This window comes from Natator depressus, chromosome 14 (assembly GCF_965152275.1).
Source record: "Natator depressus isolate rNatDep1 chromosome 14, rNatDep2.hap1, whole genome shotgun sequence".
NCBI lineage: Eukaryota > Metazoa > Chordata > Testudines > Cheloniidae > Natator > Natator depressus.
The window spans coordinates 1,296,191-1,860,024 of record NC_134247.1 but is presented as its reverse complement, the minus strand read 5'-3'; the positions used below and the strand labels follow the sequence as shown (position 1 = coordinate 1,860,024).

General features: G+C 53.1%; 8 protein-coding genes across 31 annotated transcripts in view; 4 read left to right on the top strand and 4 right to left on the bottom strand.

The window, feature by feature from the left end:
* CBX2 (chromobox 2) overlaps window positions 1–2,971 on the bottom strand; it is a 5,656-nt gene extending 2,685 nt beyond the window's left edge. The window contains exons 1-4 of one of the 2 annotated variants that reach the window (XM_074970890.1): window positions 2,940–2,971; window positions 2,404–2,482; window positions 2,249–2,292; window positions 1,278–1,343 (exon numbers count right to left, since the gene is read on the bottom strand). In XM_074970890.1, the coding sequence (XP_074826991.1) occupies window positions 1,278–1,343; window positions 2,249–2,292; window positions 2,404–2,475 (182 nt within the window). In that variant the 5' untranslated portion in view covers window positions 2,476–2,482; window positions 2,940–2,971. Of the gene's footprint in view, window positions 1–1,277; window positions 1,344–2,248; window positions 2,293–2,403; window positions 2,563–2,939 lie in introns of those variants that run through there. The other variant, XM_074970891.1, reaches the window with a different exon arrangement.
* Window positions 2,972–25,940: 22,969 nt separating this feature from the next.
* ENPP7 (ectonucleotide pyrophosphatase/phosphodiesterase 7) lies at window positions 25,941–32,129 on the bottom strand. The gene is made up of 4 exons (XM_074971028.1): window positions 31,889–32,129; window positions 29,387–29,532; window positions 26,450–27,070; window positions 25,941–26,162 (listed from the first exon to the last, which is right to left on the bottom strand). The coding sequence occupies exons 1-4, from the start codon at window positions 32,127–32,129 to the stop codon at window positions 25,941–25,943; spliced, it is 1,230 nt and encodes a 409-aa protein (XP_074827129.1).
* Window positions 32,130–92,195: 60,066 nt separating this feature from the next.
* On the top strand, window positions 92,196–437,391 carry RBFOX3 (RNA binding fox-1 homolog 3). 19 transcript variants are annotated; one of them, XM_074971592.1, is made up of 17 exons: window positions 92,196–92,216; window positions 187,166–187,292; window positions 225,503–225,543; window positions 349,570–349,614; window positions 353,033–353,160; window positions 355,996–356,476; window positions 420,403–420,705; window positions 422,363–422,500; window positions 423,246–423,299; window positions 424,250–424,342; window positions 426,566–426,626; window positions 427,308–427,361; window positions 429,085–429,217; window positions 430,749–430,788; window positions 431,883–431,941; window positions 432,801–432,879; window positions 434,173–435,177. In XM_074971592.1, the coding sequence occupies exons 6-17, from the start codon at window positions 356,459–356,461 to the stop codon at window positions 434,215–434,217; spliced, it is 1,077 nt and encodes a 358-aa protein (XP_074827693.1). In that variant the 5' UTR covers window positions 92,196–92,216; window positions 187,166–187,292; window positions 225,503–225,543; window positions 349,570–349,614; window positions 353,033–353,160; window positions 355,996–356,458; the 3' UTR covers window positions 434,218–435,177. The 19 variants fall into 19 exon arrangements, with proteins under 19 accessions (XP_074827693.1, XP_074827691.1, XP_074827692.1 ...); XM_074971590.1 differs by lacking the exon at window positions 92,196–92,216 and adding an exon at window positions 92,543–92,632; XM_074971591.1 differs by lacking the exons at window positions 92,196–92,216; window positions 353,033–353,160 and adding an exon at window positions 92,543–92,632.
* Window positions 437,392–440,111: 2,720 nt separating this feature from the next.
* Window positions 440,112–449,612, bottom strand: ENGASE (endo-beta-N-acetylglucosaminidase). Its single transcript, XM_074972115.1, has 14 exons — window positions 449,509–449,612; window positions 447,130–447,206; window positions 446,787–446,988; window positions 445,150–445,298; window positions 444,669–444,826; window positions 444,377–444,525; window positions 443,734–443,899; window positions 443,169–443,272; window positions 442,204–442,312; window positions 441,857–442,047; window positions 441,301–441,443; window positions 441,029–441,134; window positions 440,808–440,922; window positions 440,112–440,528 (listed from the first exon to the last, which is right to left on the bottom strand). The coding sequence occupies exons 1-14, from the start codon at window positions 449,589–449,591 to the stop codon at window positions 440,124–440,126; spliced, it is 2,157 nt and encodes a 718-aa protein (XP_074828216.1). The 5' UTR covers window positions 449,592–449,612; the 3' UTR covers window positions 440,112–440,123.
* A 14,776-nt stretch (window positions 449,613–464,388) lies between these two features.
* Window positions 464,389–474,692, bottom strand: C1QTNF1 (C1q and TNF related 1). 2 transcript variants are annotated; one of them, XM_074972117.1, is made up of 5 exons: window positions 474,308–474,692; window positions 470,092–470,231; window positions 468,095–468,235; window positions 467,519–467,649; window positions 464,389–466,257 (listed from the first exon to the last, which is right to left on the bottom strand). In XM_074972117.1, the coding sequence occupies exons 3-5, from the start codon at window positions 468,229–468,231 to the stop codon at window positions 465,707–465,709; spliced, it is 819 nt and encodes a 272-aa protein (XP_074828218.1). In that variant the 5' UTR covers window positions 468,232–468,235; window positions 470,092–470,231; window positions 474,308–474,692; the 3' UTR covers window positions 464,389–465,706. The 2 variants fall into 2 exon arrangements, with proteins under 2 accessions (XP_074828218.1, XP_074828219.1); XM_074972118.1 differs by having other exon boundaries at window positions 468,095–468,232.
* A 2,584-nt stretch (window positions 474,693–477,276) lies between these two features.
* Window positions 477,277–486,382, top strand: CANT1 (calcium activated nucleotidase 1). The gene is made up of 4 exons (XM_074972116.1): window positions 477,277–477,346; window positions 481,666–482,319; window positions 482,632–482,835; window positions 483,507–486,382. The coding sequence occupies exons 2-4, from the start codon at window positions 481,686–481,688 to the stop codon at window positions 483,875–483,877; spliced, it is 1,209 nt and encodes a 402-aa protein (XP_074828217.1). The 5' UTR covers window positions 477,277–477,346; window positions 481,666–481,685; the 3' UTR covers window positions 483,878–486,382.
* A 17,094-nt stretch (window positions 486,383–503,476) lies between these two features.
* On the top strand, window positions 503,477–532,318 carry TIMP2 (TIMP metallopeptidase inhibitor 2). The gene is made up of 5 exons (XM_074971983.1): window positions 503,477–503,650; window positions 526,770–526,870; window positions 527,179–527,287; window positions 529,612–529,736; window positions 531,664–532,318. Exons 1-5 carry the CDS (start codon window positions 503,521–503,523, stop codon window positions 531,859–531,861), a joined length of 663 nt encoding a protein of 220 aa, XP_074828084.1. The 5' UTR covers window positions 503,477–503,520; the 3' UTR covers window positions 531,862–532,318.
* A 7,456-nt stretch (window positions 532,319–539,774) lies between these two features.
* On the top strand, window positions 539,775–559,969 carry USP36 (ubiquitin specific peptidase 36). Of its 4 annotated transcripts, none has more exons than XM_074970822.1 (20): window positions 539,775–539,905; window positions 543,971–544,127; window positions 545,068–545,373; window positions 545,748–545,969; window positions 547,544–547,654; window positions 548,056–548,158; window positions 549,133–549,200; window positions 549,719–549,789; window positions 550,285–550,367; window positions 550,713–550,824; window positions 551,164–551,304; window positions 551,643–551,743; window positions 552,097–552,235; window positions 553,776–554,438; window positions 555,175–555,305; window positions 556,076–556,558; window positions 556,951–557,159; window positions 557,728–557,883; window positions 558,222–558,337; window positions 558,573–559,967. In XM_074970822.1, the coding sequence occupies exons 3-20, from the start codon at window positions 545,121–545,123 to the stop codon at window positions 558,702–558,704; spliced, it is 3,294 nt and encodes a 1,097-aa protein (XP_074826923.1). In that variant the 5' UTR covers window positions 539,775–539,905; window positions 543,971–544,127; window positions 545,068–545,120; the 3' UTR covers window positions 558,705–559,967. The 4 variants fall into 4 exon arrangements, 3 of the variants coding, with proteins under 3 accessions (XP_074826923.1, XP_074826924.1, XP_074826922.1); XR_012641799.1 differs by having other exon boundaries at window positions 539,840–539,905; window positions 543,830–544,127; window positions 558,127–558,337; window positions 558,573–558,605; XM_074970823.1 differs by having other exon boundaries at window positions 539,840–539,905; window positions 543,830–544,127; window positions 556,954–557,159; window positions 558,573–559,969.
* Window positions 559,970–563,834: the final 3,865 nt, after the last annotated feature.

The window sequence follows — 563,834 nt, the reverse complement described above, 5'->3', positions numbered from 1 at the left end:
AGAGCTCCAAGCCTACAGAGTTCACACTGGCCCAGGCTGTTTGTTGTGGGTTTGGGAAAGCACCCAGGTCATTCTGTAAGTGCAGTGGGGGGAAGGAATTCTGCTGTGGTCTCTGGGAGTCACAGAATAGCTCTCTCAGCAGAGCAATATGTAGACTATTTACCCCATGGCAACAGATGCTGCTTACTGGAATAGAAAGTCTGCTGTTGTAGACTGTGTGTGAAGTTCTTACAGCAGCCAAGCTGGCAGCACTGCAGCAGCTGCCAAGCTCTGCCCTGCCACGCTGCCAGTACGATGAAGGAAAGAGACCTCCTGGAAACAGGATCACAGCAAGGTGGTGCTGGCGAAGAGGCATCGCTGTCCTCTGCTAGATGATTCCCTATGACAATAAGAGGCCGCAAAAGGGCCCTCGGACTGTGAGGCAAGATGCCATATAGGAATGGGAATTATGGGATGGAGAATAGTGTCTCCAGAGCAAAGTGGTGGCTGACTGAACACCAGAGTCCCTTGCTCACTTTTTAACTGCTGCAACCTATTAAACAGGTCACTGAGCCACCCACAATAATACCTAGTTTTTTTAAAAACAAAGTGGATTTAGAAACCCGCCATAATTAAGGCCAATCATAAAGTTCAGTGTTTTTATATTAGTGCAACGGCAAAACATTTGCCAGCACTGTGACGAACGTAGCCAGAGGGCTCTATCTGCACCCCAGTGCACACGGACTTCTAGTTCCCTTAGCTAATCATACAATCCGATTGCAGAGCTGCACTCCCGAAACAAGTACTGAACATTATAGACAGCCCCTTTCCTCTAGCCCCGCCAGCCTGCCCAGTCACGGCCAGGGGACACGTATCACATTCCTCCGACAAGTATGTTTTCAGCGGATTTTTAAAATAAGTTTGTTTCTGTAATTCTAGAAACTGCCTCTGTCTGTGCATGCAGCCGACAGGGAAGGACAACCAATGCCCAGACCTTCAGATCAGAGGTCAAGTGCATTCAGCTCCCAGTGCTCCTTTCGAAGTTACATGTGGGTATGGGTGCTAGGGCAGACACATTGCACAGTCTATGTAAAATGCACTCTGATCTGGCCCCAAATTAACCACATTTATAACACTTGGTAGCCGTCTCTGAACCTGAACTGTTAGTTTAGATTATCACCATATTTTAGCCTAATGAGCTCTTCAGTATGCCGTTTGCAGGACTTCCAAAGACCGAATGATCGATCAGACATTGTTCATCCAACAACAACAACCAGAAGTATTTATAGTTTGCTCACTTCTTTTGGAAGGCAAGGAGCAGCCTTGGATCAAGAATATTCTCTTCAGGTTCCCAGCTGTTGTGTCTGGAAGAGAAGAGTAAACACACCATAGAGACCAGCAGCATGAAAGCATTTTTTTAAAGTTTGGATTAATAGATGGAATATCAGCGGCCCAAAAGCAGCTCACACCACAGCCCGTCTGATCGCTCTGAAGCTGAGAAGAGCGCGCAGGCTCCAACCAAAGCTACATCTCTGACTAACCCCAAAGCAATAATCCCGCAGGGGAAGTCGGGGTTCCGCTGCAAACGCTGCAGAAATGGCAACGCTACGTAGGATGCAAACCCCATTCTCGTGAGAGTGCTCTGAAGAAGATGCTCTGGAAACAGAAGTGACTCTGGAAAGGGGGTGCTGGATTTGGGGGGGGAAATAGCCTCCCCTCCCTTGCCCTGGGGTCAGAAAACTGCGACGGTCTAGAAAACGCGAAGTGTATTGACTGACAGGGGGCAAACCCTGGACGAGCCGAAGGATTAAGGACAACAATGTGTGCGCTGCGGGGGGGGCTGAAAGGCGAAGCGGAGCGAAAACCCGGAGAGGAGCCTGGGCTCCCAGGAGCAGCTGGCGGGAGGAGTAAACAGAAAGGGTCCCCGCCAGGCTGCCAGATCCCTCCCGTTCGGGGCACGGCGCAGCCCCACAGGCATCAATGGGAAGCTCAGGTTTCATTCAGCGGGCGAAGCATGGACACCCAGGCAGCTCCCCCGGCCCGGACCCACCGGCGCGGGGGCCGCTCGGAGCCGCCTGCGCCAGCCCGGGGGCCGGGGCCGCAGCATCCAGCGTGCGCCGGGGCCGGGGGGCGGACACTGCGTGGTAAACAAAAGGGACCCGGGGCCGGGACGCGGCGCCTCCCGAACAAAAGCAGCGAGGAAGGGGCCGGAGCAAGTTGCCGCCCCGCGTCCCCCCAGCCGCCCCGCACCGCACCGCCCCGCACTCACTTGGAGGACCAGCCTCGCCACTTCACCAGATACTCCAGCTTGCCCTGCGGGGGGAGAGAGAAGCGGTTAGCGCCGGGCCTGGCGGGGAGGATGCCCGGGAGCCGGGGGGAGCAGGGGCCGGGGATGCCCGGGGATGCCCGGGGCCGGGCGCCCACCTTGCGGAGCCGCTTGCTCAGGATGCACTCGGCGGCGAAGACCTGCTCGCCCACGCTGCTCAGCTCCTCCATGGCGCCGGCCGGCTCCGCTCCCCGCCCCGCCGCCCCGAGCCAGCCAGCCGCGCACAAGGGGACTCGCCGGACGGAGCCCTGAGGCGCGCCCCCGACGCCGCGTGCACCCGCATCCCCCCCGGCGCGCTCCCGCGGCGGGGCACACAATGCAGCGCGCGCGCCCGGCTCCTCCCCCACCCCGAGCTCAGAGGCTCCCCAAATTCCCAGGGAGCCAATGGGGAGGGGAGGGGAGGGCGGAGACTGGCAGCTGGGGAAGGGGATGGGGTCAGGCTGCTGCAGAAAGGAGAGTGATTGTCTCGGCGCGACCCCTCCCCTTCCTGCCCCGCGGAGGGGATTCGCTCCCCCTGCCCCTCGTGTGGAACCGGGGGGAGGGGCCTTTGGCCCGGGCAATAATCCCAGGCATAAGAATCGAGCCGCCCGTCGGTTGCCCCAGGGCCCAAGGGGCCCCCAAGACCCTCATGCCGCGCCCGCCAGACCCCGCGTTCCTGCCGCGCAGAGGCTGCAACGCCGAATGTGCAGGGGCCGGCCGGGAGATGCACAAACGTGAAGCTCCAACTCCGAGAGCACCTAGAGCTGGGATCCTCGCACACAGCGTCAGCCGGGGGCTCCCAGCGAGTGCTCTGTGGCTGGTGGCTGCTCTGATCATTTTTCCTAAAATACGTAATTAACTTTAGGGAAAACAAATAAGTATGCACAGGCACATGTCCAAATCCTTGTAATTTATCTGCCTAGTTTTTTTGTTTCTTTTTTGCTGCAGACTCAATAATAACAATAACGTACAGTGGTCTCTGTTCTTTACTGGACCTAAGCAGAATAGAAACACAGATAAGGGGCTTTGAGCATTCTTGTCGTTTTTCTTGTTGTTTCTTTTGCTTTTTGTTTGCTTTTTAAAAAAGACATGCTAGCTACAGTGTGTGCTGTGAAGAGTGATATTAACAAACATACAAATCTTTCTTTCGCAGCAGACTTACTGAGCCCTGGACGGTGAGGTGGTAATGGGAACCAGGGGTAGTGGGGCAGCAGGGGGCCAGGGGTGAAGGAGGGTGAGCTCAGGGCCAGAGTCTGGCACCACATAGCCAGGGGACAGGGCCTGGGGATGAAGCCCTAATCCCCTCGGCTAGAGCCTGCCACCCGCCATCCCAGGGCTGAAGCCCAACCCCACCACCCCCGGGAAGGTGGGAAACTCACTGGCTGCCTCCTCCAGCTTGTGTGTCTCCAGAGGAGGGCAGGGTCCAACACTGGTTGTGGCCCATGGGGAGGGGCTGCTGCTTTGCCCCCCATCACCGCCCAGGAGGTTGTGTCCGCAAGAAAAGCCCCTGGTGGCTGCATATGGCTGCAGTGGACACATTTGAGAGAAGCTGGTATAAACTGAGTTATACCCTCAGCCGAGCTGATTGGAAAATGCAAAAGAAATCAATTCCGCAAACATTTTTGACATTTTAAAGTAGTGTTTGTTTTGCAGGGTTTGAAATGGGCCTAGTCTTCATCTCTCTCTATTTTTTGCAATATCTTTAATTGAAATTGTTTTCAAAATGGCTATCAAAACTTTTCATTTATGAAACCAAATTTTGATAATCATTTTGATTAAAAAAAAATTAAAAACGATGAAAAACCCAAAACACTAGATAATATTGGGTTACTTTTTGATAAAAAGACCTTTAGTTCAAAAATGTTTGTCTAGCTCTAACCATAAGCAATGGTTTATTAAAAAATTAAAATATTATATAACAAACAAGGAAAGGGGAAATTAATTGATAATAATGAATATAAATCAGGAATTATGAAAAAATGATAAGAGAAGCAAAGGTACATAAGGAGAAATCTATGGCCAGTAGAGTTAAGAACAAGGAGTTTTAAAAAATATTTTAGGAACAAAAAGCATTCTGACAATGGTACTGAGCCACTACTGGATGGACACAGTAGAATTTTAATAATAATGTAGAAAAGGCAGAAGTGTTCAATAACTATTTCTGTTCTGTACCTGGGGAAAAACAGATGATATAGTTTCATTATATAGTGATGATAACTTTCTTTCCATTCCACAAGAATCCCAGGAGAATATTAAACAGCAGCTACTTAAGTCAGACATTTTAAAATCAGCAGGTCCAGTTAACTTGCATTCCAAAAATTTTAAAAGAACTGGCCGAGGAGCTCGCTGGACCATTAATGTTGATTTTTCGATAAGTCTTGGGGCACTGGGGAAGTTCCAGAAGACTGGAAGAAAGCTAATGCTGTGCCAATGCTTAAAAAGGGTAAACGGGATGACTTGGGTAATTATAGGCCTGTCAACCTGACTCTCATCCTGAGAAAGCTAATGGAGCAGCTGAAAATGGGACTTAATTCATAAAGAACTAAAGGAGAATAATTTAATTAATGCAAATCAACATGGATTTATGAAATATAGAGCCTGTCAAACTAACTTGATATCTTTTTTTAAGGAGATTACATGTTTGGTTGATAGAGGTAATAGTGTTGTTGTAACTTCTGTAAAGTGTTTGATTTGGTACCCTGTGACATTTTGATTAAAAAACTAGAACAATAAATGGGTTCAAAACTGACTCTCTGATAGGTCTCAAAATGTAATTTTAAATGAGGACTCATCAATGAGCAGGCATGTTTCTAGTGGGGTCCCACAGAGTCTGGTTCTTAGCTGTACTCTTATTAACATTTTTATCAGTGACCTGGAAGAAAAGTCTCTAAGGTGCCACAAGTACTCCTTTTCTTTTTGCAAATACAGACTAACACGGCTGTTACTCTGAAATATAATAATTGACAAAGTTTGCAGATGACACAAAACTGGGGGAGTGGTAAATAATGAAAAGAATAGGTCACTGTGTTAGAGCAATCTGGATCACCTGTTAAACTGGGTGCGAGCTAACAATAAGCATTTTAATACATCTAAATATAAATATGTACATCTAGGAACAAAGAACATCAGCCATACTTACATGATGAAGGATGCTATCCTGGGAAGCCGTGACTCTGAAAAGATTTGCGAGTCATGGTGGAAAATCAGCTGACCATGAGCTACCAGTGTGATGCTGTGGCCAAGAAAGCTAATTCAATCCTGGGATGTATAAACAAGGGACTCTCTAGTAGGAGTAGAGAGGTTATTTTACCTCTATGTTTGGCACTGGTGTGACCATTGCTGGAATACAGTGTCCAGATTTGGTGCCCACAATTCAAGAAGGATGTTAATAAATTGGAGGAGTCAGAGATGAGCTACAAGAATGACTAAATGATTAGAAAACTCTTCTTCAGGTCAGCTCTGTGTAAGGTTGAAAACTTGTCTCTCTCACCAACAGAAGTTGGTCCAATAAAAGATATTACCTTACCCAGGTTGTCGCTCTATTGTCTGGGACCAACACGGCTACAACACTGCATTTAATAGATTATGGATGAGATTCTTATCTCAGTTACACCAGTGCAGATGAAAAAAACAATGAGGAGTCCTTGTGGCATCTTAGAGACTAACAAATTTAGCTCACGAAAGCTTATGCCCAAATAAATTTGTTAGTCTCTAAGGTGCCACAAGGACTCCTCCTTGTTTTTGCTGATACAGACTAACACTGCTACCCGTCTGAAACCTGTCACAGTCAGATGGAGTTATTCTGGATTTACAACAGTGTAGATGAGATCAGACTGACCATATGTGTACTGTTTTCTCCCAAACACAGAACATGCCATATCCATAAGGCTATTTTACGTTTAGGGCATTTTTTGGAGCACAGAGCAGTTAGCTCTGAGACTAGAATCTAACATGATCAGGATCAGAATTCTTGGAGAATCCCTGAAAGCAGGAAGAGGAAAACAATCATCTTTATTTATGTGCTGTGGTTTGTGGGCATATTCTGAAGCTCTCTGTTCATATAACAATAATGTGTAATTCTCCTGCTTTGAATGTTATCACATTTTTTTGGTATTTGGTTTTTACAAATTATTTAATTTGTTAAGGTTAAGACAGCTCAAAAGAGCAACCAGAAGCATGTTGGTATCCAACATATGATGCATGAACAGAGAGGGGTCCAAAATCTAACAGAATGCATTTCTTTTTTTGTTACTTTAGTAAAGTAGTAAAGTAAGATGCATGGGCGATACATCTTAGTATTTACCAATATGCAGAGGGAAAGAGCTCATACCCCTGCATGCCTGGGCTATGTGCTGGCACTATGTAGTCTTCACACTGGAATATTATACATCCGCTCCAGTGACAAGCCAATCTGAATACTCAAGAGTGAGGAATGCATAGAAGTATAACAGGCTCCACCTGGGTGGCAGGCAATATGAAAAATCCAGTCCTGGGACTACACACATACTCTTAGCCTTACAAGGACTCTTTCCCTCTAATCTCAGTTATCTGTCTCTGTATTTGTACTGCACTCACCAGTGGAGTTTCTGAGCACTTCACAAGTATGTTAACGTAGAAATAACAATCTTTTCTTTTGTCCTTCCCCTGTCGGAGAAAAGGCATGTTTGCATGCAGGTGTTCTGTTTGCTTATGTTTGTGAGTGTGTTTATTGAGACAAAGCTAACTCAAAGAGATGAGTTTTGCATTTAGTTCTGAACATGAGTGGAAGATCTGAGGATTATCTTATCTCTTTCTGGGAGCGAAGGAGAGCACCCTGGGCTTGGGGGCTGACATCCAGATACCGTGACCTTTTTGTTCACTATCTCAGCTTTATCCCTCATGTCCAGAACGATGCCATCACTACAGGAATAACATACATCTCTATAATGCCTTTCACTCCAAAGTGCTTTACAGATTTATCTGGCACTCTGCTCAGTCTCTGCATCGGGATTATTTTACCCATCTCTGGAGCGAAGTGCTGGCTCCTGGGCTGCTCTGTGTTCTTTCCTGAACTGAAGAGTTCTTCTGTGGCTTGAGAAGGGTTGGGACCAGATTCCCTACGTCCAAAACTCCCTGCAGCCAGGCTGACATCTGTATATTATAGTTCTAGTTATTTTAGGGACTTGAGAAATCTCTTCTATGTTAATTTGCACAGTGATTACGCTGCACTCCATTGTGTCCACCCGTGCATCCCAGTAACACTGCTGGTCAGTTTGCCCAGCCTGGAAGCCAAAATGGTGATGGCTGAAGGCAGTGGCTATTTTAACAATCTACTGTCTATACAAGAGATTGCATGGAGGCCAGAGGGTTGTGGAGAGAACAGGGGGCCCTTCCCTGTGCTTCCAGCTGGAGGCCATAAAGAATTGCAGTGTTGATAACTCTCATGAGTTTATCATAAGGTTTGTGATATTTGGTGTTTTCTCTTAAAGCTCCAGCTCCTGGAGTCCTATGATTAGAAAAGAATCTCAGCTTCCAGAAAAAACAACAAGAAGTTTCTAGCCCTCATGACTGCAAAGCCTGAAAAGATGACCCATGCCCCGAAAGGCTCATCAAAAGAATCCAGCATTTATTATTATATTTTAAAATCTCAGCTTTGGGAGCGGGGCTGACGCTCAGTTTCGGAATGCTTGAGGCAGTATAATTTGCATGCTGGCAATATAAGTCTCTGCCCTTTCTGGACACTTGGAGTTTCCATTCAGCATTGTAATGGTTTCCCCTTGGAAATTAGCCACTTGAGGTTCAAAACAAGTTTTTTTAACATGAGAAAAGTCAGAAATTGTCTGAGAGAACCCTTCCCCACATCCTTCCCGCTGGGCTGTTACCTCCAGCTCCCTCAGGTATCTGGTGAAAATACATGGAGGACGGAATCAAATATAGTCATAATGCATGTGGATGTTTTTCCAGCTGAACAGAGGAACCACAGCAGAGAATTAAGGTCCATGCACAGTTGAATGTTGGCCTTCCTGTCGAGACAGTCAAAGGGTCCAGCTGCAGTGGTAGTGGTGGGTTTTGTGCTGCAGGAATGGGACAGAGATCACCAAACTCATGTCACACAGGCCACCAATACTAATGCCTTTCCATCTCCTCTGCCCTGGACAGGCCCAGAAATGGAGACCTACAGGAGAAAGGCTCAGCACCTTGCTGCCAAACTCTGGAACTCCCCAGCAGGCCTTGGGACATGGCTTGTGGCTGTGGTTTCCCTAGGAGTTCAATGCTGTTTTATACATTTGTGAGAAACTTTGAAAAATGTTGTTAATGACTGGCCTGTCACATTCCCCAGCTCCAGCAGAGCAAAGTGACAGTAAAGCCAATAAACTCAGCAGTCACTGAGAGAACTTTTGGCATTTTAAAAATGAGATTCAGACTCCTTGACTAATCCAGTGGAACATAATTTTATAGCCCTTCCCAAGTATGTCAGCAATCCCTGGAATGTTGTGTATCATGCTCCATGGCCGTAACGCAGGCCAATTATCTTATGACTGGGCCAACGTGCATTTAGTGTCAGATGAAATCAATGTCTCTGAAGATCAGAACCTTCCTTGTGGAATTAATGACACTTCTCCTGGAGAGAGAGGAATACAGAGTAGACTTAACAAGCAAGGCCTGTTTAAACTAATTAAATAGTCTGAGTGGCAGCTTTGTTGGGAAGATATGTTTTACACAGAACAACTTTACCCTGAGTGGAATGGCACCTGGAACATTGACAGGTTTCGGGGGGCAGCCGTGTTAGTCTGTATCAGCAAAAACAACGAGGAGTCCTTGTGGCATCTTAGAAACTAGCAAATTTAGTTGGGTATAAGCTTTCATGGGCTAGAACCCACTTCATCGGATTGGAACATTGTGAAGCAGTAAAACAATGTGGGATTTTGCTCTACTTCATCCTATCTCCAGCCTCAGTGTTGGATCCTATTGTAGTGCCCACAAATTAAAGCTGCAATTAAAGTTTCAGCACTAAATGTTTAATAAGTTAATTTCATTTGTTACTTTATTTCTCAGCACCAGTACAGGTGGGAGACTCTCCTCTCCTTGCACCCTGCTACTTCATCAGGGTGACAAAATATTTTGTAGCTGAAGAGTGGAGGGAAGAAACTCAAATTTACTTGTTTGTAACATCACCAGCTTTTGGAAAGGGGGAAAGCCTGTGGGAACAGACAGCTGTAAGATGGGGGAAAGGGTCCTGCACACTGACAACCGCTGGGATTGAGGTAAGGTCATAAATGCTCTAGGATGGGGGAGAAGGAAATCTTACAGCACATACATGATTTTATGATGATGTACTATCTGTTCCTGACAGCCCCCCTCCCCAAATATGCTTGGCCCTATACAGAAACAAGAGAAGGCTCTGTTCCTGCCTAGAGAGCTTACACTTTGGAAAAACCCAGCATGCAGACAGACATGATAGAGGGGAAAGTGGTACAACAAAGAAGTCAGGTTGGCAAGTGTGACAGGTTGTTGGCCCCACACAAGAATAGAAAGGGTTAACCTCAGCAGGGAGCAGAGGAGGTGAGTCCTGGGAGAGGCTGTGTGAGGCACAGCCTATCAGAGAGAGGCTGCAAGGAGCAGCCAATCAGGGCCCAGCAGGCTCCCATAAAAGGAGCTGCAGAGCAGAGTAGAAGTCAGTTTCTGTGGGAGCTGAAGGAGTTAGGACTGTGTCTCTAGCAGGCTGAGGGTCCTGTGGCACTGTGGACAGAGAAGTTGCTGGCAGGGATTGGGGGAGTGAGAGGGAGCTCCTGGCTGCTAGGACTGACAGGCTGAGGCCCTGAGGAAAGGGTGAAGAAGGTGCTGGGGCCCATGGGGAAGTGGCCTAGGGAAATGCAATGAGCTGTTGGATGGGCCTGTCTCCCCCTCCCCCTCCCCCTCCCCCTCCCTTCAACTCGTCACTGGGGAAGTGGCTGGACAGTTGGATTGCAGTATTGTCCCCTGGAAGGGGGGAGCACAGATGGTGATGCAGCCGGATGGTTGTGTCCTGAAGAGGATGCTGTGGTCCTTGGAGTGACATGGGTCTGAGAGCAGATGACAATGTGTGAGGCAATATCAGGAGAGGACATACCAAACTGTGGAGCTAATTCCCAAGATGGCCAGCAGGAGAGACCCCCATGATGAGCCATGCCCTACGGCAAGAGGCAACTGGCTATGCCCCAATAATAGTGTTTTAATAACACAATGTTTTTTACTTTTATTTTTTATAGAGACAATATCTCCATTATCAACCACCTCATTCCTTGTATGCGTCATTGTAGAAGTGGGATTTCAGGAGGGAATTGAAGGAGGAGAGGGCAATTTAGTGGGAAAGTTGTGTTGGCACAATGGAAACATGGGTCTCTGGGAGAAAATATTGGAGGGTCTGTGTAGTGTATAGGACTCGATCACTTTTCCTTTAAAGCAGGGGCAGGCAAACTTTTTGGCCTGAGGGCCACATCGGGTTTTGGAAATTGTATGGAGGGCCAGTTAGGGGAGGCTGTGGCAGGCTGTGCCTCTGCCCCCCCGACAGCCCCCCCAGGACCCCTGCCCCATACACCCTCCCGTCCCCTGACTGCCCCCTGTCACCCCATCCAACCCCTCCTCTCATTCCTGACTGCCCTACCAGGACCCCTGCCCCCATTCAAGTCCCCTGTTCCCTGCCCTCTGAACACCCTGACCCCTATCCACACCCCCTGACCACCACCCCAAACTCCCCTGCCCTCTATCCAGCTCCCCTGCCCCCTTACCGCGCTGCCCGGAGCACCGGTGGCTGGCGGCCCTACAGCCAAGCCACCCAGCTGGAGCCAGCCGTCCCCCATGCCGCACAGGGCATTGCGCCCGCTGTGCAGTGAGCTGAGGCTGTGGGGGAGGGGGAACAGCAGGGGAGGGGCCGGGGCGAGCCTCCCGGGCCGGGAGCTCAGGGGCTGGGCAGGAGGGTCCCAGGGGCCGGATGTGGCCCACGGGCCATTATTTGCCCACCTCTGCTTTAAAGAGTGTGTTAGCCCTTCAGTGGGCCCTTCCCACCTTTCCGTCTCTTACTGAAGAACGTAACAGAGCAGCAATGTCCATACATAGTTAGGCCTTGTGTGTTTGTATACAACTAGTAAACATGGTTATTTGAACCCCCAAGGGTGTCTGGGGGACTTCCTTCTATTTGTAATCTTATGGAAAGAACAGGGAATCCACAGGATGCATCTTTTAACTCCTCCCTCGATTCTGTTCCTAAATTCAAGTGTGGACTTCAGTTTATGGCATCTGCCCTCCCCCTGGTTTTCACATTGAGATCTACTCTCAGTGGTGCTGGAAGTTGGGGGGCTGGGGGTACTGCCACACCCCTGGATTGAAGTAGTAATAACACCAAATACACGGTTTCCATCATCCGCACCCCCCATTATAAAAACTGTTCCAGCCCCCCCGTCTCGTCTCCTCTGATCACTGTTGTTACTATTACGATAGTGGCTAGGGATCAGCCAAGAACAGGGCCCCATTGTGCTAGAGTACTGGCCGGTCCCTGCCCCAAACACCTGTCCAGCTACACGGACTGGACCGCTGCAGCATGTGGGGACAGGGTAGAGCACGCACTATACTAGTGCCAGGATCTCCCCCCCTCCTTTTCACCGCAAACATTTAGTTCCCATGGGAGTTAATGGGTGGGTGTGGAGTGGCACAGAAAGGACACACTTCAGCACGGCAAATGTGTGCAAGGAACTTGTTGCTATTGCCATGGATCCTGGTCTCCTCTTCTGCCCAGACGTTTGTTTTCAATAACACAGTGAGGGGCAAACTGGCATTTGGAATGAACGCCCACTCACACGATGAAGATGCTTTGGCCTGGCATGGAAGGGGGGAGCATTGACAGCTGCCTCCATGGTGGGGAGTCCATTCTATCCTTTCTGTATGTCGACTGGGTCAGGATTTTTGAGTAATCATCAGGTTAAAAACAATGGGATCCTAAGAGACGCGGAGCACCCGCTATACCCTCCACTTCAAAGGGAGCTGCAAGTGCTCAGCTGCTCTCAGGATCAATCCCTGTGCTCGTTCTGCATGAGGTGAGATGCCATGGCAGCCATGTTTGTTGTGGGCATAAGGTGACTACTCTTTTCAAGGAACCAGCCAATCAGAATGCAGGGATTTGCATACTGCATTGTCCCTGAAACCCACACTGCAGCTGTGATTGTGAAAGTTTAGTTTCCATGGCTCCAATGGCTCCAATGTCCCCAGGCTGGTCACTCTAGCAGGCAGCTATTCTGTGCACGGCAGAAGTTTCCCTGCAATATGGATATTTTTGTTATTACATTTCCGTCTTGGAGTGGTTTGGACTCCTGGGCAGCAAACATCTTCTCAGCGCAAGAGAGAAAGAAAGCAAATGGAGTGGAAATGCATAGCAAACTGGGATGCAATACCCAAGAGGTCTCTCCCTGCTGTGTGACTCTCCCCCCCATCACCCCCCGCGCCGCCCCCACTATGAAGAGGGAAGGGCAAATGGGGAACAAATTACTCTGTGATAGGAAGGCTGGTGGAAAAACAAGACTCTCCAAAATTCCCAGTTGAATCAGGAATCTTAGCTGAGCCCACTGGGCTGCTGACACAGCCAGGCCTGCTGAGGACTCTGCACATTAGCCCAATGGAGTTTCACGCTCTCCAGCATGTCCAGTCAGGTTTTTGTGCTTGTCTGTTAAATGCTTTAGCTGAAGTGTCACTTAACAAAACCATAAACTACGTGAGATCCAGAGTGGAATGAGGGGCCAGGCGAGTTGCCACAGCCCAGGCTGACTGCAGCTCTGAAGAAAGCCGCATTTCTCAAACATGGCCACCAGAGGCTTTTCTTGCAGCCACAGCCTCCTGGGTAGTGATTGGAGAGGAGGAGCAGTGGACCCTCTCCCGGGGCTGCCAGAAGGGGTTGGGTCCTGTCCCCCTCTGGACCCAGAAACGCCAAAGGAGCAAGCAGTCGGTGTGAGTTCCCCACTTCCCTGAGGGTGGTGGGGATCAGGCTTCTGCCCTGGGGTGGCGGGCAGAAGGCTCCAGCCGTGGGGCTTCATGCTCCAGCTGTGCGGTGGCAGGTTCTGTCCCGAAGCCCTGGGCTCACAACTGCCCCCATTGCCCCTGGCTGCTGCTGCTGCCTCGTCTGGCCCCCCATCCATTGCCCCTGGCCCCCACTGCCTCATCTACCTCCCCATCCAGGGCTTAATTTGTCCCCCAGCTTGCTGGGGCTGAGTAAATCTGCTGTGAAAAGTGATACTTGTCTGTTTGTTAATATCACTTTTCACTGCCTCCCTGCTAGCTAGCAAGTCTGATTCTGGTGATCATTTTTCACAAACATAAATATCGCTTTTCACAGCAGCAGACTTACTAGCTAGCAAGTCTAAAAAAAAAAAAAACCCAAAAAAGCAAAAGAAACAACACAAGACAAGAACATGCAAAGGACCTCGTTTTTTGTTTCTAGTCTGTTTAGGTCCAGTAAAGAATAGAGACAGCTGTATGTTGTTGAGTTTGCCAAAAGAATAAAATAAATGATGATGATTTGGACATGTGCGTGTGCATATTTATTTGTTTTTCCTAAAGTTAATTAAGTATCTTAGGAAAAATTGTCAGAGCGGCCACCAGCAAGAGTTGGTGGCCACTCTCTGAGGCCATGAAAAGAATAGTTGAGAACTCCCCTCTGGTGTAAAGTGTCACAATGCCATTGACATCAGCGGACTCTCGAAGCTATGTGAACCAGCTGTGTCTGCCCATGTCTTCATCTCTGCTCTGTGAAATACGCCAGGTTCGCAGTGCACTGCTTCTCAAGCATCTCAGCCCCGGGATGTCCTTAGGAGGGCTGCACGCAAGCTCTGAAGTTCAGCTTGGATGTGAATATGTCCAGGGCATTGTGGGTTTGTGGCATGTGTTGGTGCAGCCAAAGCCAGGCAGTCTGAATCTGGGTCTCCGTCCACACAGCCTCAAAGGTCAGGAGTAGCAGGATTTCAGATCCTGTCTGGTTTACCTCCGTTTAAAGCTGCAGCATTTCATTTGTTACTGACTAGCACTGGGAGCACAGGGAACGCCTTCCAATGTAAATCCGTCCTTTCAATCTCAAACCCGAGAGCAGCTTATTACCGACAACCCAGCATTATCACCAGAGGGGTAAGAACCCAAGGTAACTCCGAGTTCCACAGCAACCAAACCTACAAGTTTTAACATTCAGGGAAAAGTTCCTGGATGTGGTTTTATTATAAGTTTCTCCCCTGCCTTCTGAGCCTGCAGCGGCTTCCTGCAGGGTTTGAAACCTTGTCCCAGTTGTTGACATCAGCACAGCTTGGGAGCCATCGCCTGTCTGCAAACAGTATTGCAGCACATTTGAAGGGCTGCAGTGCAACCCACACCAGCGAGTCTCTGAGCATGGAACCCCATGCAGCAGAAATCCTTGGCACCCCACATGGGTTTCCCCAGTTGGGCCTTGTTTGGCCCTGCTTATAGCAACCCCCCACACCTTCCCCAAGCTGCTGCAGCTTAATGCATTTCTTTTCCCCTCCAATCCCTGTATTCTTATTTATTACCCCTTTATCTATTATCAAGTTGCATCCGATGAAGTGGGCTGTAGCCCACGAAAGCTTATGCTCAGATTTGTTAGTCTCTAAGGTGCCACAAGCACTCCTTGTTCTTTATTCTTCCAGTCTCTTTCCAGAGGGATCTGTTCTGCTGGAAGGTATTAATGGCAGCCATCAATCACAGACCTGGTAACAAATTGATGGGTGCACTAACCAACTTCATTCAGGCTAAATGAGGAGCAGTTAGATGTCCCTTTGTTTAGTGATAGTTAAACAATACAAGCCATTGCCCACAGCATGGACCAGCATAGCAAGGCCTGGATAGACACTTAGCCATGTAACCCGAGGGGTTTTCCTGGAGACTCATTGCAAATGCAAGTGATGGGGCATTTATTTTCTAGCATGCAGAAATGTATGGTTTCTGTGGGAAACCAGAAGGCGGGGAGAAAGCAAGTTGAGGAGGAGAGAAGCAGGGTGAGGGTGGCCCTGGGAGGGAGCCAACAGAGAAACATGTCATGTCTAGGCTCTGGGTTCCACTCACTCTTCAACCATAAGGGTCTCTGCCTTCAAGGTCTGTCTGGTACACTTGAGGGTTCCCTTGCAAAGTCCCTATCACCTTGTCTAAGTTTCCAATCCCACTTGGAATGGGCAAAAAGGAAACTTGTTTGAAAAGGATTTAGAAAATCAGGAAGTTGGTCACTATGAGAAGCTGCCCATATGAGCAGGGCCCTTCCATTTTCATGGCCGTGAAAAACATGTCACAGACCCCGGAATAAGCCTTGTCCTGTGAAATCTGATCTCCCCAAAATCAGCCGGGCTGGGAGGGACAGGACTTGTCCTTCCCCTGCATGGCTGTTATGGGGAGAGATCAGACCCACCTCCATAGGCAGCGCAGAAGAGAGGGTGGTACACCCACACTTTTGTGCTGCAGCAGCCCCAGAACTGGGCTCTGGACTGCTGCCCCTCCCCCACAACCACCTTGCAGCTCCTGCCTGGGTCCTAGTTCCGGGGCTTCCTGCTGGGGCTTGGGGTGCTTGAGCTCTGGAGCTTCTGCTCCCTCTCCCCATGGCTCCTGCTTGGGGGGGCTGCTCCCCTCCTGTGGTTCCTGCTGGGACTGGGGGCCACCTAGGGTCCAGCCAAGGCTTGGGGCTTCCACCTCCTGCAGCTCCTGCCTGGGCTCAGGGACCTGGTCTGGGGGCTGCCACCTCTCCACAGCTCCAGGTCCTGCAGCTGCCTCCTGCCCGGCTCTGGGCTCCCCCCCGGCTCCTGCCAGGGCTCGGGATGCCTGAGCTCCAGGGCTGCAACCGCCAGCCCCTCTTGGCTTCTGCCTGGGCTCCGGGTGCTCAAGCTTGGGGATGCTGCCTCCCCATATGGCTCATTCCAGGGCTGGGAGTGCCTGGGCTCCAGCTTGAACTCAGGGCCTCCACTCCCTGTGGCTCCTGCTCATGCTCAGGGACCTGCCACCCACCGCACCTCTAGCCCTCGTAGCTCCTGCCCGTCTCAGGGGGCACCTGTTGTCCCTGATGGCTCCTGCTTGGGCTCTGGGCCATCCAGGCTCGGGGCTTCTGTGCCCCCTCCCGCCACCCCCCATCCCAGCTCCTGCCAGGGCTCAGGGCTTCCACACTGTGGCTCCTGCTATGGCTGGGGCACCCATAGGCCCATGTGTTAATCCACCACTGGCCCTGACTTGCAGCTAGGAGCCCCTGGCTGGGGCGCTCCCGGCAGCACTGGGGAGATCAGACGTACCTCCAGGAGCTTCCTCCAGCTGCAGGAAACTCTGCTGGGCTCTGAAGGCAGCACAGAAGTGAGTATGGCAAATCCTGCAACCCCCCTACAACAGCTTTGGGACACCCCTCCCCGCACAATCCCCTTTTGGATCAGGACCCCCATGGTAACAACACTTGACATTTCAGATGTAAATGTGAAATTGAGGAACATTAAGATCCTGTGGCCGTGAAACTGACGCAAGTGAAGGGAGAACTTGGTAGGGCCCAGCCCTACAGACAAGATGGGAAGCTTGGCATGCACACCCATGTGGCCACGGCACATACTAACATTCCCTACTCTGTGCTCCCCTCATTCCTTGTCTCTCTCCCACTCCAGACAGCTAAATTAGCCATATACACCACCGCGACCAGCTAGCATGGACTACATTACACACACACACCCCCACACCCCCCCCAAGTGCCACGCAACACTTCCACTCTGGAATCCCAGCAGACCAAGGCTCAGGACTCCTGGATTATATTCCTAGCTTTGCCACTGACTAACTGTGTGTGTGACCATGAGTCCGTCAAATCGCTTTTCCATGCCTCAGTTTCCCTATATATGTCAAATGGTGCTGATAATACTGTCCTGTGCAAAGCGGGAGAGTGACGTTACTGTAGAAGCTGCTAAACTGTATGATCGCTATCTGGTTTTAGTATTTGTCGTAATCTTGCTCCCCCAGCAGGAACCTCCGCGGCATTTGCATAACGGGCTATTTCCATTCCGCAGTGCAAGCCCGCCCCCCGGCACACTTTCTTCCTGTTGTGTGCGTCGCTGGCTTCACCCTGTTCGTGGGGGAAACCAACAGAGTGAAAGCAGCTCCGCCAGTCGCTATGGCAACAGATGTTCATCAAGCCCCTGAACTGAGGCACAGGGCTAGGGAGAGGCAGTTTAGCGTCTGGGCTGGGGCTTGGTGCAGCTGCTATGCAGCCAGCCATGCCACAGCTGGAGGTGCAGGGAAAGGGTGCGAGGTTTTCAAAATGCAGCAGAGATGTCCGGCTCCCTGGCTCCCCAGCCCGGCGACCCTGGTGATGACGCAAGGAAGTGCGGTTTCCCATAGGGGCTGTTCGTACTGAAGGTACCTCAACTGCGTGACACTAAGAAGTTTGTGACGGCTGCTGCTGGCAGGAGTGACGGAGCACGAGCGCCAGCCGGCATGTGTCCAGCATGGCCCTGGGCACTGGAACCTCTCTTGTTAAGAGCAGGGAAGTCTGCCAGTTCTCTGGGCTATCCCTGTTTCTCTCAGGCCATTGGTTCCTGCCAGAGCCCATGAGAAGGCATCATGGTTTGGCAGGCCCAGTACTGCACCCTTCTGGCCCTTCCACCTTCGCTGAACAGTTGCTGGGCCTGACTCCCTTTGGCTGATGCAAAGGGGTCCCAAGACCGGTATATGACACTCTTTCTTCTGCCATGAGCACCCGCAGGGCAGTGAGCCCCCACCTTCCCGTGCAGAGCTACCCCACTTCCCCAGCAGCCCCAGGTGCATGGGGCACACTGTGGCAGGGCAGACATGTGCCACATCCATTCTCCACTCCTGCAAAGCCCCATAGGAGCCACCAAAGCAGGAGTGCGATTTAGGAGAGTTGTAAGGGCTGCCCTAACCTGCATGGATTCCTGCAGCCTCTGACTGTGAGGGGCAAACTTCCTCCCATCTGTCAAATTGTCCCTCCATAGAGCTGTGCCTGGGGTCTGGCTGGTAATGAATATAGTCATAGCTCAGATTCCCTACAAGCTTTCCAAGGCAATGCTGCAAATTATCCTGGAATCACTTTGATTGCTCCCAAAATGCAGTCACTTCTTGGGTGGAATACAGCAACTGTTGATCAGCAACACCCCTTCTAATTTTAGGACAGAAAGCAAAGACCAACTGACAAGCTGCCTGGTGATCTACATAAGGGGTTTCACCAGAATAGCCTTGCTGATGCAGTTATAATGGTCTGAATTTCCTTAACGATGACAGGGCTGTAGAAGAATCCTGCTGGAACCAATCTGGCCTGTAGCATGTGCTGGGAGGAAAATGGGGCAAAAACATGATATGTGCTCTGAGGGAGAGACAGAAGAAGAGATCTGAGGCTGTGAAAAAGATAATCAGTGGAGAGCGCAGGGGCAGAGGCTGATGGGGAAGGACACACACCTGTCTGCATTGCCAAAGAGAAGAATCTTGGGGTGCACCACCCAGGCCATCTGCAGCCCCAGGACTTTGTTGTTTCCTGCAGATTCTTCAGCTCTTTGGAAGTTCTCCGGCCACTGGGAATGGGGAAGGCAGGAGATTTCCCCCCACTTCAGTAAACTCCTTTCTCTTCCCTGAAAGGCAGGTCACGCAGAAATCAGGCCTCTGGGCTTGTGTTTATTGCTCCTTCATCTGGCTTCTGACTGAGCCAATGCACCAAACAACAAAGCTGAGTCCAGGAGTTAAGGAAGAACCCCCTCCAGTGCTGGCACAAAAATTACCTTCATTATCTTCCTTGTCATCCCAGCAGATGGCCTCAGATGCAAGAGCCCAAGAATCCAAAACAATTTCTAGGAGGGAAGGACTCCGACCACGATGGGGGAGGTTTGGGGTGGTATTTGCCTGGGCACCGAGAAGGAAAGGTGCCGGAAATGTAGCTGCAGTGTAAATATGGTGACTACAGTAGCGTCGACCTCAGGTATCTGGGAATTGAGCCTCAGAGTCAGGAGAGTGTCTCAAACATCATGAGATTTAAAAAAAAAATCGTCACAGGCTGGCTGGCCCTGTAAGGCGAAAGTCCGGCTCGGCCTTGCCTGTAACCTACCAGCAAGCCCCAGCTGATGGTGATATGGCAGTGATAACTAGCCATCCCAGCTGCCGGGAATCGGAAGGGCCCTTAAACAGAGCTGGGAGTGCAGCCTAGAAGGAAGGACTGCAGAGAAGGTAGGTTTCTCCTGCAGGGTCAGACTCCGGAGAGGGCTACCAAGGCTATTTCAGGGGCTGCTGAGAGGGGTGGAAGAATTATTATTTGGAGGTTTAGCTTGTGCTGTCAGTTGCCCCTGTTATTCCCCAGACGGGGACTGAACTTCATGTGACAGGGCCACAGGGCTGAGTCCAGGAAGGCCAGGTGAGAGGCAGATGGCCTATGGGAGGTGCCAGAGACAGGGGCCTCTTGTGGCATTGCACCCCGACGCAAGGGGTGCTCTGGATGATGAGTACGCTACCTGACAAATGCATTCTGGGGCCTTTTTATTTGTTGTCGGGCTTTTGAGCCTTTCAGGGTCACAGTTACGCTCCTCCGCAAGCATCCATGGGCTTTCGGTGTTCAGCACTTCCGTTTAGCGGCCACACTGCTTCATGTTCCTTCGCTGTCCCGCATCCGCGTGGGGCCTGATGCGCGTCCCCCCGAAGGCCTGAGGCAGGGAGCTGGAGAGACGTGGCCAGAGCCAGACAGCATGTCCCTGTCGTGATGCCCGTTCAATAAATAATAAAGTCCAGGAGCTAGGAAAGGGGTGGCTCTCTCTGTGCTGCGACTGTAGCTCGGGCAGATAGTTCTGTCGCTCGGGGCTGTGTCAGAGAGGGCTGCTCTGGAACTCTGTGTGGGACTATTTTTTAAATCCCACTCCCAGCGCGACCTGCAATACCCACCCCACCCGCTCCTACATTGTTTCTTGCATTTTTATCCTGCTCCCAGCTGTAAAAACCTTAGAGCCCGCAAGAGAGACAGATTTTTCCCACGCTACTCAAAAAAACAAAACCGGTGGGTTATACAAATGGAATTCAGACGTAATTTTACCACTAAAAGAATAAAACAAATCTTGCTTAAACCATTGAGTGTTTTCCCACAAATTACTTCAGTCTGAGGTTTTTTTGCCCAGCCAGTCCCACCCACAATAAAGTACATTTTACCCAGCCCCCTATTATTGCGGCAGGCCTTGCACGATCCCAGTCCCGCTGCAGGTCTCTGACTTGCTCCACATCCTGCAGTGAAACCGGGATTGGCTGTCTTCTCAAGATGTTCTTCACCAGCTCTGTACACAGGGCTTTTCTTCCAGGGCCATGGGGAACTCACTGTAACTGTCAAAATATGAAAATACAACAGCACTTTTACTTATTCCATACCTATGCAGAGACTGTGGCCAACAGCTCTGGAGTTGGGGATATCTGGGCTCAAAGAGTGTGAGATAGAAAATCACCCTTCTGTTAACGTGACCTACAACACACACATTTCCTCCCAGTCCCAGTCCCACCCCCACTCACACACACGCTGGCTCTGGTCAGGTCTGGCAAGGGAGTCTATCTGGAGGGAGGTTCAGCCCTAGCTCCTAAACAGTGAATGAGCCAGGCAAGGATCTCTGGATGGTGCAACGCTGAGCAGGGCAGTAAATAACCTTGGCAGAAAGTAACAACCTACAGTGCGACTCCACCGAGTGCAGCAACCAGCGATGGCATAGCTGGAGCTTTGCGGAGGGAGGAGAGGACTGGGGAGTTGTCCCTGTTAGAACCAACTAGTCTATGGCAAAAGGGAGAGAAAGAGCAGGGCACCCAGGGGACTGGCCAGCCAGCTGTTCCACCGCTCTTCTTGGCATCATTAGAAAGAGCTACTCACCTCTGCATAGCCGGGCATTAGTATATCCCGAGCCAGAGTCCCAGCACCATGGCAATTCCCACCACCAGCTGCAGCGTCTTGGGGCAAGTGGAGAGAGCACCAGATCCTAGAAACTGCTGAACCTCCTGATCAACATCCTCTACAGCAAACAGAGAAAGATAAAGAATGAGCTCTCAAAAATGGATACTCTCATAAAAAACCAACCTTTCACACAAACTTCCTCGTGGCTGGACTTTACTAAAACTAGACAAGCCATTTACAACACACACTTTGCTTCTCTACAAAAGAAAAAGGACACTAAACTTTCTAAACTACTACATGCCACAAGGGGCCACAGCAATGGTTCCCTCAACCCACCCAGCAATATTGTTAACCTATCCAACTATACTCTCAGCCCAGCAGAAGCAGCTGTCCTATCTCGGGGCCTCTCCTTCTGCCCCTCCACCCCCACGAACATGATACAGTTCTGTGGTGACCTAGAATCCTATTTTCGACGTCTCCGACTCAAGGAATATTTCCAACACACCTCTGAACAACATACTAACCCACAGAGACCTCCCTACCAACACTACAAAAAGAAGGATTCTAGGTGGACTCCTCCTGAAGGTCGAGATAGCAGACTGGACTTCTACATAGAGTGCTTCTGCCAACATGCACCATGATTTCAACAATTTCCATCCCACCATCAACCTCAGCCTGGTCCAGTCCACACATGAGATCCACTTCCTGGACACTACAGTGCTAATAAACGATGGTCACATAAACACCACCCTATACCGGAAACCTACTGACCGCTATTCCTACCTACATGCCTCCAGCTTTCATCCAGACCACACCACACGATCCATTGTCTACAGCCAAGCTCTGCGATACAACCACATTTGCTCCAACCCCTCAGACAGAGACAAACACCTACAAGATCTCTATCAAGCATTCTTACAACTACAGTACCCACCTGCGGAAGTGAAGAAACAGATTGACAGAGCCAGAAGAGTTCCCAGAAGTCACCTACTACAGGACAGGCCTAACAAAGAAAATAACAGAACGCCCCTAGCCGTCACCTTCAGCCCCCAAGTAAAACCTCTCCAGCGCATTATCAAGGATCTACAACCTATCCTGAAGGACGACCCAACACTCTCACAAATCTTGGGACACAGGCCAGTCCTTGCCTACAGACAGCCCCCCAACCTGAAGCAAATACTCACCAACAACCACATACCACACAACAGAACCACTAACCCAGGAACCTATCCTTGCAACAAAGCCCGTTGCCAACTGTGCCCACATATCTATTCAGGGGACACCATCACAGGGCCTAATAACATCAGCCACACTATCAGAGGCTCGTTCACCTGCACATCTACCAATGTGATATATGCCATCATGTGCCAGCAATGCCCCTCTGCCATGTACATTGGTCAAACTGGACAGTCTCTACGTAAAAGAATAAATGGACACAAATCAGATGTCAAGAATTATAACATTCATAAACCAGTCGGAGAACACTTCAATCTCTCTGGTCACTTGATTTCTGATCTCAAAGTGACTATCCTTCAACAAAAAAACTTCGAAAACAGACTCCAACAAGAGACCGCTGAATTGGAATTAATTTGCAAATTGGATACAATTAACTTAGGCTTGAATAGAGACTGGGAATGGTTGATTCATTATAAAAAGTAACCTATTTCCCCTTGTTTATTCCTCCCCCCCCCCCCACTGTTCCTCAGATGTTCTTGTTAAACCCTCGATTTGTGCTGGAAATGGCCCACCTTGATAATCATACACAGTGTAAGGAGAGTGATCACTTTAGATAAGCTATTACCAACAGTAGAGTGGGGTGGGGGGAGAGAAAACCTGGATTTGTGCTGGAAATGGCCCACCTTGATCATCATACACATTGTAAGGAGAGTGATCACTTTAGATAAGCTATTACCAGCAGGAGAGTGGGGTGGGGGGAGAGAAAACCTTTTGTAGTGATAAACACCCATTTTTTCATGTTCTGTGTGTATAAAAACATCTTCTGTATTTTCCACAGTATGCATCCGATGAAGTGAGCTGTAGCTCACGAAAGCTTATGCTCAAATAAATTGGTTAGTCTCTAAGGTGCCACAAGTCCTCCTTTTCTTTTAGGTTAGTTTGAGTGGCTTCTGCCTGTGCGGAGCAGGGCTGTAGTGCCAGGCAGCTAGGGACCAGGGGTGTAGGCATGTGAGCAGCTTAGAACCAGCGAGGAGAGCAAGACCATAAGCAGACCCCGGGGCTATGGAGCTGGACTCTTGCACTCTGCGGCATGGATCCTCTCTAGTTCAGGTTGCTGTAGCATTTCTATTCATGTCTTCTGTTTTTAGTCACTTCTCATTTCCTGAAGATTTTGCTTTTGGAGCAGAATATTTTAGTTTGCAAACACATGCCTGCACATACTTTCCACATTCTGAAAACACACATGCAACAATAGATTCCATGTATGCGGCATCAAAATAGCTGGGGGTAGAATGTGGAAATTTGTCATGAAACTAGCCCGAAAATTTGGTGTGGGATATAAAAGTGCCTGGCCAGCTCTGCTGAAAATTCAGTTTGTTTTGATCAAGGTACAAGCCATGGGATAGCTCCCTCTCCAGCTGCACAGTGTGTTTCACCACGGTTTCTGGCTAAGCTGTTGAAGTACGCACAGGTGGCTAACTTAGGTGGACGGTGGCAAAAACTTTAGTGAAGGTGGGAATGTGAATGGGCAAGGGCTCCGCTAGGACCGTCCATCTTTCGCTTCACATCTTGGGAAATGAGAGCTTCAGAGTTCTGAAGTTACCCAAGGGAAAGTTTCCCTCTTGTTGATCGTGTGCAGTGCAAGGGACAGTGTGTCCAACTGGTGTGTAACCGTGTAAATCCACATGATGGATCTTTTCCCTTTAAGAAACGTGGCAAATGCCATTAACTGTGTAATTAGATCTCTAGAGCTGCTTTGTCAGGCGCTCAGAAGTCAGGAAATCCCATAGTCCGAGTTCCTCAGCTGTGCTCCCTTGTGCACAGACATCGGGGTGTCATCTGCAGACCTGGCCCTTTTCTGCAGAATTGAGCTCCAGAATCTCAGCTTTCAATTTTTTTGCTTAACCGTAGGGGTTAACAACAGAAATTTTGAGACAACTAACCTCTCCCTAAGTCTGCAGCGAGCCAGGTACACTAGCACTGAGGGGTCTGAACTGCCCAGCCCACTCAGTGGGATCACTCTGTGCCTTGAGCATGGCAGAGTATTTAATTACGGAGGTCCGTATGCTATCTCAAATAACATGATTAAATATCATAGGGTTTTGGGCAGCTGTAGTACAATATGGTACACACATTTCTATCCTGGTGGTTCACTTCCTGCACTAATTTGATTGTCAGAATGGTCCAGGCTATCTTTACAGAGCGATGTAGACGTGTATATAAGAAATTCTCTTCCCTCTCAGGTATATATTTGAATTACTAATCAGCAGCCCATGTGCTACCCAGCTTGCTTGCAGCCCTCAGTACGGCCGCCCTTAGGTGCAGTTCAGAGGCTGCAGGGGTTAACTATGAAGCTAACTTAGTTGCACAATTAGAGGGTCTACATAAGCCTGGCAATGTTCACTACGGCTCTGTTACGCTCGTTATGTAGGTATCATTGAGCTCTTCATAGGTCCGATTTTAATGAGTGTTTCTAGTTGGGGAAAATTCCAGAGTGTTTCTGTACCCATGCAGCTGTGCTGGGGAGATCGGCAGTGGAAATACGAGTTTCATAAAGTCTAAGGCCAGAAGGGATTCCTAGCTTATCTAGTCTGACCTCCTGTATATCACAGGCCATTACATTGCACCCTGTTACCCCAGAGTTGAGCTCAATAACTTGTATTTGGCTAAAGCATCTTCCAGAAGGCATCCAGTTTGGATCTGAAATCTCCAAGAGAAATCTCCACCACTTCCCTAGAGTAGACTCCATGTGTGGGTGTGTTTAACCACTGTGTCATGTCTAACCCTGCTCAGAGCACCTCTGCCCAAAAAATGGTGAATGTTTTTAGTGTAATCAAGGCCTGTTCGCCTGGCACACGCAGAGGAATGCATGCACAGCACTGCAAGATGCCAGGTTTTCAGCCTGCTGCCTGTTTACCCATCATTCACACAAATGGGGGGAGCGTGCTCAGTTCCCAGAGGAAGGAATTCTGGTAAGTCCTTCCTGCTAATGAAAAGAATGCCCAGGGCAGATTTCTCAGAGAGACACTTCTTGCCTGGGGGAGGAGAGATGTGGGTGGGGAATGAGAGAAGGAATAAGAAATGGCAATGAAGGTGTTTTGCCACTAGGTGTCAATGTTCCAACAAGAATCCATCAGTAGCTGGTTTCTCCAGCCCACAAACCGGGAGGTGCCTTGGAAAGCAGCTGGATAATGTGCCTTTGGAATGGCTTAATCTTAAACAGTGCCTGCCCCTAAACCCAAGAGACAGAGACGCAAGTGAGTCCCCCCACAGAGACAGGGGCACCTTCTGGTTACCCTGGAGAGCACTGGAACACTTTAATAGTGGGGATGCTGAAAGCCAGCCCCCTTACACCTGTTCGCCCCTTACCCCTGAGCTGGGGCTGGAAGCAGGGCCGTGTCTCTGGGAGGGGGGACCCGGACAGGGGTAAGGGGGTGAGTCTGGGGCTGCAGCTGGGGGTGGGTGCGGGGCCAGCAGCCAGGACCCACATAAAACCAGGGGGTGCTGCAGCATCCCTGCACCTCTAGTTCCAGCACCTATGAGCCCCAAGCGCCCCGAGCACCGTGCTGAATGCGAGAGGAGTTGGTCACCTGCCCCAGGATTGGACTAACCAGACAGCATGGGCTGCATGATGCTCAGGGACCCGTCATGCGGCTCAGGTGTGATCCCCAGCAGGTTGCAGAGGAGGGCATAGATATTCACGCTCTCAAACGGCTCCACCTCCAGCCCCTTCTTGAAGGCTGGTCCCACAGCCCGGAAGATGGTTTTCATGTTCATATCTTCATTGTCAAAGCCATGCTCCCCCTTGTTAAACTGGACCTTGAGTCTCTGCAGGGAAGAGAAGTGTCAGTGAGGACCCAAACCTACAAGCCCCTTAATTTTTACTCAGGGAGAGGGACAGGGGAGAAGACAGGGAGAGAAGAGTCTGCTTTCTAACACAGTGGGCAAGTTCATTTCACTAGAAGCTGGACTGTACATCTGTGTTCCTCTTTCTGTTTTCAGGGAGGGGAGCAGACCTGGAGCCACAGACAGGAGACCGAAGCAGCTGCACAATAAGGAAAGAGGGTGAGAAAGGCAAGTCCAAGTTTAGACAATAGAATGTGTCTGCAGCTTACCCCATGGATCACATATCCTGGGTCACTGTACATCATCAGGGGAGTGATCCTGGTGTTGTTTGCATAGTGGAATCTCTTGGGGAACTCTTCCTTCTTGTAGACATGGAGCTTCGGGTGGGCGTTTTTCAGGACCTGGTACACCTGGTCTAGTTTACCTTCTTTTGGCACCAGTAGCCCATTTGGTCCATAATCCAAGAGTTCAAACCGGATGTCCTGGAAGGAGAAGTTCTGCACTGTGCGGAGGTAAATTTCATTCTTCTTTATGACCGTGTCCATCCCGTGGTCAGATGTGATGATCAGATTGAGTGTCGACTCCAAGCCATTATCCTTGATGCATTTCCTTAGGTAGCCGACAGCTCGATCCACCTGCCTGACCATGTTTTTCCTCTCTTGGGATTCAGGGCCATACTTGTGTCCCGTGGAGTCTGGCTCCCCAAAGTAGAGAGTGACTAAGTCTAGATTGTCTTCTAGGAACCAGTTCATGACAGTGTCAATGTTCTGCATCCACTCAGTTTCATTGCTGTAATTGTGGAAAAGGGACTCCACTTTCTTCACATTCACCTGCTCACCTTGGTAGGTTGCTCTCCCCCCAGGGAAGAAGAGGGAGCCCGTCTTTAAGCCCTGTTAGCCAGAATGACATTTCAGGCCAGAAACTACCCCCAGTTACTCACTTCAGTCTGTCCAACCACCCGTGTATCCCTTCCTTCCCCCCAACCACCCACCTCCCCTTATGCCTCTCCCTGTGTCTCTAGTAAGGTTTTCCTTATTTGCCCTTTAGAAGAGTGATTAGTCTGAAACACTCCCATCCCAACATTCCTCTGCTCTGAGTTAGTAATACTATGCTGAAACTTGATAATTAGTGGTGTATTTGTATATCCCCTGGGTTCTCTGGCCCCTCTCCAGTAAAGCACTTCAGCACGTGCATAACCACTGAGCCACATGGCTGGAGCTGGACAAGGTATACATGGTCGTACACGTCGGGGCGGAGTGGGGGATGGACTAGATGACTCCTTGTGGTCCCTTCTAGCCCGGTATGATTGTAGGAGTCTAAAAGGGCTCTTCTGAAGTAGAATATTTGAGCCCTGCCTTAGGTCTTGATCCAAGGTCCACTGAAGTCAGTGGGAATTTTTCCATGGATACAAGATCACATCCTAATGCTGCCACCCAAAAGTGGCTGGACAGGGCTCTGAGGAAATGAGGCCCGGCCTTTAAACAATATATTGCAGGCTTAAGGTATAGTTTCCAATTTTCATAATCCAGCTGCAGCTTCTTATACAAGATGTGGATAACCTGGAGAGCTGCATTAATGGGACTGAAATTTACCTCTTAAACTGATTGACTTTTCTGCTATTTGTAACAGAAAGATCACAATTGTTGCAGCCACTTTGCTGGGGTGGGACGTGTGTGGTCTAACTGGCCTGGCAATGGCAGTGAGAGGTGCTAACGTGGCTGTGACGGGTCACAGATTGCTCTTTGCCTGCCACACACAATTGCAGCCAGGAAATGTCAAGTCATGTCTTGGGTTTTTATGTTGTTTGGGTATTTTTAAAATCACGCTAAATTGTGAGTTTACCTTTTATGCAATAACTAGATGGGGCCCTGAGGGTGAAATGCCGTGGGCCACCACAATGTCTATGCACCAATTCCGGACGACTTAAGTCCCACTTGAGCCCTCAAATGGGATTTAAGTGGCCTTCTAGGGGGTTGGACTAGATGACCTCCTGAGGTCCCTTCCAACCCTGATATTCTATGATTCTAGGGACTCAAGCGGGACTGAAATGGTGCATGGGCCTTGTGGTTTTAAGTGGTGCATAGACTTTTTGTGCTGTCCCTCTGCCAATGGTGCATTACACCCAAGCCGCATGAGCATGCTTCAGTTAAGCTGCAAAGGCACCCGGTGATGTTAGTAAAGTTTGGAAAAGCTTTGTTTAGGTGAGTTACTTGGATAATTCAGATGTCCCCCTTGTTGTCTAATTAGATGGATTTCCCTCTACTTTCAACATTCTGGCATTTTTAACTCACATTTACTGTAGGATATTTGCAATGTGTTTAAAAAATACAACATCCATTTCTAAGTGGGGCTAAAAGCTTGGTGAGTAACATCAAGGATTCTGCCTTCGCTTCCTGAAATGTGACTGAACTATTCCAAGTGAAAAACTGAGGTTCTCTCTTTGGATGTTGTTGCTGGGCATAGCACCAAGAATAACCATCTTCTGAAAACGGGGCAGCAGAGGGTTCACTGGAGTGAATGAAAATGTTACAGTCCAGAGGAATATTATACACGTTGTGGCAATGCCAGCAGCACAAAACTGGAATAATGATTTCACTCATCTGGACTGGTGATGAAACTCAAACTGCTAGGGCCACATTTCCAAAGGGCTGCTGAACTGTGCTTGCAAGATGGCAGATATACTTGTCTGTATGCCTCAGACCTGTGCGTGTGTGCGTGCAAATTGGGTGGAACTGGACAGTTAGGCACATTTTGCCCTGGTGGTACGTGCACAGATTTCTGAGCGTGCAAGCAGGCATGTTGGCACAGATGCTGGGTGCATTTCTGGAGGCCTTTTCAAAAGGTGGCCACTAACATTCAGGAGCTGTGAAGTTCTCAAAGGTTCTAAGTAACTGTTTGGAGTCTCCCACTCCCTTGCGCGTCAGTAACAGTGTGAGTGTGCGTGTGGATGGTCTGATGGATGGTGCACAGGACTCTGAGTCTGGGGTCCTGGGTTCTAGTCCCGGCTCTGTCACTAATTCGCTGTGTGCCCCTGTTCCCAGTCTGTAGCCTGGGGATACTGCTTCCCTCCCTGTGCAGGGGGCTGTCTGAGGAGTGCCTCTGAGCCCCATGCAGGGAAGGTGCAAGGGGAGGACAAAGTGCTGCTGGTTATTCTCAGGAATGCCAGGGAGGAGCGTGAGCCTGAGAAGGAGGCTGCAGCCACCTACCTGTCTCTGTGCTGTGATCCAGATGGGCAGGCTGCCGTTGTCCCACCACTTGGAGACCCCCTGTGTATTGTAAAAGGGTAACTTCTGGCCGGTGCTGGTGTTGTACCACATGTTGTGAATCACGCCGTGATTCTCTGTGTACCTCCCTGCCAGGAGAGAGACACAGAGAGACAGAGGGGTGGAGGCAGGTTCAGGGTAATTGCGCCTGTATTCACCTCCACCAGGGACACCCACTTAAAGGTTTCCATCCCCCAGTTGCCACCTCTCTTGGGTGGAGACCTGAATCTCTTTCCCTCCTGACTGGGATTTTTAAGGCTGTGCAATCTCCTGCCTCACCCTGCAATTCCCAGCAAGCCAGACTGCCTAGCGGCCAGCGCCTTCACTTTGCTGCCTCTCCAAAGGCTATGAAGTGTCTTACCAGCAGCTGCAAGTTACCCACGGTTCTAAGCAAGCACATTTATTCCCAAGGCGAAAGCATTACAGAGAACACATTAAACCCAAAAAAAGAACCTACGTGCATGCTAAAAAGCTTACCAGAGGTCACCTCAAGTCCAACCCTGGCTCTGGTAGGTGTCAGTCCTTCAAAACCCACAGCTGGCTTTTCCCCCTGGTCACAAATTTATCTCTGTTTCAGACTCAGAACCATAACCGCCACCTGGGCAGTTCATCCATTTCTTGATACAACTCAGTGCTTTGATCTCTGGGAACAGGTAATTAGCTGACACAGCCCTCTCCTCAGGGCGGAGCGCCAAAAGGCAGGGTTTTGCATAACCAGCGGTGGGGAATTTGTAGTGATCTTCCCTAGGGATCGACTTACCCTGTATTGTCCCCAAAGTCCTGTCTGATCCAGCCCATTTTTAATAGAGTCTTTGGAACTGCCATGCCTCACGTCACATCTCTCCACCCTGAGCGGTTACATATAATCCCAGCCCACAATTATACTTACATGTTGCTTTTAATGTAATGGACCCCCCAAAGATACTGATACTTAGCTCAATAAGGGTTTTCAGGAATATTGCAGGAAATTGCCACATCTGGCACAGGTGGGAGGCCGGTTCATGTAGGAGGCTACAGATGAGCAACTGGTCAATGCCAGGCTGATACCCCAGCCCCTTCTGTCTCTCTCTCTCTCTGTCCTCCCACCCCTAAGCCTAGCAATTCACCAACCTGAAAGCAAACCTCACCAGGAGCAGAGGGTAGGCAGAGATATGCAGAGGGAGCTTCTCACAGGGAATGCCTCCCAGACCCCTCTGCCCTGCCCCAGACCCAGAAGGACTAGCCCAGGGCACTGGGCACTGGGCCACTACATAGCAAACAGTAGCAGCGGGTGGAGCCTTCGGAGCCTCCTGCACCACCGCTCTCAACCCCGCAGCTTGTTTGGCATTTGCTGTACTGCTGTTGGGTTTAATCCCCTTCACTCTACCTCCTGCCACTGCTCCTCTTGGCTGCCCTGCGTCCCCCTTCCCTCTCTCTTTACCACTCTGCTCTCCTGCTGTGATAATCCGTTCCTCTCCCTGACCTCAGCTCTGAGCGCACCCCCACAAAAACTACAACTAGGTTTTTGCAATAAAAATAAAGCAAACCTATGGGAGATGGGAAAAACAAGCCCCATGCTTGGGGTGGGAGGACTACCTGAGAGGTGGTTCCAGAGAGGATGGTTCTAGACTATTCTCAGTGGTAGAAGAGGACAGGACAAGGAGTAATGGTCTCAAGTTGCAGTGGGGGAGGTCTAGGTTGGATATTAGGAAAAACTTTTTCACCAAGAGGGTGGTGAAACACTGGAATGTGTTACCTAGGGAGGTGGTAGAATCTCCTTCCTTAGAAGTTTTTAAGGTCAGGCTTGACAAAGCCCTGGCTGGGATGATTTAGTTGGGATTGGTCCTGCTTTGAGCAGGGGGTTGGACTAGATGACCTCCTGAGGTCCCTTCCAACCCTGATATTCTATGATTCTATGATTCATGCCTCCAGCATGCAGGTCTCTTTGCTTGCTCCCTTCCCTTTCCTTCAGCAGGCTTGGCCTTGGACTTGGACTGGAAGGCCTTGACGGCACGGGTCAGGTCTCCCGCTATGTTTTGTACAGTCTCCATCCCCATGGGGGCCTTTCGGGGTTTCTGCAATCAGATGCCACCCAGTGCACTGACATGGCCACAGAACTGGCATGGCTGGGACACCAGGGCCACTGCAGTAGGAGCTGAGCAGCTACCTTGCCTTTAAGTGCAGTAAAATCCATCTTCCGTGTCCACCCAAGAGGCCAGCAAAGAAACGTCGGGTGAGTGCAGTTAGGCCCTTTGCTGAAGGCTGAACAAATAGGCAGGAGCAGCCTTGGGGATGCTGTGAAGTGGGGGCAGAGGTCACAGCAGGGGTGTCATTGGTGCAAGTTGGATGGGTCCTCAGTGCATGAGAAGGACAAAACAAAGGAATCCTTCTGTGCTGGGGGGTTTGATCATGCCCCTCCCCTAGCTGGCTCCCCATCTCTGCCTAAGGGGATTTACAGGAGCTTACCAGTCACCAGGGTGAAGTGGCATGGGCTGGTCAAGGTGATGAAGGCAGGAGTCATGTAACGTGCCTTCACCCCATCTCTCGCCATGGCATCCAGATTGGGCGTCTCCACATCCTGGTCATAGTTCCAGCGAAAGCCATCGAAGGAGACCAGCAGGAGTTTGCTGCGGTTTCCTCTGTCCTGCAGAGGGGCACAGGCTCCTAGCGAGAGGACAGCAAGCACCAGCCCCAAGGAGGTAAACATCTTCCTGCCCCTGCGCGGAGAGACTAAAACAAATTGCATGGAACCAGTGCTAATAAGGAGAAGCAGGGTGCTAAGTTCATGGCCCTATCTTATCCTGCAGTTGTTGGGCTGCGTTCCTGGTGCCAGATGTCACCGGCGTGGTGCTCTGCTCTCTTCAATGTTGATAACAGTTGGCTGCATGTGTGTGTTCCCTCTGCGTGCTGCCCTGGCTCTGCGCAGATGGGGGACACAGCAGACCCCCAGAGAACCCCCAATGACCACAGACTCTGATAGGGCACGAAGGCACCCTGCTAGGTTTATTGTCAAATGAAGCACAGTAATAGTTTCTGTTTTGGTGCCATCCTAGCACATGTGCATCCTCTTAGTTCTTGATACCCTTTGGAGATGTGTATAGGTGCAATTAGCAGCCACCTTCTTGCCAACGTCTGTGAGCAGGGCCTGCCTCTGGCTCACAGCTTAACTTTTGCTAAGCCCCTCCCCCATTTCAAGTCTCTTTCTTTCAGATCTTCGCTCAGGTGTTTAGCTGTGGAGGAGTGAAGCACCACAGATGAGGCCATTCCCGGCCTTATATAGTGTTCACATATGGCGGGAACCCTTTGTTCCAAAAACAGTTCCCAGCCCAGTTCGCGGAAAAATACAGGTACCCAAAATGGAGTCCAGAGTCCTAGCCCCATGCCCTTGGAGAGTCATAGCAGCCATTACTGACAGGCAGGCCGAAAGGTCCACAGGAAGCCTAAGCTACTTCACAGCCCATTGTCTTTGTTGATGAGCCATTAGCACTGTCTGGCTTCTGAACGGCTGGCTGGGGGTGTTTTCCAGAGTAAGCCCATCTGAAATACAGATCCACAGTCAATTTTAATGATACATGCATACAGATAGGATAATCATATTCAGCAAATCATAACTTTTCCAATGACACCTCACATGACTCATCTTATACAAAATGCATCATAATTATGCCATATTCATATCCTAATACTATTACTAGGATGAATATGGGGTGTAGTGTCACGCCGGGGTTGGAGACAGACAGGTCCTGAGCGAAGGAGTCAGACTTGGTGCATTGCAGTCCCTGTTGCTCTGGGGGTACCAAGTTCCTGCATGGCCAGGAGGGCCTGGCTGTGAGTGTCTGCACTATAACTAAAAAGAAAAGGAGTACTTGTGGCACCTTAGAGACTAACCAATTTATTTGAGCATGAGCTTTCGTGAATGCATCCGATGAAGTGAGCTGTAGCTCACGAAAGCTCATGCTCAAATTAATTGGTTAGTCTCTAAGGTGCCACAAGTACTCCTTTTCTTTTTGCGAATACAGACTAACACGGCTGTTACTCTGAAACCTGCACTATAACTGGGGACAGTGAAGTGTGGCTGGAAGGGGTTCACCAGGCTGGAGCTGAGATAAACCAACAAGGAAGAGGAAGCTGTTCAGACCTGGGCAGTCTGCCACCCCATGAGCTCTCCCACACTTGACTCAGAGGCCGGGGTGCCACATGGCTTTTAAAGGCCCTTTTTCTCTCTTTTTGTGGGCTGTCCATCCACCCTCACCACACGGGGTGATCAGTGACTCACAAACACCAGAAGAGGCAGAGTTTGTATTCCGACAGACTCCTTAATACTTCCCCTTGGAGTGATACACTGGTGAAGAGAAGGTCTTTCAGCCCAGGGACCCTGCAGTGCCATGGGCCCCTTACGTGGGCTCTAAATATCACACCCAGGATGAACTTAATTGTATCCATGTCCCGCTTTTAAAGACAAACTTTCCCTCTTGTCCAGTGTCTTGGTTCTGAAGAGCACAGCTCTTGGCCCCTCGTCCCAGCTCCCCATGTGCACAGTTCAATAGCTTCCTATCCCATTTGCAGAAAGGGACCACGTCATCCTGTTTGAAATACCTGTGCCTTGGAGCAGGAAACACACACTGAGCCCTGCTCTAATATGATGAGGAATCATCTCCCAGGCACATGTCTCATGGGACCCTTAAAACTAGACTGCACATAGGAATGGCCAATGTGCTTCGGGCAGCAATCCTGCTTCCGCCCTGAGGAGAGGAGTGGGGCTGGATGGCCTCAGGGGTCTTTTCCATCTCTTATTCCTATGATCTTCAAACTCCCCTGGTCCCCCCACTTCATTTCAGGATCTAGTTCAACACTGTCCCCTTGTTTTTGAACCATCCATGGCCTTGCCCAAGCCGCTTCTCCTCTCTGCTTCCTCTGTACATCTAGCACTGGCTGCTTCTCCGTCTCTCCACACAGTCCTCACTGCAGGTGCAAGAGCTTTCTCCGCAGCAGGTCCTGACATCTGGGGCAACCTGCTGCTAACCAGCCACCTAACTTTACATCCCAGCTGAGAGTGTCGTTCTCTCTCCTGCACCTCCTTCAGCTTTCTCTCCCTCCACTACATGTTTCACTTGCAAAACATCCTGGAGACATGCAGTGTGTCTGAAACACACTGCTCGATGTCACGTGGGATTGCACGACCTGGTTCAGGAAAGGCCTGCTGGCTGTCCATGCACCAAACCCAGCAGAGCTGCGGCATGCCTGAGAATGGACCCTGGGAGAGACTGATGTGGACAGATTTGCTTTGCACCAAAGTGGGAAATCCTGACCTGAGAACTAAACTCTGACAGAGCCCTGGGAGCCTGTGCTGCTCCCCACTGTTGGGGGAAAGGATGGAACCAGGGTGGTGTGAGCATCGCTTCTGTTTCTCACTGCCCCACTGGCAACACCACAGCATGGCTTCCATTGTCTTTCTCATCATCATGGGAATGTATCAAACAGCACAGTCTCTGAGCCTCCTCCCCGTTCCACCGCTGATAGCCATCAAGGGGATGATCCATCTGGTATCTGCTAATCCCTGACTGCAACCTTCAGCACTACTGAGCTTTATGATATCAAACCTCCACTTGGTCAATTGCATTGCATTTTATTACTACTTTGGAGGATTATTGTTGTTGCTGACTCATTTTGCAGCAAACCGGGGATTAATGTTTTAACGGGATTACATAAAGTGGGTTTAACATCATGCAGTGTCCCTGGGGAGTTATCGACCTTTGTGTGTTTACCCCATCCCTCCTCATTCATTGGGTTCAGGTTCCTCCTGATTGCTTCACTTCTGGGCTGCTGAGTCTGGCTTTTCAGTTGCAGGCTAAAAGCAATTTGTCATGGCTCTCTGATGCCATGGTAGATTCTGGGTCCCGGGTTCTTCCCTTTGGTTTTCTCCCCTGTTGGTGAGTTATCCGCTCTCAGTGGGTTGTCTCTTTTCCATACCAGCGAGGTTCAGATCTATGGCTCCTAGCCCCCTTGCTGACTCCAAGTATCCTATGAGATCATGTGTGGTAGGTATTGTATAACTAATGTACCAGCATGAAACATGACTCAAACCCAGGGGCTTCCATTAACTCATGAGTTTATGATGCCTCCCTCCCTTCCTCTTACATTTCCTCAGTTGCCGCCTGTACTGATGGAGTGACGCCTCTGAGACCTTCACAGCCATGATCTGTCCTTTCTAGCCCACAGTGATCTCATTCTCTTGTTTTGCAGACACCATCTAGTCTGCAGCTGCCTGGTCTCTCTTCACACCCTAATATGGATACATCCCTTGTATCCCAAAAGAACTCCGTGTCAGGACAATAGGTGACCATATGCTATCTACCGCAGGGTTTGATATGGCCACCCATCACCCTATTATCGGAGCACCTCACTACTTAACATATGGAAGCAAAACCAACTGCCTCTGAACATAGACATGCGGCGGGGGGTTGCTGGCCCCTCACTGACACTTAGCGGGATTTTTTAGGTTGGCCATCTCCCAATACCAAAAGAAAGAGGAAGAGCACACAGAAGTCAGGATCTTGAGATGGACAGGGCCCAGGGCCAATGGGGAGAGGCCATCGCTCCAGGTCAGCCCGATTGACAGGGCAGGCAAGTGGATGAGGGAGCCAGGAGCCTGGGGCAGAGCTAAGGGGAGAGCAGCATCCAGAGTCAGAGGGGCTGGAGAAGCAGCCCACAAGGCAGAGCTGGGCTAGAACCAAAGCAGCCGCACTGAGCCAGAGGAGTTGGCGCTGGAGCCAGAGCAGCACAGACCAGCTGCACCAACAGGGAGCCAGGGCTGAGCTGCAGGGGGAGCTGCGGGCCCAGAGCTGGGTAGCAGATGCCAGCCGTGCCACACATAATACTGGAGCTGCGAGTGACTGGGAGAGCGAGGAAGCTCTGGGCAGAGGGCCCAGCCTAGGGAGATGGCGCCAGACAAGAGGGCCTGGAAGGCTGCACTCGGAGCAGGGGGAACGTGACCCTGATGGGGCGCCGATGCTGGGGAGAAGGGTCCTGCCACCGACAGCCTGAGGGCGTGTGGCCTCCGCCAGAGCAGGGGTCTGGTTTTGGAATACAAATAAAGGGTTTGCTTGTTGTTAAGAAAGTTTATTGCTGTCACTGTGGCACATCTTTTACAGTGTGTGCTTTGAGTAACAAAGACAAACACAAGGGAAAGCACAAAGGGCAAGGTGTGTCCAAACAGCTTCTCATCTCTGTACATCAGTCAGCAATGGAAATGCCCAGTTCCCACTCCATTCCACTGCCATGGCATCCAAAATACCCTGCCCCCCAGTTCCTGGCATGGTGTGACCGTACCTCATTGACTGGCAGTGGGGCTGTACACCATTCATAGCTCCCCTCTGCTGTGGGTCCCTGCAAGCCCATAATGTGGGAACACGCAGCATCCCTGAGTTCTGTTGCCTGGTGCATCCTGCTCCGGCTGTGACAGGTGCACGTTCCGAGTGAACGGACGGGTTCAGCAGGCCATTACTGTCATGTAGGTCACGAGCAAACGGCTCACCTCTGGTTTCACAAAGCTTGTGAAGAGTGCAGCAAGCCACAATAATGCAGACACCATTGATGTTGTAAACAGCACCCCTGGGATTTCAGTCTGCCAAATGCACATTCACTCACCATTCTGCTGAGAGTGCAATTAAACCTTTTGCCAGGCCCTTTGCCATCAGGATAGGGTTTTCATAAGTGAGGAGCCTTCCAGAATAACAGTGGGGATGGTAACTGCAGTATGACAATGTCATTTGGTCTGAGTATTTTCCTAGCCTTTCCATGACTGTAGCCTCCCCACCAGTGGAAAACCCTGGCACAGTGTACCTAGCCAGTACAGCCCATGTTGGCATCCATAACTCAGCCTCTGTGGTCCACAAGGGCCTGCATAACCTTGGGGTAAACCACATGCCTGATTGCCTCAGAAACCACCCCCACCGTTTCATCCACAGGTGACTTTCCAACACCAAATGAATTGGCAATGGAGCTGTAACAGGCTGGGGTAGCCAGCGTCCAGACCACTATAGCAACTCGCTTCTGGACTGGCGTGGCTACCGTCTGTGTGTATGGTGACACTGCAGGGGCATGGCAAGTTGCGAACAGAGCTTCAGACATGCAGAAGTTGTAGACCCACTCTTGGTCAGCCCAGCTCTGCATGATACTGTGATCCCACCGGCCTGTGCTTGTGGCCCTGAGCCAGAAATGCCTGGCTGTACTGAGACTCACGCGTAGCATCAGTCTGTGTGAAACTTCCATGTCTGTATCGTCCTCGTGTTCTGGCGTTAGCTCCACCAGGTGCCTTGGGTGGGTCAGAAAACACGGCTGAAATGTCCACCAGCATCTCATGGACGTTCTGCCCATTTCTTGAAAGAATCATAGAATATCAGGGTTGGAAGGGACCTCAGGAGGTCATCTAGTCCAACCCCCTGCTCAAAGCAGAACCGATCCCCAACTAAATCATCCCAGCCAGGGCTTTGTCAAGCCTGACCTTAAAAACTTCTAAGGAAGGAGATTCCACCACCTCCCTAGGTAATGCATTCCAGTGTTTCACCACCCTCCTAGTGAAAAAGTGTTTCCTAATATCCAACCTAAACCTCCCCCACTGCAACTTGAGACCATTACTCCTTGTCCTGTCATCTTCTACCACTGAGAATAGTCTAGAGCCATCTTCTTTGGAACCCCCTTTCAGGTAGTTGAAAGCAGCTATCAAATCCCCCCTCATTCTTCTCTTCTGCAGACTAAACAATCCCAGTTCCCTCAGCCTCTCCTCATAAGTCATGTGTTCCAGACCCCTAATCATTTTTGTTGCCCTTTGCTGGACTCTCTCCAATTTATCCACATCCTTCTTGTAGTGTGGGGCCCAAAACTGGACACAGTACTCCAGATGAGGCCTCACCAATGTCGAATAGAGGGGAACGATCACGTCCCTCGATCTGCTCGCTATGCCCCTACTTATACATCCCAAAATGCCATTGGCCTTCTTGGCAACAACGGCACACTGTTGACTCATATCCAGCTTCTCGTCCACTGTAACCCCTAGGTCCTTTTCCGCAGAACTGCTGCCAAGCCATTCGGTCCCTAGTCTGTAGCTGTGCAGAACCTGCTATCCACAGTGGGACTGGGGTGTGCAAGGTCAGAGTGGGGGGAGGATGGGTCCCGAGGTCTCCATAAACCTAATACACCCACAATCTGGGCCTGCAGGCTTTAAGATTAGCTAAGATAAATCAGAGTTAATTCTGCCCCTCAGCCTTATCAATCAGACTTTCCCCATTTAGAGTGGGCCAAAGGTAGCATTCCTTATCTGGCCCTGAAGCTCCCCAGATATTGAATCTCTGAATAAGCTTTTGAAAAATACCATTATCACATGCTCCCTAGCCCACCAAGGCCAAGGTCCCAGGTCACTCCTTCCCTGATGCTGTAATCCCGTCCTAAGTGCAGGACCCTGCACTTATCCTTATTGAACCTCATCAGGTTTCTTTTGGCCCAATCCTCCAATTTGTCTAGGTCCCTCTGTATCCTATCTCTGCCCTCCAACGCATCTACCACTCCTCCCAGTTTAGTATCATCCGCAAATTTGCTGAGAGTGCAATCCACACCATCCTCCAGATCATTTATGAAGATATTGAACAAAACCGGCCCCAGGACCGACCCCTGGGGCACTCCACTTGACACCGGCTGCCAACTAGACATGGAGCCATTGATCACTACCTTTTGAGCCCGACAATCTAGCCAACTTTCTACCCACCTTATAGTCCATTCATCCAGCCCATACTTCTTTAACTTGCTGACAAGAATACTGTGGGAGACCGTGTCAAAAGCTTTGCTAAAGTCAAGAAACAATACATCCACTGCTTTCCCTTCATCCACAGAATCAGTAATCTCATCATAGAAGGCGATTAGATTATTCAGGCATGACCTTCCCTTGGTGAATCCATGCTGACTGTTCCTGATCACTTTACTCTTGTGTAAGTGCTTCAGGATTGATTCCTTGAGGACCTGCTCCATGATTTTTCCGGGGACTGAGGTGAGCAAAGCCCAAGCAAGAGATGTTCTTCAAAGGCGACTCCTTCCTGCTGCTGGCTCCAGTTGCTGGGCGCATGCCGACCAAAATGATGTCTTGGCAAGAAATGTTGGCGGCTGCGAAAACTTCCTCTGTTGCGGGGGGTGGACAGTCACTTTCCCCACACTGTACCTGGACCAAAGGCCCAGAGAAGCCCCATTTCAGGACGGTGTTAGGTAGTCTGGAATATGGTTGGTTGGACATGGTCTGTGCACTGCAGCGTGGACACTGGAGCACCAGGATGGGGCCTGGGCTCAAAAATTCTTAACTTAGGGTCACTGATGAGTGCAGATGCTTTCAAACCCAGGGTGCATGGACTCAAGCCCCACGAACCCTGGGCTTACATTGTGCTGTAGACGTGCCCTCGGACAGTTTGTAAGTCGTTTTAATGACGCTTCCCTGTTCCTGGGCTTCCACCCTCAGCCATCAGAGATTTCATGCTGTTCTTACCTATGAGCAAGCAGGAGCCTGAGTGGTACTAACAGCTTACTGGGACTCACATGCTACAGGGCAATATTGCTTATCAACCTGAGAAAGAAGCCAAAATATTTGCAGCGCTATTGCGTGACTGAGCCAATGGGCAGCTGACAGCTGTCACCTGGTGGAATTCCTAATCCCTTATCTTGGGGATTACAGCATCAGGGAAGGAGTGACCTGGGACCTCGGCCTTGGTGGGCTAGGGAGCATGTGATAATGGTGTTTTTCAAAAGCTTATTCAGAGATTCAATATCTGGGGAGCTTCAGGGCCAGATAAGGAATGCTACCTTTGGCCCACTCTAAATGGGGAAAGTCTGATTGATAAGGCTGAGGGGCAGAATTAACTCTGATTTATCTTAGCTAATCTTAAAGCCTGCAGGCCCAGATTGTGGGTGTATTAGGTTTATGGAGACCTCGGGACCCATCCTCCCCCCACTCTGACCTTGCACACCCCAGTCCCACTGTGGATAGCAGGTTCTGCTCCTTGCTAGCACCATCCTGGCTGTCAGCTGCCTGAAAGGGGCGGGGGAGGGAGCATCTGTGCACCAGCTCCCTTCCCTGTCCCAGCCATGGCCAATATTTAGTTCTAAAGTAATCAGAGAAGGAATTAGTGTGGACGGAAGCGAAGACCTCTGGGAGTGATCATATGCCTTGGAAACATCAGGCATCAGCTGCAGGACAGCAGAATAGATGGGCCATTGAAGTGATCCAGTACAGTGGGAAGGCAGCATGATTGAAGGGGGGCTGGGCATCAGGAGACCTGGGTCCTCGTCCAAATGCTTTCACTGACTTGCTAAGTGACCCTGGACAAATTGCTTCCCAACCTGTGCCTTTGTTTTCCCTCCCCGCTTTGTCTATTGTGATGGCAAGCCCTTCAGGGCGGGGCCTGTCTCTGGGCCTGCATTTGTACACCACCCAGAACCACGGGACCCGGGCAAGGTACTACTGTCAAATGAATCATAACAATAATGATGGGCAAGCCAGGGGCCTCTCAGAACCCCCCTTGTCCGAAAGGTGCCTTTGCACTCGCTCTCAGGCCAAGCCCCTGTTTCCAGGCACTTAGAGATAGTTCAGGTTTCAGAGTAACAGCCGTGTTAGTCTGTATTCACAAAAAGAAAAGGAGGACTTGTGGCACCTTAGAGACTAACCAATTTATTTGAGCATAAGCCGATGAAGTGAACTCTAGCTCACGAAAGCTTATGTTCAAATAAATTGGTTAGTCTCAGAGATAGTTCAGTAACTCTTGGGGCAGGAATGTGCCTGACTTGTTCTCAGCCCATAGGTTACCTTTTGGTTTTTATGTCAGCCTGTGCGATAGCCAGGAAGTTAAACTCCGGGGTTGCTTCTGAGCGAGTGGAGCCGAGCACTGTGCTGGGCATGGTAAGGTTGCTGTCTTCCCTCACAAGGTACCAGCATTTCCAAGGGGCAGAGAAACCCCTGCTGGACTAAGCTCAGCACTTACCCCAGGCTTGCTGAGGAATGGGGGTGTCAGAGGAAGCCCATTTATTCCAATGTGCTCTCAGTCAGATACTGTTTGGGGGCATGTTTCTTTTAGTGAAAAAGGACATTAAATGTAGACAAATATAGTGATGCAATGTGATGGTGCTATTTTAAGTACTTGAAAGATGGGAAACTCAAAATTGTGTCTCGCGGGCCCTTATTTCCCAGTCTTTGCTCTGACTGACAGCCCGTGAAATACATGTGCTGAACGGCCCTCTCATTCCTCCCACTGTGGAACCCCGATAGACTTGCCCCATTTGTTCCAATGTGGGGTTAGTGGCTGCTGTGAAACCTCCGTGCTTTGTTAGAGGACAGAAACAGGCTGCGTGTGCCCTGCCCCATAGTTTCATGGCCCTAATGCTGCTTTAATACTTAGCCCTGCCATGAGTGCAGGTGACGGGACTAGAGGACTTCTTGAGGTCCCTTCCAGCCCTACGATTCTATGATTAATGTATCTCATTCTTTGCCTTTAGGAAGAGAAAACTGAACGCAGCTGAGAAGTAGTTGGGCCAAGAGCAATGACTAACAGCAAATGGTTTTGCCTGACAAGGGGACAATAAACACAAAGGTGCCTCATCTGTCCCTAGGTGAGTTCAGGATGGCTCCCTGTGGTCCTGTGTCTCCAGGGCCTAGTACCCCTCCATGAAAGGACTCTAGCAATGGGGCTTCCACTGCTTCTCTTGGGAGAGGGTTCCACAGTTGGACAAACCTCAGCATTAGGGATTATTTACCTATTTGCCATGTCTCCCTCGGGCTACCTTAAGAAATCTCCTCCCCTCCCTTGGCTTCACCATGGAGTAATAACACCGAGGCAGAACAACCATACCGTGCCACCCTGGGCTTTGCAGAACCCTCCAGGCCAGACATGCTGGCACCAGACACTCTCACGAGGGTGGTTCTAAAGGGAACTAACTGGTTGTTCCCTTCCAGTTCCCCCCACTTTATCATCCAGAATCCCTCGATTCCATGGAGTGTGTCCTAACAGACAAAGAGGTGGAGCTGCCCAGCTCAGCAGAGAGCGGGGGAGAGGTGTTGGGGAATTGGGGGAACAGAAGGTGATTGGGAGAGGGAAAAGGAGAATGAAATGAAGGAGGGAGGCAGAGTGAGCGGGACCAAAGGAAACAGAGAGGGAGAGATGTCCCACTCTGCTCCCAAATGCATTTGCCTCAATCCCATCTCTTTCATCAATCAGCTACAGCTTGGACGTGGCGGGTAAACATCCGCAGTGCTCCTCTCGGCTCTTGCCACGTCATTAAGCCCCAGAGTATCACGGGTTTGGATAAGCTTGTGAATGTGAGTGAAATTTAAATATCTCCAGCCCTGGAACGACACAGACTCAAGCCCTAAACCTGCTTTATCTAGCTAAGACAGCTAAGAACCCTCCCCTGCCCAGCAGCACCTCCCACTGGGCTGCTTTGGGTTGGTGCTGGCATGGCCAATGCTGAGTGCTGGGATTCCTCCTCCTGGTGGAGGGTGGGGAGTTGGACACAGCTGATAGGAGCTGGGCAGAGCTACTGTGAATTGGGTGGAGCTGGTGGAAGCTGGGTGGAGCCAGTGGGAGCTGGTCAAATGGGCTGTCTGGAAGTTGCCCTTTGACATCAAACTTGTGCATGAAGATTGTACAGAGTTTAAGTTTTGAAACTCGAATAACAAGGCTGAACAGACTCTCCTGCCCCAGGAGCCCAGGGGCTTGTGGTCTGGCAGAATGCAGGGAGGACAGGAAGCTGAAGGATGAGAGCAGCAAATCCTGCCACTTGTTGCTTGTCCGAGAGGCAGAGGTGAACTTGAACCCACAGTGTGTGCTGAGGCTGGCTGGAGGAATCTCTTATTAGAAGAGGCTGTTCTCAGGGGAAACACACGCCCCATTCTGTTCACAGCCACTGCTGCCCAGGGACCTTTATTACTGCTCTGTGGATGTTCAAGCTGCTTGTCTTCCCAGGGGAGGCCAAGGAATTGGGATGCAATTAAAGTAACTGCAGATGATGACCTCAAAGTCTACAGCAGAGCAGAGACAGTGCATGTAATGAAAAAGCAGGAGCAGCCCCAGACCCGGCCTGTACCCTGAGACTTGACGGGGGAGAGAGCAAGCCAAGTAGCCTTGGGGAGGTTTGGAGAGGAAGGAAAATCCCTGAAGAGGCAGGGCTTGGAGGCCTTTCTGCACAGGAGTCCCCGTCTGAAATACACAGGGACCAAGAGCTCCACTAAGCCCAGCAGAAATGCCATGAGAGGAACAGGAAGCGTTTCAGAGAGCCTTTCTTCAGCTTCTTCCCAGTCAGCCACGGGAGCCACGGACTCAACTGCTAGCACCTGCAGGACAGAGTACAGGCACGGATGCTGCATCTCAGTAGCTGAAGCTCATCGTGGAAGGCAGGGGGTTGTGTCTTACCCCCCACAAAATGTGTCTGGGGCATTTGCAGAGCTGCAGCAGCTTTGAGAGTCCCAGGGTGAGCAAAGTTGCTTTCATTGCAAGCACTGAGCCTGTTTGCCAGCTCCTGCTCCTCGTCCCATCTAGAGACCAGGCCAAGGAGTGGGGAACCCTGACATGGGCAAGAAGATGGGCACTTGTGAAAGGTTTGGACTGGGCAGGTTTGCCCCACAAACCCACCCAAAGTGAGGCACAAACGGCTAAGGACAGAGAATGCACAAAAACAAACCTAGGGGCCTGATTCGCCATTGACTTGCAATCTTGCAGCATCGTTGACACCTGTGCAAAGCGGGCGTGCCCCAGGGCCACACCCCCCTCACTTTGCACTGGGGTGAATGATCAGATGAGGTGCAGAGCAAGGGAGAATTGAGCCCAACAGGACGCTGTCGCTGTGCCGCAGCCTGCCCACCAGATGACACTGTTCAGCTACAGATCAGGCAGGCAGCCACCTTTCCTCGGGAGTACTTGTGGCACCTTAGAGACTAACCAATCATCCGATGAAGTGAGCTGTAGCTCACGGAAGCTCATGCTCAAATAAATTGGTTAGTCTCTAAGGTGCCACAAGTCCTCCTTTTCTTTTTGCGAATACAGACTAACACAGCTGTTACTCTGAAACCTTTCCTCGGGAGAGCACTCTGACTCCACGGTGGCTAGTGGGGGGCACACCAGTCTGAGCATGGTTCGCCCTTCGGGGGGGTGCCTGTTCCATGGCCCCGCTGAAGCCCAGCCTAGGCTGGAGTCATCCAGAGACAGTGAAGCAAAAGGACTTGCTCTGGGGAGATCCCAGGCCCTTGGGGTGCTGCAGGTGCAGAAGTGTTGGCAAAGGCGACATGACAAGTCCAACAGGAGGATGCAGCAGCCACCTTGGCTGTGTGGACATCCTGGCTACTCCAGCCCCAGCCTCTGCCAGCAGGAGTTGCTGTATGGAGTCAGGCAGGAGCACCCAGCTCCTCCAGCCCCAGATTTCACCAGCAGCCTGTGCTACAGGACTGGTATTTTAGCCGGGTTCGCTAGTGGCAGATCCCTGGGCTCAATGGAGAGCCCTGACTTTTCAGGACCCTTCCTTTTCACAGGGCCTTTTTTCTTCCCCATGCGGCTGCTTGAGAAATCATCCATGAGGTGGTTGATTTCCAATCTGCAGCCTCCCCCCCCTCCCCGGGGCATTAACATTGGCTGGCTCTGCACCTGGGAAAGACTTGGAGGGCAGGCATGTAATCCATGTGTGAGGCCTGGGTGGAGCGGCTGGGCTGTTCTGCTAGTGAGACCTGCTGGTCTGACTTAACCCAGGGCCAGCACGGCGACAGGAAAGAGGACGGAAGTTGTAACACACTGGGAACAACTCCCCAGGGCAACACGGCGTGGGCTGGAGGCAAGTCAATGTCTCTGGTGAGCAGTGTATGGGGGGATGCACCTGAGCCCCAGTGCGTGTTGGGGGAGGGCACGGCCATTTCGGGAGGTGGGAGACCATCCCCACCCAAAGGGACGGTCCGTTGCTGCTCATTCTGCTACAGCCAAGAGGACTTGGTGGTGGATGCAGCTCCTGGCACGGCTTCATGAGCATGGCTGCCTGTAGGAGCAGGGTAACTGGGTCAGAAAAAGTCCCTCTCTCCCCTCATCTGGCCCTTTCCTTCTACCCTTCCGACACCTGTACCTGCCTCCCTTCTCCTCCTCCTTGCTCCTCTCCCCTGCCTCTTTCCCCTCCCACCCCAGCATCGTCCCTCTCCCCTCTAGCTCACATTCTAAGGTGCTCTCCCCCCTTCGCCCCCTGACCCACGTGCTCCCCTCCCTATATCAGAGCTCTGCTCTCTGCCGTCCACTCTGGAAGGACAATCAAACCCCAGCAAAGCATCCAGTGTCCCCTGCGTGCTAAGGATGGATGCTCAGCTCATTGGGCCAGGGACCATGTCTCCCCCACATTTGCACAACATAGGGAGGATTGCACGGCTTCACCCTCATAGGTCCTGAGCTCCTCTCCATTCGGATGGTGCCTCGCTCACCGCCTGCCCCTCCCAGGGCTCCACAGCTCTGCAGGAGCCGGGCTGCGATCCCCCGTCCGGTCTGGGCACCCCAGCCCTTCCTACAGCTCCGCTTGTGGGTTTGTTCTGGAGCATCTTGTCTGACTGGAAGTGAGCTTCTCTGTGTAAAACTTCCTCTGAATGTTGCCTGCAGACTCTGCAGAGTCCCTGAGGAGTCGCTCCTGCTCACTGAAGCTTTCCTGGATTGGGTGCAAATGGGGCACTTTTCCTTGCCCTGGAGGAATGGGGGGCTGAAGCCAAATGGGGGGAGGAGGTGGGTGAGTACGTCAGCAAGTTTCATCCTTTCCAGACAAAACCAACCAGATCAAGTCCCTCCAAGGCCAGTGCAAAGGCAGCTCTGCAGTGTCACTGGGGGTTTGTCAGTCCAATACGTGTTGTGGCTCCCCACCACCCCAAACAGCCACTGCACAGTACACTGTTCATGAGGCCAGTAGCTTCCCTTTCACCTCTTGCACACGAACCCTTTCACACTTGACACCATGCACGCCACCTTCCCATGTGCCTCACTCACCTCCCTTCAACTCCCTGGTGTGCATCATTCAAAAGCCATAACATTATTGGGCATAAAATATTTACTGAACTGTGCTTTTTGCAAATATTCCCCTCCAGTCTTTTCCCTTCTGTTGGGAGCAGACACTGCTCTGCCTGTGATCTCAAATGGCTTCTCTTAAATAATACAACGGGGAACATACGAACACCCAGTAGCCATTCCCCTTCTCCTGACATACTCATAAATATAATGGTGTCACCAACCCCTAGAGCCACTGCGGCATGAGTGGCCATTAACACTAGTCCAGGCTGGTAGTCAGCCACCTGGCAATTCTGAAAGGCACAGGAAGGACCCGTAGACATGCCAGAATGGCTCCATTGTTTAAGGCGATAAGAAATGGGACTGTTGTATAAACACATGAGGGCATGCTAGAAATAACAAGTGAGTTTATCTTTCTAGTTATTAATTTTTTTCCTTCCTAAAGAGGCAGCAGCAGCCTAGTGGAGGGAGTGCAGGGCTGGGAGCTCCAGTCCTGACTGCATGGGGCTCGGGCCCAGCTGCTCAGGTGAAAATTCTCCTAGGTGGCATGTAGCTTTAGATGCCTCACACGTTGTTTGGGAGCCCAACTGGAGACACCGAGGGCCATACGCTCAGGGATGCTGAGCAAGCACAGCTCCAGCTGGAGTCAACGGATGGGCATGTGCTCAACCCCTCCTGAAAACAGGCCCAAGGTGTGTCTCTGGGCACCCAAACGGCATCGAAAATTAGAGGCCAGTTTTGAGAAACGTGGGCCCTAACCTGTGTGCGTGCACATGTGCATTATGCATCATTCTTCCCAGTGCTGACTTGCAGGCGTGGTTCTTCCCACACAGGCTGTGTGTGTCTGTTTCTGACTTCGTGGTTCATCTCACTGGGGTTGTGCATGCGGCCAGTATCCGCCCTGCACATTTCCCTTTGAAGCGATACTGTTCCCCACGTGGATTGTCTTGGGCTGAGAGCTCTTCTCTCCCAATTCAGATGTGGTGTTTGTCTGCACACTCTCTCGACCCCTCCTTTCCCAGCACTCTCTTCATGACTGGCTGCCCTCCCATGCAGTATTTCCCAGCAGCGTCGTTGTCCCCCCCTCCCCCCCCATGACCTTTGGAGAAACAGAGAAATGCTGACAAAACTTTGTCAAGAGCACTGGGATGTAAGTGTGGAGCACACAGGCTTTCAGTCTCTCCTCTCTCTTTGCAGGGGCTGCTCTGTCCATGGTGCTGAAGTGGCCGGAGGTAACCCCATCCCTGCCAGCCTCACAGCCCTGCCGCAGACATGCCAAACCTGTGGAAAAAATACAGATATTGGGCTTGGTTTTGGCTTAATTGGCTTGTGAGTTGCTTGTTGGCTAGTTTTTGTCTTGTCGCTTGTTGCTTGGTGTAGCTTGTTGCTTCTTTTTTTGATCGGCTCCCGGCAAGCAGGGGCAAGGAGGGGCAAGCACAGGCAAGGGAGGGCAAGCAGGGGCAAGGGGAGAGAGAGTCAGGGGTGCACAGCGGGCCCACCACAGTCCAGATTGCACACCGGGGGGGAATCTAGTCCCACAGAGTGTTGGGGTTCTTAGGGACTGGCTTGTTTGGGCCTTGTTTTGAAATGGGATTAGCTTGATTTTTGGGTTGTTGTGAAAGTTGGGGTGCTTATTTACCGTGTGAAAGTTGGCAACCATGCCCTGTGGTCCCCCCAAAATCATACCCCTCTCTAAATGACCACAGACTTGATGAACCTAAAAGAGAACCTGTGCAGTGCAGACTGCAGGGCCCCAGTGATGCATCCACGACCTTTAGAATGCAGACGAGCTCCATCCCCTTGTGTGATTTCTCCTCGGTGAGTCAGACCCTTCAATAAAGTCTAAATGTGTTTGAATGGCATGTGCTGTCACTCACTATCGATTTGTCCATCTCTATCAATGTGTGCCCAGAGTCATAATCCATGATAATCCCCACTGTGGAAGGGGGAGGCAGGCCAGTGGAGGGCAGAGGGAGCAGCCTTTCCATAGGCCACAGGGGGACATTCATGTTTGGAAAGGATTGCTCCTCTCTGCAGTTCTGTCCAAACTTTCTGCAGGACGCCTGGACTTTTCTCCCTTCCTGGAATCTCTGGAAGGGAGTCAGATCTGCTCAGAGAGCGAGAGAGCTGCAAACTGCACCAGAAAGAAATGCAAATAGAAAACCTCTGCAGTTAAAAATGATGCCATGTTCCCCTACTAATCCTGATGTGATCTCAGGAGCCAGGGTCATCTTCCTTGTAGGAGGATGTGATCTGAAATGGAAACCACGAATGGGCAACAGCAGCTGGAGTCACTCCTGCCTTGATGGGACTTGGCCCACAGGACTGTAAATCTAATATATTAAGTATCTACAGAAATATCCCCTTGGTAACAAACTATGTCACTCTGAGACAGGGTTGTCTAGGAAGGAGAACAGCTTGGAAAGCAATCATAAGGAAAACCCATTGCTTCTATTTATAAACTAGTTTCATTCAAATGAGGCCCATTTAGGCTCCTTTCTGCTTGAGGAGGTCCAGGCAAACTCAAGAGTTGTCAAACAGGCCAGATGAGTGGTCTGTCTAGTGTACTATCATAGCTCTTGCAATGGTCAATGCTGAAAACTATAGAGGGAAGGTAAAAGACCCTCCCTCCTCTATCTATTCTATCCATCTATCTATCTATGTAAGCACCTCATGGTGTATTGTTATAGTGAGGACAGGTTTCTTCTCAGTCCTTTCTGGTGATCACTTAGGCTGCTTACACCCTAAGAAGCATGAGGTTTGCTAGGCTTTGTCTTAGCTAGTGTAACTTGGATGCCACTTGCCTCGATAATATCTTGTAGCAGTGAGAGCCACAGCTTATTTACATGTTGCACAAAGAGTATGAAGAGTCTCTACTGCCTGCACTGCAAAGTCTCAAATGGATAATGCGCCCCTCAGCTGCCTATGGCTGGGGTGTACGGACTGTCCTCATGGCTGAGGAGGGGAGCTGAGTATCAGGTTGCTCTGACACACAGCCCTGAAGAGGAGCCCGTGGATATGTACTGGGGCCAGTTCAGCACTGTGTCACACCCCATTTGTGTAGCAGGGCTGTAAAGCCAGCATACCCAGCCACCTTGTGGATTCGCCTGGCACAGAACTGGTGGCATGGCTCCCCCTGCATTCCCTTCTGTAGCAAATGTGTAGGGGATGTGGCTGCGGAAACAGAGTCTGCATGTGGCCCCGAAGGAGCTGTTCAGGCATCTAGGAATTGTTGGAGAACAGAGGCTATTCCCTTGGGCCATGTAAAGCCTTGAGATTGCTCTGATTTACAGGCTGGGCTGGGTCAAGAATCAAGCAAGACAATACATAAAGCCACCTCTGCCTTCCCTTCCCCCTCTTCCTGCATTGAGCAGAGAAATGGGGATCCTTGTCTATTTCCTCCATCCTTGTTTAGGATCCTCTCCCTTTCCCAGGATTGTGACTATTTGTGCTGTTTTTCCCTGTCCTGTTCCCATTCCTGCTCTGGGTTTCAGAGCAGGCTCTGGTGTCCAGGAGGGGTTGTGCCCACATTTCACTGAGTACAAAGGGAAGAGACCGGTCCTTGTAACAGAAGTAAATTCTCATTCCTTATGAATGGCTAATTGATTTCCCTTTTCATTGGTCTCATTCTCCCCAGGGGGGTGCTGACAGCTGGGCTGTCCAGAGATCTCTGCTCCTGAGCAGCGAGTCAGTGACTGTGACAGGCAGATCCTGAAATTATTGATAAACACTCATTGGGTGCTGGAGCTTGGTAAATTGCTATCAACCTCAGTGGATTTCTCTCTTGCCAGTATCATTTTTCTTGATGACAGCATGCTCAAGAAGTGGTTTGTTTTGCTGGATTCTTTTTTTTGTGGGCGGTAACTTTTTCTTCTTGTTATGCATCAGTTGTTTTAAGAGATGCCTCCCGAAAGAAGAGACGAGAAGGAAGGCAACATGGATTAGCTCCTGAAGCGTCCTCTGCCCTGGCCTCCCAAGGAGAGTTGTTGCTGCACTTAGGGCTGGGTTCACGTCGGAGCTTTTCAGGATCTGCATCCTTCCCCGGCAGGCTGGCCCAGTGCTCTGCTGCCCGCTCAACAGCTTAGTGGGCTCAGCTCTCTTTGAACTGTCTTTAATGCTGATGTGGCCCATCACTGCTTGGTCCCTTCCTCCCCATGGCTTAGGGATGGCTACTCACACAACTGCATTCAAATATCCTTCTTCGACAGGGTAACAAGGCTTGTGGTTGGCAGGAGCAGCAGGTGTGATATATCTTGGCTTCTGATACTGTCTCACATGAGACATGTCTTTTCATAAGCAAACTAGGGAAATATACTGCACAACTGCTTGGAAAACCATACTCAGAAAGAGTAGCTATGAGTGAGTCACAATCCAGCTGGAAGGGCATAGCGAGTGGGATCTGGGTCTGGTTCTATTCAATATCTCCATACATGATTTGGATAATGGCATAGACAGCACACTTATAAAGTTTGTAGATAACACCAAGCTGGGAGGGGTTGCAAACACTTTGGAGGACAAGATTAGAGTTCAAAATGATCTTGACAAACTTGAGAAATGGTCTGAAATAAATAGGATGAAATTCAATAAGGACAAATGCAAAGTACTCCACTGAGGAAGGAATAATCAACTGCACAAATACAGAATGAATATGACTGCCTAGAAAGGGGTACTGCAGAAAAGAACCTGGGAGTCATAGTGGACCACAAACTAAATATGAGTCAACAATGTAACACTGTTGCAAAAAAAGCGAACATCATTCTGGGATGTATTAGCGGGAGTGTTGTCAGCAAGACACAAGAAGTAAAAAATTCTTCCATTCCACACAGCATTGATAAGGCCTCAGCTGGAGTATTGTCCCCAGTTCTGGGCACCACACTTCGGGAAAGATGTGGACAAATTGGAGAAAGTCCAGGGCAGAGCAACAAAAATGATGAAAGGTCTAGAAAACATGAGCTATGCGGGAAGATGGAAAAAATTGGGTTTGTTTAGTTTGGAGAAGAGAGGACTAAGAGGGGACATGATAACAGTCTTCAAGTATGTAAAGGGTTGTTATAAAGAGGAGGGAGATCAAATGTTCTCCTGATCCACTGAGGACAGGACAAGAAGCAATGGTCTTAAATTGCAGCAAGGGAGATTTAGGTTGGACATTAGAAAAAACTTCCTGACTGTCAGAGTAATTAAGCACTGGAATAAATTGCCTAAGGTGGGTTCTCTGTCATTGGAGGTTTTTAAAAACAAGTTGGTCAAACACCCATCAGGGATGGTCTAGATCAGTGGTTCTCAAAGCCCGTCCGCCGCTTGTTCAGGGAAAGCCCCTGGCGTTGCCAGACCGGTTTGTTTACCGGCCACAGGAAATAGCCACCCCCCTTGCCTCTTTGGGGGATGAAAACACAAAGCACACGCTGCGTAGACATGCCCACACCCCCTCATCACAAGCAGAATCCTACACCAACCACACACAGGAGACACAGCTCTGGCCTTGCTTACACCTGTGAAAATGAGGAGTGGCTGCAGGGAAGTGAGTGGAGTTTCACTTGAGTGGAAGCAGTGGGAGTGCAAAGACACTGGCACAAACAAGGAATGGGAGCGCAGCAGCAGCCCTGGTTCCAGTTGTGCACAAGCACCACACACTCACTCCCCACCCCCTTCACACAGACCCACACAAGGTAGGATAGCAGCCCCCCAGGCTTGTTTGGTGCTTAATGATCACATTCCTGGACACATGGGCTCTCACCAACCCAGCAAATGCCCTAATACAGTTGTCATGGAAATTCGAAAGTGTGTCTGTTTGAGTTTCCTCGGCACAGGGCTCCCTGTTCCCAGCAGTTTGTACATCAGAGAGCCTCTCACAGCACTAATGCAGGAAAAGCTCTCATTAGAGGGCTGGGAATCTCTGTGGGCAGCCGCCACTTCCCCCCGACAGGCTGGCACCGGGGCCTGAGTGCCACAATTGACCATGTCAGGCTTCTTTAAGCTGGAGAAGGTGAAGATATTCACAGCAAACTGAAAGGTGCGATTAATCAGTGCAGCTCCCCAGAGACCCTGGGCCTGTCAGGCACCAAAAAATCACCTGCCTCCCAGCAGGGGAGGGCTTTTTATTTCTCTTGTTTTATTTGGCCATGTTATTTCTGTGCAAGTGCCTGGGCTGTGGGAGGCTGAGCGGCAGCGGGCCATGAGCACAGGAAGCCAGTGCTGTGCACTGGGGAGCTTGGGGCTGATAATGAGCCGCTGTGATTGATGGATGCAGCTTGGTGCTTTTCATGCATTGTCTACACATCACGCTCCTTTGCTTTCTTTTTTGCTTCTTTTTTAGGGATGGGAGATTGAGCCGGGGCGAGTGTGAGGACGAGTCTCCTGCTTCCAACCCTAGGGGGAAGGACCCAGAACACAGTGTCCTCCTCACTTGGTCCACCCCCCAATAATAGCTATTTCATGGTTTTCTTCTTTATAGCGTTTTCCCTTTTGTGATGTTTATGGGGCATGGGATTGGAGCTGAAGCATTTGCTTAATTGCTGTCAAGCAAGGAAATGGGTCATAAAATTGCCAGGGGAAAAAATACATCGTTTGGGGGAGAAGGGAGGGCAAGAGAGACGGGTAAGAAGAGGGAGCGAGAGGACGAACGGGAGAAAGGGTGGGGGGGGGAAGAGTGAAAGGATCAGGGAGGAGCAGCTGGAGGGCTCTGGGACAGGGGAAGAGGCCAGAGGAGGTGATGGATGAAGTGTTGGGAGATCTTTCTATCTCTGGTTCCAGCAGCACAGAGGAGGTGATGGGACCATCCACATTGCCCTGTTCAAACACACTGCCCTGGGGCGTGGGAGGGAGCTCAGGTTGTAAGTAGCCAAGCTGACTCACTGCTCTGTGTACTCCCCAGGTGAGCCAAAGGGGTGAGAGAACTGATTTTGGCCCAGGTGATTAACCAATCAACAAGGAAACCCAGCACATCAGTCCGGAGAGGTGAGAGTTCTCACCCATTCCTGTCCTGTGCCCAGGTAGCAGGTAAGGGCCCGGGGGGGGGGGGAATCTTCTCCTGTGGGGAACAAACACTTGCAAAGAGTGTTGTCAGTAAAGCATGTTGTGCTGAACGTGCCCCTGGTGTGCATGAGACCTGTTCACAACAAGGAGGACTGGGTGAGGGAACCCCCCACACACATCCCCACCCCCGCATCTGCTACTGCAACCAGCTAGTCAAGCATTTCCTCTTGCTTGTGGCTGAGGTGGGACTAGCCCCTCTGCTTTCTAACATGATGCCTTTGGCGAGAGCCCTGCTCCAGGAGGAGGGGGCTCCACCAGGCCGCGATTAACCCACGTGTTTGGTGCACTGCACAGGGCCTCATCTCAGGGAGGCCCTGACCACTGGATTTGGGGGGGTACCATTGTGACCTGGTGCACGGGGTCATGCTGCTGCTCAGAGGGGGCCCAGCCACCCCTCTGTCCTGATGTGGGGGTGGCCAGGCCAAACTTGAGTAAAGGTGGGGTGCCCCAATTTCCATAGTGCACAGGGCACCAAGAGTCTCCATCTTGCTGACTGCCTGGAATCCTTGTCTCTCATCCACGAGAGTGTTTCACCTGCGGCGGCCCTGTGGGATGTACAGATTGCGATCCCGGTCCACGGGTGAGGAGGAGCAATGCACTTGGCGAAAGGCATATGCCACACACAGCCAAACCCTGCACTCATGGACAGCTCTGCACCCAACAGGAGAGCCTGGGCTCACCAAGGAGTAGCTCAGAGCAGGATTTAGGCCTGGCTGAAGGCTGTGCATTGACAGGCTGTACTTACTGGTGTCTCGTCTCCCTCTGGGCTGAGCGGGGTTCATGTGGCAGTGCTGGGGGGCTCTGTGCTGACTTCGGTTGGGAGGATGTGAAGACAGCTGAGGTCTTAGCCTTGCAAATGGCTATGACTAGCTCTGTGCCTTATCCAGGCACTGCAGGCTAGCTAAGCTTTATTCCTCGGGGCTAGCTGTTTATGGGGGGTCAAAGGTCAGAGTTGTCAGCTGTAATCCCCCTAGCATCTTGGGAGCTGCTGGGGCTGCTGACCTTCCTTGGAAGCCTTTTCTTTGCTTAATTAAAGCCACTGAGCTAAGGAGCTGCAGGAAGCTAGAGGCCAGTGTCAAATCTGCTGGTGAGAGGGCAGTCAGGTCAGGAGCCCTCCCAGGATCTGGTCACTGATTCCAACCCCTTAGTCTGTCCTTGCTTTGCCCTCATGCCTGGGGGCTGGGGGCATTGCAGTGACAGGAGCAGTGTTGATACAGGTGAGGTTCCAGCCTCACTCCCCTGCTGGGGCCTGGAGACGAAGGGAGGCCACCCCTTTCACCTTTGTCAATTTCTCTCTGGCATGAATTATTGGAGATTTGTACATATCTGCTCCCGAGACCACGTGACCACACAGACCTTGTGACGTCACATCTTACCACAGCGATGAGACTGATGTTTCCAACACATGCCCCGTTTCGGCTTCCAGGCCGAGAGCGAAGATCAGCTGCAGAGCCCTGGGCTCGGGCTGGCTGACGAGACAAGAGGGGGCTTGAGACAAGAGGGGGCTTGAGTAGAGCCACGGACCTGGAGCTTGTGGGGGGAAAAATGTTTCCGAGGTCTCCTCTGCCTGCCCCACAGCCGCCATTATGTTGGATCCTGGAGTTTCAGCTACTTGTGCACAAGAGGCCATGAGCCTAGCTGCCCTCTGGGGACAGGCAGAGAGTGCCACTAGACTGCAGCTCCAGGAATCGCCGGTGGAGGGGAAGTTATAAACACTTGGGTTTTACGGTTAGGGTTGGGAGACATCTACTACTGTCAACAATGTGCCACAGAAATATCCGACAGCTCTTACTTTGATCTGCACGTCCTCTTGGTGGTGTGGGTTTGACGCTGGTTAAAGGGCCCGTGCTGGAGCTCAAATCTTTTGCCTAGCATCCAGGTGCCTGGCAGTCTTCGCATACACGGTGTCCCCCACCCCCACGCTCCTCAGTCCAGGTCTGGATTAGCCAACTCCAGTGGGGCAAGTCTCCCAGGGAGCCCCAATGGCCTAGCAAGTCCCTTGCCTTAGCTCCATCTTCTGACTGGCCATTGGGTCCATGGGCCTGGTATCTCTGGAGGCTTGGAGGGAGGGAGCTGTGGGGGGAAGCTGGTATCCAGAATGTGTCCTGTCCTGCCCCTTGCTGGGGGTTGGGAGTTCTGAGCCTTGGCTCCTTCTTTGGCCAGTTGGAGCCTCCAGTTAGCCTCCAGGCTGGTCCTGAGCATCTCTTCCCCTCAGAGCTGAGCCAGTTACAGGCCCGTAGCAAGAGGGGAGCAAATAGGCTGCAGTGGCTCCTGCTGGAGTGAGATCCGGGAGACAGTGACACCCCAGCTCTGAGGGTGTTAGCTTTCCTGTGGGGGCTTGACACACCCGAAGGCGTGAGGCCTAATGCCTGTCACCCGAGCAAATCGGGGTGCTCTGCTCACTCACACCAGGTGGCGTCCTCACTCTCCTTTTGCCAGGGGCCAGGCAGCAAAGAATCATTCTCTCCTGCTGCCATTCAAACCTGGTGGCCCATTTCTAGGACTCTTCACTCGCATCGCTCTCTTTATCTGCATCCCTTTCTTGTTTCTCTCATTATTTCCCCGAGTCTAACCTGCCACCATGTCACCCTCATTGGGCAGCTCCTCCCACTCCCCATTCACCACATTATTGCAGCCAGGACTCACTTTTCCCAGCTTTTAGTCTCAGTCCCGTACATAAAAGCGCTCTGATCACCACGGTGTGATAACAGCCAGAACTTCATTGCATTTCCATGGAATATTCCATAAAACCGAGCACGTTTGCTGGAGTCCAAATCCATCTCATTATGCAGAGTCATTGAAAGAGAAGCTTTGAGATTCGGGGACTCGATGCTCAGCTAGGGGATGATATAGAAGAGAAAAATAAGTAATTAGGTGCTGCTCTGTATCTTTGATCCTCCATTGCAAGGCAAGTTAAATAAAACGCCTGGCTCATGAATAAATGCTGCTCCGAACCTTTATTTTTCAGCTCCACGCAGGCGATTCAAAATGAATCTTGGGGCGGGGGGTGGGAATCCCTACACCAAACGTATCCCCTTTGCTTTGCTACAATATGCTTGAAGGTCCTTGGGCAGAGCAGGGTAGGGGGCCCCAGGGCAGCACGGCAGTGGCTGGAAGAGCTGTGTGGGGAGAGGAATAGAAGAGGGTGCTAGATGCACCCTGCTCTGCTTTCATGTCTCCTACTAAACTCCCCTGAGATCCCCTATTGGCCTGGGAGGGAAAGGAAAGGGAACCCTTCCTTAGTGCATCTCAGGCTGGCAGGGACAGCAGGTCCTGGTGCACGAAGCGGTTCTGGGCAGAGCAAGCCCAGGAATGGCTAGTCTAGGACTGACACATTTAGGCAGAGAACGGGGACTTGGATGGGGGACAGGAGATTTTGTCTCTTCTAAACCAGACCCCGGTTATTCCCTCCCTATACACATCCCTACTCTGCCAGCTTTGCCTCCCCTCCTTTCTGTCACCACTCTGCTAGCCCCCCCGCTCCTCCCCCCACCCACAGAGGAGCAACATGTGTCCCACTGCACCTGTGCTAAGTGTTTAGCCGGGGGTGAACTCTAGCCTGCAGAATCTCTCTGACACCTGCAACAGGGAGCTGCCTCGGAGTAAACGTTAGCCGGGTGAGCAAAGCCTGAGGGAGGGGTGCACACATGGGAGAGTAAGGAATCTTACACCCTGAGCGTCCGTCCTGGGGATCCACCCCGGGACAGAGCCCCTCGTCCAAGGACTTGTCGGTGTTGCTGTGCTGCATACAGGTGTTTGTGTTTCACATGTGACCATATGAATCAGTTTCTCGCAATAGCTCACACGTGGCCAGTTTCCAAGGCATTTTTAGAAGAGGGAACTGGACTGGGAATCGTCTGCCCTGTTGCCCATAGAGCTGAGGGGCCCTGCCCGGATCCCCTGAAACCTGCAATCCACACGTGGCAAGCAGCTGAGCAGTCTCCACCCAGCAAACCAGGATCTCTCTGGCGGCCTTGGCCACGGTTCTCTGATCACGTCCTGCAAGGGCTGGGGGCTTATCCCAGGGATGTTGACATGAAAATAGAACTGAGAGACTGGCAGACTAGCCAGCTTCTGGTGGTCTCACTTTCCTTAGTCTGAACTGTTCTTGACTAAGCCCCAGTCAGTGTGGGTTGGGCTTTCTGGGGGGATGCTCTGTGAATGGGGTCTCTTGGAAAGAGACCAGTAACCACACTCTTTAGCACTGCCAAGCAAAGACAAGGGGCACCTGATCTGCTGTGTTATAGGCAAATTCCTCCCCACATAGCTTTGCCAGTGCACCTTGAGTCTCGCCTGCACCAGCCTTGCTATTCTAGCTTGGGGGCCCAAACTGTTAGTCCTTAGATGCCGCCCCTCCTGCCAGCCCAGTCCAGAGTATCTGGCAGATAGAAGCAGATTTAGGAGAACGTTGGTGGTTCGCTCTCCCTGGGGACCAAGCGGAGACCACTGAGCTCATGACCTGTAGCCCGGTTTTCATTGTATCAGAGCGGGGGGGTAAGGCAACCAGGGAATGCCAATGCTGGATTTCTAGACTGCCCCCCCCAGAGCAGAGTTTGGGGAGCATCGCCTTAGGTATGGGACTGGACCCAGACAAATCTGCACCACTGTCTCCAAAGGTAAAATCTTTGGTATTAACCCCCCAAAAGGCTAAGATACTAATTCTGCCATCCCCACTCAGGTAGAGGAATGAATGATGCCACTGAAATCCGTGTGATGTACAGGAGGAGTTGAGGACACTTGGCATTTTGTCACAGTGTTTGCAGGGGTCAGCTGGGGTGGTAGAGAGAGTCCATGGGGCTGGCACTGTTCTTTGCTCTCTCCTAAGGAAGCCACTTTCCCACGGGACAGCCTCCAGGGCTCAGAAGAGTCCAGAACTGCAAATTCCTATACAGCCCCTCCCCAAAAGGAATGAATTCCCAGGGCTGCTTCTCAAGCTGTTAAAAGCTTTGTTTCTGGTTGAACCATCCATTGTGGAAAGGACCCTACTTAAAGGATGAGAAATCTTCCTGGATCCAGTATTGCTTTGCCTCTCCTGGGACTCTAGCTCTTACAAGCAAGACAGTCGGAAGGGGAAACCAAGCCAAGCAGCCCATGGAGTAAGTCAGGGAGGGGGGCGCACTGTGGCAGTTTCTAATGTGGATTGAAGCCACCAATGAGAAACAGGAGCTAAGAACGCTTGTGCCTTTCATCAGAGGTTCTCTGAGCACTTTTCAAAGGTGGTGTTGTCTCATCCCCATTGTAGATATGGAGGAGCCAAGGCAATGGCAGAGCTGGGCAAGGACCAGGAGTTCTGGCTCTGAGTTCCACCTGCTGTGATCAATAGATGATGCTACCTCCCAAGTCACGTGGAAGTGAGGAAGCCGGCTGTCTTCTGCAGTCAGCTGGAGTGCAAGGTAGGTAGATTAAAAGTGTACAGGCAGAGCAATCCTGAGGAGGAGAGCACCTGCTTCCCCCAATAGAATTAATCAATCTCCAAGCCAATGGGGACACGCTCATCTGGTCTTTACTTAATCCATAACCCAAAAATCCTCGAATTATTGCATCTGTTCAATACAGACGAAATTAATTACCCTGGGAAATAGGCAACAAGTTGCCTTTCTAATGCCCCTTATCACATAATCAAATCTACAAAGTGCTTTCGCAAGCAGCTCCAGCAGCCGCCATGGGATTGTTCGTAGCAGTCGTTAAATAATGAGCTGCATCCCCCATCAGTCTGGCATGAGGCTGGCGGTTACGGGAAACCCATGGCCAGGCCAGGCCAGGCAAGGGACTGCAGAGCGGGAGGGGCTGTCAACCAGGAGCAGAAGAACTTCCACTGAACAGCCCGCAGAGCAGGGCGCAGCGAGCAGGGAGCACCTGTGGGTACGAGACGCGACTGGGACCAGGTGCAGTCCCCCCTTCTCATTCTGCAAACAGGCGTCTCTGAGGAAAGTTTCTGTCAAGCATGTGTGTGATGCACTGACCACCACTCTCCCTCCTTCACCAGTCCCACTGTAAGAAAGGGAAAAGCACAACACCCCTGACCTTGTGCTGGAGGATGAAGCATAGCCAAGTTGGAGGGGTACCGATCAACGCCTCCCCTTGCATTAGGGGTAACAGCTGCACACGAGCAACACTTCTCGGTCTCTCCATTCATGCAGCATACAAAGGAGAAGGACCTGGACTGGATTTTGGCATGGACTCTGGGCTCAGCCCCCTAGCAGCAGGACAGTTATTATTCTGGGCAGCACCCTTTCCCAAGTTAACTTTCTATGGTCCGAGACCCTGTTGCACTTGACACGGTCTCCCTTGTCCACCGATCCCCGGGGCTGGTGTTAGACAAGAGCAGCTGGCAGCGTTTTCCCTGCTTCCCCACCTCCTGGCTATAGCTCTCTCCCTAGTGTAGACACAAGGCTCAGCCGTTGGCTTGTGAGAGCTGCACTCACTCCGATCAGACAGCACTGGAGCCTGGGAACCTTAAGCCTTGTCTACACAGGGAAATGTTAGTTACACCAATGTAACCCTTGTGTGGACTCTCCGATTCCAGTAGGAGTGGCTTTTTTCAGTTTAGCCTGAACCCCTTCCCAGTTGACATAAACTAAGCCAAACAAAGACCACTCTTATCCCGGAATCGGCACGTGACCCCGGGGGTTATACTAGTGTCCCTAGATTGGTTTAAACTCACATGTTCGCTTGTACTGACCCCACCTAATGAGGCCTCATGTCGTACGTCATCCAGAAATGCTGTTGCAGAAGTTGGATGCTGTGCATTGGCACCACATTCCCATGGAGTCCACTCCCCTCTGCCACCCTGGGCCAGGCCCGGCCCTCTCACCAGCACACATGTGCTGAGACTGGCCTTTCCTTGCTTGGCTCCAACCTTCCCTTGCACTGTGGCTGAGGGACACACTCCTTCGCTCCTGGTAACGCGCAAGGAGTGACTTGGAGGGTACAGAAAAGGTCCTCATCAGACTGGTTCGGAACATGAGCTCTTACCTCTGGGAACAGGACAATAGGGATTTACTTCTTATTAAAGTAATCCTGGGGAGGGGGCAGAGACGGTGCGAGAGGGAAATGTGATTAAACTGGTTCCTCTGTGGAGCTGGAACAGAGGGGAAGGGCAAAGCAACAGATTTGCACCCTAGAGGTGCTGGGTGCTCAGGGGCATTGGCCAATACTGGGGGGAATCGAGCAGCCTTGGTTACATCATGTCAGCAGTAATTGCATAGCTCTGGCCCCAGTGGGCTGGACCCCACAGCCTCCGACTGGCCATGGAGGGGCAACTCATGAGGAACTGCATGAGGGCCTGGTTACCCCATTGGATGGATCCTAGGCAAAGTGCTTGGGAGGCAGGGAGCTGCCTGGTACAGAAACGAACACTTGTGAGGGTGTATTAGAAAACCCTGAAGGAAGGGCTGTAGCCTGCAGTTGGTGCGTGTGTGTGTCGGTGTGTTGTGCTATGGAAAGTAGGGTGTGTGGGGAGGGTGCTGTGCAAGTTAGAGAGGTGTTGCCTAACAACAGCTGGTGGCATTGGGGAAGGAAGCTTTTGGGCAAGGTCTCCAGATGACAAAAGAAATAAGCCAACATATCCCAGTGGAACAAGGAAGTTCCAAGTTTAAAAACCCACCACTCTTCTCTGGCTTGGCACCACCTCCCCTGCAGAGCTAACCGGAAGCCAAGGGCTCATGGTGCTTGCTGAATATCTTCTGTCCTGAAAGCCACAAGGTTACCAAGCCCTCTGCTCACACTGGGAGATCACTCATTGCAGGGCAGCTTCTCCTCTTCTGGCAGGGACGCAGCATAGGCAGGGTTACTGTGGAAGCTGGCTCCTGGGGAACCCGTGTGGCAGAGATGGCTGTCACACCCCTTGGTGTCTCAACACTCGGGGGCCTACTTCAGGGCAGGCTGCTCAATCATGAGGGAGTTAGCCCAGCAGTGACTTGAACTCCTTAGACACACCAGCTAACAACATTGCCTATTAACTCCCTAGGGTTTTGCCAGCCTTAATGCAGAATTTAGAACAGTCCCTGGGAAACTCCAGTCCCTGTTGACACCAAGCAAGCAGACCCCTGTGATATTAGGCTCCTTTCACTGAAATGTCACAGAAAATCCAAGTCCCTCTGTTCCCAAAGGACCAGACACATACCACAGCTCAGGTCCTCCTTAGATCTTCCCCTTTTACCCAGTGAGGAAGTGTTCAGTCCAATCCTCTTGTAAATGTATTGAGGTTTTGGTAATTAAATGAAAATGAAGCAAGAGGTATTTGCACAGTGATGGGAATACCAAAGACACAGACAGATAAAGCCAAACCGAGCTTATTATCTTACGAAACTTCTGTCCAAAGTACCAAAGTCTGATGGGTTCAGCTTCAGAGGCTTATCCCTGCTGGCGCAGCTGGGGGCCCTTTACCCGACAATGTCTTTGCCTCTTAGGATCCGGCCTGATAAAAATAACCGTGTTTCCTTCCACTAGGCAGCTTTTATCAGAAAACCCTGTTCCGACTGCAGGGCTCACAGATGAAAAAGGTGCTGGGGAGGCAGGGGAGGGAGCTGTAAACTGGTTTCTACCTACTGTAGTGAGAATCAAGGTGTTTCCTCTGGACATGTTGCTTTTTAATGGATGTCAGTTGACCACCCTCACCCCCTGGGGTGTAGCCGTTTCTATGGGCAAAACTCAGAATGGTTAATGGCTCGTTACCCTGCGCTGTGCCCCAGCTGAGTGAGAGTGACGTAACACACATGTACAGAGATTACGCTTAACACGAGAAATACAGAGATTCGCACATGAGTATTGCAGTCCTCCCTTCACCAGCATTTAGGAAAGTCCCCACACTACATAATTTACTGTGATTTCAACAACTTATTTTCAATACTGTCCCCCTAGCGTTAAGCCTGGCAGATTCTCAGTTGATACATGGGCCTAGAGTTGGCCTACGCCTCCAGCATCAGAAAGGCCGTGAGGTTTAGTGCCCAGAGGGCAACCCCCCCATGCTGGAGTTATTGCTCCAGGCTATGTCAGTCAGATGGGAGACACCAATTCTTGCTTTGTTACATGGTAACAAGGTTACCAAGGGAAGTTTCTAGGAAGAGGTGGGTTAATACTGTTCCTCATTAATGTCCAGCATCTTGGAGAACCTGTGTTTCACCCTGCCTGTCCGGCATGAGCCTATGTATCCTCTTCACTCCCCACTCCTTCAGATCTTGTACCACTTCTCCCCCATCACTCTGCCTTGGCCCACAGCAAAGCTGCCTTCCTTTAGATTTCATAGAGGTGCCCCTGGAGCAGGCTGCTGTGCACAGAACTGGGTCCTGCTTGCTATTGCTATTCCTGCCCTTGATTCTAATCTCACGTGGTAACCATTCTTTTTTTTTTTTTTTTTTTTTTTTTTATGGCCTGGCTGGAAAACCACAGAGAGATCATAAAGCACTCCGGCAAGCAGTGATAATCTTATTCTGTGTGCCTGCTACTCCTTTGCCTCCTGCACATCTGTGTGCATCGCCGTGTCGGGCACCAGCAGGGGAAATGGGCTAGTGCTGCTAACATCCTGATGGATAGCTCTGTCTGCCCTGTTCCAGCAAAGTCATTTGCTCTGCCCCCCAAAGCAAATCTCCCTCCCACACATACCTCCCGTCTACAAGGGTATGGCCTAGAAATGTATGGTTAATTACCATTCCATGCTTGTGCTACCTGCCCTGTGCTGGCTAGTCCCTCTTTGAAGTGTTCTGGAATTTCCTTGTTAGCCTTCAGCATGGTGACTCACAGTCACAGCTGTGTTGTTGACTAAGAAGGTACCAGACAAACAAAATATTTAATTTAACAAGGAATCTGGGCCACCTAAAGCCAGGACACCTGTGAAATCTTGCTGATGACTGGAGGGGAATCAAACAAACAGACAAAAAAAGTCCTACAGAGTGACATCTCACAAATGAAAGCATTCAAGCTCAGCACTTGGATTCTCTCTCCCCTGCACTTACGCTGTAGCAGATAGTGCCCTCCAGTCTATACAGATCTTGGAAACATGGAAGCACCGAAACAGAAAAAGAGCAGGACTGGGGCACACCAGCAACCATCCATGTTCCTCTTGCCCTGCTGGATAGTCCAAGTTTGTAAGTTTCACCTTTGTTCACATTAACGTGTTTCAAGGGAAAAATTCCTTCCAAGATCCAGAGTAGTGAGCAGTTCGACCTTGTGCGTTTGAGTAGGAATTGCTTGCAAATCCCCCTGGAAATTCTTCCCTTCCATAGAGCTGGCCCAGGCCCTCTACTGGGATTGATGCTGCAACTTGTCACTTTCCCACGGTGCCTGCTGCATCCTGGCAGGCCCCGAAGTCCAGTTTTTTCTCTTAATTCCAAGCTAGTGACCACCTGAACAAGACCCAGAAAACGCACTTCCTGCTTGTCTCTGGTAGGTTAATTGTGCCTCAAGTATCACACTGGCTGCTTTGCAGAAGAGCCAGTCACGCTGCTCCCCAAAGCAGTGGCAGGAAGGATGGCTCTTTGTGCCTGCCTATAACAGGTGCAAGCTCCTACCCGGCTGCCTGCAGCCATTTGGCGACAGATTTTTGCCCAGACTCACCTTTTTTGTGAGTAGGAACTTTAAACTAGGGGACCCTGAAAGTGCTGCTGAGAAACTAGGGCTGTCCCCTCTCTCAGCCAGACTGCCAGCCCCGGGGTCCTCTAGTTCTTACAACGAAGAAGGAGCCCAGGGGCAAGGAAGGACAATACACTTTCTTCCATGCCTGAAGCCTCCTTTAATGGACTCATCACAGCAGGGATATTAGGGAAAGATCCAGGCTCTGGGGAGCTGGAAGTAATCATGCAAGAGAGGCATCTTCATGTGCATACAGTGCCTTCCCCACCCTGGCCACCAAAAGAAAAGAGAACTCCTGGTCTTAGAGGATGCCAGCTGCCTAGCAGCCCAGATGGAGAAATGTGACCATTCCCAATAGCACAGCTGGGATGTTCTGGGCCACAGGAATCGAAAGGCACATCTAGGCACAAAGCAGCGTGTCCAGAGTCAGAGCCCCACATGTGGCAAAAAGAACCTCATTCACTCCCTGTGTCCACTGGACAGTTTCCCTCTTTAAATTTGGAGAGGTGGTGTTGCCTAGAGGTTAAAGCTTCATTAAAGTGAGTGAGTGATGGGGTACCCACCCCACACAGGACTGGAAGGGGTTAAAGTGGCCAGGTAGGCCTGTTAATGCCACAGGCTGCATCTGGAGGAAGACCCAGGAATTGATTGCAAGCAGGTTCAGCTGTGCAGTAAGAAGTGGGGTCTATAAAGCCAGGAAGCTGGCAACAGGGGCTGCTCTTGGGAAGGGGCTGTCACTGCCTGGGAAGAGGGTTTGGTGCTGGTATTGAAGGAGAAGGAGAAGGAGAAGGAGAAGGAGAAGGAGAAGGAGAAGGAGAAGGAGAAGGAGAAGGAGAAGGAGAAGGAGAAGGAGAAGGAGAAGGAGAAGGAGAAGGAGAAGGAGAAGGAGAAGGAGAAGGAGAAGGAGAAGGAGAAGGAGAAGGAGAAGGAGAAGGAGAAGGAGAAGGAGAAGGAGAAGGAGAAGGAGAAGGAGAAGGAGAAGGAGAAGGAGAAGGAGAAGGGAGGCCTGGGAGAGTAAAGCCCAGAACTGCTGGGTTGATGGTCTCTGGACTGGAAGCTGGAGTAGAGAGTGGGCCTGGTTCCCCTACCAGCCACTGAAGGAGTGGCCCCAGAGGCAGTGAATGGGAAGACTTTGATATACCCCAGAAGGGGGGAATGCTGAGTGACCTGGCTGGAGGGCTGAGTCCTGAAGAGGACACTGCACTTTCTGGATTGAGAAAGGTGCTGCAGACCAGAGAGAGAGACAGAATAACCTGATGAGCTAATCCCCAGAGCAGCCAGGAGGAGGTGACTAGCAGTGAGCGGACCCCATCACAGCGTGTGTTGGGGGTGGGAGGGAAATGGGACCCAGGATGGCTGGGTTCTAGTCCTGGCTCTGTCATGGGCTTTTCTCACCTTGAGCACATTATTCCACCTATAAGTGTCTCCGTTGCCACCTGTGTAAGTGGAGGACAATAACACTCTCCCACTCACTGCAATAGGACAGTGAAAACTAACAGCTGAGGTATTGAGAAATGTGGGGATGAAAGTGGCAGGCAAGAGTTTGAGAAGATCCTGCCTTTGAATGAGGAGTGAAATCAAGACAAAAATCCTGGACCAGTGAGATTCCCACATTCCAGAGCAATAACCCTCAGGCCAGGGCGGTGCGAGACCCTGTACACTCCATTGTACAGCACCTCCATTCCAAATCGGGTAAACCGACCCTCTGCAGGAATGTCTCCCTGATCAGATGCTGCAACCACAGGATCGTGAGAGGTGACGGGACAAGTTCTCCAGTAATCGTTCTTAGTGTTTCTCCCTCCCAAAGGGAAACTGCTCCTGTTTTCACTGGCATGTGTCTCTTCAGACCCATAAATCACAGCTCAAGCTGGACTGTCTCATTTTTGAGAAAGAGACAATGTCCAAGAGCAAAAGCTGCAGAGCCCCAAAATGCTTCCCTCCCTAAAACAGGGTCCATTGCAAATTGCCATAAATCAACCAAACTTCCTAGCAGGTTTCAACTGTGAACAGCACAAATCCCCATCAGTACTTTTAATTGAAGCCCCTTACCCAGAAACAAGTTGTCTGCAGCACAACAAGGCAGCTGCTCCAACAATGCTCAGGCAAGGAGGCCCAGGGCCCACCCTGGCCCTGCAGTACTTAACAGGCTCCCAGCTGCTGGGGATTGCAGGGTGTCTGTCTGTTTGCTGGTTGAAGGCTCTAAAATAACTTTTTCTGGAATGGTTTGGGTGGGTTAGTTTTATGTAGGGAAAGATTTCCTGTAAGTGGTTAAGGCACATACCTGTATATGCATGGCTAACAAATTAAGAGCTGTTGTAACATAAAATCTATACTAGCTGTTTGCTAAAATGGCAATAATGAATTGAAAGAATTGCAACCTGATAAAAACAGATATTTCAGGGGCACGTTAGGGCCTTTAACCCAGCCCTTTAGCAGGCCTGAGTGACCAGACAGGGCAAAATCTATGAAGAGAAGATAGAAATGTAATTTCTCTGTGCCCTATCAATTTAAATAAATTAACTATTAGATTAACTGTGCTTAAAACAAAACAAGAAATCAATCCCGCCAGCCTTGGCTGCTATTAAACTAGGTTTTGCACCACTAAACCTATAATTGCTGAAAGTCCCCACAAAAGAAGAGCCGGCTGGCTGTGAGGGGCTGTAATTGGATTCAGTTTGTGTTCCCTGAATGTCCTCATAGTAGAGGGAGGTGGAGAGAGGATGTAGAGAGATCAGGGGGCATGGAGAAAGGGGACTGGGTTACTCCAAACCCTGCTCCCCTTCTCCCCCTACTCCCTCATTTGTTTGGTCTCTACTCTACCTTGGCTGTGCGTGGGAGGGGAGAGGACTAGAGGGAGCTGGGAGATTCTCCTACAGTAAGCTCCCTCTAGCGCAGTGGTTCTCAGACTTTTGTACTGGTGACCCCTTTCACACAGCAAGCATCTGAGTGCGACCCCCCTTATACATTAAAAACACTTTTTAAATATACATGAACACCATTATAAATACTGGAGGCAAAGCAGGGTTTAGGGTGGAGGCTGATCACTCGCGACCCACCCTGTAATAACCTCAGGACCCCCTGAGTGGTTCCAACCCCCAGTTTGAGAACCCCTAACGCTTTCATCATATGACAAAGTGACAGGGAAGTTTACAAGTTTGAGAGTGTCCAATGTACAGAGGGTGGGACGGATAATGGAGGGACAGGGGTTTGATGAAGGAAGGGGGCGGGTACAGAATAGAAGGATGTGCTCTGTAAACACAGCTGTCATTTCTGCAAGAAGCTCGCACGGCCGGGGGTGATGCTGATGGAGCGCCTTTAAAACTGGACCTTAGTGGAGTCTGCCTTTCATCTGCTCCTCATTAGTGGGAAGGGTTAATCTCCAGCAGAAGGTGTCACGCCCTTCCCAACAGGAAAGGTCCATCCATACTAGACAGACTATTGTGGGACATGGCAACTGGAATTTCCCTGTGTCCTTATCTCCAGCTGCTTAGCCTGGGTTAGCCCTAAAGGACAAATATAAAGCTTGCTTATTACAAAAGCTTATATTATGTTTTGGAATTAAGATTGTAACCAATCTGTGTGTCTGCTCGCTTTAACATCGTAAATAACTTTCTTGTTTCCTTTTCCTGTTTAAATCTGTATAGTGTGTATTCTAGGATTGGCTACAAGCTTGTCTTTGGTGTGTGATCTGAGGTGCAATTGACCTGGAGTAAGTGACTGCCCCTTTGGGAATGTGAGGAACCTGAATACTGCTACGATCTTTGCTGTAAGCGACCATGAATCACACAGGTAGGCTCACGTGGGTGGTGAGGCAGACTGGAGCGCCCAGCGGGGCAGTCTGTGACTCCGCGCTAAGGCTGTTGTTATGCCTGAGGAGTTGGTAAAATCCAAGTCTATACCTCACAGCCAATGTGGGGTTTGGGCCCCAGTTATTAAGTCTGTCCTGAGGTTGGTCCTCCTGCTCTTGCATCCTCCTTAGGAGCACCGCACCCTCACTGGAGGGAGGTGGATCTACCTGGTGCCTGGACAGGACTGAATCTGGCTCCGTCTAAGTGCTGACCTTGTGCTGTAGCAGATGGGCATTTATGCCATGCCCAGGGCCGCATACCTTGCTTGGCACCTCCTGGCCTGGGGCATTCTCGTGACGTGGTAGAGCTGGCAGCCAGGAAGTGAATGCTTCCCCCAGAGTCTTTGTGCAGTTCTGGTCTGTTCCAGGGGCTTGCTGGGCAAAAACAGCCAGCAGGCCAGGCAGGGCCATACCCCGCTCTCCCCACCCCTGCCCCATGTGTCAGGAGGAGAGGGGCCGGCTGGCCGTGACTGGGGCTCTGGCTGCGCTGCCCTGGCACAAGGAGCTGTGCTGGCAAGGAGAGCTGGTGCAGATGTGTTCAGGCTGAGCTGGCATCACAACACCTGTGTACGGCTGGCGGGCCTGGCTCCCCCTCACCAGCTTTACGCTGTGGTAATGCCACTGACTTCACTGGCGTCATTCTTGGCTCACACCAGTGGGAGTTAAAACTTGGCCCTGCTGACCATGACCCGAGGAGATTCCTCTGCAATAGCCCCAAAGGGGCGGGGCGGAGTTAGCGGTAGTGGGACGGGGGCAGATGGAGAGGCTCCCTGCCTTCCCCAAACCTCCCAGGCTGGGAGCCAATTCGTCCCTTTGCTGTCTTCCCCCCGCCCATGTTTGCATTCTCCCATGCTAACTGTTTGGTCCTGCACCCTACCACTGTGATCCCATTCGATGCCTGCCCCCAGCACCACCGGAGCAGGTTCAGTCGCTGATGCTCTCGGCTAGGCTGCAGTGACAGCATGGCAGTTCCCAACCCCCACCGCCTTTCGCAGCTGGAGGCTTGCTGCCCAGTTCCCAGGGCTCCCGGCACACCGGTCACTGGGCTGATGAAGAAAGCACGGCTCCTCTTCTGTTCAAATCAAGTTCTTATGCTGCCTACAACTGTCGTGTCTGAGCACCTAGGAGCTCCCAGGGGCTGGTTATTATTTAGGGTGGAGAGTCCTACAATCCTGGAGTCAGGTTTTTTAAATTCCTCTGCCTAGTTGTGTCTATCCTGCTGGATTTCTCCCCAGCTCATCCCCACCTCCCTGGCCACAGCCAGCTGAGCTCAACCCTGACTGGCTTGGGCAGAGCCCCACAGGTCTCCAGGTAGAGCCCTGGGGGCTGAGAGGCACGCAGCCTGGCCAGCTGCCTCGTGGGCTGCACTGACTCCCTGCTCCACACAATGGGACACGAGCTGGTGGCTCTGTGCCTGGAGAAGGACAGTCCTAGGGAAAGAGGGAGAGTTTCAGCCAGTGCTGCTCCTTTTTCTCTGACTAAAGCTGCTGCAAACCTGCCCCAGCTCCTCAAATAAATGAGCATCCAGGGGAGCTTGCTCACCGCATTTTGTGCGACTGCACAAGGGGGAGGAACGCAGCAGCTCCAGCAGCAGATTGCTTTGTAGGAGAGCTTGGAACAGTGACAGACAGAGCTCCTGTCTTTGCCTGCTGCTCACAAATCTCACTCGGTTCAGCTGGATAATGGGCCTTTCTGGGGGGAGGTGTTGAGTCTCTGCCACGTCTGGGAACATCTCTTGGGGGGCGGGTATGTGGGTTTGGTGAGCGCGTGTGCAACTGTGACTAACAGACCAGTGTGCATTTGTGGGCAGTCAGGGCAGAGCTGCTCCCCGCGTTTGTGGGCAGTCAGGGCAGAGCTGCTCCCCACTCCCTGGCATCACTGATCTGCGGCTCCCGGGGATTTTCAATTGGCAGAAATGGTTGGACACATTAGAAAGCAAATAGCTGGGGATGACACGGCCCAGCTGTGACCTGCACCCCAGAAGGAGGTGGTGCCACTTCTTGGAAGTGTTAAATCTCCGATCACAGCTGATAGTTTGTGCGTGGCTCTTTCCTGCTGAAAGATTAAGAATCCCGAGGGGTCTCTTCTCAAAGGGAGGTCTGCTGCTTTATCTTTGCCATGCAAACCAGGCTGTGGGGGGAGGGGGGTGCACGTGGGCATGTGGGGGCTTTGGGGGATTGCCGAGGCTTTGCAATAGATCCCATTCCCAGACAGAGGAGGTGGGTAGCACATACTCAGTTGCTGACCTAACCCCATTGATTTGTAGGATCTGAGTCTGAGATGTGTGAAACAATCAATATACCTGCAGTTCTGCAAGTGAATGTGGGTAGGAGGAGGCTGATGGCTGGAGATACAGTATTAACCGTTCGTGCTCCTCTACTGTGTGTCCCAAGCTATCTTAAGGAATGCAAGGGTTATTCTCCTCCTGCGTTTTATTTAGGTTCCATTGATCTGGCTGTGCCTTGTGCCTGGGAGACACGTGTCTAGCCTGCTAGTGGATGGACGGGTGGTGAGTTGTGGGCTATTGACTGCCTCAGAATTGCGCAGGGCGTAGTATATTTGTTCCCTCTCCTGTCCTGCCCCACCCCATCCCACTTGGGTGCCCGGTCACAGACCCACAGGTTCGGTGCTACGCCTACGGTCACCAACAGTCCCTCATTTCTTCATTTCTGTACAACAGGATCGGGAGCTGCTGAGTGCTGCAGGAGATATGGCTGGTGGATAGAGGGGGGTGCTGCTCAGTACTAATATCGGGAGGAGGGGTGCTAAGAAAACAGTCCCTTATTCTTGAACTACAGTGTTGGCAACCCTCACTATGCTCCAGCTTCTAGACAGTCTTGGAGGTGCCCTGTCAGTGAGCCAGACCCCAGAGGGGTTCCACACCCCTCCGCACCTCAGAGGTTGAGCCTCAGGGCTCCAGCACTCCTGTTTCTCCCCTGAATTCTGCTCCATGAGGCCAGCTGAGCTAGACTCCTGGGAGGAGACTTTTTACCCCCTCAGAAATCGGTGCATCTTACCAAGAATTGGCAGTGGCCCCAGGCAGCCTTTTCCAAACAGAGTGGGGTTTATCAGTCAGCTAGCACAAGGATTGGGAAGTCCTTAGGTTAGCCCAGAGAAGCAAAGGTTAAGACATGATCCATGCTGGCCATGCCAGGAATCCTGTGATTCGTGCTGCTGTGGGAACCATCCTGGTTTTCTTCTCTCTGTCCCTTTTTCTCAGTCCCATAAGACTCTGCATCTCTGTGCGTCCCACTTTCCCCATCACCGCCTGTCACTTCTGCCTATTGTCCTCCTGCTGCAGAACGCTGCTGAGTTCTTAGTGCTCCACCCAGCCAACCTGGGAGCCTACTGTTGACAGGTACCAAGTGTCCAGTCCTTTGGGTTCCTGATTCTGTTTCCATTGACATGGGTTGGTCCCAGTCAGCCCTTAGCTGTCTGGGGCAATATGAATGGGTTGTTATGTGACAAAACACCTCACATTTCCTGGTCTCTACAATCAGTGCATAGCAGTATGAAGTACAGAGGGAAACTGAGACATGCACTGGCATCACTAAAATATGAAAATTCCCAGATTCATCACAACTCCATCTACCAGTTACATCTGGTCTTTCAGACGGTAAGAGTTGGGGGACTGTTGTTTATTTTCCCCCATTTTGACCCAACCAGCTAGCCAAAAATTCAGTGTCTAGTAGCTTGTTCCAGTTAGGAGGAGAAACTGATGATGGAGTCGGGTATTTCTTTGATGCAATGTTCTTTGTTTATGAAGACTGGACAAAGTCCTGTTTCCCTGAACACAAGAGGAACCAAACAGGAGGCAGTGAACTTGCACACAGTTCCAAGCCTCTTGTAGCTGGCACCCCCCTAAAGCCTTTCTCGAGGTTTCTCCCAGGGCCACACACCGTTCCAGGCTGCGCCTGCAGTTTCTCCATTCCTGCCTGCTTGGCTTCCTGGCCTCTTCTGGTTTTCTGTCTCGCACACCCCTAGCCAGGGAGACAAAACCAGTCCCACCAATCTAGGCTCTAGCCCTTGTATTTGAAAGCCCTTGGCCCACATGCTTCAGCATCCACTCAAGCTTTTTCTTGTGTCTGGGCTGGAGGCTGCTGATGTTGTTTCAATCATTTATGTACTTTTCTCCAGAATGCAGGCCAGCCACTGCACCCAACCCCTAACGCCGAGGCTCTGCCCTCCCCGCAGCACTGTTTGTACAGCACCCAGCACAATGGGCCTGGCCCATCTGAGCGCGTTCGGCAGAGCTGCAATTTCAGAGCTAAGTACCGCTGCTAGCAAGGCTCTGTGTGCCGTGAAGTCAGGCTCCGAGAGAAGGGGCAGCAGGCTCCTGGCCTGCTACAGGCTTTGTTCAGGTTTGTATACACACCACACTGGGAATTATAGAGTGGCCACCCACATTTCATAGTGAAACTTGCAGCCCCATTCTCGTGATCGGCCTTATTCCTGACCCCCTCCAAAGCCTGCCCCTAAAAGGGGGTGGGGGAGAAAGACCATTAACAAGAGCAGAAGGTGTCAGTGGAGCCACTGCCAGGGCCTGCCAGAGAGGATGACCAAGAAACAGCAGCAGATGGCGGGCAGGAAATGCCCATGAGGATTTCACTCGCTGCCTGGCACACACTAGGGGAATGTATCAGCAGCAACCCACGGCACCCATATCTCCCTCACAAGGGAAATGACATAAGGCCAGGCCTTGAGTTTTCTGGGGACCTGAGCCCCTTTGCTCTACCACCCCCCATTGGGCATGGCAGCAGCGTTGCAGGAGGGGTTCCCAGCGGGCAGACGTGAGTGAGCGCACCAGGCTGTGGCTGCCATGGAGGAGTGTTCTGCCATAAGCACTTTAATAACCTTCGCTTCCAGCTTTCCCGAGGCATAAGTAACACAGGTAAATAGGATTAGTGCACAAAAGGGAATGACAGGATAATAAACGTCCCCGTAATGGTGATGCCCTGCTAAATGACACGAGCTAGGGACAGTCAGCCTCGCGGCTTTTGCAGAGTCAGCGGAGAGGTTAGATACACTCACCCAGTAACCACTCTAGGAAGGCATCGTTCATACAGCCTGCCCAGGGTGCGCTAGGCTTGGAATCAGCATGTAGGAAAGCTACTGCTGCCCTTTAGCATGTGGGGGATCATTCCAGGCCCCTGAGCTTGCATTTCTTGTCAATACAAAGGCAAGGGGAGACTTGGGCTAGGGTTCTGCTTAGTGGTAGAAAAGGTGACAAGTAGCTGAATTAGTTTTAACGAGCCCTACAGTAACACACCGGAGCGTTTGGCTCAGCTCTCGTGACCAGCCCTTGGCTCACGCACCAGGCCATGAGCTTGTGTTAGCAGAAAACCTAAGGAAGCAGGTTTCCATTCAAAGCTCCCGAAGTGATGTTACTCACTAGAACGGAGAGAGAAGGGTGTGCAGCAGCCGAGCAGTGTCCGGTTACCTTCAGTGAGTGTCTGCCAGCTTTACCTGCCGTCCCGGAGGGAGAGATGCATGCAAGCTTGGCTCAGGTGATTTTCTTTCTGAAGAGCAGTGTGTCAGCCCAAGAGTTGCCGGGCCCATGCCACTGTATCCCCAATGGCAGGCTCAGTCTTCGCAGCATTTGGGGTCCTGGAACAGCACATGTGTCTCCAGCCCCCGGGTCAGACCCACGGTCTCCCAGCTCCAGCACTGAGGCAGAGCACTCTTGGAGCAGTAGGGAACAGGGGGGCAGAACTGCAGGGAGGAGGGGCTAGGGCCCCCACAATGGACATAGTGGATGGCACTGGGGGGATGTGTGTTTCCACACACTCCCCAATACCCAGGGGAGGTAAAAGAGGGACCTGACTATGTTTCTACCACCCCCGCACATGCCAGGAGAGGGCAGAGGTGGGAGCAGGGGCTGGAGCGGCTGCTACATCACAAAGATCAGGCCAAGGGGTGGGGAGCAGGCCGGAGGAGCTCTCCTTTTCCCACCTCCTTTCACTCAGCTGGCTTGAGTGGCCACCAAAGCTGGGGCTCACATGCGGGGGCTGCACAGGGGTGTCTCAGTGTATGCCCCCAGCAGGCTGGGGGAGGGGGCCACTCCTGTGATTCCCCAGCCCAACCCAGTCCTGCCTTCCAGCCACGGCAGGGCTGGTCAAAAACACCAGGTCCAGGGAAGCGGCAGGAGCTTGTGTGCCAGCTGCTGGGATAGGGCACCACCATCTGGGCAGGGCACCAGCTGCCAGGGGTGTGGAGCATGGGACACTGGGCACCAGCCACTGAGAAACTGCCAGCAAAACAGCAATTGGAACTGTTGGGGTGCCCCTCCCCAGCCTGCAGCTAGTCACAGGAGCTCCCCCGCCTCTCTCTCCACCTCACCATTCATATTGGGCTCCCCCCAGCGGGATGATTTGCCCATGGTGTGGGACAGCAGCCAGAGTCCTGTGGGAGTGAAGCCAATGGTAAAGTCTGTGTCCCCCTGCTGGGGAGGTTCAAGCTGCAGGAACCCTCTCCTCCCAGGCAGTCAAATATTGCATATTGTCTGTGCACTCCGAGATATTCCCATTGTACTTGACGTGTGTGCGTGCACACTAAACTCCCCCCAGATGACTTCATTATGGAGGCAGAGACTAATTCTTCTGCAAGTGTGGAAAGGTTCTTTAGTTGAATTAACAAGGTGAAATCTGATGGAACAGTGAATAAACTCATCTTCCCTCCATCACTCACCTGGGACTCCATCAGACTCACCATGATTAGAAAATCTCACATTGAGGGCATCATTTATAATGGATCAAAATAATCAGAACCGTTTGGCCCAGAGGGAGGTGGAAATAGAATTTAGATCTGCCTCTAATCTTTCATTGTTTGCCTTCACCCTCCCCTAACTTGGCAGCCCCAGTATTTTGCTTTGCCTCCTCCAGGTGACTAATCGTTAGACTAATTAGTGGCTAATCAATGTTTAATTAAAACGTTGCTGTTAATTACAGGAAGTGCTACTGTAATTTGGATATAAAATATTATTTAAGTGCATGGTTAAAGGACAGTTTCTATCTTGGAGATAAAGGAGTTTTAGCTGAATATGTTCCTTGCCTTGGGCCTGAGGGGAGGGGCATTAATTGGTCAGTGTCCTTTCACTAGTGAGAGTGGCCCGTTAGGTGAGAAACTGGGACCTTTTCCTTCATTCTGACAGCGAGGTCTGTCTCGTCTCCTCAGTCTGTTTTCTGCAAGAGAGTGATTGCGTTTCATTCTTGCCCTCTCGCACCTCCAGCTCGTGCAATCCCAGGGTCTCCAGCCATGGCTCAACCAATGTGTCTCAGGCCTGAGCTGCAGCATGCCTGTCATTCAGACTTGGGCGGTCAAGTCACTTCATCCCAGTTTGGGGTACCCCCAGTATTCCCCCAATGTTATTGTTTGGTGCCTGCTCTTCAGTCTGGGATTATATCTCAGGAAGGAGAGGGGTGTGGTGGGATGGTCGCTTTCAAAAAGGACCCTGGCAGTTGGGATTAGAAAGGGAAAATTAGGAAGAAAGTGTCTGGTAACTTGGGCAGTCAGCAATGTAAGATGCTGGGAAGGTCCCTCCAGATTCTGACCCAAGACGTGGAACAACCAAAGCAGGAAATCTCCTCTACCCAGTGATCCCAGCCCAGAGCCTGCAGGGACAGGGCTTTGGGAGCACCCTGCCTGAAAGGATGTGCTCAGTACGACTGTTAATTTTTTCTCTTCACATGGAGTTTTAGTCAAGTCATTGGAGGTTCTCTGAAATCTGAGGCCAGCAAGTCGGGCTTTTCTCCAGACAGCGAGGGTCGCTTTGCACCGTCCATTCTGCATGAAAGCCAAGAGGGTTTCAATATATAATCTATAGTAACACAATTGTTAAATATCCCATCAATGGTGGATTTGTAGGTCACCCAGCTGTGCAGCTACCTCCAGGTATCTGCTCATTCTGACCATTGCTGGGGTCCTGCTTTCACTCTGCTTAATTCTGTGGCTGCTTCACGCCCTACCCCGCTCCCATCCTAGTGTTATTTTGAGTTCAGGGTAAGTGGGCAGGGGCGTGATCACTTTGCTCCCTTTGGGGCTCCGGAAGACAGGGCTGGGACACGTCAGTATCAGACGTTCTGATGTGATGGTGATGGGCATCAGTGCAAAACCCTCCAAGAAAGAGAAAATACCCAATTGGTGCACTAACAATTCACTAAAACCTGCTAAGGGAGTCCCTCCCCCTGACCTTTCACCTGCTTCCTTTTCTCTTATGTTTGTGAACGTTAAGGGGTTGCCATTTTTGGCAATGCCTGACTCCTCCAGCCCTGGGGCAGTAGAGTTTGGGGGGTTCCCCTAGTGCTATTTGCCCCAGTTCCCTAGACGTTTCCTTGGTCACCAAAAAAGTCAAGTCTCTCGGCTGTGTCCTGGGAATGACACCTGAGGGTGAGCCTCTTTCCCAAAACCCAAAACCTCTTTCCCAGGGTTCATGTGACTTTGCCTTTCATGCCCCAGAGCTGGTGGGAGGCATGTGATGCTCATTGCTGCGAGAAGTGGGCTGCTGGAAGTTTGACAGGAGTCTGCACGGTGACTGGGGGGGAAAGAATCTCACCATTGGAGTAGTTCGTTGGGAGGGAGTAGAAATCACAGGGCATGCTAATGACTAAGGGGATTAAGGATTCAATTGTGCAAGGTGCTGAGCACTCGCTGTCTCACATGCTTAGAATGAAGCACATTTGTAAGTGCTACTGGACTGGAGCCAGCATGCTCCGCAACTTGCGGGATCAGGCCCTAAGATGTTACTCACCTTAACCCCTGGAGGCCTAGAGGTTACACTGCAAACCGGTCAGATTTGACCGGTAACTGACTTTGCAGTGGACATTTACCGGCACCACAAAGCTGTTACAATTAGCCTTGGGCAAACCCAGAACTGGGGTTGTAGGGGGAGACACAGGGCAGGATCAAGGTGTACCTGATCAGCTGTGTGCAGAGAGCCCAGCTCTGGAATAATAGCAGGAGTTGCAGGGCAAAATCGAGGTGTATGTGAAGATGTATGTGTGCAGTGGCCAGGACTGGTGAATTGGGGAAACTGTGTGGTGGAGAGACCAGGCATGGAACAGGTCAGGACTGAGGTACCCTAGAAGAGAGGGGTGTCCGGGGGAAGCTGGGAAAGCCCTTGCCCACGCTACGTCTGGCTTCAGGCAGTGCTCATTCTCTTCGTTTTATGAACACTCAAGTCTCCGTTTGTTTACAAACCCAGCAGAATGTAGCCCACATTGCCGTCAGCACAAGGTTTCATCTGTCACTTTCCTAAGAGCACGAAGTGTTTTCAACCCCTCTGCTCCTCCATAAAGCGGGCACAAACTGGTAGCTTGGAAAGCGGGGTGACACCACACCCAGGGGGGATTTGCATACCAGAGCATACTTCTGCTGCCAGAAGAGCCCCTTTGCCCTAGGGACTGTGTTGCTGAGAAAGTGGTGATCAGCCACTTTGCAAGTACATGGGAGTCACAGTTTGCTAATTACTTGATTTACATTCTTTCTGCTCTTTACGTTCCATATTCCATTTTCCTTGCCATTTTATTGCTATTTTAGTTCCTTTAAAGTGCACCACGGTATAATAATGTCTAGTGCTCTAGAGACTGCGCAGGACACCCTGTGTATCCACTTGGGAATGAACGTACAATGTGCGGGGATGAAATGGTAAGAAAGTGCCATGTTATAATCATCTGGATAAGATGCTAGAGCATTTTTTTGCTGAAGCAGATGAGCCCAGAAATTAAAGAGCAGCTGACACATTGTGGCCAGCTCTGAAAGCGCGCGGTTTAGAGAGAGCTCAGATTCCTGCCTATATTTTTTGTATTTCTCTTGCCTCTGCCTTCGTTCGGGTTTTGTGAATGCAGGATCTTTCATTTTTTACAAGCTCACCAGCAGCTGCTGATTTCCTGTCTAAGCCCCTCATCCTTTGTTTTGTGACATCACACTTGGTTGTTGAGTTTGTTGTTGGGATGTCACCAGCGATGAAGGGAGAGTTACGAAGACCTTTGGATGGAAGTGCTGCAGAGGCCCCTCTCTCCCTTCAGTGTTCTTGTTGTCACTGACGCTGTGCTTGTCTCTCTGATATTACAGTAAACATGAACCAGATGGGTCGTGCAATAATTGAACCCAACCATCCTCTCTCTCCTGGTCACATGGCTAAGAGCCCACAGAATTCTCACCCTGCTGCTGACCAAGTTCATTATTCACCTGAAGCAGGAATCATTTATGCATAAAGCAAGAGGCTGAAAATGGCTCCAAGCAGCACATGGTACAAATGTGGGTTCCACTGAGCCATTGCCAGGTGTACAACATCCTCCTCAGCCCAGATCTCACACTGACAGGGACTCTGTCTTCCACCCCACCCTCCGCGTCCTTCTGGAGAAATATCGAAAAGATCAGGAACTGTGTCTGGTTGTTCCCAGGAAGTCTGAAAAATGTGCCCCCCACCACCACTCTGTCTAGCCCCTGCATCCATTCAGGCTGCTGCCAACCCAGGATAGCCACCCCTTGTCTCTAGCAGAGCTGCCCTTTCCATCTGGCTTAGACATTACTCTTTGGCCATTATCTTCACCTTTGGCAGGCCTATTGTAAGAGGGTGGCCTGCCCCTTTAAGAGCCAGAGGCCTGGGACCAGCCAGCCCTGGACAATTATCAGACCCAGCTAGGAAGGGAGTAAGCAATTATTAAAGCCAGCAAGTGACCCTGGTGAAGGGAACTGCAGGGAGAAGCTGCAGAAAGGGACAGGTCCTGCAGTGGTCCCAGCAGGAGGGAGACTCCAGGTTGTGAACCATGGCTGCTGTGACGGGGTAGAAAGCCCCAGATACAAGGTTTGCTTTACTTTTGTGAGTTTGTCACTTGGACAATAAATGGAGCCCAGAATGAAGGGCTAAAGCTTAATTTGGTGCAGCTGATCATTCCCCAGGCTCATGAGGAAGCCAGCATTTGGTACTGTCCTGATCACACCAAGCAATGCGGTGCCCTGTTCAGCCTTTGGAGCACTCTTCCTTTCCTACATGTATGTGGAGAAGGTGGGAATGAATCAAACAATGTGCTCTCTTTAAGATGTCTTTCTGTTGCATAACAGGAATGTATCCTGCTGGTCACAAAGGAATGGCTCTTCCTAGGCAGAGGAGATGGTAACATGCTAGAGGACAAAAAGAAAAGGAGTACTTATCCCAAATGGCCCTCACCTGCTGTCTGTATTTGAAAACAAACTCCAAAGCCCAAGGATTTCTTCCCACCGTGCTACTGTGTGGAACCTGCTTAAAGAAGGCCTGTTTCAGGAATGGACTAACCAAAGCATAGGACCCATGTGACTTGGACTTTCTCTTGCTACTGTTTAGCTTCCATGTCAAGTCTATCCAGACAGTGGGAAGGGAGGTCTCAGCTTTCTTCTTATTCTTGAGTGTTCATGCTCCCTTCTCTTTCTCTTTTATCCCTCGCTAACAGGCAGCTGCTAATTTAAGTCCTTCTCTCGAGGCCATAGGTTTGCCCCCATTACCTGTAAGTGAAACACTATTTGGTCTGCATCCCCACTGAGCAGTTTTGTGATGTATTCAAACTCCAGAAGCCTGGCGAACAGGGCTCTAGTGTTGCCTCTGAAATTGGGCTTCTGATAAGACTGGGGTATCTTTTTGTTTGTTTGCTGGATGCCATCAAATTAGTTTTCAGCAGTTCTTGCTCTCCTTCCCTGCTAGTTAGAGAGGGACCTTGACAACAGACCAGGGTTTCACCAAATTAGACAGTGACAGTGTGGGGAAAAGGAACTATGTTTAGAAATAATTACTTTGTCTTTTGCAGAGGTATTACTGCTTCCTTGCTGGCAGCTACAGGAATTAGCTGAAGTATTGGTGACATAAGTAGCAGTAATTTTGCTTCTGTATTCATCATTGTTTTCATGTAGGAGAGACAAAGAGACAGTATCAGGGCAAAAGGGGGAGAGAGAAGCAGGTAGCTATAAAGGCAAAAAGCCCAAGATCACCATTGTAAGATCTGTGTTTTTTGCAGGTTTTCTCTTGGGGTAGTTTGCAGCTCCCGAGGCTATGGGAGCGTTCCCAGATATACAGTATACTGCATATGCTTCTGTTCTGTGCATGGTCAGTGCACGTGCCTGCAGTGCTATAGTGTGGACGCTCTATGCCGGGGGTTCTCAAACTGGGGATCGTGACCCCTCAAGGTCACGAGGTTATCACATTGGGGGTCATGAGCTGTCAGCCTCCACCCCAAACCCCACTTTGCCTCCAGCATTTCTAATAGCGCTAAATGTAAAAAAGTGTTTTTAATGTATAAGGGGGGTCGCACTCAGAGGCTAGCTGTGTGAAAGGGGTCAGCAGTACAAAAGTTTGAGAATCACGGCTCCATGCACATGTAATATTGTGCTGGGCTCAAGGGACTTGGAGTCAGGGAATGTGGGTTCTGTCCCTAGCTTTCCCACAGACGGTGCGATCTGGGCAAGTCACTCCACTGTGTCATGCTTCCGTTTTCCCACCTATAAAATGGGGATGATAATATGTCTTGTCTCCTAGGGGAGACTGTGAGGCAAAGCACCTGGAGGCCCCCAGCTGAAATGTGCTGTCCGTGCAAGGTGGCATAGATTCATAAGGCCGGAAGCGTAACACAGGCCATTGGGTTCCGCGCAGTGATTCATGTATCATTGGGCTAGTTCAGGGGTGGCAAACTGCGGGCCGGATCCGGCCCCTCAGGGCTTTGAATCTGGGCCGCGGGATTGCCACCCCTGTGGCGCCGTGGGCCCCGTGCCACTCCCAAAAGTGGCCGGCACCACATCCCTGCAGCCTCTGGCAGGGGAGCAGAGGGCTCCGTGCGCGGCCCTTGCCTGTGGGTACCTCCCCCAAAGCTCCCTTGGGCTATAGAGTATCTTTCAGAAAGTTCGCTACGTTATCACGGATCGGCTCTATAGTCAGGGGTGGAAGTTCTCCTGGTCGGCATCAGGGTGGGCACGAGAGTGACTTTGTTTTTAACAGCACAAGCAAAGAACCAGAAAAAAACCCATCTTGTCGCCTTCCCAGTCCTGCAGACTCCAAATGCAGCCTGAACCTGCAGCTGGGGGTTTTCTGCCACTAATGCCCTCACCAGTAATACAGGCCCTGTACGGACCAGTCAGCTGATGGTTCTGCCAACAGTGCACGAAGCAGGAGAGAATCCACCTGGACGTGTCAGGGCTGCAAAGAGAGTTAACCCACCTGGGAGGCCCCCAGGGAGCATGGAATAATGATTTTTTCTATAGTAAATGTTATGACCTTACTGCACTTCTGAGAGAGGCTGCAAGACAGGTCACGGCAGATGCCTTATAGCACCAGAAACTGCTCTGAGTTTCTGCAGAGAAGAGCTGAAGTGGGTATTTTGTGCTAAAATGGTGAACAGTAAATTGCTCCTGCAAGTCAGTGGCAGCGTGAGGGGCTCAGAGCATTCCAGTTGGTCTCTGGGGGCGTAGGTGTGCTGTTCACAGTGCTTTCAGCCCACGCAGCTCCTAGTGACTGGCAGCGGAAGCAGCTCTTGGCCTTGGGAGAAGGTGGCAAGAAATGCAAGTAACTCGTGGGTGGGGGTAGGGAGGCAAGGTGACTGAACTCAGGGTGAAGAGGTAAAAACTGAGGATCCCCATCCAGGCTGCCTCATAAAACCCATTAGTTACTGAGAAGGGCAGAAGTGCCCTGAAGTTTGTCCTTGTGGCGTGTAGGTTCAAGCTGGGAGGCGCCGCCTGGCAGAGCGTGGTGGTATTTTGGCTGTACTGTCGAGGTTGGGGGAGTAACCAATATTTAGGGGAGCAATCTAGGAAATCGCTAAAATTCAACAGCAAATATCAAGTGATACAAAGGCTGCCGAATGATGTTGAGAAGCACAATCTGTCCTGTGCACGGAATTGGAACGTGCTGCTAATGAAAGGCGCACAAGGATTCAAATGAACGATGACATCGGGATGGGGATATATTGTTCAGCTGTATCAAAAGGATTATTATAAATGAGATGAGAGGTGACAACCTCATTGCACAGGCCATGAGGCTGGCCCCAGTTCTGGATACCTTAGCTCCATGAGGCTGCTGGAGGAGATCCAGAGAAGAGCGACAAAATCAGTCCCAGGGATAGGGTAGAGGGTCTCTGCTAGGATGACTAAGTGAAGACCTGAAATCCTATGGCATTTGGAGAAGAGGTGGCTGTGGGAGATCTAATTGTTGTGCATATGGTACCTAGATCTGGGTAACTGGCAGCAACAGGGACACTCCTGGAAATTCAGTACCCAATGAGCAGACTAAATGTATGTAAGGGCTTTTGTTGTCTGAGGTTTGGTATTCTTTGATCCCAGAATCCACTTCTGATTCAATGCAAAAAAAGTGGACAATTGAACTGAACATCACCTGTTTCTAGGGTCAGATGCTTTAATTATGTAAGGCCAGATTGGGAACCTCTTAGCTGCACTGGTGAGTATTTACTTTTCTGTGTAATCCCATTGACCATAATGATTATACTAATGTGAATAGGTGCTCTCCAATGGGAGTAAGGGGGTCACAATCTGGTTCACAGTGATTCTTGAGCAATGCTCAGTGTGAAAGTAGTGATCTGAATTAGGACTGGGAAGGAATTTTCCCCTAGGAGAATTGGCAGAGACCATAAGAACTGCTCCCCTTCTTAGATCATTAAGCTGGGATGATCCATTAGGAGTAGCTGGGGCATCCCACACAGTCAATCCCAGGTGCTTGCAAGAAGCTTGGTGGCATTGGAGCTCTGCCTTTCCCTGTTCTCCTCTGTATCTTTCTGTGATTCTGACAGCACTGGTCCTTTCAGACAGCAACCTCGCTTCCTGGCCCTCAGCAAGAGGTCTAGATATGAAATGTAAATCCAGCTGTTAGGAAGGAACAGATCTGTGATGAAACAAGGCCATTCATGCTTTCAGATATTAAATTCCATACAGAATATTAAATAATTTCCTCTTCAGTGATCCCAGTAAATTTAATTAGCTCTTGTTCCCCCAATAGAGTTGTCTCTCCATTCCTGAAAGGCTGCATTCAGAATGAAGGGGCCCTCAGCTCATCAGCTAAGTGCAGTCTTCCTGCAATGTGTACAGAGGGATTGCCACCTGAGGAGTGGCCGCTTCACTGCTCAACTCCATCCCACCACCATCTCCAGCCCAGGCCATTAGCTGCTGGGAATCACTGGATTCTGGAAACAGGAGAGATTTATGCTTCCAAACTCCTGTTTTTTGGAGGTGACAGTGTATACCACGCCCACTGCCTACCAGGAAACTCTCCCAGAACAGGCAGGGGATTCTGCATGGAGGCCACAGGACAGTACCAGCCAGAGACCAAACCCAAGATGAGGGAGGAGTTTGCTTTCTGTGTTTGAGAGCAACTACTTGAGGAATCCAGGGTATGCTGGGGGTGGGAGGGGCTGTGTGGATGTTGGACTCGTTTATTCCAGGCTGGGGACGGTGGCTAATTTTCTGAATCCAGGACCAATGGGGAATTGCAATGAGGATGGAGAGGCCCCTGGGTCTCTGAGGCTGGAGTGAATCGGAATCTTGTGTAGGATATTTGGCCCTCTGGAGTACAGGACTGCTAGAGGTGCTGCTGGTGGACTTGACAAGTCCAGTGATTTGCGGAGCCTGAAGAATCCTGAAGCAGCCATGTGGATCCCCTTAACAAAATGCTTCATATTTGTTACACACACAAATAAATTCCAGAGAGGAGCACAACTGTGGAACTGCTGTCAAAGTGGCATGCTGTTCCCAGCCCCACGCTTAAATTAGTTAATTAAACAGAGATGGAAATTAGAACAGTATGTGCTACAATGTAACCTCTCTTGTCTGTTCCCAGCCCCTTCTAGTCAATAGGAATACAGCAGACACCTGGTCCTCCAGTTTGCCCAGGTTGTGTGCAATAGTTTGACACTTGTAGCCCTTTTGCTGCTGGATTATGCTTTATGCAAAGTGCACACCGAATAGGCAGGGCCCTCCTAAATTCACAGCCCATTTGGGTAAAAATCATGGTCACAGGATTTTTAAAATGGTAAATGTCATGATTTCAGCTATTGGAATCTGAAATGTCAGGGTGTCGTAATTGTCGGGGTCCTGACCCAAAAAGGAGTTGTGGGGGGGTTTGCAAGGTTATTGCAGGGGGGTTGCGGTACGGCCGCCCTTACTTCTGCGCTGCTGCTGGGGGCGGCGCTGCCTCAGAGCTGGGCAGGCGGAGCGCAGCGGCTGCTGGCCGGGAGCCCAGCTCTGAAGGCAGAGCCCCCGTCAGCAGCAGCGCAGAAGTAAGGGTGGCCTGGTGTGGTGCTGTCTGCAGAGCTGGGCCCTCGGTCGGCAGCCGCCACTCTCCGGCCGCCCCGCTCTGAAGGCTGCAGCGCAGAAGTAAGGGTGGCAATACCATGACCCTCCTAAAATAATCTTGTGACCCCCCCCCGCCAACTCCCTTTTGGGTCAGAACCCCCAATTTCAGAAATGCTAGTTGCCTCATGAAGTCTGTGTAGTGTAGGGTTAAAGCACACAAGAGACCAGATTTCAGGGTCTGTGATGCGTTTTTCATGGCCACGAATTTGGTAGGGCCCTGCTAATATGACACATGGAAGAGGTGATGTTGAAGGCTTTCAAAACCAGAGTCCCTGAAGGGTGGGGATAACAGCAGTGATTCCAACAATAGAAGATGTGCTCACCAGCAGTGGTTCCTGCTGCATGCCCTCCTAGCTGGCCAATAGCACCCCCAGCCCAACCAAACAGTGGCTATGTCTACCTGCTTGCCCCTGTCATCTGAAACAAACTCCTGCGGAGTAATGGTCTCTGCATCCTAGACTGTGTCTGCTAGCTGCCTTGATCCCACTTTGAGCATCCCTGCCACGTTGGAATCCTGCACTCGTTGCAGAGGGGGCAACAGAACACTGGTGGTGTGAAATTGGGTAAAAGACCTCTCCCTATGTTGGCTTTGCAGCAGTCTTTAGACACAGTTCCCTACGGGGTTTGGCTGGCAAACCCCATTAAAGGCATGTTTTATAACGGGTGTTGGGTAGGAGCTTAGCTCAAACCATGGCTTGGTTCCATCCACCTGAGTCAGCCAAGAGTGTGTTGGAAGCCAGGTTAGCTGAAGCCCTGCTGTGAGGACGGTGTCAGCGAGGCCAAAGAGACCACTCAGACTCAGGGAAAGCATACAGGGCGCGTGCGCTCTCCCTCCCCCTCTGCCACCTCTACCCTAGCCCATCCCCATGGTAGGGATTAAACCACAGCTTTCAGTAGATAGAGCTGCTTGCTCGCGCTCTCTCTAAGTTTTAGAACTTCAATGCAAAGGAGAAAAAAAAATTCCTTTCCTGATGGAAAAGGCGAATAGAGGGTTATAAATGTGTCGCTGGCATGGTTCATTAGCTGCAATGACACACTGAGAGCTATGAACGGTATGATACCAGCAAATCAATTTAAAATTTAATCTGAAAGAGAATGAGGGGAGGTTGGATCATGCAACATGTTACTAAACATTTCTTATCAGAATAAATAGAGCAAATTCACAGCTTTCCTTACACAACACTTATTCTGCTGGGTTGCTGTGCAAAACAAAAAATTAAATAAATAAAAAGCTACCTGATTTACCAATGATTAATTTGCATAATTAGTCCTGTGTTGAACACACTTTGCTTTGAAGGTTTATGTGGTTGTGTTTGCAGGATCTCTGGAATTCTCACCCTCCTTGTTTACTGTTTTTTAGTAATTCTGCAAGAATGTTGCATTAATGGTGCCTGCATTCAGCTGTGTCAGAATGGGAGATTTGAAGGGACTTTGTCAAGGTTGAGAGGTTTAGAGTCTGATAGCAGTAAAATCCATGTTGTTCTGTAGATGGGTGCAGTTTTGTTATCAGAACAAATACTTTTTTCACTTAAAGTCAGTGCCAGTCATTCAGTATTCATGAGCAACCATACAATAACAAAAAGTACACTAAGGCTTGGGCTTCAAATCTAGGTCTCCTGCAAGGCAGTGGAGAGCACTGATTTCTGGGCCCTTAGACCACCCTTCAGACTCTTCCCAGTGTGAAAACATCAAATCAGCGTCCCCTGCATGGTAAATCTGGATGTCTCCTTGCCCACACTTTAGGACTTGTTTGGGAAAGCTCATGAGTAGTGGACAATCAAGGGTAAATCTTTTGTCTTTAACATGCTCTCAGAGGGCTCCATCTGAGAACATTGCTGATGGTGATGTCTATAGTTAAGGATGACTAACACTTTCTATTATAAGACCCTGTTTTCAGTTGCTTAAAACTTTGGTAAACTTTGGTTAATTATTCAGACTGAAATTTTCCATGCTGGGTGTCTGCCTCAGGCTGGATATTTTTGGAAAGTTGCAACTAAAATGGTTCTACCATTTCCAAGAACAAGGCTAATGAAAAAATTTTTTTTTCTTAGAACTGTTTCCTTGAGAAGCTTTCGTGTCTCCTTGTTTTGGGACAGGTACCTGAAATTTGGCAGGTTTCAGAGTAGCAGCCGTGTTAGTCTGTATCCGCAGAAAGAAAAGGAGGACTTGTGGCACCTTAGAGACTAACCAATTTATTTGAGCATAAGGTTTCGTGAGCTACAGCTCACTTCATCGGATGCATGCAGTGGAAAATACAGTGGGGAGATACAGGAGGGAGATTTTTTTATACACAGAGAACATGAAACAATGGGTGTTACCGCACACACTGTAACGAGAGTGATCAGGTAAGGTGAGCTATTACTAGCAGGAGAGAGAGAGAGGGGAAAAAAACAAAAAAAACATCTTTTGTAGTGATAATCAAGATGGCTATTTCCAGCAGTTGACAAGAACGTGTGAGGAACAGTGGGGGGGGGGGGGGAGCGGGGAATAAACATGGGGAAATAGTTTTACTTTGTGTAATGACCCATCAACTCCCAGTCTCTATTCAAGCCTAATTTAATGGCGTCCAGTTTGCAAATTAATTCCAATTCAGCAGTCTCTCGTTGGAGTCTGTTTTTGAAGTGTTTTTTTTTTTTTTGTGAAGAATTGCGACTTTTAGGTCTGTAATCAAGTGACCAGAGAGATTGAAGTGTTCTCCAACTGGTTTTTGAATGTTATAATTCTTGGTGTCCGATTTGTGTCCCCATGTTTATTCCCCCCTCTCCCACTGTTCCTCACACGTTCTTGTCAACTGCTGGAAATGGCCCACCTTGATTATCACTACAAAAGGTTGTTCCTCCTTGGGGGCACCAGGCATCTGAGATGAGAGCAGGCACCAGGCAGTGTGGAGAAAGGAGAAACAGTCCGAGTTGAGGGCTGTGGCAGGTGAGAAGAGGCAAGAGGCAGACAAGAACCTGGACTTGGAGGGATGGGACCGGGGGGACGATGAATGTACCCCATAAGTACATGATGGGGGGACTCTATCTTGGGAAGTGTAACTGAAAAAAATGTGGGGGTCCTGATGGATAATCAGCTAAACATGAGCCCTCGATGTGACACTGTGGCCAAAAGAGCTAATGCAGCGGAATCTCGAGTAGGAGTAGAGAAGACACTTTACCTCTGTATTGGGCACTGGTATGGCTGCTGCTGCTACTGTGTCCAGTTCTGGTGCCCACAATTCAAGAAGGATGTGGATAAATTGCAGGGAGTTCAGAGAAGAACCACGAGAATGATGAAAGGATTAGAAAACATGCCTTATACCAGTGGTTCTCAACCTGCATCCCGTGGGCTGCTTGCGGCCCAATCAGCACAAGGCTGAGGTTCATGTGGCATCCTCAGGGCCATACAGGTGGTACGTATATAGGGTGGATGTGGCCCACATAACACAGAGAGAGCTGAAAATGCAGCCCACAATCAGTGGTGCAAGTGGAATTCATTTTTTACTGGTACGGCGGGGCACGTGACCTCCTCATGTGCCCCTCCACGTGACTCCTCCCCGACTTGCCCCCAGCCCCCACACTCTCCCCATCCCCTCCCCATGATTCACCCCCCTTACCCGGGGAGGAGAGGGCTCTGTCCTCCTCCTGCTGCACCGGAGACTTGAGAACTGGAGCGGCGAAAGGAGCAGAACGTGGGTCCACTGGGCGGCCCCACGCCCACAGCTCCTCCAGCACAGCTGTACCATGGCAGCTGGTTAGGGTGGATTCTCCATTGACAATTTTTAAATCAAGATTGTATGTTTCCTAAAAGGTCTTTTCTAGGGATTGTTCTGGGGAAGTTCTAGGGCCTGTGCTAGACAGGAGGTCAGACTAGATGAGCCCAATGGTCCCTTCTAGCCCTTAAAATGTATGAATCTATGAGACGGGATGTGGGGGACAGAGGCAGAAAGGTTTTTAACCACTTGAGCACGTCTCTGGAATCTGCAATTGAACTCAGGATTCTTGAGACACAACATTCCTTTGCTGTCAGCAAAAAGCTATTAAACCCACTGGCCAAGTGTCTGTCTCTTCCCCTCCAGTGGCTGGTCCACATAGGATAGCAGCCTACTACAGCTATCAGTTACTCCATTAGTTAGAGTGCTAGAGGTCTGTGGTGTGGACCTAAAGGTCCCAACCCTGCTGGTGACCTATGTAGCAGATCAATATGGTTCCATGTGATGGAATTTTTTTTTCATTTTCTTTTTTTAAAAAAATAGTATTTTTTATATAATTTTCTATATTAAAAGAATGTTTTCCTAACCTTTGAGTGCTTTTAATACAGAAATGCCAGAATTAAGGTTGCCCACGCCCATATGTGATTATTTTGCCCCCTCCATCCCAGAAGTTTTGAGAACACACACTTTGTGCACTTGACGTTCCTTCACTTGGACTGAAGCATGCTGAACAGCAGCAAAATATCCACCAAATTTTGCATTGTATCAAAAATGCAAATGCATTTAATGTTTTAATACATGGAGCAGCCATTGTGGGCAGCTCTGGTAGCTCGGTCTCTCTCTTTCTCTCTAATGGGTATCAGATTGTGCTAGTGATCTTGGCATTGTTTTAGTAATTGACTGATGCAATGCAGTGTTCACTGATTTAATAAGTTTGTTAGTATAATAGAGGTTCAGGATTTTGTTGTTAATGTGCAGCGACAATTACATTTTAGATTTGCTCATTATGTTGCATAACTTAACGACATAATCCATCATAAATTATACTTTAAAAAGCATTATTTCAAAGCACATTAGCATGACTCTGCTTTTGCCTCTCCAGTGCTTTGCAGGCTGGACTTACTCAAGACAAGGGATGGCTTGTTTGATGGTGTTCCTACAAACCCAAAGCTGAATGTGTCTAGGACCTCTCCCACCCCATCCAAGGAACCTTGCCCCTGACACATCATGCCACGTTGTCCATGTTGGCAGAGGACTCTGAGGGCACAGGGAGTGTTCCTTTGGATATTATTATGGGAAAGCTGCAGCTGGTGAGATGCTTCTAGTGCTGGTACAGAGAGGAGGCCCTGCACTGTCTGAAACACTTATGAAATGGACCGGACTAACATCTAGTGCTGATATGACTGGGTGCAGCTCTTGTTGAAGTCAAAGGGAAGTTGCATCAACTTATGTCAGAGCTGAATTTGGCTTCTAATGTTGGTATACATTCACTTTTCGGCCAAAAGGACCCTTTCTTTGTGTATCATTTGGCACGCTACCTCCTGACATAGGAAACTTGCTCTGTCTGAAAGATCGGGCTAAGACAGGGAGAGGGGTGAGTTGGTCCCTGAATGTAGAACTATAAGCCCCAGGAACTTCGGAGGTCTAGTCCAACACTTTTTTGCTTTTGGCAGGTCACTTCACCTCTCTGTGCCTTGGTTTTCCCATCTGTACACTGTGGATAGTTACCTCCCACGGTAAAGATTCAGGACTGGACTGTGTTGTAAGGCACTGTCCTGTGTTGTGTACAATGCATATCTGGCTGCCATGCCCCAGCAGGAACTCCAGGAGGAAACATCTCTATGATGATTATTCATTTATATTCCAGTAGCTCCCACAATGTGCAAGGTGCTTTCCAAGTACAGTTCACAGTCCTAAATCAGGTTTCAGAGTAACAGCCATGTTAGTCTGTATTCGCAAAAAGAAAAGGAGGACTTGTGGCACCTTAGAGACTAACCAATTTATTTGAGCGTAAGCTTTTGTGAGCTACAGCTCACTTCATCAGATGCAACTAAATCAACAAGCAGCATATGATGGATGAATTAATTTAAAAATAGGAACAAATAGTCCCAGAAACTGTATCCTGCAGCTCTGTTCACAGGGGTCTAGATGAGGATAAATCTAATGCACAAACTTGGGTCCTGATCCTGCATGAGCTCTGAAGGTGCAGGGGTCTGCCTGTGCAGAGCACCTTGCTCAATGGGGGAGTTAGTCTTCCCTGTATGTGCAGTGCTCCCACTCGCAGTAGCTAAATGGGTGAACACATGCACAGCTAGGGAAGATGAGGCAATTTACTACAGCATCTGCACAGGGGGAAGAGCCCTTGATGGATTTTGGAGCCATGGTTTTTTATTACCCTTTGATTTCTGCACCCCACTTGCTAAGAGGAATTCCTTTCCAAAGTAAGCATATCACTTTTATGTTTGTTTTAAATAATGTAAAACCTATAAAAACCCCTCCTGGGATTGGAGGGGGGACCCTCTAAAGTGACAGACAGGCTGTGACACAAACTAAGAAAAACAAATGTTTTTCCAGATTACTGCTGGTCTGTATCACAATTTTAATGTTGCATAAAGCATGTTTTAGTTAGTTCATGTTTTTCTAGCTGCTTCCCCTTATCCAACTGTCTCGCTCTCTGCTAATCTCTTCCTTTCCTTTCTCTCCCACTTCTAGTTCCCCTGGCTTGTGCTCCTTGAAATCCACAGATATTTTTAAAAATTTCCTCTTCATCTGTACTTCTCTTTCTCTGAAGCCCAGATGTGCATGTCCTGCAGGACACAAGCCCCGGTTCCATGGCACCAGCTCAGCACAGGCCTCTTTCCCACACTTAAGCAGGGGTTGCCTAGCAATCCCACACCATATCGCTGCAGCAGCTGCTAGCTTCTTCTCCACTTCAGCTCCTGCACATGCACCCTCTGATTGGTAAGGTTTCTTCTGCGGGGTGGATATTATTTTGCAATCACATGCATAGATTTCAGTGGGGACCCACCCCGCAGGCTACTACAAGCTGAGCCATTTTCAGACCCTTCCCCAGGCTCCCAGCTTTCTCAGTTCTCCACGCCTGCTGCCTAAAGCAGCTTCAGTCTGAGGGAGCAGAGGGAGAACAAGCCATGTGGGACAGACCAAGAATTCATGTTGGCTGAGCTCTTCCATCATTTAGCTGCACTTGTGAGAAGTGTCACAAGAATGAACAAATCTTCTGCTTCCTTTCTTCACTCAGGAGAGAAATGTTGCTATCACCCAGCACTGACTCCAGGATGCACGTTAAATATAGATGTTGCTTGTGTAAAATATGCATTGGGGAGGTGTAAGGTGTGTATTATAGTCCACAGGAGTGTGTTTAGTAGCACTGTGTGTTAGATGTAACCCCATCACCTTCAATGAAGAAACACCAGGAACAAATCTGGCTCTCAATTCAAAATCAGTGCTGGGATTGTGTGTTTGTGCCTAGAATCTTCTTCTCAAGAAAACTGAGGTATTGTGTCCCCTCTCTTGTTGTATGGCCTTTGGGCTCAAGCTGGTTATTGTGGTCTGGTGTCCTATAGCTTAGGGACATCCAGTTGAGAACACCTTAGCCTCTAGTTCCTATACCTGGACCTTGATTAGCATAGCACAGCATGGCCTCTCTGACAAGCATAACTCTCCCGCTGGGTTATGGATGGGGTCTCTGAGGAAATCCGTCCAAGAAGAGCAACAACAAGATCTCAGATTGGAGCAGCGTGAGGAATGAAATGGGACAGGCGGAGAAGGCAGAGATTGCTGTCCTGTCTGTCAGAAACATTCAAATCATTGCCTTGGTTCCGGGAAAGTCCTTTTCTTACTATTCTTGTATTGCCAGAGTGCCTAGGAGCCCTTGGCATGGGCAGGAACCCATTATAGCAGGGGCTGCAGAGCACAGCCGGTCCCTGCCCCACACAGGTTACAATCTGAGCAGAAGGCAAGAGACAGATGGTGACAGGCGGGACTACAAGGAGTACATCTTAGTCAGCACGATAGGAAATGGTCTTTTCCTGCTTCCTTCTCGGGGGGAGGGATGGCCCACACGTGCAGCCACAGGCCAGGGCGACCCCTGCCCAGGAGAAGGGAGGCCCAAGGCTCTGGGCTGCAAACAGCCGCGGGGGGCGCTGGGGGGAGGAAGCCCCCGGCAGCCCCGAAGTTCAGGGCGTGTCAGAGCCCGAGCCGCCTGCCCCCCAGCTCAGCCCGGAGCCCCGCCGGGAAGGAGCCCGTGGGCGGGGACCGGGGCCGGTGGGGTGCGAGGTAAGCGGGGGGCAGCGCCGAGGGGGGGGGCCGGGGCAGGGCAGGGCGGCGCCGGGGGGGGTCTCTCTCTCTCTCTCCTCTGCCCAGGCGGGGTCCGAGGCTCCGGGCGCCGCCGGCTCCGCGCCGGGGCCGCGGCCGGGGCCGGGAGCAGGTGCCGCCCCCTGCGCTGCGCGGCGGGGCGCGGCGCTGCGCTCCCCTCCCCGGCGGCCGGGGGCGGGCGGCTCGGGCGCAGCCGCGTGCGCCGGGACCCAGCGCAGCCGGGTGGGCGCAGAGCAGCGCGGAGCCGCCGCCGCCTCCCTCGCCAGGCACCGACCCGCCGCCGCCGCCGCCCGGTGCTGCCCGGGAGATGCCGCTCGGCGCGCGGGCACCCGGGGCTCGGCTGCGCACCGGCCCCCGCCGCGGGGACCCGTGAGCAGGTGAGTGACCCGGGCCGGGGGCTCGGGGGCCGCCGCCGCGCTCGGGGCAGGGAGCAGCGGGGCCCGGGGGGCAGGGGGTGCCGGGATGGGGATAGGGCACGGGGGTGCGTGGGAGCCGGGCATAGGGGTAGGAGGGGGTGCCCGGATGGGGGTAGGGTATGGGGGTGCCGGACATGGGGGTGAGAGGGGATGCTGGGTGGGGGGCAGGGTATGGGGGTGCCAGACATGGGGGTGGTGGGTGGGGGACAGGGTATGGGAGCAGGAGGGGGTGCCGGGATGGGGGTAGGGTATGGGGGCGCCAGACAGGGTGGGAGGGACTGCCAGCTGGGGGTCATTGGAGGGGATGCTGGGCAGGGCATGGGGGGGATGCCAGTCACCCTCAGATGAGTGGGAGCAGACTGTGAAGACAGGCGCTGGAAATGGTTCACTGGAGACACTGCGGGGGGAGGCACAGAGATACTCAGGCACTCCCCCCACTATGCTGTGCCCCCAAATAATAGTGTACGTAGGTGGGTGGTGACCGGGATGCTGAGGTGGGATAGAGGGTGCAAGTTTTGCTTTCTCTGCCTTGTTACTGTGCCTCTGTTTGCGTGTGGGTACCCTGCCTGCTTGTTAGTTAGGGGGCAGGAGAAGAAGGGGTCAGCCTGTCCAGCTCCAGAGGTGAATGATGGATGCCTGGGGCAAGTGGAGAGCATGAAGTCTCTTCCCAGGGGTGATGCCTGGCATGCAGTTATAAATCACAGGGGTGGGGAGAGAGGTGCCAGGTGTGAATTGCTCTGAAAGTGCTGGGGATGCATGTGGAGTTAAGGTACCAGTGGTATCCTGTCCACAGTTTCTGAAATGTGTTCAGGTGAAATACCTGTTAAAAATCCTGCTCCAGGAAACTGTCAGGCCTACCCTGGGCAGTGGAGTTCAGGTGGGACTGGGTCAGAGTAGCTGCAGTGGGGCGTAGGGGATTCTGCTTCCTAAGCTGATGAGTGGCTGAACTTTCTGTTCCTAAAGGGTCACTAAGGAAGCTTTTTGTAGGATGGAAGTTACTGTGTTCAGTGGATCCCCTCCTCCCTTCCCCTCTTTTCTTGTTGACATTGGGAGGTTACAGGCTGTAATAGGGGAGCGCAGTGCAAAGCCCTTTTTATTGTTTCTTCTGCAGCCTTCACAGAGAAGTTGGGTTGCTGTGCAGAATAACAATAGAGAGCAAAGCTCCCTCGGTGGCCCTGCAATACTATCCCAGGGGGTACTGCTTCGGAGCGGGGTTGTGCCTCCAGCGCCAGACCCCCACGGTTATCACACACTTTATTGCACCTCTACAGGAAGCACACAATGAGTGTTTCCCTTGGAAATCATCATAAAGGCAGTCTGGAGCAAAGTAGCTTCAGGGGAAATAGGTGATAACTTTAGCAAGCCCAGCTGCAGAGCCAAATACTAGCTGTGGTGGAAGATTACTGTACTGTGTGAATTTGTATCTTGTCTTTTTCTTTCTTTCTTTCCTTCCCAGATTTGATATGTAGTGTTTGCTGTCTTCCTGGTTTGTAAGATGTAATATCTCTGCATGGGTGGGATGGAGGAGAATGGGTTGAAGAAGATGGTTTAAAAATCTCCTAGTTGGAGAAGCCCTGGGTAGCTGAACCAGAAGAGTGCGTGCTAGTTAAACCTGCCATGAACTGTAGTCTAGCAGCTCATGAGAGAGGAGCTTTGGGTTGGCGCCAGAAGTAGACGACGTCACAAATAAATCTCATAAAAATCTATAGCACTCTTGAGGATAATTCCCAATTATTTCTTCAAGCAGTGGAGAACTTGCTGTTGAGAAGTTCTACCAGGGGCAGGGAGTGATGATACTAGGTAGGCTTTTTCCTAAGTCCCTGTCAATTAATTCATTTAATATACCTATTAATAATTGTTTTTTAAAGTTCAACGATGCAGCATTTTATTTGTTCACAAAAAAATCTCAGAAGAACTCCTCATTAAGTTTACATTATGGATTCTTAACGGATGTCTTAATTAGGCACTGTTGTTAACAGGAATATTATATTAATTAAAATCAGACCCTCCAGGTCAATGTAAATTATAAAGAAAAAGTTGCATGAAGTGCAGACTGATTAAAGAGGAGGGAAGAGTGGGTGGGGAGGGTGCCTGAGAACCCCGACCCCCTTCTGGCCTGCGTACCTCTGATAACTGGGTGAAGCGGGTAAGGCAGAATACTACGGTTTGGAATAGAAATGTACAGTTTCTACAGTTTGCATGGGGATGCAAATAAATCCAAGCTTGTGCAGCTTCCTTGGTTTTTCTTTTTTGCTGGAAGCATGCTCCTGTCTGTCGGAATTTCATTCTAAGCAAGGCTTGGCATGCTGCAGCGTTAATCTGAAACGTTGCTTTTGGGAAAAAGAGGGTGCCTTTTTATTCACCTGCTTGATATATGCTGCAGATGTAAAAATATGGTGCACATATTTAACCACTTGTATGACTGTGGGTCGATATTTACAGTACCAAAATAGAGAATGTTTCATCCAAAGCTTTTAATGTAGGCATTTGATGTGAAGAAATGTGCTTTAAGTGGTGAAGTGCATTAGAAAGAAGAGAACCCCTCCTGTTCCCTGTGGTGCTCTGTGCTGATGGTGAAAGATGCTTGCCAAACCATGAGGCAGCTGGGAGCTGAGGGTGCGTAAAATAATGCAGCTGTTCCAGTGGAAGGGAAAGGGGTGAAGTGCCCCTCACTCCAGCCCCCACCAAGTTGGGGCACCCAGGGTTTGCTAGCGTAGCACAACTCCTGCCTTGGGAAGAGCAGAAGAGACTTCATTAGTGTGTGTGGGGTGGGGGCAGGGATTTCTCTGCTTCTCGCTCCAGTAAGCATGACATTACTGACATTGAGTGTTTTGAGTTGCTTTTCATAAAGGTTTGGAACGCACTTACTGCCTCTGTGAAAACCTGGCCTTGGGCAGGAATGATTTCCTGCTGCTTCGTTTTGTCTCCCCCTCATTGATATGGTTGTGGTCTCTCGCTGGGGAATGCGGGATAAAAGGCTCTCGGGGTGGGGGTCAGAAGAGCCAGCGAGTACTTGTAGGTGGCTACATATTTTGGGAAGCTCCTAACACTTAAGGAATGTCCTGTTCTTTCTCTTTGCGCTCTGTAAATTTGGGATGGCATTTCCTCAGATGCCCCGGGGCTTGCGATTTATTTTACATTACATTGATGGTGTATTATCATTTGTATTACAATTGTTCCCAGAGGTCCCAGTCAGTCCTGAGGTCTCAGGAGGCCTGCTGTTCAAACACCGATTAAGACAGTCCCTTCCCCAAAGAGCTTCCTGGTTTTCGGATGAAATGGTTGAGACATGATTAAACCACACAAAGCAAAAAATGGAGGCTATTGTTGTGTAGAATAGAAATACAGATAATGCCTGAGGTTCATGATTTTTGTAGGGTTAGGAGTTGTTTGCAAAGCATGTGGGGCTGGCTGGCAGGCCTGAAGGTTCTGCTGGTTGCTGGGAGCCCATTCCCAGGAGCATGGGGCATCAGAGGGGCTTTGTTTTTATACAATTCAGAGAAAATACAGAGCTGATTTTTCCCCTGCATAAAATGATTCATAGTTTGTTTAAAATAAACTCTCCTCTCTGGGAAGTAGAAGCAGAAAGCCTTGGTGGAAAAAGGCACAGGAAGACTTGGCTGCAGGGTTCCAGCAGGTCCTTGCAGGGCTAGGGATAGATGGTTGCAGGGGTTTGCTGTGGGATGGGGTCACAGTGGGCCAACAGGATATAGAGCTCTGTATCAGCAGTGCCATTAATCTCAAAGCATCAGAAATAGGTTTCATGAGTCTGCAGGTGGGTAAAGTCTGATAGTAACTCATTCAGAAGTTGGCTGATAGTGGCAGGACAGCCTTCCATGACCCTGGGCTGGGGGGCTCAGAGCTGCAGCTTGTATGTAAAAAGAAAAGGAGGACTTGCAGCACCTTAGAGACTAACCAATTTATCTGAGCATAAGCTTTCGTGAGCTATAGCTCACGAAAGCTTATGCTCAAATAAATTGGTTAGTCTCTAAGGTGCCACAAGTACTCCTTTTCTTTTTGCGAATACAGACTAACACGGCTGTTACTCTGAAGCTTGTATGTATTAATTTAAGGATCCGCAGGATAGGGAACTGTCATAAAAATAAAGGGAAGGGTAAACCCCTTTAAAATCCCTCCTGGCCAGAGGAAATCTCCTCTCTCACCTGTAAAGGGTTAAGAAGCTAAAGGTAACCTCGCTGGCACCTGACCAAAATGACCAATGAGGAGACAAGATACTTTCAAAAGCTGGGAGGAGGGAGAGAAACAAAGTGTGTGTCTGTCTATATTCTGTCTTTGCCGGGGATAGACCAGGAATGGAGTCTTAGAACTTTTAGTAAGTAATCTAGCTAGGTACGTGTTAGATTATGATTTCTTTAAATGGCTGAGAAAAGAATTGTGCTGAATAGAATAACTATTTTTGTCTGTGTATCTTTTTTGTAACTTAAGGTTTTGCCTAGTGGGGTTCTCTATGTTTTGAATCTAATTACCCTGTAAGGTATCTACCATCCTGATTTTACAGGGGGGATTTCTTATTTCTAATTACTTCTATTTTTATTAAAAGTCTTCTTGTAAGAAAACTGAATGCTTTTTCATTGTTCTCAGATCCAAGGGTTTGGGTCTGTGGTCACCTATGCAAATTGGTGAGGCTTTTTATCCAACATTTCCCAGGAAAGGGGGGGTGCAAGTGTTGGGAGGATTGTTCATTGTTCTTAGGATCCAAGGGTCTGGGTCTGTAGTCACCTAGGCAAATTGGTGAGGCTTTTTACCAAACCTTGTCCAGAAAGTGGGGTGCAAGGTTTTGGGAAGTATTTTGGGGGGAAAGACGTGTCCAAACAGCTCTTCCCCAGTAACCAGTATTTGTTTGGTGGTGGTAGCGGCCAATCCAAGGACAAAGGGAGGAATATTTTGTACCTTGGGGAAGTTTTGACCTAAGCTGGTAAAGATAAGCTTAGGAGGTTTTTCATGCAGGTCCCCACATCTGTACCCTAGAGTTCAGAGTGGGGGAGGAACCTTGACAGGAACAAAAACTTCCCTTCTAAAATGTTGGGATTTGAGGAGATAATAGGCGCATGCTGGAGGGGAAAATCATCCCCCCCCCCCCCGTTAGACTGGAGCAAAGCAATTGTAGCTGAAACAAAAGGTCTCCTGTCTCTTCATGGGGACTACCTTTCCTGGGGGTCTGCTGCAAGGCTGTGTTTCCCCCCCCCACCGTAAAGACGAGAAGGAAACTGACAGAGTCCTGGATTTGGCAAGTGAGTTCTAGAAATAGGGTGGTGGGCAGGGGAAAGCGTTTTCCATGAAGTCCCCACTCTTGGAAACCCAGTTTCCTTCGATCTCTCTTTGACCTATTCCTTCACAAGGAGCTTGGCTCTGTAAACATGCTGCCTGTCTGCATCTTAGCTCTTTGACTAGGCACAGTTCTCCACTCCCCCCCCTTTTTTCCTTTTAAAAAACTCTCTCTCTTTTGCATGTACTTCACAGGGCTTGTCAGCACTTAAAAGGCTGCAGTGAAGATGTTACCTACACCGATGGGAGGGCTTCTCCCTTCAGCGTACGTACTCCACTTTCCTGAGAAGCAATAGCTGTGTTGATGGGAGAAATCCTCCCACTGACGTACCGCTATTTATACCAGTGGCTAGATCGGTATAACGGCGTCGCTCAGGAGTGTGGATTGTCCACGCCTCTGAGCAACGTAATTGCACCGACATAAGTTTCTAGTGTAGATCAAGCCTCACCATGGAACCTGAGCCCCAAGCATCACATTTTTGTCACAGGCTCGTAGGATATTCAGGCAGAACAAACACAGCGTTGGCTGCTTCTCTGAAACATCCTCTCTAGGCTGCCATCATGACTACCTCTTTTATTTATGCTTTCTCCCTCCAATATGTCTCGTAATAGCTTTTCTTCCGCATCCTGTCGATTAGGTCTCTTGTCTTCCTCGTTAGATGAAGTTTCTGGATGGAGCAGTTTAATGTGTTTGCCGTTGTGTGCTAGGTGTGGGTGCCCAGGGTGTTTGCTAGCTTAGTGGTTGCATGGGCGCATGAGAACTAAACCCCTGATTGGATTTGCACAGACACACCACCCATGGGACTCCGTTTGGGTGTCAGGGTCCTCCTGCACAGAGAGGATTTTGGGATCAGGGCTGGATTGCTGCATCTGGCAGCACACGGATAAGTGTCCTCATTGAAGACATTTACCATGAGGTACCTCATTCAGTATGGGGTATATTCACTCATTCATTTACTTGCTTGCATTTACTAAATTAGTTTGTCATCACAGTTTCTCAGATGCGTCAGCTGATGGCAGATAAATGCCTTTGAAGGTTATTTGAGATAATACAAAACATGAAGCAAGTTCTTTAGTTTTGTTTTTTTATTTAGCATGTCATGAGGTGAGTTTACAGCAAATAATTTCTCTTTAGATAACCATGGAAAGCAAGTAAGAAAATGATGGACGAGGTCTGAAGTTGTCACACAAAAGGAGATGCCCACCTATTGCATAAAATGGGGGTGCGGTGAGACATACGCACAGTGTAGGCCTAAGGAGCTTGGGGCTGTAGAGATTTGAGGGCCCATGAGTATCCTAGTGTAATGTTAGGTGTTTGGGAGATGACTATGTTGATGATACTTTGTACTTTGCACCTTTCATCTGAGTATCACAAAGCACCATACAAAGGTGGGGTGTGTATGAAGAACAATAGAGGTCAACTCTTCCTGTAGCTTGTAGCTGGAGGAGCTCCAGCCAAGGCCTCGTTATCCTTCCTGCTAACATTTCTGGAGATGGCTGTGGTCTGTGTCCTCGCCTCCACCCCTTCTGACCCGCAGAAAGGAGCCTTGAAAACTCCAGGATGTGGAGAGGAGACAGGCTGGTGAAAAGGCACAAATAAGTCCATTCACCTTCAGGAAGAGTCTGGTTTTTCCACTAGTTCAGGGAAGAACATATGGTTATGAACCAGAAACAGAACATTTTGCAAGAATCTCTACTTAGCTACAATTCCCAACTCTTTTCAATGTACTCAAGGGGTATAGCTGCTGTTGGGAAGCCTGTCTCGTAAAAGTACACACAGCGTGCCTCTCTGTATGCTTTAATTTTCCCAGATACTAGCATAGGCCCCACTCCGATGTCTTGTCCATGTCTCAGTGAGGTCTTGTGGGGCTGGATTTGTTGGTACCTCTTTTTTCAGCTGGGGTAACTAAGTACTAGCAACTTAGGGACTTCCCTAAGGTTTCAGGGTGAGACAGTGTCTCAGCTAAAGGTGACCTGCAGGGGATTTTTTTTAAAATGGCATGAGCTTCTTTGAGATGGATAAAAGAGAACATGAAGGGTGTGTGGATGTTTTGTTTCTTGTAAGAGTGTCTGAGCTGTTATGGCCTCCCACACTCATTCACAGTCCACAGTGACCCAGCTCATCCCCTTCCTGGAGTTTTGGGAATATTAATCAGCTCCGACCTTTTGTGGCTTGGCTGGCTCTGGATTCTTCACCCTGGGGACTGCTCAGCCCACACTCTAGTTCCTTGCTTCTCCAGGGAATGCCTCCCTCCCTTATCTCTGGGTGGGGCAATGAGCCACCTGCCTCAGTGAGTCAGCAGAGCCTTTTCCCACTGGATCTCCACTTGCTAGTAGGGTGTAAAGTGGCAGGCCAGTGCTACCAGCCTTTACAGTTCCCTCTTCCCCTTGTTTCTTACCTTTTGAAATAGCAGGCGTATCATAAGTGGTGTCCCTTGGCTTTGCAGGATGATTTTTGTGTGTGTGTGTGGGGTGTATTCTTGGCACTTACACTCTAGTTGAAGGGGCTGAGGTTGAATCTGTAACAAAGATTTTCCTTCTCTGAGACGTTTATTGGTCACTGGAGTTAAATTTGGTTTAATAAAAACAAAGTTTTAAATTGTCTGACTACGAATCTTTCCACACTCAACTCTCACCCTTTAGACTCCTGGCATGTCACCATTTCAGTAGCTCTCTAGGCAGCATAGTGTTTTCCAGGCTGGACAGGACCTAAATTTCTAATGCATAGAACAATCAGAAGGGAGGGAAGGGCCCCCGCCCCAGCCTTTTTTTCCATCCGTTCTTTATCCATCATAAAAAACCAAAACCAAAAGGGGGAGTCGCTGTCAAAGCCAGGAGTCTGCTAGTTCCTATTCTTTTCCTGTAGCTATTGATCCTCTTTGCCTTGTTGCATACCTCCCGATCCCTCCCCTCAATGCGGAACCATCTGTGTGGTGTCAGGAGGGAGAATTAGCAAATAAGTTTAAAGATGTAGGTGCAAAAACTCCTCTTCAGTCATTACTCCTGTCCCCAAAATACCCATGTGGATGCTGAGACCCCGTTAGCAAGAGCTGCCTTTCAGCCTGGGTTTTCCTTGCAGCACTCTAGCTGTGTTCCTTTGGCCATTGTGGGCAGAAGGGCACTTCTGTATTTATTTTACTTGCAGCTGTGGTACAAAGCCACTCGGCAGGCTACTCTGCGAGGTACGTGTCACACCACCACCACTCCCTGCTCAGGGGACCTGCTAGCCACAACCAGTCTTGACGCCAGGCTGGCAGGAGGAAAGCAGTAGGTTTGCTGGCTCGCTAGCCCCTTCAGCACAAAAGTGAGCAGGAATGTTCCTGAGCAAGGTGTGCTGCTTTTTATTTTCTCCTTGGATTTTTTCCTTAATTTGCTATTTGCCACTTGGATACAACACCTTTGCCATTTGGAAACAGAGCCACTAGAGTTTCCATGAGCTTACTGGTAGGAGATCCATGACTAGGGTCCCGATTTTATAGGGACACTCCCGATATTTGGGGCTTTTTCTTATGTAGGCTCCTATTATCCCCTACCCCGTCCCGATTTTTCACACTTGCTGTCTGGTCGCCCTGTTCATGGCTGCTACAGGGCATGCATCCATCCAGTTGTGCTAGAACGCTTTCAGCACTCAGCAGCAGCTTATCTGGCTTCTGTTGAAGATCGTGCAGGAGAATCCATCTCACGTATACTTATTAAACCCAAACTGGTAGTGGTATTCAGACCCTGAAGCTCCCGCAACTACTTTGGCTTGGAGGAGGTGGAGGATGTGTGTGTGAGAGGCAGAGAAGAACTGAGATACCATGATGATAGGCACCATGCCGGAAAGTATGTCCTGATCCTGTAATTAATTCTGCCTCAGGGAGCCCCATGGGGCCCTGCAAGGATGCGGGGGTCTGTCCGGGTGCAGTTCCTTGCAGGACTGGGGCTGGAGACCAGACTGACATTACACAGGTTTAATCACTTGGAAAGGCTGGCGAACTTTAAGTATGTTCCTTTTGCTTTTGCTCAAACTTGCCAAGACTGCACTCAGCTGGGCCCAATCCAAACTGGTTACAAGTAATTATTGGCACACTCTTGTTTTAAGAAAAAGGACTTTTTCTTATCTGAAGTAATAACGTGGTTACATAGACACATTACAGAAAACACTTATTGCAAAACACACGTTTGAGAGCAGGGTGCTGGAACAATGTGAGGGTGGCGGGGGCTGAGTGCCATTGACCCAAGCTGTAGACCCTGCATATGATGGAAACCACTTCAAGCTCGGGGGTGCAGCAGCACCCCTGATTCTAGCCCCTGTGTTTGAGGGTGGATGAGAGTTAAAGAAATATGGGCTGGATGAATGGACTATAAGGTGGATAGAAAGCTGGCTAGATTGTCGGGCTCAACGGGTAGTGATCAATGGCTCCATGTCTAGTTGGCAGCCAGTGTCAAGTGGAGTGCCCCAGGGGTCGGTCCTGGGGCCGGTTTTGTTCAATATCTTCATAAATGATCTGGAGGATGGTGTGGATTGCACCCTCAGCAAGTTTGCAGATGACACTAAACTGGGAGGAGTGGTAGATACGCTGGAGGGTAGGGATAGGATACAGAGGGACCTAGACAAATTGGAGGATTGCACTTTTTCACTAGGAGGGTGGTGAAACACTGGAATGCGTTACCTAGGGAGGTGGTGGAATCTCCTTCCTTAAATATTTTTAAGGTCAGGCTTGACAAAGCCCTGGCTGGGATGATTTAGTCGGGGATTGGCCCTGCTTTGAGCAGGGGTTGGACTAGATGACCTCCTGAGGTCCCTTCCAACCCTGATATTCTATGAGAGTCTGCCTGGAGCTGTGCCTAATGGGCAGGGTTCCAGATGTTCTGGTGCTAGGTGCTGTACCACAGCCCTAGATAACTAGTGCCTTGGCTTCCCAGTTCCCTGTCTCAGATCCGTCATGCACCATCAGAAGCCCGGTCTCTGTAGCGAGGGTTCATTTATTCACACACAGGTTTGATAGAGCACCTGTGGCCAGCCCCCGGTGTAGCCTGGCCAGTTCAGGCTGCGCTGCTCTAGGCCACGATTTGTTTGAAATTAGAGGTAACTCCATCAGCGCAAACAGCGCCTTTTCCTCCCTGCGCTCGGGGGCTGCGCTACGGCTTGACAAAGCCCCAGTGCAGACAAGGCCTAGTCGGGTTATCGCGTGACTTGTGCGGGTAGAAAATTCCACCAGGCTTCTTCCCCCCGTTAGAATTTCCCTGATACAGAGTGGACGGACTGCGAGGGGAGGTCTGGTCGCTCAGAGAGTGCAGCCTTGTGCAGTAGCTCCTAGAACACTGCAGATCTCTGCCACCCCTTTTCCCAGCTGCACTGATAAACCTCGTCTGTGCAGCATTTCTCTGCAATGACCCCAGGGGTTGGGAGAGTCTAGTGATCTGTTTGCCAGGGGCCTTCCCTCCCACCGTCAAGCATGGGTGCAGGTGAATGGGACTGGCAAGTGGAGGTCAAGCGGTGTTTAGCTCCAAGGAACATGGAACAAAGATTTACAACTCTTTCCTGCTCCACTGATGGACAATTAAAGTACTGCATGGTTGGAAGAGAGCAATGTCTCTAAGAGGCAGCAATAGTCAGAATAAATCAGTCACCTTCACTTAAAGGTCTGAGCAGGTCTGCTTTAAAGGCACAGTGCATGCTCTGTTTGAAATTCATGCAAGTTTGAGTTACAGAAATTCTAACGCTCTCAACTTATTTATTTTGGGGACTCAAATTCTTCTATCAAATTAGGATCAGGAGACCTTCCCATCTCACTCCTCCCAGGGCTGGAACTGTACAGAAGAGTAGGTGGGGTAAATGGGAAGCACAGAAGAATTTTGTTGAAACATCAGTGTCTTGTGTTTATACAGCATCTCCAGGAATGAGCCCTGGACATCAGTTCTGATTGCACGTGTGCAATACTATACAGGTAACTGCCTACCAGGAGGGAACAAAGTAATTGGTGATGCTGTCAGTGCTCTGAAATATGTTCAGGTTTATTTATAGTCTTCCTGTGGCTTTGTTTTTATAACTGATTCACATTGCACGTTTTAATTGAACTTTATAAAATTCTGATTTCAAATGTTGGGGGGAGGGATAGCTCAGTGGTTTGAGCATTGGTCTGCTAAACCCAGGGTTGTGAGTTCAATCCTTGAGGGGGCCATGTAGGGATCTGGGGCAAAAATTGGGGATTAGTCCTGCTTTGAGCAGGGGGTTGGACTAGATGACCTCCTGAGGTCCCTTCCAATCCTGATATTCTGTGCTGCTCAGCCCCTAGAATGCTTTTCAGTCAAGCTCTCAAAGTGCTTTCCAAAGGAGGGCAAGTGTCCTCCCCATTTACAGACTGGAGATGTCTTTGCTTTCCTACCAGTTATTGGTTTGTTTGAGAGCTTGATCTCCGAAGGAAAAAAGTTTGGGTGTCTTTAACAGCATATGGTTTGATTTCAGGACAGTGGTGGAATTGCTTGTTGAGTGATAGTGGTGTGACATCAAGATCAGTGTGCACTGATTGGAGAAGTTGTTATTTAATTAACTGCTGGCTTATTGGCTGAGACACTGTTAAATGTTCCAGGGTTTTCTGCTCTTTAAAAAGATGACCTCACACAGCTGTGATGTCACAGTTGTAATGTTATAGCTATGGTTTGGCTAACGGGCAGCAGAATTGCAGTGCTTTTTGTATCTGTGGGTGTCCGTATGGATGGTGGACACATGCCATTAAGAGCAATGGATCCTGGCCTCCCAATGCACAAGGTTCTAAACACACTTTGTAGATCTGCCCTTAGTGTGGAGTCATTGAATTCGAGGGCCTGCCTAAATTAACTCTGTGTCTGCGTGTGAACACATTTTATATAATATGCGTATGTCCATGTATAAAGAGGGGTTCAACTGTATTTACAATCTACCTATATTTGACGTAGTGCAAAGGTAATTAGGAATCCTGAGCTAGCTGTGTCTTGATCTGTGTAGCAGTGTGGCTGATAAAGCGTGATTCAGGGACCTTGTTATCTTTTTTTTTTTTTTTTAAAGAAGTTTTTATTTAACTTCTGTGAAGTTGCCATGGTTACTCCCAGGCATGGCTTCCATGCCTGTCTTGCCTTAAGTGCAGCTGTTAGCATTAAGAATTAAAACATCTCCGTTTGGAGCTTCCCTAGTCTAACTCGGTCGTAAATCCTGTTTGTGCTCTTGTGTGGAGGAAAGCTGCAGTTCAGAGATCATGGAAGGGGATATTCTAATGTAGTGTTTTGAGAGATCGGGGGTGGCAGAATTTCTCTCCCACTCTAAAATAATTATTTCTAGCCAAGAACAGAGAGAACTTTAAAATGCAGCGTTCAGGTCCTGACGAACAGAGGGTGGACGGGGGTGGAGGAGAGAGAGAAGTTTCCTCTCTCCTCTCCTCCCAGCAGAGCTATCGTACTGCCTTGTTGTCTTTGTAAATTCAATGCAAAATTGATGCACCACGCTCAGCTGGCACTTTTCTAATGCTGCTGCTCACGCCCTTGTGTAGTTAATGGCATGCTGGTTTCCTTGCTTCACGTTAATGTCCATGCCAGCCACCAAATCCTTGTCCGACCCCCACCATCTCCTGCCTTGATAACTGAAACCTCCTCCTGGGGCTTTGGAGACGCTTGCCTTGCCTTCTTCGTTCTGTCTGAGGTGCGTCCATGAGACTTGACTGTCTCACCCACTGCTATGACTGTCCAGTCCTCTCACCAAATCCATCGGCCGACTTCTCACCTTCTGCATCAGGGTTAAGCTCCATATTGTAGCCTGCAAGGCCTTGCACTCTCCAGTTCCTGTTTGACCTGTCAGCAGCTCACCGCCCCGCTGTCCTCTTCCTGCCCCATCTCCAAGCCTAGTCCTGTGCCTAGGCCCCTGTCTGGTGGGACCTGTAATGCCTTTTCCAGAAAGCCTATGACACAGTCATGCCCACAGGGAGGGGTGAACATAACTCCTAGATTGACAGGACATATGAGCTAGCCTTGTAACTTGGGTGTCTTCACACACTGCTCATTGTCTCCTGCACTCCTGCTTTCCATCTGTTAGGTTTGGGGGAGCTCCTTGTTCTCACAGAGCCTAGTATTGGGACGTCAAATGCAGCGTGTTGCTGCTGGCTGAGCCTCTCTCCATTTGACTGGATTTGGAATTCTTTTGGATGGGGCCTCCTGTAGAAAATGTGGGATGTACAGAGGGGAACAATAGCAGGTTGTGAGCTCGTTTGTGGGAGCTGGTGAGGGGAGAGGCTGCTTTGCAAATGGACTGGGACTCCTGTCCCAATAGCCCTTCTCACATGGGCGCTAAGTAATCCCAGGCATTCATTGAGGAGCTGCTCAGAGGATGGGCCTTAGCTGTCTGATTGCTCTGTGTTCATCGGGAGCAGGGGAAGGGGCTGGCTATTACATTTCTTTAGTTGTAAGTAGTAGAGAAACACGCTGCCGTAACAAAGTTTCATTGTTTGAGCCCCGTTCCCATACCGAGAGCACCTACTTCGGAGGAAGCTGAGTTCCGGTCTGTCCAGATAGATGGGGCTTCCTGCTGGGGACCTGGGGTTATGGAAATGGCTTCTTGCTTTCCCTGGGCCCTCTGGAGCAGGGGTGGCCAACCTGGGGCTCCGGAGCCCCATGCGGCTCTTCAGAAGTTAACGTGCGGCTCCTTGTCTAGGCACCGACTCTGGGGCTGGAGCTGCGGGCGCCAACTTTCCAGTGTGCTGGGGGGTGCTCGCTGCTCAGCCCCCTGCTCTGCCCCAGGCCCTGTCCCCACTCCACCCCTTCCCACCCCCTCCCCTGAGCCTGCCATGCCTTCACTCCTTCCCCCTTCCCCCCCAGAACCTCCTGCACGCCAGGAAACAGCTGATGAGGTGGTGTGGGGAGGTGCTGATCGGTGCAGGGCCGGCTCCAGGCACCAGCGTTCCAAGCAGGTGCTTGGGGCTGCAGTCAGAAAGGGGCGGCAGGGTTTCCGCGGTGGCGGCGATTCGGCGGCGGCTTCTCTCTTCCGCCGTCCGCGGCGGTGGTTTTTTTCATTGCTTGGGGCAGCAAAAACGATAGAGCCGGCCCTGGATCGGCCCTGGATCTGCCTGTGGGAAGGAGGCGCTGGGACCTGGGTCAGGGGATCTGATTGGGGGCTGCTGATGTATTACTGTGGCTCTTTGGCAACGTACACTGGTAAATTCTGGCTCCTTCTCAGGCTCAGGTTGCCCCCCACCCCCCCATCGGAGTGTTGGGGCTCAGTGGAGTGGTTCGAAGGGATGGGCAGATTAGCCTGCTCTGTGAGTGCCTGTCGGACCATTGCTGTTGGTTTGTAGCTCCCGCGCATGAATGTATTTGCATCAGCCTCCAGAATGTAAGTTAGCTTTTGCGGCATGTTGTTTATGCTGATTTCATACATGTGGCCTACTTAGATGCTACGATTTGCTGCATGTTGCAAAGCTCCTTGCATGCCATGGTGGAACTTCACTCTGGCATAAATTGGGACGCGCTCTGCTGCAATGGCCTTGGCTCCTGTGTTGTCACTACAGGGGTACAGCATTAGAGGTACAAAGTACTTCCAAAGTAACTTATTTCCAAGCTGTGGCTGTGGGCACCAGTCATCATTTATTGGCTCACACTGGGATATTCTCCTGTTCATGAGAAGACCCTTTCCTATCTGTGCAGGGGGAGGCGCTCCGGAGATCTGCCTTTCTGACCCTAGGAGGGAACATAGTTTGTTGTGCTCTGAAGAACAGAGGGGAAACCAGAGGAGCAGCCTGCTTCTAAAACTGGAAAGAAAGTGGGGAGCTGCTGTTCTACACCAGGTTTCGCTCTGGCCCTCTGCTGGTGCAAGGAGGTTACGGAGGAGGAAACGGTCCTGGCTGCTTCTGATAACCTGCTGCAGGAGACCCAATGCCTTTGGGGCCTGGTTTTTAAAAAGTGGGGGCTGCTGGGTTCTGAGCACTTCTGAAAATCTAGTCCTTAGAGCAGCGCAGCTGAGTGAGGACTTGAGCGGATGTTTGCTCTCCCCAGGGGTTGGTTTAATGGCTTCCATATGTGTAGCCATCTGCAGAACGTTCAGTCCCTTGTAAATTAGACTCATCGACCTTAAGGTCAGAAGGCACCATCATGATCATCAGTCTGACCGCCTGCACATGGCAGGCCACAGAACCTCACCCACCCACTGCTGTAATAGACCCCTAACCTCTGGCTGAGTTACTGATGTCCTGAAATCATGGTTTAAAGACTTCAAATTCCTTCAAGACTTTCACTTGGCAAAGCTCACGCTTAATGCATCTGCTCGCTAACACATGGGCTCAGACCAGTGTGGCGTTCATAGCTTCTCGTATTCGTGGCCGTGTTCCTCTGGCTCCTGTAGAGAGAGTGGCTGCCCTCCTCGAATAGTGCAGTGTGTGCGGTAATGTATTCCGTAACAGTCCTCCCAAAGCCCAGGGTCTCTGAGTGCTTCACAAACTTCTAGGCCTGGCAACACTTCTGTCATATTAACCCCATTTTACAGATAGAGAAACAGGGAGGTCACAGCAAGTTGGTTCCAGAGCTGAGTATAGAACCCAGGAGTCCTGGTTCAGACCTGCACAGAAGAGTGGTTCCCAAACATCCCATCCCCTCCTCCTCCCCTCCATGGCAGAAGAGGCTGTGTAGTATAACAATCTAGTTAAGGAGACGCAGGGAGATAGGTTAGGGTATATCAGTGTTTCCATGGTGACGGCTGTGATGTAGGACAGCAGAGGATGGCTCCTCTGGAGAAGGAAGGGAAAGCAGTCCCCAGCTCCTGTCCAATACAAGAGATTTTTGGGATAACTTGTCCTGAGCCAGGCAAAACAATGTTGCAGTGCTATTCCAGGGCAGCAAATCCCTGCTACTCTGAAATCTGTCTGTCCAGGATCGTGTGTGCACGCGTGCGTTTGTGTTGGTGAAGGTGGGTGGGGGACTTTAAAAACAAAAAATGGTGGGGATTGGATGATTTTCCACCCTAATGGAAAACAAATTGTAAATCTCCCCCCCTCCACCCCCGCCGCCCCCGAAAGTCCCAATTAATTTTGTGGGCTCTGGAAAACTGGCCTTGCCGGTGCGTTGAGCTGCTGCTTCCCCTGTGCTGCTTCCCTTCCCTGCTGCACCGGCCGGTGAATTCGCTCAGGTAATGTGGAGTGCACTGGACTAGTAATAACAGCCATCTGTCCAGGACAGAAGCTGAACTTTGTCCTCATTATATCGATCAAAGTTTTGTCATGCTCCCTCTCCAGTTTCTCCTGTCACTTTTAAGCAGCAAAGGCTGGGGGAGGAGACCCTAACTAGAAATATTTCTAAGAATTTGGGTGTGTAATTGAAGCCCTGGGCAAACATCTCTCCCCCTCACAGCCACACTGCTTGACCGTTCCCTTCTTTCACTATTTTAAAAATTTCTCCAGATTAAGCGAATGGCTTGCTTTTATTTCTCTCTCCTTTATCCCTCTTTCTTTATTTTTTATCCCTTTTCCTCTCTTGGTGAAATATTTTCTTGCAGTGTCAAGGCAATGTGACCTGGTTCTGTAATGAAGAGGAGGCTTATTAGAATTAAAGCCCAACAGTGTTAAAAAAGCAATCTTTGCAAGATTGAGGCCACAGGGGAATTGTAAATTCTTGGCAAAGATCTCCATTTAAAGACTGGAGTAAAAACACATGCGCATGCATGTGTTAAACCTTTGCAACACAAAAGTAGTTTAGCTTCTAAAAAGGTGGAAGAAGGGTAGAGAGAGAGAGAGCTAAGCAGCTAGCACATGCTGGAGGTGCACCTGTCCACCCCCCAAAGGTGTTGAGTTGGGGATACAGCTGCTTTGCTGAGACTGGGGTATCAATGTTAATTTTCTCTAGGGTTTTTTTTTTTTTTTTTTTTGCATCTGTCTCTCTCAGGCGACCCTCCTACCCCTCCTCTTCTCATATCTGCACAGCCACCCACCCACTTCTATCACCGTGTGAGCCATGACAGCAGCCGCCAAACAAGCAGCCAGGCTGTTTAATATGCAGTCCTGTGAGACAGAATGTCAAGGAACCCAGTGTTAATTATCCAGCTCCTTGTGGCCCTGAGAGTAGTGATTAGATGCTGGAGGTGTTGGGGATCCTTAATCTCTTTGCTCAAGGTGCAGAGCAGGGAAGTTTCCAGTGAAGTTGGTGTTGTAAGCCCTTGGTTTGCACATTATGGTGGGGGCCAGGGGGAATGGGGACGGCAGGACTTGATCGCAGGGAGTGGGAAGTAGGCGTGTATGCAGCAGAGCTGGGTTCATGGTTTTGTCTGTCCTGCTTTCCCCTCTGCTGTGACCCATCCTCTAGAGAAGATGCCACAGGCTTATTCTCTCCAGGGTTACTCCCCTGGGGAGAGGGGTCCAGCTTTCTTATAAGCAAGCTCCTGAATTGCTGGCCAGCTGCAGCATACGTGGGTGGTGCCAGTTTGAGACTCTTTTCCAGTGCCCTCCTCAGATGCCCTGCTCCAGGCCCTCCCCCCCACTCCCACCCCATGGCTCTTTGAGAAGCCCAGCCGGAGTACTGGTTCTGGCCCAGTGAGGAATTGCCTGAGCTAAGATCTCGGGGGATGCAGGGGTTTGAACAGGAAGGAGGTAAAGCGGCCTCCTTTTCCCCCCTCTGAAATGCTCCTCCCCCTCATTCTCCAGCTCTGGTCCCTGCTTTGGCAGGGTCTGCAGCGACAACTCCTGAGGGGGGGCAGATGAATGTGGACCGATGAATGTGGAGTCTGTGTCCCTGGAGCAGCACCCCTCGGTGGTCTGTTATAATTGTTTCCGAGTAGCAGTCTCATTTAGAAAGTAAGCTCTTGCGGCAGGGAGCTTGTCTGCTCCTCTGCCTCTGAGGTGCCATGCACACCTGTGGCTCAGTGTAAATGATGGTATTGTAAATGAGCAGAAGAGGGAGTTGATTTATGAATGCTGCTGCCTAGGGGAGGGACCATGGGGAGCTGGTACTCCCCTGCCAGCAGGTGATGAGAGATGGAAATGAAACAAATGTGAACTCTTCTCTGGCCTGCAGAGGATCCAGGAGAGCAAGGGCCGATTACACGCAAGGGCTCTTGTTCGGTGTTCACGTGGATGGCCTAAGCTTGGTCAGTAATTATCTCCATGTAGCAAATCCTTTAAGTTTTGGAACTGGAACAGATCTGGTCCTGAATCCAGTCAGCTCTGCCTTCCAAAGCTTTATAGCCATGGTGCCATGAGCGAACGCCAGCGCCGATCATTTCCGTTATATTTGATGCTGGAGTCAGACCAAACCTTCACAATACTTTCCCCAAGTGTTGTTACCGGTTTTTGGTAAGAAAGTCGTTGTGATGGTGCCCAAGGAGAGGGTTGGGCTGAAGGGGCAAGTGAGTGGGGCATGCAGGGGGAGTAGGAATTGTTTGTTGGATCTTGTTAACATGTGAGAGACATCAAAGCAGTCTTCCTGGGCCCCTTTAAAAATCTGTATACCAGGCTGTTGGGAATTCAGTGTGTGTGCGTCTATCTCTATATAATCTATAAAATGCAACTGACCTATAGCCCTTACTGTCACTCCTGGTCTTGCATATATAGGTATTTATAGCTCTGTACACACGGGGTGTGTCGTGTATAGGAGCGTGTTTATATGTGGTGTATACCTACCAATGCACATACTTGGGGCACTGGAGTCTGAGTCCGGGCACAGAAGCGGCAAGGATTCTGGTCCAGGCTCGGAGTCACTCTGCTCAGATGGGATGTGTGTTCACACGAGCAGCGAGCTGAGCATCAAGGCTGTTTAGATTAGCTGTACCTTGAGGGATGGAACTTCAGTTGGAAAGTCTTGTTGTGTCAGGGACAGGACCATTCAGAAACACACCTCTTTTCCTTCCTGTACGCTGGAGAAGCAGCTGGAATGCAGAGTCCGTTGTGCAGGGGCTAATTGCACACGCAGCAGGTTCTGTCTAGTGCTGTCGTCCAGGAGGGAGGTTCTCCATCGCTGGGACAGATCCTGCTATTGGTACTGAAGCTTTCGTAGCTAGTGTCTTAGGCTCCCTTTTCCTGCTATAAGGGTGAACCTCTATGGGGTGTGTGTGTAGGGGGATCCCACTCACTGCTGCTGCCTCCTGCTTGCTCAAGTGCTGTAGCTAGCCACAGAGTGTGAGCTAAAAGCACTCTCCCATTGGCCTGCAGGGACTGGAGGTGCCCGAGCCCCACTGGAATGGGAGGTGGCGGATGCTGGCTGCTGCAGCCAGGGCTCGATAACCAAAACTTGTACAGTTGCATGTAGAGTTTGGGAGACACTTAGCTAGAGGTCCACGAACCTGTTCCAGAGACAGGTGATCCCTTTGGCACGGTCTCTTCGTTCCATGGGCAGAAGAGTGTCTCTTGAATGCTGGTTGCCTTATGGTAGCCCAGGAAGAAATAGTGACTTGGAGTTGATGCCGTGACAAGCAAAAGGGTCTGCAGCTGCTGCAGCAAGAGAGCCTGAGCCAGTGAGAGAGAATTCTCCCTACACAGTATTGAAGCCTTTATGGCGTGGCAGTTAGAAGGTGAAGGCTGCTCAGAAAGACCATTTTACTTTAGGGCGTATGGGGTGCTCCTGAGCGTCATAAATCTGTGGGTGTCCTTGACTTGTTATAGAGCAAGGGCTGTCTTCTGCAATGGCCTTGGTAAGCGTTGTCTGTTATCCACCTGCAAATTGCTTGGTAGAGGAAGCAGCATCCTTATTCTAGGCTCTGAAATCTGCATGCTCTCTCCCTCTCCTGAGCCGCCACTTCACTTCTAGAAAGATGGGGAGGTGGAAGGGGGGAGAGCGTAAGGAACACTTTGGACTTTGCCTCAACATGTTCTTGATTCTCCCCAGGAGCTGGAAGATGGTATTGCCTTCAGCTCTGATCCTTGGGCAGGGAGTCAGACGAATTCTGGGATCTTCTTTAGAAAGAGCTGGAGACTGACTTGCGTAGCGGGGTTTTTGGGGGCATCCTGCCCATCTCTTGACCTCTGTTATGTGTAGAAACATTTGACTGTGGTGACTTCATGCTGGTTTCTGCCCAAAGGGGAACATGAGCAGCTTTTCACCCCACGTGAGAGGTGCTGGCCCAGGGCTAGTCCGGCTGGGCTGGGCTGGGAGCCTTTTGCTTTAGAATAAATGGATGATGGGAGGCCTTCCCCTGGCGGGTAGCAGGAGGGGTTTGACATTCTGTAGTTCAATAGACGTGAATGGTGGCGAGTAGGGTATTTGATTCCCTATTCTTGGGGCTGGGTGAGAGGCCGTATTTATATTGTGTTGCTGTTGGTTGTGCTTCCCCTTACTTACTGTCAGGGAAAGGTAAATCGCTAGTCTCATGAGCTGGTGCAAAATGTGAATGTAAGAGCCAGATCCTCCTGCTTTGCTGTGTGCGTGAAACTGCACTTTTGCTGGCTTCTTGCCACTGCTTTTCTTTGACTGCTGCCGGGTCAAGGAGCGGTTGCCCTTGACTGGACTGTCTCAGGGCAGCGTCCCTGCCAACCATGGAATTGCCGGGGGAGGCTCAGAGGGAGTGATTGGCATCTGCCTGTTCTTAAAACAAAACCAACTAGAACATGGTGTCTGCCTGCCTTTTCGGGATGGTTGGTTTGTGGGTTTCTGCCTCTGCAGACACGCATACCCTCTGCAGGGAGACTCTCCTGCCTTCTGAAGAAAGGGCAGTTCCCTGCAATTCTCAGCCTTGCACGAAGGACTAGTTGGTGACCCGCCCACCCCCATCCTGAAAACTGGAGGGGGCAAACACATTGCAAAATGTTCTTGGATCTCTTGGCAACAGCGTTCTCCCTCCTGCAGCCACTCAGCATTCAGTGACAAGAGACTCGGTCAGTAAAACAAGGGGGAAGGAGACAAGGAATAGCTAAAGGGAAGCGGGGTGATCGAGTGAGGAGGGGGAGCATGAGTGTGAAGTCAAACCAGAGAAACCCGGGCGAGGGGGTTGGTGCAGCTGGAGAGATACCTGCTGGAGCTATGTGCTCCCTGACTCCAGCCTCGTGACTGGGAGCTGCGTGCAGGCTGGCATGGAGCAGAAATCCATTTTGGACTCGCTGAGCGGAAACCTTCTCTTCGCTTTTGTTTGTACCTTTTTTTTTGTCTGAGTGCTTCATTTTCCAGAAGCTGTCATTTTACATAAACCTCTCAGTGAGGTACATCCATTCCCACTGCCAAAATCTCCATATCAAACACTTGTAACATGCCGCTGAACTGACAGCCCTGACTATACACGCTCCATGGCTTTACAAAGGGATGCTGCGTCTGTGAAGGATATAAATACATGCATTGAAATGGCACACCGCGCACGCTCTCCATCTTGCGCTCTCCCCCATTCTCTCGCTGCCCGGTGTATCGGCAGCCTCTGCATATGGATGCAAATTTCCCTCCCGCTCGCACCTCTGTGAAATGAACCATTGTGCAGTGGTGCTGGGGATGTATGGTGTCTGGACAGGAGGAGAGGCTGCAAAGGCATTCTCCTTCTGTGTCTGAGTGTTGAATTCTCTAGGTGTCATGTGCACCCATCAGCAGTGAGTGAGTTTCCTTTGGTAAATGAAAGGTGGCTGAGAGAGACCCCAGGGCAGCAGAGTCTACAGACTGCAGTCAAAAAATGCAAATTCTGGTGGCCTAGCTGCCCCTCTGATTGGTGTTCCTTAGCACTGTGCTTTAGAGGGGAGCAGCAGGAGAGGTGGGCCTCCCCCTTGGGCTGGCTATGCAGAGGGCATAATAGGTTGCAGGTACCGGGGATGAAGTGGCTTGGTGGGCTCATGTGCTAGCCTTCTGACTGTAGATCGGGGTTAGGTTGCAGGGAGTGGAGCGTGGGCTCAGTCTGACTACCACGAGGATGTGTGCCCACTATAGAAAAACCCACCCTGGAGCATGAGGCTGGTTGGACACGGGTGCGCACGTATGCTCAGAACTGGAATGCTGGGGGTCTCAGGGCAGTGCTGAGGTGCGTTAGCAGAGCCATGTAGAACTGGATAGGAAGCAGGCTCTGCAATGGGCTTGGTTCTCACCCTTTAACAGTCCCTCTCTTCCACGAATGTGAGACTTCTCTGCATGTGTTTCTAAACAGAGGAAGCAAATGCAATAATGATAAATCCCTAAACGTGGTAAGCATCTGGAATCCAAGGTGGCAGTTTTGGGTCAGCCATGGTCAGGGTTTAGTAATGCGTTCCCAGTCACTGCATAGTGAATAATGCCTCTGAGCTAGCTGTTTGTATGGTCCTGCGGTCCCCAGACTTCCCGGGGCTGCTAGGGAATCCTTTTTCAGACTGGATACCGCTCTGTACACACCTTCTGCCTTGCAACATGTGCATATTGGATAGCATCCCAGGTTTGCTCTCTCCTGGGTTCAGTTGATTAATACAGAAAGGGTTGCTTTGGGACATGTCACATCTCTCTCTCCTCCAACACACACTCTTTTTTGGTTTGGTTTTAAATGCGTTTCTCTTTCAGCGTGCAGTCAGGCTTCAAGGCTGGCTAAGAATCTCCTCGTCTCTGGGAGCTTTGGGGGATGAGCTGGCCTGGATTTTTTCCCATGGGGCAGGATTTCCGGCCCTCTGCCTCCCAACCAGGTGGTGATCCTCACATAGGATTTTCATGGCTGACTCATTTTTGAATGAGGTCCAAGCACTAAGGAGTTTCCACAAAGCAGTCCTGTGCTGTCCAGCTACGGAGTGGGAACGAGGTTCTCAACCGGCATGGAATTTACCATTGGATCAGAGTCTTTATAGAGGAGAATCTTGCTGTTGCACAAAGTGTGTATCCCCAACGATGGAGCTTCATTGCTCTCCCTTCCCTTTCTGTTTCTGCTTATCCCCCTTCCCTTCTGCTGCGAGACATCACCTCCTCTGCAGGCTGGTGCCCTCCACACAAGTCATGAATCCCAGGGCCTGTGTCCAGCCTGCACCTGACATAGGAGCATGTCTAGGTGATGGTGGTCTCCCGTCTTCATAGCCCTTTATATCTACATGCACCCCAAGGCACTGATGATTATAGTACATAGAAATAAACAGCGAATGAGGCATTTCTCCCACCTGTTGAAAGGATTGAAAACATGGCTGTGTCTGACAGCACGAGAGCTGGTTGGTTGGTTTTTCCACAAAAAATATTTTCATTGAATGAAATGCGGTCTCTTGATTAAAAAATGAAAAAAGTCACAAATTCAGTGTTCTTTGAATTTTTTCATTCTTTGATGAAATCTGAAAACACAACCCCCACCCCCGTTTCGTCTCTTTCCGTTCCACACTTTCAGTGGGGGGGAGGAAAGAGAAGTGTATGTGTGTGGGGAGAGACCCAAACCCCTAACATTTTCAGTTTAGAACAAATGAAAACTCGTTCTCTTTTGAAACCTGTGGAACGAAAAATGACTTCAAAATTTTGGGGGAAAATTTGTTCCCACTTTCCAACCCTCTCTGAACAGAGCAGTGCCTGGGAGAGGCGGTGAGGAACGCTGCGGCTGCATCCAGATGAAATGAATAGGGTTGTCCAAACGCGAGCATGGCTGGGCGCTGGGGCTAAGACCCTACCTTGGATGAATAGTATGGCAGGGTTTTAAAGGACTGTGAGGCACTGAGGCCTGGGTTTTGTCTTGTCCAAAAGCATTGTCTCCTAGTGAGCTGATTGGGAGGGGGGTGCGAGCACCTACTCAATGACCGAGGCCCACTGATTTCTGCAGCACCTGGTGCTCTACAGAAGTCTCCCTGCTAATACTGACCCATCCTGACCTTCCCTAGCTTGTGCATGCTGACAGGAGCACGGCCTGTGATATATGGCAGCAGGCCAGAGAAGGGCAGCAGAAATAATTAGAGGTCTGAGTGCAGGGGGATTTGGAGACCAGGACTGTGCAGCTGAAGAAGTGGTTTATGCGGTAGCAAATGGCTTGGGGGAGCCATGCTCCTGCTCTCTGGTGCAGAAACGGGGGCTCTCCCATTAAAAGCTAGCCGGCAGAAATGGATACAAGAAAGCTGTTTATGCACAGGATATAACGAGCCCGTGGCACTGCCCACCACAGAATGTCCTTGAGGCAAAGAGTTTCATAATTCTTAAAGAAGCCAGATTGTGTCTGGATGAAGGGTTATGTCCTGACTTGGTGGGTGGCCTATGTCAGAGGCTTAGGAAGGTGTAAAATGCACCTATCTGAGCAGTCCTCCTCTGGAGGGGACTGCTGGTGGGGTCCTGTAGCATGAGGATTGCAAGCTCTTGTAATTTTATCCTAGCGAATCTATTGCGGACGCTATTCTTATTGGCTTGCTCCAGTGAGGCAATTGCTACCTTCTCATGAAGGCCTTGTTCTCCTTCCCTTCTTGTTAACAGGCCTCGCTTCACTGCAGCCCTTCTTGTGTCAGCAGGGATGGAGGATGCTCCCTTCCATGCCTAGTTACTGCTGCACCTGATTAGAGATGGAGTGCTGCTGAGCAGAGCAAGGCAAAGTTAAATCTCCCTCTCTGGAGTGAGAGCACATGGGGCTCAGAACCTGAGCAGGGGCTTGTTCTCAGTGGATCAGGTTCAGAACGATAAACGTCTGGCTTGCCTTATAATCCAGTATATGAGGGACATAGACCTGCCTTGCATGGCTACAGAGAAGGACGTAAGAGGGTTTCTTCATCTTTAGGTTTTCTTGTCATGGGGGGAAGGAATGAGTACACGCCCAGGGAGCTGTTTTTTGGATGCTCCTTGCATATGTGTGGGCACCCAGGAAGGGCTTGCTAAGCCCTGCTATTCCTGTACCACCCGTACTGCAGGTTGGTAGTTTGTGATAGCTTTGAGCGTTGTGTGTGACCTGCACAACCAGCGGCGTGGATGTGATTGGGCATCCTTTGAATGCACTGGGGTTAATAAAACACATTGTGTGGAGTGGTGTTGGTCTCCTGTGTGTAGAATACAGCGTGTCCCTCACTTTTGTGTGTGTGGGAGAGGGGGAGGGGGTTCTCCCTTCACGCACTGCGAAAGCTCACTCTTTGCATTTTGCTTTGGGAATAAAGGGAGTGGAGCGATAACTTCATCGCCGCCTCTTCGGAAATAGGACACGTGGCAAGAAGCGTGCTGGCTGGTAATGGAGGCTTTAATTGGCAGAATATGTATCCATCACTTTTAATGCTGCAGTTGTGGGAATTTCTGCCTCTCTTATGCAGGGGAGCCTTGACACTAAAAATACAAGAGTTATTTTTTATGTAGTATCATTAAAATGGTTTTTAATTGAGTTCATTTCTGCAAGTTCGATGATAAATTTTTAAGCACCTCGACTCACAGAGACACTTTTGCAGTAAGCTGCTTTCCTCTTGTGTGCGGCTCTAATTGATTCTACTTGTGTATGGGAAGAGTTTAGTTCTTTCTCTCTGGCAGAATGCAGGGACTTTGCAGCTGTGCCAAGGAGGAAACAGACCCTTGAGAAGCCCAAGGTCTTGAAATATATTTCTCGCTTTCTGTTGTCTTTATTCATAGCCAGAAATGCTTTGGGGACGCCTCAGTCCTTGGCAAGGGGAGATCTAAGGGGGAGGAAGGGGTGTGCAGGGGCCATCCTGTCCCCCATTCTTCCATGGTTTTTCTGTTCTGGCCCCATGTCAATGAGAGATTAGCTGGTGCTCTGGGTCAGTTGTTCACCTGAGACGCAAGTTTGAGTCTGTTTGCTTGCGGCCACAGGTTGCATTTGGGTTGTCTCAGTCTGGCCTGTGGCGAATGTCTGTCTGAAATGCTACTTCGTGGTTTGAGATAATACACTGCTTACAAGATGTTCAGGCTTGGAGCAAGCAAGGGAGGAGATGGTGGGGCAGCTGCATCTGCCAAACTATGGAGAGCTGAGGGCTGGGATAGTGTGGGGAGCCTTCAGGTCAGGATTGAGGTGCAGTTGGCAGAGTTACAAGGATGAATTGCAGGTCAGGATGGAGATGCCTGAGGAGAGCTGTACTTGGAAACCTTGCTCGTTGCCCACTCTGTGTTACCTCTGGCTCCAACCAGGGTGAATCAGTCTTTCTGTTACAAGCACTAATAATTGATCTATAATTTGCCCTCAGATTTTAACAAGAGAAATAACTCTCCCCAGGCCTTGTTTCTAAGCAGAGCCTGAGAGTCCTACAAAGTAGGAGTGGCCTTGGGTGCTCGGGGTGTAATGTTGTCGTCTGCCCTCTCTGGCAAATATCCACAGACCTCAAACCCCCCAAACCGTTTTATTTTTATTTTGTATTTGACTTGAAAGCTCTGTAGATGTGAATGGCTAATGACAGCCCCTTCCCTAGCATGCACACGCCATCTCTGGTGAGGAAATGCCCTGCAGAAAGTGTGTGTCCTTTTCCTCATGTCTGTTTTCACCCGACTTGTGCCACTCAGTGCACATCACTGGGAAGCGACAGTCTGTGCCAATTAAGGGCTGGGATTGCATCTACCCAGCCAAAACATGAATAAAAATAAAATAAGAACCCTGCTTTCTCTTGGTGCGAGGGGAGGGCTGTGTGCTGGGCTGCGGGGTGTGAGTGGCTGTGTGCGAGGGGAGGGCTGTGTGCTAGGCTGCGGGGTGTGAGCTGCTGTGTGTGAGTGGAGGGTTGTGTGCTGGGCTGTGGACTGGAGCAGCGGTAGGGGAGAAGTTACCGTTTAGGCTGATGTTGAAGATGGTTTATTGAAAGAAATGGTCTGATGAGCTAGAGGCCAATCCGGGGAGTCCTGGCGCGACTGGAATATCCCAGATGCAATTCTCTCCGTGCTGATTCTCAAGGTTTGAGTGGCCACAGCTGTAAAACCAGAGATGGCTGTTGCTTAGCAGGGCAGTTCTCCGAGCAGATCCCTGGCTCATGTACTGCGATGTGAAAGGATGCTGGACCCAGCCAAGCACCAAAAATGTTTGCAGGAGGTGGGTGGAAGGCACTTGTCAGGAATTGGCTGCATATGAAAGATCCACATGTTTGCTGGGGACGCTCAGCTGGTCTCTGGTGTCCTGAGAGCATAAAGCCATATGGGAAGCCTTGGCTTGGTCGCACAGGCCTGGCTGGGGATTTGTGTTCCCCACTATGACTTTGGTGTGGAAAGTGCATTGGTTGCAGACTGCGGAAGCCAACTGGGGTACAGCCCTTCTGGTCTGTGATTGCCCTCCCCATGGCATAGCTCTCCCCAGCCCACCTGAGCCCCTGCTCCCAAGGGTCCTGCAGGTCAGAAAAGAGAAACTGAGGGCTCTTGCTGGGAAACTGAACCCAGATCCCAGAATGTGGCACCACCCGTTCCTCCCTGGCCTTTCAGTCCTGTCTCAGCCACATTCCCTTCTCCTTCTCCACTGCCTCTGGGTGGGCACCTGCTGCTTAACATCGGGCTGTATGTTGGGGTAACTTCTTTATCTGTGTTTTGGGTCTTGGGAGGGCTCTGTGTTTTGCAATAGCCCCAGTCAGTTGTGCGTCTGCTAGCTTGACCCGTGGGATTCCGTCCCATTGGCAGGCCTGGCAGGGCTGATGCTCTGGCTGTACTACAGGAAGAGAGCGCGAATGGGGGATACTCCATTCTGGCGCTTTCCAGTCCTGATCTATCACTAAACTGTCCCCTGCCCCTGTGGGTGGCAGCAGCAGCCGCTGCTATTAAAACTAGACTAAAGAACAGTCCCCTGGTGTCAGCTGTCTTTTGCCTTTGTCCTCTGCATTTCGTCTGTCTCTTCGGAGTCCACTTCTTTTTTTTTAATGCTGGTGACACGCTTGTGTTCCTGGCAGATGCCAAATGGGAGTTTCTGGAAGGACAGGACAGAACCTGGATGGAAGAGGGGGTGGATTAAGCTGTGGTTCCCTGCGATGAGTGATGGGAGGAAGATAGTCTCTCCAGGCAAAGTTCATGAACGTTCATCATTGGCGATGGGAAGTTTTTGTACGTGCTGATTAACTGCCTCCCTCTGACGTGACGCGGCGAGATAAAATATGAGATGCTTCGTTCTTTGACTTAAAACTTAATTAAAACTGTAGATCAAAAATGTAAGACTGCAGGCTTAATAAACCCTGATCAAGCTGTACTAATTCCCTTCAGTTTCAATCCAGGGCTCCCTGATGGAAGCATGTGAGAGGCTGAACCCATAACTAGATTAGAAACCCCTCCTATGCAGTATTGATGGGGCTGTCCTGCGTGAGATGCATGGCTTCTGAGGAGCCCTGGCACTGTGATGAAGAGTAGATGTCAGCCCTGCTTACATGTAAATAGGAAAAGGGACAAAAGTAGGCAGACAGCAGGGACTTGGCCTTGTTGTAGGCCCAGGTAGCCTGTCTGCTTAGAGTGTTGGGTGGCCAGGTGGAAGGGGAAGCTGAGTTGCTAGGACAGTTTAACAGTTGTGGGTACGTTTCAGCTTTTCCATTGGGGGGCAGGGGGCGGGAAAAGGGATAAATGAATTTAAATTCCTGATCTTTTGCTTGTTGAATCCCAGCTGTATTTCTAGTGCCACAGGAGGTTCCCTGTGTTTCTGGAGCGCTGATATGGACCCCAGGCCATCGCAGCTCCCGTCTGACACTGTGGCAGAACACCAGCAGTGGCCATCAGAACAGTTGCATAACATTTTGAAGTGGCTAAATATTGATTAGGACCATAATTTGTCTGGTAAGACTCTGACTGTAGCCCAGTCGAAATCTCAGCACCAAGGATAATTGGGGAAAATATTTGGGACTTGGAATTTGGCTCTTTCTGGCACCAAATAATTCCACAAAGTTACAGCTTCAGTCCTTTAAATTCCTTCTCCCAGTCTCAGTGCCTTTCTTGCTAGCACCATTTCATATGCTGCTCGCCCCACCCTCCTCTTCCATATTTCAGGTAGTTGCTTTTTCTGAGCATGTGGCTACGGCACTTCTGCTCTGGTCACACAGGTTCCGTAGCTTCCTCTTCCTCAACCAGTGTTAACTTTCCTGCATAGACAGAAATGAGGGTCATGCTGGTGCAAGGACTTATTGTTTGAATGTGGCAGTCATTTAATAAAATAGGCCAGTGGTTTTCAACCTTTTTCATTTGCTGACCCCTACAAAATTTCACATGGAGGTGCGGCCCCTGCTGGAAATCTTAGACGTAGTCTGTGTCGTGTCGTCTCTGCCCCCCAAGGGACCGTGGAGTACGGGTTGAAAACCACTGGAATAAGCAAAGTATTAGAAAAACTACTGCAGGGAAATGTCCTGTCTGAGATGGCTGAGAATCTAGGAGCTGGATTTGTGGCTTGAGGCTCCATTTCCAATGTCTCCTGCATCACTGTGTGGTTTATGGATGACTCTGTGCCATGAACTACGAACTGTGGTTTGTAATCTATCATTTAAATCACTTTCTGCACCAAATGACTGGAGAATAGGTAATGTGATGCCAATTTTTAAAAAGGGCACCAGAGGTGATCCCGGCAATTACAGGCTGGTAAACCTGACTTCAGTACAGGGCAAAGTGGTTGAAACTAAAAACAGAATTGTCAGACACGGTGATGAATGTAATTTGTTGGGGAAGAGTCAACATGGTTTTTTAAAGGGAAATCCTGCCTCACCAATCTACTAGAATTCTGTGAGGGGGTCAACAAGCATGTGGACAAGGGGGATCCAGTGGATATAGTGTACTTAGATTTTCAGAAAGCCTTTGACAGGGTCCCTCACCAAAGGCTCTTAAGCAAGGTAAGCTGTCATGGGATAAGAAGGAAGCTCTTCTCATGGATCAGTGACTGGTTAATGGATAGGAAACAAAGGGTAGGAATAAATGGTCAGTTTTCAGAATGGAGAGAGGTAAATAGGGGTGTCCCCCAAGAGTCTGTACTGGGCCCAGTACCGTTAAACATATTCATAAATAGTCTGGAAAAAGGAGTAAACAGTGAGGTGGCAAAATTTGCAGGTGATACAAAACTACTCAAGATAGTTAGTTCCAAAGCAGACTGTGAGGTGCTACAAAGGGATCTCTCAAAACTAGTGACTGGGCAACAAACTGGCAGATGAAATTCAGTGCTGATAAATGCAAAGTAAAGCACATTGGAAAACATCCCAACTATACATATGCAATGATGGGGTCTAAATTAGCTGTTACTGCTCAAGAGAGAGATCTTGGAGTCATTGTGATAGTGCTCTGAAAACATCCACTCAATGTGCAGCGGCAGTCAGAAAAGCTAACAATGTTGGGAATCATTAAGAAAGGGATAGATAATAAGACAGAAAATATCTTATTGCCTCTATATAAATCCATGGTGCACCCACATCTTGAATACTGTGTGCAGATATGGTCGCCCCATTTCAAAAAGGATATACTGGAATTGGAAAAGGTTCAGAAAAGGGCAACAAAAATGCTGAGGGGTCTGGAATGGTTTCCGTATGAGGCGAGAGTAATGAGACTGGGACTGTTCAGCTTGGAAAAGAGATGACTAAGGGGGATATGATTGAGGTCTATACAGTCATGACTGGTGTGGAGAAAGTAAATAAGGATGTGTTATTTACTCCTTCTCATAGCACAAGAACTAGGGGTCACCCAATGAAATTAATAGGCAGCTGGTTTAAAACAAACAAAAGGCAGTATTTTTTTCACACAGTCAACCTGTGGAACTCTTTGCCAGAGGAGGTTGTGAAGGCCAAGACTATAACAGGGTTCAAAAAAAGAACTAGATAAATTCATGGAGGATAGGTCCATCAATGGCTATTAGCCAGGATGGGCAGGGCTGGTGTCCCTAGCCTGTGTTTGCTAGAAGCTGGGAATGAGTGACAGGGGATGGATCACTTGAGGATTCCCTGTTCTGTTCAATCCCTCTGGGGCACCTGGGATTGGCCACTGTCGGACCACAGGATACTGGGCTAGATGGACCTTTGGTCTGACCCAGTGTGGCCGTTCTTATGAAGCTGCTGTCTGTCTAGGTTCCTGCATTGGCTGTGTTTCAGGGAGGGAGGAAGAGTTCATGCTATTGGCTTTGTCACTGTAAGGAAAGATCTTGGAGCAAGAGTCTCAGAATTTTTGCCGACAGGTTCTTGACAACAGCCTGTTGCCGTTTGCCAGTTTGCCGTTGTTGGTGATTTACGAGTGGAATGCAGGGTGCTGGATTAGGCTTTAGGGCTGGGGTCTCCTGACTAGGAACCGAGTGGAACAAGTTAGCCTGTTAGGTCACAGGGCAGGGCAGTTAGTGCACAGGCGCTGGAAGTAGAGGTGCTGGGGGGCTGCCTCACCCCCTGGCTTGAAGTAGTGGATCCGCAACCCTCCCGCTCAGCCCCAGACCCTACCCCGCCCCCACTCCACCCCTTCCCGCCCCCACTCCACCCCTTCCCTCCTCTTCCAGGTATCCTGGAGCTGCTGCCTGGCACTGCTTTCATGGCTTTAGTGGAGGCAGAATCCTCTTTCTGCCCCCTCCTCCCTAAACAGCTAGAGAGGGAAAATAGTTTTCAGTGTAACCCCTTGTTTTCACTTGGCGATAAACTTTCCAAAGCAGTCACCTTTGTCTGAACTCTCCCATGTTTCGCCTCTACCCAGAGGCAAGTCTTCGTATTTAGAAGATTTAAAATACCAGTTTTTTAGACTCTGGGAAACTTTTTTTTCTCCCACTTCCTATCTCTGGAAGTGAGGGAGAACTGCTCCTGAACAGTCATGAACTGTTCTCAGGGAGGGGAACAGGCCTGAAGATGTAGAAAGTTTGCATGTAAAATATAAATATAGCCAATATTTGAAAACCATCCCGGTCACATGTGCAGTTGCAGTATGTATCTGAGCTGTGCTTAGGGATGTAAAAGGAAGAGTATGTGTGGTTAATTAGCTAAGTGAATTCTGCAGGATCAGGTAGGTGAGCGAAGTGTGACAGAAGGGAAATCTCTCTGGGATTTCACTCTCTCCGCCTGGGTGGCATCTTGTCCTGTTCGCCCGTGGAGCTGTTGGTTGCTCTGGGAATAATTGGTGCCGTTGGTTTTCTCTGCTCACACTGAACCCACGTTGCAAGGGCCTGGAGAGAGGGGCACTGTGATCACTGTTGTGGCGTCTACATGCTGAGAGTCAAGGCAGCCTCGGAAGCAATCCCTTTAACACGAGGATTAAACTTGCCAGGGATCCTCCTTCCTGAAAGGCCTTGCCAGGCTCCATGGCGCTGACCTGCTGACTTTGAGCCGAGTCTTTGCAGTGGCATTCCTTGGCTTATGGGTCTGTGAATTTGAACGGTCTGTGTTAATGGGGCGGGCTTTGCTTCTGCCTCGGCCTCCGCCAAAACTGTGAAAGCAGCAGCTCCAGGACACCTGGGACTTTCAACACAGCTGCAACAGCAGAGCTTGCAGGCTTCCAAAGAGTGTCTTCTTGCACTGTTGGCACGAGAAAAGGCCTTGGCCGATTACTAATGTGCAGCATAAATCGTGGTGGAGACAGGGTAGGTCAGAGGAGGGAGACAGGATCAGTAAAGCATTACGGTCAATGAGAGACAGTCCTTAGAGAAGAAACAGCCTCTAATTATAAAGAGAAGGGAAAACATGATGAGATGCATTACAAAGACAGAAAGGGCTTTGCAGTTGCTTCCCGACCTTCTCCCTACCATCCATCATGTCAGTGGAAGAGCAGCTCCTAAATCTGTGTGCTGGGTGAGTGAGAAGGTGCGATGCCCAGGCCCAGAGGCAGAGTGTGGCTCACACCTGCAGGCTGTCCGAGACATGCCCTTGGAAGGGAATGCCCTGACCGAACTTAAATCACCAATATACAAGGTGGGTAAAAGTGGATTTAAATTTTAGAAAGACCAGATATTTTAATTTAAATTAAATAATTTTCTTTTAAAAAAACCAAACCTGTTTGAAGTTAAATTTGAAATTAAGACAAACCTATGTTAAGGCCTAAACTTACTACAGTAGACTATAGTCTACTAAAATGAAATTAAAAAAACATTGCATCAATGAGCCCTCTGCTAATTTTAATAAATTAAAGGATGCTACTTTTAAAATTATATACAGAATCATGGGGGAAACATCTTTAACTTTTGAGGTCAACTCAGGCTTTATAAATATGTTATGATGTCATGCTACGTTAAGTAAAATACATTGTCATCTTTAAAATAGAGATAATGCTGGTATTTACATCTTTCCACATGCAAGTAATTTTTAGTTTTGCAGAAAAGCTTTTGCCTTAATTTACTTTTGGTTTCAGTTTAACTAGCAAGTGCAGAAAGAATTTTTCTCCCCATTTGGATTATTTCATTCAAAGTTGAGAAACTGGCTGGGAGTTGAAAAAGCAAAAAAACTTGTTTTCCTCTTCCAGTCTATGAATTAAAACCAGGTGGGAGAGGATGAGACTTACTAGTTCTAAAAACCTGAAGAACATAGGGCCAGATTTTCAGAGATGCCTAAAGATGGAGATAGGTGTCTATGGGGATTTTCAAAAGCATCTAAGCAGATTACAGGTGACTAACTCCCATGAGCTAGGGACCTAATGTTCAGGTACTTTTGAAAAGCCCCCTCAGCACCTAGCTCATCTGCATCTTTCGGTGCATAAATGCCTTTGAAATCTGGCCTCTGGTAACAGTCAGTTCACAAACTACATCTCATACCGCCTTTGTTTAATTAATCAGTTTTAAATGCAGAACATGGTTTTATAAACTTTTCTTATATATCCACGTTTACGATAACTTTATTTAACTGATAAAAATACCCTTTAAAATGCTGGTTTTATGCATTTTTAACTAAATTCCAATTCCTATCCAAATGCAGCTTGACGGAAATCACAAGTAAAATCATCATAATCTGGTAAATAAGAAATGCAACACTTTTACATTTTTTTTACACAGAAAATAGTGAATTAAGAACTTAATTCAATTTATGCTAAGCTATATAATTGCTTAAATAAATGTATAAAGCTGTAGCATATCCTGGTTAGCAAAAAGAAATACCATACTAAGTGCAAACGCTTATATTTAATTGGAATTGACATGTTTGAGTGGTTCATTTTCATTAGTTTGATATAACGATTCTTTGGAAAGATAAACTAAAAAAGAACAAATACAAAACTAGATTAAAATCAATTAATCAAATCAAGGTTTCCTGCTTGGTGATTTAAATCGTGATTTAAATCAGTGATATAAGTCACTTTGATTTAAATCAATACACCCTGCCAACATATCCCCAGGTGTGGGGTCCTAGGGGTGGCTTGCTGCGAAAGGGTGGATCACCTTGCTGTGTCTGAGATTGGAGTCCCCACAATTGATCTTTCCACAATCGGGCAACCGTAGTTTAACTCAGCTGAGGACTAGGAGTAGCTCCCTTGGGCCCAGAAGTGAGGGCAAGTGGGTTTAACTGGATGTAGGGGGCATGCGGGTCCCTTGCCTCCTCCCTCCCCCTCCCCCCCCGCACCGATTTGCTGCTTGGCTTGTGCTGAGCGTGCTCACACGGGCTGAGGATGCTCAATAACTAGGGCCTACCAAATTCATGGGCCATTTTGGTCAATTTCACGGTTATTGGATTTAAAAAATCATAAATGTCATGACTGCAGCTATTTAAATGTGCGATTTCCCAGTGTTGTAATTGTAGGGATCCTGACGCAGAAAGGAGGGGGGTGTGTGTGTGTGTGGGGGGGGATGTTGCAAGGTTATTGTAGGGGGGGTTGTGGTTCTGCTACCCTTACTTCTGGGCTGCTGCTGGGGGCGGTGCTGCCTGGAAGCTGGGATCCCGGCCAGCAGCCGCCGCTCTCCGGCCGCCCAGCTCTGAAGGCAGCGCAGAAGTCAGGGTGGCAAAACCGCGACGCCCCTAAAATAACCTTGCGCCCCCCTGCAACTCCCTTTTGGGTCAGGACCCCCGGTTTGAGAAACGCTGGTCTGCCCCGAGAAATCGGTATAGCACAGAGTAAAAGCACACACAAGACCAGATTTCACAGGGGGAGACCAGATTTCAGGGTCTGTGATGTGTTTTTCATGGCCGTGAATTTGGTAGAGCCCTACCAATAACACTGCTGAAGCCGGCTGCCCTCACTCTGCCCCCCCCCCCCCCCCGACTATCCGGAGGCATGGGTCACCTCTGGTACAAAGTAAGACTTTTTCTTCTGACTCGTTTGCTCTGTGAAAGACCCACTTTAACCTGATGTTTGTCCTGCATCTCAGCTGCTTTAGCTTGGCCACTGCTGCTGCATTTGGTGTTGCTTTACAAAGAGCAGATGTCCCGGCACTGACTCTCCTTACGTTATCTCCCAAGGGCCATTCCTAATTTAAACAAACACTGGGTATGTTTGTCCTTTACCAAGGGGAAGGCAACAGGGACTTCTCACACAAGTAAAGATTTTTACAGATAGGTGTTAAAGACCCATCAGTACTTGGCACGGTTGTTTTGTTCTAAAGCTTGCCTCTGATTACAAAGGCTTTCCCCCTTTGCATCCAAGATGAGTCCACTTCCATTCCAGGGCCTGGGGATTAGTGTGGCTAGCAAGTAGTGCTTGCTTCACAGCTCCTGCACAATGGTGAAAATGCAGCGCACTGCGCAATGTTGGGATGTCGGCTTTGCTGTAGCTGATTGGACCTTTGTTGTGTTCGGTAAGAGCAGAGTTGCTTCTTGCATTGGGTGATCTTTAAATACAGCGCCAAGAATGGAGAGGGTTGCAGTAAGCTAGTCTGGTGGCGCAAAAGCTGCAGGTTACTCTGGCACAGCCCATGCCTGATGGGAATGGGCCATAGTCCTCTTGCTGGATAGATGGAAGAAGCACTCCTGCCTACTGCTGCTCACTGGACATCCTGCAAGACTGGGGTTCCTGTGGGGAACACTTGACATAGTGGAGCTGACAGCTGCTCCTCCATCTTTTCCAGTTGCTTCCTGCCACCCAGCCCACTCCCATAACCTAGCTCTGGTCTTGGTTGAGTTTCAGCAAGCAAGCTGTTTTTCCAGCCCCACTCTTAACTTGGAGCTAGCCGTGCTGTCTGAACCCGAGGGGCAGAGGAGAGGGAGGAGTGTCAAGGTCACCGTGTGCCCCAGTACTCGCTCTCCCCTTGTGGCAGGGTAACCAGCAGGAGTGATGGAATAGGAGCTTGAGGGACCCTGCATGGCAGCCTTTGGAGCAGAAGAGCCAGTGGTCCAGTTTTGCCATCCAGCCCCTCTCTTATACATGACTGGAACCAGTCCAGCGCCCCTACTTTATCAGTTAATGATGTCAAAGGACAGCTGACCATTTTGAGAGTACTGGCTTGGACCCTTGGCCTTTCCTACATCACCGGAAGGAGTTTCAAGCCATCCTGAACCAGGCCTCAAGGGGTAAAGGAACTGAGGATTCCAGATGGTCCCAGAACTGCCCTGCTTCCCTGAAGAGGAAGAGCCGTAATTGAGACGAGTGGACGCGTGAAGGGTTGGTTTGGGAAAAATGGTTCTTTTGATGATAGAAGCCGTGTTGTGGCTTTTTGCGCGTTGTGATGTTGACGTGGAAGGGTTTGGATGTTCAGAGTTGTTGTTCCGTGGAATCCATCCCCTGCAGGCTGGCAGCAACACCTGTCTTCAAGCAAGTTTGTCTAGCAACATTGGTACTGAGCCGGGTTGCCCATCTCTCTGTGTCACTAGGTTCCCCTGTTCCCGTGCCAGTGACCTTGTGATATCTACCCCTAAAACCTTTCTGTTCTGTGGGTCATGACCCTGGGCTTGTCCGCACTGTGTAGCAGGGAAGGCTCCCAGTGAGTGAGGAAGGAAGCCACAGGCACAAAGGGTTAAGTGAAAAGATGCTCTGTTCGCTCTCCTGCCAAGTTTTACTTTAGGATTCACAGTAGAAACAGCGAAGACCTGGGACCCTGGGGGAAAGGCGGGGGTGCCTCCCTGCCGCTGGCAGATGGATGGGCAGGCAGCTGATGAGCTGCTGATGCCACCGGATTTATGTCCTTTTTTCCACTATTTTCTTTGATCCTTTGTAGCCTCTCTTATGGCGAATGACAGGCTCTGCCTCTTGGACCTGTGGCTAAACAGGCCTGGCTTTGGGGGTAGGTGAGGCAGGCAGGCGGTGGGGAGGGGAAAGGGGTGGCTGTTGCTCAGACTCGTCACGTATCGTTACCCTCCGGTTGACTGTTTTAAATCGCCCCATGCGCGCACGTGTCCCATGTGGGCTGGGAGACTGGAAATGCTGTGAACTGGCTCCCTTCATATTTAATCCCACTGGGGATGAGGGCAGCTGAAGTGCAGCCCCCATTCCGCCCCTGCCCTCCGCCCTAGCATGCTCCCACCTGAAAGGCCACCCCATTTGCTACGGGGCCAGGATGTGTTTGGGGTTGGGGGATGCTTCCCATCCTGAGCTGGCAGCGGGGCCTTCCCTGCTTCTGCCTGGCAAGACGGCCTGGAGATTATGAAACCCTTTCCCCCCAACCTGTCTGTCAGGTTCTTGTCTCTCCCTTCTCCTTTCCTGGTGACAGGACTGTTCGTTTTCATGAATCTCTTGTACTTTGGGTATTTTTAAAGGGGAATGTCAGGCATTCATCTGCACCCCTCCCCGAAATTGCTAGGTTTGACCCCTAGCCCAGGGGGTAGGAGGAGGTGGAGAAAGGCTGCTGGCTCAGCCCTGCTGGGATTTAAGAACCATTCTGGGATTCCCTTTTTGCCAGGCAGATGGAGGCTTGGCGTGCAGCAGAGCCCTTCCCTGTGGAGAGCAGCTCTGCCATCTGAAATGCTTTCCTTGCTGGAGGAATCAAAGTGGAGCCTGTGGGCTCTCCCTGCCCCTCTCTCCCCCTGCCTGCTGCCCACAGTGGCTGTGAGTAGAGGTTAAAGCAAATGGGGAAGAAAGTGCATGTTTGTAAATCAGTGCAAATCTCCTTCCTTCTCTGCCATGCTGGGATGTCTCCACCCAACCCTCCTCCCAGGTCTGTCCTAGGTTCCATTCTCCCTGGCCCATCCTGGGCCCCCAGAACCTTGCCCTGGGCCGTGCGGCTCGTTGTGCAGTATGTCTGTATTTTCAGAGGCTGGGGGGGGAAGTCGTGTGTGTAAAATTAGCATTGCCTTGTTAGTCCTTTTCAGGCTAATTCGGAGTGAAATGCTTTAGCAGCATTGGGCTGATTCTATCCGGAGAACAAGAACTAATTAAATTCACTCTGACCATCAAGCAGTACATTATTTATATCCAGACAGATACAATCTAATCTGTAGCATCCAGCTCAACTGAACATGCATCCTACTTGAGTCTGAGACGGGGGAAAAAGTAGATTAAAGGCATAAGAGTAAAGGAGCGAGAGAGTGAGGGGAGAAGAGAGCAAGAGAAGGGAAGAAACAGAGCAGCATCTGGGAAAGGGAGGATGGGGAGCTAGGCAGCCAGCAAATTGTTCTCTTCTTCTTTCTCATTGACATTCAGTTTCTAATCTTGCATGGAACGCTCCCAGCAAGGGCCTGTTTGCCGAAGTGGTGCGGGCTGCGTCTGGGAAGGGGTTTTCACTAAAGTGAGCATTATAGACGTTTGATGGTGCCTCTCCTCACTGCGCAAAGCTGTGGCTTGCTCGTTCACTCTTGCGCACTCCGAGACAGAGGTGCGTTTGAATTTTGGCTGCTTGATTGGTCAGTTACCGCGGGCTGCTGTAGTGACCCTCTTGTCTATGACTGGTGCCACATGGGGCCAGCAGCTCTCACTTGGGTCTTGCGCTCCCTGTGTTGCAACTTTCTGTACCACAAACTTGGCCTCTAAAGCTGTAGGCAAAAATGGAGGTGACATTCTCAAACCAGCATCCTAGTGCTTTGCCCAGCGCCTGCCTCCTCCCTGCTTCATCAGGAAGTGGTGCAAACAGTGGCTCTCAACCAGGGGTACGCAGAGGTTTTCCAGGGGGCACATCAACTCCTCTAGATATCTACCTAGTTTTACAACAGGCTACATAAAAAGCATTAGCGAAGTGAGTACAAACTAAAATTTCATGCAGAGAATGAATTGTTTATACTGCTCTATGTTCTACATACTGAAAGGTAAGTACAATATTTATATTCCAGTTGATTTATTTTATGAGACGGTAAAAAGGAGAAAGTCAGCCATTTTTCAGTAATAGTGGGCTGTGACATTATTAATCGAGTCCTGTATCAGCCATTCCATTATCTCGCACAGGATCCATGTCAGGCTGGCAGGCCTGTTCCTGGGTCATCCCGTTTACCCTGTTTAAAAATTGATACTACTTTCACTTTCTTCCAGTCTTCTGGAACTTCCCCAATGCTCCAAGACTTACTGAAAATCAACATTAATGATCCAGCGAGTGCCTCAGCCAGCTCTTTCAAAAATCTTGTAGCATGTTATTTGGACCTGCTATTTAAAAATGTTTGACATTAGTAGGTTCCTTTTAACATCCTCCTGAGATACGTGTGGAATGCGAAGAGTGCTATCACCATACAATGAGACTATATCCTCTGGTTTTCCCCCAAATGTCTTTGAAGCCCATCAAGGTTGGCTGGTGGAGTTCTTCGAAGCTCCCTTGCCCCCTCAGGAAGCTAATCATGACCTTTGCAGAGCATGTGTGGCCCAGGAGGGAAGGGTGTTTTGCAGTGTCTGTGATGGATGGGCAGTTGGAAATATTCTTCCTCCTCTGGATGAAACCGTGTGAAAGTGAGTAGGTTACTGGTTCCCGTTATTGCCTCGTGAATTTCTTGCCTCTTGCCATCGTAGCTGGCTCTCCATTTCTCTCTCACTAACTGTGATGTGATCTGTCTCTTCCATGAGGCACCCCTCCACTTGTCACCCGGCATGGCCCCCCCCCAAAGTCTGTCTTTAGGATGCAGGCAGGTACAGCAGCCTAATCTCATAGCAGATACAAACTGTTATGATCTCTTTAAAGATTTTTTGGGGTTATCTGACCCCAGTGTCTGATTAGATCATTCTTGTGTCTCAGTGGTAACATGAGCTTCGACTGCTTAAAAGCTGCAGTTCACTCTAATTACTATTGAGCTGACATACCTCTCCTTCTCTCAAATCGAAGGGAAGAGTGAACAATCATTTGCTAATCCTTCAGGGGGTTGTGAAGGATTCCAGCAACCTCGGAGACTGCTTTCAGCTGGTAGCTGATTAGAATATTATGTTTAAAAATGATCTGTCTATTATTTAGATCAGACACATACAACCAAGTCAGTGCATTTCATTATTGTTTTGAAGTATAAAGGAGAGAGATCCTGAATGCACACGGCTTGGGGTGTTGTAAAGTGCAGCACTAAACATAAATTGGGGAGCTAAGCTGGGCAGAGCTGCTGGGGTTGTGTCTCGGGTCATCAGGAGCTCTTTGGGTAAAAGCACCAAGACTTGGTGCTGAGGTATGTAACTTTGATGAACATGTCAGCACAACCCCGACCTACCCAGCCTGTACTGGGCCCTGTGTAAAAGCCAGGCTGGACTCTTTGGGGATGGTGAGTTGTTTCAAAGGCTTGATCAGAAATAATAATACCACCTAGCTCTTGTGTAGTGCTTTTGAGCTGTAACTATCAAGGAGCCCCCCCAGGGAATGGAGGGGACGAGTGGGGGACAGGGAGAGAGAAGAGGGGTGTTGCTCACAGACCGTTTGGGAGCAGGAAGTGAATGGGGAAGGGGAGGGGGCCTGGTGGTGAGGAATTACAGCCTGAGAGTCTAGGGAAGGGTGGGGTATGAAGAGAGGCAGGTAGTCTGATGATGACTTTGAGGCTAGCTGCTCTGACTGCGTTTATTAAGGTCTCAGAGAATAAATCAGCTGTTAATCAGTCTGTGTCCTTTTATAGGCTGAATTCCTCAGGTCCCCCATGCAGAGAGCTGGAGCAGAGATTTCTTCAAGGCTGCTCAATAATTCTTCCTCTTAAATAGAAAATGCCATCCAGCTCCAGGGCTTGCAACATGCTTGCATGCAGTGTTCAGTAGCTCTTGAACAGACGCTTTCTCCAGCAAATTTATTTTTCCATAATATTCAAGGTAAAGGTGCAGGCAAGAGGCTATGAAAACATTATGAGTAGCAAAAACTCTGCTATCAAAGCAAAGCCCCATGGCAGGCAGGGAGAGGGGAGTCTCTAGGAAAAGCTTCCCGCGTCGTCCTCCAGTCATGGTGCCTTTTGGAAAGACTGAACGCAAGGGTCATTTACAATCGCATTGGTGATTGGTCTTTGTGGCAGGGAAGGGGAGCCCCCATTCTCCGTGCTGTTTAACTACATTAATAGTCACAGCTCCTGGGGCAGCGGGCCTGGGGGAGATGGAACACCTAGAGGTCCGCGTCACTCTCCTAGCCAGTATCCGAACTTGGGAGTTGCTGGAGCCTAGTCTCCTGCTCCCTCCGCTAGAACACATCTTCTCTCAGTGAATAAAAAGAAGGCAGACATTCTGCTCTGCCTTGTTCACTCCAGCTGCAGGCACCTGCGTGTTTGCTGGCAGCTCTGGTAACTGGTTTAGGGTTGGTCTGGCTGTGCTGGAGAAGCAGTACGTTGCCTGGGCCTAGCTGTGTGTGTTGGGAAAGGCCCCAGGAATATCTGACATCCTGCTAAATGCCCTTGGTAGCAGCAGAAGCTGATAAAGGGAAGAACCGGCACCAGGCAGGGATAAGTTCTAAAAGCTGCGAAACTCCTGTTCTAACCCCTGAGCATGCGTGTGTGCAGGCACGCACAGAGCGGGCTGGTCTGATCCCCTCTCGGCTCACTGTGTGTGAGTTAGTGAGGTGAGGACGCACGACGCAGCTTCAGACAAGCAGGAAGGCTGAAAAAGTAACATGAAAAGCAAGCCACAGTTTCAACTTGTAGCCGAATTGGATAATAGGAGGTTGATTAAACAGCTTGTCTTGGAGGAAGGAATTAAGAATTTCCCTCTGGGTTTGATGAAATTGGTTGGAAGGAAACACTGGCAGAGAGCAAGAGTCAGCCAGCTGGAAGAAAGCGAACTTTGGAGTGTCAGTCAGTAGGGCTGGCAGTGTCTGATTCCACTGACCTCCTTTGCCCTGGAGTGTGACAGCCACGCAGTGGTGCGTGTGATCCCACCACAGAGGACACTTTAAATGCAGCCTTGTGGGTGAGGGTGAACTCCCTGAGAGCTCCAGGCTCCCTCTGCACTGCTCCCTCCAGAGCAGCAATGGCAGCAAGCCCTTTTCTGGTGAGTTAGTGTTACCATCTGCTCTCTGTAGGGGGGCTGAGACACAGGGAGGAAGTGACTTGCCCAAGGCTGCAGTGGGAGGCAGTGTCAGGGTAGGGTTAGGATGGGCGTTCTTGGCTCCGAGTGCTGTGCTCACAGCTCTGCTCTGCCCCCTGTGCTCACAGCACAGAATTTCAGTTTCTGATGACACTGACCTCACTTCAGAATGCAAAAATAAAAACAACTCCGACCCTGGAGCATTTCCCTGCTTGGGCCTGGCTCCCCTCCCCCTGTCTGGGGAAGGAGGGGCTATTTCTTTCCTCTTTGAACCTGGGTTATAATGTCATTCCTTCCACCCAGCAGAGAAGCACAGGTAGCTTATCAGGACCTGGGAAAAGCAGAGACATTCCTGCATGGTAGCAAAAGAGATTAAAACATGGAGCTGCCAGCAGCTCCTTCCCTGCGCTCTGGCTCCAGGGAGGTTGCTTTTCTAGAGCAATGGGGCAAAGGATGTGTTGTCTATGGAGAATTTGCGGGCGGGGGGGGGAGCGGTGTTTGCTCTAGGTGGGTGGTGAGGGGGTTGGTTTGTGAGTGAGCTCTTCTCAGAGCATTGAGAGCTAACACTGCATCCCAGCCTCTATGGAAAGAGTTTGTAGAGAAAAGGGGCTCTTCAGTGGAAGCTTGCTCTCGGGCTCTGCAGCAGCGTTGCGGGGCCTGTGGGGAGCAGTGGGCTAAGCGGCAGGAACAATATACCGCTGTAAGGAAAAGAAGGAAAGCAATTCCTGCTCGTAGCGAGTAGAGAGAGGATCTCGCTACATGTGTACTTCATAGGCAAGTGGCTTTGCACTTTAACAGGCTTGTGGCCAAGAATTGCACTGGGCCCTTGAACTCCGTTCTGTCCCAGGAAGGCAAATTAATGGGTTTTATACTAGGCTACAATGTTGGGCTAATGTTCAAAGTGGCTAATCCTCAGTGATCTTTATTCTTTGGATTCGTGTTCAGGGTTTGGGCAGAGGTGGCTCCGTTGGCTGTGGGCAGGGGAGGGAATGCTCGAGGTGCTGTGTACCAGGGCTGGTGTCCGTTGGCGTGTCCGTTCCTGGAGTGGCTGTGGAGCATTGAGCGTTAATGGTGACTCTGTTGCTTGGGGGGCGGGAGGTTGGAATACATGCCGGTTCTCTCCATAAACCCTTGGGGTTGTTTGCTTCTGGCTGAGGAGTGGCATGGAAGGTGCCTTGGCAGAGAATGGCAACATGCTGGCTTCTGTGTACTTAAAGCTACTTTCCCTTGTCTCAGGGGTGGGCAAACTTTTTGGCCCAAGGGCTACATCTGGGTATGGAAATTGTGTGGTGGGCCATGAATGCTCACGAAATTGGGGTTGGGGTGCAGGAGGGGGTGAGGGCTCCGGCTGGGGGAGCGGGCTCTGGGGTGGAGCCAGAAATGAGGAGTTCGGGTGCAGGAGGGGGCTGCAGGGTGCTGGGGTGCAGGTGGGGGGATGAGGGCTCCCCTGAGGGTGCGGGCTCTGGGGTGTAGGAGGATGGGACTGAGGGGTTTGGAGGGCGGGAGGGGGATCAGAGCTGGGGTAGGGGGTTGGGATGCAGGGAGGGTCAGGGGTTCAGGCTCCGGGTGGCACTTACCTCAAGCAGCTTCTGGAGGTAGCGGCATGTCCCCCCTCCGGCTCCTACACGGAGGCACGGCCAGGCAGCTCTGTGCACTGCACTGTCCGCAGGCGCCGCCCCTGCTGCTCCCATTGGCCCGTTTGCTGGCCAATGGGAGCTGTGGGGGTGGCGCTTGGGGTGGGGGCAACGTGCAGAGCCCCCTGGCTGCCCCATGCATAGGAGCCGGAGAGGGACGTGCCGCTGCTTCTGGGAGTCGCGCGGAGCAAGCCCCTGACCCCGCTCCCCGGCAGGAACTCGAGGGCTGGATTAAAACGTCTGAAGGGCCGGATGCAGCCCCTGGGCGATAGTTTGCTCATCCCTGCCTTATCTAGTGTCGGTCCCTGTTCAAGTCCATAGCACCCAGAAAAACATGTTAGGAAGGTAAATATGAAGCTAGTGAACAGGAGCAGCAAACGGGAGTTTTGCAAGGGATTTTGGAGATGGAGAGGAAGATAACCCTAATATACCTTCTGTCCAAACGTAGGCCAATAACCCCCTCCCCCACAAAAACAAACCAGCCGAAACAGAAACCCCACATAGAACAAACACCAATACCCCCTGCAAGAGTGCAGCTAATGCAGGCAGAAGTCCTGCAGCGAAGCGGGAGCTGTCCAGTGCATTGCACGGAATGCTGTGTGTATGATTCCCTGCCTTTTGGGCAGGGGACGTGTGTGTGCGTTCAGTGCGAGCAGCTCATGGCCCTCAGCGACTGAGTATGGGCTGAACTGGAGGAGCTAAGGGAGACAGAGAGATGCACAGAGGAGGCTTTTCAGGTCACGGCAGAGTGAGTCCCAGCCCCAGTCTGACAGCCTCTGTGCTGCGGAGGAGGATGAAAGTCTCGGGGAAGGAGAACATCAGGCTGGAGCGCAGGGAAATGATCCCATAGTTGGGACCCTCCTTCAAGATGATGTCATGGTATCCTTTCGCACTGAGGATACCTCTCCAGGGGAGGCTACCCCAGTTACTAAGAAGAGACAGGTAGTAGTAATGGGGGGTTCAATTATTAGAAATATAGATAGGGTTTGTGACGACAGCAAAAACCGCAGGTAAATTTCCTGCAGCATGCGAATCTCACAAGACAGCTAGACAGATTTATGTACAGTGCTGGGTGATCATGGTACATTTAGGTACCAATGACATAGGGAAAGGTAAGAAAGAGGTATGGGGGCCAAATTTAGGCTGCTAGGTAAGAGATTAAAGTCCAGGACCTCCATGGTGGCATTCTCTGAAATGCTTCCAGTTTTGCACACAGAGCTAGTTAGACTGGCAGAGCTGCAGAGACTCAATGCGTGGATGAGACAGTGGTATTCGGAGGAGGGATTTAGGTTTATTAGGAACTGGGGAACCTTCTGGGAAAGGAGGAGCCAATATAGGAAGGAGGGGCTCCACCTATACCAAAACAGAACCAGATTGCTGGCATGGAAAATTAAAAAGATCTTGGAGGAGTTTTTCAGCTAAGGGCTGGGAGAAAGGTGACAGGTGTGGAGGAGCATGTGGTTCGGACAGACACATCCCTTAGGAAGGGATTTATTAAAGGGGGTACTCTATAGCCTAGTAAAGAGGAGAGCATTGAAGTTGATAAAGTACAGGTGCAAACTGAAGAGTCAAATGAAAGAATCCCATTCAGTTACATCACATGAAGGCAGATAACTAAATATTGACACTTTTTTTTTATAAGTGCTTGTATACAAATGCAAAAAGTCTAAATACTAAGATGGGTGAATTTGAGTGTTTGGTATTAAAAGAGAATATTTTTATAATAGGCATCACAGAAACTTGGTGGAACAATGTTAATCAACATGTCCCAGTAATACCAGGGTGCAAAATATATAGGAATGACAGAGTAGTCACACTGCTGGGAATTGGCACTATATGTGAAAGAAGGCATAGAGTCAAATATAATAAAAATCTTAAATGAATCAAACTGTTCCGTCAAATCTCTATGAATATAAACTCTGTGCTGGAATAATAGCAGTAGGAATGTACTGCCAATCACCTGATTAGGATGGTGACAGTGACTATGAAATGTTCAGGGAGATTAGAGATACTATAAAAACAGAAAACCCAATAAAAATGGGAGATTTCAACTATCTCCATATTGACAGGGAACATGTCACCTCAGGATGGAAAGCAGAGAGAACATTTCTAGACATCATAATGGCTGATTCTTAAAGCAGCTAGTCCTGGAACCCGCAAGGGGAGAAGCAGTTCTTGAATTAGTCCTAAGTGGTGCACAGATGTGGTCCAATATAGCTAAACTGCTCAGTAATAGCGACCATAATATAATTAAATTTAACATCCTTGTGGGGGGAAAATACCAAAGAAACCCACCACGGTAGCATTTAACTTCAAAAAGAGGAACTCACAAAAACAAGGAGGCTAGTTAAATGGAGATGAAAAGGAACAGTCACAAGAGTGAAATGCCTGCAAGCTGCATGGAAACTGTTTAGAAACACCACACCAGAGGCTCAAACTATAAGTATACCCCTAATAATAATAATAATAATAATAATAAAAAAAAGCCAGAGGACCAAAATAATGCCACAGTTGCTAAACAGCACTGTAAAAGAGGCAATCAGAGGCAAAAAGACATCTTTTTAAAACTGGAAGTCAAATCCCGCTGAAGAAAATAGGAAGGAGCATAAACTCTGGTAAGTCAAATGTAAAAGTATAATTAGGCCAAAAAAGAATTTGAAGAGCAACTTGCAAAAAACTAACAGCAAATTTTTTTAAGTATGTCAGAAGCAGGAAGTCTGTGAAACAATGAGGGGCCACTGGACAATCAAGGTGCTAAAAGAGCACTGAAGGAAAACAAGGCTGTTGCAGAGAAGCTAAATGAATTCTTTGCATCTGTCTTCGCTGCAGGGGCTATGGGGGAGATCCTCACCCTAGCCATTCTTTTTAGGTGACAAATTGGAGGATCCCAGATTGAGGTGTTAGTAGAGGAGGTTTAGGAACAAATTGATGAAACAAAAACAAACCAGCAATAAGTCACCAGGACCAGATGGTATCGCCCAAGAGTTCTGAAGGAACTCAAATATGAAATTGCAGAACTAATAACTGTGGTATGTAACCCATTACTTAAATCAGTCTCTGAACCAGCTGACTGGAGGATAGTTAATATAACGCTGATTTTTTTTAAAAAAGGCTCCAGATGTGATCCTGACAATTACAGCCCAGTAAACCTAAGTTCAGTACCAGGCAAATTGGTTGAAACTGTAGTAAAGAATGGAATTATCAGACAAATCAACACAATACGTTGGGGAAGAGTCAACAAGGCTTTTGTACAGGGAAATCATGCCTCACCAATCCATTAAAATTCTTTGAGGTGATGAACTAGCATGTGGACCAGCGTGATCCAGTGGATAGAGTGTACTTGGACTTTCAGGAAACCTTTGACACGGTCCCTCACCAAAGGGTCTTAAGCAAAGTAAGCAGTCGTGGGATCAGAGAGAAAGTCCTGTCATGGATCAGTAACTGGCTAAAAGCTAGGAAACAAAGGCTAGGAATAGATGGTCAGTTTTCACAGTGAAAAGAGGTAAATAGTGGCATGCCCCAGGGATCTGTTCTGGGACCAGTGCTGTGCAATGTATTTATAAATAGTGAGGTGCCACGGTTTGCAGATGGTACAAAATTACTCAAGATAGTGTGACAGGGTTGGGCCAGATAGCTACAGGAGAGTAATAGAAGGCAGATATATTAGCCCCAGGTTAAGTAGGTCCCTTTTCCCTGGGTAAGGTAACAGGGAAGGTTCCAGAACAGTCAGGAACTTTCTGGAAACAATTAAGGCAGACAGGCTGATTAGAATACCTGCAGCCAATCAAGAAGCTGCTAGAATCAATTAAGGCAGGCTAATCAGGGCACCTGGGTTTAAAAAGGAGCTCGCTTCAGTTTGTGGTGTGTGTGCGAGGAGCTGGGAGCAAGCAGCGCAAGAAGTTGAGAGTGAGAAGGCGTACTACTGGAATACAGAAGTACAAGCATTATCAGACATCAGAAGGAAGGTCCTGTGGTGAGAATAAAGGTGTTGGGAGGAGGCCATGGGGAAGTAGCCCAGGGAGTTGTAGTTGTCACACAGCTGTTACAGGAGCCACTGTAGACAGCTGCAATCCACAGAGCCCTGGGCTGGAACCCGGAATAGAGGGTGGGCCCGGGTTCCCCCCATCCCTCCATCCCCCCAACTCCCTACTTGATACCAAAGGAGTTGAACTGGGCTGTGGGTTCTACACGAGGGGAAGGTCTTTGGCCTGTTCCCCGATCTATTAGGTGGATCAGCAGAGACTGCGGGGATTGTTCTCCTTCCTTTTCCCATGCTGGCCAGTGATGAGCCTAACTGAGTGAATGGCAGATTTGAGCCACAAAAGTGGCCAATCTGAGGGCTGCCGTGAACCTCTGAGGCGAGAAAGTCCTCCAATAAGCGCAGGACCCACCAAGGCAGAGGAGGAACTTTGTCACAATAGTTAAGTCCAAAGCAGACTGTGAAGAGTTACAAAGGGATCCCATTAAAGTGGGTGACTGGGCAACAAAATGGCAGATGAAATTCAATGTTGATGCATGCAAAGTAATGCATATTGGAAGAAATCACAACTATACATACAAAATGATGGGGTCTAAATTAGCTGTTACCACTCAAGAAAGAGATCTCGGAGTCACTATGGCTAGTTCTCTGAAAACATCTGCTCAATGTGCAGTGGCATTTGAAAAAATAAACAGTGTTAGGAACCATTTGGAAAGAGAGAGATAAGATGGAAAATATCATAATGCCACTGTATATATCCAGGGTACTCCCACACTTCGAATACTGTGTGCAGTTGTGGTTGCCTCATCTCAAAACAGATATATTAGAATTGGAAAAAGTACAGAGAAGGGCAGCAAAAATCATTAAGTGTATGGAACAGCTTCCGTATGAGGAGAAATTAAAAAAGACTGAAGTGGTTCCTCTTAGAAAAGAGATGACTAAGGGGGGATACAATAGAGGTCTATAAAATCATGACTGGTGTGGAGAAAGTGAATAAGGAAATGTTATTTACCCCTTCACATAACACAAGAGGCCAGGGTCACCCAATGCCATTAATAATCAGCAGGTTTGAAACTAACACTTCTTCACACAACACACAGTCAACCTGTGGAACTCATTGCCTGGGGATGTTGTGAAGGCCAAAAGTATAACTGGCTTCAAAAAAGAATTCTCACCAGACCCAAGCAGGAAGTCTATCGTGCTCTGCGCTAGTTAGCCCCTCGGTTTGAGTTAGTTTAACATTTTTGAATCTTTGGGAGCAGCCTGCAGACTATCCATATCAGGGGAAAACCACAAACCCGCAGTGAAGAGCGACATAAAACAGCCATTTTTGGTTCCCCAAGTGGTAGCCAACACACACTGTACTGGCCTCAGTGGTGCCAGCATATTACAGAGGAAGCGCAAACCAAGTGAGAGCCCGGTTGCTTTGAACTGCAGTGTTTGCCAGCTGGAGAACAGTTAAGCCTGCAGGGGAAGGAATGTAATTTTTAAACTTCTCAGAGCCAGTCGTGGGCTGAAGAGTATAAAGAATGTGAAGGACTCTGTCTTGCCACAGTTTGTGAGCAGTGCAGAGCTCTGCATGCCTGGGGATGGAGGGAATCGCCATAGATCCCTGCTCAGCCCTCTGCTTCGATTTCTGTGTGCTCAGAATCCCTTCAGGCAATGGATTATTCCAGAGGTGGCCCCGCCGTGGCTGCTGGGTGTTTTGGGGAGGAGGGAGTTGAGCCAAGCTCTGTGGCAGGCAGCAGTGCAGTTCAAAGAGCCAGTGTTTAACATTTTTATTCTTATTTTCCATTTTTGACATTGTTGCTCAGTCCCTCTTTCCGGGCCCTTCGTAAGCTGTTAAATCACTCCATTGATTTCGTGTGAGCATCGCTGAGAGCTCATTTTTATCTTGGTGAAAACCAGACTCGCTCATGGGCACATAATGAAATTGTATAAATATACCCTTAGCTGGGAATCTAATTTATTTTTCCTGTTCATTATGGGGTAGAAGGCCACTATGAAATGTCTAACGTTTTCCCCCCCAGTGCTGGAATTGAAAGGCTGGTGCAGGCTCTTTTCATACTGATGATTTTGTCCTGATTCAATTTAAAGCTGGTTAGAGCTCAAATACTGTAGCATCATTGACAAAGATCAGTGTGGGTTGTAATGCTAATATCGTCTTGGCTGCGGCTTCAGCATCGCCAGAAGAACGCAGGTTAAAAAACGCTTCCATTGGAGAGCAGCTGGGCCTGTAGTGTCCACATGGGTCTATCTGGGCAGGACTGGGAGTAGAAAGGAGGTAAGTTGTTTGCAGCTGCCAGGCCAGTGTGCTGCACCGGAGATAGAAGGGTGACTGGGAGTGCTGGTCACCCCTTCACTTAGAAGCTAAATCTTCTTAGCTGGCAGCATGTAGAGGACATCCAGGTTACCATCCTTGGCAGCAAGAAGCTGGGCTGAGTTGGAAAGAGGTGACTTCCTGCAGGAGACCTTGGCAGAGCCAGCCGGAGTGGAGGAGTTCCGGCAGTGGAGCAGAGGGAAGGAAGTGCCTGGGAAGAATGGTTCAGCTGGTGGGGTCAGCAAGATGCTAGGCCGTCCATTTGTCTGTCATTGGGGTTGATTTTTGACTGTATTGAAATTGCTTTAAAGTCATGTTTTCGAGCTATAATTAAGCGGGGCCATTTAGACGGCAGCGTTAAGTGCTAAGCAGAGTTATGGAACTGCTCAGCCTTCTGCAGCGTGTTATTTCACCATGAAGTACACCAGGTTTGTGTGTGTCCTACAGTTGTATTTGTTTGGCAGTGATTAGTACAATGGGGGTTTCCAGGGTCGTGTTGCCAAGCTAAGGAAATGACAGTTATATCCCTGCTGCAGTATCCGCTTAGTTGCATCCCTTTGAGAAAGACACAAGTACTGGTGTACAAGAGCAGCTGGTAAGCTGAGCCAGTGATAGAGGCAGGGGAAGTGGGGTGGGCGATACGCTTAGCCAGCCAGGCCGCCCTGAGCCTCTCTATTCCTAGTATAGTGTTGAGAGTTGCCTGTCATGCAACTTAGGTTGGGCAGGGTGAGCCGTTTTACCCTCACAATGGCTCCATCTCCCCGAATGGCTGTTCATGGAGCTTATGTGCTGTCAAAAGTACTACCTCCGAGTCAACACTGGGGAGAGGCACATGCCATTAGCTTTCATCAAAGTGGCACAGCCTAGTGGACCATGCACAGAACTGGGAGCCAGGAGCCGCTGGGTTCTGATGGATTCTGTGAGCCGTGCTCTTTGTTCTTGCCTGAGTCTCAATGGTCCTGTCTTCTGTATGACACTTCCTCATGCCAGTGTACACAGGGCAAATGGTAGTTAGCTGGCCAGGGACCCCCACCCAGGCTGTGTGGCGGCCAGCTAGTGCAGCTTCAAACCGTTGCCCAAATCGTAACAGGGTTTCCTAATTGTGTTAACTTAAGCCAAGATAATTGATAAACACGCCCTTTTTCCCATCCAGGAAAGCCTGTGAGCTCTCTCTGCCGTACTCTGTGAAGCGGGGTACCGGTTTGCTTGCTTAGCTGGCAGGGCATTGAGGAATAATTATTGAAGACTGCGAAGTGCTTTCCCAGTGTAAGTGCCAGGCGTTGTTACCATTTCGTCCCAGCCACACTTGAGAGGCAGAGCGCTGGGTGTCCCGACGTGCGTGAGGAGATGTTACTCTGCAGAGCTTCCTGGGGTCCCTGGGAGCCAGTGAGCAAGAAGGGCTCACATCAGCTGTGTGACTGCCGGCACAGTTGCTGTGCAGATGTTGGGGTAGGACTCGCCTTTGGAAGGCTCAGGACGAGTAGCCACCTTTCGCACAAATGGGTAAGGCATCCACCTGGACAAGCTCTGCCCCCTCTGCCGGCGTGCCCTCTCCCCGGGCTCTCTGCTGCCTTCCGCCCTGACACTGGTGGGTCCCCCAGGGCACAGCTACACTGCATTCCCCGGGGTGCCTGCAGTGCGGGTCGGCATCCCTATGCCAGCTTTCACCTCGTTGGCGTGGCCAAAGAGCAGTGACTATGTGACCGCAGTGTCGTATGGGCTCGGGGTCCCAGGCGGGCCCAGGCTCTGCGCTCTTGCGTCTCCGCTGCTGGTTTTACTCGTGCGAACTAGATGGAAGCTGGTGTGGGGGGGCCCACGTGAGCTGCCGTGACACCACTGACGGCAGTGTAAACGTGCCCTCGGCGTATCTCTGCACCGCCTGCCCAGCGAGCTTCCAGCCCGGGCCGGCAGACTCGGGCTCATGCTGCCACGCTACGGAGAGCTGTGGAGACGCTGCGGCTCAGGCGCTGAAGCCTAGAGCAGGGGGGATGGACCTCAGAGCCCAAGCTCCAGCCTGAACTGCAGCTTCCAAGTGCTGCTAACGGCTGTTTTCAAAGCAGTGGTGCAAACCCCGTCAGCTGGGGCTGGGGGCGGGCTGCTGCAGGCCGTGTGAGAGGGCAGCAAGCTGCGGCAGGACGGAATTGGGTGCCTGGGATACTAGAAGGGCCTCCCCCACTGAAGGCTTCTTGCATTTGTTTGTTGCGCAGAATCCCGGCTTTCCACTTATCTCACTTTCTTCAGCGCTTTAGAGTGTCAAAAGTCATCTCCACCTCGCCCCCAAGTGTTCAGATACAAGCACATGAGCCGCTTCCGTGCTGCATTCTGCTGTGCCCCCTTCTAACAGGCACAGAAGAGCCCAGCAATTCAGCTTTACGGAACCAGCAAGGGGCACTTTTGTGGGCACAAATGAGGTAAATGGGACCCTGGCTCTTCCCAGGAGCAGTGTCCGTTTTGGCACCTAGTGCTTTGCTTGAGCAGCTTTTGGGACTGCTGGAGGCAAGGTTCTCTGGAGAGCTGTCAGGGGCCTCCTGCCTCCGGTCCCTTGGCTGCTCTGATGCTCCCCTGACTAGACTTGGGTTTGTTTTTGAAGAGCATCATGGAGCAGTAGGAGGGAGGATCTATGACCTGAATATTTACACTTCTGTCCTTCACCCTCCCTCCCACCGGAAAGCTGGGATAATTGGTGAGAGCTCCAAGCCCTGTGTGCCAGCGGACACATCATTCCAGCAAGAGCAGAAATAAAATATCTCGAGGGGAAGAGAGGGGAAATGAGCAGATTAGAGGGTTAAAGTGCCAGCAGTGAATTTGCAGCGGTGCAATTAGTGCTAACCTTCATGTGCACTTGTCAGCCTCTTCTTTGAACTCTCTCCCTGACGGCCTTCCTGAGATCCATAGATTTTCCAGCTAAGTCATTCACCATCTTGATAAGACTCGCTGAGGTTTCTGGGGTACAGTTTATCGCAGAAACCCAGTTAAGCTCTCACTCACTAGCCTGTGAAATTTCCTTTCTTGAACAGCAAAGGAACATGTGTGTGTCCTTTAACAAGCATCTCCCACTCAGTAGCAAAACATGGGGAGCAAACGCAATGCTGGGGAGCCATCCAGGGATCTTCTTGTGACACCCACCTACCCCATTTGGGGGGTACAGAGTGGTGTCCACGTGCTGTGATTTCTCCTGCAGCATAGCTCTCTGGTGGATCCCTAAATCCAATTTGTTGAAAGATGAACAATTTTATGAGCCGGCTGTTCCCCTCACACCTTCCCAGCACTTCCATTCGCAGCAACTCTTCTCTGAGAGCAGAATTTATTTAGCACCTTTCCCCCCCGCCCCCCAGCCATTGTGCCTGTTCTCCTCTCTGAACACAAAGTAAATCAATCGACTCTATAAACAGCCTTCCTGACCCCAAAGGGCCTCCCCTAGGGGCACCTACCTCTGCCTTGAAGCCTGGCAAACAGGTGATTCCTACCCCAGGCTCCTGAAGGCCAGGCTGGTTCTCTCTGGCATCTTTCACACTCCAGGGATCATAGAATGCTTTCCAAAGCAGTGAGTTAGGCACTGTCAGTTCATAGGCACAGGCAATGTGGAGACTGCTGTGTGCTTATGCTGGTGACGGGGTGAAGCGTTGATGACTTTTGTGAGGCAAACATTGGCTTGGATTCCAGGGTTCTCCCTGTCCTGCTCTGGAAGTTGCAGGATCTGTAACTGTCTGATGTGCCATCCAGGGAGTTTCGCTTGATGCCCTCTCTCTTGCAAAGGATGGTGCCTAGAAGGCTAGAGCTCCTTTGTGCCAGAGAGTGTGTTAGATGATGTGTCCTTGTGCATGACTCAAACGCTTGGCCGTCTGACCTAGTAGCAATAGTGCTGCCGAGTGAACCACATGGGTGCTTTTTGTGTGTTGTGTAAGAATGCAGCTCATGAGTAGCAGAGCCACAAGTGAATTAATCCTGTCTCTCCTCATGAATGAAGTTCAAGTCATAACAGATCAGTCGTCCTAGCTAGAGCTGGGCAAATAACTGACTTCTTTGGTTTGCTGGCAGTTCAAAAAACAAACAAAAACCAGTCCAACCCAAACTGAAAATAAAATGTTTCAGAATTTTTGGTGAATCAGAAAAAGTGTGTTTAATCTTGAACAAAATGTTTTGTTTGGGGCATTTTTAAACTTTTTTTAATAAAGCAAAGGAAATGAAAGGCTAGAGTCACAAAATGGAAGTGCGGGGAGTAGTCTTCAAATTCGCGAAGGGCTCTTAGAAAGAAGATGATGATCAATTGCTCTCCATAGCCACTGAAGGTAGGACAAGAAGTCATGGGCTTAATCTGCAGCAAGGGAGATTTGGGTTAGATAATAGGAAAAAGTTTCTAACTCTAAGGGTGGTTAAGCTCTGGAACAGGCTTCCAAGGGAGGTTGTAGGGTCCAATCAGTGGAGGTTTTAAAGAACAGATTGGATAAATTCCTATCAGGGGTGATCTACATTTACTTGGTCCTGCCTCAGCATAGGGGGCTGGACTAGATGCTCTCTTGAGGTCTCTTCCAGCCCTACCTTTCTATGAATCTATGATACCCTCATACCCAAGGCATCCACCTGGGAGGGGAGATACCTGGGTTCAGTTTGCTGCTCCTAAGCCAGGGTTTGGAACCCACGTCTCCTACATCCCAGCTGAGTGCCCTAACCACTGGGCTATAGGGCATCCTAGGATGGATTTGTCTGACTCTCCTATTGAAGCAGTTCCACTTTGGTCCACAGTGAGATTGTAAGAATAACTATCATGTGGTGGTTAGGCACTCATTCTGGAGCGGGGTGGCCCTGTTCCAGGCCCGGCTCCAGAGAAGGGATTCAAACCTGGGTTTCCCACATCCAAAGTGAGTGCCCTAAGCGTTGGGTTACTGTTGTTATAAAGGGGCAGGGGCTCCACCAGTGTTTTGTGAATCTAGCCCACAAACTCAAAATGTTTCATTTTGATAATGTTGAAATGAATTGTTTGGATGTTTCTGAATTATTGCTTCTGTTTTCGTTTCACTTGAAACAGTTTCCCAAAATTGATGTAATTCATGAACTGTTTTCATTGGCTAAATCTGCATTTTTTTGGCCTGGAAAAAGTTTTGGATGAAAAATTTGTCTGAGCTCTATTCATAGATCCTATTCCACTGCATGCATCCGATGAAGTGAGCTGTAGCTCACGAAAGCTCATGCTCAAATAAATTTGTTAGTCTCTAAGGTGCCACAAGTCCTCCTTTTCTTTTTGCGAATACAGACTAACACGGCTGTTACTCTGAAACCTATCCACACACTGTGTGTTCTCCCATTTCTCGTCAGGACTGGATTTACTTTTGATGAGTGGTGTTAAGTGATCAGTGCTCTAAGTACCTTTCTAGTTGTAATACCACTGCCGTGAAACAGAAATGATTATAAATAAATGTAACATACCTATCCCACTGCCTTCCTGCAGCATCACAGAGCAAGGAAGCTGGCAGGTGACTTGTGTTAAAACTACAAGCACCAGCTCTGATTTTTATATCTGACAGTTCTATGCAGCTTGTCCTGTTTGAGTGGGTGTTTCAGCCCCACCTCTCATATTGATTGGCCTCTGTGTGTGTCTACTGATGAGCATTTAGTACTGCAGTGGTTGTTGGTTTTATGTTTACAAGAGAATTAACACCCTCTGTTTGGGTCCATCCCAGCTGGGGAAGTCCCTCTTATTCCCCAGGTGTGAAAGGTGTGATTCTCTGTGTCTCCTTGTTGGTGCTTGCTGGAGATGTCTTTGGTATGTCTTGTGATTCCCTCTCTGACTGATTATCTGGAGCTGTGTTGTTCTTCCAGTCCATGGTTCTGCTGATGTGAATCTGTAACAGCCACCCAGAAATGACAGAAAAGTCTGAATCATTTAATGGAGAAGCAGAAAACCTGCCTGACAGGAAAGGGAAATAACAGGGGTATTTCCACATCAAAGGCTTCTGCTGCTTCCCTTCCCTCCCCTCCCCAGATTCTCAGCTGGCTGGAGAGAGTTTGAGAGCACACAGACATGCCTGGCTGATCAGGGAGTATGTGGGACTGCCAAGCAAAAGGGATGGTGCATTACTGCTCTTGTGAGGTGGCACTCCCGACCCTTGGCCACCATTAAGTGTAACTCACCTTCTGAGTTTTCTCTGCTTGGGAGGCAGGCTGGATAGACTAGATGGCAGTGGATAGGATGGTTGCGGCTCAAATCCCACTATTTTTACATTGCATACAAGCAGTGAGCTCTTTGATTGTCACTTGCTGCTTATCCACCTCTTTGAGGTGACCAGGTAGTGCAAAAACAAGGAAGGCCTCCTTTGGCTGCGGGGATTGCTAGGAGGCCCCACCGTTTGCCAAGGATGAGGGCTTAGGCTCTGTGGCAAACACTTGGGTCACTGGCCTACTCCCTCTACATAGGCCAGTCAAAACATCCAGCTTGTATGATGTGGCAGCCAGGACTTTCTGGTTGGGACTAGCAGCTGAGAGCGCCACTCCCTGTGCATCCTGGTCCTAATCCTCAAAGCTCTCCATGGTCTAGGACTGGGCTACTTAAGAGCACCCTCTGTCCCTGATCAGGCAAAACACAAACTAGAAGCGCCTGTGATGAGACTTTTGGGAGTCCTTGGTACGGCATCCTAGACCATGCAATACCTGGCCCCAATGGGTAGAGTGAGCCTGTTCTCACAGCCTGATGCTACACCCACCTCCTTGCAGAAACCGACCAGAACTAGCAGAAAATTCAGGTTGAAATGACCAGACTCCAAATGGTGAACAGCAAATTCCATGTACAGGCTTTTTATGCTTCTTTTGAATGTGTATTTGTGCCTAGATTCCATGGTGATTGGAGCCCTATAAATACTTTAAACAGATGGATTTCCCACCAGATTATCATGAGTCTCAGGCATGTCAGACTGAGTCTGAACAGGCAAAGTGTAAGTGTGCGTGGTTATCACTTACAGAAAACACTGAAGATGGAGTTACAATTGCTAGCATGCCGCAGTGCCTTCTGCTCTTGAATCCCTTCCAGAAAACAAGGAAATGCTCAGTTAAGTTCTCCCCACATCTCTCTCTGCACCCCCCCCTCCAAAAAAGGTGGCCCTCCAAACCCTTAGTCACCATTAAGTGTAATTAACCTTCTAAGCCTTTTCTGCCTGGGAGGGAGGCAGGGCAGACTAGGCAGCCGTAGATTGGATGGATACAGCTCAAATCCCATGATTTTTACCTTGCCTACAAGCAGTGAGCTGTTGATCGATTCTCTACTCTGTCACTTGCAGCTTATCCAATGGAGTCACCTCTTTGAGAACTTTTTTGTCACCAGGTAGTGACAAAAGCAAGAAAGGCTTCCTTTGACTGCTTTGACTAAAGGCTTTTGATACTGTCTCGCATGACCTCCTAATAAACAAACTAGGGAAATACAACCTAGATGGAGCTACTATAAGGTGGGTGCATAACTGGTTGGAAAACTGTTCCAAGAGAGTAGTTTTCAGTGGTTCGCAGTCAAGTTGGAAAGGCATGTCAAGTGGGGTCCCGCAGGGATCTTTCTGGGTCTGGTTCTGTTCAATGTCTTCATCAATAATTTAGATAATGGCATAGAGAGTACTCTTATAAAGTTTGCGGCCGATACCAAGCTGGGAGGGGTTGCAAGTGCTTTGGAGGATAGGATTAAGATTCAAAATGATCTGGACAAACTGGAGAAATGGTCTGAAGTAAATGGGATGAAATTCAATCAGGAAATGCAAAGTATTCCACTTAGGAAGGAATAATCCGTTGTACACATACAAAATGGGAAATGACTGCCTAGGAAGGAGTACTTTGGAAAGGGATCTGGGAGTCATAGATAGTGGATCACAAGCTAAATATGAGTCAATAGTGTAACACCGTTGCAAAAAAAGAGAACATCATTCTGGGATGTATTAGCAGGAGTGTTGTAAGCAAGACATGAGAAGTAATTCTTCCGCTTTACTCCACACTGATTAGGCCTCAACTGGAGTATTGTGTCCAGTTCTGGGTGCCACATTTCACGAAAGATGTGATCAAATTGGAGAAAGTCCGGAGAAGAGCGACAAAAATTATTAAAGGTCAAGAAGACATGACCTATGAGGGAAGATTGAAAAAATTGGGTTTGTTTAGTCTGGAGAAGAGAAGACTGAGAGTGTACATAAGAGTTTTCAAGTACGTAGCAGGTTGTTAAAAGGAGGAGGGAGAAAAAATGTTCTCCATAACCTCTGAGAATAGGACAAGAAGCAATGGGTTTAAATTGCAACAAGATCAGTTTAGGTTGGACATTAGGAAAAACTTCCTAACTGTCAGGGTGGTTAAGCACTGGAATAAATTTCCCAGGGAGGTTGTGGAATCTCCATCATTGGAGGTTTTTAAGAGCAGGTTAGACATTCATCTGTCAGGGATGTGTGATGGGGTAGACAAGATCCGGAGGTCCCCAACTGGAGGCCGTGTGGCCCTGCCCCAGAAAAGAGCAGAGGAGAAGTCTTTTAGGCAGCCAATCAGAGGGGCTGCTGGAGCAGCCAATCAGGGGCCAGGAGAGCCATATAAAAAGAAGCAGCAGAGTGAGACAGAGCAGTCAGTTGCTGCCTGGAGCTGGAAGAGGGAGAACCGGGTTCCTAGATGGCTGGAAGAACAGCAGGACCACGGACAGCTCAGCATGGGCAGGGCTGAGCCCAGGGAGGGCTGCCGAAGACTAGGGGAGTAAAGAAGGCTGGTTGAGAGGATCGAGCAAGGACTGAGTCCAGAACCTCGCCGGACCAAGCAAAGGGTACTGTTGGACTGGTATAGAGGGCAGTGTCTCCAGGGAGGAAGCCTTGGTGGAAGTAAAAACTGTATGCCCCGGAAGGGGTTTGTTCTTTCTGGTCCACCTACGGACAGTGTGTGAGACTCGGCGGGAGGGCTGAGTCACTGAAGACCCGCTAAAGCAACTGTTAGGCCGGGGGCGAAGGAGGGCTCACCAAAGGGGGGTGCCATCCTGTTCCAAGAACTAAGAAACAGCAAGTAATGGCTGATGGGAGGTTTCCAGTGCCCTTGAGCTTGTGGAGATGGCATGGGAAGGGTGAGTGTGAGAGCCCTGGAGGTCTTTACCTGCTGAGCTGGCCGTTTAATATGGTCAGGGAACACCACGGGCTGTTGGTTCGTTCCTTGTTAGGTTGCTGACTGTGCCTGATTGTTTGTAATGCCTTTTCTGGATTTCTCTGTGTGTTGGGGGGCAGGGGGACTTGTCCTGTTCTACCTGTCGCCTACCGGGACTGTTTGGGAAAAGCCTTGGGTGACGTAGAGAAGGGGGGTCCCCTTCAGCCTGGGGCTGTATCTCTGCAGTCACAGCTTGTTGCTGTTTTGGAGTTACCCCAATAGCTGCTGATCAGGTGAAATCCCCAGTGGGTGGGAGGGGGGTTGGGGCAGGTGAGGGAATCAGTCGGTGTTGTTTGCTGCTTTTGCTGCTGTTTTCCTTCACCCAGCCTCCTCCACGCAGGTGGCATGAGGCTTATTTTAATGAGACCTCAAACTGCTTCTCCTGAAGCTGCAGAGAAGGGCTCCCACGTTACTGTTGCGGCTGCTAGCGTTCCAGGCCAACTGGGTTTGTGAAAATAAAGTTCTGGCATCTGCTGCATGCTCTGCAGCCCTCAGCCAGGTGATTATGGGGACGTGGGGAACAGTGGTAGCAGATGGAGGAGCGCTTGATTAGCATAACGTGTCATTTTCATGGCTTGGGAGCCGCAGCAGCGGGAGCGATGCTATAGAAAGACACCCACCTAAAGTCTCCGTTAGGGGAGAGAGGAATGCTCACTAATCAGCTACTGACCTGGGGGTGGGAGGCTGTAGGCAGGGAGACAGCGCAGGGGAGGAGATTAAACAACCAAATCCACAGCCCTGGTGGATACAGCTGCAGAATCCTCTTCTCAATGTTCATTTTCCTATCTCTAGTTCTTCCCTTTGATTGATACGTGCAACCGCAGGGTGTTACCAAGTGCCTTTTTTCCCTGTCCTCTGAGGGGCGATTGAAAGTAGACTTTAAGGCTGCTAGAAAACTGCCTGGAGAAGGAGGTGATTTAACCTCTGAGCATTGCACCAGCTTCTGTTCTTAACAGCAGTACTGGGGAGGGAGTGGATTGCTTTGTCTGCTGCTTCGAATGAACCTGGCACAAAGAGGCGAGAGCCTCATGTTATCTTTTCTGTGCTCCGAGGGGCAAGGGCAGGGAGGGGAGAGTGGGGTGATGTGTTCCGGGGGTAAGTGGGACCAGGCTTGCGCACATGGGATGGCAGCTGGAGTGGGGTGGGATGGGGTGGCGCATGCGTGTAGGCATGCTCTGGGCCCATTTCCTCCCGCTGTGACCAGTCAGCTGTCCAGGCTTGCGCACATGGGATGGCAGCTGGAGTGGGGTGGGATGGGGTGGCGCATGCGTGTAGGCGTGCTCTGGGCCCATTTCCTCCCGCTGTGACCAGTCAGCTGTCCAGGCTTGTGCACATGGGAAGGCAGCTGGGGTGGGGTGGCGCGTGCGTGTAGGCGTGCTCTGGGCCCATCCCTACCTGCTGTGACCAGTCAGCTGTCCAGGCTTGCAGGCTGTAGGGATAAGAAGTGAGAAGAGGCCAGTTATGGTTGGTGCGCACTGATTTTTATTCCTGAACCCACCGGTTCTTTGTGCCCAGCTTGGCCTCCAGCAAAGAAAAGCATCCAAATCTCATGCCTTTCTGAAGGGAAACCTGCATTAAATTGGTCCTGAGCACAGTCTTTTAAGGGAGGCCATTCCTCTCATGTCCTCTCTGGGGAGCAGGGAGAGCGGGTTGGACTCTCCACCTCTCCTTTCTGCTCCAGGCTGGAATCATTCAGGCCTCTCCCTGCATCTTCAGCTTGTAACCAGGAGATCCCCAGTGCTGCCACCTGCTTGGAACTCTATGGGCCAGTACTGACAAGAGCTGGCCAGCCTGGAGCCCCACCAAGGCCATCCACCCTGCTGGGAGTGTGCTCCCCTAATGCATGTCAAGCTCCGCTCTGGGAGCGCCTGGTATTCACGGAGAGCTGCTCCAGTATGTGCTGCTGGGATGGTGGAACATGCTTCAGACCCATCTCTGGAGGTAATCTCCTCCCACTGGATTTTGACAAGGAGAGCTTTCCAGTGTCCCAGGCCTGTAAGCTAGTAACCCCCCTCCAGCGGCTTCCCCTCTTTATCGGGGTAGGCTGAGTGAGGCATACGCATACTGCCTAAGATTTCCAGTGGCTAAAGCAGGACCGTTTCTGCCACAGGGGCCTAGGAGGCCCAGGGGAGTTGCACAGCGAGTCTACAGTGGTGACTACTGTCTCCCGTGGCTGTCTGGGCTTGGCTCCTTGCTCTGGGTATTGGGACCTGGCGCACAGGTTTGGCCTGGCCCCCATGATGGGACAGCCCTACAGAGCTCAGGCCTCAGTGGGCTGAGCAAGGCGATGGGAGCTCTGAACGCTGGCCTTCTCATCCCATCTCTGCCACTGATTCACTCTGTGTCCTTGGGCAGATCACTTAAGGTCAGCCTGTGGCTCCTGGAGCTGGATCCAGGGGCAGTAAGGGTTGTCCGGAGGCCAGGAGCAGCAGAATGCAGGAGAGCTCTCGTCCTAGAGGCAGTGCACGTGTTGCCCCTAGTGCAGCCCCAGGGGGCCTTGCTAACACACAGGGTGGTTCCCGGCAGCGCTCTTTGCCCCAGGAGCAGCCTTTCCCTGTGGCTGTGTTGCGGCAGCTCCCCGTGCCCTTCTCCTCTCTCAGCACAGCAGTGCTCTGTGCCTGTACAAGGGAGATGATGATTGCCAGCCTCCGCTGGGCCCATGTTTGTACAGCGTGTCTGGGGGTACGAAGCGCTGTGCAAGTGCGGAGCATGATCTACATACCCAGCCTCCAGGGGGAACTGCGGGGGAGCAAAGCCCCTGGAAAGAACCAGTGAGTGTCAGGCTATTTGCTCCTAGGCAGCCCGGCCCGTGAGGGCCAGTTCTTCTGTCGCTTGCTGTGGGGCAGGAATCACCATTTGGAACAGCCAGGTCGCAGAGCTGAGTCGCCACTGCTCCTCGCTGGCCCCCCCCCTCTGTGCTCCCGCTCCCTGGGCCTCAGTGGGAGCCTGCTGCGAAGCAAAGGGAAAAGCAGCTCTGGGGGAGGAAGGGGGCACTGCTGTATCTGCCTGCCTGCCTTAGGTTGAATACCGTGCGTGGGTTCGTGATGCTCTGGATCAGTACTGTGGAGTAAGGGGCATGGGTGAAGTCCCACAGTTCAGGATGAAAGGAATTAATCACTAGAGAGAGCTGCCTCCTCACGGGCTGTTAGGCGGATCTGACGTGAAGGCAAGGCTGCCTCCATGTTCCTTCCTCACCCAGGGTCTGTCTGAACTGGGGCTTTTTGTCCTGGAATAACTACCCACATGTAGCTAACCCCTGCTACTCCTAGTGTTGATGAGTCAGGCTCATGTAAAATGGGGCAAGTATTGGGTTAGCTGCACCACTGCAGAGATGGCTACTGTGGACAGGGCCGTAGACTGCCAGAAGGTTCTGTCTGGCAGGTTGGGAGCCTAAACTTTCCAGGATGTTGTGTGTCTGTCGGAAGCTGTGCATGAGGGCAGACCTGAGTTTGTCTGCAGAGACTTCATTTCTGAGGTCTGGTGCGACAGAACACTTGGGCTGATGAGAGCAGGTTACAGTTCCAGGGGGCTAGGAGATTTATCAAAGAGTGTTTTAGAAACAAATCCAAAGGGAAACCACCCAACCCAAGTCCTCTGGAGCTTCAGCTCTGAAAATTCCCCCCATGCAGGGAGTGAGAAGGGAGTGCTTTCCCCGTGAATCTGATACATTTCTTGCCCTGCTCCATAGCTGGGAGCATCTACCTCTAGTTGCTGAGTCCCACGCTCATTTCCAGCTGCAGTGCATTCAACTTGAAGCAACAGACCTTGAACCATATTGTTCTGGCACATTGTTGGAGGAGCAAAAAAAACCCTTCACACTGTGGATTTATAACTTGAGGCTGACTTCCTGGGGAGTGAGGACATTTCTGCATGTATTCAAGGACATCCCTTGTCAATTAAATCCCTCCGTGGGACTAAACAAACTGGCTGCTGAGATCAAAGGGTTTTCTTTTACCTTTTTAAAACCATTGAAAGGATGCATCTGAGGGAGAGTGCTTTTGTGTTTCCATTAGCCTGGTGGGAAGGAGAAGCTTCCATTAAATTCACATAAAGGCATTTGCCTATGTTAATGTAGAAATGGAGTGTTTGTAAATATTGGTTCTAGGATAATGGCCTTGGAAGGCTGTGCTGTGTACATTCATAAACCTGCTGGTGTGTTGTTTCCTTTCATACGCTTCCAGAGAAGTGGTATGAATCCATTATATACAATAAGGAGTCATTTTACTCTAACTTCAGTGACCTGGTGCAAAGGACAATGTGTTCAGTCCACTGTTACAATGGAATCTTGGCTTTCCAGATTTTATTTCCCCAGTCGTAAAAGGTTAATAATTAACTGTCACATGACCTGTTTCATTCCCAAGCTCCTGTCTGTGTGTCTGTCGGTGTGTGAAATGCAGGCACCTTGGTGGTTGGGGGTGGGAGGGCAGCACTAAATGGGCCACAACCCAATAGTGAAGGCAGGAGAAACTTTCTCCCAGGGTAGTCTATGGGGAAATCCCACTGCTATATAAAGGGCTAATATTGGTGGAAGCAGGGCATGGTTTTAAAAGTCTCACCTGGAAAAGCCCCCAACACACATGCACAGAACTCAGAGTCTTGTTTGCGGGGCTCAGGGGCCGAGGCAGCCTGAGTCTCCAGAGACCATTGTGTGTGTTAAACCTGTGGGTTAAAGCAAGAACCTGTCCCCTCCTGAGTACCCTGCTGGCAGGCCTGTGACCATACGGTGCTACTCTGCCCGAAGCCAGGAGGAGGCAGCTCTGCAGATCCTCAGGGATTGACGTAATGGTTTACCTGAACCCACAGGCTAACTATGGATCACAGCAGGAGGCTTCGTTAGTGGGTTGCGGGGGCCGGGGGAAGGGGGGGGTTCGATTTCGGTTCCATTACATGGTCTGCTGCAAACCTGTGTGTGTGTGTGTGTGAGATCCCTCCCAAGGTGCTGGGATTTCCCCTTGTGGGGGTGTCTGCAAGGGCACTGCAGGGGGCACGTTCTGGAACCACTCTCGCTGGTGTAAATCTGGAATAACTCCATTGGAGCTGCGCTGGTGTGAAACTGTGGAGTGAGGGAAGGCTCAGGTCCTCTGACTCCTGGGAACTTGCCCTTAGCTTTGCCCAAAGCAGCTGTCTCCTTCCTTCACTGCGCTAAAAGGGCGGGTGTTTGGGACAAATGCCGGGCAGTTCCCTTCTTCGGAACGAGGAATGACGCATTCACGCGTATGGAAGCATGTAAGGGGAGAGTGACACCATGTTTTGTGCCTCAGGCATGATGCTGTGGTCAGATCTCTCTTTGGCAGGGGAGGCATTTCCAGGGGCTCACGAAGCATCCCAAACAGTGCACCTGAGCCTGAGGAGTCTCCCAGCCCTTGTGCCCCATGGGGCCATATCTCCCCAGCTGGGGGCTGAGCTGGGGGCTTCATTTTTAGCCATCAGTGGAGAAGTTTAGGGACACACTGCCCTAGCTTGATGTCCCTTAAGGGGCCCAGCACCCTCGTTCCAGTCCAGGGGCACCCTACTTTGGTTCAATGAGGAGGCAGGGCTGCCCTGGGAGTTACAAGGGAGAGGCAGCCCAAAGTTAAGGGATATTCTGGAGAGGAGAGAGAGAGTCAGAAGACCCCTCAGAGCAGGGCTGGGCTGGGCTGCCCTGAAGGAGGGAGTGGCGAGGGCCCCTGCTGAGCCGTGGAGTCAGGGGAGGCTGGTGAAAGCAGGAGGCAGCAAGGCAGTTGGGGGGTCACCCACAAACTTGCCCAGGCCAGAGCGGGCTGAAGGCTGAGAGCTGCAGAGGGAGGTACCTGCTGGCTCGTTGGGGCTGCAGAGGGAGGTACCTGCTGGCTCGTTGGGGCTGCAGAGGGAGGTACCTGCTGACTCGTTGGGGCTGTAGAGGGCTGAAGGCTGGGGAATGATGGACAGGTGAGTGCGCTGATGCCTCTGGGTGAGAGCTAGGACCAGACCGGAGAATGAAATGGGCAGAGGAGCAGCCCAGCTAGAGGGGCTGCGTGGGGTGTGAGAGAGGCCAGAGCTAGGCCAGAGAGCCTGGCTGTGGCGGGGCAGGCCGGAGCCATGCCGGGGAGCGTGGCGGTGGTGAGAGGGGATGGGGCTGAACTGGGTGAGTTGATGAGACTGTTGGGAGTTGAAAGGTTGAATGTACTTTGTGGATTGTGCTGGCGAATTCTGGATTAGGGTTGTGGGACGTTGGTGGTTATTTGTGTGTGACCCACGGTAGTCCTCACTGGAGATGCCAAGGTCAGGGCAGCCTGCAAAAAGGAGAGCAGATACTCCCAAGACTGGTGGGTAACACTGAAGTTAAACTCCCCAACCAGTGACAAACTGTGCTTCTGATCCCTCGGTTATCAAGAAGCAAAAAACAAACCAAAAAAAGGGGAATCGCACAGCCCCCTTATTGCATTCCAGTTCTCTGGCTCCCAGTCAGCACGTAGGTCCAGTACAGTGAGAAATTATTTTAAAACTTTGCTCACATATACAAAATGTTATTCTGACCCCAAAGGGTCAGCCACGTTACCAGGTCAACATGAGTTTGGATCTTACCCCAAATACCAAGCTGCCAGCCAGTCCTTTAGTAACGAAAACTAAAGGTTTGTTAGAAAAGAAAAGGAGGAGAGATGGTAAAGCAGTCACATACATACAGAGACTATCAAAGTCCATAGATCAGGTTCTTAGCATTATTGGTGAGTTTGCTGGCTTGAAAGTCCTCTAGAACAGATCCACCGCTTGTATGGGTCATTCAGTCCTTTGTTCAGAGCTTCAGTTTGTAGAGAAGTCACTCTAGGTAAATAGCAGGATTGAAGAGAAAATGGAGATGATGCAGCTGCCCTTTATATTCCTTTTGCCATGTGGCTTGTACTTCCTATGTCGCAAATACAATTTACAGCACATGGCTTGGAAAGCTGTAGAGTTCTGTCCATAGGCCTGCCCCAGCATGCCTTGCTGAGTCATAAGGTGCAGCCCCTGGCCTTTTCAATGGGTTCATTGTAGAAATGGGCCATCAAACTGGCTAGGCAGTGCTGACAATCTATCTAGGAGTGTCGCCCAGAAACACAGCACAAGTTTGGAGATACAGATATACCCTACATATCCATAACTCATAGTACAAAGGTGATACAAACATATAAACAAGATTATCATACTTGGCAAATCATAACATTTTCATAGATACCTCACACGGCATATCTGGTCAGATTCCTTGCAATTTTATAATATTGGTGTCAACAATAATAATAAAGTGTCCAGCGTATTCCATACAGTGTCACAATGTGCACAGGGCTTTTTGGTAATCAATTAACCGCGCAAGGGCTATTTATTCTTGGAAAGCTTGCAGGAGTCACTGGGGAATACAGAAGAGGGAAACTGAGGCCGCAGCCACTTGCAGGGCCACCCTGAGGTTACAAGATAACAAATGGGCGAATGGGTAGTAAGCCCCTGCCCCAGATGTTGCTGCTGAGGAGGGAGTCCTTCCCCTTTGAGTTGGGAGGGTTTCACGGTTTCATGTGCCAAGTTCAGGCCTGGCGTATGGAGGAGTTGGGACCTGCACCTGCTTATGCAAGGACTGAACTATGCCTTGTACAGAGCATTTCCGTTGTGCCCCAACAACTGGCTGGCGATCAGATCCCAGGGAGGAGGGTACAAGATGTTTCTCTCTCTCCTCCATTGGAGGACATGGCAGATCAGACATCAGTGGGGAGTGGGGGACTAGCCAGAACTCCCCAGCGTGCCCTCCCCTCTAGCTGGGCTTGGCACAGGGTGCATCCCTCAATTCTAGTGCATGCCAGGGCTGGAGTCTGCTCTCCCTTGGATTCCAGCCCCAGCAGCAGCAGGTTCCTCTGGAATTGATGATCTCATTAAAGTGTCAGGCTGGCCAGGGACAGTGCCACTGTGAACTGGAATTTATGGCGGAGTCTGCCTCGGCAAAGGGTTTATCACAGGCTTTAAACAGAGCCGAGTGTGTGCTCCAGGGCCAGCGGTAGCAGGCAGCTTCTTCCTTACCCAGCCAGTCTGGCTGGGGGAGCTGCAGGGTGAGGAAGAGCCAGGGTTTTATTGGAGACGCAGTAATGTTCATTTGCAATTATCATGATTGATTGATTGGGGTCTGTAGCCCTGGCCACTGTGAACTGGAGTTTGGCTGAGGAGGGGGAGCCGGTGAGCTCTGTGATGCTGAATCCCCCGCTGAACACATGTCCTTTCTGCTCCCCACTCTGCTGCAGAGCTCTGGGGCTGGGACTGGAGGGGGAAAAGACAGAACCATGGCCAGTATGGATCCAGGAACATTGTCTGTCCCAAAGCTTGGTCTCTCCAGCCTCCTCTCCCAGCTCTCAGTTCAGGGAGAGCTTGGGCCCTCCCCATGGATTGTAGAACCACCAGAACCTGAGTGAACCATTTATGGGTCTTCCCCACCCTGTTGGCCCCCAGGGCTGGTTTGGGAGCAGGCCCAAGCAGGGTCAGAGACTTGGGCTGCAGGTGACAGTCTGCAGAGGTACGAGATCCTTCCCCTCCCTTCACCCCTACATAAGAACGGCCATACTGGGTCAGACCAAAGGTCCATCCAGCCCAGTATCCTGTCTGCTGACAGTGGCCAATGCCAGGTGTCCCAGAGGGAGTGAACCGACCAGGTAATGATCTAGTGATCTCTCTCCTGCCATCCATCTCCACCCTCTGGCAAACAGAGGCTAGGGACACCATTCCTTACCCATCCTGGCTAATAGCCATTAATGGACATAACCTCCATGAATTTATCCAGTTTTCTTTTAAACCCTTTAAAGTTTAAACCTGTTATAGTCCTAGCCTTCACAACCTCCTCTGGCAAGGAGTTCCACAGGTTGACTGTGCGCTGAGTGAAGAAGAACTTCCTTTTATTTGTTTTAAACCTGCTGCGCATTAATTTCATTGGGTGGCCCCTAGTTCTTATATTATGGGAACAAGTAAATAACTTTTCCTTATTCACTTTCTCCACACCACTCATGATTTTATAGACCTCAGTCATATCCCCCTTTAGTCTCCTCTTTTCCAAGATGAAAAGTCCTAGCCTCTTTAATCTCTCCTCATATGGGACCCGTTCCAAACCCCTAATCATTTTAGTTGCCCTTTTCTGAATCTTTTCTAATGCCAGTATATCTTTTTTGAGATGAGGGAACCACATCTGTATGCAGAATTCAAGATAAGAAAAGGAGTACTTGTGGCACGTTAGAGACTAACAAATTTATTTGAGCATGAGCTTTCGTGAGCTACAGCTCACTTCATCGGATGCATTCAGTGGTTTTCTAAGGTGCCACAAGTACTCCTTTTCTTTTTGCGAATACAGACTAACACGGCTGCTACTCTGAAACCTGTCAGTATTCAAGATGTGGGCGTACCATGGGTTTATATAAGGGCAATAAGATATTCTCCATCTTATTCTCTATCCCTTTTTTAATGATTCCTAACATCCCATTTGCTTTTTGACTGCCGCTGCACACTGCATGGATGTCTTCAGAGAGCTATCCACAATGACTCCAAGATCTTTCTCCTGATTAGTTGTAGCTAAATTAGCCCCCATCATATTGTATGTTAGAGAGCTTATTCCTTCACTCTCCCACTTCCCTGGTCCTTCTCGCATGAACAGAGAGCAACAATACCCGAAGTCCGAAGGTGCAAACAATTCGATGTTTATTGGGGTGAACTTCCCGCAAGCTTAAATACAAGTTACTTTTTCCTTATTTTCGAATCCCAACTTACTTCCTGTTTGCCCCTAATTTATATAGTAATATTCTTAGCTATACCTTAACCAATCATTCTACTGAAATTTAACTAACCAATCCTAACATATTGTAACATGATTAGCTAACCAATTATATCCCACCACCTTAATTAGATTACACCCAGCAAAATTAATTATACAGCAGACAGAAGCAATCACAGAACCAGACAGAGATTGTACAGGCAAACAATAGCAAAGTGGGAACTATAATGACAAAACAATACAGAAGTGAGGATTTCACATCCCAGCTATTGATAAGTGAGTTCTTGCCAGACAGGATGCTATCAAACTAAGTTTCCTTTTACATTTTCTAGGCACTTCCCTTTCTCTGGAGGTGATAGGAATTATCAGGACAGGATTGTGTTCAGCACAGCCCAAAAGCACCTTCTTTCAGTGTGACTAGTTTGGAATGTGAGGATGTGACTGTTCGCTTCCTGGCTTATGGCTGCCTCTGCTGCTTAGCCAAAGGCCTTAGCCTAAGCACAGGGCCTCAAACTGTCACAGTAAGAGAAGGCCCTTACACCAGCAGACAGTGATTTTGATTCTTTCTTTTATACCTCTAACTAGCCAAGTAATAAGAATACCCCTAAATTCTTAAAGTACAGGCCTTTACAGACAGGCCTGAATATCTATATCCTAACATTGTATGTATAGTTGGGGTTATTTTTTCCATTGGGCATTACTTTACATTTATCCACATTAAATTTCATTTGCCATTTTGTTGCCCAATCACTTAGTTTTGTGAGATCTTTTTGAAGTTCTTCGCAGTCTGCTTTGGTCTTAACTATCTTGAGCAGTTTAGTATCATCTGCAAACTTTGCCACCTCACTGTTTACCCCTTTCTCCAGATCATTTATGAATAAGTTGAATAGGATTGGTCCTAGGACTGACTCTTGGGGAACACCTCTAGTTACCCCTCTCCATTCTGAAAATTTACCATTTATTCCTACCCTTTGTTCCCTGTCTTTTAACCAGTTCTCAATCCATGAAAGGATCTTCCCTCTCATCCCATGACAACTTAATTTACGTAAGAGCCTTTGGTGAGGGACCTTGTCAAAGGCTTTCTGGAAATCTAAGTACACTATGTCCACTGGATCCCCCTTGTCCACTTGGTTGTTGACCCCCTCAAAGAACTCTAATAGATTAGTAAGACATGATCTCCCTTTACAGAAGCCATGTTGACTTTTGCGCAACATTTATGTTCTTCTGTGTGTCTGACAATTTTTACTATTGTTTCAACTAATTTGCCTGGTACTGATGTTAAGACGTACCGGTCTGTAATTGCCAGGATCACCTCTAGAGCCCTTCTTAAATATTGGCGTTACATTAGCTATCTTCCAGTCATTGGGTACAGAAGCTGATTTGAAGGACAGGTTGCAAACTATAGTTAATAGTTCTGCAATTTCACATTTGTGTTCTTTCAGAACTCTTGGGTGAATGCCATCTGGGCCCGGTGACTTGTTACTGTTAAGTAACACCCCTCCGCTGTCACACTGCAGGCTTCACAGCAGCGGTAGAGCAAGCAGATGCTGCTGAAAACAAGGTGACAAAAGAAGCGCAGGCCCCTTGTGCATCTGGTCTCTGCCGACAGAGATTGTTTTGTAGCTGGAGTGCATTAAAATCCAGCCTGGGAGCTGAGCAGGAACTGTCTGAGCTCTAACCCGCTGGCCCCAGAGGTCAGTCTCTGCACTCTGTGCTCCCCTTGCAGTGTGTAGCTCATGCTAAACCCTTGGCTTCCAGCCTACAGATCAGGTGCCCAGCATGACAGTGGTTTGGTACCTTGGTGTCCCTTCCCTGTGTCCGTTAAGGGGTTCTTGGTGACAGGCAGGAGGCTCCCGGGTCTGCAGCTCAGAAGACATTAAGAAGGGTCTGTGTGTACCTGGAGGGGATATGCTGTGGGATTCCTAGTGGGAGGGAAGGGAGTGCAAGCCTTTGACAAGACCAGTTAACCCCTGCATGTCTGCACCATGCGATAGGGACCTCATGGACTTTCAAGGTTCCCTTCGCACTCTGAACTCTAGGGTACAGATTTGGGGACCAGCATGAAAGACCCCCTAAGCTTATTTCTACCAGCTTAGGTTAAAAACTTCCCCAAGGTAAAAATCCTTCCTTGTCCTTGGATGGGTACTGCTGCCACCACTAAGTGAGTTAGACAAAGATTCAGGAAAAGGACCACTTGGAGTTCCTGTTTCCCTAAAATATCCCCCCAAGCCCCTTCACCCCCTTTCCTGGGGAATCTTGAGAATAATCTACCAACAAAATAGGTAAACCAGGTGAGCACAGACCAGACCCTTGGTTTTCTAGGACACTAAAAACTAGTCATAGAATCATAGGGTTGGAAGGGACCTCAGGAGGTCATCTAGTCCAACCCCCTGCTCAAAGCAGGACCAATCTCCAATTTTTGCCCTGATCGCTAAATGGCCCCCTCAAGGATTGAGCTCACAACCCTGGGTTTAGCAGGCCAATGCTCAAACCACTGCACTATCCCTCCCCCAGTCAGATTCTTAAAAAACAGAACTTTATAATAAAGAGAAAAAAAGTAGAAGACCGACCTCTGTAAAATCAGGATGGAAGGTAATTTTACAGGGTAATAAGATTCAAAACACAGAGGATTCCCCTCTAGGCAAAACTTTAAAGTTACAAAAACAGGGATAAACCTCCCTCTTAGCACAGGGAAAATTCACAAGCTAAAACAAAAGATACTCTAACGCATTTCCTTGCTATTACTTACTATTTCTGTAAATTGGGTGTATCATTCAGTAGGAGGTAGATTACTTGCTTGGTCTCTCTCTTTGTCTCAGAGAGAACACACACAAAGAGACAAAGCAAAAACCTTCCCCCCACAGATTTGAAAGTATCTTCTCCCCTTATTGGTCCTTTTGGTCAGGTGCCAACCAGGTTATCTGAGCTTCTTAACCCTTTACAGGTAAAGGAGGGATTTTGTGATACCCGTAGCTGTATGTTCATGACACGGACCTACACAGACGCCAGCTGTGCCACTGTATGCCGGGTGAGCTGACCCCATTACACAGAGTGCGGAGCTGAGGCGGCTTGCCGGAGGCAGTGGCAGGAGTAGCCCTGAGAGTGCTGACTCCCAGTTGTGCATGCCATCCCATTGCCCTCTGTGGGGCGCTAGTGGGGTGGAGGGCTCTGGTTTTGGGGCAGCTCTCCCAGTCCCTGCTCTCACATGCGTATGGCTGAGCTCTGCTGACAATTGCAGCCCAGCTAGACTCCATTGCTTTGGGGAGTCTCGCGGCCCCTGCCGGAGTGGCACAGTCGGCCATCAGAAAATCCCCTGCCCTGCCCGAGGTTCTGTACTTGGCCATCTGTAGAGCATCAGCATTGGTGCTTTGAACCTTCTCTGCTGGCTGCTGTGTCTCGGGCTCCGTCTCGTGGCCCCATGTAACACAGTCCTTGCCCCCTGGGCCTGCTGGCTGTCTCAGTTAGGGCGGCTGGTTTGCAGAGTGACAGTGTCTCTTCTGCTCCCTGGGAGCATCATGGTTGCCAAGACGTTTGCTGTGGTCAGGACTGAGTCAGTGCCAAGCTGCCCCCTCCCATCCCACTGCTCTGAGTGGATGGAGCTTCCCTCTTGGGGATCTGGGGCTTCCCGTCAGAACTTTGCCCATGTGGAAGGCTGCCAGGCCCTGCTCGGTATTGTTTTTCAGCTGTGCTTGAGTTGGATGTGTGTTAACCTAGCCAAGGGGCTTATGAGTGCCCAGAACCAGGCACAGCGCAGGCAGTTGCAATCCTGGGCTCCCACACAGCTCTGATGTCCCTCACGCCTGACGCTCAGCTGCTGTTGCTGTTCCAGCCGTGGGCTCCTGCCACACCCAGCTGTGCCAATGCCCCTCAGACCTAACCCGCAGCCCCCTGCTATGACAGTGCTGCGCTGCTACCTCATGGATCTGCTGGTGTCCTCCAGTTTTGTCCTGTGGCACCTTTTGTTAATGCACGGGCTCCTCATGAGCCGGGATTGCAAACTGGGGGGTTTTGTTCCATGAACTGACTTCCCGGAGGACTGGCCACACTCTCTCAAACTCTCTTACCCATGAATCTCCACATCCCAGCGAGACCAGTTCATCAACCCTGTGTGCTCCCCAGGTCTTTGTTCAAGAATCTGTCAGTTAAGAAATCAATCCCCTTTGCTGCTAGCCCAGTCTCCCTCTTCCTTTTAAATGGTGTCACTCTTAAATTTCCTGGCCCCTCTAATAGATTTTTATATAATCACTTCAGTGCACTTTTAAAGAGAGATAGATCACGTTCATTGCTTTTCCCCATGATTAATTTCCCATAATAGTCCTCTAACACCAAGGCGAAGAGAGGAGAGAGAGAGAGGAAAAAACCCCACATTATCCACTTTGTGCTCAGAGTATAAATGAATTAGATTTAATTTTGTTTAATTGTTTCCATAGCTCAGCCCCTGCTAACTTTGCAGGATAATTTATTTTGCAGTCTTGGGGAAAAGAAGGAAGAAAGTCTCTGCAGCCAAGCGGTCTGCCTTGGGTAGTGGTTAATTACAGCTGATAGCCTTATCTCCTTGTAATTATTGGAGTCTCCTTGGCCTTGCTCCTGCTGGCTGCTCCCCCTCCGCACGGTGCAGATCGGGGCAGGCAGACCTTGGACAGGCAGCCTGTGGGGAGGGTGGCTGTGTGCGGGAAAGGGATGGGATTGGAAGGTGGGAGGGAGTGTGAGGAGAATTGAGCATTTTGGAAGTGGGAAGTTCTTGCATACTTTTTTACCCAAAAAGGGAGTGAGTGAGTGTGTGTGTTGAAGGGGGGAGACAACCTTGGAATGACTGTAGAGTTTTCTTGTTTCTTTTGCAATAATGGCCTGGCTCAGAGGCAGCAAATGTCCAGGGGCCTCAGACCTGCCCTGCCCCCCTTCTGGAGCCTGTATATTGGACAAAGACCCCCAGACTTACAAGGAAGTTATGACATTGGGAGGGGTGGCTCATGGCTACAGCAAAGGGAACGCTTTCTAGCCTCTGTCCCGCTCTCCCCTGGATGGTGAGAGAGCAGCTGCGTGGGGTGTACATGCGTGTGTGTGTGTGTGTGTGTGTGTGTGCGCGCGTGCGCATGAGTCCACCTCCTCATCAGAGCTGCTCTGGATTTCCTTCCCCCTTTTGACTCCATGTCCCACTTCTTGGGATAGATGGAGGGAGACCACAGGCAGCAAACAGGAGCAGCGCCCCTGGGCTGGAGTCAGGCTGGGGCGGGACCCCCTTATTCCTGTGGACCCCTCTGTGCATGCCGGCTCTCCCAGCTTCACTCCCATCAACCGGCCCAGAGTGTCTCTTTGCCGCAGCCGTGTCTGACTGAGAACAGCAGCTCCCAAACTGGATTGGCTCATGTACCATCTTAAAGAGCTGCTGTGAAGTGAATGGCTGGGCGGCCACGCTCGCATCCCACCAGTGGTACGTGTGGCACTCTGTGGGCATGGGGTAGGTAGAGGGGGAGGACCAGCCCCAGAGCTCAGCTCAGTATGGCTGTGTTTGCAGCCAGCTCCTCAGGATGTGGATCTTGTGCCTTCTTTCAAAGGGAGCAGCCAGTTCTGCATCCCCATCCCTCCCTGTCCTCTGCGCGGCGGTTTGGTGGTGGGATTAGAGAGCAGAGCAGAGCTCCTTCTCTCTGCCTGTTAGTTGCCGTGGAAATGGCTGTGTATTCCCTGGGGAAGAATCTGGCTTCAGGATTGGAAGTGGAGCAGGCTGATCCCCCTCTTTATGTGTGGGGGAGGAACAGAAGCAGGGCTGCTTTCAGCCAGAGTTTGCGGGAAGCTTCAGCAGGTCTCTGTGTGTCTCCTGAAGGGATTGGGGGCTGATCTTGCTCCTTCATGACATATGGGGAAGGCCTGAAAGGTGGTCTGGGGGGACACGCCTTCAGCCTTGCCTGCTCTGTGTGTCTGGGAAAGCTCGGTGAAAGGTAGGGGAGTTGGGAAGGGCTGACTCTCCTGAGAAAAGGAGCCTCACATAGCTGAGAGGTGGGGATGTATTCGGACTGTTGAGAATCACGTTTAAACCACGGTTGAAGAACGCTATTTGAGCAGCAGCCTGCAAATCTGCTCGCTGAGCACCATGGACTGGAGGAATAGATATAACCTCAGAGCTGCTTGAGTGCACATCCGCTCCCTGCTCCAGCTCCGGTGCTGGAGCTCACTGACCAGAGAGCCGGGCTCTGGAGATCAGTCCCAATCCCGGGACTTGGTGCCAGCTGGAGAATGCGCTCTGCCTTCCATGACGCATTGCCCCGCTGCGACGTAACGGCATGTCTGGAGGAGCATGTAGGAGGCTAGTAGGCGTCCTGCACTGATTTCCTCATGCCCAGTGCATGGACTGAGTGGGCTAGTCCCGCGACAGCCCTTCCCTTCCAGCATGGCATGCTCAGTGTTAGAGGGAAAGAACCACTAGTCAGGGATCTTCCAGTGTGGCCTCCATCTCTGCCACTCGCCATCTGCATGGCGACCCTTCTCTGTCTCCAGGCCTCCGCATGTTCGTCCCTCACACCCCATTCTTCCCAGGGGCCCAGGGCTCAGTCAGCTCCTCTGTTGTTGCTCATCTGTAATAGAAGGTGGACGACAAGCACAGGAGAGAGCAAACCAGGCCCCCGGTATATCCCATCCCTTCCATTGCACGGATCAGGGGTAGGCACTGGGGGTGGGGAGGTGTTGTGGTCCCTGAGCAAGAACCCTGTGATGGGAGCACAGAGCTACCAGGGGAGTGGAGCTGGGTTTGTGCCATGGGCAGAGCAGCAATGGCCCGATTTGCTGGCCACCTTCCCCGGGCCCTGAGTGTTGCCAGCCCCTTAGTGCTGATTTTTAGCCATTCTTCTGCCTTCCTCTGGAATTGGCCTTTGTTCACATAAACCCTGGCTGCCTGAGCGCTCCCCCCCCCCCGCCCCCCGCCACCCCACCCAGAGGGGGAGCACCAAGAGGGGGCACCTGGAGGCAGATGCTACCGGCACATCCTTACTCCTCAGCCTGCCCATTAATCACAGGCTGTCGGGGGCATTGGGTCCCTGTTTAAAATGCATCGATGGTGCTGAGGTGAGAGTAGGAGCTGGAGGGCGCCTCTCTTAATCTGCTCCTTGGAGACAGGCTACCTTCAGCCTGTTAATCACTTGCAGTAATTACAACCCCGGCTTTACACGTGGAATGTTAATTAATGCATGGGATGCAGGGACCTGCAGCCTGGCAGCGGGGCCTCTCTGTGACAGGGTAGGCCCGACTTGGAGGGCTGCAGGGATTAGTCCTTCCAGGCTGTGTCTGCTCCTCCCTGGGACAGGCATCAGTCTGAGCAGAGTCCCACCCGGGGATGCAGAGCCCAGCGTGCTGCTCCGGTCTCTGCCCAGGCTGCAGGTGCTGTTTGTAGTTCTGTGCTTCCCCCTTTGTTCCCAAAGGGCTGCTGGAGACCCTGCCCTGGGGCTGCAGTTTGATACCCTTTCCTCTGAAATGGCCATCGCTGGCCTGGGGACCAGGCATCTCAAGACTTGAGGGCAGCAGAGGAAACAAAATCCCTGCTTGCTAGCATTCTTTCACTTCTGTGACATTACCAAAGGAGGGCTCTGATTCCTTCCCTGGCAGCAGCCTACCCCCAGCCTGCTTGCGGCTGTCTCTGCTGACAGCGTGCTGCCATGCCTGGCTCACTGCTGGCCTGGGACTGGGTTGTTCAGGAGGCCTTGGAGTGCAGAGGCATCTGAACAAATGTTAGTGACCACCCTAGGGCAGGGCTGTGGGGACATCTGATCCTGGCATGGGTTTGTCAGCACTGTGTCCAAGAGGGGCATGGGGGTTATTAGTGAGTTCCCGCAGCATGGGGGGAGGGGTGTCTCGAGATGAGTGGGGTGGGGGTCAGAGGCAGACCTGGGGGGATGTGCATGTTCCCCACAAAGGCAGGAGGAGTCATTAAGCCTCTGGTCAGCCCCGGCAGGGGATTGCTGCTGAGTGATCTGCAGGGGAGTTACCTACTGCCCAGGTGCCGGTGTGAGCTGAAAGGAATAACAAAGAGGGAGGGAAAAACGCTGAAAGAGGAGAAGGAAGGGAGACAGGAGCCACACTGTCTTCAGTGTGAGGTGGCCCAAGACTCCCCAGGATCTGCCTGAGCCCTGGTGAATGATCTTCCTGTCTCAGTTTTGGGGGTAAACTGCCCCTCTCTTCCCCCTGTCACTTGCCTCTGGGCAAGGACCCTGATCCACTCCCATCCAACCCAGGTTTTCAGGCTGCACAGCTCCCTTCCATGCACTGCCTTGGGATTTTGCATGAATCACCCCATAGCAAATCCAGATTCTGCAGGAACACCCCAACCCCAGTGAGCCAGGGGGACACACCTGCACATCAGAGCTATGACTATTGTACAGCTTGTACTGCCTGGGCCATCTCAGTGTAGTGGCCTTGGGAGGTTTTCATGCTTTAAATATGATACAATATGATCCTGACAGGTACTGCATGTGGCTGCAATATCTGTTACATTTCCCTTCCAGAGCCTCTCCTCTTCCCCTCGGCATTGGAGCTCAGCCTCCCCCTCCCAGCCCGGAAGTGCTGTTGGGCACCTTCTGCCTTTGCTATCTCAGCCAAGCGTCCCTCTCCTGTCCCCCCAGGGTCCCCCTGCCTGTGCTTGGTGATCACCACTCTGGTGAATAGCCTCAGGCGCTGTGTTTAAGTCACACCTGTCTGTCCTCATTGAAATCCTCCCGACCCAGATCTCCCCTTCCCAAAGCCAGCTGTTTCCTAGCTCTTTCCGACTCCCTCCTAGAGACTAGGGTGTTACCTGGTCATGCCAATCCATCACTGTCTGTCTCTTTCCAATGAGTTTTTAAATAGATTCACTAATGCTTCTATGTTCTCCTCATCCACGTTGGTCATAAATCTGGGGCTTGTCCCTTGGGCTCTGGACATTTGCCAGTCTCCAGATGAGCAGGCAATTGAGAAATCAGATCCTTGTGGTGATCTTAAGTCCTTTCCCCCTGTGCTGAAGGAGGTGGAAAGGATAAAAGGGATCTGTATTTGGCAGTGGGGCAGATGTCTCCAAGGAGGGGGAGGGGCAGGATAGAAATACGGGACTAGGAAACTGCTTTTAAATCCAGCAGTAAGGAGGTATAATAATGTGATGCTCTGTGTAGGGATGGTAAATGACACTCAGATACTGACCTAGGAGGTCTAATAGTGAGAATATAAGAATGGCCATACTGGGTCAGACCAATGGCCCATCTAGCCCAGTATCCTGTGTCTGACCATTCCAGTGCCAGGTGCCCTGTTCTGTTCACTCCCTCTGAAGCAATTTCCAGTGATTCCTCCCCTGTTGTCCAGTCTCCGCTTCTGGCAGTTAGAGGTTTAGGGACGCCCAGAGCATGAGGTTGCATCCCTGACCATCTTGGCTAATAGCCATTGATGGACCTGTCCTCCATGAACTTATCTAGTTCTTTTCTGAACCCTGTTATAGTCTTGGCCTTCACAACATCCTCTGGCAAGGAGTTCTACAGGTTGACTGTGCGCTGAGTGAAGAAGAACTTCCTTTTGTTTGTTTTAAACCTGCTGCCTCTTAATTTCATTTGGTGACCCCTAGTTCTTGTGTTACCCGTAGTTTGTGTTATGTGCAGGGGTAAATAACCCACCCTTATTCACTTTCTCCATACCGTTCATGATTTTACAGACCTCAATTGTACACCCTCTTAGTCTTCTCTTTTCTAAGGTTTACAGTCCCAGTCTTTTTAATCTGTCCTCATATGGAAGCTGTTCCATACCCTTCATCATTTTTGATGCCCTTCTCTGCGTCTTTTCCAATTCTAACATATTTTTTGAGATTGGGTGACCGGAATGGCACTCGGTATTCAAGGCGTGGGCGTACAATGGATTTATATAGTGGCAGTATGATATTTTCTGTCTTATCTATCCCTTTCCTAATGCTTCCTAACATTCTGTTTGCTTTTTTGACTGCCGCTGCACATTGAGCAGATGTTTCCAGAGAACTATCCACATTGACTCCAAGATCTTTCTTGAAGTGTAACAGCTAATTTAGACCCCTTAATTTTATATTTGTAGTTGGGATTTTTTATTCTAATATGCATTTTTTTGCATTTGTCAACATTTGAATTTCATCTGCCATTTTATTGCCCACTCACCCAGTTTAGTGAGATCCCTTTGTAACTCTTTGCAGTCAACTTTGGACTTAGCTATTTTGAGTAATTTTGTATTGTCTGCAAATTTTGCCACCTCACTGTTCACCCGCTGTTCCAGATCATTTATGAATATTTTGAACAGCACTGGTCCCAGTACAGATCCTTGGGGGACCCTGCTGTTTACCTCTCCCTGTTGTGAAAACTTGACTGTTTATTCCTGCCCTTTGTTTCCTATCTTTTAGCCAGCTATTGATCCATAATTGCTCCTTCCTCTTATCCCATGACTGCTTGCTTTGCTTGAAAGTCTTCAAAGGACCATGTTAAAGGCTTTTTGAAAGTCTAAGTACACTGTATCAATGGTTTCAACCTTTTTTTCATTAGCATACCCCTAAAATTGTTTGACTGGAGGTGCAGACCGCTCTGGAAATCTTAGATATAGTCTGCGGACTCCCAGGGGTCTGTGGACAACAGGTTGAAAACCACTGTGCTATATCAATTGGATCACCTTTGTCCACATTCTTGCTGAGATCCTCAAAAATTCTATTAGATTAGTGAGGCATGATTTTCCTTTATGAAAGCTGTCCTGACTCTTCCCCAACAAATCATGTTCATCTATGTGTCCAATAATTTTGTTCCTTACTATAGTTTGTCAGTTTGCTGGGAACTGAAGTTAGGCTTATCAGCCTGTAATTGCCAGGATCAGCTCTGGAACCTTTTTTAAAAATTGGCATGATAATTAGTTATTCTCCACTCATCTGGTACAGAGACTGATTTAATTGATAGGTTGCATACCACAGTTTAGTACTTCTGCAATTTCACATTTGAGTTTCTTCAGAACTCTTGGGTAGACACCACCTGGTCTTGGTGAGTTAAATTAAACAGCAATATCCGTTGGTTCCAAAATTTCCTGTGCTGGACATCTCAATTTGGGACCATTTCTCAGATTTGTTACGTAAAAACAATGACTGGGGTGGGAATCTCCCCCATATCCTCTGCAGTGAAGACTGATGTAAAGAATTCATTTAGTTTCTCCACAACAGCCTTGTCTTCTGTCAGGAAGGACAGCTGTATAAATGCTCCCTGATATACGGGGTTGAAGATAATTCGGTAAGAACTCCCTGGCTGAGCCAGGCATGACTTTAAAAGCCAACCTGAGCCTGCCGTGCTGGAAGAGGGGACAGAACATGAATGGGATCGACAGTCAGGGGCACGTGCTTGCCAGAGCTGACAGTCCCTGGGGTGCGGCCAGGGGTCAAGAGTCCATCCCGAGTCAGAATTATGAATTCTCCTCATTTCCAGCGCCTGAATTGACGGGGTTTCTGGAGGGCTGATCAAAGGGAAGCTGTCACTTCCTTCTTTAAAATATTACTTGTGAACGGCAGATGATGGGGAAAGAGTTTAAGCTCTAATAAGAGGAAGAGGAGTGAGAAGGATGTAATAAATACATCCCTGCATTTCCAAGGTGTCACCTTGAGAGACAGGTTGGGTATTTGTCAGAGGATGGGGAGTGGAGGTCCCTCTCCAGGCAGCATGCTGGCCGTCATCTGAATCTCGAATGAACACAGGGACCTGTGAGCAGGTGATATTTGCTTGGTGCACGTAAACGGGTGCATTCTGCACGCTAACGTTCCCAGCGCTATTCCCCCTCCCGCCCCTCCCCTCGCTGCAGGGGGAAGCTGTGGAGCTTGGGCTTTCCTGCCTCTTCTGGCAGTCTAGTGGCAGCGTGGGCTGGGGCAGGGCTGTCTGTCTGGTGCTGTCCCTGACCACGTAGGAGAGCTGGGTTTGCTGGTGTGTGAAAGTCAGGAGATCTCCCATGCCCGGTGGGGGTGGGGGGTACTTCCAGTGCTGTGGGGTTTTTGCAGCTATGTGAGCAATTTCTGCCTTTTCAGTCTTTGTCTAGGCAGTCCAGTCCTGGGTGTGTCCTCCCCTCCCAGGATCCGCCTTAGGGCACTGCTGCTGCTCTGATCCCTGCTCTTTGAGAACGGGGTCTCTTGGGATCCCCCCAAGTTGGCAAGTGGCTAAACCCAGCGGCCGTGCATGTCTGCCAAAGAACTGGAGCTTTGCCTTGGTGCTCAGCATCAGGAAATGCACCTCCCCAAAGCCGGGGGACAAAGGCTGGTGGCTGGCTCAGCTGCCCTCTTTCCTTCGCCTCTGACCTCTTTCTCCGACTTGCTCATTTTTACGTCTTCAGTCCCTCTGGTACCCTCTGCCAGCCCTCGTGCCACAGGAGTAGGGCAGTGAGACAGCATTTTCCGGTGGCTCCAGGCTCTGTGCGCCCTGCCTAGCAGAGCAAACTGTGTTGGGGGAAAGGCTGTGTCTTGGGTTCTGTGGCAGCACCTGGACCCTTTGTGTTAGTCACATTCAGCCTTCGGCGCTGTGGTGTTAAAGTGGGTACTCCACGCAGCCCAGAGTTGTAGGGTTGCTGTGCTTCGTGGTTCCGCATGTTCCCTCCCATTGCTTTTAGAGGGAGCGAGGAACTAATGAGCCTGGCATTGTGTGGGCAGGTGCAGACATGTATCCTGCACAGCTCTGTCGGAGCCGCTCCCCTGAGGGTCCAGTCCTGGGCTTACCCCCATCAGGTCTGCTGACGGCCCTCCCTCCTGACCCATGCCCCTCCTGCTATTCTGGTCCTCTCTCTCTTCCCAGCCTTACACCCTCACCCCTGCTGATGGGCTTGCGGCCCCCCAGCTACTCCAGTTCTGGGCTTCCCATGCATACAGCTCTGCCCATGGCCCACCCTCTTGAGCTGCAGCCCCCACTTCTGGTGATACTTTTGGCTACCTCTCTCTGAAGGGCTTGTCGTTATTTCTTCTAAGGCCGTCTAGGAGGTGGCTCTCGGGAAGGTGTATTGACAAACACTGCTAGGATATATGCAGCCTTCGACAGTAGAAAACGCTGGCGTTTCTCCACACAGCTACTTCCTCGTGGCACATTGCCAGCAGGCTCATCAGGAAAAAATATAGGCTGAATATGTGTCTCCTTAATGTGTCATTTGGGTCCTGCTCATGGGTGATTTAAGCCTGCTGTTGCCATCTCTGGTGGCCATTTGATGTGGCAGACAGAGCTCATTATTTCACAGATATGCATGTTACATTATTACGCAAATGTGCATTTCCTCCTCCCCCACTCAGTGAGCCCTCTGCGCTCTTGGGGTGGGGATGGCGCCAAAGCAGCAGATCACACCTCCAGGCCAGCTTGCAATGGGAGTTGCTATGATCCATGCAACTTCTTGCTTTTTCTCCCCTCCCTCACCCACACGCTTTCATTGGCTGGGAATAAATCATCCACAGTCCTTCTGTCCTGTCAGCTGCTTCCCAGAGAGGGGAATAACAGGAGGCATCCCTGTTTTGAGCAGGCTGCTCGTTCCCATTTCTGACTGGATCCCCCTTCTCCTAATGAGGGAGCTCTGTGCTCCCCGTTGTTCTGACACATACCCCAGCATCCTGCCCTTCAGCACCTGTCTAGAGAGAGCACTGGGAAAATGCCCCTGGAAATGTGCTTGGCCAACCCCAACTCAAGCTTCTTGCTGGGGGATTCAGCTTCCAGGGGCAGCATGAGCTGAACCTTTCCTCAGCCCCTTGGCACTCTTTGGAGTTGCATCTGGCTGTCCCAGTGGGAAGTTGGAGTGCCCCGCAGGATGCAGGCAGGCAGGCAGCCAGCTTCCGAGAAAGCTGAGCCACCTCCCCTTTCAGTCCTCTTTGTGATCGATACAGGAATTCAGCAGTAATTCCATCAGAGAGACGCCAGGGTCCAACAGCAGGAGCAACTCCCGGGGTGAGGTGACTGCTCCAGACCCAAAACCTTCGGGCTCCAGCCTTGCTACACGTCGGCTCGTGGTGGGAAACTGAGCTTTGAAATTGTTCCAGGCACCAGAGCTGTGCCAGTTGGCACAGATGGACTGGGCATCGCTTTCTGAACGAAGCGTTTGTAATTCAGTAGCCTTGAGACTGAGGAACAGCTAGCCTGGTCCACTTTGCACTGAGGTCAAGGCCTTTAAAGGAAACAGAGATGTTAGACAACAGATACACCCTTCAGCCCATGTCAGCTGCTAATGTCGTTGTAAACAGATGCTTTTATTACAGTTCCATGGTGTTCCGTCTTATTTCTTTCAGGGTTGTATAACATTAATTAAAATGTGTTTTTTCTTTGTTTACATAGCACGCATAAAACCTCACGTGGATTCAAGGGCCACAGCTTTGTTTATGTCAGTGACATTTATATTAATAAGTGTTTATCTCCAAAAAAAATCCCATAAAGAATAAAGGTCCCGTCCCCCCCAACTCTTAGTGTTTGTGTTGTGATGGTTGTGCTAGAGTCAGGGCCCCAGCGGATGGACACTCCTAGAATCATAGAATATCAGGGTTGGAAGGGACCTCAGGAGGTCATCTAGTCCAACCCCCTGCTCAAAGCAGGACCAATCCCCAATCTGTATAGACACAACAGAGCTTTCACTCCAAACCCTTCCTGTGCCCTGCAAACTGATAGAGGCTGCTTCTGTGTCCAGAAATAGCTGGATGCAGCATAATCCACTTCCTGAGAGTCATCAGACCCCAAATGCCAGCGCTTCCTCCGACGTGAGTTGCTAGCAATAACTTGAAAAGGCACGTTCATTTGGTGCTTTTGGATGAAGCCTTTAATGCTGTGTCAGCAGGTGAGTGGGTGGCCAGTGAAACGAATCAGTAGTTTCTAAAGAGAATAGTATGATGTGGAAATATATTAGAGTGAACCCCTGGGAGCTGGGCAAGTTTGTGAGCTTGTTTCTGGAAGCTGAGTTTCTTCTAAGTCTTTCTCTGCCTTGCGTACTGCCTGGGATCCTGCTAGGTTAATTCATTCTTATCGGGAGCTTGGGAAAGGGGGGAGTGAAAGAAGAAGGAAAAAAGAAGAGGTGGAAGGGGGAAGTATGATTTTTTTCAAATAGATTTCAGCTGCTGGATGCTTTTAAAGTTCTCTTTTCCTTACAACGGGTCAAGTGGGAAGCAGCCTGGCCTGGGGCTGTTTGAGTGCACCATTCTCCTTTGTCAGCATGTTTGCTGGGTTTGTTTTATTAGCTGGAATATGAAGACCTGGAACCTCAGATCTTGCGTGTGACTGGTGAGAGAAATAAGCAGAGCTGCCTTATCACGCTCATTTAACTGGTTAATACATCTTCAGAGCAAATAATGCAGTCCCCAGTGAATTGCTTAACCAACCTCATTACTATTGTGCGTTTAGCAGCTTGGAGGAAGAGAATACCTTTCAGGTTTGACCCAGTTTAGTTTTTGTTGTCATGACCATGGAAAATCGGCCCTCGGAGGCCCTCGGCAGTGAGCCTGAGCAGGAGGAGATTTACAGCGAGTGTGCTGTGTGGAATACTCGATGCACTTGTGTAGAAAAATAGACTGTAACCGTCGTCTTGGCCTCCATGGTCTCCTGTGAGCAGAGCTTCACCACTGCCTCCCTCCGCGAAGGACCCTGCTTCCCAGGGCATGTTCTCATTGTGCTGTCCTGAGGCGTGGTGCTCTCCATGACACTTCTGCAGGAAATGGGCTTCCTGTTTCTGCAGCTCCTCTTCCTGCCTTCCGAAGTGGCATCACTTCCTTTCTCGGGGAAGGGCGCTCCAGGGTGGCTCCTGCCAGAACTGACTGTGGAGGAAAATCTGCTGCACCCTCCCGTTCTCCTCTTGGAGATCTGGTGGTTGCCCGAACATCTCTCCTGGCATTTGTTCCCATCCCCCAGGTGTGTCTGTGGGGTGACCCTTCACTCATTGGGGTGTGAGTCCTCAGGCTGTTTTAAGAGAGACCTCACCAGACTAACAGGTGCCACAGAACTGATGGGCAGAGCCGTCCGGGGAAGACCAGAGCCCACTAACGTTAGCACTAGGATTTCAGACCAGACACAAATGGGAGGGTACATCCCCAGAGAAGAGATAAAGGGTCTTTGGCTCTGATACCTTGCTGAGTCCCTCGGGTGAGTGGGGTGAGGAAGCCCTGTCTGGATTTAATTTCTCCCAGGTGTGTGCTATGGCATCGCTGCCCCCCGAGGTGGTGGTGTGTATCTGGGTCTGAGACACCAGGACTCTGAGGGGCAATTGTAACACTGCTATCTAGGATAATTGGAGTAAAGCAATCTCGCTGCACTGGAGAGCCCAGCCACCTCTCAGTTAGGAGCATTCCTCCCGAGGGCTGCTCGGGTGGCAATGGGCTACTGGAGATGGGGGTGGGCGGGTCTTGTTCCTGGGGTTTCTGTGTTATGCCCGTGCTTTGGGCATCCCTTGGAATGGGCTTATGGCAGGTGCTGTAGTCACGGACCATAGTGTGGTATTGGAGTGTTTCCCCAAAGGTCAGCGAGGCGTGGGTCCGAGATGCAACCTCTAGAGCCCAGAAGCAGTTCTGGGGCCCCAGGGGGTGATGTGAAGGGGGCAAGGAGCAGTCCCACTGTGGTGGAGAGGGGATTTTTGGGATGAGCCTCCTCTGAGCAGGATCTGTAGCAGGTTCCCATACGCTGTGCAGGAGCCTAGACTGTTGTGGAGGAGTGCAGACAATGATCTCCAGGAGCAGGGTTGTGGAGGATACGGTGGTTGGGGGTAGCTGCATGAGCCAGGAGAGTGGGGAGCTGTTTGGCCCCCATTAGGCCCATTTCACCCTTTGCACTGGGACAAGGGTGGTCCCGCAGCACTGGCACAGATGGGAGCTTGCTCTGGACTGGCAGTAGCCACTTGGTGTGCTCTGCCCACTTGTCCGGTTTTACTTTTGTAGCTGAGACTGAACCACCATGACTTAAAAACACCCATGCTTCCCCTCAGTGAAGCCCCGTGGCAGTGGTGTCGTGCATTGATAGCTGAGCTCCAGCCCTTTGGACGTGAGTGAGGGCAGGGAGTGGGAACTGATGGCCACCTATAGTGTCTCTGCAATCCCAGAACTGCAGCACTGCTGGTGAAGGATAAGGCAGCCCGCCTGCCAGGCGGCCGTGGGCTTCAGTTAGAAGAGAGGCTGGTGCTTGGATGTCCTTGTTGGATTACCAGCTGCACCTGCCATGGTGGAGAGGGGACATTGTGATGGGCAGCTTAAGGCTGAAATAAGTACGTAATAGTTCTGCCAAGTTCACAATTAAATACAAAGTTATCCCCACTCCCCTCAAGTAAAAGTTCAAACTCTTTAGCATTCTTCAGTGGCACCTGATAGTCGTGGTTATTGCCGCGTGTGACGTAAAGTGAGACTCAGGAAAGCATCTTCTCTTGAACATCAAAATCCCATTACCAAATGCCATGTTCTGTCGCACAGATACCAGGCTCAGAACAGATAAGTGGGAAATAGCTTCTGATCTCAGAGCAGGCGACCATATCTTGGGCTGCACACACTTAGAGTGCTACCTTCTGCTGAAAGGCCCCCTCCCTCCACTCTTTACTGCTGATGGCATTTGCCTTCACAGTCTGTTCACAACTGTCCCCTCCAGTGCCTGCCTAGCTCTAAAAAAGCTTTTCAATAGTACCATTGTGACGGTGAAATCCAAACCACAGATTCCCATCCTCTGTCATCACCACCTCTTGTGAACCTTATCCCTACTCCTACGGCATGAGAGTGTGTGTGTGTGTGGGGGGGGGGCAAAGATATCTCAAGTCAAACAAGCAAATAAAAAGGTAGCATTGGGCTGAGTTGGCAAAATATTGTTATGAGCTGGGTGAAACCTCCTTATGGGTTGGCTTAAAACCCAGTTGAGGTTGATAGGTGTGAACTCACCTTTCAGTTAACATAACTGTAAGTATAAGCCCCTCCTAAGACAAAAGGTGAGCAGCCCAGGAGCTTTTGTGCTGCGTATTGTTTTGGGCATGTGTGTGGGGAGTGTGAGTGAACGCACAGATACTGAGGTTACAGATGACAAGAACAGAAGGAAGTAGAGGAAAAGAGGCAAGAAAGGCCAAGCAGGAGCCTGTGAGCCATGCAAACCTGGAAAAAGCTAGAGAAAGAACTTTGGGGGCAGGTGTTGGCAAAAGAGGCTTGGGGCTGTAAGCTAAGAAACTGCTCTTTTTGTTCTTGGTTTCCTCTGAAATCAACTGTCTAATCACACAAACCCAAACCCCCTTGCCCCACCCTTGTCCCACCCCTTCCACTAGGTCCCTGCTCCGCCCCTTCTCCGAGGCCCCGTCCCACTCACTCCATCTCCCCTCCCTCTGTCACTTGCTCTCCCCCATCCTCACTTTCACCGGGCTAGGGCAGGGGGTTGGGGTGCAGGGTGAAAGCTCTGTAAGGGAGTTTGGGTGCTGGAGGGGGCTCAGGGCTGGGGCTGGCGGTTGGAGTGTGGAATGCAGGCTCTGGGAGGGAGTTTGGGTGCAGGAGGAGGCTCAGGGCTGAGGGGTGGGGTGCAGGCTCTGGGAGGGGGCTCAGGGCTGGGGGTTTGGGGTGCGGGAGGCAGTGAGGGGTGCAGGCTCCGGCCAGGTAGAAACCAGGAGGGTTTGGGAAACCAGTGAAACCGGGAGGGTTGGCAACCCTAGTTCAGAGATGCAGCAGTTCATACATTCTTTGCAAATAAACAAAACTGCATCTGTCTACTTCCAACTGGAACGTTCCCAGAGCACCAAACTTTGACTCACTGGTCAGGACAAAAGGGCGAGATATTTTCCTGGGAATGTTCCCTTTGTGTGTCCTGGTGGGGCATGGTCTGTGTTAGAGAAAGACAGGCACAGCCGGACCAAACCCAGGCCACGCAGCACCTCCCAAATTCTCCTTTCTTACCAGCATCTGCTGGGTCAGTTTTGGGATTGCCAGTGCTGCAAGTGGCTTCCCTTATCTCTGTCCCTTCCTTGGGGTTCTGCTGGCTTTGGTTTGTAGAACTAATCACAATGTTTTATTGTGCAGTAAAAGTTCGTAGAGGGAGCTGCACCTCCAGGCTTGGCAATGGGCTTCCAGCCCCACTGTGTTTGCACACTTTAGGCAGAAGCTTTCTGGTGGGTCTGAACACATTTCTGCATAGGGGGAGATTTGCTTCTTTTTAACGAAATGCTCTCCTGTTGGAGATAATAGACTCCCACTGCTCACAGGCTGGTGGTGCAGATCATCCCAGCCCCAATTCTCCACCCTCACTGCCCACACACAGGCTTGCATTAGAGCATGGAAAATACTGAAAAAATAATCCTATTGTATTTCATCTCGTTTTAAGGTTTGCAGCTTTATTGCACAGTAGGAGTGAAGCAGCAGTGCCTGGAACTTGGCCCTGCGTTAAACATGACCGGCATTAACAGTGGTGCTTGTAGGTCTGTTCAGCACCACGAGTATTTGGATAACTAATGAGAACCAATGTCTGGAACCTGAAGCTAAACAAGGTCAGATTAGAAATAAGGGCTACATTTTTAACAAGGAGGGTAATTAACTATTGGAACATTTTACCTAGGGATGTGGTGGGGTCTCTAGCTCTTGAAGACGAGGTGTTTCTAAGGCCTGGTCCACACGAGGAAATTAGGTTGGTATAACTTTGTTGCTCAGGGGTGTGAAAAATCCACTCCCTTGAATGACACAGTTAAACTGACCTAACCCCCAGTGTGGACAGTGTTCGGTCGTTGGGAGAATTCTCCTGTCAGCCTAGTTTCTGCCTCTTGGGGAGATGGAGGAGCTCCGCTGATGGGAGAAGCCCTCCTGTCAGCATAGGTAGGGTGGTCTCCGAAGCGCTGCAGCTACACCACTATCACGTTTGAAATGTAGATAAGCCCTCAGACAGTACCTTGAGCTCGGTCCATGCCAGCACTCCCACTGTGTGCCATCGGGGAGCTGAGCTGTTGGTAGTGAGTCTCGGAACTCTGATTAAAAAACCCTGCACACCTTGTAGAGCAGTGGTCCCCAAACTGTGGAGTGTGTCATCCTAGGGCGCAGAGGAATGCGGGGTGGGGGGCACGGCAGGGCCCTGGCCAGCCCCCATAGGAGGCCGGGACAGAGCGCCACCCAGCCCCACTCTGTCCCCAGCTCCTCTGTGGGCCCGCTCCCAGTCTTGGCTTCCTGATCCCAGCCCAGGGTGTGTGTGTGCAGACACATTCCTTTACTGGTAAGGGGGGTGGGAGAGGAAAAGTTTGGGCCCCACTGCTGTAGTCACCCCATATTTACCAGAGTTCTTTAACAGGCTCAGATGTTGTCCTTTGGGCCTTTACCTCCAACTGACAAGCGGCTACACTGGCTTTTTCAAATAGGGGTTAGGCGCCCATGCCCGTTCAGCTGAAATGGTCTCTGGGTGCCTTTCCCTGTGTCTGGAAGGCTGGGAAGTTCTGGGGCAGGCCCTCTTTATTTGCAATAGGACTTTGTTCAGCACGGGGCCCTCCCCCTTATTTATCAGCTGGCAGAATGTCTGGGAGAGCGGTTCTGTGCCAGCTCTCCCTAACCCTGCAGTTGCTGGTATGTGATGTGCATGGAACCTTCTTACCCTGGCGTTGTCTGTGAGCTCAGAGCCCAGCATATGGGTTTGTGGTTTTTTTGGTGATTAACAGCAGCTGTGTGAGATATTGACAAGAAAAGCTTGATGTGTGATCAAAAACCCCTCTAAAAATCCCAAACAATTGAATCCCCATTTAACCCTGAACTCGGAGCTAGTTTCTTGTAACTTAAAATTAATCAGAGGGAGAGGGAAGAGGAGCCACAAACAGATTAATTTAAGGGAGAACAGCAAATGGGCTTCTCTGCAGAGTGGTTTAGAAAACTGGGCCATGACAAATTGACTTCAAAGGTGGATCTGATGGAGGGGGCTGGATGAGAGGCATGGAGTGTGGGGGCGGAGGGAAGAGTGAGCTTTGGTGAAGCTGGAAGCTCTCACCAAGCTGCCACCTCGCTGTGCATGTTAATCAGGAGTAGGCAGACTAAGGAGGGGGTGTAGTTAGGTGAAGGGGAATTCCAGTGAGTTTGGGCAGGTCACAGCTTTTTGTTAGTACAAAGTTACTTCCCAGGTTTGTTCTTTCTCTGGGTTGTGTGTCATGTGTTCTGCAGTGGGATGGAAACATTAACACTTTCTGCGGTGGAGCTTGGCTTTGTGCCTTGCAGTGCCGGAGAACTTCTTGAGGTTCTTCATTCCCGGGAGGGCAGCAGCCTACTCTGCCCAGTGTCCTTGTGCTGGGTGGTGAGTTTTGATTGGATGTTGTGGCAGGAATCTAGGTTCCCTGGTGCTAAATCCAGGAGTGGGGATTCCAGGGTCTGTGTTTGCATCTTTCAGTCCAACACCCCCCTCCCCCCCCCCCCCCCCCCCGCCCCCATGTGTTATGTCATGGTCAGAGCTCATGTGGGTTATTCAGTCTGTGATAGCACATTTAGGAGAGGACTGGTGTTGTTTAGTGCATCTTCCCCAAGTCCAGGGAAAAGAGGCTGCCCGGGTTCAGTGACAGTGGTGGATTCTGATGCTGCCAGGCAGGGATGGGTGACTGAGTTCAGTGTGTGATGAGCGGGAGATGGTTCTTAATTAGTGAGGGCTTGGAAAGAGCTATGAGGGGGAGCAGGGTTGGGAGTTCCTGCTGTAACCTTTCACCCTGGCTAATTAGTTATTGTAAAGCAGAGAATGGCTTCAAGATCAGGATTCCCTCCACCGACAGGCTTAGCATCACCCCTCTGCCCAGCGGGGCTTCCCTGCGGCCTCCCTCCTGTCTACAGGGCCCCGTGGGCACAGCTCCCTCCAGGAGCAATTTCCTGTTCATGTGAAGAGACTCTGTGACTGAATTGTGCGGCGGGATCGCAGGGCAGGGGATGTTCTGGGATTTGAACACTGAGAAGAAATACATGAATTTGCTGCTTTGTTCTTGTTCTTGGAAAGCACCTAAATGTTTCCAAGTTTGCTGGCTTCTTCATTACAGCACATATTAAACCACTGTAGGGCTGGAGCAAGCTATGGGGAGAGAAAGAGCAGCCTGGCAGGTTGGTGGATAACCAATGCATGTAGCAGGGGGAGGGCTGGCTGCCATAGGCAGTGTTAACTAATGGTCAGAACAGGGAACAGAGAACTAGGACTCCTGGGTTCCATTCCAACCTCTGCTGGTGACTTTATAACCTCGGCCCAGTCACTTCCCCTCTCCACAGGCTCCTGTCGTTCAGTGGGAGGCCAGCTGTGTGTAAACTGCTTTAACCCCTCTGAAGAAGGATGCTCTTGTAGCAGGTGCTGCCCATTGTTCCCTTCCCTGGCTGGTGAGGAGTGCAGGCCAGACGAGACAACGCTCTGTCTGGGAATGGGCAGATGGATTTTACTTGCTGATGACTTTGTAAACAGCTGTTCCTGGAGTGGCTGATGGGAATCTGCCTGTGGCTGTCATGGCAGCCGATGAGCCATGCTGCGGGGGTAACAGGATGGGTGTCCGCCTTGCCTTTGCTATTGCAGGCTCCTTGCTGCTGTCCTTGGGGGTGGGAATTCTAGAACTGCCCCCAGGTTGGTGGTTGCTGGAGGAGTGGGGCCTCGCGTGGCTGAGCTGTCTGGCCATCTTCTGCTGGAGTCACCGTCTGAGCAGGCTCTGTCCAGTGGCCCTCCTGTTGGGCCTGGCCTGGTGTCTGGCCGAGTGCCAGCATCTCTGTCCAGGCTCCCCTCCGCTCCTGATGGTGTATCCCTGTTCTCGTTTTGCCTGTGCCTCCGGCTCTTCCTTCCAGGCTCCCTAGAGGTCCAGGGCCCTCTCTCCTTGGCTCCTGGGGGCTGGGGAAGAGCCCCGGGGTCACAGCACCCCGCCTGCGTTCTTTCTTTGGGTTTCTGGGTGTGTGTGGTGTGGAACGGGTCTGGGGGGCCCATTGCTGCATGTGAGAGTGCATGGGGCAGGCAGCCTGGGGCGGTCCACCAGCAGCTTCTCACCACCCCCATGCAGCCAAGTGCGTGCCGTTTCCCAAGCCAGACCCCATCCTAGCTGGGGCGAGGAGGGCACAGAGCCTGGCAGTTGGGGATGGAGAGAGACACGAAGAGCAGAGCTGCCCCCACTTGGAGAGCGAGTTTGTTCCCTTCTGCTGCCCAGCACTTCCGTGTCCTGCTGCCCCCGGCTGGGAGCTGGGCCGGCGCCGGTGCTAGGGGCTGCGTTGCTTCGCTCTGGCCATATGGAACCTCCGCGGCCTGAGGTTACTTCAATTACCAAGCCCCTCCGGTTCCCAGTCAGAGGGTTAATTACTGAGCCAGGGAACACGATTGTGCATAGCAGGCCACACGCTGCCCTTCAAGACTGCGCCAGTCTCCCAGGAGGGGCTTCAGCCCAGGCCAATAGCTCAGCTGCTGCAGGAGGAAGAAGGGAAGAATCCCACCAGCCCCCCGCCTGGTACAGCTGCTGGGTGGGGATTGGGTGCAGCACAGGCTTGCAGCTGCAGCCCTACTGTTCCTACTCCTGTTATGGACCATGAGGGGTGAATCCCACAGAACTGATCCCTGCCTGTTCCTGGGGGTGTGGGTTCCACTCTGGCAGCTGTGTCAGGGTCTTCTGGGGAAGGAGGGGTGGGCATGACCACTGAGGGAGGGATGCTGCCTTCTGTGCCATAGTCAGTGGGATCTGCCTTCTCCTGGGCCTGCTGAACAGCTGGTACTGTGTATGATGAACAATCTCCACCCAAGGCAACACCTGCTCCCATTACCCTGCCCTTCGCCCTTGCACACTGGGGGCAGGAGAGCGAGCTGTGCAGCTCTGGGGGAAGAAGGGAGCTGCTCTCCCAGCATCTCCTCCGAGAGGGCAGAGGCAGTACTGTGCATGGTGTGTGGATTCCACCTGCCCTGCTTTGCGTCTGCCCCCTGGCTGGAGTTCGAAGGGCTGCTTGGCTACGAAATGGCTGTTCCCCTCTCTCTTCCCAGCGGGCAGTGCAAGATGGGGACTGTCACGCTGCTGCACCAGATGGAGCGTGGCAGCCCCCATAGGAGCACTGAAGGGGTCGTTTCCTGGCTCCCTGATGAGATGGGTGCTCGGGGAGCTGTCCATTTCACAGCTTCTGCAGCCTAGGCTCTTTGCAGCACGGCCTCCCAGCAGGTGTTTCCACGGGTGAGCTCAGCTGGCGTTGCTGCAGAGCCCATCCCAGGTGTGCCAGGCTCCCTTTCAGCTTTTCTTTTATTTGAAAGCTGGAGGGTTATTTGTGAGCTGCGCCACTGCGGGCATTTTTTTCTCCTTTCCTTGCTTTTTAATGAGCCAACCTTGGAGGACCTTGAGAGAGGCTCCTGCGGCTTTTCTGTGACTTATCTTCTGGCCTCTGCCCCCTATTCTGCCAAGGGGATAAATCTCTGCTTTCAGCTTGAAGCTGGAGCATTGAGCCTGTCCCACCGAGCGATGCGGTCTCCATAATTCACAGGTGGGGGGTGGGGGAACTGCATGGCTGAGGTCATGGGGTGAATGTATTCCATTCAGTGCTGTGATTGATGGTCTTCCTAGTGAGGAGTAAGGGGAAAAAGTCCCATTATAATACGGGACAAGCTGTTAAATTATTTTCCATTCCATTGGGTCCCGAAAAACAAAACAAACTTGTCACAATCAATGTGGGATGAAGCTGCAGCTTTCAAAGAAAGGAGGAGAAATGGGCAGGCAGAGGGATTTTAAAGATGGTATGCCTTTCTCTGAAGTCCGCAGCACAGCCAAGAATCCCCCAAACACTGCTCTGTGGGACACCCTCCACACATCCAGCCCAAGAGTGCCATCCATACCCTACAAAGGGAGGAATTGCCTTGGTACTTGCACTCCTGGGGCTGGCTGAACTAGGGAGCAGGGCACTGCTTCTCCCTTTCAGACCTGGAGGCTGAGCCAGAGATGTTAACGCAGGGAATGAAGTCGAGCCCCCAGACTTATGCAGGCTTGTGCTTGGAATGAAGCGTCTGCTGTTAACCTGCTTTGTGCCCAGGGACAGCAGGGTAGGAGCGAAATGTGCTTCTCCAGGGCTGCCTATGTAGCAGGGTTGTATAGGGCATCATGTGTCTCTCTCCTTTCACTGATGTGACCACATGTGCCAGAGGCCCCCAACTCTTCCCATTCACAGTGGGAGCTTGGGTTCCTGGATTCTTAATGCTGTGTTGTAGCCAGGGGTGAGTGGCCAGGAGCAGCAAGTGGCCAGGGCTGCGGCAGAAGGCACCTGTGGTTTACATTTGGATCTTCTGAGGTACAAGCTCAAAGATGATGCAGGGCTTTGCTTGGGACCATCCTGTAGGGCAAGAAAAGCGGATGGTAGGCCCACAATCTCAGGCGGTAGAAGTGTCCCTGGGTAGATGGGGCTGTTGCATTTCTGCTCACAGGCCAATGCAAGTGGGATTCAGAGCGGTTTGCTACCCATGAGGCACTCATATTCTAATAATAATAAAAGAGACTTAATTAAGTCTGTGTTGCCACATGGAAACTGTGCCATTTAGAAACAACTGAGCTTTTCTGCCGTCTGCATCCTCCTCCCTCCTTTATTACTGATGAGGACACTGGGATGGGAACAGGATCTGGAGTTTCCCTCTCTTTCTTTCAGGTTCAGAAGTTGCCACGGAGACCCTGACGGCTCTTGCCTCCGATTCTGAGGGCCAGCAAAGTTCGTGAATTAACGGCACCAGGCCCAGACCCACAGTGCCCTCAGTGAGAGGTGCCCCTCCTTGGAGGTGAGACTCTTCTGCTGAGCAGAATGGAGGTGGGGGAAACTGGGTGTTCTACAGCTGGGACATGAGATTTTACCTTCTAGGTGCTGTGGGGAGCAGGAGTGTGCGTGCTGCACTCCCCTGGGAAATCTTACACAAGCATTCCAGTATAGGGGGACTTCACATCCACGTTTGTGCAGGTGCCCTGGTTCCAGCCCCTTGTGAAGGGAGCTGGACAGTGGGAACCTTCAGGGGAAAGACTGCAGGAAGGATCTGGCCCTGAGTCAGTGTTCAGGTCCTGGTGGGAGGATGAGACATGAGGGCACATCCAGGGGGCATTTATCCTGCTGGCTGCTGTCTCCCCAGCTGTTTGTAGATAGTTCTCAGCCTGGGGAGAAGCTTTGTTCCAAGTACAGACCTGGAAAATCTTACTGAGAAAGAGGAGGAATTACCAAGGTGCGCGCATGCACCCACACGCCAACACCCCTGCACCGTCACGCACAAATGTGCATGTGCCATTACATACATAATGCAAAACTAACGTTCTCTGTCCACGACCCATCTGTGAGATCCGCTGTCAATTACTGTCTCTGTTCCCTGTGGCGTAGCTCCCCCCGCCCCCTTCCCCTGTGTGTCTGTGGAAGTATGTATATGGCCCCTTCTCACTGTAGTATCCCCCCTCACCTCAATTCGTCTCCCCTCTCCAGTTCGTTGCTCAGTTACACCAGTTTAACAAGATGGATTTACATTCACACCTTCGGTTACACTACTGCTACATTCTCCCCTAGGCCAGCCCTCAGTATCTTTCCTTTCCAGCCTTAAGTACAGCAATGAAGTGCGGCTGCGTCCTGGGAGGATTGTGGTGTGGCCAGGCAGAGCTGGGCTTCTGACCTACTGGTTGGGGTGGAGCAGGATCACAGATGGAGCAAGGCCGGTCTCTGGAAGTTGTGACTTCGAGAGCACTGACCTCAGCTGGTGGCAGATGGAAAAGATGCCTAATGCCAGCAAAAGGGGTTTTCTGTCCATTTTCATTACCTTTAGTGGAGCAGAATTGGTTGCCCCTCCCCTCTGCCCGCAGTTGCAAAGACCTGTTTCACAGTCCACCCCGAGTACTGATGCTGGGCCTGTGTCACGTCTTGGGTGGGTTTTCCAGAACTGTCTGAATTGTGTGCTTGGGGCGACCTATTGCACATGCAGAAGGACCCTTTTGCTCCACTGTGCCTGTTTGTCCAGGCAGACCGCACATCCGGGTTTGGAAATGTGGCCTTTCCTTACAGGATCTGATCTGGAGAGCTGGCTGTAAGGGCCTCTTAGATGCCGAAGTGGCTATGTCTTTAGTGCCCCGCTCCCCCCAAAATTGTCTTTACTTGGAGATCATGATCTCACTGTGAAATCCTAGCAGAGACCAGGTAGTTTTTACCTTGACATAGCTAGTCGCAGCCACCCCCAGGTTAAAAAAAAAAAAATCATCTAGTGTAGACATCTCCTCAGAAGGGCCAAAGCCAGACCCAGTGGCTCTGTTCCATCACATCCGTGTAACCTTTTGGCAGCAGGAGTTCGTGGTCCCTTTTGTTTCTGGGAGGTGGGAACAGCCTGGCCCTCCCCAGCTAGCCTGCTGCTGTGTATCTGAGGAGCACGAGGCTCAGCAGGCTGGCTTTTGTGCATCTCTCTGCCTTGCAGTGGCTGCTTTTTGCACGTTAATTTCTCCGTTCTTTTGTCAATCTCAAGTGCATGCCCTGAAATCGTAAAATAAGGAACAAGATTTTAAGAATCTTCATCCCTGTGCTGGGGGCAGAGGTCACCCTGAGAGACAGATTAAAGAGAAGCCTTGCCTCTGTGAAGAGGCTGCCCAGGCATATTTCCCTAGCTGCATTAATCAGTCTGAAGGGAGCAAAGGACGCTGAGCTCTGTATATCACCTTGAAGCTTTTTAGTCTCTTACCAAACTTTGGGTGGATGATGTTGCTCATGCAAGTGAGGTTCTGATCACGCTGGCTACAAGCAGGCGTCGTGTGGGCAGGCATTGTTATGCAGGCTTCCCACACACAACTCTGCCGGTGCGCCTTGGTCCAGAACAGCAGCACTCGGCTATTCCTGCCCTAACCCCCACTCTTACTCTGCCAGTACACTGCAGTCCTCTCGCAGCCCCGCTAGCTATTGTGGTCCAAGGGCACCCCACACACAGCTCTGCTGATGCACCTCAGTCCTAGCTTGTATCCTGCATCCCTGTTCTTGCAGTCGTGAGTGTTTCCTGAGCAGAGGCTGCCAGTCATTCTGAATTGTACCAAAGCATAGAGGTGTCTCAGTCACTGGGCAAAAGGAGTAGGCTCAGATCACCAGACTTGCATCCCATGGAGGTGGAAGCTTAGAGCAGGGGGTGCTCAGACTTTTTCACCCAGGGAGCACATCTTAGGGCTGGTCTGCACACAACCTGGCACCACATAATAAATGGATTTTAGCTCGCACAACATGGTGTTTCCGTGCCAGACTCTTGCGGTTGGTCTTGGCCCACTATAAATCTCTTACGTTGACTTAGCTTGTGTCGTTTTTTACCCACTTAAGCAACACTGAAATAGGTCACTTCTATTCCAGAGCAAGTTAGTGGCTGAGCTATTTTGGTTCCATCTGGTGTGTTGGGCAGCCTTTGATTGAGTGTCTTGTGGGCACCTCCCCTCCTATGGGCCATCCAATGGACCCCCCTCTCCCACAGTTTACAGTCACATCATAACCCGGGGGAAGTGTTTGATGTACAGGTGGCGTCTCTTACTATGATTCAGGCTAGGTATTCACTGCAGCAATAGGTGCGTATTTGACATCCAGTGAGCTCTCCCCTAGTGGAGGCGAGGTTCAGGTGGTCGTTACCTCCAAGTAGGCAAGGTTAACACCCCAGGTGGGGAGTATAGGGCTGATCTCAACTACACTGAGGTAAAATCAACCTGTGTCTGGGCTTCTCTGGTTTTTCCCATTGAGTCAAAATGTCCCTGTTCTTGTGGTGAAGACCTAGCCTTAGCCACTGGAAACAAGGAGAAGGAGCCGGCTGCGTGTGGCCAGTCAGGCCTCCATGGTTCACAGTCTGGAAACCTCTGGGCTAGAGCATTACACCCCATTACTCTCCAAACCCCTAGCATCTCCCCACCCACATTTTCGCTGTCTTGTTTTCCTTGCTATCCTTCAACCCCCTCTCATGTGGGGGGCGAAGGGGCTTGTTCTTGCTTGAGGCCTTGCAAGAGGGTGTTGGTTTCTAAGCCACAAACTTCAAGTGAGGATGCTGGGTGCTTTGCATGAAGATTGGGTTAATGGGGTGGAGAAACGGCCTGGATCAAGGAGAGAACACAGTGTAACTTAGCTTTGGCAAATATACTCTCTGTCAGTCTGAAATCTGATGGAACCCCCCGGGAAGAAAGTGCTTCTTAAAGGAAAAAACATCTAAAAGGGGAGCCCTTGAGGTGCTTTTGTTCCGGTGAGTGGGAGTGCTAGATCCGCTTAGACATGAAAGGCTGTGCAGCTCCATCCCCAAAGTGGCTGGTGAGGCTGCAGAGAGGAGGAGGAGGGGGAGGAGGAAGGTGTGAGCAGCTGCAAAGAGAGGTCGTCTAGGTATTACCCCATCCCTCCCCCTCAGCTCCTCCCCCTTCTTCAAGAAAGTAAATTAGGTCACGCTTGAAAGTCAGTTTCTTGGCTGTGGATTTAATTTAGCTTTTGCAGGCTAGTTATCATATAATAAATTCCGGGAGATTTATAGAAAACATGGCCAGGGAGGCTTAGCCCCTATGTAACCAGATTTGAGTCTATTTCCTACTGCAGTGCAACTTCAGTGAACTATTTCCTACTGCAGTGCAACTTCAGTGCTCCCAGGGTTGCAGAGGAGGCTGAGCTGGCAGCCTGGATAGCGGGCAGCTGCCTTCCGCCTCTGACCTGTCAGCCTGTAAGATGTAGTCCAGAGCCGTGCTGCTGCTAGTGCAGCATGTGCGGGTAAGAACAGCCGGTCCTGTGCGCATGCAGGCCAGGCCTCCACACCCCCTCCAGAGCCACTGAGCCAAAGGGCTTGGCCTTGAGGGGCTGTCTGCTCAAGGACATATCCCCCAACAGAATGACCAGCCGGCCCAACACCCTGGGATGAAATGTAATCGTGCAGAGTCATGCCCTATAATAAGACTTTCTGCTGTAGGCTGTGGGTTTCTAGTTGGAAACAGCAGAGGAGGAGACCTGGGTGTACTTGTCAATCACAGGAGGACTGATGCAGCTGTGAGGAAGGTAAGTGCGATCCAAAGATGCATTTCCAGTAGAGACAGGGGAATACTAATGCCATTGTACAAGGCACTGGCAAGTTCTCACCTGCAAAACTGTGTGCACTTCTGGTTCCCCCACTTCCAGAAAGCTGAATTCAGAGTGGAGCAGGTGCAGAGAAGGGCTGCTAGGATGATCGGGGCAGTGGAGAGCTGAGCTGACCAGAGGAGACTAACGGAGCTTGGCTTGTTCAGCCTAGAAGGCTCGGGGGGATCGGATTGCTCTCTATAAACACGTTGGGGGTAAACCCCAGGGAGGGCGAGGAGCTATTGACGCTAAAGGACAATGCTGGCGCCAGAACAAATGGGGACAAACTGTCCAGGAATGCGTTTAAGCCATGTCTATAAGTACAGCGCTGCAGTGACGCAGCTGTGTTGATACTCTCTGCTGGTGCAACGCTGTACATATGCACCTTCACCAGATGCTCTGTCCGACGGGAGAGCTCTCCCCTTGCCGTAAAAACCCACCTCTGTGAGCAGCATAGCCCTGTGCACAGGAGCGCTTACGTCGGTGTAACATGTGTTACTCGGGGTGGGGATATTCACACCCCTGAGTGGCATCGGCGGTGGTGTAGGCAGAACCGTAGGCTGGAAATTAGAAGATTTCTCATTATTAGAGAAGGGAGGTTCTGGAACAACCTCCCACTAGGAAGAGTGGGGGCAAACAACCCAACTAGTTTGAAGAAGGAACTTGATAAATGTATGAATAGGATTATATGGTGGGGTTGCCTGCCATAGCAGACGACTAGACTCAACCCAGGAGGTCCCTTCCAGCCCTGTCTTGCTCTGTTCCCTGTTAGTTACATCTTAGGCTGGTCTGGAGCAGACAGTACCAGTTGTGCTAGCTAGTGTTGCGGTCATGGGGTGTGCAATAATGATGATTATACTTGACACTTAGCAAGCCCCTGGGAATCTCAAGATGCTTTGCAAAGATGGCTCAGTGGCATCCCCATTTTACAGATGTGAAAACTGAGGCTCACTGACACTAAGTGGCTCACCCAAGGTCACACAGCAAGTCTGTGGCAAACCTGGAATAGACCCCAACAGTTCTAACTCTTGGCCCTAAGCTCATAACTCACTAGACCACTGCAGCCCTATGCCAAATATCCACAAGTCTCTTCCAACTTCATAACCTGGTAGTAAAACCCTGAGCCCTTTTGCTACAACACATTTCTTCTTCCCCAGCAGTGCCATCCTGCTACCCATAAATCCTCTGAAAGTTACTGTGCCCCCTGTGCCCATCCATCACTTGTCTTCCTGTGTCTGCTTGAGGTCAGAAGGTTAAGCCAGAACCCAACGCAGGAGGTACCCAGCATGTAAAAGTGGGTTGAGCAGGAGTGGAGCTTTGCCTGCATCAGCAGTAACGGTGAAGTGTGTGCTTCCCCAAATCCTGTGCTAAACGCCACTGGAGAGAGGTCCTGTGCTGTGGGATGTTGTTGAGGGAGTGATGGAGAACGGCATGTTCTGGGCACAAAGGAGCCTTTTTCGGAAAGTTAGATTGCCGGGGGGGGGATCCAGTCAGGCTCTGTGTGGAAGCTGACTCACCCCCGTGGAGCTTCAATGACCGGTCCAGAATGCACAGCTCATAACTACCTGCGGTGGAACCAAACGTCGCTGAGCGAGTGGCTGCCGTGCGATGTGAGTCAGCGCTGTGGTGGGATGGTTTTGAGGGGTGGCGTTGTGTTTAAGGCTATTGTGATGGTTTTGGAAGTAATGAAAGTGGTCAGAGAAGCTGTCTGCTTCTGTCTCAAGTTGTCTTTGCTGCACTCAGGGTTCAGGCTCTGTGCCTCTCTTTGCAGGGGGACAACGGAGAGAATTAGTCTAGTTTTTTTTTTTTTTTTTTGCTGGTGATTTATGATGTTTGTAATGTGATGGCAGATATACGGCTGGGAGAGTACCAGCTCGGCACAGAGGGCGCTGCCAGCCATGTTCCTTGCGTGCTCTCACTGCTAAAGCCGCCCAATTAGTGTCTATTAGTCACTCGGTGTGTTAAAGCATTAAGAACAATTAAGGGTGAGAAGAGTTTCCAGATGTAGCGTTAAGCACTAGAGCTGGGAGCTGGCGGCTCTGCTGGCTGCTCCCGTATGGAAACAATCTCGCAACACAACAATGGGACCACAAAGGCGAGTCCATGGGCTGGGGTGCCGGTGCAGGATTCCTGGGCTAGGAATATTCAGGGCACCACAGACCTGTGCAGGACACAGAGATGGGAGAATCCCTTGCTCTAGCGTTGCCAAAGCACTCTGTTCCACTGGATAAGACACAGGACTCCTGGGTTCTGTTCTCACCTCTAGTACTTATTCACCATGTCTCCTTGGGCAAATCACTTTCCCTCTGTATACAATGGGGAGACTGGTGCGGCGATCTCTGGATGAAAAGTGCTAAGAACTGATTATTACTACTGCTCACAAAGAATAGCTAGCGCTGCTGGTTCTCTCATCAGAAGGTGTATTTCACAGCTGCGACACGTGAGAGTAGGGCTTTTTGGGAGATGTTGAACATTTCTGAATAGCTACACATCCCATTGGCTTTAAATGGTATGTGTGCTCCTAAATCCATTAGGCACTCTTGAAGAACTTCCCTCAATAAGATGGCAACTAAACCAAAGTCAAACGCTTATTTCTTGACTGAGTTATCTCTGAGGTCACAGTTTGCCATCTCTTTGTTCAGAACTGGCTTGAACTCAAATTGTTAGTTTAGAAGAACCTAAAGCAACACAGCCTGAAAGGTTTGTGTCCTGGCCAAGAGAACAGGAATGGTAGGGGGTGGGCAGCTAGTGGCTATGTGGGTGCAAATGGGACAAAGAGGTGCTGTGTGCAAGGCTTTGTTAAAAATGGGTTTCTCATTGCGATATCCTTAGATATACATATGGCAACCCAGGAATGGTGAATATGGCTTAATACCCATTTCAGGGTGCAGGTGACTCCAACTCCCCATAAATATCCCACTTCCCTGGCCTGTCTGGTAATGTGTTTCTACCTGGGGGGAATGCCGAGGCAGTGTGGCCAGAGATGCTGCTCCTGTGGTGTCTGTGAATGGTCTGGATGCCATGGGAGCTCACGCTGTGTCTTGCTTTGGGTGTGAGTTGAATTATAAATAATATGTGTGGAGTGGACATGTCTGAGGTCATTCCTGCCCCCTCTCTGTGGCTCTGAAGGGCCTTTTGACCATGGTTTGTGCAGGGGGAGGGGTGCGTTTCAGAGTTGGGGACGGACAGGGCAGGGCCAGTGTATCCCGCAAGGCTGCTCCGTTGCCCCTGCAAACGGGGTTGTGCAGGAGGCTGGAGAGTAGAGTAGTGGCTGCAGGGCACTGTTTCACTCGGCTGTTTTGGGGGGCATTCCTCCCTCCCCAGCCTGGCGGAGCAGGCTGTGCTTGAGAGCCAGAACTTTGGCTTATGTGAATGTATTTTGTCTTTGGCAATGTGTAACGCTCATGGCAAGATCTAAAGGATGGGTCTGAACAAGATGCTTGCCCTCCCCTCTTGGCCTGGAGCTTTTCCCAGCACCTGTCTGGCTGGAGCATTCATATTTAGAGGCAGCCTGTCTGCGTCCCAGCAGCTCTGCTCACTTGAAACACTTTCTCCCAGAGTGTTGTTTGTCAACCAAATGTGCTTCCTTTTTGGCAAGGGTGTGGGTAGGGGGCATGTGTTGATGTCAATGAGGTAGTCTCTCAAGCACAACAGTGGGCCTGGGCTGCCTCTGTGGGTGGACTATTGCTTGTACAGTTGGGGTGGCTAGCTGCTGTGCACACTGTGGGTACATCTACACTGAAACATAAGTCTGGGCTTGAGCCTAACCCCCTTGTGTCTACACTGCAGTTGTGCTAACCCAGGGCTCGGACTCAAGATCCCAGGACTCTGCAGGGCTGGGGGCTCTGAGCTCGAGTTAAGCCAGGACTCAAGGTCCGAGCCCTACTGCTTTGCAGTGTAGATGCAGCCCCGCTTGACACGGGTCCCAGGAGTCATCTGGAAGTATCCCACAATTCCACGGGACAATTTCCTTAGTCCTCTCTAGCCCAACAATCTGCGATCAGCTCTATTGAAAACAGAAGCCACCCCCACTTTGCAAACGGCAGCAGCTCAGGTCTGCATTAACCCATTCTGTTCTGATCACCAGTCTGCAAGTACACGGTCAGAGAGCCTCCTGGGTTTGCAATGGAGAGCGAACCAATCAAGCCTTTTGCAAAGTGAGCTCACTTGAGTCCAAATAACCCTGGGTTTACATTGCAGTGTAGACGTACCCGAAGAGTCTCTCTGCTCCTTGGGGCTATGCTCAGCTGCATGGTGAAAGGGGGTTTTCCATCCCCTTTGTTTGATGTCTTGGGACTTTGTCGGGTGGAGGCTCCTGTGTTTATCCTTTGCCTGGAAGCAGCAGGGACTGGAGGGGAGGCTCTCAGGGTGGGCGTGAGGAGGCGAGACTGTGCACTCCCCTTCATGAGCACAGAGAGTAGCACCTGCCCTGTCCCAGGGCCAGAGGACTGTTATTTCTTCCGACTTTGTAATTGGGTGATGATATAGGAGGGGGGGATCTCAGCACACCTAGTGCCAGAGGGCTATATGGGGAGCTGCAGATTGGCCAGGGGATGCTGTAGCTGCCTTAGGCTCACTAGCTATCTTGGTGTTAAGATCCACAGGCTCTCCCCAGTCCGGACCAAGCTAGCACTCTGTAACTGCAGTTGGACTGACTTTGTGTTGGCTGCCTCTAGAATGGAGGGTGGGGGAAAGGGGAGGTGGCCTTCAGCGTATTGGAATAATTTCTCTCTCGCACGCTCTCTGGGGGAGCGGCATGCAGTGCATGGACAGATGGTGTTTTTGAGTGACCTTGGAGCACGGAGTGATTCCCTCACTTGCTGAGTAATGGTTGGAGCAGCGGGAAGCCGTGGTGCTACAACCTGCTCTTACCAGTGGGAGTTAGTCAGGAAGCCAATCCTGAGGAGGGATGTGGGGTGGACCAGGGGAAGGAGCCAAAGCCCGGTAACCATTACGTAATGGTTACAAGGGAATGAACTATATATTGTGTTTACCTGCCTCCCCCAACACGTTACAGTTCTATAATGAGAGCCAGATAATGCATGTGTGCTTAGGGTCTTCTTGGAAATGTCTTGAGAGCTCCCAAACCTTGTACCACCACTTCCCCAGCCTGTGGGGCAATCTCTCTCTCTCTCAGGAGAAGTTCTGGGCCAGGCTGGGCTTTCTCTAAAGGCCAGAGATGGTGCTTCTGCAGTGTGTATGATTGGGCAAGACATCACCGTGGGACGTGACCTCATTGAATTGGCGTGGTGGATTCCACGGGGTGGTGCGGCTGGCTGAGCTGGAAGCCCCAAGTGAAGGGAGTGATGAGGAGGTAAGTTAAGATTATGGCAGCTGCAAGCACTGGCCCATGTTTCCTTGCTCACATGAGCTGTCTCACCAGAGCCAAAGGAGCAGGTTTGTGAGTCAGGTGGGCAGAGCCAGGCTCTGAATCAGTTGCGAAGATTTAAAAAAAAATATATATATATATATCCCTCTGTAACTTCATTTTCTTAAAAAAGCACCCTTCTGCGGTACCAGGCGGAGGGCCCTGAAGACCGGGGTACACCCACCTGGTCTGTCCCCAGAGCAGGACAGTCCTTGCAATGGCTGGGCAAACTGCTCCCTGCCAGTGCATGTTGGCCCTGCCCGGCTAATGCTGACTGTGCTGACAGCTTTTGTGAAGAGGACCCTTGTGCACTGGGAACTAGAATAAGGTCCCTACTTGCTTTGCACCAGACAGGAACTGGCTCTCAGATAGCGGCGCCTCTGTCTGACCAGCGTTTGAAGCGTGGGGAAGCTAATGTAGATGGGCTGAATTCCCAGTGCCATATAGGGCTGCAAGGGTTACTATCACCTCCCACTTGCACAGCGCCAGCACCCTGCTGGGGACGTGCAACGGCTCGAGTGAGATGGTGCCCCGCTGTCCTGATAACCCACCCCTTTGAGCCGGGGGGGCTCATTGTGAAGGCACTTCTCTCCTGTGCGGCGCGCAAGCCTGGCTAGGGAGTTCCAGTGACGTGACGAGAGCAGAAGGATACAGGGAGGAGTGACGGCTTGGGAGCAGATACGCGTTTTAAGCCCCCTTCCTCGCCCCTCTCCTGGATCAGCTCGGGAGCAGCACTGCGGCAGGTGGAACGTTGGCACCTGAAGCTTCCGTGGCAGTTGGAAGTGGCAGTTGGTCAGAGCCGGGGGGAGGGGAGCCTCAGCCCTGGCCCAGTTTGGGGGAGGGGTAGCGTCCCCTCCAGGGGCAGATAGACAAGGGCGGATGCGTGGGGGAAGCCAGGGCGAACCAGCGGGCCCGTGAGCAGGGGGCAGAGAAAGCCCCGGCCTCCAGGAAATGGATGGGGAGGGGTCCAGAGCCTGCTGGAAGAGAGTGGTATTCTCCTTCGGCCCCCTCAGCACCTGCGGGGAGGGTACCCTTGCACCCCCTCCCACAACCCCGTGGCGACGGGAGCGATTCTGTGCCCCAGAAGTGGAGGGATTTGCTCCTGGAAATGCAGGTGAAGAGAGAGAGGGGGATCTCTGCAGCCACCGCAGCGGCGGGGGAGAAGGGGCCACATCTCGCTCTGCCCGGCGTCCTCGGACAGCAGAGTGAACGCGGCGCGCGCCATTTCACCAGTTATCCCGGGGCGGGGCAGGAGAGCAGGAGTCACTGAGATCTGACATGTAAGCCCTTGAACCCCGCATGGGGAGTGGAAGCTGCTTCGCATTGTTTTCCTGCTGGAAATTAGGGTGTGTGGTGGATGGCGATTTGGACACGGTGCGACAGCAGGTGAGGCCCTGGTTGCGCAAAGGCTCAAGGGAGAGACAGTGTTTCCTCAGCAGTAGGCGTGCGCTGGAAGACTTGTGCAGCATGGATCTGTTTTGCCAGAGCTCCTCTGCTCTTTGGGGTGAGAGATCCCATGGAACTGGGAGCAGGAGCCAGTGCTGACAGGTGGGTTGTAGTTCCATGGTCACCCAGTAATGGTGTGAAGGGGATTACTGATGCTTTAACTTGTAAATTTCTTACCAGCTGAGCTATTTTGTGAGCTGTTTTAACACCGATAACTTTCAAAGTAACTTGTTTATGATGTCTTCAAAACACTAATGCTGTGACTATCGTGTGATGCTTGTTTCGCATCGGGAAGGGAATTTGGCACTGTGTGGTGTGCACAATAACAAGTCCCTGCCCTGACGAGTTTACAAAAACTCACCGGCAGGGCTGACTCCTGTGTCTAAGGGTATGGCTACCCTGTGAGGTGGGAGGGTCCCAGAGCCCGGGCTCCAGACCAAGCCCAGAAGTCTACATGGCAGTGAAACAGCCCCACAAGCCCAAGTCAGCTGGCATGGGCCAACTGTGGGGTTTTTCTCTGCTGTGTAGACATCCCCTTATAGGCCTCATGGGGGAGCTGGATTTTTTTTTTTTTACTGAATTGTTGAGCCCTTGGGCTGGAGTTAGTGACACCAGGTAAATTGGGGCCTGTGTGGTTTCCACAACCAAGTGTGCTCACCAAATGGTACAAGTGGACTGAACTAACTGACCTCACTCTGGAACATACACACGTCTGCCTGCGCAAGAGCACGCTAAGTCTGGGACCAGCCAGGGCTGCTCGAAGGTGGTGGTGGTGGAGTATTCCAGACTAGAGCATGGGTTTGATCACAGATTGATAGCTGATACCCTGTCCTAGGCAAATGCAGAGGATGCTGCTATTTCATATTTTAAGGTGGTGGGGTCCCCTTTCAGCTCCAGATGAACGCTGCACACTTACTGTACACTCCAAGCATTACCCTTCCTGAGATCTGGCTTGCAGAAAGCTACTTCCAAGCAAACACCTAAAATCTGCCCCCTTGCCTTGCATAAGCCCTTTCCTTAGGTGTGGCTGTGCCTTGGGTTCCTTCCCTGAGAAGGTATCTGCCTCAAGTCCTAGCTCCTTTGGCCAAAGGACTACTTCCACCTTCTTATATTCCTGATGGAGTGCAATGTGCCACACCTGCTCCAGTGAGCCGGCAAGAGTTCAGCTGCAGTTCTCTGTAGGGTTCCAACACCTGCTAGCAGAGCTAAGGCCCCTCCCACATTACAGAGTATTAGGTCAGATATGACCCGTAATATAACTTCTGGGGACAGAGCTGATAAATGATGTTGGTGCCATTTTTGTTCTTTGATATGCTTTGCCAGAAGCTGAGAATGGGCAACAGGGGATGGATTCTGTTCTGTTCATTCCCTCTGGGGCACCTGGCACTGTCTGCTGTTGGAAGACAGGATACTGGGCTGGATGGACCTTTGCTCTGACCCAGTGGGCCATTATGTTCTTATGTGTGCTCTCTGGAGATGTAGTAATGTTTTGCTGAGTCTCCTTGTTCCTATATTGTGGATAATGTGGAAGGGAGCAGGACTAGGGGTGGGTGCTCTATATTCCAATAACTCTCAAATGAAATAGATCATCTCGATGTAATGCACTGTTGACCCAAACCCATTAGTACAAGTGCCCCCCTCTTTGGAGGCTTTGGAGAGTTTTTGGCAGCCTCTGCTGAGGACACTCTGCTTTACAATAGCAAGAGGTACTGCAGGGAAGGACTATGGAGGATTAGCTGAAGGTGTTTGGAGATCTAATAAGCCTGGAAAAGCAGGGGTTGCCAAAGGTCAGGATTGAGTTGCATAAAAATATCTAGGGCCATTATTATCTGAGTGCCAACAGTGTGCTTGACTCTCTGTTGAACATAGAATATGAAATGGTCCCTGCCCCAAAGATCTTGCACTCGAAGATATGGCATACTAGACATTATTCCCTGGGACCCCTTGGCAGTAGGCAATAGAGCGCTTCTGAGGTAGCTTGAACTTGTGTTGCAGAGTCGTGTTGGAAAAATGTGAATTTTTAACCAAAAGGAGTTGGTGTGGGGAGGGAGAGAACCACACCAACAATAAACGTCTTAGAGTTCATGGACCGAATTGGCACGAGGGGGTGTAAATTCTAATAGGAGTGTGCCCCTGCCCATTGCCAGATGGGAGGGAAGCTGCAGAGGGGGGTTTTAATCAGACAACAGAGGAATACCCAGTTATCCTGAAGAGCTTGTAGAGAGAAGAGCTTGTAGAGAAGCTTTAGTGTCTTCCCTCAATGCATTTTAGCAGGATTCGTTCCTCTGATATGCACCGGATGCTGAGATTTAAAGAGACATGGCTCCTGCCTGCACTGGAAATTAAAGAGTGGGGCCAGTTGGTGTTGTGATTTCAAATCCCAGAAATACGGAAGGAGGAAAGGGGAGCAAGAGACTACCATTCCTTTCTAGCTCTCAAGCCATTTGCATTGCACTGGGTAAGCTGGGTAAGTCCAGCCTGGGCGTGGTACATCTGAACTGTAGCCACTCATACCAGGCTGGCTTGCAGCATCTGAGTTGCTCCAGTTACTTAGCATGCAGTGAGTGTTGTGCTCAGAGAAATTTAGGCGTAATTTTTTTTGTGCTTGCATGTAAATGTGGATAGGTGCTGTCCTGATTGACGGCAATTAGCATTTTCTAACGGTAACAGATGTTCATATTGCCAGGAGGCTGGTACCTAACACCCACACTGCCATCTGTTCCACTGGGCACTGCCTGAGGAAGCGATACCAGCGCTGCAGACCTGCGAGTCCTTGGTGGGGTGTAGTTAACAGTATTGTGTAAGATTTTTCTGGGGGAAAAATAATAATAAAGACATTTTCAGGTTTATAAATAGTTCATGCTGTTTATCATGGGATGGAGGCTTTCTGTCTGAGTAGCAGCTCCGATTTCTGTGCCGAGCTAACAAAGAGCGATCTGAATGGAATACAGAGCACCAGCTTGTGGTGGCAGGTTCTCAAGGGCTAGGAGGGGGAAGGTGGCTTTGGTGCATTGTCATCACCATACAGTTTCAATGCACAACGAGGATGAGGAAATAACTTTGGGTAAATGAGAGACTCCGCAGTCCCCCCTTTGAACTCTCGCCACCTTCGGGTAAATCCCTCTTGTCTGCTGAACCAGTGCCTGTACAACAGTTGTAGGCCTGTGTGTTTGTGTAGTGCAGTGGTTCTCAACCTATTTACCATTGTGGTCTTCATGCAGTACACCTCTATGGCCCTGTGGATGTCACATGGGCTGCAGCTGTGTGCTGAGTGGGCTGCAAGTGGCCTGCAGGTTGAGAACCACTAGTGTAGTGTGAATTGCACAATGTGCATGGGCTACATGCTCCTTGGAGCTGTCTGCCCTGGCCAGCGGTGCATGTTGTCCCATTGGCAGTCACGAGGGACAGATTAACTTGCACTTTCCCTCTGTTCTCCCATCTTATTAAAACAAGGTGTCTGCCTAGCACCTCAGCCCCCTTCTACGGTTGGCAAGTGCACTGCGTTCAATTTTACTCAACTCATTTCAGAGTATCTACCGGAAATAAGAGCGGGCCAGCTGAGGGCCCCTGATTGTCATCTGTCATAATAGAAGAAGAGTGAAATTGAAAAGCAACACATTTAAACTGGGATGAAGCAATGGTTTTTATAGCATAATTAGTCTGTGGAACTTGATGCCACAAGATACTATTGAAGCAAAGAGCTTAATGGGATTTCAAAATGGATGAGCTATTTATATGGATGATCAGAATATCCACAGTTATATTCATAGAATCATAGAATATCAGGGTTGGAAGGGACCTCAGGAGGTCATCTAGTCCAACCCCCTGCTCAAAGCAGGACCAATCCCCAATTAAATCATCCCAGCCAGGGCTTTGTCAAGCCTGACCTTAAAAACTTCTAAGGAAGGAGATTCTACCACCTCCCTAGGTAACGCATTCCAGTGTTTCACCACTCTCCTAGTGAAAAAGTGTTTCCTAATATCCAACCTAAACCTCCCCCACTGCAACTTGAGACCATTACTCCTTGTCTTGTCCTCTTCTACCACTGCAAATAGTCTAGAACCATCCTCTTTGGAACCATCTCTCAGGTAGTTGAAAGCAGCTATCAAATCCCCCCTCATTCTTCTCTTCTGCAGACTAAACAATCCCAGTTCCCTCAGCCTCTCCTCATAAGTCATGTGTTCCAGACCCCTAATCATTTTTGTTGCCCTTCGCTGGACTCTCTCCAATTTATCCACATCCTTCTTGTAGTGCGGGGCCCAAAACTGGACACAGTACTCCAGATGAGGCCTCACCAATGTCGAATAGAGGGGAACGATCACGTCCCTCGATCTGCTGGCTATGCTCCTACTTATACATCCCAAAATGCCATTGGCCTTCTTGGCAACAACGGCACACTGTTGACTCATATCCAGCTTCTCGTCCACTGTCACCCCTAGGTCCTTTTCCACAGAACTGCTGCCTAGCCATTCGGTCCCTAGTCTGACTAGAATAAAATGGGCCTGTGATATTTACCATCCTGCTTCAGGACAAAAGGCAATCACTAACTGCCTGAGGATAAGGGGGAAGTTTGGGAAGAGTTCTGTCAGTATGTAGTTGCATAATTGCCCATTATAGGGTCTTACACCCTCCTCTAAACATCTGGTATTGGCCTTGGATGCTAGATGAATCATTGATCTAATCCCTTGGCAGTTGCTGTGCTCCCTGTTGGTCCATGCAGCTCTAAAGAGTTTGATCACCAAACATTTAAGAGCTGGGAATTTGTCAGGCTGGTAAAAGCATGTTGAAGCTGTTAAGGTTTTCCCAGCGTTATGGGGAAAATTCATCCCTGGAGCTCTTGGATGGATGTAGTCAGTGAACCGCTAAGTAATCTAGTTAAATACCTGTGCTCACTGTGCCCACTCATACCCTCAGACACCTATGCCTGACCTATCATAACTCCAGTTACGGTGCTGTAGTAAAAGGTGACACACGTACTCCTGCCACTTGCTCCCCAGACTTATACGCACAGACCAAATGAGACATAGCTGCCCTGCCGTGGGACTTTGATCATGGTGTGTAGTGGTATGAGACTGGCACAAAATTGTGTCCGTGACACAAAATTAGCTCTTCTCTGGGCATCATTAACATTTCTCTAAAAAGAGACTCTGGCATTTTCCCACTGCTTCATAAGCTTCTTCAGAGGAGAGGAAATCTCTTCTCCTTGGCAGGGCAGAACAGATCAGGGAGGGAAAGTTTTCTGATGCAGGTTAGCGTTTAGTGAGGGAGAGCAAACAAGCATGCATTCCCTAGATTTCCCAGCATACAAGCCTGTGACCCAGCAATTCAATGGATCCTCGCTGCTGACATCACGGGGGTGTGATTAAATGACAAAAGGTGAATTACATAGAAAGCACTTTCCTCTTCCCCGTGGGGCTCCCCCACTTTCCCTGATGCTTGGTACCAAGGCATTTTTTCTGTTTCTCCCCCCCCCCTTCCTAATTTTACTTTTAAAAGTGTGAGTCAGTTGTGGTGCATGTGAAAACAAAACATCAAGAGCCCTTGCTAGAGGCAGGTACAATGTGGGCTGGTTCTCCTGGCTCTGCCCATGCTCCTCTATCTGTCTGGGAAAAGGGGAGCACAAACACAGAGAAATTTCTGAATCCTGGGGGAGCTGGAAGCTGGTTTAACAATGTTTTTCCTCTTTTGAGGCTGCCCCCTCTTCTATTCTAGTCCTGGCAATCTCCTCTCCCCCCACTCCCCCACCCCCCCGCCAGCTCTGTCAGTGTGCCCGAGTCCTGGCATGCAGGCCCCCCCACCTGCTCTCCCAGCCCTGAGGAATCTCTTGAGCAAATTCTGCCTCTGTGTGAATTATTTGTCCCTGGTAGCATCCATGATGTGCAGTATTTAGATAATCAAAGAGGGATGGTCTCTGCCATGAGGCACTCACAGTTTATACTGTAGGCAGGTTTTGTGCTGTAGGCATGTGTGTTGAAATGAAAAGGAGTACTTGTGGCACCTTAGAGACTAACCGATTTATTTGAGCATAAGCTTTTGTGAGCTACAGCTCACTTCATCAGATGCATTCAGTGGAAAATACAGTGAGGAGATTTATATACACACAGAACATGAAAAAATGGGTGTTATCATACACACTGTAAGGAGAGGGAGCACTTAAGATGAGCTGTTACCAGCAGGAGGGGGGCTGGGGGGAGAAAACCTTTTGTAGTGATAATCAAGGTGGGCCATTTCCAGCAGTTAAGAAGAATGTCTGAGGAACAGTGTGGGGGAATAAACATGGGGAAATAGTTTTACTTTGTGTAATGACTCATCCACTCCCAGTCTGTGTTCAAGCCTGAGTTAATTGTATCCAGTTTGCAAATTAATTCCAATTCAGCAGTCTCTCGTTGGAGTCTGTTTTTTAAGTCTTTTTGTTGTAATATAGCGACTTTTAGGTCAGAGATCGAGTGACCAGAGAGATTGAAGTGTTCTCCGACTGGTTTGTGAATGTTATAATTCTTGACATCTGATTTATGTCCATTTATTCTTTTACGTAGAGACTGTCCAGTTTGCCCAATGTACATGGCAGAGGGGCATTGCTGACACATGATGGCATATATCACATTGGTAGATGTGCAGGTGAATGAGCCACTGATAGGGCCTAATCACATCAGCCACACTATGTGTTGAAATGGGAATTTTAAAAAAAATGTTTATGCCCCTATATCTATGCCTCCGTTTCCACCATATGTTGCATGTCTACCCAGTGGGGGAAAACAGATTAAGCTTGCTCTCAGGGCAGACTTGGAGAGACATATGTGTGTGTCACTTTCTTGTCAGGGTAGAATGAAAAGTCATTAAGGAACTAGTTGAAACCAACCCAGATCAACCCAGAGAGACAATGCATGCTGTAATGACTCATGGATTTCCCCACCTCTCAGCAGGGAAGCTGAGCAAAGAAAGGCCCCAGTTTGAGAAGTGTAGAATGCATCCGATGAAGTGAGCTGTAGCTCACGGAAGCTTATGCTCAAATAAATTGGTTAGTCTCTAAGGTGCCACAAGTACTCCTTTTCTTTTTGCGAATACAGACTAACATGGCTGTTACTCTGAAACCAGTTTGAGAACAATAGACTGAGGTGTGATGTGGGGGTGATAAGTGTTGGCTTCTGGAGGAAGCTGGTTGCTCTGTCAGCTGGGAACTGACTAAGGAGTTCAGACAGAAGAGAGACAGGTCTGGTCTACACTACGCAGTTAGGTCAACCTTGGCTGCCTTGCATCGATCTAGCTGTGGAAGCGTCTTCACTTAAATTCAGCTCTCTCCCTCTCCATGCTGACTTAGTAACACCACCTCCCCAAGCAGCATAGAGTAACAGTTAATGTAGTTAGGTCGACGCAGTGTCACTATAGACACTGCATTGCTTACGTTGGCTCTTACTGGCATCCAGGAGCCATCCCACAATGCCCCACACTGGCAGTACAATTGATACAAGTGCTCTTGGTGAGAATGCGCACAGCTGACACAGGAGCCAAGTGTGCGCACACAAGCGATTTAATAACTGCGGTAGGTGTATGCTGACATGAGTTAGGTCGACATAATTTTGTAGTCTAGTCCTGGCCAGAGTCTTAAAATGGAGTTCCCTGCAGCTTGGCTGTGCTCTGGGCTGACCAGAATGGACTTTGCTGTAACCTTCATTTCTCTGTGCTAACTTGAAGATGTCCGGAACTGTGTGGCAGGTGACTAATAAACCTGACTGTTTTGAAAACACTGCTTGAGTGTCACTGTGAATAAGTGGTGAGGTGCATTAATGCTGAAAGTACCCAAGTCTCTAAGCAGGTGTCTAGCTCAGTGGGAATAGCTGAATGGAACTCAGCGTGAAAAAGGAGTGCTGAAGCCAGAGGTTCAGTCTCAGGAGGCAATGCGACTGCATGGCCTGCCCTGAAGGAAGGAGCTGACACACTGTTGGGGTCCTCCAAGAGACTGTTCCAAAGCTGGGGGCGTGGAACCAACCCTGTGGATCCGTGACCGCATGTCTCCTAGCGCAAAGGCTGTCACTTAAGCTTGTGACCTATGACCAAGACAAATCCAGTCACATTAGTGTGCTGTGATTTTGGAGTGGGAGTGACTCATCTTAATGAGGTTGTTGGGACATTGGGCAAGGCCTTGTAGCCAATGGCTTTTGCCTTGGCCCCCAGGGCCCATTTATTGGATTCTTCCTGTAGAGCTTAAGGGCAGGTTTCCTAGTGACGGGCTCAAACAGCCCTTTGCACCCCAGCAGCCCCTAGGAAGCTGCTTTGGAATTTCCATCTCCTCCTCTAGTTACAGTGATCCCCACAAGTCCAAGGTCCTTCGCAGCAGAAAGAACCTTGCCTGGTTGGGCCCTTGAAAAAGGTGAGAGCCTTGATCTGACCCTCCCAGTTGTTGTAACGGCACCTCCCTGGGGTGAGCAGGGCAACCAGGTAAAGGGGGAGAGACAGAGGCAGCATTTCTCGGGCCTTCTACAGCCCTTCCCTCCCACCTGGCGAGGGCAACAGCAGTGGGAGATCTGCTTCCTCCTCGGATATTTTCACAACCTGACAAAACAGGTTTGGTGACCATGCTGCAAACTCAGTCAGCACTGAGGCAGCGGGGAGAAAATGGCTTGATGAACAGGGAGTGAGGGGAAGGCGAGTAGCAGCGATTTTCTAGTGGCGTGTCCTGCATATGGATTCAGGCTCTGTTTCTTGTTCTCTTACTAATTCTTTCTGCTTTCCTTCCCCATGCAGCCCACCAAGAGTCTTTGGACACCAATCAATTGTTTTTTCTGTTCAACAGTCAGACGGTGCTGCTGAACCCCCATCTAGACAGAACTGAGCCTCCAATTTAGCTGGTGCTGTCCCCAATCAATACGCCAATCTTTAGCTGTCTTTCTGTTTTTCTAAGTACGTATCCAGTATTCATGACAGCAGGAGCCGAGTGAGCGGAGCCTCGCCCAGAGAAAGGTGACCCCCCCTCCCCCCCCGCGCGCTGATTACTACTTAAGTTCTGGTGGAGCTGGAAACTGGTCTAGTAATTCCCCCCCTCCCCCCCTTTGAGGCACGACTGTATGTTGGGATGTGGGGAGGGGAAAAGGAGGGTGAATGTGGTACAATAAATCAGCTGCCACATTCAGGGCCAAGTTGGAGAATTCTATTAAATCCTATCTCGAGGTGCTTTTCCCACTGCAGCATCCTTCAGTGTGACACACACAGCATCGGTGGTGCTGAGCTGCCCTCCCACAGGATAAGCGCATGGACTGGTCATGGAAGATGGGCACACTGCATTCTGTGGATAGCATTGCTATTGGCTGGAGGTTTCAAGCTGGACCGGAGGGGCCCAGGGCACCCGCAGCTCCATCCAGTGACCCTGGGGAATTCAGAACCATTGGTCTAGGGCTTAGGTCATCAGACTGGGTCAGTTCAAATATTAGAAGAAGGTTTGGGAGGAGGAACCCCATTGGGTGGTGGCCTGTGGCGGTGTGTGGTACCACATGTATGCAGAGAAGATCGGATTCCATAGTGATGTGGTGGTGTAAGAACCTGAACAAAGCGGGAAACAATCAGCAGCTATTCTGATGTGGTGGTGAGAGATGGAGTACACTCTAGTCACTTTTCTGTCAGTTAAGGCCATCAGGTTTGCTGTTGTGATACCTCTGCTTCCTGCCATATCCCTAGGACTGAATCTGAGCACATGAACCGCTTCTTTGGCCCCTCGGACCCTCCCAGACCTTTGGGCTCAGGTAGGTCCTAGTGACCTGTCCTGATCAGTTTGGTTACAGTGCAGTGGGACTCAGACATGGGAAAGGGATCTTGACTGTGAAGTGTGTGATGCCCTCTAGTGGTGCGTTTGTATACAGAAAAAAGCCATCTTAATTCTGGGCACAGGAATGTTTAGAGCTCTGTACCCACTCTTCCTTCCCACCTGCAGCCTAAGGAACCACTGTCCTCATGACATGAAATGTCCCTGTATTTCTTATCTCTGATGATCAAGGGTTTTAAGGAGCCTTCCCCATTTCTCCCCCACCCCTACCCTCAAAAAAGGGGCTCCATATCCAAAGCCCTTTCAGGAGTGTGGGGCTTCCCTGATTAGCATGTCAAAGAAAGGAAATAACAACAAAATAAACAGATTGCCAGAAACACCAAGAACCCATTTTTAAGAAGCCTTTCTTGCGTGTTCTCTCCAGCCCTCGTTGCCTCCCCCATGAAACAGAAGGCATGTCCTGAGCCGTGGAGGACTTCCCCTGCCCGGCCAGTCGTGTGGTCTGCAGCAGAGTTGGGGGAACCCTAGAAACTACTCAGCTTGACATTTAAGGGTGACACGAGGTGGCATCAGCAACAGGAGCTTTGAGCACAAAGATGGAACTGCCTTGCCCCTGGCTTGTCGCTCTGCACTCAGTGCCCTGTAACCCTGTGCACAGCTGTAACCGCATCTTCCTCACCACACCCTGTTGCAGCCATGGAAGACTCCATTTCTAGCACTGGTCCTCAGGCTGTGGGCTGTGGAGCTGCTTTTGTATCCATGCTGAGGCATTTGCTGCAAGGTGAAGCATAGGCAGGACTTTGTTTCATGGTTTGTCTTGCCGTTCTGCCCCCTGCTGTTTGCTTGGTGTCTTTTTGATGAGTGTTCCTTTGGTAGGAGTTCAACCCCAACTCTGTGGGTGGGTGGTGCCCAAACTGTAAGGGACAGAGCCAACTGCAAAGTGGCCTGGAGAGGTCACAGTAGTGAGGGCTGCAGGTACTAAAGAGAACTGGAGGGGAAGTAGCAGGCACAGAGCATGGGGCCCAGCTATGGAGCTTGTATGAGGAGTCCTTAACATATATGAACAAGTTGATTTTCACCATTTCTTGTTATAGAACCATAAAATAGAGATCTCTGGTGCTACAGGCAAAACGTGAGGGGATGTCTGAGAGAGATGCTCTCCTTAAAAATGGTGGTTGTGCTATCCTTGTCCATTCTTCTCCACACCAGCTTTACAAATACAGGCAGAAAAGTTTTCTCACAGGTGTCACCAGCCAAACACCTGAGGCGGCTGTAATAAAATGGCTCCATGGCAGAGTGTCTGATCTATTTTTGAAGTAAGCTAAGTGCGGTCTCTTGCCCTCCTCCCACTAGCAGGCTAAACTAAACCCGAAGGGTCTTGGGAGCAAAGCACCAGAATGGCAGCTGCTCCCAGAGCCTTTATTCACAGCAGGTGTTCCTGCTGGTAGCTGTACCAGTGTCTAGGGCAGCTTGCCCTTGCTCCTATGGGCATGAGGCTGAGAAATGCACCCGTGCATGTTAGGGCCAGAGATCACAGAGAAGGGCTCCTTGGGCTCTTTGTGGGATTGTTACCCACACGGGCAGCAATGAGGTGTATGCATTAGCATGCGAAGACATTTAAACTCAAACTTCCCAATGCATTTTTTTCCTTATTTGCTGTCCAGATGTTCAAATTTAGTTTCCAACAAATATTGGCCCTTAAGTATCATGTCATCCAGAGCTGAGATGAGCTCCAGCATAGGGGCAATCCTTCTGCTTGGATCTCAACTGCCTGATAGTGTCAGTTATTCCTGGGGTAAATGGATGTAAGATGCTACTATTTTGGTTTGGTAACTTCTTTACACTCACTCTGCACAGGGGTAAGTAAACACACAAAGTACAGGATGGTGGCAAATCAAGCCTAAGTCAGCACGGAACCCTGAGCATGCAATCCTGCTAGCCACTCAGTGGACATCAGCCCTCTCCTCCCTACGGCTTCTAGTCCTTACCCTGTGATCAGGACTGAGCCAACTTGGCTTTGCAGCTGGGAAGGGCATTCTGTTCCCTTCACCTTTTCAGTCCGCATGCTCACTGCACAATGACACATCCCTCACTTCTCCCACCGATCACCCCCACGCAAGCCACTCCCAGAAAACATGCCTTGACATCTGAGAATATTGATTTGTAAAACACTGATTGGTTATCTTAATGCCAATTCAGAAGCTAAAACTAATTCTGAATGGCCTGTCAGTGTATGCTCTTCCCATACATGTGTGTCTGGGTGTGATGTTGAGGTGTGAGTGCACACACTTGCCTGCCTGGTGGTGGTGGTGGTTGTGTGCACAGCTGACTGTGCCTCAGGCCCCATTGTGCTTGGTTCTGTACAGAGTTAGAGAGAAGACGCAGTCCCTGTCTCATAAGTTAATATTTATTAGACATGTATTGAGGTGGTGCGTGGAGACCAGCCAGATCGGAGCCCCATTGTGCTGGGTGCCACTCCAACATGGTAAATGCTGGTCCCAGCCCCAAAGAGCTTACAATCTGAAAGAAGAGACCTAACAGCTGGGTGAGACAAACAGGCTGGGGTGGGAGGTAGGGAAGACTGGGGAACAGGTGGTTGCAGACTGCAGGCTCAGTGAGTTGAGATAGGATGCTAATTGGTGGAGCGGGGTGCACAAGAGGTGCGTGCACAAGGCATGTTTGTATTGTGAGGGGAAGAAACCTGGGGCAGGTGACTGGGGTTAGAAGAGGCAAGCTAGGAAGGTGTCTGACTGGGACGCGGGAGAAGGGGACAGGGCAGGGGAGGCTGCATCAGGTTTTGTAGATTTTTTTCCAAAGAGTTAGTAGAAGACAAAAACCAGCAGGAGGGTTTGGGAACAGTACAGCAAATGGGCTGGGGAATTTCAGGTGAGCAGCTCACTAGTTCCACTTCTGAACAGCAGATTCTGGGTCTCTCTGTTCGAAACATATCAGCGCATTGCCTTGCCCTTGCCTATTTTCCTCTGTGTCCCTTTGTCTCTAGGGATTTGCACCTTTACCTGCCGCTATGCAGTGCTGGGAGAGGCTTGGGAGTACCCAGGCCTGGTGTTGGGAGGGGTGGGCACTACTGCCCCTGTGTGGTTGGGTTGGTACAGGAAATTTCCTGTCTCCCAGACTTTCAGTTGCATTATGAGCCGGACATTCTGCTGTGCTGACATCTCTGCCCCCCTTTGCCCCCCCAGTGGGAAATGAGAAAGCTGTGATTAGCCTAATGAGTGGTTGATTAATGAGCAGGCTGGTTGTACAGTAGAACATCAGAGTTACGAATACCTCGGGAATGGAGGTTGTACGTAACTCTGAACAAAACATTATGGTGGTTTCAAAAGTTTACAGGCTGCTGAACATTGACTTATTACAGCTCTGAAACTTTACTGTGCAGAAGAAAAATGCTACGTTTAACCATCTCAATTTAAATGAAATAAGCACAGAAATGGGTTCCTTACCTTGTCAAATCTTTTTTTAAACTTTCCCTTTATTTTTTTTAGTAGTTTTATGTTTAACACAGCACTGTACTGTGCTGCTGATTGCATATTTCCGGTTCCAAATGGGCTGTGTGGTTGACAGGTCAGTTTGTAACTTTGAGGTTCTGCTGTGTCGTGGAAGTGTGCTGATCTTGCTAAATAATGGCAGGGTAACAGCCTGTCAGGGACAGGGCAAGTGTGTGCACTGATTTATGGCTTTAAACCTTCCATTGCCTCTTTGTCATGGTTTCTCCTGACTCCACTCACTTGGCTGCTCTTGTCTTAGTATTCACTGTTTATACTGACCTCTGCAGTTCTCCAGGGCTGGTGTATGGTCATTGGTGTACCTCCTGCCCCCAGCCCTATGCTTTCCCCCCGAGTGACTGCCCGTGGGGGGTGTAGGAGAGAGGCTGGGGTGTCTGCAATACAGGCAACTAGGTAGTCACATTTAACTAAGAAGAAAAGGAGGACTTGTGGCACCTTAGAGACGAATCAATTTATTTGAGCATAAGCTTTCGTGAGCTACAGCTCACTTCATCGGATGCGTAAGCTTATGCTCAAATAAATTGGTTAATCTCTAAGGTGCCACAAGTCCTCCTTTTGTTTTTGCGAATACAGACTAACACGGCTGCTACTCTGAAACCTGACATTTAACTAAATGATGAATACTGAGCTAATTGCCAATTATGTAAAGTTTGCAAACTGTAGAGGAGGAAGCAGCTTGGGAGAGAGCCTGTGCTGGATGGTCTCAGGGAAGGGAGGAGGCATGGGAACAGGGCCTTTGGTATGGCCTTGCTTCCAGGAGGTGCAGCTGCAACTGAAACCTGGTATCTGGTATGGGATGGGGAGGAAGAGATGGGGATGAGAATGTATTTGGCAGGTGGGTGCCCCATTTCATTGCTGAGTGCCCCCTGTTCAGCCTGCTGGGAAAGTGATTTTTGAGTCCCATGGTCACATTGGTGAGGCTTCTCATTTACTCCTTTCCCAAAGGGCCCATGATGGAAAAAATCAAGGCAGCAACTTTGCAATAGCTGTTTGAGTTAATGTCCTTGTCCTGCCTGGGGGTGTGTGCACACGCTCAGTGTATGGATGAGGAAACATGCCCAGTACTACACTGGTTGTGTGTTTGCAAATGTATTTTTGATGATGATCGTTACGGTAGTGTGTAAGGACCAACCAAGAATGGGGCCCCATTGTACTAGGCCTTGTACAAACACAGAGTAGCAGATGGTCCCTCTCCCAAGAAGCTTACAGTCTATATAGCCCAGACACAGGATGGGAGAAGGGATGTGACACATAACGGAGGGAGCACTGTAGCAGCACCAAATGGTGTGTTAATGTAATTTAATGTATGTATTGGGATGTGTTTAGTTAGAAGGAGAGCAGCTAAATTGAAAGAAAAGTGAAGGTGGGGGGACACTGAAAGGAATGGGAGTGGGTGTAGTGGGCAGGGCAGGGGAGAAGAGATGAGGGGGACAGGTGTGGAGTGAATCTGAAGTGAAGAGACTGCAATGGACGGCAAGGGTTGGAGCAGACAGTCAATCGGCACAGGGCAGAGACAGTCCAGTACAGTAAAAATTCTACAAAGTTCTCTGAATGTTTCTGAAGGTCCCTGCTTTTGCTGCTTTGATGGGCTGCAGTCTCTGGCTCACTTCTCCTTGTAGTTCTTCCCCCAGATCTCAAAGGAGACACCACCTGTGTCAGTGTGTAGAACTGAGTTGTCTGCTCTCTTTTACCTCCACCCCAACAGGCAGACTGGCCTATGAATCAGATAAGTTAGTAAGTGCAGAGCAGCCTGGAAGGCTATTTGATGCCTTCATTCAGAGGTGTGAAATGTTGCATGAAATGTGTAAATAGAAGAGGCCCATGGGGGGGGCCTCCTCTTCCAGCAATGCATCTTAATCTGTTGCTGCTTTGCACTGCAGCTGGGAGGAGCAAAAACTTTCTACTTCTGCTCTTGCTTGTTAGCCAGATCTCTTCCTTCCCTCTGGCTAAGAAGATGTCAGGGTTAGTTCAGGCCTGTGAGATGCTTCCTGTCCTTTGCTATGGCTCTGGGAGCTTTCATCAGGGCATAGCTGGGCATGAGGAGTGAAGCTCTGTGAATGTTTGAAGGCCCATGAAAGAGGCAGATTTAGCAAGTCCTTTCTGAGACATGAATAGCTGGCAACATCTTTCCCTTACTGTACAAAGTTTCAATGTCAGATCAAGATCAATCTGGATTTTGAACCACCATCAAAATGTGTCCCCAAGGAAAGGAGCATTTCTGGGATAATGGGGATCATCATTTTCACTCCCTGGGCTCCAAGGGACCTGTATTCCTTTCATGTTGGTTGTGAAGACCTGTCAGGAAGATGGCCCTTTGGTACATAGATCTCTAGTAACGATTGGAAAGAGTCTCTGTAGCGGGACTGCTACTTTGAGGATTAGGTCCCACTGTAACTGATGGATCAATTGTTTATTCTCCTCCCTTCCCCACCCCCAACATTTTTTATTTTTTTAGGAAATTGGGTTGGAAAGGTTGTTTCGATGAGGTCTAAGCACCTCATTCACCAACACCAGCTGGGTCACATTTCTGGGAGGAGACCAAACTCCCAAACAAATACATTCTGTGGGGATAATGGCCTGTTTCTAAACCCTAGCCAGGTAAAAAACAGATCTGAGCAGCTTGTTCCCACCTCCTGTGGATCTCTGCCCTGTTCTGGTGCCAGGATGCAGCCCTGTTTACTGTGTTTTCTGTTGGAGGACATGGAACTGGTCATGCAGTGTGGCTGTAACACTCCCGGACAGAGCCTGCATTTCACATTTAGCCTGCCTGCCCTTCCTTTGGGTGGTGATTTCTGCTGTCACTTGCTAACTGGCAGGGCTGTCTGAAGGCTGCCGAGTCACCATTAGCATGTATGATGTTTTACTGTGTACTTAAATCCATGTTGAATTCAGGAAGTAGAATTCTCTGGCCTGTGTTCTGCGGAAGGTGCCTTCTGGCCTGAAAACCTATGAATGGAGCAGTGCTAGGAAGGAGGCGGTGCCATGGAGCACATTGAACTAATGATCTAGTTTGTCACTGCTCAAGTCTTGGGCTTAAACCTTGACAGGAGTGAAATGAGTTGGCTAGTTCTGACTTTAGCTCTTGTGTGCATATCCTAGAACCGTCCCAATTGGCTCAGACTGCTTCCGAGTTGTTCTTGACTGGAACAACAGGGGATTAAGTAGGAAAGCACTGAAGTTAAGTGGCAAAGCTGTGGCTGGAAGGAGTCAAACAGGGGTGTAGGACATAATTGAGGTGGGTGGGCGAGTTGTGGGAGTTCGATTGCAATGTCAGATGGGTTGAGGTGGAGGGGCATTGGCAGATCTGTGTGTGGGGACCCCAGGGCTAGAATAGCAGCGGGACTGTAGGTCAGGATTGACAGGGCATCACCAGAGGTTTGGTGGGATGTTGAGGGATGGAATAGCAAAGGGAGCTGCAAGTTCAGACTGAGGGGCAGCAGCAGAGTGGCGGGGCGCAGAGTAGAAGCCATGCGGGACTGAACTAGGATAGCAGGGTTGCTGCACGGTAGGATTGAGATATGTTGACAGAGCTGAATTGGGCCCGGGACTGGAACAGAAGAGTGCTTCAGGATGGGTTGGGGGGCAGTATAGGAGCTATGGGGTTCTCACCACAGCAATGTGTCCTTCAGTGTTGTGAGCACTAAACTACACCCGGAATTCGGTTGTGGGGGAGTGTCTCATTGCAACACTGAATGTTGGGCTGGAACATTTCAGCAGAGAGGCCCCTACATTATCTCCAGGTAGTTCTTGAGCTGCCTGCAAAAAAGGTTTTTTCGGATCCCCTGTCCACCTCTCTGGGAAGTCACTTGTTGTGGTTCAAAGTTTTCTTATCATGATTATTATTCCTTCTAGTTTGGCATCTGTTAAAATGACAGCAGCCAGGGAGAGTGAAGGGATTGGAACAAATTTCTCATAAAAAGTAGCGAAGTTGATGAAACCATTATGGTGCCTGCATTCTGCATTTAATCATTCTGACATATCAGTAGGGGAGGCGAGTGTGCATGTGCGCTCGCACACGTACACTGAGCTTTCCTTCAGGCAGTCTGGTCCATCCCCTCATTTTTCTATTGCTGCCTCTCCCTCCATCCTTTTACACACACGCACACGTGCGCGCGCGCGCCCCTACCTGTCTCAGGTCCCTGCATTTAATCTCATCCACAGACCTGTGTCTTATGCAACTCACTAGTATAGTTGCTAACGTGTAATAATAAGGCCACACCAGCTGGCATTCAATCTTCATAACAGAGCAGGACACCCTTACCTGGCATCCTGACAGCAGGGAGAGAAGTGCCTGACAAATTCTTATTGCTGCCACAGTTATCACTTTGCAGAGGCTGCTCCAGCTCCCACCCTGATTCACCTTGCCTCTTTCTGCCATGATACCTGGCAGCTGGTCCATTTTGATCCTGGCTGTGTTTCTTTGACATCATGCAAGCTGTGGGAAGAAAGGGGCAGTGTTTGCATATTGCACGTGGCTAGTGGATGTGCAGGCTTACTTGCAGCAGTGAATTCAGGAAGAATAAAACAAGCCTGAAAGTGTTAGTCTATAAGGTGCCACTTTGCCGCTTTTACAGATCCAGACTAACACGGCTACCCCTCTGATACTTAACCCTGAAAGTGTTGGACTAACCCTGACCCCAGGCTCTTGGCCTGCCCCTGGTCTGACTGGCTGTCCTCAGCCCAGTGCCCTGGCCTTGCATTCAGTAGCGATGTAGGCTTGCAGGCAGCACTGGCAAAGGTATAAACAGTAATGACAATTTTCCCTTGTAGAGCCCTTTCCATTCCAGGCCAGTGCTTAGATCGGATAGTGGGTAAGATCTCAAAGCATTGTAACAGCTGTGAATTACGCCACACCAGCTTCCCTCTGAGGTAGGGAATGTTGCTCCATTTACAGAGGCACAGATTGAGTTAGTGACTGAGCTGAGAGTAGAAACCAAGGCCCAGTTTTAAAAAGTATTTAACGGTTGCTGTGTTTGGTGTTGCAATGCCTAACTGATTTAGGAGCCCAAAACTCATTTTCAAAAGGGATTTAGGCACATAGCGTAAATCCCATCAACAGTCAATAGGATTTTGGCTCCTAAGTGCTTAAATCCCTTTTGAAAATGAGATTTAGGCTCCAAAATAGTTAGTTGTTGCAACGCTGAGCACAGCAACGTCTAAATACCTTCAGAAATATGGGCCCAGGAGTCCTAACTGCCATTCCTTTGTTGTAAAGACTAGACCATGTCCCCTGCCAGTGTGAATGCAGGCTGGGTAGGGTTAACACTGAGAGCCACGTAGCTGGCATTTCACCAGCACTTTCAGGAGTGATCAGTTTGTGCAGACTACTCTGGGCAGTGGTTCTGGTCTGTCAGGGTTTGAGGATGCGCTCTGCCTGAGAGAGAGAGAGAGACATGCTCTAGCCCCATCTTTGAGTAATTTGTTTTGAGTGTAGGGTGAGTGCTCTGTGCAAGAATGTGTGGCTGTCTGATACAAAAGAAAAGGGTAGTTCCCATGCAGGTCTAAATTCCTGAAGATACAAGACAGCGCTAGGCTGTCCAAGAGGAAATGCTTGTTTCAGGGGCAGAGCATCTCACTCAGCTTGTATTGTGTGCTTTCTACCACGAGGGAAAGCGTGAACGGGGACCGAGTTGTTGGACGCTATGCATGCACATATGTGCATGGGAAGGCAATTATATTCCCATTCTCCGGAGACATGCAGAAAGGGAAGAGTCCCACCACCCAGGAGCAGAGCAGCAGGTCATGTCTGTGTGGAGAAGGAAATATAGTTCTGCTGTGTATATGGGGGAGGGTGAATAGCCACTTAGGTCATGTCTACTCCAGACACCTTATGGAAGCACAGCTGTACCCATGCAGCTGCACTGCTGTAAGATCACTCCCGCTCTATGCCAATTGGAGAAGGCGGAGCAGGTTGGGGACAAAGGGGCGAGCCCAGGAAAAAAGGGAGGAGAAACCTGGTGTGTTAGATGTTCAGTCTGTTACCTGCTTTCATTAAAAATCAGTGGTGCATTCGCATACTTCCACTCTCTCTCTCTCTGCCAGCCAGGATCCTGCACCAGCTGCGGGGCAGGATCAGAAACCAGGCATCGTTCTCATTATCAGCTTATCCTCTCTGCTGCTTCCCCCACCCACCCATAAACTAACCAGCTCATCTCCGGCCCCATCAGAACCAAGATTTACAGACAGTCCCTGCCGATTGCCTGTCTCTTCCTTCTCTCAGCTTTATTCCTGCAATCTATCATGCCCGGCTCCCGTTTCACAGCCACTGGGACACTTCATCAGGCAAAATTTCTACCTTGGCAGCCCTGGCTTCGATGGAGGGAAAACGTGAGCAGTAATATTAAAATAATGGAAAGGCAGCAGGGTGGGCAGGATGGTGCAGGGACGTGGAAGGTCAGGCCTCGCCCAGAACAGGGTTTGGCAGAACAAAGTGCTAGGGACAAGCACAAAACTGGGTTCTGCCTCCACCTACTTGGAGGTGTGTCTCACTCCCAGCCCATACTCCTCCCTCCCTCATGTTTACTGGGGCGACATGCCCCTGTGCAAAGGGCCAGAACAAGGCCTAGGCACCACTGAAGTCCCACCTAAGCACGTAGGGCCTTGTGTTGAATTTCAAGTGTCCTACCTCACTTCTTTAAACCCCTTTGTATGATGCCCCCGTCTGCCACTTAGCCTTCAAATGCCAGTCTCTCCTCTGGCATGGTCAGCTTGCCCTGCTGTGTCTGGCTAGTCCACATTGTAATCTCTTTGGGGCAGAGATGTTATGCTCCTGCAGGTGTATAAAGCACCAGCTCCCGCATGGTACTGTGTAAAGAGACTGTGATGCTGGTGTGAACAACTTCCCCAGTTGTCTCCCATGGCTTCTGGGAAAAACTCTGCTGCATGTGTCAGAAGCAGCAGGTGCTGAAGCTGGTAGCATGGGGAGGAAGTGCAGCCTGGTGGGGTTTTATAAAAGGTGCAGTCATTAAGATGAAGCTGGGTCTTTTTGCTTGCTTTAGACCTCACTGAGGGTTCTGGCACCCAAGCAGGGAGAGTCCTATTTTGATCAGGTAGAAAATACAGTGAATTTGGGTTAAGTAAATAAATTCCTGCTTTGTTCAAACTCCAGGGGTTAGATCAGTGCCCTTTAAATAAGGGGAAACAACGATTCTCCAGCTGCTAAGAGGATGAAGCCAGAATGACACATGGTCCATTCTCTCTCAGGGGTGTGCATTGGTGGCCCCTACTTCCTGGTCTTGGAACAGTTGCCAATTCAAAGCCCATGGCCCCATCGTTTTGCCCGGATAACCCTGAGTCTCTTCTCTTTCTCTCTTGGGATATCTAATTTTTGCTTTTAATAAATAAATCATAGCTCCCACTGCCATTGCCATGACTGACTCCCTCCCACCCCCGCCCCTCTCCCATGCCCTGCTTTGCTTTCTGGGGTAAGCTGAGTGCCTAGACAGACACATGCCCTCAGCTAGCTCTACTCCCTTGTGAAGTGGGGTGAGAGTTGATCAGCTGTCCCAAACGTTCAAAGTCCTGCCCATGCCCCCCGTAGCAGGATCAAAGCTGAGCAAAAGACACTGCAGCTGTTGTCAGCTGAAGCTCTACTTCCCTCCCAGGCAAATCTTTGCGTGTCCCATAGCTGTGAGAGCGCATTGTTCTAAGGTAGTGCCAGCAGCCTGGCTAGGGCCTGCAGGTGCCTTCAGCCTGGGACTCCCTACCCAACCCATCAGACCTGCTCTGACCCTCTCCTTTGCCGAGGGCTGTGTCCCTTTGTTAGTGTATAGGGGCATTGGAAGGTAAGAGACAAAAGCTCTACCTGGTGGAGGGAGGGGGAAGGAAATGAGGATCAGATGGAGCGCTGGCATGGCTTTGCTCACTTGAGTACAGTGCACGAAAGAGCAGCCTTCCCAATCATCCTTGGGCCTGTGGGCCTGGGTTAGCACCCAGTGCACACATGATTAAGGGTGATGCTGATTGGCAGCTGCTGCTCACAGGAGCCTGAGGCTTTCCTGTCCCTCAGTTGTCTTTCCTACCGAACATTATTAATTTAATGGGCTCTTTGTATTTCTGGAAGAGTGGGGAGAGGGAGTCACTCACATGGAACCTCTGCTTTAAAAGTATTTAGATGGACAGCTGTCACGTAAACATATTGGAGTTTTCCAAGCCCACAGGTCAGTGACATGCTGCTCTTGCATGAGAGAGGAAGGGAAGGCAGCAGGCTTGGTGCTGGCCTGAAGGACCTGATTGGGCAGAGCACTAAGAAGGGTTTCACATACTGAATCTGGGGTGAAACAAATGGCTAGGTGTTCCCTGAGAGGATGGGCCCTTTGGGAAAGCACAAGTCCATGGCAGACCTGGGGCAGACCTCAGTATGCTGCATGCTTGTCTGTGCAGTGTACTAGAACAGGGGGTGGAGCTGTGCTGTCCTGGAGCATGTCGCATCCCTGAACAATACCCTTTGTGGAGATCCCTGTACACGCCCTGTGTGGTTCTGTGGATAGGGGTCGTATATTGTCCAGGGAGGCCTGTGGATGCTGTAGTGAGGAGGGCCATAAGTAATTAAATAGCCAAGCCATACCAGGGTGTGCAGCATACCTGTTTGTATGCTGTACCTCCGTTATACAATATCCGTATGTGCGGCACATTTGTCTGTGTGACTCGTCTGGCTTGGCAGTGCTTCTTGGGTGCCTGGGCAGCCTGTGGGGGGCCAGACCAGGCTTACTTGGTGTGGTACATGCTGTAAGAGCTCTCTCTGTAGATGAGCCCGTGTGGAACATGCGGTGCCAGGATTGCCTCCTTGGAATCACGACTTAGTCTCCAGAGGAGTTTTCAGAATTGTTTCAGTCCCATTCTCTCTCTGCATGCCACAGGCTGAAATGGTTCCTGAGCTCCGGATCCTAGCCCAGCTGCCTTTGTAGGGTAGCCAGGGTTTAAATTCAGCCGGAGCTGTCCAGAGCAGAGCTCCAGTAAATATTTTCAAACCCGTGGGGAGCCCTGGTACGCCTCACAGGGCTGAAGCCCCACGCCCCGGTGCCAACCCCCTGTCAGGCTAAAGCACAGAGCCTTGGTGCTGCCTCCCCCACTGGGCTGAAGCCGTGAGCCCCAGTGCCCCACCCCGGGACTGAAGCCTGGAGCCCTGCCATGCCACCCCAGGGCAGAAGCCCCATGCTGCCCAGCGGCTGAAGCCCCCAGTCTCCACAGGAGGCCCTGGTGGTTTTATAGCATGGCGGGGGCGGGAAATAATTTAAGAATTTAAACCCTGAGTGTAGCCGAGGCCTCAGGGATACTGAGGGAGTTCCATTCCTCCTGAAAGCGTTGATCCATTCCTTGCTCTGGCCCACGTCAGTTGAGTGCTGGAAGGAGCTTCCTCAGGAAAAGCTGCTGTGGACACTGTGATATCTAGAGGTACATCTGCCCAGCAAGCAGAAACCCGCAGCAGTCAGAGCCCGGGTCTACAGACCAGCTCACGGGGCTCACGCTACGGTGCTAAAAATAGCTGTGTAGATATTTGGGCTCAAGCTGGTAGGGTTCGGCACCTGAGCTCCAGCTTGAGCCCAAATATCTACACAGCTGTTTTTAGCACCGTAGCCGGAGTCTGTAGGCCTGGGCTCTGAGACTTGCTGCTGCAGGTCTCTGCTCCGTGTGCAGCGTACGTAGGTAATGCAGGAACTTAGGTGGAGCAGCAAAGTGCAGAGCCCAACTCAGCAGAAGCCTTTTAGTGCCTGTTTACACTAGCTAAAAAGTGTTGCAATAGCCTGTTAGTTGGAGCACCTTGATCTTGCAGTGAGGAGTCGGTGGCACCTTAAAGACTAACATTTAATTGGGCATAAACTTTCGTGGGTAAAAAATCCCACTTCTTCATGCATCTGAAGAAGTGGGGTTTTTTACCCACAAAAGCTTATGCCCAAATAAATCTGTTAGTCTTTAAGGTGCCACCGGACTCCTCGTTGTTTTTGTGGATACAAATTAACATGGCTACCCCTCTGACACTTGATCTTGCAGTGCTGGTAGATGTAGGCATGGTCCTGTCCCTTTAGGGACGCAGGGAGGGAGCAGGCCCCTGAGTGCAGAGGGTGAGAGAGTGCATGAAGTGGGGTTGGAGAAGGCTCCTTGACCCCTTCCCCGCCCGTCACCCATCCAAGGGCTGGGCAAACTGCCAAATCCGCAACAGACTGGGATCTGGAATGCCGATATATGAGCCCTCACACCTTGCCTTGTGCTTGTGGCTTTGCTGAGTTGCAGTCCATGTCATCTACTTCTGACTCGTCCATTTCGTCTGAAGAAAATAATGCACTCTGGGCTTCATGATGTGGATCAATACCAGAGGCTGTAAAGTTTCGCAACGGGTGTTGTGTTTGGCAATGACAAGCGCTGGGAGCTGGGGGGAGGAGCAGGGACGTGGTGCGCTCAGGGGAGGAGGTGGAGGTGAGCTGGGGCGGGGAGCTGCCAGGGGGTGCAGAGCACCCACCAATTTTTCCCTGTGGGTGCTCCAGCCCCAGAGCACCCATGGAGTCAGTGCCTATGGGCTGCATCTACACTGCAAAGCAATAGGACTTGGACCTGGCTCCCAGTTTAACTCAAGCTCAGAGCCCCCAGCCCTGCAGGGTCTTGGGACCTTGGGTCCGAGCCCTGGGTTAGCGCAGTTGCAGTGTAGGCACAAGGGGGGTTAGGCTCGAGCCTGGGCTGAGGCACAGGCTTATGTTGCAGTGTAGACATAGGCCTGATCTACACTACAGACCTATATCAGTGTAACTACATTGCTCAGGAGTGTGAAAAATCCATACCCCTGAGCAACATAGACTGACCGTACCGCCCTGTGTAGGCAGCTCTGTGTCGGCGGGAGAGCTTTTCCAGCTGCCATAGCTACCGCCTCTCAGAAGGTGGATTAAATACACCGATGGGAGAGCTCTGTCCCAAAAGGCAAAGAGTGTGTCTGTTAAAGTGCTAAGTGGTGCAGCTGTGCTGCTCCAACGCTGTAAGTGTAAATAAGCTATTTAAAACCATTTTTGTGTGCATTGCAGTGCTGGTGAAAGGGGCTAGAGTCCTCTAGTTATCCCCAGAACAGGCAGGACATTTCACCACCAGCGCTCCCTGTCAGTGTGCTTCGGGTCTGCCCTGGCGGGAACAGTCTTCAGAGATGGGAGAAGAATTCAGACTCCCAGTTCTTAGCACCTCTGTTCAGATTGCCAGCGGGGGACGGGAGGAGGCAGTTAGAGCTGATGGCAATGGTGGGTTTGCACTGCGAACATCTGTCCACTTGGACAGTAACAATCTGTGACCCACTAACCCCTTTTAGTCCCATGACTACTGGGGTGTTAACGGGCCACTTCACTTTGCATGGGCCCTTGGAATATGCGCTAACTAGTTATGCTAAACTGTCCATCTTGTGTTTAGCTGTGAACAGTCTAAGTACATTTCCCAGACCTGAGGAGGAGCTCTGTGTCAGCTCAAAAAGCTAGTCTCTCTCACCAACAAGGGTGGGTGTAGTAAAAGATGTGATCTCCCCCACCTTGTCTCTCTAATATCCTGGGACCCATGCGGCTACAGCAACGCTGCATACGACACTAGGGACTGGACATTTTTCCCCTTAGGCCAGCAAGTAGCCCTGGGATGGGAAGAGCTAGCGCTCATTGCTGTTCAAGTTTGGCCTAATACTCCCTGTATGAGGGCACAAGCCCTGCCCTGAAATCTGCTTCTCTGCTCCAGGGCTGTGCCTTACCTTGGAGCCCTCACCCTAGCCTTGTGAGGAGCTTCCTGATTTCCTGTCTTCACCTTGGGGTTCCAGGAGGTCCCCAGGACAGAGTGCACATAGGGTATAGAAAGCAGCTTCTCTGCTTCCCTCTTCCTTGTGCTGGTGCTGCAGCAGCCTGTGCTCCCGCCTGCTGTTTGGGGCTGGAAGTCAGCAGCCCCAGTCTGTGTCTTTTCTAACTTCATCTGGGTAATATTTTAATAAATCATTGTGGACAGTGCTGGGTCCATACATCACTTGTTCGGCCCCCTAAAGGCTTTCAGGTCGGTGATGGATACATTGCAAGCATGGGGGTTGGCTGAAATTGTATCCATCCAGCCAAGCTCCCTCTCACATCCTAGGGAGGGGGGAAGGAGACTGATAGGAAGCTGGCGAGAGATCCCTCTACCTGATATTTGACAACATAGTCATCTGTGGGACAACAGGGCCTAATGAAACTAGATTACATGGTTTTACTTTGGCAGATCAGTTTGAAGAATGTGGCGATTTCATTCTGTTTCTCTTATTTATCATTATTGTGGTGCTGCCTGTGTGGACGGTGGAGCAGGGAGCAGCAATTCTGTACAGCTCAACTGACTCTCAATTGCAGAAGTGTCTGGTGGGTGGGAAGTGAGAATGTCTCTGGGGCCCAGGGATGGGCCATAGGGTGTCACCCTCCTCCCTGCCCATCACGGGACAAGGTGAAGGAGTTCTCTGGCTCCTCCTCCTCCAGGAAGGCTTGTGACATCTGGCTTTGAAATCCCACTGCTGCACAATGTGAAAGCTGCTGTGTACTCAGGAGGGACATAATTGAAGGAAGACAGCCAGGTCTGGTGGGCTAAGCCTTGGGCTAGGGGCCAGGACTCTCTTGGGTTCTTTTTCCAGCTCATTGTTTGCCCTTTGGTGCAAGTCACTCCCCTGTTTTGTGCCTCAGTTTCCCCATTTGTAAATGGTGGTAAGACCTCCCTCCTTCTTGGGGTGTATGAAGAATAGTTAGTGTTTGTATTGTGTTTGGAGATATCAAGCACCATGTACATGATACTTGGTTCTGTCCCCATAATGCTTCCCTCTGCCCAGTTCAGGGAGAAGACTGTGTCCCCCACAGCTTGCTCCAAGGACTTCTTCTGCCCCACACTAGACAGAAGCAGATTTGGCACCTCCTGTTCACAGTGGATTCACACAATGACTTTCCATCCTTCTCCACTTAGATTTAATAATGGCTAAAGGCTTCTCTCCCCCTCATCCTCTTGCCCCCATCACTTTGCAGGTCCCAATCCTGCATTGTCTCGGCTTCATGCACATGATGTAATAAATGACTGCAACCTTACCCCGCGCTTGAGCATGTGTGCATGGAGCCATCCCACTCCCTGAGTTGTCAGGCCAGGCCGGGTCCTGTCAGGGTCCCTCCCCCCCTCGTGCCAGAGCCTTCATCACGAACACTGCTGAGCACAACAGTTGCCACCAAAAAGTTGACGTTTTCATTTTTCGTTGCCATACAACAGATTGTTCCCCCCGTTGATGATTTAGAGTCGAAAGTCTCTGGTCTGACACCGAGAGAGGGTTCCCAAGATAAAATAATCTCCACCAGCAGATGAAGTGACAGAAGCCCCATTAACAGCAGCATATGCCTGAACACACACACACACACACAGAGACAGTGGGGGGGGAGAGGGAGAACGCAGTAGCCCACAGAAAGAGGGGGGGGGGAAATGAAATCGCTGGTAATTAGTCTGCTGCCCTGCTAATTTACAGCATTAGTGGAACTGGGATGTGCTTCTTCCTCCTGAGCCCGGGCAGGGCTGTCCCCTGATGCAGGCAGCCATAATTACCCACATTTAACTGAGGGCTTGTAAAATCTATTTGTCTAGCAGAATGCAAATATAATTGCTGTGAATTAAATAAGGCTGCAGTATTAGCTGGGCTGTGGCCCCCATCTGATTGAGAGTGTAGAAAGTTCTGTCTCCCCCCTCCTCTGCTTGCCAGACACACCCAGAACTGAGAAGGATACTGCTTGCTTTCTCCCTCTCCTTTGGAGGTAAGGGAGGACCTGTGGGATTTCTGTGCCTCGCAGCATTCCCAGCACAAACCTTTCCCCTCTCTCTTTTTCCAATGGCAGGTCTGATCGGAGTGGATTTGCTGTCTGGGTCCAGCCAAACTGTGAGTATTGCTCCTGGATGTTAACAAAAACTCTGTCTCCTCATTCACTTGGTTTGCAGGAGAATTATCAAATGGAACTGGTGTCTGTGCTAGTATGGTGGGACTTGTATTAAATTGCTTGCCTTCAATGTCTGCGGGTGTGAGAGAGAATCAAGTGTGGCCTGCTTGCCAGCAGCATCACCAAGAGCACATAGCTTAACATTGCTCTTCCTCAGCTCTTTAGCGAATGCCCAGTTTGCAGTCCAGGAGCAACGGGGGTCCTATGAGAATGCAGACTTGTTGGAGACCAGAGGGAATTTAGCGCCTTTAAGGGCTGAGCTAGGGAGGCAGAGGCTGCATATTATGTCTCTGGTGAACTCTTCAGCTACACAGTAGTACGAGTGCCACACAGGTGCTTTCGGAGTGTTAGTGGGAGGTGTCTCCAGGGGGGACTTCCCCACCGACTTCCCACACCTCCTGCCAGGCTGTTTGATGATTCTGAAAAGCTGAAACACACCAGAGATTCTGTATTAAAAAGCCCGACAAACTCCTCGGTTCCTGTTGTTCTTTGGCTGCCAAGCTCCTGTGTAGATGAATTCCCAACATACTTTGCAGTAGTTTGGGGGTATTGCTCTTTCATTTCTGCTTTCTTTGGACATTTCTTTGCTTCTCCTCCTATCTGCTCACAACAAAAATGCCTGATCTGTTGTTTGAGCAAGCTGAGGAGAGAGGAAGTCCTGCTGATGCCACAATTGCATCAGCTTGAGGGAATGGAGGACTTCTGCTCCCTTGCTCCCCATCCAATCACTAGCAAGGTGTGGTGTTTTGGGAGCTTGCTTCTATGAAACTGACACTGCCAGAGCAATTGGGGCAAGGAGGCTCCCTACTGATGCCTCTGGCTCCCCTCCAAACTCCTTGGGCCTGGATGCAAAGAACAAATCATGTGTCTGTCTTTGCTGTAGCTGCTGTTGAAATATTTTAATAGCCAATATTTTAAGCATAAAGGATTCAGAGCCTCCATCCACCAAGAGAGCAACATCTCTTCAGCCTCGGTGACTAAGTCCCGGACACATGCCCAGAGTGGGCTCCTTTTTCATATCCACTCAGGCCAGTAGGTTTTGACTTGGTGTCCTTGGCTGTTAAAATGCTTCCCCTGGCAGCCCATACTCAGGATGAGTATGATGAATGTCCATGATAAGAATATGCAAGTAAGAGTAGAGAAGTGGCATGACTTCTGTATATGGCATTAGTGAGACCATTACTGGATGCTGTGTCCATACTTCAAAAAGGATGCTGACAAATTGGAAAGGGGTCAGAAAAGATCTACAAAAATTGAGGTCTGAAAAACCTGCCCCATAGGGAGTTTAGTTTACCCAAGAGAGGGCTAAGAAGCGACTTGGTGGTGGTTTAAAAGTATAACTACATTGGGAAGAGATTTCTAATAGTAGATGGTTCTTTAATTTAGTGGAAAAAGGCTTAATGAGATCCAATGGTTGGAAACTGCAGCTATTCAAATTCAGACAACAAATACAGTGAATGTTTATACTAGTGAGGGTAATTATAGCCATTGGAACAAATTACCTAGGGACATGGTAAATTCTCCAACACTTGAAGCACACTGATATCTGTCCAAAAGATACACTGTGGCTCAAACAGGAATTCTGGGCTTGATGCAGAGATTATTGGGGAGGTTCTCTGGCCTGTGTTCTACAAGAGCTCAGACTATGGTCCCTTCGGGCCTTATCAGCTCTGAATAATAATTCTACAGCATTTTTACTTGGGGGCCAAAGTTACGAGTCAGACCGTGACAGAGGAAACTGACCTCTGAACTGCCATTACTGAAAGTAAAGGGGTTCCATGTTTCTGCTGGGGTGCATGGGGATTTGCGCAAGAAAGGGGGTGGTGTCACGGAGTCCCCAGGCGATACTCTGGAACTGCTCCCTACGAAGCCAGGCAGGACTCTGCTGAAGTCTCCTCTCTGGGAGCAGACTCTCTGCAGGGCAAACAGCTCACATGGCTTCCCCCTTCCTGGGTCTGACCTCGGAGCATTCAGCATCCTCTGCCCCTCCATGCGCTTCCCCCAGCGAGTCCACCCAGGTGGGGTCCTGGGGAAGCCAGAGGGCCCTGCACCCCAACTTTGCAGTCAGACATGACTCTCAGCCAGCCAGTAAAACAGATTTATTAGATGACAGGAACACGGTTTAACACAGAGCTTCTAGGTACAGAGAACAGGACCCCTCAGCCGGGTCCATTTTGGGGGGCAGTGAGCCAGACAACCACGTCTGCACTTCACTCCATGTCCCCAGCCGGCCCCAAACTGAAACTTTCTCCAGCCCCTCCTCCTCTGGGCTTTGTCCCTTTCCCTGGGCCAGGAGGTCACCGGATTCCTTGTTCTCCAACCCTTTAGCTCTCATCTTGCAGGGGGGAAGGGCCAGGCCATCAGATGCCAGGAAACAGGGTGTTGGCCATTCTCTGTGTCCAGACCCCTGCATGCCCCTACCCTCTAGGGCTCTGCAACGATCATACACCCTTACCCCACCACCTAGATACTTCAGAACTGCATAGGGGAAACTGAGGCACCCCCACAATATTCAGAGGAAACATTAAGAACAGTCCCGCTTCATCACAGGTGGGTATCATGAGGCAGTGCACTAAAAATTGACCTGAGAGAGACAACAGGAGGTAATGAAATCATGTCCCCAACTCTTGTGAGAATCTTGCTTTACAACAGTGGCTCCCAAACTTTTAGTTCATGTACCACCTTCTTAAACAAATTATGAAGTGAAGGATTGGCTCATCAAGCTCACGTACCACCAGTGGTACACACAGCCCCATTTGGACCCCCTCCTCTGGAAGGCACCAGAGCACTCCCTCCCTTCTCTAAAGCTGGAGCTGGTTTGTAGAGGGCTTTGAGATTTGTGCAGTTCTTGAGCTTTGTAACTTGTTCTGTCATTCTCCCCATGCAGACAACTGTCTAGTGACTCCTGTGCGAGATCTCTTCATAATCTCAGTCCAGTGGCTCGTGGACAGGTGCCCACCTTGTACAACCCACCTGCACAATCAGCACTTGACAGATTCAGCAGAGTTTAGGGACTGAATGGACTATGGAGACTGAACTCTCCTTTCATCCCTAGAGGTGGGCAAAGGGGAACACATTGGCAGGGCAGTGTGTAGGAAGCTTGCCCTGTTGCTGCCTTTGCTTTGTCCTGGGGATAAAGAGTGTTGGTTACCAGTGTTTGTCCATCTGGCACTTTGTCAGCATGAAATTCACTTAAATCTAAAATTAAAGCCTGGTAAATAATTTGCCACAGGGTAACCAAGCAGCTTTCATGATCTCACTCTTCCTTCACCCTTGGATAGAGCCTTGCATTTCCATTTGCTAGCAGGCATGCTGCACTGGGGGATGTGTACACATCACTTCCTGAATTCCTGGCTGTGCTGATGCTGGGCAACAGATGTACAGTGTGCTCCAGTCCTTTGGCATCATTCCTGATTGGGAGAGTTTCCTGTACTGAGGCTTGCAGAGTGCAAACAATGGTTGGTTCAGTGGTTCCTCCAGGCTTTGGAACAGGTCTCTGGGCTGAGCCGGGCTAAAGCAGACATTTTATTGGGCTAGACTGAGTTCTGCATAGAAAGGGGTATGATAGGAAAGTGGAGGATTGCTGCAAACACCCACTCTGGTTTGTAGGGTTAAGGCTGAGAATCCCAATCCTCAGAAGAAAGCTCCAGGACAGAACCATTAAATAGGATTTTGTTGCTCCTCAGTAAGACAAGAGGATAACAGCACCATTCCCATCGGGGCAGCCTGTCCCGCCTCTCTCTGTGCTTGATCCTTGCCCTGTGGGTAGCTTAGTGCTAGGGGCACTGGGTGGGTGGGTGTGAAGCCTTGAGCAACAGTGGTGGTGTTTCTTATTATATGAGCACCCAATATGCTGAGTGCCTCATAAACCAAGGGATGCAGGGTCCTTGGCCTGAAGAGCATACACACTAAATGTAACTGGACCTAGTGAGTAAGGGGTCATATCAGACAAACAGGAGTGGAGGGGAAGCGGGCAGGCAAGGGTGACCATAATACAATCATGCACAAACTCCACAGGGTTGAAGAGGGACTTATGTGGCGCTTGAGCCTTGTGCTGATACCTTTGCGGAAAGGGGCTTCACCCTAAGTGTCATAGTTCCTGAGCAAACTTTGTTGAGGTGCAGGTGAAAGCCACCTAGCTTCCTGGGTGGAGAAAAAGAGAAGCTAAGAGGAAGACATGGAATGAGAAGGGTTAATTGCAGAGAGATTTTTACCCTGTGGCATAAACACTACAGAATCTGGGCTTGCCTTCATTGGCATATTGAAATACATCCTAAAGGGGCTTCATGTGGAAAGTTCTGAGTTTTAATCCATCTTCCTATAGAAGGGAGGAAATTATTCATAATTAAAAAGTAATAATAATGTGGAATGAAGGAACCCAGCTGTATAAAACCCAGCACAAAGGGGGGAGTGTGGGGAATCTATTTTTAATGGTTTCCACAGCAACAGAGACTTTGTTTACAGTGATTTGCGTCCTGCTCTGAGAGGCTGTTCCCAATTTACATTTACCAGAAGTTCTTCTGTGGAAGGGTTCCTCTTTGTCACTGGAGGGTACTCTGGGCTCTTGGGAATGATGCCCATTGTCGTTGGATTGGGTTCCTGAAATGATGACTGGTGCTCATGAAACAGAGTGACTAAAAGCACCACCTCAAGCCAGGCATCTGCCCCAACATAGCTCTGCCAGGGCATCTCGATCCTGACTTCTGACACCCTTTGGCATCTTCCTGTTCTGGGCTGACACAGTTCTGCCAATGACATTGTGGTTGTGTGATGTGGAGGAATATCATTTTCTAAGGGGTAGCCTAAGACTTGCAAATTTATCACCACCTTTAGGATTTGAACCCAGGGTCCCAGTGGCTGGCATGTGAACCTCATGACACTTTGTGAACCCCTGATTGTGTACACCCTTTCGCCTTCCATTTGCAAAGCAAATGTCAGTTGGATTCATTTGCCAAGAGCATCAAATGCAAATGCCTTGGTTGTTGCACAGATGGAGTAGCGGGTATTTGCACCTATGGGAAGGGAGCTGGGTAGCTGCTAAAATTCCAAAAGAACATTTACAGTTGGACTTCAGGGCCTGGCATCTCAGGCTGGGCAGAGTGAGGCTGCCAGTTGTGAGTTGCTAGAGAATAGTGCTAAAGGAGTTGGCGGATGCGATTGCGGAGCCATTGGCCATTATCTTTGAAAACTCATGGCGATCGGGGGAGGTCCCGGACGACTGGAGAAAGGCTAATGTAGTGCCCATCTTTAAAAAAGCGAAGGAGGAGGATCCTGGGAACTACACGCCAGTTAGCCTCACCTCAGTCCCTGGAAAAGCACTTAGAGGAGAGGAAAGTGATCAGGAACAGTCAGCATGGATTCACCAAGGGCAAGTCATGCCTGACTAATCTAATTGCCTTCTATGACGAGATAACTGGCTCTGTGGATGAAGGGAAAGCAGTGGACGTGTTGTTCCTTGACTTTAGCAAAGCTTTTGACATGGTCTCCCACACTATTCTTGCCAGCAAGTTAAAGAAGTATGGGCTGGATGAATGGACTATAAGGTGGGTAGAAAGCTGGCTAGATTGTCGGACTCAACGGGTAGTGATCAATGGCTCCATGTCTAGTTGGCAGCCGGTATCAAGTGGAGTGCCCCAAGGGTCGATCCTCATGCCGGTTTTGTTCAATATCTTCATAAATGATCTGGAGGATGGTGTGGATTGCACCCTCAGCAAGTTTGCAGGTGACAGTAAACTGGGAGGAGTGGTAGATACACTGAAGGGTAGGGGTAAGATACAGAGGGACCTAGACAAATTAGAGGATTGGGCCAAAAGAAATCTGATGAGGTTCAACAAGGGCAAGTGCAGAGTCCTGCCCTTAGGACGGAAGAATACAATGCACCGCTACAGACTAGGGACTAAATGGCTCGGCAGCAGTTCTGCAGAAAAGGACCTAGGGGTTACAGTGAATGAGAAGCTGGATATGAGTCAACAGTGTGCCCTTGTTGCCAAGAAGGCCAATGGCTTTTTGGGATGTATACGTAGGGGCATTGCCAGCGATCGAGGGATGTGATCGTTCCCCTCTATTCGACATTGGTGTGGCCTCATCTGGAGTACTGTGTCCAGTTTTGGGCCCCGCTCTACAAGAAGGATGTGGAAAAATTGGAGAGAGTCCAGCGGAGGGCAACAAAAATGATTAGGGGACTGGAACACATGACTTATGAGGAGGGCTGCGGGAACTGGGATTGTTTAGTCTGTGGAAGAGAAGAATGAGGGGGGATTTGATAGCTGCTTTCAACTACCTGAAAGGGGGTTTCAAAGAGGATGGATCTAGACTAGGTAGCAGATGACAGAATGAGGAGTAATGGTCTCAAGTTGCAGTGGGGGAGGTTTAGGTTGGATATTAGGAAAAACTTTTTCACTAGGAGGGTGGTGAAACACTGGAATGCGTTACCTAGGGAGGTGGTGGAATCTCCTTCCTTCAAAGTTTTTAAGGTCAGGCTTGACAAAGCCCTGGCTGGGATGATTTAGTTGGGGGCTGGTCCTGCTTTGAGCAGGGGGTTGGACTAGATGTCCTGAGGTCCCTTCCAACCCTGATATTCTATGATTCTGTGAATAGCTGTCAACATAGTAACGTGGGCAGTGTCCCTGGCATCTTCTCTGTATTCTATTCCCATACAAGAAAGTTGTCCATGAATGTTTATAAAAAAGGCAGCTAGGTCAAGAATCATGCTTTGCTGGTCTCTGACTGGGTTTTCCTTGAGTAACTGGGAACCTTTGGGAACTCCACCTGGTCCCTGTGCTGGGAAGCAGGGAAGTTTCTTCCATGCTTCAACAGGCCGCCTCCTTGCCGCCGATTGTGCTCCTCATTGGTGGGAGTGCACTCTGTCTTTGCTTTTCAGCACTCCCTCTGAGTGGAAACTTTAGGGATTCTCCATCAGATGGGTGCTTTACCTCAGGACTGGTTCGCTCCCTAAAAGAGATGGTGTAGCTCCATCACAAGTTGTTTGGATTGCTGCAGCAATCACTAGGTTCTCTGGTTGGGGATCCCTGGCCTGGGGGATGCAAGAGGTTGGATGAGATGGTCATAATGATCCCTTCTTGCCTTGGAAATCTATGAAATGATTCTGTGCCAGGGAAGCAAGGAAGCAGGCAGGTCCCTTTCTACCCTGGGGACCAGCCTCATTACTCCTGCTTTACTTTGTCCCCTCTTTCTCTCTGGAATTTCACTGATGGGCAGATTTAACCCTTTCTGTGTGCCCTAGGGTTGCCAGGAATCTGTTTTTTGACCAGAACGCCTCGTCAAAAAGGGATCCTGGTGGCTCCGGTCGGCACCACTGACAGGGCTGTCAAAAGTCTGGTTGGTGGCGCAGCGAGTGCCCAGGGCTAAGGCAGGCTCTCTGCCTGCCCTAGCTCTGCACAGCTCCCAGAAATTGCCGCCAGGTCCTTCTGGCCCCTAGGCTCATGGGCAGCCAGGGAGGCTCCACGTGCTGCCCCCACCCCTAGTGCCAGACCCACAGCTCCCATTGGCCAGGAATTGTAACCAATGGAATCTGTGGGGCGTGGATGCGAGGGTGGTGTACAGAGCCTCCCTGGCCGCCCATGCACCTAGGGGCTGCACTGAAGGGACCTGGCAGCCGCTTCCTGGGATCTGCAGTAAGCGCTGCCAGGACCCCGCACCCCAACCCCCTGCCCCAACCAGGAGTCCCCTCCCGCACCCCCCCAACACCCTACCCCAGCCCTGAGCCCCCTCCTGCACCCCAAACCCCTCATCCTCAGCCCCACCCCAGAGCTCACACCGCTGCCCCAGCCCGGAGCCCTCTCCCGCATCCCAACCCCCTCATCCCTGACCCCATCCCAAAGCCCGCACCCCCAGCCTGAGCCCTCCAACTTCCAATGGGGATGGAGCAGGGGCGGGGCCTCAGAGAAGGGACAGGGCCTTGGAGCAGGGGGCAGGGCAGCGTGTTTGGTTTTGTGCGATTAGAAAGTTAACAACCCTAGTGTGCCCCCATGTATTTCTGCCCTGCATGCCTCTGGCATGTGCTCAGCTGGAGGAGTCTTGGGTGTAGCAGGTTTGTCATGGTGTGACGAAGTGGGACAGTTCTTAATGTTTCCTCTGAACAGTGTGGGGGTGCCTCAGTTTCCCCTATGCAGTTAAGTATCTAGGTGGTGGGGTAAGGGTGTATGATCATTGCAGAGCCCTAGAGGGCAGGTGTGTGCAGGGATCTGGACACAGAGAATGGCCAACACCCTGTTTCCTGGCAACTGATGGCCTGGGCCCTTCCCCCCTGCAAGGTGAGAGCTAAAGGGTTGGAGAACAAAGGAATCCGGTGACCTCCTGGCCCAGGAAAGGGAGGAAGCCCAGAGGAGGAGGGGCTGGAGGGAGTTTCAGTTTGGGGCTGGCTGGAGACATGGAGTGAAGTGCAGACGTGGTTGTCTGGCTCACTGCCCCCCAAAATGGACCCAGCTTGAGGGGTCCTGTTCTCTGCACCTGCAAGCTCTGTTTTAGACCATGTTCCTGTCATCTAATAAACCTTCTGTTTTACTGGCTGGCTGAGAGTCACATCTGACTGCGGAGTTGGGGTGCAGGGCCCTCTGGCTTCCCCAAGACCCCGCCTGGGCGGATTCACTGTGGGAATCGCATGGAGGGGCAGAGGATGCTGAATGCTCCGAGGTCAGACCCAGGAAGGTGGAAGCTGTGTGAGCCGTGTGTCCTGCAGACAGGCTGCTCCCAGAAAGGAGACTTCCCCAGAGTCCTGACTGGCTTCATGGGGAGCAGTTCCAGAGCATCGCCCGGGGACTCCGTGACTCATGGTCTCCATGTATATGTGGGCCAGCACCAGTTGTCTGTTCTGCTTATACAGCACATGGCCAAGGTACTTGGGAACCCTGCCCGTCAGAGACAGTGTTCCACTAATCTCTGGGGCTCACCTTGTTGCTTTAGTGGGTTTCATTCTAATTACAGGCTTAGTTTCTTGTTGACTGCGCAGGATGTATGAGCTTGAACAATGAGCCCAGTTTTCTGGTGAGTCAGAACTTGAGCGTAAGCCACACAGCAGGATAAACCCAGAATTTTCCCAACAGATATTTCCCATCTCGTCTTTAAAGAGGAGTAAATTGGCTGCAAGATGAAGGGTCTTGACCCCTTGTGAATGCCGGGCATGCTGTGGACTGCAGGGCAAGGATCTGACTGTCCTGTGATCAGCTTATTTTGTGAATTTATAAAAGAATGTTCTTATCACCTGCTGCAGCTAATTTTCTGTGGTTTGTAATGGCTTTGGGAAGCAGGTAATTGCAGCAACTGTATTACATGTGTAGGCATTAAATGGAATTGATGGGACCTGTTTGTTCAGTAGCTGTGTTCGGGTGAAACCAGAAACATATTAACTTGTATGTAATTCCAAACTCCTAGGGATGAAGAGGGGATTTAATGAGGGGAGAAACAGAAAAACAAAAAGACATTCAGGCTTTTTCTCCCAGCATTGCTGCCACTTCCAAATTGGAGAGAGAAGGGGTGAGAAGCAGAGGAACAGCTACACAGGTGCAGTTCAGAAATTGGGGAAGGGAAGGCTGGGAGGGTAACTCTGTGTTGGCAACTGGGGGATGGCAGGAGAACTCTGGGAGGGTACCCATTGCTAGGATAGCAGCCTGGGCTATTACACACTAGCAGCAGCAGGAAGAGAGTGGGACTAAATATCCGCAAAAGGTTCTTGGGTCTGCCAGGGGCTAGTATATATATATATATATATATATATATATATATATATATATACTATAAATATAGGATGCATGCCCCGATGAAGTGAGCTGTAGCTCACGAAAGCGTATGCTCTAATAAATGTGTTAGTCTCTAAGGTGCCACAAGTCCTCCTTTTCTTTTTGCGGATACAGACTAACACGGCTGCTACTCTGAAACCTATAAATGTCTAGCTCATTTGGTGGAACTATTCCTGGGTAGAGGAAAGACCAAGCAGAATTGCGGGGGGGACCCCATTTAACCTCCTGCAGCTGATTTCCCCACATTTTTAGTTCTGCATCTTCTGGGCTTGGAAGCAGCTGTCTAGTCACCTTTTCCCAGTGCCACAGTGATAGAGGTGTGTGGCCGAGATGAGCTGTGGCCTTGCCTGGCTCTCTTCATGCAACTCTCTGTGAATGTAGAGTGCTGAATGTTCTCTATGGCTTTAAGGTCTGCTAAGCAATAGCACGGGGCAGCCAGGGATGTGCTAGCACAAGAGCTCGTCAGAGTGACGGACAGCAAGTGCCTCCAAGCTGCTTATGCACCACAGAACTGCATTTGCCAGCCTGAGCAGGATGCTGCAGAGACTTTAATCAGCATCCCAAGCTCTGGGTGCTCTCTCTGGGCCTCAGAGAACCAGGGTTTTTCCTAATCCAGGACCACAAATGCTGAGACAATCTCTTGAAAAGTGTGTGTATATATAGACCTTGTTCTATCGTATTTAAACTGAATACTGCATCTGCATCTGAAATGAGAGAGCCTAATTAAATACAGTCAGTACCATGAAGGAGACCATGGGGACGGGAGATCCAGAAGCCAGAGAGGGGTCCTGAAACCAGACAAAACCCTCTTTCCAGGGTAACAGAGAGGGGGCAGATTTTTTTGTTGGATTCCACTGCTCAGTGGACTGGACAATCTGCAGACAGCTCTCAATAATTAGATGATACTTTCTTGTCTCACTTAGGGGGCATCAGTTCTGAGCACAAGACCAGGAACCCCCAGTAAGATTCCTGGAGCCTGCGTATCTGGCTTTGCAGCCTGTTAATTGTTTCCTTCTTCCTTCAGGCCATGTGGGGCTGTGGATGATGCTTCTTCTGGAAAGAATCCTGGCTTTGTGTATGCACAGTAGTTGCACTTAGTTACTGTTGCGACACCTCCTGCACGATTGTCAAGGCCCAACTGGGGGGATGAACGCACCGAGGCGGCTCTAGTCTCCCGCTGGGAGCCCTGGTGTCTTCACCCGGAATTGTTAATATCCATCAGCATCATGCAAACAAACTCCTCACTCCATTTATTCCACTCGGCTCCCGATTTAATTAGGTTTTCCAGTTTTCCGCTTGTCCTGGGCCGATCGCTCCTTAAAACAGCGGAGAATTAATTTGCACCTGCTGCCAGAAAGCGTCTCTTCCCAGTTAGAAAAATAATTAAGCCATCATCACACATCAGGAGTAATGAATCATTGCATTCCATTCCCTTCTCAGGTCGTTTGTTTCTTTCCAGAGTGGCAAAGAAGGTGCAAACTAAATGTGAGCAGCTACCAAGTCGATCCCACTCCACTCCCTTTTCATCCCTTCCTCCCTGTACGCTTCCATCCTAGCTTCACCGTGGGGTTCCAGATAACCCAGGCTATGTCTACAGTACACACTTCTGCTGGCACAGCTACGTCTGTCTGAGGTGTGGAGAAGTGAGTCCTGACTCTGAGCTGTGCCGGCAGAAGCCCCAGTGTAGACGCGGCTATACCAGCAATGCTGTGCTTTACCAGGGTAGCTTCTTTTGTTCAGGGTGGTGGTTTTACTACACCAGTACAAAGTGTAGCTTTGCTGGTATACCTAGGTCCACACTAGGAGCGCTTTGCTGGTATGATATATCGGTGTTCCTGTACTGCTTATGCATTTGTATAGTAGACATGGCCCCAGACTCCAGTCTCTGGAGAAGCCCTGGCTGGCCAACCTGTTAACCCTGGGCGGCTTTCCCCCATTTTACTCCTGGGGCTCCCTTGCTGCTCTGGGTATGGGTGCAGGGTTGTGCTGGAATCCACAGAGCTCTGGTTGCTGTCACACACACATCCAGCACCTGTCCTCCAAAGGTGGGGAGTTTTATTCTTCGTAGCACAATAGCTGTGAAGCTCGGTGCTTTGCACAGGTGGCTCAGTGTTCTCAATCCTGAGGCACAGAAGGTGAGTGACCTGCCCAAAGGCACCCAGTGCATCAGGGGGGAACTGGGTCTGACTCCCAGCCCTCTACTCTAACCACTGGAGGCATTGTATGTCATTTCCTGGGGTTGTTAAAAAGAGAGAAGGTTCCAGAAAATCGGTTACTGTATGGGCAACTGTAACAGCATGTCCCATCTCATGCAACATCAGGGCTTGGCCCCTGAACGTTCAACTACTAAATATATTTGCTGATATCAGGGTAAGATAGGGAATGGGCTACTAGTGCCATGTGTTGGGTCCAAGGGTAGTTGAGAGGAGCCTGGCCTGGCCTGGGTGTCTATTCTTTCCGTCTCCCACTTCCAGCCCAGGAGGTTGGGTTCTCCTGCCTCATATGGTGCCCCTGGCCTGGTTCTCTTCTCTCCCCCACAGCTGCTATAGCTACTCTGATGGCTCCCAGGCGTTCCCAGTACTATAACTCAGTTAAACCTGAATGGAAAGGGACAAGTGACAGGCACATCTAGTCTCGGAGCTTTGTCCTGGTCACATTTCAAAGGGCAGTTGCAAAGAATGGAGACTTGCACAAAAAAGGTCACAAGAATCTTTTGTGATAAAAATTTTTGGGCAAGCTAAATTTAGGAGTCGGTTCTGTCTCCCCTGTAATACAAAGCCTCCCCATGCATGAACTGTGCGCTACTGGGTGTAGGCCAGGCAGCATCCAGGAAAGTCCTGTGCAGAAGTGCTCAGTAAACCCTTCTAACAGAACACCCTGGAAGTGTAACAACATAGAGTGATAGCGAAAATCTGCTGGCTTCTGTACAGCACCAACCTGTACAGATAAGATAGCTTCATAGTTAACTGCCTCATCCCCTAAGCTGCACCTAAGGAATGTTTAGCTGATGGTTGAAATTAAAATGTGTCTAATACCTGGCTTCTGTCTAAATTATTAAAATGCATACTGAAGGGAGAATAATTTATCATGGAAAAAGTCAATAAAGATGGATTGGACCATTACCATTATGGCAATGAAAGTAGAATCGAAAAAACATTGAGGTGCTAGACCTGTGAGTTAGGATGCATCTACACTTGTTAGTTGTGTGTTAACTCACATGATTGTGAAGTCTAGCATAGACAAGGCACAAATGTTGACAAGCAACAATGGTTTGTGTCATGAAACAAACAATTGTGTGGAGCTTACACTAGAATTTTCAATTGTGAAAGTGTAATACATGATAGAAGATTACTTAGGATTCAAGTGTGGACATACTGTAATGCTGGAGAGAGACTGGTGTGATATTGTATTCTTTGAGTTTGTGTGGTCATTTAATCTAAGTATTCATTGTAATGTGTTCATGCTAGAGGGCAGAGTTAAGATTCTTGACTCTTCAGTGCTTACATTTGTCACCTTCATGTTCTCTCAGTGTAGTGTTTTTAGTGCATGTGTGTGTACATGCACGCATGCGAACAATCAGATTAGATGCGCACAGATCAATATGTGCATGTTTCTTAAAGCAACAGTTTTTCAAATCCTCCTTTCTTTGCTAGATACACTGCCATGTAGTCTTGGATGGGGGCTACGCACATCAGGAGCATCGGTGATGCCAACCCTTTGGTGCCACTGAAGAGTTTTTATTCTTGTTTTTAAAAAATCATATTTATTAACGGATCCACTCTTTTATAACAGAAATCTTATAAAACATGTTTTATAACTTTAAGATAAATTTGGTATGTACGCAATTATAAATTGATGAAGATATAGTCAGTCATTGGCTGTGTGTGTTTCTGGTGTATGCTGTCCCAGCTCTGCGCAGATAGCTGACGCAGCAGACCTCGATCGAACTTTCCAATAAGACCACATGGCTTGGGTTAGCAGCGAAAGCACCTGGCCAGGTTTATTGTCAATGAAGCACCGTCCTAGTATCCCGTAGACTCTACAGGACCACTAACATTGTATGCCCGTTACAATGGACTAGCTCAGTGAATGGTGGGGGATTCCATTCTCCCCTAGGATAGACAGAGACACCCCTTCTGAGACCCCTCTTTATACACCAATACAAACAAGTTACATATTGCCCCTCTGATGTGGTTAGTTACCACCCTTTACCTTGTTGGTTCGATCAAAACATCTCTCTCCGTCACCCTATCATCCTGACCTTATCTTTAAGAGAGGTGAACGTGTTCCTGTTATCTTCGGGGAGTGTGTTTGTACCATACTGGGTATCGGGGTGTTCTGCTACCACCCTTCTGGAATGTGCTTGCATGAGTGTCCTGTGCCTCGTACTTCTCAGGAACGTGTGTGTTTTTGCAATACCAGCCCTGTTCTTGCTGGGTCTGTGAGCCTGCCTACAGACAGAGCCTGACCTCTGCTCACAGCCTGACTTGCTAACTTTGCTTTATATTAGCAGGGCCTGACTACTACTTTAGCTCAGGCTTCATGTCTCAGGCTCTCTCTTTCTACTAGATAAGGAACTCCCTAAAACTATATTGATGAGGCCGGCTACCAGTCGCTTTCTTCAGCTTTTGTGGTCTTGATCACATATTGTGATGATCTTCTGCTCTTCCTCTTCTGTCTGGTCAATTGATAGTGTTGATTAAAGTCTTTGATTCTCTCACATTTAGGTCCAGACTTCTGTTTTTTCTTACATTTAGATGCCTAACCGGTTTGTTAGTTGTCCTATCGCAACTCTATGTGATAAGCTTTTCTCCTTTTTCCGCCTATCTGTTTTCTTTATTTTAATATCTTAATTTTGCATATGGTTGAAGGGGTTTCTTCCCTCCTTATTATTCAAAAAAAGCTCTCAAACTATGAGGTTTGGTGGCAATGACCCTCTTCCAGTAAACTCCAAAAAGTTCTGCCAGATTTCGAAGTAATCTTTTTTACTCCTACCCAGTAGAACTGAATACATGAGTTAATTTTTCTAGTATCGGAAATTTCCCAAACTTTTTGATACCAGTTAATAGTTCTAGGGGAGACGCTCTGCTTCTGCCACTTTGCTCTGATAATTCTAGCAGCAAATGGGAAATGAGTGAGCATTTTCAGGACAATTTAATAAAAATATCAAGGGGTTACCTGACAGCTAACACCTTGCTGAAGAGTTTCTATTCTAATAGGATTAGAATAGAAACCAGGATGGCAGTGAATAAAGCCCTTTCTTTCCCTGTGCTTGTGTCTCTTGCTGTCCCTTCTTCCAGGTGCCAGAGGCTGCAGTGTTTACGCCTTCTTACTTGCTATGGGGTGATGAGGAAAGCTCTGCAGTGGATGACTACTAGAAAAACTGTGTGATTGTGTCTTCCTCTGGTGAATATCCCTGCAGAGAAGGGTTCATTTCCTGGCAGGGCTCAGGTTTCTGCATGTTGGATTTGAATTGTTTTGTGTCCCCTGAAGTTGAGCCGAAGTCTGTGTCTTCAGAGATGGGTGAGGAGTTGGGTTAATGAAGAACGGACAGTGCTGTTTAGAGCCAAGCATAGTGCAGGCAGATGCTGTGTGTCTTTCCCCTGGCACATAACTCTCGCAAAGCATCTCAGTCCCAGGAGTGCCCCAGCCCCTGCTGGTCCAGACCCGGGCTCCGCTTACAGCTCTGATGCCTGCTGTTTCAGTGCTGAGCCTCTCCTGAGCAGACACTGCCTATCAGTCAGAGTGGTTCCCAGTTGTGTACAGCCTAACAAAGACTATTTGATGTGGTCAAGTGCTCACCACTTGAAACCAAAACCCCGTTTGGCCTGGCATCTCTGCAATGTCTTCTCTGCACATTGCTGATGAGTTACTTTCATGTGTGACATTGCTAAGCACCCTCCAATAGGTGGCAGAGTGTTTGAGAGGTCCAGAGGGTCTCCTCATTACACTGGTGAGGGTTGCTGGTGAACACACTGCTTTTGCAGTGTGCATTATGCACTTGTGATGAATGGAGGTGAAATACTCTCCTCCTGCCTCACAGATTCCTGTTCAGGCCTGCACTCCGAAACCCAGTTCCAGCTAATTAAACTAAAGTCCTAGTGCGTTGAATTATTTTTCCCTGAAAAAAGTGGCAGATGGCTTCTGTTAGGCATCTGCTCCCAGCATCTGCCCAGATGTGATCATCCCCTCCTCGGGAAACATATAAAAGGGAGCAGAGCTGGAGAAACCTGGGGAAGGGAAACACTCCCTTTATCTGCAAAGATGAAGTCAAGTAGTTTGTAGCAACTCGTGTTGGAGAAACGGCTCCTGTGCGTCTCGCCAGCCCCTCACTGTAGCTGCTGCTCCTGAGTCTTGCAGTGGCAGAAAGAATTCAGGATGAGATCAGAATGCGGCAGCTTTACCAGCAGTGGCAATCCTGACTGGTGGGTTACAGAGCAGAGTGCTCCATGCCATCCCATCGTCTGCTCTCGCCTCCTAATAACCCTGTTCTGAAGTGAATCCCACACCAGAGCCTAACAGAGTGTGGTGGGAAGGGGGTCCCATTCTGAACTGTGGCTGTGGGGGCAATCAGGCTATGCCCCAGCTTCCAGCTGTTCCAATTGTTGAGTTGGCTGGAATGTTTCTACCAAGGGACCTGGGAGGCGGAGAGTCAGTGTGTGAGGTCTGTGTGATGGGAAGCACTCAGTGGTCTCCTTTCCAGGAACCCAGTTTCACCTGCAAGTTGGAGAGGAGTTCTCTAGTGGCACAAGCAAATAGGGCTTCCTCCCTGGCTGGTGCCTCTGGCTTCTGAACCTCAAGCCATAATCCCAGTTTCAGATGCATGCAAAACAAACTACAGGGAGTTGAGTGTTATATAACCCTAGAGGTGCAGTTTCTGCCCTATCCGCCATTGGGCAGAGTTTAGGTGCAGATCCCCAAACCAGTCCTGCATGTTGTATGCAGTGAAGTGTTCGCAGGGCTGGGAATTGCTAGTAGTGTAGGAAGGGAAGGGGAATGGGAGTTCTTGGGCCAGTGGAAACCATGCCAGCGAGCAAAACAATTTTGTACTTAAGGGAGCAAAATGACTGAGTATGAATAGCCCCAACCACCTTTCCACACACACACGCTCCTTCAGGCTGTGGGGTAGCAGGGGATGTGTTTGTGCGAGCAGGCTAGCCACCTGCCGCTTGTGCTGTTGTGCTGAGCCCCCCAGATGGGAGGAGGCTGTATGATAGACACCCTGATCATGCAGGCTCCGGTTTGAATCAGCATTGTGGGAAGTGTGTAAATGGGATGTCATACACCTTGAAATAGCATCCCCACCTCTTTGCTCACCCAGCTGTCCCTGGGGCAAACACATACACAGGCATGCTCGGCTACCTTGGGTGTTTCAAAACCTCCCCCCAGATGCGCACTGTTCATGTAGTGATTTGTTTCCAAAGTGCTCCATACGATCATCAACTTCTGGTGACACCCTCCCCCCAGGTGCTACTGTATTGTAGGTACAGAGGGGAAGCGACTTGCCGCTAGCTGCAGCAGTCAGAGGGAGAACTGGGATCAGAACTGGGGAGCTTCTGGCTCTTAGTGTTGTGCTCCCCCCACTGGCCGTGCTGGCTCTCAGCAGTCAAAGTCTGTCCCTGCTCCATTCAGCTGCCATGAACAGAGACTGGCCCAGCAGCAGGCCGGAGGTTCTGGCTGGTAGTGCATGCACTGTTCTGCTGTCCCTCCACTTTCAAAGTAGTGGTGTTAGGAGCTGCCAATGCAGCCTGAAGGCCAATAGCTTCCACTGATTGCGCTGTGGCCTTAATGGCAAGTAGCGTAGTCATTTGTATCTCGTCACTGGGCGGCCAGTGGGAGGTTACTGGTTTGTAGCCATTTATAGGCACATTGCCCCACTGGCACTGGGGCCTCTCTAGTTTTTTTGTGAAGGGTTCAGAGGCCTTGGGTGCCTCGGAATTCCAGTGCCTTTTATTTGTTAACCTTCTGCCTGGGTGCTGTACCGTGCAGTCTCAATCCCCTAGATGGCAGTGCAGGGTGAGGAATGAACTGGGGCTACAGGGTGCCAGGTTCTCAGTCCCTTTCACTTGTTGCCTCTGGTAGTTTGCAGACAGGCTTCCTGCAATACCTCACCCAAGCAGAGGCTGAGAGGCAGGGCACAGTTCAGGTATCTAAGAACTTTTTTCCAGCTGCTTGCACCAAGCCAGGCCAGTCTCCCACCCACTATATTTGCAACAGGATAATAATATACCATGGGACTCTTTGGGCTTGTAGAAGAGATGCCAGGTAGCTATCTGCCCCCTGTAAGTGGTAATGGCAAGGCTCCTTCTTATCTTGCCCTACCCATTGTGTGGCACCGTTCTCTTTCCCTGATTACTTCTAAATATACAGATAATAGCAAAACTTCATCACACACGTTCTGCCTTTGCTGCCCCGTTACATGGCGTCTCAGCTGCAGAGGCACCTCTTCACCCAGGGTGCTAGGCAGAGGTGGGAGGAAGGGGTGTTAACATGAAAACCTTGGGAAGCCGAGGGTTCCTGTTAAAAATCCCTTCCCATTAGTTTTGAAATGGGAGCTGAGAACCTCTACACCATTCTCAGTAGGGGTACGTACATTGCAGTCGATAGGAAGTAGGGTAGCATCTATAAGCCCTGTCGTGTGGCACTTGCTGTTTTGTGTTGAAGAAGCTGCCTGACTCAAATCAGAGCAGCAGTTGTGTAACATGGTATGTCTATGTAGATGAGTAAACACAATTAAACTTGGGTCCCACCAGTGCCATGTGCTTCCTTCATATTATTTTTGTTGTGTAAAGCACAAAAGAGCAGCATGTGCATGTGGTGGGATTCCCAGGCTTTGATGCTGATCATCAGGAGTCTATGGGGCCCTCCCTTCTGGCTGAGTTCAAGTACTAACTGCTTTGACGTCTCTGTTAAGTGAAGATACTCTAAATGCTGTGATCTGCATGGAATTTCTCATTTTATGTCTGGAATAAGCGTGGACAGGGCAGTCGGGATCAGGGAGTGAGATGAATTTGGAGGGGAGCAGAGAACGGGACTTGTGTTTACATGAAGGAGAGGGAGAATTTTAACAGCATGTTGGGAACTGAAAAGGTGATTCAGGGTGGTGGTGGTGTATCCTCATTGGTCCCAGGGTATATTAGAGAGACATGACATGGATAGTGAGGTATATTATATTGGACCAGCTTCTGTTGGTGAAAGAGACCAGATTTTGAGCTGCACAGACCTGAGGAAGACCTTGTCTCTCAGTGGCTAAGGGTTATTTTACTTCTTATAAAGACTTCCCCTAAGGACACTGGTCTGGGCCAGCATTCTCTCCTGGTCTCTTGGATCACAGTTTGGAGAATAACAGAGAGACTGTTGGAAGGTGTAAGTTGGAGCAGAAACGCAAAGTCTCGCCTTTCTTCAGTATGTCTCAGTGATGGGAAGATAGGAGGAGTCCAGGGAGGTTTTTCCCAGTCAGTCGTCCTTTGTGGCCAGTAGATGGCAGCAGTTGTCTGTGCAGAATGCTCTGCGGGTCTCGGGACCCTGCTTAGGTGCAGAAAAGGCTTAGGGGGCGATAGCGAGTAGCAGATCAGCCAAAGCTGGCAGCGCAGCCGCAGCAAAGGCTCTCGCAACCTGGGCTGTACCTGTGCGTCAGGCAAAGGAAGGGACAGTCCCATCACCAGCCTTGCTCCCCTGCCTGCACTGGGAGAGCTGCAGACGGTGCAGGAGGCTGGCTGTGAGGAGAGCCTGAGGAAAAGGGAGTGAAGGAGGGAGACAGCAGCAGCTTGAAACTTAACAAGGATGGGAATGAGCTGCCCAGTGAAGTGGCTGAGCACAAGCCCAGCACCCCTCTGAAGGATGCTGGGGTAGGGCATTCAAAGGAGCAGGGCGTGACACCCATCAAAGAGGGAGCAGGGCCTAATTCAGAGAAAGGTGTGAGGTGCCTGTCTTTGTCCAGGCCTCCCTCAAACTGTGTGTAGCATGCACTGGCTGGGTTTCCTCCCTCTCAGCTTAGCCAGCTCAGTGCTGCATGCAGAGGCTGTGTGTGCTGGGGGCGGGTGCGTGGGGTCATGCACCCCCCAGATTTCTTCGATCGTTTATATGCCCTGCCCTGAACCCCACTGCATACCACCAGAACCTTAAAATTGTGTCCTTCCCCTCCCCCCCCCCAACAGTTACGCATTATCTCTGGCTATGTGGGTTGTGGGCTTTATGTTCTCTTCTGGGCTGTGTTTGCTGTTGAACCTAACCTGGTGCAGTGCAGCCTGGAGGCAGTGATGATGGACACCTTCCATATGCTCGCAATAACATTCATTTTTTGTAAGCAAAATGCACCTCTTCCATCCTCCCTCCAAAATGCAGGAGGTCTGAGTAGTCATGGTTAGCACAGCTCTGAGCCCTGCGGCTCTGTGCCTTGTAGAGGTCATCTGGCTGAAAGGCCAAGGTACAGCTCTTGGGAAGGACCACTCTGCCCTGAGCACGGTACAAAAAGGGTTGGCCAACCCTAGCAGATCCTGTTCCCCTCCTGTCCACTGCGCTGTGGTGGCTTGCTGCTCTGAGTGCTGAGGACAAGGTCCTTTAGCCACTAGGATGTGCTGCAGCACCATGGAGAAAGCCAGAGCCAACACACTGTTTAAATAAATGGAAAAGGAATACTTGTGGCACCTTAGAGACTAACAAATATATCTGAGAATAAGCTTTCATGAGCTACAGCTCACTTCATCAGATGCATTCAGTTTTTCCACTGCATGCATCCGATGAAGTGAGCTGTAGCTCATGAAAGCTTATGTTCAAATAAATTTGTTAGTCTCTAAGGTGCCACAAGTACTCCTTTTCTTTTTGCAGACTAACATGGCTACTACTCTGAAATCTGTCTTTAAATAAATGGTTACGCTTACTTTCCCCCTCCACCCGCCCCAGCCTGTGTGCTGGAGTGCAGCAGTAATTCCCTCTGTGGGAACAGCAGGAGTATACAGGAGAACTCTCCGGGAGCCCTCCCAATCCCTTTAATGCAGCATATAGGACGTCTCGGGGGAGGAGGGTTTGGGCTGACAGGGATGCTGGGGCCACTGGCCACTCCAGGTTTGGAAAAATTAACTTGCACTGTACCAAAGAGCAGTAGAAATTTCCAATGGAACCAACTGAACAAAAAACAACAAGCAAACAAATAAAAGCTTCCCCTGCAGTGTTTGTGACCCAGCCATATGGAGCTAGAGCCTGGGAACCAGCAAATGAAATTGGCTGGAAACCAAGGAGGAACAAACATAAAACTGACTCCTCCATTCTCATTCCCAACAGAGAGAGAGAGAGAGAGAGAGAGAGAAAGTGACTATAGCGAATCCTTGTTGTCTGTGATTGTCGAGAACTTGGGTGGTTGTTTAAGTGTAGACAGTGGGTACAAGATACAAATAAAAACCCAGCCCCTGCACCAGTGAGCCTGGAAACTCAACAGACAGGCCTAACAAAGGGTGGAAGGGGAAACAGAGATCCAGGGAGGGGAGATAACTTACCCTCAGTGGCACAGCCAAGAGGAGAATCCAGGTCTTCTGACTCCCAGCCTAGGGCCTAGCCACTAGACAGCACTGTCTCTCTACACATCTTAGTGCTGCTGGCTCTACTCTTCCTGGGTAGGTTTGTTCACCTATGCAATTAGCAGTTGGAACATTGTTCTTTTAATTAAATTAGTTCCTTTTAATTCATTTTGTTGTGCTGTGGGGCTTAATGTTTCCTCCAGCTGCAGATGCCTGAGCTGCTTCCCTAGGGCCCACCTTAGCAAACCTGCCCATGTGCACAGCCCTGTTGGACTGAGCGAATGCAACTACTGAGGTGTGTGAGGCCTACACATGTGGGTGAAAGTTTGCTAGAGGGGACTACTGCTCATTAGTTAGCGGGGAGAGGCTTCTCCAGGCAGGTCACCCAGACAGACAGTGTGCACAGAGTGATTTGCCAGAAGGGAGCTCGGGCACTGAGAGATCCCTGCTGCTTAGCATTTCACGCAGGGCCAAGAGGTGCTGGGGTGGGGTGGAGATGGGAGGGAGCACGTGCACAGTGTGTTCAAAGAACCCGAGTGAGTTGCTGGTTGGTAGTCCTTGCTGGTGGCAAGGAATCAGACAGCCAAAGAGGTGCTGGTGCCTATGCCTCTGTGGTGCAGTCCTGGCAAAGGGTCACTTTTCCTGGCTTGGACTATTTATGGTAGTGTTAGTGCTGATGTAAATATTGTCTCCCCCCCCCCCCCCCCCCGTGTCTCAGTATTAATTGCTCCACCCCTAGCCCTTCCCTGGTGCACATGCTGTCCACTCCCTCACTCACACCCATACCTCTGTGTATACGTACCCATACATGTGCTGTCACACGCATATAGCCATGCTCAGAGAGCTAAGCCGCATTGCCCTGCTGGCTGGGGCAGTCACTCACCGGCTAGTCACACAGGGTCCATGCCACCCTATAATCGATGCAGCAGTTTCTTCATAAACATGTTAACACAAGGCAGTCCTCTTCCTTGAGTGACCTTTCTTCTTCGAGGGCTCTCCCTGTGGGTTCTCCACCTGGGGTGTCAGTGTGTGCTGGAGCTGTCGAGCGGAGATTTTCAGCAGCAGTGTTTGGTGGGGCACGCGTGCGCCCTAGCCGTCTCACGCCACCGCTGGTGCCTCATGTAGCGCACGCATGCTCCAGTCCCTTCAGTTCCTTCTCTGCTGTCCTCGGCTTGAGACGGATTCCGTTTGTGTTGTCACTATGAACCTCAAAATAGCTTAGTTTACCCTTGTTTATTCAAAATGTAGTACTTTTTGAGTGTAGTTACTTAGTTAAGTTTAGTTGGGGGGAAAAAGTTTCTGTCGTGCAGTTTTTGACAGGAACGTCTCAGATATGCCTGGCTCCCCAGGTTTTAAAAGGTGCACTTCTTGCAAAGATGCAATACCAATCTCTGATGGACACTCCCTTTGTGTCCAATGTTCAGGTGAGTCGTACGTACCACAGAAGTGTGCTCACTGCAATCTGAAGGCTAGGGGAAGGAGACCTAGGGACCTTCGACTCAAACTCATTTTAATGGCAAAATCCCTAACTCCCACCTCGAACCCCGGACAGACCACAACAAGGGACTCTCCGGGCACAGACTCTGTTGGCAGACTAAGCGCCACCTCCTCTGTAAAACTGAAGAAAAAGGCCACAGCTTCACCGAGCCGAGAACCATTAAAAAAGAAACAGTCTCCAGCAAGGTCTCTGCCTGCAGTGCCAACCTCATCCAGAGTAAGCACCTTTGATGCACCAGGCACCTCTGGCTCTGTCCGCTCTGGGACCTCTGCCGGCAGGATGGAGGAGGAGTCGAGTGGCAGGCACAAAACAGCCGCTGCCTCCTCCACAGCACCGACTACCCCTGCGAAGGGCTTGGTCCCACAACCTCTGCCACGTGTGATAGCTCCCCCTCCGGCACCGAGTTCATTGGCGCCGACCACGGAACTACCAAAGCCGGCAGCTGCCGCACCTAGGAAGGCTACGCACAAAAGATCTGCACCGACCTCACTTCCACAAAAGGATATGGCACAGCTTATGTTGACACCAGTTCCCCTAATACAGACATCTGACGTGCAAGCATCATTTACCACCAGAGCTCCACTACTCGGCACCGCTTGCTCGCTGGTACTGATGGCACCGGGCCAACCTGATTCTCCCATTGCTCCACCTTTCTCGAGTGATAAGGACGCCGCCGCAGAGGAAGCAGTCAGGACACTCCTCCCCAGCAGGCACTGAACCTCATTATAGACCCAGGGAAGAGAGCACCAGGGACCTGCCATCATGGCTCGCTAACCCCTGGATGTGCCCTCTCATGCCATTTCCCATCCAATGGGATCCATGAGCAGCCTACAGGTCTCAATTTCACAGACTTCCCTCTTCCCACAGGAAGCCTATACACATTGCCCATCAGTGCCAGAACATAAGAACGGCCATACTGGGTCAGACCAAAGGTCCATCCAGCCCAGTATACTGTCTTCTGACAGTGGCCAATGCCAGGTGCCCCAGAGGGAGTGAACCTAACAGGTAATGATCTCTCTCCTGCCATCCATCTCCACCCTCTGACAAACAGAGGCTAGGGACACCATTCGTTACCCATCCTGGCTAATAGCCATTAATGGACTTAACTGGATAAATTCATGGAGGTTCTCTTTTAAACCCTGTTATAGTCCTAGCCTTCACAACCTCCTCAGGCAAGGAGTTCCACAGGTTGACTGTGCGCTGAGTGAAGAAGAACTTACTTTTATTTGTTTTAAACCTGCTAACCTGCCGCCTTGCTGGAACCTGCAGACACGGTGTGGCAAACTCCTGCCACCATTCCCCCAACCAATAAATGTATGGACAGGAAATACCAAGTGACAAATAAAGGAATGGATTTCCTGTTCTCTCACCCACAACCAAACTCCTTTGTGGAGTGGTTAGCAAACGGGGCAAACAATCTCAGTTCAAGTCCACACCCCTAGATAAGGACTGGAAGCGATTGGACCTCCTAGGGCACAAAGTTTACACTTCAGCAATTCTCCAGTTCCTCTATACAGCTAACTGTACAGCATTGCTCTTAAATTATGACCATGACAATTATACCAAATGGACAGATTTCATACAGGATGTTCCTGAGGAACAAAGAGAACAATTTTGAGCCATTGTCAACAAGGGACAATTTATTGCTAGGACAGCGCTCCAGGCATCCCTTGACATGGCAAACAAAGCAGCGCGCATGAAGGCAACAGCCATCGTCATGCACAGAGCATCATGGCTTCATTCATCGGACATCCCCAGAGAACTACAACACAAGGTTGAAGACCTTCCCTTTGACAGGGGCAAGCTCTTTTCTGCTAAGATGGACGAAGTCCTCCATTCCATGAAGGGCTCTAGAGCAACACTAGGAACCTCGGGATATACAAACCCCCCAACAGGAGACAGAGATAGCAACCATACAGTCAGAACAGAGACAACATGTCGCAGAGCCAACAGAGACCATATGATGGACAAAGACAAAGAAACAGACCATAGAGAAGTCACCATAACCAATCTCAGACTACCTACCTGACGTCCCTACCTCCACCAAACAAGCTGCAATTTTGAAAAGTTGGTCGAGGGTCTGATCGACCTCCCCTGACCACCAGTGCCAATGGACAGAACCCAAATTTTTGGTCCTCAACTCAGGCCATTTTACCATACAGAGGCCTCTATCACCACAGACCACTGGATTTTAGAGATCATCTGAATGGGTTATACCATCCCCTTTACCTCTTTCCCACCTACCTACCCCCTTTCCCCATCCCTCTTCAAGGACCCTTCTCACAAGTACCTACTGAGACAAGAAGTACATCATCTTCTGCAAATAGGGGCCGTGGAACAAGTTGAACCACAACACAGAGGGGAGGGATTTTATTCACATTATTTCCTGACTCAAAAGAAAAACGGGGGGTGGAGACTCTTACTAGATCTCAGAAAACTCAACAAATTCATCTGTACCCACAGATTCAAAATGATCACTCTGAACTTGATAATCACAGCGCTGGAAGAGGGAGACTGGTTCTCAGCCCTCGACCTACAAGATGTTCATTTCCACATTACCATTGATCTCGCTCTCAGACATTTCCTACGATTCACAGTGGGACAAGAACGTTTCCAACACAGAGTACTACCATTCGGACTATCAACAGCTCCATGAGTCTTCACCAAAACACTAGGAGTAGTAGTGGCTCATTTACGCAGACAGGGAACCTTGATCCTCCCAAATAAAAGGCACCACATTGACAGAGACTGCATGAAACACCCATCAAACCATCTCTCTTTTTCACTCCTGGGGCTTCAAAACAACGAAAAGAAATCTACCCTAACTCCAGTAAAACAGTTAGATTTCATAGGAGCACACCTGGACTCAGTTGCGGCCAAAGCATCACTACCGATGACCCGATTCACAGCAATGACCTCCCTCATATCGGGGTCTCAGATAGCCCGGGAGCATCTGCACACACCTGCCTGCAACTGTTGGGACGCATGGTGGCCACCACTTTCGTTGTCAAACATGCCAGGCTACGCATGCAATGCCTTCAGAGATGGCTGAGTTTGGTATATGTCCTACGAAAACACAGCCTAAACCAAAGAATCACACCAACCCCAGAGGTTCTACATTGACTACAATGATGGACAAACCCAACAAACATCTGCTCCGGCATCCCATTTCAACAGGATGCACCATCCATACAAATCACAACAGATGTCTCGCTGATCAACGGGGGGACTCACTCCAATCAACACACCACCCAGGGCAAATTGTCCCCCACAGAAACACATCTATACATAAACCTGCTCGAATTACGCCCAGTCTGAAATGCATGCCTCCACTTCCTCCCTCTTATATGAGATAAAACAATAAGGATCCTGACAGACAATATTGCATGTATGTTTATCAACCGCCAGGGTGAAGCACATTCCCACTCCTTATGCACAGAGGACTTAAAACAATGGAACTGGTGCATAAAGCAGAACATCGCTATTACAGCATCTTACCTCCCGGGTCGACTGAATATAATGGCAGACACATTAAGCAGACATTTTTCCCAAGAGCACGAATGGGAACTGAATGATGAAATAACATCATATTTTTCACAGGTGGGGATCCCCGCACATAGACCTGTTTGTGATGCCAGCAAACAAGAAATGCCCAAAGTTCTGCTCATGAGTAAGACGAGGAACACGATCCCTAGGGGACACTTTCCTCATTAAATGGAATGCTCCTCTTCTATATGTGTTCCCACTGATATCTCTAATCTCAACAGTAGTACACAAAATATGAACCGATAGGGCCAAAATAATACTCATAGTACCAACATGGCCCAGACAGACTTGGTTTCCTTACCTGAGACGCATGGCGATATGCACACCGTTCGCTCTCCCTCGCCTACCGAATTTTCTCTCACAGGACAACGATCAAGTTTTCCATCCGGAAACTTCACCTGAAGGCATGGCTCCTTCATGGTTTCAACACTATGAACTAGCCTGCTCAGAACAAGTAAAATACATGTTAATAAACAGCAGGAAACATAGTACGCGTACTACTTACCACCAAAAATTGAAAAGATTCTTTGTATGGTGCCAGAACAAATAAATATCTGCAAGCCAGGCACCACTCCCACTAATTCTGGAATATCTACTATCCCTAAAGAACTCGGGGATCGCTACGAGTTCGCTGAAGGTTCATCTCATGCACATAACAGCCTTCCATCAACAGGTGCATGGGACCTCAATATTCGCTCATCCGATTACTAAGCGGTTTTTGTGGTCATACAGAATATGTACCCGGACATCTGTGAACCAACACCAGCATGGGATTTAAATCTCGTGCTCAAAAGTCTAACCAGAGCACCATTTGAGCCTTTAGCCACCTGCTCATTACTTCACTTATCTATGAAAATGGCATTCCTGGTCGCCATTACATGGGCACGAAGGGTCAGCGAGATAGGGGCTGTCATGGTTCACTCCTCATACACAATGTTCTTGAAGGATAAAGTGACACTTAGAACATGCCCAAAATTTATGCCCAAAGTATAAATCTCAACCAGCTGATTCACTTGCCTACATTTCATCCTAACCCACATAATAATGCCCAAGAGGCGGTCCTGCATACACTAGATATCTGCCGTGCCTTGGCCTTTTATCTGGACAGAACGAAGCCCTTCTGAAAATCCCCCAGACTATTTGTGTCAACAACAGAATGATCAAAGGGATCTGCCATATCTACACAAAGATTAACTAAATGGATATCTAGCTGTATACATATGTGCTATTCACTACACAACACTGAAGCCCCTCCAGGCAATTCAAGATCAGACACAAGACTAGGCCTCACTGTACTAGCCTCAGCAATGAACGCAACTCTGAAGTCCCTTCCTTCCTCGTGAGGGCACTGCTCTACATTCACCTAAAGTGGAGCACCCACAGGGACAGCACTCAAAGAAGAAGAGAAGGTTACTCACCTTGTGCAGTAAATGAGATTCTTCGAGATGTGTGTCCCTGTGGGTGCTTCACTACCCATCCTCCTCCCCTCTACTTCGGAGTACGAGGTAAACACTCCACAGTATAGAAGGAACTGAAGGGATTGGGGCATGCACATGCTACATGAGGCACCAGCGGCTCCGTGAGACTGCTACTGCACACGCGCACCCTGACCAGACACTGCTAACGAAAATCTCCCATCAACAGCGCCGGGACGCACCAACACCTAAAGTGGAGCACCTACTGGGACAGCACTTGAAGAAGCTCAGTTACTGCACAAGGTGAGTAACCTTCTCTTAAGTGCAATGCGAGAGTGATAATTGGCCAATTGTGAATGCAGGGTCCTTGACCAGACTGAGGCGTCCTCCCCGTCCTGATGGACTCTCTAATTTGGTCTGCCCAGAGCGTAAAGATGGCCCTGGCACTGCAGCCACTGGGTTATTTCCACAAGGCCCCTGGAGGAGCCTGCTTTCTTTCTGTCTCCTGCTCGTTTCCTCCAGTTCTCCATGAATTGCTTGCTGCACCAGGAGACTGTGCTACAGATGTTTTGCTGGCATAGCAGTGCTGGCAGAGCCTCCTAGTGTAGATACAGCTTATGCCAACAGAAGGCGTTTTTCTGTCAGCACAGTAATACCACCTCCATGAAGAATCATAGGACTGAAAGGAACCTCAAGAGGTCGTCTAGTCCAGCCCCCTGCACTTGTGGCAGGACTAAGTATTATCTAGACCAGAGGTGGGCAAACTACGGCCCGCGGGACCCTCCTGCCCGGCCCCTGAGCTCCTGGCCCGGGAGGCTAGTCCCCAGCCCCTTCCCTGCAGCCTCAGCGCACCACTGGCGCAATGCTCTGGGCGGCCGGGCAGCACAGTTGCAGAGCTGCGGCCTGACCCAGTACTCGGGGCGGCGTGGCTGTAGGGCCGCCAGCCACCGGTGCTCCAGGCAGCGAGGTAAGGGGGCAGGAGGGGTTGGATAGAGAGCAGGGGAGTTCGGGGGTGAGGTCGGGGTGGTCAGGGGGTGTGGTCGGGGCCCTCAGGGGGTGGGGAACAGGGGAGTTGGATGGGGCAGGAGTCCCGGGGGACAGTCAGGAATGAGGAGGGGTTGGATGGGGCGGCAGGGGGAAGTCAGGGGTGGAGGGTCCGGGGGTGGTCAGGGGACAGGGAGCAGGGGATGGTGGATGGGACAGGAGTCCTGGGGGGGCCATCAGGGAACGGGGGGTTGGATGGGGCAGGAGTCCCAGGGGAGCTGTCATGGGGAGAGAAGCGGGGGGGTCGGATAGGAGGCAAGGGCCAGGCGATGCCTGGCTGTTTGGGGAGACACAGCCTCTCCTAACCGGCCCTCCATACAATTTTGGAAACCCGATGTGGCCCTCAGTCCAAAAGGATTGCCTGCCCCTGATCTAGACCATCCTTGACAGGTGTTTGTCTAACCTGCTTATAAAAATCTCCAGTGATGGAGATTCCACAGCCTCCCTAAGCAATTTATTCCAGTGCTTAACCATCCTGACAGTCAGGAAGTTTTTCCTAATGTCCGTCTTAAACCTCCCTTGCTGCAATTTAAGCCTATTGCTTCTTGTCCTAGCCTCAGAAGTTAAGAACAAACAATTTTTCTCCCTCCTCTTTGTAACAACCTTTTATGTACTTGAAAACTGTTATCATCTCTCCTCTCAGTCTTCTCTTTTCCAGACTAAACAAACCCAATTTTTTCAAACTTCCCTCATAGGACATGTTTTCTTGACCTTTAATCATTTTTGTTGCTCTTCCCTGGACTTTCTCGAATTTGTCCACATCTTTCTTGAAATGTGGCGCACAGAACTGGACACAACACTCCAGTTGAGGTCTAATCAGCGTGGTGTAGAGCGGAAGAATTACTTCTCGTGTCTTGCTTACCACACTCCTGCTAATACATCCCAGAATGATGTTCTCTTTTTTTGCAATAGTGTTACACTGTTGACTCATATTTAGCTTGTGGTCCACTCTGATCCCCAGATCCCTTTCTGCAGTACTCCTTCTTAGACAGTCATTTCCCATTTTGTATGTGTGCAACTGATTGTTCCTTCCTAAGTGGAGTACTTTGCATTTGTCCTTATTGAATTTCATCCCATTTACTTCAGACCATTTCTCCAGTTTGTCCAGATCATTTTGAATTATAATCCTATCCTCCAAAGCACTTGCAACCCCTCCCAGCTTGGTATTGTCCGCAAACTTTATGAGTGTGTTATCTATGCCATTATCTAAATCAGTGATGAAGATATTGAACAGAACTGGATCCAGAACTGAACCCTGTGGATCCCCACTCATTATGCCCTTCCAGCATGACACTGAACCACTGATAACTACTTTCTGGGAACGGTTTTCCAACCAACCAGTTATGCACCCACCTTATAGTAGTAGCTCCATCTAGGTTGCATTTCCCTAGTTTGTTTATGAGAAGGTCATGTGAGACCGTATCAAAAGCTTTACTAAAGTCAAGATATACCACGTCTACCGCTTTCCCCCAACCATAAGCTTAAGAACATTAGCTAGGCCTTCAGAAGCACTCTTCTATTCATCAGGGCTGCATCTGCACTGGGGGTTTTGCCGACATAGTGATGTCAGCAGGGGTGGGGGGAGTTAATACCATTTTATGACATAGGTATGCCAACAAGGCTTTGTTGTAGATCTGAGCGGAGATAGAGAACAGGGCAAAGAGGGGGTTAAACTGAGGGTGAGGGCCCCGGGATTGGAAGTCTTCTGGGAGGGCTGAGCACTGTAGCCTGCGTTGGGGGAAGAGAGAGGCAGCCATGGGGAAATGGCAGGCTGCAGGTGCTATGTGCTGGCTGTGGGACAACCTCAGTTTTTGGGAAATCCTGGACACCTACGTTACCAGCACTCCCAGCTATCTTCGAGACACCACGACTTCCTGAGGAAACTACAATCCATCGGTGATCTTCCTGAAAACACTATCTTGGCCGCTATGGATGTCGAAGCCCTCTACACCAACATTCCACACAAAGATGGACTACAAGCCGTCAGAAACAGTTTCCTTGATAATGTCACGGCAAACCTGGTGACATTTGTGACTTTGTCCTTACCAATAACTATTTCACATTTGGGGACAATGTATACCTTCAAGTAAGCGGCACTGCTATGGGTACCCACGTGGCCCCACAGTATGCCAACATTTTTATGGCTGACTTAGAACAACGCTTCCTCAGCTCTCGTCCCCTAACGCCCCTACTCTACTTGCACTACATTGATGACATCTTCATCATCTGGACCCATGGAAAAGAAGCCCTTGAGGAATTCCACCATGATTTCAACAATTTCCATCCCACCATCAACCTCAGCTTGGACCAGTCCACACAAGAGATCCACTTCCTGGACACTACAGTGCTAATAAGCGATGGTCACATAAACACCACCCTCTACCAGAAACCTACTGACCGCTATTCCTACCTACATGCCTCCAGCTTTCATCCAGACCACACCACACGATCCATTGTCTACAGCCAAGCTCTTCGATACAACCGCATTTGCTCCAACCCTTCAGACAGAGACAAACACCTACAAGATCTCTATCAAGCATTCTTACAACTACAATCCCCACCTGCTGAAGTGAAGAAACAGATTGACAGAGCCAGAAGAGTACCCAGAAGTCACCTACTACAGGACAGGCCCAACAAAGAAAATAACAGAACGCCACTAGCCGTCACCTTCAGCCCCCAACTAAAACCTCTCCAACGCATCATCAAAGATCTACAACCTATCCTGAAGGACGACCCATCACTCTCACAGATCTTGGGACACAGGCCAGTCCTTACTTACAGACAGCCCCCCAACCTGAAGCAAATACTCACCAGCAACCACACAAAAGAACCACTAACCCAGGAACCTATCCTTGCAACAAAGCCCGTTGCCAACTGTGTCCACATATCTATTCAGGGGACACCATCATAGGGCCTAATCACATCAGCCACACTATCAGAAGCTCGTTCACCTACACATCTACCAATGTGATATATGCCATCATGTGCCAGCAATGCCCCTCTGCCATGTACACTGGTCAAACTGGACAGTCTCTACGTAAAAGAATAAATGGACACAAATCAGATGTCAAGAATTATAACATTCATAAACCAGTTGGAGAACACTTCAATCTCTCTGGTCACCTAAAAGTGGCAATACTTCAACAAAAAAACTTCAAAAACAGACTCCAAGGAGAGACTGCTGAATTGGAATTAATTTGCAAACTGGATAAAATTTACTTAGGCTTGAATAGAGACTGGGAGTGGATGGGTCTTTACACAAAGTAAAACTATTTCCCCATGTTTATCCCCCCCGCCCACACAGACACGCGCGCGCACACTCTTCTGCTGGTAATAGCTCACCTTAAAAGTGATCACTCTCTGGTTACAGTGTGTATGGTAACACCCATTGTTTCATGTTCTCTATGTATATAAATCTCCCCACTGTATTTTCCGCTGAATGCATCTGATGAAGTGAGCTGTAGCTCACAAAAGCTTACGCTTAAATAAATTTGTTAGTCTCTAAGGTGCCACAAGTACTCCTTTTCTTTTTGCAAATACAGACCAACATGGCTGCTACTCTGAAACCAGTTTTTGTGGGGGTGTTTCTCTGCTCTCTGTCAAGGGAGAGGCTGACTCTGAGGGTCTGTCAGAGGCATGCTGACAGAGAGAGGCTGTTCTCTCTGGCTCACTCCCCTTCGTTCTCCTGGCCCTACTCGGGGCTTTAGGGGCAGTGCGATTGTCAGGCTGTTTGTGCCCCACAAACCTCCTGGAAGTTGTCTCCAGTGCCGACTCTGGGGACTAGGGGGTAGGGTCTTTGAGGGAATGGTGGGGCAACTCCCACCAGAGGTGCTTTAGTCTCTGTCTCGGTTTTGTGGCTGATACAGAGAGCATGCTGCAGGAAGTCTCTCGTGCAGAGTCGCCCGTCCAACTGTGAGCCGTGGAGAGACCGGCCTCCTGGAAGGGAGATGCAAGAGCCCTGAACGCAGCTCAGAGGTGATGCCACCATGGGGAGGCTTCCATATTTATTTCATTTTGCATCTCTGCTCCAGTCATTTTGCGCTCTAATGAGCAAGAGGAAAATAAATGGGAAGCAAGAAGAGAAGGGGACTGGTGGTCAGCATGCCTTGGTTAAGTGCGGGAAGCACCTTAATTGTTAGTCAGGGCTTGTCAGCTGCATCACAGGAGCTCTGGATAAAGTGTTCCAGTGAAGAAGATAATTGAAAATCAAAAAAGACTTTGTTAATTTGATTAGGCAGAGCCGTAGTTGAATTGTTCTTCATCAAAAGAGATTTAATTTTGACATGCAATTAAATCCTTCTGCTGTATTGCTGCCCTGCTCATTCCCAGCAATGGGGATGGCTTGGCAGAAGGGGAGAGGGAGCTTTAAAGGATGGAAAAAAGCTTAGTGGTGCGGAGAGGGGGATGGAAAGGCTGTCAAAGAGGGGAAGGCAAAGGGAAAGAGCAACTGGAAGGAAACTGAAGGAATAATGGGACTGAGAATGGGATAGAGAGACGGTGTGGGAGAGAATGGGAGTCATTGCACAAGGAGGCATGAGAGGGCAATTTTTCTGGGGTTGCAGAGAGCCTGCTCTGCCTGGGAGGCATGGCCACATTCCAGTGTCATTAGCTTGGTGCTGTGCGCAATGAAAGGGTTAACCTGGGCGAGTCCTGTGCAGAGGCCATTGCCAGAATCCATTTGCTGTCATTAGCAAATCTTACCAATTAATGCTGACTTTGACGTACGTGTTATAATTGTGTAAAATAATTGAATTAGTGTAACATGCTGGGGGAGTGGAAGGCAGCCCGGCCTCCACTCTGTCTCCTAAACTATTCTTCAAACCTTAGCTGCCCTGGTCTCCCCTCATCCCAGCCCTGATGGTTTCCAGCACAGCTGTCTGCTACAGGGAAGTCTTTAAACCGGCCTCAAAATGGCAAACAGACCCACTCACATGGCGTGACTCCATTTTCTTCACTCCTCATTTCCTCCTTTTGGGGACTCTGCTAATAATAACCATGGTGGAAGGGCTCTTGGATTTTAAATGGCCCAGGTATGGCTGCCTTGAAGGCCCAGACCTGGCTCTGGGTGATGACGAGTACGGATTTCACAAGGCAGCTGACCTGGTGCCCCTCAAAGGGCAGCAGCAAAGGACCTCTCCCTACATGTTGTTGTTTTAGCCTGCAAACTGAGCCATGCCCCGTCACCATAGCCCAGTCAAGGCAGGAGGCCAGAGACACTGCAACAGTTGCACTTGGGATATGTCTACACACAGGGATAAAAGACCTGCAGCGTGGCTGTGGCTGGCCTGGATCAGCTGACACCAGGCTCGGGCTGTGGGGCTAGAAATCGATGTTTGATGTCGATGTTTGGCCTTGGGCTCTAGGATCCTCCACTCTCACGGGATTCCAGAGCTTGGGCCCTAGCCCAAGCCCGAATGTCTACACAGTGATTTTTCAGCCCCAGAGCCTGAGTCCCAATAGCCCAAGTCAGCTGACATGGGTCAGCTGGTTTTTGTTTTTGTTTGTTTTTGTTTTTTTAATCCCTGTACACATCCCATTGGAGACCAAGGGTAGAAACCTTTGAGAAATGACCCTGTTTTTGCTGCTTGCGTAGTGACACAGTGTAGACAGAGTCTGTTTGGACAGGGATGTCCGCAGGGAACAGGTGTTCCATGGGACTCTCCTGTCAAGACCAAGTAGCCCCTGGTGCCTGGAGGTGGGGGCTGAGGAGGCAAGGTCCGAGGGAGCATGGAAACTGCCTGCCGTGGTTAGAGAGTGGAATTCCAGCTGAAACTGTAAGCTGGGCAGCAGAGGAGGTGCCTCGGAAAGGCACAGCCATTTGGAGGCTGGACACCGCTCACTCTGTTCCCAGTGCAGAAGGAAAACCCCAATGAAGGAAGAGGCCCGACTGTGTTCTGTGCCTTGCCTGGCAACCTGCCACATGGTGCTTCACTTCCTTCTGTCTCTAAATGGGCAATGGACTTCAGCAGCAGCACCATCCTTTCCTCTCTGTCCCTCAGCTGGGGGGAAATAATTGAGCAGGGGACAAAGAGGCCAGGCTTAATTTAGTGGAGTAATTTTGTTCACAGGGGACTGTTACCTACCTCTCTGGCAATATTTTGAGAGGAATTTGACTAAACAGTTGGTTTAGCGTGGGGGCCACAAGCTGATTTATCCCAGGCATGTGAGGCCTCCTGCAAGACTGCAGCTCCCTACTGGTGCAGGGAGATGGGAGGAGCTGCAGTGCCCAAAGCAGGGCTCCCCACAAACTCCTGCTCCTCACTGTGTTGGTGAGGGCAGAGGATTATTGCTGGAGCAGTAATCTCTCTGCTGCACAAACAAGGGGAGGTGGGATTGCAGGATAAAATCCCACTATTGGGGCTGCGGTTTCAGAGCTAGCAGTGAGAGCAGGAGGACAGTGGGATGAGATGCTGTTTTAAAAAGTGAGAGAAATGTTTTAATTTAGCCTGTAGTCAGAGCGAAGAAAGGCCCTGCAAAGGGGTAGGGGCTTAAGAGAAAATCCAAGAGACGTCTGTTTACTGCAGTTGGATTTTCACTCCATTTTCACCCATGGCAACAAAGGTCACAGTTAAATGGAGTTTGCAGTTCATAGTCTACATCACAAAACCACTGCAATTTGACACAACTTAGCATAGTTAGTAGTGCCTCTCTATCCAGGCTGCAGCATATCTGTATGGGTGTGGGACTAGACTAGCAGGCAGCACTGCAGGTCAGGATTAAGGGGTGTCAGCAGAGCTGGATGGATGGCTGCAGGGCTGAAATAGCAGGGGATGCAGGAGGTCAGGACTGAGGCATCGGCAGAGTTGGGCAGGAGACTTTTTGGCTAGTGGATGAATTCTCTCATTTTTCCAGATTCTCTTTAAAATTCAACAAACCTCAACACAAACAAACCTCTCCCATTTTCTTTGCTGTCTCTAGTTTCTCAGACAGATAGTTAGCTGGTTGAGTTTCCAAGTTCTCTGCCATTAGCAAATCATGCTTCCGTACTAGAGATGGGCCCTGCGCTGTACCAGCTCATTGTACCTGTGCCCTTCCCTCAATCTTGGCACTAATGCTTGGAGTTCTTGGCACCAGGGGGTGTAGCCAGACAGCCAGCCCCCCCCCCCCCCCCCTCAGACCAGCATTGCTGGAAACGCACGGGAGCCAAAACACCAGGGCACTCCAGCACAGCCTTTGAAGCTGTGAGAAGCACAGGTGTGCTGCGACAATGTGCCTCGGGGAACGTATACAACAATTGGGCTCACAGCAGGCAGAGGCGCTGTGACAGACATGGCTCTTAGCCCCTACTAAAACAGCATGATGCACACACACCAACATCCTAGGTGGGAAAATATTTACCCTGATAAAAGAAGTGTCCAGTAGTCGAAACTTATTGTTTCTCCCTTGCAAGTGTGAACTACTCTTGCGAGAGCTGGCGTCACCCCGACAGACCAGCCCCAATTTAGCATAGAAAGGAGAAAGAGAATAAAGGAGTACAGAGGTATAAGTAGGGGACCTACAGCACCATGATTTTTGAGTGCTTTTCACTATCTATCTGCTGGTCAGATAAGTGACAGCCTCCCAAGGCTTCTGCAGCTAAGAGGGTCCCTAAGCCTTGTCCCTTATTCGTCTTTCTGCGGAATTGAGTGACCGATCCTGGCTTGGCACCGCTGGAATCGAGAGATGCAAGGAGGGTAAGAAGCACCCACACCTGATCTCCTATCTTTAGTGTACACATATTTTGAAATAGAGCTCTATACTTTGTTTTCTTTCTTTGGGATTGTAGCTTCAGTTTTGTAACTTGTTTGTGTGTGTAACATCTCTACACTTAAATAAGTAGACACTAGCAATTTTGTAACCACATGATTAGAATCTAGTTTAATAAATTTTGGTAACCATTTATGCATAAGCCTGACTTGTTTCTCTGGTTTACTGTAAAGCAGCCAACACAATTAAAAGAACCTCAGCCGTTTTGGCTATAAAGCCTGGCCATTAGGTGAGAGTACTAAGAGCCTAGCGTTGAGTTGTGCCGCCTCCACGGGGCAAACTCTTGGGGCACCTGTCAGTCAATCCTGACTGCCCGCTGCGAAGGAGCTCTGAGCTCTAGCAGTTAAAGTCACGGGTGTGGAGAGGCTCTTAGTGCTGCCATTGGGGCACCTGTCAGTCAGTGTTGACTGCCCGCTGCGAAGGAGCTCTGAGCTCTAGCAGTTAAAGTCACGGGTGGTTAGGACCTTGGGGCATCCGTCAGCCTAGCCCGGGCTGCCCGCCGCGAAGGGACAGTGCGTCCCAGCGGTTAAAGTCACGGATGGTATAAACGGGCATAGCTGGCACCTCACCAAACATCCCTGGCCATCGGCTAACAGGGGGTTGAGGCAGCTCTGATTTAATTCCTCTTAGACTGTGTGGAGCCATAAGGAGACTCCATTTCTATTGCTGTTCTACCTGCCGGACAGGGTGGAGCTGCTTGAAGAGGAGATGGACTGGACTGAGCAATTTCACTGTCCATTGAAGGGCCATTAATGCGAATGAACACCTGGCAGGAACTCAGGCTTCTCATCTCGTGGCAGGGCAGGGAACAGCATCTTGCTGCTCACTGGAGTCCGTTCTGATCATGCAGACCAAGCCGCCTTCTGTGGCACAGACAAAACACTCCACTGTGCACGCAGTTCTCCTCCTCAGGAGAAGATGTGGGAGAGAGTGATAGATGTTAATCGCGCAGCTTAGTGCAGGGGTTTTCAACCTTTTTTCATTTGTGGACCCCTAAAAAGTTTCAGATGGAGGCATAGACCCCTTTGGAGATCTTAGACATATCTGCAGCCCCCTAGGGGTCCGTGGGCACAGGTGGAGAACCACTGTCTTAGTGCACTACTGGAAGATGCTCAGTGCACTACAGTGATGAGGGCAGGATAAGAATTTGAACAGAATAGAATAGAGAACACAGGTGCGAGAATCCTTCCTTCTTCCTCTTCCTGCCTTACCTCACCCTGTTTTGCCAGGTTGGTACTGGATGTATCCTGCTCCTAGTTACTCCTGGGTTATTCCAGTGGCTTCAGCTCTCACTGGTTGCCCAACATGTGGATTGTTCTACTTCCCAGGGGTAAGAGGGCTTGTCACGGATCCACAGGATCGGTGCTATGCCCCAAGCATTGGAACAGTTTCTAGGAGGGATTTTTTCAGTGGGCCAGACCTCCAAGGGGTCTCTTCCTTCAGGGTAGGCCATGTGGCCTCACTGCCTCCTGAGTCTGAACCTCTGGAGCTCCAGCACTCCTGCTTCAACACCGTGAGCTGTGTTCAGTGAGTCCTGAAGGAGACATGTGCACGCTTCAGGGATTAATGCACCTCACCAAAGATTTGCAGTGACACTTAAACACTGCTGTCAAAACAGTCAGGTTTGTTAGTCAACAGGCACAGAGCATAGGAAATCCCTAGGTTAGCATAGAGAAAGGTGAAAGCATCATCCAAGTCCATTCTGGTTAGCCCAGAGCCCAGCCAAGTTGTAGTGAACTCCGCGTTCAGGCTCTGACTTGCTTGGTCTGACCTCCATGGTCATTTCCCAGGTGAGACCTCAGACTCTTTCCAGTTGCCAACTCTTATCCACCATCTCACACCTTTGCAGTCCTTTGTTCTCGAGCTGGGGGATGTTGCTCAGCTTTCCTGCAGAGAGGTGGAAAACTCCATTTCCCTCTGAGGTGTTGATTGCTAGGTGTCAGTGCCCTGGTGATTGGATTTGCCCTTGTCTCTGTTGATGTGGGGTGGGCCTCAGACGGTCTTTTTTTAATGACCCATTCAAGCTCAGGGAGCTGAGTGACATTCATTCCTATGTCTCATAGCCTCCCTAAGAGCAAACAGTCCTCTGAGTGCGTGCACGTTAATTCCAATGTAGGCGTGTGCACGCCCGGAGTACAGTTGCTGGAATTTTTCCCTTAGTGGTATCCGTTGAGTCAGCTCCAGCGCTCTCTGGTGCCATGCACTCATAGCACCCATATAAAGGGCTCTGTCAACCCCGCACACTCCTTCAGTTCCTTCTTATCAATTGTGATGGTTGTTGGAACGTCCCTCATTGCTCAGGCAATTTTTCTCAGTGTTTTTTTCTTCTCTTTCTCATGTATATAGTTATTGTAAAAAGAACAAGGAGGACTTGTGGCACATTAGAGACTAACAAATTTATTTGAGCATAAGCTTTCATGGGCTAAAACCCACTTCCTCGGATGCATGCAGGGGAAAATACAGTAGGAAGATATATATATACACATATATACACACACATATATATACACACACACACACACACCCAGAAGATGAAAAAATGGGTGTTGCCATACCCATTATAACGAGAGTGATCAGTTAAGGTGAGTTATTATCAGCAGGAGAAAAAAAACCTTTTGTAGTGATAATCAGGGCAGCCCATTTCCAACAGTTGAAAAAAAGTTGTGAGTAACAGTAGGGGGAAAAAATAAGCATGGGGAAATAGATTTACTTTGTGTAATGACCCCTCCACTCCCAGTCTCTATTCAAGCCTAATTTAATGGTGTCCAGGTTGCAAATTAATTTCAATTCAGCAGTTTCTCGTTGGAGTCTGTTTTTAAAGTTTTTTTTGTTGTAGTATTGCGACTTTTAGGTCTGTAATTGAGTGACCCCATGGAGATTGAAGTGTGTTCCGACTGGGTTTTGAATGTTATAATTCTTGACGTCTGATTTGTGTCCATTTATTCTTTTACATAGAGACTGTCCTATTTGGCCAATGTACATGGCAGAGGGGCATTGCTGACACATGATGGCATATATCACATTGGTAGATGTGCAGGTGAACGAGCTTCTGATAGTGTGGCTGATGTGATTAGAACCTATGATGGTGTCCCCTGAATAGATGTGTGGACACAGTTGGCAAGGGGCTTTGTTGCAAGGATAGGTTCCTGAGTTAGTGTTTTTGTTGTGTGGTGTGTGGTTGCTGGTGAGTATTTGCTTCAGGTTGGGGGGCTGTCTGTAGGTAAGGACTGGCCTGTGTCCCAAGACCATTGAGAGTGATGGGTCATCCTTCAGGATAGGTTGTAGATCCTTGATAATGCGTTGGAGAGGTTTTAGTTGGGGGCTGAAGGTGACGGCTAGTGGCGTTCTGTTATTTTCTTTGTTGGGCCTGTCCTGTAGTAGGTGACTTCTGGGTACTCTTCTGGCTCTGTCAATCTGTTTCTTCACTTCCGCAGGTGGGGATTGTAGTTGTAAGAATGCTTGATAGAGATCTTGTAGGTGTTTGTCTCTGTCTGAAGGGTTGGAGCAAATGCGGTTGTATCGAAGAGCTTGGCTGTAGACAATGGATCGTGTGGTGTGGTCTGGATGAAAGCTGGAGGCATGTAGGTAGGAATAGCGGTCAGTAGGTTTCTGGTAGAGGGTGGTGTTTATGTGACCATCGCTTATTAGCACTGTAGTGTCCAGGAAGTGGATCTCTTGTGTGGACTGGTCCAAGCTGAGGTTGATGGTGGGATGGAAATTGTTGAAATCATGGTGGAATTCCTCAAGGGCTTCTTTTCCATGGGTCCAGATGATGAAGATGTCATCAATGTAGTGCAAGTAGAGTAGGGGCGTTAGGGGACGAGAGCTGAGGAAGCGTTGTTCTAAGTCAGCCATAAAAATGTTGGCATACTGTGGGGCCACGTGGGTACCCATAGCAGTGCCGCTTACTTGAAGGTATACATTGTCCCCAAATGTGAAATAGTTATGGGTGAGGACACAGTCACAAAGTTCAGCCACCAGGTTTGCCGTGACATTATCGAGGAAACTGTTTCTGACGGCTTGTAGTCCATCTTTGTGTGGAATGTTGGTGTAGAGGGCTTCGACATCCATAGCGGCCAAGATAGTGTTTTCAGGAAGATCACCGATGGATTGTAGTTTCCTCAGGAAGTCTTGGTGTCTCGAAGATAGCTGGGAGTGCTGGTAGCATAGGGCCTGAGGAGGGAGTCTACATAGCCAGACAATCCTTTTGTCAGGGTGCCAATGCCTGAGATGATGGGGTGTCCAGGATTTCCAGGTTTATGGATCTTGGGTAGCAGATAGAATACCCCTGGTTGGGGTTCCAGGGGTGTGTCTGTGCAGATTTGTTCTTGTGCTTTTTCAGGGAGTTTCTTGAGCAGATGGTGTGGTTTCTTTCGGTAACCCTTGGTGGGATCAGAGGGTAATGGCTTGTAGAATGTGGTGTTGGAGAGCTGCCTAGCAGCCTCTCGTTCATATTCCCACCTATTCATGATGACAACAGCACCTCCTTTGTCAGCCGTTTTGATTATGTCAGAGTTGTTTCTGAGGCTGTGGATAGTTACTGTAGTTTACTTTGTTTATTAGTAGTAGTTTTACTAGTTAATGAGTTTTGGACGCCTCTGCACTTGGTTGGAGAGGCTTGTCAGCTCCCCAGTGCTGGGGCATGCCTCGGTCACTGGGCTTCAAGCCCTGCGTTTCCTGTGGCAAGTCGGTTCCTTTGAGCGACCTGTGTTCAAGCTGTCTCAAGTGCTGAGGGGAAGCTCATCAGAAAAATCATTGCCAGATCTGCAGAGACCTCAGACCCTGCACCAAGAAAGACCAGCAGGTGAGGTTGGAAGTCCTTCTTATAGAGGCAGCCCTCAGACCAGTGCCGGAGCTGCACTTGGACTTGGCACCAAGCACCTGAGCTTCAGTGCAGAGTGCTCCTCCTGCCAGTCGAGAGTCACGGCACCGATCCTCCTCCCCGGTGCCTAAGAAGCAGCACCATAAGCACCAGGAGAAGAGTTGTTCCCCAGTGCTGAAAGGAAGTAGGCAAGGGATCTGGATAGAGCGAGACTTGTGTCAGGCTGCTGTCCCTCTCCGGAACTGCAGCAGCCACCTCCGCCAACCTTGGTACCCCGCAAGCTCTGCTAACTCTGGTACGGGAAGTGCCATCCTCCAGCAGACACTGTGCTGATCAGTTTGCAGTACCGTCAACCCCAGAGGCATTTGTGGCTGCTAGAGGCCTGCTCCCTCTCCCAGTCCCAGAGTCCCCAGATATTCGGGACTCTGCACCACTGGTACCAATGAGTGGCAGAAAGCCATTCCCCAGCTTTCGTGCAGCACCATGGTCACCCTCTAGGGGAAAACCCCTAGGGGAGCCTCGGCTCACATTTCTCCATGATGCCGTTTGCCAGCTCTGAGAGGGTCAGCACCGCCTTAGTCTCCTCACCGCAGCTCGTCTTCCTCATCAGAATCTGAAGTGGGGTCCTACTCTCCCTACCGTCAGGCCCGCCCACACTACTCCCCACGCTATTACTACCATGCTCTGGCCTCAGGCGTTTTGGTGCCCCTCAACGCTGGGCCTCCGGGACCAGGGGGATTGGCACCTGTGCAATGGCCTTTTTGGAACCTGTGAGGGTTCCAGGGCACTGTTTTGAGGCATTCATATTCTGTGGCCTCAGAAAGTAGGGCACCTCTGGTATCGCACTGCGAGATCCCCAACCCAGCCTCCAGTGCTGAGCCCGGTGCCAAACCTCAAGAGAAAGTCCCACAGGTCTCAGTCGAGACAGAGGAAGTGGTAGAGGGCCCTTAACCAGCCTTAGCATCTTTTTCCTCTTCCCCAGATGAGGCAGTGTGTCCCCACTTCAAGATGACCAGAAGGCCTACCAGGACCTATTAAAGTGAGTGGCTTTGAACTTGGGTATCCAAGCTGAAATTGTAAAAGAGATGACACATGGGTTACTGGATATTTTGTCATCTGCGGGTCCCTGAAGAGTGGCTCTATCCTTTAATAAGGCGATCATGGACCTGATTAGAGTGCTCTGGAAGACCCCCACTTCCCTCCCTCCTACAGCCAAAAAGACAGAGCGCAAATACTTCGTAATAGCCAACTGGTGTGAATTTCTGTTTTCACAGCCCCTCCAGGTCCCTAGTGGTGGTCACCAATGAGAAGGACCATCAAGGTCAAGCGGTCCCCACACCAAATGCAAAGTACCCTAAGAAGCTGGATTGTTTGACCAAAAAGCCTTCTCAGCAGGTGGACTACAACTCCATAAACCATCTGCTTCAAAGATAAAGTACAGCTGCGCCCGCATCCAAAATTCCTCCTGAAAGTGGTCTCACAATTGCACCGCAGCCAAGCAATTTTTCTACCTATATCCTGCCCTAAACTGCATGCAAATAGGGAGGAGCTGTGTCTGTGCTCCTTAGATGTTAGACGGGTCCTGGCGTTTATATTCAAAGGGCCAAACCATTTTGCAGATCGACTCAGCTGTTCATAGCAATAGCTGAGAGAATGAAGAGGCTCCCCATCTCTGCCCAGAGGATTTAGTCTTGGCTTACCTCATGTATCCAGGCATGTTACAAACTTGCAGGAGTCCCTCCTGTGGCTAACCTGAATGTTCATTCCACAAGATCTCAGGCCTCTTCGGCTGCTTTCCTAGCTCAAGCCCCTATTTAAGATATCTGCATGGCAGCAATCTGGTCCTTGGCGCAGATGTTCTCAACGCACTATGCCATTATCCAACAGGCCAGAGATGGTGCCAACTTCAGCCGTGCAGTCTTGCAGTCAGCTTGTCCTTGAACTCTAAGCCCACTGTGCAACTGCTTGTGAGTCACCTACCTTGGAATGGACATGTGCAACACTTGAAGAAAAAACAGTTAGTAACCTTTCTGTAACTGTTGTTCTTTGAGATGTATTGCACATGTCCATTCCAAGACCTTCCCTCTGTCCCCCCTTATTGGAGTCAGCTGGTAAAAAGAAACTGAAGGGGTGCAGAGTTGATGGGGCCCTTTATACTGGCGCTATGAGAGCATGGCACAAAAGGGTGCTGGAGCCGACCCGATGGATACCACTAATGGAAAAATTTCCAGGAACCAGGAGCTACTTCACTTTAATCTCTCTCACAAGAGCTTTCTGTGATGGTTCTCAGGGTACCCAGGACTGAGAGTCACGTTGTTATCCCCTGCCTCCAGCATGAGAGCGTCTTGCTTGTGCATAGCTGGGTGTCAGCTCTCCATCCCCACCAGTCTGTCAGCCATTCAAATATTCTCCTCAGGGTTATGCCAGCCCTTTGTTTGCCTTGCAGTTCGACAGTAGGTCCACCCTAGTTCCAAAGTCCCTTTTGAAGCATTTCCTGTGAGATCAAGCCCCTGACACTGTTACAAGGAACAGCACACACCAGCTTAGAATCATAGGACTTCTATCCCCTGCACTGAAGGCAGGACTAAGTATTATCTAGACCATCCCTGACAGTGTTTCTCTAACCTGCTCTTAAAAATCTCCAATGACAGAGATTCCACAATCTCCCTGGGCAGCTCAGGATCTGCACTTTGCTTAATATCACAGCACTTAGATATATTTATAATGAAAACAAGAATACGTTTATTATCAAATATTCAAGTGATAGTGAGTAAGGATATTGGAAACAAATGGTTACATGTAAAACAAAATAATAACACGCTTTTCTGGAGATTAAACTTAACTAACAGGTTAACCCCCTGTCTAAAGAAGTATTATCTCACCCAAAGTCTTCTGCGGTGTTTTCAGCCAAGACTGGTTTTGATCTTCTTTTCATGAATGCAAACACGTTGTCTGTTTACTTCCTAGGTGCAGCGTGAGGGGTGTTGTCTTTGCCATCCAGCTATACCCCCAAAGTTCATTGTCCTTGCTCACAGACAGGGTAGTCACCAGTGGCTTGTTTTTCCTGTGTGCTGTTGATTTCACATCCCTTCATTAACAATTGACTATGTATATAAATGGGTATTCATTGTGTTAGTTTACAACGCTTAATGTTCATCCTGACACAGAGTGAGGTGAATAAACCTCTCTTGTCTCACAGAAAAACTGTTAGTCTCCTCTGCTGGTGACTAACACCTTGATACAGAATCTAAGGACACATTTCCAGCATATCTCCATAACTCCTTACATAGCGTCAGTACATGCATATCATAATGATGTCAATAGCCAGTTTGAGACCAGCTTTCATTTGAGATCTCACATGACCTCCTTTGGTGAACCAGAGTCAGGATATACCTGTACCTCTCTGTATCCCCTTGTCAATTGGCATTAAGAGGTTTGTGGATCATACCTTCCCTCAAATATTTAGAAAAGCTTGACTTTCACAAGTCCATCGGTCCAGATCTAATGCATCCAAGGATGCTGAGGGAGTTGGCTGATATGATTGCAGAGCCATTGGCCATTATCTTTGAAAATTCGAGGCGATCGGGGGAGGTCCCAGATGATTGGAAAAAGGCAAATATACTACCCATATTTAAAGAAGTGAACAAAGAGAAGCCGGGGAACTACAGACCAGTCCGCCTCACTTCAGTCCCTGGCACAATCATGGAGCAGGTCCTCAAGGAATCCATTTTGAAGCACTTGGAGAAGAAGAAGGTGATCAGGAACAGTCAACATGGATTCATGAAGGGCAAGTCATGCCTGACCAACCGGATTGCCTTCTATGATGAGATAACTGGCTCTGTGAATATGGGGAAAGCGGTGGATGTGATATATCTTGACTTTAGCAAAGCTTCTGAGATGGTCTCCCACAGTATTCTTGCCGGCTAGTTTAAAAAGTATGGATTGGATGAATGGACTATAAAAATGGATAGAAAGCTGGCTAGATTGTCACGCTCAACAGGTAGTGATCAACGGCTCAATGTCTAGTTGGCAGCCCGTATCAAGCAGAGTGACTCAAGGGTCAGTCCTGGGGCCAGTTTTGTTCAACATCTTTATCAATGATCTGGATGATGGGATTAATTGCACCCTCAGCAAGTTTGCTTATGACACTAAACTGGGGGGAGAGGTAGATACACTGGAGGGTGGGGATAGGGTCCAGAGTGACCTAGACAAATTGGGGGATTGGGCTAAAAGAAATCTGATGAGGTTCAACAAGGGCAAGTGCAGAGTCCTGCGTTTAGGAAGGAAGAATCCCATGCACCGCTACAGGCTGGGGACTGACAGGCTAAGCAGCAGTTCTGCAGAAAAGGACCTGGGGATTACAGTGGATGAGAAGCTGGATATGAGTCTGCAGTGTGCCCTCGTTACCAAGAAGGCCAATGGCATTTTGGGCTGTATTAGTCGGAGCATTGCCAGCAGATCGAGGGAAGGGATTATTCCCCTCTATTCGGCACTGGTGAGGCCACACCTGGAGTATTACGTCCAGTTTTGGTCCCCCCACTACAGAAGGGATGTGGATAAATTGGAGAGAGTCCAGCAGAGGGCAATGAAAATGATTAGGGGGCTGGGGCACATGACTTACAAGGAGAACCTGAGGGAAATGGGGTTATTTAGTCTGCAGAAGGGAAGAGTGAGGGGGGATTTGACAGCACCCTTCAATTACCTGAAGGGGGGTTTTAAAGAGGATAGAGCCATGCTGTTCTCAGTGGTGGCAGATGACAGAACAAGAAGCAGTGGTCTCAAATTGCGGTGGGGGAGGTCTCGGTTGGATATTAGGAAACAATTTCACTAGGAGGGTGGTGAAGCACTGGAATGGGTTACGTAGGGAGGTGGTGGAATCTCCATCCTTAGAGGTTTTTAAGGCCCGGCTTGACAAAGCCTTGGCTGGGATGATTTAGTTGGTGTTGGTCCTGCTTTGAGCGGGGGGTTTAACTAGATGACCTCCTGAGGTCTCTTCCAACCCTAATCTTCTATGATTCTATTCCTGAGGGTGGTGCTCTAAGCAGCAGCACCTAGCTGCCGATGCCAGTGGGCTGATTTGCCGGGGAGGTGCAGGGAATGCATCACTAATGGTTCTGTACATCTTGCCTGGATAATTGGGATGGTAGATGAGTGCCCTGGGAATTGAGGTTCTCCTCGGGGTGGTAGGAGGTTTGTATTTGCCTGGCTGTAGAAATGAGGGAGGGAAGAGAACTTAGGGGGAAAGGAAAAACGTGCAAAGCTAGAAGCTGCAGCTGTTTCTGGTTTGGACACAGCAGCCCTTGCTAGCTTTGTACAGTGTTTACCTTGACCATGTTGGCTTGTTGCCTTATTTGTTCTCCTCTAATTGAGAAAATGCGCTGTAGGCAGTGAAGCTAGGCCAGCATTGACTTTATTAGAGGAAAGCATCAATAAAACACTGCATGTTAGGAGGCTGACTCTAACACTGTCAGACTACTGGAGTTCTGAAGTTGCACTTTATTCATGATGTTTTGATTTCTCTTGCTCTGGGGACTTCGACTTTGATAGGTTGTGATGCAGTACCAGAACAACATAATATACAAGAGCAGCTTGCTTCCAAACCAGACGTTTGCCACAAGAGCCTGATATTTTCTCCAGGTGTTTTTTTTTGTTTTGTTTTTTTTTTTAAAGTAAAATTGGTGGAGTAAAGAAACCCTAAGCCTCATACAGTTCAGTCAACCAGAATTAGCAGCCAGAAAGTTAATTTTACTGGTGGCTGGTAGACTGTTGATGTTAATGTTTTAAAATCAAATTTACACAAGTTAAGATGGAAGGTGCTGTACATCTGGGGTCGGGCTTGGGTTACGGGGGATTGAAAGTATCGGTTCCAAGGTTCCCGAGGTACATACATATCACATAACCAGCATAGATCCAGACTGGGGTGTGGGAGTTTTTAAAGCGTCAGTGGATAAGTAGGCTCAGGTACGCCACCCATGGAATGTATGAAGAGTCCAAGTCAGTAGCTGTGTAGAGAATAAGTACTGGGTGGGGTGCATCCCTCAGTTCGTCAGGGAAGGAAGTGGGTTATTTAGTTTATACTACAGTAATGCTGGGTTCACTGTGTCTCGTGGCTGCTTAGACTGCAGCCATGCTGGTAGGAGTTGCTTTTACTCCAAGAGTTTGACTTTCCACTCTTGTTAGTTATGCTGCTGACTATCTGTTACCTAGTTTCTCTGTTGCTAGTGAGTTTGTTCTTGTGTTGCTATTGTTAGTGAATTTTAGTTGTGATGCTATTTCTACACAGTGCGTGACTGCACAGCAAGCCAGGCTGTGACTCTGCAGCACACCAGCTGGCCACGCAGTAACTCACCGTGTGAACGCCGCTACAAGGCAGTGAAAGTTGCTGAGTGCAGCTGTAGTAGTGTCAACATTGCGAGACTTTTACTGCCTTGTAGTGGTGTTCACCCAGCAAATTACTGCATGGGAAGCTGGTGTGCTGCAGTTCACAGCCTGGCTTGCTGTGCAGGAACTCGTCGCATAGACAAGCTCTTGTGCTATGCCTACTCTAGCACTTCTGTCAGTCCGGGGGCTGAAAAAACATGCCCCTGACCGACCGACGTTTCACTGACAGAAGCGCGGGTGTGGCCAGTACTGTGTCCGTGGGAGGCCCTCTCCTGCCGACATAGCTACCGCCGCTCGTTGGGGTGGTTTAATGATGCCAATGGGGGAGCTCTCTCCTGCCGGCACAGAGCGGGTCCACAGGAGCCCTTCCAGTGACACAGCTGCAGCGGTGCAGCTCCGCCGCTATAAGGTCCGCAGTGTAGCCATAGCCTCAGTGTCGTGATTCAGGTGATGCTGCTCCTTAGATAGTCCTAGCCTGTGCTTGCGTGCTTTCCACTATTTATTTCTGGTTGAAATGTGCATGAATGAAGTATCGTATTTAGTCTTTTCTGCTCTCCCTAACTCCTTCCCGCTGCGGAAATCCTCTGTTATTCCCATTGCTGGTGCTATAGTTCTTGCACTCTCTGCTGTTCACTTACCATTAACATTGTATTGGGAAGGGTTGAGGCTGTTCTGTTCTTTAGCTATGGGTGTTGGTTCCAGTGCAGCTATTTTGTGATCTGTTCAGGTTCCTGATTATTCTCCTTGCACCTTGTGAATTTCACAGGCATGAAATCCATTAGAAATTGTAGATACAGACTCCTCAGCATACCTGTTTAGTCCCTGTTGTCAGTATACAGACAATCTATCTGTCCCTTCAGTTTGTTTTCTTTGGGGCATGTTATCAAACAAGTGGAGATTCATGTACAGAAAATATATTCTGTTAACACATTTTTCATGTGCCATTGTCCAGTATCCATTGAGAGTTCATTGTCTCAGCACTAACCATAATCCATTTATCTGCTGTTCATGTGGATGCCATAGGAGCGTCTCTTGGAGTGCCATTGGACTTAAGTGTGAATTAAATGTACCATTACAATAAAGTGTTATCACAGCCATTTAATGAGTTTGATTCTTTAACCGTTTCATTTTGCTGTGTTTGATGCCCAGGCCCCTTCCTATTTCTTTTGGTTTTAGCATAAAGAGGCTGTTGTGTTACTTAACCGTAAAGGGTGTGTTATCCTGCTCCTCCCCTTAGGGTGCTTTTTTGTAGGTTGTACCTGAGTTGAAAGAAATCAGAAAAAAGGGGGAGAAACGAGAATGAAGAAGAGCAGGCTTGCAAAAAGTGTAAGAAGAGAGGCTCACCCTGACAAGGTGATATTGGTTTTTCTTTCAACATTTTTTGGTAATTTTGTGTTTCCATTTCCAGTGAAATTGGTGAATTTCAGCTTTCCTGAAAGCAAAGCTCTAGAAGTACTGGCCAAAGCTGTCATTGTGCAAACTCCTCACACATCCAGCTCTGCTAATGCCCCGAGTCATGAGCTACAGCCCTACAGCCCCACTTGCTCCATCAGTCTTGGACCTCTCCAAGACACAGGCTGGGAATTGTGCTGAATTGTGCAGTGGCAGGGCTATGGGCAAACATCCAGAAAACAGGCAGCTGAGAAAACTGCAATACTGTTCGGTGTTTCTCCTGTGACACAGAGTGCTGCCAGCCAAACTTTGGCAGCAATGAGCTTAAGATTAGCCTGTGCTCAGAAGGGGCTCTCTTCTCTGAGCCTTCTGAGCAGTGAATGCTGGGAAGCTCCTGTATTTGAGTTGCTTTGCAACATGCAGAATGGCTGCGGGCACAGAGGGCTACTGGCTCCAAATCTCCCCATCCTCCTATCAGCTGGTCTAGGCTTAATGTAAGCAGCTCATGGAAGTGGGTCCATTCTATCCAACTTGTAGTAGTAATGGATTGGTTGGTACAATGCCCCCATAAACCTCAAAGATACCTGAGAGGCTGGGTTCTTGTTTGAGTGCTTGCTTGTGTCTATTCCACGCTAAGTGTGTGTGCGCCACATGCACCGTGGTTTTCTCCTCAGTGGTATCCCTTGAGCTGGCTCTAGCACCCTCTGGTGCTGCGCACTCATGCGCCGGTATAAGGAGCCCAGCCAGCCCTGCACCCTTCAGTTCCTTCTTACCGCCTGTAAAGGTTGCTGGAACAGCTTCTCTTGCTTTGGCAAGGCAATTCTCAGTGGTTGTTGCTGTTTTTCCTCCTTCCCTCTTTTCTTTTTCCGAAGAGTTGTTGTCTTCAGTTTATCTTCTTAGTAGTCAGTGTAAATAGTTAGACTCTCTCATCTGTCTAGCGGGGCATTCTCTGTTCCTGGAGCTGGGCATGCTCCAGGTTTCAAACCCTGTGCATCCTGTGGCAAGCCCATGCTAGTGAGTGACCCACACTCCAGCTGTCTGAAGTGTCTGGAAGAGACTCACCTACGAGAGTGTTGCCAGATCTGCCGCCAGTTCAAGCCTTGTACGAAGGAGGACAGGGCGGCTAGGTTAAAGTCCATCCTAATCCTAATGGAAGCTGCACTCAGACCAATGTTGGCGACAAGCTGGTTGGACTCCGTACTGAGTATCTCGGCGTTGGTACGGAGCGCTCCTCCTGTGGCACGGGACTCTCGACACCTCTCCCCTTCACGATGCTGAGAAAGAAGCACAAAAAGCAGCAGTCTGAGAGGGGACGCTCACCAACCTGAGGGAGTGCAGCAGGGTGTGACCTGTGTCGGTCCACTCCCCGACCCCACTCTGCAGGTTGCACCATTGACTCCTCCCTGCTTGCATGTGCTGTTGAGTCTGGTGCAGGATCAACTGCCAGCAGCAGGGGGACATTGCGGTGCCATTAACCCCAGAGGCACTTGTTGCAGCCAGGGACTTACTGGCAGTCTTGGTACCACCGGCACCAGTGGTAAAGACAAGCAGAAGGGACCATGTTGCCCCAAGCTCCTATTCAGTACCGGGTCTTCTGGTACTGTCCAGAGGGAAACTGACCCTGCTGAGGTTGGCTAAGGTTTCCCTGCTGTGTCACCATTTCCTGGACCCTCAGCACCAGCCTGTGGAATTGATGGGTACTGCTCCTTCATGGTCCCTGCAGGCTGACTGGTCATCAGTCTGAGGTGGAGTCATGCATTCAGCTGAGGGGCCAGTACCAGTACCCTGTCAGCCCTACGTTCCGGTGGATCCTGGGGTGGGTGTCTTTCGGAGTACCCCTCTGGGTGCATGGCCCGGTGGAATGTGGCTAAGTAAATGAAATCAAGAAGGGTTCTGGTTATTGAAGGGGGTCTCTGCGTTCTGGGGACTTTCTACTTTTCTGAATGTTCTTCTACACTTCCCAGCTTGGACTGGGATTCCACAATGTAGTGTGAACTCCCAAAGCTGCGATCGCTGACAGCCCCATGCTGAGGTGTGGGGATGGAGGAGCAGCCTACCTCGAAGAGGCTGTTCTGCTATCAACCTTCTTTGTGCTTTGATGGCAGTAAATACACAGTAGGCAGCTCACATTGGAGCCAGGCGGCTGTATTATTTGCAGAGGGGCTTGGGGAGTCTCTGAGGAGAGCCAGGCCAACTTGCATATTAAAAGAGAAATTGCAATTAACAATAAAAAAATTAACATTTTTATAGAAGCCTTAATAAACAAAGAAGCAGAGAAATCTGCATATGCGTTTGTGAGATATAAAAGTGACTAAATCAAGATGAAACAGTATGAAACCTCGACATTCCTTCCTTTCCAGTTAGATAGATAAACATAATATGGCAGAAAGAGAGAAAAACAAAGGAAAGAAGTGAAAGAAATGGAGTCATGAGGCTTCCCATCTACTAAGAGCTCCACAGTCCCCATTGCTTGTTTCCCTTTGAATTCAGGAAGGCTTCCCTTGCTTTCCCCTGGGAGCTGTGCTGAGAGGGATTTTAAAAGAGACATTGGAAATGTACCAGGAAGCTGAGAAAGGAAGAAAAGCCAGAGCATGGACTTTAACCCAGAAAGTGAATGGGAGCTAGACACAGTGTGTCCTGTAGGGCAAAGGTTCAATATTTCCATATGTCCTTAGAAACTCAGAGCCTCCCAGTTATGAACCATGGAAAGATATTGAATGTACAGTCAGCAAAGGAGCTGATGAGATGGAGCAATGGGTTAGGAAAAAGCAGATGGATTGACCACCAGCTCTGTTGGTATATTAGATGTCAGTCCAAAGATATAATAGATAGTGCAAAACACAGATCCGTCAGAGAAGCCTGCCACATCCATCATAAAGATATGAAAGGCTGGTTGACGTAGCAATGGTGCTTGTAAAGGCAGAGATGGTTACATCAGTGCTGCCTATTGGAGAAGCTAATGATTTTAATACATTTTTAGTGCCACAGGTGCACATGACACTTTACAGTCAAAAAAATATAGATAAAACAGCAAACAAGGTCCCTTCCCCAGCAGTCTAAATGCACAAACAGGTGCAGTATAGTTAACACAAAGATGGCTGTACTGGTGGTGCCTGTATGGGAAGGAGTAGAGATGACTCTAGGGAGAGACTGTGGCCTAACGGTGAAATATTTAATAATGGACTTGTCAATCTAGCAGAGAAAGGTACAAAAGGATACAGTGGCTGAAAGTCGATATTTGACAAATTCTGGCTGGAAATAAGACATACATTTTCAACCAGTGAGAGCAGTGAACCAAGTATCATGGTGAATTCTCCATCACTGGCCATTTTTAAATCAAGATTGGATGTTTTTCTAAAAGAACTGCTGTAGGAATTGTTTTGGGGAAGTTTTGTGCCCTGTGCTATGCAGGAGGTCTGACTAGATGATCACAGTGGTCCCTTCTGGCCTTGGAATCTATGAATAAATCGATGAAAAAGTGCAGAGTGAAGAATTAGAAGGCTGTGCTGCTGATTGGTGGCGTGACATTGAATAAGTCTTTAGGCCAAAATGTTCAAACTTGGGCTACGTTTAGCTGCATAAATCTGTATTTAGGCACCTAAATACTGAGTTTCCAAATGTTGGCTTCAATCAGATGAAGTGAGCTGTAGCTCATGGAAGCTTATGCTCAAATAAATTTGTTAGTCTCTAAGGTGCCACAAGTCCTCCTCTTCTATGTGTCCTGAGTTTTTCCTGTCTGTGAAATAGGGATATTTGCCTATCACCCAAGGGTGTGATGTTCATAGATTCCAAGACCAGAAAGGACCGTCGTGATCGTCTAGTCTAACGTCCTGTATACCATAGGCTTAGAGTAGATCTTTTGGAAAAACATCCAATCTTGATTTTAAAATTGTCGGTGATGGAGAATCCACCATGATCCTTGATAAGTTGTTCCAATGGCTAATTGCTCTCACTATTAAAAATGTATGCCTTATTTCCAGTGTAAATTTGTCTAGCTTCAACTTCCAGCCATTTGAGTGTGTTTTGTAGCTTTTTCTGCTAGATTGAAGAGTCCATTATTAAATATTTGTTGCCCGTGTAGGTACTTACTGACTGTAATCAAGTCACCCTGTATCTTCTCTTTTTTAAGCTAAATAGGTTGAGCTCCTATAAGGCATGTTTTATAATCCTTTAATCATTCTTGCAGCTCTTCTATGTACCATCCCAAATTTATCAACATCTTTCTTGAATTGCGGGAACCAGAACTGGACACAGTATTCCAGGAGCGGTCAAACCAGAGCTAAGTACAGAGGTAAAACAACCTCTCTGCTCCTACTTCAGATTCCTCTTTATGCATCCCAGGACTTCATTAGCTCTTTTGGCTACAGTGTGAGTTTGGGAGCTCATGTTCAGCTGATTATCCATCATAGAATCATAGAATAGAATCATAGAATATCAGGGTTGGAAGGGACCTCAGGAGGTCATCTAGTCCAACCCCCTGCTCAAAGCAGGACCAATCCCCAATTAAATCATCCCAGCCAGGGCTTTGTCAATCATCATCCCCAAATCTTGGAGTCCCCCAACCTGTAAGTATGGCTTATATTCTTTGTTACTAGATGTATACATTTTACATTTAGCCATATTAAAATGCAAATTGTTTGCTTGCACCCAGTTTACCGAGCAATCTAGATCACTCTGAATCAGTGATCTGTTCTCTTCATTATTCACCACTTGCCCAATTTTTCTGTCATCTGTAAACTTTATCAATAATGATTTTGTTTTCTTCCAAGTCATCGATAAAAATGTTAAATAGAGTAGGGCTAAGAACCAATTCCTATGGGACCCCACTGGAAACAGACTTGCTTGGTGGTGATTCCCTGCTTACAGTTACATTTTGAGATGTATCAGCTGGCCAGTTTTTTATCCATTTAATGTGTGGCATATTAATGTTATATTCTAGTTTTTTCATTAAAATATTGTGTGGCACCAAGTCAAATGCCTTACAGAAGTCGAAGTATATTACATCGATACTGTTACCTTTATTAACCATACTAGTCATCTTGTCAAAAAAAGTGTAATGTTTGTAAAGTGCTTCAGGATCCTCTGACTCAGGCCTGGTCTCCAGTAAGGAGATAAATCAGTCTAAGAGTATGTCTTCACTACCCGCCAGATCAGCGGGCAGCAGTCCATCCAGCGGGGATCGATTTATCATGTCTAGTCTATAAATCAATCCCCGAGCACTCTCCCGTCGACTCCTGTACTCCAGCGCCACGAGAGGCACAGGCAGAGTCGATGGGGGAGCGGCAGCAGTTGACTCACTGCAGTGAAGACACCGCGGTAAGTCGATCTAAGTACGTCGACGTTCAGCTATGTAGCTGAAGTTGCGTAACTTAGATCGATCCCCCCCACCACCCCAGTGTAGACCAGGGCTCAGTTACTCTACTTAAGCTGACAAAGCTTAGATCGACTTAGAGTGGTATCTGTGCTGGGCTATGTCTACAGGAGACGCTCTCCTGTCGACATAGTTTCTGTCTGGCAGGGAGGTGGAGTACTGAAGTCAACAGGAGAGCACTCTGCCATTGATTTCTCGTGTCTTCACCAGATCTGCTAAATCGGCACCGCTGCATCAATTTAGCCAGTAGTGAAGACAAGCCCTATGAGATATAGAAGTACAAAGCATCATTATTCTTGCCACTGTGTCAGTGGTGCCTGTTGGTGAAGGGTCGTTTCTGCCAGCACAATATGTTTATCATGTGGATGGTCAGAGAGATGTTCTCAAAATCTAAGGGATACAGAAGCCTCTATAAAAAGAAGAGGAGTACTTGTGGCACCTTAGAGACTAACATGAGCTACAGCTCACGAAAGCTTATGCTCAAATAAACGTGTTAGTCTCTAAGGTGCCACAAGTACTCCTGTTCTTTTTGCGAATACAGACTAACACGGCTGCTACTCTGAAAGAAGCCTCTGTGTTAGACAGAAAGGCTTATTGGCTATATAGTTGGATGAGACATATTGATCAAAGATCTAGAATACTGTATTGTCAGATGAGTGGCCACGTAGCCCATTGACTGTGTGGCTAGGGGAAGAGATGACTTAGTAGTAGCTTGTTGAGCAAAGAAGCAGAAAGAGAGAGATGACCTACAATGCAGGTGTGTTGATGACGAGATGAACAGCTGGAGAGATTTACGCATCAGGCAGACACAGCCATGCGCATTGATAGATTGGGCTAGTCTGGAGCTGCACTCTTGCTCTCCACCGCATGTAACAGAAATCCATTTTGCCATGCAGATGGGCCCTGTGGTATTTCAAATCCAGGTATTTCAGGGCTCCACCCACAGCCAGCTTGAAACAATACACAAATTGACTTCCACCCATGGTTCCTGACCATACACACATAGGTTTATAATCCTACCTTAGCTTTATCACACCCAGTTTAAAACACCAATTGCTGTTTCTCCTTCTTTCCAAAAGAGTTTACCAAAAAAGAACAAATAAAAATCAATTAATTTGATTCTAAGCAAGTTTTCTCAATTAAAATGTGTGATTATATTTTAAAGCTTGCCCTGTGGAGTTTTTGGTGGTTCTCTTGTATAATCTCACTGCTTCTAAACTGCTGACACCAATAACCCTGTAAATTGGCAGATGGTGGAGGGAAATCTACTGGCTTCTTACTTTTGTTTTTATGGTTTGATTTGATGATAGAGTTTTTGGGTCAAAACCAGGAATTCCTTAATTGGCAAGAGAGAGAATTTGCCCCAATTCAGCATTTGTGTAAAACTGAATTGCACATGAGCTGGTGTCTGAGAGATATTGTATATGTGGTCATGTATGGGCATGTGTGAGTGGTGGCTTTTCAGCTGTTTGTGGATACAGACATATCTCCATGTAGTTGTGTATATGAGATTGTCCCTTGGTGGTGTGTGAGTGTATTTCAGGGTCTGGCTGTTCAATGGGGGCACTGTGTGGCTAAGGAGCGGGAGGTTGTCTGTGTAGGGTGAGGGATAGGTGCAAGTAGCATGACCAATGCCCTGCAGAATAGAATATTGATGGGACGGCATACAGTCATTAAGTCTTGGCATGGGTTGGTTCTTTAGAAAATGGCTGTTCTGTAGGAGGTGGACGGGGTTGGAGATCCCAGCAGAGCAGGCTTTAGCTGGGCAGCATGGTGGGAGTTCGAGGGCTCCCACGATGGGGATGCTCAGAAGGTGACGTAGGCTGCTGCTGGATGGGCTAATTATACTGTGCTCTGGATTTTGCTGATTCTTACTCAAGTGGAGGGATTCTGCTCCCTTACTCTTGGCGGATTCAAATAAGTTTCTCCCATCAACTCCTCCTGGCCTTTTCTGTGTAACCCCCTTTCATCAACTTTGATTCAGGAGTGAGACCAAAACAACACTGTGACTAGCCTAAGTGTCCTGACAGAGAGGGAGTTCGTTACTCACCATGAGCCATCCATTATATTGTGAGATGGTGATCAATGGGCTTGAGTCTCCTTGTGTTGTCTTTGCACCTGGGCAAAGGGAACGTAAGAGACTGCCAAATGCGAATGGAATTGGAAGTCCATGCCCTCGGAAGGCATGTGGTAGGAGACTACCAGGCCGAGGAACATATAAACTGCTGGACATATTCAGCTGTGAATTCACAGCAATATGAGAGTATGGGGTAATCTGCGATCAATCATGCTAGCTGTGTTATAGCTTGTATACAGTACTCCATTTGAAAGGACATTCCCCCCCAGTCTTAAGCCAGCACTGACTAAGCACCAGCTACTACTATTTAGTTCAGAAAATAATCCCTTGTAACTCTGAACACACAGTTATTGAAATAACAAGTGAGGCAGTGAAGTAGGTTCCCAGGAAGTGTCCCTGCTGCAGTCACTGGAACACGTGGCAGGAGCTTGCGCAGAGCTGTCATCCTCATCCATCCTGTTTCCTTGGGGGCTCAGTGTTATTTCTGCATGTGACACTGTGAGCCAGGCATTTTATTACAATGAATGTTTTGCAGAAATGAAACTACTGTACAAATGCCTTAGTTCCCCAAACCATTCTACTTGTATGCGCTGCCTCCATTCCCCTGCAGGTACACAGCACCCCCTGAGACAGGAAAACCAGAACAAGCCCACTCTGCGGAAGACACAGGACACTGTGAAGCCCAGCTTCATGATGGCTCCTTCCACCTGCACCAAAGGGAGATACAGGGGGCAAGGCCGAGGGAAGGTCAGGGCTGGTGCATTCTCTGTCCTCCTGTATACAGGGCTGGGGAGAACAAGAGCTTGAGGAGCTATTGCAGTCCTGAGAGTTCGGGGAGTAACCCCCAACCTCTGCTTTCCAGTGAGCTTGCTATTTTTACCCAGGTGTAGGAATCAGTTTGCCTGAAACAGATGACCGATGACTCCCCTAGGTCAAAAAGCAAAACAGTTGCTTGGCCTTTTAGTCCTTTGCTCTGGCCACCACACCCTGCGTAGTATATTTCCTTTGCTGTTGCTGAGACCAGAAATCAAGCGTTTCTCAGTGTTGCACTCAAATTCCTCACAGTGCTTTAGGGGGCACTTGTTACAAGAGTTTTTTCTGAGTTCTTGCTCCTTCTTGATATCTCCGTAACATGCTTTTTAGAAGAGCTGCCTTCCTGAAAAATGTTCTGATTGAAGGTTCCTGAGGATAGCAAACATTAAAACCTTTTCATCATAATCTGATAAAGATATCAATTATAGAGAACACATGTTTTTATTATAGTCCCAAGACAGGTCTAGCTATTCAGTAGTGCACATTGTAATTTATAATTTAGCTGTCTTTAAACCTGGGAAAGGAGGGGACAGGCCTCTGCTTGCTTCTGTGAACCACATGCACCCCATTGTAACCTTTGGATTGAATGCCACAAGTCACTAACCACAGGTGTTTTTGCGCAGGTGCCTACATTAAGTTATTATATACATTTGAGTGAGTCATATCCATAGAGATTTGAAGACGTTATTTAGAGCCAAGATACAAATGAGCGTAATTTCAATTAGAGAAAAATGAATAAAAATACACATATAAGAATAAATGTAGCAAAGCAACCAACTGCAAAGTAACCCTCACTGAATCATGCACACTTACAATTCTATGGAGATTGTTAGAAGTTAGGATAGAAAACCAGTAAGTGGAGAAGGCACCATAAGTGTGTTTGACAACCTAGTTTCCAGCATCCTGTCATCTCAATCTCCCCTGCTAAGGATAGGTCTTGACCATCTTTTATAACCTTAGTGTCCTTACCCCCCACTAGTATTCAGGGCCATCTGTGAGTTGGTCTCAGCCTTTTGCTGAGAGCAAAATACAATATACTTTGTTATTCTGGGAGACCCTCATTAGGATTCTGTCTGTTATCGTAAACTGTTTGTGTCAACACATCTCCCAGTTGTTTTGGTACCTGACTGTGGTTTTGCTCCATGATTACAATACCAAAGAGAAAAAGGCCCCTAATCTCCGTAATTTCAAGCATAAACAGTTCTTTTGCAGTTTGCTGGTTGATCACAAGATACGTGCTGCTAAATCGTATAAGCTTAGGTCAAGCACTTATGCTGACTACATAAGCCATATGCTGGTTAGGCCTTATGCTAACTGCTAGGCTCTGTTAGTCCCCAGACTTGCTGCAAAGCCTATTTCCACTATTGATACACTTTATTCTTCCCTGCTTGCATTTCAGCTTTAATATGCTCATCTTTAACATCTTAGCTTTCCTTGTCATTGAGATTGTAGTTTAAACATCAGCATAAACCTTCCAAGATCAGGTCATGGTCAAGGGTCAACAGTCGGATGACATGAATGAAATAGTCATGGCTCCTCCTTGCAGCTGTTAAGGCAGCACTAGCAGAGTCAAGGCCAGCTAGCCCAACTGGCACAGTCTGAATCGCCTCTGTGCCTTCTCATTGCAGGCTTCAGGCAAGGGCACACTCCTGTCGTCAGCCACAGATCAGCCCCTGTGCAGTGGTGTAGCTGTGGAAGCCCAAGGGGAAGCAGAATCAGGCCATTAATTATTCATTATTACTCGTAGATGGTAAGTACGTTAAAGTACACTAGAATCCTTTAGATGCTAAGTTCTCTGGGCAGGGATCATGTCTTCCCATGGTTTGGGCTGTGCCCGCCTGAAGGGGACCCTGGTCTGGCTTGAGGCCCCTTCATGCTGTTGAAATACAACTACTGACTAATCCTAACATGATAGTGACGGCACTGCGGTCATATAACCCTCACTGTCCCATTGTTTTCTGAGGGCCTGGGGGGTGGCAGGGAAGGAACCTGCTAGTTAAAGGGGATGGAGCGCTCCCTGCTGGCATTAATTACCAGCTGTGCAGCATGGAGACACTTCCCTCTGGAAAGGCCAACCTGCACCTTTTGATTTTGCTTTCAAAGGCGTTTGACAAAGGGAACATTTTGCAGTAAACATGAAGCCTATGACAGGAGCTGCAAAAGTGGCACTGAGCTGGGCTGACCCTGGTCAGGTTTTCCAATCTAGTCCGTTTTCTAGCATAGTGTCTCGCCCTGCCCTGCCCTGCCCTTTGCCTCCTCCGTTCTTCCCTCTGCCTCCCGCACACCTTTCTGCTCAGAGTGGGGAATTGTTGCTGGAAGGAGATTCATGAGGTGGGATAGGAATGAGCCTATGGCTACATTCAAAACCCCCATGACTAGGGCAGTCTACATAGGTCACACCCTCCCCACCGCCATGCTCTGCCTATGGCTTAACGCAGTGTGTGCTGTTGATGGTTTTAGCCTGGCTTCCTACTTTTGCTTTATACCGTTTATCATAAAGTGAATGTTTCTTTTATTGCAAAGAGAAAGAATTCATGTCTCCCCGCCCAACGTAAACCCAAATACAAATACATTTCTCTCAAAGTGCAGTCGTTGGAGAAAACCAAGGGCCATTCGTCAGGCCGACATCAGAGGAGCCGCATTTGCTCTGACAAGCAGCAAAGGCTTATGTTTTATTCACCAGGCCTGAAAAATACCTTCCTGAAGAGGGGACCATAAATAACCTGGTGTGATGAATATTACACAGGATAAAACTGATAAAGCAAGGCCCCTAAACACGAGAGATGCACAATGAGGTTAGGAAAGCACATGGTTTTCATTACAGCTAATCCTGCATGACAGGCTGGCAAGTACAGAGGAGAACTGAGAGAGGGGAAGTCAGCCCCAGAGACATTTTCCATCCCCCTAATGAAAGGCGCGGGAGTGGGAGTTACTATGCATGTAGCATTCCACTGCACTGTGTCACGGCTGCAGGTTTGCCTGTGTACAGTTCTAGGTGTCAGTACAGTGCACGCCGGTTATAAGAATCACTGATATAACCGTGTATAGTGATCAAGCTACTGGGACAAAATCATTTCTATACCTGACCTATACTCTGCTTGTAAGAATCGAATCAAATAATCCAGGATGGATGTGGTCAGGGCCGGCTCTAGGTTTTTTGCCACCCCAAGCTCCGAGAGCGCAATTGCCCAAGCAAAAGGGTGGCCGGAATGCCGCCCCTGGAATTGTGCCCCCCCAAGCACGTGTTCGCTTTGCTGGTGCCTAGAGCTAGTCCTGGATGTGGTTCTTATAAAAGGAGTGGACTGTACATCCCAAATGTGGCTGCCCAGGTTCAGTGAGCAGATGGGGCCTTGCCAGTCAGTTTGTAGAGAGATCCCCATTTAACAGAGTAGGTGGATTACCGATTCCTTTGGCCTCTTAGCTTCAGTCTGAGACATAATTTTCTATGTCAGGGCTCAGTCAGAGACATGCCCATGTGGCAGGCTCGTTGGCTGCTTAGCATGCAAGTTGGGGAGCAAACCTGGGGAGGGATAGTTCAGTGGTTTGAGCATTGGCCTGCTAAACCCAGGGTTGTGAGTTCAATCCTTGAGGGGGCCATGTAGGGATCTGGGGCAAAAATTGGGGATTGGTCCTGCTTTCAGCAGGGGGTTGGACTAGATGACCTCCTGAGGTCCCTTCCAGCCCTGATATTCTATGATTCCTGGGCCAGTATAATTTACACCCCCGGTCCTGTTACTTGGCAGTAACATGAACTTGGATTCAGGGAGCCTCCCTTACACTCACAGCCACTTAGGTACCTCCTGTTCTGCATCACCTCTGAAGTAGCCCAGCAGAGGCACTGACACACCAAGTGCCTGGCTACGAAGGTTTGTGTTGGTGTGGCCTGTGCACTGAGGGCCCTGAGCCAGCGAGGGGTAAGTGTTGGAGGCTCCCACGATGGGAGAGGACAAAAGGACAGGATGGATAAGGTCCTGTGAGATTTCCATCCCCCCGTCGGACTTCCAGGGTAGGCTGGAGATCTTGCAGGATTTGGAGCCATAAAGTCTCTCGGGATTTGCAACAAGATTTGGAGCCATGATAGTAGCCCTGTGCTCAGGGATACCCACTTCTGTGTGCTGGTTTCCAGCAGTTAACCCATTCTCCCCCCAGCCTTGCAGCGGGCTATGCTAGTCACTGCTTTGGTGCTGGGAAGGAATTTTTCCCCATACCGCCAGACTGGCTGAGACTGGTTGGGTTTTTCGCCGCCTTCGCAGCGAAATCTAGGGACTGGGTTTTGGGCAACAGGCGGGCTGGGGTTCTCTTCCTTCTGGCGGCACAGTTTGGACCTAGGTGAAAGTCATTTAGTTGTGTCTACTTTTCGCAGGTGCCCAGTGTAGGAACTTGCTGATTTGGGCTCCAGATCAAAAATGGTAACATAGAGGGCATCCCAAGAGCATCTCCTTACAAGTTGGGGGTGTCTGGTCTTACCCCCTTGGGGGTATATGCCAACCAGGGTTGTGACACTACTCTGGGGGATCCACCCTATCAATGCACTTAATGGCAGAGCTGGCAGGGGGTTGAGGTCCCCCCTCGCCTCAACCCCCCAAAAGGGGAGGGATCCTAGCTAATAAATGTGGTGTCCAGAGACACCCTCCCCCCCCAGTTGGTTGGCTTTGCCTGCATGGGAGCCCCCAAGAATTGGCAAAATGGGCTGTGAGTGACTGCGCTGGACTGTCCCCTGATGGAAAACGAGGATGTAATTTGACTAATAAAATTGCAGCCTGGTTAAAGCCCCCACCACATGACCTGCCTCTTTCTGTGCAGTGAGCACCACAAAGGGGTGATCTGCTTGCCTGTTAGTTGTTCTCCAGTGACAATTTCCTATCCAGGTAGGGTGGGCACTCATGCATTCCCAAAATACCGGAGATTCCAGTACTTCAGGAATGGCATGGGCCTGCTCCTGCCAGCGTGACCTCGGACACACAGAGTATGCCAAGTTGCACTGCATAGAGAGGTGCCATTTATAAGAGCGTGCCGTCCTGCCCCCGCTGGTGTGACTTTGTACCTGCCGCATGGGGGCAGGATGGCACGCTCTTAAAAATGGCGCCCCTCCATGTGGGGGGGGGGCACCATTTTGAGGATCTTGCCACTTTGCCCCCACCAGCCTGACTTTGCATGCAAGGTCACGCCAAGAGGGGTGAAGCCGCGTGCTCTTCAAAATGGCATCCTCTCTCTGACACCAGACAAAACCACGTCCAAATGGGGGACAAATCCAGGGACGGCAGGAGTGTCCGGTGGAATGCCAAATGAGTGGCCTGCTTATGTCTTGGCCTTTGGCATGTAAACGACTCCCCCAGCTATCCACACAGAGAGGGGACCTATGCCTAAGCTGGCGTAACGTACATGCTGAAGAAGCTAGAGAGGTGTAAATTACACCTTCTAGGCTGTCTCTTCACTGCCAGGTTAACTGGAGTGGCTGCACTTGTTAACTCCTCTAAGTTTGCCTAGCTGCAGTCAGAGCAGCCCCACTGCAAAAGAACATGAGCTACACACAGTGATGTGCTGGCCTAGAACTCAGCTTAGAGTCCCTGAGGGGCCTACCAGCTTCACTTAAAAGCACCACCAGGCTTGAGTTCAGGCTGTTATGTGTGGACGGGACTTGAGTTAAGGGCAACACTCGAGTTATAAGGCTGTTTAGCTATGCGATGAAGACAAGGCCTTAGACTCACATATTGATCTGGCCCTTAATCCCTCATGTGCCTACATGTCAATTCAGTTGAGGGCCTGATTCTACCCCCAGCTGGATACAAGTTACTCCCATTGAAGCAAATGGGTGATACTTTACCTAGGTTCTTCTCTGACTCTTTAGCCCTTAGTATCCAGGCGTTTCACTAGCATGAATGAATTTATCCTCTGAGTGCCAATCAGGCAGGGAAATACGAACCCCATTATACAGGTGGCACAGAGAGCACTGAGAGTGCAGGGAAATGAGCCCAGATCCCTTGAGTCCCAGGCCAGCCCGGTCCTTGCCCATGTCCTAAGGGTGGAGGGGAAGGGGACCAAGAGGCCTTTGAAAGAACTTTTGGTGTCAGTTGAAGCAGGTTTAGCAGCAGTGTCGCAGTATTGGGGAAAAGCAGACGGAGGAGCTAAGGGAATGCAGATGCAGTTTGTGTCTCTGATTCCATGGGGCAGAATGCTAGTGGCCCTTTGGGTACCATAACAACAGCACCAGTGTCTTTTATGACGGCATAAAAGCCCTAGCTTTCATAATTCCTGGAGTGCCATGTTACCTCAGCAGATCTCCAGGCTGGGGTGTGTATGGTGTAGGCATGCGCTCAAAGCCCTGTTTGGCTGCACTCCGTTCTCTGCATCTTTATCGCTTTGGTTGTAAGTCAGAGGTATATGTATGTGTCTGCACATGTGAGTGCGTTGTGCATTAATTCTTTCGGTGATCTCTCAACTATCCACAGTCTCATAATTCCCTCTGAGGGACAGCTTTGATGCTGGGAGCAGTAAAAGTTGTTTGTTTCCAAGGCTGTGATGCTGCTGTGCTGTGAATCAGCTTGGAACAAATCTGAGAAGTGTGTATAAGGTCAAATTCTCCCTTCAGTTACAACTCTGCAAGCCTGTGTCAGTCAGTGGGAGTGTTAGGGTGCTTCAAGCATCTGAGGAGGGAAACATGGGGGGAAGCTACTGGCAGCCTGGAAGAGGGGGTGCAGGCTGATACCTGAATAAAAGGATCTTTCTGCTTTTGCTTTTTGTAGACAAATCTCCTCAGATATTGTTTTGGAAACAGCTGCCAGAAGCCAGAGGCTGGGAGTGTGATGAGAGGCTATGCCCAGGGTATGATGCTCTCTGGGGCAGTATTCAGTTAATGAAATCTGCCCTTTGCAAGCCCATTCCTCACTGATATGCATGGTGGTTGTTTAATACAGATGTTCTCATCTGACTTATTGTTCATTCAGGCATCCAGGCCATCATAAAATACCATAAGCCCTTGCTTGTCATGATTGTGTGTGGTAGGTCAGCTTTGGGCCAGGCAACATCTGGAGGAGGAGGAGTAGTATTTATTTATTGTATTACCATAACACCTAGGAGACCTAGTCATAGAATCGTAAAACCCTAGAGTTAGAAGGGACCACAAAGGTCATCTAGTCTAACCTCCTGCCAAGATGCAGGGTTTGTTATGTCCAATCCACTCAAGACAGATGGCTATCCAGCCTCCTTTTGAAAACCTCCAGCGAAGGAGCTTCCACGACTTCCCTAGGCAGCCTGTTCCATTGTCCCCCTGTTCTTACAGTTAGGGAGTTTTTCCTGAGATTTAATCTAAATCTGCTGTGCTGCAGTTTGAACCCAGTGCCTCTTGTCCTGCCCTCAGTGGCAAGAGAGAACAACTTTTCTCCATCTTCTTTTATGGGAGACTTTCAAGTATTTGAAGTCCGCTATCATATCTCCCCCTTAATTTCCTCTTTTCCAAACTAAACATACCCAGTTCCTTCAGCTTGCTCATATGGCGGCATTCCATCCCTATGATCATCTTTGTCACTCGCCTGTGGATCCTTTCCAGTTTCTCTACATCCTTTCTCTACCTTGGTGACCAAAACTGAACACCGTACTCTTGCTGAGGCCTAACCAGCGCTGAATAGAGTGGTACTATCATCTCCCGTGACTTGCATGCCCCGCCTCTGTTAATGGAACCTAAAATTGCATTTGCCGGTTCTTGGTTTTTTTGTTTGGTTGGGTTTTTGCAACAGCATCGTATGGGTGACTCATGTTGAGGTTGTGATCCACCATAACTCCCAGATCCTTCTCAGCAGTATTGTTGCCAAGCCAGTTATCCCCCATTCCGTATTTGTGCATTTGGTTTTTCTTCCTGAAGTGACATTTGTCTTTGTTGAATTCATTTTGTTGTCTGTAGCCCAGTTCTCCAATTTATCAAGATCCCTTTGAATTTTAGTTCTATTCTCCAAAGCATTGATAACCCCTTCTTCCCCCCAGCTTTGTGTCATCTGCTAATTGGATCAGTATGCTCCCTATTCCTACATCCAAGTCATTAATAAAGATGTTAAACAACACTGGACCCAGAACAGATCCCTGTGGAACCCCACTTCAGACCTCCCTCCAATCTGGCATCATTATATTAATAGTTACTCTTTGTTTGCGGTTGCTTAACCAATTATGTATCCACTTAATGGTAGTTTTCTTGAGCCTGCATTTCTCCAAGTTACTTATCAGAATGTCTTATGGGACTGTGTCTAAAGCCTCGCTGAAGTCCAGGTATGTTATGTCCACTGCATTCCGTAGTCATGGACCAGGACCCCATTGTGCTATGTGCTGAACGAATGTAGAACGAAGACCGTCCCTGCCCAAAGAGCTTCCAGTCTAGGTGTAAGACAAGACAACAGGTGAATACTGACAGATGGGGAAGTACCAGGAGACAGTGAGATAGTAATAGTCACAGCCCTTGCTGCACAGGTGGGTGTTGGTTTGTTCCTTTTCGTAGTGCTGTTTGTGTTTGAGGATCTAATGTAGAGTCTCACGGAGTGAGACAAGTGCAACGACTTAAAGGGGGAAGCAGTTTGGCCAAAGACACAAGGTCATACACAGCAAGTCAAACTTCACCTTTGGCAGCAGAATCAAATCCATTTCACAACTGGGTGTGGATTTTACCACCCTGTAAAGCTGTGTCCATCTAGGGCTTCTGTTTCCACTGAACTTGTGCTGCAGCCCATGATAGCCTACTCTAGAGTGTTTTCTCTACCTGTTCTCACACCATGTCCCACCTGACCAGCAGCAGGATAAATGCTTCTCACCACAATCCTTGTGGGGAAGGGAGGAACATTGCTCCTTTCCCCTCCGTCTCCTCCCCTTTCCCCCAATGTGAGAATAAGAATGTAAATAGCCTGCAGAATCCTGCACAACTGGTTGGTGGCCCCTTATGTGCCTTGGGACTGGTGATGTTACTTTTGGTGACTAGTACATCTGGGGCAGGGGGTGGGATTCTGTTAAAGTCTGCAAAAACACAATCTAAATAGAGAGTAAATGTTTAATAAATAAAACTCTGACCTGATAACAAGTGGTGTATGAGAGAGAGGCATTGTGATAGATTTTAATGCAGTTCTGGAAATGCCATTTCACAGAATCATTACTTCATCTCCGCACAATCTCTCTGAAATTCCACAAAATCCAGTAATAGAAGTGTCACAAACCTTTCCCTGCCTAATAAATATTCACCGCTTGGTGCAGCACCACGGTCAGTTACACACCCCACAATCACACTCATTGCTCCCATCATTACATGCAATAACTGGAAAGAGCAAAAACAAGTGCCTGGTCTCTTTATGAATTTGTGTGTGAAGAATCTCTGGCTCTGCGTAAACAGCATTCACTCCTAGGTACACCCCCCTCCTTCAAATGCCTGCGTGGAGTTAATGGCCAAAGACAGAGGTGATGCTAAAAAATATTCTGAGAAGGGACACTGAGGTTTGCTTCCAGATGCAGAGAACAGAAGCCACTATGGGAGGAGTAGGAATTTTCCATGGATATGGCGAAGTGGTTGGAGTGGAAGGGATTCAGCCCAGGGGGAAGGGAGGTTAATGAACCACTCCTTGGAGACATGGTTTCCAATTGCAAATGGGACTTGGAACAGACAGAACCCAACTATATAGACTTTCCTGAAAGTGCTAGAGCAAGAGGAAAGCTGATCTGAGCAAAGCTGCATTTCCTCTCAGTTATAGTGTTCCCCAGGCTGTGAAATGAGGTGTCCACAGACTGTCTAGCCCTCAGCAGGTCTATTTCAGCAGGAAGGATGCTCTTGTGGTTAAGGCCCTGTGGGGGGGGGTCAGTAGTTCTGGGTTCCATTCCTTTCTGTGCTGCAGACTCTGCTTGAGCCTGGGCAAGGCAGTTAACCTCTCGGCACATCCCTTGCACATCAGTAAAATGGGGATGGTAACCCTTCCTCCCGAACTTTGTCTGTCACGTCAATTTACACTGTAAACTTTGGGGTGCCAGGAATGTCTTCTCTGTGTCTGGGCACAGCTAGTGTCAGGCTCTGCTTCCTGGCAGCAGTCCTGGTCGTTGGTGCAATGGTTGAAGCCAGCCAGAGGGTCAAGGCTGGGCTGAAGGGAGTGCTGAAACTGGAGTTGAGGGACAGGCTGTGGGTGAGAACTGTGGTCAGAACCCGTAGACAAGCCAACTCAGTATTGTTGTCAGAATCCAGATGCAGGCCAACAATTGAAGCCAGTTTGGAGTCAGTTCAGAGGTCTGGGGTCAGGAGGTGGATGCAGGACTGGAGACGGTCAATAACAGGACTGAAGCATGGTTGGAGTAGGGCACAGACCAGGCTGGGACGGGCTGGAACAAGACTAAGGCAAGGCTGGGACGGGGCAGGAACCAGATCAATGGTAGGCTGAAAGCCTAGGGAGTCTGTTACACGGAGTGGCAGTGGAAGGGTTCCTGGCTGAGTAGCGCTGGTGCACAGACTAACTTGCAGGTAGGGGTTGGGTGGGGTGGGGTGTCAGAGAAATACCTGTGCCGGGCGGTCATCAGGGATAGACTGCTGCAGCAGCATGCCTGAGTGATGAGTCCCTGCAGGCTCTGTTGGAAGGGTGAGTCATGGCAGCCCTGGTCTGGCCACAGGTTTTACGATAATACACCTAATGAACTAAGGCACAGTTAGCCCAACCACAGTGTTTTAGGAGGCCTGGGGAATACATTACAACCAAGGTGCGTTAGCGGCGCTCTCCAGAGGGTAGTATCCAGGGCTGCAATAGTGCGGCTTGCATTGGTAGAGCTGTGGAAGAGGGACAGAGTACCACAGCTGGAGGCGGCAGGCCTGGATCGGCCTATTTGGCAGCGTGCCTGCTGTGTGTGTGAGGTTCCCACAGCACCTGCACAGTGCCAGGCTCCCCTCATTTTTATCTGTCTCCAACTTTCCTGAACAGTCGTTTTTCCTCTTCATCCACTTTAAGAGAAATAAAAAGAAGGCTCCTTGGGAAAGAACTGCAGGGCACATCTTTAAAGGGCCCTCCATGTCTCTGAACAGCAGAGCACGAACAATGCAAGAAGCAACTCATTCACAACCAGCCCGTTCAAAGGCTGCAGCAGGTTTCCACTCTGTAATCCCGGGCGTGGCGAATTCTTTGTAAACTGTGAGCAAACTTCCCTGTGAAAAGATCTTTCCCTTTTCACCTGGAAACAAGGGTAGATCACACAGGCAGCTGAGGCGGAATGTCTGCAGTGCACAGGCAGGAGCCTTGCAATGTGAGCACTTGTCTTTTTACTGCACCATGTAATTGCCGCCTGATAGTCTAATCAACCGTTACAAACACGAACGCTCAGGAGAATTCACCAGTGTGGTTCAATGTGTATCTTCCCCCACCTGCTCACCACCCTAGGCTCTGTCACTCACCCAGATGCAATCCTGGGTCTGAGGCCGCCTTTGGGAAGGCTGCTGGAACTGGCCTGTGTGTACACTGCCCGGATTCACCAGTCTCTCCAGGAAAGAGCCGCTCGAGGTGGGAGATGTGGAGGCAGTGCAGAGCAAGCCTGGAGCAGGCTGAATTCACCATCCTTTCCCACTGATACCGGCTTCTTAATATGATAGCAAGGGAGATGCAGTCTCTCGCTTCTGAAAATGCGTATATCCCTGGACCACTTTGTCCCTCCAGCCCAGGGAGCTGTGTGGGTATTCTGGGAGAATATTTCCATCTGCATTACTAGCCAGACTGCCTACGTGGCCTCCGGTGGAGGAGTGTTTCCAAGACACAAGGCCTAGGGCCTGGCCTGCAGAATTCCCAAGGACACGGGTGAGGAGCTTTGTACATGGAAATCTGGCTTCTGCCTTGGAGAGTTAAATTTGCTGCTCTTTTCCTGTCTTCGCTGCTATAGCTGGGACATGTTCCTCCCTCCCAGCCTGACAATGCAATCTCCATCCTTCATTAACGCCTTAGCACCTTCCTCCTGGTTGTGTCACCTGCACAAAATGCCTGCTCACCAACAAGTCAGCAAACAGAAATTCTGGGGTTGCTTCCTAATCTAGGTCTCTTGCAGGGTGGTATTGTACACAGCTTTCCTCCTCTTTAGAGAAGGCATCCTGACTGCTGTCAGCCTAAGAGATGGAGACATCTCCATCAGTGCACATCTCAGTACCTAAGGCTTCTGCCTTTCCTCACCATGACTTTGGAGCAGAAGGTGAAAGCAACATGTGCTGGAGCTAGCTGGAGTCTCCCACCAGTTGGCCACCTGTAGCTACTGACAGAAAGGAGTTCTGGGAAGGGACACTGCCCAGGCCCACTCCAGCAATAGCTTTGATGGAGAATGAAGATCTTGCAAACCCTTTCTTATGTGACCCGTAGAATCTTTGTGTCCATGCACATGGTGTCCTCTGATGCATGTTCTCATGCAGAGGCATATTTGCACATACATGCATGTGCATCCACATCAGGATTTGATGCTTTGAGAAGTGATGGAAAGCACAGTCTGAGAGTTCCCTGAGTCTACCTGGCATTAGCCACCTGATGGACTGTCTGGCAATGCCCTCTGCCTGTCTGAATCTAGTTGGGAGTTACAGACAAATCCCAGCCTTAAGGAGCCTTCCTCCTATCTGGCCTCAGCGCAGGCTACAGGAGTCCTCTCCATGGACTGCAGGGCCCCAGCCAAATGCATTGTGCTGTCCGTTGTCCACCCCACATGCCCCAGCTGCTTTTCCAGGGAAGCCTGCGTGTAGCAGATTCAGCCTGTTGAGGAGCGCTGGGCTCGGCTGTGTCTCTGAGCGATTCTCACTCACACTTTCTTAAGTAATGATTTGTCTTTTTTATTTTGCTTTTCTCTCTTGGGTAAAACTAATGGCCCTGGCTGACATGACAGGGTGTATTGATTGGAGAGCGTGAATTAAGCAGCGCTCCGTCTCGGGAACAATGAGAGCGAAGGTGGCGTGCTGGGTAAGAGCCGTGGAGGCGAACCCCAGCCTCGCCGGGCACTGCGTGCCAGGTGACATCAATCTCTGTAAAGAGCTTTTCAGCCCCTTCTCCGGTGCAGGTGATGGACAAGCCTAATTATGGCTGCAGCCATGATCTGCTGTCTCCCATCTGCTGTCTGCCATTGTGAAGCCTCTCTGGGGACTCAGCCTCCCTGATGTGATTGTAGTTTATTTACTCCCTCTGGCCCTTCTGCCCCCCTGACTGATTGACTCAACTGCACAAATTGACCCCCTGTAACTGGCTTTTATCTCCTTTGTCCCTCTTGACTTCCCCACCCCCCTCAAAGCACATTGATTTATCACCAAACTCCTTGCAGGTAGCTGTCAATGGGCCAGTCTCTGCGCTGCTGAGCCACAAACAGAAAATAAAATCAAAATGATAAACGTGGCTTCTTTGCCCAACACTCCAGGTTAGGCAGTGGGAACACAGCATTGGTGCTTGCCCACATGCATGGCGCACCAGGGCCCTGCCTGTTCCTGCAGCCTGCATGTGCTTTGCAGCCATTGATATGACTCGAGGCTTCTCTGTGCCCTTGTGATCAGTTTGTAGATGAATCCCTTGCAAAAGTCCAAGGGAGTGTGTGGGACTAGTGCTGTCACTGTGAATCTTTTCCTTACCACAACTCCATGTTACAACAGCAAAAGTTATACCCCCCACCCTCAGTGTGTCCATAAAGAAAGGAAAAATGGTCGCATCCCCCTGGGCATGGCTGTGAGGGGACTGCAGACCAGGATGGAGACACATGGGAAGTGCTGCATTTGATGGGCATTGGTAGAGCTGTATTGGGGAAGTTCACACAGCAGCTGTCTGCACTTCAAGTAAAAGACAATGTTGTCCAGTGGTTAGAATACTGAAGGGGCAGTCAGGAGGCCTGGCTGCCACTGAGATCTTTTGGTGAGCAGCATGAAGCATCATTAGGGATGGTCACTGTAGATTGTGTCTGGAATGTCTCTGCCCACATCTCTCTCTTCCCAACAGCCAAAACACACCCACTACAGGGCTGTGATTTCCCCAGCCATGTTCTGTATATGTCCAGAGAGGCCCGGGTCACTCCACCACTTAGCTCCTTGTGGAATTAGGGTGGGTAGGTAGTGCTAAGGAAGAGCATGCAGTCCACCTGCCAAAAGGGGAGGGGAAGCAATCAAAGGGGAAAGGCACTGAGGAGAATGTCCCCAACTTTACTGAGACCTGGCCATTGCAGTGAGGACCACAGCTTGCTCCCACTGCTGTCAAGACAAAATTGCCATTTATGGCAAACAAAGCAAGAGGTGGAGGGAAACTATGCCCTGTCCCCTGAGACAGGAGGGTGGTGAGTTGGGCGCCCCAGCCACCATGTGCAGCACAAGGGACAGGGACAGCTCACGGGCATCACTTAGGGGTATGGTCCTGAAAAGACGGACCCTCCTGCCAAGGGACAGATGGCTTGGTAACCCTCAGGCACTGGGGTGCCCTGATCATAGAATCATAGAATATCAGGGTTGGAAGGGACCTCAGGAGGTCATCTAGTCCAACCCCCTGCTCAAAGCAGGACCGATCCCCAATTAAATCATCCCAGCCAGCGCTTTGTCAAGCCTGACCTTAAAAACTTCTAAGGAAGGAGATTCCACTACCTCCCTAGGTAACGCATTCCAGTGTTTCACCACCCTCCTAGTGAACAAGTTTTTCCTAATATCCAACCTAAACCTCCCCCACTGCAACTTGAGACCATTACTCCTTGTCCTGTCATCCGCTACCACTGAGAATAGTCTAGATCCATCCTCTTTGGAACCCCCTTTCAGGTAGTTGAGAGCAGCTATCAAATCCCCCCTCATTCTTCTCTTCTGTAGACTAAACAATCCCAGTTCCCGCAGCCTCTCCTCATAAGTCATGTGTTCCAGTCCCCTAATCATTTTTGTTGCCCTCCGCTGGACTCTCTCCAATTTTTCCACATCCTTCTTGTAATGTGGGGCCCAAAACTGGACACAGTACTCCAGATGAGGCCTCACCAATGTCGAATAGAGGGGAACGATCGCGTCCCTCGATCTGCTGGCAATGCCCCTACTTATACATCCCAAAATGGCATTGGCCTTCTTGGCAACAAGGGCACACTGTTGACTCATATCCAGCTTCTCGTCCACTGCACCCTAGGTCCTTTTCTGCAGAACTGCTGCCGAGCCATTCGGTCCCTAGTCTGTAGCGGTGCATTGGATTCTTCCGTCCTAAGTGCAGGACTCTGCACTTGTCCTTGTTGAACCTCATCAGATTTCTTTTGGCCCAATCCTCCAATTTGTCTAGGTCCCTCTGTATCCTATCCCTACCCTCCAGCATATCTACCACTCCTCCCAGTTTAGTGTCGTCTGCAAACTTGCTGAGGGTGCAATCCACACCATCCTCCAGATCATTTATGAAGATACTGAACAAAACTGGCCCCAGGACCGACCCTTGGGGCACTCCACTTGATACTGGCTGCCAACTAGACATGGAGCCATTGATCACTACCCATTGAGCTCGACAATCTAGCCAACTTTCTACCTACCTTATAGTGCATTCATCCAGTCCATACTTTAAGTTGCTGACAAGAATACTGTGGGAGACAGCTTCAAAAGCTTTGCTAAAGTCAAGGAACAACACGTCCACCGCTTTCCCTTCATCCACAGAGCCAGTTATCTCGTCATAGAAGGCAATTAGATTAGTGAGGCATGACTTGCCCTTGGTGAATCCATGCTGACTGTTCCTGATCACTTTCCTCTCCTCTAAATGCTTCAGAATTGATTCCTTGAGGACCTGCTCCATGTTTTTTCTGGGGACTGAGGTGAGGCTGACTGGCCTGTAGTTCCCAGGATCCTCCTTCTTCCCTTTTTTAAAGATGGGCACTACATTAGCCTTTTTCCAGTCGACCGGGACTTCCCCGGATCGCCATGAGTTTTCAAAGATAATGGACAACGGCTCTGCAATCAAATCCGCCAACTCCTTTAGCACTCTCGGATGCAGCGCATCCGGCCCCATGGACTTGTGCACGTCCAGCTTTTCTAAATAGTCCCGAACCACTTCTTTCTCCACAGAGGGCTGGTCACCTCCTCCCCATGCTGTGCTGCCCAGTGCAGTACTCTGGGAGCTGACCTTGTTTGTGAAGACAGAGGCAAAAAAAGCATTGAGTATATTAGCTTTTTCCACATGCTCTGTCACTAGGTTGCCTCCCTCATTCAGTAAGGGGCCCACACTTTCCTTGACTTTCTTCTTGTTGCCAACATACCTGAAGAAACCCTTCTTGTTACTCTTGACATCTCTTGCTAGCTGCAACTCCAGGTGTGATTTGGCCTTCCTGATTTCACTCCTGCATGCCCGAGCAATATTTTTATACTCATCCCTGGTCATTTGTCCAATCTTCCACTTCTTGTAAGCTTCTTTTTTGTGTTCAAGATCAGCAAGGATTTCACTGTTAAGCCAAGCTGGTCGCCTGCCATATTTACTATTCTTTCTACACATTGGGATGGTTTGTCCCTGTAACCTCAATAAGGATTCTTTAAAATACAGCTAGCTCTCCTGGACTCCTTTCCCCCTCATGTTATTCTCCCAGGGGATCTTGCCCATCAGTTCCCGGAGGGAGTCAAAGTCTGCTTTTCTGAAGTCCAGGATCCGTATTCTGCTGCTTTCCTTTCCTCCTTGTGTCAGGATCCTGAACTCGACCATCTCATGGTCACTGCCTCCCAGGTTCCCATCCACTTTTGCTTCCCCTACTAATTCTTCCCGGTTTGTGAGCAGCAGGTCAAGAAGAGCTCTGCCCCTAGTTGGTTCCTCCAGCACTTGCACCAGGAAATTGTCCCCTACAGTTTCCAAAAACTTCCTGGACTGTCTGTGCACCACTGTGTTGCTCTCTCAGCAGATATCAGGGTGATTGAAGTCTCCCATGAGAACCCGGGCGTGCGATCTAGTAGCTTCTGCTAGTTGCCGGAAGATGTGTGGGCACGATAGCACGAGGCCCAATCAATACCACACATAGGTGAGAGAAAGGGTCTAAGAAAAACCCTTTGGCCAGGTTGTCGATGTGTAAGGAATGCACACAAAGAGCCATGTCTCAAAAGCAAGTGGGGAGGAATGGGCTAAGCCTGCCCAACCCCTCCAGCCAGTGGCACACGTGTGCTGCAACCTCCCCGTCCCCACTGCCCCTAGACATAGCTAGCAACTCAATCCTTGCTGAACCTACATTGCTGAATTTCCATGAACTAGCTTTCCTGGGATCCCAGGAGTTTGAGAGCATAAGAATGGCCACTCTGGGTCAGACCAATGGTCCATGTAGCCCAGTGTCCTGTCTCTGACAGTGGCTGGTGCCAGATGCTTCTGGGGGAGTGAATAGAACAGGGCAGGAGTGATCCACCCCATCTTCCTGTTCTGGCTTCTGGCAGTCAGGGTTTAGAGACATCGCAGGCATGGGATTACATTCCCAACCATCTTGGCTAATAGCCATCGATGGACCTGTCCTCCATGAACTTATCTAGTTCTTTTTGGAACCCAGTTATGCTTTTAGCCTTAACAACATCTCCTGGCAAAGAGTTCCATAGACTGACTGTGTGTTGTGTGAAGAAATACTTCCTTATGGTTTTTTTTTTTAAACCTGCTGCCTATTAATTTAATCAGGTGACCCCTGGTTTCTGTATTGTGGGAAAGAGTAAATAACACTTCTCTATTCACTTTGTTCACACCATTCATGATTTTATAGACCTGTCATATCCCCTCCTTTGTTGTCTCTTTTCTAAGATGAACAGCCTAATCTTTAGTCTCTCCCCCATGGAAACCATTCCATACTCTTGATCATCTTTGCTGCCTGTCTGTGAACCTTTTCCAGCTCCACTATATCCTTTTTGAGATGGGGTGACCAGAACTGGACACACTATTCAAGGTATGGGCACACTGTGGATTTATTTAGTGTCATTATGGTAGTTTCTGTCTTATTTTCTATCCTTTTCCTAATAGTTCCTAACATATTGTTAGTCTTTTTGACCACTTCTGTGCATTGAGGTGAAGTTTTCAGAGAACTATCCATAGTGACTCCAAGATCTCTTTCTTAAGTGGTAACAGCTAATTTAGAATTCATCGTTACATATGTGTAGTTGGGATTATTTTTTCCAATGTGCATTACTTTGTACTTATCAGTGTTGAATTTCATCTGCCATTTTGTTGCCCAGTCACCCAATTTAGTGAGACCCCTTTGCAACTCTTCGCAGTCTGCTTTGGACTTGAATATCTTAAGTAATTTTGTATCATCTGCAAACTTTGCCACCTCAGTATTTACCCCTTTTTCCAGATCATTTATGACTATAATATGTTGAACAGGACTGGTCCCAGTATGGATCCTTGGGGGACCCCATTCTTTACCTCTCTCTGTTGTGAAAACTGGCCATTTATTCCTCCCTTTTGTTCTTCTCTTTTAACCAGTTACTGATTCATGAAAGGATCTTCCCTCTTATTCCATGATGGCTTAGTTTTCATAAGAGCCTTTAGTGAGGGACCTTGTTAAAGGCTTTCTAAAAATCCAAGTACGCTCTATCCACTGGATCACCCTTGTCCTCCTCATAGCACAGCAGGGCATTCCATGTAGTCTCGCAAGGTGCCGGCCACTGCATGAACTGTTAGAAGGAATCTGTGCACTCCTCTCGCTCTCCTGTTTGCACCCTTTACAGCAGTGATTTGGTTTTCAAAGAACTTAGGTCAGGGAAGGGGATCCCAGTAATTGCTGGATTATGGAGTGGAGGATTTAATGAAGGAAGACCTCCACAGAGGTGATGTGAGTTTATGGGTTGTCTATGTAATATCATTGGCCATAATTTTCAGTGTGGGAGAAGGGGCTGGAAGATCCACGCGTTGATTCTGCTCCTTCCATCCTTTGGCTGGACCAGGCTGCAGCCAGGGGAGGTTATGGTGCCTCCCAGGTGCTCATAATGAATCCTAGATGCTGTCACATGAATAAAGATGATGCTAATAAAGCAGGGAGGGGAAGGGGCTTGGAGTCTGAGACACCAAGGCGGTGCTGGGCTGGAAATAAAAGGCACGTATAACTTCTCCATCTTCACGTGATGGTTCAGAGGAGGGTGGGAAAGTCAGAGCTGGGGTTAGTACTGGGAGAGATTTCTCTGCAATGGGGTCTGTTAGAAATACTGCAGTACTGTGTATGTGACAACGCACCTCCATCCTGGCCCCTGGCCCCCTTGCTAGTCTGGTCCTGGGCTCCCAACACAGTTGACAGTGCACTGATCTGCATCCCCCACTTAGGATTTCTGTCCTCTCCCCACCACCAGCTCTGGTGGCGAGACCGTCCCAGAGAGCATGCTTTGAACGTGTGTCCATCCCAAGCTCTGGGTACCCCTTACCCCAAACTTGAGTCCTTAAATAACATGAAAGCACTTCTATACACTGCACTGGCCCTTTGCAATGATCCAGTCCTGCCATGGTGTCCATTAACAACCCTTTCCAGACACAGAGAGCAGACTGGCTTTCACATAGCACTCTTCAGCCAAAGCTCTCTCACGGAGACAGTCAGCACCATTATCCCTATGTTATAGATGGAGAAACTGAGGCACGGAGTGGGGAAGCAACTTGCCTCAAGGTCTCATAACCAGACAGTGGCAGAACCACTAATAGGACCCAGGTCTCCTGACTCCTACATCCACACACTGCCTTCTAGATCATTCTGCTTCTGACACGCTCAGAGCTAGAGCTTGATGTCCTTTTGGCTGAAGCTGAGGAAAGGTTGGAGGGGGGAAGGAGGTTCAGAAAGCTTCTCGCCCTATGCCATGCTCCACTAAGGCTGGGATGTCCAGCAGTGCTTAGCTACAGGGAGGAGAGGTGCCTCTGGTCAGCATGTGTTGTGGGTCAAGTTCTGTCCCACCACCTCCTGACCCCACTGCCAACAGTGTCTTAAAAAAACAATTGATTTTCCTTGCTGCTAGTGCTTAAGCTGGACTTCGCAGCAGGAGAAGAGGCCTGATTAGAATCTCTCTGAAGAGGGCAGTGAGTTATAATAATGGACACTCTTCTAGCTGTCTGTGCCGCTCATAAATCTATCCCCTTCCGAAAGTGCAGATGGTCCATAATCGTCCATCATTCCAGAGTCCAGCGCCGTACAGCTCCTGGGTGGGTTTCTCCTCTGAGGCTTCTTTTTCTGCAAGCTAAACGGAACTGCGACTCCATGCAAGCTCTTTCTGTAATGGAGTGCAAGCAGCCCAACCGTCAACAGTGATTTAGGAGAGAACGGACAATAAATATCCTGAGGTTGGTGCTGGAAGCAGCCAGCACGAGAGGGAGGGAGCCAGGCCTGTAGCTGTACTTACACAGACCAGTGTGGGAGGCTGCTTAACCAGGGCTTGGGCAGCTCACTGGGCGTGTGGGAGCAGGGTCTGGACTAGGGGAGACTGAGAGATCTTTCGAAGGATCCTTCCGCTTGCCATTTTCCCTGAACCCCTGGGGATGCAGCATTAGCCTGGGTTGAAATGCTGAGCTGTATGGAGGCTTGGTCCTCCCATCCCCTCAGAGCCTGCACAGGGTCACCAGAGTGGTGGTAGCTCAAAGTAGTAGCATGGTGGTCCTGTAAGAGTGGGCCCTCAGGATACTCCTGTGGCACAAGAGCAGACCTAGCGTGGCAGGTCCCAGATGGCTCCAGCATGGCATCGCTGTAGGAATCAATGCAGTGCCATTCCAAGGGGCTGCTTCAGCTTGGTACAGTGATTTCAGCCAGTGCCAGCAGTAGCAGTAAGGGTCAGAGTAGCCTTCCCAGAGAGGAGGAGGTGAGTCATCAGGTCAGGAAGGTCCCTGGGCATGTCTTGAGGAGTGGACAGTGTTTCAGTGTCTCATCTCTCCATCCCCTCTCCCACGTTCCTGACAGCCAAGGTGAGAGAATTGATGGATTACTCTCTGCATCCTTGAGCTGGGGGGCTGGTCTCGTTCCTTGCCCCTGCTAACCCGCATCTTGCCTGGGCTGAGTTTGAGGGGGAAGCTTAGTTGGAGAGGCAGAGACAGGAGGCATATATCAGGCACCTTGCACTGCTGTGCACCTTGCACAGCTGGAGCCCAAGAGGCTGCTCCTAACCAGGCTGTGAGCAAAGCAGTGTGTTTTAATTACCTTTTCCAGCCTGGGAACCAGCCTGCCTCTCACACTAACCCATAAAACCAGAGTTTCCATCACAGGATTCAGTCTGCCCCTCTTATCGGTGCTACTGGTACAAAGTGTGGGTTTTGAAGGCTAAAACTGCACCCCTCAACTCATTTGCCAGATGTCAGCTAGCATCAGGGCTGCCACTGGCCCATGGCTGATTGGTTGGCGCATGGAAACGCTCTGCTGTATGGCATGCACCCTCCTGGCAGAGAGAATGTTACAATGCACAGTCCAGGTCACTCAGTGCCACTTACTGGCTGTTTATTTCCTGCGCTGTTAGCTTCTTTTCCTCCCGGCCCCGCTTTGTGCTGTGCTGCTCTTGGGGTAACGTGTGCTCTCAGCATTTGGAGTGCAAGGCAGCCAATCTCAGCTGCTCTCCTGCCTTTTGCTGCTGAGAGGTGCTGTAGTCTCATGCCTCATGGTGTGTTCTCCTGGCCTTGGAGGCTGTCATGCTCCATGCCTCAGCTCTCCTTAGCAAGTCCTTTCTCATCCCTGCACCTGTGGTGGGTAGGATTGGGCAAGCTGCTGCTGCTTCTCAGTGGGAACCTGAAGGATTGCAAACAGATTTAACCGTGTGGGTGCAGAGTTCTCCCCTCCCCAGCTCTGCAGTGGAGCAGCTGGCTATGACATCTCTCCGGTCACCGATTACAAAGTTCTTTCATTTGCATTTTAATGAGATGCTGGAACTGCCCCATGTTTGAACTACCCCACACCTCTCTCAAGCTGCAGGCAGATTGAGCATGGCATAAGGTGCAAAACTTAACAGCTTCTCTGCAAAGCCAGCACAAAGGAGAGCAGAAGACTTCTCAGTACCTGCTGGTGCGGAAAACAGGCCAGGAGTTGAGAAGAGCTTGTGAATTGTAACCTCTCTCACTCCTAAAATGCTTCACGGCTTAATTCAAGCAATGGCAGCACCTACCACTGAAATGTTCCCATGGGACGCAGCACAGCTGTCTAAGACAGGAAGTGAAGGAAAGTTCCAAATCCACTTGAAGCTGCAGGGAAATGTAAGGAGACAAGCTAAGGGCAGCTTGCTGTCTCCTTCCCTGGAACAGTACCTTTTGGCAGCTCCATTGGAGCTGGTCACGGACCCCTCTGGGGTCAGAACAGGTTTGGAATGAGAAGCTAGAAGAGGATTCATGTTCTCCCTCTCTCTTCCATCCCCACCCTTTCTCTTCCTGCTTGCTCCCCAGAAGATCTCACAGCACCTTTCCCAACACTCAAAGCGAGGGGCTGTGTGTGCAGCAAGTTACCCAGCAGCCCATTGTCCCTAACGAAACAAACTCCTTTGTGCTGATCTGCCTTCACAGTAACCCAGATCCAACAACTTTCTCTGCCTGGCAGAATTGTTCTCTGACACCTCATCAAGCAAACAGTCAACAGAATTCCAAGTCATTGCTCTGCTGCAGCCTCAGGACACAGAGAACCCAGGGAGGCAGAGTTTGAAAATAAAGTGAGTGCGTCAAGTCTCCATTATAGCAGTCTTTCTCTCGGCAGCTTCAGCCCCTGCTTGTTATTGGTTTAAGGTGTTAAAGGTGCTCTGGCTTTGGGGCTGGTTACAGGCACCTCTCCACAGTCTCTTCAGCCCTTGCTTTTCCCTCTTTGCGTGTGTTTTGGTGTCTCTTGGAGTTTGATGGTTCCCTGCTCTCTTTGGCTCCTGCTCTCTGTGGGATGCCAGAGGGCCTTGTTCTCCCTGGCTGGTCCCCACTAGGGAGAAGCCTGCGGACACGTGCTGCAGTATTGATGCTGACGGTGGTGGTGCAGGCAAAATGTGAAACCCAGCTGTGTTGTTAAGTATCTTTATCGACTCCCACGCAGGAGTCAATAGCAGCTTTGTTATAGTTATTGTACTTGGTAGTTAATATCTGACACTTGTCTGACTCTGTAGAGACCAGGGGATGAGGGCAGGGGCTCATCAGGTTCAGACCCTCCTTGGCCTAGAGTCAGGGCACAGATTCCTCTCCATGGGGCTCGAGCCATGGGCCAGAGGATTTCATTCTTCAGCCTGGCCAGCAGCCTTTAAGGAGCATCTAATCCCAGCCTTCCCTGGGGACGGAGTTTGCCCCGTCACCTCCCTTCCCTAGAGTTTTGGCTTTCCAGCACATTCCTGGACTCTGGAGGTGAATGGCCCAAGTGCTAAGCTGCAGCTTCCCCAGCCAATCTTGGTATGATTTTTTCTGCAGCAATCCCATTCTGTTTTATTTGGGTTAATTGTCCCCTCTGCTCCCCCATGAAGAAATGGTAGATGGCACATTCCTGCTGCCAACCTGGCCTGCACAGAAATCTGTGCAATAGCCCCAAGTGGGAAATGGGGCCTACCGTTTGCCCTGGCAGGCAGCAAGGGGCACTAATAGGAAATATCAGAGCTTTCCTCCAAGGAGCCCCCCCACTAAACCTCTGACTGCCAGAAGCTGGGACTAGATGACAGGGGATGGATCAATGAATAAATTGCCCAGTTCTGTTCACTTCCTCTGAAGCACCTGGCACTGGTCTTTGTCGGAAGACCGGCTGCTGGGCTAGATGGTCCATTGGTCTGACCCAGTGTGGCCGTTCTGATGTTCCTGGTGCCAAGCAAGCTGTATTCAATTCAATCTCCTTTTTATTGGCGCTGCCTCCAGGGCGAGCTCCAGAGGCTGTACCCACCTCTGCCGAGTGGCCTTATTTACAAGAGTCCCCCTGGCGTGGCATTTAAGTGCCTCTATTAACACTGTGCATTTTGCTCATTGCAGGCCTGGGCCCACTGAGACCCTCGTGTGGCAGGCAGCAGGCAGCCTGCAGAAACGCTAGGTTGCTTTAATTGGTTTGAAGCTCTTGCTGCCGGCAGTGGAGGGGTCTCTTTCCTTGAGTAATGACCTGGAATTTGATCAAGCGGCTTTTATTAGCTTGTAATACTAGAAGTGTAAGTGTATGGAATCAAAGCAAGGCAGGCTCTGGCATGTGCTGAGAACCGCAGGGCTGGAGGGGAGAATGGCTCTCACTGCCAGGCGCCCCAGCAAATTAAAACAACCCAGCATCCTGTTAAAGGAATTGAGCTCCTAATTATGGTGCTGCTCTCACATGAACAGGCACATGCTGCGAGAGCAGCCCAGCTGCCTCCACACTGTGGAAGAAATCCAGCCTCTGCTGTACAGGTGATCCTTCCCATCCTGGGAGAGCCTCCCCGTTCCATGGGCAGAGCCCACTTTGCCACGGATCTGTGCCCCTCCCAGTGCCCGTATGGTTGGTAGGTCCCTGGTGCTCTTTGCAGACCCTGTGCCTGCTGACATTCTGATAATCGTTTCCTAAAGAGCATCTAGGCTGAACCATGTTCCAGTGCTCAGTCTATTCGAGCATGTTCTAGTCTCCAGGGGAGGCAGGGAAAGCTCCTTCTCACTGGAGCCGTTTAAAGATAAATACTCCCTAGGGAACAATCCTGCAGGGAGCTTTGGGGGAAGATTCCATTCCCATCTCTGGCAGCTTTGATTCCACCTGTGAGACCTAGAGCTCTGCACACTGTCACCTGCACTCAGACTTCCTCCTCTGGCACTGCCTGGCCTTCCTGTGCCACTGGGGTGCCTCGTCGGGTCCTTTCACTGATGCTGACTCTCTCCTTGCTGAATCCAGCTGTCAGCCTGGCTGTGCATGTGCTGGGCACCTTGACAAGGGGGTTAGCTGACCTGATGGCTCCTGCTGTCACAGCTGCACAGAACTGCTTTCAGTGAGAGGCTGTGGCTGCAGCAGTGAGTTCTTGGGGCTACTGGGTATGTCTGCACTGCAATCAGGTGGTGTGATTGCAGCACAAGTAGGCATGCCCCAGCTACCTTCCATCTAGCTAGATCAAAGCTCTCTTAAGTACCAAGAGCAGGGTAGCTGTGGTGGCAGGGGTGGTGCCATGGGCTCACAGCTTGATCACGTGTGTACCCAGGGTTCTGGGCAGGATTGTCCTTGGGATGCTTGCCTGTGCTTCCAGCTGCTGCTGTTACTCAGGCTAGCTTTGATGTCGCTCGGGTGTGTCTAAACAAGTTGCCGTCACACTGATTGCAGGGCAGACATGTCCATTGCCCGGGAACAGGCCCCAGGGACTGACAATAGTCACAGGGGGCTGAGCCAGCGAGGGGTGGTGTCGCTGTCAGGTCTCTGTGTGCGGAAGGTAGTGGTAGAGAGATCTAGGCAGTGACATGGCTGGCATTGGAGGTGCAGAGGACAGCACTGGGTAGGTGCCAGAGTCAGGGTTATTGTGGCTGGGGCACAGGCACAGAAGTCAGGGATGCCCATGAGAAGCTCAGGTGGCAGAGGGGGAGTGTGTTTCAGTGGAGCAGGTGGAAGTGCAGGGGTCAGGATTATCAGGACTGGAGCACAGGTGAGGAGGTCAGGAATGCCTGGGTGTGGGGAGAGATGCATGAGGGGAGTACCCATGTGGGTGTGGGGAGGCTGGGATATGTCTGTCTGGGGAGGAGGCAGGATTTCAAAAAAGGAAGTTCCTGTGGTACGTGCCAGTTTGTTGAATCTCTTTCATCAGTATTTGTCATCTGGCTATGCCAAGAGCAGCACCCAATGCGGAACTGTCAGTATGGCTGGGTTCTCTCATACAGGACCCTTTGGCAGGGCATCTGGACACGCCTCTGCAGAGATCTGCACAGAGTCTATGTACGTTTCTAACATTACTGTGGCTAACCTGGGGTTTGCACTATGTGCCAGTGCTGTCTACTTGGCTGGGGTGGGCCTGTTTGGCAGTGGATCCTGCTCTTTGGCTTTGGCGTGGAACAGGCACTGGGGAATGTGGGTTTGAATAGGAATCTCAGTAGCTCCAGAGCCATGGGCCTAGCCTGTTGGCATTGCCAAATGTCGTTGCACTGCCTACCCCGCACAGGAGAGCAGCAGAACTGCTTGGCATTGGAGTGCATGGCTGCTGAGAACAACAGTGGCACTGGGAGTCCACCTTGGCAGAGGAGCAGGGCAGGGGCAGCAAACCCAAGGGTGATTATTGGGTAGGTTCGTGGGAGCTGGCACCTTGCTTTGCCTGCAGTAGATACAGGCAGCTGGATTCCCTTCTCCTGACCAGCTGTTTGACAAGCTTCTGCCAGAACAACTCCCAGCCTTTAAGTCTTGTGCCAGCACAAAAGCCCCTGCACTGACTCTCCCTGTCCATGAGGTACCAGCCCTTGTGCTGGCTAGTGGCTGTGAGGGCAGCTCCAGCCCTGTCGTTCTCCCTGTCCCAGCTACTTTCCCAAATGGGGAGGGCTTGAGGCCAGCAAGGAGGTTCTGGCAGCAGCTGCCAGGTTTATTAAGCTGATAAAACAATGTTAAGTATCCACTCACTGGAGCCCCCTGACGTCTCTTTATGTGCCGAGAGCCTTACGCCTCTGAACTGATGATTGTTTTGTAATGCTAATAAATAGAGAGGAACAGGTAGCTCTGCGACAGGCTGCAGGAGAGCCGCTGCCTCCCTCCCCCGGACCCCTAACACAGTGCCTTGCCAAGCAAAGGGGCTGGGCGGGGAGACACACAGCAGCATCCCGCACCCTGGCACACCTGGAGCTGCTCCACAGGCCTCTTCCTCTCTCCTCCCTTCTTCAGTGAGTCACTATTAAGTCAATTACCCCAGCCCTGGAGCCTTCTCTGGCTATTAATCTCCATTGCTTTGGTCCATAAGTCTCTTGGGAGTAGGTGGTATTCCTGGGTCTTGTCACGGTAGCCCCCTGCTCAGTGTCCTCTGCTTCGCTGGGTGAGTTCAGGAGCAGACCCCCTTTGTTCTCCTGGCACTGCCCTCCGAGAGTCGATGGGAGTGTGATTAGCCTTGTGAAGCCAGGCACCCAGCAGCTGCTTGCTGCTATCTGCTCGGCATGGGGAGGAGGAGTGGCAGCACTGACTGCCCCAGGCTCGGCCTTTTCTGACTGCCCCAGAGAGTGGGTAGGAACACGCGCTGTCATGGCTGTCATGAGTTCTCCCCAAGCACGGAGAGGAGCCCCACTGAGGTTGCTTGGCCCACAGGGAACCCTGGTGTGTTATCCAGCTGTGGGGGTTAGTGACACTGTTTGCTGCCCAGATTCCAGCCTAGGGAATGGCATCTGGCTGGGACGAGGTCCCCTGCAGTCTGGCGTGAATAGGGGGTTCTGAAATGCTAGCATAAGCTGTTGCCTTCTGCCCCAGTGAGGCTACTTTTCCGGCTGGTAAGAAAAGTGATGCCTATGTGTAGTTTTGCATCGCCAATTTGTAAAAGGCTTTGGGGTGCACCTGCTGCAAGGAGGGAGGCTGTTCCTGCCTGGAGTGGAAATGTAGGTGTAGCAGAGGGTCGTCCGTCCGTCCCCCCCCCCCCCGTTCCCCCCCCCACACACACACACATTATGCTATGAGGTTCTCTCAGCAGCAGAATGAGTCGGTAAATGACACAATGGAGCCAGAACTTCAGTCTGTCCCAGGCCAGTTTGCAAAAAGTTGGAGGATCAAGAAAGCAGAGGGGTCTTTAGAAATCCATTGTTCCAGTAATTACACATGTGATGTTGCTCATAGTTACCTACCTACACTGTTTCCCAGCTCGAGTGTCCACTCTTCATTGTAAACCTGGGTTTACAAGTGCTAGACCCAGGTCTCCCCGCCGAGCTAACGTCCATACTGCCCCGCTCAGACCTTCTGACTTGGCTCTGCGGCTTGAGCTGCATCAACGCTGCAAAATTACAGGGCTTGGACCTGAGTCACAGCAGGACTCAGGCTCTGACCGATCCCCCAAGGAGGGTCCTAGGACCTGGCTCCTGAACACTTGGTGGATTTGTGTGTGGATGGAAGCAGGGCTTGGGCTCAAACTTGAGTCAGAGCCCAGGCTTAGTGTGCAGTGTAGACATACTTCTCTCAGGGCTTGGCCGAAATTGTCCTGAGCCTTCCCTTTGCTGCAGCATATCTGTACTGAAGAGTGTTATTAGCCAATCCTCTGGCAGCATGCAAAGCAGGCTGTGTATAATAGATAATAATTAATAGACTGCTTAGACGGCTAGCTAGGTAAGTAGATAAATAATTTTAATTATCCTTGGGGAGGCTGTAAATTCGCGCACAGCCCTTTATTAAACTCTCTGTTTACAACAGTCATTTATATTGTGTGTCATTTTGCATAAAACCCCCTTGGGGTCAAATAACACTGTATAATAACTGCTCCTTTATTACCGTCTCCTCTGCTTGAGAGCAGGTAATGAGGAGCTGTCAGAGCAGCGCAGGGCGCAACATGCAGGAGCCCTAGGGCTCCACTCAGTTCCCCTTGGGGGGGCGAGGGGGGCGGGCAGTAGCCTATATTTAGGTCCGTCTTGAATACCTGTATTACGCTTGGGCCTTGTACTTTAGGCAGGATTTTCATTCCACTCCCCAGCGATGGCCTGAGACTATTAATGCCCTTGGCTGTTTCCCTTTATTGCACCAGATGCCACACTGAATTTGGGCTGCTATAAAGGAAAATCTCTCTGGAGAGGCCTGGGGACTGACTGCGAGTGATTGATTCCCAGGTGGACAGATCGGGGATCTCCCTTATCTCCTCCAAAAATAACCAACTGCCTGTCCACGGGGCCAGGCACAGGATGGATTGGTTAGCTTTGGTCTGTTGCCTCCTCCTTGGCTTGGCTGGCAGGGGAGAAGGATGGAGGGTGACGAGGTACCAGAGGACATTAAACCATTTGTGCTAAGCAGCCTTCAGCAACTTGCAGCCTGATCCCACCCTGCTCTGAAGGAGCAATCTGCCTTGCAGCCTTTCTAAACCCAGCACCCAGATAGGCCAGATTGCCTTTGATTTGATGTCAGATGGGCATCAGCGAGCTGGGTTGTGAGGAGGCCAAAAAAAGTACCTTTGCTTTCATGAGCACCAAGTTCATACCATGAAATCCAGACCCAGCTTCCTTCCAAGCCAGCCATCCAGGGCCTTGTCTACACTCAGACTTGAGGGGTTATGTTAGCACATGTTCTAATCGTCTAGTGTAGACAAGGCCCCTGGCCATTAGCATGGGCTAGGCTGGTGGAGTTAAAGCCCAAGAGATCGACCTGTTCAGTGCCTGTGAAAGTCTCTGCACTGCCCTGTGTACACTAGCATATTCTCCTGCAGGGAACTTGGCCATTCAGAGCTGTTGAGTTACTACTTCTCAGCCAGAGGGTGCTGAAATATCCTGTCAGAAGAACACGCAGGGCAAGATCAGTGAGGACACTGCAACAAGTGGGCTGAGTTTGTCAGGTGATGGAGGGGACAGAAGCTGGACTGGGGATGCAAAGCTCTTTCTGGTTTTACTGAGAGCAGACTATACTGCAGTAATTCCCTGCAGGTTAGCTCTGCGGCTGTCCCAGCCCCTGCTGTTGAGCCAGATGCTACAGGGGCTTCAGCGCTGCCTGTTTTAATGAGCTCTCTTCTGGGCCAACTAGGGGAAGAAGGAAATGAGACTAGAAGTTTGTTTCTGGAGGCCTTCATGCTCTGCCTCCCTTCCCCATTAGCCTCTGCCTTTTCTAGGGCTCTTTGTAATTGTGGAGATGAATTCTGGTGCCTGCAAATGAGGGGATGTCTGTCCAGAGCTAAACAAATGCAGCCAAATGCTGATCAGACTCCTTTCCCAGGCATGTTTACATGCTGCTCCTCACTCCCGACCACTAGCCTCCCTGCCCTTCCAGTCTTCAGTCCCCCAAGCTCTCTGATGCTTCTTAGTCCACGGAGAGACTGTGACAGAAGCACTGAATCTGAGCCCTGCTGAAGGCAGGGCAGGTGAGGACTTTGCCCGCAGTTCGAACCCCAGTTTCCACTTGTTTGTGGGTAGAAGCCAGAGGTAAGGTGAGGCTTTTCCAGGAGCTATAGTTTAAACCAGTCCTGTATTTGTAGTACAATAGTCTCCCCGAGACCATTTCTAGTCTCTGACCCCTGAGCTCTCTGCCAGCTAACAGAGGACAAGGCCTGGGAGAGGGGAAAAGAGGGCTCAGATAGGGGGGTTTGACACCTGGGCAAGGGGAAAGAAATGCCGAGCATGCAGGTTCTGGCCCTGGCAGGAAGGAAATCTGGATCAGCTGTCCTTTGTAAACACCTGTGGAATGGAGCTTGCGTGTGCTGAATGCCAGCTGCCATCCCTAGGAGCATCTTTCCCCTCTGCTGCTTGGGGTGCAGCACCTTTAGGCCCGGGGGCATGGAGAGCCTTCCTGGAGTCCTCCTGCCGTTGTGTCCCATGAAGAGAAAGCACACGGAGCAAAAGCTGCCTGCATCTTCCACTGATTGAGTCATCTATTGGAAGCAGCGGGAGACAGTCTGCTTTGGCAGGGCCCTGCAGCTCTGTACATTTCCAGGAGCTCTGAGTACTGCACAGGACAGAGAGCAAACACCCAGAGGAAACTTCAGATCCATCAAAGTGCTGGCACTCTCCAGCTGACGGTCTTCATTTGCACATTGCTGGGGGTCTGCAGATTGGACCCAATGTCTGGCACTGAAGGAGAGCTTGAGAAGACTGACTGCCTCTGAGCTGAGTGGCGTTAGCTACTTGAAGTTGGAACTCACTAGCAAAATCTTAACCACCTAATCAGAGCCATTGCCGTGTTACAGAGAGATGTCTCTTCTGATGGATGCCTTGTTGTTCCCAGGGTATTAGAGAGACAAGGTGCAGGAGGTAATAGCTTTGATTGGTGAGAGAGTCAAGCATTCTGCTAGAGGCATGCAACCGTCAGCCCATTTGTACATGTGTGTTTCACTCAGACTCACACCCTGCAGGCAGCAGGTATCTGTCACTCCTTGCTGCAGCTTGTGCTGGGCATAAATGTGGCACCCTGCTCAGTGTGAAAAAAAACTGATCGGCTACACTCCTGGCGCTCTGGATTGTGTCTACACTGCAGCCGGGAGTCTGCTTCCCAGCTAGCATGTTACAAATAGCAGTGAGGACGTTGTGGCAAGGGTCGTAGTTCAGTCTGACCACCCAAGCACAGATCTGAAGGGCTGGGCAGGCTTGGACTCCGGCAGCTAGCCTGAGCTGCCACCAGTGCCCACACTGCTATTTTTGGCATGCTCCTTCGAGCAGAGCTAGTGCAAGTCTGTCTACCTGGGCTGGGAGGCACGCTTCCAGCTGCAGTGTAGACATACCCCCTAGTATGTCCCTGCAAAGCCACAGCCTGAGTGATGGCTTCTGAGCCAATGGCAGCCAAGCCCCACCTACCCATGTATATCAAGAGCTTAAATGAGCTTTAAAGACTAACACATTTATTTGAAAAAAGAAAAGGAGTACTAGTGGCACCTTAGAGACTAACCAATTTATTTGAGCATAAGCTTTCGTGAGCCTACAGCTCACTTCATCGGATGCATGAAGTGAGCTGTAGCTCACGAAAGCTTATGCTCAGATAAATTGGTTAGTCTCTAAGGTGCCACAAGTCCTCCTTTTCTTTTTGCGAATACAGACTAACACGGCTGCTACTCTGAAACCTGACATTTATTTGAGCATAAGCTTTCATGGGTAAAAACCCCACTCCTTCAGATGAAACCCTACTCCATCTGTTTTTACCCACGAAAGCTTATGCCCAAATAAATCTGTTAGTCTTTAGGGCGTCACCTGACTCCTTGTTGTTTTTGTGGATACAGACTAACATAGCTACCCCCTGATACTAAACGAGCTTTGATCTCCCAAGACCCCACCCTACCAACTCCAGCATGATCCAGGCTAGCCCAGACTGCCACATACATATTCATTGCCCTGTAGGGCATGTGGTGTTTGCCCCATTAGCCATGGTGGTGTATTAGGGGAGTGTGGATTCTGTTCCTGTGATGGTGAGCCCCATAAGGGATCATTGTGTCCAACTCTCCTTCAGCTGTGAATCTGCTACCAGTGAGAACTGGTGTCCTTTCAAATTCCCCCCAGGCCACATTCCCAGTTAATATCCTGTAAAGTCTCTGGCCAGCCCCAAACCTGTCTCATTTATACTTCTGCAAAGCAAGTTCCTGGCTCTTGATGGGGCTCCAGGGGGAGTGGATTGGGGGAGCTCTATAGGAGTAGGTATTTTTAAAGCCATTTAGGAAACCATGGAGCCGCGTGTGAACTGCCAGGCTCTCCCATCCAGGGCTCAGTAACAGCCTCACCATTAGCACCTGCTGTAAACATCCAGGAAGCTACCCTCCCTACCCCAGGAGGTAGAGAAATCAAGGTGCAGCGAGGGGGAGCGGCTTGTCTGAGGTTAGCTAGTGAATTAGTGGCACAGAGAGGGGGCCTGGCCTACCAGTCCTGGACCATAACCTCTGGGCCATCCTCTCTATTGAGAGAGCAGAAATAGGCCAAGCAATGATAGGATAACGGTGTGAAAGCCAGAAGCAGGGCAAGCATGTGGGTTGAGACACACAGCTGTTGGGCAGGCGCCCTGCAGCATTTATATCAGGCCCTTGCTCACACCCTGGGAGTGGGGACCAAGTTAAGGACAGCTGGTATTCAGAGCTTGTGTGAACAGGTGCAACTCCATCAGTTTCAGCAGAGATGCTCCCACTGAAACCATGGCCAGATCAAGCCCCTGAGTGTGGCCAGGCTGCTCTGAATAACATGCTGACACCATCCAATGCTTTGGGATGAGGCTGCTCAGGGCAAGGGAAGCCCATGAGCTCCCTGACATGTGGCCTGAGGCAGAAGTGCCTACTTGCTAAAAGCAGAGGCTGAGGGGAGGGACGGGAACCTCAGGGTGACTCTCCATGTGATACAGAGAGGACTAGCATAGGCACAGTGAACAAATCACATGTGAGTGTGTCCTCCCCTCTCCTAGGGGGCTGGGCTGTCTGATGAACTAATGGCAAGAAGGGGCTGGGAATGCAGAGGGCACCCTAACTGCCTATGGGCCTGACCACATCCTGTCCATGCAGATTGGCACCTCTGTGCCTGCTGGGAGGGGATGCTTGGTCTGCTCCCTCTGAAGGGAATGCAGCCTAGGGAATGGTCCCTGACTCAGTGCCCCAGCCCTGCTTATCTCCACAGTAGGGCACTGCTCCTGCTGGGCTCTCCCTAGAGGCTGCCTCTCCTTTCCAGGATTGTTGATATTTTTGTGCTGATGGCAGAACATTTTTCTCCTTTTTTTGCTCATGCGCTCTTGAGAGAACCATAAATTCTGAGCTGTGAAATCCTGCTGTGTCAGCAGTCTGCAAAATGAATTGATATTAAGCATGACAAAAGTCTCTCTAATTCACCCTGCCTAGTTCTGCCTCCATCCCCGAAGATGTAATTGAAGAGTGGAAGAATGGAGATTGCCGTCATCCCTGCCCGGCCTAACGCCAAAACAGCTATTATTGAGAATCTCATTAATTAAGGATTATTTACAAATAACTGCAGTCTCCCACTTGCCCTGCTTTCTCCTCCCAGCCACAAGTGTTCCCAGTCACACGGGCAGGTTCTCTCTCTCCTACACACACACTCAGTCAGCATGTGGGGGACTCGGAGACATCAGACCAATTCCTACATGGTCCTTTGAGAAATGTTCTTGACTTATGAGACACACACCCAGTGGGGGCTCTCCTTGGGTCAGAAGAGTGACCTCAGTGCTGAGTGCAGTGACCCCAGTCCGCTAACTCATTGGTTTTCAATGGCAGTTTCAGAATCGCAGGACCAAGTTCCATTTTATTGGTTATGTTTAAAGTCATAGTGTGTGTTTGGGGCTCACTGAGGATGTTTATAAGGGTCTTTTCAGCAAGGGAGAGGCTGAGCCTCCAGGGGAAGCCATGAGGGCAACTCTGCATAGTGGGCTGAACTGGAGAGAGAGAGAGACGACATTTCCTGTTCCCCTTGCCTTAGAGTATGTGGGACCATGGAGAGGGCACCTTTTCAGAGCCCCCGGTGATCTTCAAGTTGCTGGTGCCCCGTTAACCATCTAGCTGTTGGGCAAGTTCAGGGCGGCAATTAGGCACTGTCAGCATTTTTGGTTTGCAGGGGCTGGGGACCCATTTCTCTTCAATCTGAAACAGCCACACAGTGCCCCCAGCCAGGCATGCACTTGGCATTCACTCCCCTTTACCAGCCAAAGGCTTCTAGTTACAAAATGACAGAGGTAAAGCAATAAGTTGTTTCTGTGTTTGCTACAGACGTGCCCATGCTGTCATGCTGCTCTGGGAAGATCCGTTCCCTTACAGGGAGAGCAGACTTTCTGTGCCCAGAGCTGTATCTTCAAAATGTGCCCTGGAGCAGGCGGAGAAACAGCGTCATTTCCCCTTCCTGAGGGGGCTTTCACCTTCCTCTACCTCCAGATGCTTGAGGCAAATGGAGAGAAGCCAGGAGAACGGCTGCCCTGCCACAGGTGCCTGTCCCTCCCAGTGCTGCTTGCATTCTAATGCCATGGAGTTGGGAAACTTCTGAGATTAGCCCCAAGATGGGGAATGGCTCCTAAAGAAACTGTTTCCTTGGCGTAAGGAGGGGAGCTGCCTCCCAGAGCTCTGGCAGTCGAGGTGCAGTGGGCTGGTGGCTGAATGTGCCACACAACCTCTGCGTTCAGTCACAAGTGCCCAGGAAGATCGGGCAGGTTTGCGTCACAGAGCAGAGCGCTTGCTCTCTTTGCTCGGCCTCTGAGGACATGTGAAAGAAACTAACTTTGTAGGAGTACTCCAATAACTAGCTTAATACCCCAGCCATCAGGGCTGACATTTAGGTCATTAACTTTGAAACACTTTATTTCTTCTCTATTCAGTTACTTATTTCCAACAGACTAAATCACTTTCCCTCTAAGTGCTGGTTGGCACTTTCTCGTTGGGTATTTTTCCCTCTTTCTCTTTCTGTGAATGTTGGAGAAACGACAGGGCAGAGGAGGTGAGAGTGGGGAGGCTAGAAAGCTGATTGCAGTGAGTCTGGGGGAAACTGACCAGAGTGACCGGCCTGCAGCATCCAGCTGTCAGTCCAGGAGTGATCGGAGAAGGATGGTGCCTGCCACACAGTAACGACCCTGTTCTTCTTCGAGTGATTGTTCATGTCCATTCAAAGCAGGTGTGTGCACGCCACTTTTTTCCCTGGGAGCGTCCATAGGGTCAGCCTGGGTGCCCCCTGAGGATAAATGTCGGGCTCAGCCGACTCCCCCACCCCCTCAGTTCCTTCTTACCGCCCGTGACGGCTAGCTGGAACTTTGCTCGCTCTTGCAGCAAGCGCCTTAGCAGTGTCTTTGTTCTTAGTGTAAATAGTTTTTCTCTATAGTTGTACTTATCACATAGTTAGTAGTGTTTGGTAGATAGATAGTTTCTCCTCCGGGGGTATGCCCGGGTTTCCGGGGTTTAAACTCTGAGTGTCCTGTGGCAAGTTTATGCTCAAGAGTGATCCTCACTCATCCTGCCTGCAGTGCCTTGGTGAAACTCACCAAAAGGACAAGTGCCGCATTTGCTAGGGTTTCCGCCCAAGAACCCTTAAGGACAGAGAGCAGAGACTGAAACTCCTGCTCATGGAGGTGGCTCTGAGACTGCAATCCAACCTGGGACCCAATGACCTGGCACCGAACACATCCTCTTCGGTGCACAGTGCTCCGGTGCCAACGGCGCGCGAATCGGGCCAGACTAAGGTCTCTAAAGCCCACTGGCACCGCCACTATTTGGGACATAGGGCGTCGGCATCCGTTCGGCACCATTCTCCATCCCCAGTGCCAGTAAAGAAGAAGAGGCCAGCGAGAGACTGATCACCACCCCTGAAGCCTAAGGGACTGGTGCCGTCTGCGAGTGGCTCAGCACAGACCACGTCCACCTCACTTCCACCCAGAGTCTCGTCGACTCCTGCCCTGGCCAGGGTCCAGTTGAGTCCGAACCCTCCTCGGTCCCCGGACCATCTGGTGGACATACAACCACCATCGACGCCAGAGGCATTCGAGACGGCAACGGACCTGATGCGCCTCCTGGTGCCGTCCTCCCCCCAAAGGAGGGACAAGTCTCTGGTGACCGCACGGCCCCTGTTTCACTCCAGGGGCAAGCCAACCATGATGGCTCGTTGGTCTCCATCTCTGGCACCGCCTGCACAGACGCAGGAAGCGCGCCGCTCCCCGGAGTCGAGTCGTAGTTCACTGGCGACCTAGGGGACTGCTCCTCCGTGGTGGTCTTATTCAGAGACCTCGGAGTCGGAGGTAGACTGGGTTTGATCGAGCAGATCGCGCAGCAGAAGATCCCGGTCCCGGCGCAGTCACCAACCATACCCGGCACCGTGGCAACAACAGTGGCAACCACCTGCTCAATGGCCCTTCTGAACACCCTGGGCATACCATCAGAGCCAGGGTCAAGTCCATGGTCCGGGCTCCAGAACGGTGTCGGTGTCCTCAGCGTCATTTGTGCCACAGTCAGCACTGGCACCACCAATGACGGCACCGCCCTCGCCCGGATTGGCCCCGCTGACTCGCATGGTTTCGGCACCAATGCCTCAGCCAGCCCCGGCACTGGCTCCTCTACTGACGGCACCGGTGGAAACCTCAGCTCCGTCCCTACCGACCTCAACAGTCTCGGTCCCACCGGTTTTACCTGCCCCAGCACCAGCTGCGATGCAGAGTTCTTCATTGGTGCCAGTTCCACAGACCAAGTACCGCGTGCCGAGGGACCCTGGGGGGGCTGAAGGCAGTGAACTGGGTCCACCTCCGGTTCTCTCTTCCTCATCTTCACCCGACGAAGCGGTCGCGGGGACTTCGACGGCCACAGCTTTAGAGGACAACCGGTTCTTCAACAGCTTTTGAGGCGGGCCACCCAAAGCCTTGGGATTCAGGCAGAGGAGGTAGAAGAGGACTTAGACCCGGTCATAGACATCCTGACTCCCTCTGGCCCATCCAGGGTTGCACTGCCATTTATCAAGTCAATAACTGAAACGTCTAAGAACTTGTGGCAAACCCCTGCTTCTCTGGCACCTACGGCCAAGAAATCTGAGCGCCGCTACTTTGTTCCCTCTAAAGGGTATGAACGCCTTTATACCCACCCTCCTCCAGACTTTTTGGTGGTCAACGCAGCCAATCAGACAGAACGTCAGGGGTTTCAAGGCTCCACTCCTAAAAACAGGGATGCCAAGAAACTGGACCTGTTTGCCCGGAAGGCCTACTCCACAGCAGGTCTACAGCTTCGTATAGCCAACCAACAGGCCATAGTAAGCTGCTATGGACATAACACCTGCTCGTATATGGCAAAATTTACAGAGCTTCTGTCTGAGGAAGCTCGGGAGGAGTTCTCTGCGCTCGTGGAGGAGGAGAAGTTGGTCTCCTGAGCGTCTTTACAAGCGGCCCTGGACACGGCGGATGCGGCCTCTCGCACTTTGACCACAGGGGTGGTTATGAGGAGAGGCTCCTGGCTACAGGTCTCTGGTCTTCCCTATGAGGTCCAACAGACCATTCAAGACCTTCCCTTCGAAGGTGTAGCTCTGTTCTCCAAGAAGATGGATAAGAGACTTCACAGCTTGAAGGACTCGAGGGCTACCCTTTGTTCGCTGGGGCTTCAAACGCCTGCTACCCAGCGCAGACAGTTTAGGCCTCAACCTGCTCCTCGTCCTTATGAACCCCAGAACCGCCAGGACGCTCCACATAGGCGGAACGGGAGCACTCGGAGGAGGCAACGTCCTCCCTCTGGCCAAAACTCGGGCCAGCCTAGGGCCCCACAGGGCTCTAGACCACCCTTTTGAGGGTACGGTCGAGGACGGCTTGCCAGTTCGACCTTTGGATCCTTCCCATCTTATTTTCTCGTCTTGTCTATCCCCTTTCTACCATGCCCGGTCTCATATTACTTCAGACTGTTGGGTGCTCCGCACAGTAGAGAGGGGATATTCCATCCAATTCTGTACCCTCTCACCCCCCCAACCCCCTTCCCCATCCCTCTTCAGGGACCCCTCTCACGAGCAACTTCTGTGTCGAGAGGTGCAGTTCCTCCTCTCGGTAGGGGCAGTGGAGGAGGTTCCTCAGGAGCTAAGGGGCAAGGGTTTTTACTCCCGGTACTTCCTAATACCGAAGGCCAAGGGGGTCCTCAGACCCATACTGGACCTGTGACAGCTCAACAAGTACGTAAAGAAACTCAAGTTTCGCATGGTCTCGCTAACCTCCATCATCCCTCACTGGATCCAGGAGACTGGTACGCCGCCCTCGACTTGAAGGACGCGTATTTTCATATGAGGGGATGATTTAGTTGGGGATTGGTCCTGCTTTGAGCAGGGGGTTGGACTAGATGACCTGCTGAGGTCCCTTCCAACCCTGATATTCTATGATTCTATGATATCGCAATAGTCCCACATCACAGATGCTACCTCAGATTCGTGGGGAACACAGGCCACTACCAGTTTGCTGTCCTCCCGTTCAGACTGTCGACTGCCCCGCGAGTATTCACAAAATGCATGGCAGTCGTTGCGGCGTTCCTGCGCAAGCGCCAGATACAGGTTTTTCCATACCTCAACGACTGGCTGATCGAGGGTTGCTCGAGGGCCCAGGTGGAGGCTCAGGCCGAGTTTATAAGGAGGACCTTCCTCGACTTAGGTCTCCTCCTGAACGAGGAAAAATCCACTCTGTCCCCGGTGCAGAGGATTGAGTTCATAGGCGTAGTCCTGGACTCTACTCAAGACAGAGCGTACCTCCCAGAGGCCAGGTTTCGCTCACTTCAGGACATCATACAAGGCCTCAGACAGTTCCCCATAATGTCGGCAAGAAACTGTCTAAAGCTGCTAGGACACATGGCCTCATGCACTTACGTGGTGCAGCATGCCAGGCTCAGGCTGCGCCCACTCCAGTCTTGGCTGGCGTCGGTGTACTGACCAGCCCAAGATGCGCTGGACAGGGTCGTAACCCTGCCCTGCCTGGTACTGGGCTCCCTCCTATGGTGGCTCAACCCTCGAATGGTTTGCTCAGGAGTACCTTTTGCCAGCCCTCAGCCCTCGCTCACCTTGGTGTCAGACGCCTCGGATCTGGGTTGGGGGGCTCACGTAGGGGACCTCAAGACCCAAGGCCTTTGGTCTCCGGTGGACCTCGCTCTTCACACCAATGTCAAAGAGCTGAGGGCAGTGTGTCTGGCATATGACGCTTTCAAAACGCACATAATGGGCAGATGTGTTTCAATCCTCACGGACAACACCTTGGCGATGTTTTATATCAACAAATAGGGAGGTGCACGCTCCTCTCCCCTGTGCCGGGAAGCCCTTGTGCTGTGGGATTTCTGCATAGAGCACTCGATCCACCTGCAGGCCTCATACCTCCCAGGGGTGCAAAACACACTGGTGGACAGCCTCAACCAGACCTTCAACAGCCACAGGTGGTCCCTTCAGCCAGACATGGTGAGCTCAATCTTCCAGTTCTGGGGCTCTCCCCAGATAGACCTGTTTGCCACACCAGGCAACAGGAAATGTCAGACATTCTGTTCTCTCGGGAGCCACGGCTTGTGGTCCATCGGGGACGCCTTCCTTCTCTCATGGGAGGACTGCCTGCTATATCCTTTCCCACCCATCCACCTAGTCCACAGGGCGCTCCTCAAGATCTGCAGGGACCGGGCTCGAGTCATACTAACAGCGCCGGGTGGCCGCGTCACCACTGGTTCACCTCGCTCCTGGAAATGTCCATAGTGGCCCCACTCACCTTACCGCTGGTTCCCGACCTGATCACACAGGACCAGGGGCGACTCCGGCACCCGAATCTGGAGTCGCTCCACCTTACAGCCTGGATGCTCCATGGCTAAGTGCCACAGAGCTCTCTTGTTCGGACCAGGTCAGACAAGTCCTCCTGGGTAATAGAAAGCCCTTCACCAGGGCTACTTACCTGGCTAAGTGGAAAAGGTTCTCCATTTGGGCGGAGTAACATCATCAGCCGCCGTTCCTTGCCCCCATACCACTTATACTGGACTACCTCCTTCACCTAAAGCACCAGAACTTGTGCCGGTCATCAATAAGGGTCCACTTGGCCACTATCTCCGCCTTGGCTGGAGTTTGGTGCCAAGACTGAGTTCTTCAGGGCAGGAGCCATGCCCAGTCCAACGGGGCCCTGATCTGGGCTAGGGTCTTTGAGTGCTTCTCCATAGGGTTCAAAACTGACATCTGTAAGTGACTGAAAACTAAGGGTCACAATGGAAAGTGTTGGTGGCCTTAACCGTAAAACATGAAGCAATACCTGCCTTTAGTAATGATCATGGATAGGCCTCACTCCATGAGACTCCCCAGGGGCTGGGATACTTGGCATCAGGAGCATTTGCTGAGGTCAGTCAGGCTGAGCTGCGGTCAGAAGTACTGTGTTGCGAGGGAGTTGTCTGTCTGGTTAATTCCTGACGTATCACAGGCATGGACAGCTCTCACTGCATCTCTTGGGAAGAAAGCAGAGGTGTGTCCTTCTTTTTTAGAAAACGTGTTATAATTCGAGAAGGAGAATTAGAAAAATCAGAGCTGGAAAAGCCATGCCAGTGCCCATCTAGTCCATTCCCAAGGCAGGATTGTGTCTTACTTCCTCTCTTCCAGGCCCTTCACTTTTCCATGTCTTGAATGATGGGTTTTTACTGCTGCCCTTGGGAGACCATTCTACTGCCCAGCAGACTCATGTGCCTTGTACCAGTGTGCAAACACTTGTAAACATTAATGCTCACACTGGCCATCTTCTGTTAGAGCGTCATCACCGACTTTTCAGAGTAACAGCCGTGTTAGTCTGTATTCGCAAAAAGAAAAGGAGTACTTGTGGCACCTTAGAGACTAACCAATTTATTTGAGCATGAGCTTTCGTGAGCTACAGCTCACTTCATCGAAAGCTCATGCTCAAATAAATTGGTTAGTCTCTAAGGTGCCACAAGTACTCCTTTTCTTATCACTGACTTTATCATTCAGAGAAAGAGGAAGGATGGTGGGTGGTTAAGGTATTGTAGTGGGGCCAGGAGACCTGGATAGAAAGGCTCTAAACCAAACAACTGGAAACACGTGTCAGATTTTCTGAGTGAATGGGAAAGTCTGTTCCCTCTCCTGCGCACCGGCCTTACTCCAGAAGGTCAGTACCCCAGTGCTTCATGAATCCAGAACTTTCACAGCATCCCCTTCCAGTGACCCTTTGTGCCAAAACCGTCTCCAAGATCACCTTTGCGGATGCTGATTTTTGTGCCTTTTCCAGGGATCTAAAATCTTCCTCTTCTTTTTGTCACATTCTCCTAACTTCCTTCATCCATCCCATCCAGGATTTCAACAGGGCGTGGCCACCTGGCTGCCCTTGGGAAACTAGCTGAAGTCTTTTCACCCCATGATTTGTGCTTCTGTGCCCATCCCAGTCTTCATGCACAAAGAAGATTGCAGCACACTGCCTGCCTTGGCTCCTGTAATAGCTGCCCTTGCACGAGTTGAGGCTTCTCATTTGCGCAGCCCTGTTAGTCCTGGCACTCTGCGCTCACTCAGCTCACCTGTTTGCAGTAACTGCGTATGTCCGTGTGGGGCTGGTTTTTATTATCCTACTCGGAGCAGTCCTCAGCCATGCCAGTCCTGGGTTATTAGTTAGTTTTAGCAATCGATGTTATTGATGCAGTGCTAGCCGGTGGAAGCCACTGGAGGGCTGTTCTTCCAACTCATTACATTTAGAGCTGAACTGTCCCCTTTTATATAAATCCTGACACATCAAGGTAAAATATGCCACTTTCTGTGGTGCTCCAGCCCAGACTCCGAGAGTGTCTGGCTCTGCCCCATGCCAAGTTGTACGTGCATGACTAAATATTTGGGGTTGGGGGACTGAGTCCAGTATAAAGGCGACATGGCTCTGCGTGGCATGGATGAGGGGAGGGCCTGGAGTAAACACTGATACATGCTAGAGACAGATTGGAAAATCAGTTTGAATAGGCTGGTGGTTTTCACCCAACAATGGTGAAGCCACCTCCTTTCTGCTGCCTCCCTCTCCGTGGCTGGGAAGCCTCCTGGGGATATTATTGTCATTGGTGACTCAGGCAACTTCCCTCTCCCTCTGGAACAAATTCAACAGAGCAAGTCTCCCCGTGTGAACCTGGTGAGAGCCACTCATGCACCAGCATCCAGGGCCTCGGAGCCTGAAAGGAGCCACGGCAGCTCAGGGATAGAAGCCTAGTGAGGTGGGCGAGGGTTGATGTGGCAGAAGCAGGCTGGGATTAGCTCTGCTGGCATTCTCAGCAGTGCCCTCCTTTCTCTCAGGCGCCCCAGCCCCAGGAGAGCCCAGCCCGCAACCCCCCACCTTTCGCAGGTGATATTCAGAACCATCTCTGTGATGCGCCAGTGACAGCAAAGCCAAACAGTGGGTCCTGATAGTCACTGGTATTTGCTTCTTCCATGGCCACTGCTTGGCACTGTTGCTGCAAAGCTGTCCCCTTTGAGCTGCCCTTGGAGCTCAGTCGGAGTTCAGCTCCTGGAATGTGATGGGCAGTGGTTAGCAGTGTGCCGGGCTCTGCCAATGCGTTGCTGGGTTCAGGTTATTATCTGTAGCGTCTTAAATCTCAGGGGTTGTCCCTCACCACCTGCTCTATCACTGGGGGAGCTTTGGGTTGGTCTCCAGGGCTGACCCAACAGGGCATGGACTGGTGTCTTCATTAGCTAGACCCCAACTGTGACATTTGCTCATGCCAATGAGCCGTCATAGCCCACATGTCGCTGCTTTAGGTTGGCACTGCCTCCATGCTCTCCTTGCTGGTGGGTCTCCTGCTTGAGCCCTCCCAGCTCTTTGTCCGCTCCCTGTCTGTCATTCGGTATTGTCACTCATGCCCTGGTGCCATGGTTACAGTCCCCCTCCTCCTCAGGGCATTGTCTCAGCTGCCTGTTCTTTAACTCTGGTTTTGGCCAATCTCTTTGATTAACGCTTTGAGAAGAGCAGGAGAAGCTGGTGCTGAAATGAAATGCAAACTCCACACTTCCTTCCAGCACAGCTCCCCTGCCCTAGTCCCCTCACTCGATAGAAACCTAATCCCAGGGAGGAGGGATCGATGCTAATCCAGTTCCTCCCCTCACTGCACAGTTCCAGAGGCATATTGGAAATATTGCTATTCAGGGAGATCCTCCCTGGAGAAATGTCACTTGTCCATACACACACATACCCCCACCCCAATGCAACTAGCCTCCTGCAAATGCATTCTGTGCCACGGAGCCCAGGCCACATCTGACACTGCATGACCAGGCATGAGAGGAAGCAAGAAATAGCTGCTGTCCATTGGCCTATATGTAATGTAAGTTGGGAAACTGTGCACCCAGGATGTGGTCCTGAGTCCTGCACTTAAATAAGGAATGACTCTGGGGAATGGTTTCAGAGTAGCAGCCTTGTTAGTCTGTATCCACAAAAAGAAAAGGAGGACTTGTGGCACCTTAGAGACTAACCAATTTATTCATAGATACTAAGGTCAGAAGGGACCATTATGATCATCTAGTCTGAGCTCCTGCACAACGCAGGCCACAGAATCTCACCCACCCACTCCTGTAACAAACCTCTAACCTATGTCTGTGCTATTGAAGTCCTCAAATCGTGGTTTAAAGACTTCAAGGAGCAGAGAATCCTCCAGCAAGTGACCCCTGCCCCATGCTACAGAGGAAGGCGAAAAACCCCCAGGGCCTCTCCCAATCTGCCCTGGAGGAAAATTCCTTCCCGACCCCAAATATGGCAATGGGCCAAACCCTGAGCATATTCACCAAGATTCATCAGCCAGATACTACAGAAAATTTTTTCCTGGGTAACTCAGATCCCATCCCATCACAGGCCATTAGGCCTATTTACCATGAATATTTAAAGATCAATTTATTTGAGCATAAGCTTTCGTGAGCTACAGCTCACTTCAGTCCCAGCCTATGCAAGTCAGGGTTATCCTAGGAAACTAAATTGGAGCGCTGGATGATGTTATATAGAGCTCATTTTCCTCAGTTTGGGTATCAAGCATCTCTGTGTTTCCACCCCAGGTTGGGGAAGGGTTCAGGGAATGGAGAAGCCGCTCATGTGCACATCCCCTCAGACCTGCTGTAGTGTGTCTCTCCATAGATGAACACGCAGAGACTTCCCCATGGAACTGAGAAGGTAACGGTTCTTCAGAGGCAAGGAGAGAGGTGTTGCATTTTCAGCTAAGCAAACCAAATGTTGCGAGGCAGTGGCTCAGACTGGCTGAAGAGTGCTGTTCAATTCACTTTTGTAGTTTTTCATTTCAAGATGAAATTAAGCTACAGAAAGTTTTTAAAGTAATGCATCAGCAAATCCCTTGGGGGGGAAAACATTTCTACATGGAAGTTTTCTTGCACTTCAGTTATCCTCCATGTTTCAGGTCCCCTGCACTTTCAAAATTCTTGCCCCTGGCCAATTCCCTATTTTTTACTGTTGTTTCCAATCAGACTTACAGAAGACTTGTATTTATGATAAAAGCCCTCCCCTTTCCCTGCTCCCCCCATCACGTTCTGTGTCAGTTATAGGCTGAAAGTCCCCTTTTAATACCAGCTCAGGGAACAAATGAGAAGAGGAAGAAAACACTATGGCCTTGCTCTCTCATGTACTGCTCCAGTGCAGGGTGGAAATCTCAGGGCAGGGCTGGGGAGTGAGCACAGGATAGTAGTTCTGTTGCCTTCTTGCAAGTCACAGATGTGGAAAGCTCTGAGCGATTCCTTGGGGGGCCGGGGGGGGGGGCGTGCAGCATGCGTGCTTCGGAAAGTGCTGACTTCTCTCTCCCGGCAAAGCCAGTCATCCTGAGCATCACGAATCCAACTGCCCAGGGCTTGGAGAAAAACTAGCACTAATACAATGTTAGAGACCTTTAAAAATAAGCTGAGCGAGATGTTCTGTACACAATAATGCCATGGCTTTAAAATCCAGTTCCTGGGACTTTCCTGGGAGAATCTGCTCTGTGATCTGCTAGGATTTCCCATCTCTAGTGGCTTCATTTTCCCATTTCTAGCTCTGCATGGCATGAGCTCTCAGACCTTCAAGCTGTCACTGGGTCAGGGCTAAATATTGCTATCCTCTGCCTTTGTCCATGTTATCTTGTGGGGAGCTCCCATGTTTTGGAAGGAAAGAAGGAACTGTGTCTGTAGCTGATTACTTTTTAGGTTTGTTTGCAATGGGTTTGTTTTAGTGGTGGCTGTTTGAATCTGTTCCGAGGCTGAAATCTTGGGGTAAGTCCCAGGGTAGGGAGAAGCATGTGTAGGATGGATGGATGGGCAGAGTGAAGGGAAGACTGTCAAAGGGTGTGAAAAATGCAGTTTCTCACAGGATTCTGCACCCTGTCCCATAGCGATGTATGGCGTGTACCTTCCACACTTCCTGCCTAGGGCAAGGCGGGGTACAGTACAGTACATGCTGTGGGAACAGGCCTGCTCTGGAAAGGAGGGGGCTCCCTGACTTACTGTAGAAATGCTTTTCAGGACTGACTACTCAGAGTCTGTGATCAGGCCCATTCTGTGATCTGGCCACTTTCTACTTCTTGTAAAGGCTGCTGTAGAAGCTGTGAGTGGAGATATAGGTTATGCAGACACAACCATCACGGAGGAGCCTCTGCTCAGTGTCCCTTTCGTTGCAGCAGTATATTGCATGCTTACTAGTGGGGCCTGGTGCTACTGTGTGCTCTGAACCAAAGGGGAAACAGTGTGACGTGTGCGCTTGCTGTGGGTCACACTACATGAGAGCAGAGTTTGTAGGATTCCATCCTATTGGGGTGCATCCAAGGGGTCCATGTATGTCCAGCACGTGGCACTCATGCTTTAGAAGTTCTTGTCTGTTTGCTGTCCTGCCTGCTCCAAGGCAGAGAGCAGGAATGGGCACGGCCTTGGCCAGTGCTAATAAGGGTGGGCCCTAGAGCCCCATGAGAACACTGGAGCCCTTTGGGCTTTATGTTGTCACAGATGGTTGGAAAGAGAGAGCGAGCGGAAAGGCGCTTCCACAGGCCAAGAAAAAGAATCGCTCCCTCATCCCACAACAGCTTCCTCCTCTCTCTCACCCCTCCCAGACTGTTGGGGGTTTCAGAGGCGCTGGAAGGTCACTTTGAATGAGGGGCAGAGGCACACAGTGACCCCTGAATGTACCAAGCATCGTATTAAGCATGGGGAGTGGGAGAGTCAGAAAATGGGAGGAAGTCAGGATATCGGGAGAAGGGGGAGTTGTGGTGTCTTGGATAGGAGGGGGAGCGGGTGGGTGCTCTGGGGAGCGAGAGGAGCCACTCAGCTACTGAGACTCGGCCTGATTGCCCCGATTCCTCCCTGATCCTTGGCCTGATCCTGGGTGCCACAGCAACTGCCCCAGCACTTCCTGCCCTGTCTCACCACCACCCCCAGCCACTACAGAGCCTCGCCCAGCCTGAGTGTGCAGATCAACTCACTGAAGAATGACGCTCAGGGATGGAAACGTTGATCAGCTTCCAAGTATTCCACTGCTCCTTCCCCACCTGGTTTGCTGCCTCTAGTGGGTTTACACCACTAGTCAGTGGAGGTCACAGAATGCCACCTGGTTCAGTGATCTTTCATACATTTTCAGTCAAAGGCAGGTGAGAGCACCCGTTCTCCTTTCTGGGGGTCTGTTCTGCACCCCTCTAGTGCAGACCCCTGAATGCTGCACGGAGAGAGCGGGATAGAGAGTCACACGTCTGTGTGTGACTCCCCAGGCTGTGGGTTCAGAGCATGTAGGGAGAGGTTCTTGTGCTGAGTTTACATGAGATTCTAGGGGTGCAAGCTGTGCCCATCGACGGTTGCTGAGCAAAGTTTGCTCCCCCTTACCCATGCGGGCTTGACAAAGTGGGTGTTAGGCTTTCTGGAGTAGCAGCCAATTTCTGGCTTGTCCTCACCACTGTGTTGCTCTGGGCTCCTCCCACATCCCCAACCCCTTTTGCACAGTAGGTTTTGTCTCATCCTAACTCACTTGCTGTCATGTTCCTTCCTCCCCCTACTTGGTAAGCGACCGAGTCAGTGGGTTGGTGTTGGCAGACCCCTTGAAATGGAATCATCCCATTTGGTCATGTCCCATCAGGTTCTTACTAAAGAGGTTGAGCTGCAGGTTAATTTATGGTGTACAAGGGAGATGAGGCTGGGAATAATGTCTGCCCTTTAAATAAGTCATGAAGCAGGATCCCAACAGCACAATTAGAACCCTCGGTTAATGATTATTTATGGCGCCGGGAATGGTTATTTAACCTGACTATATTAAATATTAAACCAAATTGTAATATTTATAACTGTATTTACAACAAAATGGAACAGCCAGGTTGTAGAGGCAGGGGCCCAACTGCACAATATCTGGGAATGGCAGCCCAAGCCCAGGTGAGACAGGTTGGCATGCAGGCAAAGGAGAGGGAGAGAACATATGGAAACGGCTGGTGAGATGGAAAGAGAAGTGGGAAGCACGTCTTAGATGAGCAGAAGAAAGGGACATTTGTTGTGTTTTCCACCCACGCACCAGTGTCATCCTTTTATGATCTGTTTTGTCCAAAGAATTGTCTGCCATGATCACAAATGGGAGAGGTTCTCCCTGCCCACCAACGAGAGGAGCAAAGAATCTGCAGTAGAGGGAAGTGCCAGGAGAGAGAATAGGGAGCAGACCCCCCGGGACACAGTGGAGCTCTTTGCTAGGAGTTTGATCAGACCCCACTAGTTTCTAGCAGCTCAGGAGGAATTTCTAGCCCCAGCCAGCTGTCTGTCTGTGCTACCAAGGCTGCAAACTGATGGCAGATGCTTTTGAGAGTGGGCTTAGTGATAGAGCAGGCAAGCCTGTCTAAGCACTCCCCTCTTACTCCCAGCACTCTGGGCTTTTCCTAGCAGAATTGCACACCATGGATAGCACTGTGGGCGTCATGGGAGCAGAGCTCGTGTAGCTCCATTGCCCAGAGTGCTGACCCCACAGACCCAGGAGTGGTTGCGGGGGTCCCTTGACTCGTAGCAAGCACAGCCGAATGCATTTCTCATTTCCAGTCTGCACTCTCAGTGGATTAGCAATTTACCCCTGCTGTCCTTTGTGATGGATGCCCAGGATCTGAGTTTATAAACAGCCTCTTCAGTGTGCCAGAGCCCCAAGAGGTCTCACTCTTCCTTGAGGGCTGGCCGTGCGACCACAACCCCTCTGAGACTGAGTCTCTGGGCTCCTGCTCTCCTGTTTCACGCTTTGAGCTCTGCCCAGTGGATCCAGCTGAGCTAGACTTCTGTTCAGAAACTTCTTGCCCTCTTCAGAAATCCATGCACATCACCAGGAATTTGCAGTAGCGTCAGCCAGCCTCTTTCCAAACAGTGGGAACTGGAACAGAGCATTGGGAAGTCCTTAGGTTAGCACAGAAAAGCAAAGGTTAAGTCATGATCCATGCTGGCCAAGCTGTGGCTCCCTGAGCTATGCTGTTGATGGAACCATGTTGGTTTCCCCTCTCTGTCTCTGTTCCTTTTTCTTTCGGTCCCAGATGAGCCCTCTTGTCTCTCCAAAGGCCAGCTCTTATCCTACCTCCTGTCACCTTCGTCTGTTGTCCTCCTGCAGACTCATGCTGAGTTCACATGTTTCATCTGTTGGACTTTCCCTGGATAGGTGTCAGTTCCATCCTTGGATCTTTCATTGATATGGCCTGACCTTTAATGACTCAGTGTTGTTGTAGCCAAGTTGGTCCCAGAATATGAGAGGGACAAGGGGGGGGGAGGTCATATCTTTTATGGGACCAACTCCTGTTGGTGAGAGAGAGAAGCATTCGAGCCACACAGAGCTCTTCTCTAGGTCTGGGAAAGGTCCTCAGGGTGTCACTGCTAAATACAAGACTTGTACAGATAGTTTAGCATAAGTAGCTAACACATATTTCAAGGGACCATTCAAGGTGAAGTGAATGGCTCCTTGAAATATGTGTTAACGTCTTATGATTATTTCCTTCCCCCCCTTGTCTCTGTAATGACACATTGCTTCCACCCAGACAGTTGTAACACACACACCTCATGTCTCCAGCTCTGCTCAAAGAGCAGGTTTTAACCCTTTTGCACCCACTCCGGAGCATCCTTAGTCAAATATGTCACTGCCATGCGTCTCATTCATAAAAATACCACAGAAAACGCCCACTGTCCCATTCCTGTCCTCCCAAGGCTGCCAGTGCCTTTGCCTGCCTGTGTTTGTGCTTGTGTCCCAGCGAGGGGGGAGGACTTTGCAGAGCAAGGGAGGAGGAAATCTCGCTCCTTGGATGCTTTACAAGAGAATAGATAAAACCCTGGATTCCTGCAAAAGGGCTGACTGACTGCAATCTACGCTCTGGCTCCCATCACAGCAGCTCAGGGGAGATGGGCAGCGGAATCAGCTGTGCTAGCAGGAGTCCCAATTGAGTAAAATACCCAATTGAATTGATTTCACTTACAGTTGGAAAGTCTATTGGCAAAGCAAACTGTGTTATCAGCCTGAAATGAGCTGAAAGACGGGCTCCTCCAGAGAACACATCGGGGGCTGCACTCCTGCGTGCTAGGCTGTGTTAACCAGTCACGCTTCCCCCAGCACACACTCATAAGAACGGCCACACTGGGTCAGACCAAAGGTCCATCTAGCCCAGAATCCTGTCTGCTGACAGAAAAGGAGTACTAGTGGCACCTTGCAGACGAACCAATTTATTTGACAGTGGCCAATGCCAGGTGCCCCAGAGGGAATGAACAGAACAGGCAATCATCAAGTGATCCATCCCCCGTCACCCATTCCCAGCTTCTGGCAAACAGAGGCCCTGTGCTGGGCCTTGTGTCATCAGAATAAAAAAGCGAAATGAGCTGTTTGTGCATCCTGCTCTTATACGGACGTTGCTCCAGGGGCTGTGGATCCCAGCCACCCTTCCATGGTCTCCAGCCCCCTGTAGGGCGAGAGGAGAGGGAATTCTGGGCTAAGGGCTGTTTTCCTCTCCCCCAGTTTGCCTTCCTTCTCTGGCCTTGCCCTCCAGAGCCCCACGTCTCCCTCTTCCCTCCCTCTTAGACCTGTAGCCCACACTGGCACTTCAAGCATTGTGCAGCTGGGGTGCTCAAGAGAGACTCCCAGAGCCCTGGGGCTTAATGTGGCCTCTGTACACTGCCAGAAAGGTTAAACAAGGCCTAGGAATAAAACTGCTCTGCTTTGCGCAGCAGGGTCCTGCTCTGTGCTCCGTTCCTGCAGGGAAGACTGGTCCCAGGCATGGGGAACACAGCCCTAACCTGCATTTCAAAATTGCCTAGCACAGCCCAGACTGGGCCAGTACTGAGGCCCCCAGCGCCATTCCAAACCCATGCCACTCCTCTGCAGCCTGTGTTCATCTGCCTGGCCTCAGCCAGCCCTGATGTGATGTCTCACACTGCACTGTACCCCAGCCAGCCTGAAATTACTCGGGCCCACGTGGCAAAGGCTGGCTTCCAGGACCTGATGGTGATGGGAGTGTAATCACAATAGAAAGAGAGTGACCACGGTGAGTGGAAATCTGCCCCTTGGAGCTGTGTTTGCAGATGGGCAGAGGAGAAAGTGCTGAGGCCAGTGATGTGAGAGAGCTCCTGAGGAGTTAGGGCAGCTCAATGAGTGCCTGACAAAGCGCAAGACCAGCTCTGTAATTAGAGGATGAATAATTAAAACTACATTGGAAACATCCACCTTGAGCTGGCACTGTGCCATGTACGCAGGGGAGCCAGGCAAGAGACTTGGGGCAGGGACTTCTCAGGTTAGGGGGGTTTCTCTCCTGGCTCTTCAGTGTTTCCCTGTTCTCTGCACATGTCCAGGGTTCGGAAGTGGCATGCTGGCGTGAGAACATAGAGGTGTCTGTGAAATAACCCACAGTGGAAGATAACATGTGTGAGCCAGGGCAAATTCTGCAGTAGCTGCACAGCAGGCTTTGAGAGGTAACCACAGGCTCCTTGACATGTCTGGTACCAAGGGTGACAGTGGGCATGTCTGCACAGCGAATGGGAGGTGCGCTTCCTAGCATGGGGAGACAGACTCATGCTAGCTCTGCTCGAGCCAGTCTGCTAAAAATAGCAGTCTGGACATTGAGGCATGGGCGGTGGCTTGGACTAGCCACCTGCACTGGACCCAGGAGCTCAGGCAGCCTTGGACGTGGGCCGCTGCCACAGCATCCACACTGCTAGTTTTAGTGCACTAGCTTGAGCAGAGGTACTGGGAATCCCACCTCCCAGCTGCAGTGCAGTCCCCTCAGAGCAAGAGTGCTGCTCTAGACAGACCATCAGCACTGTCACCACTGTGGCATCTGGCCTTGGTCAGGCAGCACGCCCCCATAGCTAGTGCCCGAGCAGCTGCACTGAGGGGACTTTCACACACATCTCAGTGGGAAATGGAGACCCTGACATGGCTTCGGGCAGCTGACTCATCTCTGAATTTGGCTAAGTGTGGTATCAGGCAGTGGCTTCCCCTGTGTCTCCAGGAGGGAATCAGTGCTAGCTCTTGTCACCCCCCTCCATTTTATGTCCCAGTTGCTCATTATCTGGCAGAGGAAAGAATCAATTAGCTCTTGAGCTTGAGTTCCATGACATGTCATCAAGAAATAAAGTGACAATCCCTCTGTGCTGCAGGTACTTTAATTCCAGTATTACTGAGATAACCTGCCCTGGGGCAGCCCACAGGAGCCCTGGAACCAAACCGCCCGGACAGACCCAGACCCTCCCTCGCCCTTCCACAGGAGAGGGTGTGCTTCCAAAGAGGAATCCTGCACTCCCTCTCCTGTCCCAGAGATACAGGCCAGCTGGGCAGCAGAGCACTGATGGAGGCCTCAGGGCTAGTTGCCTCTATTTGGTTACAGGGAGATTGTCGTGTCTGATAGACCCCAGCTCAGGTGAGCCAAATGCATGAAAAGAAAACAGGGAATTGCCAAACCTGCTGGTGCAAAAACTTGACGTGAGCTCCCCCTCTATTCACTGGCTGGGTGATACATTGGGGCCCAATAGCTGGTTTTTCCAGTTGTTTGTTGTGGGGCTGGAAGAGGAACAACCTGACTTCTGTACAGGCCTGAGTCAGTCCTAGACATGGGTGCGAGGAGCGGGCTCTCTGCACCATGAAGTTTGATGTGGCAACAGATGCTGATTCTCCAGGGGTTAATAAGTGGACAGTGCACTTAAAGGACCAGATCTAGCAGGGGATTTTCAAAGCACCTCCATGCTTTCAGAGCACAAGCCCCAGTGAGAGTCAAGGGTTAGGTTTCCAGGGGGGTTGTGCTCGTAAGGCACTTGGGTGCTTTGAAAACCCACCCCTTGTTCTCAGCGAAGTCAGGGCTCGCTCCCTGCCATGGAGCTGGCCCCGGATAGGGCACTGTTTAAAATTATGAGGAAAACAGTGTGTCAGGGTAGAATAAGCCTCCTTCCAATGCACTAACACAGCCCAGAGGCTATGCAAGGGGCAAATGGTTCAGGCAGTGGGGTGCAGCTGGTAAGTGAAAAGTAATGCCCAGTGGCAAAGCTCTGAAGAAACGTTGCCTGGAGGCTTCGTGGGTAGATCTGCCTGGAGGCGTCTGCCTGCCCAACCCGCACCAGCCATGGAGGAGGCAGAAGATAGACAAGACTAGGGAAACTCCCCTGGGAGATCACATTGCACTATGGTGCATCCCAATCTACAGCAGCGTGCCCAGGGCTGATCTCTCTTGAGAAATCCAGCAGAGAAGGGCAAAGAAGGTGATCAGGACTCCAGGCAGGATTTAAACCAAAGCTAGGGGAAATAGACCAAATTCCTTCCTGGTGTAACTGCACTGAGGGCTCCCAGCCCCAGATCCACAGGGGAGTGCAGCACATGCTCCAACTCCAGGCCAGGGAAATTGGGATGATATAGAACATCTCCCCAGTGCAATAAAAGAGAGGAAAGGCTCAGACCATGAAATCTGACCAGCACTTGTGTCCCATAGAACACCAGGGAAAAGGGCCCTTGTGAAATTAAAGGACAGCACATTTCCAATCAATAAAAGAACATGGAGCTTTATGTAACATATGGGTAGCCTGTGGGATTCCCTGCTGCCAAGGGCAGGGGAGACCAGTACTGTGGCTGCATTTCTCAAAGAGTTCAATACCATTGTGACCACTAATGATATTTGCAGGTATGCAATTTAAATAAAGACGGGGCTAATCAAATCTCAGGCTATGGGCCATAGGGCTTTCAGGAAGGCGTCAGGAAGGAACGTTCTGTCCCTGGGGCAGCATCACATCATTGGCCAGGTGTGTTATTGAGGGGTTTCTCCTCTCTGTGAAACAGGGGAGGCTTCCAGGCTAGGTGGTCATGGGTCTGAGTTGGGCCTCACAGTTGCATGCCACTGGGTCTTTTCTATCTGGTAGAATTTAGCTTGTTTAGAGCACAAAGAGCTTCTGTGCTGCTGGCTCTAGCAATTGCAAGGGATAATGAGTAAAAAAAATCCCCCCGCACTCCCAGAAACAGCGTGAGTGGATGTTCCACAGCCTCCTGCCGATGAAATGATGATTAAGGGGTCTCACCCTATAAGCAGACAGCCATGTTGACCTTATTTAGGATTCTAAGCAGTTTGCCCCCTGCATGATTAATTGAGATGCTTTGCATTGATTTTCCATGAGACAGGAGCAGCTAAGGTGGGATTTGCAGAGACGCCTGCAGAGAGATCCCCAGGTTTGTCTGTGGAGCTGGGAGAGCTGAGCCAGACTGAGTCTTGCTGCCAAGGAGAGACATAGTTCCTCTCTGCTGCCTGCTTAGCCAGTTGCTTGAGGTCACTGTGATGGCTTTGCTTCCATGCTTCATCTCACCCCTGTGTTTGCAGAATGCTGGGTGCTAGATAAAAATCCAGTGGGGTGGAGAGCCCAGCTAGTCACCAAGGCATGTGCAGCGAGGGCTAGCACACTATGAACAGCAGTGCAAGCACCCAAAATACCATAGGGCCAGAAGAAACTGGCACAAGGTCTCTTGTGGTGGCTTAACATACCACCCCTCCCCCAATGGTGCCATGTACTCCTAGCCTAAGAGAACACGGGGTGGCGAGTGCTAGAGCAGTGACACTCAGGCTGAGGCTCGCGAGCCTCCAGTGGCTCTTTAATGTGTCTCCTGCGGCTCTTTGCAGCCCATGATATTAAAACACTGTGTGGTTTCCTTATCAACCAATCAGGAGGCTTTTACTATGTTATTAACCAATTGTAATTGATAAAATAATAATGCTTGGTCAGTCACTTTGCTGTGAGAATAATATATGTAATATAAAATCTAACTAGTTCCCTGGCGTGCTGTTTAAATAGGACTACACTGCTCTACGGTAAATGAAGCAATGAATTCACACTCCTGTGGCTCTTTTGGGTAATGTGGTTTTCTAGTTTGGCTCCTGAATCACTGAGGTCTGAGTATCACTGAGCTAGGGGAAGACATGGAGCTAACTCGTGGCCATTGTCAGGGCTCTGTGTTGGGAGCAGTGGGGAGCCATGCTGTCCTAGCAGGTGTGCTGGGGGCTGTTGGTCTCAGGGATGAACAGTGCCTCCCAGAACTGACAGAGGGTACAGCATACGCTCCCCTGTGGGCATGGGAGTGAAGGCTGGGGCTATGGCCTTGCCTTCCCACCCGTTCTAGGAAGGCTGGCAGTAGTAGCCCGCAACAGTCTACATGCACCTGCATGTGGGTCAGTCATCTGACACGCGACAGACCACCACAGCCTGCACTAGACAGCCTCTGTACCTTGGGGGCCAGAATATAGACATGGCAGCATGCAGCCCCCGTGGATGCAAGGGTGCTTGATGGCCGAGTGCAAGTGCTCAGGCAGCATGATGTGTGCTGCCCTCTGCCTAGCCCCTTCACCTGCAGGATGCGGCATCCACAGATTGTGGTGGATTTTGACTGCATTCAATGGGTCTGCACGAACACGCCCATCAGATTCTGCTCCCTGCATGCTGGAGAACTTGCGGGCAGGCCAGCTCGCTCCATTTTTCCTGGTCCTCTGTCCATGCTGCTCCCTAGGAGAGGGCTTCCTGGGACTGTTCCCCTCTCCCCCACACAACCCCCCAAGTCCTAGGAGGCATGTGTCTCTGTCAGAGCTTTCTAGGGATTGTGGGATATTCATGTGACCCTCACAGGAGTGGGACAGCTGTGGCTGTGCAGAACCCCACAGAGCTCTCAGGGTTTGCTACTTGGTATCCCTCCTTCTCTGCTGATAGCTATAGAGGACAAGTTGTGTGCTGGGAGAGCCCTTCAGTTTCCTTTTCCCCCGGCAAAGCTAAAGAAAAGCCTCTTGTGTTGAAGGGTCTAATGACGTGGCCTTCTCCCCTCTGTCCCCGGTAGTTGGCCAACGGCACTGCTGCAGCCAGGTACCTCTCCCATGCTGAGGAAAATGGGACTCCAGGAGGGTCTCTGGCTGAGTCCCTTAGAGAGCCAGCTCGCACAGAGGGTTCTCTGGTGGGCTTGCTCCAAAAGCAGCCAAGCTTTCGAAGGGGCTGAAGAAGTGTGTCCATCCAAAGAACGATGTTTCCCCTCCCCACGCTTCATCCCCTCAGTGCGGAAGAGATTCACCTGCTCTCCCGCTGCTGGGATCCGTCTCTCTCTCCTGGCTGGCCGTCACAGCTGCTTTTCTGGTATCCGTGCCCTCAGAGCAGGATGGTCAGGCCGGAAGCTCTTGCTCTTGCTGTTTTTTCCCGTTTCTGTCTTCCTTTCCTGGCATGAACCATTCCCTGCTCTGAGTTCAGGTGGATCCAGAGTTCCTCCAGGACCAGGGCAGCCCCCTTGCTACCTCTCAAGCAATCGCACTCCTTGGTAGCAGTGAGGTCTGTGGCACTCGAGAGGTCACACACGCAGGTGATCCAGCAAGTCACCATTGCAGGAGTCTTTATGTTCTCTCCCAAGTCGCACCAAGCAGGGTGTCTCCGAGGTCGTTCCTGGCCTGGACAGGGAACAACTGAGGATCCACAGTAGACCCTTTAAAAAGGGAAATGGGCAGGATTTTAAAAACATCTATTTCTAATTATTTTTGCTGAAAATTTGGGACTAGGCAGATGTTAAATGAACTGGGCAAATACTAGATAAATAAAGAGCAATTGGAAAGGGTTCAAACAACTATAGCTTATAAAAAGGGCTGAGTCAGACCCCTCCAACCACCTAGTGGCTGCATCCCCCAATTGCTGTCCCCAAGCCTGCCTGTCACGTCCCTCCTGTTTGTTGCGCCTGCACACCTGTTGAGTCCTGGCTTTATTGGACTGAGAGTTCCTTGGGCCAGGGACTCTGTTGTTCTGTTTGTGCAGTGCCCAGTCAGTATCAGTGGAAAGGGCACTATCCGCTCACTTCAGGGCGCCTGTGTTCGGATCACAGCTCAAGCCTCCTGCATGTATGTCCTGGAACTGCCACAGAGGCATAATTGATAGCTCAAGAGACCCAGGGTGCATCCCCAGAGATAGGAAGGGAGGTGTGGCCCAATACGGAAATATCAGAGGGGTCGCTGTGGCTCAGGATTGAGGGCCATCACCAAAGCTGTCTGGGCCCCAGGACTGGAATAGCAGGCAGGCTGTAGGTCAGGATTGAAATGCCTCCCAGGCAAGGCCGTCCCTACCCATACGCAAAGTACGCAGCTGCATAGGGCCCCAGGAAATTTGGGGCACGAAATTTCCTGGTGCCCTGCTCAGCTGCATGCTGCTCCATCCCCTGCTTCGGCTCTTCCCCATGGCCTCCGCCCCAGCCCCACCTTTCTCTACACAAGTCTGGAGCTGTGAAAAGCCAGCCTGGCTATGCCATAGCAAAATGCCCTCAGCTCCTCCCTCTCATGTTGATCTGTGCTGCATCTGTGCTCCAGGCAGAGTCCATGTCACCCTCTCTCTCCACCCTGGAGCAAAGGCTGGCCGAGCTGTTCACAGCCTGCTGGCTCTGCTCAGGCCACTAGCATAGCTGCAAAGTGTCCAGCATGCTCCTCAGCTGATAGTCACAGAATCTCAAGCTGCTTGTTCAGCTGCTCCAGAGCACTGGGCATGGAAGGCTGTCTGTTGGAATATGAATGGGAGACTTCATGGCCAATGGGAGTTTGGCCCATGCTAGTGAGCGATAAGGCCCCGGGGAAGGGCTGTCCAAGGGGCCTTATACACCATTTCCAGAATGTCTTCCCTGTGCCACAGTGGAGCACTGGAAAGGGTTTGGAAGCAAATTGCTGAGCAGGTGAGTCACCCTGGACTGGTCCTGGTGGACTTGGAACATTTTCTCTTTTTATGGCCTGCCATTTGGTCCAGCAAGCGAAAAGGAAAAGGGCTTGGTGGCCACGCTCTCACTCAGGAAGCCTGTCAGCATCACTGCTGAGAGTTACTAGCTCCTTTTTGGAAACATCCCCAAGGTCTGGGATGAAGCGCCTTCCCGCCCTGTGCGCCTCTGCCTGTGAAAGTTGTTAGTTAACCAGCATCCCTGCCCACCAGCTCCCCAACTCCCCTGTGACATGTGGAAGCAGACAAGCTCGGGGCTGTGCACCCATCAAATCTCAGCAGGACTTGGGTGGAGACCTCTGGCTGCTGCAGGCTGTGGTGCTGGCGGGTTGGTAATGGGCCCATCTCCCTCTGACTTGGTCCTGAACTCGTTTGTCACTCTAGTGCTAGGGCAGGGGTGGGCAAACTTTTTGACCCGAGGGCCACATCTGGGAATAGAAATTGTATGGTAGGCCATAAATGCTCACAAAATAGGGGTTGGAGTTCAGGAGGGGGTGAGGGCTCTGGTTGCGGATGCAGGCTCTGGGGTGGGGCCAGAAATGAGGAGTTCAGGGTGTGGGAGGGGGGTGCGGTGTGGGGGTGAGGGCTCCGGCTGGGGGTGCGGGCTCTGGGGTGGGGCTGGGGATGAGGGGGTTGGCGTGGAGGAGGGTGCTCTGGGCTGGGATTGAGGGGTTCGGCGGGCAGGAGGGGGATCAGGGCTGGGGCAGGGGGTTGGGGCGCGGGGAGAGGCTCAGAGGTGCAGGCTCTGGATGGCACTTACCTCAAGTGGCTCCCATAGGCATCAGCATGTCCTTTCTCCAGCTCCTATGCGGTGGTGTGGCCAGGAGGCTCTGCCCGTTGCCCCGTCTGCAGGCACCGCCCCTGCAGCTCCCATTGGCTGTGGTTCCCGGCCAATGGGAGCTGCAGGGGCAGTGCTTGGGGCGGGGGCAACGTGCAGAGAAGAGGCCTCTGGCTGCCCCTAGACCCTGCTCCCCGGCTACAGTGCCAGAGCAGGGGAAACCCCAGAGCCCACTCCCCAGTGCGAGCTCGAGGGCCAGATTAAAATGGCTGTCAGGCCGCATTCGGCCCACGGGCCGTAGTTTGCCCACCCCTGTGCTAGGGGATGCTCTGCTGCTGCTGGTGTCATTTTTTTGAATGAGGTCAAAACCAAAGTAGTGACCATCTGTGGTCGTTAAAGATCCCGCAGTGCTTTTCACAAGGGGCAGGGATTTTAAACCCCTGGTCCTGACCAGAGTACAATCTGGCTGAATATGTTCTTTCTACAAATCCAGCTGCAGTGCCAGCTGAGCATGGGATTCTTCACTTCGGGCTCTTCTAGCTCCTCGCTTAGTGCAGTGAGCTATTAGTCCTGTCAGCCAGCTGCCGCATCCCACACAGGAGAGGTAGCTGCATTCTGTTGTCAGTGCAGAGACCCCTGCAGGTATTCTCTTGTTTTGAGGGGGCAGACTGTTTTGCCTTCCATTAAATGATGTAAAATGCAGCCAGTGCCGCATCAGTGAGAACTGGTGATAAGACAAAAGGCACAGCATGGTGTGGTCCTTTTAACAAAAGGCGTGATAGAACTTCGAGCTCTTTTTATTATTCCGGCCAATGCAGCGGCAAAGGGCTAGGGAAGAAGTCCCATGCTGTAGCTCAGGTTATCACAGCAAGTTTGGTTTCTCTTTCACTGGATTCCTGTCTGGTGGCCCATCCGCTCTGCTAATTATACACAGAGCTAGTCCTGGCCTGGGTCCCAGTTAACTTACAGCAGTCCGTTCCCATGGCACCTGACTGGACCTCTTGCCAGTCTTTTCTGGTGCAGAGTTTATCTTCTGGCCCTCAGTCATTTGCACAGGATATACTTTGGGCATCTGCAAATTCCTGTTGGAGATCCCTTTATTTCTGTGCACTCCCTGCTTTTAGTTTCTGTCTCTGTTCTGAATCTCCATCTGCTTGTGCATTGTACGGAGTATTCTGAAGCAGATTCACACAGCAAATCCAATGGCTCTGCCTTCCCTCATGTAATGTACTGTAGTTCTCTCAGGCACTCCCAGGTGCCTGGCTGTGTTGTGTAGCACTTACGATCCACATCCGTTCCCAGGTGGTCGTTTGATGCACTCCCGCTGATAGGTATTTCTTGGTGCGGTGTTTCGACCAAGTTAGCATGTCCTTTGGTGCGCATCGTTTCTCCGAGATGTGATGATGCATTCCTGGGGCATGTGCAAGGTGTTGTACAAGCATGTGGCATAACACATTCCTTGATTGACGGAGCTGGTTACTTAGGCTTCCTTTGTTCTTGTTTATGGCTGATATTTCTCTTTCTTCGAAGGGAGAAAGATGACACACTATCTTCCGCCTAAAACCTTTCCCCTTTCTCCAGCAGCACTTCTGCCATTTACATTAAGGGCTATAACGGGTTGGAGTAAATGGAGCAGGTTTGCAATTAGTTTTCAAAGTACTTATCTCATTAAAGTAAATGAATTATTGATTTAGTGACACTCATGCTTTTAGTGAGCGGCACGGTGCCATCACCACTCTGTTCCCTGGCTCACAGAAGCAATGGCCGGCTCAAGCAAACTTGCTTTGTATGTGGTTTTTACATTTTTTAAATATTTCCTGCTTGTTTGGGGGGTTTGTAATTAAAGTGGTTCCAAGTTAGAAATGAGAGCCCCATTTATGGGAATGCAGGCCTGGGATGCCCGAGGGGGTGTCCCTCCTGCACAACAGGACAGAGCTACGACACGAAGCTGTAGGTCTGGGCAGCACAGATGGCTGAGGGGTGACCGTGCTGTGGGGAGAGCTCTGCACTGCCTTATGGGAGATGCTGGGTTGAGAAGCAAGGTCAGGAGCACTCCTTTCACAGTCCTCTGGCATGTCGGGGAGCAGACTCCCCTAGGAATGATGGGGATTGGATGACTGCAGTGCTGGGCGGTACCTTCTGCCAGCTGATTCCTGGAGTGCCAGCAGTGATGGCAGAGCTGCTGCCCTCTGAAAGATGAGTTTCCAAGGAGGAAACAGACTACATGCTGGCATGAGTCACTGATGTTGCCTTAATGCCTGGCAGGACGGGAGAGGAGATGGCTAGGACTCTGCTAGCTCTATATAGTCCTCTATCCTGGACAGTCAGGGTCTAGGGTCAAGCCCCTGGTCTCATTGGCTCAGTGTATGGTGTTTGGCCAGTTACCACCACCCCACCCTGCTTCCCCATCTCACGTGTGTGGGGGCAGGGAAGATGGGGTCACCAACCTGGTGTCAGCTGCTGAAACTGTCAGCTCTGAGGGAAAAGCATGGCTGCGGGCGTGTGAGGCGCTAAACCAGCCTTGCTAAGCCAAGTGCTTATGGCTGAATCGCACCCCCGCCCCTCTGCAACTAACTCATCTCTTTCCTACTTCTTTGTACAGAGATTTAACCTCTGCCAGGAGATAAAATACCCCATGAATGGGAACCACCTTTCTCCCCTCTTCCGTTCTGTTCCAAACAGAACTGAGGGTGTCACCTCTGGGAAGAGGCAAAGAAGGCAGGACTGCCTTTGGTGCTCTCTGGGCAGGGCCCATTATGGTGCCCTGACCAGGGTGGGGTCTTAGAGTTGCTGTAATAAACAATTCGAAGACACAGTCCAAGCCCAGCTCCAAGGGCAGAGAGCATTGCTTTGGTGTGATGTTGGAATGTCAGGTCTATGAACTAGGGTGGATAGCGACATGTGCACTCAATGTCAGTTTCACATCATTATTGACCCTGCGGTACAAGCGGATCCCACACCAATTTCCTAACCTATTTCACAGACGGTACATTTGGCAATCCCATCTTCCACCGCCGAAGTGCAGCCACTTCCAAGGGGAAAGGCAGCAGCGGCTTAGAAGCCCATAGCAGCGCTACACAGCATCTTAGGACAAGCAGTGAAGGCTACAGTAACCAACTGGAATGCCAGGGAGACTGTAGGTAGCAGGACGCATAGGAATTACGCGAGTTGGAATTTAGTTGGGACACTGGATTTAACATCCACAACTCTTGAGTTTGAATGCTGTAGGCTTTATAGCGGATCTGATAGATGGCGCCTTAAGCACCTCACTATGCCCTGGCACCAGGCTGGGACCTGGGCTCTGTAAGGACTATTAAGGAAGAGCATTACCTGTTGAGTCCACATTTCCTGCCCCACCCTGGAGTTCCTTAGGGGGCATCCCATCCAAATAGGGACCTGGCCCTTCTTACTTTGTGAGCTCTGATATGGTCCTGGCTAGCGATGCTACAGCTGAAGGCCCCTCTGTGGGGATGGCCAGAGCAGTGGCCATTTTCCAAGCAGACTGTGTAGGGACACTCCTGGGGGCATTCGGCACCAAAAAATTACGAATTCGGCAACTTTTGTTTGTCAAAATAACACTACATAATCATGCCAGTTTCAATTATTTTGGTAATTTATTTCAAAATACCCGTCAGCTAGTACGTCTGTAACAATACAGGTTTCAGAGGAGCAGCCGTGTTAGTCTGTATTCGCAAAAAGAAAAGGAGGACTTGTGGCACCTTGGAGACTAACCAATTTATTTGAGCATGAGCATCATGCATCCGATGAAGTGAGCTGTAGCTCCCGAAAGCTCATGCTCAAATAAATTGGTTAGTCTCTAAGGTGCCACAAGTCCTCCTTTTCTTTTTGTAACAATACAGACACACACACAAATTCCTCCAGTAGTAGAGAGTTGAAGAAACCCCTATGACAACCCAGCTCCTGTTTCTCTGCCCCTTTCCCCTCCCAAGTCCAGCCAGAGGGGCAGGCACCCACAACACTTCCCCCCCACAGAGCCCAGCTGCACCCCACCCCCAGCCCAGATACCCACACCCCTTCCCCAAGAGCCCAGCTGTGGCCCACCAGCCCAGACACCTGCCTCCCTCCCCCGCAGAGTCCAGGGATGCAGAGGGAGAAACAGCCGGATGCTGGGTCCCAGGCTTGCATGGAGTTTCCGTCTGCTTCCTTGGAGTGTGCTGGGAACTGCAGCTGCCAGGATCCCTCTAGTTCCCTCCCTCCCCGCAGCAGTGTCTTCTGTGTGGGAGCTGGGCTCTGCCAGGTCCAGTGGCCCCTAGTGGCGGCCAGCAGCAGTGCAGCCTATTTCTGTGGGGGAAAGGAAATTCTGTGCACACGTTAATTTCTGCAAAATTCTGCGTCGTGCAGTGGCGCAGAATTCCCCCAGGAATAGTAAGGAGCTCTGAGCAGTGGGCGGGATGAACAAACTTGGGGCTTCTTGAGGCACTTGTGGGGTTTGTCCCAAGCTTGGCTGGGATTTATGGGAGGCACAGGCTGAACTTTCTCATTAAGCAGTGCAAGTCAGGGACTTGGGGAGGCCTGCTGATGGGTTCTGAATAGAGGCCTTCACCATGATCCTCGGGGAACAAGCCTAGGGTAAAGCAGCTTGCACTTCTGCCTTTCTAGGACTGACACTCAGAAAGGGAAATCCTGGTGCAGGGCACTCAGTAAACCCTGACTCATCTTGCTAGGCCCTCTGGCAAGGACGAGTCTCCCTGTTTGGAAGCAGGGGAGGTGGGAATCTCAATGCCTGTGGATGAAGGAAACAGGTGAGCTCTCTCCCCCTGGCAGCCTTCTGCTTTCTCACACACCTTGGGCAGTACCATTCTGCCAGCTCAGCTGAAGCAAAGGCCTGCCCGCTCCTCTACCAGCACCCTGTACTTGCTGAGCCTCTGCCACCTTGATTAGCTGCTGGGAATGTGGCTTTTTTATCTTTCTTTGTTTAAAAAGAAAACCCTTCTCATTTAATTAAAAGTGTTGACATTGTGCCTGGCCATCCCGCCCGCCAGAGAACGCAGTTATAAATTAAACATTAAAACTTTAATGGCCCATAAAGAAATATTCGCCACTGCTTATATAGAGAGAGGATATAAATAGAGAGGTTTGCTGCGGGTAGGGTCAAGTTATTATTTTTCCTTAGCCAGATAATCTTTGCTAATGAATTTAATTAAAAGCAAAATTAATTTAGGATTTTGCGGGGGGCTTTAAAACATCACTTAGCACGCTGCTGGTAAATTTCCCAGCAAGGCTGAATGGGAGCCTTCCCCCAGTGAGGAGCCAGCAGGGTCGCCCCATTCTACCGCGGGGGAGGTTCCACCTCTGTCAGGCTGCACACATGTTGGGCAGTCCTAGGGAGATGCCCAGAGAGCTCCCATCTGCCTCCCCCCTGCATGGAGCTCGGAGGGTAGTTTCCATGGCTCTGCCAGGGGGAGCTGTTTTAACCAGTGTCACCAGGACTAACTCTTCTGAGTTCATAATGAGCAGCTCGCTATTTCTGAGCCTCCCAAGGATCGTTTCATGTCCAGGTAAAGGCCCAAAGCAAGCTCCTATCACCCCGTAGCACCTGGACAGGCAGCCCAAGCTGGCGCTAATGCAGCTGCTCAAAACTAGCTGTCTCCCTCCTCAATTGCATAAACCTCCATGGTTCTTTTTGTCCCCCTGGGACTCTCAGGATCCATTGAGGCTTGCAGAAGCCCATTCACCCCTGCCCTGAGCACATCCCCTGTACACACTGCTTCCCAGAGCATGCCTGGGGTGAGATCTCCTGGGCACCTCTGCAAGGGAGTGGGGTTGGAGTGTGCCCTGAGGTGGGCAGCCCAAAACCTCTCTGCTGCAGCCTGGCATCTTCCATCACTGGCTGTTATTTCAGGGGAGTGAAAGCAGAGACTCCTCTTCTCCCAAAGAGAGTGGAGAACCCGACTGGGTGGGAAGTGGGGATGTGCCACACTGCTGGAAGTCTGGCTGTGCCTGTCACCTTTAATTGCCTCCCTGCAGCAGATTGAGGGGGCCCATTTACATTGGTACTAAGCACAGAGAGCAGCTCTTGGGCAACAGCTTTTGAGCTGCAAAGCAGCACTCGCATCTCCTGCGGGCCGCTCTTTGCCCAGAGTTAATGCTGTGCCTTGGCCTTCCTGCTCCTGCCCCAGCAGATGCTGCAGTGGTGGCAGGTCACAGTCTCTCAGGCTGACCCAGTCCCCCAGTGAGTTGCCTGCCCGTCCACTGTTTCCTGAGCGCCGTGGCCTCAGGTCTAGTTGTGAGGGGTTCTGAGCAGGCGCAGACTCAGCTGGCTTCTTCCTTGACTGAGACTTGTTTGGGAAATGAGATTTTACCCATCACTGCACTTCCCACAGGAGAACAAGCAGCTTTCAGTGATACATCTTCAAACACACTATCTGAGTGCCCAGCGAATCCAAGCCCCAGCTCTCAGGATGATGGCCACGGACTGGAGGTTTCTCTTCACCCCTGTTCCAGTGGTCTCCGGTGACCAGTTTACTGGTGAAACTGGGCACAGCCTGCAGGAGGTGTCTGTGAACTCAGAGAAGCAGGAAGGCGTTTGGAGGAGCAGAGTGAGAATGGGCTGGATCAGGAGGTCAGTGGGAGCTTTGAGATTTCAGTGACACAGCAGCTCGAGGGGGCTCAACAGCCAAGTCCCTTGCGTGAGGCCCTGCAGAGTAGGGGATTATCTTGTCTCCACTGGGAATTACAGTTTCTGGAAAACATGCTTTGCCCACGTGGCTTTCCTGAGTTTGTCATGTTACTGGCGGGCCAGGCTGGGGAAGAGGAAGCCGTTTCAGGCTGGTGAATGTGTCTGGCTGGGTTAGAGCTATCCGGAGGGTTTTTATCCTAAGAGTGCTAATGGAAGTCCTCCCCAGCCTAATGAGCTGTGTTCCTCCATGAATCTGATTCATTGAGGCAGGAATTACCATAATTGATTATCCTGCTGCGCGCTGAAAGCCCTGTTTGCTAACAGAAGTGCCTGGGAATCACTTCCATTCCTCCAGCACAACAGGGGAGCCCTCCACATGCTCCGTACAGGGCGTATGCACAATCGCAGCAGCATCGGTGGGGCCAAAGTTCTCGAGTGGATCTAAGTAGTCATCCCTGGGGCAGCACGAAGTCCTGCAGTGATCCCAGTGTAAGCAAGCACAGTGTTTCAGCCCTTGGCTCTGCATGTGTAACTCACTGGCCAGTGTCATGTGGCACCCTCTGTACCCAACTCATAGAGGATGGGAGTCTCCTATGGTCACTGGCTAGTGAACTTGGATCCTTTCTCAAGCCATGGTTTCTGCTCTGCAGGTCGCCAGTTCAGTCCTCAATGTTCAACAAGATGGCAGCTGTCAGGCATGCACCTACCTGAATCCAGTTCCTTTCTCCTCTGGCCTCCTCTCCCTGCTCGCAGCCCTTCCCCCCTCTGTAGCTTGAAGTGCCATGGGGCTGATCTTGTGATTGTATTGCCAGTCTCACAATGTAGGTATTCTTCTCAAAGCTCCCGCTTCTGGATTCAGGTGTTTATGTGAGAACTGCAGCTTTGGTTTTCTAGCAAGCTGCAAAATGTGACCCCTAAGGGCTCAAAAGCCAGAAGGCACAGAAAGACCCCAACTTTTTTATTTTTAAAATCTCATGATTTGGGTGGGGATGGGACTGAGGGGCATTGGCAGAGCTGTGTTGGGACCCAGTACAGAGCAGTGGAGAGGCAGGGGGTGCTGTGGGTCCAGGCTGAGGGGCATTGGCAGAGCTGTGTTGGGACCCAGTATGGGATATGGTAGACTGGGGTGGAGAAAGTAAATAAGGAAGTGTTATTTACTCCTTCTCATAACACAAGAACTAGGGGTCACCACATGAAAGTAACAGGCAGCAGGTTTAAAACAAACAAAAGGAAGTATTTCTTCATACAACACACAGTCAACCTGTGGAACTCCTTGCCAGAGGATGTTGTGAGGGCCAAGACCATAACAGGGTTCAAAAAAGAACTAGATAAATTCAAGGAGGATAGGTCCATCAATGGCTGTTAGCCAGGAAGGGCAGGGATGGTGTCCCCAGCCTCTGTTTGCCAGAACCTGGGAATGGGCAATGGGGGATGGATCACTTGATGATTCCCTGTTCTGTTCATTCCCTTTGGGGCACCTGGCATTGGCCACTGTCAGAAGGTGGGATACTGGCTAATGGACCATTGTCTGACCCAGTAGGGCCATTCTTATGCACATCTTTTAACTTTTAAAACAGCAGACAGTACTGTACAGAACTAGTATGGGGAGAGACAGGGCTGCGGGTGGAGACTGATGTGCACTTGCAGAGCTATGGGAAGGCCAGAATAGAGCAGGGTAGGTGCAGGTGCTGCAAGTCAGGATTGAGGCGTATTGGTAGCATAGACTGGGGGCCCTGGACTCACAGACCATGCTGGAAGTGCGTTGACACGTGGGAGACGTGCAGCACCAACCTGCATCATGTCTGGCTCCACATAGTCCTTTCAGCTCTTCACTGCTTGAGTGCGAAAATCCACCAAAAACTAGATCTAGAAGATGCTGCTTCTGGTAGTGAAATGTACGACGTGGAATGTGCCTGTATAGCATGGACTTCAGTCCGCCCAGGAATGAACCTGAGCAGCCTGACTGCTGGTTCCTTGGTGTTCTTTAGAAAGAACTAAAATGTCTCGTTCGCCCTTTGAAACGTGGAGAGCAGCAAGCGGTTAACCAGGGCAGGTTTCCCGGAACTCCTAGGGAGATAATACTTCGTATTCAAAAATTTTGCCAGTCAGTGAGCAAATGGCATTGACTGTAAGCAAGTTAGCGATAATGATCATTGATTTTAATTCTTCTTCTTTCTTTCTTTCTTTTCTTAGAGAGTCCAGTGTGCGCACCACAGGGGAAACTTTGCTGAATAAAAGGTACAAAGACACTTTCCTTTTCTGAATAGATATTGAGAGATAAGAATGTGTTTTTTGTGTCTCCGGCAGCTACGCCTGGGGTCCCCATTTACTCATCTGTGCAGCATGTGCCAGTGCACTCTGATTTCCAGGCCTGCTGTGCTGGGCTGATACCAGCTGCTGTGTCTCTGCCTTACTGGCACAATCCACCCTGTTGCTCCACAGGTTATGGGTTAAGCAGCTGGATCACACATGTGGACTGGGGATCTGCTAGCTGGAGAAAGCGAGGTGGATGGCCTGCTCGGTTCCCTTTTGTCTGCCACTGCTGCCAGATGTAGACAAGTAGCTTTTCATGGCTCCAACCAGTAGCAGGAGGCTGAGACTTTCTGGAATGGTGCATGCCAGTGCAGGGAGGTAACTGGGGGATGGGTCTCTGGAGAGGAGGCTTGGCAGCTGGCATGGGTTAGGGATGTTGTGCCCATGAGTTGCTTTGTGCGTGCTGACATTGCTGACTCTTTGTGCTGTATACAGCTATCAAGAATGAGCTGTGCAGGGATTTGTTGAGAGCGCTGGGGAAGTGGGGGTATGGTATATCTTCATCAAGCGCAGTGCTGGGGCAACTTCCGCTTTTCAGGGAGGCTCCTGCTTTCTGTACCCAGTGGTATGTAATCTATCACTTAAATCAGCTTCTGTACTAGGTGAGGGCAGATAGCTAATGTGATGCTAATTGTTAAAAAAGGCTCCAGGGGCGATCCTGGCAATTACAGGCCAGTCAGCGAATTTCAGTACTAGGCAAATTGGTTGAAACTATAGTAAAGATAAAATTATCAGACACATAGATGAACACGATTTGGGTTCCACATGAAGAGTCAATGTGGCTTTTGTACAGTGAAATCATGCCTCACCAATCTATTAGAATTCTTTGAGGGAGTCAACAAGCATGTGGACAAAGGTGATCCAGTGGATATAGTGTACTTGGAATTTCAGAAAGCCTTTGACAAGGTCACTCAGCAAAGACTCTTAAGCAAAGTAGACAGTCATGGAGATAAGAGGGAAGGTCCTCTCATGCATCAGTAACTGGTTACAAGACAGGAAACAAAAGGTAGGAATAAATGGTCAGTTTTCAGAATGGAGAGAAGTAGCTAGTGGTGTCCCCCAGGGGTCTGTACTGGGCCCAGTGCTATTCAACATATTCATAAATGATCTGGAAAAAGGGGTAAACAGTGAGGTGGCAAAGTCTGCAGATGATACAAAATTACTTAAGATAGTTAAGTCCAAAGCAGACTCACTGCAAGAGTTACAAAGGGATCTCACTAAACTGGGTGACTGGGCAACAAAATGGTGCATGCCAGTGAAATTCAGTGTTGATAAATGCAAAGCAATGCATATTGGCAAATATAATCCCAACTATACATACAAAATGAGGAGGGTCTAAATTAGCTGTTACCACTCAAGAGAGAGATCTTGGCGTCACCGTGGAGAGTTCTCTGGAAACATCCACTCAATGGGCAGCGGCCGGCAAAGAAGCGAACAGAATGTTGGGAATCATTAAGAAAGGGATAAATAATAAGACAGAAAATATCCTATTGCTTCTATATAAATCCAGGGTACACCCACAGCTTGAAAACCGCATGCAGATGTGATCGCCCATCTCAAAAAAGATCTATTGGAATTGGAAAAGGTCCAGAGAAGGGCAACAACAATGATCAGGGGTCTGGAACAGCTTCCATAGGAGGAGAGATTTAAAAAACGGAGACTTGTTCAGTTTGGAAAAGAGGCGACTTTTTGATTTAATTGGGGATTGGTCCTGCTTTGAGCAGAGGGTGGGACTAGGTGACCTCCTGAGGTCCCTTCCCACCCTGAGATTCTAGGATTCTACGACTAAGGGGGGATACGACAGAGATCATAAAATCGTGACTGGTGTGGAGAAAGTGAATAGGGACCTGTTGTTTACTCCTTCACATAACACAAGAACTAGGGGTCACCTGATGAAATTAATAGGCAGCAGGTTTAAAACAATCATAAGAAAGTACTTCTTCATACAACACAGTCAACCTGTGGAACTTGTTGCCAGGGGATGCTGTGAAGGCCAAAAGTATAACCAGGTTCAAAAAAAGAAACAAGAGTGAGGCAAAGAGAGCAGACGTTGGCTCCAGTCACAGGCAATAAAGGCAGGGCTGGAAGAAGGGCTTAGTAGTGCTAACAGGCAGGGTCAAGGCCCCAGCTCATTAACATCTAGACTGGCAGCACCAAAGGGTTCAGGCCCCTTTATATACCCCCAAGCAGGCAGAGCACCTAGACCTCCCCACCGCTCAGCCTCTCCAGCCCATTCTTTGCTCAGTGACAGTTTTGTGAAGTAGACACCTGCCCCATGGGAAGAATGTTCTCACCCCAAGTGGTGTCACGTGCATCAGAGATGAACACCGTTTGGCCATCCTGGCCTGGGGCAGTTCTGAACCAGAGACCTGGCTCCCACTCCCATTCCCAGCCTCTTGAGCAATCAGTACCCCGCTGCCCTGCAAGGACAGTTCCCAAATCTGCTCAGAGCCTGATGTGATAAGGAGCTCCCACACAGTCACTCAGGGAATGGCTTCAGTGGCTGGACCTTTTGCAGAAGTGCATTTCTAAAAGAGCTCCCATTTGAAAGCCAACTTTCAGGTCTTGTAGGCTGGTGGCTAAAACCCACTGACCTTGTGTGTGATTGTCCCACCTCCTCCGATATCCCGTACTGGATGGATTCTTAACCAAACTCAGCTGTGTCTATAAGTAACACTCATCTACCTTGATATAGTGCCCTTTGTACCAAGGGACCCTAAACTGTGCAAGCAGTATACTCAGCAATCTCTCCCCTCATCCCTCAAATGTAGCTATCTCTGGGGTGGAATGTACCAGCCATTTCTGCAACAACAATATTTCAAAACAACAAATGCAGCAGAGGGAATTGAGGGAAGGCAGGATGTTTGCTTGGGACTTTAGAGTCCATGACACTAGCAAAAATTGCCAGGAGATATTTAGGGGTAGATTTTTAAAGAGTTGCAAAAAAAACTTTAAAAAAATGGAATTGTGCACCCAAATCAGGTATTTAGATGCTTACTCAGATATTTGCATATGCATATACCCAATTCCTGTCTGTCTATACAGGCTTGTCCCACAAAGATAGGCATGCATTGTGGCGTGCACCCGTGGGTCTCCTTTGTAGAATACGTGACTCTTAGTAAGTGCCGGTCTGGTCTCTGTCTCAGCCAGCGATACTATATTTTGCTGCTCAGTGTCCCTCTGGGGCTGTTCTGGGCTACAGGTCACATGTGACAAGCACTACCTATTCAATTACCAAGGCCTCATCCCCAGGAGGTCTTGCATCCAAGCACAGGTCTAGCCCCTACCTGCTGAGATGTGCTCGGGTCCCAGCACAAGGCATCTGGCCTGTTTCTTCCTGTAGAGAAGTCAGGATGGTGGGTTGGGGAGAGTGCCATCGACTCCACGGCTCCGTAATGCCCTGCCTCGGACAGAGGGAGCAGCAGGAGAGCCCGGCCCAGGCAAGGCACAAACCGAGTTGGGAACAGCAAGGTAAACACTGTCAAACAGGAACTAACCGTGGTTTTGTGGTCAAGTGTATTATGGTGATTTGTGTCAAAGGGTCCCAAAGTGACGTAAGGTCATACCCAGGGATCCCTTCTAATGCCCACTGAGAGCCAGCCACCTCCCTGTTCAACACCACACGGTTTAGACGGGAAGGGAGGAAGCGGAAGTAGAGGGAGTCAAATCCCTGCTGGTAATGCTGGCCATGGAATAGCTAGGAGAAGAAAAAAAACGCACAGCCAAACAGTGACCTGCCTGTCTCTTGCCTCTTCTCCCCGGCAGGACAGCGCAAAATCTCCCTCTGCTGCATGGGCTCCCCTTTCTGACCTGGGGAGTCTTGTTAAGGGGGGAGAGGTTTATTTCTAGGCTGTCCTATGGTCCCTCTCACAGACACTGAGGGCTTTAGGCTCGTGTCCCTGTGGCAGGGAAGGGTTCCTGGCCCCCTCTTACAGAGAGGGAGGGAACTTACCCAGGAGCCCATGTGAGGATGTTGCACCCAGTTTCCCCTTGACTCACCCTAGGTCTTCACCACCAGGCCCTCCTCAATTTCTGTGGGGGGGGGAGCAGCAGTGAGGACTCGCTCCCCGAGGTGAGGGGTGGGGCTGCGCTGGCAGGGCTCTGGGGGGAAGCGGGGGGAGGCCTTGGACAGCAAGGTAGGAATGAGTGAAAACCTGGGCTCTCTTCCCCTGCCTGCCGTGGTGGTTCTTTTGCTTGATCACCCTCTCCTGGTGCTGAATTATTAAGTGTGTTGTTTTCTTTTATTGCTGTGCTGGAGGAGAACTGCCTCACACCAGCCCCGCTTTGAATGTGATTATGTGCTGGGGGGGGGGGGGGGGATTGTGTGTCAGCGCCAGCTGGGCCCCACAGAACTATCTTCCCGCCCTCGCACGCCTTCGCCTTCCCTTGCTCTTATTTATTTGCCTGCTCCTGCAAGTGGCTCAGCGCGCATGGTCCCCTCACTCCGCGGCACAGTGGGTCCCTTGGAGGACGGGAGATTTAGTGTCTGAGAGACACGCTGCCCTGCCTGCAGAGCTGCTGCACCCGTCGCCTTGGCTCAAGGGCCTGCTCCGTGCAGGGATTGTTGATCTTACCCTGAGGATTCTGCTACTTTCCTCTGCGGGATGGAGCGTGACCCATAGCAGGGCTTTGCCCCAAGGCCAGGCTCCTCCAGAGAAACAGGAAACTTGCCAGGGCAGCAGCAGGGCTCAGGCAGGCATGTGGTAATTCCCCAGAGCCTCTCATTGGAGCAGCAGGGCATTCCTGGGGATCCAGGCCCCATCTCAGGCTGGAGGGGGTGTTGCAGGCATGGTGGGGGCACAGCAGCGTGCAGGAGTTGTGGAAGCACAGCACGGGATGGTTATTTTATTGTAATAGCCCCTTGGCAGCAGAGCTAGACTGTGATGATTCTGCCCTTCCCCGGCCTATCCCACAAGGGCCCTGTGCAATGTGAAAAGCTACCACACAGGGGCCTTGTCAAGTCCCCGTCCTGTCCCTCAGCAGGTAAGAATGTCCCTAGAACCATCCCGAAGGAGAACTGATGTGCTTCCACCAGATCCATTTGTTTGCACTCCTCTGGCCAGAGCCAGCCCATCCCTTTGCCCCTGCACTGCCCCCAGCCTAACCAGTGCCTGTCCCTCACAAGTCACTGGTGGGGCCAAGCTGCTGAGCTCTAGCCATTCCCTGGACTTAGAACTGGCCGTTGGGCTGGGCTGGGCTGCCCACAGCACATGCCCGGGGCAGGTGAATGAGCGAGCAGGGTGCAGTGACGGAGTCCAAGCGGCTGGGCTGGGCTGACCACAGCACACACCCAGGGCAGGTGCCTGCTCTGCATGGGTTCCCAGCTCTGCCTTGGAGACTCTGTGGCCGAGGACAGCCCTTTGAACTCAGCCCCTCGGTTTGCCCAGGGGCGTTATTGCTGTTTAAGATCACAGAGTAAAGCATTGTTCAAGGGTTGCCCCTTCCCTTCCTTAGGCTCACTAATCTCAGGTTCCCCCAGCCTCCGGGATCAGGCTCTACCAAGGCTGCTCCTGCTTTTCTTTCCTGCCTCCCACCCCACGTCTGCCTGGTCTAGTTTGGTTGTGAGTGCTTCAGGATAAGGACTCGCTCACTGTCTGCAGCGCCCAGCACAATGCGGCCTCGAGGTGCTGCCCTAATCCAGGCAATAATAATCATTCCAAGAATTTTCACTCCCTAAGCAGCCTCAGAGGAAGGGGTTTGCGCAGAAGTGACCGAGGCCGTAGCCATGAGAACGAGAGGGCGGGGGGCTCCATAATGACCTCTCTCCCTTGGCCAGGGGTGGGGCAGCCACTATCCATCCTGGCCCATGAGAAGCCAGGAGCTGGGCCTAGCTCAGGCTGTCAGCCTTGGATGCTGGCTGAGCCTGACCCAGGAACAGGAGAGGAAAAGGAAGGAAAAATCACTCCTGCCAGGGAGCAAGCGCAGTCGGAGCTGGCTGGCACCTCGCAGGTTAATTGTGAGAGCAGCCGATTCCCTTATTGACAGGGTAGCTTGAAAAATGCTGAGGCAGGACATCCATTGCACAGAGTGTCGGAGCAGGAGCCTACACTCCCAGCTCCCTGCCATGCACGCTCTCGCTCTCCCCGCCACACGTTCCCCTCCCTTCCCCGGCAGCCCATCCAGCCCCCTACAACAAACCTGGCAACTTGGCCCCCAGTCCTTCAGCCTGGCTCCTCGCCGCTGATTGGCCTCACGCTCCCAGCCTGAGTCCAGCAGCCCCTGCACTCCCAGCCAGCTGTACTCTACCTCCGCAGGAGGAACAGGTCCAGCCTCGCTCGCTTTTTCTCTCTTCCTTTTTCTCCTAAGGACGCCCAAGAGGATTTATTTTTGGTCCCTCCCCCTGTTTTTAATATCGAATCAGCTCCCCTCACCCCCACCCTTCCTCGCTCTGTGACTCGTGCTTGGGATCTGGGGGCTCGCTCCTTTCCCCTGCCCAAGTTGGAATCCTTTCTCCGATCCTCGCACCACGAGCAGCTGAGCACCAGCATGATGGACACTGATGGCCAGCTCTGACGTGCATGGCGGCCTGTGGCGAGTGACCGCGCTGTGCCGGCGAGGGACCCGAGGCGATAGGGCACTGCTGCCAAGCCACCCACAAGCACAAAGCCCAGAGAAATCCCGGGGAGAGAGAGACTGCGAGGGAGCACAGTGCGGGGCACCTCCGCCAGCTGCACGGGGAGTGGAAGGGGAACCCCACACCCTCTCATTGCGCTGCTAGGCCAGCTCACCTGATTGCTCCTCTCTGGTGCTGCACATCCCCGCTGCCGACATGATGATGTATTTCTGGGTAGGTACCAAACACAGGATTTTCCCCTTTCTTTACTGGGAGCTGGGGGCTGGTTTGTTTCACAGCATTCTTGCTTCCAGCTTCTGGAGCTCTGCTGCCTGCCAGGGAGATGCTTTCTTCTTCCAGCAGGGATCTCTCTGCTTCCTGGCTTCCATACAGCCAGAGGGGATCAGGTGTCTGCCTGTTGGAGACAGGCCCCCAGGAGCAAGGAGATGGGAACTGTCTTCCCCCTCCCAGAATGGGCAACTCCAGCATGGGAGCTGGGCAGGGCTTCCTGGTTTGAATTCAACTAGCGAAAGGCATGGTGACCCCTCCCCTCTAGGAAAGCTTTCTGGACAAATCCTGACCCAAAGTTCTGCCTCTTCCTGCAGCTGCCCCCTCTGAGCCCCAGGCTCACTGGGGGCTTTCTGTAGCACAGCCCTGGGGGCTCTTAGACGCAGAGCTGTTCTCTAGGCTCTCTGCAGATCACCAGGTAACAGGCCACGGGATCTGGAGGTCCTGCTCAGAGGCATATTCCCTCCGCTAGGAAATCTTTCTGCACCTGTTCCACCCAATCTCCCCTCACATCACTCTCTGGAAGAGGAGTGGAGGATAGTTAGCAGAAGCAGCAAATCTTTGGCTGCTCAAGAGAAGTTGCTTTGTTGTTTGGTTTGCTTTGCTCAGAAGAGGCTTGTGCTGTAGGTGAAATGCCAAAAGTACTTACCCAGGGATGGAACCCTAGAGAACGTGGCCCAAGGTGGGAGTGTCCTGGAGAAAGGGGCATCTGCTGCTGCTCGTTTGGCCTGGCTCTGGGAAGTTCCTCCTTCGTCTCTGTACCCAGCACGTCTGAGTTTCCCATGCTCCTTTCAAACAGCTCAGCTTGACTGGCAGCAAGTCTTGCTGGAAATAAGGAAAGAGGCCTCTCAGTTATGAGTCCGTGGTATTCAGGCAGCAGCCCAGTGAGCAGCTGCAGGGACGTGGACTGGCCTTGTCCTTAAGGCCTTGGACAAGAAACTTTAAATGAAGCTTGTCCAATAGAGCACAGAGGAGGGGCATGTGAACAGTGGGAGCAGGTATTGGAAGAGCATGTGAACTGACCTGAAAGCACCTTCACAGGGAGCTTCCAAGGCCAGACAGCCAGAGGTTAAAGCCAGGGCAGTTTGGCCAGATTCAGGAGAGAATGAAGTAACAAGCTGAGGAAGCAAATGGGCTTGAGACAAGAGCAGCAGACAGCATTCTTGTGCTCTGCCAGGGCTGCCCTTCTCCGGGAGTGCCATGAACTTACCTGGGGGGTGGGGCCTCTGGAAGCTCAGTGGGGTGCCTCCTGGCTTTTTACACTGGCTTCTCCCTCTTTCAGGGCAAGTTTACACTATGGCCTAAGTCAGTCTTACTTACATCGCTCAGGGGTGTGAAAAAGCTGCCCCCCAAGTGACGCAAGTTTTGTGCTGTCCACAGTGGCGCTATGTTGGCAGGAGACACTCTCCTGCTGACACAGCTTCCGCTTCTTGCCAAGGTGGAGCAGTTATGCCGACAGGAGAGCGCTCTCCCATCAACATAGCGCGTCTTCGCCAGACAATGCAGCTGCACCAATGTAGCGCTGTCATGTAGACTTGCCCTGAGTCTGCCTCTCAGATTTCCCATGAGATAGGGTGGGCAGGGGGTGGAGGGCAGGGGGTTCTTGGCTCTCTGGGCATAACCTCCTGCTTATTTCACATGGTATAAATGGCTGTGGTTAGTGCTTCTTTCCCACCCCCCACCTTATTATCTTTAGAGGAGCCAGCATCCCAGCCCAAGGGCTCTGCAAAGGGTATTTAGCTCTCTGAGTGCCTGGCACAGCCAGGGTCCCAGTTCACTGCTCTGCATAGTGGTGGCATTGGAAACAGGCTCACTGGCCATGCTCCGGGTGCTGTCACCCTTTGTGCCCATCCTGATCTATGGGCTGCAGTGAGCCATGGTACCTGGTCTCCAGGATGATATAAGCCATTTTAACTAGTAGGTGGCAAACTCTTTTAATCTCATTTCAAGCTCACTCCTGTGAATGGGGGCTTTGCACATCGAGCTGAGGGTGAGTCCCAGCTCAAGGAGACGTATTCGTATGAGCTCGACAAAAACAGAATGTAGGTGCAGTGGCGCAAGGAGCAGGACAGGCAGCCACCCTGGGGCCTAGGCTCCTTGACAGCTACATATACTCAGAGCAGCTGCCTCTCCCATACTCATGCTGCCATGGTTGCATCTGGCTTTGGCCCACCAGTTCCATTAGAGCTAGCACAGAGATGTCTCCCGGAGCTGGGACTCACCCCCGGCTCAAAGGCAGGCATGCCCTTGTGGGCTAAGACACTCCATGCAGACTCTCATGTTACTGGGCTCAGGTGCTGTTTAGGGAGAGAGTGTAAGGAAAATGCAAAGACATGATTTAAAGAACATAACACAGAGGAGAAAAGAAAACAATGGCAGAGAGAGACGGAGACACATGGCACAGCAAGGGGGAGATGGGATAATAGATACAAATGGTCTCCTTGACTGTGCAGGGCAGCACCTGTGTAACTGAGCAGAACCTGCTCCAGATAATGCTGCTCTAGAGACCCTCTCTTGGCAATCTCACCAGTTATTGCCCTGCCTCTGAGTCCATCTTCCTGGGGAAACTTATAGAGACGGTTATGGCAAAGGTAACTGGTACCATCTGGACTGCTCAGAAGTCCTTGTCTCTTTCAGTTTGGGTCTGGGGCAGTGACTGTGCTGCTCTTGTTGGTTGATGTTCTGCTGCTAACACTGGGCCATGGCCTGGTGTCCAAACAGCCTCCAAGACTGTTGAGCGGCCTCCAAGGTTTGTTAATCTCCCGCAGTCCTGTTGGAATGATTCCGTTTGTTCGTCTGAGAGGGAGCAGAAGGGAAGGTTTGACCCAACTGCTCATCTGCACGGTTCTGTTTTGTCAACCCTCCTGTTGAACATGTATGTGAGGTCACTGGGGAAATTGCCAAGTGTTGTCATCCGTCTGTGAAAGATACCCAGCTCTGTGTCTCAGCAAAGCTATATGGAGGGGCATCTTTGTGGGTTTTGTGCCAAGCTGCAGTAGGTGCCTGGCTGAGATAAAGCTGTCTGACCCCAGGCTGAATAACCTGGAGGTGATGCTAGTGGATTGGGGGAGCATATGACCAGGTGGTTCCTGCCCCTGTTTTTGATGGCACACATCCTTTGTTTAAGCGGTTTGCAGTTGGGGATGCCTCTGGAATCCTGGCTGTGCCTGGAATCACAAGTGGCATCAGTGGCCAGGAATGCTGTTTTCACCTGCTCCGAGATAGATGTTTGTGATCATTTCTTTTTGATCTGGGTCTCCCCATGTAATCCAGATTGGCTGACTGCAGTCCCCGGGATCTCCTCCAGAGTGGTTTTCTTAGGTCTTCCAGCTGCCCTCCACACTATTGGCTGTGTGTCGCTGTGGTGGGGCTGCCGCAAGGGTTGCTCATGAGTGGCTTTCTTTCTAAGAGAGCCCAGAGCACTGAGCCACTGCTCATCGGCCCGAAAGACTCTTACAGGTGGCTCAACAGAGCCCTGTTCTCCAGCTCAAAGTGTGTATGGGGCTACTTGGTTAATTAAGTATGGGCTGCCGCGTCTTCATATGTAGAGGAAATCCAGCTCACTGCATGTCTCCACCTCTCCTGAGCTGGTTGGGGCAGTGGCACGACTTAGCTGGTGTCTAACAGGTTGGGGTCTGGCTGGGGGCTAGCTGGTTCAATCCAGACAAGACTGAGAGGCTGCAGGGAAGGTTCTGTCAGCCCTGGAGGCAGGTGAACATCTGCCATTTGCTGTATGGGAGGCAGCCCAAGGCCTGCTCCTGGATGCTGAGGTAGCAGCAATGGCCAGTGCAGCTTTTTATCATCTGTACTCAGTAAGGAGATTACAACCTTTTCTTTCAGCTTCAGAGCCTCACCAAAGATACCAAGGCCTTTCATGAAGACATGGCCTGACGGTAATGCTGTGTGCTGAGTTACAGCCTTTGTGGAATGGTGCACAGTGTGCCAGGTCCCTTCTCCAGCAGGGTTTCCCAGCATCTCCCATCTCTGCCTCATAATATGCACTGGCTACCAGTCCCAGCCCAGGGGAAGTTGAAGGGTTGGCTTGAGGAACAAGAGCAGTGAAGGGCGGCGGCAGCAGCACGGGGTCCACTGGAATACATACCCAGAATCACGGGCGGGCAGCGCTAGCCATGGCTTCACTGCTCTGAGCTCTGGTACCCCTGTATGTCCAGGCACGCTGCAGTCACACCTCCTGACGGCAGTGTAGACATACTCTTAGGAAGTGCCTCTTCCCTTACTTGTTTATGTCAGACGTGAGCTATTGGGCACTGGTTTCAGTGACGGGGCGGTTCCCAGGGAGGGTCCCCCCGCCTGGTTAGTGTTTTGGGGAGCGACTCTGATAAACGAGATGGTAGGATCACGTCAATGGGCTGTCGTTCCTGTGCCCAGGCAATCGAGCTCATTTTTATATCTCTGAAAGTAAATAAATAAAACCACAGAATGTCTTTTTCTGATAGCCAAAGTGCTGAGCCTTGCCCCGGCTACTGCAAGGCTGTGCTGGGGTGTAAACTGAATTACCCATCAATGTAACAGTGCCACAGACACAGGGTCTTGACCTAAACCAGTCCGACCAGTGTTTGTGCCCCTTTCCTCCTGGCAAAATACAGCAGCTAAACCTGCCCGTTTCCATAGGCCAGGCAGCTCTGGGGCTCTCCCCACTGCCTTGCTCTAGCCCTCTGAAGGCTGCCTGAGGCTCTGGGGCTCTCCTGAGTGGCTAGTGAAGGGGGTGCCCATCTTCGCTCTGCACTCTGGCACAGAGTAAGCATTTAATAGACATTTGTGGTGTTTTCCTGCGACTTTTTTGCTTTCACAGCCCCAGAAAGAAATGAGACCCACAGCCCCTCAATGGGGCAGGCCAGCATGGGGGCTCACTCCATTTGGAAGCACAGTGTTCCCCACTCCCAGCCTGCTGCAGGCTTCCAGAATTACAGAGAGGGCACTACAGCAGCTGCAGGGAGGAGGTGGAGGAAAGGAGCTCAGGAGAGGGGACTAGTGTGAATTTAGGGTTTCTCAGGGAAGCAGCTTTTGGTCTGAAGATGCTTTGCCATCTGAAGTCTTTGTGCAGCCCCTTTCCTGCGCTGGGCAGGAGCGTGGCAGGGCCCAGGAGCCCCTTTCTATCAGGGTTTAAATTCTGCACAGGACTGGGGAGGTTCCCAGCACTCAGCTTGTGTCTCCACTCCAAATGCCTGACACTGGTCAAGGCAGGGGGCCACAGCTGGGATGGGAGGTTCCTGAGTGCGGCTGTCTGAGGAGGGGCATAGTGCATTTGGAGAATGTGTTTCTGAAGGGGAAGCTGTGGGCTAGCTGGGTTGGGATAAAGGGGCCTTGATTTAGGATGAGATTTGGTGCAGCTAGGGGAGCCAACCGCATGGATACAGGGCAGGGCTGCAGTGGGTGTCTGTGCAGCAACTCCATAGGCCCCAGGTAGAGTTTTGTAGAGCCCTGTGTGCAGCCCCAGGGCTATGTAGTGGGGCTCAGGGAGTAGCACCTTGGCTCTCCTGACTCCTAACCCCTAACTCTAACCACGAAACAGCTCTTTCTCCCTGCTCAGGGATCTCTGTCCTCCCAATAACGCCTAGCACAGGCAGCTCTCTGCTGGCTCTGCCAGGGAGTCTGGGGAGAGAGATGGGCCTCAGCTCCTAGGAGGGAGGATTGGTCTCCCCAGGGTGTGCAGAAGAAGGGCCCAGCAAGGGCTCAGCTCCCAAGGGCAATGAGATAATAGCTTGAGTGTCGTCCCCAGCTTGGGCATGGCAGGAGTTTCTCAGTCTCTGCTGTGGGGGGAAGCGTAGGGGTTTGGTTTCCTCCTGCGGCTGGCGTTGTGGTCACTGTTGGCAGCACTGCAGGGAAATTCTGCAGTGGCAGCTACCAGCGGGCCGCTCAGTAATTGACACCACAACAGGCTGGGATGCCAAAGCAAAATGTCTTCAAATTAGCAGTGATTGCAGGAGAAATAAAGAGCGTGGGGGGCGAATGAAAGGAGGGTTTCTATAAATATTATGATTTTTAAAGTTTGCTCTGGAGTCCTAGAAGCTCTTTAAATACTTATAGTCTGTGCATTTAAAAAGCCTTATAATGAGAATTTAGTGTCGCCTTTTGGAGCACCTCCTGCCTCGTGTTTTCACGTGCCACCTGTCTTCTGTCCTGATTGGCTTTCCTGCCTGGGCTAAGCCATGTGACTGGCATCATCTCACAGACGCAGGGATGTGCCAGCCCCCTTTTCACTCTCCTGCTGACTCAGCAGCCTTCCCCCATCCTGGCTTTTTGGCCCCAGGGTGATAACTGAGTCTCATGCGAAATCACTCAGGCCTAAAATTTCCAAAATTGCACCTGATTTTGGGAACCTTCTTTCCTTGGAGCCCAAGTTGAGACCCCAGAGGCCTATTTTTCAGAGAGGCTGAGCACGCACAGCACTCCAGCAGGACGGAGTTGTGGAGACTCAGCGTTTCTGAAAATTGGCTGTTAGAGCCAACTTCTCCCTTACCCTGTCCCTCACGTCACCATTCACCCAGTGCAAAGTGTGTGGAGTGGATGGAAAATGCCACCATTCTGATTCAGTGATGTTTTACCTCCCTTGGTGCTGATGTAAATGAAGTTCACAGGGTGCATGGCCATAGAGGAGGGCCCATGGTGTCTTGCCCAGAACCAGAGGAATTATCTGCCTTAAAGTCTGAAAAAGAATCAGTCCAGAAACTCCCCAGAAAAACTCGAGTCAGATGTTTATTGCCTTGAACTTTTTTCACGTGCTTTTCTTTGTGACATTTTTTGTTTGTGTCGCCACTTTCATACAAACTCCCAAATCCTCTTGAGAGTTAAAAGGTGAAGAGCAGCACAGGGAGACAGAGAGAGAGCAGTGATGCCTTCAGCTGAGCTTTGGGATGGTGATGAAAAGCTGCCGGGGGTGAGAGGGACAGGGAGGCTGTTCCAGGTGTCAGGAGCTGCAGACAAGAAAGCTCTGGTGCTGGGTATAGGGAGATTGTGAGGAGATGCAGAGAGGGGGCCACCACTAGACAAGTGACGAGGGGAGGGAAGAGGCATAGAGTGCAGTATAGACAGCTCCACCTCCTTGCCAAGACCCTGGTCCCTCCCCTGGGAGCCCATCTCCAGGTCAGAGAGAGTGCAGACTCCATGGCCCGTGCACTCTGCTGTGACTGCCAGTTGTGACAGTGGGTTTGCAATGTGGGCACCAAGTGACTCTCGAGGTTTGGCCGCTGCCCAGCGGGGCTGGGTTTGAATAGACAGCCGAGGAGTGACACATTCCATAGTCCACTCCCAACCCCCTGAGCCCTCCATTCTGCCATTTGCTGTCTGACCTCTTCACTGAATGCCCCGCATCAGCAGAGAGAACTTGCAGAAGGATCCTAGGGTTTTACTAGAACTAGTTACCAGATTGTCTCTCTGTGGGAGGTTTCCTGGACTGCTGATCCCCAGATGGGGGCAGCAGCTCTTTCAGGGGAGCAGAAGACATGCATGGATGACACTCGTGTATGGTGGTGTCCAGTCCACCCCTTTATTAAGCCCCACAAGCTCCAGAGCCCCTTTCCATCTTCTCCCATGGGTGCTTGTCAGGCATAATACTGAAACCAAGAGGGTGGGGGATGCTGCTTTTCTGGTGTTGCTGAGGCACTTTGGATTTCCTTAAGCTGCCTGGGAAGGGCCTGCTGCTGCCTGGGGCAGAAGGGAAGGCACTGTGCACTGCTGAGTTGCTTCATTATCTGCACGCTTAGCTCTGTGGGGGAAGGAGAGTGTGATCTGCCCCAGTGACCAGCGCATTCACGTGCCCTGTTGGGCCATTAGAAAGATGCTCTGAACTTTCTCACCATCACTTCTGTGGCTTCTGCACTGACATTTCACCAGCGGTGTCTTGGCTTTTCCCAGTAGGAAATACTGCAGAGCAGCGGCTCTCAACCTTTCAGATGATGGTACCCCTTTCAGGAGGCTGAGTTGTCGTGCATACCCCCAAGTTACACCTCACTTAAAAACTACTTGCTTACAAAATCAGACATCAAAATACAAACGTGTCACCATGCACTATCACTGACAAATCGCTGACGTTCTCATTTTTACCATATAGTTATAAAATAATCAGTTGGAACATAAACACTGTACTTACATTTCAGTGTGTTGTATACAGAGCAGTATAAGCGAGTCACTGTCCGTATGAAATTTGAGTCTGTACTGACTTCGTTAATGCTGTTTATGTAGCCTGTTGTAAAACTAGGCAAAGAGCTGGATGAGTTGATGAACCCTCCGAAGACCTGTGCGTCCCCCCAAGGGTATTCGTACTCCTGGTTGAGAACAACTTCTGCAGAGTCTGAGATTGGAGCCCAGGCAGAGGGGAACCAGAGCGGGAGGTGTCAGAGCCCTGGCTTGGGGAACTGCTCCATGTGACACTGCAGCTGTTCACTGTGGAAGGCCCTGCCCTGTGCTGCTCCCCTGGCGCTGGGAGACTGAGTCATTCCCGAGCATCGGTTCTGCCTTGGTTCCGCTGCCTGTGTGTTCAATCTCATTAAATCCGCGGTGTCAAATTGTCATTCCCTACAAATATTGTGTTGAATGAAGGGGCTTCAGGAAGGATTGTATTGACAGAAGGAGAAAAGCCAGGGATTCTCGCTGGCACCAGGGCAGGGCCATGCCTGCTCTACTTAATTAAAAGTGTAAACTGTGTGTGATCCTGAGTACCCAGCGCCCACTCTGCAGAGGCCAGGAGCCCAGGGCTAGGGCCAAGAGAGTCTCATTGCCTCCTGCTTTTGACCCATGTGATTCACATGCAGCATCTCCTTCACCAGCTCCTGGCTCCTGGGGCCTCCGTGCCGGCGACTGGGGATTCTCATTCTGTGGTGAGAATGTGGCATATATTCCTAGCAGCGATTGGTGGGATGAAGATGGTGAATCTTCAGTAGGTCCTGACCTGTTACAGGGCATGTAGGTTATTTGACACACGCACACGCCCTTCCCCTGCAGAATAATTGGCTTTGAAGAGACTTGGTTGTTCTGCTTTCTCCCGAGCCCTCAGCAGCATGAGTTAGGGGCTGGCTTCCCCCTCAGGGCCCAGGTTCCTTCCTAACTATTGGACACTCCACGCAGGAGAAGCCCAAAATCCCTTCCCCCTTGACATGCTGCATTTGGGAGAGTCACTTCCTTATTACAAAGTAACTAAATTGCTGGGTCTGGATACGGAGTCAGCACCTCTCGTATCTTGGCGGCTGCTAGCTCCTCTCTAGCCCAGCTCAGCAGTCGGGTTTCCAGCTCACATCCTACCAGAGATGTCCCCAACTTGGTCGTCAGGGCAGTCAGGCCAGGGGCCAAAAGGACTGAGGAGACAGAATTCCCCCTGCAGCCAGTGCTAGCGCTGTGATCCTACGTAGCACAAACTGCTGAAACTCCCAGCAGGGCTCTCTGGCTGGAGGAGCAGGTGTTGGTGGAAGAGAGGCATTCTCTGGGGTGGGAGGCTTGCTATGAAGGGGGGCAGGGGCTGGTGGTTTTGTGGCTGTGGATGCATTAGAAGGAGAGAGCAGTTATCTGTCTGCATATTTGTTGCTTGTGTTGGCAGGTGGGTATCTCAGATTCCATGAGGCTCCTGTGTCTGATCTCTGCCTTTGCCTTTGGCTGTTTGGGATCATTGGTTCCCGTACTGGAAGAGCAGCTCCCTATATCATGACTGAAAACTTAATTATCCCAAGGCAAGAGGGTGAAATCACACGGCTGTTTCCTGTGGAGGTTGCTGCTGTGCATGGCTGGTTTGCGTGACGAGGATCTGGCAGAGAGTGTGGATCCTGTTGCAGTGGGGCAGGGTGTGGATGGCAGCCCAGGTTAACATTTGAGGGTTTTGAACCATATGATGGTTTTTGGGGTACCCAGGACTGGGAGTCACCTTGTTACCCCTTGGCCTCCAATGAGGGGGAGATCTGCTTGTGCTTAGCTGGGTGTCAGCTTCCTGATGCCACCAACCTGTCAGCTGCCCAAACAACCTCCTCAGGGTTCTGCCATCCCCTACTTTTCCTTGCAGATTAAAAATAGGGGTACCCCTGTCTCTGCGCCCCCTTGGAGCATTCCCCAGCCCCATCTCCACTGAACCCTCACAGAAATACCTGGCCTGCTGTCCCCTAGGGAACAGCGTACACACCAGCTTGTACGGTTCAAGTCAGGATCAGCACTTGGCTTACCACCATAGCACTGAGCTATAGTTATAGTGAGTGGAAGGATGGTCCTGCTCCTGCAGAGACAGGGGCATCATGCACAACAGGGAATGCAGAATCCCACACTTTGCCCCCTATCCAGCAGCTTTGAAAGGCTCAATGTCTCCAGACGCTATGTCGCTTTCATCCCTTCCCTCTCCCCACCATTCAAATATTCCTGTTCTCAGGCACTTTACTAGAATGCAGCTCCCTTCCCCCCAAAACCAAAAATTGGCCACTGTGGGTGCAAGAGCCATCTCCTCTGCAGCTCCCGGGATGTGGCCCACATTCTCCCATTTTCCTGTCTCGGTGATTCTCCATCCCTGCTTAAACATTCTCATTGCTTCTGGATTTCTCTGTCAGTCTGCTGCTCCTCTTTGTTATTTGGGGAAGCACTGGGATGAAAGGTGCTATGTAGCACAGAGCCTGTTACCACGACAGGCTGTAAGGTCAGTGGTGGTGGACCCATGAGAGCAGGCAAATTCCCTTGCAATAGTCCCCTTTTCCTCCAGTGTTTCCAATAGAACAAAAGCCCCTGGAGTAACCCTGCTGTAATGGAAAGAGCAGCTTGCATCTGCTGGACATGCTGCCTAGAACTAAGCACCTCCGGCTCCATCTCTGTCTCACTCAGAAAGCAGAAGCTATTGCCCACAGCTGGCAATAAAGCACCCATGCTGTGTTGTTCAAATCATGCACTGTTGGTTTCCTTTTCACAATGCTATGTGCATCAGTGGGCTTTCCCGCAGGCTTCAGATCAGAGCCAGTTAGGAACTTACAGCTCCTAGCACGCAGGTATTTCTTCTCTCCTCCCCAGCTGAAGCTCTCAGTCTCCTGAGGCTCATTCTCCAGGAGAGGCTTTCAGAGAGCGTGGAACTCAGTGGCGTTGCTGTCAGTGCAGAGCGTGCGCTCCTGCCAAAGGGGGGTGCCAGCAAATGGCAAGGTGGGCCCAGAACTGGCTTCACCCAAGCCTCATGGAGCCTGTTCCCAGAGGCATTCAGGAGGGACCTACTAGATCCTTTCCCCACATTGTGTCTGTAGACATAGTGCTTAGCTCGGGGAAACCCTGATAGCACTAGCTGGAGCCTGGCAGTGTAGACAGATGCTGTACAAGATTCAACCCCCCAGGCTTTTCCACTGCTATGTAATGCTGCCTTGCCGCATCCCCAGCTATTTCAGCCCCGAGTCCTGCCACACACAGCTCTGCCAAAGTCCCTTTCACCTCGCCCGCAGGCCCCTGCTTTGCGAGTCCTGGACTCCCCACCCAGTTCTGCCAATGACCCTGCCCAGCGACCCCGACCAGCACGTCCTGCACTCCAAGGAGGATGGGCATGGGCTCTGCAGCTCACACATGCTCTCTGGGGCTCATCTGGGAGGATGGTGTATTTGCTTCTCTTGGAAAGATCTGATCCCTGGAGTTTAAACTCATTGTAAGATAGGGTCTGGCGGCCTGGGCCTGTGTCGCCCTGCACCACTGGGATCTGATTCGACCTTACACCCACTTGTGCTGCTGTGAATGAGTGTACCGGGGCAGGACAGCAGAGAGACAGGCCCAAAAAGGACATTATTTCCCAAAGTGATGATTTGGTGCAGAGCAAGGGAGACCCCTACTGCCAAGGAGGCTTGGGCAGAGCAAAGGGAACTAGGACTGGGTCCAAGTAGAACATCCTGCATTTCCGTGTGGAGCTTATTTGTGTGTGTAATATTTGAGGGGGACCCTGCTGTGCCATCCCCTGTTCTGCCTTCATACTCCCTCCACGTGGGCTGTCCCTATGCGGCAGTCGAAGGCGTAATTGCAGCTCAGGCAGGCATATGTGCACTAACTTTAATCTCGTTAGGACGGGTAGAGAGAGCAATGAAAACGCAGCGTGCAGACCCTGGTCTGGGCTAGCAACGTGAGTACGTACCCAGGGTCCTGGGTGGGCTTGTACAGCCTCTGCCATTACCTTTCCACTGCTCCTTTGAGCCATAGTAGCTAAACTAAAGCTATGGTGGGTCTGCCTACCCAAGCTGCAGTCACACCTCTAACTGCAGTGTAAATGTACCTGTACTGAGAGAGGGTTCCTCGTCCCCTGTTCCCTGTGGAACATTAGCTGCACAGCTGTTTCCCAGGGGAGCAGGCTGGTGTCTCAGGCCTACAGTCCCTGAAGCTCTCGTTAGCACACTGAGTTGGGAGAGCAGCAGACTTCAGCCCGAAGGGACCTGAGAAACCTTTCCCCTCACCCCTGGCTGAGTAGTATCATTGTTACTGCTGCCCTCGTTCCAGAGCAGCTCAGAGGTGAGTGCAGACCCCTCACCAGCCTTCACTGAATTTCTTCACATCTATGACGAACTACTGCTGCGCTTGTCATTAATGGATGCTGTAACTGTCGGGGCCCTGGGGTAGGGGAGGCATGTGCTTTGCTGCCTGGAGGCTGCAGGGGCTGAAGTTAATGGGAGCGCCCCTGCTCCATCCCCATATCCCTCTTTCGGAGCCTCCTCCTTTGGGTTTTGATTTCTTTTGAGTACTGAGTGCCCATCACTGGGAACACAGTCTTCAGATTATTCCTGCCTCATGTTAGCTCTGCCAATGTTCCTTAGTCCTGACCCTAATCCTGTGCAGGGTCCACATGCAGCTTGGCCCAGACTTCCCAGCCATAATCACTGGGTAGAGAATTTCGGCAAGTTGTGCCCTTGTTTCGGGGTGTATAAGACTGTCCAATAGAGAGAGCTGGGTGAAATCTTTCATTTGCAGCCTAATCACATTTGTTGCTGTGCATTCCATCTCCACGTTCTATCAAAGGTGCATTTCTGGCTCCCAGCACCACAGCAGCCGAGCTCCTTACAAACTTGAATGTATTTGTCCCCCAGCCCCCTGTGCAGCAGAGCAAGGCATTTGTCTCTTGTTACATGGAGGAGGGAGAAAAATTGTTGTTCTTAACCTTTGAGGTTAGGACAAGAAGCAATAGGCTTAAATTGCAGCAAGGGAGGTTTAGGTTGGACATTAGGAAAAACTTCCTGACTGTCAGAGTGGTTAAGCACTGGAAGAAATTGCCTAGGTTGTGGAATCTCCATCATTGGGGATTTTTAAGAGCAGGTTGGACAAACACCTGTCAGGGATGGTCTAGATAATACTTAGTCCTGCCTGGAGTGCAGGGACTAGACTAGATGACCTCTCGAGGTCCCTTCCAGTTTTATGATTCTACATTGTATAGGTGGGCACTGAGGCCCACACAGATGGGACGGGGAGTCTGTGGCAGAGGTCTCCCAAGTCCCAGGCTAGCACCTGAAACACTGACTGGATGTTTGATAAGGGTGGGAGGGCAACTGTTCCCCTGGCAATGGTGAAACTCTCAGTAGCACAAAGGGCACCTCAAAGCCTTTCAGCACCCGGATCAAAAGCCAGCAGAATTCTGCTGCCTTTCAGCCAATTGTTGCAGAAAGAAAATTAATAAATTAACTTTCATGGTGAAAATCCAGCTCCTGAATGTCTAGGCTGCCACAAGTGTGTAATGGGCTAGCAGAACTGTCTTTTAGGAGCCCGAAGGACTGCGGTGTTGTCAGCCCATATGTTCCCTCTTCAGCTTGGAAGTGACTCTCCCTTGGGGGGACCAGTTTGCTGAGGCTTGGAATTGGTGAGTGAAGGAGTTTCCTTCTTTCCCCAGCAGGAATACATCTTCCTATTGCAGGAAACAAAATTGAGGAACCCTCGGGAGTTTACTTAAAATAAATTAAAAAATAAAATCGTGCTGATTGGAGAGAACGCCAGCTCCATCCTATGCATGTGAGCGCGTTGCCACCCCATCCCCAGAGGGCAGAAAGAAAGATGTGCTTAGAATTGCAACCCTGTGCAACTTCTGCCTTTGATCACATAGCTCACATGTGCCCTTCGCTTTCCTTCTTCGGATATTTATTATGTTTAATTTTCCTGGGACGTGGCTGTAAGTGAGACAGATGGAACAGAATCTGTGCGCCGGGTGAACACATCTTAATTAAACAGATAAATAAGCTTCCCTTCCAGGGAGATTTTCCTTTTTCCAGGGTTTCCGCTGGGGCTGCAGCGCATGCTCCATAGAGCTGAGCCGGGTCCCTCTGGGAAGTTCTGGAGACCAGGTTCCATTTGCAATCTGGCCCCAGTGTTCGGAGGCTCCTGCATTCCCAGTGCAAACTTGGAGCTGCACTAGAGAGCTTACGGCTGAGCTGCTCTTAAGCCAACGGCAGAGAGCGCTTCCCTTGGCTTCATGGATCCATCCCCAACGAGCGATGGCCACCATATCGGTGGGAGAAATTCTCCTGCCGACACAGCGCAGTGCACACCAGCACTCAGGTCGGTGTAATTTACGTCGCTCAGTGGGTGGCTTAGTCACACTGACCTAAACTGTAGCATAGCCTTAGTAAATTGTCACTAACACGCACCCCCATCTCCAAGCCAAACGAAGGCGCTAACTCCTAGGAGTGATTGTGCCCTCTGCTGGAGGCCTGTGTTGCAGCAATTGTAGCTGAAGTGGCAGTTATTCCCCTGGTGGGTGTGTCGTTCCATCCCTGTCCCATTCCTGCTTGCTGCTGTTACTAGAGGTGCTGAGAACAGCGGAGGGAAAAGGTGAGTACTGAGCTCCATAGACCATTGGTGAGTGTGATCCCACCTGTCAAGCCACCTCCGTGGAGTCTGACTAGCCCTGGAGCCAGAGGGGACTCACCCACCCGCGTCCCGGGCAGTGTTTGCTTGTGGGTCCCTTCCTGTAATGGAGACACCTCTGCAAGAGGCCAAATACAGGCACCAGCTGGGAGAGAGGGGACCTCAGAGCTCCAGCTCCCTGAGTCTTCTGTGGTTTGATATTCTGCATGATCACTGCTCCCGTCTCATAACTGAGCTGGGGAAGGGACCTAGCCATGTGTAAATGTAAATGTGAGTGTATGTTACACTGGTGAAAGTGGTGTGGATTGAGAGCCCTGGAGGCCAGGAGCTTCTAGCCTCAAAATGGAGGACAACAGGGCAGGTAAGCTCACCCATGACCAGCCCCATCCCATGCCTTGACCCTGCAGCTCAGAGGACAGTTCAGTCTCCAGGGCCCACTTTGCCTTCCTGTCTTGCCAGCTGGTGTATGGATGCTTTTTGTGACATGGGCTGTTACTCCGGCAGAAGTCCCCTTAGCTTGCTCCCACTGGCCACCAGATGGGAATGTCTTTGAGTCATTGCCATCCTGGATCGTAATCAAGCCAGTGATGCAGAGGGGAAAGGTTCTGCGTCCTTACCCCTGAGCCATCTGGTCTGCTCTGTTTGTTTCCTCACACATTGTATGTAGCATTTTACAGCTCAGTCTCTTGCCTCCCAGGTGGGAAGCACCAGGCATTGCCCTCCACTATCCCCACTCTGGCTGACTGAAGAATGTGCAAAAGTCACTGGGGCCTTAGAGGCAGGGTGTACAGGCAAATATGGAATTCAGAGAACTCCCCCTTTACCCACCAAAAGAATTGCCTGCCTGCCTCTGCATATATAAAGCATATCTCACCATAGCATCAAGCCACTGTATCTGGGTTAAGCACCCTGAGTGCCACGCAGCTCTCCAGCTCTGGGGTGCATGGGTCCCCAGTGGAAGGCCCAGGTCACTCCTCCTCCCTACCATAGGTTTAATCTTTGGCCATTAGAGCATATGTCCCATTGTAATTCACTTCCTGCCAGGCTCCCGGGGACAGAGGTGAGTCTTGCAGCACAACCCAAAGACAATGAGGGAACAGGTCTCCCTCACCCTCTTTGGAAGGATCTTCGAGAGTCCTGGGCCTCCAGCTCCCCCAAGCCTGCATGTGGACTCTGATAAGCACAGGATATATTGCGATCTTAGCTGCTGTGATAGTTCCTGTAGGAGAGGTGTCCCACCAGCACCTGGACTTGGAACTGGGAGTGCAGGGGGAGCCAGTGCATGTGTGGAGCACTGGGGTGGTAAGATCTCTGCAGCTGTAGGGGACAGGCTGCTGTGGTAGTTTCCTTGTCTGGGTACTGAGGTAGGGGGAGTAGCAGTCATCCAGCCTGGAGATGAGGTTTCCTGTAGCCAGATCCCCATGTCAGGAGTGTGGACAGAGGCACCTTCTTGAGTGCTGCTGTGTGATCCCCTGCAGTTACCAGAGGGCAAGGTAGGGACAGCGTTAGCCATTTTCAGAAGCAGTCTGTCCCTTGGCATTGGACCTGTTTGCTAAGATGCTGTTCAGCATTCCTCTTCTGAGGCTGTCTCAATGGCTTTCACCCCCAGAAGAAATGCAGCCCACTTGTGCTTTGATTTTCCCTTTGCTCAGTGGCCACAGGCCTGCGTGGTCATTGCTTTTATTGGTGCTGTTTAACAACCTGTCAGCCCCATGAGACTCAGGTCAGCAGCTTTGGGAGGGCTTTGGAATTGTGCCTTGCCTGCCAGGTATCTGCAGCATAAACTGGAACCGCTGCAAATGCCCAGGATGTGGCAGCATGGCAGTCTGTGTGAGGGGGGTATGGAAAATCCCAGCTTCTGAACGGAGCTGTCCATATGCTGGAGGTGCCAAAGGAGACTTGGAATCAGCAGCTGCTAACAGAAACAAACCTTTGAGCATCCTATTCAGCCAAGATGGAAATTGAATCCAACCCAGGACTCAGTTTCCCAAATATATGAGCACAAACCAGTCCAGGCTGCTTTGTAGCTGGCTGTGACCAAAGCTAAGATCCATGTTGATCAGGCCCCTGAAACATGGCCACACAACACTGGTGGCACTGAATTGTCATTGGCATGGACAGCTCAGGCAGAGATCCCGCTCTGCACACAAGGCAGCTGTGTGTGCACCCCGCTCTGAAGCTCTTTGAAAATGTGGCCTGGAATTTGTATGGCTGCGTGAGTGCTAGGGCCACATGGTGAGAAGTGACAAGCACATCAGTGGTTGGACTTGGAAGGGAAGTAACTGCAGTGAAGCTTGAGGAAAGACGGGATGGAGTTCTGTCAGGCTGGAAGGACCAAAGTAATTTTTGTCACAAAGCCACAAGCATGGTCCCTCCCTACGGTAGCTGTCTCTCTCCCTCACAGACATACAGGCTATCACTGGGGTAGGATAGACGCACACATTAGTAATTCACTAGTGGTGTGCCTCGGACCAACGGTGCACTAGAACAAGATTCAAACTGTGTGTTTTGATCCAGGCTGGGAGCGGGTGGGAACAGTGCTGGGGTGGACCTGAAAGTCATGAGTAAGGCTGTGAGTTGCTCACGGAGGTCATGGATTCCATGATTTTACATGACCATCGTGACGTCAGCCCCGGACGGCGGGGTTTGGGCCGTCAGCCCCGGATGGCGGGATTTGTTTTCTGTGATTTATTGTTTCTTGCCCACATCCTGTCCATGACTTTTGCTAAAAGTAGCCATGACAAAATCTTATGAGCCTCTGCTGCTGCTGCAGTGACCCCTGCTGGTCGCCTTGGTTCATGAGCTCCTTGCACAGCCGAGGAGAGGATGGTGTCTTGGGAGCAGTCTGGGGTGGGTCTTTGTTGAAGGCCAGAACCATCCCCCCCTTGAGCAGGAATGTTTCTTGGAGAGAACCATGTAACGGGAAAATATGAGAGCCTTTCCGAAATGCTCAAGGTAAAGTTCCCTGTCTACATTGCACCAATGCATTGGCCAGTTCCTCAGGGACCCTGCTCTGCAGGAGGCAGCAGATCCTGTGCCAGGGCCCATTACATCAAACTGCTGGGAACTAGCCCTGCCTGGGGAGCTTAGATTTATTTACACTTATTTGGGACAAGCCATCCAGCACTTGAGAGTAATGCGGTCACCACAGACCTTGCCAAACACAACTCATATTTCAAGGTCGGCTGGCTTCCATCTGTGTGGGTGTGCGACTTGGTGTGTGTGCGTGCATGTCTGCCAGAGTGTGCGGCTGTGTGTGTGCATGATGCATGGCTGCCTGTCTGGGTCTTTGTGCACATGGGAGCAGATAGGTGTCTCTCTCTGAGTGGGGAGATGAGTTTCTGTGTGCACAATGCATGTTGCCATGTGCATGCGTGCAGATCTGTGTGTGTATGTGTAATCAGCATGGCACTGTGTTTGCACATGTGCATCTCAGGGGCAAGGGGTGATGCTGTGTGCACATCTGGGTGTGTTTCTCTCCCCGGGTTGGTCTGGAGAATCCCGAAGCTCAGGGCTGTGTGGCGTGTTAGTGAGGTTTCTCTTCCGGGGGGCTGGCTGCCTTCAGTTTGGAAGTGCAGGCTTCCCAGCTGCAGCAGCCTTCCCATGGCGTATGTGGCTGGATTACATCACCGAAACTCCTGGTAAGATCTTTCTTTTCTTCAGAGTTGGTGTCTGGAAAGGAGGCCAGCTCCTTCCACCCGATTCCCCAGCCAAACATAAAACCAGCCCAGCAGCATATTTGTCTCAGGGCTGTGAAAGAGGATAAGGGGGAGGTGGGGAGAACAGTCTGCAAATGTGCTGCAGCATCGGAGGAGTTAAGTGCGGGATCAGCTGTTCTCATGTCATTATGGATTCTCTTCATTTTATACAGAGCTCAGTCTGATGTCTGAATGCACAGGGGACTCCCCCTCCTACTCCACCTCCCGCCCCTTTCTGTTTCACTCCCTCACCCCCTCTCTCTCCTCCCTTCCCTTTCAGCCCCCCCTCCTTTGCAGACCATTCATTCAGTGCCAGTGTCTAATGGCACCAAAGTAAATAGCCGAGCATTGTTCCTTCATTGTAAGAGCAGAGGGCAAGGCAAGCGTTCCTCAGATGTATCCTCTCAAATAGCACCACAAGGGGGAGGGGAGGGGACAGAGGAGGAGGAAAAGCACTGAGTGGGAGAGAGAGAGAAAGGGAAAAAAGAGAATAAGCAGAGTGTATAGAAGAGGACGAAACTGACTGCAAGCAGCTCCACGGCTACCTGTCAACACATGCTATGCTCCATGGCTAACTCGGGCTGCCTCCTTGTCTCCAACTCAGGCATGCTTCCTCACTCTCTCCCCTGCCCTCCAGCCTTCCTCTTCCTCCAGCAGGTAAGTGACCCCCTTCTTGGGTTTTTGCTGTGAAGCTTGCACGTGCTCTCTGGCCAGCACCCACTGAGCTAAAGGTCAGAGCTGAACCTCTTCCTTCCACCCCCTGATTGGCCATACCCATCTCATCAACGCTGCCTGCTGGCACCGGGGGAACACTGCTTTGTTCCTTGGTTGTGAGTGTCATTTTTTTGGTTCTCTAGTTATTCTGTTGGGGTTTCTGCTCCATGCCGGGGTTCTGTGCCTGACCAGGGGCTGAGCTGCTGGCACAGTGAAAAATGCAGAGTCCAGCACTTTCGCTTCCTCGCAGCTGCTATTCAGCATCAGCAATGAGGAGAAATCATTTACACTCAACTTTTAGAAATACAGGATCTACATAGTGTGGCTGTCATACAGGGAGAAGCAGGGAAAGGCAGAAATCTATTACACACACACATGCCGTACACATATGTGTGTGTATGAGAGACAAATAGCATTAACTATAAATCAGTGTGTTTCAGATGTTCATACAGAGACTCACAGATGCATCTCAGTAGATCTAGTTTATTCAGGAGAATGCCAGGAGTTTGGGCAGCTCCTGATGCCATCTCTCAGAGCTGGGGAATTCATTCCCTGTGCATTAGTTAGTTCCTTAACTTCTCACTGCGGTTTCCTGTGTCTCGGTTCTGTTCTTGGCTTGTCTGTTGGTCCTGGTGCTGCGAGTTCCCCACCTGGTGATCCCTGGGGAAACGCTGCTCGGGAGAGGAAGTGTTCTCTTCAAAAGCCTCTTTGCTGCGTCGAAAACCCTGTCTCCCAGCCAGGCTAACCATTCCATTTGTGCTTTGAGTAATTAAATTCATAACATTCTACCTGCCCTCTCTGCATGGCCTGCGCATCTCACCTGCCAGCTGGCTCCTGAGGGCTGGGGGTTCCATTTGTTGGGATTAAGCTCTTGTATGGGGAGGCTGCATTTGTTTCATTTCTTTAAAAAATTTTAAAGACTTTAAAACTCTTGGTCTGAGTTGGCTCGGAACCAAAGTGTGTCCAGGCTAGAGAGTTAAGCAGCATTAGAGCCTGGCTTCTAGTTCCAGAATTCATTAGAAAGGGGGAATTCTGAAAAACGTGGGGTTACTGCTGGTTAAACAAGCATACATGCTTTGGTCAAATCTCTGAGCTGTGACTGTGTGCACATGCTAGAAAGCCATAAGAGGGAAAAAGCAACAGGAGCTACTCTTCAGACTGGACAGCGCCTTCTTGAAGAGAAGGGCTTAGGGAAAGCCTGAGGGGCTTTCTATTTGAATCTCAACCTCCTTCCTTGTTCAGGGGACTCCATGGGACTTCCTGCCCTGCTCTCCAGGCGTGAAGCTTGGGCATTTGGCATCAAGCAAAAAATGTCCCAGAATTCCCACTGGTCACTGGAGAGCTTTGTTGAGTGTCTGAGGGCAGCACACTGGGGGATTCTCAGGCTTTGAACCTGCAGCCAGTTTAGGTCCAGGAGACTTCATTCAGGTAATTCAGAGCCATGGGAGTGTTTAGTTTCTAAATGTAATTCCTTTTTTCCTCGCTCCCTTTCATGAAAGGTGCTGCTGCTTTCGCTCATATTTTATAACAGTGTAGTCTGCAGACCTCTATACTGGGCTGCCCAGAGACTGGGGTGGCTCTCGCCATCCATCGCATGTGCAGGAAGCACTGGGAGCAGGCGGTTTGGGCAGGGTGGATTTGCTGCCTGGCAGTGACTGAAGAGCGCACAAAAGTGAAATGTAGGGTCTGGGAAGGAGAGGCTTTCATATCATTTGCGGCTCTCATTTGCTCCCAGTGAGTTCTTGCTCCTTTCATCACCCTGTTTGAATTGGGATTCTCTCTCTTTGCTCTCTCAGAAGCCTCTTGCTCTTTGGCAGCAGTTTGGAAATGTTGGTCAGAAAGGAGGGTTTGGCGTTGGTATTTTACCCAAATAATGAGTGAGATACAGGCCCAAATCTCTTTCCTCTTCCCTTGTGTTTGGTTGTTGCTGAGATTCTGTGTTCAGGCTTGGGGATGGACTATTTGGTAAACATAGCAACAAGAAGCCAGGCAAAGAGACATCAAAAATAGCACAAGAAGCATGTGAAAAGGGACCAAAGAGCCAGAGGTCACCTCAGTCCCATTCATAGCACGCAGCTGTACCATACTTGGGTCCATAGTAGTGGATCTACTGTATATGGCACGTTGTGGTTATTGACCATAGAGTAGTTCATTTATTGTGCATCACTAGTTTATTTCTGAAATTCACTATGGATTTTACATGTGAATTACATCAATAAACCTATGAACAAAGCACACATACGATAATAATACCATCTACCAGTGTATATGCTATCCATAGCCAGGGAACTATGCTTTACAGGGGCAGACTGGACATATTTCACCTGTACATAACCCAAAAACAATGGAATTAATTTAGCTCAAACTTTTTTCTTTTTTAAATGTATCTTTGCAAAAAGGCTGGACATGAAAAGTGAAGATAACTTAGATATTCATAATGTTTCTGTGATAGATCTAACATTTATAATATGTGTGTATAGATATATGTACAGTATCAGAGAGGTAGCCGTGTTAGTCTGGATCTGTAAAAGTGGCAAAGAGTCCTGTGGCACCTTATATACGTCTGTTAGTCTATAAGGTGCCACAGGACTCTTTGCCGCTTTTATATATGTACAGATATGTGTGTATATCATAGTGTATATGTGTAAAGAGAGAGAGAGAAGATATATGGGACTTCAGGACTTACTTGATTTTGAAGATGCTCCACAGTTCTGAAAATCAGAGTCATTGTGCATATGGGTGTGACTATTCCTAGAATGTGTTGGTAATGCGCATGGATCATTAAGGTGTGTGTTATCTATACACAGACAGAAACACAAATACAGTAAACGTCTGTCATACCACGAGTCATTTTAACTAAGCCCTACATTCATTGGTTAAATCCCTAGGAATGGGACATGCACGCTATCAGCCAGAAAACTACTCTGTCCCTTGGTTTATATGGTATAAAGAAGCCCTACTGTCCTTCTCTGGCTTCTTAGCACCAATCTTTTTTCTAGTGCTAATATTTCATGGGACAGCCGCAAAACGAAGTTGTCTGCAAAACTTTGATTAACTAACGCCAGGGAAAATCCAGCTGCAGTTTGGTCTTTGGTGTTTGTGAATAGCTCATCAAAGGCAGCTGCATGCTCCTTGTGGTTCGCTCAGATCAGCTCCTCAGGAGCAGCTGTGCTGCCCTTCCTCATTCCCGGCAGCTGGTAGCCTTGTTACACAGCTCTCTGCATGGTGCAGATCCATCTGATGCACTGCGTAGAACAATCACCAGCTGGGCTCCGGATCACAGTCCTCAACCACACTTCCCCAGGTTGAGATTGCGGCAAGGTGGGGTTTTCAGGATCAAGTTGGGAGAAGAGGGACTGATAGCGTGCATGCTGGGGGCCCTGTTTGACTGCAGGATTGTGTGCAGGAACCAGAATAGCTGGACACAAGTCTGAGGAGTTCACCCAGAGCAGGCGGCATGAGGAAAGGTAGGAGCAAGAGTTCCAGTGAGGCTGTGTTATAATAATTGGTTCAGTGGGAACTTGAGCGCTATAGGGAGAGACTCTGATTGTTCTACCAAGTTACACTGTCAAAAAGTATCTTAAACGTCATGATAAAAGAACAGTTAACAGTAATGGAGGGAACAGCCATCTCGCTGGCCTGGGGGTGCAGACTGGGCTCCTGACCTCACAGTCACCATTAGAAAGCTCTGGAAATCTGGGCTCAGGGCATGTTGTGCAGTAACTCCTCTGCGCTGGCTGGAGAGGTTAATGGGAGTTAATTGACAGAAGGGCTAAACCAACTGCTCAATAACCCCCAGGGATTGTTTAATCATTAGAAGGCACCTGCATTCTCCCACAGGGCATCAGCTCAGGATGGTCACTGGAGCAGCCATTGCTACAGGCTGTTTGGAAAACCCTATCCTAGAGGGTTACTGTCAGGGTAAAAATCTCGTATTTTTAGAGAGCAGGTGTTCCGTTGTCACTAGCAACATTGTAGCCACTCGATAGTTTCTTGTTAAATCTCATTGCCTTTCCAGCCTCTGTGCCATTTGTTTGCTGCTTCTCTGTGATTTAGGTTTGCAAACCAAAAGCTGACTCTTTGGTTGACGATTCTGGTTCCAAGCCTTAGCCCGATGCTGCAGTGCTTGCGCTCCAGACACAGCCGGGGAAAGTTTAAGCCAAAGAAAATATTTGTTAATTTTTTAAAAATATTATTAAAATATTTATATTAATTTTAGTATTTATAAAAGCAGTTTCCCCCCAGCAATGACATGTTTGGCCCCTGCTGCCTGGCAATATCCCTGTCATAGGTGTACTTGTGTTTTAATACTGTGGTGCTGGGTGACCAGATTAGATTTCGTAACTCCGGAACTCTCTCCGGTATTCTAGTTGATCAGTGGAGGGATATGTTTTAACAAAGCAGAAAGGGTAATTGTGATTGCAAACTTAGCATGCCCACCCAGACTCTTGCCACACACCACCTGCCCACCCCCTCCCTCAGAGTTCGATGCTAAAAACAGAAGGTGCAGTATCGAAACAAACTATTTATCAAATTGCTTGGCCACACTGTTTGTTTGCAGCATTGGCTCTGGGGGTGGAGCGGGCCGGGGTGTTTGGTTTGGCGGCTTGAACTGAGCAGCCTTCCCGGTCCACCCCAGAAGTTCGTAGCCTGTTGGTTTAGGTGGGGTCTCAAACTCAGCATACTTGTCTCCTCCACGGGGTTACCAAAACCACAGGGACATTGAGGCTTCCTAATTCATTCTTCCATGAGGGGTCTCTGAATCCTCCCGCTTCCTTTCCTCCCCCCCAACCCTAAAAAAAAAAAAAAAAATCCTGCTGACAGCTGTAAATGGGATTGTGGTGATTTAGCACACAGGGCTTGTTGGGCTTTAAGGATCTTTGGCCAAACAAATAACAGCTCGCTATCCAGGCCAAGCCGCACAGAACTGCTCCATCTTCAGGGCCAGCAGGAGACTCTGCAGGGAGAAGGAGAGGTGTCAGAGATGTGCCTCCCCTCTGGGTCAGAATGGCCTGCAGTGCAAGAACACCTTACAGGGGCCCAAAGTAGCTGTATCAACTCAGGAGAGGAACCTGGGCATCGCTGCAGACAGCTCAGCGGTGACCTGCTCAGCGTGCAGCTGCAGCCAAAAAGCAAACAAGACGTTCAGATGCACAAGGAATGGGATGGAGTAATCCGGGAAATATCCTAATGCCCTTCCGTAAATCAATGGTGCAGCCTCATCTGGATACTGTGTGAAGTGCTGGTCAGCCCTTCCCAGAAAGGACAATGCAGAGGGCTCAGAGAAGGGAGATGAGAATAATCAATTTGGATTGTTTCCTTTAGAAAGGAGATGAATACAGAGGGACCTGATGAAAGTGTATAGGAGGAGGACTGGTCTAGAGAGGGGGGATCAGGAGCTGCTCTCCCAGTCTCATGACGCAAGACCAGGGGGACATTCAGTGATGGGGAAGGTGGCTGATTCAAAACTGATAAAAGGAAATACTTTTTCCATATCACATAGTTAGGCTATGGAACTCAGTGCCACAAGATGTTGTTGAGGCCAGCAATTTAGCAAGATTCAACGTGGGATTGGACAGTAATATGGATATCCAGAATATCTCGAGTTAGCATAGCTAATGCTGAAAGTCTTGGAAGGGATATTAAAGCTTAAGGTTCAGCCAATCTCTAACAGGGGTTAAGAGTCTTCCCTATGTGCAGGTTTCACCACCTCTGCTACTGTGGGGTTCTTGCCTTTCCTCAAGTGCGGTGCTGGTCATTGGCCGAGACAGGATCCTGGGCCAGATGAGCCTGCTCTGCCCCAGAATGGCCGGGAAGTGTTCTGAGGAACTGGAAGAGTGATAGCGCCCTTAGCGTTCAGTCGGAACCATGTGCATGCTCATGAATAATAACACCACTTAGCACATCTTTAGCATGGGGTCTAGATGTGAACTTGTGTGTGAAGAGCTGTGGGCGTACAGGTGTACTTGGGCATGGGTGTGTGTACACAGGAGGTGGCTGTGTAGATGAGCACACGTGTCTGTGCCTAGGAAATGTATCTGAGGCAGGTCTGTGCTGAAGACCGTATGCAGACGTGTGTACATGCAAATGGGTGAGTACATGGATGGGGGGTGGGCACATGCAGGCAGAGCTGAACGTTGGTAAGTGCATGGAGGTGGGTCTGGGATGCTAATAGAGGTGCAAGACACATGGGTGGCCTGGACTCCAGGGAGGAAGGGTGTCCAGCTGGGACCATGGACATGTCCTGCTGCCATTCCAGCATGTTCATGTTTCATAAAGCAGGCCAGAGATTACTGGCCTGTTGAGGAGCAAGCGAAGAGTCCCACACCTTGTTGGGCCTGTCAAGGGAACGGCTCTAGGGAAGCACGGGCAGCACCTGCACCCACCCATCCGGAACGATGAGGCCTGCGGCAGGGTTTGGAGACCTAGGCCACTCACGTAGGGTGAGCAGGAAAGGGCAGGAGGGGGCAGCAAGGGACCTGAAATGTCCCTTTAAGTGACTCAGGTCTTGGAGGCCTCTGAGCACCTAGGAAGTGTCTGAGGCTGTGTCTTCACTGCAGAGTTTACTGGAGTTGTCTGAACTTGATTTAGGAGCTCTTAAGTTAGCCTAGCGAGAGCAGCCACACAGCAAGACTACCCCGACCGGTTGGATTACTGCTCGGAATGATTGTGTTAGCAGCCAGCTGGAGCTGGAGCCTAGTCAGGTCAAGGTAGAAGCCCCCCCCACCCCCTTGCACTAGGGGTTTGTGTGTGGACAGGGCTTGAGCTTGGGGCAACACTCGAGTTAACTCCAGTTAACACAGCCACAGACAGAGGCGGATTTACAGTAAAACACAGGGGGCCCTGGCAAGGGGCCCCCCAACCCAGGGCCGGGCAGCTGTGGGGGCAGAAGCTTGGTCAAACTCCCCCCTCCCCTGCCTCCTCCCCGCCTTCTCCTCCAAGTGTGCCGGAGGAGCTTGGTCAAACTCCTCCCAGCACTTCCCCCACCACCAAACAGCTGTTTGCCAGCACTCAGGTTGCTCCGGGAGGGAGGGGGAGGAGCAGGGCCGCAGCGCGCTCAGGGGAGGAGGTGGAGAAGAGGCAGGGGCAGGGCCTTGGGGAAGGGGGTAGAATCGGGGCAGGGTAGAGCAAAAGCGGGGCCCCTGCACTCCCCATACACATATCCCCCCCAAACCCCTGCAGTGAGCTGCTCAGGGCAGGGGGCTGGGGTGGGGCAGGCAGCACCCCCACATCCCCAGCCCCCTGCCCTGACTCCTGCACCCCACACACATACCTAGCCCCCCCACACTCCATGCCCTGACCCCTGCAACCCCCCACATCCCCATCCTGAGCACCAAATGGGAGCTCCTGCACCCCCCCACACACACATTCCCACCTGCACCCCTTGTATTAAATGGGAGCTGCCCCAGGTAAGCGCTCTATACCCCAACTTAGTGCCCCAGCCTTGAGCCCCCTCCCGCACCCTAACTCCTGGCCAGACCCTGCACCCCAATCCCCAGCCTGCTCCTGCACCTTAACTTCCTCCCAGACCCTGCACCCCCAGCCCTGAGCCCCCTCCCGCACCCTAACTCCTGGCCAGACCCTGCACCCCAGTAGGTTTTACAAAGGGCTCTTTTCCAATGCGCTTTACAGTCGTTCGCTAACGGTACAAACAGTGTTTGGAAATATCGTTAAGTGGCCCGCCGAGACCCCCCGCAATTTTCAAGGGGTCTGTGGAAAAATAAGCAGGACGACAAGAGCAATCAAGGTCCTGCACTTTATTTTCATTTACTTGCTATTACTTACAGGAGGAGGATGAAGAAAAAAAGAATGGAAAAGGGGGAATAAGAGCCAATGTTCTTTTTCTTGGCTGGGTCCTGAGGAGGGGCCCCAAAAATGAAGCTGAGCCCAGGGCCCCACTAACGAAATCCGCCACAGCCGCGGAGAAGCGGGAGCACTAGGCGCAGTGGGGGCGAGGGGTTGCATTAGAGCCTGCCGCAAGTGTTTACTTCTGAGGCTGCCTGCAGGGGGTGGGGAGGCATTTCCTAAAGCCCATTCCGGGACCCTGCCCACCTCAGGCCTGCATCTTCTTTGCCTCTCTGGTAGCTTCCAGGCTGGCGCATCTGGCTCCTGGATTTGCCAGCTCTGGAGATCCCCTTCCAGCTCAGAGCCAGGGCCTGGCAACCCAAAGGGCCTTTCACTCTGTTGGAGCAGCACATACATTACAAATTGGGTTTGCGCAGAATCAGCAGGATTCACTCCAGGCCTTTGTGGAAGCAGCGCTGCTGAAATGCGATGCCTGGCACCAAGAACCTATTAACTAGAGTGAGGCAAGTGCGGGAATGAGAGCCAGCCTGAGGAAGGAGTTCACAGAGACAGTGTCAGGATGCTCTGGCAGCCCCGCCAGCGCCAGGCTGATGCTGCAAGAGCTTTTGCTTTTAGAGCCTGACTTGTGCGTTTAGTTTTTACACAGTAGAAGGCCCGGGTGGTGCAGATGGAGAGGGCTGGGGACCTATCCTGTCTGCTAGCATTGCCGAGCGCCCCGCCTGATGGTTCCTCCACATCCCTGAGGCAGCCTTCAGGATATTCCTGTTTCCTGTTGAACCTGCTGTATGGAGATGCTGAGTCACATCCAGCCACCCAGAGATTCCTTTTGAAGCCCCTATGTGCTGCTCCTCCAGATGTCTCTGAGGCCTCCCATCCTCGCTGCCCTCAGGAGTAAATGAATGAGGAATAGAGATGGACCCCAGGCTGCCTCCTCTGGTTGTGTAGAACGCCAAGCCCTATGGTCCAGGGCTGGAGCCTGGCTTGGACTCCAAGGGCGAGTCCAGTGCCTGGATGGGAACCTGCCCTCTTTGCCCTGGGGAAGCTCAGGCCTTGGACCCATTGCTGCCCTGCTGCTGGCCCCTCATTCTCACTCCTCACTGATGGAAGACAGTCACCTCAAGCCTCTGGCAAGGTCCTGGGAGGGTGAGAGGAAGAGGGTCCCCAAGAGCCACATAGAGCTTGTGGCGGCTGTATTTCCATGACAGGTTTCCCCTCGCGGGCTCCCATCCCCCTGCCCAGCTGCCCTCCCACAGCCCTGGGATCCTGCAGGAGGCTCACTGCAGGGTTTGATTAGTGGTGTTTCTTTCTCCCCGGTGGAGGCTTGTCAGTGGATGGGGTGGGGAGCGGGCCTGGCCACTCCATCTCCCCCTTGCTGAAGTGCTGGGCTTGCAGCACTTTGTCATGATTTTCCTCCGTCTGTGAGCAGCGATCCGTCACTCCTCACATTACCCAAGTAGAAAATGACACATAAACTGACATGATTGCTGCTGTTTCTCAGCACCATGCAACATCTGTTTCCTTTATTGCACGGTGGAAGGTGGGCAGGGGCTGGGGATTAGCTGGTTACTCTGCAACCGAGCAAAGATGGGGTGACTGCAGTCGGGGGTAGCTGTGACTCTGCCTAGGGCTGGGAATTGGCTGCCCTAGGCAAACTGGAAAATTACCCCACCCAGGCCCTTGCCACCCATTCCAGGGTCACTTCCTGCCCCTAGGGCAACTGCCTGCTTTGTAAATACAGTACCGCCAGTCGTGAGGGTCTGTGTGACACTGTGTGAGAGGCTGGGGGCACGTTCGTGGGGTGAGGCTTTGCGTGCAGCCTGCGTGGCCATGCGTGAGCCTCTGTAGCCCTGGCCATGGGGATGTGAGCCCTGAATAAGCGCAGGGGAGTGAGGGTGAAGTTCTGAAGGGCGGCGCTTATCCCCTCCAGGGACCCAGGGTCCTCCTCCAGCCCCCTCAGCCACACAAGCCCCTGCCCCACTTGTGGTGAGGAGAGTGAAACCTGAGTCCCTCAAAAGAATATTTGCCCAACCAGTGCAGCCCTGCGCTCCCCCGGGGATGCTCACTGGAGCTTGAACCAACATTGGTTAGAACAGAAATCAGGGAGGGGCCTCTGGGGGGCCAGTGGAGAGGATTTAACCCCAGACATAAAAGAAGCCCAGCTCTGCTCGGTCTCTAGTCTAGGGCATGGGAGTCCTGTCCTGGCTGCTGCCGCCCTCCTGCTCCTCTGCCCAGCTGTGATGGGGAGGGGCTGTTGGCACCCCATGACTCTCCCCTGGCGGGCTGTGATTTACTGAAGGGGCTGAAGAGTCTTTGGTAGTTTGTCCTTCTCCATCTGTCACCAGCTGCTCGGCTACTTTCAGGCACCAATAAATTCTGGGTTTACTGACAGGCCTTTCATTCATCCCACCCCCACCCCGCTGGCTGCAGGGCTCTCAGTCTGGACTCTGGTGCTCAGAACAGCACCCGGATATAGGCTGCAGAGCTCTGGCTGCTGGTTGGGAGTACGCAGGCTGCTTCCAGACAGGTGGTGGCCGCACTAATGTATCTCCCAGCTGCTGGGCTGACCAGGGAATGCCAGGGATGGGTGACAGGAGGCCTCCAGTCAGAGGGTTAATTCAGAATATACAAGCAAAGAAACCTTGCAGGGAGACTCCCAGGCTGGAGCAGGAAGCCACCATCATCTTCTGTTGGGGGGTGTCACTGCATACGGCTCAAAGAGGAGGAGCCACCTCTGTGCTGATGGATTTGCAGTGGGCAGGGAGGTGGTCTGCTGGAGGTCAGGGGTGTGGGAATTGCTGCTCTTCCTCCATGCTCGCTTCTCCATCCGGCTCAGGTTGGGGGAGAGCCCTTCCCCACTCGCCCATCTCTAGTTCACTCATTCACCTGGACCTGAGGACTGACCTACAGGGTTGGCTTGGGTTGGTTTCCTGCCCTACAGACTCCCTCGCTGTGTGAGTCCATGTCTCAGCAAGAGAGGCCAAGCCCTTGCATCGCTTAGCCTGGAGCGCTATGCTCGCATTGCACCCCGCTCCAGGCCAGGAGGGTTTCAAACCTGATTCCAGTAAATCAATCCAAAGTCTGTGTGTAGAGCAGCCAGGCTGAGAGGAGCTGGGAGCTCAGGGTAGGGTTTATCTGTCGGTGTTTAACGGAAACAATGGGAAAGGGCGAAGTCAGCATCTCTTCCAGCCAGGGTATGAGGAACCCTGGCCTCTGACTGTACAGGTGGCTGGCTGGTCTGAGCGCGCCTGGGGCTGCTTTAAGGGGCTCGGCAGGCAGGTCCCTTCAGACGTGATCTCCCCTCTCAGTTTCGCTCTGCCACAGTGTCTGTACGGCGCTGTATTAAACCAAAAATGGGGAGGAGCAGACCATGGTGGCAGTTCATTTGTGATCTGCATTGTATGGGGAGCTCTTAATTAAAGCTAGTTAGGCTAATTAACTTGCAAATGAGAAACTCGCATCTTTCTTTCTTTTTAAAAAAAATAGCAAGACAAATATTTAAACTAATTAATTTGTATCTGATCCCATACCAGTGGCCTCTGCACTGCCATCAGCGGGTCCCTTTGTACCAGCAGGGGTTTCTTCTCAGGGTGGCCCCCCGGTTCCTACTGGCTCTCTCTGCCCTGCAACTCAGCAAAGAATCTCTGGAGAGTGATAATAAGCATCAGTGCATAGGTATGACTGCGTGTGTGGTTGTGTCTGACTGTGCAGCTGTGGCTGGAATTGTGCTTCAGTGTGAGTCTGACTGTTAGTGAGCTTGTATGTTTGTGATTGTGACTGGGGTTGTTTCTGGTTGCAGGGGTGCATTAGCAATTTGCATTGTGTATAGTTGTCCCCACAGTCTCTTCAACTTGTCCCCCAGTTACACCCACTGGTCCCTGCCACGGTAGGCAGGAATGCGGCTCTCTGAGCTCGTTTATTTCACCTGCACCTCTAGCCATGCCCCACAGGCCAGGCCCAGGCCCAGAGGATAGACGGGGGATGGGGGTGTTACCTGCATGCTTGAGGGTGCCTTCCTTAGCATGCCTGACTTAGGGAACGTCTGCTGTTTGTCAGGACGTGCCAAAGCTGAGGGGTCTCTCCCTCCACCCAGCCCCTTTCAGCCTCAGCAGCAAGGACACCGAGAGTGTGGCCTGCCTGGCCCCTCCCTGCTCACCTGTGTCTGGCTGCTGCCACTATAATTTGATCACGTTAATAGAGTGAATTGGCCAGCTCCAACCTCAGCACTTTGAGAGCCCGCTCTCCCCGAACCCCACGCCTTTCCCTTCATAAATCCCAACATGGAAGAATCCCTGACGCTGACACCTTCTCGCTACTTATTGATCACCTCTCCATTCCAATCAGAGCTGCCATGGTGATGAATCGGAGCTGCTTCTCTGGGAGCCACAGCCCTGCACCTCCCCTCGCTGCTGACACGCTGGAAAGTTTGGGAGCCTGCGAAGGAAATGGACCAGCCCCCCCAGAGCCAGGAGCCTCGGGCTGCTGAGGGGCCTGGGCAGGCAGAAAGCAGGCGAGAGACTAAAGGAAAGGCCTGTTGTGCAATCAACTTGTCCCTGCTACTCTGCCTGACAGGCTGGCTCCTGGCTGGGGATCCTGGCTCCACGAAGCTCAGCTGTGTTGCAAAGAGCATCCTTCCCGAATGGCTGTGGATGCTGGTTCCCCCAGTGGTGCTCTTGGAATGGTCCCTGCAACATTTACCCTCTGCTCCCGAGACAGCCCCAGTTGAACCTCACCCTTCTTACCCCACAGTCACTTCACTTGGGCTAGCAATGCTCACTGCCCAGGCTCAGGAGCATGACCTAATCCTAGTTACTGAGAACCCTGCAGCCAGGGCAGAATGTGGGCACCCCTGGGCCAGAGGGGGCTGGATAAAGCAGTGACTGAAGGACAGGATGGAAGGAAACTTCCGCCTTTCGTAAAACGGTGTGAAATCCCCTCCTCAGCCCTGCATTGGGCTCCAGGACCCACCAACCTCTCTCCGGCACGCTCTCATTCACACTGTCTCTGCAACAGCCTGAGGGCTTTGTTAGCACAACTCAGTTCAAATGTCTGATTAGTCTTTAGGAGATCAAGGGGTCAATTTTCCACAGCTCCTTCCTCTCCATTTAACTAATTTAACTGTGCGATTGTTGCAAATTTCATTTTATTATAGCCCTGCTTCTCAATCCAATTGAATTACCAAAATCTCATTTTCTCAGAAGTGCTGAATATGTAATTAGAGGAAAAATTATGCTCCTGACTGCCTATTAGGGTGGTTTGTGTGTGAGAGAGCTTGTCTGTGCATGATTACATATGTGTATATGGTTGCCTGTGTATGAGCATGCATGTAGTAACCTGTGTGTGCATGTGTGTGTGTGTTTTCACATGCATTTACAGTGTTGTGATTGCAAAATGGAAATCACTTTAACACACAGATCAGAAATTAATATGTGTGGACCTCTATACTAAAGGGAACTTCAAGTCCATTCCAAACCTCCTTTGTACTTGGTACCCAGAGGTAACACCAGCTTCTAACAAACAAATGCAGCAGGAGCTGAGGTTAGAAGTGGAAATGAACAGCCCAATGAATTGTCCTTTTTCCTTATAGGATTTATATGGGAAAGGCTCTTGCTGATGCCAAAAGGTTCCTCCCAGCAGTGCCTCATCAGCTGAGACTCTCAGCCCATGTGAATGCAAACATTGCATCACATTCTGCTCTCCTTTGCACCAGGGTATCCCCAGGGCTATTGCAAGGGAGTTAGTGACTGGATTCACAGCACTGTCACTGAAAGCAGAATTTGACCCCTCCAGCTGCAACCTGACTGTTCAGAGCCATGGGAGCACACTGGCAATCTTTGGGAATTTGCTTTTTTTTTAAATCACCATTGAGTGGAGACAAGAAGCAGCTTGTTTCTCCCGAGTGCCCTTCCCCTCTCTTGGTCTGGGGAAGCACTGGGGACAGGCTGTGACTGCCATTGACTTAACTGAAGACAGGATTTCAGCCCTGCCTCTGCACTTGGCCTCCATTCCATGGGAGAGAATGCGGACAACTTCACCTTGTACCACACCCAGAGCTTCCCACACTTGCTGTTGGGAGCTCTGCCCTCAAGGTACAAGGAAAATTACACCCTCCCTGTCACAAACACAGCTGAACCTCACTAATAACTGGGAGCCCCAATGTGATGAGCGAACAAAGGGGAAATTCACCTTGTGCTGGGCAGGGCCTGGGCACCACTCCAGGTCTGTGCACTTGCTGAACCACATGGGGCAAAAGCAAGGCCTAGATCATGGGCTGGCCCCTCTGCAAGGAGTGGGCAAGGGACCATACACTCTAAAGCAAGGTTCAGACCACACAAAACAGACCTGATTCTCTTCTTTGGCCCATTGCTGGTTAGCTTGAATGATTTACTGAGGATCCATCATAGCAGATTCTAGCAACTGGTCACAAATATAGTCTGTACAGTAATGAGCTCTTAGTACAATGAGACTTCCCTAGCGTAGCTGCTATTCCGGGGCTGAGTCACTGTGCAAGGGCTGGCGAGGCAGGGATGAGCCTGGGTGCTGTGTATTTGTTAAAGGTGCCAGCCCCCTGCAGATAAAACAATGGGGTCTTTCCTCTGATCTGTGCACAGCAGTCCAGGAGCAACCTGCTCATCTCTCTTACTGGGTCCCTTTCGTATAGGACTCTGCCAGAGCAGAAGAGCCTATTGCCCCAGTGGGTTTCTGTGAGTCAAGTCCTAGTTCTAATAGCCCAGCTAGCCAGTCCATTCCCTCGGTTTCACTTTCTCTGGGTTTTCATGAGCTTCCCAAGAGGAAGTAGTCTCTGAGTGGAGAAGCGTTGCACAATGAATGGCTAGCGACAGTCTGGCAGGATGATAGTCTCTGCTCGGGAGATTCCCAGGGCTGGACCAGCAGGGAAATTGCAGATCAGGATTGAGTGACACTGGCAGAGCTGGGGGAACCCAGAACAGAAATAATGCATGTGGGATGTTGGGGTTTCGGGACATCAGCAGAGCTCTGAGCATGCGCATGAGAAGGAGAGTGGGACAGAGCACGGGAGCTAACTTGCCAGGTCCCTGGGCAGTTGAGGCTAGTTCCTATGTTTTAGAAAGTAAACCCCTGGCCTTGCCCTGCCCTGTCTGCTTTCCCCAGTCACTGGTGTTTGCTGTATTCCGGCCCCTCCTTTGGGCTGTCTCTTTTCACATTGCCAGCTCTTTGCAGCAGGCCGGGAACATGTCTGGGTGCCGCACTGCCAAGGCAGAGCAATCCAACCCCAGCTCAGAGGACAAGAGAGGTCATGCTGGGGCCCTCTGCCATCTGGGGGTGAAATGCTGCCCCAGTCCAGGCAGTGGGGTTCCATGGTGGCAGGTATCTACTCTATGGGGCCAATTCAAGCCTCCCAGCAAATTGCTCCGTTGTCTGACCAACCCAACTGTATGTTCAAGTGAGCACTTGCCATTGGCTGGGTGGGGCTCTGGGGGAGGTGCAGAGGGCCTGTGGGTGGGAGGGTGCATGGACTGTGGGTTTGGGGGGCGGGGAACAGGCTATGGGTGTATGGTGGGCAGGGGACAGGCTGTGTGGGGGGGCTGTAGGGGAAGGATGCATGGACTGTGTGTATGGGGGTTGGGGGACAGACTCTGTATGGGAAGCAGAGGACAGGCTATGGGTGTATGGGGGCTGGGGGACAGACTGTGGGGGGCGGGGGACAGGCTGTGCATGCATGGGGGGCAGGGGACAGGCTCTGTGTATGGGGGCTGGGGGTGTCTATGGAGCAGAGCTGTGGGAGGCTGCGTGTGATGGCGGGGTTGAGTGCCCGTGCCCTTTGGGAATTTGAATGCAATGCCCTGTTAAACTCTTGACTTGTGCCCAGTGCAGAGCCACTGGGTGTTTCTCGTGCATCAGAAGCGAGTGTGCGGCCACGCTCAGCCCCTCTCGCTGAGGCTGCCCTATCACTTGCAGTAAGCAGCGGTGCCTGGAGAAGCACCAGACTGAGCGCCTCCTGTCGGAGGTATCAGAGCTCCCTAATCCCAAGCATTAGCTCCTCACTCTCCAGACTGCAACCCCCGCCCAACCCTCCCCACCCCCACTCCAGACCATGCCAGATATTCTCACTCAAGTGTTCTGCCTCGCAGGCTGTTCCCGGCTATCTACTACCCCCAGCACTAGGGCAGTGGAGGAGCAAGAGTCCTCCCCTTCCTGCCATGGCACGAAAAAGGCTGACTGGGCACATGTGAGTGTGTGCGCTCCTGGGCGTATGTGTGTGCACTTAGGCTGTTGTGGGGGGGCGGAGGGGCGTGATCCATGGCAGGCTGTCACTGGGGAGAGCCGTGATCCACGGCAGGCTGTCATGGGCGGGGAACTGTGATTAGTGGTAGGTTGTTTGTGAGGGGAGCTGTGATCCATGGCAAGCTGTCATGGCGGGGAGCTGTGATTAGTGATAGGTTGTTGCCGGGGGAGCCGTGATCCACGGCAGGCTGTCGTGGGCGGGGAGCTGTGGTTAGTGGTAGGTTGTTTGTGAGGGGAGCCGTGATCCACGGCAGGCTGTCGTGGGCGGGGAGCTGTGATTAGTGGTAGGTTGTTGCGGGGGAGCTGTGATCCACGGCAGGCTGTCGTGGGCGGGGAGCTGTGATTAGTGGTAGGTTGTTTGTGAGGGTGGGGGAGTCCAGGCCCTGCACCCCTCTTCCTGGGATTCACTGAGACTCTCAGCCAGCCAGTAAAACCGAAGGTTTATTGGACAACAGGAACACAGTCCAAAACAGAGCTTGTGGGGACACCCAGGACCCCTCAGTGAAGTCCTTCTGGGGGAGCGGGGAGCTTAGACCCCAGCCCTGGGGTTCCCTGTGTTCCTCCACCCAGCCCCAAACTGAAACTAAACCCACCCAGCAGGTTCCCTGCTGCAGCCTCCATCCACATTCCCGGGCAGAGGTGTTACCTCCCCCTCCCCCTCCTGGCTCAGGTGACAGGCTCTCAGGTCTCCCGTCCCCAGGGCACATTCCCAGGTCAACACTCCCCCCTCCCTGCTGCGTCACATCGTCACAGGCTGTCGTGGGCGGGGAGCTGTGATTAGTGGTAGGTTGTTGCGGGGGAGCTGTGATCCACGGCAGGCTGTCGTGGGCGGGGAGCTGTGATTAGTGGTAGGTTGTTTGTGAGGGGAGCTGTGATCCACGGCAAGCTGTCGTGGCGGGGAGCTGTGATTAGTGGTAGGTTGTTGCCGGGGGAGCTGTGATCCATGGCAGGCTGTCGTGGGCGGGGAGCTGTGATTAGTGGTAGGTTGTTTGTGGGGGAGCTGTGATCCATGGCAGGCTGTCGTGGGCAGGGAGCTGTGATTAGTGGTAGGTTGTTGCGGGGGAGCTGTGATCCACGGCAGGCTGTCGTGGGCGGGGAGCTGTGATTAGTGGTAGGTTGTTGCCGGGGGAGCTGTGATCCATGGCAGGCTGTCGTGGGCAGGGGGAGCTGTGATTAGTGGTAGCTTGTTTGTGAGGGGAGCTGTGATCCATGGCAGGCTGTCGTGGCGGGGAGCTGTGATTAGTAGTAGGTTGTTTGTGAGGGGAGCTGTGATCCACGGCAGGCTGTCGTGGCGGGGAGCTGTGATTAGTGGTAGGTTGTTTGTGAGGGGAGCTGTGATCCATGGCAGGCTGTCGTGGGTGGGGAGCTGTGATTAGTGGTAGGTTGTTTGTGAGGGGAGCTGTGATCTATGGCAAGCTGTCATGGCGGGGAGCTGTGATTAGTGATAGGTTGTTGCCGGGGGAGCCGTGATCCACGGCAGGCTGTCGTGGGCGGGGAGCTGTGATTAGTGGTAGGTTGTTTGTGAGGGGAGCTGTGATCCACGGCAGGCTGTCGTGGGCGGGGGGAGCTGTGATTAGTAGTAGGTTGTTTGCCGGGGGAGCTGTCATCCTTGTCAGGCTGTCGTGGGCGGGGAGCTGAGATTAGTGGTAGGTTGTTGCGGGGGGAGCTGTGGTCACTGGTGGGCTATTACTGGGGAGAGGAACTGAGATCCGGGGGGAGCCGTGATCTATAGCAGGCTGTCTTGGGGAGAGCTGTGATCAATCGTGGGCTGTTGTGTGTGGGGAAGAGGGGGAGCCATTGTGCATGGTGGGCTATCGTGGGTGGTGGAACCGTGATCTATTGTGGCCTATCGTGGGGCAGGGGGAGAGCTGTGATCAATGGCAGGTTATTGTTGGGGGGGTGACGCCTTTCAGGGTTCCCGAATTGCCTGGGGTGCATCACTGTCCCGTGCTCACAGCGGGAGGGAGCCCTGTCTGTGCCCACCAGGGGACGCTCTCCCCAGCCTCTGGCTGCTGGCAGCATGGGTGCTCCGCTCCGGGCTCCGCGAGCTCGCTCTTTCCCCCTGTGGGCTACCCAGTGACACCGCCCGTGGTTACACTCACGGTCCCCGTCCGCTGTCTTGTGGAAGCCCTCGGTGCACAGACACCCACTCGCTGCCTCGTTGAAGGAGTGCACCCCAGGTCGCTGGTGTCAGCTCGGGGCAGCCCTCTCCTCAGTACCAGGCACGGAGCCGGGTCTGGCGTGAAACCAGAGAGAAGCGGAGTTCACAGAGCTTGAGCTAGAGCAGGGGTCGGTAAGCAAAGGCAGCACGCGAGCCGATTTTGAATGGCACGCTGCTGCCTGCTGGGTCCCAGCCGCCGGCCCCGCTCAGCCCGCTGCCGAACCCAGGCTGGGACCCCGGCAGGCAAGTTCCCCCTTCCCCCAGCGTGCTGGGTTCCTGCCCCTCCCCTCCCTCTCCCTCCCTGCCGCAGCATGCTGGCTGCTCCAGGGGGGCCTTGGGGAAGGGGGGTGGAATCAGAGCATATCCCCTCCAGCCCCCTGCCGAGAGCCACTCTGGACAGGGGGCTTGGAGCACCCCCACGACCCTAGCCCACACCCCCAGCCCCCTGCCCTGACCCCTACACCCCGCCACACACGCCAGCCTCCTGCCTTGACCCCCCCATGACCCCAGCCCTGACTCCAGCACCCCCTACACACCCCCAGCCCTCTGCCCTGACCCCTGCACCCCTCACACCCCAGCCTCCTGCCCTGACACCTGCACCCCCCCCACGACCCCTGCCCTGACTCCAGCACCCCCCACACATACCCAGGCCCCCCACACCCTCTGCCCTGCCTCCTGCACCGTCCTCACATGCCCCCAGCCCTCTGCCCTGACTCCTGCACCCCCAACATGTACCCAGCCCCCCCACACCCCATGCCCTGACTCTTGCACCCCCCACATTCCCACCCCCACCCTGAGCACCAAATGGGAGCTCCTGCACACACACACACCCACATTCCCACCTGCACCCCTCGCACCAAATGGGAGCTGCCCTGGTAAGCACTCCACACCCAAACCTCCTGCCCCAACCCTGAACCCCCTCCCTCATTCTGCCTCCTGCCAGACCCTACATTCCAACCCCCTTCCTGCTCCTTCACCCCCAGCCCTGTGCTCAGTGCACTCCCACCCTCAGCTCAGTGCAGAGAGAGAGGAAGAGAATGGGCTAGAACTAGGGAGAAGGTAGGTACCCCCTCTATGTGGGCAGGGCCGAGATCCCAGACCGGCAGCAGGCTGAGTGGGGCCGGCAGCCAGAACCCTGGATGGCAGGAGCCGACGGACAGAATCCCAGACCGGCAGCAGGCTGAGTGGGGCCGGCAGCCAGGACCCTGGATGGCAGGAGCTGACGGACAGAATCCCAGACCGGCAGTGGGCTGAGTGGCAGCGGGCTGAGCCACTCAGCCCACTGCCGGTCTGGGGTCCCTGCTGCCGGTCTGGGGTTCTGGCTGCCAGCCCCTTGCCAGCTGGGGTCCCGGCCGCAGGCCCCACTCAGCCCGCTGCCGGCCTAGGTGAACGGAACCCCAGGCTGGCAGAGGGCTCAGCGGGCCGGCGGCGTAAGATCAGCATTTTAATTTAATTTTAAATGAAGCTTCTTAAACATTTTGAAAACCTTGTTTACTTTACATACGACAATAGTTTAGTTATATAATATATAGACTTAGAGAGAGGGAGCTTCTAAAAAACGTTAAAATGTATGACTGGCATGCGAAACCTTAAATTAAAGTGAATAAATGAAGACTCAGCACACCACTTCTGAAAGTTTGCTGACCCCTGAGCTAGAGAGTCCAGTAAACGCTAGTGGCAGGGTTTGGAAACACGAGGTTACAGGTAAAAGGATAACCCAGGACACAATCTACAGCCGGCCCTTGTTAACAGGCTCCTGTCCTCTCTAATACGGCATTCCTCCCCCAAAGGGCAGTGGGACCAAGAGCTGAGGCATGTGGGAAGCCAGTATCTTCCCATGGCATCTGTCACTGGGAGAGAGCATAGACTCTCCTTCCCTTTGCGTGTGGGTCACCTTGGAGGGCTCAAGGGTCCAGGCCAGGAATGGGAGATACACAACCACCACCACTGGCAGCCTGCTCTCACAGTCTGGCTGCAGGAAGAAACAGTTTCATCCCTGCTGTCCATGCAGATGCATTTGACTGAAGCCCACCGGAGCTGCAAGGCCTGTGGTGTGAGTGAAGTCAGTGCGGGGGGGCAGTCCTGCCTGAGCAATGCAAAGTGCTCGGTGGTGTCCACACGCAGCGCCGTTGGCAGGAGCAGCGCTCAGGCAGTGGGCCGGAGCTGAGAGACTGGGGCAGGGAGCCCAGTGCTGATTGTGCAGTCACTCTTGGAAACCCAAGCCAGCGGTGCCTTCATGCATAAGTAATAGACTTCTCCTGTCCTCACAGTGGAAGTGCGGAGGGGCTTCTTAGAGACCACTCTGCCCTGGTGGGACCCCACCCTGACCAGGGAGAGATGCTGTGCTGAGGTAAAAGACAGGGAGTCCCCGTTTCTCAGTGTAGGTCCTTCCCCAGTCCCTGCCTCTACATACGTAGTCACCCTGGTGGGCTCTGTTTCTGGCATGCCTGGGGCTGGCACAGTGGGGAAGGGAGCATTGGCACCCCGTGGGCACCGGCATGTAAAATGATGGTTTCCTTACAGTGCCTCTGCTAGCCTATCAGCCTGGTGTCCAGACACCCAGCCAGGGATGGCCTGGAGCTTCCTCCCTTGACTAGACAGCCGCCCTTCTCTACCTTCTTGGCATGTACGCAGTGACCCTCTTCCCTCCCTGGGGCAGTTAGTGTGCCCACAGCCTTGCCTTCGGAGGGGCAGCTCCCTCCCCCAAGTCCCAGCTTCTCTACTCTGGTTTCCCCCTTGGGTGCTCTGGTCAGCAACAGCTAGGCCAGCCTGACCATTGCACTTTGCTGTGTGTCTCGGGGTATGTCTCAGCTGCAGTTGGACTCCTGCAGCTGGCCCGGGCCAGATGACTCGGGCTCCCAGGGCTGTTCAATTGCAGTGTAGACGTCTGGTGTCGGAACGGACTCTGGGACCCATGGATCTGGCCCGAGCCTGAACAACTACACTGCAATTAAACAGCCCTGCAGCCCAAGCCAGCGGGGCCGGGCCAGGCGTGGGGTTAGAGCCGGGTGCAGGCATACCCTCGCGGTGCAGCTCCTGTTTCTGTGGACGGACAGCCACTTAGTCGTATTTATTCGTGGTGTTGCAGTGCCTGGGAGCCCCAGTCACAGGCCAGGACCCTGTTGCACTAGCAGCTGTACAAGCAGAGCGTATACGCCTGCCTACTATGATATTTTAGTGTGCTGGCCGGGGCATGGCACCCGTTGCTTGGGGCAGAGGTGCCTCGCAGGTGCAGTTCCTGGTGAGCAGGGGACAGGACATGGAGCACTGTGGTGTCGGGCAGTAGGTGCTGCGCCGGGCATGGCTCCCAGCATGTGCCTGGAAGAAGGGGTTGTTCCCCCAGCAACAGCAGCAAGGCTTAGGGCTTATCTTCACTGCAGTTTTAGCTCGGGTATGACTCAAGTGTCGCCCTCCTCCTGACTCCTGCCCACACACATCTCTGGCGCTAGTTCACTGGGGCTGTAAACTCGAGAGCTGGCCCATGGGCTGCAGCTTGACTGCTGCTGACCCTGGAGCCAGTATCGCAGTGGGACACAGCTATGCTGTACTGCTCACAGATACTCCACACAGCTCCAGGGGGCTGAGTGCGGAGCCAGGCTGACTAGAGAGCACCAAGCCCTGCAGTGAGGACAAGCCCTTTTCTAGCTGATCACAAAGATCCAGGACTCAGGGGCTCAGCACCTGCCACGAAGGAGAGATTTTCGACAGAGCTCTGCAGCCAACGTGCCGGCTTTTCTGAAAATCTGCCCGCTCGTTTGTGGCTAACTGGAGGTGAGATCCTCTGAAAATCCTGGCCCACAGGCATTTCCCAGGCTGCAGAGCTCCCTCAGCAGGGGTGGGTCAGGCCCTGGCCTGGCCCCTGGGCAGAGCTCCTGTCTTGCCTGCACTCGGGGGCATGTGCTCCCGATGCGAAGGGGATGGGACCTGGCAGTGTCGGTTCTCTGGGCAGGAAGGGAACAGGGGGTCCAGCACAGGGCTTGTGGCTCCATCAGCTGGAAACCTAGGAGCTGAGGCAGCATGAAATATTCATGCAGTAAACGGTGCAATGTCATCTGCATTCAGCCAACTTCATGTATCTTGCAGAGAATTGTGAAATGAGAATGCCATGTAACTGGAGCGAGATGGGGATTCTCGGGGCTGTGCAGGACACAGCCACCAGCAGAGGGTGAGATTTCCAAGGGTCACTTGCTCACAGGCTGTGGAGTTCATAAACAGGAAGGCAGCACAGAGGGCCGTGTCTGCAGGGGTGGCTCAGCAGGTCGTATCTGGGGGGGGCGGCGCAGAGGGCCACGATGGGGGGTGTCACAGAGGGCTCTGTCCTTGGGGTGGTGGCGCGGAGGGCCGTGTCTGCGGGGGGTGCAGAGGGCTGTGTCTAAAGGGGCGCTGCATAGAGGGCCATGATGGGGGGGCGGCACAGAGGACTGTGTCTGGAGGAGTGCCGTATCTACGGGGGGGTGGCACAGAGGGTCATGATGGGGGGGCGGCACAGAGGGCTGTGTCTGTGGGGGGCAGCGCAGAGGGCCGTGGGGGGTATCAGGCCATGCAGGGCTTATAGGGGTCATTAAAAGTTGTGTCTTATCCCTCTGGGTTCAAGCACTGCAGCCCCCACCCACCCTCTCCCCTTGGGATGAGCCCTGGTCAGATCCGTCCCCTGGTGGGAAGCGGTGGGGTTCCCAGCCTGTCCCCTGGAGGGACCAATTCCCTCCCTCCCCTCCCCCCCCCCCCCCCCCCGATGCACCTCTCAGGACAGCCTTCCTGAGGGTCAGGCTAAAGCTGCCTTTCTTTCCTCACTGCACCCCCCCCCCGCGCCTCCTTCTGCCTGTTGGCCCCATCTGTGGCCCTGCTCTCCAGGAGGAGCTGTGGGGGGTGAGTTGTTGCCATCTTGATTACTGCACCAGCCCCAACAGACCTCTCCCTCAAGCCCCCAGCTCTCCCGAGGCTCTTCCCTGGGCGGCCTCCTTTCCAGAGTCTGCAGAGGAAGGTGGGGCCCAATGTTTGCATGAGAGTCAAGGAGGGGTCTCTCTCCCAGGGCCCTGTGGAGCTGGACACTCCCCACCCTGCCCAGAGCTGGGCCCAGTGGAGCCTCTCCCCAGGGCTGGGTAGAGACAGGAGAGACCCCACCGAAAGCACTGGCCTTTTTGTCCGTTGCCCATGGCAAACTCCCATCCACATTGCTTCCTTCCCCTGGCCTATCCTGGTTCTCCAGGCCTCTCCCCGCAGACAGTGGGGTTTGGATTTGGCTCCCCGGGCTGGGGGAGCTGCACTTGTCCAGGCGGAGTCTCCTGCTGCTGTTCCTGCCCCTCCAGGTCCCTTTCTCTCAGCTGCCCCTTGGTACTGCTCTCTGGAGTACCTGCCAGTCGAGCATCCTCTGCAGGGCTGCTCTGCCCCTTCCAGATCCTTAGAGAAGATGTTAATACATCCACACCCAGCTCCAGCCCCTGTAGCTCACCAGCTTCAGCCTTTGCTGCCTGCAGGGCTAAGCAAGTCTCCGCAGCCCAGAGAGATCCCAGCTCCGTTGGGCAGCCCAGCCTGCTCCCCTGGCAGGATTTTCTCTCTAGCTTTGCTATCACTGCTCAGTGTTCAACTAGTCCCATGCAGCCACACTTCCATGCTGTCCAGCGAACCTGGGCAAGGGAGCACTCTGAGGCTGGCTGCCTGCCCCCTCTCCTGTCTCCAGTAGCCCAGGCCTGACAGGGCCTCTGCCCCAGAGCTGGAATGCAGGATGGGACTGCCCTGGCAGATCGGGGCCATCATGCTCCCCTGGGGATAAATTATCCCAGGATAGGGGCAGAGAATGTGCTCCTCACGGGGCCTAGATGTCCAGGAGCTGGGCACAATGGGGCCATTGAGAGTTGAGGAGAGGAGAGCAGACAGATCTCACAGCAGGTGCTGTATGGCCCTGGCTGATGGTATTGGCCACTGGGATTGGGGCAGACGAGGCTGGCAGTAACTGCTTTGACAACCCTTCTGCAGTGTGTTTGTCAGGTGAGTGCCCCAGCTCCAATCCGCTCCTGCCCTTTCTCACAGGTAGGGGTGAGGGTCGGCTCATTTTGGAGAGTCCTTCCCAGGCGCTCACCAACCCATGAGCAAGTCTGTGGCATGGCCACCACCTGAGGCCACGCTCCCCCTCCCCAGCCCAGGGTTGTGGTTCGCACAAGTTCCCAGTGGCCTTGGAGCACAGCATTGTGGGTAATGGAATAGTCACAGGTCAGTGATTCCTTGAGAAATGGTGGGGATCCATCAATTCCTTTGCAGGGAGTAATTTTCTTCTCCTTCATGGCCTCTGTTTCTCTTTGACAGTCATTAGCATGAGAGAGAGGCTGGGTTGAATGGGAGGCATTGCACTTGTCACGCAGAGACTTGTCACAGCCCTCACCCACAGGACGTGGGGTGCATAGCCTGGGGCAAGCCGGCCTGCCCATGTGGGAGTGCCTGGCAGGTAGGAGAGGGTTGGTGTGAGTTCACTGACACACACAGGCTTTGCTCCGTTCATAGCTACACCCATGCTCCCGAGAACTGAATGTAGCCCTCCCTGTAGCTGAATCTGAGGAGCCGCACATGAGGGCCAGCAGTGTACATACGGCAGCTCCGAGTCCATCCCAACCACGCCGTCACGCTGACAGCCGGACTCTCCACAAAGGACCCTGGGCAACACGGGTATCCCTGAGGGAGACTAGGCATTTCCTCCCCAGGCCCGCTCCCTGGTTCCCTGTGGGGCAGTGCTGTGCTCTGCCCTCCTTGACTCACTGCAAACCTGTTGCAGTAAAGAGAGGCTGCCCTGGTGCCAGGAGAGGAGACTTGGGCTCAAACCAGCCTCTTGGAATCACTTCTCCTAGCTGGAAGCTGGTGCCAGGCCGACTAGTCCATGCAGCAGCACCTGGCTGCAGGAGATGGGGGCACAGTGCAACATCTGACAAGCAAGCAGAAATTAACCAGCACCAGGGTGTGTGCACAGTGCTCATCACACATGTGACCTGTGTCTGGCTGCCTGGGCCTCCTGCACAACACCTGCTTTTGCAGCTTGTGTAGGAATTTTCTATGCTCTTGTCTCCTGTGCTGCTTGGGGCTTAGGACCCAGTGCTAGATTTTAGCCTTGATAATATGAGTGTCTCTGTGCCACTCCCAGGTCTCTCTGTCTCCTGGCTCACCCTTGCTTTCGTCTCTGCTTGGCCTCACCATCAGGCACACTCCGGTCCTGCCTCCCTGGGGATCTAGTTGCTCTCTGCTATTTTCTGCCCATCCCCAGCTGAGGAGCCTGGTCAGTTCCTGTCGCGTAATACTCGCGATGTCACAGCACGCTGTTGCCTGGCAGCAGACGGCTTGGCCTCTTCTGTGGGGGGTGCTGTTGTCTATAGCTAAGAGGCAGCTTCCCTCTGGCAAGGGCAAGGCTGGAGTAGTTCTCTCCTCTCCTGAGCTGGCTGCCCTGCTGAGCCCAGAGAAGCCCATTGCCTCGCATGGCATTGCTCTCATTGCATTCCCACTGGCAGCTTCCAGATTCCTGGTTTGTCCCAGGTTTGCCGGGGAGGCAGCACATACCAACTCACGTCTTCCTAAGAAGGGCAGAGAACTGAGCACGGTCTGCCTGTCAGGATGAAAATTGACCTTTTGCATCGGTGGCAGAGCCAGGGAGCCACCCAGGCTGGGGCCCAACCACTTTTAGGCCAGGCCAGACCTGAGTGGTGCCACCACCCCATGCGCCAGATGGCAACAACACCACTCAGATTTGGCTCAGCCGCTGACAGAGGAGTGGCCCCAAGTTTGAGTGAGTGGTGTTGCCACCCAGAGCATGAGGCTGTAATGCCATTCAGGTTTGGCCCACCCTCCCTTCTATTACGATAGAGGGGAAGCTGGGCCAAATTTGAGTGAGTAGCATTGCGACCTAGCATGTGGGGTCACAGTGCCAGTCAGGTATGGCCCAGATCTGAGTGGCACTGCGGCCCCATGCACCAGCTTTCAATGCCACTCACTCAGATTTGGAGAGGGTGCCTGGAGGGGCTCATGAGCCAGGGGGTTCAGCTGCTGGGTGGGACACCTGAGTGGGGACGAGGAGGGTCAGGTGGGGGAAGCAAACCCCCCCCCCACTTTAAATTGTCCCTGACATTTTGGACCAAGTTCTGTGGTTAATTGATTTTGTGTTGGGCACATAAACCTCACACGTGGCTTCATCTGGTGGGTGCAGCATAGCAGGAAACATAGACGTGTCTGGGGCAGGCTAGAGTCAGAGCATGCAGAGCATGGACACCACCTGTGCCTGTACAGCCAGCCAGGCCAATGGCAGTGTCCTGCCCCTCTGTCCAGCATGTGCCCAAGTATGTCAGCAAAGAATAGGGAGAACTTCTGCCCACAGCCCTGCAGCACCTGGGGCTGGGAAGGAGGGTGCCACTGCGTCCTGACCGTCTCCCCACTTCCCATCCTAAGGCCTGGGGGATGACACTGGTAATAGAACCCACCAGGAAAATGGCAGTCAGCTAGCCCACAGCGCTGCCCCATGCTGGAAGACCAGCTCCACTAAGCAGCTGGCTTTTGTCAGGCCCCTGAGGGTGCACCTAGGCTGCAAAACAGACCCGTGGCAACGCGTTTCAGAGCCTGGGATAATTGAGTCAGACTCGCATGACGGGGCTAAAAATAGCAATGTAGACACTCTTGCTCGGGCTGGAGCCTGGGCTCTGAGACACACACACACATCCCCACGCCAGGTTCAGAGCCCAGACTCCAGCCAGAGCAGTAACATCTACACTTCTATTCTGAGCCCCATAGCACAGGCCGGACTCACTTCACCTGGGCTCTGAGACTCACTGCCACAGGGTTTTTGCAGTGCAGATGTGCCCTGAGTGGTCACAGGAGAACTTTCCCTGCTCCTGCAGTATGAACCCTTGAGTGCTGAGCAAAGCACTGAGCATATCCATGGTGCAGACAGCCCCGAAAGACCCCGCCTTGGGGTATGACATTTAACCCCAGATTCCAGGATGAAAGGGGGCCCTGGGGCTTGAATGAGAATGATGTTGTGAATAGCTCACTGGATTTGTTACTTTACCTCATCTGGTTCAAGAATGAATCCTTCCTTGGCAGATGCGTGGCTAAAGTCTCGTCCTTACAGATGTTTTGGCCACATGTGTGAATAAAAGCCAACAAGAGCAGGTGCCAAGAGCAGCTGCCAAGTGACTGGTTGTAGGAAATCAGAACGGCGTGTGGTGTAGCCTGGGTGGGCAGAGAGGGATGTTCAAGGGAGAGCCCCTGAGCCATGCTGTCAGAGATGGTTGCTGAGGGCTTGGTTACACTGGGTGCGCCAGCATAGGATGTTTATTACAAAGCTGTCTGGAGTGGAGGCCAGTGCAGAGAGGAGCCTAGCTGCAGTAGCAGATGTTTAGGGAATGTGTGATGAGGGTGGAAATGCTGAAGGTGTTTTGTCCAGGAGATGTCAGGAATTCTGTGGGAACATTCAGTGACTGCTCTGCGGGCTCAGGGGCCTGGTTCTCAGAGCTCTGCATTCTCTCGTTCTCTCATTTCCCCCTGTAATAAATAGAAGATCTCATTAGCCAAGACTCTGACTAATTCAACCGATGGCATTTGGCCTCCTGGACTCTACAGTATAATGTATCCCTCCACTGTGCCAGCATGACTTTTCTCACTCCTGGGTCACTCAGATCCTGGGAGTGAGAAGCAGGAGAGCACAGGACCAGTGATGCCTTTCTTCTGGGGGGATGTTCCCTAGAGCCTTTTGGAGACAATCAGTGCCTGGTGGTGCCACCTGTCTTCCCTCTGAGCTGGAGTGGGGTCTCTTGGTGCTCATCATTGTGCCCTGTGTTTATCCACAGGAAAATATCAGTACACAGGAGAGCTAGGCTTGAGCAGCACATTCCCCCTGGATGCTTGCCTGCGTCTCTCAGAGCTGGGTGATGGGAAGTCTCCTGTGGGCACTCTGGTGTGTCTGGTTGTGTAAGGGCTGCAGCAGGTTCTCCTGCACTGTCCCATAGCCATGCAGGGTATGTGTGTGTGGTGTGCATCTACCTAGGAACCATCCCCACAGCATCTGATGACCTCCCAGACACTGAGCTTGTCTCCTGGGACTTGGAGGAGCTGGTCAGCTCTGTAAACGTGCAGGGCCGAGACACGCGGGGATCTGGAACTTGTTAAGCCACATATCGGGAGCTTGTGGAGGAGCCAGGAATTGAACCCAGGTCTCCAGAGTCACACCACCGCTCTTCCTATCACCCGTATCGCTGCTGCTACGGGGGCGGGGGTGTGCTGTTGCTGTTGCTGTGTAGGGGTTATTGATAGTAATGTTGTGTGTGTCTATGCAGTCTGTGGTGTACCTACAGCCGTGGCTCTGAGTGTGTGCGTGTAGGTGTAGGTGTGGGGGTCGATCTACTCCACTGGTGCCTGTGGTTGCCCCTGGCTGGGTTGTATATTTTTAGGTTTCACTGCCCAAGCAGTTGAGCCTGTGGTGGCCGGTTTTGGCATTGCTTGGTTCACCATTTAATGCACTTCTGGTGCCCCTGGCCCAGGTCTCTGCATCTCCTTGGCAGGCCACGCGCTGGGAGCCGCTGGGTGCTCCTGCTTTGCTGTCAGTCGTTGTTTGGCATGTGATCGCAGTGCAGCGAACAGGTCCTGGGCACAGCGAAACCAGTAGAAATGAATCACAAATAATCCTGTCATTGTGGTGTGTGGCTTAGCTGTGGTGGGTTTGGACTCCCTGCACATTCACCCCATCCACTCCCTCTCTCTCCCACACTCAGCTGTAGGGCTGATTTCCTGAGGTCCCCTGCCCGCCCCCTCGTCTCCGTTCAGAGCTGGCGTTTGTGATACTCTGCTGGGAGGGAGGCGGTGCAGTGTGGTGCCTGAGCACAGACCTGGGAGCCAGGAACCCCGAGCACTTGTGGACTGGGGCATTTATAGGCTAGAGCAGGCAACTCTTGCCTGGTTTCATGGGCTTCAGACCTGCGCACAGCGACTCTGTTTGTCACACCCCATGGCTGGCTTGGGCAGAGGCCTCCTGTCCTGTTGCTCTGGCTCCTGCACTGGGAGCTGCTGTGCACAGTCAGTACCTGGGAAGGGGTCCTGCTCTGCACACCACAAAGCCACCTTGCAGGACCAATTGCTGCTGGCAGGGCTGGCTCGAGGCAGACGGAGACACCTTTACCGTTTGCTTTGCCATCGGTTAGCCCTCTTTGCAAGGAAGGGACCTGAGCAATGGGGGCTGTTTTCTCTGCCTCAGTGAATGTGTGATCCCGTTTAACTGGAGACATACAGATCGGAGTGGCTCTGGGTGCTGCTGCCAATGACCTTCTAAACACCCCGTGGCACCTCACCCTCGAGGACACCAACCCATCCCACCTCCAAATAGCTCCCATGAGCGCTAGGGAGGGCAGCCCTTCTCCTGGGAAGCACCCCAGGGGAGGAGTAGGAACAGGTTAATTTCTGCCCTGAACCTGGGGATGGGAGGTGATTTCACATTTGTGATGATCCACCTCCATCAGTGCGGGGACGGGGAGCACGGCAGGAGATTCTATTAGTGAGCAATGAGGGGCAGCAGGAGCTGCTCACAGAACACATTCAATTAAACATTGATTTTTCACTTTAGTCTCAGTCATGATGTACCACGGTGCGACTCTTCCGTCTGTCTCCTGCATGCCCCTTCCCAAACTGCCCATTCCCCTACCCCTCCCCGGCACAGGAACTGGGGGGAATCATTACCTAGAAGCAGAGGGGGTTGTTAAATGGAAGTGTCACAGGCTAAATCGTGTTTTTATTTACTGCGTGGTTGTGTTTTCTGTGAAGCTCTGGTGAAAAGCTGCAATAGTCAGTTCTCCTGGATCCAAAGAGTATTTCAAATGCTCATCAGATAAGAACAGTGCTAAGGTTTAATGTAAAGGACTCATACCTTTACAAGCAGGAGCTCCATGGGCTAGGTCAGTGGAGACCCCGGTAAAGCCACTCTAGATTCATCCTGAGCGCAGCAGATAGGTCTAAATCAAAGCACATTAAATCACTGATTTTAATCATGATGTAAGTCATTAAGGAGGAAATCTGGATTTAAATGATCGATTTTAATCCTGTTTTGCATTTGTACTTTTTAGTTATTTTCCTGAAGCAGCAGTTCTCAAAATGTGGGACGGGATCCCAAAGTGCGTCCCAACCCCTTTTTAATGGGGTTGCCAGGGCTGGCGTTAGACTTGCTGGGGCCCGAAGCCTGAGGGCTTTAGCTCTGGGCAGCGGGGCTCAGGTTATAGGCCCTCTGCCTGGGGCTGAAGCCCTTGGGCTTTGGCTTTGACCCCCACCCCGCCCGCCCGCCCGCCTGCCTGCCTGCCTGCCTGCCTGCCTGCCTGCCCGCCCAATAATTTTTGCTGTCAGAAGGGGGTCACGGAAGTTTGAGAACCGCTGTCCTAAAGAAAGGTTGGAACTATTCAAACACGTTGATTTGCAGTTAATTACACAGCCTTTGCACTGAACGTGGTGCTTGTTGTTAACCAGAGGATACAATGTTTCTATAACATCTATTTATGGAATTATGTAGCTTAACTTTTTACTAGTGGATGATTAATTTTTTACTTCCAATTTGTGTTGAGCTCTGTGTGGCTAGCGTAGTCAGCCGACCCTCATCCTGGGCTTGATCAGAGTCTCTTTCGGTTGCTTGCCACTGAGTCTTGTACAGGAGCCTCCCCACACCTGGGCATTCCTAGCAGAAGTTCAGTTAATTCCTGGAGTCTCTTTTGAGACCAATTACCTCTAGTCCCGGGGAGCAGCCTGCCAGGGCCCCTTGCCCATACCTGGCTTGTAGTGCCAGTCTTCCCCACAACAAGGGCACAGGGGAGGAAAGGCCAGCCACTATCCCAGACTGGGCTACTAGAACTCACTGGCAGCCTCTTTTTGCAGTAGCGAGCATCACCTTTTTAAGCTCCCCTCTCCAGTGGCACATGTTCTGCAGGTGCGCCTAATTGCGCTTCCTGGTGCAGGAAGGCTTGTTAGCCTGTCTGTCAGCGGTGTGGGGGCATGTCCTATCACAGATGGAAATGCAAATTCAATTAGAAATTCACAAAAACAGTATTTTATATTTTTGTTAAATAAAACTACCTTAAATGTGTTGGATACATAAGAAAAAAGTTTATCAACACATGTTTTGCATCTAAAACTAGCTGATGTATTAAACAGAGGCAGTATCATCTGTAGTTAGTGCACTGAACTGACTGTTTCCAGTCACCATGTCCTTAAAGCACTAGTAGAGCTCATCCTCTCACACCTACAGTAGTTTTCATTCACAGCTTGGACAAGGAACACAAGCCTCCCTGCTCTTTCAACTCCCAACTGGTTTCTTAACTTTGAATGAACTACTCATTGTACTAATCTAGTTAAATAAACTGAAATGAAGAAAATATTGCCTCAGCACCTGCAGAAGAGGCTACTGCTGTTAAAAACTGGTTTAGCCCTTTAGCAAACTCAGGTTCCAGGTTCTTAGCCAGTGGCTTCCACCAGTTCAGCACCGGTGGACTTTCTTTAAAACGTCAGCAGCAAGCATGGACTGCGTAATACTGCTTTGTGTACAAGGTACCTTTGACTAGATTATAATAAGTTTAGGACTCAACATAGGTTGTCGATTTCAAATTTAATTTTAAATAGATTTATTTTTAAATAATAAACCTGTATTTAATTTAAATAAAAAAATGCAGTTTTTTTTAAATCAGATTTTATCCATCATGCTCCTAGCCATCAGAATAGCCTTCTCCAAACCTCCTATCTCATTTCTGCTCCTGAGCCTAAAAGGAAACAGCACAGGGCATAGCCCAGAAGGAGCAGCTCTAGGGCGGGGAGGGAACGCAGGCTGCTGTGGGTCCTCATAGCCAGGGCAGTCCCAGCCTTGCCCAGCAGGCTGTACAGAGGGTGATGACATTTCTGGTCTCACTGGGGGAAATGGGACAGGTTAGAGCAATCGATAGACCTGGCAGGGGTCTGATCCCAAATGCTGGGACACCGCTCCAATGAGCGGCTCATTTACAGAGCGGTGCCCTGCCCCAGGGAGCCATAAAGCCCCACCCCTAAGTCAGCATGGCAGAAAGGAGAGGAGGGCATTTGCACGCTGCCCGGGAAGCAAAACTGCCCAATGTTGGCATTTCACTGGGCCGAGCCCAAAGCACGATGCCATTCATTAGCTGCGGAGCTGGAAATGGGCCTCAGTCACTGGGGAGCACAGCACAGTCTCTCTGGGTCAGAGGGCTGCAGCAGCCAGGGAACAGGGCTGTGATGGGCTAATTCAGTGCCACCTGCTGGCTAGGGAGCAGCACCCCATTGGGCTGCTCATCCCTTCAGGTCCCGGCAGCATCTGCAGAGCTGCCTAGCACCAGGTGCTGACATGCATGGGAGGCACCATTCAAAGGGCCCAAATCTGCATCCCTGGGGATGAGCCCTGAGCAGCCGCCGAAGGTACCCAGCCGTGTGGGCTGCCCGCTTGTTCCTCTGTGCATTGCCATGTAGCTAATGGCACAGGCCCTTTCTCCACTTGTGGAGGATGTTTTCTGAAAAACAAGAAAAGGTTTAAAATGGAATTGTCAGCCCCAAGCTGACAGGAATCGGCAGGAACCGGCCCCACGCGCCACATTCCTGGAAAGGCAGTGGCCCTGGATTGTGCTGAGGAGGCAGAGTGTGGCAGGGATAAAGCAAGTGGAGCAAACACAAAAACTTCATTAATTAAAGAAACTCGTTAATGAGGGACATTTAATCAGCTAAAGATTAGATCCACTTCCGGCCTTGCGGTGAGTGAGGCAGGGAGACAGCCTTGGCGCGCAGCAGTCTGGGCAGGGGCTGCATGCAGCTCCAGACGTAATGCAGGGAAGACAACGGGTAGTCGGTGGTGGTGGGACTGTGAGCTCCAGGGCAGCACAGCTTCTGCTCCGCAGGCTCCCCAGTGCCGCCCAGCAAGGTGCTCCGGGGGAAGTGGAGAGCTGGCAGGGGGTGAGCGCAGGGGGCTGTGCTTGGGAGAAGCTGCCCTCTCGTCATTCTCCTGGGTCTGTTCCTGGATCTAAATGGAGAGTGGGCTCAGGGAGCCGCCGGAACAAGACTGATCTCTTTATTTTTCCTATTATTCCACCCACCTGCCAGCCAGGCCGGGTTACACAGGGCCTGCCTGCGCGTGGGAGTGCCAATACCACCATGGGGCATCGCAGACCTTTCGCCAGCCCCCAAAGTACTCCCCTCCAACACAGGGCAGAGTGTTTCCCAGAGCTTGACACCCAGCGTGCTGCCAGCCTGCCCACCGTTACCGCTGCCATGGGCACTACAGATAAAAGCATTGCTGCCCTACCCATAAGGGGCATCCTCGTGCCAGCGTGTGGATCGTGCATGGCAGCCTCTCACCCCACCAGCTGTGCTCCTAGCCAGCCACTGGGGTTCTCACCTTCCTCCCCTCCCTGCACACCCAGCTCCAGAGGGTGAGACACCACACCTGGCACTCCTCTGCCCACAGTAGCGGGGTCGCAGTCTCGGTGGGGGAAGGTAGCCCACTGTGGGTGGGGCTGGCGCAGGGCCAGGCGTGGGAGCGGAGGGCATGTTGTCTTTGTTCAGGTGGTGGGGCGGAAGTGCAGAGACTTGTCCTGAGCCTGGAGGGCTGGTCAATAAGCAGCAGTGTGGGTGGAACTTTCCCCCTGCCCCAGCTCCCCTCAGTGCCTGCAAGGGTTCACCCAGGCTGCCCCACCCTCTCATTGGCCTGCTCCTTGGAACGGGGCCCCTGTTCCCGGCTGGCCTTGTGCCCCCAGCCCAGGGCCCTGTTGTTCTCAGGTGAATGCTCCATGGTGCCTGCTGATAGCTGTGCTCGCCTGGCCACCGGCTTGCTGCAGAAGGGCCTTGCCAGATCGCCCATCTGCCAGGAGAAGCGGAGGATGGGCAAGGAGCTATTCCCCTCTGTGGCGCTGGGGGCTTCCCCCGAGCTGGGTGCTGTCTCACCCCACCAGCCACAGCAGTGCCTCGGAGGTGCTGCTGGCTTCCCAACCACCAGGCTGCACCTCAGGAGGGGTTCTTGTGCCCATGGCTCTCCTGTCGCAGCCCTGGTGCTATGTGATGCCAAGTGAGGATCCCGGGGAGGCTGAGCAGGGCCCAAAGGGCTGTGTCTTGCAGGGGCTTCTTGTCCCCTTGTGAGGACATCTCAGCCCCAGCATGACTGCTCCAGCCACCCCAGCCAGCTTTTCCAAACACAGCTGCTCGCTTTGAGTGCTGAGCTCGAGTCCCGGCAGTGGGTGAATGCCCACTGTGGCAAAGCCAGTGTGCACAAGAGCTTGTGGGCTCTTGGGCATGCCAGTGGGCATCCTCTTGACAGCCACGTGTTGCCCAGACCTGCCCAGCACTCCAGGGCTCTATCGCTCTGCTGTCCCTGGCATGACCCCCAGCCCCTCCGGGAGCCCTGCTCTTGGCTGAGTGGTAAGATTAATTGATAGCTGTTGGCTCTCAGTTCCAGCTGGGTCTCTGTTCAGTTTTAAATACTGGCTTCCTTTCTCTGAGCTCTGTCTCAGGCAATATGCTTAATCTCCTGTCTCATTTATTAAATGAGGGCCATGGGCCATTAATAATTAGAATATCTTTTAATGAAAATGCAGAAAATCACCATCCAAGCTGCCATCCGGGAGCATCCCCTGCGCTCACACCGGGGGAGGGACATGCTGGGTGCAGTCCAACCTGCTTATTAGAGAGGCCCAGTGCCCTGTGATGCCAGGGGTCCAGCTCCTCACTGCCTGGGGCAGTCTCTTGGTGTGTCTGTCTGTCTCGTGGCTCAGCAAAGCCCTCAGGCACAGCTCACAAAGCTGACGTTGAGCTCAGAGCACTGCATGGCCCTGGGCTGGGAGCTGAAGGGCAGGGATGGCTGGGGCTGTGTTATCACTCCAGCTCCAGATCTCAGGCCTCTCTGGGTGTCCATTTCCCAGACTTTCCCACTAGAGCTGGGTTCTGCTCTGTTAGCATTAGCCCCTGTCACATGGGCCTGCTGCTGTCCTAGTGCCTTATGCATTTCCTGCTCTCTCTGGCTTCTCTTTCCTCGCCTGGATCACCATCTGTCTCTCTTTGGTCTGTGAAGTTGCTCCTTGCAGGAGTGGTCGGTTTATGGTACAGCAGGTTCTCTGCAAACCATACAGTACAGAAGTCAGGCCCAGCCCCTGGGCTGTCATAGCTGGCTCACTGTCCGTCACGCCCCTCCCTACTTCATCCCTGTCAAACTCCCAGCTCACCCTACCTGTTGCCCTCACTTGTCTCTCCCCACCCCACCTCCTTCTTTTCCTGGCTCAGATCCTGTGGGCTCAGTGCCTGGAATGCAGTGCCCTCCTCCATTTCTACCTGAACCCACACAACCCCACACATACTTGCCCCTCTTGGCAAGTCAGGACCTCAGCTCTGCCCCAGGCAGATGTGAAATTGGGCTTGTGAACCCTTTGTTTTCCAGAAGTGTTTTCATCTTAAAATGTGTTTGTGGTGCTAGGACTGCCTGCTCGGTGTGAGAGGCTGGCACAGAGAGTGCCCATATGCAACATGCAGACCAGGGCACTGCTGTCAGTGCGAGGGGCTGGCACAGAGAGTGCCCGTATGCAGCATGCAGACCAGGGCACTGCTGTCGGTGCGAGGGGCTGGCACAGAGAGTGCCCGTATGCAGCATGCAGACTAGGGCACCGCTGTCGGTGCGAGGGGCTGGCACAGAGAGTGCCCGTATGCAGCATGCAGACAGGGCACTGCTGTCGGTGCGAGGGGCTGGCACAGAGAGTGCCCGTATGCAGCATGCAGACCAGGGCACCGCTATCACTGCTCGGTGCGAGGGGCTGAGAAGGGCCAGCCCTGCTCTAACACCCAGGGCACTGCATATGGACCTTTGACTAATCCAATGCTAATGGCTTGATCTCCCAGCCCCATGCCCTGGCCACAAGCAGCCTGTTGGGTTCTTCCAGGCAAGCAGAGGAGAGAAGAGCTAGGGCCATATGAACCAGCTCTGTGCCCTGGGGGAAGTAGTTACAGGGTGTCCATGGCAGCATAGGCAGAGAGCGGTGCCTTGCTCAGAGTGCCAGCTCAGGAAGGTGATCTAAGTGTACTAAGTGTAGTGCTTTGGGGGGTCTGGAGGAGACACTGAGGGTGCTGAGGAGCGGGAGGGGGCTGCAGTGCTCTGGATGGGAGGCATGGATGAAGCAGGGGGACTGCTCTGGGGTTCCTGTGGGTCGGGGCCTTTCCTGGAGCACGGCCTGTGCAAAGCAGCGTGTGTCGAGGGAAACATTTAGTGCAGCCCACGGGGAGCAGAGCAGCAGCCAGGTTCCCAGTGATGTGAATGGGCGTCGCTCAGCTAAACTGTTACCTGTCTCCCTTCCCTTCTGGGACCCCCCCACCCATCCCCTGTGAGTCCACCCCTCCCACCTGGGACCCCCCACCCATCCCCTGTGAGTCCCTCCCCTTCCCCCTGGGCGCCCTCCCCTCCCACCTGGGTCCCCCCACCCATCCTCCTGCAAGTCTCTCCCCGCTGGGATCCCCTAGCCTCCCTCTTCCTGCAGGCCCCTCTGTTCCTGTCCTTGAGCGAGGGAGCCCCTTCCTCTGTTCAGAGCTCGCTGAGCAGGTGAGTGGCTCCCCATCCTTCTCCCTGGCAGGTGCCTGGGGATGGATGGGCAGCGCCTGGTGGGAGGGATCGCAGAGCGAGCCATAGATCAGTGCCGCTGCAGCACCAGAGACAGCAAGCAGCAAAACAGGGGAACCTAATGGACCCTGAATGAAATAATACTTGGGATGACAAGCACTGCGACAGCCCTAATTAATAACCGATACGAATGCGGCTGTCAGTGGGCAAGCTGGCTGGGCGCCAGCCGTGGGGACCTGCTGAGGTGGGGCCGCTCCCCAACCTGTGCTCTGCACGCTCCTGTGCTTCCTCCTGGTCCGTGCATCCCAGCTCACCCTCTGCCCCTCGTCCCTCAGCTTGCCCTGCCCTTGCCATGTCCCTGGCAGAGAATTCGGCATGCTCCCCAGTGCCCTTCAGGGACCGGAAGGTTCCTCACCTTAGGGGCTTTGCGTGTAGAACTGCCATGGCCCAGACCCCGTTCTGAGCTATGCCAGCGGGATCATCCCCGCTGAACAGGGCGCTCTGCGCTGGGTGAGTCTACCTCCTTGAAAGCCCTGGGAGAGCCAAGCCTGGCCAAGTGTCTGGCAGACCCTCCCAGCTATTGTGGGCTGAGGTGGCCTTTCATGGGAGCTGTGGTGAGGAGCAGCCTGACCGATGGCTTGGCCTAGCAGGTGATGCATGCTGGGGAGCGATGCTGGGATGGGGAAAGGAAAGCAGGCCACAGAACTGCTGCTGAGCCGGGGCATGGGGCCTCTGGCTGGTCCAGCCACTGCAAGGAGGTGGTAAACAAGGTAGGAAGGGGCCGGCTGCCTGGGCTCCATCCTCAAAGGCCCAAGGCACGTCAGGAGTCAGCAGGGCTGTAGGGTTTGCTGAGCCTGCTCCCCTTCTTGTGTGCGGAGGCTGTGATGTGTGTGTTGCTTGTCCCACGGGGAAGGTGACTGAAAGCTGCTCGGGTCGATATGTTTGGGGCACCTGCCTGGCAATCTGGCCAGGCCTACACCGCCTCATTGGTGGGTTTAGCAGCTCACGTCACTGGGTTCTGTCCCAGCTGCTGGTTTTGGTAATGTGTCTGGTTACTGGGGGATGGGGCTTAGTGCAGAGTGGTGCTGGATTTGTTCTGCTGTGTCTGAGATGGTGATGCGGGACCCAGGCACTGTCAGACAGGGCCATGGGTCCACGTTAGCATGAGCCCCGCTCCGCTCTGGAAGCCAGAGACTGTTTTTTCTTTTCACTGGCCCCTGCCAGCTGTCTCAAACGCTTGGCAGTGTTCCCGAGCACTGGAGCTCACAGAATCTGCTGCGCCCCCAGCTGGGGGCAGGCTCTGGAGTCTGCTTCACCCCCCAGGGCCGTGCACTGTGCTGCTGGCCTGGGCCGCATTGTTGGGGCCCATGGGACTGTGCCAGATTCACCAGTGCCCCTTCTAAGAGCCCTGCTCCCTCCCTGGTAGTGGTGGTGTTCCTCCAGACACTGTTCAAAGCTCTTCCTCACTTGGTACAAGGCTCCTAGCTGATAGGGCAGGACAGACTTCCCAGTGAGACAGAGCCCTGCCCCAGTCAGGGGCATCCCATTTCCATCTGCAAAAGGGAGGTTTGGAGCAATGACCTAGAAGCCCTGGGCTTGGACTATGGCAATTTTCTCTGCATGGGACTCAGGAGGAAGGTGAGGAAACCCTGCTGGGATCTGATTTACTCTTGAATCTGGTGATGGCAAAGGACTTTGTGATTATGTTGGTTGTGTCCTGAAAACTATGCAGCTCTTGGCTAGCTCCTTGTGTTGGAAGGGTATTCAGCAGTGCACTTAACTCACTGGCCTCCCTGCTGACCAGCTGTGTAGGGGCACAAGTGAGGGCCAGGTCTGGACTTTCAGTCCTAACTAAGTACATGGCTGTTGCTTCTTTTGACGGACACGCTAGTTGGTATTTGGAATCTGACTAGATCCCAAATGTGGTCCGTGCCAGCCGAGACAGGCTTGTGGGAGGATCTGGCATCAGCTGAGTGTGGTAACTGGCTGCCTAACCCCAAGCTGAAAGACTCCACAGGCTAGTCCCAGCCCTCCAGGGCAGGGTGTCCTTAGAGCAAAGTGTCTGCAGTGCCTCCCTCCACTTCCTGCTCTGCCTCCTGCTGCGGGAGCTCACTTCTCTGAAATGGTGAGCAGAATCTGCCATGTTCGGTGGTGGCACTTTGTCCCAGCCCACTGGTAATAGCCTACCCTTGCACAGATCCATCTCTCCCCAAGCCTGGCATGTACCCTGTGTACAGCAGCACCGCAGTGCCAGTCTTTGCCAATGACACCTATGGAGATGCACCGGAGGGTCACAGTGTAGCCTGGAGCTTGGTGTTAGGGCTGTTGCTGGCTGGTTCCAAGGTGCATTGGTGCTGCCAGCCTGAAGCTCAGATCACTCTGGCGAGCGTCTGGCTGCTGCAGCCCTAGGAAGCTGCGAGTGGCTGAGTCAGCGGAGGAAGAAGCCCGTAAGCCTTTGAATGACTTGCAGATCTTTAGTCAGACTGGATTTGTATATAATTACCCACAATGCCCTGGGTTATAGGTCTCAACTTCCTCCATTAACAATTCAGTTGCCAGTGCAAGGTCCCAGTAATGGGGACGGCCGAAGCTAGAGTTTCCCCTGCCCACCCACCCACCGTCACCCCCCCCCCCCAACATCTTGTCTGCATCATAAATTGTTCACACCCGCAATGAAGGAGCTTGTCTCCGCAGTCCAAGCCACGCACACAACAGGAGAGACCCTATCCAGAGGGGGTGTCAAAGCTGGCTCCTGTATGCTGGCTAAAGGGTTTGCAGCTGTTTGTCTGTCAGCATGGGGTTACTGACACGGGGGGGGGGAGGAGCAGGGGGGCGGGTGTTGGACCATGACTCAGAGCCCCTGGGTGAAGGTGGGCCTTGGGTTCTGGGTGCACTTTCACCGCTGGTCAAGTAGTCTCGTTGACCAGGAATCAATAGTAAGAGTGGCCTGGAGTCCAGACCTCCCCTTCCCATCCCAGGTCCCACTCTACAAGGAACCTGCTGGGTCCCATGGCTGGGAGCTGGGACAGAAGGGCTGGAGAGGCAGGTGTGTTAACTTACAGCCCCCAAGCATGGGTTGGGGTCTGGGGAGCACCCCTCACCTGGGCAGCCCTTAGTGAGGAGCACTGCACGGCGCCTGCTGCGAAGGGATCTTTCCACTCCAACAGGGACTGATGATAAGCATCCGATGAAGTGAGCTGTGGCTCATGAAAGCTTATGCTCAAATAAATGTGTTAGTCTCTAAGGTGTCACAAGTCCTCCTTTTCTTTTTGCGAATTCAGACTAACACGGCTGCTACTCTGAAACCTTCCTAGGAGTGTGCTCCTTTCTCCCCAGCCCGAACTTTCTCTCCCACCACCTGCATTACAGCCCCTGCTCTGCCACTGTGCTGCTCCTCCTTTGGATAATAGAGTGTACACACACACACACACACACACACACACACACACACACACACACACACACACACACACACACACACACACACACACACACACACACACACACACACACACACACACACACACACACACACACACACACACACACTCTCTCTCTCTCTCTCTCTCTCTCTCTCTCTCTCTCTCTCTCTCTCTCTCTCTCTCTCTCTCTCTCTCAGTGACTGCTTGTCACGGAGTCCCTGGGCGATGCTCTGGAACTGCTCCCCACGAAGCCAGTCAGGACTCTGGGGAAGTCTCCTCTCTGGGAGCAGCCTGTCTGCAGGGCAAGAAGCTCACACAGCTTCCCCCTTCCTGGGTCTGACCTCGGAGCATTCAGCATCCTCTGCCCCTCCGTGCGCTTCCCGCAGCGAGTCCGCCCAGGTGGGGTCCTGGGGAAGCCAGAGGGTCCTGCCCCCCAACTCCGCAGTCAGACAGGACTCTCAGCCAGCCAGTAAAACAGAAGGTTTATTAGATGACAGGAACACGATCTAACGCAGAGCTTGTAGGTGCAGAGAACAGGACCCCTCAGCTGGGTCCATTTTGAGGGGCAATGAGCCAGACAACCACGTCTGCCCTTCACTCCATGTCCCCAGCTAGCCCTAAATTGAAACTCCCTCCAGCCCCTCCTCCTCTGGGCTTTGTCCCTGTGCCAGGCCAGGAGGTCACCGGATTCCTTTGTTCTCCAACCCTTTAGCTCTCACCTTGCAGGGAGGAAGGGCCCAGGCCATCAGTTGCCAGGAAACAGGGTATTGGCCATCCTCTTTGTCCAGACCCCTGCACACACCTGCTCTCTAGGGCTCTGCAATGATCATACACCCTTATCCCACCACCTAGATACTTCAGAAGTGCCTAGGGGAAACTGAGGCACCCCCACACTATTCAGCGGAAACATTAAGAACAGTCCCGCTTCGTCACACTGCTGCATTTATTTATGTTTCCCGATATGTTACAGCTAGGCAGGCACCACAGGACCCGCACCCTATCCTAGGGCCCAGGACGAGCCCAGGCAGGGAGAGCTGTGGAGCCCTGCCCCAGTGCAGCCTGCACAGGAGGGCCCCAGCTGGCCCTGGGTGCAGGGAGGGCTACTTCAACAGAGCCCCCTGCCCTGGGAGGACTCCACCCCAGGTAGAGGATTCCCCAATGACAGACACACCCACCCTCCAAGAGCAGCAAGGGAAGCGCACCCCCAGGGCTGGCACTTAGCACTGGGTCCTCCTCCATTCGCTCTCCCTGGGGTCAGCCTGGTGCCCCCTGCCTATCACTCTCAGCACGCCTTCTCCCACGCCCTCCTCCAGCCTCACATCCCCTCATGGTCAGTGACTGAGTGTTTTGGGGCTAGGCTTGGCCCCGTCTCTGGCTTTCAGCCCTGACCCCACAGGACAGGGGGAATTTCCCCTGCCTGCCCCAGGAAAGAGGGTAAATTGGGTAAGTTAAAGCAAAGGGGTTAATCAGTTCTTTGATATCTGCCTTGCGTGCTAAGATGCTGTGACGAAGTGGGACTGTTCTTAATGTTTTCTCTGAATATTGGGGGGGTGCCTCAGTTTCCCCTAGGCAGTTCTTAAGTATCTAGGGGGTGGGATAAGGGTGTATGATCGTTGCAGAGCCCTAGAGGGCAGGGGTGTGCAGGGGTCTGGACACAGAGAATGGCCGACACCCTGTTTCTTGGCAACTGATGGCCTGGGCCCATCCCCCCTGCAAGGTGAGAGCTAAAGGTTTGGAGAACAAAGGAATCCGGTGACCTCCCGGCCCGGGAAAGGGACAAAGCCCAGAGGAGGAGGGGCTGGAGAGAGTTTTCAGTTTGGGGCTAGCTGGGGACATGGAGTGAAGTGCAGACATGGTTGTCTGGCTCACCGCCCCCCAAAATGGACCCAGCTGAGGGGTCCTGTTCTCTGCACCTACAAGCTCTGTGTTAGATCATGTTCCTGTCGTCTAATAAACCTTCTGTTTTACTGGCTGGCTGAGAGTCCCGTCTGACTGCAAAGCTGGGGGGCAGGACCTTCTGGCTTCCTCAGGACCCCGCCTGGGCGGACTCACTGCAGGAAGCGCACGGAGGGGCAGAGGAGGCTGAATGCTCCGAGGTCAGACCCAGGAAGATGGAAGCCGGGTGAGCTGTGTGTCCTGCAGACAGGCTGCTCCCAGAGAGGAGACTTCCCCAGAGTCCTGACTGGCTTCGTAGGGAGCAGCTCCGGAGCATTGCCCGGGGACTCGGTGATAGATGCCATTTGACATTTCACACCTCTACCTAGGCCTCTTTCCCCTTTCCTCCCCTCCCTGCTCTGCTCCATTACACTGGCTCTCCTCTCCTCTTTTCCACCCTTTTCTCCCCACCCCCGTGGGCCTGACTCACCTGGCAGTGTGTTTGCTAATCATGAATAATGATGCTCTGCAATCCTCTTTGGAACAATGATGCCAGAGCGGCTGGGCTTGCTCCCTTGCTGTTCTCCAAGTTGAAGCCTGCCCTAGTTTCTCTTTCCGGAATGTCCAGACGTTCTTCTCTGAGGATCCCTGCACAGTAGGAGCAGGGGCTGCTGACCTTGCCAGATTCAGAGTTGCACCAAAGCTCGGGGGTCACCACTCGCCCCCTATTCAGTGGCCCCTGGTGAGTCCAGTTCCCAGTGCTGCCCCACTGCTGGCTCAGGAAAGCAGGGGCCTGAGGGCTGATGGAGCAAAGGAGACACAGACCAGAGCTCTGCAGAGCAATGCTCTATAGATGCAGCAGTAGGTTCACAAGCCATTTCAAGGCCTCTTCTGTGACACTGTGAACATTGTCCAGTTCACCTCTGAATCCGCTCTAGGCACCAGCACAGCAAGCACGGGCTTGGGGTGGCACATTTCCAGGGGCGGCCTTCCAGCCATCCTTTTTTTCCCCCGGCCCCGCTCAGACAACCAGTGAGCCCCTGCGTGGGGTGGGGCGGCGGGCTCAGTGCGGGGTCCTGGCCCAGGGGCGCTCCTGCCCTGGCCCCCCGCCACCATGGGAGCGGGGCGATGCGGCTTCTCCCTCCTGCCCGTCCCTGCCGCACGTGTCACAAGCAACGGAGGAGCTGGAGTCGAGTGGAGGGGAGCCCAGGATCGGGGCAAGACCCTTGGCCGATAAGGGACCCGCTGCCCCGCGCGGCTCGGTGCTGGGTGGGTGCCCCTGGTCTGCCCCCTCCCTGCGGCTGACCCGCCCCCCAGCCGCTCTGTCGGTTACTGTCCCCTCTGCTGGGGTGAGGCTGGGGGCCCACGGGCGGGATGTACAGCCCCGAGCACCTCACTCCAAACGCTGCTATAGCATTACACATTCTTTAAACAGGGGCTTCTGGTGAGCGCAGTGTCTCAAAACTGAAATTACTAAAAAATTATTTGAGTCCACCATGTCTCAAAATCGTCTGTCAGGACTCGGATTAATTTCAGTTGAAAGGACCATTGCGAAAAATGTAGATGTCACTGAATTATTAAAAGAGGACGCACGTATAAACCCAGAAACATTCAATTCATATAAATTCTTTTAATTTATGAGAAACTGGGCGCACCGGAAGACACTAAGGTTATTACAGTGCATAGTTGAACCCAAATTGTTTGTAATTGTGATTTTGCTAAAATTAAATGAGTACACTAGTAGGAAATTGTTTTATTTCACTAACTACAGATTCTGTTTTCATTTTTTTTAAATTTTAAACAGTTAAAAAAAACCCAAAACAAAACAAAAAAACATTGCAAAGTGCAAACGTGTAAAAGGCAAAAAAAAAAGGCGGGGGGAGGGATTTTTTTGCTTGGGGCGGCAAAAAACCTAGAGCCAGCCCTAGTTCTGCTGTGTTCAGTGGCTTGGCTGTTCTCACCACAGTCACATGAAGGGGAGTCTTTGAGTTTCCACTTGTGCATCAAGTAGCTGTATCTTCCCTGGTGTGTTTGGATGTGGTTTGGTGTGGCCCAAAGTGCGTGGCAGGTGGAATCTGGGAGGGCAGTATGTTGGCTGGTCCCTGTCCATCAGGCCTGAGGCACACGGACTGGTTCAGGCTGCATCTGTCCTGGCAATAGTTGGCAGCCATCCATCTGGTACCTTTGCCAGCCTGAGATCAGGATGGCTGTTCCACTCAGACATTTCTACAGCCAGGGTTCCCTATGAGAGGACAACGGGCCATGAGCCCTCCTGCTGCAGGGCGTGAGCCAGCCATTTCCCTGTGGGGAGCTCACCCCAAGGGACTGGACATGCGTGCATACAGGTCTGACCTCTCTGCCCATTCCTAGGGTCCTGTCAATAGAGTTACAAACCCCTGCAAACACCTGTCTCCAGTGGGGTCCCTGCTTTGGCCTGTGGACGGTATGGCCTCCAACCCTTGGGTCTCCTGGTCTCACCACCTGGGGGGGCCCCACTTGCTTGCTCCGAGGACTTCTCAGGCTCTGCATGGGGCTGGACAGTCAGCAGCCTTCTTCTGTCTCTGCAGGGTAATCAGGACGCCACGGCTCCTCCTGAAGCGATGGCTCAGCCCTACCCCCCAGCCCAGTATCCTCCGCCTCCCCAGAATGGAATCCCTGCAGAGTACGCACCCCCGCACCCGCACCCTCACCCCACACAGGATTACTCAGGGCAGAGCACGGTACCGGAGCACGCCATGACCCTCTACACACCAGCACAGAGCCACGCGGAGCAGCCGGGCACCGACGCCGGCACGCAGTCCATAGCAGGGACGCAGACGGTATCGGTAAGAGCCCCCATGGAGCCCCGGGTGGGCAGCGGGGCTTTTCAGGTGAGAGGAGCAGTGATGAGCCACGAAGGGATTCAGGGTCCTTTGGCCACAGGCTGGCGCTTGGGGCCAGTGCCGTCGGTGTCTCTTGGGAGGCAGGGCGATACGCCAGCGTGGGGGAGGGGGCGAGATGGTAGCAAGTGCCCTGAGAATGTGTGTATGAAACAGTGACCTGGGGAATCCTGGAGTCACCTGCTTGGCAGCAGGGGCTGTGGGTCAGGACTGAGGGGCCTGGTAGAGTTGTCAGTAAGGTCCCAGGCTGGAAGAACAGCCTTGCCCACCAGGAGGCAGGTGGGTCACGCAGCCCCTGCCCCCCACCGTTCCCAGCGTTAGCCTAGGCTCTCAGTCCCAAGTCTAGGCCTCTGCCCCAGAGCTGAGCAACCTGTGGCTACAAAGGGAGAGCCATAGGCTGAGCCTGCAGCTCCAGCACCCCTGGGGGCTGCTGTGCCCACAGCACGGGCAGCGGCAGTTTGCGGTTGCCAGTTCCTCTCCCAGTTTACGGGCTCCCCTGTCATTTCTAATCACTTGTAATGTACCTGCTTGGCTCCTGTCCAATCAGATAGCTTCAATTAGGTGGTTGTAATGCAGCTCCAAGCGGAAAGTGCTGAGCTCTCACTTCCCAGCCAGCCCCCGTCAGCGAGTGCCAGCCCGCACCCGTCGCACCACACAGCACAGCTGGGCCCGCTCCCTGGCCTTCCCTCCACACGCACGCACGCTTGTCCACACTCTCACTGCACAGGCATGCACGCTCATCCATGCTCACGCTGCACACACGCACACTCGTCCACATGCACACTGCACGCATGCTCGTCCATGCACACTGTGCACGCACACTCATCCACACGCACTGCATGCACACACGCATGTCCATGTGCACACTGCACGTGCACGCTGCACATGCAAACGCTCATCCACATGCACGCTGCGTACACACACACTTGTCCACACTCACGCTGCACGCATGCACTCATCCACACGCACATTGCACACACTCATTTAAACTTATGCTGCACACATGCACACTCATCTGCATTCTGCACACATGCGTGCACACTTATCCACACTGCACATGTGCACACTCATCCCCACACACACTGCACATACACATCCCCATTCACCTTGCACGCACTCACACTTGCACACTCACCCTCTCACATAACTCTCTTGCACATACACATGCACAAACTTGCACACCCTCACTTAATTCAGTCTAGTGGGGCTGTGTTGGCGACAAGCTAGACATGTGCTGCCAAAGTGTAAAAGGAGATGGAGCCCGGGGGGCTGTGGGAGGGGGCCACAGACTGTTAGGGCTTTGATCCCTGGGTCCATTTTACAGTAGTGCCAGTGCGGACCCTCTGGCAGGCCTCTCTGCAGCGCCAGGCCAGCTCTTCTCCCTGGGGTCAGGCACAGCTTCGCCCTGCACTTTTCACGAGAGGTCTCCACCCCCGCAGTGGGAGGAGCTCGTTCACCCCCTCTCCCTCGCACGCCCTGTCTGGGGATCAGACACTGCAGCAGGAAGGGCCTGGCTCAGACCATAATGCCAGGTAGGGGGTTAGTGATGCTGCATGGGGCTCCTTGGGGGCACTGGCCCTTGGCGGCATGTCCCCTTCCCAGCACGAGTGCTGCAGTGGGCTGATGGTTTTGGGGTCCTTTTTTCCAGCAGACAGATGAAGCCGCACAGACAGAGAGCCAACAGCTCCATTCCTCAGAGAACTCAGACAAGCAGCAGCCCAAGAGGTTACACGTCTCCAACATCCCCTTCCGGTTCCGGGATCCAGATCTGCGGCAAATGTTCGGGGTGTGTATGGCCAGTGTGTGCACCAGCCCCGTCGTCCCCAGTGGGCCCAGGAAGAGGCAGGGCAGGGGACTTGACATTGCAAACATAGAACTAATGGATCCTAACAGTGTCCAAGTGCTCACCTTATCTCATCTCTTGTTCGTATGCCAGGCTCTCCCCCTTTCCCCAGGGCATATCCCAGGCTGCTACCTCCCGGCAGACTGACTGGGAGCCTCTCATTCCTGGCCTGGCCTGGCAGGTTAACTGGGGCCCCCAGGGCTCTGGAGCTCCGGCCCGGCAGGTTAGCTGGGGCCCCCAGGGCTCTGGAGCTCTGGCCCGGCAGCTTAGCTGGGGCCCCCAGGGCTCTGGAGCTCCGGCCCGGCAGCTTAGCTGGGGCCCCCAGGGCTCTGGAGCTCCGGCCTGGCAGGTTAGCTGGAGCCCCCAGGGCTCTGGAGCTCCGGCCCGGCCAGACAGGTTAGCTGGGCTCCCAAGGCTCTGGAGCTCTGGCCTGGCAGGTTAGCTGGGCCCCCAGGGCTCTCCTTGAAGGGCTGCACAGCAGAGCATTAAGTTGGCAGTCCCATCGCTTGGGGCTCAGCTCAGCCTGTGTGAACATGGGTAGCGCTGTGCAGGGTGGGCCCCTTGGCTGCTCCGCGGGCGGGAGATTTGCAGCAGACCTGTGCCCCGTGCGCCTGGGGGTTGGGGACGAGGCAGGCCCCTCTGCAGAGCCCGGGCACTCTTCTCACCCCTCTGCTCTCTCTGATTGCAGCAATTCGGGAAGATCCTCGATGTGGAGATTATTTTCAATGAGCGGGGCTCCAAGGTGGGTGCTGCCTGAGGCCGGCGTCATTACAGCAGCCCCGGGAGCAGGCCAGGCTGACCTGTGACATGTGCGTTTCTCCTGGCGAAGGCTCCACTCAGGGAGGGACTCAGGGGCTCGTCTTCCCTGCTCTTCCTGACTCACTCCTGTCCTGCCCAGCTGTCTGTGTGCTGCTGCTTCTCTCTCCCGCTCCCTCCCTCTCTGCGGCCAGGGGCCTGCCCCACACTCCAGTCCCCTGCCTCTCACCTGCACTCAGGTGCCTCCCAACTGGCCGCAGCTCAGACCACAGCCATGGGGACAAAGGGCACTGGCCTAATGCCAGCCCCTTACCAGAGGGGAGCAGCCACTGTTCACCCTCATCTGAGCAGAAGGGATTTCACTGGGGGGTGGCTCGGTCCCTCTGTCCCGTGCCGGCGGGACACGATGGCTCGGTCCCTTTATCCTGTAATAGGGAAAACACGGGGGGGAACAGCTTGGTCTCTCTGTCCCATGCCAGGCAGGAGGGGAACCACGGCTTGGTCCTTCTGTCCCATGATGGAGAGTGGACAGCATGGGGTGGGCAGTTCAGTCCCTCCGTCCCACACTGAGGGGGGTGGCTCGGTCCCTCCGTCCCACACTGAGGGGGTGGGCAGCTCAGTCCCTCCGTCCCACACTGAGGGGATGGGCAGCTCAGTCCCTCCGTCCCACACTAGTACAGGGCAGCCCATGTCCCTGTGTGTGTGGATGTTTCTTTTGGATCTTCACTGCTTCTCTGTTCCCCTCTCCCCATTACTGGGGTGACTTGGGGGTGGCCCCGGACAGGATCCCTCTCGCTCTCTCCACGCAGGATCTGGCCCTGAACACACTGCCTGAGCCTCCTGTGCCAGCTCTCCTGATTCACCTGCTCTCTCTGTCCCCATTCCCCTTCTCTCTCGCTCTCGCTCTCTCCCTCCCCGTTTCTCCTCTGCTCACAGGGTTTTGGGTTTGTAACTTTTGAAACTAGCACAGATGCCGACCGGGCACGAGAGAAGCTGAATGGCACAATCGTAGAGGGACGGAAAATTGAGGTGCTCAGATAAGTGTGACTGCCATTGCCTGCTGTGTGTCACCCACGCGGGTGCCTGGGCCTCCCCTGCCCCCAGGCTGCTTGCCTTGCACACGCCCTTCCCGGGGACTGCGGGGGTCCCAGTCATATCGCATGCCTTGTGCGTTCAGCCCTGCTTTCACCTGTCCTGTTCCTTTGAGCCAGCTGGCACAGAGGGAAATCCAGGCCCTGCCCAGGGACCGTGGAGCGGTTCAGCAGGGGAGTGGGCTTTGCTGGCTTCCTTCCCTCTCAGTGCCTGCTCCGCCCAGCATTAACTGGCCCAGGTCCCTGCCACCTGGCCCCTGGCCATGCCAGAGTCTGGCCCAGAGCGGAGTCCCCATCATGCATGTTCTCCTCCTTGTGGTGCTGATGGTGGAATGTTTGCTGAGTGCCAGCGCATGTCCTTGGCTAGTGGTGCCTTGCACTGGGGCTAGGAGGAGAGCTTATCGCCTGAAGCAAATGGCACAGGAGCAGGAGGGCAGGTGAGGGCTGGACCCCAGGGAGTTCTGGGGGGAGTTGGAGGGAGCACTGAAGGCCAGCATGCCAAGCCTCAGCTCTGGGGAGCACAGCTCCAACTTGACTGAAGTTCACCAGTGAACTGAGCGTGAGGGTCCCTTTCATGCTCCCCTCCCAGGGATTGTTGGTCGGCACCAAAGAGCAGCCAGTCGGCTGCATTAGCTCTGGGGTCTGCAGGACAGGACAGAGGGACACGGTCAGCGCTGGGGAAGCAGGGGGTAGGTCTGAGATACCAAGAGATGCCACAGGTCAGCAGTGAGGAGTCAACACTACAAAAATGGCAGAGTGGGAGCTGCCATGGGTGAAAACTGAACAGCATCAGCAGAGCTGGGGGGGCCCAGGACTGGTGTAACTGGGGATCTGCGAGTCGGGACTGAGGGGCACCGACAGCTGGGGGGGCCAGGACCGGTGTAACTGGGGATCTGCAGGTCGGGACTGAGGGGCACCGACAGCTGGGGGGGGCAGGACCGGTGTAACTGGGGATCTGCAGGTCGGGACTGAGGGGCACCGACAGCTGGGGGGGGCAGGACCGGTGTAACTGGGGATCTGCGGGTCGGGACTGAGGGGCACCGACAGCTGGGGGGGGCCAGGACCGGTGTAACTGGGGATCTGCGGGTCGGGACTGAGGGGCACCGACAGCTGGATGGGGGCAGGACCGGTGTAACTGGGGATCTGCGGGTCGGGACTGAGGGGCACCGACAGCTGGGGAGGGCCAGGACCGGTGTAACTGGGGATCTGCGGGTCGGGACTGAGGGGCACCGACAGCTGGGGGGGGCCAGGACCGGTGTAACTGGGGATCTGTGGGTCGGGACTGAGGGGCACCGACAGCTGGGTGGTCAATGTGCACAGTCTGCTACTGCATGTTGCCTGGCTCTGACAAGGACTGTTGGACCCTCCCATTCATGGGCACCAAAATTGTCCCCTGCCCCGCTCCAGTGCAGACCTGTCCCTTCCCAAGGCCCCTCTGAGTGGTGTAAAACAGGAGGCTTCCTCCTCTCCACACGTGCAGTTCAGCAATCCTTCCAGGCTTTGCCACTCGCACTGGCCAGGCAGTGAGCCTAGCACAGGCCTCTCCTCCCACTGCCTCATGCCCGTGTCCCCTGTACAGCCCCCAATGCTGAAATGAGCTTGTAGCAGGCCAAGGAAGTGCCAAGGCAGCCTGCTCAGCACACAGCACCTTGTCAAACTCAGCTTCTGCAAGCTGGGGCTCGGCTCTGGATGTGGGTCCGAAGGGAGCTGGCTGCTATCTGCAGTGTAAGCTCTCGAGGCCTCAGGACCAGGTATCGGTTACCCCAGGGGCTGCAGGTCAGGACTGAGGATCACCAGCAGAGCTGGGGTTGGGGAGCCAGGGCTGGAGTAGCAGGGGCACTGCAGGATGGGAGCCCTGGACTGGAACAGCAGGTGCAGGAGCTGTGGGTCCAGATCATGGTGCAGCGGGAGCCCAGGGGGAGTCAGAATTGCAGGGCAGAGTAGAGCTGTGTGCAGGTCCCTGGGGTACCAGGCAGTGTGGCAGTGCTACGGGACTCCAGCCCTGTGTCCCCCGACACTGTCTGGCCTGGTGATCATGTCACTGACATTGCCCCCAGCCCCAGGCTGGAAGAACTCCACATAAATGCAGCGGAGCAGGCCCCTGGGGCTGCAGCGTCTCTGGGTGCAGACAGCGATCTGTCCTGTGCCCTCTCTTCTGCAGGTGAATAACGCCACAGCCCGAGTCATGACGAACAAAAAGACTGCAAATCCCTACATCAATGGTAAGGGCTGGAGGATGTGGGGCAGCAGGGGTGGGCTCAGCAGTGTGAGCAGCTGTGGGGAGCTTCCCTTGGGGCCTGGGAGCACAAGCATTGGGAGCATGGTGTGGGGTTTGGGGCTTTTATTCTTCCTGCTCCTAGGGCCTGAGGCCGTGTGGGTCAGATGGCCCCTCTGAAATTCCCGGCAACAAGCAAGAGCCAGGCCCACAAGTCCCAGCTCCTCTGGCTCAGGCCAGCCCCCCAGTCCCGTCAGCATCTCTGCCCAGAGGACCCCAGGAAGGAGGGTGTTAGTCCCAGGGTAAAGGGCTGCACTGAGCATCTGGGGCAAGCGCTGCGCTCCATGGTAGGAGTGGAGTGGGACCCTGGCCTCTAGGGGTAAAAGGCTCAGCGACTCCTCTCCGTGCTTTCCTGAGACATTTGCTACATTATGTCCAGCTCCCCCCCTTGCAGTAGGGGTCCCCTGCCATGGCCGCAGTTTGCACTGGGAAACATGGAGAGTGTTTCCCAGCAGCTGGGCCTCCCTGGGGTGGGCTCGGAGGCAGCCGGTCCCACAGGCCTCCTGCAGGCTGTCTCCCCATGGAGGAGGGTGGGGGTGCTGTGGCAGGGACGGCGGAGAAATCTCGGCTTGTTGCTCTCTGGATTCCCCCTGCGGGGGGTCTCACTGGCTCGCTGTTTGTGTGGCAGGCTGGAAGCTGAACCCGGTGGTGGGAGCTGTCTACAGTCCTGAATTCTATGCAGGTAAAGTCTGGATCAGGTCAGTCCCTTTGGCAGAAGGGTTGCTTCACGTCCCACTTGCCACAGAAGGAGCCCGCATGACTCTGATTGCCCTTGGGCCTGCTCTCATGCCAGCCTCTCTCTCAGGTGGCGGGTTACAACCGCAGTTAGCACCAGCCATCAATAATGCTGAAGCCAGGCCCCAGCCCTGATGCTGGGCAGTGCCCATGTGCCCCATGGTGATAGGTAGGTAGGTTTCCATGCCAATGTCCATGTGCCTTGTGGTGGTGAGTGCGATGGGTTGGATCACAGAAACCCCCTTGGGGCTGCCAACTCATGTGCCAAGACTACCTCTGCCCCTGCTTTCCCTGCCAGCTTTGGACTCCAGCACCCTGTCTTGCTGAGCCAGACACACCAGTCTGCTCCAACACAGACCCAGGGTCTGAACCACGTACCCCAAAGCTGCAGACTTAACTGAAAGCAACTTAAGAAGTGTTCCTGTCTTTAACACTCAGATGCTCAACTCCCAATGGGGTCTAAACCCTAAATAAATCCATTTTACCCTCTGTAAAGCTTATACAGGGTAAACTCATAAATTGTTCGCCCTCTATAACACTGATAGAGAGGTATGCACAGCTGTTTGCCCCCCCCCCCCCAGGTATTAATACATACTCTGGGTTAATTAATAAGTAAAAAGTGATTTTATTAAATACAGAAAGCAGGATTTAAGTGGTTCCAAGTAATAACAGACAGAACAAAGTGAATTACCAAGCAAAATAAAATAAAACACGCAAGTCTAAGTCTAGTACAGTAATAAAACTGAATACAGATTAAATCGCACCCTCAGAGATGTTTCAATAAGTTTCTTTCACAGACTGGATGCCTTCCTAGTCTGGGCACAATCCTTTCCCCTGGTGCAGCCCTTGTTCCAGCTCAGGTGGTAGCTAGGGGATTTGTCATGATGCCCCCCCTTTGTTCTGTGCCACCCCCTTATATATCTTTTGCATAAGGCCGGAATCCTTTGTCCCTCTGGGTTCCCACCCCCTCCTTCTCAATGGAAAAGTACCAGGTTAAAGCTGGATTCCAGTTCAGGTGACATGATCACATGTCACTGTAAGACTTCATTAACCACTTGCCAGCCTACAGGTATACAGAAAGACTTACAAGTAAACAGAGCCATCTACAGGTAATTGTCCTGGTTAATGGGAGCCATTAAGATTCCAAACCACCATTAATGTCCCACACTTTGCATAATTACAATAGGACCTCAGAGTTATATTTCATATTTCTAGTTTCAGATACAAGAGTGATACATTTATACAAATAGGATGATCACACTCAGTAGATTATAAGCTTTGTAATGATACCTTACAAGAGACCTTTTGCATGAAGCATATTCCAATTACATTATATTCACACTCATTAGCATATTTTTATAAAATCATATAAAGTACAGCGTCACAGTGAGTAACACCCTGTGGCAGTGGACAGGGCTCATAAACCCCCTGGGAGTACCCACGTGCCTCATGGCAGTAAGCAGGGCTCTGTGCTTGGTGACAGTGGGTTCTCCCAATGGTAGTGCCCCATGGCAGCAGGCAGCAAGTCCCTACTTCGGAGCAAGAAGTGCTGCTGAGGTGGGCGAGTGCCGCGCAGGAGGGGCCCTTCCATCTCTCTCAGGATGGTTCATGGGCAGGCGCTAGCCGGAGAGCTGCTCTGGGATGCTCATGTCTCTCTCTCTTGCCTTCAGTAACAGGGTTCCCTTACCCAGCCACGGGGACAGCTGTGGCATACCGAGGGGCGCACCTACGGGGCCGGGGGCGTGCTGTGTACAACACGTTCCGTGCCGCACCCCCACCTCCACCTATCCCCACCTATGGCGCGTGAGTATCCCAGGGAGCCAAGCTTCCTGGAACCAGTGGGGCCCTGGGGTCTGGGGCAGGCAGCAGCTTTCCCCCTTTCTTGGGAGATGGACTTGAAGGAGAGGGGCTGCTTTTCCCAGCACTTCGTGCAACTCAGCTGAAAATTGGGAGGCTGTAGGCCTGTTGTCCCTGCGCGGCTGGGGAGGCCCAACACCCTTCCATGGAACTGGGGTCTCTGTGTTCAGATTTATGTACCCCACATGTGCAGCCTGGGGTGGGAGAGCAGACCCGGCATGTGGGGTACAGCTCAGCGGAGGTGGCACTGTTCTGAGTCGAGCTCTTTGAAGGTTCCTTGACTCCTTCCATCTCTTGGTGTCTCCTGGGGAGGCAGGGTTTATCCCTAGAAATAGCCCTCCCCCGGTTTCATGCCCCAGGTGCGGGGTAATCACAGGAGAGGACTTTGTCCCGCTGTCTGGAGCAGCTCACAGCCGTAAGTGCCGGCCTCAGGACAGACACCCCAGGCTGGAGGTGTGTTCTGTCACTAGATTTCACCAAGCCAGTAACAAACATGAGCTCCTGGGTCACTGTAACCGTCTCACCGTGTAATCACAGACAGTCCCCTCAGATTCTCCAGTCCACCTTGCCACCCAGATAAACTGGACTTAGTGATAAATGGTCACCTACACCACAAATCACCCGACATTCAGGTTGCTTCCAATCCCAAGAGACCGGTCACTTAGCCCAAATCAGTTGGGGTCTAAACACTAAATACATTCTTAAAAGAGTAATACCTACTTTGAGCAAAGCTAACATCCAGGTGACCTGGTCTGGTCTCCAGCAACAAGGTTGTCAGTTCTTCGTTAATGCCTGTAGCTTGGGCAAGAGCTGGCATCTGGCCTGCCAGCGTCACAGACTCCAGGTTTCTAAAACTGAACTGGCTCTACATTAAGAGAGCTATGTGCAGATATGCTGTAACTGCGGCAAGCATTCCAGCCATGTGCACACAGACTGACTTCCTGTGCCTACGCCACACTCTTGTCTTCTCCCTCCAAGTTCCATGCAGGCTTTATACCCTCTCTCTGTAGTTGGGTACCAACCCTCTGATGCCATGGGCTCCTGCATACTTTCAGCTGGGACAGCACAGAGCAGCCCCCAGAGGAAGTGGCTGCAATCTCATTTCCTCAAGAGCACTTGTTCCTCCTCAGCTTTTGTGAGGTGTCACTCTCCTCCCCCAGCTTCTCCCTGCTTTCAGCCCTGTTGGCACCTGAGCATCCACACGGGCAGATGTGGCTGCAGTTTAAGTGCAGGTACACGCAGGCCAGCCTGGAGCAACCCAGACTAATCTCAGCATGGCTGGGACCAGACTGCCACCCAGGAACTCCAGAGCGTCATCTGACACCCAACTGCAAGCCAGGATGGGGAGACGGGTCTGGCCCACAACCAAACAATAAACCCACCTTCAAATAGCCTGGCCACTCCCCACCCACCATGGCGCTGGCAGCTTCCAGGCTTGCCCTCTGACGTACAGCCTGTCTCTTTGGACTGTTTGCAGGGTCGTTTATCAGGATGGATTCTATGGCGCTGAAATTTACGTAAGTGCTGCTCACTCCTCCTGGATGTTGTGTTTCACGTTTCCTTGCTGATGCCAAAGGAAGCAGAGGCGGATTGGATTGAATCCCGCCACAACGCGGGGTGGGGCTGAGAAGACGTAGGGATGGCCCTGGGGCCTGCACTGTGCCCTGCTGGTCGCAGCTGGGAGTACACAGCTGGGCATTCCCCGCCGCTTGGCGCTGAATGAAGCTGTGGTTCTGATGGTGGTTTTCATTTCTCTCTATTGTCCTGTATTCTGCAAAGTGAGGAACTTTACAGAAAACGTGCAGAATGTTATAGACTGTCTCATGAGCCATGATCCAACTGAGAACTGTGATCTCGCTACTCTAGACAATACATGCCAGACAAGCTGGTGTTGCCAGAGTTGAATTCCCAGCCATTAGAAGAAGGTTTCCGGAGTGAGAAGAGATGTAGGGGATAAAAGAGGTGCCTGGATGGAGGCCAGGCTTCTAGGAGCAGAGCAGAGCAGGGGCTGCGGAAGAAGCGCTGCAGGGGGTGGGGGCTGCAGGGGGCAGGGGCTGTGGAAGGAGCAGGGCTGGGGAACGGGCTGAAAGAGGCACAGGGCAGGGGCTGCAGTGTGCAGGGCAGGCGAAGGGGGCACAGTGCTGACTGCTGGGCCCTGAGCAAGGGCCCCTCGCCAGGCAAGCGCTGCGCTGGATTTATGCTCTCGGACAGTGTCAGCACAGTGCATCACACCAGCATTTAACCTCCATATTTAAAAGCCCTTGGCCCTGGCTCAGGCGGGCAGCTGAAGGATTTATCTCATGTGACACCTCATTAAAGCGATCAGGGAAGTGACATTTAATTGTTTCCGGTTAACATGTTTGCAAGCCCCCTGGGAATGCTAATGAGCCTGGCATTTGCCTCATGGTGCAGACACCTGGCTCCTAGCAGGGTCCCAAAGCTCCTACCACTCACCAGCTGCTGGGCACAGCCAAGGGGAGCCAGGCTCCCTCCTCAGGGGTCTGCTAGAAGGTTGGGCTCCTTTCAAAGGGAGCTGCTCCACCAGGCCTGCCCGGAGCCCTCTGGGGCTGCCACTCCCTGCCTGACGACATGTCTCTTCTTGCTGGCACAGGGGGGTTACGCAGCCTACAGATACGCCCAGCCGCCAGCAGCGGCAGCATACAGCGACAGGTAAGGCGCTCCTCTGCCACCCTTGCCCAGCCAGAGGCACCTGTGGCCTGGCTCCCCGCCAGCCCATTGAGCTTGTGTCAGCAGCTTTCATGCATCCCTGGAGAGAGAGGCCTGGGGACAGAGCCTGGGACTCTTGTCACCTCTGCTCCCAGAGAGGGCACACGGCGAGGAAGGGACATGCTCAGAACTGATCTCATTGCAGCCAGCGCCCCCTCCACGTCCAGAAAGCGGCTCCTGGTCACCCATTTTCCTGGCCCTCACCAACCTGCTCCGTGCCCACAGGCCCCTCAGCCAGGAGCTGGGCATCTCCCTATCACGGCTATCACGGCCCTGAGGCAGCGCTCCAGCTGGTCCCTTCCCTGGGGGGGGGGGGCGGGGGGGGGGAATGGGGACAAGGTGCCCTGAGTGTGCAGCGAGCAGAGCTGGCCTAGGGACTAGACCACAGCCCCCTTTTTCCCTGCCTGCTGCCAGGCATTCTCCAGCTGTGTTTCTCCATGCTGTACAGCACCAGCCACCCCACGGGACGGCTGGTGAAACACCGAGGGGTTGAGGGAGTGACTCACTGACAGACCTCTGATCACGCCTACAGGCCGCCCCCTGCAGTGCGGAGCACCTGCTTCCTGCTCCTGCATTGCTGGCAGAAGCATCAGATAAATGCAGCACTCCTACAGCCAAATCCCTAGGCCCAGAGGAGGGGAGAACCCCCTCCCCATGGGATAGGCCCCTCAGATGGCCCAGAGGAGGGCCAGCCTCCCCCACCCCCCTGGGCATGGCCTTCACATGGGGTTCAGCAGGGAGGTACCTGTATGGGTGGGAGGGGGAACCTCTGGTTTCTAACACCCGCTGTGTTTGCTCCTAGCTACGGCAGAGTGTACGCAGCTGCGGACCCATACCACCACACCATCGGCCCTGCTGCCACGTACAGCATCGGCACCATGGTAAGAGCTGCCCCGCCCCCTGCATTCCCCTGACACTGGCTGCAGCGGGGGGAGGGGGGGGGCACCACACCCAGTGGGACGGCTTGACTGGAATGAGTTTGCATGGGCCCGGGGAGCAGGACATCCCTGCCACGGTCTGACTGTCGGGGACCAGCAGGGGAGCATTTCACTGGTGGGAAAGCCCAGGAGAAACTTGACTCTGTCTGACCCCACACAGCCTGTCCCCCCACCCACCCCCTCAAGGGAGCCCCCAACACACAGAGACCCATTACACCCCCCCCCAGCCTGCAGGAGCCCCCAACCTACCTTACAGTGGCACAGAGATCAGTAACTCCTTTCTACCTACGCTGTATGGGGGGTGAAGCTGGAGGTCTGTGGCCCCCCTCTTGCCCTGGTGCCCACCACACACTCACATCCAGCATGCAGAGAGCCGACCTGCCAGGGAGCGTGTGCGCACATGTGTCTGTGCAGCCTGGCACCCGCTGCGGCTCCCTGGCACGATACACCGTCCCACACAGCGCAGTGCAGGGGCGGTTTAGCTAGCTTTGCAACCAGCATCAAAGATGAAAAGTCCCGTTTGTGGGCAGGGTCTCCAAGCCAACCAGGCGTTTTCTTCCTTTTTTTAACCCTCCCTAATGCCCTGGCCAAGGCCTGAGCTGCAGCATGTCAGGGCGGGTCCTGCCAGTGCCCCTCTGCACACCCAAGGCGTGGGGCTTGGCCGGACAGGAGTGTGGAACTCAGGCGGCCCCCGGGCCGAGAGCCGGGCGCGCAGCAGCACCTGTGCAGAGTCGGAGCAGCGCTGCCAGCAGTCCTGGGCGGGGAGCTCGGTGGAGAATGGAGGGGCCCTGATAGGGCTGCAGGAAGTGTCCCCCCGCTCCGTGGAGCAGAGGGGAGGGAAGCCAGGCAGCACTTAGAGCAGGGGCCTAACGCCAGCCCCTTGGACGACCCAGGCAGCGGTGGGCTCAGGAGGTATCGGCGGCCCTGGGGCTGCCTGCCCTGCTCCAGGAGTACGGGAGGCTGCAGCCTCTCTCACACTCAGCCCTTCCCACCCCAGCCAGAAGGAGCCCTGCATGCTGGCGCCCAAAGAGCGCAGTGTCCCAAACGGAGCTGATGGGAACAGCCAGAGCCCAGGCAGTGCTGGGAGCAGCGTGCGCCGCTCCTGGGACCCCTCGGCGCCTCCGCCCCACCTGTCCTCCAGGGACAGGCCCGTGGGATGTCATTAAAAAAGGGAAGAAAATGGGCCTTGCCTCTCTCGAATACTGATTGGCTTTTCTTTCATCTTTGATGTTGCAGGCTAGTCTATACCGAGGAGGGTACAGCCGCTTCACTCCCTACTAGCAAGACACCCAGCCCCTCACCACACTAACACTGACTGCTCACTAGAAACCAAACAAACCAAACTAAGCAAAGGCAGAGCCTCCCGGAAGAACACGGTACCCCTGCCAGGGGCCAGGGCTCTGCCCGCTACCTAGAACCATAGGTTTTTACCTCAAGCTGCTCTCATCCCGTGTCTCATGTCTCTTTGCTCACCCACCTGTGTCTGTCTGTGACCTGCCCTGGCTGAACTGACTGTGTTGCCTGGCCACTGCCCTGCTGCGGGGCTGGGGCGGGTCCTGCTCTCCCTAGACATACAACCAGCAGCAAACCATGGGAGAGAGCCCGGGCTGAGCCCCCTCCTCTGCCCCCGCTGCCAGGAACACGTGAAGTCCAAAGGCCATGGCATTCCAAGAGAGCTGCCTTCCTGCGCAGAGCCGCACCTGGGCCTGGCACAGTCTTCCATTCTCTGGGCCTCTTCATTGCCCCAGCTCCCTCCAGCACACCCTCTGGCAGGCAAGCCTGCTCCTGCTAGGCCAGGCTTGTTCTTCTTGTGCAGGCGCCTGACCACAGCCACGGCCCCTGGGCGGGGCACTGCTCACACAAGGGAAAGGAGTGGAGGGTTTGTCCCTTAGGATAACAGGCTGTCTGGCAAAATGGGCCGGGAGCTGTGGGCAAGGCGGAGGGTGCAGGATAGCTAGCACTAGCAGGGATAGCTGAGACCGGGGGGCAATGAGCATGGCCCCACCCCAAGATTACACTGGGGAATAACACCTGCATCCCTCTGCACAGCCTTTGGCCAAGACTTGGAACCTCCCATGCGCGCCTGGCTCTGGGGAGCTGCACATCATCATTGTCACATCTGGGGGGGCAGCCTGTGTTTCAGGCCATGGGATGCCCTAGTGCCACAGGCCAGCTGGGGTTAGCTTGTCGTCCCTGGCCCAGCCACATCCACCCCCTTAAGTCACTACGGGGGGGAGAGGGGAGAGACTGGAGTCAAGAGCCAGACTGCTCTGTGGGCCAGGCTAGGGTAAAGGACAAAAACCGCCTAATGAGAGAAGAGCTGCTTGGGGTGCAGGCCCAGCCAGGGGGTGAGCTCGGCCGTCTGCCTGGGCCTTTCTGGGGGGACAACAGAACCCACTACACAATCCTGGAGCCACTTCGGAAGGCACTAATGGGCCAGCCCCACCCCACCTGCCCCTGGTGTTTGCTGAGCTGCTCCAGCATGGGCAGGCCATGCGCACAGGGCACATGGGACACTATGTGGCTGAGCGGGGCCCCAGGGCTGAGAATGGCCATGGGGTCGGGGGGGGGGCTGGTGTCCAGCGGCCCCGCCTGCCTGGCTGCGCCCCGTGGCCCTGCTGTGGGGCTGACCCTGGGCGCTGCTCTCAGCTCCCGGGTGGCTGCAGGTGGCTCCAGTGAAAGTTCTGCCTTTCTGTTTGTGTTGTAGTGAAACCACAGCTGTTTCCTTCTGGGACCAGGAAGGGCAAAACAAATTAAAAACAAGGCAACAAAAAACAAAACAAAGAGGCAACCAACCAACCGAGTCCCATACTGTCCACACACATGCACTGAGCAAGCAAGTCCAGCAGGAGGCGCTGCACCCGCCTGCGTCACGGAGAGTACACACCAAGCGGACAGCGCCATGGGCCAGCTGGGCAGAGAGCGGCCCCTCTCCAACCCTGCCCCGGCCAGCAGCCATGTTGGGAGACTTGGGTCCCCTCCCCCTCCACAGCCTGCTCGCACTTCCAGCCTAGGGCAGGGAGGGAGAGAGCAGTGCGGCGTGCTGGGACAGCCTCGAGCGAGGACTCTGCAGGCCCAAGGCTCCGGGCCTGGGCACCGTGTCTTCCCTTCCGCCCTCCCACGCCTGTGCTGTGGAGGCCAGGGCCAGCGGCACAGCCCCGCAGCAGCCCACGCCCTCCTGCAGGTTTGGGGGACTTGGCCTCAGGGGTAGGATTCTTGCTTTTTGTTTTCAGAGCTCCAGTGCTTTTGCGCTTGCCGGCCATCGGTGTGTTGAGTGTGTGAGGCCTCGGCTCTCTGAGCAGAGGTGGGATCGTTGATGCAGCAGCAGCTTTGCCTGGGCTGCTGGGTGTTGCAGGGGAAGAACCGCTGGGTTTAACAGGGATGTTTGCTAAGTGGAGGTTGAAGCTCCCTTGCATTTTCATCACCCCGGTGCCCTGCGCTCCCGGCTTCCCACAAGCCCATGGGGCTAAAGCCAAGCGGGAGCTGCTTCCTGCTCCTTCTCCTACCCAGGGCAGACAGAGTGGGGAAGGGGCTGCTTGGGTGCATCTCTAGGCCACAACATGGCATGCCAGGGATCATCTCAGCCCCTGCCCCCCAGCATGGAGCCAGAGGAGGCCATGTGATCCCACAGTGGCTGGCTCAGCCACCCCATCACCACTGAGGGGCAGGGAGCCAACCGCACGCCCCAGCCATCCCTGGGGCACGCACACCCCTTAGTGGGGCTGCAGGGTCCCTGCTCAGAGCCAGGCCTGCCTCGAGCCCCAGTCCCAAGCTGGCTAGGCGCTGGAGAGGCCCAGCGGCGTGAGGGTCACTATGGGCAGTGAATGGGAAGCACTGGGCACGGTTGGGCAGTGAGGGGAGGACAGTGCTGGCTCTGGCCAGGAGGTCCCTGCCTGGCATAGCCCAGCTCTGAACCAGAGACAGGTGGGGGCAGCTGGGCTCTAAGGCTGGGTGCGCTGCTAGCCAGGACACCAGATGCATCCAGGCCCTTGCCAGCTTCTTTCAACTACTCACCCACAGCCTGCCCCATGCCACAGCTGGCACAGTCCAGTTGTGCCAAAGGCCAGAGAGGCGCTTCCCCCCAGCAGCCTCGCGGCGTCAGGGTGGGTCATGGAGCTGTTTGCGAGGCTGCTGGGACGGCAGGCAGCTGGCTGAGCCAGATGGATCCAGCAGGTCTCCCAACATGGCTCTGTCATCTCATGAAACTTCACTTTATATTCAGCATACTCTCCTGAGGCTCCAGCCATGAGATCCTCCTTTTCTATTCCCGTTGTACATAGCCCCTTCCCCACCACCCCACTCCGCTGTACAAAGCTCCTTCCATTTGCCGTGCTGTCACCTCCCTGGTGGCCCCCGGCCCCAGAGCGCAGGCTGGCGCCCACCCATTCTGTGTGCTTCAAAGGTGTGATCAGCCGACTGAACAGTATTAGTATGAGGATTATTATTATTATTAAGATTATTAATAAAGATTTCTTTCTTCAACCAGGATGACTCAGGTTTTGAATGGGAGCATAGACGGGGCACGGCCCAGAGTGAAGGCTGCTGGAAGTGGGAGGCAGGGCCCAGCCATCTGCCCCCCACCATCCCAGCAAGGGGAGCCCGGGCCTGCTCTGCAGATGTGTCCCTGCCCTGGCGGCCTGGCATTGGCCTGGAGCTGGAGTGCAGGACGAGCCTTGCAGGAAGGGGCGGAGTGGACAAATCATGCTTCTGGTGTCAGGCACCCTGGCAGCCTGCTGCTGGTGGCCAGTGTGTATTTGCCCACAGCAGGCACCCAATGCCAGCTTCTTCCCTGGAGCCCCTCTTGGACTCTGGCATGGTACTGTGCCCCAGACAGCACCCACGCCTCGCTTGCCCACCCTCTGACAGGAATTTTCCCAGGAGGCTTTTCTGGGGGCTGCCCTTTTAAATTTGCCAGAGCTAGGCACTTGCACTCAGTTTGTAGCTAGCTACTCTGGCATTGCTCCAGCAGGCAAGGCCTGGCATTCCTCCGGCCTTGTTCATCCGGGTGTTGTTCCGAAGGAGCGTGGGGCAGACCCTCCTCGGGTTTATGTTGAATTTGCTTTGAACCTAAGCCCCAGGAGCCACCTACCCAGCCAGCCCTGCTGCCATCCAGCCCTGCTGCCATAGCCCCAGCGGTGCTCCCCCCCCAGCATTTGTGTGACCCCTGCTTGGGGTACTAGGAAGGCTGCCCTCGCTGCTCAGGGCCAGGCTGACCTGTGACTGGCAAATGGGTGTTCCTGGGACGTCTAGCGCACAGCCTAAATGCGCAGAGCGGGCTGGTGCCCAAGGGGGGAACTCTACCACCCAGCCACTCTGCCCACAGGCACCTCCGTGCACCAGGCTCGAGCTCCTGCAGCACCTCTGCGGGTCGCACTGTACAGCTGGGTAAGCACCAGGTTCTGCCTCTTATCCCTGCCTGCCGGCGGGGCTGGGCTGTGGGACCCCCACAACAGGCAGCCTAGCAGGGCTCCAAGCCATTGCCTCTGCCGGCCTCTTCCTAGCCACAGGGCTTCCTGCTTCAGCAAGAACGCACTCAAGGCAGGCCTGTGGGGCACAAGCTGGCCCCCCCGCAGGTCGTGGGGCTCAGGCACCAGGGGAGGGAGGCCCCTCAGCACAGCCCAGGCTGCACGGGGTGGGTAAAGCAGAGCGAAGCGCCATAAAGAACTAAAAGCCCCCCAGGGTAAGAGCCGGCGAATTGCTCCCTTCCACATAAACCCCCAGCCTGGCAGGCGCGCCCCGCCACACCGAGCCCTTCATTGTTCACCCGGTCCGCTGGTTTAGTTCAGGGCGATTCCACTCGGCCCAGCAGCAGTTCCAGTGCCACCGTATTAATGTTCCTGGCCGTAAGCTTGGGGCCCACCGGCGCAGGGAGCCGGGCTGGTGAACCTGGCGCTGCAGCACCGCTTCCCCCCTGCCTGCTAATCGCTCGTTCACGTGCCTGTGAGGAAATAATCGCCACTGTCAATTTCCTCTCCTCAAAGCATCCAGGGAGCCAGCATTAGAGAACCCCTGCCCTGCAACAAGCAGCTGCAGCCACCTCTGCACTCACTCAGCTGTTCCATGGAGCTTGCACGTTCTCTGGGCTAGACCCCAGCCGGGGACGGGCGCTGGCTGTCTCCCCGCACCGGACCCAGCATGTGGCGTACAGCAGCTCAGGACCAGGAGCAGCCCTGCCGGCCCACAACCATTCACCGCGCCCGCCCCATGCAGCCAGCAGCCATGGCTATCCCAGGCAGGCTCAGCCATGTCCTTCCTGGAGCCCAGCCGCCAGCAGCGCAGAGAACTGAAGAGTGGGGCTGCCTGGGCCTTTGGGGGCTGAGGGACCCAGAGCCACTGCTGGCTCTGGGCTCTTCCAGGACCCGCTGCCCAGCGCCACCAGACGCGGGGGTGCAAAGGAGCAGGAAGGTGGCCAGCAGCTGGCTGCCACGCGTGTGCTACACGCAGGGCCATGCCCCAGCAGCCACCTGACCAGCTGGGGGCAGTCTCCCTCCCCCTCCCCACGCAGGAAGAGCACCCAGGCCTGGTGTGAAAAGCCGCAGGCGGCGCGGTCAGGCTGCAGCACCCGGCCGGGCCAGGCGAGGCCGGGAGCAGGCAGCGTGAACAGAGCAGGGCAGGGCCTGGCTCCAGCCGCGGGGGCTCCCGCCGTCGAGCGGCGATGCCGGGAGCAGGCAGCGTGAACGGAGCAGGGCAGGGCCTGGCTCCAGCCGCGGGGGCTCCCGCCGTCGAGCGGCGATGCCGGGATTAGGCAGCGTGAATGGAGCAGGGCAGGGCCTGGCTCCAGCCGGGCTCTGCCCAGGGTCCCCACCTCGCTGCCCAGCAGCTCCAGGGAAAGGGGGGTTGAGCAGCCCTGGGCTCCCCAGCGGCCCCTTGCAGCCAACGTGGGACTCTGCTGCCCCCCCGTGGCTCACCCCAGCAGTGCAGGGTTCAGTCCCAGCCCCAGGCTGGGCGGGGCAGCTGCCCGAGCGGTGGTGCCAGCGGCTGGCCAGGAGCCCTTCCAATGGGACAAGACTGGAGAGGAGCCAGGGTCCTGGCCTGGTCGGGGCTACCCAAGATCTCTGCTATTCCCGTCCAGAGCACCCCCCAGCTCTGCCATTGCCCCTCCATCATGCCCCCAGGCCAGCCCTGCGCTCCCCCACGAATGCCCAACTCGAAGGCCGAGAGCCGTGGCACTGTGCCAAAGGTCACATTTAATAGGTGCTCATGCTGGCTGGGTCGGAATAGACCAGAACCAGCCGCCCCCATCTGGAACGCTCCACGGCAGCCCCTTCGTTCAGAACCGGCTCCACGAAGAACTCCACACGGCAGGACTCCTTGGGGGGCGCCTCTGGCACTGCCAGGCCCACCACACGGTAGAGGGTGTTGTGTGCCACCCCGAGGAGCTGCTCTGGCAGGGGCAGCACCTGGCCCGTAGGGCATGCCATGCCCTGGCAGTGGATCCGGAAGCAGCGGGCTTGGCTGGGGGGGTAGGACCAGCGCAAGGTGAGGCTGAGGGAGAGCTGGTTTGTGCCAGGCCCCTTGTGCCACAGCACCTGGGAGGCCTCGAGGCTGGGCACTCGGGGCAGCGAGGAGCGCAGGTTGTCGGCATCCAGCACCTGCAGGGGAGACAGGTGCTTAGACAGAGATGGGCTCTCCAGGGCAGCACCCATGAGGAGGGATCCATGCAGGGAGAGCACCTCACCTCAGCACTGCCCCCACCCCCAGCCAGACCGCCCCAGAAGGGCAGCAGCAGCTGCAACCATCTGCAGGGGGCAGGGCTCCCTGGAGACACTCCTTTCCCCTCCCCTCCCCTCCCCCAGGCTCCATAGGCAGATGTTGCTACAAGGGATGGCAGGTGGGCAGTGCCGGGGCACTGTGCCGTGTGGCCCCCTCACCTGGATCTCCCCAAGGCAGCAGGAGAAGCGCCTTTCTTGCAGGCCTGGCTGGTGGCGTGACAGGATCAGCGACAGGTCGTGCAGGGCGCAGTCCCGCAGCTCCAATTCATAGCACCTGGGTGAGGGCAGAGAGGGGAGAACTGGCAGGGCCGCTGGAGAGACCAGCCCCACGGCCCCGCTCAGGCCTGAGGCAGGACGGCTCCCTGGCTGGGGACACTCACCGCCTTATCCAACCTGCCATGCTCTGCTGTCCACAGCCAGTGAGCAGCCCGGAGAGGTGAGGGGGCGGGGTGGGGAGGGGCTGGGGCTGATGTCGGGTGGCCGCCCCTGCGGGGGGGAACAGAGAAGTTAGGGCAGGGGAAGAGGGCGCAGGACACATGGGGTTGGGGAGGAGCAGAAATGTCACAGGCATCCCACCCTCCAGCCGCATGACGGACCGATTCCCAGCCTGCCCACCAGCGTGAGATCCCCGCGGAGGGGCCGGGCTCCTCACCAACGATGTTGCCAACACGGCAGGAGCCGGAGTTCAATGTGGTGAGTTCCAGCGCGACCGCCACCTCGGGCAGCTTCTCCTCCAGTTTGTACAGCAGAGACAGGAAGAGTTTGGGGGGAGCTGGCATCTGGAACGAGAAAAGGCTGGTGTCCCCCAATCCACCCCGAGAGACGGGGGGCGGGGGGGGGGGAGTTACATGGGGTACAAGGCAGGTTGCAACACACACGGCACGCAGCTGGCCCGCTGAGCGTGCATGCATGCCACAGGCTGCACGAGAGCCACAACCCTGGCCCGTGGGCTGCGTACACACGCCGTGAGCTCACACACGGCGCGTGTGCAACACGCTGTGCACAAGAACCACAAACTAGGTCTGTGGCTGCCCACTCCTGGCCCAGTGCCCAGGAGACGGTGCGCATGGGGCGCACTCTGACGCACCCCCTTGTTCCCCTGATGCAGTGCCATGCCCTGGCTCCCCAGCCTTTAGTGAGAGAGAAATGGATCTTTGCCACCCCAGCTGCCCAAGTGCCCCCAACCCAACGCCCCAACCCGCACTCACCGGACAGCCACATGGCCCGCATCAGGCGGGATGATCCCCTCGATCAGCAGGCAGCTGCCCCCGTTCCAGGCATCCTGCAGGGAGCAGCGTGTGTGCAGCCAGCTGCCTGCCCCTCCCGTTGCTTGCTGGTCCATGAAGAGGGGCTGGATCTCCTGGGCACTCAAGTTGTACCAGGGCCTGACTTCTTCCTCCTGCAGGAGAGAGCAGCCCCGATGAGCCAGGACATGGGGCAGGCGCTGGCTGGGCCCTGTCGCACACGGCACCCCGAGTCACGCTGGTGGTTGCTCATGAGCCCATCTCCCCACACGCCAGGGCCTGGGACCTGCCCTCCCCGCCCCCGCACTCACCTGCCCAGCCGAGAATCTCCCCGTGCCCATGCCCAGACAGAAGCAGGTGCTGAAGGGCAGAGTGCTGATTCTGTGAGTGGGCAGCAGCTCCGCCAGCAAACCCCAGAACCTGCATGGAGAGGAGAGGAGAGGCTGGCTGGGGGGAGGGAGAGCTCAGTGGTTTGAGCAGTGGCCTGCTAAACCCAGGGTTGTGAGTTCAATCCTTGAGGGGCCATTTGGGATCTGGGGCAAAAATTGGGGATTGGTCCTGCTTTGAGCAGGGGGTGGGATAAGACGACCTCTTGAGGTCCCTCCCAACCCGGATATTCTAGGATTCTATGGTTGTAGCCATGCCCCCTCCTGGCACAGCTCAGCACTGCCATCTCCCCAGCCCCAGGCACCAAGGACATCCCCCAGTCAGCATGCCCCTGGCACAGGGGGCACGAAGCACAGCCCAAGGTGCAGCCAACCAGGGCGTAGCATCCTTCCCGCAGGTCTCTCAGCAACTCTGCACCCCACTGGGATCCCTACAGCTCAGCCCTTCACAGAGCCTGGCGCCAGCACCCCAGCACTATAGGGCAGCAGCTAACCTGGGCAGCCCCACTCCATGGCCTTCTCAGCGTTCCCATCCCCCCCCCACACACACACACACATCCCCCAAGCCCGGGCACCCCCCTTCCCCGCGCACCCACCCCCCCAGCATGGGCACCCCCCTTCCCTGAGCCCCCACCCCCTCAGCACAGGCACCCCCTATTCCCCACACACCCATCCCCCCAGCATGGGCACCCCCTTTCCCCACATACCCATCCCCCTAGAACAGGCACCCCCCCCTTCCTTGCGGGCCCAACACAGGCATCCCCACATGCACCCATCCTCCCTGCGTGGGCACCTCCCCCCACATACCCCACGTACCCATCCATGCATTCCACCCCCTCTCCACCCTGGGCACCCATCCAGTGCTCCCACCCCAGCACCACCAAGCTCACCTGTTCTCATTCTGCAGGAAGTTCTCCTTCCCCAGGTGCTCATAGACCCAGCCGGGTGCGAAGATGGCAGCGGAAAAGCCGTGTTTGCGGATCAGGCGCAGAGCCTGCGGAAACGCGGGGGTGAGACGCTCCCTCCCTCCTGCCCCACTCCGAGCCCAGACGGGCTGAGCCATAAGCCCCAGGGGCTGGTGGCTCCTCAGACTCTGCCAGCAGGAGGCTCAGAGAGGGGCTGGGCCCCCTTGGCTGCCAGCACCACAGCAAGCCAGCCTGGTGCCACCCACAGGGGAGGGGTGCTCTGCCCTGCCCCCAGGGCACCGTGCCCCTGGGAGACGGGGATGGATCCCGGGGGGAGGGGGCAGAGTGTGGGGTGGGGGGGAAGCACCAATGGCCTCACTCAGCCCTTGGATGCCCAGCACAAGCCACGCTCCAGGGACACCTGCCCCGGAGCCCAGCTCACTGCACGGGGCTGCCCAGGCTCAGCCCAGCCGGGGCCCGGGGCCTGCCGGAGGATCCCGCCCTGGGCGAGGCCCTGCCCCCAAGGTGCCCTTAAGCCAGGCTCAGGCACCTTGTCTGTCTCAAAGCCGCCGCCTACGACCTCCCCACGGGCAAAGACGTCGATGCCCACGTAGATGTCAGCCAGGCGCTCCCCGGCCTGCGCCCCCATGCGCTCCAGGTGCTCCTCCTTCCAGTTGTAGTTCGTGAACAAGCCGTCGCAGGCGTCAAAAAACACCCTAGGAAAGGGAGAGCCACAGTGCTGGGGCACTGCACCCGCACCCAGCACCACCCCCTCCTCCCTGAGAACGGGCCCTCCGGGGAGGGGCCCCACCCCACGGGACGGCCCCCCAGCTGCAGCCCCCAGGCACGCTGCCGCAAGCCCAGCTCTGTCGGGGGCACTTGGGCAGGAAAATCAGAGCTGCCAGGCCTGGGCAGAGCAGCGGCTGCTGGGGGTGGGGCTGGTAGCCATCCCCCTGCCAGAGAGCCAGAAGGGAAGGGTGCCTTGCTACGTGTGGGGCTGATGCCCAGAGCCCACAGGCTGGGCCGGGCCAGGCACGGGGGAGTGGCCGTGACCGCAGGCTACGCGGCTGGTAGATGCCACCCCGATTGCACTGTCTTTGCCGGCTGCCCAGGGGAAGGGGAGGGGGCTGCGCTGCCAGCTGCATGCCCGGGGCTCCTGCTCTGTCCAGCGGACGGGGGCACCCCCCTCTCACCTATTCTTCTCGTTCAGCTCGTTCTGCCAGTGCAGCTCCCCGCTCTGCAAGACGCTGTCATACCAGAGCACCAGCCCGCCTGGCACGTCCCGACGCAGCTGCTCCCGCAGGTCACGCAGGAAGAGGGGCAGGTTCCGCACAGCTGCCTCCTGCACGGGGGAGGGAGAGAGCAGGCGTCGCCCGGGGGCACCTTGTCAGGGGTCCCTGCACCCCAGGGGCTGGGGGAGGCAGGACAATCCGTGGGGGGAGGGGAGGGGCAATAAGGGTGGGCAGCGAGGGCGGCTCTGCTCACGCTCAGAGCGTTCTCGATGTTGACCAGCCAGCCGTCAAAGCGGTAGAAATGGGCGATGCGGCCCAGCTGCACAGCCACGGCGTGGTACGCGGCTGCCTCCCCGGCCAGGAACGACTCACACAGCTTGGCCCCGCAAGTCCACTCGGTGATGAACGTCCCTAGAGCCAGGGCACAGATGGCAGCGTCAGTCTCTCTGCTCCGCGCGCCGGGGCCCCAGCCGCAGAAGGGGGCGCGGGTAGGTCCCTGTGCAGGGTCCCCAACATACCTGCAGGCGTGTGAGCAAGAGGCGTGGGCCCTTGCCAAGCCCGGCCTGTCCCTGGGGAAGGGGCCGGGCTGGCCACAGCCCGTGCCCAGGCACTGCGGGCCCTGCGGGAGGTGCCAGCAGCAGAAGAGCTCCCAGCCTCTCCCTGCAGGCAGCGCTAAAGCCAGAGTTCTCCCGCCTGCCCCACCGCGGCGCCCGGTCTCTGCCGGCACCCCTCACCCAGCACGGAGACGCCGTTCCTGTGGGCAGCGTTGGTCCAGGCGACGGGGGGGACGGTCACGGGGTGGTGGCTGAAGTACACAAAGATGTCGACGTACTGCCAGTGGTAAAACACGTAGGGGTCCCGCGAAGCTGAGCCCTGGATGAACCTGCAGGCAGAGGAAGGGGGTGGCTCAGTGCTCCCGCCCCGACAGGGCAGGGACGGAGCACGTGTGGCCAACGATGCCCGCAGAGTGCGCGCGTGTGAGAGCTACATGCGCCCGGGGCCAGGGCAGGCGCGGCCCCCACAATCCATTCCCCAGGTGCCAGGCTCTGCTCTTCCCCCAGGAGACTCCCCTAGAGCAGGGAGAGAGCTGGCTGGTGCTGTGTCAGCAGGTGCAGACGTGGCGGAGAATCGTTCATCCTCCTCTTGCAGCGGAGGGGTTTGCCCCTTCTCTCCGAGGCTGGAAACATTGCCTGACTTTCTGGGGGAGTTTTCAAGTGGGACATTATCAGTTATCTCGATTGCAGTGGTGCCCAGGGCTCCAATCAGGGTCTGCCCTGGGCATGGCACAGCCAGCCCCTACTCCAAAGAGCTTCCAGGCCAAGCCGGAGAGTTTCTCCCCATCTCAGGAGCCACTCAGTAGCAGGTGGAGACATTCCAGCCTCGCCCACCAAACCTGCAGGGGTGCAAACATGCCTGGGGAAGCCTGCAAGATGGACACCAGGCTCCTGTGCTCATGCCCAATCTCCGAGGGTCACGGTTCCAAGGTGCTGGGTCACTCAGATACAGCAATCCAAATGGCGGTAGCCCAAATGGTTTCTCAATAGGCTGCACCCTGGGTCTCTGGATCCGATGAGGAGACACACCCCACAGCCCAGCTGACGGGAGGAACTGGCCAGAGCCCCCAGCATGAAGCTGGAGTTGCACTGCAGATTAACAGGGAGCAAACAGGCTCCAACCTGATTGGGAGACAGCCCGTTCTTCCTGGGGGCAAGGAGCATTCAGTCTCCCTGTGACTTGCTCCTGGGGTTCCTCCTCTGCTTGGCTCCAGAACAAACATATTCCACTACCCTGGCACACTGAGAACATCTCCTCGGCGCTGAGCTGTCTGCAGGCAGGCAGCCTGGGGGAGGCCAAGGCTAGCCCCAAGCGTGTCTCTGCCCAGATCCCACAAGCAGCTCGGACGGTAACCCACACACCTGCTGGGTGTGGTGTTCTGTCCCATCTCGTGGCACTGAGGCGAGAGAGGAGGAGAAGGGTCTGTCAGCATTACAGAAGCAGGGGACAGAAAGCAAACCCAAGATATCCCTCGGCAGCAAACAACACACGTCACGCTGGCCTCGGTGCTCAGCATCGCTACATGCTGCCTGCCAAACCCGCAGCCATGACACTCAGCAGACTCGCCAGAGACCAGCGTGGGTCCCCGTGGGACAGCAAGCCAGGCTCCTGGGTTCTCTTCCAGCTCTGCCGCACCAGGGGCGAGTCCCTTCCTCGCTCTGGACAAGGGGAAGGCTGTTCCTGACCCGCCGCCCAAGGCCGCTGCAATTAAAGTTCTGGAAGCGTGAAGTGCTGGGTAAATGCCGAGTCCCATCAGCAGAGGCCCACGTGCCCAGCATGCAGTGCTCCGTTCTGAGAGCCGTGAAGAGGATCCTACCTGTCCTCCAGGTAGCCATTCTTCATGTCGTGGCACACCAGCGTCCGAGGTCTCTTGCTGTGGAGTGGAGGTTCCCGGTTAGCCAGTGGCATTGTGGCAATGTTGAAGTCATCATCACTGGTGGGTTTCCATGCCAGCAGCTCCTCCAGGCTGGACAGGTAGAAGCTGATCGGCTCCGTGGTGTTCTGATCAAACTGCCTCGCTGGGAGGAGGAGAGAAGCCCAAAGATTGATGGTCGTTAACACTCAGCATAGCCCTCACTCGCGGCACCATGGCACCGCGGCTGCACCAGCATCCGTGGCAGATGAGGCTGGGCGCGTTGCACATCTGGCTGGGCTCTTACCTGGCAGGGGGTGGGGGGCGAAGCTGACTGTCTTGTGGAGGACGGTGGTTCCTTGGCTCTCCAAGGCAGGCAGGAAACTGCAGAAGAGAATCAAGGACACCCTTGCAGAGACTAGGGGGCCTGGGGCCAAGAGCCTGTGGCTCACACCTCACTCGAGCCCCACACTCCATGGAAGGAAGGAAGGAAGACCCGGCATTTCGGGGGGACCCAGCACAGCTCACCAGGGCTGGGACACGCACGCACCACCAGCAGGAGCCCACTGCAGTGTGAGCTGGCCCTTTAAGCGGGAGTCAAGGCCCAGATTCAGCTCAGAAACAAAGCATTCTGGGACAGCTAGTTCCAGCAGGACCCTGGGAAATGCAAGCAAAGCATGCTGGGAAGGTTACCAGGATGGTCATTCATAAGTAGCCTTCCCTCGGAACACGCCGGCTCCCAGGGAGCCTGGCTGGAGGAGGTCTCTGTGCTGGGGGACAGGCTCCTGAGCCAAGCCTGGGAAAGCTGGACAGACTGGACTGGTGAGTGGGAGGGATGAGGTACCTTGCTAGGGCAAGGGAAACTGAGGCAGTGGCTGCCCAGCCTGCTGTGTTTCCCCCTCGGGCAGCCTGGGCGGAGAGCAGACTGGGCAGAAGCCATTCCTGAGCAGGGGGGAGCCCTGCCTGGTGCCTCGTGTCTGTTCCGGGTGGTGGAAAGTTCTTGCCTCGGCTAATGGGCTCTTGCCTGCTGGGCTCTGCGTCTAACATCACCCGCTCAGCTGGGAACAGGAGCGAGCACGCTGGCCTGCTGCCTCCTCTGATCTCGCCAGCCAAGCAGCGTCGGGGCGAGGCAGCGTGGGGATGGCTGGGAGACTGCAAAGGAACTCCCAGGGCCCCAGGAGCCAGGCGTGACGTCCTGCCCGCCCCATCCACACACCCCCAGCCGCCCAGCGAATGCCCCTTGCTCACACGGGGACCTTCTGTTCCCCTCTGATGCGGCGTTCGCGCCGGAGGCTCTCGGCTGGGGGCTGGGCAGGAGCGATGGGACTGCAGTGGGAACACCAGGATGGGTAGGACATGAGAGGAGGCTGCACGCTGGGCGAGGGCTGGCACCAGCAAAACTCCTGCTTCCCCATTCAACCTGGGCCCTAGCAGCGGGACCCAGCGGGAGGAGGGAGAGAGACGCAGCGAACTCCTTGCACAGGACCCTGGGCCTGGAGACATGCCCAGCAGAGCCAGGCCAGCGCGAGGTTACCACCCAGCTGGTCTTTGACTGGCCTGGCTGGATTATTTTATGGCTTCGCCAGGAAACTAATGTAATCTGCTGGGAGGTGGTGTGTGGGACTTCAGATTTGCATTTTTCTCACAGCACACGGGGCTCGCTAATGGTAAGAGTTTCTGGATCCAGCCAAAGACGCTGCAGCAGTCCCACTTCCGCAGCTTTGGCAATGACAGATCAAGCCGTTGAAAATACAGGAGCTGTCTGCCCACCTCCGTGCAAGCGCAGGGCACGGGTGAGAGCAGGTTTGAGTGGCCCAGTATGCTCTGTCCCACACCGAGAGAGGCTGTTGAGAGCTGGGGGTGGAGTTGCCTGGGGGGGTGCCCTGGAGGGAAAGGGGACAGTGCTGGGTTATTTTCATTTCAGGGCGGTAGCTCCAGCATGGAGAGGGGTAAAGGAAGGGGTGCTCCGGGCAGCAGGCCCTGCAGAGAGGCTGCTGCTGGGCCAGGGGCCCAGGGACACAGTTCGGGCTAGGAGGCAGAGGGGGACAAAAGCCAAACCAAGATGCCGCTCGGCAGGGAGGGGAGTGAAAGAGAAAGTGAAACCACGGTGGGAAGCAGCAGCAGGGCGCTGAGAAATTAGAGAAGAACACGGTGCCAGAGAGCCCCCGGGCACGGGCAATGCACGCCCCCCTCCCCCGTCCCCCCGGGCACGGGCAATGCGCGCCCCCCTCCCCCGTCCCCCCGGGCACGGGCAATGCGCGCCCCCCTCCCCCGTCCCCCCGGGCACGGGCAATGCGCGCCCCCCCTCCCCCGTCCCCCCGGGCACGGGCAATGCGCGCCCCCCCTCCCCCGTCCCCCCGGGCACGGGCAATGCGCGCCCCACCCCTCCCCCGTCCCCCCGGGCACGGGCAATGCGCGCCCCACCCCTCCCCCGTCCCCCCGGGCACGGGCAATGCGCGCGCCCCACCCCCGTCCCCCCGGGCACGGGCAATGCGCGCGCCCCACCCCCGTCCCCCCGGGCACGGGCAATGCGCGCGCCCCACCCCTCCCCCCTCCGCCCGGGCACGGGCAATGCGCGCCCCATGGACACCCACACACACTCCCCCGGCGCAGATCCCGCCCCCGTGCCATGGGGCACAGGCAGCGCCACCGACCCCAGGGACCGGCGCGGCGCGGCGCGGCTCACCTCCTCTGCTGCCCCCGCTCCGGCTCCGGCTCCCTCTCCCTCTTCTCCCCGCTCTTGGCTCCGTCCCGCCGCGCTCCGTCCATCTCCCGGCCCGGCCCGGCTCCGCTCCCGCCCCGTCACATGGCGCTGGCCCGGCCCCTGCTCGCCCCGGCTCCGGCTCCAGCCAATCCCGGCGGCGGGGCCGGGCCGGGCGGTGGCTGCATCGGGCTGTGCCCGAGCCCGGGGCCCTGCTCCCCGCCCAGCCCATGGCCCGCGGGCTCCAGGGGCTGGTTCGGGCTCCGGATCATCTCGTGTAAGGTCCCTGACAGGAGCCCTGGGGGGCGGGGGGGACTTTCCCTCTGCCCCCCTGTGACGAAGCGGGACTGTTCTTAATGTTTCCTCTGAATAGTGTGGGGGTGCCTCAGTTTCCCCTATGCAGTTCTGAAGTATCTAGGTGGTGGGGTAAGGGTGTATGATCATTGCAGAGCCCTGGAGGACAGATGTGTGCAGGGGTCTGGACACAGAGAATGGCCGACACCCTGTTTCCTGGCCACTGATGGCCTGGGCCCTTCCCCCTGCAAGGTGAGAGCTAAAGGGTTGGAGAACAAAGGGATCAGGTGACCTCCTGGCCCGGGACAGGGACAAAGCCCAGAGGAGGAGGGGCTGGAGGGAGTTTCAGTTTGGGGCTGGCTGGGACATGGAGTGAAGGGCAGATGTGGTTGTCTGTCTCACTGCCCCCCAAAATGGACCCAGCTGAGGGATCCTGTTCTCTCAACCTGCAAGCTCTGTTTTAGACCATGTTCCTGTCCTCTAATAAACCTCTGTTTTACTGGCTGGCTGAGAGTCACGTCTGACTGCGGAGTTGGGGGGCAGGACCCTCTGGCTTCCCCAGGAGCCCCACCTGAGCGGACTGGCTGTGGGAAGCGCACGGAGGGGCAGAGGATGCTGAATGCTCCGAGGTCAGACCCAGGAAGGTGGAAGCTGCGTGAGCTGTGTGTCCTGCAGACAGGCTGCTCCCAGAAAGGAGACTTCCCCAGAGTCCTGACTGGCTTCATGGGGAGCAGTTCCAGAGCATTGCCCGGGGACTCCATGACAACTGGTGGGAGCGGTGGGATCTACTGCACCCCGTGGATGGCGCTTCCTGCAGTAAGTGACTGGGGAGCAGTAAAACGAAGGGGGATTGATGGGGACCAGGCGTGCTGAAGATTCAGAAAGAGACGGTTTCAGGGGGCGGTTAACCCCTAGGAGTGTGTGACCAGAAAGAAGGACTTTTGCAGTAACAGGGTCCCCCGGGGGATTGCAGCATGCGGTCCCAGGGGCGGAGGAGTCTGCAGCTCGACCCTGGCAAAGAGGTGGTGACCTCGAGAAGGGCTGGCACACTAGGGGTTCTCCCTGGAAACAGTGGGGAGCTGAGAGCACACAGGCCTGTGAGTCCACAACAACTTAGGAAGAGCGGAGTGATGGCCTGTCACCGTCTCCTTAAGAAGGACATTGTAACCCTGTGGAGAAAGAGAGGGTTGAGCATTGGAAAGTTCACCAAAGCACAGTTAATCGTGCAGCTGGAGGAGGATGACCGCTCTAAGAAACAGATTCCTGACCCCAAATGGGGCTATAGCAGGATCTGGGAGCAGCTGGAGTGGGAGCCAGGCAGCGCCAAGACTCCTGTCCCCGACCAGATGAGGGTCTTCAGGACCGGGATCCCCATCCGGGGATCGGAGACGGACGGGATTGGAGCTGAGTCCGAGAGAGCAAGAGGACTGTGAGAGACAGCGAGAGCCCAAGAAAGAGCTGCAGAAGCAGCAGCAGCATGAACTGGCGGTGGGGGAGCGGAGAGGCATAGGGGACCTCCCAGGGGTGAGTGGGGATAGACCCCAGGGGGCCAGTTCCGCAGGGAACCTCGAGACTAAATTGCTGCCCCTGGTTAAGGATGCGGGGATGTGGATGCCCACCTCACTGCCTTTGAGCAGGCTGGCGATTTGAACTAGGGGGACCCTGCGGAAAAGCCCCGGTGTCTAGCTCCCTTGCTGGGTCCCAAGGCCACAGACTCTGTCAGCCAGATGGGTGGGGAGGTGGACAGGCTCCCACTCCTGACCCCAACCTATATGTCTGTGTGGAGTTTCCTGGGGTCAGGCCCCTCGGACCTCCAGTGGGAACGGAAGGTGATGGTCAATGGGGAGACATTCCTGGGGTGGCGAGATCCTGGGACAGAGGGAACTGTTGTCAGGCCCCAGGTGGTGCAGCCTCAGATGCTGAGGGGCTGTGTGAAGGTCCCAGATATGAAGCCCCTTGCCCTCCCTATGGCCCAGATCCCTGTGCAGACACAGGAGGGGTCGGGCTGGCTGGTTGTTGGGGTTCTCCAGGACACCAGCTGTGAGACCCTGTTGTGGGGTGACTGTGTCTCTTTGGGACAGGATCCAGGCCCTGCTCCGGTAACTGCCAAGGGTTTGAATTTGAATCCAGGGAACCAATTGGTGGAGAGGGAAATGGTCAGTGAAAATGCAGATGACCTGGCTGGCAGCAGGGAGGAGCGGCTAGGCTCAGGTTACCTGCCTGCCTGTAACCAGACCGCTGGGGCTGGGTGGGACAGAGAGATGCTCCCCGCCCCCTTGCACACCGGAGATGGGGCTCAGGCTGGCTCTGATGCAATGAGGAAAGCAGCAAGCTCGCTGCCTACCCGCACTGGGACAGCAAGGGCAGCGCTGAGCACAGGGGGAGCTGAGACCCCAGCTGAGTGGCGGGAGACGCAGGCAGGGCAGGGGATCTGTTGGGAGTGGCAAGGTGCTGGGTAAGGAAAGTTTGGATGAGCCTAGGCAGCCTTGTGAGCTGATGGCTGTGTCTAGTCAGCAGGGTGGGAAGGCGAGGAGAGTGGAAGATGAGTGTCCCTGGACCTTACCTGTTAGCTGGGTGGAGAATTGTGACAGGGAAGGAAATGTGCCTGTGTCTGTCAGGGCTATTGACTTGCCTATGGAGGGAGCTACCCTGATCTCCAAGCAGTTGTCTGTGACCAGCCTTGTGTGCTGGGACAAGGGGGATGAGATCCCAAACTGTGTGTCTGGTAAAGGAGAAAGTGTGTCCGGCTCTTCTTTGTCTGTGGAGCAGACAGAAGGGGCCTTTCAGCCTGTGGTGGCTGAGGGTCATGCAGTTGTCTCAGAGCTGGTTCTGGATTCAGCTAAAGCCCAGGAAGGGAATGGTCCTAAGTTTGTGTCTGCTCAGGAGAATGGCCCTGTAACTAGGTCGCATCCAGTTAGGGTCTATGTAAAATCCCAGAGACCAGACAATTCTGGTGCTTGTATTTTGCCTGTTGCTAGTGTGTTGTTGGGAAAGGGTGCAGCAACTCTGTCTAATCAGGGTGAGATCCTAGCCAGGGCACAAGGAGAGTATGAAGGTGATGTGATTGTGTTACCTACTGAGGGTGTGGAAACCTGTAGAAAGAAGGAAAAGATTCCTGAACTTGTGTGTGGCAAAGGGAAGGAGAATGCTTCTGACCTTTTATCTAGGAAGTCTGTAAGTTTGCCTGAAAGGGGATTGTGTAGGAATCCGCCGGATGGGCCAGAGGTGATTCTGGATGTAAGGGAGACCCAGAAAGAGTCTGTTGTTGCTCAGGAAAGTGTTTCTCTAGAGCAAGCCCTCGGTGAAGAGGGTAAGAGCAGAATTTCTGTGAGGGGTGAATGGTTGCACAGAAAAGCCCAAGGGAAAGGAATCCTCATGGAGTCTTTGCAAGCAGTTTACTGCAACTGAAGGGTGTGAAAGTGATTTAATCAAGAAAGTTTCAGTTCCTAACAGCCAGAAATTTTCTGTTGTGAATGGATCCACTGACTTTCCTGTTGAAAGATCCAGTGTGGATAGCTTTGACAAGGTCTCAGATGGAGTGAAAGCTGTTAAGAAAGTTAAACAGTCCTATAACCAAGTGGCTGTGTTTGGCCAGCTTGTTGGGGAGAAGACCCAATCCCAGTTTGACCCCCTAGGGTTTTGGGGGTGGCCAAAGGGCATGGGCCGCAGAAACCTTCCCACATGCGGCCTGCGAGTGCTATCGACCACCCCCGACGTAAGGGAGGGCGTGAAACTGGAAGGGCCTGGTGTAACTCCTACCAAGGAATGGGAGAGATGCTGGGGCATCCATGGGAACGCTGGTGGCTTCGAACTTCCCCAGGTCACTGGCTAAAGTGACCCGGCTCAGTTTGATCTCGAAGGGGGGAGAGATGTGACGAAGTGGGACTGTTCTTAATGTTTCCTCTGAATAGTGTGGGGGTGCCTCAGTTTCCCCTAGGCAGTTCTTAAGTATCTAGGTGGTGGGATAAGGGTGTATGATCATTGCAGAGCCCTAGAGGGCAGGGGTGTGCAGGGGTCTGGACACAGAGAATGGCCAACACCCTGTTTCCTGGCAACTGATGGCCTGGGCCCTTCCCCCCTGCAAGGTGAGAGCTAAAGGGTTGGAGAACAAGGAATCCGGTGACCTCCTGGCCCGGGAAAGGGACAAAGCCCAGAGGAGGAGGGGCTGGAGAGAGTTTCAGTTTGGGGCTGGCCGGGACATGGAGTGAAGTGCAGACGTGGTTGTCTGGCTCACTGCCCCCCAAAATGGACCCAGCTGAGGGGTCCTGTTCTCTGCACCTGCAAGCTCTGTGTTAGACCATGTTCCTGTCATCTAATAAACCTTCTGTTTTACTGGCTGGCTGAGAGTCCCGTCTGACTGCGGAGTTGGGGGCAGGACCCTCTGGCTTCCCCAGGAGCCCCGCCTGAGCGGACTGGCTGTGGGAAGCGCACGGAGGGGCAGAGGAGGCTGAATGCTCCAAGGTCAGACCCAGGAAGGTGGAAGCTGGGTGAGCTGTGTGTCCTGCAGACAGGCTGCTCCCAGAGAGGAGACTTCCCCAGAGTCCTGACTGGCTTCATGGGGAGCAGTTCCAGAGCATCGCCCGGGGACTCCGTGACACCCCTTCTTACCTCCCCCCTCCCTGCCCCTCTGCCCCCCTCTCCCCACCTCAGCTGCCTGAAGGGGAACAGGTGGCCACCGCCCTGCTCTGACAGACTAAAAGTGAGACAGGCGGGAGACAGGGAGATGAGAAAGGCGGGGGAGAGACAGGTGAGACAGGCTAGGGAAAGGCTGGGGACAGGCAGGTGGGACAGGCAGGGGGGAGAGGCAGGGGGGACAGGCGGGGGGGAGAGGCAGGTGGGACAGGCGGGGGGGAGAGGCAGGTGGGACAGGCGGGGGAAAGGCGGGGGGGAGAGGCAGGTGGGACAGGCGGGGGAAAGGCGGGGGGGAGAGACAGGTGGGACAGGCCGGGGAGAGGCAGGTGAGACAGGCAGGGGAAAGTTGGGGGACAGGCAGGTGAGACAGCCGGGGGAGAGGCAAGCCCTCCCCCTGAGAGCTGCCGTCAGGCCTTGGCACTAGCCAGCGCGGTGCCACAGACAGGCTCCTGGCTCAGGACAGCATCCCCTTTTCTGCACCAGGCTCCCCACGGACAGTGAACCAGGAGCAGCCATTTGTTGGGGGTTGGCGAGTCTGTTTCTCAGCCTTGTCCCTCCTGCCCTCTCTGGCTGCAGGCTCAGCACAGTGGCCGGGGTTGGTAGGACCCTATGGGAGCTCCTAGCCTTCTCCAGGAATAGACAGTGCATGAGATTTTTTAAAAATCCCTCTGTCTTCTCGGGTAATTATCTGCCCCCACCCGACCCCCATCACCGTAGAGTCTGGGCATTTTGCGGTATTTCATGTTCCCCTGCCCCCGTGCAGTAGGGCAGGGCTGTGATCCCTGGGGTCCATCTGGTAACTGAGGACTTGTCCAGAATCACTCGGGGTGTCTGGCAGAGCAGGGCCTGGGGCTTGAGAGGCTCTCTCAGCTCGGCCAGTGGGCACCCCTGAAGTCAGCATTGCGGGTCCTCGGTGCAGCAGGGTTGGCTCATATGCTGCCAGGAAACACGTTTGCTTTAAAACAGCTCTTCTTGGGGCTATTTTAGGTAACACTGGAGAGACAGTTGCTTGGTTTGTCAAAGCCAGTGTTTGCAGCCTGGCTTTCGCTGGCAATGGCCCTTTAAAGACACAGCTTTGCCCACGGAAGTCGTGTTTATTTCTTTTTAATGTTCCTGGGAACAGGTCCGTGATGCATAGCCAGAAAGGGTTAAACATCCTGCAAAATAGATAACCCTCAAAAGACATGTGGGGAGATAATGTTTGTGTTTTTGTGTATTTACATATGTATGAGCAGAGTCATACATATATAATCAATGTACAATGTAAATCATACAATGTACAAATCATACAATGTAATCAACAGTCCCTCTCTATGCTGTATTCTGATAGTTCAGAGATCAAAAGAACACCCTAGCATTTAAATGAATTGTAAACACGGGATATCTCATGTTCATCTCTCTTTGAAATGTACTGTGAATGGTGGAGGAACAAGCAAAGGGCCTTATGTTACTGGTGATGGACCTCCTTCAAAGGCATCCTAATTACCTTTTGTTCCCCAAGGAAATTCCAACTTCTCAAAGAGGACATGAAATGGTATAAAAGATCCTTGGGTCCTGATTCTGTCATCTCAGATCTGCTTAGGCTTCGTCAGGGGAAGTTTGAGTCACAAGACTGAGGTCCAAGCTATGCTGGTATGCCCTGAATATGAGATTTGGACATTGGACTATAACCTGTGAACTATTTCTGAAAGAACTCTGTGCAACTACAAAGCTCACCATCTCTGCTATGAATCTGCACCTCAATTAATTGAACTCATGTCTGTCTGTATATTCAAAAAGAACAGGAGGACTTGTGGCACCTTAGAGACGAACACATTTATTTGAGCATAAGCTTTCATGGGCTACAGCTCACTTCATCTAATGCATAGGATGGAACATGTAGTAAGAAGATATATATATACATACAGAGAACATGAAAAGGTGGAAGTAGCCATGCCAACGGTAAGAGGCTAATTAATTAAGATGAGCTATTATCATCAGGAGAGAAAAAACAAAAAAAGCAGGAGATCTACAACCTATCCTGAAAAATGATCCCTCACTCTCACAGATCTTGGGAGACAGGACAGACCAGTCCTCGCTTACAGACAGCCCCCCAACCTGAAGTAAATACTCTCCAGCAACCACACACTAGACAACAAAAACACTAACCCAGGAACCTATCCTGCAACAAACCCCGTTGCCAACTGTGTCCACATATTTATTCAAGTGACACCATCAGAGGACCTAATCACATTAGCCACGCCATCAGGCTCATTCACCTGCACATCTACCAATGTGATATATGCCATCATGTGCCAGCAATGCCCCTCTGCCATGTACATTGGCCAAACTGGACAGTCTCTACGCAAAAGAATAAATGGACACAAATCTGACATCAGGAATCATAACATTCAAAAACCGGTAGGAGAACACTTCAACCTCTCTGACCACTCAGTAACAGACTTAAAGGTGGCAATTTTGCAACAGAAAAGCTTCGGAAACAGACTCCAGCGAGAAACTGCTGAGCTTGAATTACTATGCAAACTAGATACCATTAACTTGGGTTTGAATAGAGACTGGGAGTGGCTGGGTCATTCCACATATTGAATCTATTTCCCCATGTTAAGTATCCTCACACCTTCTTGTCAACGGTCTAAATGGGCCATCTTGATTATCACGACAAAAGTTTTTTTTTCTCATGCTGATAATAGCTCATCTTAATTAATTAGCCTCTTACCGTTGGCATGGCTACTTCCATCTTTTCATGTTCTCTGTATGTATATATATCTTCTTACTATATGTTCCATCCTATGCATCCGATGAAGTGAGCTGTAGCCCACGAAAGCTTATGCTCAAATAAATTTGTTCGTCTCCAAGGTGTCACAAGTCCTCCTCTTCTTTTTGCAGATACAGACTAACACGGCTGCTACTCTGAAACCTGTATGTATATTGATCTTTTAATCATACTCTCTCTTTATTAAGAAACAAAAGTTTAGTTTAGTTGATAAGAATTGGCTGTAGCATGTATTTGGGTAAGATCTGGAATATTCAATAACCTGGGAGGCCTGGGAAACAAGCAGGGAGAACTGGAAGTCCTGGCACAGTCAAGGAATTATGATGTGATTGGAATAACAGAGACTTGGTGGGATAACTCACATGACTGGAGTACTGTCATGGATGGTTATAAACTGTTCAGGAAGGACAGGCAGGGCAGAAAAGGTGGGGGAGTTGCACTGTATGTAAGGGAGCCGTATGACTGCTCAGAGCTAAAGTATGAAACTGCAGAAAAACCTGAGAGTCTCTGGATTAAGTTTAGAAGTGTGAGCACCAAGGGTGATGTCATGGTTGGAGTCCGCTATAGACCAACGGACCAGGGGGATGAGGTGGACGAGGCTTTCTTCCGGCAACTCGCAGAAGCTACTAGATCGCACGCCCTGGTTCTCATGGGCGACTTCAATCATCCTGATATCTGCTGGGAGAGCAATACAGCGGTGCACAGGCAATCCAGGAAGTTTTTGGAAAGTGTAGGGGACAATTTCCTGGTGCAAGTGCTGGAGGAACCAACTAGGGGCAGAGCTCTTCTTGACCTGCTGCTCACAAACCGGGAAGAATTAGTAGGGGAAGCAAAAGTGGATGGGAACCTGGGAGGCAGTGACCATGAGATGGTCGAGTTCAGGATCCTAACACAAGGAAGAAAGGAGAGCAGCAGAATACGGACCCTGGACTTCAGAAAAGCAGACTTTGACTCCCTCCAGGAACTGATGGGCAGGATCCCCTGGGAGAATAACATGAGGGGGAAAGGAGTCCAGGAGAGCTGGCTGTATTTTAAAGAATCTTTATTGAGGTTACAGGGACAAACCATCCCGATGTGTAGAAAGAATAGTAAATATGGCAGGCGACCAGCTTGGCTTAACAGTGAAATGCTTGCTGATCTTGAACACAAAAAAGAAGCTTACAAGAAGTGGAAGATTGGACAAATGACCAGGGATGAGTATAAAAATATTGCTTGGGGATGCAGGAGTGAAATCAGGAAGGCCAAATCACACCTGGAGTTGCAGCTAGCAAGAGATGTTAAGAGTAACAAGAAGGGTTTCTTCAGGTATGTTAGCAACAAGAAGAAAGTCAAGGAAAGTGTGGGCCCCTTACTGAATGAGGGAGGCAACCTAGTGACAGAGGATGTGGAAAAAGCTAATGTACTCAATGCTTTTTTTTGCCTCTGTCTTCACGAACAAGGTCAGCTCCCAGACTACTGCACTGGGCAGCACAGTATGGGGAGGAGGTGACCAGCTCTCTGTGAAGAAAGAAGTGGTTCGGGACTATTTAGAAAAGCTGGACGAGCACAAGTCCATGGGGCCGGATGCGCTGCATCCGAGAGTGCTAAAGGAGTTGGCAGATGCGATTGCAGAGCCATTGGCCATTATCTTTGAAAACTCATGGCGATCCGGGGAAGTCCCGGTCGACTGGAAAAAGGCTAATGTAGTGCCCACCTTTAAAAAAGGGAAGAAGGAGGATCCTGGGAACTACAGGCCAGTCAGCCTCACCTCAGTCCCTGGAAAAATCATGGAGCAGGTCCTCAAGGAATCAATTTTGAAGCACTTAGAGGAGAGGAAAGTGATCAGGAACAGTCAGCATGGATTCACCAAGGGAAAGTCATGCCTGACTAATCTAATTGCCTTCTATGACGAGATAACTGGCTCTGTGGATGAGAGGAAAGCAGTGGACGTGTTGTTCCTTGACTTTAGCAAAGCTTTTGACACGGTCTCCCACAGTATTCTTGCCAGCAAGTTAAAGAAGTATGGGCTGGATGAATGGACTATAAGGTGGATAGAAAGTTGGCTAGATTGTCGGGCTCAACGGGTAGTGATCAATGGCTCCATGTCTAGTTGGCAGCCGGTATCAAGTGGAGTGCCCCAAGGGTTGGTCCTCGGGCCGGTTTTGTTCAATATCTTCATAAATGATCTGGAGGATGGTGTGGATTGCACCCTCAGCAAGTTTGCAGATGACACTAAACTGGGAGGACTGGTAGATACGCTGGAGGGTAGGGATAGGATACAGAGGGACCTAGACAAATTGGAGGATTGGGCCAAAAGAAATCTGAGGTTCAACAAGGACAAGTGCAGAGTCCTGCACTTCGGACGGAAGAACCCCATGCACCGCTACAGACTAGGGACCAAATGGCTCGGCAGCAGTTCTGCAGAAAAGGACCTAGGGTGCAGTGGACAAGAAGCTGGATATGAGTCAGCAGTGTGCCTTTGTTGCCAAGAAGGCCAATGGCATTTTGGGATGTATACGTAGGGGCATTGCCAGCAGATCGAGGGACGTGATCGTTCCCCTCTATTCGACATTGGTGAGGACTCATTTGGAGTATTGTGTCCAGTTTTGGGCCCCACACTACAAGAAGGATGTGGAAAAATTGGAAAGCATCCAGCGGAGGGCAACAAAAATGATTAGGGGACTGGAACACATGATTTATGAGGAGAGGCTGCGGGAACTGGGATTGTTTAGTCTGCAGAAGAGAAGAATGAGGGGGGATTTGATAGCTGCTTTCAACTACCTGAAAGGGGGTTCCAAAGAGGATGGATCTAGACTGTTCTCAGTGGTAGAAGAGGACAGGACAAGGAGTAATGGTCTCAAGTTGCAGTGGGGGAGGTTTAGATTGGATATTAGGAAAAACTTGTTCACTAGGAGGGTGGTGAAACACTGGAATGCGTTACCTAGGGAGGTGGTGGAATCTCCTTCCTTAGATATTTTTAAGGTCAGGCTTGACAAAGCCCTGGCTGGGATGATTTAGTTGGGGATCTGTCCTGCTTTGAGCAGGGGGTTGGACTAGATGACCTCCTGAGGTCCCTTCCAACCCTGATATTCTATGATTCTAGGTAACGTGTCCGATCCTTTGGAATTGGTAGAACCTTTTCTTTTATATGATGAAATAAGATTTACAGAAATTTTCATATTTGACGTGGGTACCTGGATGGAGGCCTGAGGCTGGATCACTTTAAGGGAACTGTGTTGTTTGAACTTTTGAGTAACCAGTAAGATAATAAAGAAGCTGTTTTAGCTGGCTTGGTAAATCTAAGTATTGGAATATCCACCAGCTTTATGGGGATTGTCTGCCCCATTCTTTCTTTGCAGGTCACCCTAATTGAGTGACCACAGCTGGCTCCCCACTAGGACCCCGGTCACAGTGGTGTAGTCGTGCTTGGATACACATTACCACAGGTTAATTGGGTTTTTGGATCAGAACCACACACTTGTCAAAAATTAATTTTGATATTGGAGAGTTTAAGAGTTAAAGATCAGTAACAGTGTGTGACGAAGTGGGACTGTTCTTAATGTTTCCTCTGAATATTGTGGGGGTGCCTCAGTTTCCCCTATGCAGTTCTTAAGTATCTAGGTGGTGGGGTAAGGGTGTATGATCATTGCAGATCCCTAGAGGGCAGGGGTGTTCAGGGGTCTGGACACAGAGAAAGGCGGACACCCTGTTTCCTGGCAAATGATGGCCTGGGCCCTTCCCCCCTGCCAGGTGAGAGCTAAAGGGTTGGAGAACAAAGGGATCAGGTGACCTCCTGGCCCGGGAAAGGGGAAAGGCCAGAGGAGGAGGGGCTGGAGGGTGAGTCAGTTTGGGGCTGGCTGGGGACGTGGAGTGGAGTGAAGTGCAGACGGGGTTGTCTGGCTCACTGCCCCCCAAAATGGACCCAGCTGAGGGGTCCTGTTCTCGGTACCTGCAAGCTCTGTGTTAAACCGTGTTCCTGTCATCTAATAAATCTGTTTTACTGGCCTGCTGAGAGTCCCGTCTGACTGCGGAGTTGGGGGGCAGGACCCTCTGGCTTCCCCAGGACCCCGCTTGGGCGGACTCGCTGTGGGAAGCGCACGGAGGGGCAGAGGAGGCTGAATGCTCCGAGGTCAGACCCAGGAAGGTGGAAGCCGGGTGAGCTGTGTGTCCTGCAGACAGGCTGCTCCCAGAGAGGAGACTTCCCCAGAGTCCTGCCTGGCTTCATGGGGAGCAGTTCCAGAGCATCGCCCGGGGACTCCGTGACACAGTGAGTGACCCCTGATCAAGATCCTGACAGAAAAAGCCTGGAAGAATTGTGCTGACAGCAGGGGTTGTCTTTTAAGAAAAAGGCCCCAGAGCAGGAATTGAAAAAATCTGTCAATTGCCCGTGATAAGGGAGCAGACCCAGCGAAAATGCTCGCCGTGAGAAACCAGCTGCTAGAACTCGAACAAAAGCAAAAACTTGCTGATACGGAAGGAGAAGCTGCTGAAAGAGAACGCCGGTGTTCTGAACGTGAGCAAAGAATGGCCTGTATTTGATTGTAGGAACTAGACACTGAGGCAATAGTGGACAGACTTAAGCTCCAACTCAAGAGAATAAAGGAGCAACAGGAAATGTTGCATCCTGAAAAGCCAGCTCCTCTCAGCAACAAAGATGGGGATTGAATCTATCCAGTTTGTGACGATGTTGGTATGTTGTTTGACTCTGAGCAGTTGTCTGTGTGTAACCAAATATCTCCCAACACGGCCACCTCTTATGGAAATGCTTTTACTGTGAGCGCAGGTGAAGGTAACCCCATAACTTGTGCAGAGAATGTAAAAGTCAATGGTAAAAGCTGTACAGGGCAAATTACAGCTTCTAACATCACTCTTGTTAAAGCAGATCTTGTCAAAAAGGAAGATTATTTACCAAATCAGAGTGTGAATATTGTAATCCACTATGAGTTTACTCAAAAAGAAAAGGAGGACTTGTGGCACCTTAGAGACTAACAAATGTATTTGCCACAAGTCCTCCTTTTCTTTTTGCGGATACAGACTAACACGGCTGCTACTCTGAAACTTGTCATTATGAGTTCACTGTAAGTGTGCCTTTAGCCAGAATCCATCTTGAATGCAATGGTGTTAAACATGAAGTTATAGCTGGTGTAAGGAAGTTATTGCCTAAGGATCTTTTGATTGGGGATGATATTAAAGCTTTGTTCCGTCAGGTTGTCATAAATCAGTCACAGGAAAGAAATAATCTTGAACCTGTGTCTGCTAGGGGCAAGGATTTACCTATGGAGGGTTTCTCCGAATGCTTGTCTGAGAAAGGTGGCCGTTTATCTGTGCAAAAAGCCAGTGCATATGTGGAAGAAATTGCTGAGTGTCTGTCTGGTATCTCAGAAGTGAATCTGGCATTGGCTAGGGCTCAGGGAAATTAGGCCTGAATAGAGACTGGGAGTGGCTTGGTCACAACAAAAAGTAATTTTCCCTCTGTTGATACTCACCCCATCTTGTCAGCTGTTGAGAATGGGCCACATCCACCCTAACTGAATTGGCCTCCTTAGCACTGACCCCCCACTCGGTAGGGCAACTCCCATCTTTTCCTGTGCTGTGTATTTATACCTGCTCCTGTATTTTCCTCTCCATGCATCCGATGAAGTGGGTTCTAGCCCACGAAAGCTCCTGCCCAAATAAATGTGGCAGTCTCTGAGGTGCCACAAGGACTCCTCGTTTTTGCTGATACAGACTAACCCGGCAGCCCCTCTGTAATCAGTGTAGTGAGACACTATTTGTGGAAAGCATCAGTTTATCTGTTGAAGGAAAAACTGTTTCCAGTTGTTTGTCTGTTGCAAATAGCAATGTGCCCAATGAAGGAGGCTTTTGTCTGTGGAGCAGACAGAAAGGGCTTCTAAGTTTACGCTACTGAAGAATTGGTCAGTTGGCCCAGAGTTGGTTCTGGATACAACTAAGGCCCAGGAAGGGCAGGTTCCTAAGTGTGTGTGCTAGGGAGAATGACGTTGTGACCACACGTGACTCCAGAGGCTGCTCCTGGCATGTTTTCCCTGGCCCCATGAGGCAGACGCTGGTGTGCGTGACCTCATCCCTGCTCTGATCCAGAACGCCTCTCCCAATATTATTCTTGGAAGGCCGCCCCCGGCCAGCTGTCTGGCCCATCCCCCGGCTTCCAAGGACCCACCCAGCCCAGGACAGCAGGGCTGGCCCCTGCACTCTGCTCAACTGCCAAGGCCAAGCACTGGCAGCAGGGAGTCCTGTGCTCAGCCCAGCTGCAGGCACCAGGACCTGGTTCTCAGATCAGCAAAGGAGCTCCAGGGGTCCAGGCTGAGCACGCAGAGCTTAGCTGCCACTCTCCATATTGTGGCTACAAACTTTCAATGCCAATGCACACCCCCTCCCTAGCTCTGCCCAGTGGTTGTGCAGTGCCCCTCGCCCTGCCACTGCGTGTGCCTGTCCCCCATCTCCTTGGCATCATCCTGTCCCTGCATGTGTCCGGGCCTCCCCCAGCACCACGTATCCTTACTCCCACTTGTATCTGGAGTGGCCCTGTGCCGCTACAGGGTTCACCTCCCTGGCCATCTGTCGCCCTGCGGGACGGCTTCTGGCTGAGCCCAGATCCCACCTGCTTCCCCATGATGCCTTCTCCTCTGAGGACCAGCCATGCTCCCAAGCTGCCCTCTCCCACCCTGTGCTTCCTCCCCATGGCAGTCTGGTACCTGGCTTAGCTGTCACTTCAGGAGGGCTGCAGGCCTGAAGCCCCTTGGAGGGGGGAGGGAGGGACCTTATCCCTGTCTCCAGCCAGGTGGGGAGGGAAGAGCATGTGCTATGTGCCCTCTCAGGCGATGCCCAGCTCCTAGCACTGGGTCCCTGCCCCCACACATGGGATGCCAAGGGACATGTACCTAAGGAGGGATGTGCAAAAATCTAAGCAAAGGTGTGCAGTGGGAAGGCACAACGGCGTGTGTGTGTGCGTGTGCGCTGCCCCCGGAGTAGAGAGGCTGTGGGGCTGGAGTCCTGCCGCTACTCCAGAGACCAGCTGGCCCAGTTCAGGCCGTTCGCAGGGTTCCCATGGAGGAAAGGGAGAGTCCCAGCTCAGCCAGCCAGGCCCAAGGGTCCCCTCGCAGGGACTCTGAGTGTGGGTGACGTAGAGAAAGGAGCTGAAGCCAAGACCCAGCTAGAAATCCAGCCCTGTCAGCGTTTAATGTGGTTACAGAGCAGTGCAGAGAGCCGGGGGGAGCAGCACGCTGGTCCGGGCCCTGCTCTGTGTAGTACCGACAAAAACGAAAAGCCTGACCAGCAGAACTAACCAAGGGAGGAGGGACTAAGCCCAAGCCCATTGCAACCAGTGCTGCCAGCTGGAAAGCAGCTCCCCAGCTGCGGGGGAGGGTGGTGATCGTCAGCCACTGGGGAGCGCGGGGCCAGGGTGAGGGCTATTCCACACTGTGCCCTGAGTGGAGGGAGCTGCTGGGGTCTCGTGGCCTGCTGGACTCCAGTGCAGAGCACTGCTGTCAGCACCCACCCCTGGCGTGCATCCCGAGAGCCTGCACGGAGGAACGCCCTGGCAGGACCCTGGCCACGGTGTGAGGGTGGGTGGGGTGCAGAGCAGAGCGGGAAGGGGAAGCTGCAGCAGGTCAATCTACCAGCTTCTCACTGAAGGAGGGTTTATTGGGAGCCGTGTAACTCTGCACGCACGGGGATACACGCTGCTCCCAGGCCCCACTCACAGCCAGCAAGGCAGGTCCCTAGAGCACCTGCTGCTGCTAGATGGCATCTCTGCACCCTGTAAATCCTAGGGTCCCTGTGAATGAAGCAGAGGCCTCCAGGGAGCTGCCCTTTCCCTGTCCCTTCCCAGCAGGGAGCCCTGCGCCTGCTTGGTGCTCCTGGGCAAGGACACAGGAAGCACTGCTCAACCAGGGATGCTGGCCCCTGCCGTGAGGCCATGTCGGCACCCACGTAACTGTACCAGAATGGGGCACCATGAAACTGCTGTAAAAGTGTGTGCCAGGACTTGGATTTGTTAGCCACTAGGCAAATGTGTCCAAAGCACACACCTGTGGGAGGCTCCTCGCCCCAGCACTGGCTTCTGCGGTGGCTGTGCTGAGACCCCGCCCATCCCAATGAATACCAGCCCGTGCCATCGGCCTGTTTCCCTCGCTGGAATAGCTCTTCCTATCACAAATCACACCAGCAGGGAGGCTGGGGAATCCCCCCCCCTGCCCCGGCCCCATACATCTCATCCCGGTTACCTGAGCACGGCACGTGGGGGGGAAGGGACACTTCCATATTTATACAGCCACTGAGGCCATTAGAGCACCTGGCCCTGGAGAGGGCTGTGCCCCAGCTGAGGAAGGGGAGCAGGGAGTGGGCACAGGCATGACAGGGCTTGGTGGTCTGCGACGGGGTCTGCTATCAGGAAGAGGAGAGGAGCAGGAGAGTGGGTTATGGCAGGAGAGGTGAGCTCCGAGGTCAGCCTTGGGGGAGGACTAGCCGGACAGCCCAGGCCTGGGGTCAGGGCTCCCCGCTGTGCTTGATCAGGTAGCCGCTGAAGGTGACGTAGGTGTCGTACTCATCGCTGAAGACGGCGTTCTCCCGCTCGCCTTTGAAGAGCCGCACCCAGACCTCGTCCTGCTCCTGCAGCTCCAGCATGACGCTCTGGCTCTGCATGATGCTCCGGTCGCTCATCTGGGCATAGAGGATCACGACCTCCGCCCCGTTCTTCACGATGTGCAGGTAGGTCTCCTTCTGGTTCCAGGTGTGCACATTGAGCGCAAAGTAGTAGATCCCGGGCACGTAGCAGTAGAACCTGCCCGTGAACATGTTGAAGTGGCCGTAGAGGTTGACAAACTCGGTGTCGAAGATCAGCGTCTGGTAGTAGTCGTTGCTGTGCAGGGGCTTCTTGCGGCCCACGGAGAACGCAGCGTAGTGACTTTTGCATGGCTCCCCCATGGCCCCGATGCTCCCCTTCTGTCCCTTGGGCCCCATGTGGCCCCTGCTGCCTGCCGATCCGGCTTTGCCAAACTTCCCCTGCAGGCCTCGCTCGCCCCTGTCCCCCTTCTCACCTGGGCAAGGCAAGATGGACATTGTTTGCACTGGAGAGGCCAGCACCATCCTTGCCCACTCAGACCAGCCGGCCGGGGCTGGATGAAGCAGACAGCCATAGCGCCGGGCCCAGGGCGTGAGCTGGGCCCAGCAAAATGGGCTCCCAAGCAGAGCCGAGTGCCTGCTCAGCCTCACTGCAGCACCCCACGTGTTATAGCTCTCTCCCCAGAGGCCACCCGCCCCCCAGGGCTTTGCTTGGACTGCGTTGCCACCCCCAAGACTCGGTGCCCTGCCAGCCCCACTCTGCAGGGACTCCAGCTTTCTCAGCCACCGAGCTTCCCTAGCTCTCGCCCTGGGCATTCCTGCAGCTCCACGCACAGGCTGCCAGCTCTGGCTGCCCTGCAGGCCCAGCGCATCCTTGCAGCCATGCTAGGCGCCCAGTGGTTTTAATGCCCAGTGTCTTTGCTCAGATTCTGGGCTGATTCCCACCTGTACCCTCTAGGCTGTAGGACAGTGCCGGTGCCACAGTCCCCTTCCCTGAGCCCTGGGGCTGAGTCCAGTTCTGCCCATTGATACCGAGAGGGCCCAGGCCTGAACAAAATGCTCCCTGTGCTCCCAAGTCCCCTGACCATGCCCAGACCCACGTCCTCCGCTACCCCAGTACTCCCTGGTCGATGCCTGCACCCCCAGCTCTGCTCTGTGCAGTGACTTGGATTGGGGGTTCTAGCCTCTGGCCCCTGGCTTTAGCACAAGGAGCGTTTCCAAATCTGGCCCTTTGTGGGGGGGGCGGTGCTAAAGAAACTGAACCATGAGGTTTGTCCAAGAGCAGCAGCCCCAGTGACCAAAGTGGTGGCCCAGGGAGACAAGTGACGGCAGCAGCTGGAGCCCAGCCCTACATGTGGTCCTGGGAAGACGCTCCAGATGTGCAATGCTGCTCGGTGCCCTGGTAACTTGGAGGCCAGGTGGTGTTTCAGGCTTCAGGCCCTCCCTAAAAGCCAATTTCCCCCTGCCCAGCACTCAGGGGTGCCAGGGGCCCCAGGATGAGCTGAGAGCATCTGACACCCACTCTGCATCGCAGGGCAGCACTGGCCGCCTTGTGGACGAGGCTATGAGGGGAGGTGGAGACGCAGAGCTCCGTTCTGCCCCAGCCTCTGGCCTCACACTGCCCTCCAGTCCAGACACTGCTATGGGGAGCAGGATTTCACCTGTCCTCGTGGATCCAGGATTCTGTCCCAGCCCCCCCTGCGCGGTCCAGCCAGTGAAGTGGCTGGGTCCTCTTACCTTTCAGGATGGTGATGTTGATGTGGGGCAGGGCAGAGGAGTGCGTGGGGGGGTCGCAGCAGCGCACACACTGGGAGTGGGGAGGCTGCTCGTCCGGGTTGCGATGATATTTCTCGGGGTCCCGTTCGGCCCTGGGAGGTACCAATCAAAGAGCAGCTCTCAGGGCAGGAGCTGGGAAGCAGGCTCAGCGACCCTGGGATGAGGGCACTGCCCCGGGATGCACTGTGGATGCAAGGGGAGCTGCTGCTCTCGGGATCTGCTGTGTGTGGAGGAAGCCGGCCACCCCAGGGTCCTGCCCAAGCCCACTCCACTGAGCAGTGGAGAGGTGAGCTGCTGCCCTCCCCGCATGCGCCCCAGCTGGGGAGTACCCCACCGCCCTTTTACTGCCCCTCCCCCAGGAGCAGGCGTTTCCAAGCGGCATGCTCAGCCTCCTCCCCCGGTGCCTGCAGGCCTGGAGGATGCCTACTGCCCCACGTGGGGCAGGGCCTGCTCCAGCTCAGGCCATGTGCTGGCTGTTCTGTGAGCCAAAAGAGCCCAGTGGAAGCCCCGTCAGAGTTGGCGCCCTTGCCCCCTAACCTGGCAGCGTGGCGGTGGGACAGTGCCCGCGTTGCCTCTCCCTGCTCCTCCTCGGGGCGGCTGGGCTGGCTCAGCATGGAGTCGGGCAGCAGCAGGCAGGCCAGCAGCAGGCAGCTCAGTGTCCAGGGCCCCTCCATCCTACTGGGGAAAGGCCAGCGGGGTGGTCAGCCCCTGCCAGCCGCAGCTGCCAGGCGCTCTGGACAGGCCCCAGAACAGTGGTGGGTTTGTCCCGGAGCCTTTCTGGGTGGGGGAGATGGAAACGCAGTGCACCCCCACGGGGCCCTGGGCTGGGTGTGGGGAGAGGCAGCCTGCAGAGCTGTGGGGAAGGGCATGGGGGTCTGGACTGCCTTGGCCCCACCTAGGGTTGCCAATTTTGGTTGGACGTATTCCTGGAGAGTTAATCACATGACATAATCTTTAATTAAAGATTCATCTTTAATCCCTGGAGACTCCAGGTCAATCCTGAGGGTTGGCAACCCCACCCCTGCAGCACCAAGGAGCTGCTGAGAACTGGGTCACAAGGTCTGTGGGTGCCCTGGGTAGGCCCAGCTTGGAGAGGCTGCAGGGCCCTTCCTGGCCCCAGAGCCCCCCACCCTGAGGGCCTAAGGGGTGCCCTAGGCTGGGGTGGGCACGTTGCCAGGGCCCGCAAGCCTGGTACATGCCCTGGCAGTGCAGGCACGGCGGGCAGGGTTGGTGTAATTGCTGGTCTCCTGGCTGCAGCTTGTCCTTCCTGCAGTGGGTTTGGACTGGGCCAGAGTCCCATGGCGGGGCGCAGCCTCCCTTCACCCCACCCCATCACTGCACCAGGAGCAGTGAGCAGGCTCTGCTGAGCCACAGCTGGGGGCATCCTGGCCTCTCCTTCCCGGTGAGGAAACCGTTGCCAGGTGCACATGCCCCCCCAGGCCCAGGCCCAGCCCCCGGGTCCAGTGCAGGAGTGCGTGGGGCCCCGGGCTGGGCTGCCGGCATTGCTGCTGTTTGCAGTGGCTGTTTATGGGAATGCTGCCGCCGGGCTCCGAGAACTGGAGTTGGAGCCACGATGTGGGGAAGAAGCTGCTGTTCTGTGTCCTTAAGGCACCTCCCAGTTGCAATGGGGAGCAAGAGCCTGGCCCAGGAGGGGCCGACAGCTGGCATGGGGTGGGGCAGTAAGGGAGTGGCAGCGTGCCCACCTGGAAGGAGAGGCGCCAGGAGCATGTCACCTGGGGGCAAGCCAGACCCTGAGCGGAGAAGCAGCCTGGCAGTGAGCTGCACCAGGCAGGGGAGATGGTGGAAGCTCCATCACGGGGACTGGGCATTAGGGAAGCATTGCACCAGGGCACCGGGCAAGGGGTCTGGTCGGCCGCTCCCACCTCTGGCTCCTCAGAGCTTCTAGCAGGTCAGAGCCAGGCATCACATCCTGAGCTGCTGCCCTCTGCATAGGGGGCAGGCAGGAAGAGAGACCCTGCCAGCCCCACCCAGCAGCCCTAGCTCCTGCTTCTCCAATGAATTAAAATCCACATCACCCTTTCAGGAGCAGCTCTAGGCTCTGTCTCCCCTTCCCCAGTGCTGGCCGGGGCCTCGGCAAGCCCAGGACATGGTCACTGTGCCGGCCTTGCACAAAACGCTTCTGGCCACAGCAGGCTGCTCCAGCTGTTCCTTCCCTCAAGCCAGCCCTTCCCCACAGGTGCCAGAGGCCTGGCCACAAACCTCCCTCTCCCCTCAAACAGCCTCAACCCTGCTCGCCCCCAGCCCCAAAGGAGCTGCACTAGGAGGACTAGTGAGTCATCGGGCCCAGCACCCTGGGCCAAACGCCACTCGCTGACCCGGGCGGGCCTGCTACAGCTTCACACAAGCTGGAGTCCTGCGCTGGCCGGGGGCTGCTCCGGCAGAGCTAAGCATAAGGCTCCCTGGGACAGCGCCGCTCGCCTGCAAGCCGAGGGGAAATCCGGAGCAGGGAGGGCAGATGCTGTGTCAGCTTGTCCCCCCGGGGCCTTCGCACTGAGCGCTGGGCAGGGAGTTACCTGGGTTGGGAGAAGGTGGGGCACGGCTCGCACGCTAACTGGTCTAACACTGAGTCAAGCCTTCCTCAGGCTGCTGCCATTGGCATCGTGAGTGATGACTGCAGAACCCCTGGCCACGGCGCTCGAGCTTCGCCTGCTGACTGGAAAAATAATAAGCGGATAATGGCATCTCTGGGGATGACTGTGAAGATCTGTAGCCTGCAGAGGCAACCGAACGACGGGGCAGAGGTGGTGGGTCACTAGCCCTGGCTGTCCAGCAGAGCCAGGTGTCTGCAGGGCGCCATGGGCTCAGCACGCTTCCCCCAGTGACCCTCTCCGGTAAGGCCAGGCCTTCCCTGCGTAACGAGGCCCTTGCCTGACTGCCCCAGGGACGCACGAGCACCAGAGCCCTCCTCAGACCCGGGTCCCACCAGCCGCCTGGCTGAGCAGCTCCAAGGGCCCAGGAGAGGGCAGAGCTGGGGGTGTGGGCGCGTCTCTCATTGGGGCGCATCCCTCCCCCCATGCCCCTCCCCTGGACAGTGGCCATGTGGGCAGCAGCACCATGGTGCCGCAGGGCGGGCTGGGCGCTCAGGAGCAGCATCTCCCCAGCTCAGCCCCCTTGTTCTCCTCCCAGCCCCCCAGTACTGGGCTCGGAGAGGAGGCTTTTTGCTAGCACCTGCCTCTCTGCTGCCACCAAGCCCTGCAGAGGCACACAGGACTGCTTGTCCCCTTCCAGCCCCAGAGGACAGGCCCCAGCAAGGAATCCCCTGCAAGGGAAGAAACCCCCCGAATGGGAAAGGGGAAAAGGGAGGGCCAAGGGGGAGTTCAGTGGGAGGGTGTCTGGAGTGGGAGTCCGGAGTGTCTGGAGTGGAGTGTCTGGCATTAATGGATGGGGAAAGGGGCTCTCCCTCTCTGAGAGGTATGCACCTCTGCCTGCGGATGTGCCCTGTCCCCTAGCTGGGGGGCACTTCAGCCCTCCCCACAGAGTGGGGTGGCCCCCTACGCAAGCAGCACCCACAAGCAGCCCAGATCTGTGCACTCAGCTATCCCTCCACCCCCCAATCTGGCACCCAGTGTCATCGCTTACGCCTGGCAGCGTGGGCGAGAAGGGGCACATTGCACTGTCAGTGCCAGGCCCTCTCCCCACAGAACACAAAAGGGGCAGCAGCGAAGGGGCCAGCTGCCACCCTGGGATCAGAAGCCAGTGGCTCAGCTGGCTGCCAGCATTCAGCGGGAGCCTGCCCAGGGTCTCTTTTCAGAAAGAGGTTTAAGGAAACAAAGCCTGTTTTTCCAGAGACATTGAAGTCTTCTGGCAACCAGGAGCCCAGCTGCGAGCCAGCAGCCGAAGGAGAGCGGCTCTTGGCAGCTTGGGACCGTGTGCTCAGCCTGGGGCCAAGGACAATATTTGCATTCACCCATGGCACCATGCTCCATGCTGGGCAGATGCTCTCCCTCGCGCTTATCCTGCTTGGCCCCTTTTGGGTCACGGCAGAGTCCAGCCGACGCCAGGGAGAGGGGCAGAGCCCTCGGCATCTCCTGGCCTGCAGCAGCTCGGCTGGCACACAGGGACCCCTGGGGCCTCTGGAGTGGGTGACGAGGGGCATGGACAGGGCCCTCTGCAGACACGCAGGCACAGATGGGGGTAGCAGGATCCAAGGCTTTTCAGGGGGACGTGCCGGAGAAGCCGGCCGCTGGCGTGGAGAGCACTGCCGCAGCTACAGGCCTCGTGCTGGACAGCCCGGGGACGGGGGGGGAAGAGGTGGCACAGGCACTGCCTAGGCATTGCTAGCTAAAGCTGCTCCAGTCCAGGGTGCTGCAGCACCTTTCCCCCCACGGCCTGATCCAGAGAGGTGCTGAGTGCCCACAGCTCCCCTTGGCCTGGTGCCTCTGGAAACCAGGCCCTGCTGGGACAGGTTAAGGCAGAGGCATTGGAGTCAGGTGGTTACGGCAGAATTTGCTTTTGCTTTTAAAGCCAGGCTCAGAATAGGGACACTTGGATGCACGGGACACATGGGCCGCATGAGCATTCAGACACATCAGGGCATCTGCAAATTCCTCAGCTCTCTGGTTTGTGGAGGGAGCTCAAGGGCAGAATATTTGGTTTCTGAGTCATGTTAATTACAGCTGAGAGCAGCCCAGAGGGAAAGGGGAACAGAGGAGCAGAGGGAAGGGCTGGGGATGGCGCGAGAGTCACTGAAGGGAAATCCCAGCTCACATGTACTCTTGGCAAAGGTTCCATCCCCTCACTCATTCCCCCAGGTGCCTGCCCCACCTTCTAAAGGAGGGTGTGGGGGAGGCTGGGTGCCCCCGGCTCCAGCACAGCAGGGACACAGTGTCCTCTCCAGCACTCTCAGCTGCTGAGCAAGGGCAGAGGGCACAGACTGAGACTCTCAGGGAGGCCCCGTGACCTGAGCTCAGCCAGGCACCAACCCCCCTCGCCCTGCCTAGGAGCCTTCCCGGTGCAGCTTAGCCGCTGCAGAGAGTGACCTGAGTGCACACACTCCGTGGGCAATGCCTGTGCCCTCCCATCACCCTCGCAGGATGCACAGGGGGGTTGGAGCTGGGGTGCCTCGTGCTCTCTTCCCTGCTCCCCAGCCTCTCCCCACCTTGACTGTCCATCACTCCCCCGCTGTGCCCCCTCCTTCCCCTCTCTCAGGAATAGAGACACAGAGCAAATCAGCTGGAGAATTTCACAGAGACAGAATTCCAGAGGAGAACCTGTCAGCCCCCTGGGAAGCAGTGATGCCCTGACAGGCCTGGTTTCCTTAACCCTATGCTGCCCTTTAGCTGTGTGCTTGGGAGCATGTGCCAGTGTACTCGTGCATGCATGACAGTTTTTGTGTAAGTGTGCATGCACATGGATGAGTGTGCAAGGGTGCCTGAGTGTGTGCAGAGACACACACGCTGTGACTGTGGAAGTCTGTCTCTTTCTCTGCTGTATAATAAGCCAGGGCAAAGAGGCTTCCAGTTAAGTTAGGCGTTTCCTGGGGGTCTGTTCAGCTGGGCTGACAATCCTTCACCAGGAAATTCCCACTGAGACAAAGCTGTTCGTTTCCCAGGCCATCCTGGGGCAGGAAAAGGAGGCAAGCACGTGTACACACCCCTCGCATGTTGTGCACAGAGCTGGCAGAGCTCACACTCACCACCTTGCACAGCTACACACACACACGCTTACACTCTTACTACCGGGACTTTGTTTTTTCCTGCCCAGGCTGGAAACTCTCCAGGAGGAGCCTGGGATATATAAATTTACTTCCTGATAAAGCATCAAGCCTGTAAGTCAAAACATCCTGACATAAATTCTAGGCAGCATTAAGGACCGTGCTGAAACGAGCACAGATCCCAGTGAGTGAGAGGAGGAGAGGCCCAGGCAAGGCCTGATAGGCATGGGGAAGGGGAGCTGGAGAAGGGCAACTGGACTGTGTGCCCACCCTGCTTCCCCTGTCCTTGGGTGGGGGGAGACATCAGGTTTCTAGGGTGCAAGGACATGATGCAGACACAGGCCTTCCCTGGCCTCTTGTGACACAGCCAGGCAACGAGATCCTCTTACCCAGCAAACACTGGAGAGAAACACTGCAATGGGCATGGGATCAAGCAAGCGAATCACTCCCCCGCCCCCCCCAGACGTGCCAGAGTGTGCCCGGGAAGTGGCACTGCCTCTCCTTAAGGGACTTTGCCCCAGGTGTCTGGTGTAAGGACTGAGTAGGGCCGGGGCACCTTGGTTGTTGACGCCAGCCCTGCCCGGGGAAGGGTGCAGGCCAGGCACCGCCAGCGACTGCTGTGGGAGCGCAGGGCTGAGCAGAGCTGCTCCGAGCCATGCTAGGGAACGCGGAGGTGTGTGCCCAGCGCTACTGCCCCTGCCTCTGTCAGCCCAGACGGAGCGGCACGGGACAGCAGGAGATCTGAACAAGCATTGCCAAACTCTGAACAGTCATTTCCCAGCCTAGGCTCCAGGGCCCCAGACCTCAGCCCTCCGGAGCGGGCCGCTCCCCTGGAAGTGTGGGCTTTGGCCCAAACTGAGGGCTGCATGTGTGCCCTGCTGCTGGCGAGCTCACGCAGTGGGGAAGCCGTGTACCTTGATCCCAGGTGAGCTCCAGCTGATGCCCTGGGCGCTGCCTTTGTTTGGCTATTTGAACAGGGGCAGCCCCTGGCATCTGGCAAGCTGCTAACCATCCCTGATGCCCACAGCACAAACACCCAGGGCCTTGCCAGCCCACCCACCCGTCCTCACACGTACTTGTGGCAGGTTTGACGCCTCAGTGGCTGGAGCCCAAGGTGCTGGCTGTGCTGGAATCGTTTCTCTCGCCCTCTCTCAGTGCGTTTCGTCTCCCTAGAGCATCCCCTTTGAGCTCCCACTTCTACCCCACACTGGGGTGCAGGGAGGAGGGAAGTGGGGGGCCTGGCCCAAGGCAGCTCTTCTCTCTGCCCCTCTATCGCAGCCTCTGCGCCTCCGACGGCCCGAGCGGAAACGCACTCTCTCCAGCGTAAAGGAGGAGAGGGAAGAAAAGGGACAAACCCGGCAAAGCAGCCCTCCCCCTGCCAGATGTGAGCTGCGGCAGAGAGCAGGGCCTGTGTTAACCATGTGTGCGCCCAGCCCCTGCCAGGCCCAGCACTGCCGCCCGCTCTGCCCAGGACAATGATGGTAGGTTTAATGTGCCAGGACATAACTCCAGATGTCTGAGGCTGGAGCCAAGGGGGAAGGACCCTGGCGGGCACCATCCTCTAAGTGGTTCAGCTCAGCAGAGTGACAAGTCCAAATCCGCTGGAATGTCACAAGGCTCTTGGCCAGGCCCCCAGGCGTGTCCAAAACCGGAACGGTGCCGGGCAGCCCAGGAGCTGGGGAGGTTATTTTCACAGGTACAGCCAGAGCCTGTGCCAGCTGGGCACAGAAATCCAGGGCCAGCTCCTAGGGTGCTGTGCCAGAGCCGGGTTGGGCTGGCTGCAGACTGCAGCTGAGACAGCTGCACGGCTGCGTGCGGGAGGGGGGGCTGCAGGCTGCTCACCTACAGGGAGCACAGCCTGTGCCCCTCGGTATGTGAGGAGAGGGCTGGGCTTCTCCAGGGCATTTGGCAGCAGGGCTCCCCAATCCCCATGGGTGTGTGGCACTTTGGGGAGCAGCCACCACAGCTCTCGGCTCCCTATGGGGAGTGAGTGCCAGGGCAGGGGGCCTATGCTTTACTGATCTAACCCCAGAGCCATCCCTATTCCACCCACCAGCTGGGACTCTGGGTTCTCCCCAGGAGAGGAAGGCTCCAGGCCCAGAAGCAGGGTTGGCCCACGTTCTCCAGTCCATCCCTGGGCCCAGGGCAGGCCCGTCCCCTAGCGTCTGTTCTCTAGGGTTGGTTTAATGAGAGCAGCAGCTGCTTGGGCCCAAGCCCTGGCCTGGGAGCAGCGTCTGTCCCTCATTGTATCTGTACCTGGCTGCACTCTCTGGTCCTCCCTGTCCTCCAGCTGCTGGGCGAGTGCAGGGGGAGCAGCCGGGAATGCTGGGCTGTGCTCACACCCTTGCCTGGGTAATTCCTTAACCCCTGCGAATGCCAAGAAAAAGCAGCTGGGAGTGGGGAGGAGCCAGCAGGCTGGGATTCTGTCCCACACGTGTGGTCTTGTCCCGCTGGTCCCACCTGCAAGCTGGGGCGTTGGCAGGGGCCTGTCTGGGAGCTACCGCGGTCTGAGCAGCCAGCTGCAGCCCAGGCCCGCAGCAGGATCAGGGGCTGCTCCGCTGTGGAGCGGGAGAAGTATCCCAGCTAGCCAGGGCAGAGGGCAAACTGGCTTCTCTTGCTCGCTCATCCCTGTGCTGGCAGAGCAGGCTGCATGGGGGCAATGGGCCTGAGGCCAGTCTGCAAGCGCTGGGGAGCCGAATGTCCTGCAGGGAGAAACGCAGCCAGCACATTCCTGCAAGAGGCTACTTGGGACACACAAGCTCCCACCCCTCATCTCTGCTGATACCAGCCCGGCAAGTGTCCCCTCCTTGCCCTCTGCTGAGCTAAGGACCCCAGCTCGCTGGGCTTCATGGGATCAGAACATCACATGGGAGACTCGAGGCTCTGCCAAAGGAGAGGCTCCTCCTAGCAGTTCAGGATCCTGGACCCCCCCACCCCCCAAAGGCAGCTCTGGACACACCCTGGGTTTCATTCCCACATGATTTGCCTTGTGGAGAAGAGAAGTGGATCCTGGAGCCCATCCCTGTCGAGGGTGAGTTCCCTACCTGCCCCACTCCCACCCCTTCCCCCCCTCACAACCCCAGCGCTACCTTCCCCCTCCCCATGCTGGCATTTCACCCTGTTTAAAGCTGTGTCTACACAGTGCCCTGCACAGCCTGCCCTGCCCTGGCCTGCCACACCGGGCCCCCGACAGATTTTCTCCACCTTCCTCAGAAGCACTGGGTGCCAGCTGCTGCCAGAGACAGGGCACAGGACTGAATGGGACCTCGATGTGTTCCTGGCTCTCTTCCCTCGTTCTTGGTTACTGAGTGAGAGCCCAGTGGGATGTGCTCTCTCGGGGTGTGCAGGGCAGAGGGTGCTCAGGCTCTGTGCGTGTGAGGCTGGGCTGGAGCAGGCTGGCACAGCAGGGCGCTGAGTGGAACTGCCACCCCGGCATCGGTCGCGCCTCGGCTCAGGGTGGCCACCTCTGAGGGCCAAGCAAGTGGGCGGATCCTGAGCCCATCACACGGCACAGCGGAGCCACGGGCTGAGCGCCCTGCCAGCCTCCTGGGCCAGGACCCCGTGATCCTGGGGCAGAGGCGACCCTACGCCAAGGCCTAGGGCCGTGCAGGGCTGGGGCCCGGGGATTATCGTGTGCCGAGGCCTGCAGCGCCCGATGTCTGAGCAGCGTGTGCCGACCATCACCGCGGCCTCGGGGCGCCGGGCTCACACTCTGGAGGGGATCCCCCTGCGGTGCTGATGGGCTGGAGGAGCTGGGGGCACAGCGGGCGCCCGAGGGGGCCATGCCCTGGGGAGGGCCGGGGTCCCAGGGGCAGTGCGCGCAGGGCGGGACTGTCACACGGGGGGACAGTGGCCTCCGCAAACAGCCCCACGGGCAGGGCCCTGCAGGGGGCGGAGCCTGAACCGCCCGGACTACATCCCCCAGCGGCCTCCGGGGTGCCTGCGCAGGGGGTGCCGGGAGCTGTAGTGCGGCGCGCGGGGAAGGCCGGGAGCTGGAGTCCCCGGCCCGCGCCTGCGCGCTGCGACGCGTTCCCCCCTTCCCCTCCCCCTCCCCCTCCCGGCCGGAGCGGCGCGTCGCGAGAGGCCGAGTCGCCGGCGCGCGGGGAGGAGCCCGGGTGAGTGGGGGGCTGGGGGGCTCTTCGCCCCGCCCCTGCGTGATATGGGGGGTGGGCTCCCCTCCCCCGCGTGCAGAGCTGGGGATGGAACCCAGGCGTCCTGGGCTCCCCTTCCCCCTCCCCCGTGTGCAGAGCTGGGGTTGGAACCCAGGCGTCCTGGGCTCCCCTCCCCCGTGTGCAGAGCTGGGGATGGAACCCAGGCGTCCTGGGCTCCCCTTCCCCCTCCCCCGTGTGCAGAGCTGGGGTTGGAACCCAGGCGTCCTGGGCTCCCCTTCCCCCTCCCCCGTGTGCAGAGCTGGGGATGGAACCCAGGCGTCCTGGCCCCCCGGCCCTACGCCCTCCCCTTTCTCGTGCTTGCTCTGGTTTCTTTCGTGGGGGTGTTCGGCGCTGGGAGACTCGGGTGCCCCGTTGCACCTGGTCCCTGTGGCCTGCCTGACCCAGCGATGCGCTGCAGGGTGGAGGTGAGAGCGCCCTGCGGGGTCTCCTTGGCCTACGCGGGGTCATTGTCTCCAGGAATGTTCTTCCTCCCCCGTTTGCCTGGCCACCAAATGCCCAGACCCTTTTGCTGCTGAAGTTGGGGTCTGTCCCCGGAGTCCTGCCCCAGGCTGCACCAAGCCTGAGCCTCCCTTCTGTGTCCATTGCACCTGCTTGCAGCGTGTGTAGCGGGGACTGAGGGGCACTGGCAGGGCTGGGGGGGAGCCCAGGCCTGGGGTAACAGGGGGCTGTGGGTCAAGACTGAGGGGCACTGGCAGGGCTGGGGGGGAGCCCAGGCCTGGGGTAACAGGGGGCTGTGGGTCAAGACTGAGGGGCACTGGCAGGGCTGGGGAGGGAGCCCAGGGCTGGGCTAGCAGGGGCTGTGGGTCAGGACTGAGGGGCATGGGCAGAGCTGTGTACACATGGGGAGGAACTGGGGGCAGGTTGGAGGTGGAGTTGTACGGGGGAGGTGGGTCTGTGCGTCCCTGTGGTTTGTGGTCTCACTGTCTTTGGTTCTGTCCCTGGCTTTCATGGGTGTTAAAATCTCCCCCTCTTCCTCCCGCTGGCCGCTCCCTAGTTGCTGGCCAGCCCCACACGATCTACTGGGGGAGTCTCGTGGGGGAGCCGCAGTGTCCATGCTTGTGCCCTGAGGTCTCTGCCCCAGCGCTGACTGGGCTCCAGAGTGAGCAGACAAGGCCTCCCCCAGTCCTCCATCCCGCTGCTCAAAGAGGCCTCTCTTCATGCCCTGGGCAGCCTGCTGAAGGCATGCAGGAGTCGTGGCTGGTCTGGGAACTTGGCCAGCATTCCCTCCCCAGGCAGCAGGGCCGTCTGGGGGAGCTTCCCAGGAGATCAGCTAGGCTGTCAGCCCAGGGGAGCTGGAGAGTCGGGGGATGGCACCGGATCCACCCCCTCTCCGGAGAGCTTCTGTTAAGGCATATTGATTGCCAGGTTCTCGTGCCAGCCTGCTAGGGGTGTGCCCCTCACAGGGCATCACTGGCCTGGGGCCTGCAGGGCCACATGCTGGACGCAGGCACTCAGCTGTCGCTCCGAGCCATGGGGTGCCCCGGTGTCCTGGTTGTAGTTGCTGTTACTACACTTGGGGGTCAGCGGGCTGCTCCGTTACAAGGGAGTCTCCCTGTTTCCGGGCAAGCTGAACTCAGACCCTGGGTGACTGGGGCCTGGTTCTGCGAGCTGGGCCTGGCTGAAGGAGCGGCCTCCTTGGGGCACAGCTGGTTAGGGAAGACAGGTGGCTGGGCCCCACCCTCCCATTGGTCCCTGTGAGAGCTGCAGGCCCCCACCCCCCAAATAAAGGCTGTTTCTGCCTCTGGAGCCCTAGAGCAGCTAAGAATGGGCTGGGAGGCAAAGGCACCAAGGCCCCAGAGCAGGTTTGGCGCGTCTGGCTTGTCAAGCAGGGGCTCTGCCCTTGTCATTAACTAGTGAGTCCCTGCCCCCCTAGCTGGGAGGCAGGCAAAGTGCCTTCCCCAAGGCCTCACGGGGCCATGCTGCCACGGGCAGTGTTCCCGGAGCACCCCTCAGGCACACGGGTGAGCAGGCTGGGCTGAGAATGGCCTCTTGGCTAGGCCGGGGAGAGGCGGGAACGGGCTGCTGCGTCTTTAAGAGGACGTGGTTGGCTAGGGCTGGATCCCCGGAGCCGTCTGCATTTCCTGGATCCTGCTCAGGGAGGGGCTGAGCACCCGTAGCCGCTTGTTCTGGCACCTGTTGCACAGCTCAGCAGTGGGGCCGCGGCAGAGCAGGGGGCTGGGCCTGCTCCCTGGACCCTGCCCAGCCGGCTGCTTGCCCCACAGGAAGGGTGGCCAGGCTCCAGGAAGGCAAGTGGCTCCTGAGACAGAGGCCATTCCTGCTGGCTCTGGGGCAGGGTCCCCTGGGCTGTCCGAGCGGCCTGGGAATCTTCATCCTCATCTGGGGTGTGTGTGATCTGACTGTTCAGAGCAGGTGACTTGGAGTCAGGGCTCCTGGGGCCCGTCCCGGGCTCTGGAAGGGTGGGGGGCGGGGGACCAGGGCTCCTGGGGCCCATCCCCGGCTGTGGAAGGGTGAGGGGCGGGGGACCAGGGCTCCTGGGGCCCGTCCCGGGCTCTGGAAGGGTGGTGGAGGGGACGACCAGGGCTCCTGGGGCCCATTCCTGGCTCTGGGGGGGGGTGGACCAGGGCTCCTGGGGCCCGTCCCGGACTCTGGAAGGGGGGGGATGGATGACCAGGGCTCCTGGGGCCCATTCCTGGCTCGGGGGGGGGGGGGTGGACCAGGGCTCCTGGGGCCCGTTCCCGGCTGTTACGAATTTGCTTTATGCCCTTAACCAGAGAACTTGGCCTTTCTCTGCACTGTTAGGCCAGGGCTGGGAGCCCCCGAGGTGGGTTCAGGGGAAGGGCTGTGCATACAGCTGGCTGGCTGCTGCACTCCTTCCCACACCCCCTTGAGGGGCTCTCCTGTGCTGTTCCCACTGTTTCCCCCTCTTCTTGCCCCACATACCTGTAACTCTGGGGCAGTGGGGCCCCTTCCCCAGCCATGTGCCTGGGAAAGGAGCTGGGATTTCTGGGCATGCTGTGTGCGGCTCTGTGGTCTCTGGCATTCACCCTGGGAGCCAATAGAGGGGCCCTTTCGGGACCCTAGGCAGAGCCGGGGGGCTGGGCCCAGCCCCCACCACAGCCCTGCTGGGCTTCGCTAGACTGCTGCGGGGCTCGTGCAGGATTGGGCCGGGGGAGAGCGGCTGGTGCTTGGGCTCTGCCATGTGGTGAGCTGCAGAGGCTGCAAGGGGAGTGGGGCCTGGGGCTCTAGTCTGTCTTCTGCTTTCCTTGTCTGGTACAGACAGCCATAGGGCAGGGGGCGTCAGGCCCTCTCCCTCCACCCCTCCCTACCCAGGGAACCCCGATCCCCCTCCCCCGGCTCTCTGTACCTGCAGCGTTGTCAGGGCAGAACTGGTGACTCTGCAGCTGCTTCCTCTTGTGCCAGGGGACCCTGGGACCCAGCTGCAGGGCAGTGTGTGACGGGCCGTGCGCAGGGCATGGTGCCAGGCGGCAGGTATGGGTTCTGGGGCTTCTAGTGCCTGGCAGGGATGCTGCCAGGGCTGGTCACCCACAGCTCTCGCTCCCGATGGGTGGGCACCGGTAGCTGGCTGGGTGTGCGCCAGGCGGTATTTAAGTCAGGTGGGAATGCTGCGGAGGAGCTGTGGCTGGGAGTCGGGGCTCCTGGGTCCCGGCTCTGCCGCAGGCTGGCTGTGTGAACTTCACCGGGCGTCTCCCCATCGTAGGCTGCGGTGCACGGGGATCTCTCCTGCAGAGCTGCCGGGTTTGGTGTTTACAGCCCGCAGGGCAGTACCCGTGGCCAGGGAGGCCAGGCCTGCTACAGATGGGGCGATCCCTCGGCAGGGCCCTGGCCATCCTGCCCAGGGTCGATTCTCCTTTGTTCTGGATGCTCCCGCGCTTTCCATCCCTCCCAGCTTGAGCAGTGGAGCTGCTGGGGAGTCGGGGGGAGGGGATGCTCGTTCCCAGCCAGCCTTGGCCCCGCTTCCCCCTCAGCGAGCTACAGGAGCTCCCTGGATGGGGCACCCCATCTGCTGGGCCCTCTCGCGGGCTTCCCACTTACCCTGTCAGTTGAACCCAGATCTGCCAGCAGACAGGGCGCACCAGCGGCTCTCTGAGCACGTGTCAGGGGCAGGGATGTCAGCAGAAAGGCCCACCCCATGGGTGCTGCTGGTGGGGAGCTGGTGGCAGGGCGGAGCCTGGGGTCCCACTAACTACCCTGGGGCAGGAGCGCAGCCCCACCGAAGGGTGCACTGCGAGACCCCAGCTCTGGCCCTGTCTCACCCTGTCGCTTTTCTTGCTTGGTGCCAGGTTCTGCTGGCCCCAGGCTGATGCCCGTCCCGCCCAGCCAGCGCCTGGAATGGAGTGAGTCTATGAGCCCTCTCCGGATCAGCGTTGGTGGCCTTCCCGTCCTAGCGTCCATGACTAAGGCTGCTGACCCCCGCTTCCGACTGCGCTGGAAGGCCATCCTGGTGTCCTCGCTCAGCGTTGCCTTGGGGCTGCTCCTGCTCTGCTTTCACCGCTCGGCCACGGGGAGGCCGGCCCCAGCCAACGCCCACAACTGGCGGCTCAGCCCGCTGCCCGGGGACAGGTACAATGACACCTACCCGCTGTCCCCGCCCCAGAGGAACTCGGAAGGGGTGCGCTACAGGATCGGGGTCATTGCCGACCTGGACACCGGCTCCAAGGGGCCACAGGAGCACACCTGGTTCAGTTACCTGAAGAAGGGCTACCTGACCCTGTCGGCCAGCGGGGACAGAGTGACGGTGGAGTGGGACCGGGCCGACAGCGTGCTGGAGTCCCATCTGGCCGAGAAGGGGAGAGGCATGGAGCTCTCGGAGCTGGTCGTCTTCAATGGGAAGCTGTATGCAGTGGACGACCGGACGGGAGTGGTCTATCTGATCGAGGGCACCACAGTGGTCCCCTGGGTGATCCTATCGGATGGGGATGGCACCGTGGGCAAAGGTGAGCTCTGCCTCTCCTCTCGTCTTCCCTGCCGCAGCCCTGATCCAGGGCAAGCGCTGCCGCCAGAGCAAAGCTGCCCGGTGATCACTAGCCCAGCCCCTGCCTTCGTGCCCTCCTGGGCATCTAGATCATGGCCATGGGAATCCCCCCAAGGGGCGGCTGGGAGAGGCTTTCCTGACTGGTGCGGGAAGGATAGCGGGGACACACCGCTGCCCCAGTCGGCCCCTGCCCCCTGTGGGTGCATGCACCCCTTTCCTCTGACTGCAGGGCTGAGGTCCCCTGTTCAAGCTAACGCTGGGTCTTTCTGCCTAGGCTTCAAAGCAGAGTGGCTGGCAGTGAAGGATGAACACCTGTACGTGGGTGGCCTGGGGAAGGAGTGGACCACGACCACCGGGGAGGTGATGAATGAGAACCCCGAGTGGGTGAAGGTGGTCGGCTCCAAGGGGGACGTGGGCCATGAGAACTGGGTGTCCAACTACAATGCACTGAGGTCAGCGGCTGGCATCAGGCTCCCAGGTAAGAGGTGGGGCTTGCCCCCAACTGCCCCACAGCCCTGGGCAGTCCCATCTGCGCTTGCAGGGAGGGGCTGGAAGGAATTCCTGATACTGCACCCTCCAGGCTGCGGGCGGGCAATGCGAGTGCTAAAGGAACTGGGGGTTTGAACCTCCCCTCCCCTCACCCATGGGGAGTGGATATGGGTGGGGCTGGGTGCCAGGGGCTAGACCCCTCCTGCCCATCGTGCTGCGACCAGTCTTGCGCTCGCAGTGGTGTGGAGAGCCGTGCGCAGCATGCCGTCCCTGGGCGCGCTGGCAGCCTGTCGCCCCACGGAGCTGTTGGAGGCAGGGCCGTGGTGTGTGCTGCCCTCTGTGTTAGGGGAACTGGGAGGGGGAATCTGCTCCTCGCAGGCAGGCGACTTCAGCCAGGCTGGCCCCCCACCCTGCCCAGATCTGCTGGCTGCCGGCTCTGCACCATCTATGCAGCATAGCGGGAATCCCAGCGAGGAGGGCTCTGCTGACACCCGCTCCCCTGCCCCAGGAAAGGGGAAATCAGCACCCAGGTGATGCACAGAGAGGGGCTGTGGCCCAGGGCATTCGTCACATTCAGACCGAGCACTGGCAGCTCCTGGGTCCCAGCCCTGTGCTCTGCCTGCCTAGGAGTCGCTCTCACCCTGGCCCTGCCCTCCCCAGGTTACCTGATCCATGAGTCGGCCGCCTGGAGCGAGACGCTGCAGCGCTGGTTCTTCCTGCCGCGCCGGGCCAGCCAGGAGCGCTACGACGAGAAGGCCGATGAGCACCGGGGTACCAACCTGCTGCTGCGGGCCACGCAGGACTTCAGCGACATCGCCGTCAGCCACGTGGGGGCCGCCGTCCCGACCCACGGCTTCTCCTCCTTCAAATTCATCCCCGACACTGACGACCAGCTCATCGTGGCCCTGAAATCGGAGGAGGACGATGGCAAGATTGCCACCTACATCATGGCCTTCACGCTGGACGGGCGCTTCCTGCTGCCGGAGACCAGGATCGGGGCCATGAAATACGAAGGGATTGAATTTATTTAACAGGGACTCTGTCCTGGGCTCGAGAGACAGGGGCAGGGACGCCCCGGGGTCAGGCACGGGGCTTTGCCTGAGCGTTGTCACCACTGGGGGGCGCACTGCTCCTGAGCTGGGCAGGGCAGCCGGCTTGGATCAGCTCCGGGGAGGGGTCCCAGGCTCCTGCAGTTACCATGCTGGCGAGTTGCTGCAGCACACGTGGCTTGAATGGCTGCGCCCCGGCACCTGGTGGTGAAAGGCCACCGCTGCAAGCTTCCACGTGGCCCTCTGCAGGGCTGCAAGCCCTTGTCCTGCACCCCAGAGCCCTTCCTGGGCTGCCCCGCTGGGCGCTGGCAGGGGAGGTCCCCAGGGAGCTTCGCGAAGCTGTGAGGTGGCTGCTTGGGGAGCGTTTCCTTTCCTGCCCAGCCAGGTCAGTGGCATTGCTCAGCGTCTGAGCCTGGCCCATGGGTGTCTGCCCCTCCCACAGGCAGGGCCTGCACCGCAGCCTGGTGCTCCCACTGCTACGTTACCCTGGAGTTTCCCTGCAGCACAGAGTTGCAGCAGCTCGTGCCAACAGGGCCGAGCCCAGTAGGCTGGTGTGTAGCAACCAGCCCCCAGGCGCCGCTCTTCTGCCTGTATGGCTGCAGCGCGGCCTGGAACAGCCGGGGCAGGTGCATGGGGCCCGGCTGGGTTGGAAGGAAGCCATGCTGCAGCCCGGGTCGTTTAACAGATTAAATTAACCAAAGTGAAATGCTCCCGAACTCCGTGTGAGGGTTTCACTCTGCTCTGTGGCATGGGGCCTCCTGCTGGGAACCGCTGTGCTCAAGAGGTGGGGATCCCTGCCAGGAAGTCCAATTCCCTCCCTTACGGCCAGTGACCAGGCATCCCCTCTGAATCCGCCTGCCCAGCCTGGGCCTTGTTCCCTCCGCACTGGCTGGGGCAGGCGCTGAGCTTGGCAGGTTAGGGCTCTGACTTGCAGCTCTCCGTGGGATGGGAGCAGTCCAGCACCTGACTCTGCGATGAGCCCTGAGAGCCCTGCCATTCTCATCTCCATGCTCCTTTGCCCTGGGAAGGGGCCGGGACAGTGGCCTGGCCCTCCTGACACAAGCTGCTTCCCCCATATGCCTCACCTCTGGCCCAGGGAGCCATCTCTAGGCACTCTGGCCTTGCGGGGCCTGAGCAAAGGCCCTTTCCTCTTCAGATTTCCCTGGGGTCCTGGCCTCCGTTGTGCCCCTGGGGAGGACCCGGCCCCACTCTCTGGTTGGGGAGGACCCGGCCCCACTCTCTGGTTGGGCAGGGTAAGGGAATGGCAAAGTGTCTTTGACCGGAGCCTTGTCCCTGTGTTTGCCCCGCAGGCCAGGAGTCCCTCTGCCCTGGCCCCTTATGCCTGTAGCAGAGGGTCCCTCACCAAAGCCTGCCCGACTGTGCTGTACACACAGAGAACAGGCCAAGTCAGGCAGGAATCCATCCACACAAGCTCTGGCCCAGGCCCCTGCCTGGTCCCTGCCCTGCCGGCTGATGGAGGCAACATTTGCACCTGGTTAGTGACTTTCCGGCCCCTCCCCATGACCTGGCTGTGCTGCTGGGCTGCGGCATCTGTTTGATAAACCAGACGGTTCTGGGGTGGGTGTGTCGGCCTCCAGCTCTGTGTGGGCAGGGCGTCCTCCAGCGCTGGGTAGGGGGGCAGCGGAACGGGACAGTCCCACCCACAGAGGCACACAGCTTTCCAGCCAACAGTGCAGCGTGGCCTGCCCCCTGGAAGTGGCTGCAGCGCCAGGCATGTGCACAGGTGAGCAACGCCTGGCAGAATGGGAGTGGCCTCCCCCTGAGTCCTCCGCCGTCCTGGTGGGGCCCTGGCTCTGCAGGAGCTAGGCATATGTCTCTTTATGAATCCTTGCTGGCACTATTGCTGAAATGGGCTCGCTGGCACGTCTCCAGCAGGGTTCCTTCACCCAGGCAGCAGGTCCGTTCTGTAGGCAGCCTTCCCCTGGCTGGAGCCCCGATGTCCTGCCCCGTGAGCCAGGGCCTGGTGAGCCCCCTTCACACACCTCAGTGCTACAGTGCAGGGAAAGGGGAACCCACCCTATGTGTCTCTTTCAGACCAGCACACGCAGGGCCTCCACTGGCAGCAGGAGAGCGTCCCACGCCCATGTGAGCGTCCGAGGGCCTGGGGCAGGGTGGCCTCGGTCAGGAGACCTAGCAGAGCCCGTGGCTGCCCGGTACAGAGCAGCAGCTGGGGGTGCGCCGTCCTGGGGGCGGGAGAGCTCCGCTGTCCCGTCCCTTGTCTTGCCCCGTGCCCGGGGGTGCTCAGGCCCTGACTGGGGTTGGGGGAGTGCCTGGCCAGTTCCTCAGGCAGAGACCAGCTCCCCTTTCCTGTGGCAGGCCGGGCTGACCTGACTCGGGCCTTGGCTCTGTTCCCTGGTGGGGGCTGCAGAGGCTCTAGGTCGGGGGTAGTCAATTATTTTTTGTCAAGGTCCAGACTTGAGAGAAACGCTTTCCACACCACACTAGCTCGAACAATAACAAGGAAATAAACAGATTTTGCCGTCTGTTCAGAAGCGTCAGGTGGTCCAGATGTGGCCCGTGCTATGTCTATTGACTAGTCCTGCTCTAGGTCCTGCAGCTTGTCTCCTCTCTGTGGGAAGGGTTTGCCGATCTCTTCGCTGCAGGGTCTGGTGGGCCTGCCTTTCCTCGTGGCCTGGCCCTCTTGCTCTCCTGAGGCCCCATTCCTAGCAAGCTTGGAGCAGGACACATGGTTGAGTCCCTGCCCTGAGGCCCCAGTGGGGTGTCGGTGCTGAACCCAGAGCGGGTTCCCCGGGGGTCTCTGGGGCCGACGTCCTGCTCTGCTGGGAAACCAACTTGCGTCAGTAGGTGGCAGCATCCACCCGCTGGCTGCAGGGCCGGGCGCCCGGGCCCCTGTTGCAGGCCTGAAGCGCTCTGGTTTGGGGGGTGATTTTTCCCTTAGGCGTCCGGGGAGGCCTTGTGGTCAGCTGGAGAGCTGGCGGGGCGCCGGCCTCCTAGAGCAAGAGCAGGAGGGATTTGCTGTGTTAACTCTTGCTGAGGACAGTGGGGCCGGGGACCTCTGTGCTGAGGGTTTGTGCCCCTCCCAGCCTTGGAGCGGTGCTGAGGATCGTGGCTCCTTTCCAGCTCAGGCTGGGTGCACAAGGCAGTGGGAGCAGAAAGTCAGCTGTACGGCTGACTCACTCCGTGCCTCAGTTTCCCCAGCCCCCCCGCCCCCTTTGGGAACCGCTTTGAGGTCTCCAGGAAAGAGCTGGCTGCACTGCTGCTTCATGGAGTCACCAGAGGCCGGGCCAGTGGCTCTCCCTTCGGCATGTCTCGCATGCCTGCACTGTCCATCCGTACAGCCCTGGCCCCCGGCAAAGCAGGTGAATGCCCAGAGCCCCCTCTCAGGTGGGAGCAGGGGCTGCCCAGCCCAAACATGCTCCACTGAGGGCTCAGCTGGCCCCTCTCTCTGCTTGGCGGGGAAGGCGTACGGCGCTGTGCACTGACGTGGGGTGCTTGTCCTCCGCTCGCTGGTGCTGCTCCCCTCCCCGGCTCGCGCTCCCCTACGGGGCTATGGATTGCTAATGCCCACGTTCACAAGACCCCTCCTCTTACCAGCCTCTTGTCTAACACCCTTCGTTCCAGGGCTCTGGGCAACAGGGCCAGCGAGTGCGCCTGAGCGAGCACGCCCAAATGCTGCCAGCCAGCCGGGAGCCCATTATCTCTGTCCTCCCAACCACCACCCCAGAGCACCTGCAGCGTTCGCGGGACTGCGCCCAGCACCACGGGGCCTATGGTGACTAGTAACGGCTGGCAGCAAACAGAACAAAGCAGGCTGGGTGCTCGCAAGGGGCAGAGGAGCCCTGTGCTCGGGCTGTGGCGTCAGGCCTTCGCCCCATGTCCGGCTCACGCTTGCCCCATGCTGCTTGACTGGCCCCTCGACTGTGGGAGGACCTGTGAGCCGTCTGTGTCCCTGCAAGAGTGCACAGAAGGCTCTGGGGCCTCGGCCCTTTCTCACACTCCCTACATTTGCTCCTCGTCACTTCTTTCATAAATGTGGCAGCCCAGGGGTGGGATTTCCTGCAGCTGGAGAGCCCTGCTACTGGTGTCTGCTGTGGGCAGGCCCAATCAGAGGTGGGCCAGGAGGGCCACTGGGCCAGGGCCTCGAGCTCAAAGGAGGCCTGAAATTTAGACACTTGTTAATTTTCTGGCATTTGATAAGTTTCGCAACTTGTTTTTGCGCACATCCCTATCGGACCGAAACGTGACACACACTCAGTGTAGAGCTGCAAATTTAAGCAAATAAGAGATGGGGTTTGGTAAAAGATGTAATTGTTTTGTTTTCATGTGTTCTCATTTTTCACTATTATTATGGCTAGGGGCCTCAGAAGCCGGAAGTGGCCTGGGCCTCTCTGGACCTCTGAGAGGGCCTGGCTGTGGGGCATGCCAGGGTCGAGCCCTGGGGGCAGAGCTGATCGAGTCCCTGCTGCCCATGCCCAGGGCTGCCGGCCAGGGCAGAGCAGGGAGGCTGGTTGCTGCATGCTCTCTGGAGCATGGTGGGCTCTCCCCTGGGCTGCAGCATGGAGCTGTCTTGGAACGGCTCTGGACCCCGGTAAGGAAAGCCAACGTGGAGGAAGCTGCTTCAGTGGTTTCCTGACCTGTGGGAGTGACCCCTTGGCCCCTTGCAGGCGATGAAAAAGAAGCTGGACCTGTTCAGCTGAAGCACCTCTGAATGAATGAAACTATCAAACGGTTCAAGGTCAGGTCGACTGCAGAGATCTGCTTCCCAGTTGAGCCGGTCCTGCTCTCTCAGCTGGGCCCCGCACCCTCGCCGGGCCGGTCTGCACTGAACAGCCCACGGCCGTGCTACATCGCTCAGGGCGGGCGGGTGAAAAATCCCCCCCCTGCGCGCCACAGGACACAGTTCTGCTGAGCCACCCCGGTGCAGACAGTGCTAGGTTGACAGAAGCCGCCTCGCCTCGGGGAGGTGGATTTACCCCGGCGGCGGGAGAGCCCCTCTGGCTAACTGAGGCCCTGCCGCAGCAGCGTTGTGCCTGTCGACACCCGCCGATGGTACAGTCATTGCTCCGAATGCCTACGGCTTCCCTGCCAGCCCTGACTTCCACGGTGACCCAGCCAAGCAGGCTGGACTGGAAGAGACCCCTGGGAGGCCTAAACACAATGGCTGGAAGGTCCGGCGAGATACCCGTCCCGCACAGGCGTCCTGCCCTGTAAGGCAGCAGACCTGGCTCAGGGCAGCCTTCTAGGCTTGTGGAGGCCTGTAATGGCCTGGTGGCTCTGTGCGTCCAAGCAATGACAGCCCGAGAACCAAGCCGCCACCAGGACAGGCCCCTCAGCAGCGCTCTCCCAGAGACCCCGTGGAACCAGACAAAAGGAGGCTCTGTAGGTACCAAGACTTGGGGCACCCGGCCCTCTCCAGCCTGGGGCTTGGAGCTGCTGCTTCGCTCTCCGTGGGATTCCTCTGTCCACTTTGTCTGCAGGGTCCAGGGCTGCTGGCTCTGGTTCGTGCATATTCCAGCGATGGTAGGAACTGGTCAGCTGGAGGCTCACACCACGTGCATGCTAATCAGCATCCACCAGCTCATTGGAGAGGTCTCCCAGGGAACCAGTTTTAGCCTCCTCAGGATGGTGAATGGCGTGAACTGCTGTGCGAGGCTCTGGGGTGGAATCACCAGCCATCCCTCATGCTGGAGTTTAGTTCATTGCTTGTTGGTTCAGTTCCTGTGTAGAGAAGCCCAGGGCTCTGCCTCGGGGAGCCACAACGGAGTCCTGGGTCAGGCCGGCGTGTCCAGGCGAGTACACGTGGCCTGAGCTCGCTCAAGAGAAAAGCTCTCATGTAGTGGAGGGGTTCACTAGGGGGTGGTGAAGTGTATGTGAGACGTGGTGGCTGGCTCTTGTCGGTGCCTGTCTCTGCTGTGGAAGGTGCCAGGGGAGGATGAAAAGCAAGTGAATGTGGCAGATCTAATCTCTGTTCACTAGAGGGCTTGGTTTAATTTTAGGCCCCCGGTCACACAGACAGCCCCAAGTGAGGGCTTGTGTACGGTTCTGTGCGGGGGGAGAGGGGGGCTGGGCGTGAGGGGAGTGAACCCAGCTGTCTCCCATATCTTACAGCGTACGTACCCCAGGAGGGCGGCGCTCGCAGCAGGAGCAGGGTGGCAGCTCTTCCCTCTCATCCGTCCCCAGGCCAGCAGGCCCCATCCAACCATGCCCTCTCCACCGAAGACCAGACTCAGCCTGGCTCCGCAGGGCCCTGCTCTCCACTCCAGACATGGCTCTCCAACGTGCAGGCTCTGGAAGGCTGGTACAGGAGGCCCCACGAGTCCTGGCAGGGAAGATCCAAGTCCCCATGAACCTGCCCAGAGCAGCAGTTTGAGCTTCAGTTCACCCCATCCTAGTAGCAGGGCGACTCAACCCTCCCAGGCAGCTCATGGGACTCTCCAATACCCCCATCACTCTTCAGCCAGTGCCCACGCACACGGAGCAGCTCGGGAGCCTTGCTCCAGCAGGGCACCAGGCAATGCCAGGTGCTACGGATCTGATCAGTCTCACTCGTTCTGATCCCTGGATGCCCCAGCTGGTGCCCTGGAATTGAATTCACCTCCCGCTGAGCACAGCTGCTGCAGCTCTGGATTCTCCTGCTCCTCTGGTGCCGACCCAGCGATAACGGCACGCGCAGAGAGTGCGTGCCGGCTTGCAGTTTCAGAGAGCCCGGCTGGGTTGGGCCAAGGGGGGGCCCTGCCGTCTGAAGGGGTCACTTAGGGCTCCATATCGGCCAGTGTCTGCGAGCAGCTAGAAGCAGCCGCTCCAGAGGAAGGTGCAAGCTCTCCAGTGGCAGGGGATTCCCCAGGTTATGCACTGGCTCTGGAAGTGTTTCCTTTTGTTAGTTTTCAATGTGTGGCCTCTTGTTTGCCCGGTTCTCTGAGCAGGCCCCAGAGCAACGTGCTGCCCGCTGCCCTCCCTGTTTGATCCAGCTGGGGGCTGGTGCTGGGGTCACGTGCAGCCCCCGGCCATGGCAGTGCCCCACTGTGCAGAGCTAGCACCCGCCCATCTGCCTGCGGGGCTAGCCTGGTTCGGGTCCCCGCAGGGGCTGTTCAAGGAAGGGGTGTCCCCTGCCACCCCGCTGCAGCACCCTGGCCTGTTCTCAGGGCTGGGATTGGAGATGGGACATGGCCATATCTGCTCCCAGAGCCACAGGGGAGCCCAGCGGCACCAGCCCGGCGTACTGGTAGTGGCAGAGTTGGGGGGCGGGGGGATAGTCCCGTAGCCGTGGCACAGTTCGGCATCCCCCTCCGCCTGCCTTTCCGGCCGGGGAGGGATGGAGCCCGCCAGGGAAGTTGTGAAATGAGAGGCTGCAGCTCTGCACAGCTTCCAGCAGGCAGGATCCACGCTGGCTGCAGAGCCTGGCTCCAGCACACAGGCCCCCGGGCCAGAGTCAGTCAGGGCTGGGGGGACCAACGGGGGCCAAAGGCCAGTGCCTGGAGCTCCCCTGCCGTACCGGCTGTGGGCAGCAGGAGCCACCCTGCGCCGGGACGAGGACTGTGGTTTGAAGTCCAGTCACAAGGGCAGCACGTGCGGTCCCTGCGGCAGCCGGGCTGGCTGGGAAGCCGGAGCTGCACCCCCATGCCTGCACCCTGCTGCTCTCCCATGCCCTGGCTCAGGGCAGCAGCTGCCTTGGAGAGTGAGTGCTAAATGCGGTGGGAGGACTCTGGGAGGCTTTGCAGTAAATGACTTACTCTGGGCAGCCCCCCACTGTGCCCGCGCCCCCGACACAGCCTGGAGGGGAGGGAGCCCCTGGCCTGCCTTGCCCAGGGACTAGGCCAGAGGCCCCCGCTCCCTTCCTGCCAGCACCCATGTCCTGGGTACGGCTGGGTTCTGCAGGGCGGGGCTGGGAGGCTCAAGCCAAATCTCCCCCCACCCCTGGCTGCCTGTGACCCTCCCATCACTGGGCCAGTTTACACGCCCTGGCGGGGGGCAGCTACAGCACGCTCAAAACAACCAGCGGTGCTCCCCCCTGCTTCCCCCAGGGACCGGAGCAGCCCTGGCCCATGCACACAGCCCCCAGGGAGCAGGCTGGTGACACGTGGGGCCAGCCGCAGCTCATCCTGGCACCAGGAGCCCAGAGTGTGAACGCGGCCTGGCGGAGACCACAGGGACTGGAGAGCGCTAGGTGATCCCCCCCCGCACCCCCCCCCATTACAAGGTGCTTCCCCTAACCCCACTGCTGCCCTGTGTGTATGGGGGAGGGTGGGGGTTAGCTGGGGGGGCTGAGCCAGGGGTGTCTGTCTGCTGCCCCCTTCTGGAGGGGATGAGCTCTGGGGTGTTTGTGTGTGGCAGAGCTGGCCTGAACTGTGTGGCTGTGGGTTTGGGTCCTTGGGATGCTCCCCACTGCTTTGCAGGCCTTCCCTTGGGGGCTTGATGGTCCAGTGGCAGCTGGAGGGGCTGGGCCAGGGGACCAGAGGCCTCGGACTCCTCGGACAGAGCTTCCAGTGCAGCCCTGTCTTGCTTAGTGCTGGAACCAACTTGCAAGCGTGTGGAAGAAACTCCCAGCTGGGGGCTGGCACCACAGCTGCTCCCATCAGCCCAGCCCGTCCAAGGGCATTCATGTGACTGGCCTCCAGTTCCAGCGGGCTCAGACCCACGCAGGTACAGACATGCCTGGCATGCTGACTGTCATGGCAACACAGCATGGGGCCCTAGTGATGTAAAAGTGCCCCCACATCCCTGAGTCCTGCTGATGGGGGGGAACAGGTGACCTGGTCGAATAGCTCAGTCCCAGCTGTGCCAAGGCCCGGGGCTGCATCTCTGCAGAAGTTCAGCTGGCCCCTGGCTGCATCTTGCTGTGGGTGGCTCCCTGGTCTGGGATCCTCTGGCTCAGCGAGACCTCACCCATTTATCTAGGGGTCACTGCTCAGGGCAGCTCTGAGTCAGCATGCAGGATATAATTCGAGGGAGGGGGCAGCCTGGTCCAGGAATTAGGGCAGGACTCCTGGCTTCCATTCCCACTGCCACAAGCCTGCCGGGTGATCTCTGACAATCCCTTCTCCGCCCTATGTCTGTGTCCTCTGCTGCATGACATGGCCTGTGAGTCTAGGCAGCACCTGGCCCCATGTGACGGGGAGAGGGAAAACGTGCCCCTTTAAGAGTCCAATTTGCAGGAGGAGAAAACAAAGAGATGCTCATAAACAACCGAGTACTCTCAGTAATGACTAACAGCTGGCAGGGGAAGGGAGCGCCAGCTCGGGGCCGGGCCTGGGCCAGCGCCACAGCCCAGACAGACATAAGGGATTGTGGGGCCTGCAGAGCAGAAGTCAAGTGGCCAGGGGCAATTGCCTAACCCAGCAGGGCAGGACTAGCCAGCTTGGGAAACCAGCTGCCACAGCCAGGTCCAGGCCCTCGCTAGGACACACTTTGTGCATATACACAGATCTGCCTTGCGCCAGGGGCATGGAGCAGTGGGGAGCCTGGGCCCCACCCTGCAGTGGGGGTTGCAGCCTGGGCTTGGTTCAGGGGCTTGCTGAGTTTCCCATCCCTTCTTCTGGGCACAGAGCGTGGCAGGCAGAGCACTCATTGCCCAGCTGGGATGGTGCCACTGTGGAGCCTGGCCTGCAGTATTGGCACCTTCAGGCCCCCTCTGGTGCCATGTTGCAATGGCCAGCGTGGTGCTAAGGGATCAAACGAGGGAGTTTGGGGGAGGCAGAGGGAGCCTTGCCGGACCATAGCTGCAAAGGCCCTGCTGAGGACCTGGGGTGCAGGGATCTGGGCTGCCTTGGCTCGCTGCAGGGCACCCTACGTTCCTGACTGGCCCCCTGGCACAGGGTTTATAGTGGGGGTGCTGAAGGCGGAATCTGTGTATTTGGGTTATTACTCCTTCGAGCCAAGGGGTGCGGCAGCCCCCCCGCACCCCCATTCTTCCAGCACCCGGGCCTGGCGCTGGGCATTAGCCTGTTTCAGGCAGGCTGAACATGCTCCCAGTAGAGGCTCATTTCAGCCTGAGGTGCCGAAGCCTCCCCCATCCCAGACAGGTGACTCTCGGGGCACGATCAGCCCTCGTTGCGCAGCATCGCTCCTCTATAGTCGCATAGCTCAGGGCAGCCCAGCTCGGCCAAGCTGGGCTAATGAGTGGCTGGGCTAAGGCCTGGGCTCATCCTGCTGGTCACTGACAGCCCATGTCCTCCCTCCAGCAGCTGCTGCATAGATCAGATCTCTCCAGGGGCTGCTCAGGCTGAGGCTGGACCTGATCTCAGCAGGTCTCAGCACCACGGCTGGGGTCAAAGGGCTCTTGGCTTTGTGACAGGTGTTTGACACAAGCCAGCGCTGTACTGCAGGGTGCTGGCATTGCAAGTCCCTAGATGCGGGGCTCTTCCTCCCCAGAGCTGTGGGGGTCGGCAATCTGGACTCTCCGTACATGGGGGGCTGGTTGGTTCTGAGGGGCCAGTTCAGGAGCCTTTGTAAGGACAGGCCCCACCTGGGAAGTTCCATCCAGCTGCAAACTGCCTCAAAGTCCAGCGGTCAGCGCAGGGGATTGGGGCCCTGCTTTAAAGCAAAGGCCCCAATTACACCCCCGAGCGGAGGCCACTGCTGACCCCACGTGCTCCACTAATCTGATAGCAGGCAGGTGACTTTGTGCTAGCCCAGCTGATCAAGGCCTTTCCCTGCTGGCTGGCTGGCCACCTCACACCCTTTGCAGTGCGCTTTGTACCTTCAGCCGCAGGGAAGTCAAGTGGGAGTTGCCGCTGCTAAGATTCTGGTCCACTCAATGGCTATTTCTTAGGGTTGGAGCCCTTCAAGTTTCCCTGGGTGCCTGCTAGTGTGTCCCGGCACTGCAGCTAGCTGTCCCTGGAGGCACCCTGATTGTGCCACCTGCTGCCAGCTGGAGACAGCTGATCGCCTGCAGTCTGGTGCCGTGACTCATGTTTCTATAACACAGACTTGCCCAGACATACTCTGGCAGGTATGTTACCCCTGTGTCCAGCCATCGTCTCACTATTGCCCCGATGGGGGGCACGTGCGGTCTCTGCCAGATGCGAAGCACTAGCCGATGGGCATGGTGAGGGTGAGAGGTTTGTACAGAAGATAACTAGAGCTCTGTGACGTAGGATGTTGGCTTTCAAAACCCTTGGGGTGAGGTGGGTCGCAGGGTAGCTCAATCACTGAGAGCACCGGACACCTCTGGAGCCAGTGCTGGGGGTACCGCCTGGACCAGGTGCAGGCTGAGGATTTACAAAGACAAAAGAACCCCCAAAATTCTCCGAAGAGGGGACCGCCAGGGCAGAAGACAAAGGGCTGCAGGTCTATACGGGATGAAGAAAGCACCCACATAGGTGTTCCTTACGAAGGAGACACTCTGCCGGCGGTAGGGTCTGATGAAAGGTGGGGCCCAGCTGTCTGGCCTGGACAAGCGCTGCCAGGACTGCCCTTTGGGGGAGGAACACCGTATAGACAGGACAGGAGCCTGTTAACAAGGGCCGGCTGTAGATTGCGTCCTGTGTGTTCCTTTTACCTGTAACCTCGTGTTTCCAAACCCTGCCAGTGCTCTGTTAACTCAGCTTCACTTTGGTTTTACTACAGACCCGGCTACATGCCTGGTACTAAGGAGAGGGTACTGAGGTAAGCCGAGTCATAACCAGTGACCTGGGGTGCACTGCTCCCATGGCTCGGGGACGGGGCCTCGAGAGTAACAACGTGGGGGGTGTCACTGGGTAGCCTGCAGAGGGAAAGAGCGAGGTCACGGAGCCCGGAGCGGAGGACCCGTGCTGCCAGCAGCCGGAGGCTGGGGAGAGCGTCCCCTGGTGGGCACAGACAGGGCTCCCTCCCGCTGTCAGCACGCGACAGTGATTCATTCCAGGCATCTTGGGAACCCCAAAAGGTGTCACCCCCCCAATAACCCGGGCACCTTCGCGACCCCCCCAGAACCGTTTGCCCTGCACCCTGGAGCCGGAGGTTGAGTTCGTTTAGGTGAGCGGTGATGTCAGTTAGAAACATGAGCTTACACAGCCATTTGTCATCATCCAGTCTGGGGTAGTTTTGTCCTTTTTCCAATAAAAAGGCCTTGATTGCATCAAATCGATTTACAAAGCGCACCAAAACCTTGCTGCGACTTAGCCACCAAATGGTGCTGTGAAGTGGAATGGCATTATAAGCACTGTCCATCACTTCTGGCAGTGCTTGAAACTGTCTGTGAGTCAAAGCAGATCAAGCAACAAGGAAATCCACAATTCACACCACTGTATTTATCACATTATTAAGCTCGGAATTAGAAATTTTAGCACACAGGTTTTCTTGATGGACGGTACAGTGAAATTTGACTGTCGGGCGGCCAATTTGATCTTCAAGTAACTTTACAAATCCCTTCTGTTTTCTGACCATGGCAGGAGCACCATCTGTTGTCACACAAAATATTTTTCTGATATCAACTCCTCGCTCTTCAAAATGGTTTACAAAACTTTCCACTATATCTTCCCCCTTTGTTGTGTCATGCAAGGGTTTTAGGCAACAAAGTTCCTCTTGGATTTCATCAGAAGCACAATATCTTGCAATAACTGCCAAACGTGGAACGTCGTTTAAATCCACAGTCTCATCAACTGCAACGCCAAACACTGCTGTGTCTTTTAATGCAGTCGTCTGCTTTTCGTTAATGTTTTCTGCCATTTCACTTACGCGTCTCTCAACTGTTCTGGCAGAGACAAGCAGTTCTTTTATTCTAGATACGATCGTATCTTTATTTGGCAAATCATTGAACAAAACCTCTGAACTGCTGAGAAAAACTTCTTTTATATAGTCCCCGTCTGTAAACGGCTTTCCGTTTTTTGCAATGCACTGTGAAATCTTGTAACTTCCTTCTGTGGCTTGATTTTTTACTTACACTTAAGCATTTAAAAACACTCTTTGCTTCTCATATTCTCCTACTGCCTTTTGGATCGATTCACTCTTGACTGATTCGTCAAGAAAGGTTTTCTTGTGCTTCGTTGGAAAATGCCATTGAACACTTGGTGTGTGACAAACAACACTTTCACAACAGAAAGCACAAACAGCACGGTCCTTCTTTTGAATAAATCCAAATGTGTCCGTCCAAGAAGGCTGAAACGAACAGACATCGAACTCTGCTTTCTTAGGAGCTGACATTTTGTCAAACGTACCCCTCAACTTACAATGGGGAAAAATCATGACAGATGGGAGGCACAATGTCAAACGCAGCACGCTGTTCCACGTGGCGTGATAGGGATATAAGCAGCAAATCAGGACTTAAAAATATCCCAGTACAGTGGTGCTGGAACAATTTTTAAGGTGGGGCTGCTGAGCTGCGCCCCCTCTTGCCTCTGTCTGCACCCCTCACTGCCCCAGGCTGGGGCCAGTGTGCCACAGTTGGGGGAAGGCTGAAGAGCCCCGGGCCAGCGGCCGGGACCCCAGGCTGGCAGCAGAGCCCCTGGGACCAGTGGCTGGGACCCAGGGCCGGCAGCAGGCTGAGTGGGGCCGGCGGACGGGACCCTGGGTGGCAGGGGGCCGGTGGTAGGACCCCACGCCGGCAGCAGAGCCCCGAGGCCGGCGGCCAGGACCTTGGAAGTGTGAGTGCCACTCAAAATCATCTCACGCGCCATAGGTTGGCCACCCCTGTGCTAAGGAGATGCTTTGCGACCAGACAAGCTGCCGCCACATGTGATCTTCATCTTGCGTGGAGAAGGCTTGGTCTCCTTCAGAACCGGCCCCCTTCCTGGGCTGCCTTGAGTGGAAACACTGAGCTCGCCCTCCTGCCCTCCCCCCAGGGGCACTCGGGTTCCCTTCTGGGCATCACCGTGGAGCTAATGGGACACGATGGAGCCCAACTCCCAGGAGATGCTCCCTAGGTCTGGTATCTAAAGTCACCCTCCCCTGGGATCTCCAGCCCATGTGCAGGCCTTGCCTGGGCCCATGGTGTGCTGGCTGGCGTGCCCTTCTCCCGGGGCCCATCCGTGCCGCCTTGTGCGACCTGGGGAACTGCACGGCCTTGCACTAATCTGCTGGGCCTGGCCCTTAGCTGGCACCTTGGGAGCCCCTCGTTCCTTAGCTGGGTGGCCTGTATCAGGGCATAGAGAGGGCGCTTGTGGGGCTGGCCTGGCCAGGGGCCCATTTGTCTGTGCTCCCGGCTCTGACAGGCCAGTCTCAGCGGCTCCCGAGCAGGTACCAGGAACCCTCTAATGGGGGTTAACGGCCTTACCTGCCTGACCCCACGATTGGTGCCTGGCTCCTGTCCAGAAGCTGGGGGTGTGGGGTGGGTATCTCCTTCTGAGTTAGCTTCTCATTTAATCCTAGCTCTGCCAGCTCGTTCAGTAATGACCATGCAAAGGCTGAGACCCCATGAGACAGCAAGGGGTTTGTGATGCACCCCCCATCCCAAGGGGCACCCTCATTTGCACACTTGGTGCTTGGCCTCCAGATGAAGCTGGTCACACTCCTGTGCGCCAACACCAGCACCCCCGGGCCCCAGTGCTTTCTCCCAAGACTCCAGCGTCCCTTCCCCACCCAGCACCCTGTCCCTCTGTTGCCTGCCCCCCTGGGGCTGAACTGGACAGGGGGAAGTAATGGTGCTCTGCCAGCTCTGCCCAGAAGCCATGCTTTGCCCTTTGCAAGACACTACTTGCAATAGATTCAGCAGACTTTCAAAATATGATCATGCATGTTCTGAGGGATCTGCTGGGCTCCCCAGGCGGGGGCCCTCCTCCAGCAGGGTCTGGGTGCTCCTGTGGGCTCTGTTCCCCCACTGCACCCCTGTGGGCTCTGCTGGGCTCAGCTCCTTAGTTTGGAAGGGTGGGGAAATAAATGGTATCTCCCAAATGCCACCTGCCCCACTCCTCGCTCTAGCCAGAACATGCTCCTCTGTCTCCTTCCGTCCATGCTGTGCTGACCAGGGATAGTTGGTATTTAGCTCAGCGACCCTGGGCACCTGCATTAGTGCCCCACTGAGATGAGTGGGGCAGTTCACACCTCTCCGAGCCATTGTCTCAGACTCTCTGCAGACTCAGGCAGGCCGCTGCATTGACTCACAGCTTGCTTGCTGAACCCCGAGTCGGGAGTGCAAGGAGGCCGCTTGAAAGGGGCAGTACTTGCTGTCTTGCCATCGCCCTACTCCCCTGCCAGCAGTACCCTGAGCTCTCCACCAGGTCCCATACCCCTCTGCACCCTGCGTGGAAAGGTGGCAACACTGGCCTGCGCTGGGGTGCAGCCGTTGCCCTAAGAGCCCAGCGTGCTTCTCCTGCCTGTGTCATTTTCATGCTCTGCTCACAAACGTATTTCCTTTGGCAGCTGAGGAAGGAGCTGCAGGGCTAGCGCATGCTGCTGGGTGAGGTAGGGGCCACACTGCCACCGCCCTCTGCATCACAAGAGCAGATGCGTCTCATGCCAGCTTCGCGTCAGCGCTCCCTGCTCTGGTCCCTGGGACAGGCGGCACTTGTTACTCTGAACAGCCTGCCAAGAACAGGGCCCGGGGACAGGCACAGCGGGGGCAGGAGTGGCAGATGCCAGGGCTGGGAGTGGCCCACGGCATGGGCACAGTGGGGGCATGCCTTGCCGTAACTGTAAACGCTGGATCCATTCTCCATCCAGCAGCCCTGAGCAGGGGATGATATTTGAAGCCTGAGGTCAAGGAGCTGCTGGCAGGCCGAGTGGCACCAGCTGGGACCCTGTGGGTGTGCAGCCTAGGGGACTGTGCAGATGGTCTCCCGGGAGTGTGAGACGGGTCTGGGCTCTGCCAGGTTGTTGGGCACTCCCCTTCCCTGGCCCAGGAGGGTGAAGTGCCAGCTGGGACTACAGCACCCTCCTTATTTTGGGGAGGGGACAGAGGCAGCCAGGGGGACCAGACCTGTAGCCTCGGGCCAGGCTCAAAGCCACTGAACCACAGCACAGATCTAGAGAGAGCCAGGGCCAGGCATGCCAGGAGGGGGCTGGGCTTTTGCGAGCCAGGACTCTGGTGGCAGCCATGACTTGCCTCACTCAGTCTCCTCTGGGGAGTGTCCCTTCTTCCCATCAGAGCCAACTTCCCCTCTCCTGCTCCACCTTCAGGAGCCAGGGCCCAGCCACTCCCCTGCCAGGCCCTTCCCAGCCACCCAGAATTGCCCTAATCCGCCCTGTGTGCTCAGCCGGGACGTGGGGCAGGTTGGTCTGGGATGGGGGTGGCTCTTTCTGAGATGACCATTGCTGGGATGTGGGGTGAAACTCCCCCCAGCCTGAGGTGCTGATGTGCCGGGGCCGGGGCCCTCTCCCCAGGGCAGAGCCAGGCAGGCAGGCTCCTTCCCCTCCCCCTGCCCGTGTTTACTGAGTGCCTCTGGAGAGCGGAGCAATGAGCCAGCATGGCGCTGGACATGTGTTTCCATTTATCCCAAACAGCCGTGACTCACTGCTGGGCTCGGGGCTGGGGGCAGCTTCCTCCAGCGCCTCAGCGGAACATTCCCAGCAGGGGCCTGCTGCCCCCCGAAACCATCCGAGAGCAGGGGAGCCCTATCCCGGCCCACTCTGGACCCCAGAGCCACCCGGCTCCCAGCTCCAACAGTGCTGTGGGGCCCCCAGCGGCTCCTCTCTCGCTGCTGGCTTAACTAAGTCAGCTCTGGCTTTGTCTCGGCTTCTCTCTCTCTGGGCCACCCCCAGCCTAGCTTTCTCTCTGTGGGCCTGGCCCATGCCTCCCACCCCCACCACCTTGGGGCCCTTCTCTTCCTCCTGCTGTAGCACCTGGGTTGGCCAATCCCTCTGTTGTCACTCCCACCCCATCCCACATCCCAGGTACCACCTCGGTTTCCCTGCTGAGCTCCTTAGCCACATCTGTCTCCTGCAGCTGTCACAGGGCCTTGGCCTCCAGCATTGCTGTGATTGACAATAAGGCAGCACCCCAGGCTCTGGTGCGGACCGGGGTGCCACCCTGCTATGTGTGCTCCAAACCCCCTCACCCCCATTCCAAGACAGCCCCATGGCCATTCCAGAGCCAAGTTCCCAACTGTCCTCCCCCATGTGGCCCCAGCTGGCCTTGAGGGCTCGGCCCCTCTCTAGAGCCATGCCCCGTGCTTCCGTGATGCTCACTGCCCCCTTCAGTATCAGAGGCCAGTGCTGCTGTTGAGGGGGACTGTGATGGGGCCTTCACCCCACACCAGTCCTGAAGGGGTTAAGGTGGCTAGATGGGCCAATTAACCACATAGGCTGCTCCTTGAGGGGAGCCAGGGCTCAATAATGCTTAATTAGGGCTGAAGCTCCCCTTGTGAAAAGCTGAGAACAGAAGGGCAGATGCAGGGGGCAATAGGCTGTAGTCACCCCCTGACCAGAGAGAGGGGTGTTAGCAATTACAGGCTCTGGTAAGAAGCCCAAGGGTGGAGTAGCCACAGGGCGGAGGAAGCTCGGCCAGGCAGAAAACACAGAGGACAGAGGGGGGAAAGTAGGCTGGAACCCAGGGAAGTAGCAACCAGGTCTGGGAGTGAGTAGCCCATAGCTGCGGAGCACGGGGTCCCTGGGCTGGCACAGCTTGGAATGGCAGAGAGATGCTGACGGACCCTGAAAGGGGAGGACTACAGAGACCTGGCTAGAGGGCTGAATGAGAGTCCTGGAGGGGGGGGAGAGAGAGAGCTGGAGGGCAGCATGAGACCCTGGTGAGCTAATCCCCAGATGAGCCATGAGGAGGCGTGGCGGGGGTGACTCATGAATCCCGTTACAGGGACCCAGTGGGGAGGGCTTCCTGTGCATCCCACCGCCCAGGGGACAGCGCTGGCAATGTGGGGAGAAAGAGGAAAGGTGCAGCTCACTAAACATGATGCTGATTCCAGCTCCGCCCTGTGCTAGCTCTCAGGCATGCTGATGTTTAGTACCCGGGCATAAGCATCTGGCTAGAACAGACTTCTCCTTGTTGAAAACCCACATCTCTGGGTGTTTTAAGTTATTGGGACTCCAGAGAACGCTTGAAAATCGTGTGCCCAGCAGTGAAACAGCAGGAGTGTTGGTATAATATAATGCATTGTCTTTGGGTTTCAGAGTTAATACCCCACTGAGGCGAATGGGGCAATTCATCCTCCTCCAAACGATTGTCTCAGACTGCCGGCAGACTCAGGTAGGTGTTCGCCCAATGCTCACATGTGGGCCGCATCTTTGTTGTTTCCTGCCATCCAGGAGAACGTGGCCTTTTCTCCAGTGCATGCTGAGATGGGAGCCCAGTGCCGTGGCAAGGAGCGGGGTCGTGGCTGCTTGTTCGTGATGTTGAGCTGGAGTTCTGAGCAGACCGTCCCTGCGGTGTAGCGGGCAGCATTGAGTCCCCACAGCCCTGCCAGGTACAGCCACAGAGCTGTGTGTCCTCCCCACTCTCACGCCGAGGCAAGAACGGCTGGAGAGCCTGCGCGTGGAGCGACCAGGAAAGCTGTGTCCACTGCATGTGGCCGTCGGTGTGATCACAAAGCCTGCCTCCTCCAGTGCTGAAATGGAGGCCTGTGGGCAGCCAGGCCCAGGCTGTGTCTGGGGGGCGGGGGCTGCGCTGAGGGCTGCAGGGCCCAGAGAGAAGATCTGAGCTTTGTGTGCACAGTAAAGGACGAGGGTCTGGAAAGTGGCACGTTGGTGGGTGTGAGCAGTGCTCGGTCCCAGGCTGTGGTGCTCAGGGGACCAGAGATGGGGAAGGGGGGGCAAGAGCTGGGAAGAGACTAGCAGGAGAAACCAGGAAATGCTTGGGCACAGACATAATCCCAGCCCTCGGAGGAAATGTCCCGCTCCGCTCAGCACTGGCCAGGTGCCAGCTCCACGTGAGGCTGTGTCTGGGCTGGTGTTGATGATGCAGCCGTGGGCCCTTGGCTCCTGAGCGCAGGGGAATGTGATGGCCGGAACCCTGCCCCTTCCCCCAGTGCCCACATTTCCGGGGAAGCAAAGAACCCCCTGGCCATGATCCTCTTCCTAAAATACCTGCCAAGACGCATGCCATGGCCCTGTGCTGCCAGGGAGGGGCACCTGGCGCGGCGATGGTGAGGTTACTCCTGCCAGCAGCGGGGGGCTCTCTGGAAGGTTCTGCCCCCCCGGGGTGGAGCGGAGCCCCACAGGAGGGGGCACCCTGCAGCTGTGGCCTTGCTCTCACGGCCAGTGCTGGGAAAGGCGCTTGGCTGTGCCCCCTCCCCCCGCCTTGGGCACCCGGCTGACTGCGGCCCAGGCCTGGCCATTGCTGGGCGCTGGCAGGGCCAGGGGCCGGTTCCGACCCAGGGGCCGGTTCCGCCGGGGGACGATCCTACCCCAGCCCCCAGCAGAGCTGACTCCCCAGGCGGGGCGGGGCAGAGGGGCCTGGAACTTGCCCCAGCTCGGCGGGGCCCTCCCCTCCCAGGGGAGCGGCGCTGCCGCCGGGGCCGGCCGGCCGGCCGCGGACACACGCCGCAGGGCCGGCGGAAGGAAGGGGCGAGAGCGAGCGGCGGAGCGCAGCGGCCTGGCCCGGTGCCACGGGGCGGAGCAGCCGCCAGCCCCCAGCGCGTTAAAAGCAGCTGTCGCCGAGCGGCGCCGCAAACCCTCGGCGCAAGGGAGGCGGCCGCGTCTGCATCTCCTGCCCGCGGGGAACGCGGCTCTCCAGGCCCGGCGGAGCCGCACTCGGGCGGGAGCCTGGCGGCAGGGGCGCGGCGGGCAGCTCGCGCCTGGCTGGATGCGGGGGCCCCCCCGGGCGCTCCGAGACCCGCAAGATGAGCGCGCCCGTGCCCAGCCTGCTGGCCTGGCTGGCGCTGCTGCTGCTGGGGAGGGCGGCGCGCCCGGCCGACGCCTGCAGCTGCTCCCCGGTGCACCCGCAGCAGGCCTTCTGCAACGCGGACCTAGGTAAGAGGCGCCCGCGGCGCCGCCTCCCGCCCCAGGGCGTGACCCTCCCCGGCCCGGGCTGCCTGCGGCGGCCGAGAGGGGCCCGGGCCCGCGGCGGAGCCGTGGCTCGGGCCGGGCCCCGCAAACAGCCCCGCGGGCGCTGCCCTGGAAAGTTGGCCGGGCTGGGGGGCTCCGACGTGCGCCCGGGCCGAGCCGCGCGGCGCTGGTGGCCGCGGGGGCTGGAGCCTGGGCTGCTGGGGGCCGCGCTGGGTTGCGGCAGGGCCGGATTAACCTTTTGCGGGCCCCCATGGAGGCAGCGGAGCCTGGCGCGGGGCGGTCGGTCCCCGGAGCAAGGGGGCAGCCAGGGCAGTGGGGCCTGGCATGGCAGGGGTGGCCCAGCCCAGTGCGAGGGCACTCTACAAACCGGCAGTTGCCAGACACACAGTGGCCCGCCTGGCCCTGTGATGCCAGCGTGCCCCTTCCGCTGGGGGGGCCATGCTGCACCACACAGCCCCCAACATCTTCCCTATGGCCAGAGACCCCCCCCCAGCCCCCCCCACACAAATGCACAGCGCCCTGCACCACCCCTGCCCAGCACCCCCCCACAGAACCCGCACTCCCTAGTGCCCCAACCCACACATCTTCCCTGCCCCTTCACAGCCCAGCACCCCCCCCCCCCGCAAGAAACGCTCTCCCCCATGCCCTGCCTCCCGGCTGCCCTCACAGCCCCGTGAGGCCGAGCCGGCAGCGCAGCCAGGACCGGTCCCAGGGCTGGGAATTGTTCCGGCCCCTTGGGAGTGGTGTGATCAGCCAGGCCAGAGCCTGCCCCGGCCGGGGTCCCCCAAGACGCACTTCCCCTGGAGGGGCCCAGCCAAGCTCCCCACATTGTTTTTCCCTCCCCCCCGCCACTGACACTGGCCAGGCTTCTGCACCAGTCCCAGGCGGCTTGGGTCTGGGGAGACAGGTGGGGCCCCACCAGTGGTGGGAAGCCGAGACTGCCTGGAGCCGGAGGTGCACTGGGGTCCGGCCAGGGGGCAGAGAGGAGCAGGGGGGTGGGGCCGAGGAGGCAGCAGGCAGGCAGGTCAAGAGGAGCAAGTGGTGGGTGGGGAGAGCCAGCGGGATCTTGGGGCGCAGTGCAAGTGGAGCAGGCCGGGGCCCCTTCTGAGCATGGGCCGGCTCCATGGAGCCACGGGAGCCATTGTAAACCTGGGACTGGGTTGCGGTGCTTGTACAAACATGTGAAACTTTTATTCTCAGGGAGGCGGGGGGGTGTCTCCGCACTCTGCTGCTCCCTGGCTCCGAACTGCCGGGCAAGGGTGCCCGAGACACCGGACGGAGTGTGGGAGGCTGTGATCGCTGGGTTGTGACCTGCAGACTGGGCCCGGGAACTCGTTTATATGCACTTAGCCATATAAACCCCCTCGGGGCAGGCCGCGGGGGAAGTAGTAGGAGGATGGGTAGTACAGGATGAGTTTAAGTGTGCCTGGAATAGGCGCCCGCCCCCCACTTTCCAGCCCTACTGGGTTCATTGGGATCTATTTTTGGGCTCAAGCTTAGGCAGAGCCCTGCGCCCGCGTCTGGTAGCTGCACCCACGGGTAGCACTTTCACCGCATCCAATCAGCAGAGCGGAGCTGGGAAGCTGTTACCTGCCGAGAGCTGAGTTCAAGGGCTTGCTGCTTCCCTGGTAGCTGCTGGGGAGCTGGCTCATCCCAGCACAGTGAGCAAACAGAAGCCCTGGCTGCTCCCACCCCAGTTAAAACCCATGAGAGAGTAGTCTGCTGTGAACAGAGCCATTTCCATGGAGTCCTTGGCAAGTCACTCCCAGTCCTGGACCTGGAGGCGTTTGTGATGGAGCAAGGCACTTGCAACCCCCACCCTGCCGGGGAGCCTGGAACTGGATAGGGTGGTGCTGCTGGGAGGGGCATGGCAGGACTCTCAGGGACTGCCCTGATTCAACACATCTCCCCACCCCAGCAGCCTCAAGCTCCCATGGCGCCCTCACCAGGGCAGGAGCTGCTGGTGTCCCATCTCTGCCCAGCAAGTGTGGAGCCCACCTGTGCACATGAGAGCTGGACTGGGCCTGCTCCATCACAGCCAGCTGGCTCTGGCGAGAGGCAGGAAGAGGAGCTGCTGTCCCCCTCGTGTGCCATCTGCCTCTGACGCTCGGGCCATTTGGCTTTCAGCTGAGAATCATTTGTGCTTTAGCTGTTGCCATCACCGCCTGCCACCTAGCTAGCGGTCGGTGCCCTGCCCTCACTCCCTGCTCCCTCGAGCCCGTAGGACCAGAGACACACAGCCTAAAGTGGAGCCTCCCGTCTTATCTCCTCTTTCACCACCTTGCAGTTATCAAATTTATTGCACGTTTTATGGTTCCCTGCGTCATCCTCCAGGCCTGGCCGAGTTGGCCTGCTGGCGTGTGGGAGGCTGTGTAGATGAAGCTTAAACAGCAAAGCACCCGAGAGTGACGTCTCGTAGCTCTCTCCAGACCCAGCGCCAGTCTCAAACGGAACTTGAGCTTCTCAGGGTTTGTGGCCTCAGGGCTTCTGTCTGTTTAATTTGAAGTGGTGCTGGGTGGGAGAGTGTGTGTCAGTCCATGCTGCCAGGAGTGTGTCTGTCTAGTAGGGTGGGACTTCCCCGGGCCTTTCTCGCTCTCTGGGGTTCTGAATCAGGTAGCAGGGATGGGATGAAGATCCTCCTCGAGAAGTCTGAGCTTTGTTCCCTGCATCCCCGCGCACCCCTCCCCCAGGCTCAGCCTGGGCACTGGGCCTGTGGAGGGCGAGTACCAGGCACAAGTGGAGCTGTCTGCTCCGGTGGGTTGGGCTCACTGCAGCTGAGCCCCTAATGACAAAACCTAGCATTGCACGTTGCCATCTTGATTTACTCAAGCTCGCCAGGGACACCCTGGGCAAGGCGAGAGCTTTGTTAGTCCTGATGCTGACTGGATGCTGTTCCCATAGGGTCCCTGGCACTTTACAACAGGCTGGGAATGCTGAGCAGAGAGCCGGGCCCGGCCTGGGGAGTGGGCCATGTTGGGCTGGGTCACCTTCTGTCAGTTCCTTACTTCCAGGCATTTCCTTTCCTCTATCCCAGTTTTATTCGGTTTGGATGCTGCTGAAAGGGAGGCCTTGGCAGGGCCAGGATCCGGATTCCTCTTTCTATGAATAATACCCTTATTGCATTTAACCTATTAAACAAACTGAGCCCAAGCCCGCTGCCTGCCGCACTCAGGGGCAGTGCCATGCCACAGCACCCAGGCTTGGCTGGAGGGAGGCATTCTGAAATACTTTGGCAGCTCCACTTGGCTGACAGCCCAGCCCCCTTCCATCACTGCACACCCTGCGCTGCCCCAGATTCCCCTCGCTCCTGAGTGCCCAGTGCCCCGGGTGGCCTCCCTGCTTTGGGGGTCTCACCCTTGCCTGTCCCTCGGAGTCTCTCAGGGCCCCGCTGTTTGTTGGGGGGCTGTGCAAACTGATTTAGGGACAGGAAGATTTTAGACAAAGTGAAGCCGTGTCAATCCAAGCTGCTGGATTCCCTGAGTTTTTCAGCGGGAGCTGGGCTGGGTGCTATAGCTGCAGTTCACAGCACACATCAGCTGGCCCCTGTGTCGCTTTCCTGCCCTCATCCTCCCAGGCTCCCCACTCCTCATGCAGGCTCCAGCCTCAGTGGTCCCTCTGGATGGTTCATTGGTGACAGGGCCTTGGGGGAGTGACTAAAGCGGGAAATGCTGCCGGGAATTGGGCTAGGGGGATGGGCACTCACCTGCCCTAGTTGGGATCCTGGCCATGGTCGCACCTCCCGTCTGGCTGCGAAGTAAAATCCACCTGTGAGTGAGGAGAGAGCTCCCCAGCGAGCAGCCCCCAGCAGGGCAGAGACCTGGCTTGTGGCCCAGTGAACGCTGCCAAGGAAGAGGCAGCTGGTGCCCTTGGCTCTGACCTGTCCTAGCTTCTCTCCCACATGGAGGAGAAACGCTTTGGGCATTCAGCCCGGCTGGCTTGATTCCGTCTATCTCGGTTGGGGGAGGGGTGTATGGAGGGCAGGTGGGGCATGGCTGCAGTACAGGCTCAGGATGTCAGACTTCCAAGGGGCAATTCTCTGGCCCATGTTATAGGGGTGTTACCTGCACACTCTAGGGCCCCCCACCTTTGCCTTTCCGTGGGCTCAAGGCGCAACCTGGTTAGTTTAGGCACCCCCACCCTTACCCAGTTCCTAGGGCTCTGGGCAAAAGGCACCTATCCTTACTCAGTTCCTCGGGCTCAGGGCATACTCTTCTGCAGGTTTGCAGGGTCTTTTACTAGTGACAGAGCCTTACGCAGTGATATTCTTAATCTCTGTTTATTAACAGTCCTCAAAACAGACTGCACACGCTAACCATACAATGGTCACCACTCCCAATGAAGCAGACAAACTTTTCCTGGGGCCAGTCAGGATCAGGTCGTCCGGGGACTCTAGCTTCTGCACAATATGGTTGGCAGGGTGCTGAGGTCTGGCAGCTCTGATGTTGGGCTATGTCCTGGAGTTGGTTCCAAGGAACTTCCTTTTGGACCCTAGTTTATGTAGTTAAAACTTGGGTCCTGCTTAGCTGTACGGTAACCAATCCCTGTAAACTAAAGTCCTACAAGACAGTATTTTTCACCAATCCTAGCACATTATGAAACCATTCTTTACCCAATCAGATCCCACCATCTTAGTTGACTTAAATCTTACAAAATTAGTTATGCAACAGACAGAAACAGTTAAAGAGCTGGACAGAGACCCTACAGATGAACAATAGAGAAGTAGGGACCATAAAGGCAAAACAAGAGACGGGGAGATTTCACAGTCACACCCGTTGGAACGGTGCCTTGCCAGACAGAATGCATCCAACAGTGTTTTCGTTCGACGTCCTGCGATCTGTTTATCTGGTGGTGGCGGTGCTAGGACAGGAGCCTCCTTACAGCCTGATGTGACGCGGTTGTGATGCAATTTAGATGGAATGCGAGGATGTGACTTTCTGCTCCTTAGCTCATGGCTGCTGCTGCCCTAATGTGGCTGCAGAAAGAGACTCGGACTGGACGATCACCGTGGTCCCTCTGCCTTGGGCTCTGTGATGCTGCTTGGGTGTCTCCCTGCACGGGCTGTGCCCGCTGGGAGGGGTGCGATCGCTCAGAGGCCAGTGAGCCAGCTCTGCCTGGGCTGGGCACAGACGCAAATGGGCGTGAACAGAGAGCCTGATTTCTGGGCCCTGCTTTAGGAAGGGGGGAGTAGGTTTTGAGCTTTGGGTAGTGGGGGCAGCGGGGCTGCAGGGAAGGGTACCAGACTGGGAGCCAGGAGGTCTTGAATTCGTATCTTGGTTGCGGGTGACTTTGGGCAAGTCACTTGGCTTCTCTGTGCATCTCTTTCCCTGCCCCACGTCCCCCTCATCCTGTGTTGCCTGGTGGAGACCTCAGGCCCATGGCTCATCGGGGTATGAGACCAGTGCAGGGAGTGCTGTTCCCCTCCCCTCTGGGGAAGCCAGCCCAGGGTTTGCCTCATGGCCCTGGGGCCACTTACCTTTCCTCTATGGCCCTGATTCTGCTGCCTTGTTCAGGCTGGAGCTCTCCTGGGCTAGTCTCCAGCCCAGCCAGCCCTACACAGAGAACAACAGATTTTCAGAGTAGCAGCCGTGTTAGTCTGTATCCGTAAAAAGAAAAGGAGTACTTGTTGCATCCAATGAAGTGAGCTGTAGCTCACGAAAGCTTATGCTCAGATAAATTTATTAGTCTCTAAGGTGCCACAAGTCCTCCTTTTCCTTTTACAGAGAACAACATGGCCTCTGGGCAGGCTGCAGCCCCTGGCTTTGTGCAAGGACTCACCCCGTGGGCCCGGCCCCACTTGCAGATTCCTTGGGGCCTCTGGCTGGTTAGTCACAAGCCCTGGGGAAGTGCCCGAGGCCAGCAGCACATGGAAACAACCTACAGGAGGAGCAAAAGGGGGAGGCTGGGCAAGTGGGGACTCCAGCTCTGTTCGTCCCCCAGCATTCGACTGAGGGACGGGAGGCCTGCAGCTTGCTCTGGAGTGGTCTGCCTGCACTGCAGCAGGGCTGGGAGAGCGTGGCACGTGGCTGGGGAGAGAACAGAGCCCCCAGGGGATTCAGATGCACAGCCCCGTAGTGAGAGAGCCGCAGGGGAGTTGTGTGTCTGAAGCCCTGTGTCACTATATGAAGCAGCTGCCAAGGCTGGGATTTCCAGCAAAGAGTGGAACAGCCCAAACCAGTACCAGCAGCCATGCCTGCGGTGGACAGCTGCCCCACTGCCTGGGGCCTTGGCCCATCCTGGCCTTTTCCCGGAAACTCCCTGTCACCTGCCGGGTCCTGTCTTTCCCTGACTGAGCTGTAGAGAGCCTTCCTTCAGATCCACCCCCAGCAGCACGTTGGCATTGTCTCACTCGCCTTCTTCAGGAAATCGCTCCACCCGGAGTGGGGGTGGGGCACTGGCCCGGGGCGGGAGCTGCGGCAGGCTGCTGGCCTGGCCCTGGGGGGTGGGGGGGGCGCACTGGTCTGGAGCCGGGGGGCGGGTGGTGGCAGGGCTGCTGGTGGTTTCCGTGCTCTGTCACATGGCCCGTTCTGGCTGGGGATAGAGATGCTGGTGGGCTAGGGCAAGGGAGTCCCAGCTGCAGGGCAGGCTCTGGGTTCCTGCTCTGCAGCTGGGCTCTTTTCCTGATGATGCCGGTTGGCACCCCAGAGCAGTAACAATATAAAATGGCAGGTTTCAGAGTAGCAGCCGTGTTAGTCTGTATCTGCAAAAAGAAAAGGAGGACTTGTGGCACCTTAGAGACTAACACGTTTATTTGAGCATAAACTTTCGTGAGCTACAGCTCACTTCATCGGATGCATTCAGTGGAAAATACAGTGAGGAGATTTATATACATAGAGAACATGAAACAATGGGTGTTACCATACACACTGTAACCAGAGTGATCACTTGAGCTATTACCAGCAGGAGAGCAGGGCTGGGGGAGAGAAACCTTTTGTAGTGATAAATCAAGGTGGGCCATTTCCAGCAGTTGACAAGAACATCTGAGGAACGGGGGGGGGCGGGGGGGAATAAACATGGGGAAATAGTTTTACCCATCCACTCCCAGTCTCTATTCAAGCCTAAGTTAATTGTATCCAGTTTGCAAATTAATTCCAATTCAGCAGTCTCTCGTTGGAATCTGTTTTTGAAGTTTTTTTTGTTGAAGAACAGTTGGAGAACACTTCGATCTCTTTGGTCACTCGATTACAGACCGAAAAGTTGCAATTCTTCAACAAAAAAACTTCAAAAACAGACTCCAACGAGAGACTGCTGCTCTCCTGCTGGTAATAGCTCACCTTACCCGATCACTCTCGTTACAGTGCGTATGGTAACACCCATTGTTTCATGTTCTCTATGTATGTAAATCTCCCCACTGTATTTTCCACTGAATGCATCCGATGAAGTGAGCTGTAGCCCACGGAAGCTTATGCTCTAATCAATGTGTGAGTCTCTAAGGTGCCACAAATCCTCCTGTTCTTAATATAAAATGGGCTGTGAAGAGAGATCCCTAGAGGTTTCACTCCCTTCAGGCTAGCCTGTGCTGGTGTAAATCCAGACTCACTCCAGTGACCCCAGATTTACACCTTAGAGCAGGGTCTAGCCCATTGCCAGGATTTGCCATGCACCAACAGAGCCATATAAATAATGTGCAGACCTTGCAATGAAAAATAACCACCTGCAACCCCTCCTCCTGCCAGGATCCCTGAGCTTAGCAGCCTCTGCTTCCCTTGCAGCTAACGGTTCAGCCCAGGGCCCAGATCCGAGCGTTTCCCTGTGGCTGACGACACCGGCTCATGCCCAGGGAAGCCCCGCGCACAGGTCTGTCCTGGCAGGTCGGTCGAGGAGGAGCTGCTAGGGTGGAGTGTGGCTGTGATCTTTGTGGGAATCCGAAGGAAGGAATCCGAAATGCCTGTGGGTGCTTCCCAGCAAACCCTCTGCTGGCGGCGCCAAGCCTGCCAGCTCTGGGAGGAGACGCCGGGGGCTGGGATGCCTCATGCTGGCCACGCGAATGGCTCTCCCTCTTGCCTGAGTCAATCTTGCTGTGTCACAGCTGCTTGAGATGGAGTGAGGTCACTTCCTGTCCCAGTGCCCCTCCGAACTGGGGCATGCAGGAGCCAGGGAACCTCCTGCTGACCCCAGGGAAACACCCAGTGCAGGAGGAGCGGGGAGGCTGGCAAGCAGCTGTTCTTCTTCTTCTGGCTTGTCTCTGCCATTAGAAGCCGTTTGTGTTCTGCCGGGCGGGGCCACGCCCTACCATGCCGGGCCGGGCGGGGCCACGCCCTACCATGCCGGGCCGGGCCGGGCAGGGCCACGCCGGGTGGTGCGGGGCCTGTGGTCCGTCTTAGGAAGCTCACTTGTTTTGCTGCTTTGACTCAGCTGGGTCAATGACTTGTAATTCAGTTCGTTCTTGTCTTCACTAGCTGAGGACTGTGGGGGCAAACCCTGCCGCTGCTCCCATGCGTGCCCATGGGATCTCCATGCAGGGCCAGCTTTGCCAATGTATCTGTGCCTGTTGTTGCACATCTGTGACTGCAGGCAGGATTTGTGCAAGTAGTGACTCCTGCTGCCATGGTAGCAGCCTGTGCAGGTGACCGGTTACCCATCTAATTCCTCGTCTGGGGGTGGAAATTAACCCTGAAAGCGAGGGCCCCAGGCAGGCCGCACCGCACGCTGCCAGGCTCTGTCCCAGAGTCCCTGCAGGGAGCTCTGTGTGGCTGCGCTGCGGGTGGAGCCAGCCCGTGGTTCAGGAGTTTGATGTTGGAGCAGCGGCCAGTCAGACAAGCAGCCGTTAGCCAGGAGCCACAGTCCAGTCCCGGGGCTGCCCTGGAGGTAACTGGGCTCTGCAGAGTGACGCTGCGGGGCTGCCTGTGCCCTCCCCCCGGCGGCAGTGCTACCCCCCCCGCCCCGGCTATGGCTACGCTGCAGCTCAGGTCAGTTTGACTCGGCCACCCCGAGCGCCGCAAGTTACGCCGGCCTGAGCGCCGGTGGCCCCGCGCTGTGCCCTGCTGGTATCGCTGTGGTGCTCCTTGGGGTGGACTGATAGGCCGGCGGATGGGAGAGCTCTCTCCTGTCGGCTTCAAGCATCTCTGTGTAGCCAGAGCCTAACGGAGAAGCAGCAGGGCAGGGAGCAGCGGAGACCCCCCTCACGCCGGCTGGCTGCAAGTGGAGGGTGGGCCACTCCCTGCACGACGCTCCCTTCCCCCATGTGGTCCTGCTCAAGGGCCCCTGGGCCAGAGCTGTCCGATCCCAGTGCTGCTGCCTCTGGTCCCGGTGCAGGGTGGAGGAGTCGGGGGGGGGGAGGGGGCAGCTCAGCCCCGGCAGAGCGCTCCCCTTGCGGGCCCCAGGCTCTAATTAAGCTGCAGATTTGGAGCTTGCAGTGTCTGAAGCTTTAATGCTCTCCAGGGCCTCACCATGGTAACCAGTGGGGACACAGGACCTACCAGCTCAGCGCCTGGGAAGTGGCCTTCAGGTGGGGGGGACGCAGCATCGCAGGGTGGGGGGAGTTTCTCGCTCATGGACACATGCTGATCAGCCCCTTGCTCAGGGGAGCTGGCGTCTTAAATGAATTTGGGCCCAGCAGCCTGGTTCCAGTCCAGCTGCACACTAGTTTGATGTCAGGAGGGCAGGGCAGCCCTGGCCCGGGGGGGCTGGAACATCTGCGGTGGGGGTGCTGAGAGTCTGTGATGGAGTGGGGCGGATTGACCTGGTGATGTGGCCGGGGAGTTTTACTGGGACTGTCTGCATGGGGGATGGGAGAGCAGGGGGTGGCTTCACTGGAGGGACGATACCTGAGCTGGGGGGGTTGGACCCAGGTGACACCTTTGCCCCGGCAAGTGGACAAAGGCTGGAGGAGGAGCCGGGGGGAGGCTGGGTGAGATGGCTGGAGGGGGTTTCAGTTTGGAGCGGTCTGGGGAAACGGAGGGAGCCCCAAGGCTGGGGTCTAAGCTCCTTGCCCCCCAGAGGGACCTGACTGGGGGGGGTCCTGTTTGTACCCACAAGCTCTGTTTGAACTGTGTTCCTGTCGTCTAATAAACCTTCTGTTCTACTGGCTGGCTGAGAGTCATGGGGAATCGCAGTAAGAGGGGGGTGCAGGGCCCTGAGTCCCCCACACTCTGTGACAGCTGGTGGCAGCGGTGGGATGTACTGCACCCCGTGGACGGCGCTTCCTGCAGTAAGTGACTGGGGAGCAGTAAAACGAAGGGGGATTGACGGGGACCAGGCGTGCTGAAGATTCAGAGAGGAGTGGTTTCGGCGGAGGAGCTACACTTAACCCCTGGGAGTGTGTGACCAGTGAGAAGGACTGTTTCAGTAACTGGGTCCCCCTGGGGACGCGGTGAGCAGGCTCGGGTGGAGGAGTCTGTGGCTTGACCCTCAGAGAGGTGGTGACCTTGAGAAGGGCTGGCACACTAGGGGTTCCTCGTGGAAACCATGGGGAGCTGAGAGCACCCAGGCCTGCGAGTGGCAGCAGGAAAATGTGTAATAAGCCCCTTAAGAGTGACCTGGTGGAGCTGTGCAGGCAGAGAGGGCTGCGCACTGGGAGGCTCACCAAGGAACAGCTGATTGCCCAGCTGGAGGAGGGAGATCGCTTGGATGAACTGATCCCTGTCTCTGAGGGGAGCAGCCCGGCAGATGCAGGGTGGGCACCAGTGTCTGTCCCAGCTGGGAATGGTCAGAGAGCTGCCGAGGGCATCCCGGGACCCCTCCTATCTATACCTAGGGGAAGGGCTGGGAGGAGCCCAGCGAATACCGAGGGCACTGTGACCCCCGGAGCCAGCAGGGGATCCTTCCATCAGAGCTCCCCATCCCTGGAGCTGAGGCAGCTGAAATGGGAGAGGGAGATAAAACTGAAAGAGCTGGAGTTGAAGCAGCAGGAACTGGCGGAGAAAGAGAAGCAGAGCCAGAGAAACAGAGACAGAATGAAGAGAGACAGAGACAGCATGAGCTAGAGTTGGCAAGGCTGAGGAGCAGCGAGCCCCTGTCTGCGGTGAGTGGTGGGGGACCCAGGGCTGCATGGAGATTTGACAAGTGCGTCCTGGCCTGGCATAAGGAAGGGGAGGACATAGATGACTTCCTGAATGCCTTTGAGATGGCCTGCAAGCTGCACAGGGTTGCCCCGGAAGACAGGCTCCAGTTTCTCACCCCCTTACTGGACCCCAAACCTGTGGCGATGTACAGCCGAATGGAAGGGGCAGAGGCAGGGGACTACAAACTATTCAAAAAGGCCCTGCTATGCAAGTTTGGGCTGACTCCCCAGATGTACTGGAAAAGGTTCTGGAGTCAGCATAAAACCCCTGAGGTCACATATCTAGAACTGGTCCTCTGGATGCAGGGATACGTCCACAAGTGGGCAGATGGGACCCAAACTAAGGAGGACCTGCTTAACCTGATCGTACTGGAGCAACTGTATGAATAGTGCCCATCCGACCTGAGGCTATGGTTGGAGGACAAAAAGCCAGAGGACCATGACGTGCAGGGCAGCTGGCCGAAGAGTTTGTGAACAGCCAGTCAGGGGGTGGCAGGGAGCAGTCCCAAAGGAACAGGCCCGCCGTGATGCAGAGAGAGAGTCACCGTGGGACCTCCCAAAGGGGGAACATGGAGAACCCCCTCCCAAGGGGAACATCCAGCGTCAGGACCAACCGACTGGCTCAAGGGGACCAACAAGACATGAGCTGCTATTACTGTGGCCAAAGAGGCCACATACAGACCCAGTGCCCCAGGCTCAAGGACAGACTAAGCAGACCAAACCCGCACAGGGTTAACTGGGTAGGGACCCAGCCGGACAAGGGGCAGGCTTCCCAGGCAAGAGGGGCTGCCAGTGTACCAACTGCTCAGGAGGGAAGAGTACTCCAGGCCAGCTCCTCTGGTGGGGCTGGATGCTCCAGACTCAGGGTTCTCGGTTTACAGGGTGGCATGGGGCTGTCCCTCCGGAGAGAGTGCCTTGTTCCCCTGGAGGTGGATGGAAGGAAGGTCAATGGATACTGGGATATGGGCACTGAGGTGGTGCTAGCCTGGTCCAAGGTGGTGGCCCCAGATCGGGTGGCGCCCAACACGTACCTGACGGGTGTGGGTGGGACTCCATTCAAGGTGCCCGTGGCGAGGGTACATCTGAAATGGGGGGGCCAAGGAGGGCCTCAAGGACGTGGGGGTGCACCACCATTTGCCCACTGAGGTGTTGAGCGGGGGGGGGGGGGAACGACCTAGAGAAATGGCCAAGCAACCCCCAGAATGTCCTGGTTGTGATCTGTAGCCAGAGCCGGCGAAGGGCACTACATCCTGACCTCGGGGAGGGTACCTCACTGGAGGCACAGGACCTTACCCCGGTGGGGAGGGGGTGCCCAGGGACAAGGCTGAGAGGGGCTGCGGCTTCAGACCCAGCCAGCGGGAGGGAGCAGGTCCCCATCCCTTCCCCAGCCACTGAGTTCCAGGCCAAGTTGCAGAAAGATCCCTCCTTGCGGAAGCTCAGGGACCTGGCTGACCTCAGTGTGGTACAGACCATGGGGAGAGGGTGCCAGGAGAGGTTCCTGTGGGAGAAGGGGTTCCTGTACAGAGAATGGGCTCCCCCAGGGGAAGTGGAGTCCTGTGGGATCAGGAGGCAGCTGGTGGTCCCCCAGAAGTATTGCCACAAGCTATTGTACCTGGCCCGTGACATCCCCCTCGCAGGGCACCAGGGAATCCGGCGCACCCAGCAGAGGTTGCTACAGAACTTTTACTGGCCTGGGGTCTTTACCATTGTCCGGCAGTATTGCCGATCCTGCGACCCCTGTCAGAGGGTGGGGAAGGCCCAGGACAAGGGGAAAACAGCTTTGAGACCCTTGCCCATCATAGAGGAGCCTTTCCAGAAGGTGGCTATGAACATAGTGGGGCCTCTCAGCAAGACGACCCGGTCGGGAAAGAAATACATTCTGGTGGTGCTAGATTTTGCCACCCGCTACCCCGAGGCAGTGCCCTTATTGAAGCAGATACTGTGGCAGATGCACTGCTGATCATTTTCAGCCAAGTGGGGTTCCCCAAGGAAGTCTTGACAGATCAAGGATCCAACTTCATGTCGGCCCTGCTCCGGTGCTTGTGGGAGAAATGTGGGGTCCGGCACAGCTGGGCCTCAGCATATCACCCCCAATCCAATGGGCTGGTGGAGAGGTTCAACGGAACGCTAAAGATGATGCTGAAAACGTTTATGAAACCGCAGGACTGGGACAAGTACTTACCTCACCTGCTGTTCGCGTACAGGGAAGTGCCCCAGGAGTCTACCAGGTTCTCGCCTTTCGAACTGTTATATGGAAGGAGGGTAAGGGGGCCCCTGGACCTGATGAGAGATGAATGGGAGGGGAAGGCCATTCCCGATGGAGAATCAGTGGTATAGTATGTCCTGATCTTCTGAGAGAGACTTGCTGAACTCATGGGTCTGGCCAAGGAGAATCTGGCCAGAGCCCAGAGGAAGCAGAAGGTCTGGTATAACCGCATGGCACAGGCCCGTGCCTACGCCACCGGGGATCAGGTGATGGTTCTCATCCCCGTGAGAAAAAACAAACTACAGTCCTCTTGGGAAGGTGGTCAAGCAGCTAAATGAGGTAAACTGTGGTGGAGCTGTTGAACCGGGCGCACCACCGCCGGGTGTACCATGTGAATATGATGAAGCCATATTACGACGGGGGAATGTGGTGTTGGCTGTGTGTGGACATTAGGAGGAGCAGGGAGATGACCCTTTAGTAGACCTATTCCCTGGGACCAGAGCTGTTTCCTCCCTGGAAACAATTCCCCTCTTGGATCAGCTAACCCCTGCCCAGCAAGCTGAGGTCAGGGGGGTGCTGCATCCATACCGACAGCTGTTTTCCAACCAGCCTGGACTCACTAATCTGATTGTCCACCGGGTGCAGACAGGGTCACACCCGCCGATAAGATGCTCCCCCTTCCGAGTCATAGGGAAAACTGCTCAGGACCTGGAAAGAGAGGTCAGTGACATGCTGGCTTTGGGGGTGATCTAGCCAGTTGCCAGCCCTTGGGCCTCGCTGGTGGTGATGGTCCCCAAAAAGGACAGGTTGATCCGGTTCTGTGTGGACTATCGGAAGCTCAGTGCCGTCACTGTATCTGATACCTACCCCATGCCGAGGCCTGACGAGCTCCTAGACCAGCTGGGAGGAGCTCGGTACCTTACCACCATGGACCTTACAAAGGGCTACTGGCAAGTGCCGCTGGATGCAGATGCCAGGCTGAAATCAGCCTTTATCACCCCTCTGGGGCTCCATGACTTCCTGACCCTGCCTTTTGGCCTCAAGGGAGCGCTGGCCACCTTCCAGCGCCTGGTGGATCAGCTATGGAGGGGGATGGACAGTTTTGCCATGGCGTATATTGATGACATCTGTGTCTTTAGCCAGACCTGGGAGGCCCATGTGTCCCAGGTTAGACAAGTGCTGGACCTGACTGAGGGGTCCTGTTTGTACCTACAAGCTCTGTTTGGACTGTGATCCTGTCATCTAATAAACCTTCCATTTTACTGGCTGGCGAGTCATGGGGAATCGCAGGAAGAGGGAGGTGCCCCCGGGAATCCCAGGAAGAGGGGGGTGCAGGGCCCTCTCTCCGTGACAGAGCCATTGAACCAAACTGTAAACCCTGGATAGGATGGAACCACTTCAAGTCAGGGAGTGCGGCAACACCCCCAGCACCTCTAGTTCCACCACCTATGGCCCTGGGAGTTACAAGGGAGAGGCAGCCCAAAGTTAAGGGATATTCTGGAGAGGAGAGAGAGTCAGAAGACCGCTCGGAGCAGGGCTGGGCTGGGCTGCCCTGAAGGAGGGAGTGGCAAGGGCCCCTGCTGAGCCGTGGAGTCAGGGGAGGCTGGTGAAAGCAGGAGGCAGCAAGGCAGTTGGGGGGTCACCCACAAACTTGCCCAGGCCCGAGCAGGCTGAAGGCTGAGAGCTGCAGAGGGAGGTACCTGCTGGCTCGTTGGGGCTGCAGAGGGCTGAAGGCTGGGGAATGATGGACAGGTGAGTGCGCTGATGCCTCTGGGTGAGAGCTAGGACCAGACCGGAGAATGAAATGGGCAGAGGAGCAGCCCAGCTAGAGGGGCTGCGTGGGGTGTGAGAGAGGCCAGAGCTAGGCCAGAGAGCCTGGCTGTGGCGGGGCAGGCCGGAGCCATGCCGGGGAGCCTGGCGGTGGCAAGAGAGGCTGGGTGAGGTGTGGTGAGAGAGGTTGGGGGTGGCCGGGGAGTCCCAGCCTGGGTGCAGCGAGAGGGGCTAGGGCTGTACTGGGTGTGTGGGTGGACTGTTGGTGTGAGCTGGGGGATTTTGGGTGGTGGGGCTGGGTTATGATCTACATACACAGGCCTTTTATTATAATAAATGAACCCAGCAAGGGTTATCGATGCTCGGAAGTTTGGCTGGAGTTACTGGGGACTCGGAGGGAAACTGAGGCAGGGGCTGCGTGCGGGGCCACCCTGAGGCCATGTAGGGGTGTGTGGGTGATTGTCACCAGGCCACACACTGTCACATGGCGGTGTAGGCCTTGGGGGCTGTTGGGGCCCATGGTGTTGGCACCTCGGAAATGGCCGGAGTGACCGGGTGCTCTAAACACAGGTGCAGAGGCTGAGTAGCACAGTGCCCCTCAGCGCTCTGTTGGGAGAGCCACGGGCCAACTTCAGCGAGGAGCGATTGGGAGTCAGGACTCCTGGGTCCTGTTACTGGCTCTGCTACTGAGCTTGGGCAGGTCTTTGAACCTTCGTTTCCTGACCTGTAAATGCGATCCGTGGCAGCTATTGTGCTTTGGGATGCTGACTATTGTTATCCTACAGGAGCCCAGAGCTCTGCTCCCCGCTCTCTTGCCAGCTCTCTCGGAGGCCTTGGGAAAGTCACTCGGGGTATGTCTACACTGCCATTAGACGCCCGTGGCTGGCCCATGCCAGCTGACTTGGGCTAAGGGGTAGTTTAAGTGCAGTGTGGATGCAGTGTCTCTGCTTATGCCGGTAGAATGGAGCCTGGCAGGGGAGGGCGGGAGTACTCCCTTCTAGGTGCTGTTACTTTGATCACCCTTTCCTCCGAAGAGGATGAATCTGGCCTTGTGTCCAGTGACGTGGAGCATCCCAGTGTGGGATTCCCCGCACACAGGGCGGGACCTGGAAGGGAGCCTCTCTCGTAGCAGGGAGACAGGTGGGTTTGGCAGCGCAGTGCCAGGGACAGGGCGACCCAGGACTCGCCCTTGCCCAGGTTACAGATCGCAGCAGCAGCGATGATTCAGACTCTGCATGCAGCCTGGCTGGCTTCCCCTTGTTCCTAGCCCTGATTTCAGGCACTAGCACGGGGCGGGAAGTTTCCATTTAGAAGCACACCGGCGTTCCTGTTTCACTGGGGGGTTATTTCAGATGTGGATTTGTGCCCATATTGGTAAAACCCATTCCCACAGCCCCCATGTGGTGGTGGTGCGGCTGCTTTAATTCAAACATCCCACCCAGAACTGCAAAGCCTCTTCCAGGTTGTTCTCTTCTTCCTCTAGGCTAGATTGGGTTGGTCAGGGGGTTACTTACTTTGAGGGAGCCCCTGTTATCTAGGTGTCAAGGACTGGCTGTCAGTGGTGCCCAGATATAGAGCTCATGCCCCCGTGGCCTCTCATCCAGCTCTGTGCCCCAGTATCAACATGCACCATCTCCTCCGTGTGTTGGCCTGGGAAGTGGCTAGCTCAGGCGTGACGGTGCACTGTGATGCCTCTCCCTCGAGGTCCCTGGTACAGATCCAGCCCAGGGCAGTCGGGATGGAAAGTTACCACTCACTGCTGGCTGCTCAGCTCCCCCTGAACACCCCCAGTGTCAAAAACACAGGGGTTTAGGGAAGTTTTTGCAGGGAAGTCAAGGACCGAATGGGCCATAGAGAGTGAGTTTCCTGCTCAGAACCAGCTGGAGCAAGGGCATGTTAGCCGGGCAGCGCTGGACAAAGCTAGACTGATAACTCCGGAGACTCGTTTTCTGTACATGTGCGTGAGCACGTGTTCACACACAGGTATTGCACGCACCTGGCACAAGCCTCCTGCCTTGGCAGAGTCTTGCTGGGTCAGCTGCCGCGAGGTCAGTTTGGTTAGCAGAAGCAGAGGGGGAAGGGTCCACATCCCAGCGCCTCCAGGAGCCAGCGGGGAAATCCGTGGGGGCGGGGGGCAGGGCGGGGGGACAGCTGCACCCATCTCTCTCTGCATGGAGGCTGCTGCAGAGGCAGCTAATGGGCAAACGCTTGAAAGCTGCCCAGAATACACGTGTCTGTCTCCCGGAGGCGCTGTTAGCGGGACGGGGACGGGGGCGGCATTTGGCTGGCTAGCGATTCAGACAGCCCAGGAGACGGCAGTGTGGGGATGAGAAGTGTCTGTTTGCTGGTGTCCTGTTCACAATCCCAGGTCCCCCTTGCTTTGGGGCAGGTCTGGGGGACTCTCGGATTCATCCGGGATGGAGTGGGGGGGGGTTGTGAGCTCAGTGGTAACAGCCAATCGCCACACGGCATCAGGGAATTTCCATAGTGCAATCCTATTGGTTGAAATGCTGTAAGGTGACTTGTGCCCCCCTCCCTCGCCCCCCAGCATTATAACAGTCCCTTGGTCCCATCCACTGACTCTTGCCGCGGACCTCGAGCCACACCCCTCTTGTTGCCATGGTTTCAGAGAGCCCCAGACAGGCCCCCCATTAACATCTCACCCAGCCAGGTAGCCACCTGGCAGTGGGTCTTGTGCCCAGGCGTGCAGACACATCCCTGGATGCCCAGTGCTCACTGCCATGCAGCTAATGAGGTGTGAGTTGGGATCCCAGACAGCCCCAGTTTGCCAGGCCATCGCTGGCATCTTTGCCAAGGAGGGGTGTGTTTTATCTCCAGGGTACTGGGCTCTGCATGTCCCATTCCCCTGCCTGGGGAGGGCACCTTGTCCTTCCTGGGGAGCCTATATGGGGCCATCGTCACTCACCCCTGGCCTTCGCCAGCTCTTGTGACTTTAGCATGAGTTGGAGGGTAGCTGGGATTTCCATTAAAGCTCCAGCTCCTGGAGTAGGAATTCTGTGGGGAACTCAGCTTTTGTTGGGAAGCCCCAGTATGTTTGCAGCCCCCCTGGCTGCAGAGATGCCTGAAAACGGGACCTGAGCCGCTCACTCAGCAGAAATGGAAAAGACAAAGGGTTTCTTAGCATTAAAATCTCCTGACTTTGTGAGTCTGACTCATGGTCTGAGTGCTCGGAGCTGCCTCCCATTGAGGGACTGGGCAGGCCTGGATTTCCCTGGGCTGACTCTCTCTCCCTCTCCTTCCCACACCACCCTCCCCTCTGGCTCCTGGCTTTCAGCGTGGAGCTTGGCTGGGCTCTTGGCTGGGAAGTGCAATGCAGTCCGCTCCACAAAGCCGCACTGTTCAGAACAAATCTGCCTAGATAGGGCTGCATTTTTGTCAAGTGATTCATCAGCACGTGAATGGAAAAGGCCGGAGCCCACCGAACCAGGAGCCGTTTTCCCGCCCACAGCCGCTAAGCCAATGTCACTTCCCGCCCTCCCAGGCCAAAGGCAGGAGCCACCAGCAGCAGCTGCTCTGTTTGCTGCCCTACCCGAAGGAAAACTGGAGAAGCTTGTCCTCCCTGCTTTGCTTCCTGGGGCAGCTGGGGGTCCAGGCAGGAGCTGGGCAGTGGCTCACGGGAACAGCTCTATTTCAGAGCCATCCCCAGGAGCCCCTTGATGTGACTTGGGGGTGCCAAGAGGGGCTGGACGATCAGCGGGGGCAGGGAGTGGCAGTAGGGTAAACAGCCGGCATAGGCCTTGGTCCCTACACCAGCAATTCCTGTCCCATCCAGCTTGGAGTCATGAGCGGCTCCAGCTGGTGAACCCCTCGCTCCTTGGGCGCCAACTGTGCTGTGAGCACTGGGCATGGCTGCTGATCGCTGCACTGGGCATGGCCTTGATGCTTCTGTCTGGTAACTAGGACCACGCCGCCCACACCATCAGCTGCTCCCGGCCCCAGCGCTGCAGTGCCAAGAGCTGGTCAGGGAGGTGTTCTGCCCGGGGAAGGGGGAAGAGCAAACAGCAGACGGGAGGAACCTAGACCAGTAGCTGCTCTTCCTGCCAAAGGCCCGACTGCATGACTTGTGTCCTGGGCTCGGCACAGCCTTTCCCAGAGCAGCAGTGGAGGGGAGCTGAGTTGGAGTCTGCCCCGTGGGGCCTGTAGCTGGGTTCAGGGCTGGTTAGAGTCCCGATCTGTGCTCAGTAGAGGCACAAGGAGCTGGAGTCAAGAGTACATGGAGGGGAGCTGGGCTTGGCATCTGCAATGGGGTGGGAGGCAGAGCCAGAGTCTGTGCTAGGTGTGGAGGGAGCATTGGGGCTGGGAGCTGGCTAGGTTTGGGGTTAAATTCCCTGGGCAGGGCAGCAGCTGTGATCTTGAACTTGGTGCCCCATGTGGCTCCTCAGGCCCAATGAGAGCTGTCTGTGCTGGCCAGGGCTCCTGTAGGAATTCCTTAGCCCTGGAGCGGGGCCCGCATGCTGCCCCCCAGTCCTAACCCCTGGGGTTTTACAGACCCAGACGAAGGACTGACACTGGCACTGGTTAATTACTGTGGACCGCTCCTGCCCTAGCACCTGGGAGTCCCAGCCAGGCCCGGGCCCAGGAGTGCTGTGCAGATCCCAGCCCCAGGCCTCGTCTACACTAGGACTTGAGGGGAACGTTTGTCCATGTTCGAATAGGCCAGTGTGGATGAGGCCCCCGGCCGTTAGCATGGCCCAGGTTGGTGGAGGTAAAGCCCAAGAGGCCCTAGAGGGAGCCTGGGCTGTAACTTGACCCATTGGGCGCCGGTGAAAGCCTGCGCTGCCCTGTGTGAGCCGCACTCCCCACACACAGTGGCTCCAGGGCACAGCTGCTGGTGGCCCCCCCAGGGCTCAGCCCTAGCTCCGTGGCTGTCACAGAACAGCAGGGCTCTGAGGGGGTCGTACAGGGATGCTCGGGACACACTGTGAATGCTGGGGAGCGTCTTGATGGGTGTCAGCTCACCTGAGATAACGGTTGGTTAACTCGAGTTCTCAGCAGGCCACAAACCCTGCTAGACAAACCCTCCTGCAGGTGATCTCTGCCGTGATCGGGGGTCCCGTGCCAATACCCTGCAGTGGCCAGTGGCCTGTTCCCTCTCGGGCTTGCAGTGCAGCCGCGTGCTGCTCTGGGCCATGGGAGGCCGTCTGCACGCTGCCCTTGCCTGGGCTCTCGGAACCAGCCGGATTCTGTCCTGCCCTGTGCGTTACCAAGAGACCGGTCAGCTCAGCCTCACGGGCAGGGCCTTGTCTGAGGCAGAGGGGCCTGGCTGGCTGGCGGAGCCTGGCTTCCTGCAGCCGGGTTCTCTTGCTGCTTGGGCGTCCCCTGGATCCTGCACCGGGAGAACTGGCCTCCGGGGAATGAGCGCCTGCCCTGTGCGTGGTTCTGGCATCCTCAGCGGGGAGCGGGGCAGACCAGGGAGCCCCACGGCTCCAGCTGTCACTGGATCGCATCCCCCCGGACCAGCAGAATGGACCGGGTTTAACCCCTGCCCCTCCACCGCTCTCTGCCCTCCAGCTGTTCCGGCTGTTCGCCTCCCCCAAGCCCTGCCCTGCGCTGTCAGCAGCTGGCATCAGCCTAAATCCAGGCTTGGAACCTGAACCTGCAAAGGTCTCGCCCGGCCAGCGGGGCAGCCCTGCTGCCAGGTGAGCGGCTCTCAGGGCAAGTTCTGCCCAGGGCAGCGGGAGGCAAGGACCCTGCCCTGGGGAGGGGACACCGCAGGAAACCACTCTAGGCAGCGGTGGGAAGCCAGGCTCCTGAACCCGCCTTTGGGAAAGTAGTGGCCCTGCCCCTCCAAACTGGCCGCGCCTTGCCTCCATTTGCCCCTCTCCGTCCTGCATGGAGGGCACTGCCCGCGTTTCACTCTGCTGTGAGAACAAGCCCTTCTCTTGGGGGTGGTTAGGCCTTGGCCGGTGCCTTCTGCCTCGCAATGGAAGCGGCGCTGTCCGTGCTGCAAAAGCAGCACTTGACAACAGCCCGCAGCACTTGCTCCCCGCTCTGCAGGAAGAGCCTCTCCGGGTGCAGATCGTTAGGCTGGGGCTCCTGGGCAGGTGGAGGTGGGTGCCAGCAGGGGAGAGCCAGGGGAGGATGGGCTCCTCAGCGCAGGTCTTGCGGTGTACGCAGGGGAGTGGCATCACCACAGGAAAGCTGCCAGCTCTGGGGTGGAGGCCTCCCCCCATCAGTTGTGCCCACACATGGGCCCTTGTTCCTGACACTCACTCGTGTTGCAAAGCGATGAGGCTGCATTGGGAGGAGGGGCACCAGGATGCGGAGCAGCTGATGCCACAGGGAGCTGGGGGAGGACCCAGGGTTGGAGCCTGCAGGTCTGTGGTGTTTGGCCAGGCCCGTTCCTACCTGGCTGTTTTTCCAGAGCCCCAGCCCCTGTTTCCCATGAGCCCTGCTGTGACTGGAGGGGTTGTTTTTCCAGGCGTCTTGGGGAGGAAGTGACATCATGTGGTTCGCGCTGCTTTCGGCCTGGAGGGAGGATGCGGTTCCTCGCGCTTTGAGCTGCGTGGCCGCCCAGCATTCCGCAGCCGACATCTGGCCGGAGGCTCCTCAGCCAGCGCGTCCCCTTGCTCTCAGACACAGATGCTGGCTTGAGAGCGGCTGCTCGAGGCAGCAGAACCAGCAGCCCAGGGGCCGGGCCAGGCTGTGCAGTTCGGGTGGGCGGTCAGTCCGGAGCGGGCTCTGTTCACACCAGGGCTGCTGCTCCTAAAAACCTCCCCACTCCGCGTGCCGCCTCTGGTGGCCTCATGGAGTTACCCTCCCGTCTCCTCCCCATCCTGCCCCTGAGCTCTGCTCCTCGGTCTCTGTGCAAGGTCCATTTGGGTGGGGGATCCCGGGCTGTACACGCCACCTGATGGCAAGTAGCTGTGTGTCTGTAACATGACGCGGCATCCGATCGATTCCAACATTTCAGGGAATGGTCTAGTCACCAGTGGGCAGAACCTCCTGGATTTTGTAGAAAATTAGTGAACCAGAAGCAAGAAACTGAGGACCTCTGTTGACAAATGAAGAAGAGCCCCTCTCCTTCTCCTGCATGTGCCTTCCCTTCTGTCTCCAGCCTGCTGTCCTTTATCCTCATCCTCCCCTGCTGCTCCTGGTGCTTTTCTCCGAGCTCAGCATTCCCTCAGTGCTGCTTGTCCAGCTAGTCTGATGCTGCTTATTCAGCTCTTTGCCCAGCTTCTAGAGCCAGGCAGAGATGGGGAGCAAGGAGACTGCGATCAAAGCAATGTCTACGCAGGTGTGTGCAGGAGTCCCTAGAGAGGTAGCAGCTTGTGCTGAGCAGTCCCTGGAAGCTGCTCTTGCTCTGGGCTGCGTGATTGTGTTTCCCCTGCTGTGTGGAGTCTCAACATGGCTTTTGCATTTAATATAAGGCCTTTGAAAGGAAAAGAAAGATGTGGAGCTCTCCAGTCTGCAGAGTTTGCAGGCTCGGCCAACGTTGTCAGCAGACCTAAGCTCCCTGCTGTGAAGGACTTTACCTCCCCTCCTCCCTCCCCCCCATGGGTGGGCCCTCACCCTGCAGTGGGACCTTACCTGTGCAGGAATCTGTGCGCACATGAGGGTCACTCCACCCAGACCCATTTGCAGGATTGGGGCCTTACAGCTGTGCACACACTGGAAGCAGCTGTGTGTAAGGGTAAGCCTTGGCATGCCATGATGGTCCCATGGCACATGCCCAGCACACGCTTTTCACACGCTTCTCTGTAAATCCAGACCATTTTCTTCCCAGGCTGACCTTGGTGCTAATGGCTTCTTACCTCCAGACCAGGCTTCAGGCATTTTGCTGCGGCTGTTGTCAAAGGATGGTTAGAATGGGCTGCAGTGGAAAGACTCGCTCACCCAGAGATCAGACGCTGCAAAGGGGATTTCAGTCATTAGCATCACTCTGTTAGCACAAGCTAGATGCTCCACAAACAGGAGAAGCCAATCCCTGCCTGGGAGCTATGGGCAGAGATCAAACCTACAGGTGACCAGCTTGGCAAGGCTGAGGCTGTGGGACTGGCCTTGCATCCGAGCCTGTTTTGCTGCTGGGGAACGGAGGCTGTTCCTGGGTCTCTCCCACTCATGCCCATTCTGTCTGTTTGTTGCAGTGATCAGAGCAAAGGCTGTCTCCGGAAAAGAGGTGGATTCTGGGAATGATGTTTATGGGAATCCGATCAAACGGATCCAGTATGAGATCAAGCAGATAAAGGTAAGGATCCCAGCCTGGGGTAGTCTGGCTCTGGGGGAGCAGGTGGGAAGAGGGTGCTAGGGAATCGCAGCATGTGCAGGAATGAGAACAGGGTCAGGGGGTCCCCACAGCAATCCCACCCTCGGATCCCATCTCCGTGGGGTGCAAGTGCTGAGCTCCCACAGCCGTGACCAGTCCGTGCCACCCAGCACTGCAAGAGCTCGGCTTCCTCACCCCTTGCCGTGCGTGTGCTCCCGGCCCCATCTCCCACAGCGTGTGTGGAGCTGAGCGGGGCCACCTGTCTGACTGCGGTCTCTCTCTCTCGCTAGATGTTTAAAGGACCTGACAAGGACATAGAGTTAATTTACACAGCTCCTTCCTCGGCTGTGTGCGGGGTGTCACTGGACACCGGAGGGAAGAAGGAATATCTCATTGCAGGTAGGAAGTGCGTTGCCGGAGGAGCTGGCATGGCCCCCGGTGCTGTCTCCGGGGCGGGAGGAGCTGGCGTGGGCCCTGGGGCTGGAACCGAAGCAGGACACTGGGGCACTTCAAAGGCTCTCTCGACCTGAGTCAGTGCAGGCAGGAGGAGGCAGGCGAAGGGACAGGGACCCATGTAGGGAGGTTTCCTGGAGCTGTGGGAATCGCTCAGGGAAAGGCCGTGAAACTGGATTCTGCTCCAGCCAAAGGGCTTGCTCTCTGCTGTGGCCATGGGACCTCCGAAGCGGTCAGGATTGCAGCACTGCCCATAGGGTTCCCCCCGCCCTCCTCCGGCCACAAGGCCCTGCGCTGGACCCCCAGCGGCCTTAGTGCCATTCTGATCCTGGCCAGAACTGGGGCAGTGAGCAGGGCATGCATGGGGCTCCCATCCTGGCCACAGGGCCCTGCCACGTGACTGCAGGCTGGCCTGGCCTGCTTCTCATTCAAACCCTCCGCCCCTGCCCGTCCAGGGTCCCTGATCATCTGGGCCCTTCTGGCACCATCTAGTGGCTCCTAGGGAAATAACAGCCAATAAAGCCGGTAGCGTTTCCTGACCAGCGTGCAAGCTGGTGCTTAGGCCGTGCTGGCTTGGGGGTGACGACCACGTTCCGAGCACAAGGTCGGCTGCCAGGAGCACTCACCCCAGCTCGGATATTGGCAGCTGCTGCGCCCTGGGGCTTGTGTCGGCCTCGGCTTCCCTGTCTGTGCAATGGGATAATACTCCTGTCCTGCCGAACCCACAGGAGCATTTGAAGCTGCAGCCCTCGGTCCCAGTGGCAGGAGCACGGGAGTCTCCCTCTGTGTCTGTTTCCATGTCCGGCACTTGCCCAATGGCACTAATGGATAAGGGCACCGTGCCCCTGGGGCCAGAGAAGAGTCTGGCTGCAGTGTGAGTGCGATCGCACATGCCTTCACCCAGGTGTTTCTCCTGAGCTCTCTGAGCTCTGCTGGATCCATCTCTTGGTCCATTCTCCTGGCCACTCCACTACCTGTGGGCCCCAGTGTCTGGTGCTGCTGGAGTGTCTGGTTCTAGGTGTGACGTCCATCTCCTCCTCTCCCCGGATGGGGGCTGTCAGACAGTGTCCTGCTCTGTAGCCTCTTGCTTGTCCTGGGATACGCTCGCTCAGAACACAGGCCCTAGAGCGGGGCAAATTCTCAACAAGCCCTAAATAAAGTCCTCCGGATCCATGCAGACAGCAGGGGAGGCCCTGAGCCTAGAGGCTGGTTGGACTGCCTGGCCAGGACTCTGGACAGCCCCCTCTGCTTTATCCCCTCTGCATCGCTGCTGCGGAGTGGCCCCTTGGAGTGTGACATCACAAGCATTGTGATCTCTCCAGTGGGGGTGGCTACCTTTCCAGGGACGCCCAGCTCATCTTTCCCTTTGGAGCCTCCTGGAAAACCTGGCCCGAGCAAACAGCTGGGGCGTGGGCCAGGGCAGCTTCCTTCTGGCTTTGTTTGCAGAGCAGAACCAAGCGGACAGAAGGTGCTGATCCGAGGCAGGAGAGCTGACCCAGTTAATAAAATAAATTAATAAAAAATGGAGATATACCTATCTCATAGAACTGGAAGGGACTGGTCATCAAGTCCCAGTACTCTGCCTTCACAGCAGGACCAAGTACTGTCCCTTATTTTTACCCCAAATCCCTAAATGGCCCCCTCAAGGATTGAACTCACAACCCTGGGTTTAGTAGGCCAATGCTCAAACCCCTGAGTTATCCCTCCTCAAGAGAGACTCCTGGGGTTTGAATTAGTCCTGCCCAGAAAGCCCTTGGGTCCTGATTTTCATCACAGTTCCCTGGCAAACACTCAGGGCATTGCCACCTGGCACTGAGGCCTTGAGGCTCTGGGGAAAGTGTGCCAGGAATTGTCCCTGCTGTGGAACATTACCCCAGGTACTTGGGAAAGTCCCGGGGCTTTTTAGAGCAAATTCTCTAGGCGTGGTCTTGGGGGCTGGGAGGGAATCCGCTGCCTCGCACCCGCACTGGGTGGCTCTATGTCAAAACAACGTTCTGCTTCTCTGGGGCTCCTTGATTTGTCAGTCTTCCCCTTCCCCTCTTCTCACGTCTCCAGTCTGCTGCTTGTGACATGGCAGTGTTTAACTGCGTTAGCCAAGAGGGATGGTGCCTCAAGGAGGGGATTGATGTGTGCTCCAGGCACAGTATGTCCCTAGAGCCCCCCGGAGGGGCGGGCTGCTCGCCTAGGGCTCGTGCTGTTCAAACTCCCTCGAGGCCCTGATGGGACGTGTGTCTCTAGAAAGGTTAAAGCGCTGTGTGGCCTTTCCGCAGGCAAGTCCGAAGGCAATGGCAAGATGCACATCACACTGTGCGACTTCATCGTCCCTTGGGACTCCCTGAGTGCCACCCAGAAGAAGAGTCTGAACCAGCGGTACCAGATGGGCTGTGAGTGCAAGGTAGGCAGAGAGGGAGCGCTCGTGCCTGGAGCCTGCCATTCCGTGTGGTGCTCTGAGGTTTCTGGGCTCCTTGCTCACAGCCGTTGGAAGGCTTGGTGTCGAGTGACCTTGGCTGGATTCAGTGCTGCAACTCAGGAAAGCACTTGCTGAAGTGAATGGCAGAGATGCTTTCCTGAATCGAGGCCTGGGTTTGCATCTGAAGGGGGATCAGTGCATTGCTGGGGCAGTTGTCTCCCCTAGCATGGGTAAGAGTCTTGAGGGCAGCATAAACCCAGTGATTTTTGTCTGGAATGGCCAATGAGGGGCACTTCTAGCAAGGACACGAGGCATCCCAGAGAGGCAGACAGTGGGCTGCTAGGAGTGATGATCACCTGGCCTGTTGTTCTCCTATTGAAGTACTGCCCACAGGCCCCTACTCAGAATCTGGCCCTCCACAGCCACCTAGGGAGATACTATCCCTGCCTTGAAAAGTTTACTACATAACTGGGGCTGTTTCCTGTCCCTTATCCCCATGGGATCTAAGCATCCCACATGCCCTCACAACACCCTGCTAGGGATGAAAGCACTAACATCCCCATTTCACAGCCGGGAAGTTGAGGGGAAGTGAGTTGCTGAAGGTCACTAGGGAGTCTATGGCGAAGGTGGGGTCAGACCCCAGTTTTTGGGAATCCCAGAGCTGTTCCCACAAGCCCAGCCTCCCCTCCTGGCTCTTCCCCATTCTCCTCATCTCTCTCTATCCCCTCATGTCAGCTATCTGCTCAGAATGCTGCCCTCTTCTCCCTGGACTCTCCGTGGCCAGGCTTCTCCCACGCACCCACCCTCGCCCCAGCCCCCACATCTCCTGCTGTCTGTAACTTGTCTGGAGGCTTATATTTGCATGTATCGGTTGCAGTCAGATGTGGAGTATTTGTCTAAAGGATGTAATCTAAACCCACCTTGCATCATACGGTGTGGAGATGAACTGCTGGCCTCATTCCTCAGACATGCCAACATTGGGATGATTTGCAGAGCTAGACTGTCCTGATTCCTCTGTTAGAGAGACTTCTTTGCTCTGCATGTAGCTCTGTCCAGGCAAAGATCCCACGTTTGGCTTCAGCACTGGGAAATTCCTCTTATTTAAGGTGAAGACCCAATTCTGCATCTTAAAAGGAGCCATGTGTCCAGTGGCTGGAACAAAGGGCCTGGAACATCTTGAGCCCAGATCCCAGACAGGCCTCTGCCTCACTTATGTGACCCTGAGAAACTCGCTCGGACTTTCCTGTGGCTTAGTCACCTTCCCTGGGGTTTTGGGTAAAAGCGCAGATGCTCCTGGAGAGGAGCGACCCATTCTATTCATATTAGGCAAAACTTTCTCACTGTCAGGAGACCTAAGCCCTGGAACAGGCTAGAGAGGCTGTGGAGTCCCCCTCACTAGAGGTTTTCAATAACAGGTTAGACAAACTTCTGTCAAGGACTGGATGAGGTGCTTGGTGTTCAGCAGGATCCATCCCAGGTCTGACTCCAGTAGAACTGCACCAGGACTGAACTGTCCTTCACAGATGCTTAGACCAAGGCACAGCTGCTGCCCTGAAGAGTTTGCAGGCTAGGTGGACAAGGGGTGCAGTGAAAACAAGTGACAGTTGGGGACAGATAAGACCGTGGCCTTAGAGCCAGCCCTTTCTCCTCATGTGCTGTGTTAACAGTGCTTGGAGAGGGGACTAGGGCCTCTAGAGTGGGTGGGAAAAGGAGGGCTTTGAAGGGGGAGGGGGACATTTGCCCCATCTTTGAACCCCAGAACTTTAGAATGTTGCTTTCCTTAGCTCAGGGTCTCTCTCCATCCCCCAGCCCAGAGTGACAGAGGTGGGAGATGGAAGAGGCATGGCAGGTCCCTCTCTCCCCCAGACAGGGCATCAGTGTGTGCTCAGTAATGGTCTCTGTTCTGCCCTAGATCTCCCGCTGCCCCTCCATTCCGTGCTTCGTCTCGTCTTCGGATGAATGTCTCTGGACAGACTGGGTGACGGAGAAGAACATCAACGGGCGACAGGCTAAGCATTATGCCTGCATCAAGAGGAGCGACGGCTCATGCGCATGGTACCGTGGCATGGCCCCACCCAAGCAAGAGTTTCTTGACATCGAGGACCCCTAAGCTGAATAGCTGCATTCCAGTACCCAATAGAAAGGCCTGCAAGAAATTAGACTGGTCCACCTCTGACATCACTTCCTGGAAACAGCATGAAAATTCAGTATCCCAAGTGGGTCCCAATCGGGGAGATTAAATGCCACGTGCTTCCAAAGCGGGGTGAGGGGCCACACCATTGTATTTAGTCCCCAGCTGTGCTTTCCCATTCCTTCCTTTCACAGGTGCAGTGGGGCAAGGGATGGCTTCATACTGTTCAGGGGAGAATCCTGAACAAGCCGGACTTTGATCCACAAGATCCCAGTGCTGTTCTGGAGGAAACCAGAATGCTGGAGGGTTGATGTCTCTCACTCTGTGTAGCAGGCCTACCAGGTTCCCCTCACCTGGGGCTGGAGTGTCCCTTGCTTTGGGTAGCTCCTGCCCCTCGATCCCCCAGCACATTGGCGTCTCTTTTCAAACAGGCTTCTCCACTGCCAGCGGATACACCAGCATTCCCCAAATCTCCTTTGTAAGCCCTCTAGTCCTACTGCCCCCCTTGTCACACGCACCCCCACCTCTTGGGCTAGAAGGGAGAGTCAATGAAAGGTAGCACTGGCTGAGAGTCCCAGCTGGACTGCAGGCACCAGGAAAGGATTTGGCTCTAGCGAAGTCTCCTTAGCCCTTTGTCAAGTAAGATAAAGGCCCTTTGCACTGACGGTGTCCCTGTGATCCCCAGCATCAGCAGAACCATCTTTTGAGGGGGACCAGAGAGTCCCCTTCTCACTCATTTGCAAGCACTGTTGTTATTTCATGCTTCCCTCCAAGTCAGTGGGTGCTGAGGTTGGACCTCTGGGGTGGTGCATGTATGAGACCCCTGTAGGCTTTGGTCCTGTGCCTTCATCCTGGCAGTTTACTAAAGCAAGCCAATCCCCTGGTGGGTATGTGTGTTCCCTGCTGTAGTGTAGCTGCTGGATTTGTGTCCTAGAGCATGCTTGTGCCGTCAGCATAGTGCTAATGCCAAGTTCCAGGTTAGGGGAAGGATTTAGTTACCGTTTAGCCTGTCGGACTATGCAGACAGCAGAGGTATTATTGTGAATTCATTGCTCAGCAGGAGAATGAACTGAGAGTGCTCTAGCCCCACAGACAGTGGCATGCCGACAATGACCCAGAGCAGCTTCCCTTGCCGAGAGCCTTTATTCCCAGCAAATTGTGTGAATGCAGGAGCTGGCAAATGGAAGCTTATTCCAAGTGTTCTGCCGAGAAACACAGCGCGGTGAGAGAGACCCCACCAGGACGCGGTATTTTTATACCCACTGACGGCTGTTTGCTGATCTCAGCTGTGAGGCTTCTGACCGTGAGCTGTAATAAAAGTAAAGCTTTTCAGACCCTCTTCTCCTATGCAGTGAGGGTGCACCCGCGCGCGCACACACAACAAACCTGGCCTCTGGCTGCCTACAACCGAAGGCCCCACATCCTTCTGTGAAACCCGCTCAGCCAGCCTCAACCCCATTCTTCTTCGGAGCCCGTTCCATTTTGCTGAGGCACTAGAGAGCACTGCAGAGCTAGCCCACCTGGAACGCAGACAGCACAGACCTTTGTGAGAGAGAATCCGGATCTCCTGGCTAGAGCAGGTTTGGGCGTATCCTGAAATTATCCCTGCAGACCAGCTTCAGGGCATTTTCATGCTGTGCATCGGTGTAAGATTTTAATGATGTCATATTGGACCAGTCTGGGTGACTTCAATATATAAAAATGAAGAGGGGAAAAAAACTAATCAATTCAATATAAGACTCCTGTTTGCTTACTGTATGGTTATATCATAGGTGACATTTACTCCTGTCTCTGCTCTATCTTTGATTTTAAGGTTTCAGTTCGTTTTGGCATCCGCTGTATCATTCCTGTGCTGTAACTTTTTAATTTCCTTGTTAGCTATTAGAACTGCACTTATTTTTTTTTAAACGCATTTCTGCATTGGAAGCATTCAACATGAAGTGGGAAGAGTGTCGAGAAAGTCTGTGGAGGGTTGAGTCCTTCCAGATTTTTCTGTTGTTAGTTTCCTCCTCCCTATCCCCCTCTTCTGCAAAGTGCACAAGTCTTCAGAAGTTGGATTTGAAGATGGGATGTACCATACATGTGCCTCTTTCTAGTTTGTCTCCAAGGCCCTTGCTGAACAACAATATCACGACTGTCGGCAAGCACGATAGGTGAGCCTCACACAAAAATAACTGCAAAAATCTCTTTCTATATGTCAGGTATATGAAGGATGCTTGATTGGCTTTTTTAATTTATGTCTTCTGTTCTCGGTTCCATTCTCTGCCCTTCCTTCCTAGCTCAGTCTCCTCCTCCATGCAAGCAATTTAAAATATTTAAAAAAATAAAAAGTTTACATTATAGTTATTTTCAAATCTTTGCTTGATAAGTATTAAAAATAAGGAGTATCTAACTTGCTGCCATAATTTAAAGCTTTTGGGTGGGGTTTTTGTTTGGGTTTTTTTGGAGCAATATGTTTTTGCTGGAATCTGAAGTCTGAGACCTTCTTGTGCTGGAAACACATGAAAGTTGTTGAATAATGACAAGCAGACTGTGCATGTCTCTGACGCTTTGTATAATTCATATGTGGACGTTCAGTCTTTGGACAATAAACAGTATTCTAAAAAATTAGATAATTTTCTTCTTACTGGATTCACCGTACATCTATAGTGCTGTGTAAATAAGTAATAAGCATAATTCTGGACACGAGGCAGGCACACCAGTCCGCTGGTGCATACGAAGACAGCCTGTGGGGTGGGTGTGTAAGCCGCTCATCCTTGGGGGGCGTATGGCACGGACGTTCCCCCCACTTCCCTCAACGCTGCAGTTCTGCTGGAAAGGTTCCTTATGACAGAAGCTGGTCCACTGCATCAGCCTTCTTCATATAGAGCAATTTTGGGAAACCGCAGCCACAGGAGAGATCCACTGGAGAGAACGGCCCCCGCCTTGCTGCTGTTATAATCACCGTGTTTGAGAAAACCCCCAGCAACTGTAAAACCATCCCTAACCCCTGTGCTCCGCTCCTGCTTGCTCCAAACATGGCTAGGGGCTGACCTGGTAAAGCTGCTCCCCAAAGCAAGCCGTGCTACCCCATTGCTACTAATCGTATGGATTTAGCCTTGGCAGAATTCCATTTTTATTTTTGTAATTTCAATGGATAATATCAGTGTTTGTTTTTAAGCCCCCCCCCATTTTTATTGATTTAAATAAATAGTTGCAGGAAATTATGGGGGGGAGAGGGTCAGACAATAATGCCGGCAGACCAGTGGTTTTCAACGTTTCTTCATTTGTGGACCCCTAAAAAATTTAAAATGGAGGTGCAGACCCCTTTGGAGAGCTGACATAGTCTGCAGACCCCCAGGGGGGCGTGGAGCACAGGTTGAAAACCACTGAGATGCAAAAAAGTTAGTGTCATAACCATTAAAACACATCACATGTGAAAACAGACACAGTCAATACCCTTCAATCAAACTCCCGTAAGTTCTCAAGCAGCATTTTTCTTAGTTTGCCTATTTGAAAATTTCAATTGTTAGCGAGTTTTTTTCCCCCCCATCGCTTTATGTGTCTGCAGTGAAATCAACACGTACCCACGCTTTCCGATAAAACCCGGATTCTTCCACACCTGTTTGTATGACAGCTGAGACTAGGGCCCCCCTTTGCTACCAACGCAGAGTAAAAGACACTCCAGCCACAAAGGGGGTGTAGTCTAAATAGACAAGACCAACAAAGGAGGGGGAGGGAAAACAGGCGCAGAGAAATGTGGTGAGTCGCCCAGGGTTGCTTGTCTCCCAAGTTCACAGTGTAACATCACTAATCTTGCTAAACACACTTCACTTATCCCCATTCTATGGTGACAGGTGACCCCCCTCCCCTTTCTTTTTTTTTTACCATATTGAAGCTGGATACATCTGTTGTGAGCAGCAGCAAATCTGTCAGCAACTCTCTTCAGAACAAGACACTTTGACAACTTTTTCCTCAATAGCCTCACAGCGCTACAAGCAGAAACTTACAATGCCCAGTGACAGGTTTCAGAGTAGCAGCCGTGTTAGTCTGTATTTGCAAAAAGAAAAGGAGGACTTGGGGCACCTTAGAGACTAACCAATTTATTTGAGCATGAGCTTTCGTGAGCTACAGCTCACTTCATCGGATGCTTATGCTCAAATAAATTGGTTAGTCTCTAAGGTGCCACAAGTCCTCCTTTTCTTAATGCCCAGTGAGTGTCACAGAGCTTCTTTAATTTCAGAAGTTTATTTCGGGGTTGTACTTTCTTTAGAAATGCTTTGAATGTAGCATGTGTAGCTGATCCAGAGAGAAAAGTGTATCGTTTCTCCAGGGTAGTGGGAAAAAATCAGCACATGTTGGTTTCCTTTGCATACCTCAACAATAACTACATTGAGCCTGTGATGGAAACAGGCAGAATGCATCTTCCTGTGAGAGAGACTGCACACCGTAACTCTGGGCGGCACAGTTCTATCAGTGCCACGCTGTGCCGTGTTCTTCAGGTACTGAAGGAGAGACTTTGCATCAAGTGACTCAGCAGGCTGGAAACCAAGAAATCTTTTCTATATACTGCCATGCAAACAATATCTCGACACAACTGACACTTATTCTACTTAGCTTATTTCTTTAGTTTTGTCAACCGTTCGAGAGAAAACATTAGCCTCTTTCACTTAACTAATGCATTCAAGTACCATTTCTGACACCATGGGAACGATTTCATTCTGTAGTGATGAGCAGTGTATTTTGCATTGCGTGGTCCACTTTCAATTCTCTTTCTTACCCCATCATTGTATTTGGCTATTGGAGTCGAGTGCTCAAGAAGTTGCTCTTGCATAGCATCTTTCACTCTCATCTTTTCTTCTTTGAGCAATCCCCTGGCCTGCAGTGAGTCTCAGGATAGCTGCCTCAGCTTTGATATACGTGCTGTTCTCTGACACTAAAGCAAAATATTCTTCATCTGATGGAACATCTAGCATCAGATCCTTCATGTCTGAGGCTTCTATGACACCATCTTTGTCAGCGTCTCAGGTACAGAGTTCAGCCATAACACTGGCGGAGCACTCTCCTGCGGACCTTTCCAAAATGAGGCCTATTTCAGAAGTTGCGGGTAGGTCTTGTTGAACTTCAGAGTACTGGTACCCAAAATTGGGCCAGCTAGTGAGCTTAGGGAGGACTAATGACCCACCAGGGTTCGGCAGAAAGCAGCACGTTTATTATACTGATAGCTAAGGTCAAAAGATGGGGGAGGGGGGAGTTATGCTCACAGTCGCATACTCATGCTCCCAGGACAGGCCCGGCACTGGAGATGTCAGGATCCTTCCAGGGAAGCGTCCCACAGCGCGGCAATGGGCGGGGCGATGGAGGTCAGTCTTCCCGAGGCACGACAGAATGCAAGGCAGCGAACCATTGGCCAGGCGGTTCGGGCGAAGGGCCTTCACGGGAGGTACAAGCATGTGAGTGCCCTCCTGAGCACATGGCCCCTTCCCCTTTTAAAGACCTGCTCCTCATGGCCTGCAACTAGAGAGGACTTGGCTGTGTCTGGTTGGTCAAGCTCCACCTCGGACAGTGTCCATGCAGTGTCCATGCATTGGGCGTGTGATCGCTGCCTAATTAGAGTCCCAGACATCTTGTCTACCTGGGAGCTTTTCTGATCTTCCAGCTGTTCAAGCAGCCCATTCATCCCACAAGCATTCCAGGAGGAAGGGGGAGGGGGAAAGCCACTTCACAGGTATTCAAAGAGGGAAAGGAGACAAAAGGGGGGGAATGTGTAACAGACCTTTTGAACATACAGGTTATACATAGCATACAGATCACTGCTGCTCCTACAACAAGTACTTGTTTATTTTTGATGCGTTTTGTTTGCTGAAAAGTTCTGAAATTGTCAATGATTGTTTGCTTGACATTTTAAAACACTTTTTTAGCTACTTATATTCAGAAACAGGGGCTCATAGGCAGGCCAGGCCCCTCTTGCAGGCTACTGTTTTGGACAAATTGGAGAGTCCAGCAGAGGTCAATGAAAATGATCAAGGGGCTGAGGCACATGACTTACGAGGAGAGACTGAGGGAACTGGGCTTGTTTAGTCTGCAGAAGAGAAGAGTGAGCGGGATTTGATAGCAGCCTTCCACTACCTGAAAGGGGGTTCCAAAGAGGATGGAGTGAGGCTGTTCTCAGTGGTGGCAGATGACAGAACAAGGAGCAATGGTCTCAAGTTGCAGTGGGGGAGGTTTAGGTTGGATATTAGGAAACACTGTTTCACTAGGAGGGTGGTTTCAGAGTAACAGCCGTGTTAGTCTGTATTTGCAAAAAGAAAAGGAGTACTTGTGACACCTTAGAGACTAACCAATTTATTTGAGCATAAGCTTATGCATCCGATGAAGTGAGCTGTAGCTCACGAAAGCTTATGCTCAAATAAATTGGTTAGTCTCTAAGGTGTCACAAGTCCTCCTTTTCTAGGAGGGTGGTGAAGCACTGGAATGGGTTACCTAGGGAGGTGGTGGAATCTCCCTCCTTAGAGGTTTTTAAGGCCTGGCTTGACAAAGCCCTGGCTGGGATGATTTAGTTGGGGGTTGGACTAGATGACCTCCTGAGGTCTCTTTCAACCCTAATCTTCTATGATTCTATGACTAATCTAGGCCAGACCTCCCAGGCTAGCTTCCTCTTCCTGGCCAAGTCCATGCAGCAGGAAAAAGAAGAGCTGGGGGCGGGTGCAGTGCCAGCCCATAGCCTAAGGCAGTGGTTTTAAACCTTTTTTCTTTTGAGGACCTCTACAAAATTTTGAATGGAGGTATGGACCCCTTTGGAAATCTTAGACATAGTCTGCAGACCTCCAGGGCTATTAGAATTCTTTGAGGGTGTCGACAAGCATGTGGACCAGGGTGGTCCAGTGGATAGAGCGCACGTGGACTTTTAGGAAGCCTTTGACAAGGTCCCTCACCAAAGGCTCTGAAGCAAAGTAAGTAGTTGGGGATCAGAGGGAAAGTCTTCTCATGGATCAGTAACTGGTTAAAGAAGAGGAAACAAAGGGTAGGAATAAATGGTTATTTTTCAGACTGGAGAGAGGTAAACAGTGGTGTCTCCCAAGGATCTCTACTTGGACCAGTGCTATTCAACATATTCATAAAGCAGACTGCAAAGAGTTGCTAAGGGATCTCTTTAACTGGGTTCCTGGGCGACAAAAGGTGGATGAAATTCAATGTTGATCAATGCAAAGTAGTGCACATTGCAATACATCATCCCCAGTATCCCTACAAAGCGGTGGGGTCTGAATTAGTGGTCACCACTCAAGAACGAGATCTTGGCGTCCCCGCGGATAGTTCTCAGGAAACGTCCCCTCAGTGGCCAGCGGCCGCCAAAGAAGCGAAGAGCACGCTGGGGATCATTAAGAAAGGGATGGAGAATAAGACAGAACATATCCCACGGCCTCTCTGTAAACCCACGGTGCGCCCACGCTCCAGCCGCAGCCTGCGGGGGCCCCTCTCAGAAGGGAGCCAGGACACGGGGCAGGCTGCAGAGCCGGGGTGCGGACAGGGTCAGCTCCAGGGGTTTTCCCGCCCCAAGCGCCACCTGCCCAAGCAAAAGAAAAAAAAGGGGGGGGGGGGTGGCCGGAACGCGGCCCCGGGAATTGTGCGCCCGAGCAGGGGCCTGCGGGCTGGTGCCGGGAGCCGGGCTGGGGGCGGAGCAGCGGGAGAAGAGCCGACCCGGGGCCGAGGGTAAAGGGCCGCCGCAGCCCGCCGGGGGCCCGTCCACTCCCGCTCCCTCCGCCGGGCACCGCGCCGGGCGGCCTGCGGAACTCCCTGCCGCGGGACTCCGGGCCGCGGGATCCTCCCGCACGGGGCGGGGCTGCCGGCGGCGCGCGGGGCGGGGCGGGAGGAGGTGACGGCCCCGCGCGTCACGGGGCGGGGCCTGCGCGGTCCCCGCCCCTTAAGGGGGAGGCGGGGCGCGAGCGGGGCCTGGTGTCGGCCGTTCGCAGGCGCCTCCCCTTTAAGGCGCGGACACGTGTGCGGCGGGCCGGAGGGGCCCGGATGGTGCGGGAGGCCGGAGCAGGTAGCGGGGCCGCGCGGGGGGGCCCGGAGGGCGCGGGGCCGCGCGGGGGGGCCCGGCGGGGGAAACGCTCCGGCAACGCGCGTCCCTGCCCCGCGGGGTGCGCCCGGCTTGGGGCCCGCCGTGTGGACGCAGCCCCGGCGGCGGCGGGCTCGGTGGGGTGGGGGCAGGGGCAGGCCGGGGCTGCGGGCTGGGGGGGGAGAAGAGGGGGGCAGGCCGGGGCTGTGTGTGTGTGGGGGGGAAGAAGAGGGGGGCAGGCCGGGGCTGTGTGTGTGTGGGGGGGGAAGAAGAGGGGGGCAGGCCGGGGCTGTGTGTGTGTGGGGGGGGGGAAGAAGAGGGGGGCAGGCCGGGGCTGTGTGTGTGTGGGGGGGGGGGAAGAAGAGGGGGGCAGGCCGGGGCTGTGTGTGTGTGGGGGGGGGGAAGAAGAGGGGGGCAGGCCGGGGCTGTGTGTGTGTGGGGGGGGGGGAAGAAGAGGGGGGCAGGCCGGGGCTGTGTGTGTGGGGGGGGGGAAGAAGAGGGGGGCAGGCCGGGGCTGTGTGTGTGTGGGGGGGGGAAGAAGAGGGGGGCAGGCCGGGGCTGCGGGCTGTGTGGGGGGGGGAGAAAAGGGGGCAGGCCGGGGCTGTGTGTGGGGGGGGGGAAGAAGAGGGGGGCAGGCCGGGGCTGTGTGTGTGTGGGGGGGGGGGGGGAAGAAGAGGGGGGCAGGCCGGGGCTGTGTGTGTGGGGGGGGGGAAGAAGAGGGGGGCAGGCCGGGGCTGTGTGTGTGTGGGGGGGGGGAAGAAGAGGGGGGCAGGCCGGGGCTGTGTGTGTGTGGGGGGGGGGAAGAAGAGGGGGGCAGGCCGGGGCTGTGTGTGTGTGGGGGGGGGGGAAGAAGAGGGGGGCAGGCCGGGGCTGTGTGTGTGTGGGGGGGGAAGAAGAGGGGGGCAGGCCGGGGCTGTGTGTGTGTGGGGGGGGGAAGAAGAGGGGGGCAGGCCGGGGCTGTGTGTGGGGGGGGGAAGAAGAGGGGGGCAGGCCGGGGCTGCGGGCTGTGTGGGGGGGGGAGAAAAGGGGGGCAGGCCGGGGCTGTGTGTGGGGGGGGGGGGGAAGAAGAGGGGGGCAGGCCGGGGCTGTGTGTGTGTGGGGGGGGGGGAAGAAGAGGGGGGCAGGCCGGGGCTGTGTGTGTGGGGGGGGGGGAAGAAGAGGGGGGCAGGCCGGGGCTGTGTGTGTGTGGGGGGGGGGGGGAAGAAGAGGGGGGCAGGCCGGGGCTGTGTGTGTGGGGGGGGGGGAGAAGAGGGGGGCAGGCCGGGGCTGTGTGTGGGGGGGGGGGAAGAAGAGGGGGGCAGGCCGGGGCTGTGTGTGTGTGGGGGGGGGGAAGAAGAGGGGGGCAGGCCGGGGCTGTGTGTGTGTGGGGGGGGGGGAAGAAGAGGGGGGCAGGCCGGGGCTGTGTGTGTGTGGGGGGGGGGGAAGAAGAGGGGGGCAGGCCGGGGCTGTGTGTGTGTGGGGGGGGGGGGGGAAGAAGAGGGGGGCAGGCCGGGGCTGTGTGTGTGGGGGGGGGGGGGAAGAAGAGGGGGGCAGGCCGGGGCTGTGTGTGTGTGGGGGGGGGGGAAGAAGAGGGGGGCAGGCCGGGGCTGTGTGTGTGGGGGGGGGGGGGAAGAAGAGGGGGGCAGGCCGGGGCTGTGTGTGTGTGGGGGGGGGGGAAGAAGAGGGGGGCAGGCCGGGGCTGTGTGTGTGTGGGGGGGGGGGGGAAGAAGAGGGGGGCAGGCCGGGGCTGTGTGTGTGTGGGGGGGGGGGGAAGAAGAGGGGGGCAGGTCGGGGCTGTGTGTGTGTGGGGGGGGGAAGAAGAGGGGGGCAGGCCGGGGCTGTGTGTGTGTGGGGGGGGGAAGAAGAGGGGGGCAGGCTGGGGCTGTGTGTGTGTGTGGGGGGGGGGAGAAGAGGGGGGCAGGCCGGGGCTGCGGGCTGTGTGTGGGGGGGGGAGAAAATGGGGGTAGGCCGGGGCTGTGTGTGTGGGGGGGGGGAGAAGAGGGGGGTAGGCCGGGGCTGCGGGCTGTGTGTGGGGGGGGGAGAAAATGGGGGTAGGCCGGGGCTGTGTGTGTGGGGGGGGGAGAAGAGGGGGGTAGGCCGGGGCTGCGGGCTGTGTGTGGGGGGGGGAGAAAATGGGGGCAGGCGGGCTGTGTGTGTGTGGGGGGGGGGAAGAAGAGGGGGGCAGGCCGGGGCTGTGTGTGTGGGGGGGGGGGAAGAAGAGGGGGGCAGGCCGGGGCTGTGTGTGGGGGGGGGAAGAAGAGGGGGGCAGGCCGGGGCTGCGGGCTGTGTGGGGGGGGGAGAAAAGGGGGGCAGGCCGGGGCTGTGTGTGGGGGGGGGAAGAAGAGGGGGGCAGGCCGGGGCTGTGTGTGTGTGGGGGGGGGGGAAGAAGAGGGGGGCAGGCCGGGGCTGTGTGTGTGGGGGGGGGGGGAAGAAGAGGGGGGCAGGCCGGGGCTGTGTGTGTGTGTGGGGGGGGGGGGGGAAGAAGAGGGGGGCAGGCCGGGGCTGTGTGTGTGGGGGGGGGGGAGAAGAGGGGGGCAGGCCGGGGCTGTGTGTGGGGGGGGGGGAAGAAGAGGGGGGCAGGCCGGGGCTGTGTGTGTGTGGGGGGGGGGAAGAAGAGGGGGGCAGGCCGGGGCTGTGTGTGTGTGGGGGGGGGGGAAGAAGAGGGGGGCAGGCCGGGGCTGTGTGTGTGTGGGGGGGGGGGAAGAAGAGGGGGGCAGGCCGGGGCTGTGTGTGTGTGGGGGGGGGGGGGAAGAAGAGGGGGGCAGGCCGGGGCTGTGTGTGTGGGGGGGGGGGGGAAGAAGAGGGGGGCAGGCCGGGGCTGTGTGTGTGTGGGGGGGGGGGGGAAGAAGAGGGGGGCAGGCCGGGGCTGTGTGTGTGGGGGGGGGGGGGGGAAGAAGAGGGGGGCAGGCCGGGGCTGTGTGTGTGTGGGGGGGGGGGAAGAAGAGGGGGGCAGGCCGGGGCTGTGTGTGTGTGGGGGGGGGGGGGGAAGAAGAGGGGGGCAGGCCGGGGCTGTGTGTGTGTGGGGGGGGGGGAAGAAGAGGGGGGCAGGTCGGGGCTGTGTGTGTGTGGGGGGGGGAAGAAGAGGGGGGCAGGCCGGGGCTGTGTGTGTGTGGGGGGGGGAAGAAGAGGGGGGCAGGCTGGGGCTGTGTGTGTGTGTGGGGGGGGGGAGAAGAGGGGGGCAGGCCGGGGCTGCGGGCTGTGTGTGTGGGGGGGAGAAAATGGGGGTAGGCCGGGGCTGTGTGTGTGGGGGGGGGAGAAGAGGGGGGTAGGCCGGGGCTGCGGGCTGTGTGTGGGGGGGGGAGAAAATGGGGGTAGGCCGGGGCTGTGTGTGTGGGGGGGGGAGAAGAGGGGGGTAGGCCGGGGCTGCGGGCTGTGTGGGGGGGGGGAGAAAAGGGGGGCAGACCAGGGCTCTGCGGGCTGTGTGTGGGGGGGGGGGGGGAGAAGAGGGGGGCAGGCCGGGGCTGTGTGTGTGTGTGGGGGGGGGGGGAAGAAGAGGGGGGCAGGCCGGGGCTGTGTGTGTGGGGGGGGGGGGAAGAAGAGGGGGGCAGGCCGGGGCTGCGGGCTGTGTGGGGGGGGGAGAAAAGGGGGGCAGACCAGGGCTCTGCGGGCTGTGGGGGGGGGAAGAAGAGGGGGGCAGGCCGGGGCTGCCGGCTGTGGGGGGGGGGGGAGGGAAGAAGAGGGGGGCAGGCCGGGGATGTGGGGGGGGGAGAAAAAGGGGGCACGCCGGGGCTGCAGTCCGAGCCTGGCCTGGATGCAGACCCATCAGTCGCACTGTCTGGGGTCACCCCTGGCATCCTCGATGCGGAGCCCAAGGACTGGCTGGGCATGGAGCCAGGGTGTCTCTGGGTGGGTGGTGGAGTTGTCTGCTGATGTGTGGGCACCCCGAGCTGCCAGTCACACCCCTCACTCCTCTTCCCTGTCCTGCCTCAGGCGCCCGGCTGGGATTGCCCCAGCGCCTGCTCTTTGCATGGCTTGCTGCTGGAAGGGGCTGGGGGAGTACTGGAGGGAGACAGCTCTCCTCAGCCCTCCGCTCCAGCGGTGCTGATCGTCGCTCGCGTTCTCTGCACCCAGCACAGCGTCCTCGCTGGCTTATCGGCTGGAGAAGGGCTTCTGAATTCAAGGGCACGAGACACCACCTGGCTTCCTCTCTGCTGCCCATTCCTAGCGTGAGCGCTCGACAGCCAGGGCCGATGTTCCCGCGAGGGCTGGCTGAGTCCAAACTCTCCAGGTAAGGACTGCGCATTCCCATGTGTGACACCTCGCTGCAGCGATTGACCCTGGAGCTGCTCTTCGTGCTCTATGGGGATTGTCCAGCTGAGCCACCTCGGCAGCATCCCTCTGCCCCAGCCAGCCAGGGCTGTGAGCGTGGGGCTGCTCAGAGGGACAGGGGTTCTGATTAAATGCCAGCTGGGACTAGAATGGCCAATGCTTTCAAAGCAGACACCTGGCTGGGGGGTGGCCCTGGGGGTGGGGACCTTGGGCCCTGAGGCTGGGGGGGCAGGGGGAAGGAGGGAACCTTGGGCCCTGCAGTTTGGGGGGTGGATAGGTGGTGGTGGTGGTGGGGACCTTGGGCCCCATGACCTGGGGGGTAGGTCACCTTGGACCACACGGCAGGGGCTCTGCACTGCCATACAGGAGCACAAGTTCGGTTTCCTCTTGTGCAGCCTGTACCAGTGGGGTGCTTAGTCCCGGGTGAGGAGGAGGGAGTACCCTGCATCACTGAGTGAAGGGGTGCTACTGGCTGCTCTTATGAGCCTTGTGGCACAAAGGGAGGGGACCCTCACGTGTGGTCTGGGAGCAGGGTGTGGAGTGCCATAGTGCTTATGGGACAAATGACACATCTGTTTGCTCTTCCTGATTATTTAAACCCTGCCATCCTAGAGCCCATGTGCCATTCCTGGGCAGGCTGAGGAGGTCCTTCCCATAGCCAGCTCAGTGGATGCACCTGATCAGGAGATGAAACTAATTCCCACTGCCACACTGCCCTCTGACAGTCTCTGAAGGTGGCTCTAACTGCTGTGCTGAGAGCTCTCGGGTTGCTTTGGGTGGTGGGCAGGCCAGGGTTACAGCACTGCTGAAACCACATGCCTGGAAAGGTCTCTGTGATCTGTGGCAGTTCCTGACTGGCCAACCTGCCCATCAGTCTCCCTTCCAACTCTCCTCTGCAGAGAGACGCTTCCCTGGCTAGTGAGCTGAGTCCACTCCCCCACAGTGATGCGCCATGCCGATAGTGGACAAGCTGAAGGAGGCTCTCAAGCCAGGCCGGAAGGACTCCACTGATGATGGTGAGCTGGGCAAGCTCCTGGCGTCTTCTGCCAAGAAGATCCTGCTGCAGAAGATAGAGTTTGAACCGGCAAGCAAGAGCTTCTCCTACCAGCTGGAGACCCTGAAGGGCAAGTACGTTCTGCTGAACCCCAAGACAGAGAATGCCAGTCGCCAGAAGAGCTCTGATGAGGCCCAGATCAGGAAGCAGGGTACGTAGAGGGCTCTGGGGTTGGGAGCTGCTCCTCGTTCCAGTGTTTGTGTTTGAATCTGTTGAGATCTCTTTCCTTTAATGTCTGGCCTTGCCTACGCTACAGAGGCTGCAGTGATGTAGCTGGGCCCTGCAGCTCTGCCATTGTAGCACCATTGTGTAGCTGCTTCCTGCAGCACTGGAAGTGGTTTTTCCATTGCTGAAATTAATCCACCCTTCCGAGAGGCGGGAGCCAGGTCGATGGAAGAATTCTTCTGTCGATTTAACTACCGTCTGTGCCGGGGCACTCAGGGTGTCACGTTTTCACATGCCTGAGAGCCGTACCTAGGTCAGTCTGACTTTTCTGTGTCTCAGTGACTCCTCTCTCTCTTGCAGGGAGTGACCATGCTTTGGGAGGCTCTGCGGACGGCGTCCCCGCTCCCCAGAAAGTTCTCTTCCCCATGGAGCGCCTGTCCATGAAATGGGAGCGGGTGTACAGGGTTGGAGCAGGACTCCACAACCTGGGCAACACCTGCTTCCTGAACTCCACTGTGCAATGTCTGACTTACACGCCGCCGCTGGCAAACTACCTGCTGTCCAAGGAGCATAGCCGCAGCTGTGAGTGGGGGAAGGGCCAGCTGGCGCGGGGGCTCTGTACGGCTAAGCTGAGTGTCCCCGCGGTGCTCAGTGGGTAGTGCGGCAAGCAGAAGCCTGGCTGAAACAGGGTTCTCAGGCATTTTCTGGGTGAATCTCCCTGCGCATTGGCCTCTGGCACCTACGTCGGAAAGTGCTGATTGGGGAAGGAGTCTTGTGTGTGAATTCCCCAAGCCCAGAAGGGACCTGGTCTGAGCTCCTGCATGACACAGGCCAAACACCATCACTCAGCCCCTCCTGCATTCAGCCCAACCACTGAGCTGCTCTTCTTGTGGGTGAGGGGGTGTATAACTGACCTGTCTCTGCTTTACCCATCTACGTTCTTACATTGTGCCCACTGCCATGGTTTCTGGGAGCCTTCCTTTCCTTTCCCCTCTGTCTGTTCCCCCCTCTTGCCTGGCATGTGCTGTTCTGCCATCTGCTCCTCTCTGGGAAGATCCTCTCTCGCTGCCAGGCTCTTCCTCGGTTCCAGCTGCATTGCCAGTCTGTCTTGTTACGGTGGACAGACCGGTGGGCTGATAGCCGCAGTGGGGAACAAGGAGAGATAGCGCCATGTGACCTGCCGGGGTTCCGCAGAGCAGTGCTTAGCAGCAGTGCCTGTTCCCGTCTCTGCGGGCTGTGGAGTGACTGCAGGCACCCTTGGCAGAAGCGGGGAGGGCGCTGAGGCTGGAGCACAGTGCTCTGTATCGCTGGCTTTTGGGGGGTGCTGTGTGTGGAGTGTTTGGAAGGGACCATGCTGCCCAGGTGGAGGTGGCCATTGCCATGAGCCTCGACCCTGCAAGAAGCAGCTGATCTGAAGAGATGCCATGGTTATGGTCACTTGTTAATGTGGATGGAGGGGTCTTGATGGCTCTGACGGCATGTCCTCACTGCAGAGTTAGCCTGGCTCTTCCTCAGGCCCCTGACCCAAGGACCTCACACCTGGGCTAGCTGGGGTGTCTGGGGCAATCAGCTAGAGCCGGAGAGCTGCGTGATAACTGGCTCGCTTTGCCGGAAGGATGCAAGCCAAGTTAGTTGAGTGCTGATGGGCCCCCAGTGCCTACCCCATGTTCCTGGCAGGATAGACAAGTTCTCCCACAACTCACTAGGGAAGACTCTTAGCGTGGTTCTGCATAGTGGAGCACAGAACTCATGGCTATGTCACCAGAAGTTCTAGGGACTCTCACAGGCAAGCACAGTGCCAGTAACTTGGGTGGGGCTTCGCAGTGTGGCAGCTCACCCAGGCTAGGCGCATATGCCAGTCACCTAAGTTAACTCTGCGGTGAAAGCAGAAGGCTGGCAGCCCCTGCTTTCGGTATAATGGCCTCCGTCGTGAGTGCTGGCCACCCAAACGCTGCCCAGTTGCCCGTGGGCGCTCTGTGGCCGTGCAGGTGAGGCTGGAAACCTGCAGCTAGGGCTTGGTGCCCCGGGCTCTGCCTGTTAGAGGAGCGGGTGCCATGCAGGTTCTGCCTTCGCTCACTTGAATTGCAGAGAGCCGTGTGGCTTCTGCAGTGATATCTGTGCCTGACCCCCTTTCTCTCCTCCCCACTCTGCTGCAGGTCCCCAAGGAGGCTTTTGCATGATGTGCATTATGCAGAATCACATGATCCAAGCTTTTGCCAACAGCGGCAATGCAATCAAGCCGGTGTCCTTCATCAGAGATCTCAAAAGTAAGAACACGAGCCCTGCCTTCCACTCCAGGCAGCGAGGGGCCTCCCTTCACCTGGTGCTGCTGGGAGAGGTGATGAGTGCACTTGGGAGGCTTTCTCTGCTTGAGCCCAAGGCCTGCATCTCTCGCTGTCTCCTTGCAGGGACTCACTAAAGCAACATGGCTCTGTACCGGGCATGTGGGTCACTAGCCCAGCCCCGTGACTGTGCCCTTGGCCGCGGTGCCCCTTCATCTGCAGCCCTGGGGACAGTAAGAGCCAGGTGCTAGCTTAACTGGACTGATGGTCTGGCCTCCAAGTGGCAGCATTCCTGTTTGAAGGAGGGATCGTTTCGCTGTCCCTGTCCTGTGCTCAGGGGCCGAGGGCTAGGCAGCTGGCTGACTCGTTTCTCTCCCCTCTTGCAGAGATCGCTCGGCACTTCCGCTTTGGCAGCCAGGAGGATGCGCACGAGTTTCTGCGCTACACCATCGATGCCATGCAGAAGGCCTGCCTGAACGGCTACACCAAGTAGGTGGTGTCTGTGCGGAGCCCCAGATTTACCCCTTTGCCCCTGGACTGAAGGAGGGGGTTTGTCCCCTCAGCCAGGCAATGAAAGCCCAATCCCTGTGCTCTGAGAGAGCAGGAGCAGCTGGGGACCGTACGGGGCAAGCACAGTGCAACACGGGGCATGCTGTGCTGCCCGCGGCGCAGCCGCACCTGGCCGCTGGGGAGAAGCGTTCTGGTGTGCCAGCCCCGCCGTGCCTTGGAGCCCCAGGATCCAGACGCTCCTCCCCAGGCGCCTTGGAACTCGGCAGCTCCACAGCCTTCAGGCCTCTGGGCTGGAGGGTGCCTGCCTGCCACTGCCTCCTTCCTTGTTCAGTGGGCCCGGCGGGCAGGTGTCCCTTGGCACACTGGGGGCAGGTCATGGATGTGGAGTCCCTGTTGGTGGCGAGCGAATCCAGGCACAGTCACTGAGCTGGGTCCTGGTTTCAGACCCCTCCCCTGCCCCCACCGCCCATTCTTTCCAGTCCCTTCCTGGAGGTACGTCTCCACGGCCATTTTCACCAGTACCGCGCAGCTGACCTCACCACACACTGATTGTCCTGGAAAAGCGAAAGGTGCATTTGCAGGACCCAAGGCCGGCGTCAGTCTCTCGAGGTGCCTGTCCCCATGCTATCTGCCTGGAGTGGGGCTGGTGCACCAAGCTGCATCATGCTTGGGGGAAGCCCTGTGGGCAGGTGGCTCAGGGCTGTGATGTAGGCCTGTCCTATGCAGTTTTGAGGGGACTGGATGTGGCTCCTGCATCCCCAGCACCTTGTTGCACTAACACAGAGGTGTCTGAGCTGTCCCTGCTGTTGCTGAGTCCAGCAGACTCGGCAGCGTCGGTAGCGAGGCCTCCCAGCCTGGATCCTGCTTGTGGGGGCTGCGGCCCGGGAAGCCTGGCTCAGAGGGAAGGGGGCGTAGTGGAGGGAACTGTGCAAGACCAGCTGCTTGTCTCGTAGGTTGGATCGTCAGACTCAGGCTACAACTCTGGTTCATCAGATCTTTGGTGGTTACCTGCGGTCCCGTGGTGAGTGCAGGTTGTGGGGCACCTTGTCCTTGGGGCCCAGAGAGACCTGAGCCTCCCTGGCAGCTTCCTCTCAAGAGCCTGTTCGATTTCCTTGGGACCCCAGCCCAAGGTGCTGCAGTGGGGAAATATTACACATTATCTCCCCCAGGCTGCTGGTTCCTGTGCGTGTGGGGCCTGAGCCGCACAGAAAGCTCCTGGCCAGGCTGGCTCTGAGGGCTCCCTGACGCCCAGCGAGGGTGCAGATGTGTCCGCAGCACTGCCTGGTTCAAGGCCACCCAACTCCAGCCACTCTGCTTCCAGCACTTGCACGGACAGTGCTGCTGCTTCCTGCTTCTGGTTGGGCAGAGGGAGTTAGCAGAGAGCCTGGCTCTGGTGTCCTGCTGCTTCCTCCCTGGGCCCAGATCCAGGGTGGGGAGAAGGCCCTCAGGGACGTGTGGTGGTGCCAGGTCTGGGTGTCAACCGTTCCTGGCTTCCACCCTCTGGTACAGTTGGATCATTGCTCTCTGCTTTCCTTGCAGTGAAGTGTTCGGTGTGCAAGAGCGTCTCGGATACCTACGACCCCTACCTGGACGTGGCTTTGGAGATCCGGGTACAGGCGCCCTCGCCGGCGGGGGGAACGGGGCACATGAAGGCCTGGGTAGAGGTGGAGCCGGGTTCAGTGAGGCTGCTTGTGGGGGACGAGTCGGCCCAGCATGGAGGAATAGTGCGGGGGTGTAGCTCCCCCCTGTAGCTGGGCAGTCTGCCTGCTATTCTGGGCTTGGGCCGAGAACGCCAGTCACGCTGAATTCTGACCATGAGCCATTGGCTGGGTGCAGTCCCATGGCGACCCCCACCAACCTCCTCCCAGGGGGGGTGAAGGTATGTTGCCACTGGACTCCCAGTTAGCGCCTGTGCAAGCGGTCCCCTTGTGTGCTGGGGGGCAGTCAGCCTGAGTGGCTGCGGGGTGACACGCTCACCCTCTCTGGCCTTGGACCCAGACTAGTGCCCCAAGGAATCTGCTAGCTGCAGGGCCCCGTGGTGCTGGGGGGCATTCGTTCCTCGGGGGGCATGAACTCTGCCCTCTAACTCCCCGTTGTCGTTGCAGCAAGCCGCAAACATAGTGCGAGCGCTGGAGCTGTTTGTGAGACCAGACATGCTGAGCGGGGAGAACGCCTACATGTGTGGCAAGTGAGTTGCTGCCCATGCTGGGGCCTGCTGGCTGCGGGCGGGGAGCGAGCTCCCGGGGGCTGCGCTGCAGCGTGGTACGACGGCCTCTCTCCTCTCCACTCTGCCTGGGGGGGCTTGGCTCCTGATGCCAGCCCAGACTGAGCTCAGATCAGGTGTGAGGCCTGGCTGCGCAGCGCCATGTGCAGCAGCAGGGCTCCAGGGGCATCGGTTCACTCCCCCTGTTCCTTGACTCCTTGCCCGCCAGTGCACGGGAGGGGTCCCAGCCCTCCTTGCTGAGCAAAGGGATGCCCTGCCTGGGGGCAGGAGTGGCATGACGATGCAAGCTCACCCCTCTCTTCTGTGCAGATGCAAGAGGAAGGTGCCTGCCACAAAGCGCTTCACCATCCACCGTGCCTCCAACGTCCTCACGCTGTCCCTCAAGCGCTTCGCCAACTTCAGCGGAGGTAAAATCACCAAGGTGGGTGCCTGCGCGGGGATGTCCCGGGGAGCAGGGCTGGAGAGGGCGTGGCTGGCATGGGGCGTAGTGCCGGGCCTCCTAGCCAGACCTCTGCCCCTGCACTTCAACCCTGGCCTGCGGCCCTCCTGACCACTTCGGGGCACCCCCTGTTGCATTGTGGGGTGCTTGCGCCGTGCAGGCGGCGGGTGACTCCTGTAATGGGTCTTGGGGAGCTGATGCTGGTGGCCCCCTCCCACCAAGGGGACTCCAAAGCAGCATGGGCACCCTAGGCCAGAGATCTGTCTCCTGAGCTGGACAAGTCCCGCGGGCGGGTTCCCTGATGCCGGTCTCTCCTTGCAGGATGTGGGGTACCCAGAGTTCCTGAACGTTCGTCCCTACATGTCTCAGAGCAATGGCGACCCGGTCATGTATGGCTTGTATGCAGTGCTGGTGCATTCGGGGTACAGCTGCCATGCGGGGCACTACTACTGCTACGTGAAGGTGAGGCCCCCTCCCAGGGGAGTCACTCCAGAGCCGTCCTGGGGTGGTGCCCTGAGTGGGCACCTGGGTGGCCCTGCTGGATGGTGGGTGCTGTCTCGCTCCAGCTCCCTGCTGCTGCCGTGGGCAGCCTGCCGCGCTCTGTCCCTAACCATGTCCCGGCCTCTGAGGTACTGGGGCATTCCCTGCTCTGGGTTTCTGGGAAGCAGTGCTGGGGAGCGCTGCCCCAGACCTGCCAGAGCAGAGGCAAGGGGAGGGATTCCCGGCACCCCCAGACGCTCCAGCCTTTCCTGGCTTTGAGCGGGGTCTCTGCCACTATCTATTGCACTCCCCTCCCCCAGGCCAGTAATGGGCAGTGGTACCAGATGAACGACTCCCTCGTCCACTCCAGCAACATCAAGGTCGTCCTCAACCAGCAGGCCTATGTGCTGTTCTACTTAAGGTATGCGAGTCGCCGTCTGCTGCGGGCAGCTGTTCCCCCTCTGGCCCCAGGGATCCCCGGCTTCCCGCTCCAAGAGTTGCTTCCCTGGGAGGGCTAAAGACGTGCGTCTAGCAGGGATGGTTCAGCAGCTCCAGCTGGGCTGGCATGTGGCTGCTGGCCTGTCCCCAGGGCTCCTTCAGGCCTTGGCTGGGATTGAGGGCTCTGGCTGTGGTTCTGTGATGGCTCCTGATGGACACGTGGCCCTGCACCAAGCCCCCTCCCCCATGGCACCTGTTTCCTCAGCATTTCCCCTGGTCCCAAGCCACCAATCCCCTGCCTCCTCTGACTCCACGTATTTCTCTCTCCTTGGCCAGAATCCCAAGCTCTAGGAAGAGCCCTGAGGGGCCCATTGCCAAGACTGCCTCTGCCCTGCCTGGCCGAGCCGGCGTAGTCTCTGACCAGATCAAGAAAACCGTAGCCAATGGGCTGCTCTCCTCGCCACTGGCTGGCAAGGTAAGTGTCCAGGTCTTGTGCCAGAGACTCCCGAAGCATGGGGCTGCAGCTGTCCCTGCTGCTGAGTGGGAGAGGGGTCCTGGCTCAGGGGAGAGGGCTCTGACTCGCTGCCATAGGGCCTAGGATGCTGCTGGCATGCAGGGATGTTCATGGCCTCTGCCTGGGTGAAACCACTTGAGTGAGCGGCACATGCTCCTCCGAGGTTCCTTGCTCGACCTAGGGGAATGTGTCTTGGCACGTGACAGAGGGCAGTGGGGGGGCCTGCACAGCCCAGAACATGCTGTGACGGGTTGGACCCCTCCATCCGGGATGCCACCTGACGTACTGGGGTTTCACTGAGCCTCTCCTGCTCCACCAGCCTGGATTCCCTCTCCCTGTTTTGCTGAATTAGGCTCTCTGGCCTCTTGCAGCGCGCGCGCACACACACACACACGTAGGGCCACACCCAGCTGCAGACACAGACTGAAGTCAGCTCTATGTGAGAGGACTCCCCCAGCACCCACAGGCACACCCCTTTTGGGAGATAAACCCAAAATAATACTGTATTGAAATCTGCACAGCACAAGCTCATAAAAATTCACCTTCTTCCTCAATGTGGAGAGAGATGTGCACAGCTTCTTGCCCCCCTGCCCCTCCACCCCCCAATATGAATTGCAGAAACTGGATTTTGTTATAAAGAAGAAATAAGTTTACCTACAAAAGGTAAATTTTAAGTGCCTATCAGAGATAGCAAACAGATCAAAGCAGATTACCTTAGTAAATAAACAAAAACTGCAAACTGAGCTTAATACACTAGATAAGGTGAGAATTTGCTAATTTATATCTTACCTAAGTGATAAACAGGCTGGCAGATTCTTAAGGCACAAGTTGCCTTGGCTTTTCCAGGTTTTCATACGCAGACTATAGATCCTTATAGCCTGGGACCATCACTTCCCACAGTTCAGTCCTGGCCCCTCAGGTGTTTTCAGGTGTGTTGCTGTAGGGAGAGTGAGGTCCCCTTATGATGTCATTGTCCCCCTTTTATATCTTCTTCCCACTTGCTGGAAAGCTCCTTTGCTGTGACCGGAGTCAAACAGTTCCCCTTGTGTAGTGCTACCTCTGAGAGGTTTCTGTTGCACGCAGTTCCTGGGGTGATCCTTGTGCGCGTTTCCTCAATGAGCCATTAATATTGTTTGGTCTTTTTACTGTTGTACCTGAAAGGCTTCTTGGGGGTGTTTTCAACGTCAGGACATGTTTCAGTGTAACATACTTAGCCAAACTTCATAAGTCACATACGACGATCTTTCATTGGGTGGTGTGCGCTCTTACTGTCTAGCAGATGAAGACTTTTAGAATGATACCTCACAAGACATACGTTGTATAAGACATATCCTAATTAGATGACAGTGGTGAATATTGGGGTGTCAAGGTGTAACACGCCTCCTCGCCTGCGGTGTGGGCTAGGGCTGGCCGTATCCTGCAGCCAACTATGCTCTGGAGCAGGACTTAGCTCACGGCTCCCTGAATCACCCCCTAACTTGACTCCTCTGGCTTTGCCTAGAGACCAGACGGGGCGCCCGGGAAGAAGCTCCAGGCAGCGGAAGAGGCCGGGATCCCTGTGGCCCGGGGTGTGTTTGGGGCCGGGCCCAAGCTGCAGAATGGGACCGCTCAGGCTAAGCCCCCTGCTGGGTTCCCCTCGCCCAGACTGGCTGCCAGAGCCATGCACATGGCAGCTGCGTTCTCGGATGAGCTGGCCAGGAGGCCCAAGAAGCCACTTGCTGTGTCCCAGGGCTTCTGTGACACCAGTGAAGTGAGCAGGGCCAAAGCCGAGGTCCCCAAGCAGAGCTCCTGGGAGAGCAAGGAGTCTCCATCACCCACCTCGCCCAAGCCCCAGGTGGAGCCAGCTGCACCCAGCCAAGAGCCCAGAGGCAGCGGGGAGGGCACTGAGCCGCGGAGGAAGGACTCCTGCAGCAGCAGCTCTTCCAGCCCAGCGCGCTTGGCCAAGGGACCCCCGCAGGCTAAGAGCGGAGCCAACGGCTTCTGCGCCTCTCAGGAAACAGAGTACGGTCCAGCTGCGTCCTCAGAGCAGGAGGCCAAGCTGCCTGGCTCGGAGGACCCCCAGGTGGCGAAATTAAAATCCCTGCTGCTGGCTGGTGCCACCCTGGATGTGAGCAGCACCATGTCGCCCCCGCCTGCCAAGAAGCTGGCCCTTTCTGCTAAGAAGGTGGGTCTGGGGTTGTATTTGAGAGCCACGCTAGTCATGCCCGCTCCCTGTGGGCATGAGGTCTGGGCCCAGGGGTTGCAGGAAAATCCCTCCCCACCAGCTCATATGGGGGATTGCTGCTGGGGTGTGGGCCTGTTTGGGCCTCGGGCTTATTGGGCAGCCTGGAGGGCACAATGTCACTTACCCACCTGCCCCCAGGGCTACCGGATCCACATGTGATGGGCTTTTCCCCTGGGCGAGAAGCGGAAGGGAGCAGTTCCTGGGTGGGCTGTCAGTCCCACGTGACTTGCCATGACATCGCCCTGTGGTGGGGGCCTCCTCAGCCCTCCCCAGGGACCAACCAGGCCCACTACCGATCATGCCTTCTGGGCTGGTTGGAGCTGGTGGTGCCATGGGAGGATGCTGCAGCTGGGAGCATGCGCTGCGCTGCCCGCTCTCCAGTGGCTCCTGGGAACCCTTCGCTCTGCAGGGCCAGGCTCCCGCTAGGGCTCTGTGCCAGTGCTGGGCTCAGCCCACAGCTTGTGTTAGGATTTCGGTTTAAATTTCCTTCCTTCCTCGCTTCCTTTGTGTTTCTAACTGAGAACACTTTTCTGATTCTTCTTCTCCCATCCCCCGCTCCCCCCTGTCTGTGTCCGTCCCCCTCCCCTTCTCTGGGCTCCCCTTTTTGTTTTCCCCTCTTGGCTCATGGAAACGTCTCTTTAGACCACCAAGTTTTTATTTATGTCGATAACTGCAGGGCAGCACCCCGCGGAGGGCGAGCGGAAGTGACCGCCACGCGCCACCCCGCCCAGCCTTTGCCGACCACACCTCCCCCACGAGCATCACCCACCCTGCCTCCACCTCTCCCTGGCCTCTCGGAAAGTCCAGGTAAGCCACGCAGACGCCCCAGCAGCGTCCCCAGAGCCTCCCTCCCCCTGTGGTGAGTGGGATCCTCGTCTGCTCCACTGGGGGACTCTGCAAGGTGGCTGTCAAGGGAACGCGTCTGCCCAAGGCAGTGCAGCGCCTCTGAATTGCAGGGCTGGGTCTGCTCCCTAACCCCTCCTCTGACAGGCGTGGGCATGGGCACGTGGACCAGAGCGGGTCTGGCCAGTGCAGGGCTTTCCCTGGTCTAGGAGCCTGGGGAAGCCGGTGTCCAGAGGCTGGGCAGAAGTCAGTGTCTGGGGGCCATGCGCTGCTGGGCCTGTGGGCTGTTAGGTGTCTCTGGCAGAGCCACAGGGATCCCACGCATGCTGGGCAGCGTGGCGGCTGCTCCCGCTCCCTGGAGGCATGGGCCCTCCTGCCACACCAGCCGTGCTGCACCTGCTTTGCTGGGTGCTCTAGGCCCTGTGAAATGTTCAATCCGCTGTCAGCTGGTGCCGGCCGCCCTGGCATTCTGCTTGTGCCCCACGGACCCACGTTCACGTGCTTTGACGTATCTGCCTTGAATGGCCTCTTCCCTCCTGGGGTCCCCGGCTGTGCTGTCTCGTACTAGCCACCTCTTCCACCTGTCTGCTGAGCTGCTGGCTTGCTGAGGCAGGGGTCTCTTTGCGACTGCTCACAGCTGAGAGCTGAGACTCCCGGGCTGGGGGAGGAGTTGCCCTCTGGACAGGCCCCCAGGCCATGTTAGCATGTCTGTCTGTCTGTCTCTCTCCCCTTAGGGTGCTCTCATCTGCTCCCAAATCACCACTTCCTCAGAGGCCTGCCTGCAGCCCCAGCCCAAACTCTCAGCTCCTGGTCAGCAGCCAGCCCACCCACCCTTCACACCCAGGCAGGGAGAAGGAGGCCAGCCAGGCCCTGCCCAGCTCCTCCAAAAAGAGACGAAAGCAGCATCTTGAGGTGGAGAGCGTCCCCCGTGGCCTGGGCCCAGCAGGTGCTAGTGGCGAGGGGGCTGGGCTCGCCAGCCCCCCCCGGAAGAGGCGGTACCTGGAGGAGGGTGAGCGTGAGGAGGCTGCGGCCAGGAAGTCAGGCAGCGGGAAGAGAGAGGGGCTGGGCCGTGCGGACCTGGAGTGGGAGCGCAGGCACCGAGCCGTAGGCTCCAGCTGCCACATGGGCACTGGGCCCATCACCCCCCGGAAGAGGAGGAGGAAGAGATTGCGGCAGCTGGAGGAAGATCACAGCCCCGGCACATCTCCCTTGGGCAGGTGAGGGGGTGGGGGGCAGACCCTGGCCTTGCAGGAGCTGTGGAGCGTGGGCCTGTGCTGGCTGTATTGCTGGGCTAGGGACCGTGCCCCTGAGCCCTTTATCTCTCTGCAGTGAACCCAGCCTGGGTCCTGGCCCACTGAAGCCAGTTGACCCCTTCCCTGCCCCTTGGCGCTGCCTGGCAGGAGAGCCCTGTGGGCAGCTGCTAGCCTGTGGCAGGAGCTCTGACGTTAGGGGCTCCTGGACCCTCAGGAGGGGTCAGGTGTGGCTCCAGTGCAGGGCAAGCCAGAGATCCTGGGCAGGCTCCTCTCTTGGGCCTGGAGTGAGGCTGTTGCATAATGACGACTCCTGCCGCCTCCCTGGCGCCAGTCTGAGCCTGGGTCTAAATTCACAGCAGCTGCTCCGGGAAGGGCGAGGCTGCGACCCTGGCGTCTGGGGCAGGAGAGCTCCGCAGTGCGAAGCAGCAGCAAGGTTTGGAGGTGGACGATGGCGAGATCGAGCATCAGAAGTGCAAGCGGAGGGAGAGCCCCAGCAGCCCGGCCTCCAAGCCCAGCTCTGAGCAGGCAGCTGTGAATGGGCTCCACACCAGAGTCAGCACTCCAGGTACTGCTGCTGCACAGGTGTGTCCTGGGCTGGGCGTGTGCTCTCCTAGCCGGTGCCTGGCTCATAGCAGTGCCTTTGGCAGATGGAGGGGGGCGCTGGGCTGCTCTCCCTCTGCCCCCAGAAAAACCATTCAGCTTCTGCCCATCCCGCCTGCCCCACAGGCCCCAGTTCTAGGCTACTGATCACACCCAGAAACTCCAGCTGCTAGGGCTCTTGTTGGCTGCATCCTGTGCCCGTCGCTGGGGAGATGACCGTGCCCCTCAGTTCTGGGCTGTCGGGTGGTGACTTCGGGGAGGGGAAAGCTGATACAGCCAGCCAGGCACAGGGTGTGTGTGTGGGTCAGGCGGGGGGGATCTCCAGGGGGCCTGACTCTGCCCGTAAGATGAAGATTTCCTCTCTGCCAGCTGTGCGAGGCCAGGGCCCTGCAGAGCCTGGGCTGGCTGGGCCGGCTTAGCGCTCCGGCCACGGACTCACCCTTTCAGAACAAGAGGTGGCTCAGGACACGGGTCCCACAGTGTGGCTCAAGGTGAGCTGCGTCTGCATGCTCACCCCTCCCTGGTCTCCACAGTGGCAGTGTGCGTCTGGGACAGCCAGGTCAGAGATGGCTCCACCCGCAGCCCGGAGAAGGGGCGGGGCACTGGGACAGCATGGCAGAGCCAGGAGGCGGCCAGCGTGGTGCAGGAGTTGCTCAGGAATTCCTCTGATAAAGCGTATGGGAAGCAAGGTAATGTCCCTGCACTAGGCTGGTGGCCGTGCGCAGGGGGGAGTCCCGGTGCAGAGTGCACCGGGCTAAGACTGCAGGGGAACGGTATGGCCCCGCTGCGCTACGGGGCCTGAGCCTTCGCACTTGGCGCTGCAAAGAACCCTCTGGAGGCTGGTCCATGCAGCCAGAGGCGGGGCAGGGGATGTGTCTTGCACTGAGGCCAGCAAAGCCCTCCAGGTGGTCACTGGAACTCCCTGTCCACAGGCCCCAGCTCAGCCAAGAGGCGCTGGTGGGTCGAGCAGGCTGGCGCTGTGCACTGGTGCGGCCTGCGGTCGCTGATGGGCAGCTCTGCTTTGCAGTGCTGACGTGGGAGGGCGAGATCTCTGCCGTTAGCCAGGACGCCCTTCAGGACGTGGCGTGGGCCCGGAGTGCGAGAGTCACAGACGACTGGGACGAGGACTTCGACAGTGGCAAGGTGAGGAGCTGGGCACTGGCCCTAGCGGAACTGTGCGGCTCGTGGCCGGGGCCCTGATCCTGTTGGGGGAGGGAGTGATTGGACTTGGTCTCAGGACCTGATCCCTTCCTTGGGCTTCTGCCTCCTGTCCCGGCATGCTCCCTCTAGGAGCCAGCCCGGATGGGGGTGGTGTGCGCAGCCAGGTCTGACCTGGAGCCCTTCCCTTCACTCTGCTGTGGGCTCTGCTCTCGTCCAGGTGAAGAAGAGTAAAAAGTTCAAGCGGGACCGGAGGAGACACCTCAATGCCTTCCAGAAACTGCAGAGCAGGCGCAACTTCTGGTCTGTGACTCACCCCGCCAAGGTGGCCAGCCTGAGCTACCGGCTCTGAGGCCGGGGGGCCCCACTGGAGCTTGCCGTTCAGTCCTGGCGTTTGTGGGCCGGGGGCAGAGTGGCCGGACCCTGCGGTGCTAGTGTTGACTCGTCCCCTCCCAGCTGACTCGCCCTGCTGCATCATCTCCGGAGCCAGGCTGAGGGCCATGGTGTGCGACAGGCCTGGGCCCCGCTGGCGTTCGGCCTCTTGTGCAGGGTGGGAGCAGGGGCACCTGCCCCATGGAACAGGAGTGGGGCTCCATGGAACAGGGGCTGGTTCTTGGATGTTGGGGACGGTTGAGACTCGCCGGAGCTGATGCTGCTGGAGTGTAGCTAAGTTGGCTGGTTCACGTGCTTTAAGTCCCCCTCGTTCCGCCATGGCCAGTGCCAAGGAGCATCATGGGGGCGCTGATGCCTTCGCCCCCGGCAGGTAGCTGAGGAAGGGCCCCTTAGGACATGTCCCATAGCCAAGGCTGAGATGCAGAGCATACCCTGCTCCTGATTGCCACAGCCCCTGGGTGACTCCTCCACTCCCCTGCTTCTGGCACTGGGGCTGGCCAGCAGCCTGCCTTCTGCCCAGCCGTGCTCCTCCCTTTGCCTGGGGAGCCTTGTGACCATGCTGCTGTCACACGCTGTCTAATGGGGCAGCTATTCCCCTGCTGCACTGGCCCCAGGACTGCAGCATGGTGCTGGGATTGCGTCCAGCCCGGTGTTTCTGGGCAGGGAAGTGCCTGTCAATGGCGCTTTGTCACTGCTGCGCCCCGGTCTCAGCTGGGGCCTGTACAGCCAGGTGCACACGTGGCTCCTGGGCTGGGGCTGGCAGCTGGCACTGCTCTGCCTTGCAAACATCAGCCCTGCTCATGGGGCTCTGAGGCTGCTGCCTAGGGCAGTTTTCTGTACCCCCCCATCTCCTCTCCACCCCGCCCTCCCTTGAGCTGCTCCTGCCTGGGTCCCTGGGCAGAGGGAGTAATGGGCTCATACAGGCCTCCTTCAGCTCAACCAACTGCTCTCATGGGTGAGCATCACCCCCGTCCAGCTTGGCCTCCTGTCCTGGGTTCCCTCTGTCTAGCTGGGGACATGGCCCCAGCAGAACCAGGCTGCTGCCAGAGTGGGAGAAGGGGGCCATCCCCTGCCACAGCTTGGTCCAGCTGTATGCATCCCTGCACAGAGATCAGCTGTTGGCCTGAGCTTCTAGCCCCCAGCACGCCAGCCTGCCTTGACTTCACTCCGTCTGGCTTCCCCCGGTAGTGTCCCGGTTTGTCTCGCTGAGGGTGTGGTCCCTGCTCTCGGGGGAGGGGATGCTGCTGGGCCAGGAGCAGATGGGGGCGGGGGGGGGAGTCTCTGCTGGGCTAATGGCTGTTGTGGGGGCTGTGGGAAGATCTCCTGGGGCACTGCTGCTTCAGTGGAGAGGCTGCCTCCACCCATCTGCTGCTGCATGTCCATGTCTGCCTAGTACCTCTTAACTGCATTCCCTGCACCACTGCCCCTCTGCCAAACCTCCCTGCTGTGCGAGTCCCAGGAAAAGAATGTTCTCCAGGTCTTCCACGGGCAGGGCCCTGCTCTCCCCCCTGCTCCCTGGGAGCCTGAGAGCTGTCATGCATTATCTTCTAAATACCTGTTAACCTTTTGCATCCTGCTGTCAGCCAGACAGGCCAGGTGAAGGGGTTAATGGCTGCAAATCATTTCATTATCTCAGATGTGTACATATATCAAAGCCTGTTTAATGGCCGTTACAGCTAGGATTTGCATTTATTTAAATTTTCAACTTAGTCAAGGGGAGAAAAGCCAGCGTGAGACTCCGTCCCCTTCCCCAGGGGAGATTTCCCTCTTACAGTGGGGATTATTCTGACATCTTGTACAGTTTGCTGATCGACGGTTCCATAATCTCAATGTATATGTGTGTAGATACCGGGAGCTGATCTGTACATGGTTGTATTTTGCACCTCCTGCTGGGGACAATGCAGTAACCTCAGTTATTGCCAAGATCATGGTGCAATAAAGTAACCAGTTTTGAGTCCTGGCTGTGTCCAGTTTGTGTCACTGCTGAAGAGCCATCCCTCACCTCGCCTGTGGCAGGCGATGCAGAGGCTGTAAGTAGCTTGATACCTTGGACCCGGGGAGTTGAGCTGTCTTTAGCAGTGCACGTAAGGAGGCAGCCTGGCTGGTGGTGGTGGAGAAGGGCCAGTCTCTGGCTGGGGAGGGAGAAGAGCCGAGGAAGTAGCAGACTCATGCATCTGCCTGGGGAGACCTGTCTCTGCTAAAGATTGTGTTCTAACCTCAGAAGGCTTCTGTGCATCTCTGATCCCAGAACAGCTGCCAGCGAATGTGTTGTGGCTCAGGGAAATAGCTTCCTATTGTGGGGCAGGGGCGTGCACATCCCTGCTGCGCAGAAGGGGAAGCGGCCGTGGGCGGAGGGGTTGGTGTTAGCTGATCACCTTTAATCTCTGTATCCAAGGGGCTCTCACAACGTTGGCTAGTAGCCCACCTTGCCCAGGAGCACTCTGCATGCAGGGGCAACTTGCAGTAAACCAGGTCCATGGCCATGTCTGCTCAGAGATGGGGAGAACCCCACTGGCTTCACAAAACAGCAGCTTCTTCAGTACTGCCCTTAAACAGAAGGTCGGCAGGTGCCTCCCCAGCCCGTTGTGTATGGGGGAGGAATTGTCAGTACTGGACTTGCTGCCATCCTCCTTGGAAACAGCTGCTGGCCTCATCAGACCCCCTCCCCCACTTCCTCTGCACGCCTCTGTCCCTAGCAATGCACAAACTGCCTTGCTTTGCGGAGTGAGCTCTCCTTTGTCTTCATTTCTACTCGCTGGGGCAGGCAGGCTGTTCTTGCTACCCTAGTGTCATTGCTCCTCTATTAATCATGCTTATTGTGGTAGTGCCCCATTGTGCTAGGCCCTGTACAAATAGCACCAGCTATGCCCGCTGAACAGCCCACAAGGGGCACAGGGAACAAACAGGAAGAACCGGAAATCGTAGTCCGTAAGCTAAATTAAGACTTAACTGGCATCACAGAGACATGGTGGGGTAACTCTCAGGAGTAAAGCGGCAAGGACAGGTGGGAAAAAGAGGCAGAGGTGTATATATTCTCGATGTATAATGCATGTGCTCGGAGGTCCAGAAGGCGGTGAGAGGCAGATCAGCTGCAACTCTCGTAAAGATAAAAGGGGGAAAAAATAGACCTAGTCGGGGTCTACTAGAGCAGCAGTTCTCAGCCAGGGATCTAAGGCCCCCTGGGGGGCTGTGAGCAGGTTTCAGGGGGTCCACCAAGCAGGGCTGGCATTAGATGCATTAGGACCCAGGGCAGAAAGTCAAAGCCATGCTGCCCTGAGCCCCACCACGGGGGGGTAAATCTGCCCTGCTTGCTGCCCCCTGATGCAGGCCCTGGTTTTTATTTGCAGAAAAACACTTGTGGCACAGGTAGGCCGTTAAGTTTTTATAGCGTGTTTGGGGGGGGTGGGGGGGTCTCAGAAAGAAAAAGGTTAAGAGCCCCTGTCTGAGAGCACACCAAATCAGGAAGAGGCAATGGATGAGTCCTCTCTAGAACAAAGGACAAATACCCCAAACCCAAGGCTGGGTACTAATGAGGGGAGGGATAGCGCAGTGGCCTGCTAAACCCAGGATTGTGAGCTCAGTCCTTGAGGGGGCCATGTCAGGATCTGGGGCAGAAACTGAGGATTGGCCCTGCTTTGAGCAGGGGGTTGGACTAGATGACCTCCTGAGGTCCCTTCCAACCCTGATATTCTATGAGGGACTTTAACTACCCAGGCACCTGCTAGAAAAGTAATCCAGAAATTTTGTATTTTGCTGTAAATTGTTAGAATGTGTAGGGGACAACTGGTTTCAGAAAGTGGAGGAAGTACCCAGCCAGACAGCTGGTTCAGACTTGGGTCTGACTAATGGAGGAATTGGTAGCAAAGTGGAAGACTGAAGGCAATTTGGGTGAAAGTGAATATGAAATGAGAGATTTCATGATTCTAAGGAATGAGTGAGAGCTGCAGAATATGGATAGTGGACTTCAAAAAAGCCGACTAACAAACTCTGAGAACTGGTGGGTAAGAGAGAAAATCCAAGGAAAAAAGGAGTTCAGGAGGTCTGGCAATCCGAGACACAATATTAAAGGTGTAAAGGAAAGATAGGAAGACTAGTATGAGGCCAATATGGCTCCAGCAGGAACTCTTTATTGACCTGAGAATCCTACAGAAAGTGGAAATGTGAACCCATTGCTAAGGAGAGGTACAATAGAATAGCACAAGCAGGTAAGGACAAAATCAGAATGGGTAAGGCACAAACTGTTACAGGTAGCAAGCAAACTAAAAGGCAATAGGAAGAGAGTCTATAAATACATTAGGAGCAAGAGAAAGTCAGAGGAACATGTAGGCCCTCTACTTTAGTGGGGAAGGAAAGCTAATAATGCATGAAATCAAGAAGGCTGAGGTGTCTAATGCCTGTTTTGCTTCAATCTTCACTAAAAAGGTTAATTATGACCAGATACTCAATGCAATTCACATTAAGATGGGGGAAAGAACATGTTAAAGAATATTTAGGTAAATTAGATTATTCAAGTCATCCTGAGTACTTAAAGAACTAGCTGAAGTAATCTTGGAACTGTTAGTAATTATCTTTGAGAACTCCCAGAGATGCTAGAGGACCGGAGAAGGGCAAACGGTACCTATCTTTTAAAAGGGGAACAAAGTGGACCCAGGGAATTATAGACCAGTCAGCCTAACTTTGATACCTGGACAGATACTGGAACAAATTATTAAACAATCATCTTGTAAGCAGCTATAGTGTAATTAGTAATAGCTCAAATAGTTTTGTCAAGAACAAATCAGGTCGAACCAACCTAATTTCCTTCTTTGACAGGCTTAGTGGTCTAAGGGAGCGAGAGGAAGCTGTAGACATATCTTGATTTTTAGTAAGGCTTTTGACGGAGTCCCCTATGACATTCTCATAAGCAAATTAGGGAAATGTGGGCTACATGAAATTACTGTAAGGTAGGTGCACAACTTGCTGAAAACTTGCACTCAGATTTACTACAGTTTGACAGCAAACCATGGGTGTCAACTAGGAGGACATATCTAGCAGGATCCTGCAAGGGTCTTCCTTGGGTCTGGTACTATTCAATATTTTCATTAAATTA

Coding starts and splice junctions, on each gene's coding strand:
- ENPP7 (XM_074971028.1), bottom strand. CDS start 32,129: ATGTTTACCTCCTTGGGGCTGGTGCTTGCTGTCCTCTCGCTAGGAGCC. Junction 29,533..31,888: donor CCACTTCACCCTGGTGACTG/GTAAGCTCCTGT, acceptor CTCTCCTGGCAG/GGAGGTACACAGAGAATCAC. Junction 26,163..26,449: donor CAGGATATGTGATCCATGGG/GTAAGCTGCAGA, acceptor TCTTCCCTGCAG/AGACTCAAGGTCCAGTTTAA.
- RBFOX3 (XM_074971585.1), top strand. CDS start 375,571: ATGCTATGCTCCATGGCTAACTCGGGCTGCCTCCTTGTCTCCAACTCA. Junction 427,362..429,084: donor CAGTCCTGAATTCTATGCAG/GTAAAGTCTGGA, acceptor TCTTGCCTTCAG/TAACAGGGTTCCCTTACCCA. Junction 431,942..432,800: donor GCGGCAGCATACAGCGACAG/GTAAGGCGCTCC, acceptor GTTTGCTCCTAG/CTACGGCAGAGTGTACGCAG.
- ENGASE (XM_074972115.1), bottom strand. CDS start 449,591: ATGGACGGAGCGCGGCGGGACGGAGCCAAGAGCGGGGAGAAGAGGGAG. Junction 447,207..449,508: donor GAGCGGGGGCAGCAGAGGAG/GTGAGCCGCGCC, acceptor TCTCTTCTGCAG/TTTCCTGCCTGCCTTGGAGA. Junction 444,526..444,668: donor ACATCGAGAACGCTCTGAGC/GTGAGCAGAGCC, acceptor TCCCCCGTGCAG/GAGGCAGCTGTGCGGAACCT.
- C1QTNF1 (XM_074972117.1), bottom strand. CDS start 468,231: ATGGAGGGGCCCTGGACACTGAGCTGCCTGCTGCTGGCCTGCCTGCTG. Junction 467,650..468,094: donor TCCCACCGCCACGCTGCCAG/GTTAGGGGGCAA, acceptor GGTACCTCCCAG/GGCCGAACGGGACCCCGAGA. Junction 466,258..467,518: donor CAACATCACCATCCTGAAAG/GTAAGAGGACCC, acceptor TGCCTTGCCCAG/GTGAGAAGGGGGACAGGGGC.
- CANT1 (XM_074972116.1), top strand. CDS start 481,686: ATGCCCGTCCCGCCCAGCCAGCGCCTGGAATGGAGTGAGTCTATGAGC. Junction 482,320..482,631: donor GGATGGCACCGTGGGCAAAG/GTGAGCTCTGCC, acceptor CTTTCTGCCTAG/GCTTCAAAGCAGAGTGGCTG. Junction 482,836..483,506: donor GGCTGGCATCAGGCTCCCAG/GTAAGAGGTGGG, acceptor TGCCCTCCCCAG/GTTACCTGATCCATGAGTCG.
- TIMP2 (XM_074971983.1), top strand. CDS start 503,521: ATGAGCGCGCCCGTGCCCAGCCTGCTGGCCTGGCTGGCGCTGCTGCTG. Junction 503,651..526,769: donor CTTCTGCAACGCGGACCTAG/GTAAGAGGCGCC, acceptor TGTTTGTTGCAG/TGATCAGAGCAAAGGCTGTC. Junction 527,288..529,611: donor GAAGGAATATCTCATTGCAG/GTAGGAAGTGCG, acceptor GCCTTTCCGCAG/GCAAGTCCGAAGGCAATGGC.
- USP36 (XM_074970822.1), top strand. CDS start 545,121: ATGCCGATAGTGGACAAGCTGAAGGAGGCTCTCAAGCCAGGCCGGAAG. Junction 549,790..550,284: donor ACGTGGCTTTGGAGATCCGG/GTACAGGCGCCC, acceptor TTGTCGTTGCAG/CAAGCCGCAAACATAGTGCG. Junction 558,338..558,572: donor AGGACTTCGACAGTGGCAAG/GTGAGGAGCTGG, acceptor GCTCTCGTCCAG/GTGAAGAAGAGTAAAAAGTT.